A 505,181-nucleotide genomic window follows, 5' to 3' on the forward strand; every position below is an offset into this window, starting at 1 on the left:
AAAAAGTCTTTTTGTTTTGTTTTGCTTTGCTTTGCTTTGTTATGTTTTGTTTTGTTTTGCTTTGCTTTGCTTTGCTTTGTTTTGTTATGTTTTGTTTTGTTTTGCTTTGTTTTGTTTCGATCCTGTTCTTTGTACGAAATCCAAAGCAGGCTCCTCAGGCAATTGTTGTCGAATGTACGGGACACTGTCTCTACGTTTCACATCCCTACAAGCAGCATCAGTACTACAAGGGACTGTACAGATTGTACTTTGTAGTAAACCTGATACGACAAACCTTTTCCAGCCAAGCCATTGCCACTGTAGCTGCGCACCACAGCACCATCCAGAAACAATGTTAGACTCGACCATGTGGTGCGAGATTTATTTCTTGTTGTTAACTGTAGTACTAATGGTTGAATAGCATAAATTTCCTAAAACATTGGGAACAGTTTCTTAAAAGAATGCTACATTTACTGACATTGCCATTTTGTCGTTTAAAATTTTCGTTAAGAAAAATCTTTAAAGGTTAAAAATATGAACTGATAGGTTTTAAAAAAATGTTATGTGTAGCTAGAGAGGAAAAAATAATAAAAATTTCCTTCTTGGCATCTGTGCTCTAAGCACTCCTCTATCCACTCCCCACCCACCGACCCTCCCATACAAAAAAAAAAAAAAAAAAAAAGTCCACGCCTCACATCTGGATTGGAACCAGTCCAGTTGTCAATCACCCGATGACCCAGGTCGCTAGTGATCCCCGACATAGGATCAGGGCCCACTGGAGCTGAATGTTTGGAAACGAGTGAAGGGTCATCAACATATTTTTTAGATTGTTCAACATCCTTGTTCGTCTGTCGTCTGTCTTGTCTCTGTTCGTAGTGAAACTGGTGATGGGCGTCAGCGAGGAGCACGACTATGTCTTTCAACGATGTTTTTGTCCGTTGACATGCTGATGCAGACTAAACTTTTTAAAGCAAACCTACTTTATACTCTGTACCAAAATCTTTTCGATAAATGTTCATGGGAAAGCAAATTCTTTTCGAGATACTATGTGACTAATAAAAAATATATAAAAAAATGTTTACATTGATAAATGTGTATAAAATATTTTATAATGTTAAGATATTTTTAATGATAAAAATGTCTTTTTCAGCAGTCAGTGGTAACTATAAAGTTACAATGCTGGAAATTAGCCATCTAACGAAGCAATTACAGAAGTTTGTCTTATACGAACGCACACTTTAAATGTGTTTATATTTCACTAACAATGATAGTACATAATAAATACAAACATTTGGTTCCACATAAAATCGTGTTGTACTTCACAGTAGATACTCGTAGTTTGTAAGCCGTTAGTTCAAGAGTTATTTGGGTCTGTGAATGGCAAAACATCTCCAACCCACCCATCAGAAGAAGGGTCATCCCGTTCTTTCTTTTAGTCTTCCTCAAAATTTACAATTTGACAGAGCGTTCAGTAAAGATATATATTATTTATAATATAAAACTGGAAATCACTGTTATGATGTCAGAAATTACTTGATTGCGTCAACAACAATGTCCTTTTAGGTTTTAGCTAGCAAGATATATTTGAGAAGACAAAAACATTTTCACATCTGAGAGAGAAAAGAGACTCATGTGTGTCAGAAATTTTAAATGATTGCAAAAAAATGGATTTACACACAAGTAAACCCAGAACAGGTTGGAAACATAGCAAACTATATTTCTTGACAAGAGCATTTTAACAATATGTACAATGCCCATTAGAGAGAAATAAATGATCATGAGTTTTAAAAAGTTAATAAAAGTTTGATTCGAGCACATTCCTCGTGCCTGCAGTGATATATGTTCTGCACTATGTTATTCTTATTGTTATTGTTTTGTTCAGTCGTTCTTTGGGTTCAGATGCATAATTTTTAGTTGACAATTTTATCTTTTACAAAAGAACAAATAAATGTGTTCAGAAAAGAACAGTTACATGTAAATTGGCCAAAGAATTGCACTGTCGGTGACATTTTGCAGATGAAGGAGAGGAAGCAATAACTGCCCCCCTCCCAAGTGTTGCTGGTATGATGGCGATGGAAGATGATGAGCCAAGCATTGTACTTTTACTGTCGTTTGTGATGACATGTATGCATTAGTAATTAAAAGTACAAACTGCCATGAATTTCACCAAGTCTCAGTGTCTAAACTCCAGGTGAGGGGTTTGTCCTGATACTGGAACTTCTGGACAGAGTAAAGTACTCACGACCTGCCTGTTCTCATGGCTGTTCGCCAATGGTCTCTGTACTCATCGCAACATCCTCCCTCTTTGTCGTGCAGGTCTGTACAGTAATATCTTTCAACATCCTTTCAACAAAACAACATTTGAGTTATTTGATATAATGACACCAGAATAAACTCTTGACCCCAGCACATGTTAACCGATTTCCCACACTGCCTCAAATAGTTTTTTTTTAATCAATCTAAAATTGTTTCGTGGAGTTTACTGACACAGTACAGGACAGATGTCTCAGCCAAGTTCAACATTGAAATTCTTGTTAAAGAATACATATTTCTCCTTTGTCGTTCTCTACTTTTGTAAACACCAAGGGTCAGGTACGTTAGGTGATTTTTGACCGTACCTAACATGATATATATATATAAATATAAATGCAGGCCACACCTGCAGATTAAGATCTCAATAAACTTGTAAGACTATAATTTCATGTTCCATTGTTATGAAGTAAACTATGCTCGGGTATTATGAAACGATACACAAAAATGGTTCGTTAATAAATAGAAATCAACCCTGTAGTCAACAAAACTTTTGTTGTGAAGGTTCTAATTTTTGTCTCTGGGACAGTGTCATTGACAGACACAGCATCGGCAAATGTAATATTAATCGTCTCTTGCTTTTAAAGATTGGTGTAACACGTGACCTGGTCATCAGCAACACCATAGTTCGTGTACCCTCCCCCAGCAACAAGACATCATGGATGCCCCCGAGCGCTCGCATCTCACTGATTACGTGGAATAGGGGTCAGCGAGACATGGAAAAGGTCTGTGGCATCAGGTTTACTACAAAGTACAATCTGTACAAGTCCCTTGTAGTACTGATGCTGCTTTCAGGGATGTCAAACGTAGACCCAGTCAACAGTCAAGCGTGTAAGGTGGTCTTTGGCCATGTGACCCAGCGTGACACTGTCCAAGACTCTGCAAGGTACATCTGAGGGCAGTGGACACCGTGGTAGTCACAAACAACTCGTTAGGTTTATTTACAATAGTTTCTGTGGTATATAACATAATGTCTGCCGGTAGCAGGCTGTGACCTTTAACGTAAGGTCAGTTCCTCTTCACAAATTAAAAAAAAAAATTCTGACTGCATCCGAGGATTTTCGATTGGCTCGTTTCTCTATTGTTTTAAGCCCCTCAACTAGCTTGGCCACTCCTGTGAATATATATGACTGACACTCGTTGCCGGTTTTATTTATTTCAAACTTAGCATTGCTTAGGCAAACACTTCTGTAAGTATCTCATTATTTACTTTCATAACCCTGTACGTTTATTCATGATCGAAATTATTTATTAATTTTTGAAGATAGTATTATCTTGGGATCAAACTTAAATCATTGAACGTAAGTTAAATATGATTTTTAAAAGAATACATATCCTTGATAATTTACACCAAAAACAAACAAACATAAACAAACTGATGGAGAGAGAAGGAGGGATGTGCAAAGATAAAGTTTGTAAGACTTGGAAATATGCCAGCCTTGGGGGTTGTTTTTTTTTTTTTGCATCGAAAGTTTCATTCCAGTTTATTGGGGGGAAAGATTTTACTTCAACGTTTCACTATTTAGTTCGGTCCTCTAGTTGTTAACACTCCTCAATGTTATTCATTTGGAAATTTTTCAGCGAAATAAAATTAAATGAATATAGTTGTTTACTTCTGTAGCAAATCCTTTTTAAGATACTCTTCGTCATATGCTATGTATGAGGTACAAAATATTTGAGAAGGAAAAACCCGGAAAAGAGGAATCCTGTCTCAATCCAGCGCATGCGCGTCGTGAGGTATATGTTCCAATTCATCAATTGTCGTCCTTCTTCTCTCTATTGTGTATGCCTACAAAGTCTTGCAAGGATGTAGCTTAGTGGGAGTAGGGAGTAATGAGTGAATGTTAATAATATCTATCTTACATGCCTTGCTTTTGACAATCAAAGAAGTCACGTAGCCAAATAGCAGGGTTCGTCCTCCATCTTCAAATTTAATTCCATTTATCATCTGTCTTGTAGGAAGACAAAGCACCTTTATCGCCAGTCAGCGAGCAAGCAAGGTATAGCGGCCTGTTCCTTCAAGTCTTTCAAGGGACGTAATCAGCAGCCATGTGGACCACTGGAGTTTGCATCGCCATTGCCATCACTGCTTTCCTTGTCGCCTACATTCGATTAGCCTTTCGCACCAGGTAAGAAAAAGGAAGGAATAGATCATAAAATGGTCTCCAATGCAGTTTGCATTCGTTAAGTTAGTCCAGTTCTTAACAGTTAACACTGAGAGGACTCTCGTGTAGAGACCTTTTTGTGAATACCTTAAGTGGGCGAGAAAATCGTACTTTGATGTTTGTTGTGTAAACTTCTCGTGCATCAAAGGCCTGTTCAAGAATGATTGAAGACTTTTAAAACTGTCTTGCAGACGAAACAATGAACCTCCGTATGTGGCCGGGCATTTTCTGTGGGGCAGTGGAGTGGAGTTTTCTCAGAATGTCGTTCTCTTCTTGCACAAATCTCAGAAGCAGCTGGGCGACATCTTCACCTTCCGCGTCCTCAACAAGTACATCACCATCATCATGGACCCTCACTGTTACGAGGATTTCAACAAAGAGAGGAATTTCGATTTTGCCCCGATGGTGGCAAAGGTCAACCGAAACATCTTCGGGTTTACGGTCAAAGACAGTTTCGGTTTGATAACTTATGCCAGCAAAACCGTTAAAGGCAAGCATTTGAGAAGCAGCATGAAGATATTCACAAGGAACTTGCAGGACTCTTTAGAAGAATTAATGAAGACCAACGACACCCACGCTTCAAACTGCAACGTGGAAGCTGACGGGAACACCATCGACTGGAGCAGAGAAAGTCTTCGCACAATGATGTCAAAAACCCTATTCACCGCCATCTTCTACACAGCCTTCGGACACAGCGCGGATCCCTCAGGAGAAGAAAAAGTGAAGGACTTCCATCCGCAGGTGTTTGACAAAAACTTCCAAAACTTCCACAAGGTCTTCAACTACCTGTGGATCGGTCTTCCGCGGAGGCTCTTTCCAAAGGCTGCCGAGTCGTACAACATTATGTGTCAGCTTCTCAACCATCACGAACTATTGCAGCGTAACGAGGTGTCCGACTTTGTCAAATTCTCCATCGAGTACATGCTTCAAGTGGGAGAAAAGGATGAGGACATCATGGGCCACACTCTGGTCTACCTGCACGTCCAGTACAATACAGTTCGCCTCGCATACTGGTGCGTGTACAAGATGGTGGAGCAGCCCCGCGTGCTGATGGACCTTGAGATGGAACTCAGCAAAGCCATTGAAGAGAAGCGCGAAGACGGCGAGGAAACAGTGGCCTTCACTTTGAATGAGATCAACAAACTCCCTCTTCTTGGTAAGCCTACCCTGCATCGGACACACCCGTCTACGTCCCTTGATAATAGTTTATCCTTATGCTTAGATTTTAGCAACAATCGGTGTCCTAGATTTTCAGTAAAAAAAACATTTTTGAGGAGCTGGCAGAGGAATTTGTTGATGACGCTTTCATCGGGAAAACACTATACTAATGTCAGCCACAACCCTTGCATCATCACATTCAGTTTCCTTTGTTATCAGTGAGTGAAAAGTCAGCAAAGCAGAAAAAACAAAAACAAAAAACAAAAACAAAAAAACAAAACAACAAAAAAAAACAAAAAACCCAACAAACAAAAATCAAAAACGTCCCTACCTGCGTGTCTGCTTCTATATTGTAGCACTCCTCTGATCGACTCTTTACTCTCTTCCCCGATATCTTCAACGCATCCCTCAAACTCTGTGTTGTTTCCCGCTATTTCTAATCATCAGTCAACGTCCCTGTCCCCAAAAAGCTCGACAACAGACATGTGGCCATGATCCTGGTCCTGATGAAAGTTCTGAAACGAGTCGGACATCCCCTGAGTACCACCACATGCAACTTAAAATCTCGTCAATGTTCCCATCAGGCCGGTCGGTCCGTGGACAACACTTTATGATTGTTACCTCCCTCTTCATGAATCTGTCTAATCAATACCTGAAAACAGCAAAGGCTAATAATAATAATAACAACAACAACTCTGTAAAGTGAAATTCCAGCGCGCGGCCAAATTTTATTTACTTCACTTTACCAGACCAGATGTATATAAAATGATATCAAAAGTGAGTTAAATTATATATATTATCTTAACCAAGCACGACACAAGACTACAGTAAAACTGGAGTTAATACAAGAGGCATTTAGATGTCCTTATTAAAACTTATGAACAGTCTGAACAGAAAATGAAAGCAAGTTTCAAAGTCAGCGGCCAGCATTAGAGAAGGATCACTTACCAAACTTCCCTGTGTCAATGTTTGTAACAGGTGAATGATAGTGTGACCTGTCTATGAGTCTATCTTATCCATGTGCCGAAAACTTTCCATCGGTCGTAATTGTGCTTCTGTCTGTCTTCTTGATACTCCATTGCTTTCTACTCCAAAACTAACTCGTTCTTGCAGATTCCTTCTTGAAAGAAACGTTGAGGATGTATGGTGGAGCAGTCATGATTCGGTACTGTACTGATGATACAGAGTTCAAGATGCCCAACGGACAGAAATACGCAGTTCGCAAGGGGAATATGGTGGCCATGTACCCACCAACCACTCACATGGACCCTGAAATCTTCAAAGATCCAGAGGTGGGTGCATGTGTGTCCATAACATTCTCAGCGCCGTTTCCTAGAAATGTGAAGCACAGTACTGTGCGATAGCTCCTCAGAGTATGTGAACACGAAGATGCTCTGTAAAATGAGCTGGATGTATGTCTCTTCTAGAGATTAGTATTTTCACTGTAGCTTAAACATATTCCATCGTTCATCCAAAATTTTTCATAAAAATTGTTCTGATGAGTGCCAAAGTGTTCTCAGAAAAGCAAACGTGGACAATGCAGGTAGGTAAGTCAAAACGGAAGATCGTCCACACCATCGACTCCGGGAAGTTTTTCACTTCACGAAGAAAAGGTAACTATCATTGTTTATGTGAAGATTATCTTTCTTCAAATATATTTTGATTTCCCTTGTGTGCGCAGGCCTTCAAGCACGACCGCTTTGTGAACGCGACCTTCTACAAGTACGGCAAGGAGCTGAAGAACCCGTTGGCACCGTTTGGCTCGCTGTGCGTCGCCAGGCAGATGGCGCCGCTGCAGGTGAAGTGGTTCCTGGTCAACCTCATCAACTCCTTCTCCCTCGAACTGCCCGAGGGTGAGAAGACGGAGCCTAAGACGGAGTGCTACGGACACGAGATCCTGCCACCAGTCAACGACGTGCAGGTTCACTTCCGGGTCAAAGAGGGCGCTCCGGTGCTGGCCTACAGCGACTAAAGCTACAAAGTCGTGGTCAAAACTGAGATCTTATTTCTAGAAAAAGCTCAGTTCTTGTGTTCTTGCTTAAAATCAGGCTTTTAGATGGGCAAATCGAATTTAATCGTCTAATCTTACTCACAGACCAAAGTGCTGGTCTCTCTTCCTCTAATACTAGACAGCGCGTGCAGATACGAGTTTATCGCCGTTTATCTCTTATTTCAGGCTAGAACTCATTTTGTTTTCTATTTTAGACCCTAATGCTCTTTTTCTTATTTAAGGCTAGAACAGTGGAAGACTGGCACCTTTGGGTACTTTGATTAAAGGATAAATATTTGGGGAGGCTACTCTTTCTGCATCGCTTTGTCTCAAAACTAATGCCGCCAATGGTATACGATAAATCCTATTTTGATAATTTCTGCCTTTTTAATCATCATTATTGTCGTAGTAGATTTTGTATGTAATTTTTATCATCATCGCGGTTACTGAAAAAATATGGAAATTCTCTTTTTAAAAAAATGCATGCTCGAAATACAAGTTTGGTTACATTAACACACATTCCTGCTATAAACACGTCTTTGTCCTCATTAATACACATTTGCATACTATAAATACAACTTTTCATGAACACAGAAAACAGCTTTGAGAGGAATGCTCCATGGTGTTCCTTCACAAACTTTTGCTATTGTTCACAATATGTTCACTTCTCTTTATTTTGTTAGGATACCGGATGGCTTTAACTTTACCGAGCCCAATATGCTCGGAACTTATTTATATCTAAAACCGTAATAAAGTTGTAAATTATTTTATGGGTCAAATACATTTTTTTTTTTTTAATTTTAAGTCGAATTTTCTTTTGAATATATTGATTTAAGTAACCTTAGAATGACTAACACATGTTATAACATCATTGTATTAGAATCTGCTTTTACTTATTGAAATGATCAGATTTCCATTCTCTCAGTACTAATATCTTGTGAAATTTAAGGAGTTTTAACAAACTAACCAGTATCGCACTCAAGCAGATTTATTAAAGAGTTCTTAAAATTATTTGTATCTTTCTTGTTGCTGTTTTGTTGGACAACACCAAAAAGTTATAAAAATTACAGTAGGTTTTGTTTTGTGTATTTCTTCTGTCTTTGGCTGTCATTTCAAGAAATATTTCCATCTTTTCTGAAAAACTCTAATTACATAAACTCATTACTGATTGTTTTGTAAATAGTCAAATAGACCTTAGATGGCCCGTGTGCCGGACTTTCCCCGCCCATGATGACTGAGCATTATCTCCCATTTATTAACCAAGGCACCGACGCATGTTACAATTTAAATGAATAAATAAATATAAAACTTAAATAGTTGAATTATCTCTAATGTTGTATTTCATCGAAGGACAAGGGAATTGTTTTACTAGCAGCATTGATTTCCTTCAGTGAGTCAAAAAAAAAAAAAAGTTTATCGTAGCAAATGTTAGGTTCAAAAGCTTCCATTCAACAGGTTCATTAACTCGCAAGTTGTCATGGCATGCTTGTTGATATTCCTGTTTCTTGTTGACACACGATGCAGGTGCTTCACAAAAATACTCGGACATGTTAATGACAAGGTGCTACAGGATGTAAAGACCTTTCTTCACATCCAAAATTCAGAGCAGGTCGACCTGACCATCTGTCAGGGACCAGTAGAAACCTGACATTGACTTTTGAAGGCAGCGGTTTGCCAGACCTTGATTTCTCTGTCGGCGATGACGGCGGGTGGTTGGTTGAAGGTATTCCACAGCAACTAAGTGGATTCTACCTCGGAAGACTTTCCATTGCTCCTCAATACCAGACTGAATTCAAGTCATGTCCTTCAGCTTTCTGGCCAGTTCACAAGAGAACTTTCTAGCAACATGTCAACTAACCCAACATCGTTGAAAGACATAGTCATGCTCCTCGATGACGCCCATCACCAGCTTCACTACAGAGACAAGACAGACGACAGACGAACAAGGAAGTTGAACAATCTAAAAAATATGTTGTTGACCCTTCACTCATTTCCAACATTCAGTTCATGTGTGCCCTGATCCGATGTCGGGGATCACTAGCAACCTGGGTCATCGTGCCATTGACAATTGGACTGGTTCCAATCCTGGTATTCAGATGTGAGAGTGGACTCGGTGGGTGGGGAGTGGATAGGGGAGTGCTTAGAGCACAGGTGCCAAGCAGGACATTTTTATTAATTTTTCTCTCTAGCTACACATTACATTTTTTTTTCAAAACCCCAAAAGCCAATCTCAAAGACCTTGGTATCAATTCTGTCAACTGCTTTCCTTTAATAAAAATGGCTCTATAATAATTAGAAACCGTCGCAAACAAATCACAAAATATCATCCATTTCCTTTTTATTTGTTCATTTATTTATTTTATGCCTGGTATACAGCTCTTTGATCCCACACGGCGCATCTTGATGACGGAAGTTCTATCCCTGTCTTCACTGACGATAACAGAGTGAATCTTTTCATTTTAGGCTTCAAGAAGGGGACACGAGAAAAAAAGTCGCACGGCACAGATAGATACCCGGGGTAGGTCATACACAATTTCCTCAAGCACCCTCCCCCACTTCCCTAACCCCCATCTCCCGACAAGGACCCTCAACTCGTGATGACGAGGCGCCAGACGGCGACATCCACCTAAGCCCACAGCGCCCAGGTGTGAATAGGACCGGTAGTCTACCCAGGGGCGTGCTGTATCGTCTGCTGTTTGCTGAAAGTTGAAATCCCAACTCCGTGTTTTGTAACAGACCGTGTTATTACACATTTTCCCATCCCTGAGGCAAGAAAAAGATCAAACCCCGCTGCATACGACGGCCACGACACGGTGGTCTGTTTGTCAAGCCTGCCGCGTCGTCGGTGAGGTTCTCAAATGACGAACTCTTGCCGCTCTATTGGCGGCTATTTGTTGTTCGCCACCGTGGGCAAGGAAATGATGCTGCCATTCCAAAGTTCTTCCGTCTTATTCTGCTTCCTGTTCGCAGACTAATTTTTTTTTTTCATTGGTTAAGTTTGTCATCAATGATGAGGGAGAGAAAAAGAAACAAATGAAGACGCTTAGAGAAAAGTGACGAAGGGGAAGGAGTGAAACAAAGTTGTGTTGTGCTGTGCAATATTGTGTTGTTATACTATATTGTATTGCTTGAGATGCAAAGGGACAAACGTTTTACAAACGTTACACAAACGTTTTATTTGTCCATTGATATCGATGGCTTGACTGGCCACACCGATTGGTCTCCGATTTATTTCCGGTAGCCAATAACTATCGTCATATAGCGCAAAATAAAAGAATAATTTTATTATTAAAATAAAACAAAGAAAAAAAACACACAGACACACGCACGCACACACACACACACAGTCCTTTCCCAAAACTGAAGTCCTCGACTTCCAACCTCAGATATCTAATGATGGATAAAGAAGTACGATTTTCACAAGCAAGAAAAATATTTGCCTCCTCTGTAAGCTTTCATGCTGACGATTAGCTCAGGGTTCGGCTGGTGGTGAATATGATTTGTGTTTTCAGCTGGCGATCGTTTCTTCTTTGAAGTTGGTGGGAGGTGTCTCTTTGTGCATTTGACTTTTTGTCCTTCTATTCCGCGCAACGAATTCTCTTGTGCAGGAGCCTCTCTTTCGTGAAAAGCATCTTTGAACTGCTGGAAAGGTTTTTTCCCCTCTTTTTCGAGAGATCGGAGGTTAAAAGACGGGGATGGGCCAAGGGTGGGTGGATTTTTTTCAAAATGAAAAATGTCTTGCTTCAGTGAGCTATTAAAATGAACAGCTGACAGTCTGACATGAAAAATAACAAGTAGGTAGCGAAGAAGATTGATTAAATAGGAAAGGGGAGAAAAATATGGTGGTGGTGGGGAGGGAAATTATGGGGAAGAAATTAACTTATTGACAAGCATACTAAAAATTGATAGGGCAATGTTGACCACAAACCGGTTAAAAAGCACTATGAAGTGTAAGTAAGGTCCAAGTACACGCATGGCTGGACGACATGCTCGAGAGTGAATGTTTTCCGTACTTTTTTCCTGTCAATCTGCATTTATTTTTATGTCGACTGTTACATTCATCTGTGATTTCGCTGTGTCGGTTATCTCAGGTCTGCGTTGTAAAATCTTGCTACAGATACAGAACGTCGACGAACCGTCTCTATGCCACATCTGCGCCATCTTGTCATCGTTTTTGGTAAACTGGATTACATCTCTGCGCTTCACTCCAATCGTGGTCCTCGAAATACTTGTGCAGTATTTGTGTATATTATTTTCGGGTGCAGAGCTGTAGTTTTTCCCGAGGGTAAGAGGTCGCCTGTCCTGCGGGTGAGGCCTGGACCTCGTCTCTAGGAAGGTTGCTTTTAGACAAGTTTTGCGCAACGCAAGTCTTTCGCGTCCCACTCGACATCCGGGTGTTTACACTGCGTCTTTGTATTGTTCCTTTGACCCTGTTTCATTCCCTGCATCTATATCCCAGTTTTCTTTCTTTTCGAGCAACTTTCGTATAGCTTCAACATTGTTGACATATCGTATGCTTGTATGCTCAATTTAAATAGCCTTCTTGCGCTAGCCATGCGGTTAGTAGAAAGCTTATAAAACCTGTTCGAAGGGAAACAGAAACAGCTAAACGTTCCGCATCCTTTGAAGCGAACGTTCGTCATTGTCATCGACCACAATCCGCCGCAGAAGGTCAAGCCAGGGGAGATTAGCCAGGGCTCCGGACGTCGCGACGATGACGCTGTCTGTCGGGGGTTCCATTCCTGCCCTACTACCCCCCTCTCCCCGACTCCTCCACCACCATCACAAGCCTTGCAACAGGACTGCGTGGGCTGGAGCGTACCTTCTTGTCTAAGACTTCAAACATCGCTTCGTTTTTTGATGTTCTTGCAAGGCACCTCCCCCTTGACATTCGGGAGATCCACGAAAATAGAAAGCAACATGTGAAGGAGAGAGTTTGTGGGGGGAAGGGAAAAGAGGTGGGCAAAAAAAAAAAACATCTGGAAGTTTTGGCTACTTTTAGTTTGGCTGACGCCAGGGGGATCCGGCGCGACACGTCCACCACCCTGACCTACTTCGGGTGGGCGGGCCACCTGTCTTGCCTCTCACCTGTGAAGCACAAAGCACGTGCGAGGTACGAATGGCGGCGCTCTGAAGTGCTTAGAAAACAGTTCTTTCTTTTCATTCTTCCTTCTTTAAATCATTCATTATTTCTTTCTTTCATTCTTTTACCGAGACTAAACTGCGAGTAAGCAAATTCAAGTGTTGACAGGTAACACAAAAAAGACAAAACCCTCAGGTCGGATATGTGCTATAAATAACTCTCCCACGTCATCCACTGCTTGGTGCTGGCGCCAGAATCGGAGGTGTCCAGAGAGGCTCATCGAAGTGTAAAGTTCATAGGCAGCATCAAGGAAAGGTCTCCGGTGATGGCATCCCTCCTAAAAAGGTGGAAACCTTAATTCTGCAAAACCCAGAACATGCTGCACGACTGCACCTTGGTGTGTGTGGGAACATGTTTGAAAGTTTTCAGCCATAAGACACCAGGCTAGCGTGCCACACGGCTTGCGGAGGTTTGCAAGGGCAAGAAAAGAAAAAATATTTTGAAAATAAGGAGCAAAGGAGAATATGGGGGTAGGGAGTAGTTTGGGAGGGAAAGAAGCCTACTGTCACCTGAACTATGTGATGATGGACGCTGGAACTGACTCTTTGATGTGCCCACCCCCTCAGCTAGAAGTGCGCCTGGATTTGGTATCAGAATAGGTAGCAGAATCCAATAGTCATCTTGGGTGGTGACATCATTCGTATTAAAATAAAACGCAAACAGGGATATTAGAAAATCAAATCTGCTTGCAAACGCTCATCATAAAATGTTGAAACATCGACTGGGTTTTTCTTCGAACTTTAAGTTTAAAATAAAGGTTTTGGATACAGGGGAGTTAATGTCATTGTTCTTTCCATTTTATGGTGGCGAGCAGAGTGATAGCAATAATGTTGTAATGTGACCTGTAATGTGCTACATTGCCTCATTCCTCGACGATCCCTGCATCTAAGACTGTTTGTAGCCACACAAATAACCTCCCATCCGAGGTAGCCATTTTTGATCGAACAGCTTTGTACTACCGGCATCATGGCTAGCGCCCGTTTGCATGAAGTGAAGGTAGCGCTGACACAGAGGTAAGTCAGGACCAAACAACAATGCGGCATCCTCGAGCTAGAAAAAAGTGCAGGTCTCGGGAAAAAAGATATAGTATCTGCAGATGGCTGTGGGTCATAGGTCAAAGTCCTTGGTTTGGTCCACTGCTGCAGATTTACAGACGCTTCCTTGGGCTGCAGCTATGGATCGGAGGTAATGCAACCTCGTGAATTCCTGCAGACATCCAATCCCCAACCTCTGGTTGCAGGGAGTAGTGCACTTCCTGGATCAAGAAGAGTATAATAAAAACAAACAAACAAACAAACAACCCCCTACCATCCCCCAAAAAGTATGTATGGATACTTTCAAAGCTTGTGGTTAGAATACCCTTATAAGAAATATACTTGCAACCAGAGGTGGAAAATGCAAGTTAAATCTTATACTAGCACCAAAAATAGATAAATTCATATACTATATATTTATATTAGCATGTACATTACAATCCCAGGGACGCAAACATCTTTCACTTAACACGAAAGAAATTCAACTGAACAAACGAGGATTTTACCACGTCTCGACCATCTGGTTCTTGGTCGCCCCCCTGGAGACCCTAGAGCTACGTACGCTGCTTTGTGTGAGTTGATGTTGTATGTTGGTTCTGTTTTGGAAAGAACGGGTGCGGGTATGCGATGCCCTCGGGGTGGAGCGGCAGCTGATCACCCACGACGGTCGCCGGCCACAGCGGAGACGTCGTCAACTGTGTTGCTGGCAAGAGTGCTAGCGCGCTCGCGTGGTAGGCAGGTAAACTCGCCCACGAGGACCTCGCCTGCAGGGGCCCAGACCAAAACGACAACCCACTTCAGCGATCTTTTCTTTGCCTAGAGTACGATTTTGTTCGGGGGAATGTATAGACGCAGGTTTGAAGGAGTTGACAGTCTGTAGCTATTTAGTGTATTGCTTTTGCTTTAGAACATTTTCCTTTGGGGCACCTCTGTGAGTGTGTGTGTTCTTTTCATACATCAGCGCTCACACACGCACGCCGCTCTTTAGCTTCCCTATCATTTGTCTGCAGTCCCGCTTCGCGACGTTTTGTCCCTCATTGCTGGGGAGGAGCAGCGCAAACACTCGGCTGCAGGCTCGCCGCCACTGTCGTCCCCCCGACGAGAGCGGAGCCCCGCGAGTGCTCGAGATGCCGACAAAGACATCTGAGGGCGCGCCGTCACAATCCCCCCGATGTTTATGCAGGGGTGGAGATCTGAATGTCATCATCGAGGCCCCATTAGCAACTGTTTGCGCACAACTAGCTTTTTTCAGCAGCGCGCGAGAGAAAGATGAATTGACCCGACGAGATGAGAGAAACACGACGAACGCTGTCTCTCAACCTCTCCCCCTCCCTCGTCCTCTAACCCCCCAGTCTCCTGCATGACTATCACCAATCCTCTCCACACTCCTCCCGTGCATTGCCTCATTGGCAGAACGATGGACAGCCCCCCTTCTTCCTCCCTATTCCTTCACCCATCTTTTTTTTTTCCAATTACGCGTGACTCAAAGCAAAAGATTTCCTGGCTGACTGCAGCAAATTATAACACACCTATCTGGCCGTCGTTACAGCACACCTACCCCGCCGTAGCTTCAAAGGTTAAAAACATTCTTCAACTTCCTTAATCATACAAAGTGAATAAAAGCTTGATAAAGTCTAGGAAAACCTTTAACCGTAATATTATAAACGGTTAAACGGACATCCATGTTTGTATGGTTAGAAAAAGCCTTTAGTGATCTCTGGAGCATCTACCCACAGGTATATCGACCTATTGTACCTATATTGATTTCAGTCGATCTTGCTCGCTGAAACAACATTAGCAGAAAGGTTGGGAACACCTGCAGGTCTCAATATATGTGTGATATGTATACGCTACTTCCGTAAACAACACACAGTTGTTTACATGTTGATCCTATGAAGAGCGATGCCTGTTACTGACTCAAGAATGCACACTCTTCGAAACGAAAATTCTGCGTTTTGTACAAACACAAACCAAATGATTTTAGCAGTTCATCATATGATATTAAAGACTTGTATCTTTTCTATTACGCACTCTCGTTCGCATCCATGCCTACGCATATATAAGCTCACGAGCGCACACACACACACATGCGAGCAAACAACTTTTTCTATTGTAAAGAAGGTTTTAATTGGCGCTAGGATTCTGACTTCTTGAGTTCAGTGCTGTTTGAACAATCCTCTCTTAAACGGGAAAGAGGGTGTGGGTAGATGGTCGGGTGGCCCGTTGGTTTATTTTTTTACCTGTTGCACTTGTCGCGAAGACAGTGGGTGTCGTTAGCCATGGGTTCCGATCTCATCTCTAAATTCTTTCTGGATGTGGAATTTATTGGCATGAAGCGTCCAGTAGAGTAGTGATAAGGTACATACTTCGCTCGCTTGTCGACCTGCAGTGAGGATCGAATACGAAGACGAAGTGAGGCTCGTGTATTATTATTAATTTAAACTAGCACTGTACCTATATCCTGTACTGGTTAAAAGCGAGATACTTAAAAGGTGCGGTGGCCAACAGTTTACATAAAAGAGGCTGTAAATACATTTCATGGAAAACAGAATAAAGAACAGAGAAAAGTGTATTACTTCGAAAATATGAAACATAAAATATGAGAGAAAAGGAAGAGACAAGGGAAAAGGATGTATAGATAGTAAATATGTACTAAGGGAAATATTCGTAGGAGAGAAAGTTACATTGTGTGTGTGTGTGAGAGAGAGAAAGAGCTTAGTGTGAATCATCCAGACTGTGTACTACAGTTCTGTTCTGCTTCGTGAAAAAGTGGGCGAGTGGTTTTCCTGCGACTAAGGGAGTCCGTCAAGGATGCACTTTGTCTCCGGTGTTGGCGAACAGCGCAACAAACATCACAGATGAGTAGGAGAAACCTAAACTCAACTTAGATCCACGGACGAGACAAAAATGACAGTTGGTCCCTTCCAGTGAGGTGAAGGGACATCCCTCTCTCCAATACGCTGCACAAACACATCTTGTTCATTGGAGAGAGACCGTGAAAAATAAGTAAACTCCGTTTTGCTGATGACATCCATCTGACAGAAGACAGCAGTGATGAGCTGCAGGCTTTCAAAAATAAGACTCGCCACCAGTTCCAACTCATGAGGGATGCCATCAGCACGGACAAGAGAAAATAATGGCCAGCACTTTCAGACAGGGTTCCATCTGAATGGTCTGCAACTTGAGGTGTAGAGTTTCAAGTACCTGGTACCATCGTCGTTCCTTTCCTCGCTAATTCCTTCTCCTAGGACCTAGGTAATTCCTTCTCCCAGGTAATTCATCTCCGTGGTAATTCCGTCTCCCAGGTAATTCCTGACTAGGCAAGGAATTAATCCGATTCCCCAATCTTTTCCACTCAAGTTTCGCTACAATCTCTCTGCTTCGAAGACTGACGGGGGGATAACCAAACTCAGTATTTTCGCCATCTACAGGGGTTCAATGAACCTTTTGCTCGCTTATGCACGCTTTTCTTAAAACGTCCTCACTTCCACGCCTTCCATCTAGTACGCGGGTAAAGGCGAGAATCTCTGCCTCCCAGCAGACAGAGGCGTCGACCCTCCCGATCCTAATCCAATATGTCCCTAGTCTTATCCTTCTCGCTGTGACCTTGTTGACCAAAATGGACAGGAAGATTTAGGCATTCGAAATAAAATGCTCCCAGAGATTACTCCGAATTTCCTACAAGTAACAGAAAAGGACTTTGTTCGTCGTCTGCTCACCTGTCTGATCGGTTTCCAGGAATCTCTGCTCGCCGTCAAGAGGAGAAAACTAGTTTTGTTTGGGTATGTCACTCGGCATGACACTCTACCCATGACAGTCCTCCATAGATTTATGGAGGGAGGATGTCGAAGGGACAAACATAAAAAGTGGGGGTTGAATAACATCAAGGAGGGGACAGTTGCGAGACCTACTGAATGGGGCGCAGAACAGGTCAGACTGGCTCGCCTTGCTGCTCCTCATCATGTCCCAACGGCGACTGATCACCGTCAACAAACAGCGAAACAGAGAGAAGGAAATCATTTGATGTCTACCGATATGAGTGTGCTCGTGTGACTTCACGTAACCCTGAACCCATCTTTGTTTACGAGGAAAAGATCCTCTATAAATAAACATTTATTATATTATTAAGTCATGTAACTGAACGCATTAAAAAATTCTAAAGTTTCCCAGCGCTAAAACAAGGTGGAAAATATAATTAGGATAATGAGAGGTACGTTTGCATCGTTTCCCAGCATGCTTCATTCGTCTTTCTCAGTCTCCTATCCACAGCACAAGCGTCTCTTTTTTCTTGCTATTCGAGGCAAAGATTTTATAGAATGTTAACTGCAGTGCACAAGAATGAGCAGTCTAGAGGATTTCTTAATATTTTGTCACTCCTGATTCATATATCTGATTAAATTAGCATTTGCTCTAGCAAGAATAAATTCGAAGTATGTCAACTTATCGTCGTGACTTTTCTGACACACTGACCGAGATGGCGGGGAATCTAGGTCACAGTCGATTTTCCCCCTCGCACCCGATCGCTGGCCGTGACCAAAGAGCGCATTTGCTTGCATATCTCAGACATAACACCCAAAGCTTTTTATCATCCCGAATTGAAGTCTTCTGATTGAGAATAACGTGTTGGGAAATGTAAGCAGAGCAGCTTGTAGTGAGTACAGCAGGTGGGTTACGAATTATTTTTTCCCCCCAGCTTTCCCGCGGAATGATGTCATTTTCAGGTCAGACGAGGTCACTACTTGCGATTGGCTCTACCAGGGCCACGTGACAAAACTATCCGCCATCTTGTCGGATCTTCTGTCGCCGTTGTGTGGTGTAAAGTGGGTGAAAATTGACCGAGGACAGCTAGAATAGTCCTCCATGGAGGAAAAACGAAGTTCTGGAAGGTAACTCCAGCTCGCTTGGTTGTAATAAATACGCATAAAGAAGTTGATTTGCTGCTTTTATGTCTATGCTGTGCCATATATGGCTGTGCATGTGACCTCGATCTCTTGAACAAAGTAAAACATTTTTGCGTGTGCTTTTCTGAGTATTTTGTATTTCGTTTACATTATTTGCTAAGGTCCAAACGGCAGCCTAAGGTACTGGACGAAGGCTTTTGGGACTGTTCCGTATGTACCTACAAAAACTCGCCAGAAGCTTACAAATGCGAGATGTGTGATGTGCGAAAAGGAACATCAACAAGGTGAGCCTCGTAGTGATGTTGGCACAGATGCCCCAGTAAGCGTTGCAAAGGAATTCGTAGAAAGCTCTCACTGGCAGCACAAAATAGGAGCCAGTCACAGATATATACATTCTAAATAAACTTCAATTATTTTGCCTCAATACACTGGTCCTTCTTGCAGTGTGCACCAGAATTTTAGAAATATGGACAGTTTTTGTTCTTCGCAGCTTACAGAAATATTTCCTTTTTTTTTTCTTTTATATTTCAGAGACATTTAAATAAAAAAAATATTTTTGTAACTTAAAAGAACACATATTTTGAAATTCAGTAGCCTAAGCCATTAGCATGTTGCACATTTATGAGTGTGACTTCCCTAATGCATGTAATGTGAAAGTTACTGGAATCAGCAATTTTTTTAAGAGTAAAAGTAATGTAATTGAAAAATTAGTGGTAAATATAACAATATGGGAATGATAATAAGTAAAGACCTACATTTATTGTGGAAGTTTGATCAGGACTGGACTGTCAAGATTTTAACTTAAAGTTTCTTACTGTGGGACAGAGCTTCTTAAATGCCTTTGTTAAATATTGACTATTTTGCATTCAGGTATTACATCCTTGAAATGTAATTTGTATTAAGGATGACAAAGCTGGTTGATTAGATAGCTGTAGTGTTTATCAAGTTTGTAAAAGCCTAAATCTAATAGAACTAGTTCAAATGTTAGTTGTATTTTTATATGTTGTAAATATTGCAAGAAGGAAAGAGTCTTTAAAGTGCTACAACAGTTAAGATGAAAAGAGGGATACAAGAATTTGTTAAGTAGTTCTGCCTTTTGAAGTAGTACCTAGATAATAAAAGTGGCTTTATGGTTCTTAAAACAAACTTATTTTACAAACCATTAAATGGCAAGAGATATTTTTTTAATTGTTCCTTCTGCTTACATTACTTCTGGGCTTTGGTAGTTTTTCTCTTTCTCTCTCTCACACACATGGTTAATTGAGGGTGGAAAGGGGAACATGAGTTGAATAATGTTAAGGGTAATTTTCTCACAGAAAAAAATGAATGCTTTTCTGGGCTCTTTACAGTTTGGAGTACTTGCCCATCTGTTAAGTAAATGTGTTTTAAATATCTGTGTTTGGTTGTTGCAGGAAGCCTAGAATCAACCCCCAGCTTGTGGCTCAGCAGGTAGCACAGCAGTTTGCTCCTCCACCAAAGAAGGAGCGAAGTAATCATGAACGTAAAGAGAAGAAACAAAAAAATGACGAGAAACACAAAGGGTTAGTAATTAATAATAAGCACCCGTTTGTCATTTGTATGCTTGTAGGAAGAGAATGAGATAATGTCCTTAATCTATTAGATAGCCCATCATCAGTTTCAGTTTCCATTGAATTAAAAATAAATTCTTCCTTTATAAAATACAAATACATGACATTTAGCATATCTTTCATTGGCTTACCTCAGCTTGCAATATTTCAGTTCCAGATAGCTCATGTTACAATTAATTTGCATGTAAATGTTATAGTTTTGTGTATGATCATTTAAAATTGTGAAATTGGCCTAAAAATTAAATCCAATAAATGTATGCCTCTCAGGGTATCATCATGATCTTAAAAAAATAATCTGTATGCAGCCTACATTGCAGGCTTCAGCAGGCACCACTGCTAGAACTGATATTTTAAGACCAGTCACATTTTTAAAGTTTTGGCAATGCTTTTGATGCAGCAGGAGCACTTCTGGTGTGGGTATAGTTAAAATTATATGAAGTTACAAGGCAATAATGGCTTCAACATTATACTAAGAAAGTATTGTGAGCTCCATAAAAAGCTTGACAGTTCTACCGAACTGTTATGAATTAAATGTGAACTGAAACACATTCTTTATTAAACAAGTATCACAGTACAGTTGAAAATGAAACATCCCAAATATTAAAATATTAAATGTGCTACCAATTACTTAAGTGAAATTATTAATTTTAGAATTTTCTATTTTTTTTTTAATGTATAATTTCACTATTTTCATATTTTTAGGAAGAGGTTCAAAGCCTTAGGTCATTCAGAGGGTTCTTTATTCTTTGTGTCACTTTAATGCATAGATCAGAAAGTGGCATCAGTGTAATAATAGGCTAAACAGTGGTCAATGTTGAATGTTGCAGGCCACCTCGATTGAAGAATGTAGACAGAAGCAAGGCATCTCACATGAGCGTAACAGTGGGGAACGTAACAGTCATTGTTACAGACTACCAGCCCAAGACAGATGTTCGTTCATCAGACAGTCACATTTCCTCTGATGCATCAGATACTAATTCTTCCACAGCACCCCATGACCTTAACTTAGACTCACCAGCTGCTGATGCCAGTACCAACTGAGCACTACTTCCTACACTCAGAATGCATCACAAGCAAAACCAAGCGTCTGCGGGATGTTAGCATGCCAGCCAACACTCTTCGTTTTGTCATTCATTAAATAGGAATGGATGCCATGCATATCTGATTGATCAGAATGACTCCTACAGCTGAAAGCATTCTCCCATGAATGACTTTCTTGTGCCTGTTCTGGTTGATGGGTTGCTTGTAAGTGCGCAAACATGTTCACGAAACTGTGACAGCAAACAGATTTTTGAAAACTCCTGGTGTAGAATGGCAAATGTTCAAGGACCAATTATCAAAGAAAATGTTGCTACAGCTTCTAGCGTTTGATAAAGTGCTGGATTTAAGACACCACAAGGAAAGAAACAGCAGATGGAAAAAGTTGTTCAGTGCTGCTAATTGGATGACTATACTGGTATTCTCAATCAGTGATCCTGTGGAATATCCAACCTGAATGCCTGAAAAAAAAGACTTTGTTTCATGGGCTGTTGGACAATATTAATCGAGCAAAGCAGACAAGTGTGGTGGTGGCACCAGGTGAATTTTCAGAGTGAGTGAAGCAGTGATATTTTTAGTACACTTCACAGCTCCATCTTTGTGTAGGATAATAATGATATGGAGAGGGGTTTTAAAACACTCTTTTAATATGTTGTATGTTTGCACATACATGCACTTGCTTGAAGGTAATCAGATTAATGAATGCATGCATGTGCTCACACACACTCACACAAACAAACAGGTAGTCTGTTACATCATTTGATGCATTTCCTTACAGCACTGTCACTAATATAAAGACTCAAACATGCTTAGATCTCGTTATTATAATTAAAAGTAATTGTATTCCTTTCTTTCTCTGGTACTTTTTCAAATAATCTTCTACCAAACATTGGCTGCCCTTTTCCAAATGATGTAAATAAAAACAGAGATGTTGAAATTTATTATGGACTACCTTCCCATTCAAGACTTTTTTAAGACCATCTTTCACCAGATGCAGTTTTTTTTTAAAAGAATGAGTACAGTACTACAATCCCATACATGTGGGATCAAAAAGGCTTCATCATTGATCTTCTACAGTAAACTGGCCCATGCCAGTGGTGCTTTTAATAGAAAACTTTAACAAAGAAAGTTATCACCCAGAGAAGATGTGTCTGGTTAATTTTGACTAGATAGCATCACATGTTTTCATGAATAGAAGTTGGTAATAGATTTAATTGTCTCAGCCTATCAGAATTTAAGACTAAAGCTTGTATTTGAGGACTAGAACTTTAAAAAAATATTGCTGCCATCATTTCTATTTCTGAAAACAAACATTTAAGACTGGAAATCCAGATTCCAGGTAAATGTTTTAAATGTTCAGTGTATTTTCTACTCTTTCAGTCCTTGAATAGATTTTCTATTTTTACATATTAACTGCATTTTCTGCTTGTACAGTTAGAACACATTTAATAATGATTAAGAGGGGTATGTTGAAACTGATTGCTTGTCTCAAAATGACATTATCTTTAGCAATATGTTACAGACCCTAGTGGGTATTGCTGATTATAAAATTGATAAACTTGTCATTATAAAAATATGCCAAAAGCACTTCCAGTTGACACTGTTTTCAGCTCCAGAGTTTGCTAGTCAGGTGTTGTCTGGTGAGTGTACAGGGAAGTAACTTGCAGCATCATTATGTGTCGAAAAAAAAAATTAGTGGTTAAATCTCAGGGCATATAGGGGAATGATTAGTTTTAAAATCTGAGCTGGTGGCTTACAGTTAGTATTATACACAGTACACCGGAAATGTAGATAAGTTATTGGCATAAAAAAGTGAATGCATTTCAAGGAGAAAGGTTATTTTTACTGTATCAGAACAGATAATTGGGGTGGGGGTTGGGGGGCTGTGTGGGTGTGTACATGAATAGCTAGTGTAAAGGTTCCAAAAGTATACATATGTAGGAAAATCCTTTTGAATGCATGAGAAGATAGATTACATGAATGTAACGAAAGCAGGTGGTGCCTGTGTGAGAGAGTGGCCTCAAAGCCATGGGTGGAGGAAGAGGTGAGCTGGATGTCAATTTAAGTTGTTGGCTAAAAATGTGCGGTGAAATCCCAGGCAGATGACTAGCTAGATGTGTTTATAATTGTAGGCCGAGTAATAAGTTTATAATGGACATTTGTTCAGATTGTTTATACTTAAACCATAATTTATATTGTCAATGTTATTTCCTATATCATACGTAGAGACATTTTGTCCTGTTACCTAGCTTCATACTGTCATGGCTTGGCAGTTTCTTCGTGCAAGGAGCAGTTGTGTTTGTTTTGATGACTCTAGCTGTGTCTGAAACTACTGTTCGGCCAGAATCAAAGCAAAAGTTATAGAAGCATTATTAGTACAGACGAAGCAAGTGTCTCATTGGAAGTGGTAGTCAAAGTGATAGCCTGAGGTCTTTATTCTTTACCCGATTCTTTTATATACGTGTCCACCATGACATTTTCTACAAAAGCCCGAAAAGCAGAGCAGTTGTGTTGGCTACTAGAGAATGGGGATGATGTCTTAACTGTTTTAAAGGATGTCTCATTTGACAAGAAGGATTCAGTCAAACACTAAAGCAAGCGCAATAATCGTTGTACTGTTTAAATGTGATAGTGCTTTTCGTCTGTTTTAGGCAGACAAATCTCTTATTCTTAAATGAAATAAAAAATGAATGAAATGATAATTCTGGATAAGTTAGCATTATAATTAATGAATGTTCACACATGTAGCTATAGAATGGTATCTGCTGTGCTCTGTAATACTCATGCCTTAAGAATTTTATTTATAAAATATTTTGTTTTTCAAATAAGCATATTACTTAACCATCTGTCACCTTTTGGGATAATTAGATTTCATTTAGCAGCACTGCCGTAATTAATTTTATTTTGTGTCATCTGCAAGCAACAGTCCACCTTTATTAAATAAATTGTAGTGGCTGATGTTTTTCAGTCATTGCAGTTACCTCTAGACAAAAATGATAATTAAAAAAAATTGGTGTTGATACTACTAGTATGATCTTAATTTGATACGTTACAATATTCTTTAATATATGACAAACTGCTACTTGTCCAAAGAAATTTCTGAGTCATCCTTCTCTCCCTCAGTCTCTGTCTACAAACAACTCAACTATTCCTTTCTCCACCTCTGTCCACAGCTTGGGTGTCATTCTTGATCAGAGTTTACTTTTCATCAGCATACTTCTCATGTCTGCAGAAATGCTTACCTTGATGTTCGTAGGATCAGTACCATTCGTCATTATCTCCCCACTAATGCAACTAAAACTCTAATCTGTGCCTTTGTGCTGTTGAGGATGGACTATTGTTATTCTCTTTTAGCTGGAATTCCCAAGTATTTTCTTGACAGATTTCAAAGGATCCAGAATAATGCTGCTCACCTCATTTGGAAACCATCTAGATACGAACATATATTGTCTATCATTCATTCTCTTTATTGGCTGCCAGTCATGGATTTATAGGGTACAAGCTTTCCACTTTGACTTACTCTGTTGTTTCTGGCACTGGTGCTCAGTACTTCTATGAACTCACTCCCATCTGTATGCCTACACAACCTCTTCGCACATCTGACACCTGGCTCCTGCGAGTCCCACTAAGACAAAGACATACGGACAGAGGTCTTTCTCCTACCAAGCCTCATCAACTTAGAACAGATTACTCGTCAGCCTTCGTCACTAATTCTCTTTCCTCGTTCAAGTCTAAACTTAAGGCGCATCTTTTCTTCACTCTGACCATGAACATATGTAATGTGTCTATAATTTACTTCGGTTATAAGTAGTGCATGTTGCTGAAGTGAACATGTCTGTTACATGTGAATGTGGGTACATGGTTATTAATGATTCAGTCAATGTATGATTTATGTGAAGCACTATGAGCAAATCTTTAAAAAGGCGCTGTCAGTCCTCATTATTATTATTAAATCATGAAGGTCCCCAATTAATTAAGAAATTAGATTTGGTGACGTGACTTCTGTTTGTAAAATTAATGGTTTTCATCAAGCCTATGCCTTTTGTGTGACTGCATTCTTGTGCAGGAAGTTTTACTCTCTGCTGGGAAGGGGTCGTGACAATTAAGATTTCTTAGCTGAGGGTTGTTGCCCAGTCACAGTGTTTGGAACCAGCTGTTTCTCCAGCCATTGGGTCTGAGCTGCCTTTTTGAATGTTACTGGGTGATACGACCTTAGAAGCTTAACCCCACCTACCACTTCAGATTCCATCCGTAGCTCCAGCTTGCTTATTGACCAGTCCTACTGGAGTTAGCAAAAATTACATTTTATTTGACTGCAGTACACTGAATACTGCTACTTTGGATTTTAATACCTGTTTTCTTTGAAACTATAGCAGTAGTTTATGAGAACCCAGAGAGGGAGGGGAAAAGTATTTGGGGTGTGGGGGTGTGAGTGAGCACATGATTTTCTTTATCATTTTGTAAATATACCGTTTTCTCCATTTAAAAAAAGGATTTTTGGGGTATTGCAGATTAAATCTAGTAAGCTCTATTATTACGAGTAGGAATGGCTATTTCATAAACATTTCACTTGTAAATGTTGCATATTTCAGCATAGAACTTTGAAAAGAGGCTTAGCATTGATGATTAACAGTGCAGTTCAGCAATGCCAGAAATAGTCTGAATGGTCCTCATGTAGGTTTATCTTGAATTGTATTACAATTTGCAAGAGATTGAGGAAAGATGGAACTATTGAATGTATGGATTTATAAACATTTTTTTTACTGAAGTGTGTGCAGAAAGCAATTTTCCAGATCTCTTGTGTTTTCACATTTAGAACATATTCACCTGTCTTATGTTGATAGTCATCAGCATCATACCTGTAAAGGGTTAACACCATTTTTATGCTTCAGTGATACCAAGTATCATACCACCCGGCCAGTATGTTATGTACATTTTTTTTTTGAAGAGGTGTGTGCGCGCGCATGTTAGAGAGATATTTGGGAACAATATTGAGTGCATGTCTTTGAACTGTACTTCATAAATTCTTTCATATGTTATATTCTACCTGTTGTTTCTCTCATTTACACATACCACTTTGTTTACTTTCTCATTTCATACCCTAGTGAGGTGGGCCAGAGCTGAATGACTGAATGTATGAAATTGATTTTTGTATACACAGAGAGCCAGAAACTAGTGCTGAGTACTTGGAATTTGGCTACATGGTGATATGTTAGTAGTTTTACCTTCTGTTTAAGAATGGGCTGGCTCAGAGAGGTGGAATGCAAGATAACATGACAATATTATGGGGGAAAGGGGGACATGTTCTTGACTTGCTGTTTTCAGTCTGGTATAAAATGTGACATCTCCTGTAAACATGTTAAAGCTTCTAAAATATTTGTGATACATTCGTGATTCTGGAAAACATTACAGTTGCCTCACTTTGTAAAACTTTGTCACAAGTTTTTTCACACTGCTAGCTTCAGTAGTCTTTATGTAAACTTTCTCAAAAGGGTTGTGAACTTTTACTATCCCTCTTTCCCAGTTTCACAAAATTGTTATGGCTAAAACATTGTGACTGATGAGTTCCAGATGTATGATTTTATATGTATGTTTTAAGAAATACAACATGGATGCAAGAAAGGTATTTCAATACCGGTTAAGGTTTTCATTTTTAACTTTCTGTCCCACCTCCCATCCCCTGGCTTTATGTTCAGATTTCTGAAGACATTGTCGTTCTGAGGTGAATGGTCTTTTAATATGGGTGTCAACTCTGCCACAATTATGAATGTACAGTGACAGGTGTGAGTGCTCTGAGAGAATAAATCAGAATGCAATTTGGTATTCTGCAGTTTATAACTGAAATAAAAACATTTTGAAGGAAAATGCCCATTTTTTGGGGGAGGTCACATTAATCGGTTAAGTGTATGAGTTCTAGAAGTCGTGTACGTGTATGTGAGTATGTGAGAGAGAATGTCTAAAATCTTGACTATCCAAAAGTACCAATACCACATTGGACTGGCGTACCGGTGCAGACAAGACTAGCAGAAGGTCCAGTTTCCACATTGCACCGACAGGCATGTATGCTCTTAATGTTTGTAACAAAATAGGCAACACTCAGGGCAAATAACAGGATGGGGTTCTGGAAATGAACCCTAACGCAATGAATCACAGGATCATCAAGCAGAGAGTTTTCTCTCTCCTCCCCACCTTTATTTCTTCTTTCCCATCTCCGCGTGTCTTTTAGCAGGGTCCACTCCTTATCCTCTTCATTGTACAAACCTACAGCAAATCTTGTTTTGAAGACGGGCATCAGATGAAGGGCTGGTCAACATCAACACTCGCTCCCAATGAATAAGTCATTATAAGTGTGCCATGTATTTAAACTTGCTGTTGGGAAAACCACACCTTGTGGAATACCCAGCCCTGTTCGTATGATTCAAAAATAAGTTCAGTATAAAGATGGCACAAAGTCAACGATTTGAAGCGTGAAATGTATTTTTAATTTATACTGTGTCTTCACTCATTTGATCTTTGTCCCCTTTGTAACTACTGGAGGTTTAATATGACTCAGTCGTATTCTTATCTATCTTCTTTCCTCACTCCATCTCTCTTTACTGACACCTAGCGACAGTGTGCACGATATCCAGGGGAAAAAATCGACTTTTTTCTAGAAGACTGTCAGCCACACCTGGTATACTGCATCAGGACAACAGTCAAGTGTCGGGCCCGTTCTTAGGCCAGTCGTAGCGCATTAACTTGAGAGAAGCATACCGGAATTTCGATGTGGAAAAACCAAACATCGAGGGTGCTGCTCGTTCGAATGGACGAGTAAACAGAAGACGGGGAATTCCCTCCGTGTGTTCTTTTAATCACGGACACGTCGTTTCCCTGTATGAACCAATCGCAACGCTTGATGGAGGTCAAGGATGTGTTTACCCCTTGGTAATCGTTAACACGAGGCACCCCCCTAAAGGAAACGAGGGTGATAAGATCTGTATCCCCCCTCACACACACTTTGTGTGTGTATGTGTGGAGAGGGGGAGTGTCGGACGTTTAGCAACAACCTGATGTTACAAATGTGACAATGACTCGACAGTTGGATCACAAGAGACTGATTCCTGAAGTATTTGGTGTTTTAGTACTCTGAAATAATTCTAATTGCACCTAATAACTGACATTTTGTATGACGAGGTTCTCCCTCTGAATTCCAGTAACTGGAAATGTGCGTAAATGTTACATACCATATAAACTGTCACCTTACATCTGATTATATCTTACCTATGACTTTTACCTGGGGTACTTTGACAACCGAGTTTGACTGGCTGATTCCTATAGTGAAGAAACTCAATCTCCCCCCAGTAAAACAACTGGAAGCCAATTTTGAGAATTGTCAACAAGCATCGTAATCCAAGTAGATAAGCTAGTGTAGTATTGCACGACACATATTTACCTGTAGGTCAAGGGGTCAAACTTAACCAGTCAGCAAAATGGCTTTAACAGAAAAAGTAGAGAGATTTACTTCCATTGCGCCGTCAAGGGACACCATTTTCAATCAATGCGGTGGTAATCTGCGCTCAGAGTTAAATGGCCCCAGCTGCAATTTTTGTGCGAGTCGATTATAGTTTACAGGATGTGAATGGCACCATGCTCAAGTTTGTTGAAGTAGTTCAGAAATGCTCTTGAAAAGAAGTGGGCTCACTAATGATCTCTGCACACCTGGACAGGTGGAGATCTCTCGCTATTCCCACGTTATCGAGTTCTGATAAACCATGACACACTTAAAACTCTCGTCACCTCCCCCTCCAAAAACCTTAGCCAGGATGTGTTATTTTTACATAAGAAACACTCAATGTTCCACAGCAAGAAACACAAGGTGGGGGGTGAAGATTGGTGTTTTATGCCGAGCCAGCAACTAAAGGCCATATCAGGCCTGTAAGCAGATGCCACATGCAGAGAAAGAATTGCATTCCAGAGATGAGACAACCCAGGACAGCCAATCGTATTGATGACAGGCGCTACCCGCTTCTCCACCGGATGAGAAGACAAGTAACTATCCATGTCCACGATAGTGAGGGTGGCGTAGCTTGCTGTAACATTTTTTGCTTCACAAATCACGTGATATCTCTCTTCTGTTAGAGAATTTCTTTGGCATCTTCTCTGAGCTCCCAGACTGTTAGAAAACGTTTCTGGATCTTTACTTCAAAGCTGACCTTGCTGAAATGCTTTGGCAGTATATTTCAGTTCTCAAACTATTAGTAAGCGCTTCAGCAACAGCAAAATCTTTAGACACCTTAGTGCTTACCCTCCAAAGAAGCCTCCCTGGGAATATGATTTATTCTAAACGAATTTGTAAGTATACCTTAGTGATTTAGCGATGAAACGTTCATTGGCAGAATGTTTTAAATTCTCGCGAGCTCCCCTCCCCTACATTCGAGAACAATTATTTTTTTTTAACCCGACATCCTTGAGGGATGTCAATGTTTGACCACTAACATAGTAGATGTAAATTTTTCCTAGAAATGCTATCGTGCATCCTATCCAATCCTTTAAGAGGTTTTTATTTTATTTTATTTATTTATTTTTTTTTTGCAATGACGGAACCCCACATCGAGAAAAGGTGAGAATGCACCACCGTTAACAGTCCAGTAAGCTCACGCGATAATAAGCAGAAATACAACAACAATAGAGGAATTACATGGTGCATCATTCCAACGATGTGCTTTACAATATAAGAAGAAAATTTTCTTTGTCTTACTTTCTTGCATGCACGGACACATAAACGTACTAAAGAACAGTAACAAAACACTCAACAACACAAACACACAAAGGTGGTTCCCTGTGGAGAGAAAGAGTAATGGAAAAGCAATGTCCATTCAGCCTTGGTTTCTCTTTTTCCAATGTCGAAGATTTAGTTGCGGTTTAAATTTGCAGCTCGTGAAGTCTGTTGTGGAAACCCTAACCCAGCGATTCCTTCTCCGAGTTTTCTTTAGTGAGTTTGACATGTAAACTGGCAAAAAGTGAAAGATTTTCTTTGACCAGCCCCTTCTTCTCCCTTTAAACCAAACTAGATGCGGGAAAATTACGATTCACATAAACTAATAAAGCAAAGTGTACAGGAGAGACTATCATTACCCACATTTCTGTTCCCGTCAGCACACATTTTCGTATGCGCATGTATATGCAATACTAGCGATTTTTTTTGGGGAAAATGGTTTCTGAATTTGCTTCTTTAGAACAACAGTTTTAAGTTTTGGAAAGATGTTTTGCAGCTAGCCCCAGTGCTGTAATTACTAGGCTATCCGCTTCTCCGACTGATAATGACGGCATTCCCACTTTGTTATGTGTCTGTCTGCACTTTGTCAACATAACTTGGCAAGCGGCGAGATCGTGGAGAAAAGACTGAGTGCCACACATACCCTGTGGGAGCAGGGTGGTGAAAGAGAGGAGGTATGCGTGGGGAAGGGGAACAGGTAGGTGGGGGTGACAGCAGGCGGAAGCCCTACTTGTTACTACCTCTACCTCTCACCACCACCGCCACCTCTCCCTGGAGCGGGTCACAAGTCACAGAGGTAAACACGCGCTAGCGACAGGTAGCACTTCAGAGCCAATAACTACGAGCCCTGTTCTGCTCCCCTCTCGCTCGGAGCCCAGTATTGACAAAGTGTTCTGGTCTCCTTCAATAACTCAATATATATACACACATCCTTCGGAAAGACCTACCCATCCCCTTAGATTCTCATTCAATGCTTATTGCGTTCTCTAAGAAATGAAGGAAAGATGTACAAAAAAGGGAGGAAAAAATTCTGATACAATCACGAAGTGCGTCACATCTACAAGATATTCCACATCTATGAAACATGTTTACATTGGATCATGTAGCGCGAAACGTGGGCATGACAACGAGCGATGGATATTAACGATTTTAGCAATGATAATATCGCTATAGTCGTCTGTAAAACTATTTTTGAATGTTTGATTTCAATATTATTATTGAAAGATTTCTTATTATACGGGATAATGTTGGAAGATTTTACCTCTGAAAGCACGTACTTAAAAATAATTAAAAACACAGCACTGAGTGTAAGAATAATAAGTGTCGATTTAAAAAGTCAAAAACTGTAAGATCCTCTCGAGCCGTTGTTTAACGGTTTGGTAATATGTGTGTGGTAATAAAACCAAGTCTGTGCTACCATAGGGATTGTCGGTGGACACAAAGTTGCGGCCAGTCCCTGGGAGGTCGCAGACAACCCCCCCTGTCCGATCCTGAGGAGCCTATACTCAAGTAGAAGTCATTGGTCTCAGTACTCCCAAACTATTTTCTGGAACTGTCAAGCTATCTTCTGATACTCCCAAACTATCCTTTGGTATTCCCGAGTCGTCTGCCCTACCTCCTAGGTCTCTGCTGGAGCTTCGCGAGTATCATCTCGTAATTCCGAGGTGTCTGAGGGTACCCCCGGGAAACATCTGTTGGCAAGTTACAGTAAGATACAGCGCCAGCAGGAGTGTTACAAGGATCTCTTCTGATTTCCCTTGCCTACCGCACGGCTCTTACAGTTGTAGCTGTCTTGATTCCTGCAATATTTTTTTAAGTATGGGTGGATGTTTAATGCATGATACATTGGGGTTGTCATTGTATTGGAGAGACTGCATATAGGCACTTGTGAAGTCGGTGATCGTTTAAAGTACTCCTTAGAATTTCTGTCTGAACAAGGATACCATTAAAGCAGCAAATTGTAGCGGGCCAAGGACTCCAATGCAAGCTGTGGGGATCTCTTAACCTGTAAAACTCAAGCCGCGTTGGTCTTATAACCTGTCACTCTTGAATCAGTCCAGAGAACCATGGAGTGGCTTTCAGCAAAGAAAGAAAAAATAAGCAAGCAAATAAAACGTGATGGTTTCAGAAATATAGCTCCCAATTAACCAAGGAGACAAATGAAATAAATAAATATCAACATCACAGGTGATTACGGATCATCTACAAGTCGTATGTTCTGCGTCACAAAACCTTTACCGCTTCAGTCGTTTTTAATTTTTTCATTCGAGTACCCCAACTATTTCTTCTTTAATTGGCTTTTGTTCTAGACATTTCTTTCCAGGGAATTTCTTTGGTGGCTTTAACAAATGAGTAGTTTCAATGACGTTAATTTCAAAGTACACAGACTCGAAACTGTCTACCACCCGTTCTCGGACAATAACTATTTGCAATCAAAATCAATCGTTCCTAAAGTCCGATAAGGCACTCCCGCCCAAGTCCCACTTGTCATGGGATTTGAGTCGCTGTGGACATCACACCGCAGGCAGTGCTTTACAACCTCCGGTTTGGTCTTAAGGGGCGGCTTCTCATTAAAGCACCTACATTCCAAGTTCACAGAAGACCAAGCCCAAGCATATTTTCATATTCTCAGAAAACCCAACCTTGGGTATTTCTACCACAGTATTTTAATTTCCTAAATAATTGGGATTTGTTTGATTACTTGACCACCAGAACTGACCTAGTAAAAAAGCTAGGAAAAATGTATAAGAAAAAAAAAACCATGACGATGTATAGATGAATGAAATGAGAAAAGGATGAAAAGTGAACGCATAACTAAATGGAGAATTGAAACGATGATCATTTTTGAAGCATACAAAGGTCAAAACATTCAACACCATGCTGTTCAGAGTATGGAATGAACGCCTCACCGTTTCGGCATTTGAAATACAGAAAAATAGTTATATATAATTATATTACATATATATTTTAAGATATATAGTTATTTCATAATAAGGGACATACGCCCCAGCCATTGTCTCAAGTTGCTGTTTATTTACAACGTGGGGACAGTGATTGCCCCAGGCTACTACAAAAACCAGCCACCCCCCTTGAAGTTTGATACTTCCAGCAAGTCTTCAAGACCATCTCTTCTTGACGTCGTAGGCTTTTGAGGTGTTTGCTCTGGGCTTAGAGAAGGCCTTACATTTGAGTAGGTGTGTCAGAAGTTTAAGGCAGTCCTAACCCATTCTTCAAGATAGACATGAAAGCAATGACGCACACGAGGAAAGTCTAGGATGTCTCTTGTCTTTTTCAATTTGATTTAATTGTCTTTAATCTGTCCTCTTTACCTCCTGCGTTGGAACACGTGCGGAATCCACCAAGGGGGAAAACTGCTGACTAAAGAGTTTTTAAACGGAACTTGTCTTGGTCTTGAAGTAGTGATTAATGTTCTGCTTCGGACACCACAAAGAGGGGTCCGTACCAGTGGAGTGAGAATTATTGAAGGCCACGACCTGCGGATTGTTTTGAGATAAGTTTTAATGGTCAAAAGAAAAGACAGTCTCTCTTCAGGCATGTGTGTGTGTGTGAAGACAGGAATGGAGAGAGAGAGAAAAATGTCAAACAAACACACACACGAACCCACACAACGCGGAAAGGATGAGGAGAAGCACAGCGACCGGGTGGGTACACGGGACGGTTAATCACAGTAATCCTATTTACTTTTTGTCTGCTGACCGCGTTCAATTATATCTGTATGAAAGGCTCCGGTTTGCGCGCAGGTGTGAAATGCTTTGCGCGGCGACAGCAAACACTTTAAACCTGCAGATACCTGGCGGCCTTCAAATGTCACTACAGCTGCCGTGCTGCCAGTAGCTGCTGCGAATAGCAATCGCGTCGCTGCAGACAGCGTGGCGGCCTTGTACAGCACGCGGAATGCTTACTAAAAGCCTGTACACGCGCGCACGTGCATACACATATAAACATATATTCGAGCACATGTAAAGTATTAAGAAATCCCATCCAATAATACTTTTTGCATCTATAATTAACGAAAAGAAAAAACAGATTTTCGGACAATTTGAAAAATCTTTTTTTAAAAATTGAACTCAGAAAATTGTAGCACACATTTGCACAGTAGCAAAGGCAGTGACTGCTTGAAAATAAACAAAGTAAATCTGCTTACCCTTATTTATTGCTTATACCCAAATGTCCAGCCTGCAAGCCACTCACACACAATTCTCTATTTCACGTTTGCTAGTTTCATCTGCGAACAGTTAGGTTTGATCAAGGACGCCATAAAATTCCTCTCATGGCACTGTCGTGTCACCTTTCAGTGACACTGCTGTGTCATCCTTCCTATGGCACCTCCATGCCTCCTCTCATATGGCAGTGTCATTTCATCTCGTCAGTGACACTGTCCCGTCACCTTTCTTGACGCTTGCGCTCAACCTCCTGAAAAGACGAAGGGAAGAAACTCATAGAATAACGTGGCACATTTTTAACTCCCCTGCCAAAGAACTGAGCTAATTTATAATACAAACTAATATTCTTTGCGAATAAATATTCATCTCAAATGTGAAATGACTGAAAATTAAACTGTGAAGAATTTGCAAAGACATTTTCTTGAAAATATGTTGAGCATGTGAACAAATATTATTCTAATAGTTTTCCATGCACACATGTCTACTCAATTTTACTGCAGCTCACTGTTATAGTCTAACGGATAAGGATACGAGACGATATTTACTACTTGCACTGATGGAAATCTTTAATTGATAGCTTGATGAAAATAGAATATTTGGATTTGTCTGATACAGGAATTTTTGTTATAAATCAAACATAAATTCATTGTCTGAAAGTGATTGTTTTACCATAATTATATTTTTGTCTGCTTCGGTATTGATACACACATAAAATAACGAACTGTGTTTTCAGTAGACAGTTCTTTGAAATGGCCACTGCAATAGTTTTGTCAACACATTTTCTAAACATTGTAATTTTTAGCTGTAAAAATTAACAAATGCAGTAATTTTGAGTCAAAAATATATATTAAAAACAAAGAATATTCTTCTGTTGATGATAGTCTTACCTGCTGTATTTCTTTTGGAAATTCCTTAACATGTTTCAAGACACAAGGAATGCAGAAACGTCTTGTGTAGAACAAACTACAGTCCTGCAGGGAAGTGAAATTTTGTCATCTGTAGCATTTAGTTATCTTAATATATGAACAATTTAATTCTACAACTTGTCAGTGAGGAGAGGTGTGTTTTGGGAGAAAGCATTGCTTGCTTACTCAAATATGTTTACATTGCATTCAAAGAGCTACTACTGCTTCAATATTACAAATAAAAAAAAACAGTGTGTGGGATGTGGGGAGAGAAAGCAAACAGGCAGCATTTGATTATAGAAAATATTCCATTTGTCCATTCACCACTAAATCTGGCAGGAATTTATTTCAATTAAAGCTCAGTTATGGGCTATGTTTGGTTGGTGTATGAACCATTAGCTCCAGTATAAACAGCAGTACACAGAAAAAAATGTATCCTTATAACGGAACAAAAAAGCACAGCATTGTAATTTGAGATGGTACTGATGTCAGAGACAATGGAAGTAAAGTTGAGCCATGTAACAAGCTGCAGAGAGAGGAAAATGGAACAGTGAGTGAGAAAGCCGATTATATAGCAGATTTTTTAATCTCCCTTTCGCTCAAAGTTTTGCACCTCAACTGTTGAGCAAGGGCTCTTAGCTTATAAGCCTAGGGAAGAAACATCAAGAATACAAGTGTTTTACTATTTCATTACACTGTCACTGTGCATTTGAATTCAAATGAAGAGATACATCAGCAGTTGACAAAAACAACACAGTTGGAAGAGGTAGCAGCAAAATCAACCCAGGTATTCCAACTAATCTTCTTATAAATATACTGACAACTGATCCATACACATTATCTCTACCTCACTCATCACTCTCATTCTGCTCTTTCTCTCTCTTTCATGCATAGAAGACACAAAGTTCCCAAATGTAAATACTTACATTTGACATGCATACATTTATACCACACACTGAACATATGCCGCCTATTGTGATGAATCCACCAGTAGTGGAAAAGGGATCTTTCATAATATAGCACTCCTCCAACAACCTAAATGAACAACAAAAATATAATAATAATCAGATTTATATAGCGCATTTCTGCACTACACAGCAGACTCATTGCAGTTTTCACAAATAAAAACATGAGATCGTAATAATCGAGTCAACACAAAATTACAATTGCTTTCATACATTAATAGTTTAGAAAGTAATTACATACACTACGGCTTTTGCAAAGGGAGGCTTTGTACCAAAGTAGTGATACTCTATGGAAAAATCACAAAGTTTACAAGTAAATTGTTTGCTTTTCTCCGCTGCAGACGAAACATTGGTAGCCATGTTTTTAAAAGAGATAACAGCGTAGTCTCCCTTGGTAAAAAGAAGACCATGGATAGCCTCCCCTACACCAACGCTCTACGACCTTTGCAAACATGGAAATAATCGTTTCTAAAAACTTAGCTTTTAACAAGAACGAAGACCAAGATGTCAGCATGTACATTTTGATTTCTGCTTATTTTCAGTTATTATGGACTAATGACGTAATTCCGCTTTCATTTTTTTTTAAAAAAAAATCTGGATAGCTTAAATGGAAGTTTGCTTGAACATTTGCTTATAGCCAGAACTAGAGATTGAAGAAAGAAAAAAAAGGCGGGGCAGGGGGCAAAATTTTTATGCTGAATAATTAATTCAATGCATATGTCACTGAACATAAAGGTGACTTCAGGAAACAGTTGTATTGCTCGGATTCTGCCAAATAGTGTATTACGCACAATCCTGAGGAAAACCAGGGGGAATAACTGTTACGGCATGCAAAACGACAAACACTAGATTGTGTCTCTTGGATCATTACAAATCTTTGTCCATTATTGATAAATTAAAAAAAAAAAAAAGTCGCGTAATCAGGGAGGTCGCTCCCATTAAATGTGGTTGTATGTTTAAACTGATGCTGTTGAAAAGTCGATTAAACTAATAACAAATTATGCGGACACTGATAAACGCTGTCCACAGCTCGATCGAACATAAACGGGATGTTGTATCGTTCAAGCCACCATGTCCAACACTCTTCATTGATCGATCGCGATTCAGTTTGGTGAAAGTCAATAGACGCTAATAGTAGGTCGACGAAACCTGATAAATGTGTGAAGTTGCCGCAAAGTAGAAATAGTTTTCCTTTCTCTCCTCGTCGTCATCATCGATGACAACAAGAATGATAAGCTCTAAAAATGGACATAAAAATGTGTAACCTTGTTGCTGAAACCAAAACGTCTACACGTTTTTTTTTATAAACAACAATATTTGTACTTTAAAGTCGCATAATTTTATACTTATAAGTTTTCGATTAGATTCACAATTACTACTGAAATTCTTTTACTCGTGAACGCAGCTAAGGGTCGCTGATATGAGGGAGCCTAAAAAAATCCTCTCATCGTCATTGCAGGAGCTCTTTGTACGTGTGTGTGTCATCACATACAAACAAGAGGAAGGTGGGTGTTGGGGGATAAGCTTAACTGTGTCGGGAAATTGAACTCATTTCCATAGCTTCTGCCATTTATAATCACACATCTACATCAGGTTAAAAAGATAACATCAATATAAAGCTGGCAATCGAAGCTTTGACATTTTAATTGAATAAGGTCAGCACAGCATTAAAATTTCACACTGCACTCCCGCACGAAACTGTGACACATTTCATACATTTTTATTGTTTTGTGTCCGGCCTTGCCTCGGGCAAATCATAGTCCGTCCACACACACTCTTTCTCTCTGCCTGGCCGGCTTCGTGAGGAGGTTGGGTGGAGGGAAGCCGTGCGTTTGTTTGTTGACACAGCCTGAACAAACAGCCAGCATTGTTTGGCCTTACAGGGCTTGTCGTGTGTAACCCTGGTTTTGAAAAGGCGGTGTTTGTAGATCTGCTGGCTGTTATCTTCTGGCCGCTGAAATTGAGCAAACAAAGCAAGGGCCATGGGACTGAAAATTTGATAAACAGACTCAAACACTTCCTTTCCGGTCTCGTTCTGCGCTCTCTCTCTCTGCACGATGGACATATTTCGGGGAGCTATGAGGCCCTGAAAAGGATGAAACATAAGCAACTATCCCAAATATTTGTAGGTAGTTTGGTTTTAGGAACATGTTGAGGGATTTTAATATGCAGTCTGATTTGGGATATAGATAATGACTCAGTTTTCAAACATTTCTATAGCACCTAGCCCCGATTTTTTTCTCCCCCTGCACAGGGCTGTGACACTATTAGCTGTTGGTACAGCCGAACTTCGATTATAATCTGATTGACATGCTCTGCACTTTCCTTATTGCTTTTTTATGTGTGAAAGGTGAAAGCTTCTCTCTCTCTCTCACACACATACACACAAGCACGCACACACGCACACAGAAATACTTACAGCTGTTATATATATATTCACACACACCCATAGAAAAAGAGAGAGTAGAGAGACTTTGTTTTGCTTTTATTGCCTAACTATACATGTGTAGTAGGTCAGTGATCTCGTAATAAAGACTTAGTTCGGTTCCCTTCCCCCTTCTCTCTCTCTCACATACACATGTCTGTCTTCTGTCAGTTTTAAGCTCCGATGCAATACATTGCCACAGACACTCCAACATTCCTGGGAAGCACATTCTACCCACAGTTGTCCTTCGTAGGTCGCCTTTAGTCAGGTTTGTCATATCACTGACTAGTCCTCACGTGTAATTACTGAAATCAAGACACTGACCTACACTGTTTTGAATAAGTCGGTCGGGCAGTGCATGCCGGTTAATTAAAGGCCGGGCGGACGTTTGATTGGGATCGTTTTTCGCCGGATCAAAGCTTTTTGCCATCGTGATGAAGTCAGACGAAACAACAGTTGACTTGAAGGGTGATTTCTGGCTGAGGGTTCGGCGTAGACTAAACAGCGAGTCTCTGAAGACAGGCATTTCTGGTGGGACGATCTAGACGTCCTATGGGTAGCCTCGGGCAAGTTGCAGGCAGGAAGAGTCGGGTGGGGTTGTTGGTGTCCGATCTTAGCCGTTTGTGAAACGCTTTGTAATTTAATAAGTATAACTTATACCATGTTTAGTGCTGGAGTACTCGTACTACACACACATTTTTAGTAGAACGCAAAAGGAAAAAAAAATTATTCGGATCCTTTTACAAGTCATAGGTGTTTGCCCATGGTTATAGTCACTTCTTCCTCTACCCTCTTCTTCTTCGTTCGATGTCTGTACAGCAAGATCTTCTTGCCGAGGGATGCAATGTAGCTAGACGTGTGGCGGAGGTCGTTTTGGGTGAGTTGGATCTGAAGGTTCACTTCCTTCAGCTCCAGCTCCTGGCTCTTTGTCAGTTGGGTAGTGCAGTCCTGCAAGATGCGTTTCGGAGTCTGACTACATGTGCCTACACTTACACTGGGCCGATGCTATAATGGCTGTCTTGTTAAAGGGAGCAGTTAGACATGCCCTGAACATAGGTGGCAGTCAAGAGCCTGTTGCTCTTTGACTTTCCGTCAATCTGCTCAACAGGTCCGGTGAACCATGTATCCACCTTTCAGAGTGAGCCAGTCTCCTCTGTATCTGTTCTGGAGGGGCACCTTGGTCTTACTACAAGTTGTAGGGTTTGTGGTTGCGGTAACTGGACGTTTTCTTTAGCTAGACTGTCTGCATGCTCATTTCTTGAAAGGCCAACATTCTCTGGAACCCACTGGATAGTGGACGGTTCTGTTGCTGATGGTGTGGAAAGGGAAGATGTCCCGGAACTGGGATCTGAGGTCTTTGTGCTGGTGACTGATGCTCTGTCACGAGTCGGTTCTTTGTTAGATATTTGATGCAAAGGATGTTGAAGGCAACCGCTTCATTTTCTCTTCCTGAATAAGGATTCTAAAGCTACGTCTTCTCTCTAGAGGATACTCCCCTCCCCCATTAGGGACTGGGGTAGATTCATGGTGTCCATGATCAGGCGCAGCCATAAAAATTGTTTGCTGGTGTTGGTCTTTGCCCCTGATTAGTTTGACTGCTCTTGTATAGACTTTGGACAACAGTCTGCACACTAGCTTGTCCTTGTTATCTGTTTAAGCAGTGCTAGCTTTCAAACGCCTCTCTTCCTCTCTTCAGTCGGAAGCTTCCAGTGTGCCTCCCAGGAATGTTGGGAGTGTCTGTCTGTGGCAAGGTATTGCCTCGGAGCTTAAAACTGACAGAGGACAGATATGTGCTCTGTATTGGCATACAACATGGAACTAAGCCAAACTATCAGAGGTTATCTAACAGAAATTAATTTCTTCAGCACAAGCACAAAACACTGACAGTATCCCTCTTTCCCCAGCCTAGCGTTTGAATATTGAGACTTTCACAGATCAGGCGATATACTTCATCTACTATCACCTACCACTTCCGCTGTATTGATTGTTGTTGATGGACTTGCAAAAGGATAAACAAATGACACTGAAAGCGCCGCATTCAAAGAGGCTGGCGCACAGACCCGACCTCACACCAACTCTTGTTTCTTTCCCACGATGCTTCAGGAAGCAGCTGCGCGATCTCTGGGCAGCGCACATGCGCAGCTGTGTGTGGCGATCACGAGGCACCGTTGTGTGTATATCAACAGCACACAGGTTAATTGTACAGCCTCGCCAACAGATGTATTGCCTGATATTCCGCGTGCCCCTGAGCAGAGGAATAACCACATTTGCTTTTTTTATGCGGGGAAATGTTCACACCTAACTTTCAAAAGTAACACGTATGTGAGATGGCCGGTTGAGTCACAGAATTAATGGCGTCTGCAATACACGCAACGACAAAAAAAACTGCACTGGAAGGAGCAAGCTCGTGAAACGTGTCATCAACATTGTCAACTTCCTGGTCATCATCATCATCTGCTCTTTTTAAGCTATACGAGCACTGTCATGGTTGACTGATTCTACAGGAAAGAGGTTCCACTGAGCAGTCTGGCAGTCTTTAGAGGAGAGATAGATAACTATCAGAACAGCCAGCCCTGTCAACAAGGAGCTGATCAAAAGGACCACGGATAGCTTGTTGGTGTATTTGATGGGAAAGTGCTTCCCCCCGCTGTGGTTTCGCACTAGAAGGAGACAAAGCGGGGGGAATAAACTAGAGTACCTGGAGCAAACTTCCAGTAGTCAGCCCTGTTTAAAAAAATGTCATCTCAGAAAGGTCTGACCCTAGAGGTGACATGGACTCAGGACCTTGTGGTACCGACAACACTGGATACATCCCTTACTCGACATGATTATCTGTGGCCTACAATGACTTGTAACTCGAGAACCAACGTGAAAAATCAGCAGACATTTCTATGTAGTAATACAATACTATCACTAATATGCTTAGAGTGTATGTTCGTTCACGTATTTAATATTTTTGGTTGAAAATTCTTTCTTGTGTTTTCATTTTTATTTATTTTTGCGTTGTTTCCTCTTAGTTCTTTGTCTTTTAGTTGCTTTTTTGATGTGAAGTAAGAATGACTTGACAACAACGGCGCCTTGTGAGATGTCTCCACCACCACCACCACCACCCGCAAAATGTCGTTCCCCACCTCAGTCACGCAAAACGGAGGTTACGCTATTTAAAACAAGCAACAGTCATCTCGTGTCCCAGGAACAAGCAAGGGAATTTATGAGCTCGGGTTAAAGGATTATGAGAATAGGTGAGGTAACAAAGCGGCCGTTACACACAAAGGCCGACATAAAATATGGGTCTCATTCATCAGCCATGCAACACCGAAACAAGACCAAAAAAAAATAAAAATAAAAAATACAGTAAAGCCAGCTCGCTGGGAGAGAATTATCTAGCATTAACGAAAGTCTTTCTTCTGGGTTATAAATATTTTCAGAACCTGTTTATTGCGGAAGTCGTTTTACATTTGTGTCTGAAATCTTCATGAGAATGATTCTAGCTCTGTACCCTAGCTCAAAAATCTTCATGATAGGAAACGGAAGCGAAAAGGCTCTCGAAAACATTCGAAATTTAAAAAAAAAATTAAAACATGCTTGAATAGAATGATGTATAAAGTTGGAACGTGTAGCTCTAAACAAAGAAACGAATGAAGCTGAATATAAATATATATGGCTGAAAGCAGAATCAATAGTGTTCCTCAAAAATAAACTATATATATATGTGAGTTGTACAGACCGACTGGTCGTGAATGTTTGTTGAGGAGGAAAAATGTGTATGACATCATTGTCTTCCTTCATTCCCAGCCTCACTTCTGTAACCGACTCACCTCTGGCTTGGCATTGCAAAGTTAATACAGACTATCTTGTGAAGAGAGAATCAGCCAATGAGAAAGGTAGAAACGCAAAAGTAAAGATAACATAACGAACATGGAGGAACATGGAGGAAATTCCGCCTTGAAACCCTAGACTTACATCACAGAAGTGTGTGCTGGGAATGGTCTGCCATTGCATTTATGACGAGTGAAGGCTGTGTGTGTGTGTGAGTGTGGCGAGGTGTCTGGGAAAACATTTGCTTGCATATGAGTCTATCTCCAGGACGGACTAACCCTTCCCCTCCCCTCCTCTCCCCTCCCCTGCCAACCGCCGTTCCCATCGTTTCCTAACATCTATCTTTCCTCATTAGCAGGGACAACTGTTGTCATACCACATCGAGCGACTTTCACCAAATTATTTGAGCACGTGTTGCTATTCGAAGTGATTTCCATGCAAAACTCCAGCTGCATACCAGATCATCTTCGTACCAAAGTAGGAAACCATCTCTAAAGTCAAACAAAACGATTCAACTTCTGTAAATTAGAGAGAGAGAGAACGTGCATTTTCCCACGAACTTCCTGCGGATTTCTCAAAAGTATAGCATCCCATTGCTTAGGTATTTTCGCTCAGATTAGCTTAAGACCATTGTTAAATCGGACAAAGATGGATCAAGTCCGGCAAAAGTTTCTACATAACAACACATAAATAAGTTTGCCGAACTTGGTCAAATATTCATCCAAATTTGTCCGCTTTAAGAACGGGTAGTGCAAAACAACAACAACAACAACAACAACAACAACAACAACACAACAAAAACAACACAAACAAACGACAACAAAACAAACGACAACAAAACAACAAAACAAACACGACAACAACAACAACAACAACAACAACACCGTTGCTCTATCGTCATGTAATGGAGATATGATGTGCTGCTAGCCTGTCTCACAAACAGTGCCAATGTGAGACCGTTACCATGGCAACTTGGTCCTGCACTCGCGTCAACAGTGATGGGAAGTAACGGGGCTACGTCTTCACGCATGGAGGCACATAATTTGATGGTATGATTAATTAGTTATTAATTAATTTTTTAATGCACAGAAGGATGCGCAACGTGGTGTGGCAGTAACATTTTCACCAAGGATACAAGTGCAGCTGTTCCCGGATGTCAAATCATCGTAATCATGAAGGTTGTGTTTATGTGTGCTGGCATATTGATTGTCGCTCTTATTTATTTTATTGTTTGAAGTCCAATGACACAACACACACCCGCTCTCGTGTACATGCTGGCAATTTCACGCCCTATCTATCTCTTTCTCTCTCACACACTGGTATCTCTCTTATCATCATTTAAAAGTTTTGCTCTGCCTACTGTGTGACAAGTCCTGCAGGTTGGCTGCGAATCGTTACATCACCAGGTGTCGTCACTAACTTTGTTTTTTCCTGACCTCTCGCCTCGGGGTCAAGAGATCCTTCAAACGGTGTCTGGGTGAGTGAGAGAGGAGGTGTACATATGTACATATTGCGTGGTTTGACACTCACGGGATAGTGCGTGCGTGTGTCTGCGTGCGTGTATGCGTGCGTGTGTGCGTACCATGAGTAGAAATAGTTCCCCAGCCAGTCCCCAGAATGCTGAGAACGATGACACAGCGCATGTTTGTACAGAGGATTACAAGATCTCTCGTATCCTGATGAGTGCACCTGTACCTTGGTGTGTCTTTGTCACAACTGTTAGGTCTGTTGTTGTTATGGATACTACAGCCGCTATCACCACCACCTTTCCTTTACCCCCTCCCCCACCTCAGGTAGATGTTGATCTTTGTTATTGGCAACATCCTCCTCCTCATCATCATGGTCATTAATATAAAAGTAGACGACCAACACGCAGATGAAACAGCTTGTACATTTCCTGTTGGTAACAACTTCGTCCCAGACATCTGTTATCACCATTCGTTTGAAAAATAAGTCAACAGTTTAGCATTAACTCACAAAGAAAAACAGAGTATGTTGACAGAGACGTCTCCTAGGTTACAAGACACCGACAGCGGGCCGGAACCTGGTATCCGCATTTTAAAAGGAAACGCTAGTCAAATCGAATTTAGTTTGGGTTGGGTCGTGCAGAGATTTGTTGTTGTTGTTGTTGTTGTAGTTATTTTATCAGTTACAATGTTTATCAAAAAAACCTGTTGAGCTTTACAAGGAAACTTTTTCTTATTAATTCCCACATTTCCCTCAGAGAATCTTTAGTATAGCGGTTAATAAATTAAAAAAGCAAGGTGACATCACAAAACCTTCTTGTTACATCTCAGACACACACACACACAAACACAAAGGCATTATTGCATACTCGGATAACAAGTTCTGTCTCAGATCATTCAATCTTATTCTCTGAACTGAATATCGAATGGACGCCATTAACCTCTCCATGCTCTATATTCTACATGTCTTCTTACAGGTACAAACATATCATTTATCTCTTTAGTCTTCTTACGGCTCAATACATATCTCGGACACCTACATTGCTTCAAGATTAGAACCATACATGCATACCTGAACTCAGAGCACTAAAAGTACAAGGTGACCTCAACATACCTACTTTTCTTATCGTCGGTTTGCCTATACGTCGAAGATATTTTTGGCCATCACAAGATTTCTCCCTACCTCCCTCTCCACAGCTCCCCTCCCTATACCTCCGTTCCTCCCGTCGAACCACTAATGTGTTGACATAAACTTTTGGCCAAATTTGTCACCGGCATTTGTCAAAATATTCTCGGAGGATTTTCATTGCAAATTACTGACGAAATTACACGGCAAACTTACAGCCCGGACCCGGTGTCTCGTTCCTCGTCTCGATTCTTGCAATTGAAGGAGCTTTGTGCAAGCGCTTGCAACTGCGCCCCGATACTGCACGTGCAAGCACCGCTCCTCGTGACTAGCATTTCAGTGTTTACTCAGAGAAAACGATAGGCGATTCCGTTTTCAAGGCCGGGTACGAGTGCCGGCCGCGGGTGCAGGGCACGCCCTTCTTAATCTATCCTTCCTTCCCTTGCACAGATGCACGCATAGGAGAACACACAGCTTTACATGCACGCTGAAACCACACTCACTCACACACACAGGTTTGCACATGCAAAAACCGTTATTAACACACACCTGCAAAACGCAAACGCCTTAAATGGAAAGTAAAACCGTGGCCTGGATATTGTAAACCGCTGTGCGATCAACGTTGAGACGTGGTGAGCAATTTTTTTTTCTTCTTCTTCTTTTGAACGCTGGAGGTGACTGGCCGAGTGATGGCCTTCCCCTTCCCTCCCACTCCCTCGTCCCAGAAATGACACGTCAGCGTGGTGTGACCTCTTTCTGGCTCACGTGCTTCCTGTTCACTGTACACCTGCGATCATTACCTGCGCAACGATGGTGCGCTGCGTGAGTGTACATAATTGCTTCATGTTTGTCTGTAGATGAAAAAAAAAAAACAAACCCACACAACTCTTTCCAGTGACATTTCTGTTTCCATTCTTTTTCAAAAAACAAAAACAAAACCCTGTTCTCCTGTGTTTCACCATCACCAACCGTCACCACCGCTAGGCTGGCGTTGTGGCTCTGGCGTCGGTGGTGCAGTCTAGCGGGGATGTGAAGGGAAACACAGCAGGACCGCTTCCATCACTTGTTTTGTGTCAGGTGCCATCACCTGGCGAAATGTTGACGATTATCGGCTGGCTGGCGCATGCGCTCTCGAAGCAGAGAGAGAGAGAGAGAAAGAAAAAAGAAAAAAACCCCGCACGTGCAATCTGAGGTATGTCGTGTGTCACGATTTTTACTAGAAGGATGGTGGCTACACCACCGAGCAGTTCTTGTTACCCATAATGCATTTCATCGGAGTCGGATACACAAAAAAGATGCACAGGGATTTGTTTGACAAGGAGAGAACGAACTTCGAAAAGGCCACCTCAGGTCCCACCCTCCTCCCCCAACGTTTTATTTTAGTGTTATCGGAAATCTGTTACACAAAAGGCATCATAAGACTACGGATTTCCAAAAAAAAAAAAAAAAAAAAAAAAGACTGAAAGGTCGAAGGTGAATGAAGTAAAATGTCAAAGATTTACTTTCGGGTTCGGTTGCAGGATATTGTGCGTACAAGTATCTGGAGCCCCCGACCAAGCTTTGAAACTGGTGGGGGATCATTTTATGGAGTGGAGATGGGAACGATGGTAACCAGGAGGGAGAAGACACATAACGACACATGCTGGTTCTGACACACGTGCACGCTCAGGTATTCACACACACAAACGCATGCGCACGGGCAGAAACGCGAACTCATCGCACAATCGATGATTGCATAAACGTCTCGCATTTGAACAACTTCACAGAGACATCGTCCAAGTCTGAATCTTCTTTTAAGGCCAAACATTTACCATCTACATCACTGAACTGTCTTTTTTGCTGGTTTAAACTAGTTCACTGACTTCTTTTTTTTTTTTTTGGGGTGAGATGAAAATTTTGTCCTGCGTGTTTACCACGCGGGGATAGACTACTTCCTATTGTTAACACTTAACCCTCTCGTGCTTGTCCTGTATTCAGTTTCGTGAAGAGGCACGGATGCGTCACGGTTCAGTGCCAAGTGTTTTTCCTTGTAATCATGTTACAGCTACATGTCACACGAAGCCTTTTCAACCCAAGTCCTGGTTTACAAGCACGACAAGAGCGACACAACAACGACGACAACACAACAAATAAGACACAGCACGCGGCGCAGATAACAGTTTTTATCGCCGTGCATTGTCGCTCAACGCCCTGTGCCAACACGATAACGAATGAAGGAATTGTTTAATACACAACAAAGGACACAGTTAAAAATATGAACGAACCATATGACAGTACAGAAGAGCTTTGCCAAATATTTGTCCCTTTGTTCGGTTAAGATTAACCTATAAACTTAGTGTTTAGTTTGGGGTAGGGGACAAAAATAAGAAGCTTTAGAGGTTATAGACTTTATCTTCAGATAAGTAGACCTTTAAAAAACTGACTTATTTCAGAAATACCTCGTTTAACTAGGAAACTCTCTATTCTCTATTCGCCACAGAGTAACCTGGACATCATTAAGCTTTTAATAGTGTCATGGTGACTAGCAATCTGTTGGCTCGTTTGTAATCCTGTGAGCATAGAGCTCGTCTCCACACGGGGATATGCACTTTGTGAATTCAATAATACTTTACATTTGCACGTGTTTTGATTGCGGCGACTGTGCAAGCCACGGTGTGATCAAACTGGTTGTGTGTGCGCGTGCGTACGTTTTGTTTCCAGCACTGTTATCTGCGACTGTCCTCTAAAAGAAAGAAAGAAAAAAAAAGGCAAGTTTCCTCTTTCATGTGGAATACACTTTATCCATGTGATAGATGTCTTTGTGGGGGGTCATCTGATCATCAGGTCTGATTTGCTTTATTTGAGATTGGCTGGGAAATAAGGATATGGCATTTCGAAATCTTTGCAAAGTGTCTTTGCACACACAGAGAGAGCATACACCGACCCAGTTTCAAAGTTAGGAACACCCTGCCGAAACAATGGCCAAGCTCTACCAGAAGGCATCGCCCATATTTGAAGGACCGACTGTGCTTTTAGCAGGGCCTACCCCTACCAAACTCTCCGGAGCGTCAACTTGAAGAAGCAATGATCGATCTGGAGGATTCCGGTGGTTAACCAACCTCCCATTCGAACTGTCCCTCTCCCAGTTTTCTAGTTACCGGTAATGACAGACTTAAATTCAACTCCTGAAGCGTCCTGCTGGGTATATTTGAGTGTTGTCATTAAAAAAGCAACAGGTGTGTCGTGGACCGATGGAGGATGTTTATTTTATTTGTGTACGTGTGTGTGTGTGTGCGTGTTGTTGAGGGGGTTCAGGTCTCCCGAATTTCGTCCACGTACCGACAAGAAAAAATGTAGGTTATCAGCCTCGAGCGGCGGTCGATGTCCTGTTAATGTTCTCGAGGTTTGCAGCCATTAGAGACTGTGTGTGTGTGTGCACTTACGTCTGTACAAAGTTCTCAATCCACGCCGATCGCGAGAAGGCTTTAGCATGCTTTACGATGACGTAAAAAAAGTGTAGCCCTCAGCAATAAATAATACATACACCTGTTCGTGAGATTCATGCGAGTGAAAGAAATTGCCTTTCAACAATATCGACTTGTCCCAATGTCGTTGCTGCCATTTTTTTTTTCTCCAATCTTCTCCAGATTTTATATTTCCGGCGTGTGAGATATTGTCTTTCTATTTGCTTCCCTGCTGTAAGCCACAATGAACATAAAAACACGAGCGAACATTCATGGACATTTTAAAAAGTAAGAACGGATAACAACTTTCGTCGACTTAAAAAAACAACTCAGATTATTATGTATTATCATCATCCTACAAGATGTAATCCAGGAGAATTAGAAGCTTCGGGGGCTACACCACTCGGCAAATCTGTCGCGTTGTTCTCGGTAAAAGCAGGGCACATCAAGCAAGTCCTCTTTTTTTGTGGATGTTAAAAGCAACACACAAAACAGTCTATAAAACAAATTTTGGCACCTTCCCTGCCTCGCCCGCTCTCGAACCTGCTCCCTTCCCATGTTAACGAGCGCACAATACGCAGCCAGGACGTCAACTGTACCGCGTGACCCCGCGCGCAGATGTGGATGTCATGCGTGCTTAACACACGATACTACCGAAGAAAGCAGTCAACATTTCCCACCCCACAAACTGCTGCTTTTCATACGCAGATGTAAATTAGCCCCAGAACTACGTTTTTAAAAAAAAAAAAATCCCATATCTGACATCTTCAGATTTTCGCGCAAACTTACGAAAAACACACACACGCGCGCGCGCGCACTGTGTGGAATATTTTTTTTCCAATTACCAATGTCACATTTTGAAATAATTTCCATCTGCTATCTCTCTAGTACTTTCCTCAAAGCCACACGCACAATCTGCCCTGTACCCCTCCACACCACCAGCAAACACATTCAAACAAACAAGAAGCCACTTGTACAGTTAATATCACCCAACTATTTGATGTTTTCTGACTAAACCTCGCGTGCCGCCGATAAAACGTATCGACTATTGTAATTAAGTTCCCAGAAAAAAATCGAAGCTCCGACACTAGTTACCTCCAACTCGCTCCCTGCCGGTGTTGTTATTCTCAGCATTGTTCTACATCTGTGTTTGGTAATGCAAGCGGCCTTGGGTCGGACAGAAAAAAGAACAGAGAGGAAAAAAAAAAATCCCAAACAAATCACTGGTAAATAAAATCGTCCCACGATATTGTTCTTCGCATCATGGTGTTAGACAAATTACTATCGACCTCGACTTATTCTTTTTAAATATAAATTTAACTTCTTACTTGTCGACAATTCGCTTTCAGCTTCTCATCGGACTGAGGAGAGGAGACCCCTGCAACAGATAAGCCCCTTGGTTCTCGCCTAGTCTTGAATGCTGTATACATTGCTAACCTATTCAATCATGTTCTGTATTTAAATAACTTCTTTACAAGCGTTCTCAATTGGCAGAGGGTTTTGAGCAACCGTTATAGAAAACAGAAACAAGAGAACATGCACACGGAAGTCACCAAAACATGAAAACACCTTTGCCACCATTTTATGACTACGGTTCCAGGTGTACAACAGCATCTGTGGAGTCCTTACACCACTTTGAAACTGCGGAAACCAGACACTTTCTGTGAGTTCCCCAACTGCCCAGGGCAGACTTTCTCTTCATAACTACGGCCCCAGGAATAACCAGGTTATTTGAAGTCATCCCTCGTAAGTATTGAGCAAGTCCCTGGGTACCCGGATTACCAATGCTGATGTGGTGCAGCGCAATGGTGTGGGTTACTTCTTGATGCAGAAGGGATAAGCAGGAGATGCAAAAACAAACACAAAACATACTGCTGAAAAAGCAATACTATCCTCTGCCGGACGTGTGTGAACAGATAAGTTTGGACTATGACTCCATCACTGCTTCCTTCCCTGTATCGTTATTATCGCGAACAATACGTGGACACACTCTCATAATTGTGCAATGGGGTTGCTTTATCTTGAATCACCCAGTGTCATGTTTAGAGGACGGTCTGTATCTATACATACAAAATGTAATAACTTGTGATGTTCCGGGGACTCCAAACAGCGCGACTTTTACAACAGAAACAAAATTACTCACAAAAATAATTTTGGGATATGGTGAGTTGAGTTTGAATCCAGAAACAAAGTCACACCTGCAATAACTATTTTGTCGGTGGGAAAGGGAGAGAACATCCTAGTTAGCAAATTCACACAAAGTTTTATTCTAACCGCTCACTGGTTCAAGCCAAAATAGCAATTGTTATTATTTTATTGGTAGCCGCAAGCAAGTTCACTGGCCTTGCACACAAAGTGTCGTCCCTTAAAAAAAACACACACCAAAATTAGCATGTGACATAAAACTACTTTTACCGGTCACCTACTGATCTACAACTTATTGACGTGAGTTACAACAGAGCTTGCTGAAGCCGCCATGGCCAACAAATAGTAATAAGTTTATGTAATGGTAATGCTATATGAGCCAGCCTGGAGCTTGACCACCTGACAATAGCTAATACAGTTGAAACAAACAAACAAACAAACAAACAAACAAACAAACAAACAAACAAAATGCAACTTTGACAGTTTATGAGAAATAGGAAAACACAACGGCAGGACACTCCAAGCTATCTTACGAATACCAACATGGCGGCTTGTAACTTCAATCGGAGCCAGCCATTGTCTATCTAGTTTCGGTTTAACTTATATAACTGTAGATACACATTACGGAGGAGGCAGCTGCTAGAGCAACAGTTTGACTATTGAGGAAACCTGTTTCCACAAGAGGTATCCGATCCCATGTTTTAAAAGATTTTTCAAAACTTAGAAACAAATATCGATTCACAAGAACCTGACATTTCCGAGAGATGGAGAGAACGAGAGACAATGCGACCGAGGGGGTGGAGCGGGGCGGATGAAAAGAGATTCTGTGCAAACAACAAATGCTGAGCCACTACCACGAGAGAGAGATTCGGGAAGAATGGCGAAGACAGTTTACTTGAAAGCATTTGTTTTTCATTTTTAAAGCGAAAAACAGAATATGGATATCACTTTAAATGCCAAGGTCAGACCTATGCCCTTTCCGTGGTCAGATCTATGGCTGTTGTTTGGAAGTTACCTACTGTCATGTAGACATAAACCGTAACCTTGCCACACACCGATGTAGGCAATAAAAACAACTGTCAACCTGGCGCCGACAACACAAGCGAAAATCAAGGCGTGGTTGCACGACAAGAGAAGAGTTAAATCCATAACAGCATCAACACCAGCAGCAGCAGCAGCAGCAACCACCGCGACTAATGTGCGCGCGCATGTCCTGGCGCTTAGCGTGGCGCCACGCGCATGATCACCCAAAGGAACTAGGAGGGCGCGATCTGTGCGCGAGAGTTGCACGGCGGGGCTCGACACGGACGCACCTCCCTTCCCACATTGCGTGGCTTCATGCATTCTACGCACCCCCTGCGACTGCCGCAGCACTAGGATTCGCAATAAACAGGTGAATGCCAGCGAAGAAAACAAAAAATAACACGACTGAAAGAGCCGGAAGGCAACTTTGTCTATAACATTCCTCTGACGACGAGCTTTTCTATTTCCTCTCAGCAAAAGAGAAGTTGATTTTTCTTTAAATCGGAAAGGACAAAAATCGCAGAATGCTACGAACAAAGATAATATAAAAATTAATCAGCCAGTCTACTTCAGTCAACGCACATAATGTAAACACTCATCTCTTCTGGACAAGGAAATGCTCTACTTCTAATGTCCATATCAGAACAGGAAACGTCGCTTCGATATCAAGCCTCTCATCAAAATATTGTTTACGGATATGATCAGAAAAAAATCGGTGGAGCAGAAGAGTTAAAGAACGAATAAACGAGCCAAAGAAAGAATGAAAGAAATTTTTATCGTATCCTGAAACGTGTCAAAATAAAATTTTTTAAAAAGGCAAAATCGAGAGCTTGGCACAGAGACGGAGGAGGCTGTTAGTACATGGAGGATGATGGGAGTTGGTGGTGGGGTACATAAACAGCGACTGGAAGACGAGCAGGCTGTAGCATGCTCCGATCAATGAGGCCAGGCGCTGTCACGACTCGACTGCATCTTGGCCTGCCAGCTCCTCAGTCGCGACTAGCAAGCCATTGCACAGCGCCGAAAGGTCGGAAGGCAGCAGAACGTCAATGATTTACCTGTGTTTGACGGGAAAACTTCCTGATCGCGTCACGGTTCTTCTCTTTACAAGAAACACACACACAAAAGCTGCAGAAGCAGTAGATAAAGACGAAGAAAACCATGTTCTGCTCGATATTAAACAGAACTTGGCAACCTCCTGCAAAATGACATTAGAAATCCATTGGATGACTGCACAAAACATCGGCAATCCACAAAGGTATGGGAGGAAGGGGTGGAGGGGGTAAGTCGGTGGGGGATACTTTCATCATTGTCTCCCTTATTTTCATTGACGTTTTCCTCACTTGCCAGAGCACTCGTGAATTGTACAGCACCAACAAACCACTGCCAGGTTTTCCACAAAGCCATTGATGCTATAAATGGTTTTTTTTATTGTTTTATTCTTTGTCAGTACATTACAATGTTTTCCTTTGTAGGTGCATTGGTTTTATAATGTTTTACTTTGTAAATACAATGACGTTGCACATAATTACATGTACAAAGGATTTTTTTAAAACGCTGTAGCTACATTGGAGCCCATGCGGTGCGTTTTAAAAATAAATAATTAAATAACAACGTGGATTTAGCTATTGTCACTGAAAATTAAAAGAGTGGCTCGCCGCAGTCCTCGGGAACGAACGCCGGCAACTCGCCCACGTCCGCTGAAAGAACTCCTGCGCCTCGCACTCGTCCTGCAGGAACGGATCACGTGACCGCTCCGCTGCCCTCTCCTCCGCAGCGTCGGCCAGGTCCTGCGGGATGTACAGCAAGTCTGGCGTGACGTCACCCACCAGCAGGCTGGGCGGCGCGGCGGGTCGTGTCTTGCGGAAGGCCAAGCAGTGCAAGTGCTCGTCCTTGACATAGCGCCACCTGCTGAAGCCCATGGACTCGATGGCCTTCTTCCAGCTTCTCATCATCGGGGCGTTGCGGTGCTGGCTGTGGACACAAAAATGCGGATGTTAGCTAAGCTTTGCTGCTACACGGACGGAGGTAGAGTGGAGTTGGGGTGGTCCACTGAAGACACACTCTCACTATACGATGTGCTGCGCAAGACTCGCAAGAAACAGATGACGACTAATAACAACTAATTATAATAACAGCAAGTGGCAGTCTTTTACATGCACGCTCTCACGTCGTTCGGCACAGAGTTTTGTAATTTCGTGGAGTAGACTAAAACCGGTATTTTCGAAAATATTCGAGCACCGACCAAAAATTGAAGTGAAAGGTAAGATTAATCCTTTTAATAACAATAGATAATGACATTCTGAATCGTCTCCGCTAAAAGTTGTGGCTTGAGAACAATCGTTTTCGAAGGACGCCATGTTGCGTACTTTTTCGCGAAAGAAAACAAAACTAACGTTAATTCGTCAAGTGTGAGATACTACTAACAAGAAATTGTACGGGATGTTCCCCAGATAGCACTCAGAAAACTGAAAGGAAAATCTCGAATGGATGGAATAGCGTCAGTCGCCACCTACAGAACCAGTCACATTTGAAACGCGATGATTGTTTTGTAGCACAAAATTTGGACACGATTCAGAACATCACTATCATTTAAATCCAATTTTCTACTTCACTTGCCCTTTCCTTCAAAAACAAAATGGAAATAAAATGAACACACCCACCTCTCCCATTCCTTTTGGATAGACCTCTTTGTTACAACACTGCAGGACGCACTCCAAATCGAGTCTTAGAAACCACCGAAGTTCTCGCTTAAAGTTATAATTTATTAAAACTGCCATCTGCTTACATTTAGGTCTCTTGAAGGAGCGATTTCAAACATGGTGAAGGCAGCCTGAATCTTAGCACTTAGGCGAGACTGCTGCTTGTATGCATGAGGAAATGATGGCTATAACTACTGCCAAATCGCCTGCGTGGGCGAGGAGAGATGAATCTATTTGCAGCAGTGTGAACAAGCGACCTGAGATAAGTGGTTCAGAGGAGCAAATATGATGCCAATACATCAAGAATTTGTGCGAATCACTCAGAAGATATATACCTTCTGGCTTCAAAAATAAGAAATATCTGAAACAGTAGGTTAGTGGGTATCTTTTAATATGTCATTGAATTTTTTCTTAAATGTTTCTGCGCGTGTGTCTGTGTGTGTAAGAGAGAGAGAGGGGGAGACAGAAAGACTGCGAGAAAAGCGTTAATTACCTATGTTAACTACCTATTAAACTACCTCTTAACTACCTATGTGAGTCTGGCGTGACGATGACGAGTAGGCCGTTGTGCTGCAGCAGTTCGTGGGCCTTGGTGCAGCACAGCCAGCGTTGGTAAGGCGACGGGAGGTACTCAAGCAGCAGAGAAAAGACCACGGTGTGGAAAGAGCATCTAGGCAGGCGATGGATAGGGCTGCGGAGGCTGCCCAGGTAGGTGCTCAGCGTGTCCGGCGCCACTTGCAGGGGGTCGGTCGTCTCCAGGTGCAGGAAGTCGCAGTAGTGGACGGACTGTCGACAGCAATCACACCATTCATTACAATACAAAAAAATTAATGCTGAAGTTGAGAACCAAATGAGAACTAAATGATTAAAAAAAATTAAAAGAAAACTTAAGAGGGAAAGAAGACTTTCAACAACATGGAAGGTACTACAAGCAGTATGGGCGCACCCACTGCGTATTCGCGACGCCTCCACTAGGTTCGAGAAAAAGGAAATCGGTTCAGACCCTAATACACCTGCTACCACACAATCAGCTCGAGGAGATCGACCCTAAATTTAAAATTCAAACCCGAGATCGCCCGATAAAGAGTTCACGCTCCAATGATCGCAGCCTTCAGATCATATCTTTAATCACATCTCCCCTGTCCCACAACAAAAAGAAATGATTGAAAAATCATGTTCGCTTAAAGCCATTTTAAAACGACCAAGAAAAGTTTTGTCTTCATTGCTCTTCCGACACGCATCAGTTAACAATTTGAAGTTCACAATATGTAGGTCTAGAAGTGTGCAATTTTTTTTTGGTTGTTTATATTCTAGTGAACGTGCAAAGCTCAGTGTAAGATGCTGTTTCCTCAAATGAGGGTGAACACCCACTTTTGAGTTCTCGAGGCGCACGGCTACAAACACCCGCTCCCCTTTACTGCAGAAAAGCGTCAACACCACAGATGTCCGGATATGTTTATGTTGTATGGCTACAGCAAATAAGAGGGTGCTAGGACTATGTGTAAGTAAGACCAATCTTTGGAAAGCGAGAGGTCACGAGTTTGACCTCTTTCACTGCGTGGTGCTGTTTGTGGCCATGTATTTCCAGAACGGAAGAGAGGTTTATTCACCAAGCATCTGACGCTGAACTTCACTCAAATCAATTCACTCCAGTAGGACCTTTCATACCTCGATAATTCTTAACTACCCTATGTTAAAATGTAAATAATAAAAATTTAAAAAAAAAACCAAACTAAGCGAAGTGAGAAACGTCGCTGACGAAATGTTTGACCCGGTGGAAAAAGTGGATTATTCCTACTGGCATCCTCGTCTCAACAGAGCGCTACATTATCAACTAAGTGGTTCCCAGTAGACTAAGCGTTTCTCACGTGACACGTTCGATGACTGCAGTGTCACACAAACACACACACAAAAATCATGACGCGTAACAGGGAAGGGCTGGGGTGACCCAAATAGCTGACACCACTAACACTCTGAAGGTAGACTAATGTAGCCTCACATACCTCATGGGCCGGGCTGATGTCGATTCCTATGGCCATAAACTCGCTGAACTGTAGAAAAGGGTTGTAACAACTGCCCACATCAAGCAGGCGGATCTTGTCCTCGAATGGAAGGCGTCTACAAAATAAATAATAAATCAAATACACAAGATGGGAAGAGAAACAACGTGCCTCTCCCTTTCTATTTAGCATGCAATTTTGTACAAAAATCATGCTTCCTAAAGATCGTAACATTACGATTTCTTCGTTCCTAAAGAGAAAGTGAGTCAAAGGGCGAACGATAGAACGGAAAGGAAGGATTGGGATGGGGGTGGTGGGGTGAGGAATGGTCAGCGGCAAGGGACGAAAATCACTTCGAAAAGCAGAAGGGTGCTACACTTGCTATTCTGAAAATTCCATAAAATTCTATAAGCAATGAAGCAGAGGTACATCCGTACCCATACTTGCCTTGACTTTGTTCAAAATCAACAACAAGAGGGAGAAGATCATCTGCCGACAGCTCAGGTTTGCACCTATTTCTAATTATAGAACCTCGCACCATTTCCAATGCATACCTAACCTTGAGGTAATCTCACCTCTGTTTCATAACGATGGACCCAGATGGAACAGCTGGAAGGAGAAGTGCCAGATTTTTGATACGAGGGCTGAGCAGGGAGCTACGCATTACCCCATTCCTTCAATCCTCGGTTCCAGGTAAATCAAACTTGATAGTCTGAAAGGGGACTAAATGGTGTGTGAGCCAATACCTCAAACTTGAGTTTCTGAAGGGTTTCAACAGTTTGGGAAGTAGCACGAAGCGGCATTGACATGAACCAAATAATGCCTTTCGGTGTTCGCTTCAAATTGGAGGTTTCAGCCTGTCAATAAGCAGCTCACTGTAACGAGCACTGTTTACTACAGAATCTCTCTTCTGGTGATGTTCCAGTACTGGGCCGACAGTGCTGCCAACAGAAACATAAATGCAAATGCGTTGCGGATATATGATGACTCATTCTCGTACGGTGTAGCCAGAAAGTGTGCTACAAAGTCACCCATACTTATTTTCGCCACACCGGGGAAACGGTCCAAGACACTGCATCCTTCAGCTTTTTACCGATGTCCTTTGCCTCTTACGGTTTGTTTGTTTACTACTCATAATTATCCTCCTATACTCCTCTTTCTCCCTCTCCCCCAGCTCAACCAAAGACAAAACAAAACGATATCCCATCAGAAAACAAAAATAGGTTTCCAAACAAGCAAAAACACACCTGAGTTTAACACAGTTGATCAGACTCAATGGCCAAGCCATGCTCAAAACAACGATTCTCTGTACACAAGAATTTCTTTCATCTGTGTACATAAATACAACAGTCTCGTGGACCCCATAAAAAACGACAATACAGTCTAATTCACAAACACACACACACCTACATACACCAAAATACAGATTTCTCGATACAGAACAACGACGACGGTCAAATCAGTTGATTGCAATCTGATGATGACTTCAAAGAGACTTTGTGTACGTGCGCGCTCATGTGAGAGAGAGAGAGATAAAGACTATGTGTAAGGCGTTTTTCTCTCACTACATTTTTACCACTTTCACTGTTTTTTTTTTCCCTTCGCCAAATTGTGAATTTTACAGTCCCTTATGAAAAAAAAAATCTTCTGCCCGAGGCCTATATTTCAACTCCCTTTACGGCGCACACGTCTCCTGCTGCGTGTCGCCGTGGCTCTCAGCGTTACCAACAAGCACAGTAGTCTGGACGCATCCACACGACTTAATATAAATATTGTATGGATAGAAATTAATAAAAATAGCATAAATAATAAAAAAAGAAGTTTCTAGATATGCTATTTTAGCGTACCAAAACGTTGCAATAAAAACCCAACGTATTAAAATCTACTTAAAAATTTTTTTTTTAAAGTTAAAAATCCGTAATCTTTACTGAGTGACAGATGGAAATGGGGATTAATTAACTGTTTCACGCCGAGCTAAACAGTTGGCCCTATAAAAAGGTGCCACATGCACAGCTTGAACAGTGTGCCCGAGACGAGATGTGAACCCAGGACAGCCAATCCTCACTATAACCAGACCGCCCTTTCTGAAAGATGGAAACGGAGGCAGGATATTCATGTGACATGAAAGAGAAAGAGAGGAAAACCCAAATACCTTTGGAAAACTTACCATTGTCAGACTAACAAAAGTTGGCAGGTGCGGTTTGCTTAAAGGACCAGATAGTTTGTTTCCTCCTGTTTCAGGCAACTTCAGCTAATGCTGCTGCCGCTACTACTACGACTACGACAACGACAATGAAAGTGACCGCCTTTGATTGCTACCGCTATATTTTGAGATAAGGCAAAAACTTGCCATTTGGACGGCGAGAAAAAATGTCATTTGGACGGCGATAAAATAATATCATGCAAGACAAAGCCTTTAGATAAACAACGAAATGATATCAGCACGATATCGTTTCCTTAATCCGTGCCTCCCACCTCGCCATCGCCCTGTTCCTACTCCAAAAACAAACTAACAAAACAAAGATCCCGTCTTGGCTTGTGCCAACACTATAGCCAGTCATGTAGTTTAGCGATATCCCATCAAAAGAGACTTGCTAATGGCCACTGGGTGGTATCCGACTGGGCGAAATCGAGCCACAGCGCCATGTCCAGGGGCAAGTAATAAGGTAATATTTTGTTTCCATATACTGTCTCTAAGATGACTCATATCACACTTTAAAACATTTTTTCTTTAAAAAAAGCACGCTGGATTTATAACGTGAAAGTGCTGTACACATTTGCCACAGACCATCAGGATGAAGTTTCCAGCCGACGACTTAAAATTATTTTTAGACGGCTTCGCGGAGCTATAAGCATCAGCGCGTGACGAGAACGCCGACGGTAGCCATTGCGTCACGTGACATTTTCTGACATGACGATAGCTTACTAGTGTCGCGCGTGCACGGAAGTCACCGGCGATGTCCGAATTTCGTCTTCAAGATTAGATACTTGACAAATGGCGTGGGAGGCAGAATGAATAGAGGCAGTGTTAGAGAAGTAGTTAACGTATTTTTTAATTATTATTTGACGGATTATCTTAAGTAGGAAACGTGGAAAAACTTGCAAGGTTGTTATAGCTGGTCACGTGTGACAAGCAGTACGATACGCAAATGACACCTGTACAGTCATAAATGTCCACGGACACAATTCATATACAAGCCCTGAGCTGTGAGGTGTCTTCAGGTATATAAACGTACCAACGTGCTTTTGTGACGGCACAGTTTGCACCTGTCTGCACATGGTGGCTTGTTAGCTGAAAAATAAAAGTTGCTTTCGTCACTGAGATTTATGTGAACGGCACTTTGTACTGAGCTCAATTCTTGTTTGATAAACAAAATGAAGTATGGTAAACCTTTTACATCGAAGCACGCTCTTTAAATCTCACACCAGAGACCTTTAAGTCGCCCTCTCGGTATCTAAATCGTTCAAGTCCACAGAAGAAATCCAAAACCAACAATTAAACAGCAATTACAAGGATGTTGTAAAATTTTATGTACAACTCCAACGATCTTGAGCAGGCTGTGGGACAATGACAAGCCAAACAAAAGGTAACGGTAACAAAATCCTTTTGCCCTTGCGTAGTTTAATCCGACAACAGCACAAAGCAGCACACAGATAATGGATACCTGCAATCCTGTCAACCACAAATAAGAACACCAAGACACGGGAGGGAAAGAAAATCCGACAGCAAAATAAAAGCTTAAATACCCCTGCACAAAGAAAACAATAAAACAAAGAAGGAAACAAAACAGTGTTATTGTCCATATCGAATGACAAGGGATACTGACTTTTATGTTACTGGCTGGACTGACAGCGTTTGCGAGCTTAATCTTTACAGTACATTCACCTTTAGCCGAAATGACAGCAATATTGAGGCACCTTCGTAGCTCTGCAACCTGACCAGAGACGGCAGCAAAACCAGAACAAAACTTACCTAAGTATATCTGTTCATATCACAAAATCATATGTATATCACCTGCACCACTACAAATATTTAGAAAGGGAGCACTGTCATCCCACCCACTAAAATCTTTCTTTCTTTGTCACAGGAGTGATAGGTACATAGAATCATAGAAATGAAGACAACTGGTGTTTTCCGACAAGCCAGCAAGGCCATGTCAAACAGGTGCAGAAAAAGAATAGCGTACCAGGCATGGGAGCTGAACCCAATACACCAGATCTTCACTGTATTGATGGCAAGAGCTTAACCATTGTGTCATCTACCACACAATTGGCGCATGCAGTTAATAAAACGACACACACTGAATAACACAATAATGAAGCATTATCGAGAAAAAAAATCTAGTGGCAGTAGGTGAAATACGGATACAAAACCTTGCCAAAGCGAAACTGACAAATCAATCAAAGGTTTAGCACTTGGCAGCACGCACGGAAGACAGAAAAACCGAGACAAAAATGCGGTCTCATGTCAAGTCAGTTTCGTCTTCCCCTCCACCCTCTCGCCTTTGTGGATGATGATCTTAAGCATCAAATTACAACATCTCGTGTGCGAAACGACGAAACTTGAACAGCAAGGCAGGTTTACTAAGCTACCACACTAAAACTATCCGATCACGCGAGGTAACTCCGACCGCACGGGGAGAAAAGTAAAGATTTCTTGTCTTAAAAACCTAAGACAGAAGTTACGGACTTCTACCTGGAGCGATTAAGTCCCAGTCACAAATTACAAGCTAGGCTAACATATGGAAAAGTCTGTCCAGGCAATAATGTTGTTTAAAAGAAGAAAAAAAAAAAAAAAAAGGAGAAAGAGTGGGTGTTGTTTGGACGGGGAGAGTTTGGGAGTGAGGGATGCATACACAAGATGATACTTATTGTGCCGGCAGTGCCTCGCTCGGAGCTCACGTTTCATCTGAGTACACGTGTCAGCAAGCGGCGGGCTCTGTCCATTCTTCCCTCCTCAAAAGAACGACACGTATTTGATCTCCATTAGCTGTTTTACTCAGCGCTCCATCCCACCCCATGAGTAAATCATTAAAACACGCCGAAAAACATGAAAGCAAAACAGCGGCTGGGCGCAGTGTTTGTGCGGCAATAACACGGCTCTGGGATTAAAAGCCGTTCCTGGCTAGCTGGACAAACAATGCTGATAAACAAGCCCAACAGGCACTTATTCCCTCCTACCTCACCCATACTCGTCTGCTGACGACATGAAGGATACACCACGTTTTAACGGCACGATCGATATTGCCTGCTGATACTGAATACAACATAGTAAACATCTTGTAATTTAGCATCTGGCTCAGCCTCGTGTTGAGACAGTTCCCATCACTTCTAAAGAAACGAATTCTTTGAAATATCAAAAGATATTTCATCAGAAAGAAAGAAATGCAAGGTACGACTAAAACTGGAAGCATAATGCTAATAGCAACATCTTTATGTCTGGTCAGCAACAGTGGTATTTTTAACCGACAACAGCAAAAACAAATAATAATAAATAAGGTACACATCGAAACGCCATAGCGCGCAAGCAGGGCGTTTGTATCAATAATCACAACCAATTTAAACTAAATAAATACTGATTTCAGTTTTATGGCTACCCTGGCCATCAACACGGATCAACCCTACTTAGAAACAACAGATGCACGGCGTGGCGGTGATGTTTGTTTGGTTGGAAGGGAATTGTCGGGTCGGAAAAGGGTTTGAAATTTAACCACTGTCATCGCACAAGCTGAAAGGCTTGTTTGATAATGGCCGGACACACTTCGAATAAAATAAATTGAACTTGCAGTCATAAACACAAAGATTTCTAAAATTTTGGCTATCTCCATCGGGTTCAGAAGTTTGGTAATACGGCGTTACAATTCATCACCACTGTAGGAAAGGAGGATTGGCGGGATGTAGGCGAAGAAAGAAGAGTTGTGGGAGAGTTTTCTCCTGCGCTTGCAACATGCGGTATTTGTACCGTTCCTTCGTGCATTGCAGGTGTGACTAGGTCGAAACTTACTGATCTTCCACCACGAATATGAAATAAGTTGCATCAAGCGGTACTGCTCGAAGAACAGGTACAAATAACGGTTTCCAGCAATGTTTCAACACATGCGCTTTTAGCAAAATTCCTAAGCGGCAGAAGACCAGCAGGCCCCGCTACCGTCTCTCCCTCCTCCTGCTGGCTTTGGACCCAGTTCAACTTTGTTCGCTTACCTGCTTACTACGCAGGAACCGTTAACTTTAAAAGATGTGGCACACTGGTTGGAAGTATCTGCTTTTGTAACAGATCTGTGATAAAGTTTTAGCCTGAAATACGGCCTGAAGAATTATGAAAGTGAAGCATAAAGGAAAAAATAACGGAGGCATGGTATTGAAAAAAAAAAAAAAAATCAGCCTTGTTCTTTGTCTTAAGACGCATATTTGTGGTCCTTCAAAACAAATGAATGGACTTAAAACAGCTTGCCCTAGTTTGGTCCTCTGAAATGACAGAAGATTTTAAGCACTAGTGGAATGCAAAATCTTTTTTCTAATGACTGGCTAACGCTCAGTACAAGATACTATTTGTTCTGGATAAATATACCTGTTCTGTTCTTGAGATACAGGTTTACAAACATCAACAAGCATAGAAAGAGGTCAAACTCGTGACATCACGACATGTTTCATTAACACACGCTTCCAGCTCTCCCATTGGCTGACGCCTTCACAGGGTACTCATGGGTGATCCAGGTGTCTGTGTTGTTGACTTTCTGGGTTGTAGGCATATATCTCAAGAACGGGGTAGGGGCAGGAGAGGCAGGGGTACTCAGATTTGGAAAATGGTATATTGCACTGAATCATTTGACAAAAATTGTGCAACCCATACTAGTCTTTTAAGGAAAACTCAAAAAGGCTTATAGAATGATTGTTGATACAAAACATTTAGTTTGACCATGCTGTAAGAGAAGTTAAGTTTTAACAAGATCTTGTTTATATTTTCTTGTGCAATAATGTGATTTCTTCCCTATGGAGAGACAGAAAGACTGCAGCAATGCATGGAAAACAATGAAAAGCCCTAACGCACAGAACTAAAAGAAAAACAATAACACACACACGCACACACGTACAGAGAGACTGAACTCAAAAGGAAGCTCACACTTCTGTGTATATGTCGGGGGAGCTTGGGTTACTTCTCTCCAACATCAAGCCATAATTGCAGTCTTTATCATCCTTTTCATGACTGACACTGCAGCATGTCTGTGTCTCTGGACCAGAACTGTTCTTGGCAGAGGAATAAAGAGTCTCCTGAAAGCACATGTGGGTAATGGAAGTGTTATCTAAGTTACCTTTATAACTATCAATATCACATGGTGAACAGTTGTCTAGTCTGCATCCTGGACTAGCCTGGGCTATTTCAGTTTTAGTGCCTCCAGCAGTGAAACCATTCTCGGTATAATCAGCAGTCATGGAAGAACTCTGCTTTCTGTTTTCCTCAAATGTTTGTTTCTTAAGCTCTTTCTGCAATACTTTTTTTAATCCTCCATCGAGGAAGTATTCGTTGATAACAAGTCGACACCAGTCGATACGATTCTGTGACCTTTTGGTCCAGTGTTCTTGAGCAAGCTTCTGCATACACTCGGCGTAAGTAGACAGGAGCGTTTGATCTTGACAGTGTTGATGCCAGACAGTCTCATAATCGCCATTATCTGAAAACAAAGAGAACAAAACATTCACCTTCAAAATACACACCCTAAAGCCTACATCTTTGGATTTGCATTTGGAAGAAATACACCAGGTATGCAGGAAATGAAAGAAAAATGGAAAATAATGCCCTAATATAAGATATGAGAAACATGGAAACTATTCATAACAGAGAAATTTGCTGCTCTATTGTAAACAGAAAATAATGCAAAAACTGCTGTACAAGGTGCATACGTTATATTAATACCATTGGTGGTTTGTTTTTTTTTTGCGATGTAAAACTGCTCGGTCAGCTACTTTTGACAAAGTCTGCGAAATTTATCTGCGCATCTGTTATATAGGAATCTATTAAATTAGCATGATTTCCCATCCACTTTATTTCAATGCACTATGCAAAGAAATCAGAGGTATGTGCATGCGGAATAAAATAGATTGTTTCATTGACTAATTTGTTGAATGACTACTAAGTGTCATAAGCAAATTAAAATGTGCCTGATAAATGAATGCTGATGATATCCAAAATGTTTACATCAACAAGTTCAAGGATTACTTTGCAATGATTTAGAAACAAACTGATCTGAATAAAAAAAAAATGTTACATTTGGAAAGTCATAAGACTTTTAAAACAAAAAAGACAAGCTACTTAACTGTGATATCTAACCCTACGCCATATAAATCTGCACATAAGTAACAAAGTGAGAGGAGTTTTCAAGCAATAAATGCTACTAAATCTATTGTTTTTGAGGACTGACACAGTGATTATATATTCTGAGATCATAAATTATTTTAAATAGGTAAACTGGTATACAGTCCCAACTTTCATTTAGCCACCATACATCAAACACAAATGATAAGTAAGAGATGATGGTGGTGGTGATATATGTAGGGTACCTGAGAGGCAGGGTTGATGAGATAACATGCTGCAACTATACTCTAACCTGCAAGGAATATGATTAGGATACCTATTAATTTTTTAATCATTTTATTTAGCATATGTGAACTCAGAGAAAAATGTTTCCTTTTTGCTAATGTTCAGTTGTACACTTTAACACACACCAAGCATTTCTCCTGATAAGTCTGTTTAGCTATTATATATTAAAAATCCCCTGAAAATTGTCTACTGCATAATATTATGGTAGAGATAAGAAAGATGGTCTTAGTCTTTTTTGTTGTTGAGCAAAGTAAACCTTAAATTTTGATAATTTTATCTACAGAAGCTTCTGGTTAATAACATTTTTTATGCAGTACTATGGTAAAAACAATGCATGAGAGAATGTGTGTGTAAAGTCATATCATTAAATTCAATTTTTCATGTTCAAAAATCTTTGTGTTAATGTTGACTGATTTGAACTCTGCACACTGAGTAATTTTTCCATGCAACCATTCATGCCACTTAACATTTGAACAGCTATTGTTAAATTCTTTTTGACTTTTCACCCAAGAGTACTGATTTCATGCGATATGTGTGAATGTGAAAGAGACATTAAGTTAAGAGTAAATACTATATAAACCATGTCTTAACACATTCACTTTAAAATAGCATGTACACAACACAAATAAAGCAATGAATTTTCACACTTTACAAGTTTTTTTGTTAAATCACAGCTATATAAACTGACAATCTGTCTTTTATCCTCTGAATACAGATGAATAGACACTTGGACAAAGTTAAGATCTTTGCATTTTGTTCTAATATCATTATATGTGTCACACTATAATAAGCAGTAAAGTTCACTTTCACACTCACAGCTACTCACAGCTGCTCACAGTATCATGTTCAAGGAACAAGGGTTGCTGAGTTTAAGGATAAAATAAATTGGAATCTGAGTACACAGTCCTTATTTCAAAATGTAGAAAAGATACTTCTCTGCTTATTATTTAGCTTTATATAAAAGTTAGTTACCATTTGTATCTATCTCTTCTTTTAAGATTAGTGTACAATTAGTGTATGTACACATGCAAGTCTTTGTTTAATCTCTGCCATGAAAAGATTTTATCACAGAGTCCTTGATTAGGGACCCAACTTGTTCTGCCCCAATCCTCTTGGGTTATATAAGCAAATATCTGAAAGCACAGTCTGCTACGAGGTTACTGTGTTTGTCTTACCCATTATTTAACACATTTTACAACAGCAAAGATCATGTGATCAACCATTATGTGATCTCTCCATACATCATCTTGTTTGATAAATAATAATAATAATTGTAAAGCACATTTCCCCATGAACTCAATGCGCTGCACATAAAAGACAACAAACAAGCCAACAGTCAGCCATACAGAAACATAAGCGCCAGGAAACATATAACATGACTGGACAAACTGAGGGGTATGCAGGACATTACTCCTGATAATAAAAGACAATTCTTAAAGAGAATGGGTTTGAGACCAGATTTGAAAGCTTCAAAAGTAGGCACAGACCAACAAGAGGGAGGAAAAAATTCCAAAACAGTGGGGCCAGAAAACAAAAGGGGTGAGTGTACTATGTATTTACAGCTGAATCCCAATATAACACATGGAATTTTGAAAAATGGTATTCTGCTAATCCATCTACTGTTCCCCCATTTTAACAAATGGCACCAAGTCATTTTTGGAAAATCTAATCAGGTACAGTATGGAGTGGGGTTGTATGCATATCTGTGTATGAAGTACGCATGTATATTACATTTTGAACAGAATCTCCAACATTTTGTGTGCTACATGCATGCAAATCAATAAAGGTAAAAGACAACTTCATCTCTGGTCATTTGTTGATTATGAATCATGAGAGTATCATGTTATTTAACTATTAACATTTTCACTGTGAGAAATGTTACTCAAACCTTTATTATCTTTTTTAATGGAATATGACCATTATTGTCATTTTTTATGAAACACAATATATTCAGAGAGCATGAGTCTAGTGTTATTATGTTGGTGGATGGTCATGGATGATGCATAAGCCAACATGCCCCTACAACTTAGGCTTTCTGCCCAGTTTTATTTTAGAAAATACAGCAGAAATCTGGGCACAAGTCTGACTTACCAGGGCCAGCAGTAGAATGCCCATTTAACTAATATAAAGGTAGGCTTTGAAGCCTGGCAGAAGTTTCTGGGAAACACTATAAATATGAATGAAACTGGTTTTATTAGTTGTTAGGGTTAGGGTATTGACTAAGCACTTGACATGATGCCAAGTGATTTCCATAACACTATAACACTTTTCTGCTAAATAGTTTTTATTCTTGAGTCTAAAATGATCTGGCTAATGGTAAACTTCATCATTTATTACTTGAAAACCTCAAAATTTTGTAATCAGTTTTTGAAACTTTATTTTATTTCAAATACTTGGATCATTATGGGTAAGAAGTATATACAACGTGCGATTGGTCGGAAAAGTGGGAGTATTTCAGCCTAATGGAAACTCATATAAACTGCCCTTTACTGGTAGTGATGGTGTCCCTAACCCACACACTTCCATTATATCTTGGATCTATGAATAAATATGTGTAAGTAAATATCTTTGAAGCGAAGGTATTTTATCAGTCCACTGTGATAACGATACTACGAAAAGAAGAATAAGACTAGACTCATAATTTCTGATTTAGACACATGAAGGTCTTCTTTTTATGGTAAACCCTGAGCATATCAGTTCCAAACAGAAAGAAATCTTCCAGTTTAATTAGTAAATGTCACTCATATTAGTTTATTTTCACTAAAAAGCAACTAATAATAATAATCAGACGCTTCGACACTACCAAATTTCGCAGAAGTGAGTTAGGCACAGTTTTAGGTGTAAGGAATTTTATGTTCTCGTCTTGTAACTCACGTGATCGAAGTTTTTTCCGAAGATCAGCATGGACACTTTTTACAACTGATGCTAGCCTTATGTGTTCTTTCTTTCCTTGCTTTTCGTCCATGAGACTTTTGCACAATCTAGAGCCTACTATATATACACAGCCAGCAACTTCGCAACAAGCTGAGAAACAGGAAAGAGTTATTGCGCATGGCGGAAAAAGAAGTACCTAAGTGCTGACCCAAAACCTGTCGTCTGCTACTAGTATGAGTTTATCGCATACGTACACCTGCTTCGAAAAAAAAGAGAACTAAAACACGGCAAAGATATACAATGGACAAATTCTAATTAATTATAGTTCATAAACGTCCAAATAAGAAATCTTATGTCATCAAACTTCAGTTTTGTAAAATTAGTAAAAAGAACATTTCGTTCTACTGTTGTGCATTAAGATATTAATTTTAACTCCAAAACAGCAATGCTAACAGGAATCCTCTTTGGGTGCCTAGCGAAATATTTTCCAGTCAGATCTGAGCATGCCTGCGTGCTGCCGATCTCGCAAGCACGGCCTAGTCACTATGCGAGCCTTTGTTTGTTATTTTCTGTTTACACAGCGGGTGCGTGTGACGTCACCATGGACTGCCGCTTTACTGATTAGAAAAACAATGTGTACCTACGCGATAAAAAAGAAATCTAGACACGTTGCGAAGTTTGAATTTAGCAAACCATAAGACAGCGGTTTCATATTGAGAAATTTAGCACCTAATTTACTTTTCCCTTAAATATACTTGTTTTTAAAGGGCGAAACGGTCTTCTACTTCGTATTTGTTCCTCGCGCAGTGATATATTTTTATTTACAGCAGTGATGAGTCTCTTGTGTGTTGTCTTCGAAGGCTGAAATTCACTGTTAAGCGTGGCTTTGCAAAAGTGGCAACTTTTGTTCAAGGTAAGGGTCAGAGTGTAGATAGTTACCAATCGTTTTATATTTTTAGAGTATTTCACGACGGAAGTAGTTATTCTTAAGCAGGCTGACCCTGTGTAAGTGCTATCATAAACACGCCGAGTACGGCGGCCGATATTTCTTGCCATCGATAAATAATTTGCATAGCAAATGAGTCCTCCTTGAACCCATTTTGCTGTGTAGAACATAAAAGCGCGGAAATGTCATAGGAAATGCAATGCAGAAGTGAATGGCCACAACCGGTCTTGAAGTGCCTTTGAATGAAATGATAGAGGAAGTCCTCTCACGAAAGTAGGACAAAGAAATTGGGGTTTGGCGGTTGTTGATTTTGTTCGGCAGCCATTGGCAGGGTCATTCATAAACAATCTGTTTGAGACACTGGAGTCGAAGTACGAGGTTGCTGACCCAGCGCGATTTTTTAGGATATGATCGGTGTTAAGTTTTTAAACACACATTTTCGGTGTCTTTGATGCCAACTGAAAACACATCTATGCTGTAGATCGAAATCTACCTCCGTACGTGTATGCCATCCGCTTTAAGGAAGGATCCTTTCGTCGTGCAATAACTTCGGCTGTTAGGCTATGGCTAGGTGTATCCTCATGTTGTACCGTGACAGACGACATTGATGTCCCCCACCAAAAAAAAGTAAAGCCTCAAAAACTTCCGTAATTTTTTAAGCACGCTTAAAGAATGTAACAGACGCAGGAAAGAGATGAAGATAGTGGCAATCAGACTGTAAATATGAAAAAGTAACCTTGTATTGCCTGCATTTAAGTTTTAAGAGCGAGCGAGATAAATTTTGCGACAGTGCCTTGCGACGGGACATTTTTTTTTTTTCATGGTTGCGCGCTGCCGCTGACACACATTTGATCCAGATAATATTCCTAATATTTCTGAAATGTGTGACGCTTTACTAATTTAACATTCTCATTAAGGCTTCAAGTCCTTCCGCGCTTTGCCTATCTCCTAAGGAAAATGTCAAGGTGTGCTTAACTCTTGTTTAGACACTAGTTGTGGTAAATTTCTAACTTTTACAACTTCAACGGTCAGTTTTTTAATCCGTTCATGACCTCAGAACTTTTCATATATGCCAATCTAATAATGATTAGTTGTTATTTAGAAGCATAATTTTATGTATAGAAAAATTTAAGGATTGATTTAAAAATGAAGAAATAAACACAAAGGAAATAGACTGGAAATCGCGCCTTCATATTGTCTATCATTGAAACATTGTGGTAAACTTTTAAAAACAAAGTTTTCATAACATTGGGCACAGATATTTTTATAGTGTTAAATCCATCTTTAATATATTTTAGCCTCATTTAGTGCATTAAAAGTAAACTAGTGTATCACATTTGCTACAGTGTTGTCCTGCTTCTGTGACAGATTAGCATTGTTGAATGGTGATCAAGCCTTTATATTTATTTTATTTTGAAGACTGAAAGTCTGAGTTGCGCAAGCTTTTTTACACTTCAAAGCAACCAGTTCTAATTTGTTTTCCCCTCTCCATCATTGAGATAGATAAAGTTAAAGATGCTTCTTTTCAAGTCAAATCACCAGATTATCAGTTATTCTGCATGCAATTATCTGGAAATCAAGAGAATTTTCATGATTATTCACACATTGAAACAATACTAGATATCTGTATTTGAAGTATGGGAATTGATATTGATTCTAAGCATGTTCTAGAGGACAGCACTGTCTGAAAGGTCTCCCACACACATAGTACAAAATGATTTTTTTCCCTCTTTTTTCGTAATAGAAGACTGCTGTTCATGTGTGTCACCAGATTTTTTTATGATATTAACTGGATGCTAATGGTAGTGATAATTTAGTATTGTCAGGTACATCTATTGTATTACATTCCAGCAGATGTTGCACCTAGCTTTCAGAAAAATGTATTTTCATTTTTCGCTCAGTTCAATATGTAATTCAATAATATGTTAAAAGATAGTAGAGAAGCAATGTATTTGTATAGTTTCCTTACTTTTTGTACATGAATATGATAGAGAGAGAGAAGAGATAGACAGGTGAGGTGTGGAACTGGAAGGCAGGGGAGAGAAAATTGTCAGTTAGTTTTGGATTTTTGCACTTCTTCTCTCCATCCCACAGTGGTGTGGAATAGTATGTTTACGGTGCTGTGAATAATTTAAATGAAATGACTGAGTACAACTATTCAACCAAGTTCTGCGTTGAACTTGTTCACTATCTTGGATTGTGTAAACAGAGAGAAAAGAGGGGTGGTACAGTAAACACTGTTGTCCAGTACAACCCAACAAGGCTCAATTTGGGGAAAGGAGAGAGCTCAGTGCAATTTATTAAGCAGTTGTGCTAAGTTTGTGCCAGTTGACAGGGGTTGGCTTGGGTAGCTCATACTGTTTGGTGTTACTAAAGCCTAAGCTGCATAAAAGGCCTGGTACTTGGGTAAATAAACTGCCTTGTGCATGGCTAAACATGGTAACAGTAGTGACCAACCCAGGAGAGGAACAGGTATGCCCATTCTGATAGTGAGATAAAAATGTGAACATGCCAAGTACAAAAAGTTTATTGCCATTGTTATGTTTTTTTTTTTTTTTTTGAGTTAACCTAGAGTACACCAAAGTGTTGAGCCAAAGGCACTAGACAGACACATGATACACATACTCGCTTTCTCAAAGTAACATATGTGTCATACATTATTCATGATAATAAATTACAGTGCTAAATGTATGCATTTTTCTTTCTAACAAGTATGTCTTTATTCGGGCATAACTTGGAGGTGCTTATGGAATTTGTGGTCTACTGTTATCTGTACTAATGTGAGGTAGATCCATATAACTCCTTGTGCATTACTGCTCATCTAATGGCAAAGGCAGTTGTATTCTTTTTTTTCCTTCAGGAATAATATAGCTACGTAGTATGCAGAGCCAAACATGTACCTTTCATCATTCTGAATAATTGCTTTTTCATGTTGAGAATTCAGCAGAGTGCTTATAATACAAAGAAGTAATTTAATTGTACATGCAATTATCTTCTTAGGTTGTTCTCTCTTAATTGTCTCATGATACATGCTGACAAATATATTAAAGTCCAAAAAAAGAGATAGGAGTTTTGATTCATACTGTCACTGGTGTACACACAAATATATATATAAGCACATTCTGTATTACAAATTATTGTGTAGCGTGAAGTATAGCAACCACCATTATGTGAATCAGAATTTTTTTTTTATAAAATTGAAATGAGCTTCATTAATATATAACAAGGCATCAAAACCCATATATCAGATGCCTTTGAATGGTCCAGTAACCTTATTTGTCAGTACAAAACCCATGATAATTTGCTGTGTTTTCTGTATCACATGTAGTAGTGATAAGTGTTCTCATGAGTTAGTGCATTTTGACATTGCCGGTGGCTGGTGGAGGTCTGCTGCCTCAAAAAGAGTGCAAGGAGTCTGACAAACATCAGTGACGGTACCTGTCAAAAGGGGATGTCTAAAGTGGATTGACTTGATTTGTTGTCTGTCAGATTGCTACACACTGCAATAGAACATTTTATGAAAGTCTTAAGTCCTTAGGGTCCCAGTTTGAGATCAAAGTATGTGTATTCTTCTGTGCCCAAAGTCACATTGAGTCCGCACTTTTCTGCTCCCACTTTGCATGTCTCTCTTTCATTTTTAAAGCACTTTTGGCTATCAGGTTGATGTGTTTGCATTTTATTTTTTGTTTTTGTTTTTGCTCTTGTTTTTTTTTTTTTTGGTCGAGGCTGTTAACATCCTCAGCACTAAAGCTCTGAAATGGGCTTTTGACTTAAATTTTCTTTTAGTGTAATTTTTACATATAATGCTTAAGCTTTAATTCAATGCTTTCGCCTAATTAAAGATACCCGTTCTGTTTATTCTGAATGAAAGGCTTAGCGTTTGAAAGAATAATTCAACTTTCCTCTTCCGCACTTTTTTAATTGACGGCCGTGTGACCATTTAAAAAGACAAGATGTCAGGTTTTATCAGTGTAGCACAAACGTGTGGTGCTCTCCAGATAATGCAGTAAGGACATCCAGATTGGTACCATATTAATAGTATGGTAAATCCAGACTGCTTTGAGATGAAGGGTCAGAGTTTCTTTGTTTTTACTTGTATCAGCCTTTCTCTTTGCCCCACTCTCGACACCTACCCTTTCTCATTTATGTCTTGAAAATAATAATAGCTAATAATATGAGTATCAATCGAGGGGGCCTGCTCTGCAGGAGTGCTTCTTGATCAAGTAGCTGGCTATCTTGTCCTTTTGTGGATCCTCATACGTTACTGGTATGATTCGAGGGGTGTGAGGGTTGGGGAACATGGCTGCACAGGGTCATTCAGGCCGAAGATTCTGTTTGGTATCCATGTTCAAATGTGATGAACACTGGCAAGAGCTCTTTCACGGCTGGTAAGGCAGCTGATTCATCCTTTGCCGCCCTTAACTGTATGGGGTGAGGGGTAGGGGAAGATAGGTTAAGTGTCTGTGTCTCTCATACTCTCTCACACACAGAGGGGTGGATTGAAGGAATGTGGGATTTGCGATCTGATATCTGGTTCCCGTAGCAACTTCATACGATTTTCAAAGAAGTGCACACTGAAAGGCCGCGTGGGAGATATTTTGGCATAACACATGGGTAACAGACCGAAGAAACAGCCAGATGGTTTGGAGGATGTTCAAAAACTGTAGATTTTATTTTCTTTACGATGTACTTGAAATACAGTTGGGGAAGTGACACATCTAGCTGACACAACTGTCAACACATAACTATACAGCTTCCCAGCTTGCCCTCAATCGTTGTGATATTGAAGGTCACGGCTAAGAGTAGACCAGTACTTTAAGAGCCTTTAAAACATTATTTTGTGTTCGTATGCCTTTTTATTCCTTTTGATTTTAGGCAGCGATCTCCTTGATGGGCACGAGGGAGAACGCAGACCTCATGGCATTTGATCTGCACTAAAAGTGCTTTCATCCTTAAAGGAAGAGGGTAGAGATTGGAGAAGGGAAGATAAAAGGGGAGAACGATTGAGAAGTGTGCGCGCTTGCCTCGAGACCAGATTCGAACCAGCTACCTTCCAGTTCTCGCAACTGGCCGTTTTGCCACTACGCTACCGGACCGCCCTGCTTGATTGAGGTCTTGCATGCTTCCGCTAGTGAAACTGCCAAGCAGCGCGCTAGCTATAAACTGTCTTGGCAGACGTTAGCGGAGATCGTCGCATGTGACTTGGCGAACTCTCGTAACGCTAAGTACAATGCCGCTTTGATTCAGAGAGAAATTTGTGTGCGGAAATTAACACAATGTGGGCAGTACAAGTTGTTAGACAAAGCCGCATGCAACCGTTTTGTTGCTTAATTTGTGGGGTTTGTTCTTTCTTTCTCTCCCTTCCCTTCCCTCCCCCAACCCCCTCTGCCTCAGCTCTTCGTGAAAGAGGAGGGGCCGCCGAGAGCGTGGACGAGAAAGCTAGTGGGTTGGATTGGTCTGCTGCCTAGCCACCGACACCCCTTTCCAGCTAGGGGTGGGGACTGACGCTGGGCGAAGCACGTGGCGCTATTAGGCTGTCTGATGAACCGTCGAATGAGCGCGCGCGCGTGTGTGCATGTGGTGAGCGCCTGCAGCCGCGTCTGTCTGGAGGCTTGTTCCGTATCTCTGAGGCATGAGACGCGGCGTAGCGTACTTATAGTTTGATAACTTTTTTTTCCCCATGTGCCCTTGATGCTCCTGTTTCCGGGGCGCTCGCTCGCACTCGCGCAGCCGCAGTCGCGCTGTATGCGTTCCTGAATCGTCATCGAAGTTTTCTCCTAATGGCGCCCGTCCGTAGTTGGCTTGTTTTGAGGTGAGCCCGCGTGCGTGCGTGTGCCATAGGCGAAGTGTTTCCAGCTCGTTGGAGCTGCATTGGGGATGGGGGGGCACAGTGTCGTGTGGCAATGGCAGGGTAAGCAGGTCGACTAAAACAGCCAGGCGAGCAAAGAATCCCAGGCCAGCGGCAGAGAGGTTTGTCGATAACAGTTTTTCATCCATTCCGTGAGAGCGAAGATAAGCGCCCCCTTTTTTCATCTCTGGCGCTTTTTCGGGTGTTAGGGTTTTAAAAATATCTGTCCGTATCTTATCTGTCGCTCCAGAGACATCGAATGACTACAAGATCTCGTAAGAGTTATGGTCGCTTCACTGACGACTATTTTAAAAATCTGCATTTGTGATTGGAATCTTTGAAGCACGACTGTGTTAAGACACTGCTCCGTGCTTACCTGGTGCACACTTTTTTTTTTTTTGTATTGTACATTTCAAACGCTGAAAATTTTTCGAACATCTGAGAGGAGGAGAAGTTGAATGGCGAAGAGAGGCATTCTTGGAGACTCAACGACAGTCCTGAATTCTTCTCTGCGGAAAGTCGGTGAAAAGGAGCGAGATGGTGGTTGAAGCCCAACCTTGCGTGAGTGGTGCCGCACTGGAGTCGAAAGGGTCCCATCGCGACAAACCAATGGAGAGCGGTCCTCCTCCGCTTCTTCACGTCCCAAGTCAGCAACTGTACGAGTCGCCACTACTTTACCACCACCAGCAGCACCAGAACCAACAGCGACAGCACGGTGACAGACGCCCTTTATCAGCCTCCTGTGCGGCCGGCGTGAGCTTGGGTGGCTTCGCTCCTTCCCTGGGCGTTGTCGGGAACTGTTACGGTGGTAGTCTGCAGGGCAACCCCGTCAGCGACGTTCATGACAGACGGGACAGCGTGGTGCCTGGCCCCTACGCCGCTGGTGGTCGCAGCCGTGTGCAGGGTGCCCGTGGGGACACGGCCTTCGCTCGAGCTCGCCACCCGTCGGATGCTGCTTGCCGTGGCTGCGACGCTCACTGCCAGACCAGCAGGACGCTGGTGATGCCCTCCAGCTCCTCCCCTCCTTATCTCTCGGCACCCGGGCACCACCTGGCGCTGCCCGCTAAAGAGCGCGTGCCGCCTCACTTTCATCGGGTGGATTTGAACCCCTCGCGCCGGTTTTCCGAGGATTCACTGGGATCGTCGCTTCCGCCTCAGGAGGGTCATGGCTACTTTCAGCAACACGACCGACGTGGAAGTGTGGGGCATTCGCCCACTTGGACCTCTAAGGTTCCGTTCCAGGTATGGTTATCTGTTAAAGGTGTATTTCACTTAGGTTACAGCTGGGACTGCATTTTCAATGAATGAAACGAGGTGGAGAAAGGTTTGGAAAGAAAAGCTGTCTTACTCAGTTTCTTTGTTTTTCTGTCTTACTTTAAGGCTCGCGCGTTGGTTCTCCGTGTTGCATTCGTGCGTAACCGCGCTTTATTGTCTTGTTTTACCACGAACGACAGAAAAGGGCTGGAAAGAGTCGCAACATTTCCTGACTGATAAAACAACGGACCAGTATAACATTCTTGGAACTTGTCACTCGCTAAAGAAAGCACTTGCCACTGTCCAGTCAAGAGTGTACTTACATTCCAGTCAAAGAATGAAATCTGTCGGTTCCATTCGCCATTTCATACGACACGGTCTATGACTCGCTTGCGTCTCACATGCACTTAGTGGGCTAGATCCAAGTATCCTTGAAGCTCAATTATGTGCATATGTACTTTTACCTTCTCCCTTATATACACCCCACGCCTCCTCCCCACCCCACCCCACCCCACTCCCCAAAGACAAACACCTGCTTAGTGGATTGTTATATCACCTCGACCCTTAACGACGTGCAGAAACATCTTACATTCCTTATGTACCCACTACTGTGAAAACTGCAGTGGATGAACAAATACAACTGCTTTTACTGTTTTTCTTTTTCTTTAGGCGTTTCATTATTAGAAAGGAGCGTGTAATCATTCAGGGGACTACACAAACTCTTGCCACACATTAAAAAGATACGACCTTATTGTGATGTTCACAATACGCTTTACAGTTAACCTGCTTACCTATTTCCTTGGGCTACGCAGATAAGATCCCCTCCCGTCCTCCACCCCCACCCACGTTTTTTTTTTAAAAATCTTACTTGAAACATTAATTATGCTGCTTTCCTTTTGGCTTGTCTATTTGCATGACTACCGCGGCAGTTAAGGGATGGAGGGTCCGGGAAGTATTCTTCGCTATGCGGGTCATGCATGTGTAAGCATTGATCTGCGCGCAGTGTTGTGCCTCAGGACATCCACTAATAAAACAAACAAAACTGTAGAACCATGCCAGGAGGCATGCAAAGTAAAAGAGATGCCTGCAGATGTTTGGCAACGATAGTGTTTAAGCTTCGGGCATACGAAAAACACTCAACGCGAACAATTTCTCAAAAAGTTTCGTTTTTCCTGTTTTCCATGTGACCCACACTTCAAAGTTTCTCCAAACTATTTGACCGTTGTACATTTGAAAATTTTGCGTCATTTTTCGGTCTTTAACATGGCCGCCAACGCCGCTTGTCAACGTGACTGAACATTAAACCATCCAAGTGAATGTTATGTTCATTAAGTGTGGGTTCGGGGAACATTTTTTGTCATAAATGGTTTTTTTTACTGGACTTAGTATTTATGAAAAAACCGTGTGTTGGTATAAAAAGTATAAAATGTGCTCTGAGTTTAAGGCAATTTCTGCGTTTCTGGCATCGGGCAGACATGTAAAACGAACACAAAATAGAAAATCATGTGCCTGTTGATCTGTCATTATAAGCTATGTGTTAAAGCTAGGGACAATAGTGTTCAAAGCCAGTATGGTGTGGTCATTAACAACGAAGCTTAGTGCCTTTTTTTTAAAGCACAACTGTATTCGGTTTGTAATGCTTCCTTTAGTGGGTTTCACCAGTATATTTGCTATCATACTGGGAGACTTGCGAAGATGAAAGTCTGTTAATTAAATATTTATGTTGAAATGACGATTTCACTTGTCTTGCCATCTGTGGTAAATGGTAGCCTTATTATAAATTAATCACACCCTAATCTAGAAATACAGTCACAGCGAAAAAACAACCCGAAAACCCACAATATAGAGGTCCTCAGAGGTGTTGAAAAAATATGTACCGAGCAAATGAAAAAAAAAGGACTTCGAAATTTTTAGCAATTTAACTTAACGCTAAAACACACTGGGTTCTAAACTTCTGAGTGCTGTAATCTTTCTTCAGGCCTCATTCTGACATACTACTTTTTTCTGTCTCATTTTCTTAATACATACACTCGAGCATATCAACAAACATGACCAGATGTGCTACACGAACTTCGCCATCGTATTAATTAAGAGACACTTGTCGCATACTGTGTTTCCGGAATAGGCTTACTGGAACATTCGCTTGTGTGACTAGCACTTGGTTTCTGAAATAGTTTGGCAAACTGTTGTTTGCAGGTTTTCCAAACCGTTTTTGGTTTGTGGTGTCCGAAGCTTGAATGCGTCGATGATATCCCTCAAGCTGTCGTCCCTCCCCCCCATTCCTCCCAATACTCCGGCACACACAACCGCCCCTTCCCCCGCCCCGCCCGGCTCAAGGTCAGCGCGCCAGAGAGCAATTCGTCCAGGTAGACCAGGTGCTTGAACCCGAGAGGCGCGGTGTCGACAGCGTTAGGGCTGAACTGTGACGGTCCCTTAGAGAGCCAAACCGTTCACCTCACCCTATTTCACTGTGCTGGCCTTGCAATGAGTGTCATTGAAACTAATCCTTTGCTATAAACAGGCATTTTTTTAATCGTCTCACATCCATCTTACCTTCACCACCAACAAATTGGCACGTTAAATATGCACGCAGCTACCCCACTACCATCATCACCACCACTACCACCCAAACACATGCAAAATGAAATTGAACACAAAATCAGATTTAAATAGAAGCTAAACTTCCTTTCCTTTAAAAAAATACCCCCTCCCTCACACATATCAACTAAAGGCTTGTTAGTCTTTAGTCAGAGCTAAAGACTTAAATTTAGCGCTTGGTATAAGGATGGCTTAGCGTGATCCTAACATGCTCAACTGTAGTTATCTTCCTTTTATTCTTACTCCATGACAGTTGTCCCCTAGGTTCCAGCGTCTCTACGTATAATCACATTTTTGGTGTTTTGTTTTTTTTTTTTTTTACTTTAGTCGCTTCGCCTTTTGAACATATACCATTACATCTTTTCGCGTGTAATTTTTAATGTTTATTTAATGTTACATGTTACTCCTTTTTCAACTCAAAAATTCCTCTTCCTCTGTTGAGTGTTTGTTCACTCAGCCATTTTTGCGACATGTATCTAGTCACATTGACCCGTCCTCTGGAACACAAGCTGTGCCTACCCACCGATCTTTTCCGCACCCGCCTCTTGATGTAAACCTTTCCACTATCGTGCCCCTCCCCCTCCTCGAACGCCCTCGCTAATGAAAACGAATGGGTGTGTGCACGCCATCTTAGGTCGCCGTCGCGCCATGGACAAACATGGCGTAGTTACTGTGGTGAAACAGATAAAATGATAAGTATACCGTGAACTGACTGCAGATGACCCTTGTTGTCGCTGCTGTTTGCGCTATTAAATGCATGAATGACTTGGCCAGGGGCGTTTCCGTTGTTTCTACAAGGTGGGTCGTCTTTTTGTGTCGGGAGTTGTGGGTGTAGAGGAGAGGAAGGTGTGTTGGAAAGCCCGTAGTGCAGTGCGAGAACCAGGAGGCAAAACGGGAGGACGTCTTGAGGTGGCTTCTTACTGTCGGTGTCGTAGGATGACAAATAATGTCTGTGACGGTATGAATTAACCATTTGCGTTGCACCGACTTCAAGAAGTTACTTTTTTTTCTTCTAAGTATTAACGTTAGTCCCTTTCACGGGCCACGTGGGGCTAAAAACTTCCAGACGAGATTTCTTTTGTCATATCTAAGAGAAAATGTGTGAATTATGAACAGGGCATAGTACCATTGAGGTTAATTGTTAAGACGTGGACGTTAATTTATTTACGACTGTGATGTAAGCCACATTATAAATGTGCCTGAAGTTTAGTCAGGTGATTCTTTCGGTCTTGAGGATGTTGTGGTGAATAATGGATTGTTATTTTTAACATTTATTTATTATTTGCATTGTTTCAGAAAAATGGCATGATGGAAGGAGGAGGACACCAAGAGGGCGCCATCAACCTGTCCACGGTGCGGGACCCAAGCAAGGACGTAGAAGAGCAGATGAATGGAGAGGTCACTCGCAACGGCGAAAACGGTCACGACACCGTGCCACAGAGGGTCAGTGTCGCTTGTGGCTTCTGTTGTCGTGCAGGGCAGGAATTCGCGTCGAACCTGCAGGTCGATGACCTCCGTTCTGCATTCCGCAACGCTTGTGCCCGCGCTGTGGGCGCATAATCACTCTGAGCCTTAAGGGCCTGTCGCATCCATGACGGGCGCACGCGTTGCGGTACGGAGATTGTCAGATGCACCGGCCTGTCAATGGTTTTTATAGACTCGACTTAAATTCTAGTCCAACCTTGATGTTAATGTGTGTGAAACATAGGGGAACCTGTCGTAAACGGCTGTGCATGACCTGTCGCTTAGGTACGCATCACCCACCGGTGCGTTTAGTGTTATGACTTTGATAGCTGAATAGTTGAACATAGCCATGTCAGGAACTATCCAATCACCTTGTCATAACGAAGCATACAATAGTTTCTTATAACGGGCACGTACTTGTTTTTTGTTTTGTTAATGTACTATGTGCTGAACTATGTGATATTGAGCTAAGGTGTACAGGCATTTGACCTTTCAACATCATTGCAGAATTATTTCATCGAGGCATCGACTGGTACAGTCTTGTCGTGTTTCTTGGTCTTGTTATACTTTCGTTATTTTCCTTTATCGACAAGAAAAAGAGGAGGCACGCTTCGTGCTTATTGGGAGCGCTCCCTGGGTGGAAGATTATGGTGTGGGCGCGCGAGTTTGATAATTGGCCGAAAGCAGTTCTTCCCAGAAGTGTCACAGAATGATGTATGCGTACTACCGATAACGCGAGTCTTAGTCTAGAGTTATTCAGGTGTAAACGGAAACTTTTAAAGAGTCGAACTTGTTCTTGTGACTTGCCAAGTTGAGACGATGGAGCAAGAGGAGTGATAGAGGCACGAAGAGGGATCTTAGTGAAAGTGTAAAGATAGGAACTGACCCAACGCGAACATATAGTCAACAGTTTGTGTTATCTGCCTTCACCGTCTTCGTCCCTGATCAGGATAGGTGTGTGACATAGATGGTTGTAATTTCACGCCGTCCTGCCTGATGCTGACCACGGATGTGATAATGTGTGGAGCAGAGGCTAGCAACCATGCACTTTGTGTGGTAGCGGGGAATTCGGTTTTTTTTTTTTTTTTTTTTTTTTTGTTTTTTTTTGGGGGGGTGGGGGGGTGGGGGGTGGATCCTTTGTAGATCCTGGTTCACACACACACGCACACAAAACTTTGATGGGTACAATTCGGATAAAAATAATCGTCAGGTTTTTAGAACTTGCCATGCAGCAGATAATTACAAGAGTGTAGTTAAATAAAACTCATCAGATTAAACGTGTATTTAATGCTTGTAGTTCGTAGATATTATTCCAGACTATAACTTCTGATAAACGAATATCTCTGCTTATTATCATCTTTTGCTCTTTTGTCCGACTTGGTCTAACTTTTGTTCAGTTGATCTTATTTTGGTTTGAATTTTCATATTCATTCCTTTACTTTCAGCAGTTGTCTTTTAATATGCGTGGTATGTACACTTTGCGTGAATAAATAATTTATACATAATTGCACTGTAGTTTTACAGTGTAACAATTAGTCTACATTTAATGCTTTTTGTAAATAATAACTTTTATTGTTAGTACTGGATAATTATTATTTCGCAGATATTGTGGTTCTTGTGTGTAAATATTTGTTACATTGTTCGAGCCAGAATACGCATACTCACCAGTGGCAGCATCTTTGCTCACCTGATGTCTAAGGGCCGGGTGCGTTGATGGATGCTGTTAGTGAGTTGATTGAACTGCTAATATTTCTTAAAGATTTTTAGCTCAATGCTAAATGTCTTATTTTATCACTTCCTGACGCACCCAGGCATCCCGCGATAGTCGTCGGCAGTCTTCTTCTGCATCTTTCTTCATAAGACCGAAATGAGAGACAAAAGGCTTGTAGTTCCTCACCCCCAACCTACCCACCTCCAACAATTTTTTCCCCCTGTTGTATTGCCTTTTCTGGATTGGTGGGTGGTGGCTGGTGGGAACAGTTTGAGAACGGAATAGGTGTGTTGGATGTGGACATACATATTTTTCTCAACCTCAGTATGGCGAAAGGAGAGTACATTGTAGGGGCACTACAAGAACACATGCATGTGCTTCAACATTTCTATTTTTGTTTCTCTTCATGACAACAAACAGGTTAATTTAGAGAGTTTTATGGTCGCACCAAGCGCGGACAGTGTGGAAGAGGGAAGGAGTTCAGGGAAGAGGGAGGAACGGGGGCGGAGGCGCATTGATGACAGTATAGCTGCACAAAGGGATCCACGGATATTTGACATTTGCTGGAGTTTGCTTCCAGACCGATATTATTCTGGAGAGTCTCGGAGGAGGGACATTCTCGCGTAGTATGAGACCTTCGTCCATTGAGGGGAAATAGCTGCGTGTGTTGAGACAAAGCAAATCACCGTATCTTGTTCAAATATGTTTGTGGACAGGTTTTTGTTCATATGCGCAGACAGTGAGACCATCCGATTGCTGAAAGGCATAATGTCTAACAGAGAACCGAGTCGTCCCACCAGCAAGAGCAGCGTCTTCGGTAACGGTTTAACGCAGCTTCCATACTGGTTAGAGCTGTGCAAAAACACCCCCTGAGACATCACATCATTTTATTTTACATTTATAGATTTATGGGTCCAGACGATTTGTTGTGTGTTTATGTCATAACAAAAACGCCGAGCCTATCAAACATTTCAGTAAGGCAGAAGATGTTTTCAGTAAACAAATGAGATCGATTCAGCGTTCCCCATTCCTTAAAATGCAAGGGTTATCTGACTCCCAGTTAACATTTTTAAAAAACAGTTTTAAGTCCCTAGACGCAGTTTTTGAGAGTTTGTCCGACTAGTAGTAAAACCATCCAGTGTGTTAATGTTATTGTAATCTTGATCTATGGTGTCGAGAACCTTCATTAATTATGATTATGCTTCTAAAAGTTGTAAATCAATGACATTTGATAACGATGGTGAAATATCAGTTTTTCATATGTCTCACTTATTACAGACTCTTACCCATCGATCAAAGCTCTTTTTTTCGGAGTTTCAACGTTAAATCGTTCACAATGTTATACGGTTACTTTGGCAGATTTTTGTACGCAACGAGAAACATTACCAACATAACAACAAATAAACAGTGCTATAGAATCCAAGTTGATATTTCTCGTGTTTTAAATCTTTACACAAAGTTAAATCTGCCCAACATTCATATTGTGGCTCTCGAGGGAAACCATGCTAGACTGGTATGAGATAAGATTGCTTCCTACCTGTGATGATGCCGCTGACTACCCATCGTTTTTCACGAGAGCGCTTTTTATTAACGTAAATGTTTGTGTAGCATAATATCGCTCTCGTTAAGATGGTCTAAATGAAAATGACTAAACCGACTGTGTATTTCCTTGCTCGTGGGAGTAATAGCTCTTCATAGGTGTACAGGAACCTTGGGGACCCGTCGGTTTCGGCCTGTCGCCACGTAGAGGATTAAATCGAACTTGGACAGGACTTGTAATATTTGATGAACAGGCCAGTTGACTTTATTATCATTCATCTCTCAGACACTGAAAAAAAGAGTGACTGATGAGTCAGAAATACACTACCTCGCTATTGCATCTCGTAAAAGGGGGTGGATGAGAGGGTGTCAGTCTTCTGTGCTAGAATTTTGCGCGCAAATTCTTCATAGAAAGTGCTTCTAGCCCAAGCCCTTTGATAATCTTGAAAGGGAGTTTTTCCGCACAATACCGCAGACTTTAGCCAGAGTTAACATACTGGCAAGTGAGAGCGAGGCTGCTCCCCTATGAAGTGTGATCGATCAGAAGGGTTGGAGAAGTCCTGGCAAAATTTTGTTTCCCTTTTTACCATGGCTGTGTGTGTGTTTGTTCTTAGAGTTCTCATTATCACTGGCTCGGCACTTGTTTACCCAAGACCAGCTAGGCAAAGGCTCTGACATCTCTTCTCCGTCCCCCATACACAAGCTTCCTGGCCCCGTCTCATCTCCCTCTCTACCCCCTCCAGCAGAAAGTAACAAACCTGAAGAGGCAGCAGCCCTTTGCCGCTAAAGGCAACACAATGCCGGGCCGCACGAGCGTCGAGCGAGGTTGGCTTTAGTCACAACTAGTAGAAGCTAGCGCCATCGGACGTGCACAACCTCCAGCCACCCCGTTGCTCCCAACACACGGGGGTCTGAGTGGGTCTCCCAACACAAAGATTGTTTAGAAAAGGAGACTCGGTAAACAGGGTCGCTGTGAATCACCCGGCTTGCAAAAACTGATATTGCTTGCTGGAAGAGGCTGCTGTCTGCCCAGGGCTCGTGGGTAGAAAGGGGGGTGGATTTGGAGGGAGGTTCCCGTTTCAATGCGTGTCTTGTCAGCAGTGCCCAGGACTCTTGTCCTGTATATACGTGCTGAAAGTTCATCATCATGGACATATGGGTAAGGCAAGTTTTTTTTTTTAACCTCGTGGTCACCTGTTGTAAAAGATAGATAAAAAGCTCGAATCATTGAAAATCCTTTATATGCAAAGAGGAATAAGCCTTTTCTTAATGTTTACTTATATAAAATACGAGTCTTCATGGTGATCGCTATGTTCTAACACCAAAAAATCTTAAGGAGTCTGGGTATATCAAACAAGCAAAGCACGTAAATAAAATCATCTTGGCGGCTATGTTATGATTTGCTACTTAAGTACGACTACCAAAGTAACATAGACATACAATTTGTAAGTAAGCTGGACTGTCTTAAAAGCATTTCTAGTCTTTGAGAAATAACATAAAATAACTATTAATTAGTGAATTTAGTTAAAGAAGATATAAAAAATGAAATGCTCAACTTAATTGGTTCAGTTTGCTTCTTGTTGAAATTTCAGCATTTGTTACATTATTTAGATATTTATTATGTCTCGCTTACACTTATTTTAATGTTAAGTGAGCCAAAAATTCTAAGGTTTTGTTGCATATGATAGACATAACATCTGAGTACAGGTGTCTTATTAAGAGGAGGGATGCTGGCGAATGAACATTGGTCGGTTGTAAACCTTCTTTTCTTAATCGCATATTTAAAGAAATGTTAAGCGGAGAACCTGTAAAGTTTGCGAACACTCAAGTAAGTGTTAAGGGATATTACTGAATATGCCTTAAAAGACTACTTGCAAAAGTCGCGTGTTTCTTGCGGGTGCATGCTTCTTTGATATTGAAGTTTAGAGGGAATTGCCGCTTTCATGGAAACGTGCAATCAATGGAAGATGCAAAGAGTTTTGTAGCAGTAGAAGTGAGTGGGTGGAATATTTACAGGCAGATTATAGCTTCAGGATGTTGGAGGGGATCAGCATGGCGCAAATAACAAAGTAAGTGCGCACAGAAAGGCTACGTGAGGTACCCCCAGTGAAAGATTAGGGAAGTTTCGAAAACTGCATGGAAGAGAAGGCCTTAAGTGATGGGAAGGTGTGCTTGCCTGCAGGAGGGCCGTGAGTGAGAGAGAGGATGGGGTGGAAGACTGTCGCAGCTGATGGAATGTAAAACCTACTTTGACTCTGGGAACATGTGTACTTACACGGAGCAGTTCGAGGGGATTAGGGAGACCCAAGGAACCCAGCTATTCCTCGGTAATTCTTTCGCTCCTCCTTCTTGAAGACATTGACCAGGAAACCGTCGTCACTTTATTGGGGGAAAAAATAGGGGCCTCGCATCGCATGGTAATTGCAGTGCAAGCAACAATTTTTTTTTTTGAGTGGGGTGAGGGGGTGGCAGCTGGAACTGTTTTCGATTTAGAGAAGGTAGGATTTAGTACGTTTATCACAGGAGTAAGAGGATGGAGGTATGCAATGAATGCCTGCATCTTGGGAAATGCATCGTGGGATGTCGCTTGACCACTTCATCTCGCGAGAACACAAAAGATGAAGGCGAAGGTGTGGAGTAACCGTATAAATAGAATAAGCACAGTGTACGTCTATGAACGACTTGCGCGAACAAATTTGTCCCTATATGTAGAACAGTCACTGCTTGCCATCCGTCAGTTAACAAGAGAAGAATATTTGCTTTGAGTCGCCATATTTTGGAACCCACGCTTTGGGTGTGCGCCAGACATGTATGATTTTGTAGTAGAATTTATCGTGTCAAACGTCGGTGGCTGACCGTTTATCATCGTATATAGCGCCTGTGTGTGTGAGAGAGATTGATTTCTAATGTCATGCTGGTAAGTTCTGTTTAATATCGAACTGAATATGATTTTCTTCGTCTTCATCTACTGTTGCTGCAGCTTTTGCTCTGTGTGTGTGTTTACGCAGAGGGATGAGGAAGCGTGGTTGTGGTGGATGGGGGAAAGATGTAGACAAGAGTTTTGGACCCGTGCTGGCAAGACAACCGGATATAAGAGAGAAAAAAAGATGAGTTAAAAAAGTGAAAGACCTGTTGGAATAGATCAAATTTAAAGGGACACGACAATAGCTTCGAATGACTACTGCGTTCCCACTGCACCGCGGCGATATTAAAAACTGGGGCACTTGGCCATCAAAGTGAACACGACATAGGAAACAGAGGCTGTGTGGCAGCTGTCATGTTGAATAGAGGTCTGAGTCAGCAGCCGTGGCTGTGGAGCTGTTCGTCACTCTCCATCACACACTTGTCATGGCCAGACGGTGGGAGTGTGGAAACAAGATAGTTTGCACGCCTCGCGCTCTGGCCAACTGATTCCCTTTTCTCTGGACAATAATGTCGGAGCAACCGCAGCACGCAGGGATAGTGGGGACGGGGTGGGGGTTCGATAGCCTCCATGAAACCGTGTCCTGTCATAAAACTGTCCATCTGTTGGAGATTTTATATCCACAATCTTCACGTTAGCCTCGAGCGAAATAGATATATTTATTATTATTTGTGTGTATGAACGTTTTAATGCTGTATTTGTTAACATTTCGGGCTTCGAGTTACCTGTGACCAGGTGTGCCTGGTGCTTCAACTCGGCCGAGTTTTATTGTCCTCGTAAACACGTAGCCTCAGGCTGCTGTGTTAGCCATTGACGAAGGGAAGCTGGTTGATTTGTCAACGGGATGGAGGCAGTTGTTGGGTGGCGTTTAGGTATGCGTCGGAAGACGTGGAGAGAGCCAGGTCTTATCTTGTTGTGATGCGTGCGCGCGCGAAGATAGTGCGGAGATCTCACTTGAAAGGTGCATCAGCGCGTGCATTGTACCGGAAGTCCGTGCGACAGAAATCTGTTGGTTTCAACGGACCATTCCAAGGCCACTGATATTTAGTTTTATGTGCTGCCTCCACCTTTGAACAAACTGGTTATCTCTCTTTCATCCCTTGTCCCCCTATCTCCTTGGCACTCTCGCTTTCTCCTTGTGTACGTGCGTGCGTGTGTATGCATACACTCGCGCTCGGCGAAAGGGGGTTGTGTAAATTATGCCTCTCTTGATAAGAGGATGTAGAGAGACCGTCGACCATGGGACGATTTTAGAAACTGTTTGTTTTCTTTTGTTTGTTGACTTCACGACAACTACAGCTTCTCCTTTCTCTCTCAACTTCGTCCGTGCGCACTTATTGCTCTGTCTAATGACATCGTCCCTATGGGTTGTGTTTACCATGTCGTGTTAGTCTTCGACCTTATGTTACCTATCCTGTTGGAGCCGCTTATGATGCGACTTGATCTAAGAATATCTTTTTAACTGCTCACGCTTGAATTGTGACTTGCTAACGAGCACGTTCGACTTTAATCGCACCTGAAAGTTAGGCATGTAAACAAAGCCCGTGAAAAGATGCTAATACCCGATATAACCGCCGTTGACGTCTTCAGCTGTGCTGTTATTTATATTCTAACATAATGACCATGTTCGGCGCAGTGAGGGATAGGGTGGAGGGGGGAGATGTATTAAGGTCAGAAGATGAGCCTTGCAATCTTTTTTTTTAAAAGTCGCCGTAAGTTTGGAGTATTTACGACTCCGCTGCCTGTAGCGTGCCAGTGATATAGTGTATCATAAGCTGTTTGGTCTTCAGTCACGTCACCTGCAATACTCGGTAAACTGCGCGGACAACAACGGTCTATGCTCATTACAAAATATTTGCCTGCCATACAATCCTTAAGGTCACAGAAGACGGCGTGTCCTGGCAAGCTTAAAAAAAAAAAGGTGACTGAATACCCGAATTGCAAGATAAGGAGGGTGGGGTGGAAAGCATAACGAGAGTGGGAGAGTTTTTTGCGGAAGGGAGGTAGAAAGGGGGCGCCGAGGTGGTGCGGAAGCCATCGGGGTTTATTTTGAAATAGAGAACGAATTGTGATTAATGAGCCCAATTACACACATGTACACACGTCACAGGCAGACAGGATCAAAGTCACCTTGCCTGCTCTTAGAAAGTTCGGCTTTTGCCAACATCTCTGTGGAAGGTGGAAACACGTTAGTGCTTCTTTTTACTTTGAAGATAAACACGGTTTGCCTACAACAGTGATATTACATGGTGTATTAAAACCATTTTTGGGGAGTTTGGTGATCAGAAGTTCGATTCCACCCAGTTCCAATATCAGGAAACAGTCTACAAGGGTTTACTTTATAAGTTTGGTGGAGAAAATTGCAATCATATTTATAAAGGGAGATGCTATGTAGAGTTTACTACTAGTCTTCTATTGTTAAATAGTACATTACAGAAGTAGCTGAAGATATTTTAATAATATCTTGCAGATTAAGAACATCTAATTTATGTGTGTGCTCAAGAAGTAAGATTGTGCTTTGCAATAGTTCCTGTGTAATGGAAGACATCTTTTGATTTTGCTGCATAGTAATATGCTTCCCTTTTAACTTTTTCTGTCTCATTATATGGGTCTTAAAGTATTTTTCATGTGTTTAAACTTTATTTTAGATTTAGATTCTTTGTTGCTAAAGGTGAAGATTCCAAATTTATCCTGGTGTTCAAATGGGGCAAAAAGGTTTTTGCTCACAAAAGAAATATTTTACAAAAAAGTAAAGGATTTGATAAGTGCCTTAAAACATAATGCTTTCTCTCTCTCTCTCTCATACACTCAAAGAAGCCAATGGATTTGAAATAGCTGTGATGCTAGAACTTCATCTGTAGTTGCTATCACAAACTTGGTCAAGGCAGTAACTGAAATGGTCTGTTTTTATGTTGACTTCTTGCTGTGCCTCAGGGTCAATGAATCCAATTCATGCCGCTATTACTGACGGCATTTTGATTGCCATTTTATAGTTCTTTCTATAAAAGTGATGAAATCCAGGTGTGCAGGACAGCCAGCTTCTTATGACTTATTTGTGTGACAGTCTTTTCTTGTGGACAACATGTACCTAAGGTTTAGGGAACACACATATTTTGCTGAATTGATCTGTGTACATTTTGCATTTATCAGTCATAAACAGCTAATGGAATAAAAAGTTGTGTGTCTGTGTGCTTTTTTTTGTGGGGGTGGGGGGGTGGGGATTATCCCTCCTAATGTGTGTCCATTGTGCTGTAGTACTTTGTCTTGGTTGTAGGCTTCTGCAATGAAGGCTACAATGTATTATAACAAAACACCAGTTGCTTGTCAGAGGAGCTTAGCACTAACAATAAGCAGAAGTTTGTATTTATTTAAAGAGGAAGTGACTAAAAAGTGCAAGTTTGCAGAAAGTAATGAATCAAGGGAAAAGATATAACTTATAAACTTCAAAAAGCCCATGTAGTGTTTTTTTCCTTCATGCATCTCCCACCCAATATAAAAAGTTTTCCATAAAATAATTGTAGTTCTAAGAATCTCATTCATTTTGATGTGCTCACTCCTGAAAATAATTCAACTGTGTCTTATTGGTAATAAAGCCATGGTTTCTTCATATGCTGCTGAATCATTTCTTGTTGCTGGTAGCTGTTCATGTACAAAGAGACCTGGAGAAACTTTGCATATTTCAGTTACTTTTATACTGGCAAGCTAGTTTAACCTCCGGTGACTGTACCAAATGCGAATATTTCTGCCTGTCTCTGTAGGCAGCAAACATTGCTGATGCTGGGGGTTTTGTTGTGTAGTAGGGAGGCTCTGGAGGATGGGAAAAACTGCAGCTGTGTAAACAGGCGCCAGGAATTGTTTTGAAAGCCCATAGCAGTAGTGTATACAAATAAAGACTGGCACATGATTGGCATGTCCTGTAAACAACAACAAAGTGACTGCAGACATCTCTGCTCTGCCCATTTGAATGGCATTGGTTACAGAAACCCATGTTGCACCTGTTGCTTGAGCACCAGCATGGATGACAGAACTCTTGCTTGAGGACAAAAGAAGCCTTTTACAAGGATTTTCTGTTTGGCATTCTGTACAGAGATTATTTTCTTCCTGTCCTTAGCCTGCTGTCAGTTAGACAAGGACTCAAGGAGTTTACATGTAAAGCAAGGGGGAAGGTGCATCAGTGTGTGGATTTCTTCTTTAATGACCAGCCTGCATTTCAACTTACTACAACTTTACCTTCAGATGTATAGGCTGGATTCTTGCTCTTCTTGTATCATGACACGTATCTAAGCGTAAATTGTTACCTCTTTGGTAACCAAATTGGTTCTTAATCTTTTTCCCCATCATTTTTTGTTAAGTTGTAAAATTTGCACAATACAGCATGAGGTCTGATGTTTTTCACACTCCCCTCTTACTTAATTGCACACAGACACCTTGATCTTCTCCTGTCTGTAGTTGTACTGCTAGTGTGGAGCATACTTGTTCAAATAGATTATATGTTACTGGACAAGGGATTTTTTCCTCTTACAGATACCTGGCAAAGGAACACCTGTGCCTGTGTTATCAGGTGCTGCTAAACGCAAGAACAAACCACAAGCAGATCCTGCAGCAGCTGTTGCAGCAGCCATACAACAAACACAGCAGCAGCAACAGAGCCTTCTAATGCTTGCTGCACAGCAAGGTCTGACCCCGCAGCAGATGCAGAACCTTCAGCAGCAACTGATCGGTGGCTCGCAGCAGAGCTTGCTGCAACAACAACAGCAAACTCTTATGCTACAACACCAAGTGAGTCACACAGCATCAGTAGTGTCAGTAACCTAACAATGAAAACATGGTGTGTCTTGCATTGTGTAAGTGGAGATAATTAACACCATTTAGGTGTAGATTCATTACAGTGCATACACACAGTAGTGATGTTTCCAAAACAATTTGAAGTTTTTCTAAAGATTATAGGGCCGAGTTATTTACAGTGTGGGATGTTCAGTACACAAGTCCTGTGTATCTTGAAGTTTCCAGAATGTCATCTGGTGCTGTAAAACCTTTTGGGTTGTTTTTTTTTTTTTTAATATTTTTGAGTCTGTAATTTGTTTTAGAAATTGCGGTAACATCTTGATTACTTTTGTTTTCGAATATCAGCAACAGAAGCTGCAAGAGCAAGCCTTGCAACAACTGCATGAACAGCTACAGATGAACACAATCCAGCAGACGCAACTGCTACAACAGGCAACAGCGCCTAGTATAGTGGGCAGTGGGGACAAAGGCAAAGGCAGCAGCAAAGCAGTGCAGCAGCAGCTTCAGACTCTAGCCGTTCAGCAGCAGCAGCTGGTGCAGCAGATACAGCACTTGCAGTTGCAGCAGCGTCACTACCTGTTGGCTTGCCTGGTGCAGCCCTTCGGCATGCCTCAAGGTAGGTTACCTTGTCCTGGGGATATTTCTGCATATGTCCTGGTGCGTGAGCTTTCATGGCGTTAATGTCCTGAAAAAGAGAGAACCACCACCCCCCACTCCTCCTCAAAAACAGAATGTCTTGTCCTCTAAAAATAGTTGTGTGTGTGTGTTTGGCACTGAGTGAAGTCGAGGCGAAGAAGAGGCGCAACATTTGTTGGTATTATTTGCATGATAGTTTAATTTTGCGTTGTGCTTCAGTACCTAGATCATAGCACGGAAAAATTCATGACATTGTGAAATGGTTGTAACTGACAGCGCGGTGCTAAAACCGCCGTCACAATCTCAGCGTTTTGCCCAGTTAACCACTGCAGACTTACATTGCGCATGCGCTGGCCGGCAACAGATACTCTCGCGTAGATTAGTTTAAAATTTGCGCATAAATCCTGAAACTCGCGAGTGGGTGCAATCAATCCTCCGAAGCCCGCCGCCCATTAAAAATTGGGGGAGCTTTTTTTTTTTTTTGCGTGAGCCGTTGATGCCCTGTAAATAACCGTCAGAAAGTTTAATTTAGCTTAAGCTCGACTGACGCGGCGCATGGCGTAAATGTCCTGTTGTCCGCACAGCGCAAGTTGGAAATAGTTATCTGGCCAGAAAGCTGAGGTAATGACACCGCTGTCATGTCTTTGGACTGGCTTCCTGTTCCGCTATAACCTCATATTCCTAAAGTAACGCATGCTGCGATTAAATGCCCTTTGTTCGTGGTCGTTGACAATGCACTTAGCGCTACTTGACAAAGCAAGACTTCTTTTTAAAACATGAAAATGCATGAGTGATCACAGTGTTTAAACTTTTTGTAAAGAGTATAGTTTTACTTTATTGGCTGTGTTCATGAAATGCATAATAAGAGTATCCAGTCCGAGTATATTTTCCTTCGGAAGGGTATGCATGGGCGCATTGCGGGAATGGGAGTCAATCCGAAAACATGACACAGTCATTCCAAAGACGGTAGTTCGCATCCTTATTCTTCATGCATGTTTTCTCCTGTTTCCTGCATGGTGTGCTTTCACTGGGTGCGTATTGACATGTTTTAGTCTTGGTGTTGAATGTAGAGACAGGCTGGCCTACCTTTAGTCGTCAACGTGAAACACGCGGTGTACACACCTATAGCTTCACTTTTGATTTGCTCTTCTGGAAACAAGAGATGATCTTTCTCTCGGGGCTCCGGCAAGTGACGTGGAAAGAGCAGCTGATCAATTGAAATAAAGAGAACGGCGGAATGAGAGTACCCATTATTGAGAAACCCCGTAGGCAGGCGATGTCTACACTCATATACGCGTTGCAGGTATAAAACATTTCTGGGAGGCAAATAGAAGTTTTTCTGCTGTGCTTACGACCACGTATTCTTTACCTTACGGCTGCTTTTGTTACAGAACATTGACTTAATTAGAGGCTTGATGGAAGTAAAGATCGACGCAGATGGAAGGTTAGGTAGCCAAATTAAAAGGTAGGAAAATTGTCGGCCCTATCGTCTGTAAGCTCGCAAAGGTTAACAGTTAGTCTCTGTTTATGTTTTATTAATAAATGTGTATAAGTATTTCTAAGGCAACGATTCATTGTAGAGGAAACATTTTTGCTCATTGTTATGTTTCTTGTTTGTTCTTTTTTTTGATAGTTTAGTTGTAGAGCTCCCTGCTAGGAGGAGAAGAATGAAAAATACGGTGTAGAAGAAGAGCAAGTAGGGGTATACTTTAGCAAAATATATTTCTTAAAGAAATTTTCGCAAGAAAAGAAAAGCAAGCTGGGCCGGTTGTTCCAGACATCATTTTTCCCAAGTCATAAAGTTATTTAGCCATTGCATCCACCTGTAAGCCTGGGCGGTTTTGTTCAATAATGGGAGGAGTTTGAACGATTTCGTTGTCGCTGTACGAGACGATCATCTTTTGGAAGATGGTTTAGACTTTAGACTGTTGTCTTTGTGGGAATAGTTTTTTTTTTATATTAATGTCTTAACGCTGACTTGGCGGCATTTTTTGGGGGTTTGGTGGAAATGAAAAAAAAAAAAAATCAAATAAACGATTGGTTACGTTCGTGGCTTAGGACACCAGTTATTGAAAGCTGGCATCATCAGTGGCTAGTCACGTGTACGCAGACAGTGACTGCTGTCGCTAAGTTAAATAACGATATATTTGTGTTTGTGGAGGGGTTGATGGAATGATGCACTAGCTTTTGTACACACGTGTGCACTTCGGACACTTTGAAACTACTTAGTTTAGAAACATGCATCCATTCTTTCGTCAGACCTTGGGGTGGGGAATCATGGTATAGGGTACTTTAAAAAGCAAGTTCTCCCCTACTTTACTTTAATATCATCCGACATCAAGATGATGGGTAGCTTCTGCTGGTGGACGAAGTCTTCAACTGTTCTTAACTTCTTCATTTTTGTGTGATAAAAGAGAGATAAACGCCTAAACGCAGCGGTAACCGTAAGAACAGTGTATCGCTGCACGGAGACTGATACACTAGCGAAACTAGAAAATGAACGCTACGCTGACGAACGGTCATTTCGAGCCTCGGCTTCACCCACCAGCGCACCAAGTACAATCAAAGTACAGCTGAGCAGTATTAAAGCCCTTGATTAGATACAGACCTAAGACCTGTTGCTACCTCTGTACACGTAGACATATTAAGTGTAAGGCAAATTATTCACTAACAGTTAGAGACTCCGCCTTTTGCATCGTTGGCTGATTGGGCTTAGGCGAGTTTGTGAGCCTTGACCAGAGAGGGTAGATATATCTGCCTGACCACCGAAGTAACATCACCGCGCAAAGTATTTCTACCTGCGAATACGATTGCGCAGGAAGAGACATGAGTTACAGTGCAGTTTTTTTAAGTTACAGTTCTAAATGGTAAAGTTTTAATAGGTGAATTTAAAAGAGGTTGATGGAATCTTTGGCATTGGCAAAATTGAGACTTTGGAGATAGGATGTGGGGAGAACCTCAGGTAGTCAAGTAGTCACGACCCTCTCTGGCGATAACTTCGTTTCGGTCTAAATATTCCTCACCACCACCCACCCTTCTGTAGACCACGGTAGGAAAATAATAAGTTATCACCTTTACAAATATTTAAATCGCATTTTTTTTTTTTTTTTTTTGGTAGGCAAACTAGTTCTGATCTGTCAGTTTCGTTAAGTTTAGTCAACGTTAAGGTCGCATTGCTGTTGGAGGTGCACGTAACTTCCAGGGTAGCAACTGCCAGATGACACAGAAAGATCGCCGTCAGTTCTCGCTCTGAAGCAGTAAGACCGACAAATATCTTCGGTTTCCACATCGTTTTACTAGAAACGTCCGTGCAAGTCGAAGATAGCAAAGAATGTCCAGAATCTTTACGCTACGTAGTAGAAGAAATATAAGGCCAGTAAGGTGTACCAATCACCGAAAACCTTGAGGACTTTTTATTTTTGAAGGGGAGAAAAGTTAATGTTTTACATGCAACGAATGGCATCAAGATATGTCATTATAGGTGGAAGAGGTGTGTGTGTGTGTAGGGGGTGGGGGGTGTTGGTGTTTGAAGACTTTGCAAAATCGAAAGGGTTGTACCAATCAACAGTCCGGAGCTGGTGTCAGCAACCTTTTGAGAAACATAAGTGTTGGGGAGTCGCTTTGATTTGTGTGTCCTAATCTGTGATGTTGACATGAGAAAAGGGACATTGAATATCGCTTCCTCCACCAGGCCGGGTTAGCAGGGACTGGAAATGGATATCAGTCTTCAAGTTTTAACCGTGCGCTGTAATCTTTAGATTTCCTTGGACTACTGTTGTCCTATCAGGTGGCCGAGAGAAGCGGTTTTCTGGTAATACTTCTTTTTCAGGTTCCTTCCTTTCTCAGTGTGGAATGAAGTCATTAATTTTTGCATTCAATGTTTGACACATCTTACACATTATAATAGATACTTTGAACGAAGGATGCTGAATTTTTAAAAGATTGCTTACAAAATCTAGTGGTGTGTGTTTGACCTCGTTCTCATTGTCTCGTTTTATTTTCTGTCCTTTCTCGCATATAAATAATAGAAAATTACTTAAATTTGATCAGAAACCACCAGTTAATGTTATTCTAAACAGGTTTTAATTCATTAAGTTTAAAAATAAGCAGCGTTGCTAGCTTTCATACAGATGACACTTAAAACGCAGCTTGTGTTTATGGTATGGCTTAACCTGAAGCCATCAGTTGACATGACAATGTGCATCAAGACCTGACAAAGATAATGCTGTGCGAGTGTATTTATAATTCCTCCGTCATGATTTTGTGAAAAAAAGACGCAAAGTGAATGGACTGCTTATCATGCTGATGGCTTGTGGTCGTCCAGTAGTTGGCAGCACTGGCATCTCAGCCACATCCCGTCCTGTAAGTTCCTGGGCAGAAAATATTGTCCCCGTGAAACAAAGTGATTATAACCGGTGCAGCGAGGTGAGGAGTTGGGTGTGGGGGGCGCTGGCGGAGGGTGGACCTTGACAAAGTCGATGCAACTTCATAGTCTACACAGCGTATTGATCAGTCGTCGTGGCCGCCGAATCACGGAGCCTTTGTTTTCTCAGTGATACAGCAATCACAGAATCAGACTGGACTTCATGGGCACATGGCGTGCAAGAGCGAGGCTACACCCATCTGTTGGGAGATTGTCTCGGTCGAGTCAGGCGCTCCATCGCAAGGTACTGTTTCAGGAGGACAGAAAGTCGCACACAAACATGCACTCTAATGGAACGCATGCCAAACTTGTCAGGCAAGATGTTTGAACCCAAGTCTCTCTCTGTTTATTCCCCAAAGACGCGGTAATTGTGCAGAAGCCAGTAGCCTTAACCCTTTTCCCACCCCCTCCCCCACCACCACCCCCCTTAACCTCACAACCCCACCCCTTTCAAAAGTTGATCGCGCCAAAACGACTTTTTCAAAACGGGGAAACGTTTTCCCTCTGTTATCAAAGGAGGAGGATGTGCTGCGGATAAATTCTGACGATTATTCGTGCCATCAACCTGGAAATTAGATGATAGTTATTCCTGGCAGGGCGGTAAACACGGCGGGCAAAATAAATAGCATCTGATCAAAAGCAAAAGTTAATTTACTGGTAATGCTGCCCCTCGCATGTTATTTTCTTCTGCTTGCTCGGGCTCAATCCTGAATGAAAGCCAAGGAATTAGAGTGGTCAGAGTGTGCGGCCACGTTTATTTAGGGCTTATTGGGAGAAATGTCAGTCTCATTCTCCCCGGCTTCTGTCTTTGTTTACCATCAGCAAAAAATCATTCCCTGGCTGGGCGAGAAATTAACTTGCGATAAATATGAGCCTCGCGGATTGTTGACAGGGGAAATATGTTGTAGTTTGAAGAAAATACCAATATTTAGAATTACTCAACTCGGGAGTCCCAGTAAGAACTTCGGCGGCGCAGACAAATTCAATCAAAGCTTGTCCTTGCTTGTTTGCCTTGGATTCTATCAAAACACTGACGGTGCAGGCCCACCAAAATTCCTTTATACTGTCCCAGACCCGCCTGACCCTCCAATCAAACATGGCCGACAGTCAGATCGCATCGTGCCTCCAACGATTTTCAGTTTCCTTTTGACGTGGGCAAGATCTCTCGATACCCTATTTCCTCGCACAGCGGCCACGCATTTTGCAATGCTTTCATGTTATTGGATAACGGGCAGTACCCTTGATTGAGTCATCATGGCGGGCAAACACAAAGCTACAAGTTGCCAGGGGTGTTTGCATTTCTCATGAAGTTTCTTTCCCTCGGCTGTACCCAGACAGTCGGGCGGAGAGGTGAAGTTGGTGGGAGGGGAGGAGGAAGAGATAGATGCTGCATCCATCGCCAGCGATTCTGATTCGGAATTGTGGAAGGGGATTTTTATAACTGTCAGTTGAGAGTGGTTGTAGCATCCTTAAGGGCTCGGCCAGCCGAAGAACCGCAACATTTTACACGATCGTCTGCCCATCATGCAGATGGCCCTTTCATGCTCCGCGCTTGGCTTGCGAGAAAAATTAAGCAGGACCGGCGCGAGCACATTTCTCTCGCTGTTTGAACTTGTTCATCATGTGCGGCGGTACTATGGGCTAGAAGGTAGCGCGTTGCACCTGACTAGGGGCAAAGGCATAGGGATCAGTCAGCGTGTTTGGCGATTCGTTCTTTTGACCTGTATCTGCTGCGCGCGCACACACAAAGACCGGGTCAGTGATAGGGAAAAAGTCCCCAGATAAGGTTGCTGCGTTGCCAACCTCGTCCATTAGGTTTTTCCAGATTAGTTATGGCTCCCGTCCATGTTTATGGAAACTGAATTATTCACATATAAACATCAGCTGCAGCGCTGGAAACGGTAAACACTATGCCGGCAACAAAAATATTTGTCGGAGCCCTTGGACTAGAAAGCGACTTTACCAAAAAAAAAAAAAAAACTTGCTTTCAAACTAATGTTCATCAGAGTTTTCTTCTTTAATAAGGCTGTGATGCAAACAGTGGGAACAACAGCTGAACTGCCCCCGCCCACCCCTTCCAGCACACACACTCTTTCACTCTCTCTCTCCAGCGTGCTTCCTTGTGTTTGTACACGTGCTTTGCGTGAGTCAATCAAGTCCCTCGTTGAAGCCTCTGCCTTTCGCTGTTGACGAGTCACATCCAAAGGAAGACCCTGGGCGCAAGAGCTGTAATTTGCACACAAACGCATGCGCTGCCCAAACGCGAGTTCAGCGGTGCCAGATAGGAAGGGATTGTAGGTAGGAGAATACTGGGCATTCGTGACCATGGCGGCTGCTTGGTCCCTGTACCTACCACTCCTACATAAATAGGTGGAAACACTCGGTGGGATTAGTCGTAATGACGGCAGGTTTTGAAGGGTTTAGGTGCGTTGTTGTGCTGCCGGGTTGCTGCTGGTGGTGGTGTAGTCAAAGTCGTCGGCTAGAAGAGGTAATTTGGGTAGAGGTTGGAAGGTGAGGTAGCGGGTGAAGGGTGTGTGTTGAAGGGAGGAGTATGTATCCTTGATGAGATAAAAGCCTGGGATGGAGGCCTTGTTTGTGCAGTCTTATTCTGTTGGCAAGGTCCCAGCACTATTTATAATTGATTTGTTTACATCGATGTCACCGGCTAGAATTGTTTACACAGTTGCAGCTGGCTGCCTGCCATCTTGTTTAGCGTTGGCAAACATAAACAGTCCCCGGCAGACAAAATTCGGAGACCCACTCCTCACTTATGGTACAGGCAGATGTGTCCTTTATCTCTTGGACAAACACCATATTCCACGTCCATCGTCTTCTGGTGCACGCTTGCACGGCCGAACGAACAAATAGGCGCACGGCCACGTCCCTGCGGCAAAACAAACACCAGTGGTCCGCAGCACCAATGCTTTTGCAACAAATTTTTAAAGGAGAGGGTGGGTGCGCGTGAATGGGCGGGGGTGTTGGAAGATGGTTTGAGGATGCAAAGGAAGCACCGTTTATTTTACATACTACACCAGCGCCACGACTCGGTGGGGATGGGTGAGTTCCGTGGTGCAACGATGCTGCTGGTGGTGGTGATGGTGACGGTAGTGAAGCGTACGCGAATTCTGGATGTGAATTAGGCGAGGGGGAGGCGGGGAGAAAGCTGGAATGAAAAGTGCATTTCAGTGCGTTTCTACAAGGCAGCAGATTTCGCGAGTATCGGTGCATGGTGGTGGGGCCGTTTTAAAAGGTGCAGACAAGAGAGAGAAAGAGATAAAAGAGGGCTAGAAAAAAAGAACAGGTGGGGGTAGGGTAGAGTAGTCGGGGAGAGGAAAAGGCGAAAGAGGCCTGAACGTGAGTGACTGCGACTTAAAAGGTTTTCATGGTGTTTAAGTGCAGACATCTCGTGTTCTGCGAGAGGCCCTATTTGCGGGGCGTGACATGGAGGTGTCGTTACACTTGCTACTGATCAGAATATCCGCGTTTCCCCTTCCAAACTTCGTCCTTGCAGCTGCACCAGTAGCGTGTTGAGAGAGAGAAAAAAGCTAGCATTTTCGTATGTATTATTAGACCGGAAAATTATTAAAGGGGTATGGGAGAAGGGGGAGGGTGGCACAGAGTTGGGAGTGGGGGCAGGAAACAGGAAAATGAGGCAGGTAGATGTTCCAAATTATTCAGAAAAACATATCTGGGTATCAGAAGCCTTTCATAGTTATTTAAAATGTGTTTCCACTGTATTCGTCAAAATATGGTGTGTAAGGAAAGAATGAGAAAACTATGGCCAAGTAAGATGCGAAAGTGATTTTTTTTTAAATTAGGGAGTGGGGGTGGAGAGAGTAAAGAGGCATAATTAATGGTCAGTCGGCCCGTGAATGATGGTATGTTCCAGGCATGATGTCACCTGCAGAGATCCAACAGCTGTGGAAGGAAGTGGCTGCTCAGTCGGGCCTGGAGGACAATGCCCTCAAGAACATGAACGGCCTGGCCTTGCCCGCACCCCCCACTTCCACCGCCAACGGACAAGCAGCCCATCTTCATGTGCCCAACTTCCTACCTAATGGCGTCTTTCCTTTAGATGGGTTCAGTTTACCTGGTAAGTACAGACAGTACTCATTAGAAAAGAAACAGTCTTTCAGGGGGATGTACTCACATATTTGGAGCATTGGGTGTTTTGTATGTCCAAGGCTCTGCATCTTTGTATTTTAATTCCTCCTTTACGCTGGTGTATGTGTGAGAGAGAATTGTAATCTCATAATGTCAAGAATGATGATTGCATCCTTAGTTTGAGGGGTAGGTATTTCACACATTAGCAATAAAGTTATTCATGGAAAAAAATATTTAGCAAGGTGTTGGAAAATCATCCATATAGTCTTGAAAAGTTTGAAGAAATGGTTGTGACTCAATTTGAGTGACTCAGGTAGTACAAGATCTCAATTACAATTATATGTGCATGTTTAGAGGTGTTAAGGGAGGGTGGGTAGCTAAAATGTGATCCCCATACAGTAGAATAACCCAATGCATTTAACTTTTCTTTTTAAATATACATTATTACAGGATACTAGTTCACAAATTCTGTTTAACAGATGCAATCCTTCAAACGCTAAATCGTCACCTGTAAAGGGAAGGAGGTCGAATCTGTGATGTTCTATTAGAACAGTGGTTCGGAAAGTATTTCGGACCATGTTTACTAAAGTAAAAAGTATGGCGGACCACCAAGGTCTAAAATCACTTTACCGTGAATTTCAAATTTAAATTGCCGCATTTGTTTCATTACTATTCAAAACTAAATATACTTTTGATAAGTTGATATAAAATTACATACTTCACAAAGTACTCATAAAAATTAAAAAGAGGAAGTGCTTTGCATTATTAACGGATGACGCAGTTAAATGATGCAATTCTCAACTTAATTGCTAAGCTATCGCTTTATGCAAACGAGTAGTTAGGGCATTGATAAAATTAATTGATTAAAATTAAAACTCTTGTGAAATCCATACTGGACTAATTAGCATTTCTGACGATTTAAACATCACTTTGCTGACATATGATGACTGTCAGCTGTGGACCACCTGACATGAGTGCAGCCCACAAGTGGTCCGTGAACCACACTTTGAGAAACACAGAAGCTCAAAGTTAACATATATTCCATTCTGTTCTATTGTTTGTTAGTAGCCTTTATGCAAAACTATCACTTTTTATCATGATGTCATGAATTTGCCCTCTTTCTTTGTTTAAATGGCTGAAACTTGCAATCAAAAGAAGTGTATGCACATATTTGTAAATAAACATGTCGTCATGAACTAGAAAATTTCATTTGCAAAATTTATGTCAAGCACTGTAGAGGAAGATAATATGAAGATTGAAAGCTAGAAAGATTTTATAATCAGCTGTGCACTGAATAAGGGACCAATGTTTGCTGATAAAAGAAAATGCATTGAAAGGAAGGACACTCTACAGTAACAGAGGAACTACATCCCAGAAAGCAAACAGCTTTACTGACTTGGATCAGAAATCCTCCGCTATCCCCAGAATGTAGTTTTGCATTAAAACCCATAAGCCAGTTATCATAGTGGTCACTATTCAAAACATTGGCAACATTTGTTGCTTTTGCAGAAAGATTGCTGAAAGTTGTTGAGGAAATTCTTCACCTAACTAAAACGCAAGAAGGAGACTAGATTTAATATTGACTCCATACATTGTTTACTTCAATCTTGACGTCACGTTAGAAATAAATTTCAAGGTGGCTTTACAGAGGATTTATTCCACTTTTAAATGCAGGAATTCCTTCCTTAGAACTGATGATGGTCAGCTGCAAATACTCAGGCCCTACTGAAATCAACATTTGAAATCAGTATGTCATGATTCAGTTAAAAAGATGTTTGCTAACCCACTCAGTCATACTACATATGATAAAGAACTTAAGGACTCTCCTCTGTATGATGTAAGATAATCATTAGTGTTTACTCTGTATGTGATTATGAATATGTATGTGAGAGAGGATATATTCTATCTTTTTCACAGTAACAGGTTTAGGCACAGTAGTAATAACTCCATGGATTTTAGAAAAGAAATGCAGTTAGTAAACCTTGTTATAGCAGCAGAGCATCCTATCTATCAGAACATTTTGTGATGAACTATTGAATGTTGGTTTATTGAATATAGGTATAGCTTATGAATAAAATAAAGGCACCTATCATTTTGTGTTGTAGCTCATAGTTGTGCATATCCTAGAAAAAGTTGCTTTCCATCAGAAATGTATATTACCATTAGCATACAGCTCTAAATTAGTCTTCTATTCTGCGCTGTGACATGGCTCATTCACTATGCATTGTCAAATGGTTAGTGTGTTACAAAATAAGACATAAAACATTAAAAGGACGATGGGCCTTTGACAGTTTGGCATCGTATTTGTTCTTTGACACATGAATACTTTCTAATATGTAAAAAATTAAAGAATGCGTATTGGGATTAGCTTATTCCATGATGTGTAATGGCAGTTCTGTTCAAATGATAATTCAAAATAATTTTTGCTCTTCAGTTTCTTTTCCTGCATGCATTGTGCTAGCTAGCACCACTAGAGGTTTAAAGCATGTGGGTGAAGTGTACTGGAGGGGTGGAGAGTTTGTGCACTGGCTCTCCTGCATGAGTATCATATTCATAGTGGGAAGGGAGAGAAAGCAGACCGGGGGGACAGAGTCTGGGTAAGTATTTATTCTTGGCAAGCCAGACTTTAGATGGTTGTATTGAGGGCTTCAGTTGAAGAGGGCAAGACAAATAAACACCATATCTTTGGCTTGCTCTGCAGGGAATGTGCCTGGACCCCCAGCAATAACAAAGTCCATATTTACTCACCCTTGTTTGTTTACCGAAGGCAGGCCAGGTCTGTTTACCTTGGAAAATCTGATCGCCAGCATAAACAGGCTTGCCAGAGCGGCCACAAGAAAATAACAATAAAAAGTAAACATCCACCGGGGTCTGCACTCCCTTCAACCCTTGTTTTGTTTACACAGTTTTCCAGCGACTTTGATATCAAGCAGTTATGAGTGACAAAGCGGCATACTGCCCATGACTGGTATTTGTTGTCGTTCATTCCCCACTGCAACATATGGCAGCAAGTGCTGTTAAAAGGTTATGCAAGACTTAGACACTCTGGTCTCTGGAAGCTCTGTCTTTAAAATAGGTGAACTAAGGGTACTGCTGGTAGCTTGTCCAAAGTTTGCCATTAAAATCAAAATCAGTGCTGCTTTTATTCACAAAATCCTGCTCTTAGTCTCGTGTTGCACAGCTAGAATAGTAACCTGGAAAATTGCTGGTTGAAATGTAAGCAGTAATTTATGATTTGTATCAAGGTACTCACCTTCTAAACTTAAAGGTCATAATAGTAAAGTTAGCTTAACATTCCAGTAATAATAATAGTACAGTCAGCATGCATTGTAAATTGGGGACTGACAACGGAAGAAAATAGAGGTAAATGAACAAATACAAAATAATCACACCACTGAAAATGTAAATAGCACATGAAGAATGCCACTTTCTTACAATGTGTATAGGATGTGTGGGAGAGATATGTTCATAGTTTTGCGCACAATTTTTTTTTTCCCAGTTTTTGGAATGAATGTATGTAGCTATTTGTGTGTGTGTACAAAACATATATGCAGCTGTTTAAATTATTATGACAAGATAGATTTCAGTTCATTTTGTATAAAATTGGGCACTATTTAATATCCTGTTTTGATGTTGAGATTTTGAGTGAATATGAAGCAGAAGCTTCAAGTTGTTTTGGCATGTTTGACATATGACAAGATGTAATATAAGAACTCCCAGCTGTTTTGAGTGAAATATTGCAAGCAAAACCCTCTCCTTTTTCACACTCTTCTTGCTTATGTCTTTTGACCTTGTGGTGTGCATGTGTGTGTGCATCTGTATGTATGTAATTAGGGTGGGGGATAGAGGCAACTGTGATAATGGCCTGCACACTAACATGTAAATTTGTGCATCTGTGTGATGCATGGGGCAATATGTATGCTATGTAGCAACAACTCCAAAGTATTATCCTGACATCATTATTTATATTTGAGTGTGTAGGAAGTGCTACATATATGGAATTCATTATCTGACTAGAAGTACACTTAGTCTGTTGAGAACTCAATGATAATATGTTCTGCTATGATGTATGATCACCAGGCAGCCAAGCTGTGCTCAGCCTGGACCAGGCAGTAGAGAGTGGCAGCAACAGTAACAATAGCAACACCACCACCACAACTAGTAACACCAAGACTGTATCAGTGAGTGGAGACTGCACCACGCCTCTTTACCGTCACTGCTTGTGCAAGTGGCCAGGCTGTGACACACCTTGTGAAGACTACACTGCATTTCTCAAGTAAGTTTGAGATATTCAAGAGCGGGTAAGCATTTCCCACCCAGACTGAAAAGCTGAGGGTTTTGAGGGACCTTCTCACCACATTGTCAGCTGTACTTGAGTTCCTTTTAACTCTAAGTGCACGATTTAGGGTAAAAGATGAAGGGTTGGGTGGGGGTGGCTTCTTGATAGGGTAAAGCAAAATTTGGGAACTAAAAGCTATTTTAAAGTAGGGAACATCAAATCTGGCCTGGTCAAGAATCACCATTTAAAAAATAAGCAAATTATATATGAAAGTTTATCTGTATTTAAAAAAAACAATTCTGTTACTGGAAATAGAAAATTGCTCCTTGTGTAAACAGATGATTTACTCTAGGTGGAGCACTGTTGACATATTTGAATCTTTCACTCTCTTAACCTAGGTGTGTTTGTGTCATCTGCATTGTAATAAAATTCCAGGCATCTAGGTAGAGAGCTAATTGTAAGTTTTACAGTGTTTCAACACGGAAAGAGTAGACATCAGATCATCTGTTTTATAAATAAGGCTATCTGATTGAACAGTGTATGGTTTTATGGTTCAGAACCTTGGAACCTATGTGTGGTTGCTTTTGAGGAAGAGTAATGAATATACAGTTGCATAACTTAAACTTAATCTCTTTTAGCAGCAAAAAGATCCCCTTTTGTGATCAGTAAGTGTGGCAGAATACAGAAGGGTTAGGAAAAAAAAACCCACTACCCTAAGCTGCAGATGCTTGAAAAAAAACAACAGAAGTATGCTGTGTATCTTCTTGCATGTGCACAGTTGACCTCACCTTATTCCTAATAGGTACATCAGCAAAAGCTTACAAGTGCCAATATGGGTTCTGTTCTTTCAGGCACTAATAAAATGATTTTGTGGAATCTGCTGTCAACTGTTTATGGTATTAGGTATCCAGAGATTAGAGTTAGAAGAAAAGGAACCTGTTTGATGGTCGTGTTTCAGGTCAAGGTGATATAATTTTTTTAGTCATATAGACATATTTCTAAAGAAATAGTCCCAACAGTTTTAAAGGCTAGAAAATCAGTCTGTTTCGATTGAATCAGATTGAAGTCTCCACCCAAGAAAATAACAAATTTACCCCTCACCTCCAACCCTCCAAAAAATCAACACCCAAGGAACAGTTTGACAGTTGTTGTATAAAGCTTTTTAGAGAAAGATGCACTGTCAGCAGACATCAAGTAAATAACCGAGCATGCACTGATCTAGATGCTTGTCATTATTGATTGCCAGTCCCATGCTAACGAGACACAGAACAGAAATACTGCTGGTGACATAGACTTCTCAAGCAGGAGATGAACACTGGAAGAGATTCACCCAGTCATGGCTTTTGCTCTTCATAGCTGCATTGACTTTCAATAAGCATCGTACTGCAGAAATCCTTTTCTTGAATGACGCTGAAGTTAATAGTTAAATCTTCTGCTGGCTTATTGTGACCTCTTCACCTTCCTTTTTTTTGAGTTAAAGACACAAAAATTTAGATTTTTCTTGGATGTGCAGATCTGTTGTCAGGTGGAGTAATAACTCATTTCCAGGAAACATTTTTGACGACTCAGGTTCCTATTTTACCATGGTGTCTGCTGGCATTTATTTCTTAAACTACTGTTACAATGCCTGTGAATGCCATGTTGCATAATTTAGCTTTTAATTTTGAATTCAACTTGTCCACTGCATTAGCATCCTGTTCATATTGTACATGAAGTTGACAAAACAGGCTAATTTTTTGGTATTTCATACATATTTTACTTAGACTATAACGTTTGTCAGAATAAATTATACCTCGTGGCTTAAAATATTTTAACACTGTTTAACCATTTAATAAGAGTATTAATTTTTTTCTTTTAGCCTGATGTATTGTGCATGAGTGTATCCAGGGAGAAAGTGGACAAGAAGGTGAAGGAGAGAGGTTGAGAAAATGTCTGAAAGCATTCTGATTATGTGTGTCAAAGTATTGGACTCTATTTTTGACTAGAGATTATCAGGGTGGAAAAAATACAGATAAAAAGAAAGCATACACAGAAATATAAGGTGCTAGGATTTGCTTGACTGATCTTATATTTTGTAAGCCAAAAGCAATGTCTTATCCACAACAGAGGTAGATGTAACATGTTTGATTACTTTTACAGACACCTTAACACTGAACATCAGCTAGATGATCGTAGCACAGCACAGGCGCGTGTGCAACTGCAAGTGGTCAGTCAGCTAGAAATTCAGGTAAGAAGCTGTCTTAAAATGTTAGCAAGCAGCCAGTTTTAGAAGCATCATTAGCTTAACTTCTATTTTTATCTGCTCGATTCAACAACACTTTGACTGTGCATAACCGTCATCACCAATAGCAAAACAGTTTTGCATGTTACTTCAAACAAGTGTATTGTCAAAAAAAAATTTTTTATTTCCATAGTCACTGTTGCTGTTGTCCCAGCTCAGGTGTCCCTGGTGCATTAAATCCCTATCTTGCATTCATTTGATGTAATTTCTTGAAGTGATAGGTTGTTCTGCATATTAATATGTTTTGTTGCATACTGTTTTGTGAAGTATGGTTGTCATAGAATTGGAAATGGGGCTAATTTTTAGTGAGAGCATCAGTGACTTTCATGTAAAACTTCCCTGATTCTCAGGAAATGATGATTATGACTATAGAGTTGATCTTTTGTTTAAAAACAATAGAATGAGAAATACTTTGTGAAATGTTTCTGCTTAGATAGTTAACTTAATTGCTTTTTAAAGAGGCAAATCTTTATTATTTGTGGAATAAGTTTTCTGAAAACTCTTTGTCTTCATTATTGGTAAAGTAGAGGGAGGGGAGATACTGGTGAACCTGACTGTGGAACTCCTTAAGGGACAGGTGTCATATTTGCTAACAGAAAGCCTCCACTGTCAATAAAATATCCTGAAGCCCCTACTTTTGAATCTTTGTGCCATTATTGATCATTATGCAAACAAAGGTAAACAAGTAATTGAAAGTGTGCTAAGCAGAACATACTTTAGAACATACTCCAGCAGAACATACTCCACTCTCCACAATCTGTCAGGGTAGGTGTGCCAGATAACAGTTGTTTGCGTGTGGTAGGGAAGAAAAGTATTTGGTTGCTAAACATTGCAGACTTGATGTTTTGCCATGTTTTAAGAGTGACATGGAAGTTGAAATGTTAAAAATCTTTATCAACATATGAACTTTTATTTTAAGTGGTTCCTGTCTTTTAACTCCAATTTCTCAGTTTTGGGGAGGTCTTTCTTAGTTGGTGTCAATTGTCAATGGAAGCGGTTAAATTGCAATAATGTACTCATTGTCCTCTTCTCCTCTCCCACCCAACACTCATGACACCCCCAGTCTATACTTCCTTTCCATCATGCCTTCATCAGTTTGCCATGTCATTTCTGCATGATAGGGTAGTTGAGACATAGACATATGTTTTCTTGGAAAAAGGTGCAGTGTCATTTACAGTGGCTTACAGAAAAAAGTGCTGAGAGGAGGGTGAAGGTGGGGAGTGCCGAAAGCACAAGCTTCTTTCTGTTTCCTGGGAGGTTTTACAATATAGGAAATGCTTGCTGTTCCGGTCCCTCCCTAGCACTTGGCCTTCTTTAAAGCATTGTGTTTCCTGCACGATTTGCTCCACCTCTTTTATTTGCATCAGGAAGTTGTCAACTTTTCATGGCAACCTTATTTTCCAGTAGTTTTCCGCATGTCACTGAGGACACACAAAAGTGGTTCTTACTTGTGGTAGCCAAGAAACCAGTGAACCATGACCAGTTGAAAGTCGACACAGCTGACTCAGGTGACAGCCGGCTGTCTGGGGCTATTTTCGGATTTTGAGGCAGCTTTTGTGGTTTGCCGGCCACCTTACACAGTAAATAGATGGGCTCAATCAAGTCTGACAGCCAGGGCAGGATGCATTGTCTCTTCTGAGTGAGAGCTACTGGATTTCTACCACACTAATACTCAGCATTTTATTTATTTACTTGAGTTGTGCAAATGTTTACAGTCACATCACATTGAGTATTATTTATTTACACATCCTGCCTTAAGAAATAATAGCATCCTGTTTATTTTTTTTTTTTAGGTGTTAACATATGTATCCTAACACAGATGTTGCATAAGACAGCTGTTATCATTTGTCACAGAACATGAAGAACAAATGCTATTGTTACTCACAGAGATATGTCATGGCTTAAATGCCACCCAGTGGCCATCCCTGTATGGAGTGCATGCATAACTGGACACAATTTACCCATGCATTCACATCTGACTTCATGCGCAAGAAATGCATGCATGGTCCACATTTTATCCGAAAGACCTGATCATTATTGCTTACAGTTAATCTTATTTTTTAGGTAATTGATATTGCAAAATATGCTGGCAGTAGATTTTACAGTTTAGATGGGCGGGTGGGATATAGCTTTTTCATGTGACCATCACTTTGGGCTTATGCATGAATTTGCATCATAATCTCAGGAGAGGGGGAGATTTCAGATGCTGAACAATTTATTTGTCGTCTTTCAAGACACAGCCAAAGATGTGGGTTAACAGTCTGAGAGAAGTTAAGTGACAAAAGTGCAGAAGACATTTACAGTTATTTATTTTCAACTATATTTCTTCCCACTTTGTGACTGGTATTCTTTACATTAAATGTAGAAGGTAAAAAGAAGGGAGGCAATTTCATGTCTTTTTTTTTTTCTCTCTTTCCTCTGATCAGTTTTCCTAGCATTGTCTGAATGTTTGAAGGAGAAGCAGTGTCTGTAATGTAGGTCATGTGAGTTTTCTGACAGCTATTGATTTAGAGGTACTGGAAGAGAAAGCAGCAGAAGTGGATGCTTGAACAAGTCCACCTTGTTGTACAATTGGAGATGTGGGCGTTTTCTCAGTCCCAGGTCTCAGATGCTTAAAGGTTGATCTATGCAATAAACATCCAGCTAAGCAGCTTGATACATAGTGGGTAGGTGTGTTTGTAGGAATGCATTCTGTCTTCAAAAATATAAGAATTGTGCTTGTTTCCAGTGTCCTTGGTTTCTGTACATCCCAACAACAGGGGAAAAAATACAACAGTCAGCTGCACTAAGGTTCAGGGACTGATGATGGGGAAGAGGGTGGGTCCAAGGTGGTGAATAGAGAAGTCAACAGATTTGATGTACATTTCAAAGGTTAAGGAGTTGGCAAAGACAGCAAAAGCATGCAGTATTGATATTTTTCTTGAGGGTCTGTTTTCTGTGTTGTAGATTTGTGATTTCTTGTCTTTGTGCGCGTGTGTGTGATTGTTTACCAAAACTACGCATTAACTTCTAGCTAAAAGGTCTTGACAGAATTGAAAAAAATAATCATTTTATAGAACATGTATTCTGTGGCATGCACAGCACATCATCCACCACAGCTTACCCCCTTTCTGACTGATATTTCTGTCTTAAAGATTCACATGTACAGGGGTGTGTGTGCAAGTGCTGAGAGGCTTTGTTCTTGATTTCTGCTTAATTACCTAGTTCATTCTGTTTACCGCTGTACAAGAACAGGAATCCTATGACTCCTTTTTACTGAGGGATTGGGTGTGTCGAAATGGAGATGATGAGTTTTACATGGCATGTGATGCCTTATGTGCAACCTGATGCACGAAGAGGAATAGATAGACATGGCATGTGAAGAGTGTTTTCTGAAGACCAGCCCAAAATTCAGTGTTCAGTGTTGCATGTGTTTTGTTTTTTATCTGTTAACATGTGTTTCAAGACTTTAATTATTCAAAGCCTTTTTTCTGGAACTTTCCCTGTCATACCAAGATAATTTTGGAACATGGTATTTATTGTTTACCTCTGGGGCACTCACTTGTCATCATGCATTAGAGCTAGTTCAACCTGTATGTTTGCTTGAAGTAAATGATGGGGTAATGCTATTTAAAATTATTTCTTATGGCTTTTTTGTATGACAACACTTGCTCCTAGTGGCACTAGAGGCAGTGATTTGTATGTGGCTCACTGTGTCAAGCATTCAGCATGTGGAAAGTGATTCTAGCCCTCTCCTTCTGCGATCTTTTACCTTGTTAAATCAGGCGTCTATATGCTAAAGCAGCAGGTAGAGTTTACTAGTCACAGCCCAGGGGAGCTTTCAGCCTGCTCCTAAGTTCTGCAGGCAACCACTCACATTACCTACTCCTCCATCATAGGTTAAAAATACACAGACACAGACACACCCACATGTACATGCACTATGCACATGTGTATTCACTTGTTCTCAGTATTTTATACAGTGTGAATGATGTAAGCTCACTGCCTGCTACAATTACTGCAGAAGTAAGAAAATAGGCTCCTTTGTATTTGAAAAGCTCTCAAAAATGATATTTGATTGGTATGTTCAAATGAATTAGGGTGGAAAAAATTACATTTTCCAGAACAGTGCTGTATTACTGTTATCAACAGTACCACATCAGCAAGCCTATGCAGAAACATGCACAGAACTAATTCAAACAGAAACAGTAAAATTGACAACATAAAGTGTGTTATTGAAAAAATCCGTGAAAGATAAAATGTTTGCTAAATTGTGTATTGATTAGTTTGATTGTTTTGTAGCTAACTAGAGAGAAGGAGCTTCTGCAAGCAATGATGCAACATCTTCACATGAAACCTCCAGGTGTATCGGGCTCCACAGCGGTTTCTTTGGCTACCTCTTCGGCTGGATCACTGTCGGTCACATCGTCATCATCTATTCCTACCTCTGTTCCTCTACCTGTGCCCCCTCCTCTACCTTCACCAATTAAGGTGCCTGTGGAACCAAAATCAGACCCGGTATGAAAGGTCTTGATAGATTAGAATATTTCGAGATTTTAGTTTGATTGCTTTTCTTGTTGTTTCATGGGGTTTTCTTCTGTTCCTCAATCAGCCAAATAGGGCTGGCTGAGTAGTCATGGGAAATAATTATTCAAAATGTCAAATGTAAGCATTCTATTCAGTTAGGACCAAGAGTTGTGAATGTAAAATGCTTATTAGCCCAGTCAGTCATTTTATTTTGATTCACATGTGAAATTTCATACCTATATCTTATTTCAGACGACTCCTCTGCTGCCAAAGCACACCTTGATTCCACCTTTCACAGCATCTCCTTTTATTCCTAATGTTACCATGGTGACGTCCCCTATTGTTCCACTTCCCCAGCCTCCCTCCAGCCAGCCTTCTCTTCTACTGGCACAGGCACCACCAAGTGTTGGTCTCTTGCCCCAGCACAGCACCTTGGCTGGTATCGGCATTGGCAATGGCTGCAGTGGTGGCAGTGGTGGCAGCAGTAATAGCAGCTCTTGTGGGGGTGGTCCAATCCGACGACGGGTATCAGACAAGTGCAATCTACCTATATCAACAGGTGGGAGTTTGTAAGGTAGAGAGGGAATGGGGGAACTATAGTGCCTGAACACAAGTTCTGGCCAGTGACCAATGGAGCTATAATCTGAATGAGATCTAGGAAAAATATACCTGCCTTCTGCCATCTTCATTTCTCTTGCATGTCTGTGGTAATCATGTGTATATCTGCTGTTCAAGGGTAACTACTTCTGTATGGATCATTTGAGTACTTTCTTAAACTGACCTGTTGTACCATAACAAAAATTGCTAGTCATTATGGATTCATTTTTAATTTGCTGTGTAGTAATGAAGTAACAACTACTGCATATTTGGCATATGATGCTGGAAATTTGGAGTTGAAATGTTTAAATGGAAAGTGACGTCAACATGGGGTGGTCTTTTTGTTTGTTTTAAATTTTTCTGGCCATTTTCTTGACTTTTGAATATTTTAGAACATTATTGAATACGTTTATTATACTATGAATGTCTGATTCCCATTTTTGCTCTGTAACAGAAATTCAGAGAAACAGGGAATTCTATAAGACCACAGACGTTAGACCACCTTTTACCTACGCATCGTTGATCCGTCAGGTTAGTTAGCCTTGCTATACTCCTCCACCTTTTTTGTTTCAGAAATAAACAACAAATAGTTATGAAGAAAAAGATAGTTGGTGGTGATATAGAATATTATGACAAGTAGTTGTATTATTATACTATGACAGTAATGTAATATCTCTGTTTTACATAATAATAATAATGTGAGATTGTATAAAGCACAGAATCTCAGGCAAAGGCAGACTCATTGCACTGAACAAGGTCACGAAATAATCACAAAGATGTAGAACAAAGAACAATGTAAATACTTGCTGCATTCCAGCAGTAAAGGGTGATCACTGCAGATTTAAATTTAACAGTAACGACTCCAGAGAATAAGGTTAGTGACATCAGGAGAATATTGAGATAAGTAATCTTGAGAATATGAAGAAATATTATCATATGAAGCTGCAAAAGGTTGATCATCACTTCAGTTTATTCACTGCTGCTCAAGGCCCCTACCAAAGCAAGTTAAGCACGGCGGAGTGAAATCCAGCCAATAGATCCAAAAAATTATAACATTATGTACAGTCCAGCTGCAAACCAGAAGAGGAAGAAAACACAGCAGAAGCACATGTAAATACGAAAGTCCAATGCTTTTATCCAGATTGAAGCATGACTACTAAACAAAATGAAGGCGAGCTGATCCCCTCAGCCTGTTAGGTGAAGGGACAAAACTCTCACTACCATTAAACATTCAAACCATTTACCTTAGCCTCCTCCCTTTCTATTGGCAAAATAAAAGATTTGGCATTCTGAACCTTCTAGAGCGTCTTGACATTGTCACAGTGCTCTCTACTTTTTGGAGGATTTTTGCTAATACATATATTCAATAATAGTCACCTTGTTCTGTTTCTGTTAGTATTAAATTTTCTTTTTCTTTTTTTTCCTCCCTTTTTTTTTAATAGGCAATTGTTGAGTCACCCCACAGGCAGCTGACGCTCAACGAAATCTACCAGTGGTTTCAGGCAACTTTTGCTTACTTCCGTCGAAATGAAGCTACATGGAAGGTACATATCTTTTCAGGTTTTGTGTTTTAAAAAAAATTGTTTGCAATGTTAATATTATTGTACTATAAGCACGTGCATCCACACACACTCACACACTATTATTTTCAATCACTCTCTCACTTACAGATGCTAATGTGGTCATATATATATTTTCAGATATAAACATGCATGCCCAAACCTTGCTCATCTCTGGGCATTTATGGGTCAACAAATGTCTACGTAAACGTGCAAAAATCTTACGTATTGTAAAATCTGCTTTTCCAACCCCTTCCCTTCTCCCCCTCAAAGAATAGTATATTTCTGACATGCAAAAACTACCAAGTATCAGGGTATTTTTAAAACTTGGGTTACAAAAGAATTAGTAAGATGATTATGGTAAAGGAAAGATTGTCTTAAGTTATTCCTCATCTGAGAAAATATGAAGTTCAGTTCAGCTTAGGAAAACAGTAAGAGGTTTGTAAAAAAATTTTCTTTGTAGTAAAATATTTTTGAAAAAAATTGAAATAGTCGCTGTGAATTGTTGGAATGAAGGACAACTCTGATGTTTTTTTCTTTAGCAGTTCTCTATCAGGGATTTAAGATCCGAGTTTGTGCCTTTTCCCACCAAGATTGATGTGGTTGACAAGTGTAAATGTCAGGTTGAAAAAAGTTTGAATGGTCACATGCAGTTGTGAACTTTAAACAAGTTGAAAAAATATTTGTGTCATATTTTCTTTTTCTTATGTGTTTCATGTTATTAGCTCTAGCAATAACTGTCTTTTAAGTTTTTTGTTTTGTTTTAATTTTGTGGCTTTTGTAGCTGACTTGGTCTCATTTCATTTTATTTTTCTGTAGAATGCAGTTCGCCACAACCTTAGCCTGCACAAATGTTTTATGAGGGTTGAGAACGTTAAGGGCGCCGTTTGGACTGTGGACGAGGTAGAATTCTACAAACGCAGGCCCCAGAAATTAAGTGGCGGGTAGGTTTTTTAATTTCTGTCCACATTGGTGATCGGCGTTTTTTTTTTCTTTATCCTGTTTTTTCCCCCTCATTTAAGCCTTTTGGTTGCTTCTTGTCTGTCCTGTTAACATTTTTTTTCAAATGACACTCTGTGGCCTTCAGCCTTTTGCAGACTATTCATGCTGAGCCTGGTTAGTCATAGAACTTACACTAATAGTGTTCTGCATTTTTATTTAAATAAATGCATCGAGATGTAGGTAAATGATTGTAATGATTTAATATTTTAGTTAAAAGAATAGACTTATGTGTATAAGTAATATAGAACTGTGATAATAATCAAGCTGCTAAACAAAGGCCAGAAGCAGCAATGAAAAATAATTGCACATCGAGACCATGGTAGCAAGAGTGGTCTGCCTTTAGGTGAAGGCTGACAGATCAGCTGTGACTGGTGTTGGTATTGCTGCTGACAAGAGTTGTCTTACACTCCTGTTTGTTTGTTTTTTTTTCCTTCCATTCCTCGCTGCTGCACAGAATGCTATTCGCACCAACCTTTCCTTGCATAAATGCTTTGTAAGGTTTGAGGACGATTTTGGCTCCTTTTGGATGGTGGATGACTTTGAGTTTTTAAGGCGGCGCCATTTGACGCGGGGACGTCCAAGAAAATATCACGAAATTGAATGGGCAAAGTAAGCACTTTGTTTACCCCCCTCCACGTTTGTGATCTTCTGAGTATAGGTTCCATGGTTATGGTTACTGTGCATGGCATATCACTTTGTAATATCAGTTCTTTTGCCAGTTAGTGGTGTGTCAGGCAGTCTGTGCACAGATTCCCAATGTCTTCAGTCTCTTATGTATGTATCTGCTGCCCTCATCCCTTACATATATACCATTATGCATTGGTATATTGTGCTCTACAGAGCATACAGTTTAGTAGCCTTTGCTATTCAAGTTTTCGTGTCTAAGAAGTTTCGTTGTTGTGGATTCCACTTCATGATTTGATGCCTGCACTGTGTAATTTGTTACGTGGGCAGTTGATGGAAAGTTATCATTATTATGCTTTTCAGCTCATTTTGCTTCTTGTCTAGCAGTAACCTGCAGCAGTGATTATATATATCAGTATTTAATATTTGTGTTCCTGCCTACTTATGCCTTTTCTTTCATCTGTATTTACTAGCTTTAGTGCCCTTGTGTAGTGAAACACTACAGGTTGCCTTTGCACTGATGCTTTCAGCAGTATCGCCAATTTGTGGAGTGTTATATTAGTTTTGTAATTAGTTTGTATGGACTTGGTTCTGTCACGTAAAGTTACAGTTTCTATCCTCTGTCATATGCTGTTGTCCATAGAGAACATAAAACTGATAACTTTTATCAGATTTAAAAAAATATGTGGTTTCATGTTTTTTTATGTTTGGGCAAGTCTTTATGCAATCTAATTTTGGCTTTTTAATTTGAACTAAGTTTGCATGTTACCTTTGATATTGATGAATGAGAAATGAAGAGCCTTTAGATATAAAGGGAGAGAACTTGTACTGTATGTCACTATTATGCTTCATAATTGTTGTCTTGTGTGCTTTTCAAATTTTTTAGTGAGGTAAATTTTTCTATCAGTTTCAGATAGGAAACTTCATTGGATTTTTCTTAAAAATAACTAAATTGCCAATTATGTAATCAGAATAATTGCATTTTCTTGAAGGAGTTTGAAAGTTATCTATGGAGATTCCTATTTGTTCATGTTGCTAAACAACCTACAAGTTTTACACTTTAGTGATGATAACAGAAAAGGTATACCTTATTTGTAAGACATTACAGCTGAAATTCTAAGAGTTTTACTGTACATTGCTTTTGATACATTATTCCAGTGTATGGGCTGTTCTTATTAACTTTCAGTCAGTAGGACAAAAGTGCAAAATTGAAAGACTGTTATTTTGTGTTTGAAGATCCAATTTTCTTATTTGTTTTATTTACTCCTTTGTTCTCATAGTATAAAGAGCCCATCTTTAAGTGACCCAGCTTCCTACAATGAGACTATCAACGCCACCATCAGGGTATGTGTTGACTAGGGTCATTTCTACTGGAGTGCAACTGAGTAGTTGTGATTCCATTTTAGTCTCAGGGGTATTCAAAATATGCAATTTTATTTTTAGACACTAGCCCTTTTACTTTCCTTTTTTCATGGTTTCACTTTTCTTGTGTATTAGGTGGTGGTTCTGTCATTTGAAACACATGAAAACATAAGATTTAGAGCTGAATTGTGAGCTGTCACAAAATTTGCCAATCAGAGGTCAGACCATTTTTTAATTAGACATCATGGGCCAGCAAACCAACTTGATGCCGAATGTTGTACTGTATCTTTAACTCTGTAGGCAGTTCCACATGAGACAGAAGAGTCTTTGTTGCATTCTCTTTTGCACTTTGCACTTCTTTTTGCAGGCAGCACTAGGGGATGCTAGTTTGGCTCTGATGGCTTCAGGTGGCCAGCTGTTAGATCAGGACACCGCCCAGGATCTCTCCATTAAATCTGTTACTGCAAGCAGTCATGATGGTCTTGTTGCCATGGCACGCTCCATAGGGTAAACAGATCACTTCATAAGATCTGTGTGTTCGTGTGTGTGTGTGTGTGCATATTAAGGTCACAACCTTTTTTTTTTATATACTCAGTTGTGATGCCATGTCAGAAATAAAATATTAGATATGTAACTTTTCAGAGAATTCTACTTTTGAATGCAGTTGTTCCCTGACAAGAACAGCAGATAGCTCTCGAGTAGGAAATTTTCAAAAAATAAGTCTGTTGGTCAGTAGCAGTCCAACTGAAATTTGCACTTCATCATCAGTTTATGTGCACGATAGTGTTGCAAAAGGAAGAAAAGCTTCTATATTCTGTGTTGTCTCTTTTTTCCGTATATCCGATATTGTTGGTTTATAAACATTGAGATGCCGGTTGAGATTTTTTGTGGTATTATTATGAAATTTAATTATGAGAAAAAAGCTCGGAAGCTACTTTTGTTAAGCTAACATGTAATTCATATTTCCTGGACATTGTGCAGGGATGAAGAGCTCTTAATGAGCATCAAGCGTGAAGCAGGCATAGATCTAGACACCCATACATTCCTTGACGGCCCCCCACCTCATCAGGGGTCCTCCTTCAAGCAGCGATTTTCATGGACGACCTCGCCACTCATCACTGTCCCCGTCCACACCAGGTACCAACCGTTCCAGGAATGAGGATGAGAATGTCCACACCTATGAGCATCAAGCCTCAAAATCTGCAGGGCATATGGGTCTGATTACCAGCGAGAATGAGGAGGTAGATAGGGATGCAGGTCTTCTGGAAGATGTGGCAGTAGAGGACGTGATGCACGAAGATGGTTCCAAAAGACATGCTGAGGAGATGGATGAAGGCAGCTGCAGTGGCAGGAGCTTGCCGGGCATGGGTGACCAGGAGAGTTTTCAGGAGGACATGCAGGGTGGCATGGGAAGGAGGGAGGAGGAAGGAAGAGGAGTAGAGGAGGAGGGGGTTATGCACAACAGACAGATGCCTCTGCACAATGAAGTGAAGGATATGCAAAGCAGGTTCTATGGGCCAGGCCACTTCAGCCACATAGGCGCAGACATTGAGCAGGAGGAAGAGCAGGTGGAGCCTATTGGCATGGAAGGTGCACAGCCCAGCTTGGAAGCAGAAGATGACATTGTGGACAATCTACCTGTTTTCCCTGTTTCTCAGCTACAGCCTGTATCCACTGCCTAGCAGGCTTTGCTGTTCACCCACTTCCATGCGCTGCTAGTGTCCTGCAGACCCAGATGGCTTCAGCCATCAGTTTCTGATGCATTGGCAGGCCCCTGTCCTAGCATAGGTGCAGTGTGTTTATTTCATACACTTAGAAGAAGGGAGGGCTGTATCTTCCCTTACCCCAACACATGCCAATAACAGCAGCATACAATCAAAACGTGTCTGTGAAGGGCCTGGCACCTCAATCCTGGAGCTAGAATACGATGTGCATAAATGTCAAGATGTACACTTGAACAGTTTGTCAGGGGTCCCACTATAGGACACCGGAAGATGTTAATTTATGAGAGAAAATGATCTCAATAGGAATTGTATTAATGTGTAGGGTTTCTGCTAGGCAGGTGTTCCGCAGTTTCCCCTATTACAGTTGCTGTAACAGTTGACATAGTTTAGATGGAATGATCCCAGGTTTGTTTTGCTTTTAAAACTTCTAAAGATGCTGAGCAGTAATATTAATTGTGGACTGTGTACAGAAGAAATGGTACTTTTTACAACTTTCATGGATTCCAAGGATTTGCATGTTGTCTTTGAGAACTAGACTTTTGATTCTAATAGATGTGTGGAATTATTCATTGCAGTGTGCTGACACGGTCTTGCATTCTAGATGCTGCCTCCTTCACCTACCTCTCAGTCTACTGTGGTTCTTTATTTCTACCAAGCCAGCAATAACAGCAGTTTCATGAACATGCAATAGTGTGTGTTTTGTGAACATAGTTGTTAAAGACAGGACCCAAGATGGAGAGTTGTAGGGGAGGAGATAGAGCTGGACACAAGGGCAGGCATATTGCAGGGGAGGTAATGAAGCAAAGTCAGATAAAAATGGAGTAAAAAGTAAGCTGTCACCTCCCAAGGGAACTTTATTTTTAAGTGGCATTAGAGACTTTTTCCTTTCTCTTTTGTGTGGTGGAAATAGCAAAGTATCGAAACCAACCATTGTGTGAGGATTAGTCACAATAGACATTACAGAAATATGGAGGGCCTTGTTTGGGTTTTTTACCCCCATCTTCCTGCTGCGGTAGATGTAAGGTAGGGATTTGCAGCATCATTACTATGGAGATCCCTGTTATTAAAGCCTCTGCTGTCAACCTCTTGAAAGAAAATAAGGTATTATTTGGTCATTTTGCAACTGGCTTGTTGATGGGGAGAACCCACCTAAATCTGTGAAGCCTTTTGTCTTTCTCAAGAATGTGATGAAAGATAAGACTGCAGACAAAAGCCAGAAAGAAAAACACAATTTGAAAGGCATTATTAGATTTTCTGTTTTCTAACTCTGCTGGCTACTGAAAGTAGGAAACTTTTTGTTGGTGGTGGTAGGGGGGGAGATACCAATGAGACAGATGCAAATGCTTTATAACATTTTTTTAAATAAGGAATCAAATGCTTAGAAACACTGTGTCTTCCAGTTGTAACACAGCCCTTATTAACAAGAATGAACAACTTAGCCGTGGATGACAGTGAGGGACTAATAGTGATTTTGAGGATGACGTCAGTGATACTAAATGCAGTGCTGGTCAGACTGCATCTCACCACAAAGGCATCTCCATATATGGTGAAGCATATTTATTGTGTGTTCAGATTAGAAGGAGTAAAATGATGGATCACTTTGATGAGAAGTAGCAGGTATTATGTTGAAAATCTTGCAAATCAACTTGTGTGACACCTGTGTTGTTTCAGCTGTTGAACAAGAATTAGAACATGCTGTTTTGTTCGTTATTGTCAAATCCTCACCTTAAAACTATTGAGGTGTTCTATGGCTTAAAAGGTCAATGAAAGGGGTAGAGGTCAGGCATTTATCACATATTCAGCTCTGGATATAGACCCCTTTCTTTTACCCTGCCATGGATTTGATGGTTTATTTGTCCAATCACAGTTCATTCATTCATTATGTTGCCAGAGAATTTTTTTCTCATTAATATACATCCAGTGTCAAAATGGCAGTTATGCAAATATCTTGGTCATATATGCCCACAGCAATCAGTGTATTTTGGATTGTGTTGATCCCATGTAATGAACCATTTGAATTGTTCAAATATGCTATGTGTGTTAGATTTACTGGGTAGGGATTTCTCTATCCTGTCCAGTTTTGTCTCACAGCTGTATTATGCTATAACCTGTGTGGATAATGGACTGAAAAAAGAGACATTTCCAGGTTTTATTTTTTTTTTTAAATTTTATATTGATGTGCAGTTTTATTCTAATGTAGTTTTATTTTCACTGAATTTTAATTTAATAAGAGAACCAGTGCATTAACACAAAAAGAGTGATTTTGAAAGAGTTGAGCAAGATGTATAATTTTATTATTTAAAAGATATATATATATTTAAAACTACACTTACTGGATAAATTTGCTGGACTTTTCACCATCACAGATACATGCATCTGCAAGTCTTAAATCGGACATACCTCTGATGAATATTCCATTGTCTTGAGTGTTTTTAATGAAAGGTAAGTGGCATGTTGCCACTGCTAGTGTGATGACATTTTTTTTAATAGTTTCCATTTGTGAATTTAAGAAGCATAAGTTAAGTGACGTGATTTGTAATGTTTGATTTGTTTCAATAAGCAGCCTAATGGAATATTTTTTCAGTTCTTGCACATAGCAAGCTGCAGTGTGTGAGTCCTATTTGAAGCTAAATGGTTTTCTGCATTGAAAGATTACCGATAAATTTGAACAGGTGGACAGCACATTTTGATGATCTCATTTTCACACATCTGATTTGTCCTATTTGTGGGTGCATTTGTGCGGTTACAAGTGGATGTATGTGTAGGTGCATGCAGGTGGATGTGCATTTCGTGTGTATATGTGCTTATGTGTTTTGCAATAGTCAAACAGTAAGTCTCAAGGAATTTTGCAATTATACATGGAAAAGCACAGACTATTTTATGACATATTTTTGTGTGACTTTGCCTGTTCATCTGTTTAGACACCTTTGCTTATTGTGGACAGATAGAATTTATCTGTGGGCATTACTGTACTCTCAAAGTTGTGGGTACAAGAGCAGTATAAAAAATGTTGCCTGTTTAAGCCATGCAGTAATTTTTTTGTTTGTGATTTGATTCTGCAATTGATTATAATTGATTATGATTATATTTGGGAGAGGCTAAACATTGGAGAGTAGAATGAGAGTCTTGCTTTCATCTTTCACTGTTAATTATATTGCTTTAGAAAGAGATGATTCTTAAAATGTTATAATTTGTCAGGCAGTGTAGCCCATGGGAAACAATGGTTATTTGACCTTACTTTGTTATGAAGCTGTCATTTTCCATGCAGCACCAGATCTCATGGTACTTTAAATGCTAGCCTTTTCTATTAGTCTATCCAAAATAATTGATGATCTAGCTGTTTTCTCTAGTAGCTAACAAACTTAAATCCCTTCATATTCTGCCTGTAGTTCTTTAGCAAAATGCTTTTTCCTCTAAAGCTAGTTATCACTGAACTTGCTGTAACACTTGCTGGGCAAATTTATTGAGTAGCTTTTGATTCTAATCATTATCTGGTTGTTTAGATATCATTTAGAGGTCCAATGAACATCCCTAGCAGCATGCATAGATTCATCTTGTTTAACCAGCTATACATCTGCTATACATTTTTTTATATGCCTGCAGAATTTTGTTTTCCATCTGATCTATTAGTGAATAATTATATCTGCCTCTAAAAATAAAACTTCTAATAAAACATATATGGATGAGGGAAGGACAAACCCTGCCATCCTTTAGTTTATCTTCTCTTTGCCTTATATTTTCTCAGGAATGTATATCACTAGACAAAATGCCAGCAATAAGCAACAAAAATTGTACTAAATTTTGTCTACTTTTGACCTCCTTTCTTATGTACAGAATTACGGTTACTCCCTACCTAAGTGGGTAGGGGGGGGGGGTCTTTTTTTTTTTTTTTAATAGCTAGGTGGGTCCTGAACGTTAAATGGTGTCAGAAACGTCCAGAACTACTTACCATGATTAAACTCCACTAAACTAGATGTGGTCAGGAGAAGATTACTCAAAGGAAATGCAAATAATCAGAAAATTTCATAAATGATCCCTAACCAACCTCACTATTTTTGCAGTATGAGGTGATCGAGAAAGAAATTGTTTAAAGGAAAATTGTAAACATTCATCGGTAAATCCCTTCTAAGTGTAAGAATCTGTGAAAACATGATGTGCCTGAAGTCATAAGCTAAAAAAAAGTGTGGAAAGAGTTTAAAGTAGCTTTGTTTCTGAAAAAATCTTGCTGAAAGGTAGACATAAAAGGTAGAATCAACAGTTCTTACCACCCCTTAAGAGAACTCTCTCCGTTGAACAGTTTAAGGGCATCAAGGGAAGCTGGGTCACATGAAGACGACTTTTTTAAAACAAAACCACAAAAAAACTCAAAATGTTCATGATGATGCAAAAGTGTAGGTAAATATAGATCTCATTGGACATTTTTGAATTTAACTCTTGTTCAAAAAGAAACCCTTAGAAGGGATATCGAAAATGCCAAACAACATGTCTGGCCCATCTTACTGCTGTTCATTTAAAATTTGTCTCCACCCCTCATTTGAGGTAGTAACTTGTGAAAGTATGACAGGCAGTTTGCTGTCCAAACCTCCAAATTTCTGTACATATTATATCTGTTAGGTTAGCAATTGTTGGTCTTGTCAATTGTCTTCTGTGGTGTTCTGTGCCCCAACACGTCTTACTGCAGACTATTATGTGGGTTATATGATCCTGTGAAAAAAATCCTTTATCTTTATTTTTTGCCATTACCTGCACTTTTAAATAATGTACACATTACTATACCTGTGCACAGGCACGGCCAATGCACTGTGCTGAGTGGCTGACATAGGCCTCCTTTTTCACAGGATGCTGATAACAGAGGAATAGCTTCAAAAGAGAAGTGAATTATCTCTCTCTTTTTAAAAAAAATTACAAATTTTACTTCCAACACCAAGAATTGTTGATCAGAGTTGCTTCCGCTTTGTTACACTTTTGTCTTGAACAGGCTGCAGTTTTAGGTGGATGACTGCTAGGTATGTTAATTGTGGACAAGAGGGAGAGGGAGGGGGTATAGAAGGGGAGAGCAAACCCACACGCTTTTTTTTCGAGAACATGCTGTTGTTGTTTGATTTGAAATGCTTGATCGTTTGGTGTCACACCGGCCTAGCTGTTACATGGGTTGACTGATTCACCTTGTACATATCTGATGCAGCATGGTGTTGTGTGTGCCACAGCACACCAGTAGAGCCTTGCCTGTCTACCTCAACACAGAACCTCTTTTTATCTAGCCTCGTAGTGCCTCGACTCTTAGAACTCTTGCACTTGTCAGCAGACTCTTTTTTCAAATGTTATGATGTCTCCCCCAGCTGTCCAGTCAGACTGAGGGGAAAGTTTCAAATCGTGTTGTTGTCATTCCAGGATAATACAACACTGGGACTAACGCCGTTTGTGCTAGATGCAGTCTGGAAACATTTTTGTGTAATTTGCAACAAAAAGAGTGTCATGCATAGTTGTGTAAAGATGCCAATTTTGTTTGCTTTTTAGACAAGTCTTTTACAGTGAAATCTATGCTTCACCGTTATGAATAATAATAAAAATAATAAGAAAAATAATGATGATAATACCAAACGAGGTGTTTGTCAAGGTCACAGTCAGGACTGATTGCTGCCCTTGTCACAGTTTGTTGAACACATTACTGTCACTCGTGATGGAGAGCTCTTTGTAGTTGAATGCAGCTGCATGTGTTTTATCAGTTGAGATATTTCATGTACAAGTGTCCAACAATCACTTGATGAATGTTTAGATTTTGTCTCGGAAAGGAGGAGTGAAACTTTCCAGGAAATGCTTTTCTTGCACTTTTTTTGTGAGTGTATGCCGACAAGCTTCATTTGTGGCTTGCAGTGACTTTGGTGAACTCAGGTACTTTGCGATGCACAAGTCACCAGACCGAAAAGAAGGAGCTTTACATTTTTAGGTCTGGTACTCTTGATGCCAGGTGTTTGAGTTTTTTTTTTCAGTGGAGAGTTCACTTAAGGTCAAGAGAATTCAGGTTGTGTTATTTCATGCATCAGTCTCTCTTCGGACAAGTTTAATTGTACAGGCCTGTTTCACGCCTCAGGTGCAAGTGGTGTGAAGTGCAGTTTGTCAGCTACATGTGTTCCGTCTTGCATACATCTTTCGACGTCTGTACGAGAGACCTTTTTTTTTTTTATCTCTCTCCCCCTATATGAACTGTTGGTTTTTGCTCTGTTATTAGTGACATATTTAATCATGCCTTGTTCACGAAAAGGAGGGTGGTGGATGGTGTCGAGTGTTTTATGCACGTGGAAAGTGTCCTACAGTTTTGTCGTCCTAGTAGTTAAGGTTTTTATCATTCTATGAAAGAAACATACATCGTTGTCCAGCCATACTGCTATGCATGCAGAAACAGATGCGTGTTTTTATTTTTATTTAATTTTTTTTTTTTTTTGGTGGAGGGAGGGAGACTGCGCCAAAATGTGAGAACAGACTGTGTGCGCAGATATGTGTCTTTATTTTTCTTCGTATAACACACATGCCCCCAATTGGCCTGTTTCATTCCGTTACCCCTTGCCCCCACATTGATTATGGAACAAAATGCTGGCACAGGCCACCTTTGCTGTTTTCAAGGCTTCCGCCACATCGTGGCAGATCACAGGCTGAGGTTTTAAGTGGAAGGTTTTTTATGCTAAGTTTGTGTTTGCATAATAGTACAGTGATAGAGCACACCCCACTAAGCATAGCTGCACCCTGAAGGTGTGCTATCAGATTTTATGTGAGAGAATGTGTGTTGTGTGCTCGCGCGCGCGTACTCGCGTGAGAGAGATTTCTCATATATTGTACATAGTGAATGGGTATTGAAGAGGAAAAAAACAACTATTTTTTGCAGAGAGGATGCATAAAGATCTGATGTCTATTTTAGTCATGCACTGTCTGTGTTCAGTGTTGTACCATGTACCTATATACATAAATATATATGTATAAAACATTTTAAAGGTTTGACAAGAAAATCAAAACAATGTCTTCCTAACTGATTTTTTCTTGCATTTTTTTTTTCATTTTTACATGTATGTTTTTCTCCCACCCTACACTCGGAAAATTGCATTACATTACATGTTTGATGACATTCGACGCGTTGTGGTTCATCTCACCTCTTTTTATCTGCGTGTCATTGTTCTTGCATAATCCTTGCAGTCACCGTGCACGTGCACAGCAGGGGTCCATCACTAGTTTTTGCTAAAGCACGCCTCTTTCCCTCGCCTTCGCTCTTCTGTCTCCCTTCTTCTCCTCATCCTCTCTCTCTCTGACTCACGCACGAGTCGAGCGGTCATCAGTCGCTGGCCGTTCCTGACAGGAAAGAATAAACGTTTCTAGTGTTGTTTCGTCAACATACAGATCATCGTGGTGTCGATTCACGTAGGCTAGCTTGTTGCAAATCATCCCGGATAAGTGTTCTTTTTTTTTTTGTTTTTCTTAAGTGGCGCGGAAGGTCACAGTTGGCTATCTACTTTCGGGTTTTTTGTGAGCTTTGTCGTCTTCATCTCGAAAAAAGGGTACACATTTTTAAAGTGCATATCACATGTATTGTCGTGGTTTTTTTTTAGGTTCGGGTCAGTTTTTTGCGCTTTGCTCACGGACTGTCGTTGATTTTTTTTTTTTTTTTGTATAGGGGGGAGCACTAGAGCACATGAGCTTAAAAAGTAGCTTTATTTTTCAAGCACTTGGTGTTCCAGATTTGTTTCTCTGCCCACTTCCTGTCTTTTTCTCTTTGACACAGTTCTCTCATTCTTTGTCTTTTTGCGGTTACATAATCGTGAATAAAAGGCATCGCAGGCTGCTTGTGTGTCGCAGCTGAACCGTAAGGCTAAAATGATTTGATTTGTTTCCATGGAGATCGCTTCTTCAACATCGTGATCGGGCATTACAGACAGGCGAGAGCCTTTGCTTGCGATGCCAAGAGAAGAGAAGAAGAGGAGGGTAGGTGGTCGCATGCAACCGGAAGAGGCAAGAAGACACGAGAAGAAGAGACGCAAACGGGAGAACACTATTAGCGACGCTTGTGCTATGACAACTTGATGACAAGGTCTGTTTTAATTATATATATAAGCTGGCATTGTGCGCGTGCAGGTAAGAAATGACGGCTGGTCGTTCGTCTGGCATGGTAATGGGAATGTTGTTGCTACATACTTTTCTTCTCGCGGCTTCATTTTCTCGGTAATGTTAGAAGTTTGTTCTGGACTATTTTTATTATTATCATTATTTGCTGGCAAGATATCTTCGGTCTGTTCTGACTGCTCCGATACTTTTTTCTTCCCCCTCTGCTTATATACCCACCTACTTCCCCCAACGAAGAACTGCAAGATAAAAAAATGCTTCCATGTTTTTTCCGCTAAATTGAGCAATGCATAAATGACACCCTACGTCTTTGTTACAGTGCTTCTCATATCTGGGGTTTTTTGTTGTTTATCCTAGACACACAGATTTGCTGATCACTTTTAGTGCTGTCACTAACCAGGATCCCAAAGCAAGAGTACTTCCAAACCAACTTGTCGTTACCGCTGCTGGTGCAAATTTTGGGTTCCGGGGTGTCAGTAACTTTGTTTGCTGTAGATTGAAAGTTGTGACTTTGAACATTAAGAAGGCTCCTATGATGTGATGTGCTGTTTTAACTTGAAGCACTTTTTAGTGCGACTTTTGTGGCTGCATAGCCAGGACACTGAAATGTTAGAATTGTCACTGGAGATATTTTTTTGGTCATTTCTCTTGTAAGGGGTTTTTTGAAATGTCATTCTTGAGAGTAATGAGTCTAGTCGTGTCTTTTTTTTTTTTTTAATGTCGGGATCTTATTGTGTGTGCTTGATATAGATGTAAGTTTTGACAGACAAGTTTATTTTTGGTAGTGTGTGCACAGTTGTTTCTTTTTTTCCCTTGTAGTAGTGAAGTATGGTAAAGCATAATTTAGAAGTTGATGGAGATTTTTATATAACTTTATTAGAACCGGCTAATTATAGGTAAGGTACTTTACTGGCAATTTATACAGGTAAGGTACTTCACCGAAGCATGCTGCAGTAAAAAGTAGGCCATTGAAACATCCGTGACTAATTTATTAATGACAAACAAAAGAATGCAGACAAGAGAACGATAGGATAAGTAAAATAAATTTGTCATATTTCACTTTTATTTAAGGACAGACATTTTAAAACAAAAACCGATTAAATCAGTAATACTAAATCGATTTGATTTACATACCAGACGACATGCATTGTGACTTTTCTTTATGAAACTGAAAAGGTGCATGTAGACATATATATATATATTTGGCGTACATGGAAACGATCACTCGATTTTAAGATCTCTTTCAGGATTAAAGTAATTTTACCTCTTTTCCCCTCCCCAACAACTACCTAACCCTGTGATTTTTAGTCTTGAGTATTGTGCCTCCATGTTCTGTTCAAATAACCTAAGAAAGTTTTCATTCATGTTCATTTTGGGTTTGTATTTGTATTAGCTCATTGACAGAGGACCAAGGCATACGTTGTACCATAGTGGTGTCATTGCATTTGTGCGTGTGTACTTTCACCAGACTGTACCTCAGGTTTGAAACCCAGAAAATAAAAAGACTTTTTGAAATATTTATGAAGCTAAGTGCGCTTGTCTTTGCGTGTGTTTGCGTTGGAGTGAAGGGAAGAGGGTGGGGAGGGAGGGCAGAAGCGCTGATTATAACTGAGAGCATGGATGTGCACAAAATTGCAGCCTTTGGTTTGCTCATGATGTACTATGGCAACCATAACGATAAAGTTGAATGTGGCAGGTGACTGCGGTTGTCATGAGCATCACCGCTAAAAAAAAAAAAAAAGTAGAACCTTCCGCTGAGCTCAGCTTTGTCAAGACGTGCGTGACCGCATAATATTCAAACGCCTTTCTCTGGCCGTTCAAGAAAAAGTTTTGAAAGGCAAGCTTAGTTTTGAGTTCGCTGCCGCAAGCCCTGTACGGCGCAGCGTGGCCCCTGGACAGCAGGCAAACAGCCATAGAACACGCACGCACGCGCAAGCTGCACAATGGACACCTGCAGTTTTGTCCCTCGCGTCACCTGTCTGTCAGCTTGGGGTCAGTCCGAATGTATCCCGCTCGTCTGACCTCTGACCTGTCCGTGAAAACGCTGTCTCATCATCAATGCACGAAAGGAGGAAAGGAGGTTAGGTATTGTGAGGGGATAGACTTATTTTAGGGAACACACTAAACGATGCTGGTTTTCAAAACAAAAGCAGATAAAAGTGTCCTGGAGTTTCATTTTATTTCCCTCTTTTTAAAAAGAAAAATCACAATATGACGGAGAGCTAGATACCTTGGCCATCGCGTTGTATGATGGGAGTACATCACTAGTATGGCACGCTTCGAAGCAGCAAGGTAAAACTTTTGTTTTAATTCTTTGTTTTAAAAACTTGTTTCCAAGTGTACTGAAGTAGAAAAAAATGTTTATAAAACAAAGACTTGAATTACTCTCCCTTCATAAGTTAAATTAGGTTTCGAAATGTTTGATAAGCTGGACATTCATCACTAGGTTGGTTTCAGAATATTTCCGTAAGACGGCGTTCTTGTGAAGGTGTCAGACTTAAAACTGAAATCCTTCTTTCCTAATATTTGTAATATCCATTTGTCTATTTGTAGGCAGTGGACATGGTTTTGAAATACTTTCAAGTGGCTGTATTTAGGACCCTAACTGTAAATTATTTGTTACATCGATTAACTTAAATGAGCAAATAGGACAGCTAGAAAACAGGTGCGGGAGGCGAAAACACGATAGAATTTGAAAAAGTTTACGGAAGTCTTCGGAGAATTTTCTAATGGTCCACCGGGTAGGACAAAGTCATTCTTTTGAATGAAGCAGGCTGCCTGAGAGAAGAGCTTTACATCGTTATGAAGACAGTCTGGATTTGCGCTTGTGTTAGCATGAGTACATGCATGTAGGTATCGGTTCAGCGATAGATTTTCTCTTTTTTCGTTTTCCCCTTTTTTCTAGAATCACCAAAATAAAAGAACAGTAAATATCAACAAATTAACGAGGAGGAAATTTTTTTTTTGTTTGCCGCTCCAATACATTCTCTCTGTCATTCAGGGTGGGCGTGGTTGTGGGCCTGGCTGGTGGCGCCATCGTGTTGCTTGCTGTGCTGACCCTCTTCATGTGCATGTGTTGCCGGGGTCACCGCGGACCTACTCTGCCCCCGCAGAGCCCCCAGTTTGTCCTACCTCCTGCCATCGCTACAGTGTATATAGCAGGTAGGCTTTGAGAACAGTTGGCTCGGGGAGAAAATGGCGGTTAGCTGTATGCACACATTTCAGTCCGCTCAGCAAGTGTTTCTGATTACAGTGAGTGCCCATCTAGTCACCTGTGATCAGGCCGTCTACTTTGCGCGCACACACTTACACATGCACAGCCGCACATATGCATAATCAAATGAGCACGCACAAGCACGATCACACACCAACATATTCATGATCACACACTTTGCATACCTGTGCACATACACACACGCACGTGTGAGCGCGCACTGTCTCACACACTCATCCACTTCTGAACGAGTGTACTCACAAAGAACAGATAATGAACAAGCCATAAGAAAAGATAAATGTATTTTTTTTCAGGGAGTGATTATAACTCACTCTTTCAAACACAGAGAAAGAGAGACAAAAAGAGAATCAGAGAAAGAAAATATTCAGCGATAATTACTTTCGTTCGCAAAGAATCACGATACCTTTTATCGTATTTATGAACTATTTCGTGCCAAACTTCAAAAGGCAGATAAATGCTTCACTTTTTAAGAAGCGATCGCTCAGTACTGGTGGTCCATGACGGAAAGGAGTGAAGGAAAAATTCAAAGACAAAAATGTTTACGCACTTGCTTGGAGATTCGACCCATGTTTGTGGTAATGGTATGCAATAGAGCATTAAATACGTTTTAATGGGAAAATTAGTCACTAGCGGCGACTTGAAAATAGTGACAGGCTAGTGCAGAAACCTACATCGTGTGCTGCATACCGCGGCCATTGATGCACAAGAGCAGGAACCATTAATCTTGGAAGCAAGTAGAATTGATGCTCTCGAGGTGCTCTCCCCTTACTTCAGGCATAGCAAAAACAAGCAGCAGACGCGTAACATCACGACGAAAATACAGTCAATTTTGCAATACAAATGATTAAAAAAATCAAATAAATTACTGTAGCGACCAACAAACCAATAAAATAAGACGGGTTAATAAACCTGAGTCAGCATGAAAAGTAAGATGAAAAAAAGGTGTTAAAAGATTCAAGATTCAAGATTCAAGATTCTTTTATTCTGTCGCCCTCCAGGGGTATTGAGAAAATTAGGAAGTATCAATGATATATACATTCACATCTTATAGGTGTCATTAAATATAGGGTCTCATTCATTTAAATTAGTGTTAAAGAATATTTAACGAGTAGGTTAAAGCATCTGACATATCAAACATAGGATAAACATTCTAGTTCCCCTCACTCTCTTCACAGGTGTTCTGTATTCTTTACTATTTCTTTATCACAGCACTCCCATCCATCCTGTGTACAATATATCTTTTAAAGTTATCTTTTACAAATTGAGAAAGAACAACCCAAAATAAAAGCCATGAAATGACTTCAGGAAAGCTCCATTTTCCCCCAAACTACATAGCTACTAAATTGTTCTTGCTCCCTCCCTCACTTCTCTTCCCCCTGCCACTAACCTATCCGCAGAAAACTTAAGAAAGAAAGGCATTTTTTCCTTATCTCTCACACATCATGCTGTATTTACTGACAGACGATAAACAACAGCCGCACAGGTATTAACCTGATTAGATCATTCCTTTGGGTTTGTTTTTTCCCTGCTTTGAGTAGTTTCTTCAGCGTGATAGAGCAGGCCAGACCAGCACCTGACAACAAAAGTAATCCCTGAAACCGTAGTTATGAAGCAAGGGCAAATCGTTGCCCAGGGATAAACTGGGGAAACCCGAGGTAAGCGTCTTGTCTCCATGGTTATGAGCTGTGTCCAGACCCCGTGGATATTGCTTTATGCTACTTTTTCCTATTATATCTTTGCTACATTTATCAGAACGGCTATAGGGCTAAAGCAAAGCTCGCAGCATCTGGACGCTTATTCCCGAGACTACTTGCTCCTCTATTACAGGGGAAGTATTCACGAAGAAAGGGTAAATCGTTAGCCAGGGATAATTTGAGAAAATCCAGGACAACCATTGTTGCTGCATATTCAGACCCTGCAGATGAATCGTGACCTAAGCGAACAGGTCAGTGTTTGATCCATTGTCTTCTCTGTTTTTTCACAGACGAACCCCTGTATAACAGATCGCCCTTCTCGGCGCCCAGAGAGTCGTACGAGGCACCTCCATCGTACGACGAGGTGGCGCATACCGCCACGTTCGTCAACCCCAGCTTCCGGTTGGACTCGGACTGACGGCTGCAGGCAGTGGGGCGACACGCAACGGCGAGAATGCGCCACGTTGAACTACAGCTGATCGTGACGAGTAGGTCGAAGGGCAACGGGGCGGAGGTCACCGTAAGCCTGTCGTCGTGTCGTGGAGGAGGGGCAACGAGATTGCGAATGACATGTAACGGACAACAGAGAGTATTAATGGAGTTAAAGGATAAGGCAACAGGCGGCAAGTCTGGACAGATGCATGATGAATGATGCTGACGACCGGCATTATCCCTGCTCACGATTTCCGGTTTCAACCATTTACTCCCAAATTTGACACAAAATGTGCATCGGTTCTCACAAGCCCAGAGCCGGCGCTAGGAGGATGCGGGGCCTTGTGGCAATAGAATCCGAATTGGAAGCCGGCACAACATACATAACAGGGCAAGACAAAATTACAGACTGTTCAATCAGGGAGACTACCGTTTTTCAGTTAACTTCAATTGTAATGTTTCTCATTTTACGATGAAAAAAAATAATTGCATTGGCTTCACTTTTTAATTTTCTAGGGCAACTGACAGTCCGGCATAAAGGGCTTATACTTAAATTAAAAGTTGTTGATATACTAGGAAAATTGTTAAATTTTCTACTTAGCTACTTGTGTAATAAGTCATCCTGGACTGACACTTCGTGAATGCTATTTTTAAAAAGTAGTTTATAACTTCATTAGACAAATTAACGCTTTTAGTTGATCGTCTACATTAATTACCCGTTGTGCTGTCGGGGATCTATGATTACCGTGGTACGCACCAATAAACAGACTAGCAGCAGGTTTGACATCCAGTGCATGTGCAGAAAAGACAAGATAAGAGTTGCAGGTTGGGCAGTTTGTCGCAGGAACATGTGCAGGAATATTTTTTTTTTCATGTTAACCTCTAGAGTCTACACGACTACACGACACTGTAGACATTTGGATGATATTTGTGGTGCAGATTAGTTAGAGAATGTTATAAACAACTGACATATATGTACAACGATCTTTGGAAATTTGCTGTAAATTGCATGCTCATGCATTGTTTTAAGGGTGAAAAAAATATGCTGAAATTTAACATCTTGCACCCTCCTTCCCACTGAAACTCCCCCTTCCTCAGAAAAATCCAACAGAAAAATCTCAGCACCAGATTCACAAGATTTGCGCACAGAACTGTAATCATTTAAAATTAATGAAGGTGTATGAAATTCCCCGAGCAAAATAAAACTGTGATGTTCAGGAAATGAGGCCTTTGAATTTGAATACTTCGTGTAATTAGTAATTAGAGTAAGTGGATTATTGAAAACACGCGAGAGTCTACAGAATGGTATGTTCAGCATAGTATCTCTGTACGAAAGACCTCACATGAATGTCTTGAACACATTTTGCTGTCTAATTCCGTCACAAGGCGTGTTCTCATCACAAAATTTATTTCTTGGATTTTGGAAAATTGCTAAAAAAAAAAAAAAAAAAAGAAAAAAAAAAAAAGTGAGCCACCCATGTGACCCATCAAGAAGTGACCCATCCTGTCAAATAAACCGCCTTTGTCGAGTGAATTGCCTCGTCTGTCTGTAAACGACAATACGCTAACTGATGAAGGTGGTCACTGAGGAACTCCAGCTGTGACTGTTCCATCTCATATCCACGTGACCAATTACCAGACATGCTCAATAGACATCACGTGATCCTGGTCCATCACTTCAAACCATGCACACCTGGACTTCCTTGTCTCTGGGCCTGCGCAGGGTGTACGTGGCACAGTGGAAGTGGCGGGGTACCAACAGCTTCTTCATAAGAGGGTGGCTGTGAAATAATTCTGCAGGAAAAGCACCGTACACTTCCGCTGGCTCAGCTCTCCTGGTACTCATTTCTGCGAATGAGAGAAAAATGGAAAAAAAACCAGAACTGACTTATAAAACGTAAATATGCCACACTCTAGCACCCATATGTTTATTCGTTCAGTCTTTCTTTTCTTTATCGAGATAAAAAAAAGCTAACGAAAGTTGTGGAAAACGAACCATATGATGGCGGGAGGCTGACGTCACTAGGGCGAGAGGTGACGTCACCAGGGCGTGAGGTGCTGCTGAAACTGAGTCTCGCGAGGACAGTAGGGCGTGATGTCAGTCTCTTCCTCTTTCGGCGATGACAGATGCAGCATATGACGACGATGACAATGGTAGCTATGACGATCACGATCCCTCCCACTGCGACTCCGACAATGAGGTCGTTCTCCACAAACGATTCTCTGTTGCAGACGAGACCTGTCAATCATTGATTGGCGAAACCAGGATCTACCTGCAGTCAACCGTCCGTCGTTGCTAGGTGAAACAATGACTACACAAAGATGATGAATACATTATTCAATGTCGCTGGCTCGCATTTATTTGTGGATAGATGACACCTACTTGGCAGTATCGTGTTTATTTTAGGTTTGCAAAATATTTTGTTGCGAAACGAAAACAAAGGCTGAAGTAAGACAGCGCCGTACATCAAATGGATTCTGAGATCTACACGTGGACAACAGTGGATAAAGTATCGATATGCAAGTGTTTAAGGTATTTTCGGAATAATTATTATACGTGATTTTTTTTTTAAAGCCTAAATATCCAAGCTTTGTCCATTCAGCACCTGCCGACGACCAGATATATGTACTGACCCGCTCAGATCAACCAGGTCAAGGGAAGTAATCAAAGACTAATTTACTAGCGTAGCTTCCCTTGCAAGCAAATTTGGACAATGCTTAATGAAAGTCTTTCAGGAAATTCTCCGTCATGTTCGACTTTGTCCGCTGTGACAATGAGCTGTCATTGGTCATGCGTTCCACCGGAAATAATCATTCGGTTCTTGTTTCCTGCAGAAATATTGATTCAGTCCGCGGGCGACGTAAGGCCGCCTCGAAACAAGATACCGGTCAACCAACACTCAAACTGTCTCTTCTTCCGCACCATCAGCCATCCACTATTACAAAATAACTAACTAGCAAATCAATGCACATATCACACATGACGTTGAAAGCAGGAATATTTCCCATCAACTCTTCCAACAGCCAGACTGAAAGTCTGTAAACACTAGCAGACGATGTTTCCGCGCCATTGTTGTGTTGAGTCTCGGCGAGCCACCTGTAAGTGAGGGTGATGGAATGATAGAGAAAATGGGAGAGGTCGCTCGGTATCCGGTTTTGAGACAGGCCTTAATCATGTGAGAACAGATTTAGATCTCAGTTTGCAACCGCAATGTCATTTCTTTATAAAAAAAATGTAATTTTTGTATAATTTTGTAGAAATAATAGCTGAAGAATTCATAGACTTTACAAAGTAATCGTTGGAAAAGATTTCATTCTTAAGCTAAGAATCACTACAAATAATTCTTCGTGAAAAGTAAACAGAATAAATACGGGACACAGGAAGAGTTAACTGAAACGTTATTCTGCTTCACTTCTCTTCTACTTATGAAAGATCCATGTAGTACAAAGATCGACCGTTTGACCTAGAGGTTACATATTACTGCTTTATCAGCAGAAGGCACTAAATTATTCACAAGAAAATCACAACAGCAGATTAAATTTGTATTATTTGACACTTATCAGGTTCTCGTTTCTAACCCTGTATTGATCTTTTCTTATGATTTCATTTCGTATAAGGCAATCAGTACAGTATCAACTTTCAATCTAGTCACACAATGGAATTCTGCATTTACATCATCATCATCATGTGTATTTAGTAAGCATGTCCATGTTTAATGTCCATGTGAAATGAACGTACTTGGAGAAACAGCAGTACTGGATGCTATCCTGGCCACAACAACCGCTGCTGCACTCGAAGTTGATCCACCTCCATCGGGGGGGATGGCGTTGGTTTCCTCCCAGCATGTGGCGACCATCATCCTCCTCATCTGCTTCACCGTCATGCACAGCCTTCATGCACGTCTCCCCACACACATCTGCACGAACAACTCAATTAGTTGTTTTTTTTTTCTTGTCATTTTCAAGAGGCGCTTTCTGGCATCCCTTCTCCCCTCATTCAAAGTGCGACACCAACAAAAACGAGTGTGAAAGAAGAGGTGGGATTGGTGTTTAACCTGAGTCAGCTATTAAGGCTATATCATAGCTTACTGACGAATAACAAACACGCTGATCGGTTAATGATGATGACTGATTAAATGACAAGCAATAAATCATCCTGACTAGTGCACGTCACAAACAGGTAGGCGTGACAGATGATCATCTGAAAAAAAAACAACAAAAAAAAACACACACACAACAGATAGCTTTTGACGTGGAACTAGAGTTTATAGCCCAGGGTCAGAGGTCAAAAGTTTGGTGCAGACTTCGGGCCATTACCAAAACTTAGGAACTGTTTGAAAACAGTCCAGCAATATCACCAAATGGTCATAGAGTGCGATCACACGGTCAAGGAGCAAGACCAAGCAGTCAAGGCATATTTAATATTTGATTGAACTAGAGACATAATGAAATAATATCATTCTGGGGGTCTCAATGATCTGCTAAACATCGCACAAGATGGCGCGCCTCCGCTGCTGCTACGTCTGGTCCCCCCGACGACAGGTACGGACAGCTCCTCCACCGACATCCCGTTTTTCTTAGACTAAGAATGCATAGTTTACTAAAACTATAATTAAAAATAGATTAATCAATAACCGAACGAGCAAGCTGATGAGCACGCGTGCACACACACAGAGCAAAAGGAGGGACATTAATTTGTAATAAAATATTAATGAGGTATTGACCTACGATGAATGCAGCTAAATTTAAAGGAGACTATACTTTACATTAGATAATAGGACAAATATCGGGGCATCAAGTTTCAGCATATCCTACTGACAAAGAGGATCTCTCATTAAGCTTCATTATCTGTTTCAGTGAAGTTACCTCAGCCAATCTCATTAACGGTTCTGTAAAGTCCATCGTCAAATATCATTAACCTGTTTTAGTCCACCCATACACTCATCAATCTTTCTCTTGCAGAACTAACCTCAACCCTTTTTTTCCACTAAGTTCCCTTCTAAAGTCTCGTCCACCTATTTTACCAGCGTTCTTTCATCAAGTTTTTTGAGAATCGTGTTAAGATCATTCTTCTTAAACTGAGTAGTGATGATCTGTTAGAACCTCGTCTCTGCTGCTTCCACCAATGTGGACATTGGTGTTGTCCAGGCTCGATTGTAACCGTTTGTTTGTTGATCTCTTTGACCGCCTGATCGACATGTTCCAGGGAGCTGAGAACAATGGCACTCGCATTGTATTCCGCAAGCGGGAGCTGATCATGTCACACCACTTGTGTTTGATCAGCCACTGGCTGCCAGCTCGGGCTCGCATCGAATTTAAGATGGCAATATATTTGACATCTTGTTGTTCACGACTTCGGCCCAATCTCTCTGAGCTTGTATTGCCGGCCTGGCAGGTCAGTTTGCTCTACCCACGCCCGTTTCTCACCCTCCCACGTATCGGAGGAGGGAGATTCGACCGTCGTCCATTTTTTTTTCTCTGGCCCCAGTATTTGGAAGGACCTGCCTCTGGTTCTTCGTACAATGGGGACAACACATACTTTCCGGTCTGGACTTTCGGAAATACCTAAAGTAATTGGGCTACAATTCCCCAATCTTACTCCTTCATGTTTCTGGCAATGTTCACTGTTTATGTGTCATGCCCTTCTTTGACATACGGCATCTACGGTAAAGAGCACCGAGCTTGCGCTATATATATATACTTCCCATTATCATCATTATGTTTCATCATTTCGTTTTACTTCAGTATCCTCATCAACGTGTTTCAGTAGTCTTGTCTGGTCAGATCTCATCAACCTGTTTCAGCAGCGATCCCTCATCAAATGGCATCCCAGTGGCGCTCGCCATTAAGGTTTTGTTTGCTCGTGAGTCGCCAGACCCCAGTGTCAGGTGATGGCGGGCGCACACTGTCCGCGCAGATTTCCATCGCGACACGCGCCCTGAATCGTGACGAGGGGACCAGACGTGAGGGCCATGAATAGGCAAACACAAAACTGCCTGTGTTTGTCAAATTCCTGTTCGAGAACGAGTGTACACCCTCCTCAAAATAGAATTCAGGACTGTCTGCTTTTGGAAGTTGCGCGCTCAAGGAGGAATGCTTTTGTGTGTGTATGATATGTCCACGAGAGTGAGTGTGAGTATAAACGTGGTTGGATGTCCCCCATAAACAGAACGTCCCATCTCATTATTATTTTTTTTTTTTTTACATTTCCACGAGATTTTCACGTTCCACATTCACCCAGCTTTTCCTCTTCCAATCCATCATCGCCACCCACCCTCCGCTCAGCGTACAGAGACTCCCCCATCCCTGATCACTCAGACCAGGATCAGCAGCAGTTTAGTCACAAAGGAGTTTAGAAAACTGCGCACAAGCAGGAGCGCAGACTAATGAGTAAACAGTCAGTCACGATTTGGGTGACTCCGCGACACCTGTTGATCGCCTCACAAGTTACAGGCCCCGCGACTCAGCCATTGGTAGAGAGCGATGGGAACGGATACATAGCTAACCCACGGATGTGTACAGATGGATTGCTGTCTGTCTGCCAAGACCAACACTTAGCCTCTTTCGAAGTTCTCCGCTGTTAGTCTCGGCGAGCCCAAACAAAACGTGGCTAAACCGGAACTTGTATCACAGTGTCCAAAAAAAAAAAGTTCCTAGTGATAGGTTTTTTTCACATGTCCACCCCCTTCCCCACCAGCCTTTTGCTTTGCCTTCCTCCTACTCTATCCTAGAGACAAAGGCAGTTGTGTAGAAAACAAGTCTACAGAGGAATTAGGGAGAAAATAAAGAAGACAAGAACGAAGCAGCGCTGTAAAATCAAACATAAAATGTCGGTGCCTCTGGAACTCTTGTAATGTAGGAATCTCTGCTACCTGATAAGGACAAATGCCATGAAAACGGTCGCGTGCTTCAGCAGACAGTTGCGTGATGTTATAACACCTGTCGTTAGAGTAGTGACAGGTAACAGGCTGCTTATCTGTCATCTGATGTCTCGACCCTGATCGTAAACACGTTCCGTCGATGTGAAATACGAAAATCAGTCGCAACCTTGCAGGTCGTTTTAGATAAGAATAATGGACACATCCACATTGCAGTTTGTTTTCGAAAGGATTAAAATGGGATTGATTTCTCGCTCTGTGGGTGTGTCAGTGTGTGTGTGTGTGTGTGGGGGGGTATCTCTGCTTTTCTGTGTTTTCTCTCTCTGTGTGCAGTGGTGTGTGTTTGCGTGTATGTTTTTTATGTGCTCATATATGTATGTGTGGAAGGTGTATAAGTATTGGGGTGTGTGTGTGTGCTTGTGTGTGCCTGTGTGTGTGTGTGTGTGTGTGTGTGTGTGTGTGTGTGTGTGTGTGTGTGTGTGTGTGTGTGTGTGTGTGTGTGTGTGTGTGTGTGTTTTAGTTAAACAGTAAGTATTAAAAGTCTTTGCAAAGAACTCAGAAGTCAATTTTTATTTCCCTGACCTCAAAATGGCGACAGAGAAGGTATTGTAAAATGAAATGCCATTGGAGAAATATAGACTAGAGGGCAAATTCGCTGACCTAGCTGATTCTTATCATTTGTCTTCAACCTTCATGGTCAGCAGATATTGTTATCTCCAAGATATACTTTAGTACCTTTCAGAATAGTCCAAGCAGTGTGTGTGGGAGAGAGAGAGAGAGAGACTGTGTGTATGCGTGCTAATGAACACATTTTAAAAAGTTCCTTATTTTTTATTTGCTTAGATATCCGACGACACCTGTACTTTCTAGGTCTGGAGAGAAAAAAAGAATGCAATGTACCAACGCTTTCTTTAAATATATTTTTACTGAAATATATATATATACACACATATATGTATGGATGTGAAACGTTCATACACATACACACTCTCTCACTGCAGGACAGACTACATAATTCTCTCTCACAGTCTCTCAGCTCTCTCTCATTTACATACACTTAAGCTCCCACCCCTTACACACATTCACCCACTCTATACTTATACATTCTTCACACTCAAACACTCACATTCTCTCCCTCCCTCTGCCCCCCCCCCTGCCCTCCTCCCCTCCTCCCCAACACACACAAAATAAGTACTTACTCAGAAAAAGTCCAAACAATGCTGTGACGAAGAAAGAAAGAGAGGACCGTCGCTCTCGACCCATGTTACTGTAGGTTTGTAATCTCCCTGTAGTCTGACATAAAAAAAAGTATCTCTGTTGCCACAGAAACTGTGTCAGAAACACACAACTTGCCTTCGAGCCTGCCGCTGCCCACCTTTCACAAGAATAAATGATGGAGGGGCTTTGTCGAGTCAACCAGCTGTATTTCTGTCGCACCTGGGTAGCGGCTGTCACATCAAAAGCCTTTGTACATTGGTATGAACTGTGGCAGGTCTTGGCAGCCTTCAGGACGGCGCTGCAGTAGCAGCGGAAGTGACGTGCTGCTGAACTCGGAGGTCAAATTTGGCCTCGCAGCAGGAGTTCGGCGATAAAACACAGTTGTAAAAACGTTCAGGTCCAGACAGATCGTGAGGTTTTTAGTTTTCTTTTATTATTATCTCTTTTTTTTGTGTGAGCGAGTAGAGAGAGAGAGGAACAGGAAGGAGGAGATAATTAATGGCCCTCACCGAGCTCTGTCGAGGTCTGACGTCCCGGCCGGCGAAACACTTAGACCGAGACTGTCCTGTGCCCCCTTCCCACGCTGCAAGCCTGCAAGCTACACACAGCGTTTGCCTCATCATGGGTCACCTGACATCTCATTTTGTGTCCCTGTGTCCTTTACGGTAGATCTGTTCCTCTCTCCGTTCTTCATTTTTTATTTTTGTCTATGAATGCGTGTGTGTGTGTGTGCTTGTATGGCTCTGTGTGTGTATGTGTGCGTGCGTTTTTGCACGTCTTTGCATGTTCGCGTATTCTCTGGGAGTCTTTTGCTAAATCAAAAACTAACTGATAAATATTTAAATGCGCATAAAACAGCACAAACTCGGTGTATGTGTTTTAGGGAGGGGGATAACTGCTATTTTTCAACTCCGTCAAATACAATATGCAAGTATTTATGAAAGCTGGAGCCTGAGTTTATTCTAGCACACACACACATGCACACACACACACACACACACACACACAGAATACTTACACGCCTCCTTTTCATGCTCCCTTCCCTACATCTCCATCCCTCCACGCATCCTGCTCTCGATCCATCCCATACTCTAGACTCTAGAGCACATGCGCACTCATGTGGAGGGTAGTGAGACTTTACGATGACACCGACCTTATCATGGGAGCCCATCATCACCAAAGCATGATAAGTTGATCTTAAAATGGGTCTGGCTCAATTACATGTGTCTGAGTGGCAGTTCATGCCTCGTGACCAGAATTTGACCTCAACTAAAGTAATAAATAAACAAACGAATAAATTAAGCAATAAAGAAAAATTACACCAAAATAAAAACTGCCTATGTAACTAATAAAATAAATAACTAAATAAAGTCGTGTATTAAATACAATTTTCCTCTCCTGTAAGGAGGGAGGGGGGTTACGAATAGATGCATTGTCTCCCTTTAAAAACTTCAAACCTACGAGAGAATGAGCGAGCACGAACTATAACCCCTGGACTGCTGCTGGCAGACGATTTTTTTCCAGTTAACTGCTAAAACGAGACAATATAACTTCCGGGTTATTCACATTTCAGATTAACTACCAAAACGAGGCCTTAGACGACATAGCTTCCGGTTTATTCACATTCTTGGTTACGGCTCGCCGAGACTACCAGCGGATCACTTCGCAAGAGGCTAAGAGTGAGTCTCGGCGTACAGACTTCAGTTTGTAAAAACACGTCCATGGAGAAAGCGAGAGAACGAGAGAGGGAAAAAACGAATTAGAATACAATCAGTGAGACAAATCGGCAAGTAACCAGACAGACAGACAGACAGAGAGACAGGCAGGCAGGCAGGCTGGCGGACGGACGGACGGACTAAGGGAGGGAGCGAGATCCGTAAATAAACTTCAGGCGCTGGTGCCAGAGCACAGGCGGGTCAGTCAATATTGATTGTCGTTATCGCGTCTCGGATTCTGGAATACAAAAGAGAAAGCAAGACAATGGCGGCTGGCACCCCGGCACAGCCGACGTCAGCTCCGCAGCGGCGCTTGGCAACACTCCCATCAGGCACGGCTCAAAATGGCGGCCGACGCGCTCTGCATCTTGGCGGTGGTCTCTGTTCCTCTGGCTCTTTTGGCAGGTATGTTGATTTCGGTAAAACCGTTTAGATATTGTCGTTAGGGAAATTCATGTCTTGACATTCATGGCAACTGTCAGTGGAAACCATGGAGCAGTCTGCTGGAACGCAGCTTAGGTTAGAGTCCCTTGACAACCTTCAAAATAATATTTAAAATAATGTGAGGGGTGTACAGAAAAACAATTTTTAAAGACCAAAAAAATAGACAGACAAATTAACAGGAAGCGTACTTATAAAGAACACCTTTTTGTCATGAATACCAGAAACAAGAATGATAACCATCTTTCTTGTCTCTCCTTTCGTTATGTTTGTCTACCTGCCTGTTTGTATGTCTGTTTGCCTGTTGTCTGTCAGTCTGTCTGATATCTCTAGTTCATTAATTCCTTCAGTTGCCTCAGTCCTCATTTGCAGGGGTGGAAGGAGACATCTGTTACAGCCAAACAGACTTCGAAATCTGTAAATATGGTTGCTGCGGAATTAACCAATCATATTGCTGTGATTTGAAGTGAGTAGATATTCTGTGATTTTTTTTCTGTATACTTACTTCATTTGAGTCCCCTGCTCAACCTGCCCACGATCCCTGCAGGAGGGGACGACAATTTCTTCCAACAAAAATTTTGTAAATGTTCTCCTGAAGAACAGTTTAAAGTTTTAGAGACATGATCTGCAAGAAGCTCCAGACACGTGGGGTGAGCTTGTCGACCGTTGCTCATGCATTCGCCTCTGATGGAAGGCAAAACTGCAATCGTTAAACGTCGATAACGATTCGCGAGATGAATTCAACGAAGCGTGACCAGGAGCCCAGTCTTGGGTCAGGGTGCCCCTGATCACTCGTCTAGAATCACTTGCCTCCAAGCCACAACCTTCTCTAAAGATTCTCCAAAGCAGTCAGATCAGTAAAGTGTGTAGTGTGGCCGGGTGGCAGGGTGGCGGGAGAGGAGTTGGATCAGGTGTACTAAACCACATTTCTATAAAATGTACGGCTAAAAAAACTTTTCATAAAAACAAAAATGCAAACGATAAACACGTACAGGAGAAGGTCGGCTCCATTTTTGGAACAATGGCCGCCTGTATCACCATCACATTCTGTATACAATGGAAGGTCGCTTCCCGAATTAAACCAATCCTTTTTTATTGACGATTGCTAGTCGCTGTTACCATGAATAAAAAACCCAATCTACTCTTTATGACAACGGGAATCTGGGGTCAGACAGGACTGAACAGTCCCGATGCCCGAGGCAGTCGATGGTCGATGTCGTAGTCAGCGTGAAGGTCCCTGTGGACACCAAAGGGTAATCACAGTTATCGCAACCTCACAACCGTCCACTGGCATTCTTGCAAAGTGTTTTGCAATTGTCCAAACAGTCCTGTTGACATTCGATTCAGGCATGACAAACAAAACAGTTGCATGATGTTTGTCTCAGAAAGAGACACAGCACCATACATTACTCCATGGTAAATAAAAATGGTAAATAAAATCTTTTAAACCCGGATCATGAAAAGCAACCATAAAAGGACAACTGTGTAAAACAAAAATGTCGTAGATGTGGCTAGAGTTTTATTTGTTTATTTGTTTTTCTTTAAAGTCTGTTGTTCTTTGTTCTCAGCGTCGGGGGCATTGTTGGCGGTGTCATCGGAGGCCTGCTGCTCATCGTCATTATCGTCACCGTCGCTTGCTGTCTGGCAAAGAAGCAGGCGTATCGGGGCCGGGTCATCGGTGCTGCCACCATCGCCGCCACTAGCAACGTGACGGTGGTACAAAGTAAGTGCAGCTGAACACACACACATACACGTTTCAGACATTGAAAGAAGAAGAATATTTGCTAAATTGCTTTGCAAGAAGGGAGGAGTTGAAATAACGATGCCTGCAATGCTCAAGAGTTCTTACTGTTGTTATTACATTATAATCACGAACGTTTTCTGTCTGTTCCCATGACAGCAACCACCACGTCGGGTGTACAGCAGTACCCAGGCATGTACTCCTACGGTCCATTCGGAGGAAGTGCACCACCACCACCACCGTCACTACAACCACTCCCGTCCTACTACTCCAGCAGCAGCCAGGGAATAGCCGCTCCCGCAATGCCTGCCTACGCTTTTCCTCCCACCTACAGCACAGCACCAGGGTACACTCCCTTCGTCAAAGCCCCAAATTACTAGTAGAGTTAGTCCCAAGGTCCAGCCATCAGGTTAGCAGGAGAAGCAACAACAACAACAATTATTATTATTATTTATTGTTGATTAAGAGATACTGTAATTAATCTCTGGGATGAACGTTGATGGACTAATCAAACTGTGATATGATTAGTTACAATCTCGCCACAAGGCGAAATGGTAATCACATCGTGTGAACAATCCTTAAGATGACAGTTTAGTTTTTGCATATCCTCTATATATTGTTGTGGTAAGTTTGTTTGCGCACCTGTCAGGAGGATTGTCCCTCTTACCGTGTGACCAAGTAAGTGGCTAATACAACAATCCTCTGCTTTCCACACCTGGGAACTGATCTCCCTTGTCCAACAGCAACAGAACTCGTTGGTTGATTATTTCAGTTTCTTGGTCACTTTCAAGTGTGCTCCCTGTCTCTTTCTCTTGTGTCTTCTTTTGTGTCCATAATTCTTGTTCATGCACTGTTCACAATTTCCATCTCCATTTTTTATGGTTTATATTTTATTGGATTAATGTACATAAAAGATAATTCATGTCCTTGTTTAGAATGCAATGTACAATATTTTTATACATAAAAGATAAAAGCCGTCCCAGAACTCTTTTCAGGTAAAGTGGAACCTCGATTATCCGGTCCTTCAATTAACAGTGCATTTGGTTTTCTGAGATGGCCTTAAAAAAATCTAGACATCACAAGACCGCCAAGAATTTCAACTACAGGAAAGTACACTTCGTGTGACACACCTAAATTTTCTTTCTTGAGCAGGAAGCGGATTGAAATTTTAGTGACATCCTAAAACTTCCCAAACTCCGCAGGGCAATAAAATGGAATCGCTGTAAGAATACAAAGCAGCTCCTCCTGTCTGATTTTTTTTCAAGAAATATACAAGAAAGTTAAGACTTTCACTGTACAACACCTATTCTAGCATTTGCGAATTTTTAAAATTATTTTCGATTATTTGTGATTTTTGAAGACGGGCGCCGGAACTGAGGTTCCACTGTAGTTGAGGTGTGAGTGTTAGAACCTTTTTTTTAAAATTTTTTATTCGGTGTCAAGTTTATGTGAGGATGGTGTCCATCTTCTGGCCTTTGCTGCCTCCCCTGCCGCAGCCTCCTATGGAGTCAGGTGGCCATTCCCGACAGCTGGGTCGACTCGGCTGTCCGCTTTAGTGCATCTTGTCTTTTTAACAGCTTTTACTACACAGTACATGGTTAATTCATTCGATGTTAATAGTTTTGTTATAATGCTTTGGTAAACATATTGAACACTCAAAATGCAACACTGAGTAGGTTATCAAAGACTTTTTATTTCTTATTTCACACACACACGCACGAACAAACGCACGCACGCGGTATTAATATTTTTAAGTGTCTTGTAAACTTTGCTGCTTTATTAATTGTGTTCTGTTTGACTTCTAATGTCACTCAGTGAAAAAGTGTTAGGAGACACACACGCATTTACGAACACGTACTCAAACTCACTCATAATTTCTCTTTTGTTTATAAATATTTGTTATGTTTGTGTGTCTCTTGGTATCCTGGAGCATATCATTATTAGACTTTACCAAAGTTCTGAACTGTTGCCATTATTGTAGATAAAAAATGTTGTTTTTTAAAGTTACAATTGAGTTATATCTTTCCACATTCATTTGTCTATACAAAATTCATAAGAAATATCAACATATTTGTGAGCTGTGCTCTCGATTGTGTGAACACAATATCTAAATTCTAGTGGAAGGGGTATTTTAAAGTATAATAAATGTATTTGTAATATTTGTTATTGATAAACTGTTTATTTTACTAAAAATCGTCTTATTTTAACAATAAATCTACCAAATTATTGTTTGATTTTTAAAAATAAAATCACTTGGATTGCTAATCGTACAACGTGTGATGCTTTAACTGCGGTGACAGAAGAAAGGGCTTAATTTATAAAGTGTGACAATGAAAATAAAATAAAAAGTGTGGAAGAAAGGTTTAAAAAGAACAAAAAGGAATGACGGAACTAAGAAACACCGACCAACCGAACAATGAAACGAGCGAACAAGCAAACGAATTAGCGATAGACAGAAGAGATGAAAATTAAAGCTTTGTGGAGTTTGAGATTTCCCAATAACCAGAAGAAGGAACAGTGTTTTCGAGGCCTCACTATTGAATATCGCCGACCACCAAGACTGAAAGTAATTCATACTAAAAGTTTCTATTTTTGTTGCTATGCTTTTTCATCATAATTTCATTATTTTTGCTTTTTTTATAGTTATGGTCTACCATATAGTCAATATTCAACATGCAAATCAAACAATTGAAAATCAACTTCTTGGAGGATTTTTTAATTTTTCACAAAGAGCACAATTATCTCACAAATGTTCTACTTTGTGCCACTCTAAGTCTATAGATATCTACGGGATAATAATAACCTGTCAGCCATTGTTTACTCCTCTAGAGGATGTCCTTACAAAAATCTTTACACTTTGTGGATCAGGGTGCAGACAGCAAAACAGGAAATCCAGCCTCACATGTACTTACTGTCAGCTTTATCTCGGAAGTCCAGCCTTGATTATAATTGTTTGCGGCTACCAACAAAACAAAAACAACAGCAGGGCCCACCACAAGAAGTGTTTCAAGCGTTCTCATAGGACTGTGGCTGCCTACACTCAACATGTACACAAATGACAAGAAAGCATACAAAGAATAACGGCTTCTAAACTGACTAACATTAATTAATGTTATCATGTAATGAATGGCACAGTCAGCGCAGTCAAAGTCTATATTAAAAAGCAGAACTCTTACACATATGCATTCGAAAATCTGCAGATACAAAGGACTCCTACTTCAGAGAGTACATCCTGGAAAATCAAGAGTAAAATAACAATGTTCAACTTTTTAAAGTGAAAAGGACCCGGATGTCCTTCTGCTCATAAGAACAGAGGTTTTATTTAGTTTACCTGTAACAGTTCCAGTAGTATACTGAAAATAAGAATTCCACAAATCTACAAAATTCAGGATGAATCTTCTTTTACAGAGTATATGATACTCGTGTCGTTCCCATTCGCTGGGTAAAAGTATTCCATTTCCCCAAAACTGATTTTATGTGTGGACAAACATTGAAGATATACTTGATGATGTCACTATTTGCAAGTTGGATGCACCCGTGGAAAAAATATTTTACCTGTTTTTTAAGTAAATTTTAATATGTATTGTATTACATTTTAAATATTGTTACAGAAACAATTAAAACGTCTTCAACTTTTGACAAAGAATTATTATCACAATAAATATTTAAAAAATCTATTTCTAGATAACAAGATATATTTTTTCTACCATTCTGAGGATCAGAACAAGCACTACACAAACAACATCAGTAAAAAAATTGAGATAAAAGTAACATTCTGTAGTCCTTTTAATCTCCCGATTCTCCACCGATTTAAGATACCAAGAGATTGAACAGTTAAAAAAAATCTTCTCCTTTGTTCAGGCCAAAGTCGTTGCAACCAAACTTAGTCATTGTAGTAAACAGTTGAAACAATGAGTTCAAACTGCGCGTTGGTACTAGACACACAAACTTCTATAGTGTCATTCGGTAAAAAGCGATTTCGAGTCGAGAAACCATGCACTCCTTCTATTTTTTTTCCCGTTGTACCACTTCAGTCGTTTGCAACTCCCCCTGATTAGTAGTACAGCGCCCATGAAGAGGCATCTCGATGACCGTTGGTGAGGCATCAAAGAGGCACGACACCGCTGGAGGTTGTACGAGGTATGGAGCTGTAAGGGGGCGGCGCGTCCCCCCGAACGATGTTGATGTCGGGCCGAAACAGTATTTTAAAACGCTGAAATGAAACAAACAGCATGTTGAATTATAGAAACTGAAATACCTAAACCACCAATTAATTAATTAATGAGCGCAGACATACACAAACACTCCAAATACATTCGTGCCGCGCTGCATTCATAAGTGTTCGAAAACTGGATTATCTACCTTTCTAATCGGACCTCCAGTTGTGAAGAACTTGTAGACCATGTAGATGGGGATCATCCCAACGGAGGACATGGCCATCATGATTCCGATGACATGAGCCCAGGTGGGGAAGCTGTAGTTGACGTACTTCACGGGTACATAGGTGACGATGTTGAACAGGACCACACCCTGAACACAAAGTGTGTGTTAGAATCCCACTGTCAGCTATAAACGTGTGTTAAGTGTGAATACATCTTACTGCATTCAAGTGTGTATATTTTCTGTGATTTGTGTTTATTTACGTGTAGGTGTGGTTGATAGTCTGTCACATTTTCATCTGCTGCAGCAGGTGATAAACTTCAAACCTGCATGTTCCCCGTTGTCTATAACAACGTGTGCTGGTGATGCTTCAGAAACTTTTGTGCTGTATTATTTTTTTTTTCATGCGTAAAATTCCGCACCGAATGAGCTATGTCAACCGCGTTTAAAGTTTTGATGATTTCCTTTACTCAAAAACTATGAAAGGTAAGGCAGGTAAAATCATTTAATGAATGCAATATCCGGCAACCAGAAAAAAAAAAAAAAAAAAAAAGGGGACACTACCTAAAGGTTTTTTTTGGTCTGCGCTTTTTATAGTTATTCCCCTTCACTAGCTCATGCAAAAGCTTTAAACGAAAAGGTTATCTGCAGAGGCGTATCATGATTATTTGCCAGTCACAGTCACATATCAGATAACATGTATCTGGTTAAGAAGTCCTTAGGGATACTCAGCTATAGATGTATGTGTTGGCAGATAGGGGAGGTCAGGTAAATAAATACGGTATCGCACTGTTATATCACAATACCATGGTAATGAGCGGGGTAGTCACAGTCCAGCAGATTTTCCACAAGAAGCAGGGATAAAACCCAAACATATCCTTCAGGTTCTCATAGAACCGGTTCACACCTAGGAAAAAAAAAGAAAAGAAAATCAGTGAATGGCCTGCTAAATGATTGACAGGTACAAACTATCACATGATCATATATTATTGTAACCTCGCCTTGTTCTTCCTCCTCCACCATCCCGCCCTCATTAACCCTTTTAAGCACGAAAGATAACAGAGGTTACACTTCTATCCTTTCAAGGGAATTTAATGATCTGTACAGAGAATTCTGGACTTTGAGATAGAAATAAAGTAGTTCTTCAAATTTAGTTCACTTTATGCATAGCCATGGCAAATTGAAATGTAAATAATCTATTGTTGTTTCATAAATGAATGAATACAAGCGTGTTTTGGCTAGGACCAGGTAAAATTCTGGATGGTAAGGGGTGCAGATTGTGTATGTAAATAACACGATGTGGGGAGTAATTATAATTTAACTGAAACCACCGACTAGGATGTGGAAGTTTCTCGTACCATATGACCAGCCAATCGCGATGCACTCGAAGAAGATGAGGGTAAGAAGCCCGATGCCACTGGCGGAGTAGGTGTCAAAAATTGTGTACACGTACATCCCACCCTGAAAAGAAAACATGTCTGATGCATCATTTGAAATCAGATGCTTCGGCGCGGATTTATAGTAAAGTAAAAGCAAAGAACAGAGAAAAAAACTAAGCAAAGAACTTCAGAGAATTATATCTGCATAATTTTTAAGCCAATGCATAACACTAAAAAAAATCAAAGAACTATAGCTAAATAAGTTATAAGATACATGTATAGCACTTCAATCAAAAACAACCCAAGTTATAACTCATCAGTGTGAAGAGATTTAGAATGCTGGTGGCAGTAAACAAAAAGGTGTTAATTGGTTTAGTAAATTGACTGCTGCAAGATATAGCAGACTGTAGTACCTCCGTGATGCACGACAGGCCAACCAGATAAGAGATGAAGCAGACGACAGCGATGAAAATCTCACGACGACGACGAAGAAGTCGAGGAAACTCGTCAATCAACGACGTGAAGAAACCCTCGCACGTGCAGAACTGCAGACAGACCATGTCAACGGATAAGGGAGAAATGGAGGATCACTGGTAAGTAAAGCAAATCCAGTTGTGATTACCTGAGTTCATTATGTGTGGTATGGGTGATGGCAAAAGTGAACACCAATGTAACGGTGTTCTAGCCATGCCTGTGTCCAGCTCTACCATGAGGGTTATATTTCATCTTACTGTCCAGTCTTACGATAAGAATCGTGTTTGAACATGAATATCATCTCTGCTCTCATTCTGAAGTCCTCTCATGATGATGTCTGTCCAAGCCCTATCATGATGATCATGTCTGTCCAAGCCCTATCATGCGGGTCATGTCTCACCTGACTGTCCAGTCCCAGCATGAGGATCATGAAGAAGAACAACACGGACCACAGGGGTGAAATAGGGAGCTGGGTGACTCCGTTGGGATAGGCCAAGAAGGCCAGCCCCGGGCCTGGAAATACAGGAACACGAGAATATTGCACACATGTGAACATAACAACAGAAGGTCATCATATGTGGAAACGGTTTCAGGTCGGTTCAATTCTTCCGAGCCTCCAAAAAGATGTCTCAGCAACAACAAGACAATACATCGAGCTTGGTCTAAGTCTACTTGTTAAAGAACTAGAGCATAGTCACAGCTATAGACTTGAGTAAGTATACATAGTACAGAACTGCATTCTGCTTCTTAGATGCACGTGCAGGTATGTGAAGATGACCAACACACACACACACACACACACACACAGAGTGACAGGAATGCAGCAAGAGGCAAGAGTACCAACGACTTACCACTATCTGCCACCGAGCTCACTGGTCGTTTCTGTTCGTGAGACATGAAGCCGATGAATGAAAAAATGACAAAGCCGGCAAAAAAACTTGTCGAGCTGTTGAGACAGGAGATCATGACTGCGTCCCTGTGACACACACACACACACATTCAGACAGACACGAATGAGTATGCGAGCATAAGCTCACAAATATTTACTTTGCAGTATTCTGATTTACTCAAAGATCAGGTGGGGTGGGATTAATAATTTTTTCTCTGATTATTGGGTAAAGCTTGATTGGGTAGAGGAATGTGTGACAGCCTGACTAACAGTTCCAAACGTTTCTCTCCAATGGAAACATTTCTTTCGATGACAGTTTTCCATCTATATGAACGATGTTGCCAAAAGAAACTTAAAAAAAAAAAAAAGACACTGGATGTGTTTTGTGGCGCATGCCCAAAAGCAAGTAGCTGCAGTTAGTCTTGCTTACCTGTAGATGTTGTGGTGATACTTATTGTAACTGCCGAGTGCTATCAGTGTTCCCAGTCCCACACCGTAGGAGAAGAGGACCTGGGAGGCTGCGTCTATCCACACCTGTTCAAGATCATCAAGGTGGTTACAAAGAGTCAAGGTAGAAAACACGTTCAGATAAAACACTCGCTTGTCACCACTGCAGTGAGCGGCTCAGGGTTCGGATCTCGTCTCGGGGCACTCTCTGTATGTGACACCTGTTTGCAGGGCTGGGGGTCAGGGTTTTTCTCCGGGTACTTTGGTTTCCTCCCCCTCCCTCTACCCCCATAGTGCGAAATAGCCGCAAGGTGGAAGCACTTTTCAACTAAAAAAACAAAAATAACAATAATATACTGATAAAGCAGTCAACATACCGACGAATCTTTTAGCCTCGTCATGTCAGGGACGATGTAGAATTTGATGCCCTCCAGAGCTCCGGGTAAGGTCACCCCTCGAATGAGCAGAATGGTCAGCAGCACATAGGGAAACAAGGCCGTGAAGTAAACAACCTGCACACGGGTTACCATGGATACCATGAATGGATAGACGAACGAACCCATTGGTGGATGGAGTTTTGAACTTGATAGTTGACTGAAGTAGGGCATCTTCAAAGGAAATGGTGGGTTTTACATTTTCGTGGAGGGTAGAATTTTGGACTATTTACAGATAAAAATTCTGTTATCGAATGAATTCCCCAGAATTAAGTCATCAGCCTCACCTTGCCAGTCCATTTGACACCTTTCCAGATGCAGAAATAAGCCACCACCCAGATGAACAGCAGACACAGCGCCAACTGCCAGCGGACGGTGCCAGGTGTGTCGATGCCTTCTGAGATCTGGAGAGCATTGCGTCTGGGAGGACACAAACAGCACATTGCCATGCCAACCCAAAGACAAGGCTATCACACAAATCTTACATAAAGCTTATAGCTTCACTTTGCAGTTTTTTTTACCGTTAATAGTAGGCGTGCAGGGAAACAAAAACAAAAACAAACAAACAAAAAAAACAAAAAACAACAACAACAACAACAACAACAAACAAACAAACCAAAAAATAAAAAAAAAATAGAAGGGAGAGGAAAAGAAGCTGATTGACTTACTCCCAGAATTCCTTGACTGGTGAGGAAAACCGGTTGGGGTCGTACTCTTGGCTGCACGTGTAATCTTTGTATTTTTCGAAGATGTAAGAAGCGTTGAATTCCTTGGTGACGTTAAACTGAAAGATAACCGACTCCCGTCAGGTCCGACAAACACGAAAAAAGTGCTCGCATTCTTTAGAAACCTAAACTTTGTCTACAAACACTGCATTGGGAGACGTGAGCACAGTTCCATTATTTTGGAATGCATATCAAGCTAAGCATATTGTTACAGCATACGTCAGCAGAGTACATGCATGCAACACTCTCCATCACTCCTGAAAAAGACGAGGGATAAACATCTAATGTATCCTGTTAATTGCAGACATGACAATATGGCGGATAAAATGTCGAATAAAGTATAACGTCTACCACGAATATTTTCTGGAAAATTTAGTATCCCACATTTTCAAAATTCCAGCTGAGATTTAGCCCTATATTGCGTGGCGCATGCTCAGTACCAGTCCATCCTCCCCTTCTCTAGGTGCCAAGGGGTCGACAGTTGCACCTTGTTCACCGAATAATTTTAGTGGCGCTGACATTTGCTGCGCTTCCAACCAGACACCAACAGAACTGGATAATGATAGGAAATTATTTAAATATTCTAAATACTGAATTATACAAATTAGAAGAGGTCGTAGGCGCTAGTTTTGAAAACGCTGGCGAGTCGCTTGCGAAAAAAAATAACTGGCAGGTCTGTGGACACAATTGCAGTTTACTTTTTAGGCGTTCGCTTGCAGACTCTGAATACATTTTAAGTTTTTTTAGTTTAAAGATAAAGAACAAACAAAGAAACGAAAAGAAAGAAAGAGAGAAAGAAAGAAACAAACCAACAAACACACTTAGCCGCGGTGCGCAGAAGGGTTTTAGTCAGTTTATAATATTCCAGAAGTAAGTTCACATTACTTTCAGCAACACATAAAACTCGTCTTAATCTTTGTCAAAATGTTCTTCACTTAAAACAACAACAAAAAAGCTTTTGACATTTGCTGTTGTAGTACAAAATTTGTTTTCGAGATACACAATATTTTTGTTTGTAAACAACTGTCTTGACAATTTCACATTTTTGGGGATCTTTTGACAATCAGTCCGTACCAAACAGGTTTCTAAAAACTATGGAAATAAATGACCTTTTTGGCAGGTAAACTTCTCTTGGTTATTCTAAAGCCCAGCGAACTGGAAAGAGACAGAAAGAGGAAGCGGAAGAGGAAAAGGAAGGGGAATGGACTGCGCGCGCGCGCGCACACACACACACAAACAAACATTAAATGGAAACACTATTCTGTGGGAGGTAAGTCAATAATGTTTGCGCCACAATATCTCTTCTGCTAATATGTCACAAAAATGTTTGAGGATGAAAATATCCCGTATCCTCTTTTTAATCTTTTTTTTTTTTCTTATTCTCTGCCATTTTTATTTGACATAAAATCGAGATTAATCAGCTTTTGATCAGTACAAAATACATGCGACCAACCCTACTCAATGCCGGTCTGAGTCCAACCCGCTTGGCCACCTCTATGAATTGTCAGACTTACTTCAAGATAGGATGAACCATTGTAGCACTTGACTGGCAACTTGTGTCTGTCGTACTCAGACAGACACGCCTCGGTATTCCAGAAGTTTCCACAGGACGCCCAGGGCAGGACAGACACGAAGGAGCTGCAGAGGTAGAACACTGCCCAGGCCAGCACGATGATGTAGTAGGTGTTCAGCCAGGCAGCCATGATAGTCGCCGCGTAGCCCACACCTGAAGAGGACGAGAATACGTGGAATAATACGGGTGGATAAAGTTCTAAAGATTGGTTCTTACGATCCTTGCAAGAATTCACTACAAAGTGAGGAGGGGAGGAGGAGACGATCTTATCCCGCATTGATGTAGGATGATATGGACGCCATGACAAGACATCATCACACCAGAGATGCCCTAACTGTAAATAAAATTTAGTAACTATTTGTAAATATACCCTAACCATACTTCTAGCCCCACTTCCGGTTTGTAAAAACTGTCATGGCGTCCTAATGGAGAGTTGTGCCCAAGATAGAACTGATACATATCCATTGCTAAAAGTTCCACAAATATGCAAATTTTAACAAAAGGTTTAACAATGTTTACTGATGGTCTGTACACAAAGGTTATGGTAATTTACTGCCAATTAATAAACGCTTGTGGTAAACAAAATGTGATAATGCTGGTGCCCGTGATAATATACACATTGAGGTTATTTTTGATCAAAGTAAGTATTTGTGTATGTGTGTCAGAGAGACTAGGGTGACCATGGAAACCTGTGATTTCTTACTGACCCTTCCATATAGGGCAGATGACCCAGACGCCGAGGCCGCCGACACTGAGCCACTGTCCCAGAGCCAGCTCCATGAAGTACATGGGGATCCCAGCGAAGACCGCTGTCATCACGTAGGGCACCAGGAACGCTCCTGTGCAGGTGAGATTGCAGGTGAGTCGCAGGTCAGTTATACATAAATCAGAGGAAAGACAACTCAGGTAAATTAGAGAAATGATTACGCATTAATAATCATTTACAAATATAGTGTGATACGTTTGTTGACCAGTCAAGAAGATCTATATCTTCCAGTGATATGTGAGTGATTTAGAAGGCAACAGTGTAACGAATGTAACACAGTGGTTCTTGACCCCGAGGTCTTGGGGTGACATCACGTCTCTAAACTCACTGTGCGTTACATCTGTTTACAGTGCTCACACGATTCTGTGGTACTGTTGTTTTCTCACCCTTCCCCCAATAATCCATTAACCTTAATATTCGAAGTCTCCTTTTATAAGGAAGAATATTTCACCAACCTTTTGTAATTTTCTGTTCAATGAAAAATTTCAAATTTGTTATCGTCAGATATTCTTACAACTGAATTAAAAAAAAAAAAAAAAATAAAGAGAAGAGAGAACATCAGAGTTGTATACACCTCACCAATTTACCCACCAACCCTTGGCACAATGAATTTAAGGATTTTGCACCATGATACCCCCTATCTCCTTCCTTTTCTTGGTATTCTCTTTCTTCTTGATATTTGACTTCATCCTGCTGTTGTGCTGTTATCATGGCGGTTGTACCGCTCAAACTTTCAATTCGTGAGATTTTTTTTGTTTTTGTCTCAGCGAAGAAAGATCGCCTTTAAACGGAGATGCTGATCGAAAACTTTTGGATCTCAACAAAAGCTTCTGTAAAATAAATATACTAACATGGGGGTATGTGTTTTGTATTTCAGAAGAAAGTCTAGCTCCACTCCCTTTCAAGTTGAATATAACACACTTTTCTATACCCTTTATTGTTTTCTTCATTCTCCTCTTTTCACTCATTCCTTTCTAGTGAAAGCCGAAAAAAAATTGAAAAAAAAAAGTTTGAAAAAAATGGTCTTCATCAGATGCGGACCGCAGGGTCAAGCAAAGTTAACACATAATGCTCTGTACATCTCCTGTGAGCAGCTCCTCCACACCAGTCAACTGTGAGAAAGGAGAAACATTTCTAAGGTCACGTTTCGACTGGTTGTGACGTAAAGCGATGTGTGTGCCAGCGCCAGCCAATCGTTACAGAGCGTGCTGGATCAAATGTGACTCCGCAATGAGAAGAGTTAATTTCTCAGCGGTCGCGGTAAAAACCTAGTTGGAGAGAGAGAGGAGGGAGGGGAAGGCCCTTGAGCCAGACCAGAGTAGAGAGTGAACAAGGGTTGGGTCCAGTTAGCAGTAAAGGCTCTCAGTCTCTTGTGTGACCTGTAGTTTTGTTTTTTTCAGTGCATGTTGTTGTTGTTGTTCTGTGCATGGGGCATTGAAAAAAAGTAAAGATGTTGGGAAGCTGTGTGGCTACAACGCGTCTAGTTGCTAACGGTCATTGAATGCGAGGTCAGGAGGTCACATTGATGCTAAAAAGCAGACTTCAGCAAACTATGGGAGTCTCCAGACAATACTGACCAGTATTTGTTTTGACGCTTAGAGTGATCGATCACAAAGTCCCTCATTATCATCCTCGTCATCGTCATCACCATCACCTTCATCATCATCATCGTCGTCATCATTTTAATGCTTTGCATATAAAAAAAGTCAGATATCATGACTGTCAGATTCGCTGTGCTTGAACTCCGGAAATTTCCTTTTTACAAATTCTCTTTTTTCATATGTCTGGACATTAAACTTCTTTTCCCTTCATTTTATTTTTTTTTTTAAGGAGACAAAGAATTACACGATCCTGCAAAGTAGCGAGTTCAAAAAGTAAAAATTTTGCTTGAGACTCAGTTCTCATACTGTGATGTGAGGAAACAATTCTCTTTACGATAAGATAAATTTTAAAATTGATGACCTTCTATTAATATTTTTTCATCGACATCGTCTCAAGCAAAACATCATCACTTGATAATTTTCTGTGTAGTGAAAGGGTAATTTTATTGACAGAAGCACTTTCACCAATCTACCTATTCACCCCAGGTAAAACATTCACAGGTCTGCTTATTAGTCACAAGTAAACCATCACATGAACTTCCTAGTCGTCTCAGTAGGTGGTTTCTCTCGCTCTTTGTATTTATGTGTGTGTGGTTCTGTATGTAAGACAGTGAGACAGCAAATTTGTGACCGAGATCGAGACAGAGAGATGGCTGCAGCATGCATTCAGCATCATGATAAATACTCATTTCACACCGTGCAGCTCAGGTACTTAGCCCCATCAGCTAATCACACTTTACCCCTTCGGGGGAGCAGCTCCCGCCATATGCGAAGGTCAGCCGGGTTCACACCGCCCGTTATGACCCTGCCGGAAACGGCGGCGTGAATGTAGCACTTGTGATCGTGAACTCTCACCTTTGCCACAGGGAAACAACGCAGGCGAGATATCGCCATCACGCGGGCGTCTTTGGCCGAACAAACTCTCTCACCCTCCTCTCCCAGCACGTGAACAACTGACTGTTAAATACACAAGACTTGTCGTTAAGTCCTGCAAACCCTTCTTGAAGTATAAAAATATGAAGTTTGACTCCACTGCCTGACATGAAGAGCATTTGTGTCTTCGCACGTGGGTGCGACATTTTTTTTCAACAGGTGAAATATATCTAAGATGTTGATGCCATCTTCCTATCGTACAGATGTCTTCATGACACATTCACGATGCCTGTCCCGAGCCAGAAAAGTCTATGAAGGGGGGTTGATTTTATTTCTTTTCCTACTTCTTGTGGTGAAGTGGATTTGACCACTAGTTCGGAAGCAATGCTTGAGCGAGTAGGTATAAAAACACCCGGTATTCTTATTTGTCAAATATTTCTTTGCCCACGTTTTGGCGGCATTGATGCTCGAAGGTTCTGCGAGTGGAGCGCCACCTTCAGTTGAAAAATGGGGGACTTCTGGACAGTCACAGCGGAGGACAAGACTCGCCACTTAGGTCTGTCTTGAGACGAGCAGGTCCTGTGGGAAACGACCAGTCCACTCTTCTATATTTGCTTCTACAATATTCAAGCCAGATTGTTGTGGAACGCTTTCATCTTCCGACCTTTCAAAGTTGTAGTTCAAGAAAGTTTGTAACCAGTCCTATATATATATAAAACCTAATTTAGCAAATGTTTGTATATTATCATAATAAAATAATTCCCCAAACACAGCCAAGTTGGACAATATGTGTCAGGTTAAGACACCTGTCCCTTTTACGACTACCTCCAGAAACTAGTGTTCTCATCCTTTTCTCCTCCCCTATTCCTCCCTCACCTCCTGACCCAGTTTTTGTTGCTTACAGTTTTTACTTACCGTGCTTCTGTATTTGGTTTTTGTGATGTTGTATTGTTCAAGCACATTTAAATCATCCCCAAGCAGGGATATGCTTGATAATAGTGTGACTAGCATCTTTTATCAAACGTCGGTGATGATGATCTATACCTTTGTTAAGAGTCTCTAAGCTAAAATGATGTCCCTTTGCTTTGTCAGTCGTGATGGCAACCGATGGAATGCAATAAAGGAATTTAATTTCCAGTGTCCTGATTACAAGAAAAGAAAGATAACTGATCATCTACAGATTCTACAGCCACAATGGTACAAAAATAACACAAAGCAGTGGACGGGATTTCTTGTAGAAATGTTCAAAATTAGGCCAAGCCTTAGTCTAGCACATGAACTCTGACCTCCACCGAGATTCTACGTTAGTCACGAGCACAGGAGGGGTCAATGTCACGAGAGAAGTGAATAATACTGTTCTCTTATCGCATTTTTTGTTGTTGTTTACAGTTCCTGGGAAATTATATCAGCTTTTCATGACAACTTATTTTTCTAACGATCTACCTGCGTTTTTCCACATGAGTGGTGGTGAATACAACCTATCTCTCTAACATTATTTTTTCTGCTTCCTGTATTTCGCCTCAGTTTTGACTTAAACCTACTTTTTCATAATCTTTCTCAAGTACGTTTTTTTCCTCTTTATATTTTAAGGCAATCTACCATTTCCTTTTTCTTATTATATCACTACAAATTTTTTGGAACTTTCTATTCAGTAATATCCTGCATCTTCAGTTGTTTCGGTTCATGTACTTTGAACACAATTCTTTCCCTTCTGCCCCCCAAAAAAGAGCATCACTATAACTTACCTGGCTCAAAAATTGCAAGTTATTCACACTGGTCACTGTTCTTATATTTATCCTCATTTTTCAGCAAACAAAACGAGAAAACTAACAATAAAAAATAAAAATAAAAATAAACAAAGATGTCTTGCTTACCTCCACCGTTTTTGTAGCAGAGGTAAGGGAAGCGGACCACGTTGCCGAGGCCGATGCATTGTCCCACACACGCCAACACAAACTCCACGGTTCCGCTCCAGTTCTCGCGCTCCGGGATGTCGTCCAGCTTGGCCTCGATGGTCCTCCCGTTCACCTCCACGGGGGCCGTGGCCTCCCCGGGTACGCTGCAACCCAGGGTGGGCAGCCGGCCGTCCATGACCAGCTCCATGCATTCTTTCTTGTCGTGTCTGTGTTGCTGCTGTTGTTGCTGCTTGTCCATGGTGGAGGACGACGATGCGAACCTTGAGGAGAGAGTCAAACTTGCCACGGATGCTGCTTGGTTAGGACAGGAAGTTGCTGTAGGGTTAGAAGATGGTTTTCTGTGGCTGCTGCTGCTACTACTGCTGCTGCGCCGCAGCCGGAGTTTGCAACAGCGATTGACTGAAGAATTTTGAAACCTTTTTTCGCGGCTGTAGCTGGGAGCTAAGCAAGTGCATCTGCCACTGTGCGGCGTGTCAGCGGATGTCATCACATACAAGGTGGTGCCGGAGAGACATATCTGTACTAAGCAGTCCTGGTTGGAATTTTTTTCTAAAGAAGAAAACAAATACTTATTTTCCACTTTCAGTAAAAAAAAAAATTCTTTTTCTTGTCCAACCTTTTTCCCCTTGTAAAGCCACCAGGAGGCTGGCCCGTCTTTGCAAGATATGGTAGGACCAAAGCCCTCAAACACCTTAAAAAATGTGAAAGATAATAAAGGCGGTTACAACAGAAGAACAGATGACTGAAGTTTTCTACCACAAGTCCGCACCTATCCGTGGAGCGAATAATACAGCAGCATAGGTCGTGGTTGTTGTAGCTGTGCCATTTCGAACTTTGCTGGAGAGACAAACTGCCAGAAATGGCCAGACACGTAGAGTTCCAACTGCTGAGCAGCACATTCAAACAAAGTGATGTCAACGCTTCTCGTCCTGCAGAGCTGAGACTTCCCTCTTCCCTCTTTCCACAAACAGCCGCCGTCTGAGGAGTACCCAATACTTTTTTTTTTTATTGGTGAGGGCCAAGCCACACATACAGCTCACCCTCCCCCTTCCCCTCACACACACATATATACTCACACGCACGCGCACACACGTAGCGAGGGGTCGACAACCGCTGGCAACAGTGTCGCGGCTCGGGTGCTGTCCCTTTACCCTGACAGCGAGTGTAACGGCTCTGCACTTTGAGATTTGTCGCGCTCGTCCCCCTCGCCATCTCTACACTTCCCTCACAGACGGGTGGGATGGGAAGCAGGGAAGAGGAGGATGGGGAGGGAGCAAACTACGAGCGAGTAGGTTGTGGTCTGGGGAGGACAGCTGGAAGTCGGAGCGAAAAAAAGTTTACTCTTCTTTAGTCAAGAAATGGAGTGTTTGTAGTTGCACTGGACGCTTAATTTCTCTCTCTCTTACATATATAATTATATATTCCTCCACCTTAATACTTAATCAATTGCGATCGTTCATATATTTCAATTATTTTCTTCTTCTTTGACCGCATGTTTTCTCTTTTTTTTTAAAAATTAGTTTGTGTTTCTCCATTTTCCCCCTCCTGTCTGCGGACTAGAATCACTGCTACTACAGTGCTAGCTCTGAAAGTGAGGATAATTCTGTAAAGACTACAAATTTTCCTGCTCCTATAATGCAGCAGAAAGGCATGCAGCTGATAACATGTATAATCTTACTGGTTTGCATTGTTTATTGTGGTAAAGTGCAAGCCCACTGTGTCTAACGAGCTTCCAGGCCTCAAATTGGTTTTCCACTCCTGCACACACTGTGGTCGTGAACTTTCCCAAACAGGGTCACTCATGTGCTGGTGTTTATCTTCTCCTGTTTCACAGTTCCCCATCCTCCACGCCCGACCCTCCAGTGTTTACACCAGCGGTCACGGGGCTGTTGAGGGGAAGTTTGGCCTGAGAAAACAGTTAAACAGATCGGCTTGAAAGAACTAAAAATTGTCAATGTAAGCAGACTAAGTTCGTGTTACATGAAATTCAGAATCGCAAGGTTACGAGCACAAACAGGAAGAAAGAATCACAATGCACAGACATGAAATCAGAAATCAACACACAGACAAACAGAAGGTGAGGACAGTAGTCCACAAACAAAGCTCATGTAGGATGAAATAAAGAATTCCGCAGTCCTGTATAGTGTTTTCGTAGAGAAAACCGAAATATTTTGTTAATAAAAGAGAGAAGAAGAGAGATTAAAGTTCTTACAATTTTCTAGATGTCCTTAATTAAAGAGACAAACATTGACAACAACAAGATCAAAAATACTTTTATTCTTTCACCTGTTGACCTCTTTTTGTTCATGGCGATGTTTGTAGACCTGCATATGAAGAACAGAAGTATTCTGTAGAAAGTTTCAACTAACGATAAAAAAATTATTTCCCTCACTGTCCTTTAGAGAGATTTTTAGATCATCAGTGTGTGTGTATGGGGGCGCGCGTGGGTGTGTACGAGTGAATAATATTGAGTGAGAGAAGTTGTTTACAATACCATCATTTACAAACTCTCTTACCACCCACACGAAAATCTTTCAAGAAAAGAATTAGGCAGAAAATGTGTTCTCGAGTTTCTGGGTCACGGAATCGAGAAAAGACCGCAAGTGGTGATTGCTGTTTAGTTCTGGAAAATGTTGTGGCTGCTGCTGCAGTGAAATCACGTGCACACCACGTGTCACAGCCGCTGCCAGACACGACCGTTTTATCTCGCGTCCCACCGCGTTTCCCACGGGACAACCCTTTCTTGTAGGAACGGGGCACTGGTCTCAAGACCTGGTGAGCAGGCGAGATGATGCAGATGATGATAATAGCGATGATGCCAACATGGCACAAGCAGGAAAAGAAAACAAGTGTGCAGGGAGATAACCGATAACATTCGCCAACGTATTTTTTTTTTTTGTGAACATGTGTCAGCAAAACTTTACTTTTTTTCTATATATATATTGGTGATGGTGTTGGCCTGAGCTAAAAACTGTATTTAGATGGCGAGCATTTGTTCTCACATGCACGTGCTGTAGGTGATGGAAACAGTCAATATGTCTTCCATCCTTACAAAGTACTAAAGCACAAAATGTATGTACACGAAAAACAAGATATACTGACGGTTTGACTAGATAAATTTCTGCTTTAATTATTTTTAAAGTTTGTATTAAAAAGGCAATTTCTCAGAGAAAACATCTTCACGTCCATGGTTAGGTGGCTCACGACAGTGGTTGTCTCCCTTTATCTCTGTTGCTTCGTCTTGTGTGTCTTTTATTTGTATATATATATCTCTGTTAGGTGTGTGTGTATATATAAATATATATTCTTTTCTGTGTGCTCTCTCTTCCCCTCTCTGACTACCCTCTATATTTTTTTTTTGTACTTGTCTGTTTTCTAATTGATCCTTTTTTCCTTTCCTCTCGCTCTGTCTTCTCCCTTTTCTTCTTTGTTCATTTTTCTTCTGTCTTCTCTCTGCGTCTTTTGGTTCTGTCTTTGTGTCTGTTTCTCTCTATATATATATATCTGTATTTGTGTGTGTGTCTCTCTATTTTTTTTTGTTTGTTTGTTTTTTTTGTATCTGTGTTTTTGTGTCTGTCTCTTTTTTTAAATGTCACTTAATTGCATTCATGTACGTGTGTGTGTGTGAGAGAGAGGATAGAGGACACGACGAACTGGTGTTTTAATCCGAGCCAGCAGCTAAGGCTAGATCACGATGATACACAGCTCCAAAAAGCCTGGTCCTAAAACAGGTGTCTCACATTCAGAGAAGGTATCGGACTGAGTATATCTCAGTGTAGTACCTTGTAGGCAGGCACTTGCTTTGTTTACTTTTGGTGGCAAAGGGGCGGTTATTTGTAAAGTTGAGTTCCTGCCAGAGGATGAAAAGGACTGAGCGAGACTGACAGTATTGTTGTCAGCCCCTTCTCCATCCCGCATTTCGGCAGTTAGAATGTTTACCAAAGTAAACAAACAACCTTTGCCAGAGCTGTTCTCAGACATTTCCCTCCAGGCGCTCGACGAAGCACTGCGCAAGAGAGTGACGTAGACCTATAAGCATGGTAATGTCCGTGGTAATGAGCGGGTAATGAGCGACTCAGAGGTGAGTGAGGCATGAGTGACAGGCGCTAATTAAATAAATTAGATCCACGTTGCCTTTGGAAAATGGATAAATAATAACAAAGAGAACTGATGTGATTTCTTCTACTTAACTTCAGGATTATGGCGCTTTGCTAAAGAAACACAAATACAAGGCTGAAATTAAAAAAAAAAACAAAAAAAACAAACAAAAACAAACAAAAAACCCGATAGAGGCACATCAACAGGCATACAAGACAGACAAACCTGTAAACACAGCTTTCCATGACAACTCATCAAAAAAAAAAAAAAAAAAGTTGAGACTTGCATACAGTGCGAGATAACAGGTGTCTGATATATAGTCCATGGAGCTGATAGAAAATACGGAGTAGTCATACAGAACTCAAACTCAAAAGACTTCAAGAGGTTATGCTGTTGGCATACTGGATGCTGGGTGTCGATACTCTATGAAACTCGATGATACGCTAAGATACTGTCATGTATGCGCTGTGTGTAACAAATCTCATTCATTGACAGAACACTGTTCCTTTTAAATAAGTGATTTTTAGTATTTTCAGCAAAGTCCGCATCGTTATCCCCACAACTGCAAATATATTTGTTTTTGGAATGATTTTCTCTATTTTTTTAAAATTCTTTTCATCTTTCTTCCGTTCACTTGTCCCTTCTTGCTCCCTTTCCCAATTTTCTTTCTTTCTCGACTTCAATCGTTCGCTCATTCTTTCATTTAGTAGACAGTTCAATGAATTTATAAAAAATATCCCAAACAAAGAAAGAAGCGGATATTATTAAGAAAGACGAAAACCGAGACGAAATGACCACAGAGAGAGAGACAGAGACTGGCCAAACACATGCGCAGAGAGAGAGAGAAGATGATTATCGGGTAGATAAATAGTGAGACTGTGGAGTCTCAAGACAACAGGTGTCCTGTAAGAGTGGGATTCTTTCATTCCCCCCGCCTCTCACTCCAGGTCATGTGGTGTCCGGGTCAATATGTAATCTTCGGCCTGTGCCACCACATCTGCCGCCGGGTGCAGGCCTGGAGCTTGATGAAGGGTAGGGCATCTGGCGAGGTACAAGGAAAGCCTACCAGCGGCCATCAAGGAGGGACTCTTGACCTCACCGAAGAATATCTGTTGTCACCCAGGCCTTCTGTACTCACACCATGTTATTCAAGTCACACCAACTATTGTCAACAGCAAACAGATTTTCAAGAACTCTAAACATTTTTCTCCCTGAGTCATGGCGCTGAGCTCAGTACATGTTTTTTCCCAAAATATATGTGAACAGCCACCCTTTCTTCTGTCACTATTCTGTCACGAATACCCACGCATGCGCCCTATTATCATACGGTCCTTTCTGTTCCAGCTGTTGCCATGACAGCGTAGATATATCTATGCGCATTGCTAAATGTATTTCATTTCCTTGTGGAGATTGCAGGAGCTGCATCTCAGTAAAGAAATAAGGTATTCTCTAAATTTCAGCAATTTTGAAAGGTCATTGTATTTATCCGAGAAAAAAAATATTTGCGAAATTACTTTTCCGCAACTGTCCTTCATTTTTGGTGAACCTCTTGTAGTCAAGTTCTGTAAACTAGATAAACTAGTATGTCCAGTGCCTCTGCCTTAAATAACCGCTTACCGAAAATGTTAATGTGACTTTTGTAAGACGTTTTGCTGTATTTTATTTCTGAGAATTTTTTAGTTTTAAGCATTTGACTTTTTTTTTTTTATTGCGCTGTTATTGGCTTGGTAATATCATAATTATTACATCTGACCTGAGAATCTAATGAAACGGTCAGCAGTTTTAATTTTACTAATTTAAAAATATTTCATGTTAATCTTCTGTCGCTTCCTTTATTCTATTATTTTCGACCAGACATAATTCCAGGTCCCCCACATGTGGTCAGTACTAGGCTTACAGTAACTGTTTCTCAATATATTGTCCGTTCTCATTACACCAGTATGCATGCTTTAAAATAAACTTTACAACAGTTTGCGCCAAAAAATGTAAAAAGAATTAAGCAAATGACAATTGTATATAAATTCCAATTTCAATTGTAATAAACAAATAAATCCATTTGAACATTCAGTCTCTCCAGAGGTACACTCCTACCATTGGATTTACATCCAAAGAATATCAAAGAGAAAAAAATTAGACGAATATCCAGAAGAACTTCAACGCGTCCTGCTCAAAGCTTTGGGATCTTGCCCCCCGACAAAAAAGTGAGGCAGAGGACACGACGGAATGAGGGTGGAAAAAAAAAAACGAGGTCTGCACATGTCCTGAAGTGCCCGGATTATTGGAAAATTGACCAGCATCTTCGGCCACATCTGCTGCTTGCCGAGCAAAGCGACGGCTTTGTTCAATCAATAAGCTTCTTCTCGCATTCCTCTCTCTACTAACCGCGGCAAATAAGACCGAGACGGTCGCCAAGACACCATTGGGAGACCTGGGCAGGACGCGGACAGAGGTGGGAAGACAAGGCTAGACCCGCGTCTCGGACCTTCGCGCGAGATTTGAAGAAAGTTCAAGTCCATCGTAGTTCTTGGGTATGCGAGAGCTGCTGGCTGGATTCGAACTTGACTTTCTCTATCACCGTTAACGTGTCGTCGTCAGATCCCTACGTAGGTCAGTAAAGGCCCCTGTTCCACCTACTCCCGATCTCCCACCTGATACCTGCTTATCATTCTGATGGTCTCATCTTCTTTTCCTCCAGATATCTACCTGATATCCACCATCGTTCTCCTGATACTCTTTTGTCCTCTTGGTGATACTCATTGTCTTCCAGATATCCATAATTCTGTTGATACCCATCTTATCCTCTTCCTGTTGTCCATCTGCTACCAGATCCTCATTCCTGATTTTCGAAGGTACAACGATAATCTCAGTCTCTCGAAATTCAAAAATTCTTTCTCTGTAAATCACTTTTCGGGATGTATTCTCAGAGTTCTAGTATAAATAAGTCCGTCAGATTGAACGGCTTTCAGATGGTCCGATCAGACAGGGACCACGGAGATTTCAGCAAGAAGCGCAGACAAGTGGTGCTGCTTCCGGTGCTTGTGGAGGAGAGCAATTCTTGTCTTGCAGACTGAATGCAGTAAGGGAAAGGTTGTCTTACGAAACGCACTGATCCCCATCCCCAGCTGGGTGGAGTCTGCAGTCGTTTTTGTCTGCTTTGTTCCGCCGATGCCCGTGCCAGACGCTGGTGGCCACAGCCCGACGATGCGCATCCCAAGTGAGCTGGAGGTCAAGGTATCTTTGCAGGTCCTCTTCGCACGGGTATGGGTGGATCTGAAAGTCAGAAAGCATTAAATTGTAGACTTGTCCTCGTTATGGACTCGATGTTCCACGACTAAACTAAAGCTTGTTTGAACATGCAGACGTATTAATAGACGCAAAAAGGCACACACTCACACACACAAACACATTCACAACTACTGCATTATGTGTTGAGTCACAGATGACCTCTTGTATGTGACTAGCAGTATATGAGCTCGTATGTGAGTGTAAACAAGTTTAGAACTATAATCATGCCCCTATAAAGACAGAAAACCCTGGGTGTAGCAGAGCGTGGCCTACCGCTTCTTGCAGGCGCGCGAGGAAGTCAGGCGTGGCGTGGTCCAGCAACAGCTTCTTGCCAACCATCAGACACTCCGCACCGTTACTCACCAGCGTTAGTGGGGGCTGGTGGGGGAACACCATGTCGGACAGGCCCTGTCACATGACACCACAGTCACATCCGCTCTCGTGAGGACCATAGTTATCACCAAAAAAATAAAATTAATACAATAAAGAATAAGTTTCCTATTTTTAACGGTTACCCAACGCAAAAATAATGGCCATGCCATCATACAAGATAAAATACAAAGTGTTATTTAAAATAATTTGTCTGGACCAATGTGTGCATGACAATTCTGTTTCTTTTTTGTGTTATGGAGTAAAAGGGACTGTTCGTGTTCTCATGGTGGAAGAAAGCGGCACAGACCGTCCTTCAGGATGCTTTGGAAGTGAGGTCAACGCCGAGGTCAATGTGGGAGAATTGGTTGGCAAACATGAAATACTGGACTGGTCGCTCAGGACCTGTTCATCACCTCTACAGACACCGCCTAAGTGAAGAGCCCTGTCAACCGCTGCTTCTATCGAATGGTTCCACCACCAACCCCCTCTTCGGACAAGTACCAACGAACCACTGGTTATGGATGGATAGATGAATGGATGGACGGACGCAAGTCATGCAAAAATGGCTTTTTTTGTTTTTTGCGTTCGATGTAGATCTTTGAAATTACAGGTAGTGTTTCAGGCTCATGACAAGTGAGTTGATGCCTGTTTGTCGAGGGATATTTGAGGATCTGTTATGCTTTGATTAATGAATTTAATGATGAAACTTACAAAGGCCATTCCTTTGGTGAGCGTTTGCACGCTGACGTACACGGAATGAGATGCTTTTGTGGGCTGAAAAAGGATAAAAGGTGTAATTGTACTAAAAAACTTCTTTCCTCGTTTTCCACAAAACAACAACAATCTCCCTTTTTTCTCCCTTCTCTTTCTCTCTCTTATTCACATTTCAGACCAACTACTAAAACGAGGCAGGAGTGTACAAAGCTTCCGGTTTAGTCACATTCATTGTTTAGGCTTGCAAAAACTAGCAGCGGAGAACTTCCCAAGAGGCTAAGCGTTGGTCTCGGCAGACAGACAGCATCCACCTAAGATGTCCATGGTTAAAACACCCGCTTGTGACCCTGTAGTGGCGGTGCAGGGTTCAGATCTCGTCTCGGGACACTGTATGTGACATCTTCCGCAGGGCTGGGAGTCTGGGGTTTTCTCCGGGTACTCCTGTTTCTTCCCCTTCCCTTACTCCCATCCCCCATAACACGAAATCCCCTCTGGAACCCCTTTCCTACAAAATAAACCAACCAACATGAAACATCCCAAATTTGCAATTGAATCCCAACTTAGATGTCTTTGCATCCCTCCCCCTACCACCACCACAACCCTTCCAACCCATCCGAAAAATCAGGGCAGTGTTGGGTCGTAACCGTCAAAGGAATTCTAAATTCATTTTAATATCATCCATTGGAAGCTCTGTGCTGTTGGCAGCTGGAAAGCTGGGCTCCGGCGACCTCATTTCGCAACAAGTGAGGGCATGGGAAAGGGAGATTACGCTTGTCGTTACCACACAGGGCAAAGGTGAGCAGGCCGGGGTGAAGATGCCACCGGGGTAACCTACTTTCACAGCACTTGGTGCAGCGGGTAACTGCCTGTCACTGGCGCTGGCAGTGTGATTGATGTTGTCACCGAGTTTAGCAATGCTGTGATCTGCCGGACAACGAAACAGAATAGATGTTCATCTACCCGTCGTGTAAACATCGATGGTTATTTAAAAACAAAAAAAAAAAAAAAAAAAAAAAACCAAATTCACGCAAATGATAACAATCTGCGATAATTAATGAGATTAGAATTGTTCCAGTGTGAGAGTACGTGCGTGAGGACATGTTTGTACCTATGTGTGTTTTCTCTTTTGAAAATGTTTATGTATTTGACAGAAAGCTTATTAGAAATTTCTTTTTTTTTTAATTTAATAAGAGGTAGGAGATTGGATGATGACTATATGTCATAGCGAGGATTAATTTTTTCCTCCGTGTGGATTGATGTATATTTTTAAAAACATCTGACTGTCTTTGATAAAAGAACAGAAAGAACTGGCAAAGATTATGGATTAATTTTATTTCTATTATACCATGTAGACAGTGAAGAATGCAACTTTTGGAGGAAAAAAGGAGGTTATTCGTGTGAAAGCAACTTGCGAAGAATGACCACATGGGTAGTCGGCAATAACTGTATTCCTAACATCTCTTGCTCAAGTTCAACCATTTTGACCCCGCTTTGGCCTCTACCAATGAAATACTGAAGTGTGTTTTCTTCAGCCTCTCCAAAACAAGCTGGTCTCGTAAATCTATCGTGGACTTCAAACTGGTGGCTAGAGGTGGAAGACTACGGCTTGCTTTATTTATGGATCCCATGACATGTACAATGGGAATGGGAGGACAGATAGTGGAGAAACAAGGTTTAATAATGGGCGTCCTGTCACTTGGCTGTGTCAGAGGTCAGGCGTGGTGCCAGAGTTCAAGCTTTGACAATAGGCTTGCTGCCATGTCCTCCCATCTTCACTCCCAGTGAAGGGCAAGAAGGATGAGTTGTGATAGTTGTTTGAGAACTTTCGCAGGAGAAATCCGCACTGAGTGGTCGATTTTCTTCAAATACAACTTGTCTTGAAAAAGGTTAATAAAGGGCCACGAGCGCTACATATTAATTCAGTGGTTCTTAACCGGGCTTCGATCGAACCCTAGGGGTTCTGTGAGTCGGTCTCAGGGGTTCGGCGGAGCCTCCGCCACGGAAGTCAAGACACATCCGCAATTCGTGATGACACTAAAGAAGGGTTCGGTGAATGTGCATATGAAACTTGTGGGTTCGGTACCTCAAACAAGGTTAAGAACCAGTGTATTAATTATACTCGACTTTGAAAGTAATCAAAATGTGTCATATTAATAACGTTTAATTTTTTTTAATCCCATAAACCCAAAACAAAAGAATGATTACTTGGGACCCTTGAATAGCACAAATATTTTAAGATTAAAAATAAATCTTTATCATAAAAAGGGAAAATGATTTTACCTGGTAGCTGCGGCTTTCTTCTAGCCATGAAGGGGCCCTGATTGTGGAACAGAGAAGTCAGAGACAGAGAACGAATGAAAAAAAGTAAAAGTAGCCGTTATTATTGTTTTAGTCATCATTATCATGAAACATCGTCGTCGTCATCATTGTCGTTGTTATCTGCATTACGAGCACCGCCACTGTCGTCGTCAGAAATTATTATTATCTCTGTAACAAAAGCGAGGCGATTTAGGTGAATTACTGTCAAACATGAAACTGCTAACACAATATTAAGTATAATTTCGTACGGCATGTCGGATAAATAATAGCCACGGGGTCGACATAACAGTAAATGTCAGGCGTAGTTCTAAAGGTGATGCATTCATGTTTACACACGCACACACAGACGGAGAGATTATGATAACTGGGTAAATAAGCGTTTCAGAAGAATTTTTGCCGACACAATGCACCTTCATTTAAACTAGTGCAAAAACTTGCAAATAAAACGACGTAAACAACGACAACAACGACAACAACGACAACAACAACTGCCAGCCATGCCGTTATATCTGCGTGCAACCAACAGACCTTGAGGTTGAGGATAAAACAGATTGGGGAGTGTGTTGGGGAGTGTGTTAGCAAGGAATATTTGTAGAATGTCTGTGAATGTATATAATGTCATCAAAGTGTCTGTCACAGACAGCATCTTCGATGTAGTTTCCAGGTGCAGCTATTATGTTCATGAGGGGTGTAGGGGGAGAGGGAGGAGGGTCGGGTGGCGGTGGGCCTTCAGAGAACATTAGGAGCTGTGACTAAAGACTTTGCTCGATTCAGTTACCTCTCCAATATTTCTGGTAAGAAAATGGAAGATGTCGTCTTGCGACAGAGGGTCTGTGATAGGGAGATTGTAGGAGATTCTGGATTAGTTTTAATTAACATCAATTTCCACCTGCTGTCAAGAGGTTGAGAAAAGACAAATATTATTTTCTGAAAATGTGACATACTTTGGCAACCAGGGCACCGAGTTTGCGCAGGTTTTGTGACTTCTCCTTGTCATCGCCGTCGTTATTGAGCTTGCATCGTTCAGGGCTCAAATGATGTTCGCCAGACGGCGTGTTGACAGCAGCGACATCTGTCTGCGGTTGAACCTGAAAATGTTAAGTTCACAAATGGACATAAAGCTGCTCTTGGCATGTCATCGACACCAAAGGTCTGCGCACAGCCACTCTTTGGCGTGGTGTTAATAAGCTAACATTAATGAGCAGTGTATTTCAAGCTGGTCATCTTTCGAGAGGTGCTGTTGCGGCCCTTTGCTCCTCGAGGAGTAGGAAGGAATAAACTAACAATGTACACCCAGTAATTCACTGATGTCTACCTGTTCTTCTTTACGAACTCTTTCGCTGTCTCTCTCGCTGATCTTCGTGTTGATGGGCGGTAGAGCTTTGTACCTTTTGAACAGGTGATCCAGGTGGTCAGTGTGCACCTCACGTCTCTTCTGGATGAAGTCGAGGAAAGCCTCGTGTGAGACACCTTTGGCCTTTTCTTCTTCCATCGCGTGCCTCACTGCCACCCATTTAGTTTATTGCACTGATTTTAAAATTTTTTAATGAATTAATGGAAGAGAGGAAGAAATAAGAACACAAAAAAGGAACAAGTCAACTTTAGAAAATAATTTATCAGCACTTATAATATAATAGCTTATTAACTATTGTTTTCCCAGTTCAATGATTATCTACTCACCATTCTCTCGTAGAGATGTAGCGACTGGCTGGCTTTGGTATTTCTGAGTGTAAGCAGTGTAGACAGCTTGGAAAGCAGACTACAGCTGCCCTAGAATTTAAAAACTTAGTCCGTTACAAAGAGTTTAGCATCTTCTTCTCACGCACTATGTTGACATGATTCTATATTCCTTGTTTTATTTTCGTATCAGACGTGCTCAGATTAACGTTAAATGAGTAATGAGTCCCTCTATGATGACATGGCATGTGAGCTCTGTGGATGTATTCTCGTTTTGTCAAAGAAACTTGTGTTCAGCAGCTTTATCAGAGTTATCATCAATTGACAAATGCTTACCGATTTAACAATGACTATCCACTCGTTGTCACGACTTTCTGGAACCACGATAGTACCCCGCCTGGTGCAGCCACATAGAACGTTTGTTACATATATATAACATTTATTACACCTGCATAGCACTTGTTTCACCTGTTGTCAAGTGCTTTACAGTCTGTCAAACCAAAAGCGGCAATGACTTTGCGATGCAAGAGGAAACAGATGATTTGATTATGTTTTACATGACCGATTAGTCTCTCTACAGATTGAAATTTATCTAAAAATGTCCCTTATTCATTTCTGTGTCTCACCAAATTACAGTATTACAGTTTCCAACTGCATATGATAGCTTTGGACTGAGGGCTTAGAACGACTAGAACTTAGGTTAACACTTTTGACCTCTTGGCCTATGACAAGTCCTGGAGCCGTACCTGAAGTAGATGTACAGAGCTCTCTTTGGGTTCTCAGTCAGCTTCTCCTTTGGCCACCCATCCAGATAAGACAAGGAGCTGAAAAGATAATAGTGGGAAAACGGCACTCTCCGTGTTTGACAAAGGAGTCTTCATCGTTGGGGACTGAAAGTAAGGAGTCCCATCCCCTACCCTCACCACCCCTAAAAATGACTGGGCATATTTGCAGTGCAAAGAGGCAGATAGTCAGTGAAAATAGTTCCTACTTTTCTGTTTTCAACCATTTCTTAAGATTGTCCTTTTTTTCCAGGATCGAAAAGGGTGAAAAGACTTACTTCAAGAAAGGATCTGCTGGGTTTTTCAGTCCGCCAGACATGATTACTTCCAAGAAGTCCTGCAACATACAGAGCGTATAGGATAATTTATATTAGTTAATATTTTTTTTTCATCTTGAAATAGAATCTTACTTTGAGCTCAGACAATTGTAGGTTAAAAAAAAAAAGGTCCAGAAATGAGCTACCTGGCTGGTGAGGACAAGAAGCTGTACGGCAACCTGTGACACAACCGTCGACTGGTGTTTACATCCATTTAAGATGCGGACTCGCCAAAACTGTCCCCACGGCTATAGTATGTCAGAGTTTTGGCCAGCCCCTTGTCTTGGTCAATCACAAATGCAAATGCTGCACAAAGACACAAAGGTCACTGGTAAAAAAAGTTATTCCAGCCGTGAGACACCAGCAAGCCCAAACCTCGAACAGCAACATAGGTGTTTTTTATGTAAGACCATTATTAAAAACAGCTTAAGAACTCTTCAGATATTTAATGTTTTTATTGCATAGAAATAGTCCCTTCCCAGTAAAGATGCTAATTTCAAAGGAACTCACCACCACCAGAAGAAGAAAGTAGAAACGTGCCGCATAGTCCCCCTCCCTCACGATCACTCTCTTTGGTTCATAGCTGAACAAAAAGAATCTTGTTCAGTGGCCTGCATAATAGCAACTGACTTTACATTCAGTATAAAAGCATGAAAAAGAAAAACAAAATGCTATAGTCAGAGTTGGATGTTGAATGGTAAAATATAGAGACTGATAACCAGGTAACTTCTCCCTATGTTCACTTTGCTTGCATTTCTCTTCTAGGTGTCTATGTCATGGTTTGCCGGACTGTCAGTAGTCTGTTTCTGTAAGTTACTTTCCCAATCCTTCAGTATGTGTGTGTGTTAATGAGAATGAGAAAAAATGACATAAAAAGAGTCAAGGTGAGGGGGAAGGTCCTTTTCTCAGTGTCCAGTTTTTACACTGCTTGTTCAGCTTATTCCATTTTATTCTGTTATTATTTTAACTTAAGCCAGTATAAACAAACTGATCACGTCTGCTTTCAACTATAGACACATTCTAGATTTTTCGAATGGCGAATTGATGACCTGTTGGATATGTTCAGTCAGGGAAGATCACTCCCAAATTCGAGTCTCCATGACGCGCCACTAATCTTTTATCCATCAGCCATCTTAATTTGAAAGTGAAATTCAAAGAGAAGCCGACCTGATCCATACCCGACTTTTTTTTGCGAGAGACACAGAAAGGATGTGAGGGTAATGAAAGAGACTGTCAAAAGGAAAGAAGAAGGAATGAACGAAAGGAGAAGATACAGAGGGTAAGAAGAGAGATTGGGTAAAGGATGGAATGAGGGAGACAGTGAGAGAGGGATAGAGGGAGAGAAAGGGAGAGCAAGGGTAACCAGCTCGCCCTGCCTAACACATTGATAAAGATTTCAATTAAGCTTCCGACGGCATGACGCGGATGGCAGGGTTTGCGGTAAGACTGCAAGTCGATACAGGCAACAGCTGTTGCTAACATCCATTCTGTCGTTCCAGATTGATTCCTGGTTTATGTAAAACTCGCAGGAAAGAAACGGTAAGCCGAAGACAGTTCAATTACCCGACTTCAAAAGTAAACAGTCTCTGTGTGGCAGAAGGCAGTTATAATGCGAGCCCCGCGCAAGGGAGGGACTTTAATTCAACAATTATTTTTATTTGCATTCCTACCAAACGTTTTTTTCAGGCGGAGCAGGATTTCTGATAGCATAAGGTTGATAGAAAAGAAAAAAGACATTTTTTGTTCAATGTAACTTCTTTATCAGTTCATTAAGATGAACTTTGCTGTGGACGGTGTAGTCTTGTTCACAGGTCATTGTGGGCAAACGGATCCGCTGTGAACAGGATGTTCAAGGTTTGAAGTATATTTACCTTACAAAACCATCTGAAGGAATGGAGGAAATTCGCGTGAAGAAAAAGGATCTGCCACGAACATCTGATCAATACACGATATTGGTTGGAAGGAGTTGCAGTTTCTTCAGGCTCTCCAGCACGGAGGAGGAGACATTCGACGGCAAACTGTTTCAGAATGCCAGAAATTGCGAAGGAAACTGAAGAACGCTGCCCTGTCCGATTCCTTCGAAGATGGTCTCTCAAATTTCCCAACTTTTGACGCTTCGTCACCCCCCTCATCCGACAGAGCAATTTGCCCTGCTCAAGATTAAAAAGTTTTCAACCCTGAACACCCGGCTACTTCGCTCTCCTTCTAAGATTTGCTTTGGTCCTTCTTCCGGATTGATCTTGGAGGAAGTGGAATTAGGACTGTGCATTAGAGCTAGCTAATAGGAGATAGAAAAAATATTATTGTTTCTTTGCAATCACCTTTATCCTTAAATTTTCCTTTGTTTAGCACCTTAACCTGAGTGTAAAAAGAGAAGGTAAAAATTGTTAAATTAAGGTTGCAAAATATTGTCAAATGCATCTATATATATATATCACACTACCTCTTCACTAGCATCTATCGTTACCACAGCAGGAAGAAAATTACTTTTGTTTCTATTACAAAGAGATGATGGTAATAACAGGTTAGATATCAAAGTATAATAATGACACTTCATTTTGTCAAATTTTTGTATCACATTTCACATCTTTTAAGAACAATATTCTGTTAATATGTTAATCAAATCTTTACCCCCCTCAACTCAACTTCTCTCTTCTTTCTACCTCTATCCTTCTCTCTCTCCACTCTCTATCTCTCTCTAAGGCTTTGGAGGGAGAGGGGTTACCAGAAAATGTCAGGAGGATTTTTCAAGGGGATGATCTGTGTCTTGACCAGCACTGCAAACATTCGCAAAGATTACAGATCCGTCGAAAACGAGAACTGATGAGAGATCTCTAGAGAACCGGGCAGTGATCATAGGTGGTCGCTATGGTGATCGATTTTAAATTCTGAATAAAAAATAAAAGTCTCATCCATCAACCCTGCCAAAAAAAGAAAGAAGGAAAATAAGGCAATGTAACAGACGAAAACAGACAAAACCTATCTCTCACTGCAATATTTTCTGTTGTCAGGCTGTAATGGGGAAATAAGTGAAATGTTACTCCGAGGGCAGTCACTGCCGAACGAAGCAAACCGGAAAATGAGAAAAGCAAGGAGAGCTCACTCACCTGACAACACCAAATTAAACAGAGGATGATTACACTTCTCTTGTTTGTTAAGGCAATCCAAACAAACAAATAGTAAAAACAGAAAAAATAGTGGGAGTTGTAGTTTTCAGTTTTCAAGAGGTTTGTTTAATCATCTCCTTCATCATCACCATGATCACATCAAAAACACTATAGCAACTAGCCAAGAGCTAAAACTTACCTTTCAATCCAAGCCCGTGCAGCTATTCTTTTCTGAATGTGAAGAGGATACTCTGCCAAAGACTTGTAATTCCACAAGGCAATTTGCACCTGTTAATTAACAGAAAGGGCAACGATGTTCAGACTGAGAAACTGAGCAACTTTTCTCTCAATCCCAGAACTGCTTACATTACACAGAAAATGGGAATGTTACATAGCGAAATCAGACCAACTGAATACTGAGGCTGATAATACAGATGTTGACACTAGTCTCATTAAACACAATAAACAATCCCGTAATGAGCGAGTTTCAAAACGATTTCTTCGTGAACCTTATATTCTTATTTATTGTAGTATTGTGTTTGCCATACACAGTACATTTTCCAGAAATCTAGAACTTTTATCGAACTAAATTTGTCCTAAAGTGGCCTTTCATCACAATTAAACTATCATCTGTATACCAATATCAAGACTTTTTTATATCGTTTGTTTTGATTTTCCAATAATAATAATAATAATAATCATCATCATCATCATCATCATCATCATAGGAAGAAGAAGAAATAAAATTAATCTATGGACAAAAAGGAAGAATATCTCCTCCAACCATTAGTGGAAAAAAATGCTGTAAATGTGACCTGTGGTTTTGAAGCTATGGAGGATGCTTTCCTTACTAATCTAATGCCACTTACTGTCCTCTAGCGCGTGGTGCTAAGACAGGAAAGAGGCAAAAATGTCTGACTACAAGCGCTGCGCTTGTTTGTAATTTCCGACCTTTTCCACTCACATGGCTCATCTCCTCCGGAGTGCGTTCTGTTGGCAGCTTCTTCAGAATTCGCATTGCCTTTGCTGACAGGCGGGGCTATAAATTAAAATAACGAAATTATGGTTTCTTTTAACAGCAGTTCTAGTCCATTTATCTGTGTGTGCGTGTGCGTGCGTGTGTGCGTCTGAGTGAACGCTTGTTTGGGAGCTCGGAGAATGCATTGATAAATGAGAAATATGTAGGTAACTAAATAGTAAGCCATAATAAATTAATTCTCATATCAGAGTTCAGTTCTTGCAACAATGAGAAACAGTACTCTTCTAAAGGACAGCGTAAGACAGGATTAAACTTCATAGAAGACGAAAAGTGGGACAGATATGTTATATATACGGATCTCTCGGATCTCTTAAAAAAACTATATATATCCGCATATATTTGCATATATATATGCACAACAGACTCAGTGCTCCTAAAAAAACCGTATGTAAGATAGGATTCTGCTTACAGAAATGAAAGTAACCGGCACATCAACTTAGTTTAAGCATCGATCAAGCGCGGCAAGTAGAGTGAGCGAGAAATGTCGACATGCGACTTCACGAATGCAGCCGCTCATCAAGTTCATCTTATCGCTGCTATATCTCTCAAACAGAAAAAAAAATCTTTTCCATAATAGTTCTCTCTCCACCTGTCGTTATTGCGCGCGAGCACGCACACAAACACACACATCCAAGTGTTGTGCTACATGCATCATGTACTTTTTTTTTAAGTGTTAATCACAGCAATGTACCTCCCTATCAGCTTTGTACTTGGTGAGGTCGAACAGAATGCTGTCTTCCTCCCTATAATCCAGTGAAAGGTCAATAGCCTGCACCTGCCGCAGGTAGGTCTGCATACTGCAATATAAAACTCAACTTTAGCATCAGCGTCATCAGCGTTGTTTAAATTTGTTGTCATCGTCCGCTTCAACGTCTCCGTCCGCTCGTCTGGATCTACATCAATGGACCGATAGTTTCGAAACTGAAGCTATTCTTATCATTTTTTAAACAAATATTTTCTATCCCTTAAGTAAACGACCTTTTTTTTTAAAACAAAAATACAATTGTTTTCCCTATTTTTATACGGAAACCATGTTTTAAAATGAAAATCTCCATTTCTGTTGATCTGCCTGTTTGTTTTTATGTCTATGTGATTTAAAAATCAGTGGGTCTGTCTTCAATTTCTGCTTATAAAGAAACCAGATTAATTAAAGTTGAAATTGAAATCTGGCAGACGTGCAACTCACGCAAGGGAATGAATCCTCCAGATTCGTAAAAGAAGGGAGATCACCTTCGCAAGGCATTTGAACCGAAAGCGAGTTTTCTTCTGAAAGACAAGGGTAGTCTAAAGACACCATAGTCAGTTTCTACGATACATTTTTGTAGTCAGATTATAGATAACAGTGGCATTGAGTTTTGCTTTTTATGCATAATTTTTAATTTTTTAACAGTTCAAATTACATGCAGCAATAACAGTCAACAGAAAATGTTTCCAGGCTCAACAAGAATGAAGAAATGGTTTAAACTTTAAAAGTTCAAGAGTTCCGACTTCCTTCGTCTAAATTAATGTGAACAAAATTATAAGATAGGTTTAATAATAATAAAAAAAATGCGGTCAAATTGCGTAGGAACCAGCATACAAGTGACTGATACGTAATGGCGTAACACAAACCTTTCGCCTCTGCCGGCGTCGCTTCCGATTGGCTCTTTTTTCCATGTGGGAACCGAACTTTGAATGTTGATTGGTAGTTTGAGTCCCAGCATGCATTCCTTGTTCTGACACTGCATCGCGCCATGAACTTAGATCGAAGCTTGGCCATGGCCTGCACATGTTTCCAAACACCTGCATTGGCACGTGGAAGTGAGTCCTGCTCTGTCGTCTGCTTCACACGCGGTGACGTTGCCTTCTGTCTGGTTTCCATGCAAACACGTGCAGCCATTTTTATCGCTCGAGATTTGAAGAGCTTCGCTTCCGTTCTGCAGATTCCACACTATCCTGCGGACCAGTAGACATAGCAGCAGGGAGATGAAAGGTGTCGTGTCCAAGAAGGGAGTTACTTTTCCGACGAGTTCGAAAATTATTTTTAACGTGGTGTAGACCCTCATAAGTATTCGACTGATTCAAATTAACACTAACATGGGTAATGGCTCGTAAACTTGCAGGTTCTCCTTGGGAACGGATGACACTGGTAGTCGTGTGATGTTTATCGGAACAGTGCTGAGAAATTTGAGACTGTTCAAAAGTTTGTTCCACTGTCTTTTCATTATTTAGACAGATTCTGGACATTGTGTGATTCTATTCAGTACATATAGTGTGTGCCATTTTGGCTAGAATCTTAATTTTTTATTTTTTATTTATTTATTTATTTTGTTTGCAAAATAGTAGATAAAGGGTCACGAGGTTTTGGTAGATCCTTCTACAAGTGGTTGGAGATTCCCCATGAGCAGAGCAGCAAACAGTTTGAAGGCTAAGAAAAGATTGATAATATAAATGATATTATTTCATGAATATTGTTAGATAATAATGTGAAATAACAGAAAGAATTTGGACATTGTAGCCACATTGAATACGATGGGAAGAAGATTAGGAAAGATAATAGAGGTTGGGTGTTGTTCCCTCCCCTGCAATTAGCCCCGGACTTCATAGGGGACGCAATTCATGTCGGTTTAAACCTTTTGTCTCATACACTCTTACCTCCCTTGCATCAAAATGTTTGCAGCAGTAGCAGTGGAAATTTTTGAATCTTCATTTACAAACACACACACACAGACTACGCATCGATTAACATCAAGTGTTCTAACAGTCTATTCTCTAATCATTTTACACATTCCTAAAAAAAAATTTCTTTACGGCGAGTACCGCTTATATAACATAGATATAAATTACACTAATTGTATTCGTTGAACTTGCTTCCAGACTGGAAATACGCTCTACAAATTCAATTATTTTTATTACTAAACATACAGAGACGAGAGGGATTTTCCACTTTTTTCTCCAAGGAGATGAGAGGGAGATAGAGAGCATAAAAGGTCCACAAATCTCTTATTTTCGTATTCCTTGCTCGTGTTAGTTTGAAAAGTGAAAGACTTGTACACCGCTCGTTACTTTCTGCAGAAGTTTCGTCTTTAGCTCTTACCTTTTCCCACGACAATTGCGCAGATGGAACAATGTCCCTACATCTATACCTGTACCTATACTTCAGCTGAATGTTGTTACTCGATCTGTCTCGCCGACAATCTGTAACAAGAGGAAAATTGTTGGTTGGGACAAATCATTGCAGTATATGTGCGGAGAAATTCTCCCTAGTGCTTTTCAAAATCATACCATCTTTTTAATTTGTTACAGAACAACACGCACGCTTGGCTCCCCTCCTACCCGTACCCCCCGACGAGCAGGCGCATGCCGACAAGTTCACATGCACACACAACTAATGTACACCATGCAGACGACAGGAAGGGGGAGGATAAATCCTGTTGTTGAATGTCATGACTCGTAAGATCGACACTGTGAAGCTTAATCAGTAGTCAGCAAAGTGTTAATCATTGTCTCCTGGGGGGGCTTCACACCTGCAAGCATACCATGCCCGCTGTCGTCACACCTTCAGATCGAGCAAGAAAAAAGAGCGTTGGATAAAGCGCACTGGAAAATTCGAATCATATCAATGACAGTATTTTAACTTTACTGTGCGGAAAGGGGCGGGAAATTGAGAACAGGTAACTATCCTAAGTTGTAGCTTGAAACCGATAATCGCTTATCTCACTGAGTCAATACAAGAGCTAGGTATACCGATCTCAGACGTAACAAGAACATAGTGCTAGGAAGTGGTTTGGACATGCGAACTGGAGGCTCCTGGGCTCAGAGGTATGACACCCCGGGTTTGCTTTACTTCCGTTCAATAATTTCAGCCTTTGCAAGTCCCTTGTAGCCATAACTGGTGGCCGCAAAGAGGAAATATGTAAATTATCTGCCCAACTCTTGGGTCTGTGCCTGTTTCCAGTTCCACAACCCTGCGAGACACCCGGTCCATAGTTACCCTTGGGCGACTTTAACTCTGCTGCATGATTACAGCACTTGGGGTATCAAGTGATCATAGATATGCTTCGGATCTGCCGTGGACAAAAACGCATCTTAAAAAATAAATAAATAAAAAAAAATAAAACAATGGATACTGCGCGAGGACATTCGGGAACTCGTTCCGCTGGGTTGATAAAAGCGTTCACATGTCTTTTCCGTGAATTCAAATCCCCGTAAAGCTGTTTATCATCTGTGTGGGGAGAGTTAGAAGTCCAGAAATAAGGTACAAAATTTATCCAATCTGGCTTGCTGATATTTGTCTTCTTAACGTGTTAAACGTCAAGGGAACAACTCCGGAAGCCTTCGAAAGTGTGACACTCCGCGCTAATCATTACACTAATTTATTAATTTTTTTTTTATATTACACAAGACACTACCTATTTTCTCTTACTTGCAACATCCATCCACTTAGTCACAAAACTTAGTCTTACTCGATTATAGAGAGCCAAGTACTTAAAAATATTTATCACATATAAAAATGTCCATCGGAGTATATAACCATTTCCTTTCTTCATAGATGGATCTTCGATGCTTTAAAAACAACAACCAAACCTAGCTGATAAGGGGGAGAGGGTGAGCGGTAGTCACCACAAAAGAAACTGATGTAAAACAACAGCTGTCACACTAGCAGGAGAAACTCATTCTTATTTGCCAGTTTCACTTTACGGCCAGGTACCAGTAACAGTCAACCTGTAAAACAGCTCATTTAGACCCTACTTTGATATTTACTTGTTATCATCTATAGACAACAGAATAAATACAGTCACCCCTGAAAATTATACACCCCCAATCCGTTTTGCTCGTCAAATTAATATGAAAGAAAGAGCAAGAAAAAAAACATGTAATAATAGAAACCTCGTGCCCTGAAAATGTCTGACAGGCAAACAGACCATTAACACAAATGAAGTAACACAATCTAAATAGTTTTCACGAGTGAAAAAACAAACATTTTTTTTAAAAAAAAATTTTATGATCGCAAAGTGTTTTTTTTTAAAGTCCATGACAAACAGACAAACCGGAACAAAGATAAGTAAGTCTGACCGACATTCCCTGTGTGGGCTACACTGTCTCAACAGGATAGAGCTCTAGGAAGTGAAGAATAAATTACTGCATGCCAGCATTGAAACCTTCGATAATGTCTTGTTGGGTGGGACATAGACCCCTATCTTCTTTCCAGCGGGATCAGTTTACACTAGCAAACACGAACTTCGAGCTGACAAGGTTTCACAGACAATAGGTAATACCCACATGTTCAATCTTGTCACGATCAATCAGTGATTTCGATACACTGTGATAACAGCCGCTGTTTGCAATGAAAGGTGGTAAAATCTCTGTAGTAAGGTAAAAGCTGATTTTCATTTGAAGTCTCCTTCACATTCATTAAGGTTCTACCACCTTCTGCAAGCTGAGAAATGTGTTCAGTAGTTAGATGTAGCCGTTGTGTCATACATTTGAGTTCCATAGGTTGGATAGGCACAACTTCTTACAATCTTACAACTGACATCGCTACCTTCATCGTTCGCCTTTTAAATATATTTCCGGGAGGAAGGGAGAGGATCTCTCGGACAATTTATTTCCTGATCAGATGGCTGTCACCTTTATAAAATGTGCTTGCACAACCTCGTCTTGTAAAATATAAGGAGCATTGCTAGGAGAGACAAGCAATATATATATATGTAGTGGGAAATCATGCTACATGTGATGCAGTTCATTGCCATTGTCACGATAAATTCTCAGGAAAGGACACTGTCACGATAAACAATCATAGAAAAACCAACTACAATAATTACCAAGAACACAAATCAAATAAATAATGTCTACCGTTTTGAAAAGCTTATGTCTACTCTTCCACCTCACAATACTATTTAGTGTGAACAATTGGTAACAATTTCGAGAAAATTATTACCGTCTTGTCCCAGTACTTGTTGAATTTCGTTGATTCCACTATAGTTGTGCCTACTGTAGTTTTTGAACACTAAACAGTGAGAAAATCTCAAGAAAAGTTTGACTAACTGTTGATCAAGTAGATCAGACACTATCTTTGTTGTGAACTGTAAAACATAGCCACATGAGAGACGTTGGTGGCTTATGTCCGGTCGGCTTTCAGTCAGGAACAAGAAGACGAGAGGTAGGAACAGGTAGGGAGATAAACCTGTAGCGGGTGATCAATGAGTGTTCAATGTTACTGGACCTCCAGTGTCGGCAGGTGTCCTCCTACATTTTGTATCCACACAGGATTGGCTAGCCGACAGCTTCCTTCATTACCTGTTAAAGCACTGAAAGATTCTGCCGAAAACAAAGGTAGATATATCTACCCGACGATCCCGGAAAAGTCTTTATGATCACCGAAAGAAACAAACCGCGGCCTTTGTCTTTTGTCCTGACACGTCGAGATCAGACACAACAAGACAGAAAATGTCTCTGTAGGGTATACATGGCAAACTAAAGGTGAAGAGCAGCAGTCAAAGAATATTTTCAAGATAATATATATATATGGAAAGATCTGTAATTTGGAGAGAATAGAATATATATATATATAAAACAATGAGATAAAAATTAGAAAAAAACAAGGGAAAGAAAATACCATAAAGCGATAAAGATCAAAGTAAAAAAAAAAAAAAAGAAAAAAGAAAGAGCAGAATTGATTGATTTCATTTGTACAAATTTTCTACGACAAAGGCTTAAAATAAAAATGATCATATACATACACACCAAAAGTGTTGACCTGTAAAGTGAAACGGAGCACAGAAAACCGTGACTGGAGACAAACCGTCGCTCACGTGGACTGGAACAATGGCCGCTGAATGAATGGAACATGAAGACAGGGGCTTCGGGCTGTAGCCAGGATATATCATTGTGCTTGAAAGCCTTCTTGCGGAACAGTGCTTAAAGAGCTATTGGAAGCTAAACAATATCGCTTTGTCTGCTCAAACATTTACAACACTTTCCGGACTTTGACACGATCGTGCAAAGAAACAGAATTTTCCTGTTTATAGAGACATTGTTACAGTGCAAGGGTTAAAAGGGCTACATACCACGCAAGACGTTAAGCTCCAACACTAGAGAATACAAAATCTGGAGCAAAATGACAAAAATGAAATACAAAACAAAAATAATATGTGTATAAAACTACGAATAGTATGTAATAAAAAAAAATAAAACTTCTTTTTTGTTTTCCTTTTTTTAAAAAAATGCGTGGCCATCTACATGGCATATTTGATCTTTGTCGACCGAACGACTCTGAGGTGTCAACAAATCTTTTGAGTTACATGGTGTTACACCGTTACGTTTTCAAACCTCGCTAAGCAGCACCACTTATTCAGAACGCCCCCTGGGCCGGATGGCGGATAACAATTGCCCCGATGAGACAGGTTCTCAGAATAAAAGGGACGCACCTTGAGGCTGTAGCAATTGTCTCGATCTCTAGTCACGTATAATGGGAGGTAAGGGGGAGGGGGTGATGGAAATTACCGCTGACGATTACCTAGCATAAATGCTCTATAAACCAAACAGCATTTGGAACAGAGATCAGCCATGCTAGCTATGTGTTGACCACAGACTGTGTGTCAAGTACTGAATCATCTTCACAGTTATTGTTTGCTTGACTAACGGGGCGATCAAACGAAGGCTACCTCCAGGAGCGATATCATTGGCCAACGGTTACTGAAACACATTGGGTGTCTTTATATTTACTCAGCCAACAGATATCACTGCACCATATTTGAGTTAGCATGATAGAGGAAGACCTAGCGAAGAGCAGGCACAGGTGGGAGGGGGAGGAGTAATTGGTATTTAACACCTAGCCAACAACTAAAGCTATATTACGGCCGGTCTGTAAACGGGTGCCACATGCAGAGAAAGAACAGCGCGCCTGAGACGAGATTAGAGCCATCACCATCCAATCCTCACATTAGCATTCGAATGGGCGCGTTAGATTTTAAGAAACGTTTCATTTGTGCTACAGATTTGTGACGACGGTGACGACGACGAAGAACATTTGTTGTTGACGACAATAACGACAGCAATAATATTTGATGATGACGACGATGATGATAAGTGTAGCCGTACTGACGACGGCCCCCTCGCTAAGTCCAACACGTGAGGCCCTGTAAAGCCAGGTCAGTTCGCCTCTTTGGTGTTCAAGGGGAGAGGAAGAAAGTTCCCAAGGAGAACTTTTCACTAAAATTCTAGCTCTCGTTCGTCAGGTGCGTAGTCTAATCTCTACCTCGCACTAGAGTTCACCTCATTCACACGACGAGGACATACGTACGACACGCTAGGTTCGGAACACGCTCACACAGGGGCATGCGAAAAAGAGGGTGAGTGACGTGAGCCGAGCGGAAAAACACCTTCGGCAGAATGGTACTTCTCACTTGCTCAGAACCAGTTTACTGCTTTTCCGAGCTAAAACAAAGCGACATTCCCTGCTACATCACCTGAGCAAGTGACAGCAATTAAAGACTGGTCAAAAACCTCTTTATCAAAAACGTCAATTCTGAATCCACCAAAAGCTATTACATCTTAATTAGATTTTATTTTTGCTAAAGCATCGGTACGTGAAAGTCTGCGGTAAATCGCAGTCACTTTTATCGTCGAATCCGATCCAGGGGAGATCATAGCTTTACCTAGATTCATTTCTACTTTCCTCCCTTGACAAGATCTCACATCGAGAGGAAAACTTTAATCACGGTTTCCAAACTTAAAACAAAGCAAATATTGTTTTATTTAAAATTATATTAGAAGGATTGTAAAAAAAATAATCAAATGGAATGACATCCTTATGCTTTTGTCAGAAATTTTGGTCTGTTATCTACTAACGATAAAGCTAAGTAGGGGGGGGTCACTCTACTTGCCCTAGTTTCCTGAGTGTGTGTCGAACTCGCGGACAATGAAAGAGACGATTTTGACAGCGCTTTATGTTGCACTTTCACTTGCAGCAGTATTGTTGTTTATTGCTTTCGGTAATGTAAACTTTAAACTATTTTTCATGTTTTCTTAATACCATAATATTCATGTTAATGACATTTCGATTTGTCAAGTCAAGAAACATTCGAAAGCAGTTTCGCTTTTTCATATGGTCTGTAGTACATGTATAGCCAAAAGTCCTACACAGCCTCTAGTATGTGTTCACATGTCAAAATGAGATATTAGTTGGTTGCAAATGATCATTTGCATTCAAAATTCTTATATCCACGCTTATGTTTTTTTTTTTATTTTTTTTACCCTAGTTTGCTCAGATATACATTTGCCTATTTCATGTCAACAATGATTAAATTGATTTCAGCATCTGTCACATTTGTTTTGCAGGTTGGCTTATTGTGTGGAAGCTGTTCTTTGAGAAAATTCAAGTTTATTCAAGAACTCATGGGAAGCAGTAGTGAGGAAACCACATCGAAAACAGTTAAAGCACCAAGAGCTCGACCCAGAAACATCCGAAGGGAGTAATGAGCATTACAACAGGTATACGAACTTTCTACTTTGAAGTTGCAAGAAGTCAAACAACAACAGGGTGATACTACCAGTCCTATAATGGAAAGTGCTGTTGCTGCAGATCATTTTGATAATTCCCTTGTATTGTCACTTAAAAACCGTTTGTACACACAATGGTGTTCAGGATATTTGTATATTGTGTCATGGTTACTTTCCCAGGATAACATTACATCAGAAATTGAAGAAGGCTGAAGTGAGAGGCCTCATTATATTGCACAAGGTCATTGTACTGTTTTGGTAGACATGAAGTGGGTGTCACAGTTAATTTATTAAGTGTTTATTACTGACTTGCAGAGTTCATATGCTGAATACTTAAGAATAATACCAACTGCATGTTTTTGAATACTTACATGAAAAAGTTGTATAAAGACATGGATGTCAGTGTGGTTGCAATTTATTATGAAAAAGCTATCATGAGAGATTGTACATATAAAGATAGATTTAAAGGGCACAATTGCGCTCAGCAAAAATTGCTGGAAATAGAGCATAAAGTATCACAGACATATTCTGGTGGTATTTTATGACAAAGAGGCAATAGAAATATTATATTAATGTTTTTTCCTCAATCACACCTGCATTTGTCAAGAAAACAGGAAGTGACAAAAGGGTAGTATTTCTGAAAATAGCATTGTCTGCATGAGCTGAATTCAAAGAGGAAAGATGCCATCATCCTCTTTGAAAGAAAACAGATCAGAACATGAAGCGCTGTTGCTGAATGTTCTCATCAACAGTTGGAGTTAGTCTGTACTCATTGTCATTAAATAAAGATGCTGCTTACAAACACCAGTGGATTAACATTGTTCAGAGATCTGCATATAGAGATCTGTGCTTGTTCAAATGTGCCTGAACTTCATCCCCACCTAGAAGTGATTGTTATCCAGTCACTTATACGTACAGTTCAAGCAATTTTTGGACTTTTTGTAAAATGAACAGATTTTCTTCCTGGAGGAGTGTCAACTATACTAAAGTATGGGCTTTTAAAACCAACTACGATGCTGGTAAAAACTTAAACAAAGATCAAATACCAGATGTGTAACATCGATGCTTTTTCTACCGTTCTAGCCTACTGTTAATGCGGTGAGGAAGTCACAAATATATCATCGGTAGTATCCTTATCCAACACAATGCTAAAAACAACTGACAGTGTCAGGGCATTGATGCGTACGAGGAGCTTAAACAGGAACTCATGCAAGTAAGCAGTAAATTTTGCACGCAGCTAAATGATGAAGAAATATAAGTTTTACATTGATAAATATGCATCGAATTTTATGTTTTATTTTCAATGGTAAAAAAAATCATTATAAGCAGTCATAACTAAAAAATGCAATGCTGAAAATTAAAATGTTGCCCTTTAAGGGCCACATTTCTACCACCTAGCAAGAAAGAACCATATTGCCCTAAGGAGGTGAGGTACTTTTGGCTCAGATAAACACAACCCTGCCAAGAGAGTAGTGGGCACCATTTCCACCTCTCATCTCTTTCCCTTGGGTCGAACTATTCTTTCTGTTGAAGTTGAGACTAACTGTGCAATTGTGAAACATTTCAAGTGATTTTGATAGATTTGTAAAATGCCAGTTTTCAGATTTATTTAACTGTAGCTTTTACTACTGTGTGAATTGTGATATAGACTGACTGTAGATAGGTTTTGTTAAAATGTGAATGACTGCTGCCTAGCTTTGCTGACTTGTAAAAAAGTAGCCAGTTATGGGTTTGTTTGTGCTTTTCTTCATGTGAACTGAAAATCATGATTTAGCATGTTTCTGTAAAAGGCCTTAAGGATAAAATAAATTTCGCCAGGATTTTCAAGATGCATTTACATTATGTGATTATATTGTTTGTTCCCCATATTATTTGTGACAGGTATCAAGAAATTATTTTTGTCCACAACAAGTCTGGTTTTAACAGCAGAGAGATGTGAATAATTTTGTGTGTTTACAATAACCCAACACATGTATATATTTGCTGCTGATATTTGTTGTTTTTTGATCCATCTGCATTGTAACTTTCCATTTTATAATTTTGAAATCTGCAGGAAGTCCTGCAGAGATGACAGATAAATGTCTGAAGAAATAATTTGAAATTTATTTTTATGAGCTTAAAGGTTGACATTAATGTGTAAAATGCATGCATGCATTTTCCGTTTTAGTGTAATTGCCTTGTATCACAGTAGATGTAAAAAGATTATAAACTGAGCATTCTAACAACAGGTGCCAAAAATATGCAAGTCATGACATTGGCTGTATTGTATAGTAGGAAATTAGTTGAAATCAGCATATGCCATGACATCAAATACAGAGTTAATGCAGTCAACCAAGGACCAGAAAGAATTTATGTTTAATAAATTTATCTGTTGTATTTATAATCCAGCAATGATTGTTGAGAGAGAGAAATATAATATACACTTAAAGCATATCACTACTCATTATCAGTCCATCACCAGCCAGACATGGAGCAAGCTGGCCCTCCTCTTGCCCAAGGTTTGTGTGTGTGTTGGGGTGAGAATTGTAAACATATGCAGAGAAAGAACAGCGTGCCTGAGACTAGATCTTGAATCCTTATTGTATAGGTGACAGGTACTGTCTGTTGCAGACTGCTCCCCCTTGCTGGTACCTGCTGTTAGAGGACATATTTAGACTCATATCACTATTAAATAAGTGACTGACAAACTAAAATATATGATCCGTATTCCGCAAGACTATAAGTCATTGTTGTATTACCTTTTGTCTTCTATGGAAGGTGACAAATGATACAGAAATATGGATCTTTCAATAAAGTTTTCATTGATTAATTTTGGAGGTTGATATACAAAACATGCTTGTTTCAAATACATTCAGTAAATCTGAGTACCGATGATGTGGTCACTTCAATTTGAACTCCATGAAGCATTGGTTGGAAAATCGAGGTGCTGCAGTGAGATGGAGTGTTGGGACAATGATGAAAAGGAGTTATGCAGAGTACTTCAACAAACTAGAAGTTCTTGTTTCATATTTATGACCAATGAGTAAGCAGTTTTGTTATGCAGTCTTCCCGCATGTGTATTCACCCCCTCACCCCAATTAACCTCACACACACACAAGCGCAGAGTTGCTTATACAGTCCCAACTTATCATGAAGCCACCATTTATCCAAACCAAATGATGGCCAAGAGAGAAAGGTAGCAAAATAAAGAAGAGGTATGATTTATTACTTGAGTAAGTTTAGAGGAAACCTACTCTGCCTAAGTGCACCAAGAGGTAGGGTTGGCAAGATAATGAGTTGGGACTGTACTAAAAATACAGAACTAAACAGACATTTAAGAAAGTTTTGGCTTTTATTGTACATCCAAAAAGCCGAAGAAATTTCATTTTTTTTTTCAATCGACAATATGACAGTAACTGCAACAATGACCAACTGGATAAATTGGTCTTAAAATTTAGCATTTATAGAAAAGCACTTTAAAATACACACTCTTCCCAGTTAATAATTAAAAAGTTGAGATGCTGTGTACAATCCCCCCCACCTCTATTTTTACAGAGTGGTTTGCAAATCTTATAAATGTTAATCTTAAAAGCAAAAGATAGTTTCATTGCTCTGAGAAGACATAATCTTGGAAAATGAAAACCCAGGCAAGCAATCTTAGACTCGCTTAAATGTTTGCATGATGGTGTAATCCTATTATGCAATCATATTAACATTTTCCTATCCTATCAAAATATGAAAAAAAAAAAAAAAGTTGGCTTATACTCCATGGTATTAGTTGATTGGAGTTTTACACCATGTCAGCAACTGAATATTCCATGGTGTATGTACTTGCTTAAGCTGAAATGTACAAAATGCCGAAAGGCACAAACCAACCATACAAGAAAACAAAAATGTAAACTATGCAAGATTTCTTATAAAGTTTTTTTGCTAATTTAAAATATATCTAGAAATAATTATGCATTAATTCTAAAATATTACAGTTTATTTCTTTACTGTCTGTAGCCTTAAAAAATGATTGAGAAAGAAACAACAAAATCCAATCCAATAAAGTTGTGAAATGTCCATAAAAACATCTTAATACACCATTGTGACTAATATTTTTCCTCAGATGAAACATAAAGTGATGAAAATGGTACCCCAATCAATCACCACTTTTAAAACTTAATGTTGAAATGCTCTGTGTTAGCTAATTGCATTAGCACTGCTTGACTTTCTGCACTGGAAAAGGCAGGAAGTGGGCGTTAAGGGAAGGCTTGGTGGTTGGTTGGACAAAAAAACACACAAATTATCAATCTTTATCACAAGAACATCTTTTGCAATCACAATGATCATAGACTCAAATATGATATGTTGACTAACTGGAAAGACCAAGAGTCACTAAATGTTTGTCACTGGTTATCGCAGGAGTAGGAAAAACAAAGGTTTCTTTATTGAATAAGAATGTTCAGAAGTTAACTGCTTCTATGTCTTCTGTTTCTTTGTGTCTGAGAGCATGTATCGGTGTATTTCAGTCAAATACATAAATATTTGTAAATACTTGAATCCTCATATTTAAAGCTGTTATAATGCAACAAAAAATTTAAAACAAGAACACCTCAGCTCCTAAATTGATGGGGGCTTTTCACAACCAAAAGAAATGTACATGTGCTGATGTATATGCAGTAACATAATAATCATTAACTTCAAAATCTACACTTCTCAAAACTAAACTATGATGGCTGCACCAACTAGAAGACTAATGAGACATTACTCAATTTGATAGCCTACCTTTGTAATACTGTTGGGTCTTCTTTCTAAAACCTTAATGTTTAAAAGCTTGTATCTTATCAATGGAACCATGCTGTTAACTAGTGTTTTAACAAATTGAATGTAATCAATTTGAATAAAATTGCAGTTTGATTTGTCTTTAAGGGTGACAACAGAATAATTTGATAATTGTTCACATATGAAATCCCTTATTTCTTGTTATTTGAGTTCTGGGATGAAACTATTCTCAGATACAAGTCATTAAGCTAGTTGTGAATTATTCACAATATTCAATGTCTCAGGTTCACCAGTCACCACTATAAATTCCTCATTTTACTGAGCTCAAGTTGCTATTTTTGGCCACATATAGTTCAGGTTTCACAGTGGGATGAAGTTTTAATTTTATTTACAATTAACCTTAAATTGTTTATAACTGCCATAGGCTTCAAAGGCCATTAGACAAAACAAGCTGGCTTGATGAAGCAAAGTACACAAAGAACAAAACTTATCATGTTTCAGCAGCAGAAGACACTTCATAATGTAAAATTGAACATAACATTGTCTTTTCCACCTTGATAACAAATTCATAATAATGAATATTGAATTCATGATAGGCAAAATCTGAAAACTTTCAGGGTTTTATTACCTGGTAACTGATAGTCATGGCATCTTCTTCACTACGCATTCAATGCATTAGTTCTACCTAACAAATTTAAACAAGTAGCTGCTTTTTTTTAAGTATCACTGGTACAAGTCTTCAGATAATTTTTACAAACACAGAACTATTTTAATCAAAGCTAAATTTCTGCCTCTGCTCTATATTACCATAGGACTGCCTAATAACAGTTTCAGCTATTTGTAAGCCCTAGTTGCTATATTTCTGCATGATCCGTAGTGGAATATCTTCATCCACCCTCCAGCAAACGTACACAATAAAAAGTCTATTCTTATATTTCCTTAGTGCTCATAGACTTTCTGTGCAAGCATGCTTTTCAGAATTCACTCAACAGGGCTAACCATTCATGGCAGCAAACAATAATATACAGGGAAAACTAAGTTTTTATAACGTCCATGAAAGTGATGAAGCTTCAGTAAACATGAACAAAAGAACCAAATACTTGCATCCCTTAGTGCTGGAATGTGAAAATACATACTTTAAAAAGTATCCAATAAAATCTAAAAAGAAGAGGCCACAGGACTATTCACAATTTAAACAACGCTGTACAATGTATGTGCATCTTTGGAGGAAGTGAGAAAGAGGTTTGGTGCTTTTCTGAGGTCAGTAAAAAATTTAAAAACTTTTTCTTACACTAATAGCACCATCTTGGTGAGAGAAAATGCAGATTATGGTAATTTTGGAAATACTTGTCATTATTCATTGCTATTTTTAAAACCATAAAGTTTGACTTTTACAGGTCCTTACAAAAAGAGTGGTAAAATTATCCACTATTAAAGATCTAGCATCTGTCTGAAAACTAAAGTTTAATCTGGTGACACGCAGCAGTAAGACATCTACAGAAAGAGATGCATCTGCATCACAATATTCATTACCTCTTAGGACGCAATTTGTAGATATTTTGGTGAGAACTCACCTTTAGATTGAGAATTAGAAGCACACACACACAAAAGCATCAGTACTGTAGTGTATAGCAAACCAGGACATTGACTGCTGAGTTGACTCACCAATTAAGGCCTTATCATGACCAGCCACGCCAACCCTGGCATGATGCCACATCATTAAAGAAACACATGCAAGAGATGTTTCTTGGACCAAAAGAAATTAATGAAAAATGATCTTGTTGATTTGTTTTAAGCAATTTGGTACTAATTTTTTTTTTCCTTGGTGTCATTAATCTTGTGAGTTGCGCTAGAATTTTCAAGCCTGCACAGCTTTAGTGCTACAAGATCCAATCAACATTTATCCTGACCACTGTTTAGGGCTGAAATAAGGAATAAAAATTTGACTTGCATGAATAAAGCCCTAATAGCACAGAACAGTAAGCTGTCTTATAACTTAAAAAGTTCAAAATTCTGCTGAATAAAATTATAACTAATGTGAAAAAACAAGATGAAAAAAGAATCGATAACAAAAATGATTACACACCACAATTCATTTAAGTCAGGACTGTTTTTAAGAAAACATCACCTCCATGAATATAATGATATACACATGTAAGATTTTATACTGTCAGATTTTTTCAAAGTCTGAATATGGCAATGGAACACTAATACCATACTGTCATAAAAGTTAACATGACAACGGCCTTCAAGACTTGGGTCTCTCATCTGAGAACTCAAAGTCGATGCTACATTAGTCCTTAACTGCAAAATCAGGCAATACATGTGAAAGATTAAGAAGATTAAGCAATAATAGTGTCACTGTGATATATATATGCATGATACTAACTTTTAGATCAAACTGTCAACTTCTGCTTACAAGCATCAACGATTATTGAAGCAGCCCCTGCCCCCAACATGTTTCCAAAGCAACCTGGCAGTGATTAGCATCCTTGCAAAGAAAAATGGAAATGAAATAAGTGCAAGAAAATTAAAACAAGAACAACAATTTTATAGGCTGAACATTCACTGTCCAGCAGGAAAGAATGAATTTCAATCCAGCAGAGGAAGATGGTTGTACCTATCAGGCCAGATGAAACCAATTAGTGAAGAATAACCATTAGGATAGAAGACTGACCACAAGGGTAGTCGGCACATTGTGTGTTTGGGTCAAACCATTCTTTCTCATCATAAGCTTTAAATTTGGCGTTTAACTTTTCAATATGAAAAAAATGAGCCAAACCACCATGTGATTTACTGGCAAGTATTAACACAATGATGAATTCTTCAGACACATCCATATGTTATTTTGTCTACACACGTGTTTGTCAATGAGATTATGTGTGTGGGTAGCATATTCACAAGCACGAGTTTATGTTGACATTTCTTACATAACATTCATCTCCATCAGACCTGAAGAATCTTACGATGGTGAATCCTAAAATTCTCACACAACTACAACACTAATATCAAGATGTAGATGAAAGGTCTGTGCACAAGTAAAGCATAAAAGAAAAAGGTAAGCATTGATGCAGCAATGAACAATTATGTGCAAGTGCATGTAAATGCAGGCGCACCCATATATACTACCACCACAATCACTTATGTACTTGCTCAACATTTTATGCCAAAAAACAACAAAAAAAACCCCAAAAAAACAAAACAACCCTGAAATAAAATTAACCTGAAGGTTTTCTTCCCTTGGGAAAGTCACTAACAATGTAATGTAAAATAGCAGAATGTCTAACCCACACATGCATTAATTTATGAAAGCAATAATTTAGCAGCTTATTTTATTTACTCCCCAAAAATAAGCAGCAATAGAGATGATGCAGACAATTGAATTTTGTAGTTTCTCTTTACAGAAACAGTATGTTGGAATGAAGAAAAAAATGAGCAAAATAAAAAAATAAAAAACCCCAAAGCATGCACTCTTTCCCTAATTAACAATACCCCTTTTTCCTGTTCTTGTATCAGGCTTTATAATTTACCATACACTGAGGAAATAATAATGTTTGAAAAATGTCTTCATATTCGATGATATACAGTGGGCCCAAGAGAAACTACAAAAAACAAAAATCAAAATCTATAAAGATTTTTATGTTTGATATAGAACAATAGTTCACACACAATACTTCAATGTCTTCCTAGATTTAAAAAAAATCCCAATATGGACGTTTACTTGATTTGTATGCCTTTAAGTGTAAAATTCACTAGGAGGCATATTGATGCTGCAATGACTGACAAGTTGCTCATACAACTTGGGAAAAAAAATGCTTTGGTCTCAGCTCTGCTCTGTATATATGCTCTATATATTTATTTTACTGAGCAAGGAACAGTCAGCGAATGTCATCAAGGCCAATGCTTATCTTTCCTTGATATAACAAAGAAAATTAATCTTTACTAGATTATGAAAAAAATAAAACAATTAAAAAAAAACCAAAACAAAACGACAAAACAGACAACATCCTTTAAAAATTCATCAAACAAACGGCACATCAAAACTCAGGACCATATGATACATGTGGAATGGAAAATATACTTTTTAAACGTAAATGTCAAAAGAATTTTCAATACAGAGATGAAAAATTTACACCAGTGAAAAGTTTTGGGAACACAAATTTGAGGTGGAATAAAGAGAGGAGGGTGAGTCCCACCAACGAAATAAAAGAAAATCAAAGCATGATAAAGATGGGAACTCAAAACATCCTATATTTTTCTCTCAAAAGCCTTATGATAAAAAACATTTTTTCAAAAGGCAGATGCAAGGAAGAAACATGCATACTTGGTTGTGAACATCTTTTTTCCTGTCTCTCACATAAACTCTTTTATGCACACACACCAAGATAACCCCAAAACAGAAAAGAGGGAATAATGGCATAGGATTCTATAGACCTCTTCAACATCAGATCACTTCTCTCAGCCATTCTTTACAAAGGAAAACACCAATTAATGATTGAAGACCTTTTAACACTTACTTAGACTAACATTGCTACTGCTGATAATCTTTTTAACACAACCCTTAGTAAAGCGATTCTAAAGTAATCTAATGTGACATATGTTTAATGCTGAGGTGAAGACTAATAGTAAAATCAAAATTTGCCTGCCAGACTTCACTCAGCACACTCAAATATTGTAATAAATAATCACACTGTGAAGGACTTCCTTTCTGTCACTTTTCCCACATTCTCACATTTTATAATAAGTTTTTGATCAGACAATATCTCTCTCTGGGTAATGTTCTGAGTTTCACTGTAGCAAAATGGCCACAGCCAGTCAGTCAGAGGTGTAATGAGCTGCTCATTAAAATTTTGAAGGGACAAGAACTCTAAAGCACAAAGAACTCTTCAGTCATATGAGTATTCAAATAGGAGACATGCCTAATGACCAACTGACCACTTGTTTCAATTTTCAGCAATCATACATTTTCTCTGAAAGACACTGGTGTAGCTCCTTCTAAACAGATCTCATTGAAAGAATGGCTTGGAAAGAAACAACTACAATACTTGATGCCTCACAAACAAAAATACAAAAGCAATATTTTAAAAGGTTTGTCATCTACTATCGTTCTAGAGGCTTAAGCCTGATATTAAAAAATTTCTCTTCCAGAATTCTAACCATTTTCTCTCTCATGGACACTTTAAAATTCTCATACCACAGTAACAGATCTTCTCTCCTTTTAGCCTTATCATGGTCACTTAATCTTGATTCCTGTTTCAGAAGCTCAGGAAGTGTTTGCCAGTCTTTGATGTAAATCACAGGGGCATTGTGTTCTTTCAGGATACGCAGAGGATAAACATTTGATGCTGGGGAGGACCCACAATCTCCAGGTGTCATGACATCTTCCACAACTGGTACTGAGCCATATGCCATGGCTTCATAGATCCTATAGCACTCTGTATTTTGCCCTACAGGGTTCAAGGTTAAATCACTCTGAGCCAGTGCTTGTAAGTAATCATCCCTTGTTTCTGCTGTCTCTTGTGGCTGCCACCTGAAAATTAAAGTACAATACCTATAGACAGAAGATTATTAAAGTAGATAATTAACACCATCACATAAGCATCAGCAAACAGATAAGAAAGATAAGGCAAGTACTCTAACACCTCACCTCACTATGACTGCAAGGTGATGGGACTATTTTTTTCTTAATGGAACCTGTTCCCTCCAACCCTTATAAAAAAAGCACAGAGCAAATAGCAACATGAGAAATACAAATTTACAGACAAAAACACAAAGTCAAGTTTTATCTCCTGGCCAAGTAACACTACTTGATGCCAAGCATGCTTCAGCTTGAGGCCAACATAATAGGTTTGTTCATGCCTCTTGCCAGGGATTTCATGATTTTGTAAAGAACAAGTTACTGTCAAAGAATTCTCTGCTTCTTGCCAAAAGCTTCAAACTTTCCCAGATGTCAGCGCAAAAATGCTGGAGGTAGCATATAACAAAGTAATTTTAATGTTTAGTATAACCTTGTTTCCCAGGTTATCAAATGTAGGGTGAATAAAGCAGTTAAATGAAGAAACAGTAAAATTAGAAAAAAAAAGAGGAACAATAAGACTATTTAGTTCGCATTTCCTATCACACAGAAATGTACACAAATCACATAAAGCTGTTACAAATTACGTAAAATAAATTTGCCAAGGGAGACTGAGGCAGTAAAAGTTTAGATGAGATGTTCCACTGTGTAGAACATTGTGTAATAAAGCAAACATATAAAACATTGGTGTGCTATTTTTTTCTGACCGAGGTTGTTAAAATACCCGATATGAGTACAAAGGGGCCTAAACCCCTCTCAACCTACCCCTTAGCAGTTTTAAAGGAGACTGAAAACTTCCAGTAATTTTAACTGGGATCCTGAAAACCCCTTGCGTTTAATGGATGGGAAACATTGCTGGCACTTCAGGTTGCTTCATTAACGAAGCAAATGTCTGGGATAAAAAAAAAAATTCCCAAAATACACATTCTGTGAGCATGGATGCTGCTATCTACTTTTTAGGGGTGAAACGATGCTAGAAGTGAACAGGTTGTCAAACGAATCAGCAGGCTGTTCTCCTCCCCTCCCCCCACACCCGCATCCCGGCATTGTGCAAACCTCCGAGGTGGGCAAACGTACTGACGGTCGATTTCTGCAACCGATCAAATTGGCAGGCGAGCCGACCTCCCCCACTCCCCAACTTCTCTCGCTCCTCCAAGAAGAAATCATCTTTTCTTTTTTGTAATCGAAGAGATGTCTTCTCCGCGCCCTACTTTTCACCCCTGGACCTCCTAGAGTCCCAGCCATCAACCGCAGAGCAGCAGCGCCAGGCCCAACCTGCGACCATCTGATCTCGTCGGCTGCCAATCAATGGCGACCGCCTCCCCCAACCCTACCCAGCAAAAAAAAAAAAAGGAAAGCAGGCACCGTGGCGGGCACCCAGTTGCTGAACACCACCCCGCTCGGATGCGCTTTGAAGGATGAGTAGACAGACAAATCCAATCCGCCGCCCTGGATACCACCACGACGCCGGCAGCACGGTCAGCGACGGTTACGACCGGAACGAACAAAAAGGAACTGCGTCAGCGGGTGTGGGTGATGGGGTGCGGTGCAGATGTTTGTGTCTGTGTGTTGGGGGTGGGGTAGACTGCCAGACTCTAGCAGCGAATTCTATTCCTAGATTGTTCGAACTTTTTTTTTTTTTTTTGGCGTAAATGAAGTCGCGTTCTGCTGAATCTCTGGGGCCCTCGTTATGACGCCAGGGTAAGAATTTGCTCCGGGGCAACATGGGGAATGTTGTAAGTGGTGTCCAGACACCGCAGATGTAGCTTTATTCCACAGTCTGTAGTCATAAAGCAGTGGCAAAGATGCCCCAGGGTAAACTAACATGGAGCAATGTTTGCGGGGGTTTGCTAGCCGATTCGCAACTTCGGAGACAGGATGGCTTGCCCGTCTTTTTTTCCCCCACTGTACCCTGGGGACAACGTTTATCCTCGCCTCGTATCTACGGCCCCCGGTTTGTTCGAAATCACAAGCTCCGGCGATGGGGGCGTCACACAGCATATCTCGTACTCATGGGATCTGATAAATGTCAGTCTCGGAAAGTTACATTTGTCACCATGAAGAAAAGATGAGAGGCTGCCTGGATGGTGAAGGGTGAAGGATCAAGAAAAGTTGGTTTTTTTAAAATTTTAAATCCAGAGTGTGGCAGGACGATGAGAAATTTGGACCTTCTAATTCTGTCCCTTGGCTCTCAAAATCTTATATCTTAATCCATACTCTAAAATGTAAAAAATAATCGCAATGAACGCGTTGAAAATAAACCTGACGATAAAACTAGGAAGAGCAAAAAATATTGTTAAACCGATGTCTACATGTTTTCTCTTGAGAAAGACTTCACACATTTCTGTGCTGCTCTAAAGGCTGTTTTTTTTTTTTTTTAAGCGGAGAAATGCAAACAAACGTTTGAACAAGTCTGGCAATTTTTTTTACATAGCCAGCTACAAAAAAATTTGCCAGACTTGTTCAAACACTCAAGCAAAGCGCCTTTACTCCTGATTCGTCAGTACCACCATGGCGGATTTTTTTACTCACCCTTTCGCTTTGCCGTAACCAGAGCCTTCAAATAAAAATCCTTTCTAATCTCTAATTGTCTATATATCTAATTTCAAAACAGGTTTTAAATTGCCTTTATTTTTCAATAAGAGAACATAATTATTATTTACCTGATCGAATTTTTTTTTTTAAATCACTTTCTATTGCGTCTGCAGTAACCAGTTATGAAATTCTTGTTGACGGCCGTTTGTGTGCAGATTTCTCCATGAGGAGAAATACGTTAGGCACTATCTGAACTAGACATCCACTAGTTATGATGAATTTTTCCAGAGTCTCTGACCGTCTGAGAGGTTTCCCACAATCTTGACGCCGAGAGAAACATTCTCAATTTGGGAGTTTGACGAGATGTTCCTGGGGCAGGCTATTAATCAATCTTAAGTATTCATTAAAAAGGATTGGGGGAATGGAGGTTTAGAGAACCAATGGGTTGTAGCAGAGTACAAATACATCCCAGAGACAGTGAACACAGTGGGTGGGTAGGGAAGGAGAGCAGGAGCGAGCAGGAGCGGAAGATGGAGACGCCTAGATGTCTCGCTATGTCAGCACACAGTCTTGACGACCACACCATGCACGAGCACTGGTTCATCTGCAACCAAGGCTCTCGACAACCGCACCCTCACGTCCTGTGTTCCTTCAGGTCAGATTTCGAAGAGAGCAGAAACAAGGTGAATGGATGTTTGGTCGGGGCTGCGTGTCCATCCCCAGCCACTCCTTCCGTCCGGACGCACAAACACCTGCCGCTCTTTCCTTTGACGCACAACCTCTCTCTCATTGCCTCCTCTCCACGCGCACACACGCACGGACAGCATGAATGCACGCACGCACGCGAAAGCATGGCCGCTAAGCTTAAAGGCCATCGTTTATGGCAAAGCCAGAATCGATCTGAACTGAGGTTAAAGACGGGGTTTGTCTGTCTCGGAGAATGATGTTGATTTTCCCTTTTTCCTGCGACTAGGCATCTTTAGTAAGCTACGATTTACACTCTTCTGCGCTCTCTCTTTCTTCCAGTTATTCTTCCAAGTTTTTCTTACTTCTTTCATTGCTTTGCAAACCTCCCCAACTCCAGTATCATCACGCCATCTTGTCAGCTCTGTGCGGACGACCTCGAGGTCTGTTTTATGATCATTGCCGGAAGAGCGCCGCCCCAGACAAGTATTCTCTCAAGACATACAGCAGCTCGCCATCAGCCTGTACACCGCTTGTGCTGCGGGCAACCCACAAAGTGCAGACGCTAAATGGAGATGCTCGGTATGAAATGTCCTACTGCCGGCGGAAGAAGAGTGCTACACATTATTTTTGTTTTCTTGGGTGGCGGAGGAGAAAGGGTTTTAAGTTGGGGGTAATTTTCAGGCGTGTGATCCTTACAAACCTCTAAATTGAACCCAAGATTTCCTCATAACACAGGTAACGCTTCCCTGCTCTTCCCTGACGGATGGGTGGGGTGGGAGGATGTGGCTATTAAGGGGACCCAACCTCGGTCTGTGGTGTCGGGGGCGCCCGTAGTGTAGTGGTTAAAACATTCGATTGTCACCGCTGCAGTAAGCGGTTCAGATCTCGTCTCGGGACACTATATGTGACACATGTTCGCAGGGCTGGGCAACGGAGGTTTTCTTTGGGTACTGCGGATTTGAACCTTAGAGTAATTGTTATAGTTCTCATAGGGCGAGTCAGACAATGAGCTAAAGAGCCTGTCACCGCGACGGTGAAAATCGGATGTCACAGATTCGCGTCTCCGAATGTACAGGGCTGTTGTTGTTTTTCTCCTACTATTCCGGTGAACTTTCTCACCCCTCTGTGTGTGTGTGGGCGTGAATGCTATACGTTGTGTTATGTGCGTAGTTTCTGTGTGCATGCCGTGTGTGAAGGTGCGTTTGATTTCCACCCTGATAGGTCACTGCTCGTGCACACGCGTGTAAAGTGTTTAGAGCCCGGCACTGTGGATATTCCGTTATAAAATTAAATATAGATCGTGATAGATACTCCTATGTCTTGGCAAAAAACTAATTTACGATCACATTTTCATAATAAGAGGCCAGGAACGGTCGTCTAATTCGTCTGCTGCCCGTGCTGGATCTTCGGCGGCCCTGTCCATACTCCCTACCTTTGTGTGCGCGGGTGCAAAAATGCCTTCATGCACACTCCGTGTACCACATGGCAGGCTCCAGATACTCGTACAAATGGTTGATTATGGTAGAAGCATAACTGACGGCGGAGATGAGAAGAAAGGAGTAGTGACATTTCTGGTCCAGAGAGTAAAGCTATGAGAAACTAGATAAATACAAAACGCAGGAAATGCAAATGATAAGAATAATTAAAAAAACTGACATACTGAATTAAAGGGGGGGGGATCTAATGGAAAGAACGAAAGATACAAATCAGAAATGTAAGAAAACAGAAAAAAGGAAGAGAAGAAAGTAGAGGAAAGTAGAGAGAAAAAGAAAAGAGCGAGGGATGGGGAGGAAGGTGTCCAGTTTACTGCAGGTAGAAAATCTGGACTCACTCTTGTCTGGGTTTGATGTAACAAGAGCGTTTGAATGGGCTCCGCTCCAAGACATCGAGCAGAAGCTGGCGTGAAGAGTTGTGGTAGAGCGTGCCCAGGAAGCTGCACATGTACTTCCGCCGGGTGCTCACCGGTACACCAGCACTCGCCACCTTGGGGAAGTTGCGATAGCTGCAACAGTTCGCAAAGTGAGTTTTTTACGTCCCTCTTTCACCTTGTTTACCTGCAAATATGCACGCTCATTAACAGCAACACATGCCAGCACACGAATTGAATGCACGTGCGATAGTCGCCCTCAGAATCTCTCTCTCTCTCGTGCATGCGCGCACACATAGGCACACACACTCTTTCTAATTTGTTTTCTTTATCTGTAAGCGCGCACGCACACACACACACAAACATTTTATTTACATAAGCACAAACATATTATTTACAAACATTATATATAGATATAGAGAGGAACAAACATTATATATATATGTACAAACTTTTTATATATATATATCTAAAAGAGTGAGAGAGGCAGACAGAAATGTCGAAATGACGAAAATAAATATAGCTTTCTCGAAACAAGTCCTTTAATTTATTCCACTTTTCAAAATTTTATCCCAAACAAAACATGATCATCATACTGTCGCAACGATCCTCAAAATCCAGCAACTGATCTGTTTCCACAAACCCCGCCAATCTCCACCTCAGACTATAAACATTGACACTATTAGTGGGGCCGGAAAAAAACCCTCTTATTCCACTCTTCATTTTCCTCTTGTTTAGAAAACAAACATGTGATGGACCATTACCATAGCTGTGGTCCCCACTACCACCACCGATGTCCCTCCCTCCTTCATTCCCACTCGCTTCATGTCTTCGGTATCCCGCCTCTCTGCCATCTTTTCCTGGCGTCCAAGAAACACTTCTGCAGCTCAAGAGACCAATTTCCTTCCCAACAACTCAATCCCGAAATGGAGGTATCCAAGCGTAATCCAATTCTGTGCTGTTTTTTTATTTTCCTTAAACCAACAAGAGGAAGTTGCAGCGCTGGACGGTGGGTTTTCTCCCCCCATTGAAATGTGAAGATGTATTGCGGTGGGGAGGGGCGTTATGAGGGGCAAGGTGAGTGACTGCCGCTGCCAGCTTTGCTTCACCTCAAAAGCATTTTTTCTTTTTATGAGGAAATGATGGCAAGAAACTGCTTTGGCAACTTTATACCTAACGTGCCTTCTGTCATCCACACCACTGTGTCCAGTAATCAAATCATTTCTGACAGGGCTCGATAAACACATTATACAATTTGTAGGCGTTTGGCTGCTTTTTCAAATAGCGCAAGAGGAAAACACACACACACTCTCACATTCTCTCTCTTACACACACACACGCACACACACATTCGATCACACACGCGTGCATTTTTTTTTGGTCTCTCTTTCTCTCACACACATAGATAATGCTTTTGAGTAATGGGGTAGGAAGGATGCTGTGAGGATCACAAGGATAAAAAAGAATAAGGTATGCACTGTGCAGCTCATCCAAAGATTCCCGAAATGTTTATTTAAGGTGTCAAATTTGCACGAAAACGGCTTTCCTGATGGAAGGAGGGACAGAAAAGGGTGGATTACACTAAAAGGCAGAGAATGAAGCCAATACTAAGCACCGCCAGAAACCCGCATTTCGCTCGCTTCCCCACCTCTCTCCCCCGAGGGAGTCTGTAATTAAGCTTCCAGCACCTACGGGACTCCTCAAACCCCGCCTCGGAATTCTCTGATTAAAATGAAATAGATACAAATTAAAAGGAAGGACGCTTGTATTGGCCTTATTTAAATATATATAAACTGGAGATGCTCTAGCGAGCTAAAATACTATTTATGCTGGGAGGTGATAGTAAAAACTGTGATTCGCAACAAGGAGTATTAAGTGGCAATGGTGTTTCTGCTCAGATATAGGTCACCACGCTATCTTCTATCTAGACAGCACGGGTCTTTTTTTCTAATTTGCTTCTTTTCCTTCTTCTCCCCATCCTCTCTCTCTTCCTCAGGACTGAGGCTAACTCCTCTACAAAGGAACCGAACGCGGCATATGATGTTAATCTGGATTACGGAGGATCGCTGTGATTTGTAAGGACAGCAAGGGCATGCACACATAATCAATATACAAATATACATTTATATTTCGAAATGCTGCTAGATACTAGGCATAGCTTCATTATTTCTGTTACAACAAAATTCTTGATGCAGCGTATAAGCAGCACCAGAAAAAAAATTTTTTAACAGATTTATGTTGGATGTTCATCAAAAGAGTTCATTGGAATGAAAATCACTTTTCAAGAAACTAAGTAAGTAAATTGGAATAAATGAGGAGAATTAGTTCTGTTCAGCATCCTCGCTTAACGGGCTCATTTGCTTTTGGAAATGGTGTTTCTTGAAAAGCGATTTACAGGTCATTAGAAAGTCTGCTGCGGGGAGGTTCCGCCGGCATTACTGAGTAATAAACAGACCAAGTTCGAGGCTCCAGGACACGGCGGTCAGGTGCACAACATGTCGCTAAGTGCTCTAACCGCCAGGCCACGTACGGCAGCTCTGCTGTGCACCTGAGCCCGGGATCTCGACAAGAACTTACGTAGCCACGCCCAGCGGCCATTGGTAGAAGTTGGCGTTGTCGATGTCGGCGCTGTCGTAGACGAGGAAGACGTGGCTCAGAGGCCCTCCCCGTGACGTCAGGTAGGGCTTGATCCAATCGTTCCGGCACTGCTCGTTGCCAAGCAGCAGGACAGCCGCGCTGCGCAGGCGCGGCAGGGCAGGGAGGAAATCCAGCCAGGTGCGGGCGAACTCAACCTTGGAAGCCTCCCTGCCATTGAGCACCAGCAGGACGTTCTCGGATTCTCTGGGCACTTTCCTGGGCACGACCCCAGGACCAGTCCGGAACCTGCACAAATAGATTACCTTAGCATCTCTCTTCTCGCCCCTCTTCCCCCAACTTTCTCGTTCCAGCTCCCATCTCCCCCTTTACACACACAAAAGGTTAAGATTTTTCTGGAATTGCATGTGCTTGTTTCGGATCGCTGGATCTGCGTAAGTTCAGGTGGAGACTGCCCTCCAAGAAACTGAAGACGACTATCGCTTTTTTCTTCCCGTTCAGATGAGTGATCAAGGGAGCGAATACGTCCAACGTAGAGAAGCTTCATTCAGCACGTGACTAACCGCGTTTTGTCAAAGTCCAGAGTTGTCTCCCCTAAGACATTATGAGGCATATTTCACGCCACATATAAAACACTCTTTCCATTTTTCAGATAATGATTGGGGTGGTGGGGTTAAGCATTACACCATACGCCCATTTACTTCATGTTTGTCACGGTGTTGTTTGTTTGATGAGGCTTGTATTTGTTGTACGGACTCTCCTTTGTAGTTTTTTTTTTCGGATCCTTCCATGTCCTGAGCTCACACTCACACATGGAAACGCGCTCTACAAGTTCAATTTTCATCATATTACATTATTTTTATTATATTATTACACACATGGATGCCATTATGGAAGACTGCGCCACACTCTCTTTAAGTAATGACTTTAGTTTTTCGGCGTGTTTCAAAGGACGATCGTGTCATCACTTTTCCCTTCTTCTTTCTGTCCTTTATCAGTATCAGGAAGGACCAGCGATGTGCGATGTTCATGTTCTGTCAAAACTTTTATGCCGCTATCGGCCATCGTGGCCGCCGAGGGAACACAGTTAACGGGGTTACAAGGCTAACTAGACTGAAAAATGAGCTCGTGTGTTCGCTTGCCAGTCCCACTGCGGCCGGTGGGTGGCAGGTGTCAGGATGCTGGTGGGAGGGAGAGAAGAACAAAGGTTATGTGTAGAGCGAAAGGATGTTACATACACTCCTTCATTTGTCTAATGCTTCTTTGGCAAAACCTAGAAGAGAAGAGGACGATTTTTTTTAGGGGGCGGGGAGAAGTGGGAGGTGCGCTCACACGTGCTTTGGGGATAGTCTGGAGGTGGGTATGGGTGAGAGATCTAGGCGATGTCTAGGATTAAAGGAATACCGATGTAGTGGGGTAGGTTCAGAAACAACAACCTTCTACTTCATCGAAAAAGCCAGGGGATTTGTGTCTTTTTTTTTTGTTGTTGTTGTTGTGTGTTTTTTTTTTTTTTTTTGTTTTGTTGTTGTTTTTTTTTTTTTTTTTTGGGGGGGGGCGTTGCTTTTTTGTAAAGCGCTGCGAACTTTGTTTTATTCTAAAAAGCATACTGATATTTCAAATACGCCAACGACCGCAACTAGAGGATAATTTGCTCCTCCACTACCACTGGTAGATAAGGGAAACCTATGGCTGTGTTTGCGCGCACAATATTCCGACATCATACACTTCCGGTCCACCCAGCCTACCATCTGCCCTGGCGCAGAAGGAACAGAAAAGCCAGCTGTAAGTGATAAATATGGCGTGTTTACCCTCTTTGCACGCGCGTCCATTTCCCATCTCTTTGACTTCAGGCGCAATTAGAATAGCAGTCTTTACAAGACGGCGATGTAAGAAGTGTAATTTCCTGTCCCTTCACAAAGGAATGGCTAAACAAGCTATGAGGCCCGACTCTGTTGGCCGTGGGGTCGGAAGGAAGTGAGACGAAATCACCGAACATTAGCATTCATTACTAAAGTGTCTGGCGGCGAGGCAGATGATGAGGCTTCTTCTAGTACCGACACGGCCGGCCCATCAGTCAGACAAACCATGGACAAAGCCAGCACACGCAGCCTAACAAGGGACTAGCACTCTTCTATCACCATCAGTCTGGCTGGATTTTACGACCGGTCAGCAGCGAGGGTTGTACATCTAGTCTAACCCTAAAGGTAAACAATGTAGGTGACCCAACCGAAAGCTGAGATCTTCTCTGCGTTGATGACAAGTACATTACCCCTCAACACCAATCTCTCCCTCACACGCACAAGGTGTGGAAAAACTGTTGTCGTCACCAGTCCACACCACCACCACCTCCACAAACACACCACAACAGCTACGGACAAACTCTCGCGGTCACAATTCCGTGGTAAACTAACATAGAGGACCACGGTAAATCATCTCCAATCTGGTAGAAGAGTTAGATGATGCTGCTCTCAACTGTTTCCGTTCTGGATGTCACAAAAAGAACCCCCTTCGTCACGAATTAGGGTCAGGTTGGTTTTTCTCTCAAAAAAGTGTAAACAACTATGGTGCGCCAAGAACCGACGCGCAGCTGTGTTTTTAGTCACGGTTGTAAACAAGTGATCTTTTCGATTCAAGAGATATTTTGAGCGAAAACGGTGCGGAAGGTCAGCATCTATATTTTAGGCCCAAGCTGCCATTCCACTTGACTTTTCCTTTGAAGTCCAGCAACAAAGCCCCGCACGAATCAAAAGATTAACGTTTAATGACTCACGATTGACAATCATCCACCCCGTTCTAATCCACCCTTCGCCAACATCCCTAGGTTAATGGATCTGACATTTGGTTCTCCACTCAGCTCAAGTCCAATCTGTGGAGAAATCAATGTTGGAAGACAAGAACGCAAAACCCCTTGAAATCAAGATCGTGGACGAATTAAGCTTTGAGTGATCCATCATTTTATCTTGTACAGGGACACAGTGCCAGGATGCATGTGGCAGGGAGGGGGTGTGGCTCTCGGGTTTCAAAGGCAGCAAGGACACTACTCTCATTACAAATAAACTGTAATGCTGGCTCAAGGAACAGTCAAGTCGTATGAAATATTCACGACGAGGACCTAGACCGATCAATTGCAGTCAGCACTGAAAATATCACACCATTTGTGACCAGCCGACCTCACTGGACAACACTCTAAACTGGAAGTGCCCCAATCTTTCATTTTTTTTTAAAGGGAGCATCATCTGACCTCCCTAAGGCTTTCTGTTAGTGTAGAAATATCTTCACGACGGACACAGTGGTACAACACACATACGGCTCATGAATGAGTGAGTGTGTGAATGCATTCACAATGTAAAAGATGTGCCCTTGCAAGAACACATTAAGACATAATTCAACACTCTAAAAAAAAACACATTCAGGCTTGTCAGCAGAAGTGCCATTGTATCAACAGAAGTGTGTTCCGAAATGGACCTCTTTAGTTTGTAGTGCATCACGTAACAATATCTTATTTTTGTTCACTTAATGTCATCAGTTCATTCATTCAATCGATTGTTTTTTTCTACTTTCCCCTCATCTTTCATCTTTTTTCCACTTTCTGCACACACCCTCCCCTCCTGAATCGTCTCCCTTTTCTCCCCTCTCCAACATCTCTTAGAAATCTCAACATTATCAACGTCGACAAAATAATCTCCTGATAGTAATGCAAATCCTGTTTGTGTTTTGCGAGCCGACCCGGCGAACCTTCACCTTATTAACTAGCATTTGGTCGTCTTAGTTGTGACATTATTTACTCCTCTCCTTTCGCTCTCCGTAATTTATGTTTGTTCTGACCGACTTCGCAAATAATTCTCTGTTCAAGCAGACAGTACCGCGAAGAACGTATTACGGTGCGAGAGATGACTAATGGACGGGGACCATAAAGTGGCAAACATGGGCATTAGTTACACGCTCGTAAAAAAAAAAAAGTCCCACAAAATAAGTGGGAAAAGGAAGACGCTGTTTCTCGCCTTTCAGACTTCATTACCGCGCATGTCAACAAACGAGGGTCCCACGAGGGAGACTCGCGGTCTCGCGGGATGAACCTGCCGACGCCGTGAAGCAGAGCAGCATCCGGTCAATGCAACCTGCAGAAGATGAAGCCCATCTCCGAGGCTCTGTACTGTTGCTTAGCGTCCACCTACACCAACAGCAGCATACACCTGAGGGAATCGAGTCTGAAGGCTGTTAGAATAGACAGAGAACAGAAGTGCACGTGCGCGTGCACACACACACACTCGCAACACTCTACACGAACAATGACAACTGATCTTGATCGGCCGTCTCAACTCTCAATTCAATTTCCTCATCAGTCCAAACTTTTTGCTGTTGTGACGAAACGCCATGATACATCAATCTCAAGTTGAAAAATCTAGCTGGTTCATGATCGCATGACCGATGAGCATCCCATAAAGAAACCCTTATTTGTATTTATATAATTAACCATTAGTGACGAAAGCAGTAAATAATAATAATCACGCGCAATGTGTGTGTTTCTCAGCCTTAGAAAATGGTATTTGTCACTGCCGCCGCTGATGATAATGTTGATAAAAATAGTCATGATGACGACGGCGGCAACTATGATGCATATCATTTCTTCTTTTTCCGCGTTCGGATGTTTGTGTCTTGTTTGTCTCCGTTTCGTGTAGACAGCAAATTTCGGTGTCATTCGGCGGTGGATTCCCCGGAGCTTGATATCTAAATGGGTATTGGGGGCCAAATTTCTTTGCGTTCTTGTTGGTAGAATGAGGAGCAGAAGAGGGAGAAAATTGGTGTTTTACGCCGAGTCGGCAATAAGGCAAAGCAGCCAGGCCTGGTGCCACAGAACAAACAGAACAGCCTGACAAGGTCTGAACCCAGGAAGCCATTCCTTATTGTAGTGAGGAGTGTAGAAAGTGTGTTTGATCTTCTCGTCCAATTGAGTTCAGGTTGCAGTGCCCAGCCATCAGGCGGAAGACCAGCGTCGGTTCGTGGCATGCCATTTGCTGTCCTTTGGACTGCTTCTGCCATTTTTGTTACAGAACTTGTTCTTTTTGTTTACCAATAATGCGCTTGTTTTCTTGTATGACAGACTTGATATTGGCTTCTCCTTACTGCTCCCTTTCTTTGTTAGTTGGTATTTTCTCTTTGAACACTGGTGGATGGCCACAGGGGTTTTATGTACATGCCACAGCCGCCATTTGTGGTAGCGTTTTAGTTATATGTTAAGGCGCGACAACTCTACTCATTAATGAAAAGCCACGAAGCCGACGGCACATTTACTCTATGGAAACTCGCAATATATTCAGCCGATGGTGGCTACAACAGGTTTTCTTTATAGCTTCATGCGACAGAACATGAGGTTGAGTGGGCATCGAAGATGAAAAGGTTGCTCCTTTAAAGGGCCTTTAACAAGAAAAACGTTGAAAAAGATTGGCAAAGCTTTTTACATGATGATGATTAGATAAAAACGGCGCCAAAACTTGATTAAACATTCGTCCACATTTGTCCAGTTAAGAAACGCCTTTTGACCAAGGCTCTCAAGCACCCCTCTCCATCTTACCTCTACATCCCTCCGCACCACAAACCTCTTCCTGGGTTGAAAAGAAAACAAAAAGCAAAGAGAGCGCAAGATATAAGGGTAAAAATCTGCCCAGTCGACCCATCACTGGCCCTGTTATTCCATCCCTTGAAGTGGAAAAAGGGGTTGGAAAGGAGATCGTGCTCACAACGCCCCGCGGAGGAACACAGCGCTGCCTTTTCGCGACTCCCCACAACGGCCAACAGCCTCTGCATTTCGGGCGAGGCCCATCTGCAAGTCTAATAAGGTTACAGTCGGTTTCAAAACAAATCTTTCACCGCTGATCAATGGTGTCACGTCGTCTGCTCAAGACTGCATGCAATCCTGCGGCACCTCGTTCCAGCCCGAGGCGATGAAAAAGACGACAGTGCGCGTGCGTGGGCGTCAGCAAGGGAGAGAAGGAGCGTACACGATCGCCTGCTATTTCTTTTTTTTTTTTCTTTCGCGAACGTTAGATGGAAACGGAGAGCGCTCCAGGCGTGGAATCGCCCGGCTCTGAACGGAACATAAGTGGATGGAGAGGACACAATCAGGGCATTAAGGTATCGCAGAGAAACGTCATGCAGACAATAACCGAATCTCGGATTGTGAACTGAAGTCACGGAACGGGCCCGGAAGAACATCGGGGCACAGAGTGGCAAGAAAAGACCAGCCAATATTTCATTCGCCAATCGACTGGGGCAAGCAAACGGTACAGCCTGGGGCATGTTCCGGTCCTCCACACAACGAAGCTCGTATGTCGAGGTCAGCCTGTCGGCCACAGAAGGAAGCTTCGTATAACGAGGTACGATGAATTGCCCCAAAAGGAAACTAGTACAGCATCACGCACCTCTTACTTCCCTCTCGCGTTCTGCTCGTCTTCACAAACTTGCAGCGAGCAGACTTCAGCGACGACAGAAAAGAAGCAGATTTTCACACGTTTTTCTTATCTCCTCTGTCTATACATTCACTTCCAGTTTTCTTCTACCGAAAAGCTATCAGATCCTTTCATTGCGGAACTACATTTCAACTTCTTATCCAACACGCCAAAACCGCTTTAAGCACGCAGTTAAACGTGTACCCAACACCTGTCTCCCTGAAACCAAGTAAGCATAGCAATCCAGAAAAAAAAAAAACTTAAAAAAAAAAAAAAACAGAACAAAAAAACAAACCCGAACGCGTCAGATATAACCGTCGGGCGAATAAATTTCAAAGGAAAAATACGAGCGATAACAACTTATGAAATTAGTCAGGTTTTCGCTTAAAAAATCAGAAAGATGGATATCGCGATGTTTAAAACAGGTGCTGCACTCACCATACCTCAGCGCAATGAAAGAGGAACGAGTATGGCTGAGAGAATGGAGGACGGAGAAAGGACGGCGACAACAACAACGTTGACTATTATTATTATTATTCCCTTAACACCACATATTATCATCAGAGCTTACGTTTGTGCAAGATGGTTTCGCTAATCTCAGAACCAGTCCGGGCGGTGCGGGTACCTGACATGGCTGTATCGCAGGTCCAACAAGTGTCTGAGCTCTCTGGCCGCGGCTGCTGCACAGCAAAGCTACATCTTCTATCATCTTCATCTCAGCTCTCTGGTCTCTCCATGTAGGCGATGTAAACAGCAGTTAGTGCGAAGGAAACGGTAAAATTAGAATGAACCGAGCTACACGGCTGAAGCGTTTGAAAGATGGCTCTCGTCGTTGTTTCTTCTTTTTTTTCTTCATTCTCCAAGTCAAACCTTCCCCTCTTTTTAAAGGTAGAAACCCCGATGCGTGAAAAACCGCCCTATCTAGGTAACCCAGACTTATTTGTACGAGTGTGTGCTGAAGGAACGTGATGAACTTTTCTTTCTCTCTCTCACGCGCACACGCACGCGCAGTTACCGTTAACACGGTTTCCGGTGTCGGGGCCCCTGTCCTTATCCCGCCAGCGGACAGCCGGTGGACCAAATGACCTCATGTCAGTCCACAGACGCTGCGTGGTACGGAGCCAGGCCAGAATCAATGTTTATCATAAAAAATTGGAAAAAAAATCGAGAAAGGCGTATGGATTAACCCATTCTAAGCGGCATTAACTCATCACGACATCCCTTGAGTAAAGCCGAAGTAAACAACCTCTTCACAAAAAAAAAAAAAAAAAAAGAAATAAATTCTGATTTCAATAATGACATGAAGACATTCTCGGGGAAGGGATCAAAAATAAAGAAGACCACATGTTTCGATCCACGTTTTTTGACTTGGGTTAGTTAACAAAAAGAAAGGAAACAAAGTTGTTATTTTATTGCAGAGACTAGTACCGCTACCATGTCTTCCACCTGAAACGGAATTTCGCTTCTTGAAATTCAAACCACACCTCGATTGCAATAAACTCTTGCGAAACACTAGTGATTTATTACCTATTGCGTAGTAAAACCAACGAGGTGGTAATGTCATTAATTCTCAATCTCAGACTTGTTTCACTGCTGGAAGAAATGAAGGGGAGGAATTCATACATCACACTTTCGCAACATGATCCACCATTTGTTTAGCATTATTAAACTCATAAACATTCAAATGCTTTCTCGCTTTAGCAAAAAAAAAGAAAGATCATCAATACCTGCCTAACTATTTGGCGCTCCATTCCCCGTTGATTCCCCTCCCTTACTCCCCCCAAAAAGGCAATGATCGGCAAAGCTACCAGCAAGGCATGAAAATTGCGTTCGAGCAAATTTTTGTGTACTTCGATCGAGTGATTAAATAATGATGATGAATTTGTTCGAATCACAAATGTAATAGTCTCAAGATTAATTACTTCTCCGGTAGTCACCGAGTTCTGAGGGCTCCGGCTTCATTAAGAAACTAATTTCCATTCTTTCAACTACAAAGCGCCATTCAATTAACCTGAAGCCGCGTGGTCATAAGTATCTCTTTTGATGCCAGCGAGCAGAACTAGACAAACAGGACTGGCAACTCTGTGCTCATATTAGGCTTGTATTTTCGTTTCTTCTGAGCAATTATGATTTTCTTTCGATTTTCTTATTTCACAGTTCGTCTTCGTTGTCTCATGAAGATCCTTGCAAACACTGCATGGCGCTAACGGCTGCAAATTAAAAAAAATCCGATAGCGCAAATATTAAAAATAGAACAAATTCAGAACTTTATTTAGATTTTAAGTTGTAAATAACTTTTGGAAAGGGTGACCAATTCACAAGTCCGACAATGACCTTGTCCTTTTCAAGAAAGAAAGAAAAAAGAGCAAGAGGACAGTTCTCTCTTCGGAGAGGATTGACTCCCTTCCGCACTCGATCCATACTTGATGGATGGCCAACATCCGCTTGAGCTTAACACTTTGATGGGTTATTTTAAAAAAAAAACCCAAACTCTCGCCTCTTTCTGTCAGGCGCGTGGAGACTATGCAGAGTGACTTCTAATTTAATTTAAGGCAAACGCATCCATTTCTCTCCTTTATTCTGCTTTGCCTTGAATAAACTGCTTCTCTCCTGTCGTCCTGACACACTAAAAATCGCAGTATCCCTGGGCTTTAGTTCTCAAAGTTACTCCAGGGTTATTTATGCACAAGCAACCTTGCAGGATCCTGTCACTAGAACGGTTGAAAATCTAGAGGTGCATCTATCAGAAGGTCCACGGAGGGGTTGCAAGGGTTGTAGATGTTGAGCGGAGGAGGAAAAGCAAACCCGGGGTGTAACTACCGCTCTTGGCGGAGGTTAGAGAGCACAAAACCTCCTTTCCCCACCCAGCAGATGGGTACCTGATGTCTTCAAGATGATGAAAGGCGGCGGAAAAAGGCTTTTGCCCCCGCCTTCCTTTTGTTGTACCTAGCAACTCGAAAATTCACTTTAGCTCAGCTGCACTTAGCAAGTCATTGTGTTGGTGTTGCCATTGTTCTTGTCGTTCTTATCGTCCTCCACTACATTTAAAAATCTCTTGGCAGCACCTCTAGGGTATACCTCACAAAATCCAAAAGGTTCATCTGTGATGCGGTCACTGACCAGGTCGTATAGAGTCGCCGGATTCGCGTCTGTGTCGCCGTCGCCATTTCCTGGATCCTCCGTGCTTGCGAGACAATTGACCTCCAGGTCATGGCGATGCTAGCTAGCTCTCGAGCCATCACCGGGCAGCAAGCATGTAAAAACACTGGAGCCGGGTGCATGGCACGCCTTGTTTATACCACACGCGAGAGGAGCGCTTCATCGACAGAAAGATAACATCGATAAGAAAACGCCTTCGACCCTCTCCCCCTTGGAGACCAGCGCCGAGGCGGGGTAACCCTCAATTCTCGTAATGTGCCTATTTATGTGTATGCTTTTCCCTGTAATGGCTCATTTAAGTCGGGCCGGGATCGTAGTAGAGATATAGAAGTGGGAGCGATGGCAGAATATACAGCTCACCTCGGCCTGCAGTGCCACAGTGGAGGTTGACTTCTCGCCAAGCGCTGACGCGGGAAATGACCGGCAAAGAAAATTTAGTGCTTAGTGGTTCTAAGAAACCGTCAGTGTCAAAGATTTACTCCCCCATTTTCCGGAGCCCATCAAAAGTGAGCCTCGGTATTAAGCCCTCGGATAATAGATTTTCTCATGCCGTGAAACCTGCAATTCATCTTTTTGACCACACCTTCAATTTTCTTTCAGAAATCTTCTGTTCTCTCTCCAAAGACAGGAGATAACAGAATTACCTTTCGCAGCAAGAGTCTGGAGAGAATGTTAGATACCTGAACGGAGATTTATTACGAAGACTTTTCTGATGATACATCGAGTAGGGGAGTCTTGTCGCTGCCGGAGTGAGTCGGTATGCACCTGAACTTACCTGAAGGTAATGGAGCCGATTTTTTTGGTGCCATAGCTCCACACACCACCCATCCTGTGGTCCAGCTCAGCGTTGAAGATGTGCTCCCACAGATAGAGACCTGCAAAACACCCACACCATGGTTAGTTGCCCGCAAACATCTTCAGACCTTCACACAGGTTCTAGTTACGCCCTTAGCTGTCCAGCCCAGCAGGTACTTGATGGTTAGTTTATTTGTTTTGTTTTTACTTGTGATGGTTGGACGTTTTGAGCAAGTTTCTACAAGCCGAGAAACGCAGCTGGCGTTGACCTGCTATCAAGATCATCATTCATAATCTCATGTAGAACAGCAGGAGTGATGCGAGGGTCGGTTCAAGAGCTGAAACTTGGCGAGCAATTACTGAAAGAAAGATTTTGGTGAGAACTGTCTGGGTTACTTCAATGTATCATGTGTGCTAGGCCATCATCTTGGGAGATGCCCTTGCTAATTAGCCCACTAACCAAGTCATTTGATTAGCTTGGCTAAATGATTAGCTGAACTATCTAGTTAATTAACAGACTAACTAAACTAGGCCAAAATAACAGTTTACTACAAGCTGAAGTAAAAAAAAATAAAAAAATAAAGCCACAAGCACCGGGCTATCGAGGTAGACGTACAGACTGAGGATTGTCAGGCTCCTCAACTCGCGGTACTTAACGACACCCGTGACACGAGCTGACCTCCCAAAGCGACGGGAGGAGCAGGAGGTGCGGACGTGATTAGCATCGCCACACCTGGGGCTCGTGGAACATGGCGAGACTGCTTCGCCGTGATTGCACTGGTATTCATGGACTCGATAATCAAGTCATCGCTACTGTCAACTACAAACATCAACCACGCAGATATCGGAAATGTACATTGACACGTGTTCGCTTATTAGGGGTACGAGAGGGCTGGGACTACGTGTCAATTAGGATTCATTAATCATATGTTAATGGACTGACGAGGGTCGACCGTCGCTCATTCACTTGCTTCTATATTAGGAATGTCCTGCCTCTTGTCTCTCCGTACAGTTTGGGGGGAGGGGAGGGTAGGTGCTACATGTTTTCCGGTCTGGACTTCAAGCCTCTTTCGGAAATATCTACTGTAAAATCGGGAATGCTATTTTCTCTACCTTCTTCTCTCAGGCGTTCCTTGATGTTCCGGGCAATGTTTACTGCGCACGTGTGTTTGTATGTTTGCCTGATTGTGATGCCTTCTCTGTCACACGGCAGCCACTGATGAATGTTAACACTGTGTAAACCAAGCCCTGGAAAGGGTTAATACAAGTTCGTTTGTTCTACCGTCTTACGTATCATGTCCTCTGGCTGTCGACTGTGGCCCGAAATGCACCGCGCCGCTCGCACCTACAATGACTGGCTGACTGAACACAGAAGGAGGTCAGGCGCCTCCTTCATTCCGTCCCCATCCCCTACCACCCCTCCCACACACACATACCCCCCAAGCCCACTTGTGAGAGCATGACGGTCACTGTTCACTTCGTTAACCGAGCCGCGCTCCTGGAGGAGAGCCGAGTGAAGAGACACTACAGAAGTCTGTCCGTTTCCATGGCAGCCATGTGTCCAAGAAAGGGATGCCGATCATGCTGCGTGAGCAGTCGTCGATTTGGCACCGAGATTGTTACCGAGGTAAAGAAACCAGCAGAGGGGTTTTCTTTCTTTTTTTTTTTTTTTTTCCTCTCTCCTCCCTCTTCCTATGGCCAGCGACAGAATGTGTCTTCCGAGTGGAGAGAGGGGGAGGCACTGAGCAGACCGCAGTGGCGGCGGGGGGTACAACATGGCAGGATGGAAGGGAGAGTGTTCTGGCAGGGAGGGGATGGCAGGGAGTGGTAATGAAGGATCAGGAGGGCCCGGAGATGTAGATGCACAGTTACTGCGCATCTAGGCGTTTGATGAAAGCCGGATCCGCCATACGGTTGAAACTCTTCATCTCGACTCAAGAGCCTGTTCTTCAGGCGAGTTTATCGTGCTATTGCGGTCAATTAAAAAAAAATGAAATTCTTTGTCTTACAAAATAAATTTTCCTTTTTTTTTTTCTTCTTCCTTTTGTCTTACGAAAATGGTGTTTCCTTTTTTTTTTTTTTTTCGTCTCCCTCTTTTTCAAAAAATGTTTTCTACATTCAACATTTAATCCCTCGATCGACCTGACAGTTGTCCTGTCCAACATGCTATCGCAGTTTTCAAATTCTATTTCTCTGATAATTGCGCCAAACGCAGCGCAATTACACCCCAAACAAGCTGCCGACTGAGAGAGAAGAGAAAACCGCTAGTGGGGCAGGAAGCCTCCACCTAAATTATTCAAAGGCGTTCGTTTAAAATATCAGGCACATTCAATTTTAAAATTAAAATTGCCTCCCTACAGATTCCGCAGGAGGAAAACAAAAATATATGTATTAAAACGGTGTGTGTGACAAGAGTTTGCAGTCCCTCCGCATCAAGGGAAGGAGGGTTTTGCGGGAGGAACCCGCCAGCGGCAATGAGTTATTAAAACTGTGGCTTACGACAAGAAAACGCCGCAGTGTTGACGAGGCGTGGGTCTGGATTAGACAAGCAGCAGCCAACGGCTTCTACCAAAACATCAGTAATTGAACAGAGGTTTTTCTTTTTTTTTTTCTTTCTTTCTTTCTCTTTCAGGTGCTGTGCAACCTTAGAACTGCGACAGGCAGAAACATAGACTGCAGATGTGTGTTTCTTGCGCGCTGACAAATGCCCGCCGGCTTAATTATATGGCCCAGAGTTCCAGTAGGATGCTGGTCGCAGGTCTGAACTGAAAGCATGCCAAGGCAGTGATTAAAAGAAAACTGGCTGCGCACAAAAATCCCTGCAAATAAACAACCAGCAAAAAATTCTACAAATAATTATACAGATTTCAGCCTCAGCAATTTGTTTTTCCTTCACATCAGCTGCCCAAGCCGATATGGTCGATAGTTATCTTTCTCCCTCGTCAGAATCGCGTACCTCGTGTCTCTTGTCATTAGATGAAGATCCCGTAGTCTTTTAGTGGTTAATGTACTGTGGAGTGGAAGGTCGGTGGTTCGAGGCCGACTCGGGGTCTGTGGCTTCAAAACTCCCCTCCTCTCCCCCCAACACCGGCACTGACGAATGGGTTTTACTATGGATGTTCCGCCAGCGACAAAAGGGAACAACTGACATTTCTCACCCGTATTAAGTTCCTCCAAAAGAGATATCGGGGACGATTTCACTGAGCTGAGTAGAGAGGAAGTAGGGCGTGGAGTTATGTGCCGATGAACTGCCATGACCTGACCCGATGATAGGAATCATTTAGTGGGAGAATTTTGTTTGTTTTTAATTTGCATCGGTTAGAAATAAGGTCTGACAGGTAAGGCTGCAGGCATCGTGTGCCACCCAACCTCGAGCAACGCACTTGCTCCTACATTCTTCTACCTCTCGGAAATAAACGTGTCTGCATTTTAAAGTGTGCGTGAGAGAGAGAGAGGGAGGAGAAAGTTTGGTGTTCGCACTTATGTAAATGTGAAAAATGTATGGTAACATCGGAGTTTATGGTGGCCTACTATGCATACTGCAAAACGGCTGCAGGAAAAAACAAACTACGTAATACCTTCAGCTATACGATAAGGAATTTCTCACTGTTACGTGTTCTATGTATCGGTGCGACTTACAATACCAGGCATTATCGACCTTTCCAACTCCACGAAAAAAAAAAAAAAGGAGAAAGATAGACTTAGAAGCTAAAGACAAAGAGCTTTTAAAAAGAAAAAAAGCTTAAGAAAGTGCGCAAAAGCGCGTGCCGACTGAAAGAGATCCTCTGCGCTTGAGAATTGCAATGCCACAGACGGAGAGAGCACGATAAAGGACGAACAAAAAGCAGGCAAGTGAATGCTTATCGCACCAGCAGTCGTTCCATCCCCGAGAGGCGCTTCTGGGGCTCTCTACTGTGTCTGACTTTCGGGGAAACGAAATTACCCGGCTGGAGGGGACGTGAATTTGATGAACTTGGCGACAAAAAGGTCTTGCGATGGCGGCCCTCGCAACGCGAGCGCACTTTCGGCGAATGAAATTCCTCTGCGACCTCTATCGTCGTACAGACAAGGGAAAAAAGTGCAAAACGAACAATAAAAAGAGACCTACGATGTACCCGTCATTTCATCAAATAAACCACCTTTTTTTCACCGACACATGCAGCTTGGGAGGGCATGCAGGTCTTCAAAGGTGCCAAGAAGAAAGAAAATGTCTTCCAGACAGCCAATGGATAGATGGAAGGGAACAGCGGAGAGAGAGAGATTTATCAAAAGATTACGACTCAGCTAAAATGTGTCTTGAAAGAATTGAATTTTCAAAATCTCAATTTGTCGACAGTATGTAGGTCTTTAAAGAAGAAATACAATATTATATATACAATAGGAGAATTGAATGATGGAAGGATTTTTGGTGAAGGTTATTGTAAAACAACGATGAGTTCTTGGACAGTGCCGCAACTCCAGACATCTTCCACCAACAAACGTGGCAAGTTATGCAAAGTCCTTTCAAAGTAGTAAAGATAGAAATGAATTTTAAAAAAATAACGAAGGAAGAAATGAACAAAGATTTAATTTATGTGAATATATATTTTTTAAAAAAATGATTGTTATTGTTGAAGAACACTAGAACGGGTTTCGTGATCGCTTCGCATTTTCAGATACATGAACAAATGGAAATGACAATAACGGAGAGACATACATTGTTTGCCTGGTCGGTTAGCTAGTGCTTAACGCCGTGTCAGCAGCGGAGGCAGTACTGTGGCAAGCAATGAACTGGTAAAAATGTTTGGAGGAAGGCGAGTGGTGGATCAAACACCTTTGACCATCGCATGTCCGCGATAAACATACGCAGTTCTCGTTGGAATAGGACCTTCTGGATGTGTTGTGATATGAATGGGGGGGGGAGGGTAGGGAAGGCCACAAAGGGGGGGGGGACAGCAGAAAGCACCAAGGTTTATCTCGCTTAACTTGCTCGGCGACCAGCAAAATGGCGTCTGACCAGGACAGAGGCAAATTTGCTGTGTCCCGCCTCTTGGGGTCCTGCCATGCCTGGCACTGCTAAGGGGATGAGGTCTGGGTGGTAGTGGTGGTAGTGCAAAGGGACCGGAACCGTCGCGAGATGACGGTTAAGTGACGTACGAGCTACACGCGATACTAGACTAAAGATGTGGCCAGGCGCTCGGAACAGCGGTACGATCCAAGGCGACGAGACACGGGAAGGTGGGAGCGGTCCTGCAGTCGAGACGGAAGCTGCTGCAAGATGGAAGGAGGGTGTTATCACGGACAATCCCGTTCACGCTGCGTTCAGTGCACCACCCTCCCGTCTCGCTCCCCCACCTCCGTCCCCTGATTCTGCAACTTTCACGATCGTGCCCTTAACTAATCGATAGTTGTCTCTGGTTCGGAATCCTTGCCCAGCTAAGAGCGGTCATTTTCTGGTCAGAATTAATCATTTCACGCCCTGCAATTACCTCTTGTTGGCTCAAGAGGAATGAACAGCGTAATACTTTAAGAAGCATTGCCATTTGCGCCCCTCCACACCCACCCACCATTCCCTTACGGTTCACTTCCCCTGCGACAAAAAGGGATTTTAAAAAAAAATCGACATGCCAGCGCGAATATACAAGTGTGGGCGAGCGGCGATAAGGAATGTGGATGGATGTGGAGACAGATAAGCATCCGTGGATAAGAATCTTCTGCATGCACTTGCCACTGAATGTACGGTATGATTAGGAAGAGTTACGCTGCAACTGTTATCAGGGTTAAAACAAAGCATCACTAGGGACTGTGCTATCTACCCTAAAACACAAGCTGAAACCCCCAGACAAAAAAAAAAAAAAGTTCAGCCAAAGAAATAAATTACAAAAGAAAAAAACGCAGTGATTCATCTTATTGTGAAACCTTTATTTACTGTACGCCCTTCAGACAGAAAAAAAGTACGCTTGACCTTTCTTCTCAGATTAATGTAAAAAAAAAAAAAAGCTACCTAACAAGAAAACCCAAGAAGCTTTATCAAAAGAAAATGCTCTCACTTTACCGAAAAGTTGGAAAATAATCGCCAAAGAAGTTTTAAATAAAGTGCACTCAGCTTATGGGAGTTTGTTCCAGAACAAACTTTAGACATATGCCATCAGCAAAGTTTTTTTTTCCTCGGAACTGTCTTGCTCTCTCCAAATGACTCAGTTGTGGTCGGTACACTAAATAGCATTACCTTAAACCTGAGTGAATAACCTTATACAGTTGTCAACATAAAAAGCCTGCAACCGTAACAGCGTACAGAAAAACCAAGACAATGACGTCACAAATGTACATACGCTACGTCATAACGGCCCCAACTGGCACCACACTAAACACGCATGTCTGTGAGATCTGAATTTTGAATGGCCATGTTTGTAGGCTCCCTTTTACAAAACTATGGGAAGCGCTGTTCACTCAGATTTCGGGAAGCTTGTACTGAGTTCATCATTATTTATTTGAAAGCAAAAATAAAGCCCCGACATGCTTGTATCCAGCAGAGATTTCAAAGGGGACAGGGCCACTTCGTCTTACAAGTGCCGTGCACTATACTCCACACAACTCCGCCACACAGCTCCACGAGAAGTCAATGTCGCATAAAATGGCGATCAAATATTGACAGGAGGACGATGTTGCGCAGAGGCGGTGACTTCTTCGTGAATCAACAAGCGATACCTCCAGTCACTCTCCCTCCCGCGATCAATATAAACCGTCAAAGAGTGCTGCTTTGAACACACATAATTTTGCAAAGAAATTCCTCTATCCAGTACCCGCAGGACGAGTGAAAAAAAATAATTTGGAGACAACGCTGCGTATACATCAAGACAGATAACGATCACCCACCCCCTACCCACATCCACAAAAAAGCTGGAGCGGAAGCTGACAGCCTGTGGAGACTAAAAGAGTGTGAAGGAGGTCTAAACAAAGCCAACTAGTTTGCCAGACAATAAGCACGCCCTCGGTTTTGCAAGCTGTCGTCGCCTATAGCCTCGTTACGCTAACGGTCTCGCGCCCTGCCACAAGGGTTTCAGGACACTTTGACCTTAACTGGCACAGCAGCGGATAGTGTGACCCATGGAAGAAGGGAGATGAAGCAAGGAGGTTGCGAGCCCCGACCAGAAAATCGGTTGTACACGGGCAATTTAAGACTGCCTTTCTGTTGAGCACATGTACACCAACATAAACACCAGCATAACACTGCCTCCACCCCAAAACCCCTGTAAAATAAACAAAAATAAAAGAATAATCGCACTTGGTCTGTCTCCCTCTTTCCCTCCCTCTCCAATCATTTACTACCTCAAATGCATCAACAGTAGCTCTTAACAAAACCATAATAAAAGCGATAGGAGAGATTTTCTTTCATTCTGTTCTTTTAAAAAAGGTTATAATGCACTTAAAGACCATAACATAAATTCGAGGACTACTGCCATCAGCAGTACACAGGCTCCCAGTTTAATAGCACGTTCCCAGGCCCTCCGCACCTTTCCCCACTCAAGTGGTATCATAAACCAGCACACAGGAGAGATTCTCCAGGGCAGTTAACAAACTTCGCCCCTTCACATCGAGACCAGCTCTCGGCTTAAATCCTGGGTAAATACCACCAACGTCAAAATACATATGCTCCGAGATCCCCAGACTTGAATCTCATGCGGAAAAATCGATGTGTGGAGGCAAGATTTGTGTCTGACCGCTAACGGAACACAAAGTAGGACGGAAGATGAAACGGGCAATGCCGCCTCAGAAACAAACGCCATCAAGAAAATTCAGAACTATAGACACATCCTCGTGATTGCACTTAAAACGAAACAAAGGCAAATCCCCTATTTCTAATTACGACTCCAGAAGAGTATTTTCAAAGCATACAGTCTCTACATAAACTGTTCTTAACCCCGGAATAATACACATCTTGGAGGTTTCGTTGTCCAGGCTCTAGATGGCGATACCCTGGGCTGACGAACTATTCGAGAAGACAGTTTCACGAACGAACATCACTAGTACTGGTAGGTCATCCATTGATATCAGTAAAGGATGGCCTTAGATCAGGGGTCTCAAACACGCGGCCCGCGGGCCGAATGCGGCCCGCGAAACATTTTTGTGCGCTAGGTGATTAACTCCCGCATACCCCGTTCTAGTTGCCTGTGCATGTAATAAACTACACTTAAATGTTTTGTTTTAGCAACTGCAGTGAAGTACGTAAATTTGAAAAAACATTTTCGTGGTGCGGCCCTGACTTGTTATTTCAGCATGCTATATGAGTGTTAGCAACGGTTAACTCCAGATCAGGACGTCTTTCCTTGGACAAGCACGAGACGCAAGTTGAAGGACGAACAAACCATCCAGCTCTTCAGCTGGGGAAGTGGAGCTCATTCGAAAGGTGGTTGTCTCGGGATGGTTAGAGTAGGTCTTTGGTTTGGTGGGAGAGTGCTTCCATCTTGTGGTAATTTCGCACTCTGAGGGGAGACGATGGTGAAGAAAACCCCTGTTGGTCATAGACATCTGATACATAGTGTCCCGAGACTAGTCCCGAATCCGGGGCCTCCCCACTGCAGTGTTGACAAGAGGTTTTAACCACTATGCTACCGGTGGGTCTGACTCAGCGAGTGGGTCACGACCCCACAGTCGGGAAAAAGCGTAATAAAGAGAAGTGACACTTATTCATTGCCGATGGAGATGACATTGCCAGCGGACAAGGGACCATTGACCTCACTTGGTCTGACCCCTAGTAGACGAAGGCGAAAAGCGGGAGCAATAGGGTGGACTTAAGTGTTACCCAGCGACCAGTTTTATTCCCTGGATTCGCGCATTGCTCGTACGTACCAACGGACCTGTTTCCAGGTGCCCCACCCTTGTCCTTGCCTCCTGCGGTGAGTGCAAAAGATTTACAATAATACACCATAGTGGATAATAACGCAAAATTGTGAGCAAACACTGCTGCTATGGAAAGTGTGAGTATAATTCGATGAATAAGGATCGACATCACAAGCAAGGGATGGATTTTGTACCCTTTCAACCAAAAAGTTATTTTAAGTGCAGAAAAAAAAAAAAAAAAAAAGAGAGAGAGAGAAGATTTTGGCACCTGGCCTACCGACTACCGGAAAAAGACGCCGTTTAGCGTTAAAAAATGTGAAAAGTTTACATTTATATACACGAAGAAGAGGTGAAAAAGTGTGCATTTAAATATATGGAGAAGAGGTGAAGAAGTTTACATGTGTGTGTATAAAGCAATCGGGTGGTGCAAAAGATTCTACAGCAGAACATCCAGACCCCATACCAGCATTAGCCTCAAAAGTGTGAGTCACCAGGAGTTTGAATGCAAAAATGCTCCCATAAATTGTGTAGACTGAACTAGTTTGCTTTGAAGCAGAGAAGGAAGACCAGCTCCATTTCTTAGTTTTCTGAACGAAGTGGTAAGAGAAAAAGTCCTTTATGTTTAATCACTGCCTGATGCCTTTGTTGTCCGTGATCTAACATATTTTTAATGACCCCCTCCCCCATCTATTAATAGTAAGTAAACGTGTATCAATCTGTAACTTAACATCAATAAGTAAAATGTAAAATAAAATCCTATTTAACAATGATTCACATAGCATATCAAAAAATATTTTATCGGTTGCACAGCAAACTTTGTTAACGCGTCTTGGCTTTCTTATATTTTTTGAGGAGTTCGCTTTTCTTATTTGCTGAAGGCTGTGATGTGATTTTTTTTAAACAGAGATTGAGCAAACTGGGACTGGCATAAGTCCTAATTTCCATCAATGAATCATATAGAACCTGCTTTTTACTTTTTCTCTGCAGCGCAAGACGACTGGAACAAAGATGTGCCGAAAGAAAGCAACCAACATAAAACAATGCCTCTGTCGCTCATCTGTACTGCTTCTCAAACTCAAAACAATCTTTTGTATGAAAAAATTACAAATAGCATACAAACCAATTTTTGGTCCATTATTATAGTACTCCGTCACGTGAAAATGGATTGTCTGTTGGGAAATATAGTTCCTTCAGTTTGCTTAGTAAATCGATTTCGCTAGACTGTGCTTCTGACTCTGCTGGTAAATCCAATTATTCATTGCATTTCGCCGATTTCACTTTTTTTTCTCCCCTGTCGCGATTTGTGGTGATTCTCCGAGTCTGTACATACTTAGGCTTGCAGATTTTCAAAACTGTTGCTGCTAAATTCGACCTGTCCACTATATAATGCTACGGTGTTGTGCCCAGGGAATGCAACTCCGAAAACGCCAAGAACGATAAGCCGGTCCATTAATCCCTGGTATTATTAAACTTCCATCTGGCTGAGCTATGAAGCAGCCTGCTGGACGGCTTACCTCTCGCCGTCCCTGCTTCCTCTGACTGCTGAAATCGGAGAGACTAGATACTTCTTTTGCCCACTGAACAGGTCTGAAATGTAACGAGACTAGTGTCACAAACAATTTACTTCCATTCGCCACAACAAACCACATGGTTTTCTCTTCAAAGTAATCCCCCCTTGAGCCTAGTGCACTTGTCCATCCTTCTCTGCCATGCTTCTATGCACTGATGGATTCTTCAGGGATACCCCTCAGCTCCGTCGTTACGGCCCTCTTGATGGCCTCCCCGCCTTCAAAAGGGTTTCCCCTTGATGACCTCCCTTGAGCTTGGGATAAACGAAAAAAAGTCACATGTGGCAGGATCAGGTAAATAGGGAGGTTGTTCCAGAACGGCGATGTTCTTCTCGGCCAAAACTGCCGGATGCTCGGGCCATTGTGAGCAGGTGCATCGTGGCTGCTTTACCACAACAGTGCAGAAGAAACAAACTCTGTATGTAGAGGGGGAGGAGGACAATGCCTGTTCACCAACCGCCTACAACCTTTCCACTAGTCGAATGATGTTCTCCCGTAGCTTCGATAGCACCGATCAATTCTGATTTAAAAAAAAAAACAAACTCCACTGGCAGTCGTTACCAGATTAATCACTTTTTATGAATTAATAACCTCTGCACTGATTATTTTTGTATTATGCACTACATTCCTACACCCATGTGGGATTGTGTATAAAAGCTACAGATTTATGGTAGTCTTGAACCGGGGTGTCCCTGTCACGGGGTGCGTGGAAGACAAAAGGGGACCACGTGACAATAGAGGGAGGAGGCGGGTGGAAAGGTTTTATGATGATTCGATAGAGGGAAGGGAATAAGTAGTCGGGCGTCGAGAGTTTTGTCTCGCTTCTTCAGATTCTTTCATTCGGGCAAGTCTGGCGGTCAAGTTTCCTAAAATATCTATCCTGATTGTAAGATTTCCGTGGAGGAGTGTTCCCGGAGATTGTTTCCATCAGACCATCCACTCTATGGAGAAATCAACCACCAGATTTCATGCATAGAAAAAGTCCTCTCTGTTGCTGTGTTTGCTTGCTCAAACGCCCACCTGTGTGTTGCTACGACAGGGATCCAGCGTGCTGGCTACACAAACAAGCTGCTCACTTCAACTGTCGATCTCACCGACACCAAGCACACGCAACTCATCTCGTTTCCAAATTAAAACTTACAAACAGCTGGCACAAGCCTGTCAGAAAATACTACATCCTAGCAGTGTTGCAGTAATCCTCTCTTGGTCTTTAAAAAAAAATAGACGCCACTAAAATTCTTATGTACATAGTTTCTTAAAATAATAAAAGTATTAGTAATTACAGAAAATCCAGCGTGAGCAGGGATTAAAATACACTAGAGTACAACTAGAAAGACTTGCTCCTATCACTCTTTTCTTCTTCAAGCACAACACACAGGCACGAGCACCATAAAACAAACAAATCTGCACTTGCGCGGCTCTTGTGCAATATCCTCGTGGCACTGAGGCGGAATTAATTGCTGGAAACAGCCCAAGAGCTATCATGTTCCTCAACAAATTACGTAAGGAGGGAAAAAGGAAGAAGGGGGCGCTTTGATGATAAGATATATAACAATTGCAGTGCAGACGTGGGACAAAAACAAGCCACAAGCCGGCGAGGAGTTTGATGCTGGGAGCAAACATGGGCGAGATGGCGTGGACTGTCATGGCGCCATTACGCTCACAAATTAATAATCAGGCGTGCCCTTTCCGCGATCACGAAACTTTTAAATGAATCTTAAAAAGTAATTATAAGACTATCCGACTTTGACGTGGAGGTAAGGGGGGGGAAGAGGGAAGATGAGGTGGAGGGAAGGGGGAAATACACGGAGGGATGGACGCCCGGCTGGACGAATGATGTCGTTGCCCTAAATAGTCCGAGACGGGGAGGGATGCGACAGGGTGGGGGAGAAGTCTGGTAAAGTGTACGAGGCGTGGATATGACGGCGTTGATGGTTACAGTGCCGCCCCCACACCCTCGTCTCTTTGCCCCCTTTCTCTTGCTAACTCAGTCGCGAGACGAACGCATGATGGAGTGTGTTTTGTCGCTGACGTGCGCGCGAGTTATCCTTTCACCGCAGCCCAGACGCCAGGGGTTAAGTAGGGGGGTCAGCACAGCCGCAAGATGTCTGCAGCACCACCAACCACTTTCAGTAACGTGACCACCCGTGTTTCTCTTCGTTGGTCCATGTCCTTCAAACCTTTATATATAAAATTCTTCTTTTTTGGATGTCACAGTCATATAGCGGTTAACCACTGTTCACAGTGTACCGTTCACACGGTCTGTTTCCTCTCGTCTACTACCTGTACTTTCTACCTATCTTCCAACCCATGCGCCGTGCTCTCACCTCCCCCTCCAACCCTCACCTACACACCCCCATCACTCCGTCGTCTGTGTAAGCCAGGCGAAGTCCCCGCTGTGTCAGGTCGCGTCTACCTGATATATGAGCGGTGGCTTTTATTGTGCTTCGTACGACAACCACAGGCTGGCTTCGCTTTAGTCTCCCCTAAACCAGCAAGATCCTGTGCAAAATGAGAGAGCGAAGCCTCGTGTCTGCTGCTGCACATGGCACATACAATTCCATCTTCCTTCCACGGGCAGCAACACACCGGGGCCCTGCTACCTACTGTCGCCGCCGCTGTTTACGGGCACCCGACATGACGCCTTGCTGAGACTTTCAGACACACGGGTGGTTTATTGCGGACATCCTGGATGTCGTGTGCGTCACTCTGCTCTTTAAAAAAGAAAAATGAAGGGATCTGGTTGCAAGAGAAGATTGTTGACCTTTTCTAGCGACAACTTTAGACAAGAAAAGCGGTGAGCTCCGGCAGCTTTTAATCAATGTTGACTTCTTTGGTAGGCGCTCCACGATAAGGAAATTTCACGCCCAGTAAATATCAATCATACGAATTCCCATCCAAAAAGCTGATGTCATTATACAATAATAAGTCTTGTCAACAACAACAACAAAAAAGGGGGGGGAGCAATGACACGGAGGAGGAAGAGGGAATTTTTCTTTCACCCAAGAAAAGAGTTTACTTGCACACTTTCTATATACAACATAGTGCGACATAAACATCTCCCACCACACAATCAACGTATCGGCACTTATGCTACTCTGTGTGTGCAATATTCTTGTGTCAACAAGCCAGAATCAATTGCAGGCAACAGCACAAGAGTCATTACGTTCCTCATGAATCAGAGATAATTTGTTATCAATGTTTTCCATGAGAACAAAGGACAAAAACAACAAGCCACTCAAAGTGCTAGTCATCTTGCAACTACATTGTGGTCCAGGGTGGACTATGTTCTTCCTACGCTCACCTATGCCGCCTTGCCCCACACCTCCACAACGAAGTCCTCGGCGGAGGCGTTGTCGGCGCTGACCAGCGGACTCCGCTGGGCCAAAGGTCGTTCAGCTCCCCAGAGGATCTGCGGCGCTACGTGATGCTGGAGGATTGCCCCTTCTTCTTCGAACTCCTCCCCCCAAGGATTCCATTCTACGTCGTCGGTAATCTCTGAAAAATGATTAAATAAATTAATAAGTAAGTAGTGCATGTTTACATAAATCAGTTAAAAAAAAAATAGCGTATGTCTTTGTGGAAAAGTCTCCACAACATGACTAGTGCATTCGATTGTGGAATAATGGTCATAAGCCCCACTCGGGACTGCGATTTGAATGCTACCCCAGCCAATCCAGCAGAAGGTAAATAATAATAAATCATAATCTGCGGAGAGAAACTTCTGGATACTGCGTATCAGTTTGAGAACAATCTGGTACTAAAGGGGCCACGAGGTCAAAGCTCCATCCGGCAGAAGGGCCACCAACAATAACGTTGGACATCGGTAAGAACAATGGCAATAATTCTGAAGCTTTAGAACTCTGGGTAGAAAAAGATAACCAATCAAAATCTGCTTTCATGGTATGTCATCAGAGAATTAGAGCGTCCTGATTTTCTGAGTCAATGCACTTTAATATCCTTAGTCCCCAGAGGCTCCTCCTACTATCGGCCCTGAAAAACAAATTTTCAACAGGCTGACTGTAAGCCACGGCGTTTCGAAATAAGCAAACGAGGTCGTAAACCGCTGAAATGAGTCTGAAGTTATGACCAACTAGAGCACATAAAACTGCAAATTGAAAAGGTTTGAAAAAGCCTGACAGTTTTGAGGAACGACGTTTGGGAAACTTATTTCGCCAGAAGAAAGGAAAGATTGATTACTTATCATAATATTTAAGTAAGTCGGGCTGATGATGGGATTAAACTACTAACGGCAGTCGTTTCTGAAACGAAATCTCGTTCTTCTTTGCAGCAGTCTATGCTGCTTCTCCAACACGTATGTTACGCATATGCATATTTCGGAACAAAGAAACATTTTCGTCCCCTTCCTTAAACATTCTCAACCCCCCAAGCCAAAGACATTTTTTCAATCTATTCGATCGGGTGCTTGATATGTGTCTGTATGTACAAGCACCATAAGCCCGTCTTTGGTGAGCGCTATGTAGGTGCTCCGTGTAACTGTAATAACTCAAGCGACTTGTTTTTCCGTCTGTCGCACTTTGTTGTTCTTGGCCTGGTGAGGACTGATGGGTCCTACTACTATCGAAAGATTCACGCGGCAGTCACATGTGTCATGTACCAGACAAGCAATGTACACAACAAGACAGCAGTCTTCCCTCCCACACAAACCTCAGCAGCAGCGCATTTAACCCGGTGCCACAAGCAAAGAACAGCCTGCCTGAGACGAGATTCGAACCCAGGACAGACAGTGCCACTGGACTAGTGACAGCGCTACCGGACCAGTTCCTCTATTACACGGGAATCGGCACCAGTAGAAATCTAACCGACATCAGGAAAAATACGGGACGGGTAGGGGAGGGGTCAGCACTCTGATACAACAACAAATATACACTCCCCTTGTTTAATGTTTACGGCACGAAACGCAGTTCCATAATCAATTTACGAAGCGACTAAAAGCTGAAGGATGCTGTAAATCAATACCAAGTGTAAAACATTCTTCGAGATGACGTAGGTTAAGAAATAAAGTCCGGGCAAGGCAGTAATTCGGTACTATGTAAACTTCAACGACAGAAGCGGCATCTCGCCAAGCCAGCAAGTGTTCTTACAAGTAAGGCTTCTGGAAATCGGGACAGAAAACAGCACTTCCATACAACAAACAAAAGCGAGGAAGAAGTTCGATTGTGTTTCTCTATTTCAGGACACGGGGCAATATCACTCCAGCGGCGGAAGAGGAGAATACCCACGAGTGAAAGTGCCGAAGCCGGGGGTGGTGATGGTGGTGTGTTATTGGAAAGGGGTTGGCAGCGATGATACAACGCACACCGTTACAGACGCTTTTTTTTTTTTATTTTTGGGTTTTATTTAAAAAGCGCGTAAATACAAATCGAATTATCAAAGATGACAAGCCGCATGGTGTCCACCCCCATTACAGGAAGCTACAGGAGATAAAGCGATCCTCTGATCGTAAAATGGAAAGTTCTCCGCAATGCGTCCATACAGCCCATCCTGACAGTATGTTTTTGTTTTGTTTTTTATTCGAAGGAGGGAGGGGGAAGGAGATGGAACTGAGCCTAGGGCGATCGTTTGGCGAGGTAAACATCATTTTTATCCTCAAATTCCGGCCTCAATCGTTTGCTGACGCAGAAAAGCGCGCTGGCAAGTTTCCACGTGCACGTCGGTCTCGCATGATTGGTCGAGTTTGCGCGAGAGAGTTTTGTCGAGATGGCCTGCACCACTTGAGTGTCGTCTGCGAACATGCACAGTAGGTAAAAATGGGAGAAACGGACGGGAGATCAGAAGCACTCGCTGAAAGCACGTTTGTTAACATGGCTAGGATTAATTGTTCTAACCGTAAAACATTTGGCTAAAGCACTTTCCGTTCAACGAACGCCTTCCGCATGGACGAACGAATGTTTTACGTTTCCTGTTTGTCTACGCCGAAATCGTCGGAATAATAATAATAAAAACAACGAATAAAAAGGCGTGATGAGATATTTCACTCGTTTACCATTCCCCACGTGATGAAAGCCAGTGTAGACAGGAAACGGTAAGAATAATAATATTCATTCAAGCAAGCGACAGAAGCCGTCTGCCTACTTTGGTGGCTTGTCTTCTGGTGGACATGGACAAGACAAAACATCGTGGTATCGCGAGAGCTGAGGTGCTCGGAATTGGCCCTGCAGCGTCACCGCTCCCATTTGTCTTCCGCGAGGCCAATTAATAATTTTTCGCCCTCTGCAAAAGCTGAGACATGGCGACGAGTCGTGGCAGGCCGAGGTACGTCTCGCGGTGCTTCAGGCGGAAGGTGATGGCGGTGGAGCGTGCTGAAAGCTTGACCCGTCTGCCCTCTACATGGCGATTTGCACAATACACGCAATGCTCTCTCTTTCCCTTTTTCTCTCTCTCTTTTTAATCTCGTCAGCAATTAAGGTTATATCAAGGGGAAGTAATTCAGCCCTGTTGGCAGCTCGATAAATGCTAAAAAAATGAGGGTAGTAGAGTAGAACGTAGAAGAAAGTTATATAAAAAAAAGAAAGTAAGTGAGAGCAAAGATGCAAAGGAAGGAAAAAAGAACAAAGTAAAGACAAGGAAGGAAATAAAATGGGAAGCTCAGATTTTTATTAAAGACTTTCCTAGCGTATGCTGGATGAGGCCTGAAATGAATTCATCAGCTTGAACATCGGACAAAGGAGATCAAGGGTAGCATGCCTTCATACAAACTCGCGTTGCAGACGGCATCCAGGCGCTGATCTACATGCTGTGAAGCAAGGGGCCAGGCGGGTGCGCCCTCTTGACACCCAATGAAGCCGGCAGGGAAAATTCATTTCTTGAAGGACCCAGGCGACGAATCGAAAGGGAGGGTCAAAGGGTAAACTGATCTCGCGAGAGAAAGACAGAACTCGCGCATGTTTTCCGCGTGCTGTTGCCGGACGGGACTTGGCTTGACGGGGATCCGCTAGACATCCCCGTGTTTAACACCATTGATCCTTCCAGAAGTCATCCTGCGAACTCTGTAGCGTTTCCATCCTTCTGATTGCAAGTAACAGCATTTGCTTCGAGCGGAGAAGGCGGCGCGGTGTTACCCGCTTCTGACGGCCGCCTTCTGCAATCCGGTAAATGCCTCTACAAGACGTTACCCGTTTAGCCTCCGACATCTACCTTAACGGGCAGCCAACACCCCGAACTCGTCCTCTTACTATTGTTCTTGTTTTGGACAGCGACTTTGATCTTTCTTTCAGTCTCCTATCAGATTCGCGTGGCTACCCTAAATCTAACCCAGCAATATTTATCCCTTAGTACATTATTTTGTTTGCCAGTAGCTTTTATCAAGCCTGTGAAACATTGTTTTGACAATGAGACCCGGTGCGGGAAAAATTCTCCTCTTCACGTCCGCTAACCTACAGGCACAGCCGTTTATAAACCGTTTAAGGAGCTGGCTCACAACACCATGAAAACAGAATTAACAAAAACAAATCCACGCAGCATATGGCCTTCCGCGCCAGTTAAAAGCCTTTTAACGGTGGGGAAAAGGAGGGAAGGCAGGAGAATTGGTTTGACGCCAAGTCAGTAACTAAGGCTATACATCACAGTGAGAAACCTCTCTGCACTGGTGACAATCGCTCTCACCCTTGAGCCCCGAGAGCGGATGTATCTCCAACACGTGACATGATAGAGTTTGTATGTGAGCTTCAAATAATATATTACACATAAATCACAATGTGTGCTGTCCACTTAGCATTTTGCCCCTCTACGACACGTAGTAATGCACGTGCTATCTACGTGACTTTCTACAGTCAGAGAGGTTCTGCAAAGAGGTTCAGTGCTTGTTAACAATACCGTTATCGGATATCCCGGGTGCACATCTCGTCTCGGGTCACCTGTTTCGGGTGTGTGTGTATGGGAAGTAGGACAGATTGGTTTTTGGACAGATTTGATTTTACACCGAGCCAGCAACTAAGAGCAGCCAGCCCTGCAAAGAGATGTCACAAGCAAAGAAAGAAAAGAGATCTGAACCCAGGACGCAGTCCTTACTACATTGGCGACAGACAATAATCATTTCACGACCGGACCACGCACCTGTTTACAGGGCGGTCTGATTTGGCATGATAGTTAAATTCCAGCTCGGTGTAAAAACCTATTTATCTCACCACCCTCCAAACCGGTAGAGCCCCATCGGGGCAGCCTTCAGGAGAATGGGCCGTGCGGAGTCCATCTGACCACCAGCAGCAAGGCAAGAGGACCGGTTCATAATTGTCGCCGCAGGCGCCATATAGCAAGTGCCACCCACGACCCACAGAGGACTCCTCACTGTTTTCTGCCTATCCCACAACAACACCCAATGAACCTGCAATCTCCCCACACTGTGTACAGCACTCTTGTCCTAAGCAACTTGACACACAGTGAATGGCAAAGCCCAACAAGCTTTGATAATCGCACAGAAAAGGCCAGAGATGATTAAATATGGTACTCTCCTCCTCTTCTACCTTGCAACTCTTTGAGCCATGCCCCACTCCGCAACTAGAAAGGCAAAGCACGACAGCATGCGTGCTGATCTTTTTCAATTAAAGTCTAGTAATGCCGTTTTACGCCGTCGGCAGCAGCTAAGGCGATGTCACGATAAGTAGGACCGACCGTGTAAGTCGCAGCGACAATAAAGAAAATGCGTTACATCTGAGAATGGATTCAAACCCGCGACCAACGACAGACGCCTAGTGTCTCCGACCGACTTTCATCTGTACTAATTCAGCGACGCCTACAAGACCACATTTCTTGTCCTTGCTTTACTTATTTATCAGATTTCAGTAACTTCACTGAAAAGTAACTTACTCTGCATCCATTTCGCTGGATTGTTCTTGCCCTAGCCCCAAATAACCCTAAGGTGATTTACTAACCCGACAAGTGCCGCTGAATGTTTCAAATTTTATGGCAAATGTCGCTTTAGGATTTTTCTGGAAAATATATGCCAAAAACACATACTCGGCATCTGTATCCAGTTAAGGATGCCCTTTAGAAATGCATATACCTTCAGCAGTAATTCCCAAAGAACATTTATAAAGATAAAGAGTTTAAACATAAATAAATATCAAGAACAAACTGAAAAAAATTGAAGACAGGTTCAAATATAATTTCATCAAAAAGCAAACCAACGACGCTTGCCTGTCACTGCACTGCCGCCAAAAATCAAACTAAATGCAAAAGTTATCGCCACATTTCTAAAGTCAGTGCAGAAAGTCTTTCTCCCACTCTCTCTTTCTCTGGCCGATCTCGCTCCCTCGATCTGAAGAATCCGACGAGAAGAGAAAATTTAAAAGAAACCCCCCTGATGCGAGTAAGCTCGTTGCCTCGATCGTGTGGGTTCTCATCAGACACGTCCCACCACCCCACCTGCCCACCCGACGAGAGGAGCTCGTGCATGTCTGCAACAAGACAGCGGCGTAATATAATCTACTGCTAATACTTTTGATTGTTGTGCAGCTGCTGCAGCTTTTCTTGCTCTCCACGTCGTCGTCGTCGCAGCGCCGCCATGAGGATTCACAACTCTTTGCCCGAGCGACCCTCCGCGACCGCACCCCTCCTCTCCTCCCCACCCAGCCGACCTTCCCCAGGCGTCAGTAATCATGAAGTCTGGCAAAAATAAATAAAAGTGTCCTCGCAGTGGAAAGATGAGTCAGTGCACGGCAAAAGGTTAAAATCAAGGTGCTGCAGTGCTCTCCAAGAAGCTGGCTGGAATTATTGCAACCTACGCGTTTGCTGGCGACTCGGGCAATGGGGGCCTTTGCAGTTTATTGAGAATCTATATCCCTAATGGAACGGAGCCTGTGGAAATGCTTGCAGCCATTACACGACGACGGGACCCACAATCTTCCATTTTGCACCGCATTAAGTAGGACGACTCGTTAGGGTTTTTTTTTTTCTTTCTTTCTTTTTTGGTTGTTGCCGTTTTGTCGTGCAAAAGAGCTCTCTCTCTTCACCGCATCCCTTCACCACACTCTTTGTTAACCCTGCTGGCTCCCAGACGCCTTGGCCGCGAATCTCTTGAGAGTAAGCGCGCATCTGCCCCTGCATGTGTGAGAGAGAAAAGAGAAGGGATGGCTGTGATACTGAGATTTTTTTTTTTTCTTAAGCCAGTCTTGAAGATGCGAGATAATATCTTAGTATGTATATGGCATTGCTCAGACATTGAAATCTATGAACGCCGCGTCCTCGTATTGAAAACAAGCGACCTGAGCAGACTGCAACACGTGACGACAGGAAAGAGGAAGTAGTGTGTGTGTGCGCGTGCGTGCGTGCTTGCGATCAAGAAAATGCTAATTATATAGGAGTGTAAAATAAACACTGATGAATAGATTTATCGACCAGTCGCAGACAAAAAAACCCAATATGTTAACATCAACATCATGCTAATAACTCCCAAAGTGAAAAAAAACTGCTGCGATCTCCATGGACTTTTTAATTTAAAAGCATTTTTATAAGATTGCGTCAACACAAATTATAACGGACACTGCAAACACGTGTCTGGCTATCACATATTGTATCACACAATGAAAGCTTCAACCTAAGTTCGTTTCATGTTTCCTACGCCGTGTCGCTTAAGTTTTAAAACTTCTCGACAAATGTTCTGACGCCGATTGTTAGCTGTTAATGTAATGTATTACCTTTCTACACGATGGGAAAAGACTTGTGCTTACATTATATGGTCTTATAAAACTATAGCTATGGTCTTTAAACGATTAGGATTTCTGGATTTCTATTTTTAAAAGACATGCCATAGTTTCAGCCCCAAAAGTTTCAGTACTGATGCTATAATCTAACCTTTTTTCTCGTCGCAAAGGCAACCGATAAGCTATGGCGATTCTGACTGGCATTCATCATGAATGAGTCTGGGGCAGCTAAAAGGAGCAGTGCAGGAAATGCGAAATCCTTGACCGTGATGGAGACTCTCAGATGTAGTCGATGCGTCTTGTGAACCACCGCAACCTTAAACAAGGACAGGGTCTTCCACCAAAGTCCCGTGGGCGTCGCATAATAGGAGTTCAATCAACCTCTGGTTCCTGCACGGCCATTAAAAGGGGATTCAAAGTCTGTCAAAGATTGATGTCAGAAGAAAGGGGCGAAATCACAAGGGCAAAGCACTTCATCCGGATTCTTACCAACGCTTAGTATCATGGTTGATTTCAGAGGCATTCAACAGAGAGGGAGTGAGTGAGCAAGCCAAAAGACGGGTGTGAGAGAGATCCAGAGAGTGAGAAAGTGATGGTAAGTGAGACGGAGTGATAATAAGGAAGTGGGTCAGAAAAAGGAGGGAGAATGAGAGAGAGACAAGCTGGTTGGTTGTGTTTTACTCCGTGCCAGCAACTAAGGTTATATTGTGGCGAGAGAAAGTAATCTTGTTTAGGAACAAAAGGGCCGCCCTTTTTAATGAATTAAAAACGAAAAAATAGCTGCCGATGGTACGGCTTTAAATGAGAAAAACGAAGTGCCTGTTGCAACAAAATAAGTAGCGAAAAATGTAGCGACGAAGTACAAGGCAAGAAAATGTGAAGATTGGCATGGCCTGTAATTTATAAACAGTCAATGGAGCAAATAGTATTCTTCCAGAGCGAAAAACCGTTGGAAAAAATGGCCCAGACGAACAACAGGCAGCAGCGACTATTACCGACAAAAAAGTGATCTACAAGTCGATAGCTTGATGAAACCACAAAACAGTCGAAAACAAGCGATACACAGCGAAACAAAAAAAGCACACCAAAGGAGACACCAAAGTCGACATAGGCCTGGGAAATAAATAAACAAAGGAGTGCTCAGTGTGCGAATCACTTCCAAACATTCAGTATTGCTACGTGTGTACATAAAACTGTTATTACTGCGCGTACTCTGTAGGCCACTGGTCGATTCAACCATTTACCGATTCGACCACGCGCGTCAAGTACAGAAATGTGTGTGTGTGGTGGGTGGTATCAAATAAAAAAAAAAAAGCACAATGTTCGAAGTAATGTGGCTCACTGCCCTATGTAAGAGCAATAGAAAAACAAAAGCATTCATTGCTTAGTTTAACTTACGCAATCGGCGTGGCTAAGCAGTACGGCAAAGCGGGTCTGATTAGTGAAGCACTGAATGGTTTGTAAAGCTACACACCATCTCTGTTAGTCAAATCAGCCAAAACTGATGTTTGCTGAGATGAAACAGAAGATATATTTCACTGTGATGTGTGAAGATACGCCGGCTACATTCTGACCGGGTGTGTCGTACAAAAAGACATTTTGCGCTACATCAAACGAACTACATATATATAATTAAATAGTTTTATTCAAAAATTACTTTATAAAGCAGCGTTTGATACACACAACGATAAAAGAGAGAACAACATCGACGAGCGCAGGTCATCCGATGACGATAAGGGGAGATTTCATCATTATTCACTTATTTTGTGACCGAATTATTGCATAAATAATGATATGGTCGAATTAACTATAGGCAGTGATCGAATCGACTATGAGTCGTAGTCGAATTGGAAAATCGTTGAATCGAGCGGCCTCTATTTGGTATACAAATGTCTGGATTGAGACTGATGGACAATAGAAAGATAAAATGGCATGCAGCTCGCATCCGCTATGTTCATAACCCAGCAAAAATTAATGCTGCGAGTTGTATGCCCCTATGTACACCATGGCTAAAGGACGAAAACCCTGTCAACAAACTGATTTTCTACATCCTCCAGTCGCGCCTTTTGTTCCGCCGGACCAGTCTACCAGTCTGTGGGCACTTCACAGAGCTCCACGGATGTCGGACGATTCCTCATGCAGACGATGGTTCTGCCTGCCCCTTCCTGCCCCGCCTTTCTCTTTCCTCAGTCAGAAGGCCACGACGGCGGGACGTGACCGGCCACACAGCCACGGCGACGACGGTGGCGCCAATTCTGCCTTTTCAATGAGTCAAGCAGCTAGATAACGGCGTCCTTACCTCCCACATATAATCGAGGCCCCCGAGTCTGGGCATGCGCAAAGAGAAACGGGGGGGGGGGGGTGTCTACGTGTCACGAACGTATCCAGTTATTAATGGCGACTCCAACGTCACGATGAAGACAACCTTCAGGAGGCCCCTAGACTCCACAATGACAATGGCAGTATGTCGCAGATTAATAACTATTTAAGTAACTGAGATTACAAAAGCGATGTTAATATATGATAGATTAAAATGTCACATTACCCACTCGGCATTGATTTCAATGGACAAAGAAAATTATAACTAGTACATCAGACAAAAGATAAGCTTGCAAATTACAAAAATATTATGCGGGGCTGGGAAACAAACCGACAAAGGAGGAGAATGATGGCGACCAAATGTGTCTTCTCTAATGCAGGCCAAACACAAGAGGTCCACATGAGCACAAGGATGGAGAAGGAAAAGGCATTGAGAAAGTACAATGAAATACTTGTCATTCTGCCTTTCTCGATGGAGCGTGTCTTGATACTAGATTGGGTCTGTACCACCTTCGACGGCTACGCCTGGAAATGGCTTCTTACCACCGGTGCTTGTCGTTGAAACTTGAGCTCAGATCACAACCTCCGTCTCCACCGCGTTCTTTGATCACAACAGCTCGACGAGGCTCGAAAATCCCGGCGTCAGCACCACGACGCCTATCATCTTCCCGCACCACAGCCTCCATGCGTGCTCCCGGTGAACAACACTCGCCAAACCCGCGTCTAGCTTTCACCCAAAAGGTTTCAATTTCGGTTCTGGGGATTTGACCCCACCTGAGATGTGGACTTCTCCACCGTTCCTCCAATCTCTCATCATCACTCACCAGAGAATGTCCAAGAGAGAGATTCTGCGTCTCCCTTCATGGTGCCTCGATACTCGCCTGCAATTGTAAAGACCCAGGAAGAGGTCAAACTGTCAGAACGCTCGAGTCAAAGAGAAACTGTAAGCAGGAAACCTCGTAGGTGTGAATGTGCATCTCCCGCACTGACCAGTCAGACGACCTCGCCATGATCGCTCAATCGTCCCACCGAAAGACATCAACACCACACTGGCGAATGTCCACTCACTGCTGACTTCTATTGACGTGACCAGGGTCAAACTATGATTAGTATACTGAAATGCAAGCCCTTTTCTTATTTCCTTCAGGAAATGCAAGACCTCAAGCGGCACCGAGAGGGCGGTAATACAAGATAATCGAAATCCTGGCCACGTCAGAACGAGGTCATGCTGGTCGAGATAAAGAAGCAACGAAAAGAACCAGGAACACACTGTTTCTAAGATTTTCCACAGGCATCCATGTTGATGTCAAAAAGCTTACGCACACCTGTTTCAAACCACCTGGGTTTTTTAAAAATCAAAACCACACAAACATGAGTATTGTCACACGCAGCTCTTGCGAGAATGTACATCACTCCTTGCGAAAAGTCTGTTCCTCGGGCGTGATGGCGACATTTGATGCTCCTGCCTTTGGAACGCCTGTCTGCTCTTTGAAATTGCATTACCTGCATTTTGCCCCCAAGTGTCAGGATCAACTGACACACACCAACGATAAAATCTGCTGCTGGGTATTGCGCCAAGCGGCCCGAGGCGGCATCGAGAGACCGGTAATACGAAGTTAATCGTAATCCTGGCCACGTAGGCATTTCTCGTGGCAAACCAACTGTAAAATGACATTTTCGCATCGGCCTGGCTACACATTCATGCATTTTAGCACCTACGCTTTCGCCAAGACAGCTTTTGCCGACGGGCTCCGATATTAACATTTCTCCGACGAAAATAGCAGGCCTTCCGGGAAACGGCCCACCAGGAAATCTTCTCTTAGAGATGCCCGTAAGTTCAGTTCAGTTTCATCCAGCATCCCCTTTCCTCCTATTTCTTTCATAACCCCTCCCGCCTCCGCACTCCGGCAAGCGAAAGCGAATTGGAGCCTGGTGTATTGTCAGTCACTCCCAGTAGCAGTCAGCTAAAAATGCTTATCAAAAGATAGCAGTTCATCAGAAATCTCAGACAGAAGTCTGTAAGCAGCAGTTAAACTACTAACCAGTGTCCGTGCACCCGGCCCCTGGTCAGCAAACGAGGTGGACAACATGAAGTGCCGTCTAACAAGTCTTGGGTGTCGTGTGTGGACGACATTCATGCAAGTCCGCCGGAAAGAGTGAGACTGCAGGCGCGCACTTTTTTTCTTTAGGAGGCGGGGAATGAAAGGGGGAGGAAGAGATAAAAAAAATCGAACAAATGATAGATGACGCGCTCTCATAGCTTTCAGATACATTTTAAAAGTTTCGGGATTAACTTCAGCCTAAACAAATGTGAGGGGAATCGGTTACCGGCAGCCAGACAGCCTTGACAGGTTTCTCCTCCCCAATCTGTCTACACCAGCACATGCTACCTCCGCGCTGTCTCAAGCGGCTTCGCTGCCTCCGGTTGATACTGGGGTAACTTTTCAATCGTTGGACGGATTTGTAGGTGGGTTGGAGAAGAAAAAACAAAATGGCAAAAGGGATGTAGGGTGGGGGTGGGTGGGGAATCCGCCAGTAGTGATGGTGCTGAAGAGGTTGCTGGAGGAGGTAACTGATGTGTAGTACTTAGTTCAACTTTAAGGTCTGACGAAACTGATGTAAAAGATGCTTAAAAAAAAAAAAAAAATGAAAACAAGTCGGACAAACAACACATGGAAGTGACGTTCCCAAAGGCGACGCAGCTACTCTATAGAGACTTGCTTCACAAAAAAACAACTCCACCTTACGATCAATATGCATGTAACAAATGTTACGAAATGATGATCTAGCGGAACAACTCCACCTGGCATTTCTCTGCCGCGTAAATAGGGAGACCGATGACATTTTGTGCTACAGCGCATGCGTGAAATAAAGTGAGAGTGAGAAAGTGAAGGGGATGCAAGTAAATATTGCATGAATGAATTATAAAAAAAGACTGAAGCGAAAAGCAGTAACTTGTTTCCTGCTACGTCGATCACAAACGATCCGAGAAAGAGCAAGCTCTTAACGTTCGTACACGAGACCTGCTAGAGGCCACCCCGCTCCCACAACCACCATCCATTCCCTACTCGTCCCTTGTTCTCACAACGTCAGCCACTAGCTTTATCATTTACAAATACCTGAAGCAAGATGTTTATCATTTACGAAATCCAATCTTTAATACACATTTTTTTTCTTCTCTTCTTCTCATTGCTCCAGAAAATTGCAAAACCTCCTACCAACTCGGCGGGAAGCATCCGGAGCGGGTTCCTTACCTTCTCTCTAGCTCTGTATCTACGGGCAACCGACAGGCCCCTGTTCTTATGGACGTGCAAACACGGCGCGGAAAGCCATCCAATCCCGTCTTAATCTCCACTTTTCCCGCGAGAGGCGGCCGTGATTTTTACCACCTTCTCATATAGCTATGCAAATGTTTGACCATGATTGTCGAAGCCCTCGACAAACAGGCGCCTAACTTGGCCAGAAATTAGAAAGCGCCAGGCCATGTCGTGAGGCGTTCTGTCAGTCGGTGGTGGAAGGGAAGACGGTGTCTGAAGTTGTAGGTTGTGACGTTTCAAGAGCGAAGTGAAGGACTCTCGTTTTCTCTCTCTCTCTGGCGCGCATGGATGAATATCTACAATAATACTTTGATAATGGCCAAGGAAGATGCAGTCGCAGGCAGGCCTAGAAAAATAGGAAGTTACAGCAATGTGTGTGCGTGCATATCCATGCTAATTATAACCGCCAGTACCCGCAACAGCATCCTGCTAATGTGAGCTAACAAAACGCCTGCACACGTTCGTCAGTTCCCTCGAAGATGACGTCACCTGGCACCAACAACTCTTTTGGTCTCTCCTCCCCCACCCTTGTGAAATGCTTACCAAACCCTTTTAGGCTAAGCGATCTTGCATGTTCCGGCTTTATTCTGCATCCTTCCTTCGAAACCAATTAGGACCTGAATATTTTTACTACGTCATCGTGCCGCTTGCCCAACGCTGTAACAACTCTCTCAAGACGATTTCGTTTTTCCTCCCTAAAAAAGGGAATTCAGCCGAGTGTGTTCTTCATTTAAGTTTGTTTTAAAGTCAATGGATGAGGCCTAAGTGGATCCATGCAAATGGAATCACACTACGGCGGCTTGCTGGAATACAAAGCCGTCTTTCCAATTTCTGTCCATCGTTATCCCTCCCACGCAGCCACTGCTCATAAACCTTCACTCCCTCGCGATCGTCCTGACGACCCGCAGTGACACAGGCATGGCCTTGAACCCTCGTCTCCTAAGGTCAGAGTAACACCTGATGTTTGCATCCCACAGGAGATGGCACTAATTAAATTAGCGCATCACAATGCGAACATACCCGAAACAAGATCTGCCCACCGCACCGGAAATTGCTTGCTGACCACGGGAACTAAGGTCGTGTATAAAAAACTACAAATTCTTCTGTAACCAAAACTACGATTGCTCTTCACTCGATGAAAAAATCATGAGAATATCCCAATTAACAGAAAAAAAAATGCACGTCACAAAAAGTTCCTCATAATGAGATTTTCAGGTACCCAAAAATAGAGGTAGGGGTGGAATTCTCTCAAAAATTCCTCGTGTCCTAGTTTGAACACATTCTAGTCAAATGGTTGGGGGAGGGAGAGTTCTCACTCCTGTCAGTTTTAGTTGACAAATTGAACTCTCTTTTTTGCCAATATGAGCAGCTTGAAGAGCTGAGTGATGCTGCAATTAGTGCTGATATTGATGCAGGGCTAAAAGCTATGCAAAACAGGACCTTTGAGAACGAATGCTATTGGTAAAGAAATTCCGGGGATATGCATGGCTGATTAAAAACAGTTTGAAATAAAGGCCTATTTCTGTCAACTTATTCTGACATCGTAGCAGCTACTGCCGGCCAGCATCTCGCAGTCCCTTTACAACCAACAATGCAAACCTGGGTACTGTAGCCTACCCTCTTCAAACATCTTGTGCTTTGATGAGCCAGTGAAGAGGTTTTCTTTCCGCGCCATGGCCCCACGTTTACAACGCTGCATGGAACGAACAATTCCCCATAAAGTGCAACGATTTGCAACAAACATTTCTTTCGTTTCAGCCTTCGTTCTCCTTCGCTCCCACCCACCACCTCATACATACATATTCGGGAGGACGGGTGGTCCTTTCCTTCACCACACCGCTGACTCGATGGCGGCAGAACCAGAGAAAATAATTCTTTCTGTTTGTGACGTAGTGTCAGCAGCGATCACAGATAACGAGCGGGGCTGACAGCATTCATTGGATGCACCACGCTTCCAGGCAGGCAATGGTGGTATTTATGCACACAAGAAGCACACCTCGGTGTGTCGAGCTGACGGAAACAAGGGTCATTCTGGTGCTACTCCTACAATCAATCTGGTTTAAAACAAAATAAAATGCATATCTGAAATATCTGCTCGGTGGTCTTGTAGTGCTTTCTTTTTTCGAGAATGCCTGTAGGGTCTTTGGTACATATCGAACAGCGACAGTAAGTAAAGACTCACCGGGAGAACAAACTGAAGGGGGAGGGGTAACTGGCAAAAGCGAATGCGTGAGTGATTACAATCTATTCTATGTTGGTTCTGTGGTAATGCTGAGTGCCAGAAACAGCGCCCTTCGGCGAATCTTTCCGAAAGAAGTGCTTTCTGCAAGAATAGTTTGTCCTGGATGATGATGTAGCTGCGACAGTGACCAATCATTCACAAATGTTCTGACTACAGAAGCAGTTATCACTCTTCCTCAGACTTCACGCCGACCAACATACACTTCTGTCGCTGTGCTCTTGCAACAAGAAAGTGCTTCCTTCTATACACAGGTGATTTCGCATTGTGAGAGGAGAGGGAGCGGGGCGGAAACCGAGTACCATAGAAAAAAAACCAACAGCCTTGCGAACAGGTGTTACACACAAAGGGCGTCCCGAGATGAGATGTCAAGGCCTCTCACTACAGTGGTGACGAATGTTTTGACCACTACACTACCGGGCACATTGCGTCGTTAAACATTAACAGCCGTTTGGCCTCCTATTGTAGAACCAATATATCAAGCCAGTGAATCAGACTCCTGACCCCGAAACTGCGCAGTCACAGAACAGTCGAGAAGGAGGAACGCCACAGTTTCAAAGAACGCTATTTCTGGAATTGCTAGAGAGAGAGAAGCCTGAGTAGGGCGCTAAAGTTGTGCCTAAACTGACCGTCATACAAAAGAAGGGGAGGGACACTCCGTTCCACTCGTCAGCTATCAGACACAATGAATCCCGTTCACTATGCTGTTGAACTCTTTACCTTTGCCTTTATATACATATAAAACATCACAATATTATAGACCGAAGTTTTACGGAAGCGGTTGTCAGTCATATTAAACACCACATAAACCAACAACAAAAGACAACGGATGCAACAAAGCTGTTTTAAACGAATCCGGCGTTTTAACCAGTGCAGGAAGGGCATCTGGACTACAAACCGTGTTTCAAATTGCCAGCCGAGGAAGGCAGGTGGAAGAACACAAGAGAAAGCGACGGCGGTGACCCGAGCAAATCAGGCCTACTTGCCCCTTTGACATTTCACCTGGCGTTTGGCGAAGTTTGCAAAACCGCCTCCACCTGGCATCTCACCCCCACAGGAAGTGCCCTGATGTCTCACGACCCTGGCCAGCGGGAGATAAGATGAGTCGGGTCGACGGGGGACCCTGCAAGTCACCTTTTCCCTTATTGATGGCCTACAGCCTTTGGTCAGTCGGTTTCTATCCAGGATGCGCACCCAATCATAAGCTTTTCCATCTTCGTTATGACCTTTCTTTTTTTTCTATTGTTATTTGTGCCCCTCAGATGAGCGATTCTTCAATCTACCGGCTGTGACAATCATACATTCACACAAGAAGGGGGACTTGGAATGTCTACAGTCTGTGACCAACATACATTCGCGCTAGCAGTGGGGTAGGAAGATGCTTAGCTTTGCGGAAGTAGGGGGAAAACCATGCTGATAGTGAACGACGTTCACATTCTTCAAGAAATAGAAACTTTTTGGAGGGGGCAGCCAATTGTTCAGCCAATCCCCATTGTTCCTACGTCACTAATGCCGGGCGACAGATGTGAGCATGTTCACTTCTATTACGGCAACTTGCTATCACTACATTTTTTCCTGCAGACAGCGGACTATTGTGAATCTTTCCCCCACCACCGCCCTCGCCATACTGTCTTCAACGAAGTAAGCTTTATTATAAAGTTCTGCATCTGTTACAATGTGCGTCATTCGCGATACAACCAATGCCTTCATGCTAATCGAGACATTAAAATGTCGAAGAAAAAAAGAAAGCTCAACAAAAACAAACGTGGAATCAGTAAATGACGGTAAACTGATCCAGCCTCATCCATCGAGAAATAACGGACTGGAGGAGATATTCGCAAAGGACGACTACAATTTTCTCCGTCTCGGTGATAAGCTTCTTACCTCTACGCCATCGGGCCGCCCAGGTGTTTATGTAAACAGTAAAGGTTTCCCAAAATAGCTGTGCGCGTGTGATTGTGTGTGCACGCATCTACTGGCTGATGAGGCAGTTTCCCGACAAAAAAAAAAAAATTCTTCCGTTCAGTGGAGGAGGCGGTCCTCTTCCTCAACAACAAAATTAGTGAAAAACAACGTTGCACCATTGATACAAAAATAAATGTTATCAAACGTGAAGTCTGCTTCTCCGCCAAACTGTCAAACACAAGACAGTAGCAGCGTGAAGCAACGGAAGGAATTAGAGTGCGGCTAACCCGTAAAAGGAAAATTACACCGGCAATGATTTTAAAAACATTCACATCGGACCAATAAAACAATCTGCGTTTGTGAAGGTAAAAAAGTAGTTCTGACGTCAAGAAGATGCTGCTAGAAAGTTCGTCGCCTTCAACGGCTGCGGAGCCACAGCATGTGTCTGTCATCTCACACCCGAAAACGTCAGCGAGTTCATTCCCACCCTTTTTAATGTTAAGAATGGGGTATGGGATGAGACTTTGGAGTAAACGCTGCTCAACACCAGTAGAAAGGACAAAGGCAGGAAGATTTCTAGGTGATTCCATGTTGCGTGGATGGGCATGGGTGGAACACTAATCGTTTCAATGGTTATAAATAGTCATCGTTTCACCATCATCATCCATCCCTTGCCAACCAGGTGACGACCAGTTACGCAGACCCACCTGTGCCAGTTGTCGACACCTCAGTAAAGGGGACTGGGATAAATGATGCGGGTGACAATGCTATTTAGGTCGTTTTGAGCGGTGGTAAACAGGTCACATACAGAACGCCCAGTTCCTCTCTTGTTTGTTCTCCAGCCAGTTCTTTCTCGATCCACCTTGGCATCGACTTGCCCAGAAGAATGATATTCAACAGTGTGTAGTGTCGGATCACATGGCCAAGCCAGACCACCTTCCACATCGCTACTGCCAGAAAAGGTTGCTGGTGGCCCTCAAGGATGCAATTATTTTCAGTAACATCCATCACGTAACCTACTTAGAAGTAACAAATGGATTATGGCTCAGAACTCAAAACAGGAAGAAGTAGACAAGATTCTTGCACAATATTTTACTCAGAAGTTCTTCATTACTGTAATAATTGATAGCTGGATCAAAATAAATTAGTCCATACAGTACTAAAAGCAAAGGCAGAGGAGGAAACAGCCTAGCTACTTGAGGTCCAAACATCTGACTTAAAAAGATGAAAAGTTAACAATCTGCAACTGAAAAAAATAAGCCTATATTAACAATACTGTTTCTAGTCTAGGGTAAAACACTGTTCATTTACGTAGCAGCTTTCCATACCACCAATGACAGGTTCAAAGCCCTTTAGGCAAACATTTACATTAAAATACACAAGGGTAGACACCAAATACCCTTTTACACACAAAAGAAAACCAGAGAAAGCCACTGATGGTCAGCCCTATATACTCTCTCTGGCCATGAGAACAGGTGTTGCATCTAAAGCGTGTTCTAGCCAATGTTCTAGCCAAGATTTTTAACCCGAAACATTTTTCCCCTTGTTGTTGACAGGCACTTTAGCCTCTGTGCCACCAAAACCAGTCTGGTTGTACCTCTGGGGTCTCTCTGTCACACACATACTCTACAATGTGCCGTAAATGCGAAAACTATAAACTATCAAAAGGGTTCCAAATATTTATATTACACTACAGGCATTTGTTATCAGAAAAAACCAACATTCCTAGGGGATGAGGAAAACAGCAAAAGTAAATGAGCTGATTAACAGTGCATGCAAGTTTCTGATAAGTATTCATGGATGCTTTGTCACATTCAATTATGTTTTAACTGCTTCAACATTACATACAAAATGGAAAATCAGCATCTCTAATGCGACTTATTAACAGTATGCATCTAGTTTCTCATTTTGCTAAGGTTACTGGACTACAAACAACTGACATTATTGATTCTATGAGCCTTGTTACAAAAGTTGATTACTTTTAAACTAGGTGATGTCGTGGTATTAGCTTTTCCTGTTGTGAAGCAAAGTCTTGATTATCGTGTACTTGGGAAGTTTGACCAAAAAATAAACCAAAAAAAGTCTAATGCAATTTGTTGCATTATGCACTTCTGTATAATTCATCTTCTCTTGGTTTTTCCTGAACAATTCTCTCACACACACATGAACACACTTCAAGACATGCATTTTAAACTAGAGAATAAGAATGGACAATGGGGAATCTCTCCAAAAATAAATTCCAAATAATTCCATGCATAGTCCCACAAATTACTCCTAGAGGTATATAGGTTTGTGGAAGAAACTTTAAGACATGTGAACTAGATGGTAAATGTGTTCAGGAATGGGAATTCAGTCCTAAATATGAGCAACATTTGGTAAAAATAAAACCACTAGGGAGTTATAAATGTACACTGTGTCCCATTATCTCCCTACAGTTACACCAGTCTTGCCATTCCTCTGCCATCATTTTTCTTTCTGAGGCCATTTAAATTCTTATTTATATCATCCTATATCAGGGGTCTCAAACACGCGGCCCGCGGGCCGAATGCGGCCCGCGAAACATTTTTGTGATGCCCTCGGCCACGTCCGTGGTGTATATGTATGTTGTTCTTGGTGATTAACTTCCGCAGTGAAAATTACCCCCGTTATTAGTGACAGAGACAACGTCAACTTATTTTAATAAACTAAACTGCCTGTGCATGTAATAAACTACACTAAATGTAATTAATAATTATAAAAACTTTATTTTAGCATTTAACTGCAGTGACAGTAGTGTTCGTAAAATTTAATGAAAAAACATTTTCTTTTTGTGGTGCGGCCCGCTGACTGGCTGTTACTTTCCACTGCGGCCCACATGCTAATATGAGTTTGAGACCCCTGTCCTATATGCTTGCACAACATTTTTTTTAGATTTCAAAGATGTATTAAGATACGGATATGTGTTTGCAGACATTCACACACACAGACCACACACTGTATCCACAATACAGGTTATAACACTCAGCTGTTATTTAAAGAATAGTATCTGAAGCTGATAGTATCAATGATACATGTGGGATTTGCAGTATCGCAGTAAATAATGGTATTGCATATTTTAAGACTTTTTCAAACTGCACAAGCTGCATGGCTCACGGCACGTTTTGAGTTCACTAACACTTCATATAATTACACCTAGCTCAGCAGAATCATAGATGTACTGCAATCCGCCAATGGCAAAACCTGCAGGTGATGTATAAATGTAACAAGAATGCAAGGACAGCCCAGTCTCAACACTTGCCCTTGCAAATGCCCGGAGCAAGAGCTCCTGGTGCAGCCAGTTCTATAGATCCAGACCAAGGAAAAAGAAAAATCAGGTTCAATAATTACAGGCACTAGAAGCAGATTTGCTTGTAAATTAATGATTGCTGACCCTTGAGTTGGTATTATTAGATGTAGTTAAGTCCAGGCTCCAAATGTATCAGAAAATGGTGTAACACAGCTATGATATGCTATTTCTTTTTTTTTATCCTGTTCTAGTACTACTATTCACATTACTGAGCCAGAAATTAATAACTCCTACTTATTTATTTAACAAAAATATATTTTCTAAAAAAGATTCATAAAAAGGATTGCTGCATTTAACTGAGCATAGTCAACATCAGATGTTTAGCTAGGAATATGCTGATTACAGCCTTTGTGGTGACTGTAATTGATGATAAATGATCAAAGGTATGTACATAGTCGGTCTGGCTTATAAGCTGTAAATATTTGTGAAATGACTATACGTTATTTTGCATCTACTTAATTAACTGTTGACAACTAGCAAAATCTAGTAAAGGGAGTGAAGCACTGGATAAATTTCAATGGAATATTAAAAATAATAAATGTACTATGTGTGGCAAGACATGATTTTTTTCAGGTTTTTCATTTTATCCTTATTCTACCCCTTTTTGTCATAGTAGCTTAATATTAACAGAAATCATGCTTTGTCTACAGTAAGTGTACACTAGAATCAATGAGAGACTGACAGAAAGAGCTAAAATAGGAAGGTTGTTAGTATTACTTGTAATGCTTTATTAGGAAAATTTATGTATATCAATATATATCAAAAATATATATCAATCTATATCAATAATCTGAAAGAATGGGGAAATTGTTTTTTTCATTTTCCATTTTAAAAAAATAAAAGTTGTCACACTTTCCCCTATGCTCAAGAAACTTCTTTTTTTTTTTACTTTTCTCATGCTCAGAGAACTTTAGTTTTACTTTTCTCCGTGTCTGATAACGTCGTCACCCTGCATGATACTGTTGTTTGTCAACATATTACATATGATAGTAAAGAAATTAAAATACTATCAACCAAAATGGAGTATCCAACGCATTCAAAGTCTACCAAGAATGGCACACAACCTATACTGATAGGCACACCTTCATACATGACACTAAATACTAGCAACAGTCATGAGACACAAGAAGTAAGAACTGTGCGTACCTGAAAGTGTCTTGAACTTGTCCAGAAGGTGTCGTTCCTTGTCACGTATGGAGAATGTATAAGCTCGTCTTTTGATGACCAAAAATCCGGTGTAGCACGTTATCAAAAAGTACAGACCAAGCACAACATAAGCAACTTTCCTAAAAGTAAGCCTCATATCGCCAATGACATCACTATGACTGTGGAGTGACTTGACATCACACACACCTAGTCTAGATAATTCTAGTAGTGTAGATGCCGCGGGACTCAGCAATCGCAACTTGTTACTGTACTTGACGAGTAACCGTCCTTACTAACCTAGTGAGCGACAGTCTTAATTTACACCGGGGAAAGGAACTTCTGCTTTATCTGCTGCCTAAAGACTTGTAGGCTAGCAATGCGGCATCGACCGAGCGTCGTTAGCACTGTGTGTGCGTGCGTACAAGGGTAGCCGCCTCATGAAAACACAAGCAACATGGTTCAAACAGTCACGTGACCGCCGGCGAGATTTGGTTGAAAAAAATGGCGGCAGAGGCGAACATGAGGGCGACGGAACTCTGCACCATCGAAGCAACTGTTCCAACGGGGTTTGAAGAAGTTGCTCGAGAGGAGGCGGTTGAAAACTTTGGAACTGAATGCAGAGCTGCTCGAGGAAAAATAGTGTTTCAAACGTCCCTTGATAGTGTGAAAAATGTCAGTTGTTGCAAGATCTGCACACAGCATGAAGCAGACGATATTTCATTTATCTTTATTTATATTAGAATCTTGCGTTACAGGTCATTTTTTATAGATACCACCTCGCTGAAGTTGGCAAAATAATGTATTTTGGCTGTAATATTGAACTCTAGTAAAGGACTGCAGTGCGTTACAATATAGTTTTGTTGGGTTTTTTTTTTCCAACAAAATATGACCACACGAGGGCGGTCGCGATATTTTAACAAAGTTTAGTTTCCTCATAGTTCTTTTTAGTTGTAATTAGTGTTGACGGAACAGCCAAGAATTCCTGTAACTTATAATGCACAAGACTTTTTTTAGTGTACCTCTATGCATCTGTTTATGGCAATGCTTATTCATTTTAATTTCTGACTGATGCTTTTATACATCCAGGTATTGCAACTTGGTGGAGTTGACAACTGCCGCGTGCAGATGTATCACACTTTCAATTTTGGATTCTCTGGTGATGCTGTATGAAACTTTTACTTTCAGTCTTCACATATGCTTTGTTTTCAATGTTAAGTAGCTAAATATGAGAATACTGAAGCATTGCTTTAGAAAAAAAATAAAAATTAGTCGGTAATATTGTCTAATAGACCAAAGATTTTTTTTATATTAACAGAGCAAAGTGATTTGGATGAAAGCTGAGAGAGGAGATTTGGTCAGCGTACAGGGTGCGCACAAAGTCCATTTGCCCCTATTTTTGGAAGGATTTTGAAGGCTAAAGGTTACCTCTTAGGAATCTAAACATCTGTATGGGCCCCTTCCATGATCTCTGCATAGCTGAATGCGCTGTCAGATTCTCCTGCTCATGTTCTGCAACATTTTCAAAATGACTTTCTGGAATTCTGGCTGAACCACATGTTTCAGTACTATGCAGGCTATGAAGAGATCATGGAGGGACCCATACAGATGTTTTGGATTCCTAATAGGTAACCTTTAGCTTTCAAAATCCTCCAAAAGTGGGGTATACAGACTTTTTGTCCATGCTGTACTAAGATAGTAGTCTACAACTGTGTATCTGTGTATTGTAGTCTTTTTGACATTTTAGGAAGCACATGATTCTCATTTCAGCATGACTGTTTATCCCGCCTACAATTGTTGGTAAAAAATGTAAATTGGGCAGAAGGTCTTGCAGTCTGGAAAGATTTCTTCACATTTCACCTCCCAGTCCAGTCTTGTCCTGAGAAAATACCAACAGATGAAGAACTCATTGATGTGTGCATCATGACTCGCAAGCCACAGCCAAAGAAAAAACAACAAAAGGGACAGGGCAAAGAGAGAAGAAAGGGAGGAAAAGGTCAAGGTTTTGGAAAGAATCGTGGAAAGCAGAAGTACGCACTCACTCCACAAGAACAAGCACAAGAACCTCCAGGTAATGTTGAGGAGCTTGAGGCCATCTCCCACAAAGCATGTATGGATGCGGGCCTCAACAACAGCTCTGATGGGAAAGAAGGGAGTGATAATATTGCACAGAATGGAGAAGATAGCACTGAGACCAAGAAAGTTCTGAATGTCTTGGCCTGAAGAAGAACCAGAAAGATTGCATAATGATAGTGTCTCCAGGAGATGAAAAACTCCCAGCTAATACTGTCATAATTGAAGACCTTCCACAAAAGAGCAAACCCATTTCTGCAGGAGACAATTTATTGCAAGAGCAAGACAAGCTACAAACATCGTCTACACAGAGTGAAGAACATCATCATATTGCAGCAGTTAAAAATGAAACATCTGGAGTTAATGTCTGTCCTGGTGTAAATTTAACTGTAATGAAAGATATAACAGGTGATCAAGCAATTGTGGATTCTGTTGGTGAAACCCTGGGGACACAGTGGGATGAAATGCATGAAAAATCAAGAAACGATGGCAATGCCCAGCAAGATAATTCCTCAGGTGAAAGTACCCCACAGCTAGAAACACAGAAGTCTAAACATGATGCCACAAAGCCCACATTCCGGGTGACCTGTAACCGTGCTGGAGAAAATCACAGTTTTGATTCCATGTCTGCTGCTGCTAGTTTTGGATCAGCAGTGCAGACTTACTTTGGCTGGAATGTAGATATGAAGAACTTTGATATTGAAGTCATTCTAAACATTGACAATGAGGAGGTGTCTGTGGGAATAGGACTGACACGAGAAAGTCTGCACTATCGCAATCTTGTTGCATTTGGCCCAACAACTCTGCGTCCAACAATTTGTCACAATATGCTGAGGTAACCACTACTTTCACCATAAAAATTATTGTTGCAAATGTGCTTTGGGAGGTATATAGATACTGTCATTATAAAGTTATGCAAAGTAGGTGATGGAAAAATGGGATTAGCATAACATTTAAGGTTTAAAATATCTACAAACTCAAACCCTAACTTAACAACAACTGTTTTGCTAACCCTAACCATGTTTTTCAGAACTCTGCTTTATATATCCTTGAGCTAAGTATCATTATTAAACCATCATTTAAGCATATTTCTTACTCTAAAAGTTTTCTGTGAATCAGATGTTGTGTTCAGTCCACATACATACATATTTTAAATTTGTATATTTCCATGTACAAAGAAAATTTAATGTTTTATGTTACAGAATGTGTAAGATTCGTGATGGACATATTGTTTGTGACCCAATGTGTGGCACCGGGTCTATTTCTATCCAGGTGAGCTTTGTAAATTTGTTTGCATGTACATACTATCATGTGTCATTTCCAGGAAAATGTCATTCACAATAGGATCATAATTTGTCCATGCAGCTATCCACCATAACCTATGCTGTATCTAGTGATTACCACAGCAGTAATCAGATAATCATTTTTCACAGATTTTCCTTAAATCTTTGATTTCAAATTCATATTTTTAACTCCTATTCCAACAGCATGCAGTGCAACTCTCCCCATGTGCAGTTTACATACTCTGGTATTACATGAATGCTAAAATGGCTTAACAGAACACAAAGTATGCGAGGACTTTGGAAAACAAACACTGACAGCAAATCTTGAAATTATTATTTAATGGTTTGGCATTCTTACGAAAGTCTTTGAAACATTGTAATAACCATGATTGAATACATCCTGTCAAAAATCAATGGAATGGCTGTCAGTCATTAAATAACTTCATGTGAAGAAGAAGGTAGAAGAATTGTTCATCCTTAGCTCCATGATCAAGACTGCAGGAGAGGTCACCAGCCATTTTAAATCTTCCATTTCAGTCACTGGAGTAACAGACATCGAGTTTCATTAGTGGGAGATAATTTTTGAAGCTGTGGGATGTGATATTCTGAAGTTTTACTTTCAGAAGGTCATTTGTCTCACTCGCCAAGTATAGTGGTTATGCAGTTCTGAAGGGTTTATCTCCCTTAGCCTTGTTGGCAAGTGAGTCGTTAGCATTGCAGTTCTTGTACATCTGTGACATGTTCAGTGTTGTACCAAGAAATATTTGGATACAGAAATATTTGGATACAGTCCACTTTTAAGCATATAGATGAGAAAACAGGCATTACTCTAAAAATAAATTGTACAAACAGATTTTGGGGATGATAAAATAAAAATGGCCATATTTAAAATAGGCGATGTGATCCCTATTGTCTCCCTTTACATGCTGTTCAGCCCACACACTAAACAGATGAAGTGAGAAATGCTACAGGGACAGCAGGGATAATGCATAAAAATAATTTACAATCATTGAGTGATCAGGAAATAATATTCCTTTTCAAGCCTTTGGCAAAGAAAACGAAAAGTATGAGAGTGAACTCCAGACTCCAAGACAGCATCAAACTAAATGGAGAAGAGATTGAAAAAGTTGACAGTTTCACCTATCTTGGGTCCAAAATGTCAAACACCAGGGATGCTGAAGTGGAGATTCGAGCCTGACCGGCAAAAGCCAGCCAGGCCTTCGCCTCACTCAGGAGCACATGGAAGGCAAAAAACATCAGTCAGAAGATCTAGCTGAGAATCTTTCAGTCAAATGTGATCAGCATCCTCCTTCACGGATCAGAATCATGGAAGATGACAAAAACCATCAGTAACAGGCTTGATGTCTTTCAAAATATATGCCTCAGGCCCATACTGAACATCTTTTGGCCAAATACCATCACCAACGAAGAACTGAAACCGAGTCCATCACCACGCAGCTTCAACAAAGGCGTTGGCGATGAATTGGACATGTGCTCCGCCAGGAGACAGCAGACCTCTCCAGAGTCGCCCTATGATGGACTCCAGACGGCCAAAGAAAACGAGGCCGCCCAAAGGAAACTTGGAGAAGAACAGTGGAAAGGGAGATGAAAGGAAAGGGCTGGAGATGGGGTCACCTAGAGCGGGTTTCAGCTGATAGACATTGGTGGCGGACTCTGGTTGAGGCCTTATGTGCAACCTGATGCACAAAGAAGACTAGATAGATCTAAGCCTTTGGCATGTGGCCAGCTTTGGTTTGAATAAATGATTTGTGGATTTTAATGAGCATTGAATACATAAAAGAAGATAAACATGGAAGCACAGGAAGAGAGAGGAAAGGACATCTAAAGTTTAAAAGGCTAGATGTTTCTCTGTACAACAATCTGTTGAGTTTTTTCCAAGCACACCAGGCTAACTACATGCTGCACATCCATGAAAACCTTTTTTAAAAGGTGATATCCATATTGTTGTCATTTCTCAGGGTTTATGACTAATAATGTGATTTTCCCAGACAATACAATGACTGCATAATAATATATATTATTTTATAACAGGGACTTTTTTAAGAAGTATAATTTTGTTGACAGGGATCACTTGCCTGGCCGAAAACGTTTCAGCTGTGTGGAGAAAACCACCCAAAGGCTTTAGAAAAAGTCAGTCTGAATACACAGGCTCTTAACCTAAAAAGAACAAGCCGTAATCAGTAAGTACTTTGAAGATAAAACACATGGCTGTGATAAATGAAAGAGAAGTTTTGCATCTGAACATTTTAATTTGAAACATGAGCAGGAGAACTACAATGTATTTCATGTTTTTTCATTCTTTTTCTATTTCTCATTTTTTCTTTGAGAAACCACAGAATAACCAACTCAGTACAGTATTTAACTGATATTCTTCTGTACCGTTTTTTATTGTTACTATTTTTACAATGTGAGATTGAGTTCTATAAAGTCTAACCCCTATCTGTTTCATTCTGTCTAGAAGCTGTTAAAAATTCTTACTCTGACTGTTTTTAAAAGAACTATTGAAGAACTGAGTTTTCTTTCAACACCAGAGGCACTTTGAAGACTGATGCACTTCGCTGGGATGCTTGCCATCTTCCAATAAGAGACAGCATGGTGGATATCTTTGTGACTGACTTGGTATGCTTAATTTGTGAAGAATTTCATAGAGCAGACAACTGTTGTCATTGCAGTTTTAGTTTTTTCCCTTTTATTTCCATTTTATTTTGGTGTTGGTACAGTCCTAAGCTGTTTTTCTGGACCAGCTAGTCTTTTATATTTTACCTTAAGTGATCGTGTGGATAATATTATGACACTATCAATGTGATAGTGAATACAAATGTCATGATGCTTGCAGTTCACAAAGATATTAAAGTGGAGAATGTGCTATTTATATATCTCCTCACAAAACCAAAGGATAATTGTGGGACATTTTTGACAGTATGTTCATATATTAGAATGCAAATGAAGCATTGACAGACCTGCATTTAAAATTGCATTTATCTTTTGAGCCATGAGCAGTCACACAATTGAATGTATATTATGCCCGTTTTTCGTGTGCATTTGTTGTTAATTGGTTTAGGAAAGTGATAAAATGTAAAACTTGTTTTCTTTGGTTTCTTAACAGCCGTTTGGAAACAGGTATGTGAATTCACTTTGCACTGATGTGTTTTTTATTCACACATCATCTCAGTGTAAGTATCATGAAAGGAACCTTAAGTTGCTGCATGATTTTGGTCGTCACTAGGTAGCAACATCCTAAATTTGCTAGATAGAGCATATTTGAATAATTATAACAATAAGCTTGCAGCTATACTAACTCATCTGAGACTGAGTTATAGTGGATTCTTTAGAGTTGTTCATTGTTTTCCATGTAAGCAAGGGCCGAGATGTGGCCTTTACTACTGATAATGACATAGAACTCGAAACAGCTAAAAACCAAGTAAGTGTAAAGCTTCCCAGCTACTGCTTACTAAAAGCACATTGCAAAATTCAGTCACTCATGATAACTATCGCTTTCCACTGTCATGAGATATTTAGCAAAAAATTTCACCTCGATACTCTTTAAAGTTCTGTAGTCATGAAACTTCAAGTTGAGTATGTTTAGTTCTCATCACAGAATTGGGTCTCGAGTGGACAACCGCAAGCTGTACCCCAAGATTCTGGATGAAATGGCTCGAGTTGGTCGTGCAGGAGCTCGAGCTTGCCTTCTGACAGAGGACAAGACCAACATCGTAAAGGTTGTAAAGGCTGCACTGCTTCTTATCACTTCTAAATACATATTACTCTGATTGTGCTATATAGTCTTATACAGAGTTTTTTGTATATCTTTTGGATCCAGGCAATATCTCATAAACAGCCTGTTCTTGTAGAATGTAATGTCCACATTTTTCACTGTCAAATTTTGCAAATAAAAATGCTTCAACCGTATATATTCATATCTCACATTCACATATTTGGCAGATCAGTTGGCATCTCCCAAGAAAAATGTCTCATTTGTGTTGTCTTTCTTGTACCTAGAACTTAAAGGTCATTGGAAGTTATAAAATCCTTTGTTGTTTTAAGTTTAGATTTGTAGTAAGGTTTAAAAGTCTGTATCTATTTCATGGTCACCTTGACCCTATAAAATTTAAATGCCTGCAATAGTTAAAAATCAGTCTTTTTATTTGAAATATATATATATTTTTTAAATTTAAGATATGTCATTTTATAAATTGAGATAAAACTGCAAGAGCCAAATAACAAGATTCTATGAGATTTGACCTTTTGGCGTTAACCCTATTGTTATTCAGGCTTGGAATTTTATGTTAAAAAAAAAAATGGTTAACCCCCATGTGTGCCATGATTAACCTCTGCTTCTGGAATTGGATAAGATTATATTGAAGTGGCGCCGGGGTTAAACGTTTTTACATAAAATTCTGAGGCAAGTATTCTAAAGTTAACACGGAGAATGTGTATTGTGGGGTTTTTATCAACAGGCTATCCAGCAGACCAGTCGGTACTGGCAGCGTCGCCGTATTTTGAGTGTCAATGTTGGAGGCCTGGCTGCTGGAGTATTCCTACTGTGGCGAACATCTACCCCCTACACTAAGCAACAGAGAATGCCTAAAATATCGTGCCAAACAGCTGAAACAAATCCACTGGCATCTTCCATCATTCTCATGTGGTGACACTGAAGATATCAACAGAGCAGCTGATTGCATTGCTGATGGACAGCTCAGTCGGTCACCAGTTTTACAGACCTCATTTATGAATGGAGTACCAGATGGTGGTAATTGTCAAGACTTTGGAGATGCTGCTGGTAGTGCTTCTGTGCCAATCATCAGTGATGACACTTCTGGATAGGGCTTCCCTTAGCAGGGAAATGGTGAAATTAAGTACTTTCAAAGTCAAGTTTTGTTGAAGTACTAAACACCAAATAAGATGTAAAGATTAGCATTGTACACTGAAGTGTACAAACGTAAGGGTATTTAAGTTTTGACTCAACATCTTTTACTAGGGATAATTCACTGATACATCCATGGGTTCAGCTCTTGTCTCGACCAGGCTGTTCTTTTTCTGCATGTGGCATCTGTTTACAGAGCTAGCTGCCATGCCATGATATTACCTTAGCTGCCGGCTCTGTGTAAAATACTAATATCCCCCCACTCCCTCTTTACTGATACATCTATTAGTAGGTAATTATTTCACTTAAAGAGTGTTCAAGAATTTTTTTGTTTTATTGTTGTGGTTTATTCTGGTTATGCAGTTAATACTGAGGGATGAGATTACGTTTTATTTCAGTCATTTGATTGTTTTTGTATGTGTGTCCTTTTTTCAAAGTGACAAAGATGCAACTTCTAGTCTTCATTCAACTTCTCTTTGCACTTTTTGGGCTTTTTAAAAAATGTTGGTTTTACTATTAATGAAAAATGTCCAGCTCCTGTTTCAATCTAAACAATTTGAACCTTATGTTCGCATGCTTTTAGTCATATGAACTGATAAATTTTCAAAACTCTCATTGCATTCAGATATATAGCTTGATGGGACTTTTTTAAAACCCTTGTTGTGATTTTGTTGGAGAAGTTAATAGATGATTGCTTCCTTACACAAGTTGGTGAACCTTGTAGCCAATTCACAGAAATCGATTCAGGGGAAACGACTGTTAAGACAGGTTCTCTCCCCCTTGTATGTGAAATGGTCGGTGGCTGTGACCAGTAAGAACTGCAGGCTGAAGTGCTGACTTCCCTTCCTTGAGTTTTGCAATTTGTATTGACTGTTGACTTTTTTCTTCCAGATATTTCTACCACATGAACAGCAAACAAATAAAGCACTGTGTTACCTTAACTTTCTCGGGAATGAAGAGGTTTTTTTTGTGTGTGTGTTCCACCATACTTAAATGAATGAGACCGGTTGCTAAGTGCATTCATATTTCTAGGTGAAGCTGAAGTTTTACAATTTTGCAGTGTGCACATAAAAATGATCCAGTTTCATTGATTGCTTCCTTGAAACTGGTGGGTGTGAACGAACATACAAATGCACATGTAAATTATAATAGGATGCGTTGCAGTAGCAAGGTAACATAACACTGGAGAAGCAGACAAGATGAGTAACTTCTGTATAACAATTTGAAATGAAAATAAAATTTTTTGGTACAAAAAAGTAAAGGTACAGTACAAAATAACAATGTTCTACTTTTTCATGTTGCACGGAGTGGAAATTGACCATCAAACTTTTGTTGCAGCTAGCGAGACTTGGATTGCAGTTCTGTTCATACTCGAACATTGTATGGATGTGTAACAGACCGGGGTTTCTCTGTTCTGTCAAGTATTTGTATCGAGACGGATTAAGCACATAGTTTTTTAATCTGTGGGTATGCGTTACATTGGTTGGTTGATTTGGAATGAAAGTGCATTCACCTTGTGGTCGTGCGCTGTCTGAGGAGGAAACCAGAGAAATCCTGATGCACAGTCCTGTGAGTAGGTGTCACCACAAACTTGTATTACTGGGCTGCTGGCAGACGATTTTTTTCCAGTTAACTACTAAAACAAGGCGTTAGACGACAAAGCTTCCGGTTTATTCACATTCTTTGTTTAGGCTCGCAAGAGCTAAGCATTGGTCTTGGCAGACAGACAGCAATCCACCTATACACCTCCATGGTGTCACAGAGTGTCCCAAGACGAGATTTGAACCTCTCACTATAATTGTGACAAGGGAGTATTTATTCATTATACTACCGGGCGCTACATACTTGCAGAGACCGACTTGAGATGTGGGCGTTAAATTGGTGTTTTACGCCGAACCAACAACTAAGACTATATCACGGCAAAGCAGCCAGCCCTATAAACAGGAGACAAGACGAGATCTGAACCCAGGACAGCCAGTCTTCAAATTATTGGCTCTCCCGTCACGTGCGATGTGATATAAATAGTATCAACAGCCAGCCCTGCGTACCGTAACGCGGGCGCTCACCGCGGATACACGCGGGCGCTCACTCACGCCTGTGAGAGCTGTGATACCCTTCGCCCACCGTGGGCGCCTGTTAAAATGGCGGCTGACAGCGAAGTAGAGAATATAATTTTGTTGATGGACATATTTGACAACGACGACAAATTAATAGAAGCAATCTATTGCAGCGCCAAACAATATACTTCTAGTGGCATTCATTTGGGAACTAAAGAGGAAAAAGTCCATGAGAATTAAAAAGAAAGAACAATGCGGTAGTCAAGCATATCACGTAAAAACAAACGACGAGTAGACTTTCTGTTGTTGTGGTCCGATTCGAAGTTTCAAGATCGAAGGCAAATTCATCTACCATCTCTAGAAAGACATGACGATGAAATCTGAACTTTTAATACACTTCTTTGTCGTCGTATATATCTATCTGTTGCAAAATACTTATTTATTAGAAGATAAACCGTGAATATCATCGACACGCCTAAACTCGACAACCATGGCGGCCATCTTTGCGCCCGTGGCGTAGCCTCCGTCTCTGACCTCTAGTATTGCTGAGTTAACTATATTAAGTACGCGGCCCCTGCCCACCCGCTAGGGCGCGCCCGCGCTCACTCAAATTTCGCTGCGGTACGGCCCGCTCGTCATAGGCGCCCGCGTTGCGGTACGCAGGGCTGTCTTGCTGGCCTTCCCAGAATTCCGTTTACTACGATTGGTATAGTTGCCGTTGCCCAGACACCTGCCGAACATAGATGCTGTGGCGCCGAAAGAAGCATTGTACAGACATCTGTTTATTTGTGGTGTGTACGTCGAGTCAGCAATAATCCCCTGAGAGATTTGGAGAACTGTAACCTAGAAGGAGGCGTCACTGTGCTTCAGACATTTAAATGTAAGTTGAGAGAGTAGCTGAAGCGGTGGCGTTTGTCCTGAGAATAGAGAGGCACTCCCTGATTTTTTTTTTTTATGTGCATACTATATATAGATAAGCGTATCAGTCGTGTGTGTGTGAAAGATAACTCGACGATCGATGTTCTCTCCCCCGTGTTATGGCCTTTGTTGTTGCTGACGGTGTTAAAATATTGACAATCGGTCTCTCACCCACCCGCACCCGCACACGCTTCCTGGGTCATCTCGTTCCAATATTTCTGGGTCACACCGCTCTCCTAACCGAATTTCATACAAGGGCATATCTGAAATCATGGACGTAGATATGTATAGATGGACTGATATCAGTCTGCTGAGACTCTTGCGAAGTTGCCCGCGGTCAGTCTCGGCGAACCAGAAGACGAACCGACTTCCGGAAGAGCAGCGCGAAGATGGAATTTAATGAGACTTTGATATCAGTAATATAATTACCGTAAGTGTATTGCTTTGTTGCACTATTAACCAAACTTAGAGTCCTTCTTTCTGCAGAGGACTAGAAATTGTCGTTCGAAGGTATTTGATCGAGGAATAATCAAATATGTTTTAAAACCCTTATCTATCGCAAAGGGGAAGAGTGAAGAGAGCTGTTAATGTGTGATTAGATTTTTGTTACTGAAATCATGGGTCTGATCTCTAAAAGAAAAAAAACACGGCCTGTTAATTCTGCAAACGTTATTCTTAATTCCCTTTATTTGAAAAAAAGGTTGCTTCACTCACCTTCTATACATACTAAGTGCTTTTACACAATATCTGAAGAAAAGTCTAGAAACAGCTGCTATCATTCGCGCATGCACTACCTCGCACCGAACAAGCAAACAGAAACAAAGCAAAGCAAAACAAAACACAAAGCGACTCAAAGCCAGGCAAAAGAAAAATGAAAACAAAGTAAAGCAAAACAAATAACCAAGCTGTTCTCATGAGCAACCCCACTCGAACCAAACGTCCCTAAAATGAGAAAAATGCAGCAGTACCTAGCAGACTAGGTGGTCACTGTGTGGTGGTGGTGGGGGGACGTGAGGGCTGGGCAATGAGTTTACAAGCAGATGTTAAAACCCCGTTTATTCGATTCTCTTTCTGTTTTAAGTTCATCATTATACTTTCTTTTGTCCTTTCTTTTTCTTACTTGTTTCTTTGGCTGGGTGCCACTTGCCTGGTTGCTTCTCTGTCCTTCATCGTTCGCAATATCTGTTCATTAAATAATACCTCACTAAAGTCATTAAATAATATGAGAAAATACTCATACAGTTGTGCTAGCAACTGGTGAGCGGTCAGAATCTACATCAGACCGCATCAGAAATTAAGTGAATATGAAAATTCAAGTATCTTTTTTTTCAGAGACTGCATATGGCTGACTCAGGTGAGACTTCGAACAGCAAAGCGATGTGGAGTTTTGGGAAGAGTGGATCCGACACATGTACCCAAAGCTGCAGGAGAGATCGTATTTTGTGCCTGAAATACACGTCAACAAAATGAGACGAGAGAAAGTGGACGGGGAAAAATTTCAAGTAAAAGTTCTGCCTCAACCTGCGCAAGAGGGCGACATCAAGAGCGACAAAGCCATAGAATGTGTGCTTCACTCTCTGAAAGCCCTCGCAGACACAAAGGAAGCAGGAGGAGTCATGTTTGTCTTGCACGAGTTTCGAGTTTAAAAACTACTTAAACGACCAGAGATACAAGGACACAATTGATACACTGCCGCGATCTAAAGAACAGTGGTGACTTCGACTTCCTCTTCCTGCATCGTCATTATGGAATTCTTGCAGGAGAGGTTAAGGCTGTCGGAAGAAGAGGAAAACAAATCGGGTCGGTTAAAGAAAGAGTGGATAAAGCCATCAAACAGCTTAAGAAAGCAAAAAAGTGCTTGACAAAGTCTTGTCCGATCTCGAACTTGTTCCTCGAGTGAAGACGACTGTTATTCTGCCCAACACCACCAGGGAGGTGCTTCGACGCGTTCTTAGTAAGACCCCAAATTGAAAAGGTAAGGTAAGGTCGCAACGGCCATGCAGTCTGCTGTGAATGTTGTTGTTTACCTTGCACCGTTAATTTGGCAACACTACAGAGTCCGATATAAATGTCACAAATTAAGCCACTCTGGACATTTTTTTATGAATCTGGCTGGGCTGAATAGTTCTCTATTATCCAATCCTGCAACTAACACCAAAAAAGAAAACACAAGGACATATCCTTTTCTTCATTACGGTTTTTACAAGCAATTTTTTATTAATAGATACGTTTATTCCTTCAAAATATTAATTTTGTGATGCATGGTTTTACAGATCATTTATTTATTAATAACAGATAAGATGAGACACATCAGCTTTGCTAGAGCATATACGTTATACCCTAGGTTATAACGTCTATTGCTAGAGCAAATACGTGTGTGTGTGTTGTGCGTGCAGAAATTAGCAGATTGCTTAGGAGCCGAAGGTTCAGATCCGGCTGATCTTTGCCTATGCGCTGATGAGCTGTCCAGTCCCGAAAAACCGTGGGAAGTAAAGGATGTGCTCACCAGTCTCCAAAACTGGTGGCAGCAGCGAATGGCGAAGGAAGGCAACGACAGTGCCATGACAGAACAATCCTACTTGACTTTGGTGGCGAGGTGAGTGATTATCAATCCTGCACATTGTGTTTTGTTGTTGAGAGACGATGGATTAAATAGTAATCTAGTTTTTTCACTCGTTTAAAATGTAGTTTGGAAGTACTATTCCAAAAAAGGTAAACAAACTAGAAATCGGCATAACTCTTTCAACAGATAAAATTTATACCTTTTCCCTCTACTTGGTCCAGTAAACTGTTACCTCTTAGTGGATTAAATGTGTTGAGAGTTAATGCAACTAGTTCTATGTTATTCACTTGTTCTTTATATTACTTTTTTCGCAATCAGAAGAAATAAATATTGGTGGCATGCTTCAGATTTTGTGGTCCACCTTCAACTGTTGTCGTTCCTTGTCTGAACAAGCCACGTATTTCTCTCAAGACGCTGAAGGACGCCGTCGTTACAACAAGTTTGTTTTGCGATGAACTCCTTTTGTATCCAGAACAGTTGTCCATCTACAAGGATATGGCTCCACTCCTCTTCCTCACTGGACCCCCAGGGACGGGAAAGACGCTGCTTGTGCAGCTGATGGCCAGGCGATGGTTGAAGGATGGCAAGGCTGTCCACATCGTCAGCACGGGGTCCGACAGTCGCTTGATCACCAAGAAGCTCAGCTGTCTTTTGAAAGAAGACGAGGATTGCAATGTTCATACGCATTTCTTCAACTTCACCAGAAAGGTGGACCAAGAGGTAGAGGCAGCTGTGTCTGAATTGAGCAGTAGAGCTTCGGAGAGTCCAGGGAATGAACTCTTTGTCATCGCTGACGAAGCTGGTCCAACAGGGTACGTCGTATGGTATGGTATTAAGAATATGTGTTCTGTTGATCACAAGGTAAACTGTCTTTTAAAAAAGTCATATGGAACTAGTGGTTGACCATTTAGCATACTTGGGTATTGCGGAGGGTTCTTTGTCCATGGGAATTACATGCACTATCTTTGTAACGACCATAATCCACGCATTGAAAAATAATTTTACAAACAATTAATGTTTCGCACAATTAGTCATTTGTTCTACCTGAAATATTTCTATATCTTTGTCCTAGTCTTGTATTAATCTCCATGTTGGATATTTAATAAATAAGGTTTATCTTCTTTATTTTCTAGACACGTGTTCGGATCATTCTGCGAAAATCTGCACGCGAGAGTACCGAAATTGCACCTGTGGGCTGCCAACTGTTTGAAAAACATTGCGCCTACAAAGTGGTCGACCAAAGTCTTGACAAAGCTCCTACGATCTCCACCAACTGTTCAGAGAGAGATAGAAGAGGCGGAAGAGTTTAACGAGGGGGAAGTGGATAAATACGACGACCAGCATTCGTTTCCTCATCACACTGACGGAGTAAAGGTCCAGACGTTTTTTCACAGCGAAGAACATGATGAAGAATTTCTGCAAGACTGTTTACAGTGCGGGAAAATATTGGCCGAGTTTCTTACGGAAGACCTTCGAGTGGGCAAAAGTGAGTGAAACGTCTTTTACTGAACTTAAATGGCTTGATTAGTGTACATCTTTGTCCAATGCATATAAACTCTACACACTGTGTGATAAGGGTTTGTAGTGGGATGAATTATTCTCTTGTCTGCTGCTTTAAAAAAATAAAACAAACAAGGAAGGAAACAAAGAAAGAAACTTGATATATAAGTCACCCACAGATATGTGTTTATTTCTGTTCGTCCACAGACGCGCCATCGAGGAAGAAAGATCAGATGACATCGAAGTCGCGCAAAATCGAAGAGCGTCAGATTCAATACAAAGATGTCGTGGTGCTGTACGGTGACGATCCTCCTCTCGGCCTGCTGAAGGGCATGAACGACAATGGCATTCCCGTGAAGAAAATGGAATCTGAAAGTGATGAGGACGCCGTGGCCTGCCGCGCCGACAAGGACACCGACCCCGACAGCGACGTGGTGTGGGCGCTCGATGGCGATAGGACCTACAGCCTGGAGTGGCGCGTGGTCATCTGCGTGGGCGGTCACGAGGCCCGCGATGAGGATGGCCGGCCGGCTGGACTTGCCATGCACGACAGGCTCCACCGAGCTTCGCGATGTACGTCACAGCTCGCCTTCCTCGTCCCCTCACCTTAAGCCTCGTCTTGATGAACGTGGACGCCAATTTTTCTCCGTTGGTCCAGGGTCATCCACCTGCTGCTCAAGAGCTGGTGGTCTTTGCTGCCAAACTTGTCTACTTCTGTACACCAGGAAAGTATGACGACCATTCAAAACATTTCCGTGACTCTCCGGAGACTAACACGGGGCCAGTTCCCACTAGAATCTTTTGATATTTGTAAACATTGGTGTGTGGTTTTAATTAAGCTTTTTTTTTAAAAAAGTAAATAAAGACCCATTTACTTCCCATGCGTTGCTTCTTGTGAACAGCAATCGTAGTTGAGAGTAGTTTCCTAATCTTTCAGCTCTGTCATCACAGCCTCGCGAGTACCTGTAACACTGACCGGACCTACTCATGTCTGGAACCTGCAATGTACCTCCCCAGTCCTGGCAAACGAACACGAAGGAAATCCTGAATGAGAACGATCACGGACAATTGTTAAAGTCGATGAAAACGATTGTCCTTCTCTGGTAAAGCTGATACCAGCCATTAGGACTCCAGTCTTAACTTTGTTGATATATAGGGCTTGCAGGAAATTGTAAATATCGAAATAGAATATTTTAAACCAGCAACAGACGTAGGAACGTTCCCTTGTTGAGAGCTCCCGTTAAGTTGTAAACTACAGCAAACACTCTCAATCAACCACAGCCACACACTCAAACACACAGCCACACACGCACTTAAACACACAAACACACAGCCACACACTCACTCAAACACTCAGAGACGACTGAGAGTCACACTGCTACGGAAAAGAAACAAGGGTTTCTACCGTTGCTATTGTACTGGGTAGAAGGAACTTGGCATTTATATAACCACTCTTCTACTGGACAAGTGATATTTTACACAATGGACAACTCATGAGAATGGGAACTTTTATTACTAACAGCAATCACTGTTGGTACGTGTGTGCGTGCTCACCGTACCTGACCGCGAAACGGGTGAGGGAAGGATAGAGGACACGAATCATTATTTACAAGTGCAGTTCCTTTCAAAAAAATTGTCATGAGAATAGTTTAAAAGTAATCATGTTGTTTTAAAATTACTCGAAACATTTCATTAAACTAACCGCAAAGGACTATAAAAAGTAAATCAGAGAAGCAAAAGCATATAAAAACTCAAATAATACTTCACGTAAAGATAAACACAGCCACGCACTACAGAATGTGCGTAAAATAATTTGATTAAGTCCAATGAAAACATGATTAGTTATGTCTTCTAGCCAAGAAAATACTTTACCTATGGATGTAATTTGACAATCAAATTTCTTAAAGGGTTCTGGTCATAGCGAAACTAATACGAACACAAAATCTTCAGGATTTTTAAAAAAAAATAATCACAATTTCGTTTAGTATAGAAATCTGGGATTCTATTGAAAACACAAGCTTAATGAGTGATTATTGTACACGAGTTTTTTTTCAACAAGTAAATTAGTTCATTATGTTTGTTCATCAACGTGAGGTCACGCCCTCAGGAGGATTAGAAGGGAGCGCTCCCCCTGTAGGATAAACAGGGTCCGTGTAGGGAGGAGGGCCGAGTGGCTGCACGACGGGTGGCTGTACACCTTGTGGGATTCCGTATGCTCCCACCCCGTAGCCATAGTAAGCACCATGCATTCCTCCAGCTTGCCACGTCATCATGGCGTGCTCTCCTTGTGCTAGGAGCATACGTAAACGTGTGCATGAGATAAGAAAATAAGCAACAAAAGAAAATTAAAAACAAATTTTTAAAATATCAAAACCAAAGAAAAAAAATTATAGATGTGCAAAGGTTCACAATGCTTTACATAAACACATGCTCATACCATTTTAACACAACTTAACAAACAAACAAGCAAAAAAATAAGTAGAAACAAAAAGAAAACAACAACAACAACAACAACAACAACAACAACAACAACAAAATAAGAGAAAAGCTAGAAAGAAAAACGGATACACAGAAATAAAGAAAGGGTTTTAGTGTGAAGACAAGGTGTGACAAGGCGTGGTAGGATTTCTTTGACACCTCCTTTGTTACGTGTAAAAAAAAGAAAGAAGCTGAAAAAAAAAAATAATAATAATAATAATAAGAAGAAGAAGAATGAATGAGATATACAATGAAAGAGCAGGAGTGGGATTTACCTGACTGCACGTAGGCGACGTTTGTGGTGTGCAGCGGTGGCGCCGGGCTGATCACCCTCCCCGGGTAGCCACTCTGCTTCATGCAGCAGCAATAGCCACCAATGAGGAATGAAACGGCAACGATGACAGCAGTGACGATGGTAACAATGAGCCATGGGCTGTCGACAAACCCAGAATGAGCAAAGTGTTGAACCATGAGAAGATGTGTCAACGCTGACATAATATTTGGGTTCGTGGTGTCAACAACAATAGAAGTCTTAGACACCTACACTTAAAAATAGTGATAGTAAAATTTTAAGTTTCAGGGTGAATGAATTAGGTAAAACCTCGTATGACATTTAAGACTTCTTGGAGACACAATATATTCTGTATCTTTTACAAAAAGTTGTCTGTAATGACTGCAATTAAAAGGCTTTTTTTAAAAATGTTTTGTTCATCGCAAATTTTTTTTCACTCCTTGGAGACTGCAAAATTTCTATATTATGCTGTATAGGAGTCAAAAGTTAGCTTTAAAGAAAGTTCTGATTCGTTTCTGATGACGATCTTGTAAACGCTGTATAGTAAATGTTTGCTTTGTTCTCGAGGGCAACAGACAACACTGGTGTTTAGTTGACTGACGCTGTTGTTTGAACTTTGTGTCATGCGAACCTGGGATGGATTGCACTACTGTAAGGATCTCCTTTCTAAATATTTAAAAAGGTCATAAAATTTAGGAGGGAACGCCCTCCAGGATTTTTTATGTAAGAAAATAAAAATACGGATGTTGATGCCCTCCGCCCAAACACCTGACATGAGGAGGGTTTCTTAATTGTCAGTTCGATTATTTTTAGATTACACCTTATTATAAAAAAAGGAATTTAAATTTATATGAGTAATGTAAACCACTAATTTCAAGTAGTCATAAAGTGATCTCAGCTGTTTTATTTTCTTCCGACAATTTAGAAACATTGGCATCATGGCCTGCTAGACGAATCCATTGAACAATATTGTAAAGATCTTCAGTTGTCAATTTTTGTGTTTGAGTGTTGCAAGACAACCATAAATGTGGAATATATTTAATGAAATGAGATATTTTTTTCAATGATCTTCTCGATCGTTTCCTTCCCTTTTCATTATTATTTGCTTTTTAGTGATTTAGGAATTTCTCCTTGTTCTACATGTCCCCAACAGAAATGAATAAGCTTTTTCCTGTTGGGATGCTTTTTTTTTTCGAGAATGATCGTATGCTTTCATGTGCGTGTTTGCGTGTGTTTGTTGTCGTCTGCACGTCTCCCAGAGGACGACTTACGGAAATCCACAGCACACGCCGTTGCAGCAGCCGTAAGTACAGTACACGATGGAAAAATAGGAAGATGAGAAGCAGTATTCACCAGCTGTCACCTCACCTATAACACGAAACATTGAACAGAACAAGCAGCAAATAATATATAGATCTTCATCAATGTGAAGAAGAGACCTGATGGATTGCAAAAATTACATTTTTCGTGCTTGATACGACAGTACAATAACCTGACCGGCGGCTCCTGCTTCTGTTTCTTCTTCTCCTACTATCAGGACACCGATGTCTAAAATATTGTGTTTGATATGTGTTGCAAAACGTACGGGAACTCACTTGTCAATGTTCTTGACATTGTGGGACAACTGGAGATTGCTAATTGCTCTTGTAGTGTCCTTTCCCTATTAATTTATTGCCGACGCTACCACCACTACAAAACTCACACAGTTTCTACTGATAACACTTTCTTGCCATTACTGCTACTACAGTCGGACCTCGATAAGTCGAACTCAAAGGGACCCGAAAAAAATTCGACTTAAAAATAGGGAAAATAATGGAGTAAAGTTGCAGGTATTTGGCCGGGTACTAAAAATTAATTCGATATAGGGAGGTTTTCGACTTAGGGAAGGTCGACTTATCGAGGTCCGACTGTACCTGCTTCGACTACATCTGGGTGTTGATGGTGATTCTGCATCTGTCGCCGTGATGGAGTTAGTGCTACTGTTGTTGATGTGCTGATGCTGCTAAAACCCATTATAGATGATTGTTCCCATTGATCATGTAGCTCATTGTTCGACATACCCGACTATTAATATGTCCTCAAATAAAGGTCCCAGACACAAGCCCAAGGTCCAGACTTGCGGTCTAACAGACTCAACGCAGAAGCAGCAAAAGGATTATTACCAGACATAATAGCAGACATATTAATTAACAATTTGAACTATAATCATACTTCCAGCAGAGCACAGCAAAACATTTTGAGAGGAGCTACCATGGTATACGAACACCATCGCACCTATATAAGAGAAAAGGCGCGTGGACAAGAGAAGAGAGAACACAGGCGCTAATTACACCCTGACAGAAACACACACACACAGAAGTAGAATTTTGCACCGCCAAAACACAATAACAAAACGCTTACCGACGAAAACTGCGGCCAGGATCGCCACCACACACTCCAAACTAGCCATTTTGTCAAGGCGGAATTCACAGACTAATGGCAGGTGAAAAGGTTACGCATATCCGGGTAGACTTCAAAATAATAATAAAAAGGGTCGCCAACCAGCCCATCGACGACAGTTCAGCTCATGGTGTTAAACGATGTGGCACATGCCTGTAAAACCTGACTGGGCATTCGTGCCAGGTTCGTGGAAGTGTCACAGGCGGGAAGAGTTCACAGTTTTATGTAAATCCCTGTCAAGAAGATTCTGTTGCAACGACTATAATAGTTTATGACCTGTCAAAAACTGTTTCGGGCGTCACTTCATAAACAGAATAACTTGAAATGTCACTTATAGTGTGATGGATGATGTCGGTTGTTTTGAGGAGTGGGGTGGGGCACTCATGCCTCCTATTTCATCGATAGGTTACATGGAGCTGGGCAAAATAATCAAATAATCCATTTTATCAGATTCAAAACGTTTCATCAGGCAGGGCAAGGGACCGAATCTTGCTTTGTACACTGTATGTACATGTGTACTCTCCACCCAGGCACCATCAAAAGCAAATTAGCTATCAGCAGCCTAAGTTTAAAATGTTAGGTCAACTTTGAAAATGCTTGTTCATTTGCTTATGCATGCAGCGTTTTTTATATATATATATAAAACGCTCTTTTTTTTTTTGATAGCAAACATCATTTTCCTGTCTTTTCGGTCTCCTACCTAAAGAATTAACTTCCCAAACTCATTACTATTGATAGCTATACCTGCATAAAAAACAAGTGCACTCTTAATACCAAAGGATAAAGCACACAACATATTTGTATCTCCTTTCCAAAAAAATATGGTCACCAAAGGATCATTTAACACTATTTAAATTTATGTATTGTGAAGAACATAAAAAATGCTAATGTTACTCAGCCCACAACACAAGCTTGTGTACACACACACACTTTCTCTCTTACACACACATATATTCTCTCTATTAAAAAGAAATCTCTTTTTATGGACACTTTTTATGAATATTAAAACTGTCTACTCCTCTTTCATATTGACAGGCAATAAACTTTATGGTCCAGGATAACAATGTCATTAACGCCTTGCACACAATCTGAAATTTCTTGAAGAAACTACTTTTGACTGCACAGCAGCTGCAGAACACATAAACCCACTTGATCACCACTTAAAGACACTTGCACTCGCCCCTTTAAAAAATCTGCATCCATTACAATTAAAGTTAAATCGCAGTCCATGCATTCTTTTTCTATTCTTGCTCACAACCTATTCAGTCCTCTACAAAAGTGCATTTTGTCCCCTTACAGAGAAGTACAGTTTAGTGTGTTAGCATTAAATACAATCAGCAGTTTCTGAAAAAAGATGCTACCAGAAAATTTGCATTCATCTAACTGAAAATTCAGCTTTGACATAAGTCAGTTTGGTAGTTGTGTAATGTAAACATCTATAAAATAAACATTTTTCAGTTATTATAAGGACCACCACCTGGAAAAGCCCATAGTACTTAAAGTGTTAAGAGTTGACAAGAAATCAAAACCTCAAACAAGGTGTTCTGTGACTGTCAACACTTGTAACCTTTAAATAGATAATATTTATACTACTTTAAGTACCTGAAACCTCATTAAAAACGTGTACACTAAATTCCAAAAAGGAAGAGAATAAAAAGGAGACTGTAGCATCAGTATATTCAAAAATTACAAGAAAAAGGCAGACCCCATGGTGTATGGGTTCATGCTATAGTTGTCGAAAGTATTAATATCTTGGTATAAACAAAACTGACTCTGCCCCTCTCTTAAAATTTGAAGTCACACAGTTTTCCTTTAATTCACTGCATTCCCAGACATAGCAAGGGAAGTGATATTTTTATGTAAACAATACAAAATTTACATCAATTTCTAAAGTCTATAAAAGTGCAATATTTTTTTTTCAAATCATTAAGTTGTGCCAGAACAAAATGTCTAAAATCTGAGCGAAAACCTCTGAATGTGAGACACAAGCTACAGACATCACAGTGCGAGGAAAGAGGTAAACATCACAAATCTCTCTGGCTATGGCTAATTGACATAGCTAGATCTTGGCTCTCACTGTGACAGCATAAGCATTGCAGTGTACTTGATCGTAAGATTCTTTATTTCTTTTTGTGTTTGGTTCATTCATTTGAAAGAAATCTTACACCTGGGTGGATCTTTAAGCTTCTGTACTCCAAGGGGTAGGGGTAGCACCTCCCCTAATCATGCAACACTCTATACCTCTAGGACCCATGCAGATACAATCTCATGGCAAGGTACCTGTGCTATGGATGCATCTGTAACTATGGAGCAGATGCCAACATAACAATTTAGCTACCCGAAAGTCAGTTAGTGGTCAATGATAGTGCTGTAAAGTTATTGTTCAGATTTTAAGACCCCCCAGCCTTTATTTTTAGTCTTTTACACGATGAACATGAATTTTAGTGCACTGAAAACATAAAAAGGTGAACCCCAGCTCAATTTTTTTTCCAGAGCCATAATCCAAAGTGTTTATTTAACAAAGTAATTCTTGCAAACATTCATCATCATGATCATCATCATTTATGCAACTGGTGAAAGAATTTAATATGACATGGAATATACTTATGACTAGAGAAATGAATATATTATCTGATTTTTATTAACTAGTAGTCATTCCCATTATTTACTCAAATTGTTTTCTTTGCTATATGCACATTTGTGCATATGCACACAAACATACAGCCATACAAAATACCACTTCACAAGATCCAATTACCACTCATGAATGAAATATGTTGTTATGTAGCTTTTTGGGTTGAAACAAAAATTGGATAAATATTTTGTGCAATGACAGGTCCACTTATTACTATATGTTCAAGATAACCATAGATCTAACTGAAAAATATATAAAATGTTCCGGCTTAAATTTAATCAAGGATCAGAATAACTTCTTCACAAAAAATAAAATTAAAACAAAACCCAAAACAAATAACAATAAAAAAAATGCAATCCTGTAGCAACTGATTACAAAGCCCAAAGAATAAATTTTTAATCAGAATGCAGCTCAGATATAAAGGTGAATAATAACTGTACATATATCTCAGCATTTGACTTAATACTATTTTATTAATATACCATGTTCTACACAAATAAAATCAGCATTTGCTATGTGTCATTAAATATATATCTTACTTGATCAGTGACTATAGTCTCTTCAGTTTGTTGCATAGAAATGAAGCACTGCAAAAACAAAGTGCTGCATAAAAGTATTAATACCATCCTAATCATGTGCAGAGCCCAAATAATAATACTTACGACATGTGTTAGACAGGCAGGGTCTTGTAACTCAAGAAAACTTACAAATGATTATGCAGCTGTTCTCAACAAATTCCATGTGATTAAAAAACAAAACCAACCCCAAAGAGGAATATCCAATCAGGCATATAAATAACACCCTTCAAGTGAGAGGCCTACCATATTAACATTAATGCAGGTGTCTATATTTGTCTCCAAAGAACTGTTACTACTGAAAATTTATTTGGAATCTGTAGCAACAGCAAAACGCCTGAAACTTCTAAACTTTATTTTCAAAACTGGCACTATGCATTTACCCCACACGATAAAATACATTTTCCTTTTATAGGGTGCATCTGGATTCAGCTTGATTTCAGCATTCATTTTTTTTCATAATGCATTAAATTAATATGGCATTATTTTTCTGCAAGTAGTCAAACATTACACACCATGGAAGAACTGCTCTAAAGCACCAGCATGGTTAATGACTAAGCTAGTGGGTTGACAGAGCTGAGCAAACAATCTTTTATACTTTTTTTCTCTGAAGGATTTTTGAGGAGCATAATCTAATAGGAATGGCACCTTAAGAAGGATCTCAGATAAATTAACTCAATAGAGAAAAGAGATGTACAATGGTAAGATTCTTGAACAGAATCTGGCTATTTCTCAGGGATTGTAAAACTAACCTGATGATCTTACTGCTAGAATTCAGCTATTTTTCAGTGATTGTTTTTGAGACCAGCATCCATTATTATTATGTTTTATGTGTTTTTCTTTTTAGTAAAGAGCTTTAAGGCCACCTTTGATGGTGGGGAAAAGTGCTATATAAATAAACATATTATTATTCAAGCAAACAAACAAGCAAAAATTCAAATGCTTATAATATGGATGTGATTATTTTCAAAATCTGTACTATTAGCTAATAAAATTTATTCGATGGCATATAGCTTTTATTTTCCATGACATAAAAATACAATCAATTGAAATGAAGGCAACAGAACTGACAGAAACATAAAAAACTACTTCAAACATGGATGGAAAATCATCCATAATTAAACATTATTAAGTCTATTTGTTTATACAATAAAACATATTTCACATTCTCCAGTTCACAAATTTATGCCAGAAAGATTAAGTATAACATGGATCTCTCTTGCAAGGAGGACTACTTTGTCCAGGTTTTCCTTAATAAAATTCATAATATTTTACTAAAACAACACTATAGCTATCAGAAAGTTGGAGAATTAAGAATGAACAGTCTGTCTTCTTCTCGTTTGATCCATCTTAGAAGCTTGTTCACAGCATGAATAGCTCCAGTCTTGGTCACTAGAGGCCCAAACACAGCATACAGCTCAAAGCCTTGTGTTACCTGTACAAATCAAAAATTTGTTTTAACTATAAAATTCATGCACAACAATTTTATTTTTAAATGAAACCTTTCTTTTCACGCTTTAATTTTTATAAGGAAAAAATTGAAAACTCGTATGAAAGAAGACATGGTTGGATTGTGCATAGGCAATTGCATGTATTCTTATATGTGCATGCTCTTGCATGAGCGTGTGTGCATACATGCATGTGTGCGTTCCTCTGTGTGAGTTAGTCTCTGTGTGTGTGTGGTTGTGTGCATATGTGTTCCTGTTTAATTTAGCTGAAAACAAAAATGTGTCCTGTGCAGCAAATAAGGACAGGAATTAGTAAAAAGTTGATTTTGCACATCATGGTTTCCCTTTTTGCATCCTACCCTGATTACAAAACTTTTCATGCGTGCAGACATTTTTAATTTTACCATCTATGATGAGTGACATTTAAAGAATTTCTGCTTGCACTACAATTTCTAGGCAAAAAATGTCCCTTTTATCCAAATACAAACTTCATTTATCTCCTTCTCCTCACTTACCCAGCCAAGAAGAGTTTCATACTGCCCAACATGAAAAAGGATTTTCAGCGGCCGCCCTGAAGTATGAATTCTATGGTGCAGATACTGATACATGCCAAAGAGTCGTTCGTCTTCCCCTGGAAGACAGTATGGAGCTTCCAGCTCAGGACTGGTGTACTGAGCTGTGCTGCGTGCTTTGTACAGAAAGTGCCGAAGATCGGTGATACCACATTGCTGTGTGCTGTAGCTTTTTCTCCTTAGGGAGCTGTCGATGGCCTCAAGGGCATTGTATCGTGTTAGCCGCTAAACATGAATAACAGAAGAAAACAAATGAAACTACCTATTACTTTACAACTCTGATGGATAATAAACTGCTCTTGCAATTTTATACCCATGTTTTTAAAAAAAAACAAAAAAAAAAAACCAGTAATGAATCCATTATTTTTACTTTACTTAACCAGATAAAACCATCAATAACAATAGCAGTAAAGGTATGAAGTTAAATACAAATTAAAACTGGAAAAATGCACTAACTTGAGAAACACTTCTATTTTAATCTGAATGCAATGAAAGAAAAGCGTACTATTGGAAATTTAAAAAAGAGGGGACAAAAAAAAAAAACAAAAAACCTGTGAGCAAGAAAATTAATATTCCTGAAATGCTTAAAAGATTTGCATCACTTGCAAGATATAGCTGCACAATTTTTAGGATGTCAGCAAAACTCACTGTTTTGATCTTGTCTTTGCACTCAGATAATGTAAAGAAGGAGTCACGGTCCACTGACAAAAGAAGCAAACACACTTGACAGTCACTGTCCAGATAAGACACGTGTGCTTGCAAGTAGCCGCTGAAGCACAATGGCAGAAAAGGTTACAAAAGCATGAACGCATGAATACACTGTCATATTTTTCTGTTACAAATGAATGAGTTGGAGTGTTTCAAATATGCTGGGCTGTTACAAGGAAGGCTGACATTATAGGCATTAGATTACTGCTAAGTCATTTGTCTATATCGAATCGCTCCTCTACATTAAAACACTACAGAACTTGATCATATGGGCCCTGCATGCAGCTTTCAGCATCATGTGAGCTATAGTTGCGCTAATGCTAAAGTGGTCAAAATTGTACAGTAAATTGCAAGCATCCAGTGAGTTAACCTAACTAGGATTTGCAAGAAAAGCAAGAAAAAACAACATAAAATAAAGTAACAGTTACAGATAAAGCATAAAATTATTTTTGATGAAAAAAGAAAATGCATTGTAGCATTACCTGGCATCAAACTTTGGAAGACAAATTGGAGTCCAGGACTCAGCCTCTTTAAATGACTCGGAGGCGTTGACAAGGTTGATAATGAGGTGGAGGTCCATGGAATGGAGATAATATTTCTTCATACGTACAAGTGTCACCAACTGATTTTTAGCAATTATAAGAGCAAACACCAAATCCTGACAAACAAAATTAAAAGCCAAAAAAGTGTCAAGCACAACAGGGAAGACATTAAGCATACAGAAACACAAAAACGAAGCTAATCTGAAAATTATTGGACCACTCTATACTACTTTATCTGATACACTTAGTTTGCTCTGATACTTTTTGAATTTTATCCTATCAACACTGATACCATCATTATGTAGTCATTATCATGCTTCCCATTATAAAGGTCCATTTCTTCTGATTCAAACTTACTATGAAAATTATTAAAATGCTTTATAAGTATTAAGATAATGAACACATTTATACATATTTTAGCTGTCTAGCATGAATCAGGTTATATGTCTACATGTGTCTTCACAAAAAAATAGGTACTGTGAAAGGCACATTGAAAAATGAAGACTTATTTATATGAATGTATTTGTTGATACCCCCTGTGTATATCATACAAGTAATAGAAAGACATGGAAAGAACGGAATTTTCTCAAAATAACAATTTAGGACATTTACAGACATCTTTTAAAAAGAACACTCTTATCTTAGCTATCTTATTTTGCTGGTCTGAAGATATTAATTCCTCCTAAGCGATCAACAAGCCAGAAGACAAAGTGGAACACAGGGTTAATCCCCTGAGCAATCATTTCTAGAAAGGAGGCATTGCATATTATATTTCTTTTGATGCATAAACTAAGCTTTTTTTATGCCAAGGGGACAGTCAGTTTGCATCTCTTTTTATGCTGTTAAATAGGACAATTTTTTCATGCTAAGCATTTTGATTTTTTTCTCTAATTCTTCAAACTTTTGTGTACATTAAAAATTTTTTAAAGATATTTAATTCAGCTTAAAACCCAACCATCAAAATGCAACAGTAAAGCCTGGTGGCAAACAGCACAGATAGGCCATGCTAGATACTAAAAGATTTCATCAAATTTGGGGATTGGTATTTTATGTCGAGCTAGTAACTAAGGCTATATCACAGCAAAGCAGCCAGCCCTGTAAACAGATGCCATATGCAGAACATAGACAGCATGCCCAAGATGAGATCTGAACCCAGGCCAGCCAATTCTCACTGAACTGGTGACAGGTGCTAATGGTTGTGCCACCGGACGACCCTCATCAAATTTGAAGACTATACAAGAAATCATGAAAAGAACAGTGACTCACCTTAACTTTGGCATTTTGCACAATGGTCTGGGCAATAATATCCCTGACCTGGTTGTCAAGGGGCAGACACCGGACGGCTGACAACAAAAGACCAGGTTCTGAGTCCATAAGGTTCAGAAGGTTATCAAAAAATTTTTCGGCACCAGTAAGCAGGCGTCGCAAGTCATAGTTTCTTCTCTGCTTGAAGATTTTTGATAACTGACTGTGAGTCAGAACACTTATAACCTGTAATAAGGATTTTAAGGCTGTTACTTCAGAAGGATTCTCTGTAGCCAGATAGTTGAATCATCTTACATGCTTCCAGAACAAAGACAGTACAAGAAGTATGGGCTCTACCTTTCCCATGGTGCATTCTAGAAATGGTGAACCACTTACAGTTCTATAACTATAGCCTCTATAGCTGCTAGGATCCTTACAAATGATTACCTTACAAAGACTTTACAGATGATTTAACAATATATAATCATTAAAATTACTATAATTAACACTTACAGTATCACACACTCCTACTAGTAGTAGACTTTACCCAACTGTCTATACTAGATAATTACTATATGGCTCCTAAATTATAAAACAGATGTAGAATAAACCTTAAATTTAAACATATTCAGAAAACTTTTACTATTATATTAATTAAGCCCTAAAGTATTCTAATTTTCCAATCCTTTTCAAAATATATACAGATGTACTGATTGTTTTGTGTGTGTGAATACTGATATATAATGTATGCAAACATTGTATGTACTGTATGATGTATAAAGACCTGCTTCCTATTTTGCCCTGGTATTCCTACCTGATTGTAAACATACATAAGCTGAAGTAGCATCTGCTGAGTTGAATCCGTTCCTCTTGTGACACCCACAAGAATCAAATGGTCGCGGACCAAAAACACAAATTTATGCTTTCCTGCTACAATGCTTCTCAGGCTGTCTTTAGAGTCTTGCACAAAAGATACCAATGCCTGCATCACTCCCATAATAGTCACAAGCTTGTCCTCATGTCCATGCCTGATGGTCAGAATAATAAAAAAAAAAAAAAAATAGCATAATGCTCCCTTGGAGAAACTTATCAGACAGTTGATGTGCTCAGCATTGACAGAAAAAGTCACAGATGGATGTCACATGCCTGCTCAGGCGTGAGATAGTATATCTCTCAACGCCCACATAGCAGAATCAAGGAACTGATTTATCAAGGAAAACAAAAGCCATTAGATAATTTACACTAATTTATGCTCTTTTGATCTAGTATATTACTTGTTTTTTAACAAGAAATAGAGAGCATTTCTGTCCAACATGAAAACACTTTTTTCCATAAAAATAAACTAGGTTGGGGAAAGGTTGATTTCATAGTGGGAAGCTTCAAATTTATATCTACATATATATAAAGAATTAGTCACCAAAGCCAGACATTAGTTATGTTAAACAGCTAGTATTGCTCAGCAATACTCATATCAACTGACTGGTTTCCCTTATAGATTTAATGATAGGTTGAAAGACAATATCACCTCCAACCCCCTTCAAAATTTTAAACTGAACCTTAATGCTGCATTATTCATTAGCAAAGTATAACGATGAGTCTTAAAAAACTATATATATATAGATGAAAATCAAGCAATAGAATATAACAATCAAGCAATGTAAAAATTCCAATACCTTGAATAAACTGGTTTTCCAGATTCACTGAGAATGAAAACATGTTTTTTTTGGTTTTTCCAATTTGGACTGTTCACATCCTCTTCATCTTCTACTTCAGCATCTAAGCATTCTTCTTGCTCACCAACTGATATAGAGTTACTGTTTACCTGAGTCTGAAAAAAAAAAAAAAAAAGACGATTATGAGGTAAGCTCTTAGTAGAAACTTTGGACAACTCATTCTGTCTCAAAGCATATGACAGATATTTATGTATTTACATTCTAAATGTAATGTTTCATGTTTGACTGGTGGTATTACATTATCATGCTCATATCTGTGGAAAGACTTGCCAACTGGTACATCTCTCAATCTCTACAAATCAAAGGCTAAACTGTAAATATCTTTATGTAACTGTAGATGTGACACAGTGTTTAGTGCTGACAGCTTTTGTTCAATTCAAGTTTTCAAGTAGTTTATTCAAGGGGCCATTGCCCTTTTTGAAGGGGAGCAACAACAAAATAATACAATATTACATGCATCAATACATGGTTATAGGAGTAGAATTACGAAAAAACATGCATTCATAATTGCTTATTTGTCTTCTTTGTAGATTTTCTAAACTGGAAAGCATGGAAGAGATACAATGCCAGATTTTTAATAACTTTTTCATTTGATGAGGCTAGTAGAAAACTCATTTTAAATTTATTTGGGCTAGTAAACCATTTTTTTTTTAATGTATCTTATTCTAAAATGGTGTAGGGCTTTGCAACATAAAACAAAATGAACTTCATCTTCCTCATTTAATTTACATAATGGACATAAAAGGTCAAGTGTAGTATATCTTCTGTATCTAAAATAATGAACTGCAATGTTAGATACACCTATCCGAAATTTAGCAAGAATTGTCAACAGGTAGTAATATAGGTCTATTTGTAAATATTTTTTGACAGCTCCTGAAATCCCATAAGTAGAATAAAAGGAAAATCTCTCACTACTATTGATGTGGTCTTCCCACTCTTGTCATCTACACAAAACTTGTAGTTCTTCAAATTTGCTTATAAACATTCTTTCACATTTTACCCCTTGATTTAACCACACAAAACCAAACCCCAATGAAAATAATTTTCTTTTAATATTAGATACCCAGATTGATTTACCTTTTATATCTAAATCAAATAACATTCTGTAGATTTTGCGGGGCAGTCTATCATCATTCATTCTAACTAGTTTCAACCAATATTGAACATATTTATTAACTGAGTTTACTGTAATTGGGTGTCTATGTAGTTGCCATACATTAAATCATTTGGAGTTCGGCCATCTAGCCCTAGGAAGAGTTTTAAGGCAAAAAGGTGGACTTCTTCACAATAATGAGATGCCTTGTCTAATCCCCATAGTTCTGCACCATATTGTAATATAGGTTGAACTTGGGCATCAAAAAGTTTCAAAAATACATCTACACTTGTGTTATTATGCAATCTAACAGTTTTCATTATTAAAAGTAAGCCCTTTTTTCCTGTTTGCCAAGTCCTGACGTGCAACTGAGAAGCTAAGCTTAGAAGAGAACAGCAATCCAAGATACTTGCATACATTGACAACAGGCATTACAATATTGTTATAAGTCCAACCTTCTCTTGCTCCTTGAAACCCACCTTTGCGAAAGACTACAATATTACTTTTATCTAGATTTACATTTAAGTCCAGGGTAGACGCAGCTATACTTAAGTTATTCAACTGGTTTTGCAACCCAATCACTGTTTCGGCTATCAAGACAACGTCATCTGACAGCTTTTGTTCTGAGCTTGAGTGATGGTTAGAGCAGGTTTTGTATTATTTACCAAATCGCTATCTGTTAGCAAATATTTCACGTGTGTTAAAGTTAAAGACTTTCTGCTCACTTATCAAATAGGAGCAAATAACACAAAAACGGTCACACAATACTGCTCCCTTTTATTAATGCGGCAGTTTTACCCAGCTTAGTAATTTAGGTAGGAACTCAAATGAATAGCAGTGCTGATCCACACCTATACATGTTAGCATATTGTCATCTCAATCCTTGCTAGCAAAAAGCTGTAAAAATCTACCACATGCAGCTCTGAATACCTCTGCACTGTCTTCGAGTGATTCTTCACCAGCTGAAATATCTGGAGTGTCTTGATCAACAGTGTTTGGTGTTTCACTACGTGAGTCATACGAAGTTTGACGAACGATGCTATGAATAGTTCCTTTATGTAGTGTCTGATGATCTGCTTCTGTCAAATCATCGTAAATCAATTCTTCTATAGAATCACTGGGGAAGAAAGGTGCATCGTCGCTCTTTCCAGGTGCTTCTGCTTCATTAAAATCTCCTTGGTCTGAGTCTGTTGTTGCCACTACCTGCTCCGCCTCTCCAAGCGCAGCCATATTTGAGGCGATAGACTCAAATGAGGTTTCCTTCGACAAGAGTGTAAGCATTATATTTAGGTGATCTCCCTTTAGTCGTCTGCTTTTGTCGGGACGTATTCTAAACAACCGAGGTATTGAACAATTTCCACTTGTACTTGTTGATTGTACCAAACCTGTTCATTTCTAAACTAGTAAAGTAATGCTTAAATAATCAGTTAAATTTGTACCTGGAATCATTGATGTTTTTAAATGCTAATGTTATCACACGTTCTAAGATATTTATGGGAGAGGGTATATTACGCAGTTCCCCTTGCAACAGCCTGTATGCATAGAAAGGGCGATCAGCCGAGATGAGGACTTCTGTTCAAACGGTTGCAAACGACGCGATTTGAAGAAAATGACTTATTGGCCAGTAAGTAATAAAAATAGTTATAAAATTTTATTTTTAACTCGGCATATATTGAACGTACAACGTAATATGAATTTCTGTGTGCACACAATCGTGTAAAGGCAGATCAGTGTTATGCAAGTTATAATAGCAATTTACAGATGATATGTAACTTAAAAAAGGATTGACGGTAAATGTGTTTCATTGTCGATGTATTCAGATAGCTTCATATCGTGATCTCTTAGTTTTATCTTGTCTGCATGATGTGCAAAGGTAACGACAAGCGGAGCGAGCGATATGAAGACGAGCTGAACGAGAAGATTGCAAACCTTGGAATACTGACTTTATTTGTAGAAGAAAGTTCAACCATTCACATTTTGAATTTAAAACGATTGTATCAGTCGATCTCCTATAATATATATAGCGGTTGATTGAATCAGCAGCAAAGAAAAGAAAATGGACTAAGATATTACAGCCTTATAATCGCCACACATTCCGACTCATCTTTGCACATGTTTCTCAACGTGTGACGGATGCTTTTCGATCACAAGGAAAGCGAAAGTGAAAAACAACCCCATCTAGTCATATTTGGCTGGTCGGCGCCATAATTAGGGAGCTTACTCTGTGTTAACGTACTTTGCGGAATATATAGACAACGGGAATTTTTTTTTCTCCGTTTGGTGCTAGGGAACATGGCGGTATACCGGTAGTGTGACCTACTAGATCTAGCTTCCTTAATAGTCGCCTCTTATGGAGACTAATGCCAGAAATCTTAAAAAGTTGTGAATAATGCTATCCTTGTTTCGGAACAAGTTTCACAGTTTTAGAGGAGACGCAAACCAGGATTCTCGACGCAGAAGAGCGATGTCTGCTGGTTCAGATCCCCGCACCCGTCCTCTGCGCTTAGCGTACAGGCGGCCAGAATTTTTACAGCAAACACCGGCCGAACTGAGAGCATCAACAGACACTTCAGTGCGTCCTATAGTCGAACCCAAACATGTAAACGCCCTGCCTTTGAAAGCTGGATATGCCGAGTAAGTTTATCATAAAACTATGTGCTAAGTCATTGTGATAACTTGAGAGCTGACAGTGTTTACATAAAAAAGCGCGAACTTAATATATAAAACAAAGTTATAAATATAATACACACATAGACTTCACTGGTACATGTTAAGAGTGACTTATTAACTGTAAAAAAAATTTTTTATAATCGAAATGATCATGTACAAAATGACTTGAATCACTAGAGGATAGAAATAGGCGCTGTTTGGAGCATAAAAAGCTGAGTGGGCGGGGTAAAGACGCCAATCACTATATATACGCTCATGAACTTTAATTTTTGCCGTAATAATATGTACAACTGAAAGATTATGTAGAAAGTGATTTTAAACTGGCGTCAACACAAGCAGACATTCTGGAAACACAACATTTCTAATAGTTTCAGTGCTAGAAATAACCACATTTTTGTTACACTCATATGTCATAGCAGGACTATTAGAAGTATTACATTGTTTCTTATCATTTGACCAGATTTGTAGAAGGATGCTAAACTCATTGGATGCAGGAAATTGACTATGTAGTTCTGTTATTGCATTAACCTGGAGTGACTAAAGGCTGCATGACAATAATAGCTGTACACAGGGCTCACTGTTCTATAAAAGCTTAAAGCAAAGGTGTTGCATTACATGATCCAATGAGCAGTTTTATTAATCCCAATAGCAGTTATATCTTGGAAAAGCAGTTCTCAGTTACAAAACAAGAACAAAACAAAAATTAGTGCTAGCAACAAGATAAGGCTAGTGGAACTGCAAAACACATGCTCACAAGCTAGATTAAAAAAAAACCCAACTGCAGTCTTACATCTAAAAAAGCTAAAACCATTCATAAAACTCGCTCCCAACCCCCTCCCCTTACATGCAACTGACATGTCATCTACTGTTGAGCAGCTTAACTGCTGAGGGTACAAATGATTTCAAGTGTCTATTATGTACACAGATAAAGCATGTTTATCTTAATTCAATAAAACAAATTCTTCCCCCTGGATATATTCGACTATCAACAAAATTATAGCATTTTTATAATGAGCTAATGAGAGTATTAATACAATGATTTTAGCTGATATTTTGCTTGTTAGAAATTAAAGTTTGGCTTCTACATTACTAAAAATAATATGCAGCACATTCTGATTAATTCTTATTAGTACTAAGCAGCTTAATTGATTGCAAAACCACATTATAGTAAACCTTATACTATATACTATACACACCTGAGTATTGTCAGCAATGCTGATAATAAAAATGATAGATACAGAAATAAAAGTCCTGTTTGAAATAATACATAAGAAACATTAGTGTAAGTAATAGATTTAGTTTCACTGTTATCTGACTTTTTAAAATGCAATCTTTTTTACTCATCTTTCGTGTTCTCAATGTAAACAAATTATTTTCTTTACCATATATTTTCCATTTATTCTTCTTTCATACACTTAGTATTCTTCTACCTTGCACCAAGAAATATGATATTTTTAAACTCTTTATCTCTTATCTGTGATACATCATTTTTATGGGATTTAATGAGTTATATCTTTAGTACTAATCATTTGAAAGCAAATAAATTTAGTTGCAGTACAACAATCTGATGTGCATGTGAACTGAGAACCGAGAGTGATTCATTGTGCATGAGATTAATGGCCTCCTTAGATTATAAGGATATAATTAGAAGAAGTCTATGAATGTTAAACTTTCTTAAAAAATTAATCCTTGTTGCAGATGTACGAATGCTGGAAAATCTGATTTTAACGAAGACCAGGCAGCTGCAGGGGAAATAATTCTTACCTCAAAGCCAGTTTCTGGCCAGGAAAATCAGCCAGATGCAAGTATTAGGGTATCAGACTTACCATATTAATTACCATTAATGGTTTAACTTAGACATTTTATAAAATGGTCTAATAGTTTTCATGCAGTTTTTCTTTAAAAACTGAACATTACATGTCGATAAACATTAGTTTGGACACACACAATATTAATATTATTTCTTTCATATACATCCACATTTGTTCCTAAATATTTACATGCCAACACGCACGTACACATACATTTATGCACACACATGCGCAGTGTCTCACCAACTAAACCATTAAACACTGATTTTTTTAAAAAGAAAGTTACTTTGTAGGAAAGAGGCCAACTTATAGATATTTTCTGGAATTTGCATGGCTTATAGATAAAAGCTTGATATAATTGTTTTAAGATAATTCAGTCAGTTTGCATTAAGTTATCTAAAGTGGTTTTAACATTTTCAGTATCAGCAAACAACAGACCAAGTTGACATAATTATCTAGAAAAAATGTGTCAAGAACATAATATGCTGAATGTCCCAAAGTGTTAAGGTATTGTTTTGCTCAGTTTGCATACCCACTAAAAGATTCTCCTCTGGAAAAATTGCTTTAAATGTCTATTGATTTGTTGAGGGTGTTTGCCCTCAGTGTCATCGCGTACACATGAAAGTGCATCTATGTCTTCTTATTCTTTTTCATGCCAGTTTATTTCAAGAAATCATCATCAAACAATTTGTTTTTTCAGTCTTCAAGCTTACGTGTGGTTTATTATGGATTGTTTGATGGGCATGCGGGAACTGGTGCAGCACTTATGGCAGCAAATCAGCTGATCATCCATCTGCAGGTCTCAGTTCATTTGTTTTAGCTCTTGTCTGAATATCTGAGTAACTCAATAAACTTTAAAAGACTTTTTTTTTTTTTCAAAATCACCAGGAGTTCTTTGTGAAGGACATAGAGTAAAGATTAACATGTGTGAACCACTCTTTGAAATCTTAGTTGTAAGGAGTAACATAGGAATGGCTTGCATTCATTCATTGACTGGTACTGTCAGAGGGGGGGCACATGGATAGAGGCAGCATCTGACGAGGCCTGAGACTCAAGTCATGGGCAATAGAGATCAGGTCCTGTACAGGACAACCAGTCCACTCCTTCATGTTTGTAAGCCAGTTCTTCCTCTGGCCATTGAGGCATCAACTGCCTGCCAAGGATCTTGAAAGACAGTCTTTGACAACATATTATACTGGTTCACATGGCCGGCCAGAGCAGACTTATGCTGCTTGACTGTTTGACTGTTGCAAGTAAAGGTTCCTAGTGTCCTACAAGTGTGGCAAGCTTGCTTTGTACAGTCATTGTTTTGTGTTCTCTGTACAAGATCCAGACCAGCCTCTCAGGCACTTGTTCTTGAATGCCTGACTTCTCTCCTTATTGGCAAGCAGGGTCCATATTTCACATCCATAAAGCAGGGTTGGTACTAAGAAGAACTTGATACATATATACATAATACAGTATGCATACTGTTTATTAGATATTTACAGGATATAGAGGAGGCTCATCTTTCCAGCATCATCAATTAAGAAAAAGAAAACACTATGAAGAAAAAGAAAGCAGATGTTATTCTGTAGAATGACTTTTATGGGTTTATTGTGTCTACTCTTGGAACACTGAAATCGTAGAAGAGAGCCCACAATTTAAATATGTCTTTTTGTATTCAGGAAAAGCTTGTGGAGATTAAGGATGACGTCTTCCATTATGCACGAGGAGGAAAGATTCCGATCCTTATGCCATCAACTGTTACAGTTGACAGTCTTGTTACAGGTGCTTTGGAAGCTGCATTCTTCGCTATGGTGAGAAGTGTTTTGTTAAAAAATATCTTTTAACCACCTGCCCAAATGCAAAAGTTTTTTTTTTAATCTATATGTTTAATTCATTAAAAGATGCTATTTCTCCAAATCTGAGTAAATATTTCAGTTCTGTTTCCTACATTTAAGACTTTAAACATTTTTGTATGCTGTACAAATTCACATTGTTTCCACTAAATTACAAACAAAATTACACATAAGCATGCAGGCACATTACCATGATTTTTGACAAACTCTTCAATAGATTTTATAATAACCCTGTTGGTACATATACAATAGTACTTTTTGGGAAGTCTTTACAAACAGACCAGTCTAAACATGCTGTGTATTTTGCAGTCAGCACATACATTACACATACTTTTTCCTTTAGGATCAGCAGATTGAAAGAGAAAGCAAACTGTTCAACATTTCAGGAGGCTGCACAGCACTTCTTGCTCTGTTCTTTTTGGGGAAACTTTATGTTGCAAATGCTGGTGATTGCAGGTAAGACATGCTCCTGTAACTGTCATATTTCTTAGCTTCCTGTGAATACATGTAATTTTAATATTGCTTAAGACTTAGTAGATATTACTAATTCACAGGAAATACTTTTTTACCTTTGAAACTAGTTCTCTTAGTCTATCCCTTCTTTGTGTTGTAATTTTCAAAGCTCTGACAAGCGTCACTTGTGTTCTTGATATTTCTCCCACTAAATTTAGTTTTAGTTTGCTTTTTTTCTTTGCATGTACCATTTTTATTGCTTCATGGATATTAACAATAATTTTAAAGTCATTTCAGTAAGATGGCTTACTAAGTCCTTGAGTACTTTCCTTTAAACATTTGCTTATAAAGGTGATTTGACTAAATCCAGCTTTAAATTGTTTACCTAGAGCTGTAATATACTTTGGAGATCAAGTAAAGCCAGTGTCAACAGAATTCACACCTGAGCAGGAAGCTCAAAGGATTCAATACTTGGTAATAAAAATTAAGCACAAGCAGTTATTTTTGTTTTGATTTGATTCGGGGTAAAAGCTTTATTTCTTAGCTACTTAGCTACTTGGTAAGTGATTTATTGAAGTTCACAGCAACGTTTAAAGGACATTGACAGATATTTGCTTTTTAAAAAAAACTCTTCTGCAGTTTGAGGTGGAGTATTGTCTCAAACTACCTCAGGAGACCTAGCAATCCACAGGTCCCTTTTGCTTATTTACTTATTGTTTATAACTGTATACGAGCTCTCGATTATTGCTTTTGTGATTTCCCCAGAATAATCTGACATCTGCTTTCCATTGTACTTCAGGGGTTTTTGCGTCCAGATCTGCTAGGTAAAAATTACACTTACAACTGCTTTGCCAGACATCTAAGTCGCAAAGACATTGGGAAAAAGGTTCTGTGTCGTGGACCTATGAATAATGGCTGGTATGTTAAGAGCATCACAAGCACTACCTTTTTTCACTAAAGCATTGTCCATAGTTTCAAAATGAAAGACTTAGTGGAACCATTGAGATAATTGAGATATGTTTTGCAAGACTTTAGGACAAACAGATCAATCATACAAATGGAAACTTTCATTGTGATCAAACAGCAGCTAGTTATCAAAGGGGGTGACAGTATTTTGAAATATGTGAAGAATAACACCGCAGTTATCATCTGACATCATTTTAAATGATTTAACTTTGTATTTTTATTAACTTGTAACTTTACTTATGGCATTGTTCTATGCAACCTATTTAACTGTAGGCTTTCACATTAATTTTATTTATGGTACTGTCACTATATTTTTTGTCTTTTGAAAATTTTTTAGGCATTTTAAAGAAATAACAGAAGATGATGTTAAACCTCAACTTATCACAGGCGAGGGAAAACGGGTAAGCTGTGGACACTTTGCTTCTTTGTCAGACTAGTCTTTTCTCATTGTATTTAAGTCTTCTGTAAGCAATACCAGCAGCATTTTCATGCCACTTGTGTGACATCAGAATATCTGCAACTAACACAGGCATGCAAAGTCAAGCAAAAAAAATTCTTAAATGATGGTGGATAGGATCCTAACTTATAGCAACTTGTAAACATTATCTTGAAAAAAATAGAAATTTTTTAATGGATTTTGTATAATCCATCTGTGTTTTATGCACCTTGCAAGTAAATATAGTCATAGAATAAATATACTGGACTTAACATTTTCCTTGGTTATAACTGTAATAACTTTATTCGAAGTGGTATCAAAAGTAACAATGGATGAAAAGCTGTACAGTTTGTTTTTAAACGAGTTATGCTCTATTAAATAAGCAACATTTGCTTGGTCATTTGCATGCCAATATTCATGCTTTATGAGCAGCATTTTTGTTTTTTTAATTATTTTTTAGGCACGTCTCATGGGTACCATTGGTGTGAGCAGAGGCTTTGGCGATCACAGTCTTCTTGCACATGGTGATGAGACTAGAATCAAGCCTTTTTTATCATGCATTCCAGAGGTCAGAGCATTACACTGTACAACATTTGGAAATATACCTTTACTCTGAATTCAAGAACATCTTTATTAATGGTTATTACAAAAGTAGCATCCTTACAAAAATGTTCACCTTTTATATGACTCATGACTTGAAGAAAGCTTTAAAAGGATGATTTTTATTCAAAGAATAGATTTAATTTCATTCTTTAAGTGTCTGATGAAAAAGAATAGGAGAGCTGTAGTGCTTAGGCTGTTGGATTTTTCTTTGCTTGCCTTGAGTATCATTAATATGATTTGCAGGTACAAGTCTTTGACCTAGGAGAACATCAGCTGACAGAAGATGATGTGTTAGTCATGGGCTCTGATGGATTGTGGGATATGACCACAAGCGAAAAGATTGGAAGCCTTGTGAAGAAGACTCTGGCCACTCGCTCTTTGAGTGAGCTGGATGACCGAATGTGAGTGTACTTCTATGACTAGCATAAATTAAGTCCTTGAAACTTATTTAATGCTGACAGTTGAACTATACCACTATACCCAGCAGAAAAGAAAAGATATATAATAGAGATGAAAGAGAAATCAAAATGAAAATCCTATTAGGCTAGAACCAATGCTTCACATGGAAGTTTTAATGGAAAGACATGGATCACTGTAAAGTCCATGGTAGCTACAGGACTGGATTAGTCAAACCTACAGATTTTACTAAAGTGGATTAATTATAATTAACTTAATGGTTTTTTTTTGTGCGCTTCTACGTGCGTGAGATGAACAGGCATTGGTGCAAAACTATGAAAATCATTGGTAGAATTATTTTTACAATCTTTTAACCCAGTTCGTATGTGCATCAGCTTACACAGAGGGGCATATGACAGTTTCAGAAAGGAGGGGATAAGTTGCCTGTTTTTTTTTTTTTTTTAATGAAAAATTTTTATTATTGATTGCTTGTCTGTTATTCTTGCCAGTTACAATGTTCTTTATTTTCCATGAACTTATAACACTGACCTTGCTGAATTGTGCACATGGGTTGGAGGATAGATGCTTACCCTATAATCTAGCCATCCTTGTTAACATTAACATGCAGGGAATAATATACATTGATGACATTAAAATAATGTTACAGCAGGTTGTGATCCACCTACTCCTACTTTGCTGATCAGTTGTTTTGTTTACCTGGTGGTCAGATATACAAGAGTGGCCAGGGCTGTGATACAGCATTCTAGAGGAGAGAGCGTATCTGGTGGCTGGCTACAAGACTGCGGTCGTGAAGCTTCCTTTGATGACATCAGTGCCTTTGTGATCCCTTTAAATGAGACCTACCAGGTTTCACAGCTTAAGTTTCAGGGAAGCCAAGAGTTAAAGGAAGCAGTTGAAAATGAATAGTAATTTTGTTTTTGTGCATTATCACAAAGTGTTTGGTCATAACGCTTGAGACTGCTCAACTACAGTGGTGTATTAACTACACGTGTGCATTATGAATGAAGTTTGTGTCTGGATGGCATAGCAGCTGTCACAACACCACTGCCCTCTGTTGATGATTTCTTGAAGCTTTCATGATTGATTCTCATCAAAGCAGAAATGTATCTCTATCAGCTAAGAATGAATTTTTCCCTCTGTATGATCATTTTGGCATTTGTCTTATTTGTGCCTTATTTATTCCTATAGTTGTAACTGTTTAATTAGTTAAAAAAAATCACAGCATATTCTTTTCACTCTCAAGAGCTTTTATATTCTCCTTATGAGTCAAGTATTTTTGATGGGAGTGAAAAAGGCTTTGATGAATACTCATTAGTTGACTGTGTGGTCAATTTGTTGTTTGATTGATTCAGATAAAAACTGTGTCAGTACAATTTAGACTACAGCATTTGGTCTGAATTAATTCAAGTGTCGTTATTCCTTCAAGTCAGTAATATTCTTGTTAGATATTGAGCAAGAATTTTTAGTATAGATTTTATGCACACCTGGTTCTGAAGTAAACCAAGAGTATTCAGATTACAGAATAATCTCATGGCTATAAAGTGGAAAGAAAGTATAATTTATTTATCAAAAGTGCTCAAACAAAAGTGCATTCTGCCAGAGAAGGGTTTAATCCTGGCATCTCATATCAATGGTGGAAAGCCAATAACAATCTGACTCTCCTTCAATCAGCAGCACTGTCTGTCATGACCTGCAGATCTGTCCTACTAGAGAAAGGCAGCATATTTTACTGGTCTAATTGCTAATAAGGTGTTGGGACTTTCTGCTGTGCTGTCAGATCCTAATAGTATGGTGCCATCCACACCGATAGTAAGCCACAGATCCTGTTCATTCACTATTAATTTGAAACAGGTCTGTCAGACAGATCAATGGTGTTAACATTAGAGATCAGAGCTAGTCACCTTGATTTCTTTGCTTTCCTAGAATCATATTGTAGTTGTAAGCTCAGTACTTATGCTGCAAAAATCTTGTCGATGTTATAGTGGTATTTTACTGTTTCCACTTACACAGTTGAACTTGGATCTTTCCCAATGAGAAATAGATTCAAAATGAAGTTGACATTCCATTGTACTGCATAATTTCCCTTAAATGTGTTCAGCATACCTTTTTGTGAACACACACTTTGTTCACAACAGTGCAATTTCCCTTCCCCTTTCTGTGTGTATGTGTGTGTGCATAAATGCACACATTATGTGGACATTTATTTCCAAGTGCTTGTGCAAATTGCTTTTGTTCCATGCATAAATACCATGAAGTACTTGCCTGTTGGAAAATGAGGGTTTTTCCCCTTTTGCAACACGCCTTATAAATGTTATTTTATTTAATATTTTTGTATCAATTCATTCGTCATGTTTTATAGACTGTACAATTTTTCTTGGGACCAGGTGTAACATTCATCATAAAAGGTAGTAATTATGAAGCTTTAAATGATAGATAATAAATTTTAAAGGCTCAAAATTTTCAGATTAATGGATATGGAAAAAATGTGCACAACTATGTGTATATATACAGTATATTATGGGTTTTTTATAAATAACTAGTATAATAACTGTTACTATGCTGTATCTTTTGTGAGTATAAATTTAAAAAAATTATTTCACATATTTTCTTTTTAAGAATTTCTCCAATCAGACTCTCCCAACATGAGAGTTTAAAATTCTGCATAACAAAATATATTTGAGCATGTGATTGCTTGTATGGGTGTGTGCACGTGAAAGACATTAAAAGGCCATGGGTCAGATTAAACCACATTCTTATTACGATCTCAGGATGGGTGAGGTGGCTGTGTATTAGGGTTTAAAGGGGTTTCACAGATTATATGATGTATATGATCAAGCATTTATAATCCATTCACCACTTTCAAACTTTTGTTTTGAGGCTTATGAATATTCTCCTCCTGTAATTTTGTTTATATGCATTACTTTTATTTATGCGTGCTTACTTTTTTATGTTACTTTTCTGTTATGTTGAGCTTATTGCATGCAGGAAAATGCATTGCACAAGTGCTTTATTGCTGTTGTTCGTGTATGTAAAAAAAGAGAGAAAGAGGGAGTAAAAGGAGAGGTGCTCACTCTTCAATACAAATTCCTTTCTTACATTAACATCTTTATTCAAATACTACATTTTTGTATGATTGCTGAATTGCGAATCTAGTGAAGCTGCATAAATATTTTTGTACGATTACTCTGGAATCTGTTACTGTTTGTTATCTTACTTATTATTTCACATCATTCATTGCTGTGGTGGAATCTGGAAGACTTCGAGCAATATTTGTTGAAAAGTTTTCTCCTCTGCTCCTATCATTTGAGGCAGCATAGTAAAACTTTGTGTGCTTGCAATTTTTTCAGATTTGTTTTCATCTGGAAACAATGTCAAAGATAGCCGTTGTAAATATGGTTATTAATGTCCTCTACTATTCACAAAGTCAAAATAGTTATACAGATCATGGTAACAGTCTGGTAGTCACAATCGATAATACTAAAAAGGACTTTTAGAACTTAAATGTGAACAGAATAGCTTACATCAAATATGAACCACCTGAAAATTGATTACAATGCAATTAATAACTTATTACAATGTTTTAGACCTGAAATACATACTGTATGTTACTGTCCTTTATTTTTGTTAATGAACCCTTGGCATATTTACAGTATTTTTTGTCTTTCTCAAGATTGTTATTTCAGTATTCAAATAATGTATCTAAACAGCAGTCTGATGAAACTCTAGTCTGTGATATAAATAAATCAAGATTGTTTCACTCATGGTGCAAGGCATTTTTCTTTTGTTATTCCACCTGAGGGGAAGTGGAAAACTGAGTGGTTATAGTACTGGTGTCTGAAATAGGAGGTGCACCAGTTTGATACCCATGTAGCACACCAAACATTCCCCTGGCAACTCTGCTGTCGGGAACGGGTACCTGATTCTACCTAGGGTTGGGGAAGATAAGACATTGAGGGAAGAAGAGATGAGTACCACTCTTATATAAAGCTGGGTTTCAGAAAAGTGATGTCCCTCCCCAAGGTTAGGGGACCACCTTTAACTATTCCACAATATTTGGGTTTTAAATATGTTTCTTGGTGTTTGCTTTGATTGAATGTTTCTTTGCAGTCACAAAAATGCATAATATGTCAGCACTTCTCTGTACAAGAGTTGTATAATTATTAAAAAAGATAATCTGTTACTTTCATACCAAGATGGTAGAGTGCCCTCTCTTTGTGATCACTTGCTCCCGGTCATGCCATTCCTTGTATTTATCAAAATTCTTGCTTTACTGCTGTTGTGGTGCCAAGTCAAAAATGTCTCAATTGGAAGATTATCTTATGTTAACACATAATGAAATGTTGAAAATTTGTTGAACCCTTCTTGTTAATATTCATATTTGTGGTATTGATGCATTAGTTATAGTTTAAAATATCATTAAACTTTATAATGATCAGATTATTTTATATTATCAAATTAACTTGAATGAACTCGTTAAGACAGATTCCTCCTACTAAAGATAGTCTTAGTGTGCAGGTTCCCTGACTCCTCCCCTGCTTGAAATTCACTTTAAAAAGACCTGATTATATTTTTAGGTGTGTTGTTCCAAAATATATCTATTTACTGTAAGCAGTGTAAGGCATCCGTGGCTGCTTCGTCCCCTATGGTTAGCTGTCACTAATGCACTGGCTCATACATGCATGCCACACTGGAAAAGAAGACACCTACTTCAACAAGTCCTGATCCTACGTATAATTAATAGATTGTGCTGTTCCTCAACAATTACACACCCTTCATACAGCACAACTTATCCAATGGACAATTCCACAGATTGATGCACACAATCTTCTTGGGTCAGTTACACTACTCTAACTCATTCTCTGTGCAAGTCTTTCTTTCCTGTATGGTCATATTTTGTTTTTTTTTTCCTCTCCTCTGTGCTAAAAATAATGAAATGCAGTAGCAAAGACTGAAAAAGACACTGACACATCATCAAGAATGAAATCTTGCATGCAAGCCTCGGGCTAAAATCCTGACCTTGTATGCTGCACCATATAGATGTTTTCTCAATTCTGTTTACCCCTCCTCACTCCCCATTTTGATTTACTTCCAACACATCAGTCATTATCATCATCACTCATCCGTCAAGTGGTTACAGCTGATCACCAGTTAATCTGGCCCAGTGGTGTATTAGCCATCTGTGCCTGTGATAAAAGTCATATAAGCTGCTTTGTGCTTCTCAATAATGTTTCTGGTTGCTGCCTCTATTTTGCTGGTGGCTCATTGCCTTGTTATGCATGTCCTACTACAACTAGTCCCACCTTAAGGTTTCGACAAACCATGAATGGCCTTATCTTTCAGACTCCATGAGTGTGATCACAAAATTCTAGGTAAGCTAGGTTCTCAAAACACTTGACATCAGGGTGTGATGATTCTGTGTGTTGCCGTGGTCACAACAGACACAAGGTGATACAAATGCAGATGCTAGCAGGAAAAGCCTCCATCACTGGAGGGCTGCATTTGAAATTAGAGTTTATTTGCATCTTATCATTTACAGCAGCATAAATTTCAGTGAAGCAGTTTATGGAAAAAGGTTTCAGAAAGGCACTGATTGTCTACCCAGCAAATGACACCCAGACCCATCAAAACCCAAATTAATATTTACACACACACACTTCAAAAACCTATAAAAAGTCTACAAAATATATTTCTGTGTCTTTAATCACAATGAAATAGTCAAAAATGAACAATGCTTTACAGCCTCACATCATCTTCTTATGATGAAATGCATAAATTATTAAAATTTAAAAAAAGGACTTTGGTCAAAACCATTAAAAAAAATTTTCATCATGGCTTTCTGCACACATGAATAAACAAGTCACCTTTTAGGAGTTGGGTGGTATGCTGTAAATGCATATTGAAAATGCTTTAAGTGAAAATGAAAACTGTACCAAGAAAACTGATTTTAAAAAATTCTGTACATTTCTTAAAATGGTAACAAAATTTAGAAATAACTTTTATTTGATGATGATATTAAATGAAATCTGATGATAAAACTCTAACCAGTTCTTGGTTTGAAAGTTATTTAAACCAAAATTTTGGGGGTTTTTCCCCTCAAAATGTCTATACATTACAGCCTTACACACAAAACTCAAAACAGCATGCACCCAAACAATCCATTCGCCTCATAATCTTTCAATCACATCATATAATCACAATGGTATTCGATGGCATCATGCTGAATGAGCAAATGAGATGGTTGCTCACATTTTATTTACAATTTATGTATAGTTTAGTCTGCACCTGGCCTCTCAGGATGCATTCTTCACCATGTTTACTTGGTAAAGTCTGCATCCATATCTCACATCTTATGTTTAAATACCAAACATTTTACATAAGTTTAGTGTCAAAGAACCCACAGAAACTAAAAGATCTCTTCACAAAGCTAAATATTTAATAATTTGATGTGTATGTTCTTTGGAACTTACATTTTCTGCTGACTTCCTAGAATACAATTCTAGTTATACGGTGTTTGGGTGAGAGAGAAAAAAAATAGAATGAGAAGATTTGGACAAAGAAAGAAAAAGACTGGGGAAGAAAAAGTATACTCTAGAACCAGCATCTCACTGAACCATATTTGCCAGTGCATTATCTCTGGCTCCTTCAGAATTACAAGGGTTGCTGATGGATGCATTCCAGGAGCTGGAACTTGTGAGTTTGTGCCATGCTTGTGACCAATGCATTCCAATCTCAGTCATCCACACAGGGAAGCCAGAATGCCTATAAGAGAAAGTTGAAAAATAAAATTGTGAATCCTTGAATATTTTACAGATATTTTAGAGGTAGAGTCAAGAAAAGAATGGAAAAAATGAGATCATGTTCACATGCATACACACACATTAATGACCGCATTGTTTTATGCAGTGCCTTACCCAACCAAAGATACACTCACAGTGCTTTACAAAAACAACACATAATTCATAACCATACTTTTAGGCACGCACTCATTAATTCCTGGCACAGACAAAGTAATTTTAAATTCATACAGCAAGAGGAAGGAAAAGTACTTACCATATTTGTACATGCTGAAGCCATCATCATATATTTGGGATTAAACTGTAGGTTCTGAATGGGTCCAGGGTGATCACTCTGCAGTATAGCAATCTTGGCACCTGTTTCTGTGCTCCAGCAGTGAACTTTGCCATCTGTCGATCCTGAAATTGTAGGTCAAAATTACATCACAAAGGGTGATTGGTCAAAAGCGGGGATGGAATTGGTGTTTTACCACGAGCCAGCAACTAAGGATATATCATGGCAAACCAGTCAGCCCTGTAAACCTCAGACCAAACACACCATCTCCATCTCAAATTTCAGTTGTTGCCATCAGGCATCCTCCTTCGGAGGTTCCCATGTATGTGGGAGAAGGTGTAGGCATGTGTGTATGTTGAATGTCTTGGCATGTTTGCCCATTATGTTGTGTGCATAATATATAAGCTCATATTATGTGGTTGGTTTTGTGAGCAAAAGAAAAATTTGTCTTGGACTTCCTTAGACAGACAATAAGGTTTAATTTGATTCGAAACAAATCAATCAGGGTCAGGATGAACACTGGGTCTCGTATAAACTGATCAAAACAACAAAATTAAACTTAACATTGTAGATCGATAACAAAAGACAAGTAAAATATTATAGCACCTGTAAAACAAAAAGAATGCCCCAATCCTTCAGGCATATATGAAAATAGCAGCTGTTGAAAGCAATTGCATAGATATTGCTCTGACATTGCTGAAAGTAAGCTACGCTTACAGTTATTTCCTAATTTTTAGTGCATGGCTGATAGCAGTTGTAGTATACACAATGACACTGCCATTCTATGGAGCACTCTGTAGGAGAAAGAATTTTTAAGTACTTTTTTTTCAGAAGCCAAGGAACATCCAAAGTGCAGGCATGTTTAATAATAAAAGCAGCATTTCAACCTTTTTTTCCACAGCTGCCAATGTCATGTATATCAATTACCTAACATTCAGAAGCCTATCCTCAAATTATAACAATTTATAATCATAACTTAAATGAGATGGAACTACAACTCTTTCATGAGAAAAGAGCTACAAATTCAAAAGATGAATAAACACCAGAAATGAGTGCAGTATGTTGCTTTATAGTCATATAGCAGTGATATAAATTACACCTAGATACAGCTTAAAAAAATCCCGGTGATTTAATGCTTCTTTACTATCGAAGAAGGTCTGTTCAAAGATTGTTCCAGAATTAGTCAGATATAACTTTCCCCAAAGATTTGGCTAAAGCATTAGTAATTCAGTTTGAGTCTGCTTTCATAATGTTCAGATTTCTCAAAGTAATTTTCGAGAGCATTTTATATATCTTTAATTGGTTCAAGGATATAAAAAGTCTTCTGTTATGAAAACTATTACTTGATGTATGCTTGAGGATGATGTGAAGACTGTCCAATGAAAGCCTATTACATCCACAGCAAACAGCTATAGCAAGTGGTAGAACATTTGAGTAGAATAGTCCAACACTCCTGATCAAGACTTTGATTACAGACACAAAATCCATAGTTTGCAAACAGCTGCATTTTAGACATTGATTTATAGAGTATATATATTTTGCCAATATCTATTAATATCTAAACCCTAAACCATTTAGTATGGTCTTCATGGTTTAAACACGTAATTTTGCTAACATTCTACAGAATGAAAGATACAGTGCCGCATAAAGATGAATGTTAGTATTTAAATGCAAAACCTCTCACCTCCAAACACAAACTGTGAATCAGGCGTGAAAGATGCTTCAAGTGGAATACCTCTATGATTCTGAAAACCCTGTTAACAGTTTGAACCAAATATTTACATGCAATTTATGTCATTAACATGTTAGCTTGTGTGTGTGTGTGTTTTCCATGCTCAGTTCAAAAGATCAGACAGCATGATTTTCACCTATAAAATGCATGCCAATATTTGTTGCCCAAAACACTGAGCAGCAAGAAGTCAACCTTTGTTTCTGGCAAAAAGTTGACATTTTCAAGTTTTATTTCTATATAGAGCCAGTTAAACTCATTAATACCAGTTTCTGCATGTTAATAAGTATTTTTGTAATAAATTTGTAAATATTTTGTAATAAATGGGGACTTACAGTCAATATGGATAAAACAAAAATAATAGCTTTAAAAATGGTGGATTTATTAAAGATTGTGAAAAATGGTACTATGCTGGAAAGAAGATTACTGTAGAACCCAGCTATAAATATTTAGGCGCTACATTCACGTCTACACTTAAATGGGTCCAATGTACTGAAAGTTTATCTGGAAAGGCATTAAAAGCCTTTGCAGGAGTCAAGAAAATGTATTTTAGACTAAAGAACCTTCCAACAGACATAATCTTTAAAATATTTGACACAGGTACCCAAGACAATGTTACAACATGTTATGTTTACTAGATAAGGCAGGCAGATCCAATGTGTGGGAATGGCCGCCAGTTGGTAATCTCCCCTTATTCATCACCACTATAAAAGAAAGATTCAAGGATTGTTCTCTCCAAAAATGGCATGATTCAGTATCTTCTTCAGATTACTGCGATTACCATCCAGATGACATATATAAACCAGATATTATGATGTGAACACAGACGGGTCCTGCGTTTGCTGAGAATTGTTTACCCAGTTTCTGCATGTAATAAGTATTTTTTTATATTTTATATCTCTATCAAAGAATTTGCTCTCTGATCATATGTGTATAGTATGAAAAGCTTGTGCGAAAATGTTTCTTTTTACCTGAGCATTCCTCCACTATTTGATATTTGATAAAACAACAACAAAGGAAAAAGAAGTCCATCTAATGTTACACTTTTTTATGGTGTTGACTTTGCTTGCTGTCACATTCAACATTTATAAAAAGTCACACTGCTCAATGTAATTAGTGTAAGAGCGGTAATGGGCTGGCTTAATGCACAGTCCTACACTATTGCTAGTTTAATTTTTCTTTTTTTAAAGGCTGATTCGACAATTATAATATAGAATGAATATACAATACGGTACCACAAATGTCTGCAGAGGAGTCCCGTGAAAAGCATCAATTAGACGAATAACTGAGCCATTAGTAGATATCAGAATAAGCTTGCCATCTGGGCTGAACTTCAGTCCTGTCCAATCACATTCTTTATCTTGTGGCAGTTTGAATGTTGCAAATGGACCCTGATGGGCAAGGAAAGACATTTAACAAACCTTAGAAATTTTCACAGAACATCCATACTTTCGCCTTAGTTTTGAAAAATGTGTTAAGAGCAATGAGCTTATATTTACTCTTTTTAACAAAAGGAATATGCAGTGTTTCAGCAATCATACAACCACAAAATAGATTATCAATGGGAAACATTTGATGTACTAATTATGCCATACTGTAAGGCTGATCTAAATAAAATGAGACCTATAGGTAATACCTTATCAAAAGACCTGAGATCATAAAGCTTGACACTTTCTGAGTTGACACCAGCACCAAATATTAGTCCCTCCGGGTCAAATGCTGCAACTGGTCTTCCTGTCAGATGCATCAGACCCTGGCAAGCACAAAGTACATATCTTAAAATAAATATGTAACATCAACAGTTCAAAGATATTTCTTCATTTGTTCAAAAGATAATTAAACAGATGAATATGTATCACTTCATGGAGTGATCAAATGTCACTTCCTGGGATTGTCAAAGCAGATGAGATATAAGTGACATTTTTAATATGTGTGTGTGTGTCTTTCTCTCTCACACACACACACATAAACCCTGCTAGATCTCAAAGTTGAAAACCTACAACTTAGTCACCTGACAATTTTGTGAGCGCAGATCCCACAATCGAATTGTTTTATCCATAGATCCTGAGATGAAAGTGTCGTCCGTTGGAGACATGCATAATGTGACAACTCTGTACCACACAAAAATGGATTGTAATATTTATATCACTTTGCATATTACATGTAAAACTTGTTACATTGAAACATCTTTCATTTCTTATAAATAAGCCAGACTCCTAACTCCCTCCTCTTTAAACTCTAAGCAGAAGTGCATGTATGTATTATATATGTGCATGTGTGTGTATATATATATCTATTTGCACATACCAACTATTTATACATTTGGGAGAAGATGAAAAGCCAAAAGAACTCTCTAAAAAACATTTTTAACATATAATTAAGCTAACTTTTATACAGTTTGGAAGAAATTATATGCTTCTACTATCCAAACAAATAAGAATGCCAGGAAAATAAGAAGAATGAGCTAAAGCATTTACTTACTTCTTTGTATGGCCAGGAAAGTATCTAATGTATTTGTTGTCATGGAGAGATAAGTATCTGATTGTATCTGGAAGTTGACCATTAAAGATCATTAAAGATTCTGCTTCAAGAATGTTTAATATTAGTAAATGGCAAAAGGTTAAAACTGAAATTAAACGACTGATTGTAAACCATTAAGATATCTCAACCTGCACATGTAAAACTAGGTCCTCTATTTAAAAATAAATCAGCAAACACAGAAATAATAAATATAAAGCGCAATATCTCAGCCAAAGCTAAAAAATCTCAATCAAAATATTTACCAGATAAATAGCCTACTAATGCTAGTTTGCTGTTAGTAACCTGATTAATAATAATAAAAAAAGGTATAGGCTTTCTTTTGTAACCAAGATAATTACTATTGTCATCAAATGATTAATGACAAATTATTCTATCAAACAGAAACGTTTTTGTTTTACCATCAACTTTTGTTGAGCAGTGAAGAGCAGTATTGACAGCATGTGTATAACGAATCAAGTCCACACCATATTTTTTGCTGTTTAGAGTTCGCTTTGGCCTTAGGTAGAAAGACAAATAATAAACATTATTTAAAAAATTTTGCATTTCTTCTTTTTAACAAGTCCTATCTTTAGGAAATCTTTAATCACTACTTTGCTATGAAGATAAAATTGGAAGTTAAATACATTTTCAAAGATAAAATGATCTAAATTTATCTATATTTACATGAAAACCGAGTAATCAAGGTTTGTACATATACATCCTTGTGTGTGTGTGTGAGAGGGATAAATAAAACTGTTGGTATGCAACATTCTTCCCTTTAACGCATTTATCTATAAAACAAACACAAGGCATAATATTGAAACATATTTTGGTGGATTTATGGTGCATTTCTCAAAATAGGTTCAAAGCCTTGTACTGAAATAAATTTAAAAAGCAAGGTAAAACACATAACTATACGACTATTGACTCAAACATAACTCACATAAATAGAGACAACAGATCTACAGAAACACACTAACGCAGTATCATGAACAAAATCTCGCGTCCCTTGCAGTCAAATTAAGATTTTACTTTTTAAATTTAGAGAACATACCTATTATTATAATCAACTTGATAGGTGGCTATCACACCTAAGCTAATTGATTTTTATTGATAGAATACTCACGTTCCGCTCAAACAATCATAAATGACAATAGAATCATCGTCACTGCTTGATATCAAAGTGTCCCCGTTTGCTGAAAAGTCAATACTACTAACTCTGTCCGCATTTTCTCTAAATATCTTAGCAACCCGAAACCCTCTAACAGTCTCGTCAGTCAGCTTCATGTCTGTGTGAAATTTGTGTTTGGTTTATTGTTAACACCACGCTTTTGGTTTCGACAGCCACGTTATAGCTCCGCACTCAATTTTGAGTGCGAATCCGTCAGAGAACTCGACGTTTATTTTAAACATATGGGTATCTATCTAATTTGTATTCGGTAAGTAGAATTTTTTTAAAAGTTATTTTATACTAAGAAAAAAAATCTTCTGCTGTAGTTACTAAATGACCTTAAGACCGATGACCTCGGGTCAAAGTTCCAGTGTAGCCGTACTTTCGAAAAGTGTTATTGAAGTGAACAAAAACAATAACTGACTAAGCGTCTATAATAATAATGTTGTAAGTATTTTTCGATTCGATCTTTGGTACTTTTTATAGGTTTTTGTTTTAGGCTTCTCATTATTTTAAGTATCAGCATCGCTTTTAGAGAAATCTATAAATCGATAGCTGTCTTCACATGTCAGTGCGATCGCAAAGGACGAAAAGTGAGCGCATAACTGCGTGTGCTTGTGTGTGTGATCTGCAACAAATGTTGGTCACATCAATAATAACATACGCTTGTTATTAACACTTACTCCGTACCCGCGAGTGTTTAAATTCTACTTGGCTTCGTCGGAAGAATATCTCATGCTGATGATGTCGTTGTATACGTCCATGGTTGTATCCTATGCATTTGCACCCCATAACCCACCATTCTTCTCTCTCTCTCGGAAAAATTATTAACTGTTAATATTATTTATTTAGATTTTGTGCATGTCACTGAGGGTATGAGCTACATGACTAACACCGGAGAATGTCACCGCTGGGATGGCTTAATACATTCCTCTGACCCTGCGACTTTGTTTCAGAGCGAAAAGCTTGAGAAATGCTGCTGTACAAGCCAGTGACCTGGCACAACAGCTGTATCAGAAAAATCCAAAAATTACCTCTAAGGTCAGATCTTTTGATATAGCATCAAAGGTCTTGCGCCAAAAGTGGCAGATTTGTCACTCTTATTGTTGTGCACAGGGTTTGCACACTGCTCAGCAAACGATTTCTAAGAGACAGTTTTTTACGACGGTATGCAGCGGTGTTGCTCACAGCAATAGCAGACGAAACCATATGTTTGAGTTGCCGTTGGAATCACTTCATGCAAAAGACATTTACAATGTGGCTGTCAGTGCCGTGGAACCCCAACATATGATTCGGAAAGCAGTGCAGTATGATGCAGACAAAGCCATCTTGACTGTACAGGAGAAGAAATATGAACTGAATCATAATGTGTATGTGGTTGGCTTTGGCAAGGCTGTTCTAGGCATGGGTAGGGCAGTGGAAGATATATTAGGTGAACACATTGTGAAAGGCATACTCAGCATCCCCACAGGACAAAGAGATATTTTGAGACAGGAGAAAAAATGGTGAGTTATTTATGTTTTAGATTGTTTTGTTGGAGTGCATTATTGATTGTCTGTCTTACATATTATCTAATAATAATCATGGTCATTAGGGTATTGAGTGATGTATCCTAGCCAAAGTTACGCAGAGTGCAATTTGGAAAGAAAGCAAAATAGATTAAAGTACATTATTATAAATATCATTTAATATGATAGAAAGATTAGGCTTGCACTATTGTAATCTTTCACTTGCTATTGGTTGTTTGACATCCCTAATATGGAGTGGTACTTAATAAATGAAAGGCAAAGAGGGACTAACAAAACGTTTGTGCTTCAAAGTCATTGGTTTTCTTTAATGGTATTCAATGTAATGAATAGTTTTTGCAGAATCTGTTTTAAATGATTTATGTGAAACAGGGATCTCCTACTACAACCAAATACAAAAATCCTGGTGTTTGAAGGAGGCAAGAACAATTTGCCAGATGAAGATTCCTTTAAAGCTTCAAGAGCTATTGAAGAACTTGTTCGTGGAAGAAAAAATACAGACCTGATAATTGTTCTCGTTTCTGGTAGGAATTCATGCACTCTCTCTCTCACACACTCTCTCTCACTCAATCCACTGACAATTTCAAGTTACAAGGTTAAAAGAGAAGGGGCAGAATATGTGGTCCCTTGATAAGAACATGCATAAAATTTACTAAGCATAGTGACCCACTTATAGATGTTATCTGTTGAGCATTTCTATTAACATAGAAATAAAGTCTTTAAAGTTTGTAATGGGGCAGATAAATTAAAGGGTGCATGGTAACTGTTTTATGTTTATTCTACGTGTGTGCATGGGCATTATTCAAACCCACAGTGCCAGTAAACAGTGTGGTTTTTTTTTTTTTTTACTAGTAAGATTTTATATTAAGATTTAGAAAAGTGCAGACATCTTACTCATGAGATGTCTGCTTCTTAGTATACTTTTTTCCAAAGTTTTCCTTTATTTAAAAGAAGCGTGTAATGGTGATTGAATCCTTACCCTAATGCCTTCAGGTGGTGGTTCCTTCTTGATACCTTCTCCACGGCCCCCTATTTCACTGGAGGATTTGATAGTCATGACAAAAGAGCTAGAAAATAATGGTGCATCTGCCAAAGATATCAACATTGTGAGGAAAAATGTTGAGTTTTTGAAAAGTGGGGGTCTTGTAACAGCTGCTCGCCCTGCAAAGGTGAAATTAAAAGTGTTTGCTGAAAACAAATTTTTACTTTGATGCAAAGCTTAAGTTACTTCACATACCTTTAGGTGCATGACAAAAGATATACATGTATAATATTTCTGTAAAATTATCATCATCTGTAGAAGTAAGGTGTGTAGAGTTTAAAAAAAAATTCTCTTATACAAATTAACTTTTATGGGATTTGATGTGGCTAGATTTGATAATCATATATAAATTTGTAGTTCTTGGTTGCAGATTCTAATATTTTTCTTTCTGTTTCATAGCTTGTGTCTTTCATCATCTCTGATATCATTGGTGATCCTCTGGGAATGATTTCCTCTGGTCCCACTGTTTATGATCAAGTTACAAGCCACCAGTGTTTTGAGATATTTAACAGGCTGAATGTAATCAGCAAGATACCACAAACAATCCTTGCGCACCTGCAGCAGCAGGTTACCAATGAGATAACCAAAGCCATGCTGATGAAAAGAAAACCATTGTCAAGCTCTTCAATCAGCACAAAAGATCTAGAAGACCCTCAAGTATCAGATGCTGCCCGGATTCAAAATGTTATTGTGGGCAGTAACAGAATTGCCTGTCAGGCTGCTGAGAGGCATGCTCAGCATCTGGGCTACCTGCCATTTATCCTTTCTACAGAACTCGAAGGAGAAGCAAGGAGGATAGGTGCCATGTTTGGAAAGTTAGGAATCTATACATTAATGTGCTTCAACCGCAGGCTGTGGAATCGTGCTTATTCCCCCTTTGTCCATCTGGAGTTGGAAATTGTCAAGGAAGGCATAAATAAGTCTCAGTTAAATGCGATTGCAAACCTTGTAGAGCGAGCTCAGAATCTTGGGAAGAGCATCGTCATAATAGCAGGAGGAGAGTCGGTTGTCAATGTCGTCGGCACAGGAAAGGGAGGACAAAATCAGGAGTTGGCGCTGGCTGCAGCTATAGAGCTGCACAAATCCTACAACCTCATAGACCCACGCTCACAGGCTGACATCACATTGCTGAGTTCTGACACAGATGGCGAGGATGGACCCTGGTGCCAAGCAGCAGGTGCTGTCATTGATCAGAACTTTGTGAGGAATGCAGAAGCAGAAGGTGCATCTTGTTTGGATTCTTTAGAAAACAATGACTCTAACACTTTGCTGAGCATGGTGAATGGTGGTGCACACCTCGTTGTGACACACATGACTGGAACAAAGGTCATGGACATTCAGGTTTTGATCGTGTGCAATCCTGCTCATACAAAGTGACAGTTTTTTAATTTCATTGTTTGTGACATGTACAAGCTGTCTTTTATTGAACACTGAAAAAATAATTATTTTAGAACATAAACTGATACTTTAAAAAAATTGAGAAAATTACAAAGTTGCTGTTTGAGTAGTTGGATACAGTAAATTGTAAAAAAAAATGGATAAAATATTAGATTCTTATAGCATTAAATTCTAGTTGTGACCTTCCAATCATTTTATGGGACTTAATTAATAGCTTATTCTGAACACGTGCTTATGACGATGTACTAGAAGAATTTTGTGTTTATTCATATATTTTATATACTAACAATGTTTATTCATATTACTGTATACACTATCAACATCTGATAATTCATTTTCATGTTACTTTATATACTGACACCATTTTACAGTATTTATTGACATTAAATTACATACTAACAGAATCTCACAATGTTTATTGATATTAATTCATATACAATATATATAACTTCAGATAGGAACATAGTCAAAGCCTCAGTTCATCTGTACTGAATGAGTTAAAGAATTTCACAGTGCATATTGAAATTACAGTACTATGACAATGACTTTAAACGAATATACTCAAAGAATCTTGCAACAGTTTTTATGTGATATTAGTCTGTGAAGTGTTGTGCATGTTTGTATACTTCAAGAACTAAATGGTTCTGAAACTGACAACTATGTGCATCACAATAAATTAAAGACTTTGCTGTATTGTCTTGAGTGTAATAACAGAAATGAGTAAGATGTTTTTTCATACAATGTACTGCCATTGTCATGTGTATGATGACAACAATAACAATTGATTGAGATTATGCACATGCTCACATACTTGTTCTAGCAGTTAATGTTGTGCTTGTTTTTATAAAATGTTGGTATACAGTTGTTAAAATGTTAATGGATTGTAAATTTTTCCGTAAGATTTTTTTGTGTAAACTGTGATTTAAAGAGTTTATTTTGACTTCCACACATTGCACAAAACTAATGACTTCCGTATATAGAATCAAAATATTGACATATCTATTTTTAAATTGATATATATATATATATATATACAGCTATTTATATATTTTTCATTATTTACAAATGTTAGAGATATTTTAAGGCAATCAAAGTATGTGTGTGTACACTAATGAATGCTGTATGTGTCATAAGATATAGGCTTAGACCATATCTCTAGAAATGCCAAAGATATTGACTAGTGTGAGATATATTTGGTTTTGTGGCCCTCGTTGCTTAGCAAACAGAATCAATACTATTTTGGATATCATAGCCCTGACTAGTGTGATATATATTTGGTTTTGTGGCCTCGTTGCATAGCAAACGGAATCAATACTATTTTGGATATCATAGCACTTTGAAATGATAAATCTTTTATTCTATTGTCAATAGTGTTTTTTAGTTTTGCTTGGAGTGATATTCTTGACTAAGATAACTGGATCAATAAAAGTTTCTTTTCTAGATTTTATGTTGTCAAGTTTGCTGAAATGTGCATGTGCAGTAGAACACAAAAGATGAATGCCATCAATGGACTATGATTATAAGAATGTAAGTTATCTAGTGTAAATATCCGCAATGTATGCAACTGAGAACACATTGCAAGACTGTTCTTTCAACCTACCCGGGGGTCCACGGTGTCCCTTGAAACAAGGGGTCTTTGGGACAAAGAGTTGGTAGGGAGGAGGGTTAGTAGTGACATAAAACGAACAGTAATACTGGCCCATGAAATCAGTTGTCTCCCCTCTCACACGTCGGGATTACAACTGATGCTGGTTGTTGACTTTTTGACTTGGTCAGTCTGTAGCTGTTTGTGTTTCCTCTCTTTCACGTTTCTTCTGTCATTCCGGCTTGTAACTGTCAATCATCAGTCAGTGGTCTAATCTCAATAATCGTTCTTGTTTGCAGCCGGTGCTGTCTTCAAGCTCCGAAGACCAGCGTTCAGCGCTTTCTCAATCAAACCACAGGGTCAGCTGATGTCACAAAGTGCAGCAGGTCAGATTTATACAGACCTTTCTCACACCTGTCTACACCCAGTCGTGTGTTGCGACTCAACCTATCAACGAAGCAATCTGTCTGCATTGCCCATCGTCAACCCCCCCACAACCGAAGTTATCTCACCCCGCAGAACGGATTTGTCCCTTCTTAACGCAGCGTCTTCCACAAGTGAGCGTTCAGTCCGGGTTCAGCTGGTCAAGGATGGCGTCGACTTCCACCAGCACCACGAAACCAGAGGCCAGCGACCTTAGAAGTCGCGACCTGCAGACGCGGGTTCAGTTGCGAGAAGTATTTCTGACGGCCGTCAGGTCTGGAATGCCCCAGCAGATGCTGGAAAAGGTAATGATTGATTCAGTCATTATTGTGTTCTTCAATTAATTATTTTGCGCTTGACCATATGAGCCTTACATTTTCTGGAAAAGGGAAGAATGTATACAGAATGCGCATATTTTCTACTCAGATCAAGCAGATACTGCACTGCAACTATCACAGAAAATATATGTATATATTTTTGACCAATGTGGCATGAGGAACAAGTGTGACCACGAAACACATCATACATTTTTGTTTCTTTTGCAATACCTGACAGGTGCTGAAGTACGACCCCAGCACACGTACTCTGACAGTGGAGGGTCGCGAGTACCAAGTGAACCGGAACGTCTTCGTCGTCGGCTTCGGCAAAGCTGTGCTGGGTATGGCGCGGGTGATGGACGAAGTCCTGGGAGACCACATTATCAGGGGCATCGTCAGCATTCCCACCGGCTCCAGAGCTGACTTGGTGGCCAACGGACACAGGTAATAGTGGATCCATCATTTGCTGTACCATTGGCATATCACGGAAGACAGCGAGTTAACGCGCGCGTGTGTGGGTACAAATATGAATATGTAATTTTTTTGTGTGTGTGACAGAGAGAGAGAGAGTCGCCGCAGAACTTAAGATTTAGTCATACTGCGACATCGGTTTTATACATTCCTTTCTTTTCTTTTTTTTGTCCACCGTACTTTTGTTATTCATATCCGATGCAGGTTAGAATTCGCGCCGGCAGGTTGTGTGTGTAAAGAAGAGAAAGAGACTCATATTTTTGTTCCAAACAGTTCCAAGATTGTTCAGATGAAGGGGTAATCGAGTATTTGTGACATATTCGAGATCAAACGTGCTATAATAAATTATTGAAGTCACTACCCCTTTCTGTTCTCCCGCTTGCACCATCTGCAATTTGATGCAAGTTGACGAGAGTTGAGTTTTGTCCTTGTCCCACAGCGACATGCTGCTGTCGCCAAACAGCAAGATCAGGGTGCGGGAAGGTGCCAACCACAATTTACCAGACGAGCTAGCATTCCAGGCAGCTAGGGACATTCATCAGCTGGTGTCCAACCTCACTGAGAAGGACATTGTCTTCGTCCTCATCTCAGGTACGTCAGCCACTAGAGAGAGGAGGAAGAGAAAGAGAAAAATAGAGATAACTGAACTTCGGTGAGAGTTGAGCCTGCTTTAATCGCACCCATCTCTGTTTTAAAGCCGTCATCCAAAGCCCGATTTACCCAGATCACATGTTAATTTTCGCATGCAACAAGAGCTTGTCTTGTCTTTTTATTTGAAATCTGAATCTGTGAAAAATATTTATTCAAACTTCACGTGAGCTAGGTTTAGGGGAATTTAATGAAAGCAAGTAAATCTCTCGCCCAGGTGGCGGTTCTGCATTGTTACCATACCCGGTCGAGCCTCTGACCCTGGATGACCTGCTGCAGATCACCCGCGTGCTGTTCAGTCACGGCGCGTCCATCTCTGACGTCAACACTGTGCGCGTGCATCTCGAGCTCCTGAAGGGAGGGGGCCTTGCCAGGGAGGCTAAGCCGGCGCAAGTGAGATCTTCTGAACCTGCTTCTTTAGCATTCGAATCTATAGTATCTATAGTATCTATAGTATAGAATCTACTAAATCTTTTTTTCACGAAGATACGTTTATTGGTGATTGCTATGTTTCTTTCAGGTTGTATCATTCATCATCTCTGACGTCATTGGCGACTCCCTGGAGATGATTGCGTCAGGCCCGACGGTGCGCCAGGTGAGGAGCCCGCACCGCTGTTTGGAGATCATCGACAGACTCAACGCGCGAGAGGCCCTCCCCAAGGTGGTTGTGGAAGTGCTGGAGGCTAAGAAGAGCCAGATCGTGGCGCAGGCAGGCCTGTCCTGGAATACTAGGAGCGAGACATCAAGTGCAGGTCAGCTACAGCCTCGGCGCGCACTCAAGCACGCTCACATTCTCTCTCTCTCTCTCTCTCAGACACACACTCTGGCATGCCTGCGCGTTCATTCTGTTTGTCTCTCTATCTCCCACTCTCCTGGAAAGCTAACTACATCTGTGGAAAACGACAATTTTAGTTTTAGATGGATTGACATTGTGTATACTTATACCTCTAACTGCAGGAACGTGCTTGAGTGAGTGGAGGAATAAAAAGATTCTCTCTGTAAAAGAACTAGTATACGAAAAAAAAAAAAGAGTGCAATAAATCCTGGAAGAAAGGTGAATAGATATATAGGTTGATGTTTATGATAGTGGTGGGGTACAAAAATGGATTGAACGCATGGAACATCCGTTTGGTACTTTCTTTTGACATTTCCGCCAGGGGGAATCATTGAAGACGACAGGTCAGAGTGGGACAGAGTTCAGAACGTCCTGGTGGGCACAAACGCTATCGCTTGTCAAGCAGCTGCACAGCGCGCTCAAGAGTTAGGGTTCGTACCCTGCATCCTCTCCACTGAGCTCAGTGGGGAGGCGAAGGAGGTAATTTACCTGTTTTTAGGGTTCATCATCAACTTATTGCAACGTGCGTATAATTTTGATTGCGAAAGGGAGCTGTGAGATTTACTTTGTGTACAGCAAGAGAGAAGAAAGAATTACGAGCACGAAGTTATGATTTTGCCATCCACTAAAAGATAGAGCAGATATAAGTAAATCATGGTCATGTGCGTCTTTGCTTTGTATAAACCACTACAAAATGTAATTAAACGTGTAAGATGATGTATTTTAACTCGCTCAGGTAGGCCTGCTGTTTGCCAAGCTGGCCCAATACATCGTGGCTTGCTTCTGCCTCCGGCTTTCCCAAACCGCCAACTCCGAGGTAGTGCAGTTAGAGATGGAAATCATCAGACTGGGTATTTCCAAGAACAAGCTGAACGAGGCTAGTCCTTATATTTATTACATTAATTATATTAATTAATCGTCACATTATTATATTTTCAATTTCACAGTTTCTTGAACATATCTACTTTAATGACCAGACGCTTTGTTGTCTCCAAATGAACGAGAAGGGGAGAAAGGGAAACAACTGTTAATGCCGTGTCAAACCTTGCAGGTAGCAGACAGTGTGAGGGTCGCTAGTAACCACTCCAAGCCGCTGTGCGTGGTGGCCGGAGGAGAGACGACAGTCAACCTCCGAGGCAAGGGCAAAGGGGGTCGCAACCAAGAGATGGCGCTGTCAGCAGGCTTGCAGCTGCAGCAGTGCTTCCAGACTTTCAAGAGCCGCCGAGAGCTGACAGAGGTTTTATTTCTCAGCGCAGGTGTGCCTTTTACTTTCACTTGGCCATTTAAAACTTGATTCATTGACGTTGGTAGCTGTTTTGGAGAAAAGGAGGAGTTGGAAGAGAATGACGGATGAGGATGTTGTTGCTGTTGTTGACTATGACGGCGAATGATGATTTTGACAAAAATGATGAAGAGGTGGGGATGAATGGATAAAGACATTGTTAGACGGGATATTGATAAAACCAGAGCCATAGACTGTAAGTAGAGATGGTCTTAACTGGTTAGAGACGGAGAGCGAAAGTAGTGTTCACACGCATTCAAAACACACGCGCGCGCACGTTTTGTTAGAATTTTTTTTTTCAATAAAATTTCTTTTGAAAAAAAACTGTCTATTGGGCAAACCAACTGCTGCGCATGCGTAAAAGTAAAGGGATCATTTCCGTTCACATTGGCATTCCTAATCATCTCCGGACTCCCTAGAGGCAAAAGAAGTACAGAATACCAACCCTGTTTATATCTTCCCTGTTTCTGCTCATACGTCACATGTATTGTTAATGTTACTCATCAAGGCTTTCATTCCTTCTCCAGGAACAGACGGACAGGACGGACCCACGAACGCCGCTGGGGCGCTGGTAGACGAGAACTTCATGCTGGACGCCGTCAGCCAGGGCCTCGATCCCGTCGCAAGCCTGCAGAACAACGACTCGCACACACTGTGGTCTCGCTTCGCTGGCGGTCGCGACCTGCTGGTCACAGGGCTCACCGGCACCAACGTCATGGACATACAGCTGCTCTTGGTGCAGAATAATCAAGCGACGGGCTTTTGATCTAACCCCACCGGTTGCATAGTTCACTCTTCCCTCCCACCCACCCCCCCAACCACCACTTTCAGTTTTTTTTCTTTAATACTTCTAGAGAAAGAGAGCCTAAGTGAAAAGTGTACCTTACCCATGCCTAGCCACTTTCACCTTTCTTCCCGATGACCCACATACAGATCTCGATTTTCTTTATATTTTGCTTTTACTAAGACATATCTCTGTGTATTTTAAAACATTTCAACTTCCGTTAATTTGATCCACATTTCACTAACCTAAACAGAACAATTTTTCTGTTTAGCTTAAAGAGCAAGGCTGTATATGCAGGTAAAGGGTCACTTCACACTCTGACCTCTGGGGTCTTAATGTATAGAAACGAGATTTGACCGTTCACGAAATCCAGGCCAAGACAGCAAGATGGCGGCAGTCCATTGATTATGTTTTTTAAGCAACAGACGCTGATGCGAAGAGGCTAGTCATAGTTTCTGAATAAGGAGGAAACAGTTTAAAGCATAAGAGAAAGTGATATCATGTTTACTTACAAGGGTACTGGTCATGTGTAATCAGAATCATACTTTTGTATGTGTCTTTTAATTTTATTTAAATTTTACATTTTTTATACCCCACGGTTTTAAGCACAATAATCAAAATGATCTCTTTAACATGTGTAAAAATGCTGGCTTCGTCTGTACTTCTTAGCAAAAGAGCTGCTAGCGTTTTCGTGAGTTTCTGCGTTAGCATGAAGATATGACTGGGACCTTCATTATCTTTGTTAGTGCATACATCAATCTGTAGTTATCTCTTTTAAGCTTCGTATCCAACAGGCGATTTATATTTGCATACCAAATTGCGCTGAAGCAAGGGCTTAAGTCATATTAAAACAAAATTTCCAGAATCTTTTAATATTTCAGTTTTAATATCTGCAAAGGATTAGACACACATGCACATCATTTGTGCACACAATAATTCTCATGTTGTTGCAAGCACTTTTTAAATTTTATTTTTATTTTTTTGAACCGTGCTATTGATTTCTACGGTTACAAAGAACCATCTAAAGAGTGTTAACACCTTGATTTTTCTCGGGTAGCCATATCATTGGTGGAACCCAAAAGTCAGGATTTTACAATTAGTAGCATAATTCTACCACAAAAACTCATGTGTGACCGACATATTTGCGAATGCATCTGAGGAACACTTTGACGACATTCCTTAGCGTGAAACCAACGGAACCAGTTGCTATGGGACCGGAAGAAAAACATGACGGTAAACAATATCTGCCGGCGCCAGTTCTGTGTGTGTTTCGCGCGCGTGTGCGTTCTCTGTAGCCTCAACTCCCTAGTGTGAGGTTACCCTTTCCGCTGACCCCACACCCATCCCAGATGTTCCTGAATCTTCTCTCCATTGCGAAGACGTCAGAAGTGTTTCCTGGGCGAAAAGATCCTCGCGGGACAGCGGAAGGTAAGACAGACACGACATGCAAGACATTCCAATCAAGTCCAACAAGTTGGTCGCCACTTGCGTGTGAACGCACCCCTCACCCTCCTCTGAGTGAAGTACCGTCTTCCAAGTGGTCATTTCCTACCGAGTACACGACATCTGAAATACTGATACGCACCGCCAGCTCGCTGACCTCTGTGTGGCTCCGTTGGGGTGAGGGTTGTTCATACGTCACGCTTTTTATTCCTCCCACTACCATCACTGACAAAATTATCGCAAAGATATAAACCAGCTTTCCAATTTGATAAGTTTTCACTTTCATCACCACTCACATGTTTGAAGTATCGACAGTGCCTCATTGATCCTCGACAGGATCTCATCCGGAGATGACAGACGTTGATGCATTGGATGACATTTGTGTGAGAGGGTATAGGTGTGCGTGCGTGTTTAATGTCGTTTTATGGGTGTGCATGTTTATATATATACACACCATGTTATGTTCACATGTATAAATTATTCTGTGAGCAAAAGAAAGATTGATTGAAGCTTTAGTAATTGTAAGAGCGCGCCAGCCGATGATTTCGCGTAAGGATGGCGAAGAAATGAGAGATAATGGACTTTATTTTGAAAAAAATATATTTGGGTGCTGTTGAGAGACGCCGACGACCTGATTTATGAATAAAATTTCAAATACCAAGCTTGTAAAATGTAACTGATTTCGGTGTTTGTATGTCTGTGCGGATTTTGCTGTTGTTGAGGGAAGCACTAATCTCTCTAATACAGATTCCGCTTTCTTAATGAAAAGATAATTCAGAAAAACGGGCTTTTATCTTTTAATCTCTGCGTAATTATCAGCACAACACGTGCTAAACGTTTCTTTTCAACTTTCTTTCTTTTTTTAAAACGTGATGGTCGGGAAAATGGGTGAAAAAAAAGCAGACTCAGATTTACACGAGGAAAGTTTATAGAAAGTGCTAGAGTAAGTACACTACCTAGGTCCGAAGTGTCTACCACGGAGAACAATTTCTTTCACTCTGCTCAACATCAGGACTAATGCCATTGTTACTCATCTAGCTGTTATGAAACTGTTTCAGTACAAGTACACTGTTTGCAGCTTTGTCGTCGGGGTCATCATACTTTCCCCTTACCACTACTGTTACGATTTGTATTTATATATATAGTGTACAGTTGACAAATCGACAGAGAGCAAGCTGACGATGCACTTTGTGAAAATGCTGATTTTTTTTTTTTTTTTTTTTGAAATTCCGTTATATCATGGATTTTTAAAAATATGTTTACACATCCAAATACCAGGACAGATGATCAACTTGTTTCTAAATCAGTCACGATCGACTTTCTTTGTCACTGTCTGTCACATGACTTAACATCTTGTTGTATTAACGGTATTGTAAAGCGCACTGTCCTCGCCATCAATGAGTAGGAAAAGTGTGGAATATAAGTGTATTATTATTATTATTGCGCACTGTTGATGCAGTTGTTGTCAATAACGCATGTGTGGCTGTGGTTAATTGCTGCACTCATTAGCATGAAGTGCGTTCGTTGTTACCACACACATTCTCCGACTACCGAGCTGTCGAGGTTGTAGTAGGCGCCGCTCGTCTCGAGCATGTCAACCCGACCGGATGGGTCTCCAAACCACGACACATTCGCCTGTGGTCCTTCTTAGCAACAGCCAAGTCCTTCAGGACTAACTTTCGACAAAAACTATCTCCAGGAAACAGGACTGTAATGCCCAGACAAACCGGAAGTTTTCTCCGGGCTAAACTGAAGTGAGACTGTCGACTTTCGAATACCGCCTTTGCTGGAGCCCTTGAATCGCTAATTTCTAAGATGCTAAGATGCTCGTGACCTTTTTTGTCCTCTTTCGCAAAGCATTCTTAGGCTGACATCTTGTACATCTAGCTTTGGGTTTTGCTTTTTTTTTTCTCTCTTATGTAACGATTATTATGATGGATGAGTTCTCTCTCTTTCTCTCCCCGTGTGTGTGTGTGTGCTGAAATTCCAAAATTTCTGTAATTTACTTGAACAAGAAATTAAGCGATTCCTCCCTTTTCTGTCTTCTGAACCCTAGCCTGACATTAATAAGTTAATTAGCTTGTTGTTGACCTTTGTGTCACGTAAAATATTCATGGCAATTATATTCTGTCAAACAAAGACAATGGTGGGAGAATTAGAGTCACTGAGATTGGAGGCTGCGTGGAAACATTATTTTAAACAGCCCTGATAGAAAATCGGAATCCTTTCTAGTTCCGCTTCGCATTTCTTTATGGATCAATAGTCAAAATTCGGTTAATAGTGCTGTTGCCTGATTTCTGGATACAAGGTTTTCCTACTGAGAAAACTTTAGTCAAAGGAGTGGGTCAAATCAGACTGTTTTGTGCTTCTTTTTCTCACGGTACTTATTTTTTATCTGGAATAAAAGTGTTCGTAAAACACTTAAAATGCATTGCACCTATCTTTCACCACACGATTTATTGGGAACTCCCTTCTACACCTCTTCCTCCGTTGGGCGGTCCGATGGCACAACGGTTAGCGCCTGTCACCAATACAGTGAAGATTGGCAGTCCTGGGTTCAGCTCTCGTCTCCTCCACGCTGCTTTTTTCTCTGCATGTGGCATCTGTCTACAGGGCTGGCTGCCGTGATATAGCTTTAGTTGCTGGCTCGGCGTTAAACACCTGTTCCCTTCTTCCGTTGACCTTTGACATCTCATGTTACCCATTACATACCACGTGGTTAAGAATATGGCGGTTCAGCACGTATTTATTGTCATTATTCCCTCCTGTCCTTCCATCATTTCCTACTTGTTTGCTTCCTGATGAAAAAATTTACTTTAAAATTTTCAAATAATTCGTTAATTTGCATTCGCGTTCATTTTTTGGTAGTCTAAAAAGTCCAGTAAGTTTTAATGAGATATGATGGGCACCGGAAATAACATTTTACAGAATTCGGTGCCGTGGCCCGAGAGCAGTATGTGCGCCGGTAGATAGCGCCATCAGCGAGGTTCCCCAGCAAGTGCATGGACGGACAGTCTTCCAGATGCAGCATGATGATAAGAGGCAGAAGCGACAGACAAAAATATAGCCCGTAACCTTTGAACCTCAAGGGTTTGACGCCTTTGTCCTGATTGGTCGGTTCTAGAGTATACTGCTGATCTTTACGATAGAAACGGATAAAGTGTAATTTCCACATCCCCTACAAAGCTTTTTTTCCCCTCAATTTGGAAAGGAATAACCGGTCTTAATTTCTCTGTCTTTTGTTCTCCTAATAACGCATTTTGTGCGTCTGTGGCTGACAAACAATCGTCGGTATAAATGAAGGAGGTGTGAAGCAGCAGAGCTGGAAAAGGAAGAGACCTTTAGCGAGAGTGCAAAAGACCTTGCAAGCACTTGAACTTCGACAGAAGGCGGTTGGCATGGACGTTGCTGTGAAGTTTTGGCGTCTGTCGCCGCTGCTGCTGCTGTTGCTGGCTTTGAGTGAATTTTCCGTGGTTTCAGCTGTGAGCACTGGTAAGCTGCCATTTCGTGTCTCTGTAACATTTCGATCTTACTTGAAATTAAACAGATGCATTGAAGTTTTCTAATTTTTTTAAATCTGCATGTTTGATCTGTTGTTTAATTCTTGTACAGAGACAGAAATTCCGGATATATACCCAGATTTGGCTATCCATGCTTAGAAACTGGCAGATGAAAGACTGGTGACTCGACTATCTCTGCTTACAAAAAATATTCTTAGCGTCAATTCCTACAATAACCATAAAATCCTTGTTTTGTGGGTTAATTTTTAATAACTTGCAAGGAACGATTCGTTGGGGCAGAAGCTAGGTAATATGTGTAAGTATATGTATATATGTGTGAGTTACGGTATGTGCAGATTGCAGCAGCACTGTCATGGACCTGGTTGTGGTAGCTGACTCCTCAACCAGCATCAAGCGAGCCAATTACAAATTAATGAAGGAGTTTCTGGCAAAAGTTGTGTCCGGCCTTCCCACAGATGACCTCCATGTCCGTATGGCAATAGTGCGCTTTTCGAATGAAGTCGACATCATCCTCAATCTGACTCAGTCTGAGACGAACGACAACTTGACAAAAATACTGACCAGCATGGCTTTTGTAGGAGGTATGAGGATTTCAATGTTTAGGTTTGAGGGAGAGAGAGAGAATGTTCTTTTGTATACGAACTATGACCACAAGGCGATGAAGCAATTAAAAAAAATGTATGCTTGTTTAAAGTCACCTATGACAAGCAGAATGCTATCTCTCCCCTGCGCAGGTGGCACCAACACCTATACAGCACTGCAGACGGTCAGAGAACAGATACTCATTCCAGCTAATGGCCGCAGACCGGAAGTGCCTGCAGTGGTGCTGGTGGTCACAGACGGCGAGTCATGGAACGTCAATCGCACAAAATCAGAAGCTTCTCTACTGAAGAATCTGGACGTCAACATCCTGGCTCTGGGCATAGGGAGCAATGTTTCTTTGAACGAGCTCAATGGCATCTCCAGTGGCTTTGTGCAGAACATCAGCGATTTCGACAGCCTCGATGGCATTGTGGATAGCCTCAGGGGCCAACTGTGCAAAAGTGAGTCAAAGAAAATACACAAATGGAGATGCGTTAGTGTGTGTGTATGCGTGTCGGTTTGTCCATTTGTTAATCAGTTCGACAATCTGGGACTGCTTTGGTCTCACCGTGTACTGTCTGGTGCTATCTTGTGTCATCCGGTATAGTTCGGAAATGGGTCTGACGAGGGCTTCAGTTATTTTTGTGTAGTGGCGTTTCCCTCGTCTCGGTTCGACTAAATACTTTAAGGTTGAGGACATATTCTATGATATGTCAGATGTAAACGAGATGCTTTAGGGGAAAGAGAGGAGCGCGCTGTGACGATTCAGTTTATCTACGTGACTACAGTTGACATCCGTCTGGTGTAATAGATGGACAGATATCACAGAAGACTAGCGGGCGCACGCACAGACCCACGCACACACATAAAAGCACGCATTTTATTCAGCTTCTCGTGTCAGTTGAGATAGTTACGTTTCAAAGGAGGAATCGGATCGCTACGCTACAAAGCCGCTAAAAACTTTCAAGAAAACAAACAAACAAACAAACAAAAACACCCCAATGGATTGTCCAAGTCATATACTCGCACCAAATATCTTTAAGAGATATTGCATTGTATATATAAAACTCTTATTGGGAGTAGCATGCACATTGTCACAGCTTTGGGTCAAAAGTAAATGACAAATTTGCTTTTTAGTTAACGGAATCGAATTTTATCTGTCACGCCCCACTGCATACTGACATTCCCTATGCTGACTGATCAAGGGGAGACCACCTATTCACGTCCGTGGGTAGACAACTCCGGGAACAGCTTTACTAACATGTGGGTAGAGCCCTCTCTCGAATTTAGAAAGAAAAGATCTGCTGCAGAATACAAACATGGACTAAGGCAAGCAGGCAAACAAGAATTAAAACATTCGCCAAGCCTGATAAATAACGGAAACTTAAAGGACTAGTAGGGTGCAGATTTTTATTCTGATCACTGAATAAATCTCATTGCAAGATACTGTTTCCCAAATCAGGGTGAATACAGGCGTCTCGGCATATACGACATCACCCTGTACAGAAAGAGGTAAAATTGTGACGTCACGTTTGTACACAGATACACCATAATTATGTGTCCCGCTGAGACTTTCAAACATATCCATGTCCTTGTACCCAGTATATCTAATCCTTACCTCTTTGTCCTTTAAAATGTTGTTTTTGTATAAACGATTTATAAAATATGATGATCTATATTTTTTTCGTTCTTTTCCTCTTCTACAAATACACTTATCTCGCGGTGCACAGGCACGCGATGTCTGTATCCATGGACGGTTACTCTTGTGAACCGCTGCTGTATGCAAACAGAAAAAAACAAACACCAAAAACGGAACATAATTTTGCTTCTTGTTTGGCTAACTCAGTAATGAAAGAAAAATCAACTAAGATTTTCTCTCATTACAGTTTTCTCTCGCTTTAAAATGTATTAAAGATGATCATAAACCTTCAAGAATTCAATGAATATTGACTTCCTTCAATCACAACAAAATACCAAAACCTCAGTGATTCATAATATGAGTAATCAATAAACATAATATTCTCAAGTATTTTGATCAAACAATGTTGTGTAAAATAAAGAAAAGTATTGGAGACATTTTTCAACTGGCTTAACGATTATAAATGCAAATATTACCAATATTGAACTTGCTGATAGGGAGCTCAATATTTTGTAGTAATCTCGTAAAGTGAAAAGTTACCGCCCAATGTTTCCGCTGCTTAGTGACTGCAGGATGTCACCCACGACCAGTGCGCACAGAGAGAAAGGAAGTCCGTGAGTTTTGCACACGCATATCTATATTTAATAGAAACATCAGTAGTCAGGCGCCTGCAGGCTATTTAAGTCCCGGGAGTGAAAAGTGGACGCCAGACCAGTCAGTGTGTTGCTTATCTCGCGGCACGGAAAATGTTTTTCATTGTGTTGATGTTGACTTCGTTGTTGACCTATAAACCGGTCGCCGGAGAAACAAGTGAGTTAAAGACTAGCAAACACAGATTAATTTAATTTAAAAATATGATTTTTGTTCCAGGAATCAAACATTGCATGCAGCATGTCTGTGGCTTATTTGGAAAGCTGTTCTTTTTTTCTTGCTGGCTAGGGATTTTGCTAGCCACGGAGCGGATGACGGGAACTGATCTTGACACAGTATGAATGTGAGAAAAAGTCACTGGAGCCAACTGTGTAGGAGTTGGTGCCTGAAGTGGAGACGGGGCCACCACGATTAGAGCAGTTTTCGTATAATTTATTGGCGGTTCCTTGATATCATGATACAAATTTATTTTTTCAGCCGCGGTGGAAAGCATCAGTGTCAGAACTACCTTGACCTCTGAAAGTGGATCGTCACCAGCGTTGGACACTGCAGTAACTTTCCCGATCGCTGATGATACATCGTCATCTGGACTGGACCCTACACCAGGACCCACGATCGCTGATGATACATCTTCACCTGCGCTGGACCCTACACCAGCCCCTACGATCGCCGATGATACATCTTCACCTGCACTGGACCCTACACCAGCCCCCACGATCGCCGATGATACATCTTCACCTGCGCTGGACCCTACACCAGGCCCCACGATCGCCGATGATACATCTTCACCTGCGCTGGACCCTACACCAGGCCCCACGATCGCTGATGATACATCTTCACCTGCGCTGGACTCTACACCAGGACCCACGACCTCTGATAAAACCTCGTCAACCGTGTTGGACTCTACACCTGGCCCTATCACAGATGATACATCGTCACCTGGACTGGAATCTACACCTGGCCCCACGATCGTTGATGACACATCGTCACCTGCGTTGGACTCTACATTAAATTTCATACCTGTAACTCCTCATTCTGCTGGCTTAAGCACCTCTGACCTCCGAAGTAAGCATTTACAGATCTTGAAGGCAGACGTCCTTCTTTCTTAAGTTATTTTTTCCTTTCTTTCTTTTTGCTCTTATTTCTTCTCTTTTTTTTATTTCTATAGTTTTCTTTATTGGCCCTTTATTTTTTCTCCTATTTTCCCTTTCTTTACCTTGTTTTGATTCACTCTTACTTATCTCTCTTCCATTCTCCCTATTATTCATGTAATCCTTCTATTGATTTCTTTGTTGTACCTAATCATTTTCTTTCCTTGTTCACCTCTCTTTATTTTGATTGCTTTAAATTATTTTTTTTCTTTAGTTCCTTTTGTTTCTCCCTTAATTTACTTATTGCTCTATTTTCGTTTCTAAGTCCATTGAGTTCTGTACAGCAAACAGCCTTTTTCTTTTCTTCATTCCTTGTTTCCTTTCTGTACCCTATTACTCCCGATTCATTTTTTTCTTTCGTTTATTTTTTTTCCCTGTTTTGAACTTTTCTTTCTTGTTTCAGAACATTTTATAGTTACTTAAGTTCCTGTTGTATTTAATATCTCACACACACACTTATGCGTATACAAATGTTTGTATTTATTTCTTTAAAAAATGCTTTTCAATAATCTAATGCTTACTTCACGGATATGTGCTGGCTACGACAGCGGTCACCAAGAAATATACTAAGCCCCCTCGATGCATACATGGTCGGTAGTTTCAATTACTTGACAACACGTAGGCTGAGTGTAGCGGTGAGCACAGGGCTTGACCTCTGCGCAGCACATGCGTCACGCCAAGTGGCCGGCACTCGAGCGCCGCGTGCTGGGCGTCCAGTTGCAGCAGCCATCTGTTATCTCGAGGAAGCAAAGCGTATCCGTGGCTGGATCTGTCACAGCCAGACCTCAGCCATCGCACTCGACCCTGTGGCCCCTAAAGGAGCAGCGCAGCAATATGGGTGCTAGCGAGACAAGTGTTCACTTATCGGAATATAAACATGTAAACAGTCAAGGATACGTTGCCCACACGCCACTTTCTGTCTCAAACATCAGATACAAAGATTTATAAGTGCCTATCATCAACCCTTTCGTATCTCTTTCTGTTGTACATCTTCTCGCCGAACGGTACACATTATCTAAGTAGGTGTTTAAAGAGCTTAATTACTCAGATCATTCACAGTTAAATAAACGATTATATAATTATATTGCTATCTAGCTAAGCGTCACTTGAAAATATAAGTTTGAAGGATTTACAGTAATCCCCAATGTGTTATTGCCAGTCCTGCTGGAGCACCACAGAAGGCTATCATGTTGCTGGCGCACCTTAGTTCTGTGGTCTTAGCTTTGTACCGGAAGTCCTGCAGGATGTCATCTGCTTACATGATAACGTGTCACAGTCACTCGCGTTCCCACAAACGCCTGGACATTTGTGTTCTTTTCTACTCAAAAACCTCTAGGCTTGTATATATTTAATAATTTTAACCAATTAAAAAACACAAAAAATGTTAAAAGATAATTCCCTAGTAAACATACATTAATTAACCCTATCTACTACCTAAGATATATTATTATTACTTATTAAGGATCTCTAATTCTAAACACAGTCCTGAGAGAAAGTTCTTTTCTTGAAGTTTAATTAGTTAACAGTTAATTTAAATTGTATCCCCCACTTTCTTGTTCCACTATCTAATAAAGAATCCCGATTAGTCATTGACAAAGACATTCATCTGTGTATCAGGGTGCTTCGAGCAGCGGGTGGACCTTGTTTTCGTGGTAGATGCCTCCTACAGTGTGAAAGAGGAGAACTTCGAACGGGCCAAGTCTTTCATCAACAAAATTGTAAGTGGCCTTCCCATTGGCCAGACTGCCGTGCGTGTGGCACTAGTCCGATTTGACAGAGATGTCTCAATTATCAACCATTTCTTGGACAACCTGCAAGCTGTCACAGACTCAGTGTGGAACATGACATACCCGGATGCTGCTGGTACGAACACCGGTGGAGCACTGAAGGAAGTCAGAGAAAAAGTAATGTACTACTCATTTGCATGTTTGCTATTTTGTGTGATAAATACACAAGAGATAGAAAAGCTTTCTTAATTAAAGATATTAGAAAAGGGACACGAAGATGTTCCTTACAATTCCTTGTTATTCCAAGGGGCATATAATTGATACTATTTCTAGCAAATTTGTTTTCACAAAACATTTATTTTTGCATTCCTCCATTTTATTTAAATATTAACGTATAATTTAAATAATTATTTCCATGCATTTGTGTGTGAAAAGATTTAGTAATCAATAACTCTGGAAACGACGACTTTTGAAATTTACATTTCATCCTTAACTGAGTGATGTATAAAAATTGTCTCCAGGTTTTTGATGTTCGCAAGGAAGACGGCGTGAAGGACATAGTGATCACTATCACCGATGGGGAGAGTGATCAAGTCGATGTGACAGAAGAACAAGCAAGTCTTTTGCGTGACCAAGGGGCACAACTTGTCTGGCTGTACATCTACAAAGGAGGGGGGCCGCTAGAGGATGAGAAAAATTTTATGGAGGAACAGGGAGACTCAGTGATCGTGGTCGACCACTTTGATAAACTCACAGACGATATTGTTTCAAAGGATGCTTGTGGCTTCTTGTCCAGGTAAAAAAAAAATCAAAAACATTCTTTTTAGTTTTGATGTTCTTTATTTTTAGTTTTTAGGAGCTAAAACATGTGGTAGAGCTTTTGGATACCCTGAAACACCTTAGGCTTAAGTAATTATTTTTATAGAGGTCTTCTTGGGTACTGTTCCCTTCTTATTATCTCTCACAAGCCCTGCTTACTTCACCTTTAAAACTCTGTCTTTCTTTCTTTATTCTTACTGTTGTTTGCGTCTTGCACTTAATTGTTTTTATTATTACAAATTTTTATCATTATTAATTTATTATTACTGTAAAGTTCACATCTAATGTATTCTCAATTTCTTGTCTTGTGCTTAGACCAGACTACACCTTCTACAACAACTTCTACCGTACTCACAACGGACATTCAGACTACGAATCCGTCTACAGCAGTCGCTTCAACTGAGGACGACAGTACGACAACAGCTTCTGTGGACTTCCTGGTCTCGACAACCAGAACAGTCAGTCACAGTGACAGAGCAGCCTTCCATAACAACAGAATCGTCAGTCGTTTCGAGCAGCTGGTCTGCATCCGCAATAGCAGAATCTCCAACCTCCGACATTTGGTTTCCTGACGCGGAAATGACGTCAGAGGCCAATCTCATAACGTCGCCAACAGAAAAGTTTGACCTCCCTGTCACCCACGATGCTGCTGATCTCACGGTCTTGACGTTGTCGACCGTCTTACGTGGGCAGTGGACGACGGCTGTTGCGGATGCCACCCATTCTACCACGGAACAAACAAACGAGTCATTGACAGAAGAGCAGGACGACGAGTCTGGTCTCGTTCAAACGTGGACACCGCCCTCGTCTCCGGCAGCTGTGCGCATGACTACTTACAGCACCGAGCTGACAACAACATCGCAGACGGCACAGCAGCAGTCGACTACGACAGAAGAGAAAACATCGCCGTCTGCCACGACTCAGGCTGGCTCCACGTTAGGAGGATTCACATCAGCGACAGAGGAGTCCAGCGAGGGTTTGCGGGAAGGTTCGTTAGTGTCGAACGGGGATAAACCATGGCACCAAGACTGGCCCTTCATTGTTGGCGTCACAGCTGGCGTTGTTGGCATTGCTGCTTTGAGCACTGGCTTCTTGATTTTTCTCCTTCGACGCAGACGACAAGGACACCATGACATTACCCCAGCATCGGCAGCATCGTGAAGAGGACAACGATAATTCTGTGTACATAATCAATATGGCCTTCAAGTCGAAACACGAAGAAAAACATGTTAAATTCCGGTTTTTAAAACTCTCTCTCCAGATGTACTTCTTGCAAAGATATGTAAACACTACAAGAGATGCTCTAAGAAAGATCACCTCACTGACTGTTTGACATTTTATCAAGATAGCCGTCTTTATTCAGAATGGATGTCAATGACTGGAATATCTGTGAGTGCAAGTGCGCGTCTTTTTGAAACTGAGCAAACAACAGACAATACTTGATAGCTTATTTTTGTATCTTGGGCTGTTGTACAAATGTGGTCGATCTGACTTTTTTTTGTAAATACCTTTAATTGTATCTTCAGATGTTGTTTATGCTGTGTTTGCTTTTGATGCGGATATCATATCATGCACGTACACTCGACATTTGGAGGTTTCTACTTCGGAAGAACTGGATAGAGAGCTCTCAGTGTACACACGGTGTAAAGATACTGTAATGTACTGTTACATCCACCATTGCAGCTTATGTCGGTATTTGTAATGTCCAGGCTCGAGTATTGTACCTCTCTGGTTGTTGATCTCCTTGACCACCTGCTCGACGAGCTCTAGAGAACTTAGAAGGATGCTGCTTGGATTGTATTCCGGAAGCAGAAGGCTGATCATGTCAATGTACTTCTGAATTCTATGAAAACATGAGAATGTATAGTTTGTTCAACTGATAAAAGGTTGACAAGTTACCGATTATTTTGCAGAAAAGTTTTTGGTCGATACATCGAGAAAGAACATTTTCGAAATCGGATGTGTATATTGTTTTATAGTAAATGTAAATGTTACTGAAATCTTGCGCAAGAATGTATAATATGGAATATAAAATAGGATTTCTTTCCCTTTAGTTAGCACTTGTTTCACATTATTATGTGTAGGAAATAAACCGAGTATGAATTAGAAGTCATGTTATATTTACATAAAACTTAACATTTTATAATAATACATTTTAGCTAATTATATATTGACAAAATACACTCTTTGCCACATATTAAAATCATGAACTGAAGCACTAAAGGAAAAGTATGGAGAATTTTCTATAATGATATCGCAGATTGACAAATAACTAACAAAATACAAAAAGAAAAGAAAACAACAATAAAAAATAATCATGAAAATTGTTGAATGTTGATAATCCAGCAAAAGGAAAAAAACACACACATGTGTGTGTGTATATATATATAAAGGAAAAGAGAGATTTAAATTGACTCTGACTTCTTTATTCAGTATAGGCTTGAGCCCGCCACTGAAGGGAGGTATGCCATTGTCATGTGCAACATATAAATTTTTTTTTTTTTATCTCACAATGAGAACTAGAACTAGACTGAAGTACATGGCTGAGTGAAAGGAGATACATAATTTTGACAGCATACAAAGGTCAGACATGTTTCCACCAAACAATGAGGGTTTTTTTGAGTATTATGTCTAGCTGTTCTTGCTCACAAGTGGACACAAAGAGCTACATTTTGCAGCCTCAAAAAAGAAATAATCTAGTGTAAGCATGACTGGAGGCATAGAAACAGTAGACATAATGGAAAAACAGGTAGAATCCATGGCTGATTGCTCTTTAGTGTGGAAAACTCAGTGCTGGATGCAGCATGAGCAAGCAGATAAACACTGTTCTTTAACAAAGACCAACTCTACATTTTTTCTTGGTCAGTTGGCATACAGCTTAACAAATCATCGTCAAACAACATTTTTCCAACATCAAGAATATAAAAGTCCAAACTATTTGATTTGTGGTATTCTTAGCAGACAGAGCCAATATACAATTCACAGCACTGATGCATTAACAAAGGGAACATACCACATTCTCCATATGTGAGTTAGGTGTCCTTGTTGTGACTCCTAAAAATCTTTTCATTGAGAAGGTGTGAACCTTCTCAATGCTATCATTACTGGTGCACAGACCCCATATTTCAAAGCCATATAAAAGGATCTGAACATCAAAAGGTTTGAAGAACAGATTTGCTGAAGTATCACCAAAGTACTGTAACATTTTAAGAATGCTTATAACTCCCCTCTTTGCATTTTCAGCTATATCTTGTAATGCATGAGTAAAAATACACATTGTGGAGAAAACTATACCCAACTATTTGGATACATTCACAACTTTTAAAGAAGAATTAACAAAGAACCATTTTCCCTACAAGATATGAAACAGTTCAAAGAATCAATTAAGATGTTTGATTTATCTGGGTGACAGCAAGGTTTAGATCTAGAGCTGAGCACTGGTAAAGAATGTTCAACTGGTTCTGCAGTCCAACGACTGTATCTGATACAAGAGCAACATCGTCAGCAATAAGTACTGCCTGTATGTGGTTAGCTGGATACCCTGTATTTCCCATACTCGTTTATGATTTTTGTTAGATCGTTTATAAACAAGATAAACAATACAGGACTACAAATCTCACCTCGTTTAAGACCACGGAGCATTCGATGTAACCAGAAAGCTTTGCCCCAGCTCTCACTCTAGCCTTTACATTATTGTACATTTGAATTGCTAAAAACATTTTTCCTTTTAATCCATTTTTTAGTACACTCCATAATGTGTTTCATGAAACCATATCAAACGCTTGACGAAAGTCATGGAAAGAACCATACAGATTGTTATGATTATGTAGCTGTTTGTGAATCAATGCAATGAGAACACGGAGAGAAAGAAATACGCACTTCCGAACATTCATATTGGAACTGGAATTAAAAAATAAGAAGACAGGTGCAAAAACATGTTACGGGTAAGCGGTAATAATACTAGAATGCTAGGCAGCGTTAATCTCAATATGCATCTTAAAAGATGAAAAATGAGCACAAGCTACCGAGTCTTTACCGGAACGTCTGGAGAAAAGTAGCTTTGTGTGAAAAGCTCAGCCTACCAGATTAAATAAAGGGAGCTAATTCAGCTAAATAATTAGGCAAGGGAACTAACTTCAGTCTAATTTTTTTTTTTTAAAAGCCACAAAAAAACTTTTATTAATTTCATTGGAATAAGTTACTTCTAATAAGTTTGGTTTTGTTTTAGTGGATTTTTTCGTGAAACATGGTTGCTATTACGGATATCTGTAAATAAGATGTTTATTAAACATTTCTATTTAATATTTAATTTTTTAATTTGTCTAAGGTTTTTCCAGGTTTCATATATTTAAATCAGCAATAATGTTATGATCAGATTTTTCAACGTTGCTTTTGTTTGTATTCTACAAAATAAGCAAGTATTTTGAGGCATAGGTGCGTGTTTGTATTTGTGGTGTGTGTTGTTTGAATGAGGTTTTATTAAACAGTTATATATATATAACATTCGTACAGCCGACGAGAGACCTATCAGCATAGCTTAACTCGTATAGTTTTGTATTCTTGTTTCTGAAAATACGGGGAAGACGCAATTAAAAGACCTAAACCACGTACACTCATTACCGACTGGCTTACGACGGTCCATAAAAACTGTTCATCCCTTGAAATATGTACTCTAAGCACCCTTCCCTTTTTCCTTTCACATTCTTGATGTCAAATAACAGAATGCTAATCACAGTTCTAATGTCTTGCCTCTTTTGTTTACAATGCATTAGAAATAAAAAAAGTTGTGAGTAGATTGAAGCCCATTACACTCAGGTATATGTTACAAGAGTCTGAGTGTACCGACGGGCTATAGACGCAGGGTTTGCTATGATTATGGCACGAAGGAAGTGGTTTAATACTTTCTTAGTAACCTTATACCCTGCCATATGACAGCTCTTAGTACGACTAGCATCCGTGTTGTGAACAGAGCTATTTTTAGCATGTCACGTGGTGGCAAATATCCATTTTGTGAAAGAAAGATTAAGATCGACTCAGTGCACTCACGAGTAGTTCACGGCTAAATTTAGATATTTACAAAAAACCAAGTGTCTGCTTAGGAAACACCTACTCTGGCTGAAGGAAAGCTCTCTACTGCTTACTTTCGCAAAGGCAATCCAAAACTAATGTATTTGTAAATTGTTTGCATAAGCTGTCGCTATCACCATCAGCTGTAACTATAAAATAAAGATGCAATGCTGGAAATCATTTCACTTTACAAGATTACTAGAAAATATGTAGGACCTTTTTACCTTTTTTTAAACTTTAGTCGAAACTTCTAAATAGAGTTCAAATCTATAGGGTTGTATTCCAAAATTAACCATTTATTTTGTGGGCAAAAAAAAAAAAAAAAAAAAAAACGCTTCTTGAACACGACAACCTGAGTAATATTTCTTCATCTGATTAGAAGACATGTCTAGATTGCTTAACTGAGCCGCACTCACTGTTACAAATACTAATTATGCACTATGGAACTCTCCAGTATAGAGAGTAATTTTCTTCTACTTTCCTAGTGTAAGTGAAAATGGCGATATTTGAACCCATAAACCTTATAAGTTAAGCATAATTATGTACTCACATTTTGGGAATTCATTTTAGAATGAACTGAACCCGATCATTAGGAAACAAACGCTGCTTTCATGTTGTCTTATAAGACCTAACACAAACCCAGCCTGCTCTGTCTCTCGATCAGTTAAACCACTGAGGTATCTACTAAAATATAGCTCCATGGCTTAGAAGTCGCGATTTCCCTCAGTTCCGGAAGACAACGCCCAGTGCAGGAAGGAAACATTGTATTTTTATCTTTTTTCTGGAACCGTCAACACTTCTCTGAACGAGTCCTCTTCCTAATGAAGCAATATTTCTCAGAAAATACCGTATAGCAGACGGGAGGATTGCCATTCTCTTCCTCCTTACAGTAATATTCACGGTTACTGAGAGTATCAGAACGTTATAAGAATTTAAATGGAAGCAAAATAATCTGTACATTAATGAGCTTTGAATCGTGTCTGACTATTTTGTTATTTCAGAAAGAATTGTATAGTAAGCTGTCTCTCTCTCTCGCTCTCTGCTCACCTCATCTCTCCTTTGACTGTTATTGTGAAGGAGGTAACAAAACCAGGTTAAAGGAAATCCTCTCGAGAGTCATTGCCAGCAAGAGATGGCTGAGATCCGGTCAGTATGTCAGCTGATTGCTACTGGCCATCTGAGTGGAGCCTGTTGTTAGCGACCCCTAGGTCATCTCGGTTACATGCCATTTTGTGAGAACTTAGACATAACGAGAAAATTGGATTTGCTCAAAGATTTCCACACTGGTTTATGATCCCGGATGTACAGTTCGTTTTTTCACACATGCTCTGGGTTATCGGGTATAGCATAATACTACATCAATAGTAAAAATATTTATTATAAATACTACCGTCCGAGAAGCTGAATCGGATGCTAAAAACAACAGCTGAATAAAAATATGGCTCTAATTCTATCAACAAGATTAAAGTGCTAGAAAAAGTTTCATCTTAACTACTGTGCTGTGTAATGGTGTAAAAATGTGGGACAATTAGTCTGTTTAATTAACCAACACATTAAATGTCTACTGTAACATATATCTAGGGCCGGCGAGAGCCAGCACGGTGTAGACGATCTCTCCAGGCCCTTTGTAATTGTAATCATAAATTATTATCCCAGTATATAACAATATGTACACAATTTGTCAATATCTACAGTTCATTCAGTAACTTAACTTTAGGACAAGTGGACTAGGATTTACATCACTGCTAGAGCATAGAGTTGTTTACACATGAGTGGTTAGTAAATGAGGGAAAATGACGATAAAAGATCAGACTTGTAGTATACCATTAAACAATTCCCAGAGGGAGTATTGATCCGTCAACATTTCCTTGAGAGAAAAGAAGGAAATAAATCCACTGACCAAAGCCGGCACCGCTTCACAGCCTCGGCCCGGATACATCTCCTTGTTCCCTCCTCTCGTCAGGCCTGCTTATATCCCTGTGTTTTCATTCTTCAGTAGCCAAAGGCTTCCCGTTTTGAAAACCGTACACACCTATGCTACTCATCACAGGGACCGACAAACAGTCAAATACAAAAGGACGATCATGAATAGCCTGAACTTAAGCAAAAAATCTGACTCATTTTTTGACCCATAGGCTAACCTCAGATACCTACCTCCCCAGTATGTTTATGAAGAGCTCTCTCTACAAGGAAAAAAACCTTTATTTAAACTAAAGCCTGATCCCATTTTGATAAACAAATTTAATCATGAATACAAGCTGATTAGCCTTTGAACTTTGAACCTGTTCTTTTCTTATCGATATTGTTTATTTTCTTTGGACGAACTGCGCAAGTTTTGACGGTAACTCGAGGAGAGAAACACTTAGAGCTATTCAGGAGGTGATGGCTTATCTGCGCAAATACTGGTTTTTAAAGCCGTCATGTGGCGCCCCCTTTGTCTCGAGTTTTGATAATCGCCTAAACGAAGTCAGTTCCAAGGGAGATAAGCGTGTCTGAAGAATATTTACCGCCTACTCTCTGACCTACAATAATACTCCATTCATTCCCGGCCCGGCGATAGCGACAATTAATTATCGCCGCTATTCCAATAAACGGTTCTCATACACCAACATGCATTCCAAACATCAATGACAGAACTCTTGTTCTGCTGTTGAGTTATAATTGTATCAGGATGCAAAGATAGCTGAAGTGGAAGACAGAGAAACGTATGAACAAGCGTGGCTAAAGCTGTTCGGGGAAGTATCCTTCCGTGTCTGTTTTAGGAGAAGAGAACTGGTTTTTAACTGCTACTTATCAAGAGGTTGGAATATTTTAATCTGAACTGATGCATTCTGTTATTAAGGGGGTTAAAAATGGGAAAAGTTTTCATCAAATCAAATCGAAACAACGTATTCCCTTGAAGGTACACAAGCTGCATAAAGGAAAAAATTGATGCTCATTTAAAAAAACATTTTATCATGTAAAATATTGTTTCCGCTTTCGGTATATCAAAGGTGGGTAAGCTGCAAAAGATTGTGTTTTATGTACAATGTACAGCGAAAAAGCTTCGGACTTCGGACTTCATAATAAACGTAAAAAATAAACTTTCCATGTATTTTGTGGTGTTTTACTTTTATTTATTTATTTTCTTTTTTTTTTTTTTTTTGCTTAGATGTTGAATGTGGAACAATATGTGGTTTCCATCAACAGCAAACAAAAATCTTTCAATAAAATAAACTCTACCATTCAGCCACTCAGTTGCAAGATGTCTTAACCACCTTAATATTATACATAACATTATTATTATTTCCTGTTGATTCCAGACATGTCAAAATACATAAAAGGTTTATACAAGTGAATAAAAATGGCGACCGTAACATCAGTCACTGGTGGTTTTATCACTGCTGACCTACAGAAGGATCTGACTATACCGTTGAACGGCGGTGAGCATGGCAACCGATTCTAGGAACCTTATCAACACTTTGAGACTTGCTTGCGAGGGCCTCGCCCACTATCCACTTTTGTCGAAAATAGCCTGCGGGCTTTTTGGTGATAAGACTATAAAATTCTGCTCACTTGGCTTTCTCAGTTCACACCGAGTTCACACTTCTCTCCGAAATGATGTTTCGCTTGTCACAAGTCTTCATGCTTTGCCTCAACATTCGCTCCTTTGTGCAACAACGCAAACTGTTGAGGACATGAGAAAAAGTAAGTGAAGTTTTTAAACTTTCTTCTTCAATATTAACCTGTCCTGTTTTGTTTTTTCCAAGTTCGCCTCTATTTTATTCTGTTTCACTGACATTTATACATTTTTATTTGTTTTTTATTTATTCTTTTATTTACTTTAACACAACCGTTGGACACTACTATAGTTGTACAAACATTTTGTACAAGACACTATAATTTGATAATGGACCAGTCCATCAAAGACTGAATGAAATAATGGCTGTATTTGGAGATACATTGTACTTTACTTAACATTTTTCATAATCGTTGTTTACTACAATGGGAAAAATATCTTTATATATACTTATCTATAATGTATCAAAGCCATCTATGTCTTTCATAGAAATTCTGTATTTGATGCCTAAGATAAATACAATGCAATATAGCAATGGAAAAAAATGAAAAGTGTAGAATCTCACGGCGCAGATAATAAATAAATATAAAATGTATTCTTGAAATGTAAATATCAGACAAAATATCTACTTCGCTATGCAGAGTGCAGGCGCGTGCAAAACAAAGGAAGTGAGTTAATCACAAACATCAGCTGCTCGACAACCACTTACCGGGCAAAGAGACATGAACTGTTTTTCCTGAAGTTGACCATGTTTGAACAACTTTCTTATCGATTTGCTGTTTACCTAAGAGTAAAAAAAAAAAATGCGTCTGGGCTGAACATCGACCAGAAACAAAATCTAATCTGTACACACCTGCAACTCAGGTAACGGGCTTCAAAGAAATAAAATGAAGCAGAGCGTATGCTCATAAATTTATTCTTGGCTTCCGTTGACACATTCTCCTCCAAAATATCGATATCGTCCTCTGCAGATTCATCTCGAGTTATTCAAAGTAAATCAACCATTTTGAAACAGGCAGGGAGACTGATAAGCCGTCTTTTTCATCCGAAGTTCATCCCAGTGAAACTGGTTTAAAGCTCTACTGGGGAGCATTTTTCTAATGATTATGCACGGCTCAGTGTATGACAGTATTTCCCAGAATCTGGCTGTATATATCCTCACCTTTAGTTCTCGTCATGTACATTTGAAAACATCGCCATTCACAGAAAATGATCAACGGTACAGAAGGTAGAGTTGTACTTGGATTTTTTTACCACGGCAAGGCTTGAGACAATGAAGAAGCTTGGGTCTACATGCTAATTAGTCATCTGTGTATGTATAGTTACTGAATTTAACTTTCTGTCTGTGAATGGTGATGTTTTAAGGCGCATATCGTAAAATCAAAAGGTGGTGGTATTTGGGGGCTATAAATCCAGATTTGGGGAAATGGTATCAAGCACTGAGCTTTATTCAGTCATTAGAAAACAAAATTACTCCCTATCTGGCCTTTAAATACAGGGTTTAAAAAAGAAGGTATAAGTGAGGCCAGCTGAAAGAGTGACCGGAAACTTCAAGTACAGGCACTCAAGGGCTTTCAAGACGATTCCTTCTGTTATAATTTGACGAGGGCACACGTGACAGACATCACATTACCAATTGATGCTCCAACAACCTTATTCCTGTTGATTGTATCTCCTTCCTCCAATGTACTTGGAAGACCAACATCTCACCCTAAAATTACTAAAAATTGAAAAGAGATTGATAGAAAACAAGGGCAACATTTTATTTTTTATAACAACAGATTATGTTATTCTCCACAAAATATGATTTTTCGTGTAGAATTTTCAGAAGTTTACAAATCAGATTTATAAATACAAAATGTTAACTAGTCATGATACAAAGACACAGTTTTCCGCTATAAATCTTAGACTTTTAAATGTTAGGTCATTAATTTTATACAGCAATTGATAGATTAATAAATTGATAGAACATTGAAAATGTTGCCAGAAAACAGAACAAAAACATGGACATCACAGGTGGAAAGCTGTATACGGTCATAGCGAATTTATTTATTTAAATTTGTTTTAAAATATGTTACAATTGTCAACAAAAAGGTTTTAGACATTGGGAATCATGCAGGTTATTTTTTCCCCCAGCAACAACATGCAATCGCACAGACCTCGTTATCGTGCTCGACTCATCGTACAGCGTGAAGAGACCTCAGTTCGACCAGGCCAAGTCCTTCCTCATCAAGATGGTGAAGAACCTCACCATCAGCCAAGAGGACGTTCGCGTGGCAGTCGTTCGCTACGAAAACGATGTTGACGTCATCTTGTCTCTAGATAACTCCTCTGACTCTTCGACCGTTGAAGAGGCCATTTCCAGGATGGAGCACAAAGCAAAGCCTGGCACGCACACCGGAAAGGCTTTGAAAGAAGTGAGAGAAAAGGTAAATTGAAAAGGAAGTTTTGCTCAGATCCGAAGCTTCAAAACATTAGAATTATACATTCAGAAGTGGGATACATTCGTCAGTTTTCTGAAGGGGTGGATGGCAAAGAGTTGTGTACAGATCTGGGTGTTTTGGTCATGCGAAAAAAATCCATGTGATGGTGTGTGTGTGTGTGTGTTTTCGTCGTGTAAAGATATTCATGGGTAGGTGTGTGTACAGTTGTTGTGAGCTGTGAGTGTTCAGATGTGTGTACGTAGATGCGTGTGTGTGTTTGAATTCGTATCTTAGACCGTGCGTGCAGGTGTAACGCTAAGGCACTGTAGGTGTTTCCAATACTTTCATACATTTAATGCTGTTTCTTATGTTTCTCTTTATCTGAACTCACTGATTTTAGCATATTCAAAATACGCGATTAATTTCAAAATATACTTTTATTGCCAGTTTCTTTTACGTATTCCTACATGACAAGCACATGCAAAGGATGTAACTATAATCTCTGAGCACTGGACCTAAATTCCAATTAATCCTTGTTTATAAAGGACAGGCAGTTAGTACTCATGCACTGTCTGACGTCACAGTCTAACGTCCTGATGCAGGTGCTGGAGAGGGACATCAAGGGACAGACGGCCAAACGCGTAGTGATGACGATCACGGACGGGGAAAGCACTGACTTTGATGAAACGGAATATCAGGCAACTCAGCTGCGAGGTGAGGGCGTTCGGCTCGTGTGGCTTTTTGTCTTCGAGAAATCCGAGGAGATGGAGTATGAGAAAAGTGAAATGGAAAAGAATGGAGACCCAACTGTCACGGTGAGAAGATTCGATGACCTGGGAGATGACCTAGTCTCAAAGATGTTGGAAATATCTTGTCAAGGTAAGACATCCAAAGGGTTTTGAACACTTCTGAAATTTCAGGCTATTGCCTGCGTTTGCATTATTTCTGGAAGTCATTTGACTATTCCGTTGGCAGAGGATCTTATAAAGACTCCAAGGCTTAGACAGTTTTTTTAATTTGTTCTTGACTAGGACTGGGAGCGGGAGAACCGAATTCTTGGCAGTGTCCTGAAACAGGAGCACGAGCTTTATCCTCCCTTGTTTTGTATGAGAAATATTAGGTCAAAGGAAAATTGTGACAGAAGGCCATAAAGACTTGAGCAGATGTAAGACATGAAAGAGATGTATACAGTGGATTGTAACAGACGTTCCCCATTTGTTTCTAACACTGTTGTCAGGAGTTGCATTTTGTGATTGTACAAGAACACATAGACTCATTGAAAAGTGGAGCAGACCGTTACAGATCTTCACGATATGTATCAGATGTACTATAAGACATTTAGCAGAAAGTGATGGCCCCATCAGAGAGCTTAGATGTAGAGAGGGTGCACTCCTTCTTTGTCCTTACTTGTTAAGAAAAGTAGTGACGGAGTTGCGTCCCTTCGAAAAAAGATGCTACGCCGTAGTTGCTACTATCAACCACTACTAAACAAAGTCGTCGATAGCTGTGTTTATCTTTGGAGTAAATGTCTAGGTGTTTGCGATATCAAATGACCTTTATCTAAGAACAGATTTTTGTGTCTTTTATTCATGGGAATTGCTTAGATGAGGGTTGTTTGGGAGAGTTTTAATACATGTATGACAGTTGACTATATTTAAATAGGATAACTTTTATAAATTCAAACAGCACATCCATGAGCACAAATTTGCATTTATTTAAAATCCATAAAAATCTAATTTATGAGAATTTATTAATATGAGAAAAGCAGTTAAAAACAGAATTACACATGAATATAAACAAGCCACATTCAGAAGACTTGCTCACATCTACTGAGACATATAGATTTCTGTTTACATACAAGCATGGGCAATAAATTCTCACACAATCATAATAATCATAATTAATAACAAATCATAATACTACTATTAATAATAATGTATATATTTATATACATTCATATCCCTTGTTGTAAGAACATTGGTGGACAATTGAAAGATAACAGCTATGCTTACTATGAAATATACAGCAAGCAGATACTCAAAAGGGATCATTCTCACATGTACTTTAAATGAAGATTTATAACATTTTCTTTCACACTTTTCTATAATAATTTTTAAATTACTTTAGCTTAAAAGCTACAAATGATGTAACTTCAAACATTTTTTTATTTCTTTTTGCTCCTTTTCAAGAAAGGACACAGAGCTATCTTTCAAAGAAAAATGAAGGCGAACATTGATAAATAGATTAATCACACTTCCTTTCAGATCACATGCACCAAGTGGACAACAGAGGTCAATGCTTTTTAGCTCTTCCCATAAAAGTCGAATCAACTGAGATTTAACTTTTTTCCCAGGAAGTAACTGGTCAATATTTTACATGTACACTCTAATATCTTGACTGTCTCACTCAGAATTTTTGTTTTTTTGGTGGTGGTTGTATGGAGAAAATAGTTAGAGGGTCACTACAGTTATCATCAAAATTATTGAAAGTGATATTTACTTTATCACTAATGTCTTTGTCATTTAAACAATCGATGTCATGGTCATAGTCATTCTCATCAATATCTACATTACATATCATTATGTCCTGTTGTTTGTCAGTGGTCACAGATGTCAGAGTCAATAAAGAGCTGTCATTGTCCTTCTGGCAATTAGTTCCACTACTGTGATGAAACAGGTTCTCAATCATGATCTGACGGAAGAATAATCTAAACTGTTCTGCAGTGGGATTATGTAGATGCTCCCCTTTTCCCTGAAAGCAAGAAAAAAAAGTCTTCTAAGCAGTCTTGATTCAGTTTTTCTGTAAGAAGTAATGAAATACCATGATTTGTCTGAAGCTCATCAAAAAGCTCAAGCAGAGCCTGCACAGTCATCTTCCACCCTGTCAGACAAGGTAGTGCATTGGATGAGGGTGTTTCAACAGTGTCCAACCATTGCAAAGTGTCACAGAGAAACTCTTTATGCCCAGATGCAAGCTATGATCATCATTAGCCTTATGTGCCAGTTAGAGTGATCTCTCATGATAAATGTTAATTAAAAAATAAAATATGACAGAAAGAAAGGCCCATGATGGTAAAATGTGGCTTAGTAATATATATTGGAATATATCATTATCTAATAATCATAAGTTATCAACCTTGAATGGTGGATTTGGAGTGGCGAAAAATGTGGGTACTGCATTCCAGACAAGACTTTTTTGGGGGTTTGACAGTTGTACTGACTTTCCTCGAAATGATCCGAGCAAAGACAGTATCCTTTTCCATACACATCAGATGGTGTAAGATGGTCAAAATCTTTCCTTCTCGTAAAGTTCATCCATATTTTGCACCTGTTGTAATGATTTTTTCAATATATTAATAACAAATCTTTTTATAACACCTCACCCCAGTGGCGAATGCCTTAAATGAAAATACTATAACAAATTTAAATAGGTTTGTAATCAGATAAGTGAGAATTCATCACACAGTTTCACAGTATAATCAGTAAAGTCGTTTTAATAATCATAGAAATCGAGCAAACGTGTTATAGTAGACTGCTCTCAACTACAATACACTAATGGATCGTAATTTGAGAATAAATTTTTAGCTTACCACTCTTCGTCCTTTGGGAAACTGTGGAAACGTTTTTCTTTTGAGGTTGATTTAAATCTGGCGTTCTGACAGTTAATTGCAGAACAAAATTGCCCACCTTGCCTCAGACGATCGCCTTGTGTCATGTTGTTTCGTAGCATCCAATTACGAAAGATAACTCTAACCGACGAGTTTTCCCGCGGTCACGAGTGAACCCTCTCTACATCTAAGCTCTCTGGCCCCATTACAGAATCGCTTAATTCCTATTTCATTGGGGGAAAAAACACAAAATGACGGTAGCAAAAGTTTTTTTGACATGTTCTAGTAACATAATAACAGTTTAACCGACCCGATTTAATACCCGCTGTAATCTATTATTTACCAAAAGAAAAAAAGGCACGGTAAAATATGATTATATATATATATCTCTGAGAGGGAGCGAGAAAACACTTCACTGCAGCAAACCCTTTTAGCTGCTGTCTGTAACAAAATACTTCATTTCTCTTTTTATTTATTTTTTTATTCCTTTGTAATGCCTAAATTCTTGACAAGTTTTTGAGTGAATACATGACAACAATTATCAAGTTTGTAATAAACTCTCAGGCCTCCAGTCCCTCCGCTAAATTGACCCCCACTCTGGTCACAGACACCGTTGTATTTAGTAACATCTGATACGCTCCTCCACTTCAGACTGGAATCCGGGGCCTCTTAAAGGGAAAAGCAATGACATGGTGAACTAGGTCTAAGATTTCGGGCTGCAAAACATTTATTTAGCGAGACGCCTCAGCCACAACTCTCAACCGGAAGAAGGGGGCCCTGTTCTCTTGTCGAGTGACCTTAATGAAATCACTTGCTCAAGAGTTAACTTTCCATCTCTTATATGCGGTGGTCAAAATACTGCCATTTTGAGGTCATGTTGTAAAAGTTTGAACCAGAACTCATGTATAACATATTATGGACATTGGAGCTGTTAGAGCTATAAACCATCACTTGCCTGTCCATTTAAAGACAGGAAGCAGGATGCTCGACGTCTTCCCTCTTCCTGTTTTACAAATAGGAAGTCGATTGCCTGTATCTCGTAGTTTCTGAAACCACTCCTACACTGACTCGCTGGAATGGTCATTATTCGATAATTAAAGCTTAGTAAAAGAGCAGGGCTTTGGGGTACTCTTTTATGTTAAAAAAACTAATTATTCAGAATAACTCTTAAGCTGAAAAACTTATCTACAACTTCGTGCTGTACTTGTCAAATATTTGAAGTGAGGCTAGAAAAGCACTTGAGTGTCTATTACGTATGAGACATAGACTTGCTTATCTTTCTGGTTAAAAATTGCAATGACTTCATTTTCTCGTTCAACCAGATCTGACTGATACCCCAACAACAGCAGTTCCAGAGACATCTACTGTCTCAGCAACATTGTTTCCAGAAACATCCTCTAGTCCAACAGAAACAGTTTCCGTAACATCTGCAAGGATAACAACAACAGTTCTGGAAACTGCTGGTCCAGACACACTCTCGGTTCCAACAACATCTGCATTCTCTAGTCCAACGAAACCAACCTCAGAAACTGCCAGGCCAGCAACAACAGCTCCAGGCATCTCTGTTAAACCAGCAGCGACAGCTTCAGAAACATATTTTGCCTCCAAAACAAATTTCCCAGAATCATCCACTATTTCAACAAATACAATTCCAGAAACATCTACTAAAACAAGAACATTGCTTTTAGAAATATCATCTCATCCCACAACAATTGTGCCAGAAACATCTTCTCATCCAACAGCAGTCATATCGATAACAAAGGACACCGCATCGACGCATGATGCCTCAACATCGACAGCAGGACCGAAGGGTGCGATGACTGAAAACTCGTCAACAATCACTCCACCACGTGGAAAGGATGTAGAAGCGTTAACCAGAAATGTGGCATCGTTTGTGACCGAAGATGTGAAAAATGTCACAGACACAGAAATATCAGAAAGAAAGCAGGAATCGATTCAGAGTGAAGCATTTACACACGCCAAAGATGCAGACAGGGAAAGCCAGCAATCAGAAGTGACTGAAGCATTTACTCAGGTCAAAGACGTAGACAATTCAGCAGGGACTGAAACATTTTCACCTGTCGCCGACAAAGAATCTTCAACGGAAAAACAAACCTCATCTGTGAGTGAAACATCCTTGCTGATCGAAGACCCCAAAAACGCAACTGAAGCTCAACCCTTGTGGATGGCCGACGCAGATTCAGCTTGGCGTATGGACAAAGATCAAGGCAACCACACAAAGAGTGAGCAGCCATCACCGGAAACAGGATCAACCAGCACGGCCTTCACAACCACGTCCACCTGGTTAGAAAGAAGTCAAGAGACTGTCCACGGAGAATCTGTCACGACCCCCAATGACAGCGAGACGGAAAAAGGTCAACAATGGCCTATTTACGCGGGCGTCGGGTCAGGGTCAGTAGCCGTTGCTATGGTGACGGCAGCCCGAATTGGGTATGGTCTGTGGCGACGAAAGATGACATTTATGAGTAATGATATAGAAATGCAAAAATTTACGTAAGAAATAATCTGTTGGAGGGCCTTTACCACCGCGCTTGCCTAATATACGGAAATAAATAACTTGCTCAGAGAACAGTGGTTGCAGACGATTATCTGAAAGTTTACCTGCTCATATACATAATATCTACTTTAAGATGGTTAAAAATGGTTACAGCTGTATCGGATACAGAAATATAAACAGCAAACATCAGCTAGAGAGACGTGCCTGACGGCTTTACGAATGGCTTCTTCAAGCACATTTATACTGATCACAGTTTCGCCATTTTGGCTGTGACAATCACCTCTGGCTGTGACTGATGTGCTGCTGCAGTTTTTTTGGCAATTGTTTCTAGCGAACACATGGGTTGTGATAACATTATTATCTTGCCAAGCTGTGGAACATGATACAAGCATGTCCGTCTCATGTATATTGAAAGTCGTGCTTGTTAAGATCATGAAGAAGTGTGTATGAGTGCCTGTAATTAGTGATTTCATGGCTGTGCATCTACATAATGCTCAGTTATGTATAGATTATTGTTTTTTTTTTCTAAAATCCTTGTATATATTATTCTGATAACACTATATTTTCCAAGATCTGGTATTTATATCAAGCGGTATCCCCGATACATCAGGGTATTGCTTGACAGATTTTACTTAGTCTTCATATTAGAAACTTTGACGAAACTGTCATACTACTATTGCTATTACTGATACTACTATGTCAAAATGTTGACAGCACTTTTAGCCTTAGTGGCTTGCATGTTACTATGCTGAAGATTTTTACAAAAGCTATTTTTTAAAGTAGGACTGAAACTACTCTAATTAAAGTGACCACCGACATATTATCTGCCTTTGACAATGGTTATGCTTCTGATTTTACTGGACCTGTCTGGTCCATTTGACACCATGAACCACTCTCTGCTCCTTCATCCCAGTTCTGTTTATTTTGTATATGAAGCCCCTTTCATCTTGCATCCAGATTGACAAGGTTTCTCATCAATCATACCGATGACACGTAACTTAACTCCTCCATTCCACCGGCTGAGTCAACGAAACTATGGAACTCTCTGCTTTCCATATTTTCCACCTACCCACTATTGAATTAATTAAATGTTCATGACTCTTTCCTTCATCCCACACAATGCTAGTCCTTTTTCACACCCTTTCCTCCTTTTCTGCTTCTTTCTACTTCCTTGCTCGTCTTTCTTTTGCAAAATCCTGATACTTACTCTCAGTCCTTGTTACTTGGATCCTCCTTACGTTTTTTTTTATTTGTTTTATATTAATCTTCAGTACTGTTGTTTATCATTTCCGTAGTTCATATATTGTTTGTTTGTTCTTCTGTCCCTCGGATGTTTCCCATGTCTCGTTCTTGTTCTTAAGTCCTAAGAGCATGCTCCATAATTTCTCATACGAGTGTGAATATTCGCTATATAAATTTTGCATTTATTGTTATTATTAAATAAAAGTATTGGTGCACCGCAGCTGCCACTGTCTGACTTGCACCTTCATGCAGTCAGAAAAATATCACATAACATCACTTCAGACCAAACACACCCTCTCCATCCCAACTGTCCGCTGTTGCCCTCGGGCAGGCGCTACAAAGGGCCACGTGGGCAAGAAACTGTCTACCAGAGGTCCTTCCTGCCAGCAGCCATCACCATCCTAAGTAAAAGGCACAAGGATTGTAATCCTATTTTCTATTACCTGGCATCTTTCTTTGAGGTTCATGTGTATGTGTGAGGGGGTGTAGGAGTGCGTGTGTGTGTTGAATGTCGTGTATGGGTATTATGTCTGCACGTTATGTTTACATATATAATATATATATACACACACTGTATAATATGTTGCATGTGTGTAACGATGTGTGAACCAAATAAAAATTGCCGTTTTGCTTGTACAGACATTAAAGATTGATTTGAACTATTTTATATCGGCTTGCGACGCTTTTTTGTCAAAATTGTTTGAAAAATTGAATGTATTTACATGCTTTATACTTCTTGTATTCTTTTAAGATGTTCTTATGATATTTTTAAGATTAAAAGTTTCGATAATATCCACGTCTTGAGACTGCTTTATTGTTGCATATGGATTGTCTTAAACATCTACACAAATGATTGCATGCTTGAAAAGGAACATGAGCGTGTGCGGGACGAGATTTAAAAAAAAAAAACAACTTACAAGTTGCAAGTGATTCAGAAGTGATCTGTTATCCCGAGTGATAATTTTTTAAGTTAATTTTTTTTTTTTTTTTGCATTTACGCGTGTGTAGGTGAAAGTGTGTCAATAGGTGAAGAGAAAAAAAGGAGAGAGATGGATAGAGAGGAGAGAAAGAGTGCATTTGCGTGGGAGAGGTCGTGAAAGTGCATAAGTAGGCATTTTTTATTTGAAAGGATTGATGGCTGCTTAATCAGACTTTAAAGGCCTAGTGGGACTCAATGCTTATCAGTGCGTGAGACTATTTTCCCAGGCGAATAGTCATCTTCCGTTCTTGGGATACACGACTGACACCATTACCACACACAAAGTCATACCTGTGATGCCAGGTTTGTACACCGATATGATCCAATCTAGCCTTCCTGACTGAAACAATCAAAACACTTTCGCTAGGCAACATAAACTTATATATGTGCAACTCTGAAGTTTATGTCATTGACCTGTTACAGTGAAATTTCATGTTTATAGACGTACATCTGAATAATGGGATTTACTTAGAGAAATGACACTATACCCAGTAAATAAATGCACTAAACTAGACTTTAATTTCCCCAACACAATACCATGCAACCGTCTACTTCTGTAAATAAGAGATTATCTTGTCTAATAATCCACGTCGTGTATGAGCTTTCTTTACACAGCCTCTCACCTCCTCCTCTTCCTTTTCTCTGTCTGCACTTCTCTCTCCTCTTCCATTTTCTTAAAGCACTCGTCCGTGACATTCTTTGTGTCTGGGTCTGTCAAATCACTGTTTGAGACAAAGCAGACCACGCACCAAATAGATGATTCTAAATGGAGATAACCCCGCTTCTTGTTGTCCTTCCTGACGAGCTTATCGTTCTGTGTACGATGATGTCTGAAGAAGCTACACGATTTTATTATTACCTGGCTGGAGAGTCCTTGACTGTTAATATCATCGCCACGAAAACTACGTCACGTGTCTTCTGCAAGATAAAGTTTCTAAGGTCTGTAAGTACTGTAACTGTAAACTTGAACTGTCTTAACCACATAACTCGGGTAGGGCAGCCACGCAGTAGAGGTTGAACTCACCGAGCGTGCGAAAAAATGAGGTTACCCAGTCTCGGGTACTTGTACCTGAATGTTCTTCTATGCCTGAGTCACATTTTAAACTCTAAAGGCCAGTATGTGTAACATGTTTGTGAAAACATCGGCTCAGAAAACTGACCCTACCACCTGACGAGGTCACGAAAGGGTGAACAAAGGGTGAACTTAATAATAAAAAAAAAGTTGAGTAGAAAGCTAATCTCTTGAATATTCATCGTTCTTCGTTGTTTTTTTTTTTTTTTTTTTTTTTGTTTCGCTGTCAGTCACACTGTGGTTGTCTACAGTTTCAAAGAACACAGTTCGCCTGCGACCTATTTGTCCCATCTCTCAAGTTTCATTGCATGTGGGATCTGCTTACAGGGCTAGCTGTCGTGATATATAGTTGGTGGGTGGGCGCAAAACACGAATTCCCTCACCCCAATCCACCCTCGACTGAGGTTTCTTTGTTGCTTGTGAGCTCCATTGCGACACTGTGTAACACAATATTGTACGATACTTGAATCAGGGCCTCAACCTTCGCAAGAACACTTGTCGTAACACGCTGCACAGGACACACACATAGCAAGTAGGACATCCTCTCGACTCGAGTGCTGTAAGGCCTGGTTCAGCTTCCAGCTATAAATGTGATTTGATTGGAAATCAGAAAAAATACCGCAGGTACGATTCGTCACGGGAGAGTTCAATAATGGAGACGCAAGAAAGCGATTCAAGTCTTGGAGCTAAAACAACTCTGTGCAGGTGGGCGATGCTTTTGGTTGTCTTGGCAACCCTTTTAGGGCCGGCATCTGGGAATTCGCCGGGGAAAAGAGACACGCCGAACTTTCTGTTTTTTCTTGCCGATGACCTGGGCTACGGTGACCTGGGTACCTTCGGTAACAACACCATGCCCACCCCACACCTGGACAGACTGGCAGGTGAGGGTGTGAAGCTGACGCACAACATTGCGGCCGAGACGGTGTGTACACCCAGCAGAGCGGCCTTCTTGACTGGGAGGTATCCGATCAGATCAGGTGAGAACTCACAGGTAACGCGAGACAGTTTGGTTATCTTGCAAAGATAAAGGCAGTATGGAAGACAATTCATACTTTTATCTTATAAACTCTGTATTTCATGGAATAACAAAAATAAAGCGTACTATGAATACGTGAAGAACGATAACACTTTATTTATCCCAGAGGGCAATTTGAAGATGAGAGATAATGCTCAACAAGTAGTCAATAATCAGATTCTGTTTCGACCAGGGATGGCCGCTGCTCACCCTATGCGAGTATTCACATCCACATTTAGTGCGGGAGGGTTGCCAGTCAGCGAGGTGACGTTTGCCGAGCTGGCCAGACAGGTGGGCTACAGGACAGCCTTCTTGGGTACGCTTGGATCCAAACACATATCATTCGTTATCATTCCCCCTTATCTATTCTCACCCACTGTCCCCTATTCTCAAGAGCACACTTATAATGTGCATTTGCTGATGATTCGACAGAAATACCAAGATTTATCAATTTTCTTTTTACTAGCTTTCTAAATCCTTCCAAATTATAAATCTTTTTTGTCGTTTTTGTTGAAACTTCACCTTCCTCCGTGAAAATTTGCGAGAAAGGAAGTGCTGACGACGCTTTTTTTTAGGCAAATGGCATTTGGGTTGGAGTCTGGACAGGTCAGACCCGGACCATCCTCATCCGTTGAACCATGGCTTCCAGTATTTCTATGGCGTCCCCTTGACCAACGCTAAAGACTTCGGCGACCACAATGAGCGCATGTACCTGCTCATGAACCCGAATTTGAAATCCACGCTCCTGACGACCTTCGCCGTGGTAGCGGCAGTTGCAGGGTGGCTTTGCTACTTTAATTTTATCAGAAAAGGTCACACTGTCCTGATTATGTTCCTGGCGGGACTTGTGTGTGGCGTGCCATACTGGCTTGTCAACAACATGAAGCTGCTGAATTCCTTTATGTATCGGTGAGTAGTCTTTTTTTTTTAAAAGTTTGTGAACCTAGACGATATTGTTTTGATAGCCGGTTTCACGAAATGGAAACGTGAGACAAAATATTTATAAACCGTTTCAAGCAGCCTGACTTAATTGTTACTGATATGTATGCGCTGATAGCATATTTTTTGCCGTGACATAAAAATAATAAAATCAAATAAAGAGGCGAGATGACAAATAAATGGACCTGACCAATATTATGATCACCTCTCAATCGCGACTAAAATCATGGCAAGATATCAGAATTTAGTATAAAATCCTTGCTCTATATTTCAAACAGTTTTCACTTTAATTACCTCATTTAAAGGCATTACTTCTCGATTTTACACCCATCTAACGAATATATATATATTTACACATTTAAATGTGAAGTATTCAGCTAAGCTTGGCTTGTCCTAGTGACATGACAAGTGCGAAATGACTGGCTTTGTCACCTGATATATCAGCTTTGACTCAGGAACTACGAGATGGTGGAACAGCCGATCCACCTCCCGTCGGTAACGAGGAAGCTGGTGGCTGAGAGCGAGCGGTTCGTAAGAGCGAGCCACGAGGCCGGCCAGCCCTTCCTGCTCGTAGTGTCCTGGCTGCACGTGCAGGCTGCCATTGCAACGGCCCCAGAGTTCAGAGGTCGCTCACGGTACGGCCCTTACGGGGACGCCGTGATGGAGATGGACTGGGGCGTGGGACGGGTGGTGGAGGTGCTGGACAGATTAGGGCTGTCACGTGACACGTTCGTCTACTTCGCGTCTGATCACGGGGGAAACGTCAACTTCACTGACTGGATGGGTAGACAGGTCGGAGGTTACAATTGGCCATTTAGAGGTAAGAGCAGGAACATTAAAACTTTGAAGAAAAGTGAACCCTGCATGTCCAACATTCAGTGATCTGTATTTCTAACTTGATCCAAACTTACACGAACCTGCAGTAAAACAAAAGATTTTATAGAAAAAAAAAATACTTATTTCACGAAAATTTATACTTTTAAAAAGAATGCAAGTTCTAACGTTATTTACGATATTACGATATTGAAATATCTAAAGGTAAAGGAGGAAGGTAAAGTAATATCTGTTAAGACATTAAAATATTACCAAATATTTGTTGTATCTACCCGCTTATACATTCAGGAACTAAAGGTCAGGGGTCACCAGAGGGAGCTTTCCGGGTGCCTGGTATTGTCCGCTGGCCGGCGCGTATTCCCGCAGGCCAGGTCATCGACGAACCGGTCAGTCTGATGGACATCGCGCCCACCATCGCTGACCTGCTGCACGTGCCGTTGCCAAGCGACCGCGTCATGGACGGCAAGAGTTTGGTGCCCTTGTTGACAGGAGAGACAGAGACCTCGGCCCACGAGTTCCTCTTCCACTACTGTCAGGATGAGGTCCACGCCGTCAGATACAGACCCAGGACAGGTAGCAAGACTATGAATATATTTCTAAATACACTTATAACTGAAGCTATATAATAAATTTCAAGCAAATCCAATCTATCTTATTTCAGGCAACACTGTATGGAAGCTGTCACTACGAGAACCTAGAACTTTCAACCCTGAATTGTTTGATAACTTCTGTGCTGACGTCATTCACCTTGACCCTCCACGTCTCTACGACATCACCTCTGACCCCGCGGAAAGCACTCCCCTCAATTCTAGCCAATACCCGGGAGTGACTAACACAATGTTGTTTGCTCTAGCTGACCACAAACAGAGCATTGTCGCCGTGCCCAACCAGTTCACATTGGCCAAGATTGTGTGGATACCATGGAAACAGGATTGTTGCAACTTTCCAGCCTGCTCTTGCGAGGACGAACTGTTTCAAGGAATGTTTCTTGACTGATCGTTGAACAAATTAGTTAAGCAGAGCATCACATTTTTATACATTTTCTCGCTGCATATTATTTTCGCGTGAACGCCGCAGGAGATTCTAAGAAAGAATATTCTTCATTAGCCTCTTTAATTTGAGTTCAATAAAGTTTCCGTCACTAAGTCATTTAAAATTTAATATTTAATAGTTATTATGAAAACCCCGTTTTTCATCATCTAAGCTTCTCTTCTGTCGGGAGACAGTCTTTTACCAGAATGATTTTATTGAAGTACTCACCTCTACCCAACTAGCACGCAGCTCTCCAGACCTTCGCGCCTCAACTTCCGGAATAGAAACGAAAGCTACTAGCGCGATCATCAATTAAAAACTGTAAGTAATGCTGTATAGTCAAAAGTTCAATTGTATAACTTCTGCTGAATCCGGTCTGATTTTTGAATCTGTTAACAACATGACACGCACGCGTGTACAAATATACACACATGTGTACTCATATCCAGCAAAGCAACTACATTCTCAAAAACAAAGAAGCGTAAACAGAAAATGCAATCAGACAAAGCTATGTGCGCGTGCACACACACACAAAACGCAAATGCAAAAAAAACTCTGACATTTACAATTGAGAGCAAACTACGAGTTTTCTCTCCTCTCTAAATACACCATGCAAATAATGAACATGTGATCAATGTTTCTGACATTTTCTGGTATTTTCTGTTCCATTTAGTCCTATCAGCTTATAATATATAGTTTCGCAACTTTTAGTGTAAAAGCATTTTTCTGTGAGCAGTTTTAATATCCGAGAAAGTTGTTTACTATCTATTGACCGTTTTTTTTTTTATTGTCAACAGAAAATTGCTTTCTAGCTAACAATATACATTTGCGCTGACAAATTGTCTTCAAACATACAAAAATATGATTTTATAAAGTATAAAAAGGGAAAATATGAAATCACACCGACTAAACAGCTAGCGACTGGCTCTTTTCTACAAAGAATTATTTGAATCCGATAGGATGGATCATGCTTATTTTTGCTTTGTACTCTCATCTTCTGAGATACGATAAGATAGCAAGGTCCGCCTGTTGGTTTCATCTGGATGTGAGACGAGACAATCAGCTTTTTTCAGACTATATCCTGTGTTTCTTTCTTTCGTATTTGTTTTAAAAGGCATTCACACTGTCTGACATCTGGTACAAACGCTAGCTTTATAGTGTCTGTTAGTGGTTAGAAATCGCATCAGAGGATGAGATTGTGGCCAGCGACATCCATTTCAAGACAATGATTTGGACCTTCCTCCAATACTTGCTTTTTGAAATGTATCGTTCGATCTTCTGAGATAATACAAGCTTATTATTTTTGAGTAAAATGTATTGACAATTACTACAATTTAAAGATTGAGTGAGGTCGTTGAAGGTCCAGACAACACATTTATCCATTACGACAAATAGTTTATCTGTTAGACATGAAGACAAGGAATTGTGTGAATTCTATCCATTGCAAATATTATTAGCTCATTACGATGTAGATGGGGCTCTTGTATACTTTTGTATACACGCCAAGACTTTTTCTCGTGTTAACATATTCTTACTGTTGGTCTTTTCTTCATTACAAATGAGTTTCGTGAACACGATATCCGCAAGCACAAACTCGTGTACAGGTAGCAGCGATCTTCTCGTCGTCGTGACCCTCTCGGGTGACCTCGGTAGTCGGAACACCCGGTACTGGGTGGAGACCGTTTTTTACGGATTGCTGGGAATGCTGCAATGTTTGGTCGGCGCACCGACCAACGCCGTCAACTCTTTGGTGTTTTGGCGCCAGGGACTTCGGGATGGGATGAACCTGTGTCTGTTCTCCCTCTCTCTGGTTGATTGTTCTTACTTTACTCTCGGGTTTTTAATGTTTCCCTTACCTACATTCATTCGGTTTTACGATCTTGCGCTGTATGAAGAGTATTTCATGAAAGTTACAGGAGCTCTAGCTGGAGTGCTCCGTGGAATTTCACTGACATCCGGGTGCATTAACATGGCGGTGGCAGTCAATACGTGTGTATGCATTGTTTACCCGCACCGTGCTGCCAGTCTCATGCGCGCCAAAGCAATGACATCATTAATAGTTGTGTGCTTCTTGCTCCTACAGCTCTTCTCTGTTACATGGCCTTTATCTTATAGAGTTGTTCGGATTACGACAGCAGGAGAACGGTTACAGTGGATAAAAGTTTACACACACTTTTACGAGGAAAACAAATTGTTTATTTATTTGCTTCAAGACATCACGTTTGGGATGATCTTACCTCTCGGTAATTTGATCGTTATGTCGGTGACGGTCGTCGTCACAGTCAAGACGCTTCACTCAGCCATGACGTGGCGAGAAAATAAGAGTCACGTCTCTTGCAAGCTCCACGCCCGACAGGTGGCGCTGACCAGGATGCTCACGATCGTCACCTGCGTGTACATCGTCACCAAGAGCCCTTCTGTGGTGCTGGGTGGCAGCTTCGGGGTCGTGCAGGCTTTCTTGACCGACCCTACCACGCTGGACAACTTTATGACAGTCATGGCGATAATGTATGTCGTTTGTGAAGTCAACGGCTGGTGTAACTTCTTCATCTTCTATCATCGATCCTCGCGCTTCCGTCGGGAGCTGCACAGCATGTTCAGGCGCGCTAGGAACAGAGCCACTCCAGCATCATGCGCACAACAAACAGAGGAAGAGCAGCACGGCTAGTCTCGACAAACCGAGTGCTTTAGTCTTGCTGGTATCAGGGATATATATATTAATTCCACGGAAGCGGCCATGTGCAATGTAGCGTGTAGGCGACAGGTTGTTTTTGTGGCTTTGAAGACAGCTTCTGACGTTCGCTACAATTCTAGACGTGTTCTGATTGTTTGCAGAGACTAAGGGACTGATGCATGGTTAGTACATTATCCACATGTCCATATTGCTAAATTTTATTACAATCACTCAAACTCAAACATAAATCGCGTCATTTACCACCGGCCTGTAAATATAGTTTTAGCACGAACTTATATCCCCTGGACAGCTGGCAGACGACTTTTTTTTTTTAAAATTACTTAACTTCTACAACGAGGCTTCAGACCACAAAACTTCCGGTTTTTTCACATTTCAGATTAACTATTAAAAAGAGGCAGGAAACGACATAGCTTCCGGTTTATTCACATTCTTTGTTACGACTCCTCGAGACTAACAGCAGATCACTAATTCGCAAGAGGCCAAGAGTGAGTCTCGGCATACAGACATCAGTCCATAAATACACGTCCATTTTAGGATGACGAGTGCATATACTGCGTCGATCTAACGAGAGCCTTATTTATCCCATTTTGTACTGAAACATGTCAAGTGTATTTTCTTCGATGAAGTGGAAGAGCGTCTTAAAACAGTGCAAAGAATGACCTGCAACTACTGTCTGTGCTCTACCACCAGATGTCAGTAAATTGTCAGACGAAGATGAAGGTGATGATTTTGCAAGTGCAGGCGATATGCCTGTTACTGATTTTCCCGGCAGATAATGTGAGACAAATCTTGTACATTTTGTTAAGGATTTTTTAAAAATCGAAACCGATTTCAGAAATTGAACAAAAATATTAATTTCGTGGACAGTGCTGCTGCAGACAGCATTAAAGGTGATCAATCATTTAAGGGGAACATTGTTTTCAAACTCTTGAATGAGAATTTCTGCACATTTGGCTATTTTGGACCCAGCATCAACATTGATTAGCCAGCGAGTACGTTTACGACAGAAGGTCAGAGGTACTTCTCATGCGTTGGCACTATAATAACATTGTAACAGTTGCTACAAATCACGATTCCCTTGAGTAGCTTCTTGATGTCAAAGGGACGAGTAAAAGACAAGAAAAATGCAGGGTGAAAAATCCTACCTTGATCTCTAATTACAATGAGCGTATGGACAGTGTTGACCATCATGACGGGCTTGTCTCAAAGTATACCTTGTACACAGAGTATTCAGTGTTTCTATTCGCGGAGAGAAATGGAACTGGTCCCTGTTGACTCGCTATGTTGACATGACAGTAGTGAATGCATAAATTCTTCACAAAATTTACCACAAATGAAATGCAATGTGACTGAAAGCGTTTAGACTAGCAGCTTTCACAGTTTATTTGAAGATAACTCTTCAACGTGAGTGTGCAGCGAGGCCCACTGTCTAACATTATTTTGTGTTCTGGGGACTCGAAATAACACAACTTTTCCGAGAGAAATAAAATTACTCAAAAAAGGAATATAATGAGTTGCTTCACACTGAGAATAGCGAAAAGCCAGTAGAGAATGTTCTTAGAAGTCCAAACAAGATTACAATAAATCGTAATTAAAAATGACCTTCTCTTTTCTTATGTGTTCATACGACAAAGTATTCTAAAATATTTGTTTTATAAACATCAGACTATTTGTACAAACTGAAGATAAAATCTTCTAAAGTTCGACATAAAGGGATTAAGTGATCGATAAAAAAAAACATATTTACAAAGGAATAAAGATTGGGCGTGTTAGAAAATAAACGATTAAGCCTTTTACTGTTTCAGACAGTAGGTTTATTGTAATGAGGGAAGATTAATGATAATTAAGGACATTGAATGTGAAAATCAAGTTGTGTCAGACAAATGAACTGATGGTAATCAATCAATCAAACAAAAAAGACACCGCCATTTATTTTAAATTACAGCAGAATGCAAACAACAGACATTTTACTATCATTTCAGTGTACTCTGGTGAAAACATGGACAGATAATAACTATAAAGTAATTCGTTCTTTTTTGTCTTTCTTGGTTTCTCTTATGTCTGATTTGTCACGACCTTTTATATTATCATATATTATTTTTATAGTCGTATAGCTGTGTAATATAGATATGGAATATCTGAGTGAGAAAAGAACTCAATATTGTGTTCATACACTTTGTTTAGTTTATCTTAGTCTCTTCTTTACTTAGTCTCTCTTTTAAAATGACTCCATATTTTTTGCCTTGTGCTCAACGCAATTAAAAAATTTTTGCTGTTTCACACCAAAACAAAGTGTTATAAGGTTCCTGAGTTTACTCTTCCTAACGGAAATACTAGCGAGAAAGGGCTTCGAAAAATCGTTGTACTTTACGGTCTTGACCTCATAAAATCTCATAAAATCTAAGCTTGTACCTGTTAACTTTCTATAAGTACTTTTAGACATTTAAAACATATTCTTAAACAAAATGACATATGAAGGGCTTCAATCTAATTAGCTAATTAAGTCTGCCGCGAGCTATCACTAATATGAAATGCGCGTTTGCACTATTAACTTCAATGTTTGTGGATCGTTGCAATGTTAGGGTTTGTGCCCTCAAGCTATTTTTGTGAATTGGAAAATGAGGTATTTAAATTTACTGAAAATCGTTTCGGTTGCACTCTGTAGATTTGGCTGATTTGCAAACAACTTTTGTTACACATTTCGCACTAATGTCAGAAGATTTTCTGAACACATCCCGTATTCTTTAAAGGACACTTTATCAGGGAGAATAAAGACACAACTTTGGCAATACGCAATCGGGATTCACTCTCACAGGAACGCTCACAGCCACTGGAATGCCTGATACTAGCGACGAAAGCAATCGCTCCTCAGTGAACAAATACGCAAACGCACGTGAAGACATTACGAAATACAGATTTTTTAATCAACTAACAATTTAGAGAGAAATAAACAAAAAGGACTCCGAGGACATAACGTAAACAGACAAAAAAACAAAACAAAAAAAACAAAAAAAAAACAACAACAACGACAACGACACCGCCCGAAAATCACAACAAACTATCAAACACCCGCACAAGACTCAGCACCTCCCTCCACTCAAAACAAAACCCACTGACGTCACAACGTCAACGCAGGCCCTCCTCCCCAACCGCTGCCCGGAGGACACGCCACGAAAGAAGTACCTAGTTAGGGATGCTACAGAGACTTGATAAGGACTAAGCATACGCAGGTAACTGTTGCAGGAGAAGTATACAAAAGGCGGGTACTCACCCAGAGTCCTTGATTGAACGCTGGCGATGTCCGTCACCCGCAATGGCCGCAGCTCCAGCAAAGCCCGACTATCTTACTATCTGTCCACTGGACCGAAAGATGGCGATAACAGCGACGGTGATAATCAGATATGATCATTGACGAGGACGAGGACGATTGACGAAGATGTCGCTCAGAAACGTAGACTGATTACGATATGACAAAATTATGGACTGAAGAAGACAATTCGAAAATACTGATTATCCACGATTGAGGATCGAAGATCTAAGAAAAGGATGTGATTCGATTTGAGCCTGTAGAAGCCAAGAATCTGACAGTTCACGGCCCTCCGGGCATGAAGAAAACCTAACCCTAATCCCCCGTCTCCCACGTTACCGCTCAGCTACCCCCTCCTGTGCTTCTCTTATAAAATTATCTATTACCTATACAACTAACGCAAAACAACCATTAGAACACACAACGGATCCCAAACAGCCGCTGTATGTCGTAAGCAACAAATCACCATGTTCAAAATCATGACCGTGTGACAATAGAGATGGGCATTGAAATCCTCCCCGCACACCCTACCACCACCAGTTGGTGCAACTTATCTTGTAGTAGCACGGTGGCTCTGGAGGAATCCTTAGGGAAGCCAGCTCGACGACTCATCTTTTGACAACCAAGGCAAGAATGAGGATAGGTACCTGGAAAATCAGAACCCTCTATGAAAGTGGCAAGTCAGCTCGTGGCAAGTGAAATGAGAAAATATAACATCAGGATTCCCTGGTTATGCGAAATCAGATGTAATGGAAGTGGCCAAACCATATTAATATCAGGAGAAACCCTTATTTACTCTGGCTACAAAGACCTGGACCACGATCACATATGCAGCAGATGAAGAAGATAAAGAAGACCTACAGTTCCCTAGTCTCTGCTTGACTACACACCAAGAAGAGATCTAAAGATCATTATGGGAGACCTAAATGCTAAAGTGGGAAACACCACAGGGAACTCATCATGGGAAGACATGGCGTCGGCACCTGCAATGAAAACAGGGAGCTCTTCACAGACTTCTGTGCTTTCAATGTCCACATAATATGTGGAACTGTGTTCCCACACATAAATATATATACAAGACAACTTGGACTTCCCTGATGGCAAGACGGAAAACCAGATTGATCATATAACAGTTGCTCGAAATTGGAGGAGTCTTCAAGATGTCCGAGTGAGAAGAGGTGCAGGTGTTGCTTTAGACCACCAGCTTCTAGTGGCAGTCTTCAAGATTAAGCTGAAGTCCTTCATTGATCCAGCAAGCAGACCACATCACAAGTTCAATATTCAGTACCTCAAGAAAAAAGAAACAAGGCAAATTTATAACTGTGAATTCAAGAATAAGTATGAGGCCCTTTCAGGATTGCCAGTAGAATCAGTGGAAGAGCACTGGTCAACACTCAATAGCATTTGGAAGACAACTTGTACAGATGTTTTAGGGAAGAGGGAAAGAAAACACAAGGAATGGATGACTCTACAGACCTGGGCAAAGGTTGAATCAAGGACTGAAACAGAAGCTCAACCAGTGTCAAGATCAACAAGAGAAGAAAGGTCTCTGAGCTGAATATTGGAAAGCTCACCGCCAAGGAAGAGGTCTGTCAGGAAAGTTAAGAGATGCTTCACCCATGAACTGACACAAAAGCAGAGACAGCAACTATACAGGGAAATATGAAGTAAATATACGAAAAAAAAACACAAATTTTGCTTGACACATAAGTCAGTTTTGAGATTAGGGTTGAGGTTTGTGTTTGTGTTATTCATTTTTTGACACTGGGCAGAGAACCACGATATGCTATTTGCACCCATGAAGAGAAGGACAGTCGCCAAGATCAATGCCAAAACAGACCTTAACCTTAATAGCACTCGTGAAACACTAGTAATGCTGATATTTATCAGCTCATTATCTTCCCAACATTATTGATTTCCTGTATGCTTGCATCACCTAACTACGCACATGCGCACTGTAAAGCTCCCTGCTCGAGTCTAGCTAGGCGGTTACCGTTAAACAGCTGAACTCATTATATTTAACTGTCGACTGTTAATAACATACTTAGTGTCCTGTACATCTGCACCCATGAATCACTCCTCACCAGAGCGTGTCGCTCACAAACGCTTTGTGTGAACTACAGGCTCCGTTAAAGGGAGTTAATGCCGTGGAACGTTTCGTGTTGCTTCATGCGAGTGGCCTCCCCTCTTAAAACTGCTGGTGACTCTGCTCAGACCTCGCTGTTTCGTGTTTTATTTATTTATTTATTTTTCTTCCTCCTATTTCCCTCACTCACTCACACGATCACACACACACACACAGACGAGAGCACGTACTTACCCGTTCTGCATGCACCCTTTTCTCTCACACACCTACGCACACGCTCTCGCTCACCCACATTCACAAAGAGTTAAACTAAAAAAACAAAACCTAGAATGCAAAATACAAGAGATTCAAGGGGGAAAAAAAAAAAAGCAGAAATCATAGCACACTAACTCGTCGGATGTGTAACAGATTCAAACTATCGAGTAATGTGGTGGGTATATCACACTATAAACTATAATAAACCAAGGGTTAAATTTGTAAGACATTATCGTCTCTGGATACAATAAATGCTTGTGTGCTTGACATTGTAACTATCGGACACTTCAGTTTTGCAATGTAAGGACAGATGTTGTAAGTGTATTCCTTTGTGATCTTAAATAGTATATTTAAAAGCTGTAGTATACCATAAAATTAAACTATTAATATCTTTTTCTTTATATTTATTAAATTTCTTTTCAAAGACGTGTGACGTGATCCTAATCTAATAAAAGTTCTTTTTAATAACTCTCTGTACCACCCACATTTCTCTTCTGCTTTTCTCCCTCCCTTTCTGTTCCTCGCTCTCTCTCCTTCTCTCTTTCATGCACACGGAATGAACCAGAGCTTATGGCGTTTGGTGAAAGTTAAAGTTCTCCTTGAAAAAAAAATTGACCAACACCTATAATCCTCAAGCCTTATACTGCATATGCAAATGCTTCAAAAAATGATAAACAGATTGCTTTTTAAACCTTTTGTATTAAATGCTATAAGTTCTTTTCTTAAATTTTGTGATTACAGCTGTTACTTTAACATTTGCATTTCGTCTCTTCTCTCCGATTAAAATGTCTGCATATGATTATATTCTTTTTTATTGTGACTACTTTCTGAGCATGAAGATACGTTTGAGTTGCAAGTGTTCTAGCGTGTGTGTGTGTGTGTGTGTTTGTGCGTGCGCGTACTGTGTAATTCTTTGTGTTCTTGCGTGTATTTTCAAAATGCCATTGATAAGATGTGAGATTGATGAGTTTGTGTGTTAAAATATATCTGTATTTTAATGTTGCACACGCTTTTGAATAACTTTAAAGTCGAAACGATTTGCAGTGTTTGGATCTCGGGGGTGGAGGGGGACATGACCAATGCTGTTTACTGAACAATGAGAAAGCATCAGTATAGCGCAAATTCTTGGTTGTCCCAAGTGAAATTGCCCTTATTTTTTAATGTTGCAATATTTCAACACGGAAACCACAATCATCACTTTCTTGGACTTTTATAAACTCGGTCAGCATACAAGGTCAAGTACAGTTTTCTAGGAACAGTAACGAATGGAGAACCTTCCCTTAGAAAGAAAATGATTGTGAAGAACTGAGTAGTTGTACCTCATGAAAATGAGCGTTTAGCGAAAACGATAGAGTGAATATGTTTATTTTATCGCTGTAACCCTGAAAGATAAATCAAGGGAGATTAATGATTGTGATTTGACGATGCAGTTACCTCCCGTGCGTTTGCGTGCTAAACTCGATTTCTCACAGAGGCTACACCTAGAGGAGGGACCTTTCTGTTCCTTTTTTGTCGCGGATCTTAAATTTTATTAACACTCCAGTAAGTGATGGGTCATTGTCAATATTTATAAGGTTTGTGTCGGAACAGCCGAGATTCAAATAAACTTGGTGTATGGGAACTTAGAGACTGAACGATGTAGCAGTCTGGAGACATGTGTGACATATCACGTGGATAATCTACTAAGGACACACAATAGCATTTCATGACATGAACATACACAATAATCTTTAAAATGTTTAAAACGACTATAGCCTTTATACAGCCAAAGACATTACCAACTTATAATCAACATACAAAATGTGATCATTATCAAACAGCTTAACTATTGGTTTAACTAGCAAAAACTGATAAACTGTATACACGTGTGAGGGATAAGAAATCTGGAGGTTAAAAGTGCATAATATTTAGAAGGACATTATGTATTCCACTAGGATTTGTTCTGTTTTGAGTTTTCTGATGCAATTAACGAAATAACAAGCACAAAAAAAAAACAAACAAAACAAACCAAGATTCACGATTTTTCTTTTGTCACCCTCCCCTTACACATTCTTGATACCATATGTCACGGACGCCGACACACACACACGAGCAACACACACACGAGGTCTGTGCGCGTTCTTTCAACACACAAAACAACGATTGCCTGAGGCTGTCCACAAGATGTTAATAAGTTGCTGGAATGGCTCAGGATTTACAGATTACAAAACACATATTCATAAATAAAAGCTCGCCTCTGCACACTACTCTATCGGCGACACACAGCTAACGATGCATACAATGTTCATCTCCGGGGCACTTCCTACATCAATCACACTTAGTCAAATAACTCTTAAACTCAACTCTTATCATCTATGTATGAAAAACACACGCCTCTCACTGTTCTGTTCGTCCACTCAACGTTCCAATTCTATTATCTCATTTATTATCATTGACTGCTTCACTAACAGTTTGTTGGCGACACGAAGCCAACAGTACACCAGTCCTCACACTGCTGGGTGTGTCACCCAAGGTGACCGAGGATTTCTTGCAGTTTCTTCAGTCTGATTAGCAACAACTTTTTTCCAAGCAAAGATTCTGTAAAACCGGATGGACAGTGACATGCACGCACGAAGAAAACTGGAGAAGACATTGTAGAGGCTTCATCGGATGATTGTATTAAGGAGTACTCAGCATAAGTTCCACTTCAATATTTATGTTTCTCGAGATTATTACTTTCTAAAGGTTACATTACAAATCTCTCTAATATAACAGTGCAAGGAAGCTCAACTTTCGCGTAGGTAAAACACTTTTAATCTGCCCAGTAAAGACTTGAAAGAACATGGAGACCCCCGACATTCAGCACTTAAGTGTGCTGTGAGTGTGGTACCTACTCTGTCAACTACCTTTTATTTATCATGGCTTTACCTACTGGTAATGTAGAAACAGATCGTTTGACCTTAGAGTAAAGCCACAAAGAATAATAAAAGTGACATGAGAATACAATGTAAGCTTGTAAAACAAGTGGAATGATCCGTTAAGTCTCTGGTTAATCAATCAATGACATTTCTTTGTCATCATAGAGACGAAGTAGATTGACTTCAATGAAGAGCGTTTTATCTTGAGTGATTGACAGATGATTGATGACCACCTTAATGCACCAACAGCATTAGAAATAGGACCGATACCTCCTTCCCACCTTCCTGTACAGCTGGATGAAATAAAATCAAATTTATCAATCCTATTGCTGATCGCAAAGTTTGTTGGTTATTCAGCGATTACTGTTCCGTGTGTGTGTTTGTTATGTCTGCTTGATGAGCCATGTGTTTAGACCGGTGGTGAGTATAAAGCTCACGATGCCATGCCGAAGTCTTTTTCTAAACGTAACTCTAAACAAAAACCTAGCTTCAAATTGAAGTTTGCTAATTAATACTACTGAATTAACTTGAACCAGTCTTGACACCTGTATCCCATATACTTTTAACTGTCCTCAGGAATAGAATGTGAATATGTATTCATAATGTTTTCAAGTTATTCAAAGTAAAAGTATTTAACTTTAAATTTCTTAGAACAAAAAGTATTTTTTTTCGGAATATAGGTACTGTAACTGAGTACAGTTCAGTTTTAGTTCTATTCTCTTCTTCTTCCTACTCCCTCTTTATCTCTCCCTCTCCCCTTCTCTCTTTTTCTCTCTCTCACACACACACACGCACATGCACACAAGAGGAAAAGCGAGAAATTTTAAATAATTGAGATATTATTATCAAATATATTAAACAGATATTTGAGAGAGAATTCGTTTAGGAGCGCATATGTGTTAAGTGTGTTCGCTTTCTCCCGACTAAAGTGCTAACTACTCTGGTGAAACTGTAGTCAGACAGGAAAGACGCAAAACAACTATCTTAAGGGTCCTGTCGGTAAGATTATGGTATTATTTCACTTCAAGATCTTTCAATAAGTTTATGTCATCGCTTGTGATAGCCCTTGCTACACTCATCGTAATTAAGTGAGAAGTAAGGGGTAATTAAGTGAGAAACGAATCCTTTATTTCCCTTGTATTGCTTTCGTGCTCTGTAAATGTAACTAAATAAATTCTTGAAACGTTTGAAGGTCGCCACAGCCTTATAACAAATCTTGAGTATCTCTTTCAACAGGAAAGTGCTTCCACCTTGAGGCAATTTCAAACTAAAGAGAGGGACAGGGAGGGATGAGGAAATCAGAGGACCCGGAGCTATCTCCCGACGCCAGTCCCGCGGACAGGTGACACATACAGAGCGTGTCTCGAGACGGGATCTGAACCCTGTGAGTTCGCGAGCCTCATCCCCCGGACTATGTTTTGTGATATTTGTGCTTTATTTCAAGCGATTGTCGCTGAGTGTGGCGTTGGCCTTTAAGACCTGAATCTTATACGAGAAGCATGTTATGAAGATAATGTGTTCTGAGTGCACACGTGTGTTCTGTTTGAGAACGTTTGTTTTGATTGTCACGTGGTGCTACTGGTTGAACACTACTACACCTGCTGGCAACACGTTTGTGGAAAGTCATCAATGACACTGAGAATATTTGTGGACTTTCTGTATACTTTAATATTAAACGCTCTTAGCTCTTTGACAGTGGCCTGCGCCGTGTAGTATACAGAAGTCATTTGTAAACTGCATAACAGGAGTTGATCAACAATATAGTGTATGGATATATAAGCCAGGTGTGTGTAAACAGCGTATCTTTAGTTAATAACTATGTTAGTATAGCCTTAAGTTATACAAGTATCTCTGAAATAGGAGTGTATTAGTGCAACAGTACAGCTGCAATACAGGTACAGTAGTGAGAATATTGTCTCACCTTTCTAGAGGAGTTATGTTTCCCTGATTGCGGCATTGATGTATTCCAATAACAGACTACGCTTCCCACCACTAAGATCGAGCTCAACTATAAAGATTTTATCATTGAGACCTAGCTAAATACAGATTTTAGCATTGAGACCTAGCTAAATAAAACTTTAGCATTGAGATGCAGTTAAACAATACAGACTTTAGCATTGAGACCTAGCTAAATAAGACTTTATCACTGAGCCCTGGCTAAACAATACAGACTTTACCACTGAAACCTAGCTAAACAATACAGATGTTATCATTGAGATGTAGTTTAACAATACAGATGTTATCATTGAGCCCTAGCTAAACAATACAGATGTTATCATTGAGCCTTAGCTAAACAATACAGATGTTTTCACTGAGACCAAGCTAAACAATAAAGACACCGCTGAGACCTACCCTTTGATGTATAAATACTAGATTTTGTTGTTGCCTGTGCTATCATCCTCTTACGACATGCTGGTAACTCGTAATTAAGTGTACGTGTAGACAAATCAGTAATTATGAAAGTTCGTGTGTTGATGGAGTTGCTTCCTCACTTCTGGTCACAGCGTTTGTTGCGATTTTTCGTTAGAAATATGGTTCTTTACTCCTCCTCTGGTGCTTCTTTTCCACTGAAGGAAAGCATAAATTCAAGGTTTCAAATAGTTCTCTAAGGTATAAATTATACCTAAATTGTAATTATTTTTTAGAAGGACAAGAAAGGTAAAAACAATGCAGCACAGGTAAAGTCGAAAGTGAAAACATCAAATGTTGCCTTCAATTGACAACGTGTCTTGTTTTCCTGGATTTTGTTGTCTTTTAGACGGAAACCTACTTCGTTGGTTTGTAACTCACAAACTTTTAAGCAACTACCCAATTTTTAGACGTGTGCGATGAGGTTTTTAAAAAAGTCTGCATTTAAAACAAGACAGTGTCTCTTTGTCTCCATACACATCTACCAGACATATCCTCTGTCTCTGTCTCTGTCTCTGTATACACATCTATTTGCTAAGTCCAAATACATGCTATCGAGTCTTTGGTGCGCCTTTCCGTCTGTCAGTCCAATGGACATCATGAAATGGTCATGTAGACTCCATCTCTTTACATTTTTGTCAGTCCCACCATCTCTCTGTTGTCAAATACATGTCGGTTTGAATGTCATATTTTCTGACTAGTAATTTTCACTTACCTTCATGCTGTTTCTTCTGACCTGCAACAGCAGATATAAACATTCGCGCTTTCTTCAAAAACATAAACGTTGAAATATGAAGTAAAATGCCTTAGCTTCTCATGAAGAGAGGAGAACAGCACAGTTGATGTACATTTTAATAGGTATTTAAATTTACGACAGCTCCGATAAAACTGTAAGAACAACACAACGCATCTCTATTTTTTCTCTCCTTAACAAAGACGGAAATTTCTATTTCTTGGCAGCTGTCATAAATAATAGACTAAACAGATAAAATAAAAATGTCAAACAGTCAGCCACGCAACGACACTCACACTCACACTCAACCACTCAGTGGCATCGCAACTGACTAAAAGACTTGGGGAAAGATTTCTTCTTGGAGACTAGTTGTTTCTATTGGCAACCAGAGGGTAGCATTTGGAAATGGTGACGACGGGTTATAGTGGTCTGTGACATGGGAAGCTTTATTTGTTTCCTTATCTATACTCGTACCTCAGTTTTGCAAGCACCTGACAATTTTTAAAAGCAAACTTAACTTTGAATGAATTTTCTAAAGATCATCAAAACTGTGCTCCATTGTCACAGGGAGCGTTAATGTCGCTACTTTCCACCTAAATAATGTTTTTTGTCTTCAGCAGCTTCCCTGGAGAGGTGTGTCCTGTCTTACACGTACTAACAATAAAGTTGCCAGTGAACTACATTTCTCTCACACTGTCTTTCTGTCGTTTTCTTAGGAAGTTGTATTAGTCCTACCATTCTTCTCTACCTTTAACTGTGTTAGCAGTTGGATCTGTCGTCAGACGATGTCCTCAACTATTCAAGATTTACACTAATTACTTACTTTTCGGCGCTTTCGGCGCTTTCGGCACTTTCGGATTCCTCCTCTTCTGCATCGCCTTGCCTGCAGTAGTAAAACAAGTTACGACAATATTATCAATATGGTAGATTAAAGTAATTTCAGAAGCATTTTACAAGAAATGATATTAGCTTTCCATACGCAGATAATTTATTCCACTTTAATGTAAAAGCATTGTCACATAAACTAAGTAGTGTGAACAGATGTCTTAAAGTATAAATACCCTATAAGTATACAGTAAATGTGACCCTCCACGACGAAATGAGTCTTAAGTCGGAAGGGGGGGGGGGAGGTTTCGTACCCAAATTGTAACTCTTCACCGTCATCGATAGAGGGAGAGTAAGATGGTTGACACGGATTTGTAGGACTTTTGTGTGTGTGTGTGTGTGTTGCTGAATATTCATGAGCACGTGGACTTTTCTTGTGGCTTAGAAAAGTGCTCTATGAGACTTATCATCACGAATGCCTTGAAATCGACATGTGTAGGTAGTCTTTGTGAATTTAAGTCTGCAGTTGTGGAAACTGCCGAAGACCAGCCTGCGTGCGGTCTTAGTATCTGCGTTTAATACTATTTGGTGTATGCTATTGTAACGCTGATATCGTTGTGTACGAGGGGAAGTGTATGGTTTAACCTGCTTTATTTGGAAGTTTCATGTATCGGTATGTATTGTTGAAGTTTTCGTGTATAATAACTAACTGGACGTCCCAACCTGAAGTGATCTCGTGTTTTGTTATTGGAAAGAATGCGCATGTCCGAATGTTGGTCGTGACACCGAGCGGGTTTGTTTACTCCTAAACTTGTGCAGACCAATCTTTTGATCTGTTAATATTTGAATCGTTCTTTAAAAAAGTTGAACATACAGACTCCGGACTTTCTGGCAAGGTGTAACACGATGGGGTTATGACAGCGAAAAAGTATCGACACAGCGTTTGAATTTCGTCCGAAATCGGTATTGATCGCAGTAGGGTACCTCGATTAAAACGTATTTTAAGTCAATTCTTAACTTTTATTTTAACATAGCAGTGTATTGTCCTGATAGTTTAATAACCAAGGAATCTATTTTTAAAGAAAAGTCAAACTACACAAAATTGACCCCTATCGCGGTTCGGGGCCTCGAGCACAACACTGTTCCGCTCCATCAGCCCTCTGAGGATAATAGTCCCTCCATCCTGCACCCCCTTCCACTCCACGCGTGGTCGCGCGAGACGAACAGCAGCAGCGGGTGACGTTGTGCCCAAGCTGCCCAGTACAAATAGCCAGGGATGGGGAGTAGCTGTAGCCGAGCTACAGCTACTGTAGCTGGCTACAAATTTTGTAGCTTGTAGCTTAGCCGGCTACAAATTTAAAAAAAGTAGCTTGTAGCCGTAGCTACATTTTAGAAAGTAGCCGTAGCTTGGCTACATGTTGGCTACTTTCACGACCATTCGTCGACAGCGTGTCAGCAAGACGACGACAGCCACTGCTCTCACTGCTCGGTGTTGTGACAGCCAGACACCACGTGTCTCGCACGCTCAGTAACCGCAAGTACTGTGTCGTCCAAGTGGCGGGAGCGATATTTTGTTTCATTTGAAAAACGAAGATGGACGTACCCATCAATTTCCAGCCTTATTTGAAATTTTTTACATTTTGCGAAGCCACAAAATGTGGGTATAGTTTCAAATGCAAGAATTGTTGAGAGATTGTTCAGTCTGGCAGGACTTATCATGACAAAGCTGCGCACTAGGGTGACAGACAGCAACTTCGAGGCCAAAGTTCTGGTCAAATTCAATTCTATGAAGGACTAAAAGAATGTAGATTTGTTTTAAGGTTACCGGTACACTCCAAAAATTAAAATCCATATTTTAAATATCTTTAGGGGTTTTTAAATATAGAGTAACAAAATAACATAAATATAGCACTTTAAAACTGTTTTTGAGTACCTAAAGTGAAAATTGTGACTTTAATCAACGTTTTTGTTTCAAAACGTACAAGCATTTTAAAAACAAATTTACACAATACCATAAGTCATATACCAAAGGTTTTGGGTTTTTTTGTAAACTAGAGGCACTGATAAGAAAACTGATGCATAAGGCGTTTTGATATCTCAAGATTTCTAGGAGATATAAAAAATCAGACATGGTACCCCCCGACTCAGTGTGAATGTGGCAATTAAATATTTAGAAAATATTTAGAAAAATGTTAATTTTATCAAAAGTAATGTTTATACCATATTCTCAAATGCATCACTTTAAATTGTAGCTTATGCATTTCTAAACAAAATTGCAAAATTTTACTGCTGTAGCACAAGCCAATCTTGAGAAATATGTTTTTATAGTTTAGGACTGGATGTCAAAAACGACAAACAGAGAAATTCAAGCTTAAAGATTTAAAATAAATATATCTTGTATCAGATCATTTTTGAAAAATATATTTCAGTGTTTATATGCTACATTTGACATCCTACTATATAATTAAAGTCTATTCTAGTATGCCAGGACTATACTTTTCACCCTATCAGCTTTTGGAAACAATTAGTTTGTGTTCCTTTCTTTGTTTTCAGTGTCAGTGTTAGAAAAAAATACCTTATGATCTGCTTACCTAAATTAGATTAAGCAGTGTTTTACTTATATTCCATGCAAACTCATTTATTTCAATGGTCTGTTGTTCATTGTCACAGTATTGATAAGAGGTTTACATTTTTCATCACCACATAACCTAACTTATTGAAAATTCCACCAGGTACCTGATACTTAAGCATCTGTTTAGTTTTCATGTCTAAGTAATAGGGAACAAATAGTTATAGAAAACAAATGTTTATCGGAAAACTTATATAATTTCTTTTGTCACTAAAACAGGATGAGGAAAAATATCCAGAAATGTTTAATATAATCGTAAAATACGTGTACTTATTGTGTGAAAAAGGCCGGGGGAGGAAGGGGGCAAGGAATGAATGAAAGCATTTATGGATTCACTAAATAAAATTGTCGGTATATCGCAGTTCTCCGTTTCATTATTATAATAAAAACTTTGTAAAGCAAGTAATAGGGTTTTGTGTGTATGTTTGATGTTTGTGTATGTTGCTACAGCTAACTTGTTATAACATCAGGCTTTTAAAAGTAGCCAAAAGAAGCTGGCTACATTTTAAAAGTAGCCCAAAGTAGCTGGCTACTTTTTGGAAAATTGTAGCTGTAGTGTAGCCGGCTACATTTTGAAAAAAAGTAGCTGTAGCCTAGCCGGCTACAAATTAAAAGTAGCTTGCCCATCCCTGCAAATAGCGGGCGAGAAGCAGCGCTCTCACCTTTTTTCTCGGCACAGAAACTGGTCCTGCTGGGTATAGCAGTAAGTAAAGCTTTGAGACTGAGTTCGCGAGAAGTACCTTAGTACCGCAAGGCATCTGGTCCGATGGAAATAGCGGCTCGTGACACTCAGTTTCTCTTTTCCCCACCCCTGGAAGTTAGGTGCTAGGTTTTGACAGGTTTGGTAGGTAGATAGATACAGTGGTTGTGTGTGTAAATAATGTAAAAAAATCTGAAATACCTGTGTGAGCGTGTCAGTGCCAACGAGTGCTAGTGTGTCGTACGTAGGTCTCCGTCGTGTGACTGCGTACCACTAGCGCGAGTGAGTTTTGTGTATTGTCCATGCAGTAGTCGTGACACAGCAGCAGAGAAAGAACACACGGGAAGGTCCGGCGGAGTTGATGCACCGAAGAAAAGACACTTTAGTCTGAGAGAAGGTAAAGCAAGGTCTTTTGTGGACTACAAGGTCGGCTGAGTTCGGGTGCGTAGTGGATAAGCATAAAAGAAAAAAGAACACAACGCGAGGTAGAGGATAAGACGACGCACCCGACTAACGAAAGATAGAATTTTCTTAGTGGAAAATTCTCCTTTGCGAACTTCTGTCCTCTTCCCTGGAACAACAAAGAGGAGCGGACTGATTTGGCGCTAAGCTAAGGTAGAGGGTGTTAGCGAGGGTCGGTCAGTCCGGCTACATTGACAGCCGTTGCAGGTTACTCGATTTCACGTGGTTTTGTACTCAACAAAAACTGAGAAGAAAACAATAATATTTGAATTCTAATGTATGTTCTAATAAAATATGATCTTGTTTAGTACTTTATGCTTGTATATGTTATCTAAAAAAAATTTTCTTAATTTCTCACTTGTGACCTTCCGCCCGGATTGTGAATTCTCTGTCCCATACAGTTACTATCTTTGAGCTTACTACAAGAAATCAGAACCTATAATTCTTGAAATTAACACCACGCAAATGTTTTTAATATGCTCTTTCAAACGGAGTATCACATACATTTGCCTTTTTTTTAAAATCAATGACACCTACCTAATTTTCTTTGGATTACCTAATAAGTGACTGTTCATGCAGGATTCAGATGTAAACATTTTTGTTTCACACAGTTTGATCTCTCATTATTAGTTTAATTTTTTTTAACTCTTACAGTTAAAGTTTTATGGTTTTTCGAAATTGGTGAATTTCCGTGCGGACGTTACTGAATGAGTTAATTAAGACTCATTTCGTCTTGGAGGGTCACACATATCAAGTCACCAGTAAAATACATTTCTCCTACACTGTCTTTCTGTCGTTTTGTTGGGAAGGTGTATTAGTCCTACAACTCTTCTCTACTTTCAAGTTTGTTAGCACTTCGATGTCGTTAGAAAATGTAGTACACTGTTGAAGGTATACAATATTTACTTACCCTTCTCCTTCAGCTTCTTCTCTGCAGTAGGAAACGGAATCCCAAGTTAAGACAGTATTATCAATATTCTAACTTAAGGTAATTTCCGAAGCATTTTACAAGAAATGATACTAGTATACGCAGATAATTTATTTCATTTTAAGGTAAAGCATTGTCACAGAAACTGAGAAGTGTGAAAATAATATCTTTAGATATAAATATCAAATCGCCAGTGATTATCATTTCTCCTAATCAAGGAGTATTCTTTCTGTTGCTTTGTTACCTTAGTGGATTAGTCCTCCAACACTTCTCTACTGTCAGGCTTGTAAGCATGTCTGTCTGATATCAGAAGATAAACTGTTCAAGGTATACAGTAAATATTTACTTACCCCTCTGGATTTTCGGTATTTCCTCTGCAGTAGGAAAAGTAATGTCAGGTTAAGACAATAATATCTGCCTTGTATATTAAGGTAATTTTACAAGCATTTTACCAGGAATAAGACAAAATTTCTTTAAATACTCTGTTGTGTTATAAAGTAAAAGCATTGTCACAGAACGTTAATGAATATGATTAAAAAGTGTGTCTGATTGTTGGAAAATCATTTTAGAAGTTTTACAACTCTCTCAGGAATAGGACAAAAGAGTCAGAAGACATTAAGTCGCCAGTGAAATACATTTCTCTAGCACTGGCTCTGCCACTTTGTCAGTCCGGTGTATTAGTCCTACAATTCTTCTGTACTTTCAAGTGTGTTGGCATGTCTGTCTGTGGTCATAAACTGTTCAAGGTATTCAGAAAGCATTCACTTACCCTTCTGGATCTTGTACGGGACTGCAGTAGGAAAAGGTAAGCCAAGTTTAGACAATGGTATTTATCTGATAACTGTTAAAAGCTGTAAAAGTAATTTCTACAGTTTAGCTTGGGAGCGGAACCAGGCTTAGTTTGTGTTCGTGCGGAAGAAATCATGCGAAACACCTGAGGACGTGTTTGCAAGAAATGGCGAGCACGAGTGTCATGACCCCTGTCCCGAATGTTTTTAAATTCATCAACTTTAATTATCTTTCTTTCTTCGACTAAGAACATCGTTCTCCTCAAGAATAATCAGATGTTTTAACAAAAGTAATAATTTATCTACACATATCTTAAATCATTCTGTCTCTTTTTTCTGACTGATCAGTTATCACAAAAATATTTACCTTTGAGCCTGACGACGCTTTCTGCACATTAGGCACACACACAATGCTGCAAGATACCAAAGTTTAAAATATGATTGATAGATTGAGGCACTTTTGTTCTCAGATTCACAATTTCTTGTTTAGCTTTATCATTAAGCTAGCTTGAATATTCAAACCATCATTATCATCATGAGCAGCAGCAACAACATGTCCTGTTAACTCACATTAGCGTGGGGGAGGGACACTCTAAGTGTTCTGCACTTTTGTGTGACTTGAGGTTCCTATTGGCTGTTGTGTGGATTTTGTTTTCCTCTCTTTTACTGATGCTTACCTTAAGGCAAGGACTTACAAACTCTTGATGTAGATCCGTGCCTACACTATTGGCTCAGCCTGTGAGCGATACATCTATGTCATTTGACATACGGACATTGTAAAATATTCAGTTCAAGTTTCGATGTTTGCCACTCTTGAGACAATGGTAGATTATTCTACCTTTTCTGTATTATTTTATTCGGTTTCTGTCTAACTTTATTTATCATTAATATTCACATTTCTTCTGCTGTTTTCATTTAGTCGTTTTACCAGATCACTTTCTACTTTGTCTTTGCCGTTGACCACGGCATTGCTCTTGCCAGTGCTGGTCTGATGTTTTCTATACGCGTCTGTCAGTCCGCTTGTAATGTCTTACAGTTCGCTGCTGCTCACTGCGATCAGATCCGTAGGTTGCGTAAGGAGAGGTCGACGCTGATGTGGACAGAGGAACAACTGACAGGACTGGTCATTCCATGTAGGACCTGCTCTTCCTTACTTCAGACAGGCACTTGTAAGCCCGTACACTCATCCTTCTGTTGTCTCCGAGGAGTGCGTGCGTGCGTACGTGCGTTCGTTCGTGCGTGGGAGCTAACATTCAATGGCATCCGATCACCATTTAAAAACTGAGACAAGAAACAACTGACTGGCGGTTGATACTCTTTCCTCAAGGGCCTCATTTTAGTTCCCTCCATTATGAAAAGAAGACACACACATATTGCAGAACCAGCACGTGCCCTGTGATGTTGACGCATTATTTAACAGAGACATGGTATTACTCACCAATCAAACCGCCAATGCCAACTGCAATGAGCACCGCAGCCCATATGGGAAATTCTTTCTCTGGTGCTGCCGTAGTTGGTGCTGCGGCAGTTGGTGCTGCGGCAGTTGGTGGTGTGGCAGTTGGTGGTCCTTTGAAGATTGAGATTAATAATAAACTTCATTAGCTGATATTCCGGACACTTACATTTTGATCGAGAAAATGATTTCTGACAGATGTTCATTCTAGCAATAGTGATATCTAATAGTAGCATTAAACAGTTGTTACACTTTTACTTTCTGGATATTAACGTGCATTATACTCTCTCTTTTCAATTTACAAAATCTTGATCTCAAAAGAATGCTTCACTTGATTACAAACAACACTTTTATACCTCTGGCCTACACTTTTGCAAAAACACAATAGTATCTACCAATTCTAAGGTAACACAACCGACTGTACTTGTCTGTTTTTTTTGTCGCCAAACAGCAGCTAAGACCTTAGCCTTTTCACCGTGTAGCCAGTCAACGAGCGTGTGATAATTGTCTGATTGTAGTCAGTCATTACACGACCTTTCAACTGCTTTTCGCTTTTCACTCTCGCAAAAGACAGTTCCCAACCTTCCCTCTAGCATTTCAGCGTAGTAAACCTGAATGGGTCTACATTATTTCTACAGGCCTCTTTCTTAGTTCACCATGCCTCTACCTCATTTCTACATGTCACTACCTTATTTCTACATGTCGCTATCTTATTTCTACATTCCTTTACCTTATTTATGCATGTCTAATCTCGATTTGTAGCTTTTCATCATACTAAAGCTGTGTATGTGGACTTTACCTCTAGCTCTTCATCCATCAAAATAGGGCATGTAAATAAAAGAAAGCAGCACCAGAAGTCCAGGACCAGATACCTCGTCAATTGTATATATATATATCAATCATATACCTAATCCCTTGCATATAGTGTCAATCATATACCACGTCCCTTGTATATGATATCAATGATAGATCTAGTCCCTTGTCTATATAATATCAATCATAGACCTAGTAATGTGTCTAAAATATCAATCATAGACGTAGCCCCGTGTCTATAACATCAATCATATCAATTTTCGAGAATATTTGCTGAACTGTGACAATCACAGACAACGCGCAGTGTCGACAGGTGCTGCCATGACATACGATGTACAGTGTCTGACAGTCGCTAACAGTAGTGTCTGTGCCTGGTCTCCAACATTTACTGACGACAGACAAGGAATCCAGTGATCTCGCACACAAAGGGGAAGAGTGAGGTGAGTGAGGTGAGTGAGTGAGAGAGTGAGTGTGTGAGAGAGTCTTCTCTAAAAATAGTATAACAACTTACCCACTAAGTAACATGAGTCCTTGCTAACAAGCCATAGAATTGCCTTATTATTGACTGTCTTGTTGCAATATACCATACAAAAGATCTCTCTTCTTTCCAATTGTTCAGTTCCGGTGACTTTGCAATGATATATCCACGTGGAATCAGGTTTCCTCACACAGTAAGAGCCTTTAGGATTCTCTTTGCATACCATGTTATAATCACTCATGCGGCAAAGGCTCGTATCATCTCTATTTTTATCTCTAACAATTCGAAACCACCTCAGGGACCCTTCAGTGCAACTAGCGGCACGAAACATGTTTAAATTAAATTCACACTTCACTATATGTGTTTCGTTTCTTTTGTAAGCACTGCTGTTACATTCCATTTTTATATCCTCACGATATTCATCTGAAAAAAAATAAGATAAACAATAATCATCATCAACAGTTTCTCTTGTGGATTTCAAAATTAACAAGAAAGGAATAGGATGTGCAAACATAATGTACTACGTAATTACTTGTTAGTAGGTACTAACACAACTTCCTAACTGACACTTGGCCTAATGTCAAACACAAGTCTTGTCAACACTGTATGTGAGTATTGAGGTGGCCGACTCTTTATTTGCTGTTTTCTTGCTCTAGTTTTCGGAGTCACGTGAGTTTAACTCAAAATATCGTCTGCAACGTTTTTCATTTTCATGTTGCTATCGTAGAAATGGTAGTTAACTGACTTTATTCACTTGCAACATATTGAGGGTTTGTGTAAACGTAGCATTCTATTGGATATTTAGGCTACATCTGACAAAGGAGGCCAAAGTTTTTGAAATGAATCAATTTTCTCTGTTCGAATATGACCATGCTTTTAAAATTGCATACTTTCGGGGCACGTGACATGCAAGTTCCCATCGGACAGCAAGAAATACCCGGGCAAGCAATATTTTCATCGATATCGAGATCTCAATCAGTCTATAGTCGGGTGGATCTGTGGTTGAAACCCAAAGTATCTGGCACAAAAGCAGACGAAAAGGCTGGACATAAGTGAGTTGGTGTGAGGGCGCCACTTCCTGAAGTGACATTATCAAGCCATCAGAAGTTTGTCCTACCCACTGTTATTGTTATGAGGCCTGTTGTTTCATCGAGTGTAAGTGTGCATGGTCCTTACACCAGTGTTGTCAAGCTGGCGATGACAGGTGGACCACTCTAGCAGCAAGGAGCCTTACAAAGGGCGCCTCTAGCAGTTGTTACAGTAGTAAGGGCTTACTGTCATTAGTTAGTTCGTAGACACTACAAACAAGGTGACACTATGGCGGCAACCGTCCTGGCAAGATAGCAGATATTATTATAATAAAGGTTACTTTATAAGGCGCAGCCTCACCACCAAGATAAACCGCACTCTCTGCGCAGACCAGTCATGATAACAGATAACAGAATAGATAACAGACAGCGGTGAGACAAGGGGCGCCCGGTAGTTAGAACACTCGCTTGATACTACTGCAGTCAGTGGGTCAGGGTTCAGATCTCGTCTCGGGACACTCTAATTGACACGTTGTTCGTACGGTTGGGCGTCGGGGTTTTTCTCCAGCGATAGTGCGAAGTCGCCTCAAGGTAGAAGCACTTTCCTACTAAAAAATGCAACCAACCAACCAACCAACCAACCAACCAACGGTGAGATAAGTATAGGCAAACTGAACAACATAAAGATGTACAAGAGTAGAACGTAATCCAATGGATGAAGGTATGAAGGGATGTAGATACTAGAAATTGTGTAAGATGGTGTTGGTGGGGGTGTGTGTGGGAGTGTGTGTGTTGATGGGTGGGGTGTGAGTGTGTGTTGGTGGGTGTGGGGGTTGATGGGTGGGTGTGGGGTGTGTGTGTGTGGAGGGGTGTTTGTGGGTGATGGCGGATGTGTATTAGCGGGGGTGTGTGTGAGTGGGTGTGTTTGTGGGGTGTTGGTGTGTGCGTGTGGGGGATTTGTGTGTGTGTTTTGGGGGTGGGGTAGTGAGTGTGTGTAGGTGGGGGTGTGTGGGTGTTGGTGTGTGTGGGTGTGTGCGGGGTGGGTGGGTGTTGGTGTGTGTGTTTCTAATTTACTTGAAATTTAAGAAATGTTTTTCAGAAGTTAAGTATAAACTGTCTTGGTTGCCATTTAACATAAACTTTACACCGCGTTTACAAAGGTTATTTTATAGTACAATACAACTGTTACACTGTGTTAAGTTTGTCTTTATTTGTCTGAGTAGGGTCTCAAATCATGTGAGCTTGATCCTATTCCCTCCTCTCTGTTTGTTGGTTGCCTCTATATTCTCACTATGTTCTCACGTCTGGACACTTCCCTCTTGAGTTCAGATCTGCTGTTGTATCCCACTTATACAGAAACCAACTTCAGATGCAATTACAGACTATCAAACTTGTTCTTTCTGTCCGAAATTCTGGGAATCATTGTTCTTTTAGATAATTGCACACGCGGAGGAAACTCATTTCCGTAATTTATTCCAGCCAACTTATAGAAAAGGCCGTAGTACAAAGCTTGTACTGCAGTTAGTTCTGGGTCTTTAGTGCTTTTTCCACAGATCCACCGGACTAGTAAACTAACACTAAACCAAAGAGCTAGCGACTAATTTAATAACTACCACGTGACGTGTCGGATGACTGAGACGTTACCAAAAGTACTGTAACAATCACAATAAAAGGTAGTGACATATATGTGACTAAGCCACTTCTAGGATGGCTTAGACTTTAGGATTCACACATGTCTGTGTTGCATCCTTGAATATATGACACAAACTTAACTCAGTAGGGGAACATAGTCACACAGAGACCCACACCGCCATGACACTGCCACAGCCTGCATGTCACATCTTTATGCCGACTGTCCACAAATAATTCACGACAATATTGATGGCGCTCGCACACTCACACACACACATACAGGCACACACACAAAGACATGCACGCATATACTCATACTCAAGGACCCGCATATCTCTCACTCCCCTGACCTTTGCACACGCCAGTTACGACGGCTATGTGTTGATGTTGTGAATACAGTGTAAACACAAACACCAGACATCAGACAGGTGCATGCCCACCACTGCAGAGCTCACATCTAGATGTTTCTATTGTGTTTTGAGTTTTCCGCTGCGTGCTGACAGTTAGTAAGAGAAGGCAACTACCGCTTGTCCGTTGATAGTCGAGTTTAGGTGCGTGAATAGCCCTGGCCAGGCTACACAATGCTATCTAGTGATACAAGAAACTAAACAATATATCATTTCTACAGTCGTTACAACTAAATAATTGGCTTCAGTAACCAAATCTAACTACGGAAATTTCGTCTGACCATGTATGAGATCTAAACCGTTAGATTTACACCTCAAGATCAGTAATCATCATCATTATTAAAAAGAAGATGAGATAGTGTTGTAAGTTATAAGTCAAAGGACAGAGAAGGTAAAATCGGTTTACAGTCATTGGTTCTGTATTTGTTTGAAGCCATCACGCCACGGATTACGCAGAGGATGAGGAGCACACGTGTGAAAGAGCTAGATGAGCGTACGAAGGCCATCTGCTGGACACTGGCAGTCAGGGGCTGAGGCCAATGCCGCAATGCGGCTTGCAATGTTGGCCACGTCAGGTCTGGCTGTGATGGCGGCCCTGAATGTTATCACGGCGGAAGTGGAGTGACCGTTGGTAGTGCAGTAAATAAGTCCTCGTATTCCTACAAAATCATAAGCTAAAAGAGAGGAAAACTTCAAGGTTACTGTAGAAATTTAAGCTAATTACTGTGGAGTCAGGTACAAAAATACAGTATTTCAATTCATTCTAGGCCTTGATGACCCAAGCGGATGTGAACGTTGCACTATGTCAGATCACTGCGCCATGTTGTTGTCACATAGATCATGGATCTCCTTTTCGTAATGTAGATTTTTGTAGCTGTGAAATCTAGAATTGACAAGAAGGTAAATGTGATCTTTATTGAGGGGGATCTGGGAACTGGGTTTTTTAATTACCTTGAAACTATAATGCTACATCACCGTAAATCCCTGAATAAAAGCTGCCGAGACATGGATTTACAAGCATTTATATCCTCACGTGTTGCATTACGAATAAAGACTGATAAAGGTGGGTGAGACTTGTTGTAGCCACTGACCTCAGTGCTTTGGGACTTTAGTTTTCAGATAATTGGACAAAAGCGAACAACGGCTTTGAGCCATTTTACTAAAACATGCAGGGACACGTATGCCTGGTGAAAGTAAGTTAATACGTTACTGGAGACCTTTATAAATGCATTTTTTTAAACTAAAGCATGAAGCGCTTTAATTCATGTGTAAAAAGGAGCCCCCTTATTTTTGCAGCGACATGGAGCTGGATCCAAACGACAGTTATGGTTATGGCAAATGCTTGCTTTAGAGTTAGTCCAGTTGATGTAGACATTTCAACTGATCAGAAGAATAGCATACACTTGTTGATGAAAATATGATGTGTGTAGCAGATTAGCAGAGCTATGCTACAGAATAAAATTGCTGAAATATTTATGGTGTGCATCGAATGCCTGTTTCAATGCATGCTCTAAAAGAAATAGTTATAATGGTAGTAATGATTGCTCTAGTATAAATATGTATTGTTTGATACTGTATAGGTTGCATTGTTTATTTCTAGCGAGAGCTGTCTTTCTCGCACGCATGCCAGGCGAGTGGGCTAGGTTGCAGGAGGAAGAAAAAAGACAATTTAAAAAGGAAGGAGGGGAAATTTCCCGGACAAAAAACATAAGATCGTACCAGAGCTAGCTGTGACAGGTCTGCCAGATGGTGTTCCTTTCAAGGAACCCTTCAGCTATGGCTTGCCTGCACTGAAAACCATACTTGCCCAAAAGAGTAAACTAAAAATGAACACGATTCAGGCAAGGTAATTCACTATTTGTTTTTGTTGTTATTGTTGCTAGCATATTAAATTGCCAAGATCATGAAATTAACATAGAAATTGTGCTTTTTGTAGAAACAAAATGTATGAATTTCATATGACTAATTCTGTGCATTTTGTTCTTGGAAACCTTATCAGAAAATGTGGCATCAGGAGAGGACACAACTGTTGCTATCAGGTAATGTAAAGTGGAAATGTTCTCTTCTGGTTTGCACATAAATACAAACTAGAGTATACTGCTGTTATTAATATATCCAACATATGATACAGTGCTAGAAAAAAATTAAAAATAACTTGTTGTGCACATAGATATTCTTAATATATGAAGATATTTGTTGTAAAATCTGGTAAAAAGATATGCGTTCTTTTTTTATGCTCAGATTGGAGTCTCTGTGGCAGCACTTGACAGGCTCCTGTGCTTCAGTGTCCCCACAGAGGAATGGCAATGTCTCTGTTGTTGCGTATGTATTTTAGATATCACAAAACCTTTCTTGTCATGACTAAGAATGCACTCAAGATTTTAGCAAAATGTTACATGATGAAAATGGCATTTGGATTATGTCAAGTACATTATAGGATTAAGAACAACTAATCTGCCAGTAACATCAAACAGCACAACTCTAGAAGATGTCCAGGAAGTGGTAAAACTGCTTGTAGGGGGTGAAGGACAGCAACTGGTTGATTGTCATGCTGGCAGCACCCAGAGGTCAATGTCCAAATAAAAACTGAACTGAAATGAAAATGTATCATCAGTTGTGAAGAGCTGAGATTGTTGTAGAAGTTTGGCATATGTAGCAAACTCATTGTGTGCTGTGATCAGGCAGTTTCTCTACTGCAATCTAGAATAATAGTGCAGCTGCTTACAGAGCAGTATTATATTGAATGCAATGGCATTCAGTGTTGTGTGTGCTGCACAAAAACAAAATCCTTGTACAGACATGGCAGAAATCATCATCTCTTTATGTCTGCTCAGTGAGGTGACACACTTGGACACTACCTCCCCAGGAACAGAAGACAGTGTTGCCCCAACCCCCCAGGAGAGTACAGATGTTCCTGGAAATGTGTATGTATTTTCGACATGACCTTGATCAGTCAAGACTAAGATTACAAGCACAGTCATAGCAAATTTGCAACAGCTATTAATGTTTACAATGATCACATGGAGTACATTTTGTGTTTTTCTTTATTTACAATCAGAGAGGTACAGCCCTCCCTCAGGACCAATGTGGAGACAACTGGAGTGCCTGATGCCAATGGTCAGTTTACAGTATACATGCATACAAAAATTGTGCCTTTGACACTTTGTGCAAGAAGTACAACATGAAACTTTTCTCCCATATTACTGTAGCTTCTATGAAAGAAGCTACATGAACTGTGGACAGTCATGCCTAGTGCTTTGAGCCCACCTTACACGGTGGGGAAAAGTGCTATACAAAGAAACATATCATTATTATTAAGTAGTAGTTTTTTTTTTCTTCTTTGAAGTACTGTTTAATATTCATGTTACTTGAAAACCTGATCAAGAGCAATATAAGCTCTCATTATTGTGTCAGAATCAGCTGTGGTACATGAAATCCTTTTTGAGCTTGTATATTTCTTGAAAAAATATTTAAGGAATTCTCATTTCAGTTATTTATTTTTTGGGGGGTCTTATTGTACAGCCATGTCTAAGGGTCACAAAACTGCTGACAAGTCAGCTACAAGTGGAGCAGGTTAGGAAACAAGCATTTTACACATTATGTTGTTACTTATCTGATCTTATGTTACTTGGTAAACTAGCATGTAATATCCTGGTATCTTAAATCTCATGTGGGTCAGGGTTAAAAATTTATAATGCTTATTTCTTTCTGTATGAGAGATGTGTTGACTTGGTCCAATATGGAAATGCTTTGATTTCTGTTGTTTTCTGAATGTAGTAAAGAAAAGCCAATGGAAGGCTGAGGAAGTGGCAGCTGTCCAGTTCCACTTCCAGGAGGAACTGGAAGGAAGAGAGCTGGTTCAGATGGTTAACATGAAGAAATTTGTAATTGCAACAAATTTCTCGAGAACACCATTTGCTGTGCAGAATTTTCTGCTGAGATGAAGGTAAGTGCAAGAAACAAGCCATAGTGACAGCATCAGAACATTCTTTGTTTATGGGTGGTTCTTAAATTCAGTGAAATAAACTTTTATGAGATTTGGCAGTTGGCCAAGGGGGTTTTAAAATATTTGAGATTTGGTACTGGGAGTGTGAAAATGTTGGAGATTTTGGATCTCATCCTTCCTTGCTTATTTAGAACAGTATATAATATGTCAAATGTGGATCTGACTGGTCAGTAACAGACTTAATGTGGTGTTCATGTGAGAAATTTATAGATATTGGGGCAGTATGTAATTAGTTTTCAATTTTGATACCATCTGCATATGAATAATATTTACTTTGCAAGCTACTTATTATTTTTTCTAAAATAAAACAAGTTTACAAACTTTATATCTCTTCTTTATTCCAAAATTACTTCATATTTTGAACTGCTGCACCTACATGCACACATTGACCTGTAACTTTCATACATGTAGCTCCATGAGGAAGTAAGAGTAAAATAGTACAATGAAACAAAGTTTTTTGTACAAAGGGCAGATAGAACATGATGCCAAAGCAACACATACACATGTAGTAAGCATCAAGATAGACTAGTAAGCGTGTTAGAGAGATTTTTCTTAAGATTACCGTCATTGTGTGATGCAGCCTGCAACAAGGGACACTGCGATCCTCTTCTGGGATGATCAAATGTAGGTAGGAGGAATACTCGAAGAGTATGCACCAGTCTCCTAATCGTACATGCATGGCACAACAGTCATCCAGAAACTGGACTTTTTCAAGAATTTCATCCTCTGAAAGTATATATATAAATGAGACAAATGTAATGAAATCATTCAATGCTAAGATAACCTGTAATAATGCCAGTGTAGTGAATCCCATAACATACTCAGATCCTACAGAAGGATGACTCTTGTGCGTTAGTGCTATTTTTTATTCTTACCAAGATGTTCTTAACACATGGTACTTAGATTCTGTCACTGATTTCAATAATTTACTTTACCCTGCATGGTAGTGTTTATTATGCAGTGTCTACATTCCTACTTCGAGTATTTCTGTACCACCAACCTGTTCTATTTGCTGCATCTCATGGGACTTTTTTCCCACATGGTGTGCACGTCTCTTACATTTTTTACCAGCCTGTATTATTTGTTTTGCTTGTGTATATTGCCTGGTAGTACATTTCTATAGAATTTGTGTCACCATCTTATATAATTGGCTTTGCCCCATATACATGTATTGCAGTGGTGTTCATGTCTGAGATAAACGGGTTGAGTATTTATTATTTCATACAAAAGATTTCAGACTAGTGAAGCAAATACTTTTTCTAAATAGATACAAGTTTGGTTAATAGTGCAAACAAGCAATACACTTACGGTAATTATATTGTTGATATCAAACGTCTCATTACATTCCATTTTCGCGCTGTCTTCCGGAAGTACGACTGACCTCAGGTTCGCCGAGACTGACCGCGGATCACTTCGCAAGAGGCCGAGAGTGAGTCGCGGCATACAGACATCAGTCCATAAATACACGTTCATGATCAGACAGACGGCCAGCCCTTTCTGCTCGTGGTATTCTGGCTGCACGTGCACGATGCCTTAGCAACGGCACCGGAGTTCAGAGGTCGCTCGCGGTACGGCCCTTACGGGGACGTCGTGACGGACTGGGGCGTTGGACGGGTGGTGGAGGTGCTGGACTCCAGCTTGGGACTGTCACGTGACACTGTCGTCTACTTTACGACTTTACTTTTCTGATCACGGAGCCTGCTTGAATATCAAGGACTGGATGGGCCGGCAGGTCGGAGGCTATAACGGACCTTTCAGATGTGAGTTACGTGACGCAAGAGCTAGCAGGGATCAGGACAAGGAAAACACATTCTTTTATATATTTTTAAATTTTTTAAATTTAAGTAAATTAAATTGCTCTCTTCTATGATTGGTCTCTACCATATGCCGGTCTAATTTCTCCCACCCACCCCTACGTTTCTCCATTTCCTTCCAGAGTGTTGCAGGATGTCTTTTAATTTTAGCATACTAAAAATTATTCATTTATATTATTAGATTTTTTTAATGTATGCCACCACACTTAAAATACACGTCTTTCTTTCGGAACCAAATCTCAAGGGTCTCCAGAGGGAGCTTTCCGGGTGCCTGGTATTGTCCGCAGGCCAGGTCATCGACGAACCGGTCAGTCAGATGGACATCGCCCCCACCATCGCTGACCTGTTGTACGTGCCGTTGCCAGGCGACCGCGTCATGGACGGCAAGAGCTTGGTGCCCTTGTTGAGAGGAGAGACACAGACCTCGGCCCACGAGTTCCTCTTCCACTACTGTCAGGATGAGGTCCACGCCGTCAGATACGTACAGACCCAGAACAGGTAGCACAGCTATCAGTACTGGATTTCTTTCCTGTCGAAACAACTTTAAGTTCTTACTTTACTTGTGGTCTCTTTTTAACAAAACATGTAATGCTGCGAGACATCTATTGTGAAATAAACTGAACCTATTAAAGCCGATGGGACGACGAAGCATGGAAAAACTCCAGTTTTGCATGAACACCAAGTGTAGCCATAAGACTCAATACAATACAGAAACACAAACTATTTTAAGTTCCCAGAACTCTAGTTTCTTAATAACTTCATTATTTTTAAAGGTCTTTGTATGTTTTGAACCTCAAACTCTGTTAATGTCCATTTTGGTTGTCACAAAACCGACTACGTGCATCAGGATGCCATAAAGATGACAGAAACATCGACACCAGGACGTACATTTATGGAAAAGTAGATGCAGCAAATTGGAATGCTGGCATCATGCCACCATGGTTTGCTGCTGCACGCTCATGACCACGGGTTTGACATCTTTCTTTACTTATCAATGCTTGCAGGGTCTTAGTCGCTTACCCAACATTTAAAAAATAATATGTTAATACAATCTCTTATAAAATGTCCGATGTTGCGTGGGCTACATTTTAATTCATTTTTTATTCCAGTCACTAGTATTCAATATCTTCTATCACCTCTGTTCAATTGCTCTGTCACTCAATAAGAACTATTTTCGTTCGTTTTCCAAATAACGTCCCTTACTCTTATTGATCTTATTTCAGAAATCGGAGCTGATCAAAGCCTCAGTTTCAAAAGAAAACAGTATTCAACGAGCACGTCTTTGTTCAGTCATAAAGAAACCTCGCAGAACCGGAACTCTTAGCACTGTCAGAACTGAAGATCCTTATATTAGACAGAGGCAAGGACCATAATTCCAGCTTCATGTTAGTTCCGAAAGAAACAGTTACAATATATGTGTAATGAAGCTCACATCAAATAAAGGCCTTGGCTGCCGGCAGCGTGAAGACAGGATGGAAAGTACTTAGTGGTGGTCCGCTGGCGATGTTCTTGTTCTCACAGCGTCCTGCAACTGCAACTCCTGCTGATGCTGCTGATGTTCTTGTCACTGCTGCATCATGGGAAAAGTTTTTTTTTTTGGTACATAACTCGTAAGGCCAGGATACAGCTCCGACAAGCATAGTCTAAAAATAGCACCGAGAGACATGATGGGTGGAGGGAAAGAGGAAAGGTGTTAAAGATCTGTGATTTCAATCACTGCTTGGAAACAAACCACTTGACTCGTTCAACCCTTTCACGCTTTTCAAACGAATGGAAGTACCATGGCGCGCGCTCTAAAAATCTCTTCTTGGATGAGCCTGCAGAGCCTAAACCCATCGCCCGCGGCATCGTCGTAGAGAAAACTAATTAAGTTCCAAAATAGTCCAATTACCTGTTACGTGTTCGTTCAGTTCATCGGAGAGAAAGAAAACGTTCTGAAGAAGACAGGCACCCGACTCAAGACAATTTCCTCTCTCGGTTTTTGCCTCCCGCTTCGTTCTCAGCCCCGCTTGGAGCGCACGCCTCAGGCCTCTTGCCAGGGCACGAGCGGCAAAGGTTGCTTCTCAATTGCTCAGCTTCCCCCATGGCACATCCTCTCACCAAGTAAATCGATGGTGAAACTCCAGAACCTTTGCAGCAAAGCGTTTAAAAGAGGATTCCGAGGAAGGAGTGTACTTCGCTTCAAACACTTGGGAGTTGTCTTTTCTTTATTTTCTCCCTTCTTCTCTTCATCCCTATCCTTTTCATCTATCCTTTTTTTTCTTTCAGCCTCTTTCCTTATTTACTCCAACCTATCTCTACAGAAATATTTTCTTGCGATGTAGAGAACTGGCATCGCCGATGAACAACGACCCCTAAAGCGGGTCTCATCTTCCTGACCACGACCACCGTATGATCTGAAACACTGATCCCAGCTTACAAATCCACAAAATCTTCTTGGACACGACATCGATCCGGCGTGTAGTTGTGTGACAGGCAGCCAAACAAGTTTATTGATAAACGACTGACTGTGCGTGACGTCACACACGGCGCCACTACCACGACGACTACCACGGGCAGATCGCTGGTGATGGTGTATTTACAGTGGCGTGGGGGAGGCTGGACCGCCAAGTGCCTCATTCTATTTCTGGTTCTGTAATACCGATAGCACCGGACGGATGTCAGGCCGCTTGTTGTTGCTGCACGGAGGATCGCAGGAGGAAAGCAGGAAGGAGTTAATGCGTGTGGAAATGTGAGTTTGTTTATAATCACCAGTCTATTCTCCTCTCAGTATGAGAGCTTTTTCTCTTAACAGAAAAAGGTTCTAAAAGAGTTGTTTCATTTGCATTATTACTGATTACTGAGTTGTGAGGAAAATAGTGAATTTGTGAACGAAAGCTTTACTTTGAAAGTTATTCATTCATTTGTTATACCTTTCCATCTATCATTTCTTTTAATTATTCCCTTCCCTAGTTTGCTTACTTCCCTTTTTTGACACAAATCGTTAATGAGAGTGTATTAGGGAGTGAAAAAGAAAAACAATGAACACGAAACAGATATAAGAATATCAGCTACATTTCCAGATGTGTCATCCTGGGATAATTTGTTCATACACCAGGATGAAATATTCATTAATAAGATATTATCCTATCGAAATTGGATACATAAAATATAACTAAACTAAAACATTGAAGACGCCTTAGAAATATGGAGCCATTAGGCTTCTTGTCGTTTTATTAGCTAAAGAAATAAACCAAGAGCATGGCTGACGGCAGGTTGTTTACATGGAGTAGGAAAGAGATTAGAATGGCGAGACTCCGTCTACATCAAATAAATTAGCTTTCTTCGAGTTAATATTACAGCTGGGGACTAAGAAAAAAAAAAGATGTAAAATTTATGCTTGTCCAAGAAGACAAATTGCATCAGAATTAGTATAATTAACAGAGAGAGAGAGAGAGAGATGGAGAAGATGAGAAAAGGCGATTATGCAAAAAGAAAAAAGAGAGAGAGAGAGAAAATCGGAAAATAGAGGAAGCATCTTGAGAATCTCTAAGCGGGTTTTTTTCTCATGCTCGGATCACACAGATAATGTGCACACCACTTATTCTGGTCCCTTAATGAGGAGCAAGACTAAGGCGCATGCGTCAGACCTTTCGCGTTTGGCGCAGACCTTCATCGTTTACAGAGTCCAGAGCATCAGTTAGGATGAGTGGTGCAAGAGGCGGCCAAACCTGCAGTACATCACACAGGCGATAGGAGAGAGCGCAGGAACATCCAACCTTGTGCTTCTTTCATCTTTTATGAATTTGCCTCTTCTTTCCTTCGCCGAAGGCTCTCAAATACACACGGATCACTAGTCTCTCCTCTCATTTTCCCTGAATAGCTCATCATGTCACTGATATTGTAGCTGAGGGGTCCTTTTGCTCAGCAATGGTGAATTAGCAAAAACGGTTTTTTTTCATCCCAGGTTCATGTTATTAGACTCGAATCTGCTTTTAATGATCATATACATCCTAATTTTACAGTCTGTGTGGATTTTTTAAGACAGACACGCAAGAGAAAAACTACTAAGCAGCCAGAGGAAGGAGATTGAGAAAACGAAATAAATAAATAAACAACCAAAGACAGGAAGAAAGCAATGGAAAGAAAAAAGCAAACAAGATAAACTAAAGAAAAGTAAAAAACACAAACAAAAAACTGAAGGTAGGGCGAAGAAAGAACAAATAAAATAAGTAAACAAACAGCCGAATAAAGTAATAATGTCTCAAAACTACAACTTTAGCTTTGCAGAAGTCTGTTCAATAAAACTTGCGAAAGTTCTCTGTAGCTGGTTTGTATTTTTGTCAAAACATCAACGACAGGGATCGTAAACAGTTTTTATTTCTGCCAAGCACGGTGACATGAGATTCCTGCAATAGGGACACGTGTCTTCTCCCATCATGTTAAAAAAGCAAATTCTGCACGCATCTCCAAATCTCAAAGGTCGCAGAATCAGAGGCGACTGAAATGAAACCAGAGAACTGTGGATAGTCTGCCCCCGACTGTTTTTCAATGGAATTAGACAAAACAAAAGCCCAATAATGTCTCCACAGCTTCATAACAGCGACAGGCCGGCTGGACTTTGATACCAGAGGAGCAATGCAGCCCTTAAATCATTGGAAACTGTCCCCACACATGGCAACCTTGCCCTCCACATCACAATTTGAATCATCACATTAAGAAAGCGTTTTTGTTCACGTGATCAACAACAACAACAAATTATAAACACGTAGCTTTGTAGCAGCCACGTTGTTTGTTATATTGACGGAGAAAATTAATGAAAAACTAATCTGAAAATTATCTGACCCACAAAAATAACAAATCTCAACCTAAAGAAATATTTACTGGGAAAAAACCTGATAGGAACATGTAAAAGCTGTTCTGAAGATTATTGAGGATCTAGAATTATGTTTTGAGTAGCTGTACTAACAAGTACACTTGCTTGTCGGTGAAGCAGTGAGGTAAAACGAGTGCACAATAGTGGCTGTCATTACCAGTGGAAGTAAAAGTAAGTGATAGGTACTTAAAAAAAAAACCAAGGCAAGTTTTTTTCTGTCAATGGTAGAATATACATTTCTATTGCGCTCTTGCTATGGTTCAACAGAATCCCATTCAAACCTTACCTGTCGTTCGCAAGTATCACTAGTGAGCAGCTACCTCCGAGGCTGGATAGTATGACAGCCCGTATTTCCTTTCCTCTTCATGTGATCTTTTGGGCACTTTTATTGCACGAAAACAGACACATACATGTATGCAGCCCACCCCTGGGGAAGAAACTAGAAACTAGGTAACGCAAACATAAAGTTCATTGAACTTGTTCTTAAAGTTCAAAAGACACCGTGACCTTTACTGCGACACTAAGAGAGGACAGAAGAGGTTTAGTCTATGTAGGTGGAAGAACCGCCCACAAAAATGTCGAGTTAAATGTGTGATCCAAAAATTATACCGTAATTATGATCATGGTCAAGACGACGACGACGACGACGATGATGTTTTATAAAATGGATCCGGCAGGAACGCAATGGTGGATAATCACTGTAATTATTAAGAGACCAGCTGTTGTAGTTGCACAGCAAATATCTACCTACGTTGAAATTATTATTTGTCTGAGCGGATAATAATTGAGCCTTCGTTGTAATTTCTCAGCTACCCCCTGCCTGTCTGTTTTGTTTCTCTCTACTATGCTCTCATTTCTCCCTGTCTTTTCGTATCTACCTGACGGTGTTAAGGTTTAAACACGATTACACATCCACACAGAAATCCATGGAAGCTCCAGCTGTTGACGAAATCTCGGCTAATTACTCAATCGAACGAAGAAAGGAAGTATAAACGATATGAAGTTAAGGAACCGTTTACATTCCACGTGCGTCTTATCTCTCTCAGAGACAAGATGGCGCTGTAGCTAGTTCTCAGAATTCAATGGGCATAAAACACCAGGCCCTCTTAATTCCACTCGCCATGACACGTAACTCCGGTGAAATAGTCTGAGAGTTGGATTTATCTCCCTTTCGTCTGCTTTCTTCTGCATTGCATGTGCCTGGTGCTATGTGTCAACATTCCTCGATCTTCCAGTTTTTGTTGTTCTCTTTGGACCAGCCGCCTCCAGCACTCCCTGGCGTCTTAGCAACTGCACTGCTTCTACCCATGTCGTGGGGAGTGGTCGGTAGAAAATGTCTGTTGTCAATGCAAGAAGCCAAAACTGTGTTTGACAGGCTCTTAGGAACCGCAATCGATCAAAACCCGACACCTGCGATCTTGGAGAAGCTCCAGAAGGAAACACTTGTCCTGTTAATACCACGTGGTTCCAATCAATTTTACAACAGTCGGCCGATATAATCAAAGACTTTTAAAAATCGCACCAGACAGGACCATAAACTCATATTTATGAAGATGCGAGAAAACCTATAAAACACATTTGAATACATCGATTAATAAATACTTACATCCATTCAGACAAGCATAATAATATTTTAGTGTTTTGTTAAAAAAAGATATTTTACATTAATACAGCAACAGTCAATCATACTGAGGGTGTAAAGAAGATCTACTGGCCTATTTCCACCATCGACATCAACGCCAACTGTCACAAATCTTCCTTTCAAGAGATTACCTCGCGAGAAGTCGTCTACGTTGAGATCAATAGTTTCCTCCATTTCGGGAAACTTAATTCTGGGGGTGATTTTTCGGTCCGTTGACGTGTAACCGAAGCATCTTTGTCCTCACCACGCTTTCCTTCAGCCAACATGATGGTGTCAAAGTGTGAGCGAGGTTTTCTACATTGTGATAGTAATAACATCGCTAAGAGAGTATTGCCACCCGTTTGTGTGCGGCACTGTGTGTGTCCAGTGGTGGTTGGGTGGCTGGGTGGTTGGCTGAACGGAGGGAAGAGGTAGAAGAATCGGCTGACTAATAAAAAGACAGAAAGTTGGAAGTGAACTCATCTGCTCAGAGCTGACTGCAAACACTGGCATTATAGGCTACACCACGGGCAATATTCCCTTGACATGAATATAGCGAGCTCTGAGCTCTGAAATACAGGTTTTGTATTTACTCTGTCGAAGGAAATGCGTTGATTGCAAAAAGAAAAAAAGAGCCAAGCCTCCCTGATATTTGTCTTGCACTTCATGCTTTTTTTCATTGCATCTCTCGCATTCACCAAATTCGCCTTCTGGTATTCATTTGGTTGTGCCGTTTGGATTGTTTTTTACTTTCTATTTATATTTGTCATTTTGAATTTATTCCATTTTTTTGTGGTTGCCTTTGCTCTCTTTTGTCTGATTTAACGTCTTTTTCCAGGTTTTTGTCATCGTGCTAGAATTTTTCATCTTACCTTCTTTCTTGTGTTCTTTCATTGCCTTGTCTTACTTTACACGAACCCAGGATCTTGAATCTTTTTATTCACTATGACGTGTTTTCCACTACATTAGAGAAACCCAGAAACCCTAACCCAGACTCGCAGTAAGGACACGTTCCACGAGCGATCCACGGGAAGGTCAATAGTTACCCTCGCGTGACCCCACGGGAAGGTCAATAGTTACCCTCGCGTGACCCCACGGGAAGGTCAATAGTTACCCTCGCGTGACCTACTCCATTTTACAGCTAGCCACCGCTGTCATGTGTAATGGGACTACGGTGCGGACCATCCTTGCGTGACGGAGGTCTCGTGGGAATGTGTGAGGACGTTGGAGGCAAAGCAAAGATCGCACTGCGTATGAGGATTCGTGTCCAGTCCTCTGCATAAATGTTTGCCCACAAAAAAAAAAAAAAAAAAAAACGTCTGGAAAAAAAACAGTTAATTGATTAAATGACTGATCGTTTGTCTCTGTATTTTTTCCATTTATTTTCTGATTATTTTTCCTGCTGGAAATGGCAACACAAACACCCAGTGGTGTGGACTGCCGTGCAGCGGGAAATATATTTATGAGATGTTATTTTTGGTCCGGGCGTCAATAAACTACGTCAGGTGTTGATGTCTCTGGAAGGTCTTGAAGTGCATCTGACATTACATCCAGTCGTCTGTCAAGCTGTTCAAATTGCAAGTTATTCCAAAAACAAAATAAATCAGAAAAAGCTCTTATGAATTGTTGATGTGCCTGGCTGGGAATAAATCCCGACCTGCAGACAAGTTGATTATCTGACTTCACTTACCTGCAACCGAATTATGTTGTAAGAGAGTTTTTTTAGTCTCCAAACACCCATCAGAGGTAAAAGATGAAAATATCACCAAAGCTGCGAACACATGGTGTTTCCAAATTATTGAAATATCGGTCAGCGATGGAGATATGTCGACAAAATTAAATCTTCCCCTCTCCTACCCTCGAAACTGTCTGTACGTCAGTCCTTTCTTCACAACTTCAGCTACAGAGGAATTGTCGGGAAAATACTGGATCAAAGAGCTTTTATGTCTGCTTTTTCATGCCAGCCTTTGTAAAGTGAGCTCCGTCTCTTCTTTGCTGCCTTACATTCATCAACCCTCTACGGAGTCATTACTGAAAAAAAAATTAAAACGCAAAGAAACATGGAAGACTAGATGCCGACCTCTAAATCTCGATGATACACCTCAACAAATATCTTCGCAAATGGAAAAAACCAACTCAATGCCCTTCTCAGCTGAACCGCCCATAATAGATAAACTAGTAATTTAAACCTTTTAACCAATTTTTATCAGCTCCGAGCTCTCATGAGTCGCTCATTTAGTTTTTGATCCTTGGCGATGTGCTTGTTCGTTTGTTTTTCATTAAAAGCTCGATCGGTATCTCAAGAATATTCTCGAAGTCTCAAAGAGATAAAGGGTTTTTTTTTAGTTCACGCAGGTGTCGATCCTGGACACTTTGCTCTGATAGTCTTCTCCTGAGCTGCTTTTAGCGTCTTCTTTACAGATACATGCTTCTATTCCATTTTCTTGCACTTGGCAAGTGACAGCAGTCTGTGACTAGAGATGATAACATGGAAAGCAAACAGCTGGAAAGCTCACTAACAGATGTTTCAAAGCTGTCCGAGGAAAAAAAAATATATATAGAAGTATTCAAACAGAAGAATAGTAAGCTAACACCATACTTACATTCAGATTCACTAGAACTTCACCGAGACTTTATATCATTGGGGGGAATCATCCGGCCCGCGAGCAATGTAAGACCTGCGAGATCATTTGGTCTGGTCGAGCCAAGGCAACCGTTTAGTGTATTCAAAATTCAGTAAATATAGGAACTATTTTATTTTAACAAATTTCTATGAAGTGAATCATAGTCATAGCATAAATTTTGAGGGACGAGCAAGGGACGTCCATTACTGGACAGACAGGACACATACGGGTACATGGCAGGACTGACAAATCTGATTTTCCTCGGATGCCCGCGGCCTGTATGATGGTGATGTAGATGACAGTCAGTTTTTTCATGGTGAAAAAAAAATAATTAAAAAAGCTAGCTTTGCTAAACAAGACAACATACGAAGGACAGAAAGATACACCGACAAGTAATAAAAGACCAACATAAGAATTGGAGAAACAAATAGAAAGGGTTGAGAGATTTTGTGAAGACCAGCAGGCGAACTAGTTAACGGACGAAAACAGTGAAAGAAAGGGTTGTTAGATGTTGTTACATTATGTGGATTGTTGTAAGGAGTAATACTTATGAAACATATATTTTTGGTCCAAGTTTCAAGGATTCCTTGGTGAGTAGGTTGGTTAGGCGGAAATTATACACGAAAGTCGGGTACATGCAGTTAAGTTGAAACAAATTTGCATGAGAAAACATTTCTTCTTCAGCTGGTGCTCTCAAACATTATTTTTTCTTGCTCCATTGTAATTTAGGATTACCGCCAGACACGGTAAATTAGATTTTGTATACGGCAGAGGTGATGGACTAAGGCCATCTCCAAAAAATACAAAGTTAATTCTGGCTGACAGACTTGGTTCGCACGACATTTAAAAAACACATCTCGGGAGGGGAAGAAGAGACTTGGTGTCTCCTAGTGATTAGAGGCTTGTGAACGTGTCTGCAGGTCATTAGAGAACAAGTGAGCAGTCGTCGATGTTGTCGGAATGAGCGAGAAAGACAAAGGAGCAGACTGTGTGAAGAGCTGGTGGAGCGCTGTCTGCACCATCACCCAACTTCCGGTAGTTGGTTGTCTACCGTTAGTTGTTGTGGTCCCATCTGGCACCAGCATCTTATCCTCGCGCTTCTACGTCGGCGGTCTGTCAACACCAGCGACAGCGCGTCTGTTGTCGCAGTCGTTTCGTTTTTCTTTGTTCTCGTCATCTCCGCTCTACATATATATTTTTTTTCCCCCTCTAGACCAGCATTAATTTTCCCAAGGGGCCGCCAAAACTGGGATGCCGGACTAATTAGTTAGTTTTACAATACTGTATATTTACTGGGGCGGGCCAGCAGGGGTCCAGTTTTGCCCAGGTCTCTCTAGACAGCTGTTAGTCATCCGCGCTCTCCAAAAACAGATAGAGAATGGCTGCGTACTGTAATAACTGTTGAATATACTTGTTTTTGAAATCATCAGGCAAAAAAAAAAAAAAAAAAAAAAAAATACCTGTTACTTCAGACAAAGGGCCGAAAAAATGAGGATACTTCTAAAACTGAAGACTAGATACAAAACTTGTCTTGCAAATTTCATTCGCCGCTGCAACAAATACACACGTATATTTTATTTTTGTTTGTAATAGAAACAGTTGACCAACACAAATAAAAAAGCAAATCGTCCTTTGTAACATGAAATACAATAGGAAATTGAATTGCTTTCATCTCTGCGGTCTCTTGGGTAGAGACAACCTAGAAACCACCGACAATAACATTTGCTGCTAATTTTTTTTTCCTTTTGCATGATTGAATCCAGAATGGTGTTTATTAAATATTGACGAAGGACGGCTTCCTCAAATGTCTGCAAATAATGGCGAACTAGGATAATCTGCCGTGTATATCCGGTGTGTGCGTGTGTGAACTGATTGAGATGGGTCATAAAAGGAGACCATCACATCAACATAAAGTTTATTGAGAGTGCACTCACTTCTAACACTTTTCGTCTCTTTGGCAACAGAATAAGTAATTTAGCACAGTGACAAGTATCTTTTCCTGTGACAAAAGGCATTTCCGTCCTTATTTACTCTTCTGTCTTACCTACCTCTCATCCCGATGAATCCTCTAGTTACTGTCTCGGCATAAGGCAGCAAACCCCGTTCGACTTTTCTCTTCAACTCACAGAGAAATAAATTATTACATAATTACATCTTATCCATCTCCAGTTCCTTTCTGTAACTCGTCCGACGGAGGGTAATAAAATCGTTGACTCCATTGTAGCAAGAAAGTCATAGGGTGTTTTACAAAATGGAGATTCGAGAGCTTATGTAATTCACAGTTGGTGTTTTCTGATGAGACCAGAAGGACGGGAGCAGAAGTTTGCTGGGGAAGCAGCTTAACAATGTAACAGCTCATCTTGCTGGCTGTCCTTTCGCCCACAAAATATCTAAGATTTATCTCTGTGATGTATTTTTTTATAACAGGAAGCTTTATGTTCTTTATGTATAGCGTCTTATAGGAATTCTTTGGATTAATTTTATGTATGGATACATTTGTTCATTTATATATATACCTGGTGGCTGGTCTATATGACTGAAAAATCGTTTAAAAGAAATTCTGTTCTTGACATCCATAATGTTTGAATTTTGCCATCCCTTTAATATAAAGATTAGGCAAAGATAAGAGCTCTTAATGAACTGTTACGAATACATGGTAGGATTTATGTCCAAGTAACGGCCGTAAAAGATGCATACAAAGACCATACATCTGTGTTTTCTGACAAAATTAGTCAACACGAGAGAATTTTTGAAAAAGGAAACGCCCACTAATGTTCACACTAATGATATTAAAAAGTTACCCAGACACGAACAACATTCATCCGCAAATATTAGACAGAAAGGAAGCGACCTTCCAATGTTTCTCGATCAAAGAACAACTTTTGCCTAAGTATGTTTTCGTGAGCCAGAGAGAAACACCCGAATGACATTAGTGCCATCGCGAGGACAGATGGCGTCTACAGGAGACGAGAGAAGTGATGAGTGGGCGATAAGTGATGCACTGAGGATGCAGCATTCCTCCCACACTACTGCCAGTGCATTATTCTTGTGTGTGTGTATGAATGTGAATGCAGGTCACGTGACAAGACAACAAAGACACACAAAAACACACAGACACACATATCACATCAAAACTTGCTTTCGCGTAACATCAGAGGTTTCTATGGTGATAACAAATTGCGCATTTGGCTTATTTATCTTTTTTTTTTTTGTCGACATGGTGGTGGTTATCATTATAAAAACATATTTTAAAAATACTAAAGCACAGCTTTGTTACTTATTTGTCTGATAATTACTTGTTGCGTGACGGGGATTACTATATCAATTTCTTGGCTAGTGAGTTGTTAGTTCAAAGAGAAACAAATAGTTTTTAAGGAGCGATTTCAGCTGGTTGCAAGTGCTTCTTCTTTACTCTTCCTAACCCTGGGTCTGGTAATATAAATGTTTTTCAGACTGTGCTCATATATGGTGGGAATGGGTGAGGATTGATGTTGCATTTACTGCTTAGCGTGTTTCAAACATCTTGCAATTATCGGGAAAACATTTATTTCGGTTTTTTTTTCTTTCAACGAAATCTCTTACATTTGCAGCCATAGAAAAAAAGTAATGTCAATCAATGAAAAAAAAAACATGCCACGTTTCCCACTGCATCCTATCGATGAAATCCGTTACATTTGCAGTTCGTTTATTTATTCTTTTTTTTTTTTTTTTTTTTTTTTTTTTTGGGTGCTATTTTGCTTTAGTTTTAGTAAGAGAAAAAAAAAAGGAGTAATGATCTTACTGGGTCTTGTCACAGCTAAGTAGTCAAATCCATCATAGCCTGCCAGAGCCTGCAGCTGCTGAACGTTTCCTCTGTTGACACCGCAGCATCTGAAGGCTTCCCTCAGCAGGTCAAAGGGCATAACCCCTTGACCTGAGTTGTCTTTACCGAGCTCTGCCTCTCTACAGAACAACAGTCTCAATAAAACGACATTGTTACAACCGGCGCAGTTTTGTGCGATGGTATAATCCAGGAAATTATATCCATCTGCTTATCATAGCTTTTAAATATTGTGTAAAACCTGCTCTCTCATGCCCTCTATTATTTATTCTAGATTTTGTTTTTTTTTTGCAAAAATGTCATTTCCATTTCTTTTTACTTTCATTTGGTTTTAATTCCAAGTCAAGCGAAAAGATTAAACAATCGTTACAAAAAATTGCGTTATACATATATTTTGTCTCTTTGATTTAATAGATTTGTTTATTTAGCAAATAAACTGTTTCATACAAAATAAATGGCTACACACGATTCTAGATATAATTATACAGTGGAAACGTTTTCGCTCATTATTCTCGCTATGCACATTTCTGTGTTTGTATCATTATTTTATAGAGGTTTCCTTTAGAAGAATTTTTTTTTTAATTTACAATCCACTGGTTTGCTGTTTGCTTCCAGAGTATACAGACAAGAGTTTAGGCAGGAAAGACAATCTAAACACCTGGACGGTAACTCTCTGAACACGTTTATTACTTCATCTTGTGGCAATGGCAATGAGAAGCGTGTGAATCAAGCGATAAGCTATGTTATTAAACCCCTTATTTGTTTCCAAACTAACTAACAACAGCAAGTAGTTCCGATGTAAAAGGTAAGAAAACAAAATATCCGTCTTGTTCATGATCACACCTTTGGGAACAACAGCTTCAAATGATGTCCTGATGGCAGATGGAGTAGAGACTGCGAGCTTGCTGGGTCTCAATTAGAACTAAGTGCAGTTCCTTGCTCACATTTCTCACTACCCAGAAACTGTTTGTAGCAGACAAGACCGAAGAGTATCAAGTAGCGAAAGCTTGTCAGCCGAAGTAAGATTCTGAAAGGTCAGAGGTAAAATTGAAGATAAAATGCGTGTAACATTACTTTATCTACATAGCGATTTAAGTAAAAACTAAGGGAACATACAAATCTTCTAAGAAGCATCAGTCCAATGAAGAAAATGAGGCAAGAAAGAATAACCGAATGAAAAAATGTAGTAAGTAACAAAGCATGTAAAGGGATGGGTAGGCGCGCCTCAGTCGCATACATACAGACAGTACAATAACACGCTCGCAAGTATGCAAACATTCATTTCATTTCAACCTTTAAACAACTTCAACAAGAATGAAAAACCGTTAAAAAATGTAAATAACAGACATTGCATGACAAACAGAAAACGATAGGGTAAAGATTATAACGGTAAAAACATTTGCTGCACCGACCATGTTGTCAAAAGAAAAACCAGCGACAACAATAACAAAACGATCGTTTTTCTCCTGCTCCGGGATAAACAACCTTTATTTTTTTTTTTTAATCTCCCATCCTCCATCATAACCTGCCCCAAGCCCTCCTCCATCCCGTACCAGTTTGTCGGCAGCAGCATGCTTGCCGCCATCCGTTAAACGTGAACCTACCAGGGATGTCGAAACGACCGGAGGGGCGGGAAACAAATCAATCCGGGTCATAATTATTAATAATTCACACACGTCTCTTATATGCGTTTCTCGCAAGAGGGAGCTGTGGGCTGCTGGGTAGAACAGCTGTTGCGGGGCAAGCGGGGAGCAGCAGTACGTGCCCCTTCACTGCGCAGCTGCAGCCGCGCACGATCTGACGCCGGACGTAAAGACGTGAGGCGCGCCTTCCTTCCATTACGTGCTCGCGCGCGCTGTCGCATAGGACCAAGAAAAATTTGTAGATAGGAGACAGTGTGGATTAAATAAGTTACACACACCTTGGTGTCATTGCAGAGACAACAGACCTTCGTCTCCGGAGCTGCGCAGCTGACACTTGGGTCTCAGTGGACAAAGTTTGTTTTCAAAGGACATCTCGTGATCGTCACCAGTCAGTCATCATGGCTCTGTCTCCTGGCGACAGAGTTGTTGTCATTGCGGTAGACAACAGCGAGTATTCGGAACTAGCCTTTGAATGTAAGTAATTGTACTTTTGATTTTTGTTTTTTTAATTTTAGAAATGTTCTTGTGTGTCAGATTATGTGCTTATTCGACTTGGATGGTTTTGAATGAAAGGAAAAGCTCTTCAGGAGATATCTAAGATTTCATTGCAGTAGAAATATATAAACAAAAAGGTTTAAATAGTAGTAGACATTTATTAAGAACTATCGAAAGATGGGGAAGTTGGAACAATATAAAACTTGTTGCATGGGGATATTATGTTGTTCATGGATACCGCAGCTTTTATTTATTCTCCGACTTTCTCTCTCTCTTTGTGTCTTTCCTTCACTCTAGTTCGGTGACTCTTTTCTGATGATCCTTTTTTTCTCTCACTCAGACAAGAAACCACTCCTATCTCTCTCTGTCTCACTCACACACGTGATCCCATTAAACTCCAACATTAGGTAATGATACGAGAACACTCAAGCTATGTCATAACAAATCATATGAACATGTAACTCGAACCCTCGCAACAAAAAGTCAATGAAACTATAAACTACAGTTCTCAACACAATGGCTCTTTAAAGTGACATTAGTGTCGTCTGGGTTGTAAAGAGTAGTAAAGATTGTAAGAGACCCTGTAGCATACCCCTCACGATGTAGGGGAGTGTACTTATATGTGTACATAAAGTGTATATATATCAAAGAGAGAGGGAGAGCAATGACTGGACCAGTGGCTAATGTTCAAGTTTATTTTGTTTCTGCTGTAATGGATCTCGTAAGGGTAAACTTGCCTATCAGTCTTACTTGTCTGTGTGATTCTGCTTTCGAGCAGGAGAGAGAGATAAAGTGAACGTGACAGAGAGAGAGAATAAAGAAAAACTCGGCGCATGGCTCGTGACTGGGTGTCTACGTGTGTGTGTGTGCGGGTTTCTGAAGCTTCCTCTCCTCTGTCTCTTCTTCTCTCTCTCTCTCACACACACAAACGCTCTTACACGCGTGAATATAGATACACAAACGCGCTAATGCACATACAGAAAGAACGAAATAAACAACAACAACAACAACAACAACAACAACAAAGCTAAAAACAAAAACGAAAAAAAAAATAATAAGAAAAGAGAAGTACTTATGTAAAATGTCTGTTTACTAAAATTATAAAAATATTTAGCGCTGTAGGTTTGTTGAAATGCACGTAGACAGGTACGACCAGTAGTACCGTTATCCGGGATAATGTTTATATAAAATATTATGACAACTGGTCTTTATCTTGTTTTGATAGAGGACTTACTTCAAAAACGCTTATTTCTTAATGAATAAATTAAGCCATCTACACAGCGACCTCCTACCCTTTCCCACTTCATCAAGTCCTGCACTCCAGCCCTGAAAAACTGGCTTTTTACAACAAAAGACAGCTGGTGTTGTGACCCGGTGCACGACTGAGGGAGACATTCATGTTCTGTGGTGGAGGAAACGTGTCCCGCCCGGGGGATGTATGGAATGACTCATACACAAGATAGTCTTCATTACCTGCACAAAGAACAACACGAATTGTGCAAGCCATCACAAGAAAGTAAAAAAGAAAGTGGAGGAGGTGGTGCAAGGGGGGAGAGTACAGGTGTGTAATTTCCACCTGGTGTAAGCGGCAGGTGATTTATCTCCTTCACTGCTGTAGACTCTCTAAGTGAGAATTATCTGCAGGATCTTATCGTCGCACTTCTTTTCAACTGAAATGGAGTGAGCAGAAGACTAATAACAAACAATTCTGCCAAAAGGTTGCTGAAGTTAGCAAGGAGGGACAGCCAGGTGTAGAGTAGGGTTGTGTTTTGTGAGGTGGAGTTTGCTTAACTTATCTAAAAGGTCTAGCTTAGGACTGAAAAGTTTAAAGAGTTCAAGCATGATCGTCCATGACAAGTCTTTAGACACTTAAAAAATAACTGTTTTGATGACTAATTTTAAGCACACTACCAGGGTGACCGTACTTTTATCTTGCTCTAAATAACCTGACTACCCTGGAGGCAGAGACGAGCTGTAACTATCAAAGCCTATTCCTGTTACCAGGTGTGTTCAGCATAACCTTCATAGCCTTTAACACGTCCCCATTCAGTTCTTCATTCTTTCTGCGTGTAAAAAAAAAAATCTTGAACAGCCTGTAACAGGATGCTCCTGTAGGACCAGCTAACCGTGTGCTAATAAACAGACCAGCGAAACAGGACACAGGCTGTAAAAGCAATGTGAGACCTAACAAGGGCTGATTAAGGTCTACTTGTGTCATTAATTCTACAATTCTATGTATGTTTATGTTTATCAGATTTGCTACTGTGCGCACGTGCACCACGCACTTGCAATTGTCTGTGATCTCTCATAAACATTTTACTTGCTTTGTATGTAGTAACAGAAACGAGAAGCTGTAAAGGTTTAGGGAATTCGTGAAAGTCGGTGGTTTTGGCGCGAGCTGAGCAATTATTTACAACCTTGTGAAACTGGAAGTAGGTCTGTCGGTTTCTAGATACCTGGGAAAAAATTGTCGGAGATGGGGAGGTAGGTGGCTGTTAGAAATGCTGGGGAAATCCTCTGCTTTCAGAGAAGCGATGGTGGCTCGGAGGGAAAGTGTGTGATTGTATCACCTCGAAATGTATGAACATGTTGACCGAGTTATAACATGGGCACATTTGTACAATCTTCTGACAGTGTCATTACCTGATAATACGAGGTCTACAGTAGCTTACCTGTGTCTAAATAAATTAGAAACATTAACTTGAGAAATCTCACAGGAGAAACGTCTTCCAGTATCATAGCAGGAACATTTCTAAGTCAATCTTATTCGTTAGAGGAGCCCTTTCTTGTCTGAATGAAAGAAATATTTTCTCTCTTTTCTGATTTGTTTTCTTTTAATTTCCTGCCGTGTACTGTTGGAGTAGTTGCCCATTTATTATTCATAACCTTCAATATCTTGTTACATCTACCAATGAATTAAGGTCAGTCAAACACTTCCACACAACTTTTCCCATTAGCCAGCACAGATGTGCATTTCTTCAAAAAGACCCTCATAATAATAATTATGTGGTTTGAAATATTTTTATTATGCGCTTATCTCACCAAAGATCCATGATAATTTCTGCTAAAATTAAGTGAAACATTCCCTTTTAAAATACTGCTTTTTTGCTTCATTTTGTAGCGCAGTCCATTACACAGGCAGGCATGTTCTCCAATTCCTGGTTAGAAATAGATGGGATACTGCAAATAAACCAGACCAGGTGGTACCAGACTCCCTCCAGGTCATAGTCTTAAACCCATTTCCTCCTCCACAGTCTGCCATTTACTTCTCCTTCTGCTGCTGTTTGGGGGGCAGGTGAAAGGTCACCAGAACAAACACGATCGCCAGCATGGCTGCTGTTGACAAATGAACTCAGTACAAGGATTACCTCTTACAAACATGGCCTACCCTCGAGGTGCGAGAGCACTGCTTGCACATTCCGACGTAAATACCAGCGATGGGTGCGAGCAGATGGACCCTCAGATAACCGCTGAAGAGGAACTAGGTTAAAAAGAAATATTTACATTTTTTTTTTTTTTGCCTTGCTGAAAGTTAGAAACATCAATGAAATGGTGGGTCTTCTTTTTGCTGCTCAGTCCTCTTGTTGCCCACGGCACGACAGAGGGCAGCGAGTAAATAAATAATGATTATGGCGGATAATGTGAGTGATGAAGAAGGTTTGTGGAAGAGCGAGCGCTGGCTGTCGTTCTCAATCACACGAACACTGTCATGCACGCACATGTGCGCGTGTACAGACTATCTCACACACGCTAACCAACTTTCACGTGGACATACAGACCAACAAACTCATACAGACCAAATAATCCACAAAATGGGATTTAATTCAACGATGAAATGATTACTACTTCTCACCCACATGGACAGACACACTTTAACTTGCATTAATATTTTTAAAAAATTTCTTCACTTAGTAAACACCTTTGTATAGATGAGTCTTGATAAAACCCGAGAAATGCACTCAGAAGCTTGTTGTTGATGTGTGGGCGAGGGAAGGAAAGTCTCGTGCAAAGTAAATTGACCTTAACCTGTAGGCAAGCCAAGCACTGCAGGAGGGAGAGGGAAAAAAAAGGATATTTGTGGGAAAGAGTGTCAATCACATTATTAACAGCACTTTTATCTTTAGAGCTTTCTAAGATGACAGATGCTACAACAAAAAAGAAAAACCAACTCCTGAGTAGTCTTTCCTGACGCTGGACTTAAACCGTTCTTGTTGAAGTCAAGGATAGAAACCGTTGACACTTTTATGACAGCATCAGGATATTAGTTGCAGGAAGGTGATGAAGAACACATGCATGTGGCATGCACCAGACGAAGAAAATTAGAAACGCTGTCGTTACGAACATTTAGAGCTTTCAAAGAAAACAGAGCTTCATAGCAAAGTGCAAGAAAAAGACTAACTGCACGTAAGGCTTTTATACATCTATGATAAAGATGCAAAAGTGTTTATTTTTTAATCCTTTTCTATTTTTCCTTCTGTCCATTGTCTTTCTGACTGTCTGTTATGAGTTTATTTGTTCTCTAGACATTCTTGTTCTTTTGTCCATTCCCACATAGAACTTGTACAACATCTCAGTTTTGCAACTTAGGTTTTGGGTTAAGGGAGGACTATGGAAGCAATTCCAGGATGTAAAATGGAGGACATAACACTACTCTGGGGTTCCTGCGACCCACTGGGCAATCAGCTCCTCATAGACATCAAGGTGCACGAGCATCTCGATGACAGGGTTGACCGCGGGCATACCCGCAAGGTAAGTCACCATCCAGGCGACAGGCAGGTAGCTCGAGTCACGTGACTTTTGCTGTGCTCACACTCATGCTCGATTTTCCCCCATTCCTCATTAACTGATATCCTTTGGAAAGAACCTGCAGAATCTGACACCCGAAAAAAGACAAAAAATGACAGGTAACGACAGATAATAATAAACCGATCTGATTTTTTTCTTTCTTAATAAGCGGATAATGATGTTTTCTACATGAAAAATGGATGTCGACTTCTGAGCGAGACGAGCGATTAGAAAGGATTGCCGCTTTCGTCTGGGAAAATCACCCACCAAGCGGCTCCAGTTTAGGGCTTAATGTGTATTTATCTTCCCGCGGCTGCTGATGAGTGATGGTCGTTGAGGCAGGACGCGGCGTTAGAACACCGTGGTCGACGTTGACCATGCTGTGTCGAAATCATCGTGTGACATGGAGGGTGGAGTGGGTGGAAGCCTGGGTGAAGGCTGGTCACTTCAATCATTCTGACAGTTGCACGTAACGAGTTGGAAAATAAACACGTGACGGCAATTACCGCCATGGCGACTGGCTTTGATGTGGACTCATTAGAACTGTCGTGCGAGTTGATATTGGTGGTCACGTGGAGACGGGTTGTGTGGTGGCTGTGGTGATGTTGTGTGGGTTGCTTGTGTGCTGCCTTTTTCTCTGTGGGTAGGCCAAACGTACCCGCAATGTTATCACAATCCTCGCCTGCATGGAGACTGAGAAAACAGGGTGGGTGTGCAATTATGATACGCAATAGATTTTCCTAACCTTCAGGCAGATTGTTGATGTTTAGCAGTCTCTCAGAAGCCAGGAGGGAAGGGACAAAAATAACTTTCGAACGGGAATTCTGGGTTAGCCTTGCTTTCATTTAATAAACACTCAGTATCTCCTTGTCTCTTTCGTTTACATGTGACAGTGCACACGCACCACACACATCACCGACTAACATATATATATATGATTCGGTAAAGTCTTTATTACTATCGATGTTTTTGACTCAACAACAATCAAATGACTTTTTTATCTGTAGTCATCGTTCTGACTAAAAAGCAATTTTTACTAAATTTTTTTTTATTGAGAACCAGTTTCCGATACGGAAAATTTTGATGGACAGACAGTCAAACACTAATAGAAGCAGGAAGGGAGGAAAGCATGGAGGTCAGCTGCCAGAATGCAAGCAAACAGACATAAAGACAAGATGTAAATAGTGTAGCCGAGGACGACAACTACTTAACAATCAAAACTCGCCACCAAGAACACTGACCTCCATGCTACAGATTTGCTGATTGAAGCTGTCTCGTGACTGACGGCAGTTTGTATCAGCTGCCCTCTATCCCTCCCTCCTTCTTCATCCCACCGTACCCTCTGCACGTCCACCACCATCAGTGAGGGTCCAGACGCCGCTAGGCCACCCGTTGATGGCGAGAAACGAGCGAACTACGTGACAGACCGAGATGAGTCCTGAAAACTGCTCACGTCCTCTACCCGCTGGGCAACGAACGGATAGGTCCTATGTTCTTGATTCCGTCTCGACAGGGATGTGATGAAGAAGCCTATGCAAGCTTTAATGACCTCAAGTCTTGAAAAAAGTGAAAGGAAAAATTCCAAGCTCGATGTGCAAGAGGAGCTTATGAAGGCTTTTTATTAGCTTGGGGCACTGAGAAAACTGAATGAACATTCAGTCCGCTGCTCGTAATTCGTTCTTCAGGTAAATCAATATCTAATTAACCCGAATAGAACCTAACAACCTTAAGGCAGAGAAAGCACGTGCGTCTCAAACGATGTTGGATGTAACAAGATTTCGTAGGTCAGCGTCACGAGGCATAAATAATGCAAGCACTGGTGTCATTGTCTTGGAGGGAAGCTGCTGCTTGCTTGGTGTTATATGTTTGTTAATATGCAAACGAAATTCACATTTCCTTTTGTGATGTCCAATTTTTTAAAGGTCTACTGGGATGCCAATATATCTAATGACTGGTAAAGTTCAAAGCAGAATACTATTTTCTTGTCTACGGAGTCAAAAGCCTTCTCAAAATTCACTAATGTCATGTAGAGTGGTGACTGTCATTCGATGGACTGTTCAATATTTTGTAGTATAGCAATACGGTCTGTGCATGATTTACCCTGCCGAAAGCCTGCCTGTTCTTGCCTCAGTCTCTTGTCGCGAGCATTCTTCAGTGTCTCCAGGAGGATTCTGGTCAGCACCTTGCTAGGAATGGACAACAGCGTAATCCCACGCCAATCGCTGCACTGTGTCTTGTCGCCATTTTTAGGTAGCTTTACTAGATAGCCTAGCTTTCAGTCTGCTGGAACTTGCTCCTGTTCTCAAATTTTCTGCAGCAGGGGATGTAGCATCTCTGCTGTGGCTGTTGGGTCTTCTTTGAGTGCCTCTGCAGGAATGTCATCTGGGCCTGCCACCTTTTCAGAATTCAAGGACTTGATGGCTTTGATGATTTCTGCCTTAGTTGGTGGGTTGGTGTTGTTGTTCGGCAGCTGGGGCAATATATCCAAAGTGGTTGTTGTCGATGGCCGGTTCAGTATTACTTCAAAATGTTCCGCCCAGCGAGATCTTTGTTCCTCATCGCCAGTAATGACGCCGCCATTTTTATTCTTTACTTCCCTCCACGCATTACTGTTTTTCCTTCCTGACACAATTCTTGTAATTTTTATAGTCTCTGTGTTTTTTTAGTGGCAAGCATGGAGTGGGCAAATAGGACAAAGCCTGCTCTACCCTTAAAAAAAAAAAAAAATCGACGGTTCCCACATTCCCCTAACACCAGATCGCACCATTGAGCTTTTATGTTGCCATTTCCCACGAGGCCCATAGCAGGGTCTGCGTATTTTCCAGTAAAGAGGAATGGAAACGATTATTTTTCTTCGCCTTTTATGCAGCACACCGTGAGTTTGTACGAGTCCGCCATGATGTTATAAATGGCATGGCAACAAGGAAACCAAGGAGTCTGGGTGAAATTCTTGTTTTTCTAGTTCTACCTGCCGATGTACAACAGTCTGCAGTAGAGGCGATCGGTGGCGCTAGGGTTAAACACTCGTCCATCACCAGCACAACAATGACCTTTGACTCGGATCTTGGGACCCACAGGCTGGATGTGATGCTTTCTATTGCCAGGCTGGCCCTAGGGTAGTTTTCTAAGTGCTTATTTTTTCTCAGCAAAGTGCGAAATAATTACGAGGTACAGGCACTTTATCCATTGTCTACCCTACAGAATTCAAGCTCGTTCATGCATAGCGTCTTGCTACACATACCTATTTTTAAAAACTACTTTGTCTTTGATTCTATATTGTATTATGTGACATTATTAAAAAATCGCTATTTTTTGTTTTATCTGTATAACAATATATTTTGTGTTTGGGTCTATAACAGCAACAACAGCAAAAAAACAAAAAAACACGGACTTTTCAAAGAACTCATCCATCGTAAATATTTTTGCTCTTTGAATCAGTCTATTGTAGTGACTAATCACAGTTTCTTTCGGCTATTTGTAGGCTTGCCTCAGGTTCCACCTGGTCATTTTGATTTCATTTTAAGCGACAAAAGGATGAGAATTGCTAAGGATAAACGGTAATTCAAAACTATTGCAAAGCGGCTGCACACAAAATGTTCAGGTAGTCGAGTGATTGGGTATCTGTGGTAAAAAGGAAATATTAATGGAATTTTTCCTTCCTTTATGGTTTACTTGATAGAAATATATTCATACCCTATTTTGCTGGAGGCTAGATCGTCTCTTCTGACATATACACACACCAACTAACTATCTTCAAAACCTCTAAACATTGCAGGAAAGTGTTATGTTGACACGATGTGAGGCAAGGTGCCAGAGAGAAGCGAACTCAGTGATGAGAAGACTGCAATAAAGGAAACAAAAATCGCAGAAAGGAGACTGGAGAGAAAAACACGCTTGTTTATCATCCGGGTTTCTTTTACTCGTTTACTAGCCTTCTGCCAGAGCCAGGTGAACTATCCCACGAATCGAAAACAACAAGCACAGGCCACCAGCAAATAAAAAAGAAACAACACTTGGTCTCGCAATGTCTGAAAGTTTTTCTCCACTTCATCTCGTCAAGAAATGTTTTCACGAATGTGGCTTACAGATGGTTGGGTTGGGATGGAACTGGGGCTCGTCTCGTATTTCCTGAGAAGAGGTGAACAGAATCAGGTCCCTGTCTTTACAGATTCTTTTTCCAGGAGTTTATCCGCGACATGTTAGTGTTTATTTTGTATATAAATCAGACTTTTTCAGTTAGAAACACTGGATTTAGAAGAGTCGGTTGATTGCGATTATATTTAGGTTAGAAGATATGCAATGATTTCACTTTATGGAATAAAAACAATAAATTATCTTTCACTTCCAATGTGTGATCATGACAAGATCTCGAGGTAGTAACAACCAAGGGCTTTATAATTACATCGTGTGAGGTAAGACATGAAACTTTAGTACTGACCCTCTGGTGTTTGTTTCCTTTTGGTAAACTTTAAGACAGAAGAGTTTGTAATGTACTGCAGTTTGTATTGATAGGTGTGTGTGTGTGTCTGTGTGCAATGGGTAAACAATCCTACTCAATTGACATTAGCTGTATGTCCTTTGTATGTGTATACAGCAAATTAAAAAAAAAAATTTGTGTATGTACATTTATATGAGTCGTGTCTGATGCTTGGTTAACTTCCATCCTCTCGTACTTTGATTTTTTTTCACTGTGTATGGTTACAATAGAATAGAAAGACATTTGGTTTCGCATGTACAAATTTATGTATACAGGTAAAAAATTATATATATAATAAACATAAAAGTGTGTTCGGGGATGTGGATGCGTGCCCGTGACTTTGAGTGAGAAGGGAATGAGAAGAAATGAGAACAAACTAACGCTCGCAAACATTCTACCGGCTAACCCCATGGCAGTAATCTCTGACTTCCCTGGCGGCAAATCCCACCAGGTGATTGCTATCTTCTTGCACATACACATGTGTACACACCTCAGTACATTCGCAGCATCCATCTGAACACTTCGCGTGCGGACCTCCCTCTAGAAAATGGAGGGGTGGGGTAGTTATCACGATCAGCTGGCTTCTCACTCCACTAAGAATCGCAATCACAACACATTGCTAGTAAAAAGCCACCTACCGCAGCGCCATTATAGCGACAACGGCAGCAACAAGCGGAGGTAATCCGCTTACCTCCCACAGGCAGACATAACGGGCCTGCAGTTGAAATAACCCCCGTAGCTTTGATGTGCTCGTGAATCGCATGTTTCCCTCAAAGAGAAAAAAACCTTTGTCTTCTCTCCCGCTTTTTCCCTCCAAGATCTTGTAAAGGCGTGTAGGGGGGAGTGAGGGGGAGAGAGGATGGTGGCTGAATGATTCCCACAAATGATCTCAAGATTATTTGAGGCTTTCTTTCCTATCCTCACAAACATGCATTAGCTGGTACTAAACCCCGGCTTTGCGTTTTATGACCTGATATTTTAGAATGGCAAGGTTTTAAATTTTATTTTACCTAATTCAGTAATCGGTTTTAAAATTATTCAATAAATAATAAAAATTCTAAAGGTAAATTTAGCTTTTAATGGTGGTTGAGGAGTAAGGAACTCGAGACCAAATTTATGTCAGGATCAGCTATTTTTGACAGAGCGATGTCCTTCACCCTTCTTTCTCTTCCTCAGTGCATTTCCCTCCTCACCCATTTTTTTCCGTGGTCAGCTACTCACTGAGCTAAAAAGTCCAGTAGGGGAAAGTATGCTGCTCCTCGTGGAAAGCGAACCATGAGGCGTGCAAGCTTCTTACATTGAAAGCCTTGCTCTAACTCGTTAGATAAGTTCGGCTTTTTCTGCATCAGCCCATAAAGCTAGGGCTTGGCATGAATAAAACACGAGTTTTTCTTTTTGCAAGGCGGCAGATATTTGCTTAACAAGGAGGCTAGCCAATGTCTTCGGGGAAAAAACGTGGACACGTGACACGGCAATTTGAAACAAGGAAATAATTCAAGATATTTAAGAACAAAAAGTCTGTCTACTGGGAATTGATTAATATGGCAACTCGACGAATGCTGTTACAAAAAAGTTTTAAAAAGTAAAACATTTAGTTTGAAGCAATACATCAAGTATATTCTATTCATCTAGTGAGAGATATGATGATGGCTCTAACATCATGCATGTACCATCACGAAGCCGCGAGGTTGATGATGATGATGATTGATGATGAGGAGGAGGAGGAGGACGACGACGACGATGATGATGATGAATGCACCCAAAGGGTAATGAATATCTTAGCGACAACGGCGAGTGAGAACGAGGAACGTAGATGTCTATTTTTAGACGATGGCTGTCACGGAGGTTGCAGCACCACAATGACAGAGAAGAAAATGAATGAAGCAGGGGACAGGATTGTAGACAAGAGGTCATAGGGCAGTATACACTTGCCGACTCACGTAGATGTAGCCAGAAAATTAGTCTGCACGGCAAAAAGTGTAAACAGCTGCCGGGGAGTGGAGTAAATTATTCCAGTAAACGAAAAAGTCGGAGAGAAGATGGCACAGGTATGGTTTCTGGAGACTGGAGACTGACGGAGGGGCAAGGATACAGACGGGTGTAGTGTGGAGCTGTGGCAGACGGCACGAAAAGAATTACGGATGAAGAAGCACCGTCATAATGAAGAAGAAAAACCAGGAAACCCGGCATATTCCAGCCGTGAGGGCAACATTACTTTCTTCTCCATATTTTTGTCATCTCAAAGACTTTTTCGTTCATTTTATGAAACTCACGGTTAAGGTGCCGTCCAAAAACATTTAAACATCAGAAGTTATAATATAGTCTAGATATTCTAACACGTTTAAAGAGTATTCTGTCCAGGTAGAGCAGCGCACTGTCCCGTGTAGAGATGAGATGTATTTAAGGACTTAAAACAAAAACCATATATTTATTTATAGCTGTTTGTGTTGATATACTCTTCCAATTGAAAAAGTAGTACCGTTTCTTTGTACTTCATCTTACTCTTTTTCTTTCTTTGTCAGTTTTAGCTTGTAGGACTGGAAGACTACTGTTTAGAAAAAAAAGAGGTTATTAACCCCTTTTACTGAATGAGATGGTTAATCACTCATTTTGTGTACAAAGGTATTTGCGGAGACAGATATGGAGTAAGTAGTTGAGACTTTTATCTGACACCATTATGAGTGCAATCTTATATATCTATATATATCTTATAGGGATTGAAAGAAAAGACAGAAAAATACGAAAGGAGGGTAAAGAAAAGGGAATGAAAAAAAAAAAAAAAAACCAGCGTAAAAAGCGCGTGAGGTCACGAGACTAATTGTCCGCCCGAGGCTTGTCTGCCATGTAAGCGAGGACAATACAAAGAGACGGGATGAGAGCAGCAGCTGCTCCACTTCACGATGCTAGATAAGCATTAGCGATCAATAAGATGTGTCTCGTCTGATCGACTGTCAATTACGGAGATTTAACTTACAATGGGTGTAGGGCGAGAGAGAGAGAGACGGAGAGATAGAGTGGGGTGTGGAGAGGTTTGTCTTCCTCCGCGGTAACAACTATAACGACGACCACAACGCTGTTGTTGTTGATGATTTAGATAACGATTTTTTTTAAATTCTGTGGCACATATTAATAATTTAAATCCATCCGGGAGCTTATATTGTTCGGTAGTCTTACGGTCCTTGATCATTTTTATATGGCTAAAATTTTGTTTCACTACTTAAATTTATAAATTAAACTCTCGGACCCAGACATCAGGTGTATAAGTGCAGCAAGATAGTTTGAAAAAAAAAAGATAAGGTTTTGGAGCAGAATCTGTTTTGTTTGACACTGCGAGATTGAAGTCATCTGGTGTTTGCTGCACATCCGGGTTTCTCTCTATCATACGCACTCCTCCTCATCCTCACCTCTCTCCTCCCCTTGCCAGATCCACCACACCGAAATTCCTTTCGCCTTATGTTTTACTTTTCTTTTTCCTGAGAGATTAAGTTCACTTTTAAAAATTCTTTACGCTGTAAAGGTTCATAGAAACTGGAAAGAGATGTTTCTCGTTGAGTAAAAAGCAAGCCCTCGGGAAGGAGGGCAGCGCGAAGTACGAAAGATTTAGGTGTCTTGAGGTCAAGAAACATGAAGTAGTGGTCGCGGATTCTACTCTTCACTTTCTTAACTACGAAAACAAGACACTTTTCCTTTTCACGATTCTCGCCTGGAGAAACAATTTACTCTAGCTTCACTCCCAGGCGGCTGAGTACAATAGTCGTTAAAGACTGTTAACGGAAAAAAAGGAAACACCTTTTTCTCCGTTTTGGTGAAAAATAATATTTTAGGAACTAATACTCTCTCAGATGTCTGAAATCCTATTGACGATGAACTTTTCTTTTGTTTTCAGTTTACAGAACACACTGTCATCGCCTGAGAACCGTGTGGTGGTTGTAAATACACCAGAGTTTATCATGAGTCCCAGCGAGTGTAAGTGCACTGGAGCAAGGTTTGCTTTTTGAGGCATATCATTATTATTGATAGTACATTGCAATTGATCCTGAATGCTTGTTAATGGATGCATGGATTCATATATGTATTTCATTTCCTGTATTCTCATTTTTGTAGTATTTGCGTGTATTCACTACTTGTGGACAGAACTTTGTCAAATGTTACCTCTGCTTGGTCCTATGACCGTGCTTTGTTGTGATGACCTTCCATGCCATCAACCTCACAGAGTTCAAATTTCATTTCCCTTGTGCCACATTCTCTCTTACACACGCGAGATTTGCTGCAAACAGAAAATCTGTGGTATTGGTGCTGGTACTATAGTAGCCGAACTGTCTTCAACCCGAAAGTGTCTGGTGGCCAGGTGTAGTCAGTCCACCTGTGTCCACCTGTGTCCACCTGGCTGTTCGGGACTCACGCTGGCCATGGCTCATCAAAGAAGAAGACGCCTCTCGCTTCGAGATGGCAACAAAATATCTTACAATCATCAACAAAGAGAGATGCTGGTTATTATTTCTCCTGCAATCCACGTGTGCCTCTCTCAAGCGAATGTCCAGGTATATCACGGACACAGTTGCCACAGCGATTTTATCTGTGAGGATGCTCTTCCCTGGACTGTTGAGGTGCATACTGCCCTCATCCCACCGGCGCGGTTTGAACAAGGGGAATCTGATCTTGATTAACTCTTTTCCAGTATCGACGGACACTCCTGGGCAATTAAAGATCATCTACTTCAATGCTTAAACCTGTCGGACTTTATACACGAGTCTAACGCCGATCTCGTGACTGAAGCCTGTTGGCGATGAGACTGACGTGTTCGAATAGAATGTATCCTGTAGTCCTATCCTAGGCTATCACACGCTGGGGGAAATGGCTGTCCTGCATAGACTCTCTGAAGAAGTGTCTCATCATCTCAAAAACTCACTTTAATTCTGAGCCACCGTCATTAGCGTGCGACCTTGCTCTGCCTCTATCCTCCACCTCCCAGTAAAAAAACAAAACAAAACTCATAGACGAGTTTACAAAACTCCTTGATCAGTATGCACCCTCTCGTCCCACTTGGCGACTTCAACTCACACTTTGACTCATTATCCAATGATTATCAACTCATTATCCAATGATTATCAGCGGGTAGTGATCGATGTAAGGATCCAGCTCGCAAGAAGCAGACTGCTGGCCAGATCGTTAGCATCAGACATCATGGGAATCAGAGCATGACTAGAGAAACAAGCCATTCACGTCAGCAAATTCCTTACAACCAAGGAAGAAAAAAAAATAAAGACAGTTCACAATTTCTGCTAGTTATTTTTTCAGAAGAAGGTATAAAATCAGAAGACGACTCCAGAATACGCAGATAACATTTCTCTTTTCTTCAAAATCAGTTTTGCACTTTTTTTGTCATCTTCCTCCTGCTGAAAGCCCCGGGACTTGAATTTTGACTTGCAAAAGAGATTTAACGCCGTTAACGCCTTTGGGTTACAAATAGTTTTATCTTACAAAGAACGTCTGATAACATCAAGAAAAAAAGCTAAACTAAATTTACAGAGGGAGGCTCATCCTGAGCTCAACAGGGCATGCGCAGAACAAGCTGCAGTAACGCAAGGTCGTAGAGGTTATTGACAAAAATAGTCGAAACATCCCAGAGTGAACTAGGCCGACCTCAGCATTTATCATGATCAAGAGAGAATGTGGTATTGACATTGCCAGGATGCCCCTATAGACAATCATTTTGAAAAGACCAAAGAAGATGATGCTTCTGACGTGCTAAGATATACTAATATTTTAGGAACCATTAAAATCCCTCAAGAAAAGAGAGAAATGTTAAACAAAATAAAATGTAGCAATAAAATAAAAAGTTGCAAAAATACCTTAAGCAAAAAAAATGTCTTTTTTATTTTTGCAGCGCCCCAGAAGATCGAGGAGGCAATCATGGAGGCCAACGCGAAGACAGAAATAATCAAAAACAAGTTTGTCCAGAGGATGAGCGAATATGGGGTAAATCTGTTTTTAAGCACTTCAATGTCTCTTTATATCACCCGAAGCATCAGTTAAACTTTACTGTGCCCACTCAGCGCTATGTCAAGAGCATGAAAAGAAGTAGTGATTTTTAATGCCTTGTGGCCTCTTGAAGCCGTGCTGCATGGTATTGTCTTTCTTTGGAAAATTCATGCCGAATAGATCAAGCAATGGTTACTTAATAATCTTCTTCAACTGCTACGTTCTGCTCACTTTGGTAAGCACAGAGGGTCAATGAAGTTTGTCTTATTTAATTGCTTTTTATATCAAAGTGTGGAGTTGAAATAAAAATATGAGAAGAAAGAACGAGAAAAGATTGATATGCTTACAAGCTATGATATGTTTTTCTTTCGGATTTATTCCGTGTGAAGTAAAGTCTTGTTTTGTGCTTAGATGACTGGTGAGTTCGTGGCGCTGGACGACAAGGACCCGGGTCACGGTGTGGTGCGTTATGCAGGGGCTGTGGGGGCCTCCTACGTCGTCACCGGGTCCCGAGGCCTGGGGACCTTCCGGAGGACCTTCCTGGGTTCTATCTCCGACTACATTCTGCACCATTCCCCTGTACCCGTTCTGGTGTGCCGCAACAAACCTGAACACAAAGAGAAAGAAGAGTCAAAGGGAAACAAGTACTCTCTGTTTGGATAAGGCCTCGCGATTGTCGGCCTTGCCTTATAGGCTACATCTGACGCACTCAGACTCATTTTAATAAAGGTTATTTAATGATTGACTGTCCTAAGTGAGAAATGGAAATCAAGGACGGCTCGTGCAAGTGAAAATATTATGGTCATATCAGGATGCCAGCAAGAAATAATCTGAGAGTGTCTGTCCGCTGCCTTGTAGTTATAAGTACAGAGCTACACTTTATTTGATTTAGTACATAATGTTGTTTTGAATGCCTTTCTCGAAAACGGGTGGAAATGAGGCCTTTACACCCAGATACACTGTGTATCAATCTAAAAAAATTAATTTTGCAGAAAGGAGAGATGTCAAGATCCTGAACTTAAACTCTTTTTATTGAAAATCTATTTAATTCCATAGCAAAAAAATTTGAAAAAGTATTTATTTTATTTTTATCTTCTAACACATCCATTACTCCAAAGCACATGCTTTAAGCTTATTTCTATTTAAAATTTTTGTTGTTGATAAATCAGGTTTTTTTTTATTATTTTAAAAGAAAATTCGCTAAAGGCCTACAATTCTCATTGTATAAATATACACAGCTCTACTATGATGTGAATTTTACATTGTTCTGACATTAAATCAATTTGATTTCTCGATACGTCTTAGCATTCTTGTCTCTTATTTACTTTTTTGCATTATGCATTTGATTAGTTGAAAGAATGAGTGAAATAAAATATCAAGATCTGTTAGCGAGTCGCTTCTGTGAATGCCGCTGCGATAATGATGATCAAACTATAAAAAAAAAAACTATTAAAATCATAATATGTATTAAGTCTTGTAATCTACACAAGCAGGTACAAAGCTATCGTTGAAGGTGTAGAGGCCCTCTGTATGTGCGTCTCAAGTCAGCGTATAAAGAATAAAGGGACATAACCAGTACGTCCTTCCTAACGTGCATTACGAAGTTACAGACCCTGACTCACTGTACCAATTACTTTAGGAAAAAATTTTTCCACGTAAATTTCTGTAAACCAAAAATAAATAAAGACTAAATAAAACCTAGGTTAATATTAACCTAAAATAAAAATATACAGTTAGGAAAGTTATTTATAAACACGAATTATTCGAACTCTGGTTCTCGATCTTGTAATCTTCATACACTTTTCTCTAGGTTTCTTCTTAACATTGTATCTGGTTGGTTGATTCGATTATTAGCAAAGAGTTTCCTTTTAGATGTGATTAAACATTAAGGAGAAAGGTACAGTCCCCATACGGACCGTGGATAGGTGTCACAGGCATATACCCATAATTTAATCAGGGATGCTAGAATATTTATAAATGAATACAATCAGGTACAAAGCGCACTCAATATGTCAGTTAAGGAAAGATACGTCACAGTAAAGTACAACAGTCTATACGTATAGAGCTTTTCAAGTCAATACTCTTTTCAATACTGTCGTGCAGTAGTATCTTCGTAATTATAGACAACTAAATAGACAAGAAAGAACAATAGCATCAGAAAGGTACTGTAGACCACAGAGAACTCTAATGAGGCTTTATGTACTTTGTCGCTTCGACATTTTCCTCCAATTTATCTGCATTTTTCCCCTTTAAAATCATTTTTAACAGTAAGGCTAGGGCGTGCAAACACTACCTCGTTAACAGAGCTTAATTAGACATCCTCGTTCAATGGTTGACACAAATCACGACAGGAGTGGTTCATGACATCAAATCTTTAATCCTCCAGTTAGTCTTCTGTAAATTACGGAATAAATAATTGACTTATTTTGTACAGCATGCAAATACAGGATACATCTATCTAGCTGGTATTTCACACACCTTGGGGAGGATGGCATCAGCAATTTCTTATTTCCTAGTGGGTGATAACAAGAAATCAAACTAACTTCTAAGTCGCAATCAAGGAGAATTTATACCTAATTAGCGAAAAAAACATGGATCAGAATCATTTTTCAGATTTTTTTACAGAACTGCGGACTAAAAGCCTAAGAATAAGCATGGATATATGGAAAAAAGACTCGCATGTTGGTAATGAGTTCCTGCCTCCGGTGGAGTCTCTGCTGATTTCAGCTGCATTTTGATTGGCTGGATCGTCGGTAAACGAAGATGAGGTAGCTGTGCTCATTAACTACATTCTCCAGATGGGTACCCACCCCACGGCAGTTTTCTGGATTTTGCTGGGGAAGCTAATTTGCTGTGTATGTAGTACCAAGAAGATCCATGTTGTCACAAAATCGTAAAATAAACCCAAGAAACTGCAGAATCAAAGGTTAATGACGGCAAGAGGGTGAAACGACGACTAGCCCTGTATTAAGAGACTAATATTGACAGACTCTGAAAAAAAGAACATGTTATAATAACTGGCAAAGAAATTCTGTTTGGTCCTAATACTTCGACCCTTGTTGCGACATTCGTGGAGAGATCTCATTAGGAACAGAAGCAGAATGAAGTGCGTTTATGACACGAAGAGTCGATTTAGCTGTGTTTCTGGGAATTAAGCAAAGATCTACTACTGAGCTGATATGTATTTTTAATAACCTGCAAGTAGACTGAAAGATCCATTTGACAAAATGTCACGAGCCCACCCTAAGATGATGGCGCACAATAAAACTATGTGTTTACATGTCTAGGACTGCTTTTTCATAAGTGTAAAGATTCCTGCTTTCAGAAACCAACATAGTCTGTTAAAGATATTTATATTAACTTTTTTTCATTTCTTGTATTTGAATTTTTTGCCTTTATGTATGTTATTTTATTTAAATTTTGCTTTTAATTTTTCTTTCTTTTCTTGACTTTGATTAGGAAAGAAATTACAGCAAACATTTTCACGGGTTGTCAAATTGTTTGGTTTAAGGACATGATAGCAAAGAACAGAAATTACAAAGATTTCTTCCTGAAATTATGTGAAAAGATTACTTTAAAAAATTGTTTGTTTCTTATTATTAGATTTTAAATCAGTTATAAATATATTAAAATAAATTAATATAAATAAAGCAATGACTTTGGCGTTGCATAGAAACTTTCCCTCCCAGTAAGAATCATTCAGTTTTCTGCTGTTTTGGTAAAGTCTATCGCTAATTGTGCTGTCAGGTAAAAAATTGTCATTAAGAATAAACGTTGTTAAACGCAACATTTCCGAAATGCTCTTTGTAGACTTAATAAGAAGAGAGGGTAACAGAATTTAAAAATACAAAACTTTAAGGTCATTTTGAGCTCTTAATTTTAGCAGAGTAAAAAATGTTTGATACAAGAAAAAAATATCGGTAGATGTGTGTGGACCTATGTGCTTTTTTGCTACAAGCGCTGACGAGAAATAGAGGAAGGTGGGGAAGGAGTAGGGGTGTGTGGGTGTGTGTGTGGGTAAGTTTCTGTGGCAAAGTTCTCAATTCCCCGCCTTGACTTCCTAACAATTGTTGCATTTACTTAGAGTTTACAATGCGTGGCATAGCATCATGTTTATTGTAATAAAAACGTGCCCAGACATTCACCAATCGTGCGCAAATGATAGACCCTCGTACCCACACAGATATCAACAGAAAGAGTTGTACACCTCCACAATCATATTAAAACTATTACGCACGAGAGTGGTTTCTATGTTATAATTTATTTAAAATCAAAGATGAAGCACAAGAAACGACATTCCCCCCCACACCTATAGACTGGTAAAAAGAGATGAAAAAAAAAAGAAAAACTGAAAAAGACCTCTACGTCACCTCCTATAATGAAAATACTAATTCTCAATGCCCTTTTTTCGGCATATTTGAAAAAAAAGTTTAACAGTTTGCACTGAAAGGTCTATTACGAGTAGACATAAAACATTTAAACTGCTTTGATCGCAAAGACAAAAAAATAATCTGCTATCATATGCATCTCAACCTTATTTGCGCAAAAGGTTTCAACTTTCAATCAGTTATACAAACTAGTGTCACTACGATCCCTAAACAAGTATGGACAGTGCAGGACCTTACAATTAAGTATTTACTTTCACTTAATCTTGGATTTTCTTGCCCTCTGTCTTAGTTAATATTTACACAGAAACTTATTTCTAGGGGAATTTTTCAAATACTTTTATAAAATATTTGCACCAGGCAATCATGATCTCTAAGTAGCGAAGATAAACGTCAAGGATTCTAGTTTTCTTTAAAATCACTGACTTGTGTTCTAGAATGCCTTGCCTATTAAACAGTTTTTAGAAGATAGTTTTTCAGCCAAGTAAACATACAATTTCATTAGCAGACAGGACTAGAAGCTAGGTCTTGGTGTCTCCTCCTACTGCCTGTCTGGGCGGAACATTCCAGTCTTGTTCCCAGCAACAGTATGGACGGACAGAGAGACGATCGTAAAAAAGTGGAAAACAATTTTCTCGATCAGGATCCACGAGCTTCAGGTTCCGGTAATGAAGAGATGGCGTCTGGAAGTCTGTCACATAGTCTCTAGGTCTCCAAACTTTGGATTTCGATTTTCAAACTATTTAAATGATGAAGGACATTGGATCTTTCTCTCTCTGTTTCTGTAACTACACATATATCGTGGGCATGTGCGTGAGTTACAGTATCGTTGTAGGTTAAAAATTCGTGTTCAGTATTTATAGTTATTATTTATTTATTATTTATAGTCTTCATCGTAGAACCTCCAGACAAGAGACAACAAGAATAAACCACTTGTTTACAGCGCAGTCTGATTATGCCATGATGTAGTCATGTATGCTAACTTCACTCCCCACTCCACACATATACATATAAAATATAAAGATGCGCTCTCCGTTATATACAAAAAAGTAGTTGTTATCTCTACCCCAACCAGTTATAACCCCTACCCCTCCATTCTCTCTCTTCATATTTCTCTTTCGGACAAACACACTTACACTTTATCTCTTTTTTTTTTAGTAGACTAACGCATATGCTAATAAATAAATCTCGTTTATCCTTTCTTCAATTAAATGTGCTTTTCAAAATACGGGAATGACCCAGCCACCCATAACTCCCTCACAAAAATCCCCGCTGCTGTACATTGCCTTAGTTAAACAAAGTTTTGGAGGGAATTTAATCGTCTTTACAGAGAATCTTTACTCCATCCAACCTTCGAAAAACAAGCAAATCTCCGTGAGTTTTAGAAGAAATGAACGATAAATGATGAAATTGTTTCATGCTGAGAGCAATTGGGATGACACACCAAGCTCGACTTGTTCTCCGATAATGATTAGCCTCAATATCAAGCAAAAGATGACATCAGTAAAACTGCAGAAGCTCTGTCAAATGTGGCATTATCCTCAGAAAGCAATGATGATTAGGAAAGAGAGAAACTTTGGAAAAAGAAAGTTTTGGTGAGGGAATCATCGACTTGTGCAGAAACATGGCTAGATATTTTTTTTTACAAGGAAGGATGGTCAAATTTTGTAGACATTTCAACACTTCACATCAGCAAAATTGAGGTGCTTCCAGAACACAGAATCATATGTCAGATTTTTTTCAAGAAAACTCTCTAAACACGACTTTAAGCCATGATTAATAAAACAGAAGCACGCTAAACCCTGAGATCATAGAACATTAAAAATTAAAAAAAAAGGAATAACATTCGTCGCATTTTTCTTCTGGAGGGATTTGAAGGCAATGTTAACGGGCAACGTGTAGACATTCGAATCATCACGTGGCTCTGAGATCACGAGACTCCAATAAAATGTTTACAACCTCAATTTTCGCTGTGAGCGAAAAAATCCTTTGAGGGACAGTGGCTAGAGTTCATTGGCAAGTTTTAAGCAAATTCAAAGAAAACCAACGTGTCTAAAAGTTGATTCCTGCGCTTGAACACGCGCTGTGCACTGTCGCCCTCTAGCGGCCACAAAGTCTGGCGAATGCCTTGCGAAACTCAGGGCTGCTGGAATGATACAAGAAAGGATTGGCGGCCGAGTTTATGTATGCCAGCCAGTAGGTCACCGCGTAGAAGCTGCTGGGAACCAGGTCGGGGTCAACCGCAATGATGTCGAAGGACACGTGGAAGGGCATCCAGCAGATGAGGAAGGCCACGATGATGTAGGTCAGGGTCAGGAAAAGCTTCCTCTCACGCGCCAAAGACTGGCTGCTGGTCGTCGTTGGTTTGACCTGCATGCTGCTGCTGCCAGCGACAACGGTCAGTCTCGACTGAGAGGGCGGTCCACTTTCGTCACCCTCCTCCATCGTGCTGTAGTCGTTGTTGGAGATTTGCACCATCCCCTGACGATCTCTTCGCGTGTTTTGTACGCCGGTACTGTTGTTCTGGTGCAGAGAGTGGTCAACACTAAGGTTGAGGTCAACCCCATCTGCACTGCCTGTCATTGAAACGGACCTCTTGCCTTCTACACCGCCGTCATCAGGTTTTAGAAGAGCAGATTTATGAACTTTGACCTCCGAGACGTTGCCCATGCTTTGCACGTTCTGCAAGTCGATTCGTTCGGTGGCATTTCCGAGGAAAGCCCTGGTATCGAGACTTTTAGGATCTGTTCGGCATTTGTGCTTTCTTTGGTGGCCATCATTGATGATGTTATCCACGCTGTCGAGGTCAGGGGGTCGATAATGTGGGGAAATGGCGTCCTCTGGCCTCAGGTATGGCCCGGCTCCTGAAGTCTCGGTCCTGAAGACTTCGCATCGGCCTTCATCCGCGCTGGGTGATGGTTTCTTGCTTGATAGGCGGGCTACCTGTCAGATGATTGTCCTGTCCTTCCGGGGTCCGCTGCAAATTAGCGGGTTCACCGATCTCTGAAGACTCATCAAGTTTTGTTTCTCTAAGCTCGGATTTTGTCCCATTATTAACGTGGATCACTTGCTTTTGCAAAGGTCCAGTCTTGCTTCGGCGATGCATGAAGAGAAATACCTGTTGGAAAATATATTAATAAAAATAAATAAAGTTATTCTGTCTCTACAAGTATTAGTCGTCAACCTATAAATAATATCTACTAATATCAACAAAGTCCCTTCTCTCAAACACTCACTACACGTGGGCAATTCCAACCTACGTCTAAATGATTTTCTTGATCAAAATAGGTTTGGTAATAAGAAACCCACACACAGACACAGACACACACGCGCATTGTCATACACTGTTTATTTATGATAGATTTGTAAGTGGGAAGAAAAGGTTACATGCTAAATTAAGACACCAGTTTATTACTCTACAAAGGCAGGTTTTCGAAGCTACATTATGTCGCGTCTCATGTTTATAGGTATTGCTAGCCAAAGCATTTTTCTTAACTTTATAGTTGGAAACATTCATTAGGAAAGAGAGAAAAGAGAAAGAACAAACCTTGATATAGCAGAACAACATGGCCGCAGTGCTTCCATGGTAACCTAAAGCTGCCACGACGACCACGAACTCTTTGTTCAGTGCGGGTCGTAGATGCACTCGTTAGGTTTACTGTTAGCGACACGGTCGACTATAAAAGCAGGAACCCAAATGATGATTGTAGCCGACCTAAAAAAAACATTTTTTAAAATTAAATTTTAGCAAAATCGTCATTTTCTTCTTTACATTAAAAAAGCAATATTAATTTTTAGCTTGCATCTAGCATAATCGGCTATTCTTTACTACTTTTCATTGCTTTTCTGAAAAGCAAAAAAAGTTTCAAATCTGTGTTTCGTAGATTGCCCACCAATCGAAAATTCTAGAATTGCAGAATCGGCGAATGAAAACTGAAGCTAAACTTTGTTTACACAAATTTTAGGAAAACACAGTTTAACTAACGTGACTGCTCGAAAATTTAATTTGCATACATTACACTCCTAACAATAATTACTAACGAGAGTCTTATGTTTCTTGTTTGTATTTAAAAAAAGCACGCAAACTAAGAAAAAGAGTTTGTGAGTGTAATCAATTAAAAATCCGCCTAAACTTGCGATAACATTTGACGATTATGTTTAGCTGATCTCATACTCCGCAGACATGAATTCTAAATATTAAAATATACTTTATTTAATATTAATTTTTTAGCGCTGATATTTTTGTATTTCTTTCCCTTGAACCACTTATTGCCTGCTAAGATGGATTTTTATCTCATCATGTCTTCATCAGTTTTTTTCCCCTTGGCGGAAAGACTCTTTGAGAAATAGAGCAATGGCAACCATGGGCAACGAGTTACATCGCTTCATGAATGCGGCTCCAAGTTGTGAAAAGTAAAAGAAACTCACCAGATGACAGCTATGATGACTCTGGCCTTGCGAGGTGTATTGTGGGTACGGTAATGGTTGCTCCAGTGGACCGACCAATACCGGTCGACAGAAATGGCCAGCAGTGTAAATATGGAGGCTAAGGTCATCCCAAAGTCCGTGAATATCCACAGGCCGCACAAAATCTGCAAGAGATTTGTCTATGTCATTGTTGCCTTCATCGTCATCGCAGTCATCATTGCAGATGACTTTGAGAATCCTTGTTATAGAAATGCGATGAAATTCTCGTTACTAAATGAGATTAAAAAAAATCTATAACACGACTCGAGAGAATCCATTACTAAAGATTGTACTTAGATTGGCGGGATGGCAAAGAGGTTAGTAGGTAACTTATAAAGATTGAATAACGATTTTCTCCTGGCTCAAAGCTTTCCTCTCTCGTTAGCTGGTCTGCTTTCACGCGACAATAAACACAGCGACCAGCAAATTAAGGTAAACAAACTGGAAAACATTTCATACATGATGACATCCATCTACAAGAAAACTTGCAAACCAACTAAAACTAGCAAAGCAAAATTTTCATTGAGGTTGTGACCATCATCCCTCATCTGACTCATCGTTGTCCAAGCTACGTTTGTAAATAAATAAACAAACCGTGACGCTAAGATAAACAATGTGACACTCACTCACTCAACAAAATCTTACCTCTCCGAACGGCCATGTCTCATAGATGTTGAACGCCGCATAGAAGCTCATGGCGATGAGGCCGACGAGGAAGTCGGTGAACGCGAGGTTAACGATCATCATGTTGAACGTCGTCCGCAACCTCTTCTCACGCGCCACGACCACCAGCACGAGCCCGTTGCCAACCACAGTGACGCCAACGATGAAGAACATGACGACACCCAGGAGAACCTTCTGCCACAGGCTGTCGCTGGAGGTCTCCGTCGGCGCCGGCGTCTCTGTGACGTAGTCACTGCTGTGAGTGATGACATCCGTGATGACGTCATGTTGGTGTTGTGATGAGTCACCATCATTCACTCCCTGCGGAATAATTCAGGAAGCGCTCACACTGACTGTCTAAAAGCATAGAGACAGTGAAACAGGGGACAGAGCAAAGAATGATCTGGAAACGAAAGCTGAATGAGAACAGCATGCCGAGAACGAAATTTTTATGACCGACAAGGACTGATTAGTAAGTTTTCTGTATGTTTCTTTAAAGTTAATACCCCGTTAAAAAAATCTGGTAGGCATAAAAATCGTTAATTATGGAAAGTGTGGTGTTATTTCCATAAAGAAGTGTAGAAAACACTTTAAAGAACCTGCTTTTAACTCTATTTTACAAGAATGCCTGTCAGGAAATCACTCGGTAGAAGCTGAAAAGGCCGCGTCCTTCGAGCTGGAAGTCTGTTTGCCTCCAACAATACCTGCTGCCTCCAGAAAATGCCAAAAGCGTGTTCGTCAGGTGCCAGACGCGGTGCTGATCCATATCAAAGACGCCCTTGATCCATTGATGGCATGTGTTCGCTCCAGTTGATTTCCCACACCAACGATATTTTACACCGCGGTTACCGGCTGTCAAAATAGTCTTACAGAAGCCAGCAGCTAGACTAATAAAAATGTTGAGTAACCTCCTTGCTGATTGAATGAGAAATACAAAGAATAGAAGGATGGAACGAGGAAACATGAGGTGAAACAAAAGGAACAGATTAGCTGAGCAGTCCTTGTTAATGAACATCCGTCACGTGCTACGACATGCGCGTGATTCTCGCCCACCTTACAAACACCATGTGTATATTCCTCGAGAAATGTAGCGCAAATTATGTAGAAAGTCTTACTGTGATATTTTCAGCGAGAAGTGTTAGTTTTTTTAATTATTTGTGTGTGGATATGGAAGAATGAAGCGAAAAGTTTGCAGCTGAACACATTTGTTGACAAAACAATTACAAACTGATGGAAGCGTATAAACTACAAATCAAAATGCTTTACACTTTTCTAAACTATGCCCTTAAGATACTTTTTAAGATAAAAGAAAGCAATATTTTGCAGATTTTTTTCTGTTCCCTTGTTTTGTAAACAACAATTAAATAAAATAGCAACTAATAGGAAAATAAGTTCTGGAAAGATCGAGAAACTTTTAATTGTTTATATGTATAAAATGCGTATCAATCAACTCCATCTGCAGCTTTTAGACACAAGAATTTAAATCTTAAATACACCTTTTTTCTTACTCTCTCATTTCTTCTTTCACTCTCTCTCTCTCTCACACACTCACACTCACGTATATATTATATGCACATGCATTTCTCTTTACTTACATTCTTCTTCTTAGGCTGCACGTTCAAATAAAGGTGTTCATGAAAAATAAAAACTAAGAACTACCGCCTAATAATATGCACATAGAAATGAATACACAGAAAACATTGACACAGTGACTGACAAATGAATGAAGTGAACACGCAGGCAGGGACTGACAAATGAATGAAGTGAACACGCAGGCAGGAACTGACAAATGAAAGAAGTGAACAGGCAGGCAGGGATTGACAGTCACTACACTTCCCGACACTCAAATGGCGCCAGTCTGTGTCACGATGCTGGCTCCTGTAGAAGTTGTCAATCCCAGTCATTTGAGTGTCATTCTGTAAATGTCTCTCGGTTTTTCTATTTCGCTCCTGCCGGCAGTTTTGTTTCATCAGGGAAAGAATTATCTGATAACAATGGTGACGGTTAAACAATTATTATGTCGGGAGGCGTCTGACAACAAAATCTATTTTTTGATAATAGTGAGAAGAAGGCAAAAAAAAAAAAAAAAAACTTCTGCAATTGGAATTCTAGAATACACAATGTCGAGCCTAGTGTTCGTCTCTGTAGGAGCAATTTAAATGACTTGTGAAACTCAGACAAACATTGTATCTACGTGTCTACTCTTTACAGTTTACTCACGACTCTACATAAATGTTGAAGCAGATAATTTTAGAACATTCATCCTCTTAGCTTCCTTATAAAGACGTTGGTAGGTGCGACAACGGAAAAGACTATTCATAAAAACATTTAAAATTATTATTGTGTATGTAGCTCTATGCTGTTAATAGGAGAAACTTAAATCTCTTTTCGTTATAAGAAAAGACAGGCACGAGATGACTGTTGTATTTTCTTTCTTTCTTTCTTTCTTTTTTTTTTTTTTTCTTTGTATTTATTTCCACAAAGGAAAGAGTAAATGACCGCCAGCATGGCTTTGTCTCGTGAATCACCCGATGTCACACCGACTTCACTGTGGATGCATCGTCTTTATTTGTCCACCCTGATATTTCTCTCTGGAGCGCACGCACGCACGCTTTCTATTAGAAGACTAGACCATCCTTTTACTTGCAATTTACCCCATTCTCGCCTTCTTTCTTTCTTTACATCTTTCTTTATTCTCTATTTTATCATCAGCAGCACTCACGCACCTCTCAGTCTAATACACACTCCCTCCGCACCAAAAAAGCCAACTTCATCCACCTAACCAACAGCGAAAAAAAAAAAATCTTTGGTTCTACATATTCATACTTTATTTTCCTTGATTTTTGTGGTTTCTGCTTGTTTGTTTAGGCTTTTATTCATCTTGTCTTCTACATTTTTTGTATTTTGACCCAGTATGAATCTTCTGCTTTGTTCTTAGAAGACGTTCCTTCTAAAACTTATCTTCATCCCTTCGTCTACAGTGCAGACCAGCTCAAACATTTGCTGATTCATTTACTTGTCTGCAGATTACAGTGTCTTGCTCAAGATTCGTTTAAAAGGGTTTCCCCCAACGGAATTTAATTACAAAGACCTACTTGCCGTTTGCTTTGCTTGTTACCCGAAGATGTGCTCGCAAAAAAAGTAAAAATCTATAAGACCTCTGTAAAACAAGCAATGATTATTGTATTTTTCTGTACTTTTTGTCGACATGGAATTCTCGATCACTGTCTTCCTCTCTGATTCTATTTGTCTTCTTTTCCCCTCTCCCTAGAACGAACACACACACACACAGAGCACGCACGCACGCGCGTACAGAAGAGTTAGCTGCTGTCTTCTGTCAGTGGAGGAACACAGGGAGGAACATGTCGCTTTATCATATGTTAAATATGTTTAGAATCACCACTAGGTCATACCTCCACTCTTTCTATAGCAGGAAGGAAATAAATCAAAGAAACATTATTTTGTAATTTACTCGTGATGATAGTTTACTTATAAATGATGGCGTGCGTGTCTGTTTGTGCACTAATTTGTTTTGTGGGCAATGTTAGTTTTAAATTTAAAAAATATTATTAAAAAAATTCCTCCACAACGCCTAGACCATTTATTGAAGTGGAAAATGAACATTAATGATTCTTGCTAACAAGAAAATGTACCGTTTGCAATGTTACCTATTTATTTTTCTTGCAGCTACAAAGAAATAAAGGACAGAATCCAGAATAAGCTTTAATATCGCTTCTTTTTGCAAAATATTTTCAGGTTAGCTCAGACAAGGGACTACCATGGGCTACGAACACGATCATTATAATGAGAAGTTAAAGTAAATTTTGTTTCCTCCTCGATGAGATAAGCATGCCACGGAACATCAATGTCTTTGCAAATGAGTCTGTGATTATACTTGAACATGGCTCTTAATGAGCTCATAGGTTAGATAAATATTTCATATTTGGTATTTATAAAATTTAAAAAAATTAAAAGACTTAAAATGATGACTTTAGATTATAGAAAAACCTCCATATGATATCAAAGTTACTTTCCTAAACACTTGATGTTATTGTTCAAACAATAAGACGTTTTTTTCGTCGGTTTAGCAAAAGGTTTACATAGTGTTTCTTGCTTAAAGGTCTACGTGGGGTGCAATTGTTTTGGAAATAACTTTGTGGAGATCAGTACACAGTATTACTTACCTAATCTCTAAAATAACATATCAATTCTTGTTGGCCCGAACCTTGAGAAGGGGTTAATTATTCTGGTTTTTGAAGGAGACAAGCCTTTTCTTTTCTTTTCCAAAATACTGTGAATAGTTTCAGCACTGAGGTACACCTGTGAATTTCAAAGTATCAACAAAGAATAGTCGAACTCGGCAAGTGCTTTGTGTCTGGCGAAAAAAGCAAATAAAAATACCTAGAACCTAGATATGTCAATTTTTTTTTCTTTCGTCTTTTTTTTCTTCTTACAGATTGTTCGTTTTAGAGATTTTATTGGTCTGTGTCATAGGAAGAGCACACGAATGGAAGACGATCTTCAAGGTATCATTATCACCAGAAATGATTGTTATCACGGAAAATTCCGTCTACGCCATGCCTAAAAAAAATGCACGGAATCAGCAAAAGGCACTCTCTGATAAGGTCGTTTAAACTCGTCCTTTGACACGGATACTATCGATATGACCAACGAATTAGAGAAAAGAAAAGAGTTTAGGTCTCTGTACAAGTAATAGCAGAGCAAGTTCTACATTTCCATACCACATTAATTTATTTCTCTAGCTCATCTTCAACACAGATTATGAAGTAAAATTGTTATACACAAGCATGTTTTGTAAATAAGTAAGGTAATCAAAGCTAAACTTTACAAAACATAAAGTAGTTGGGACATTTTTGTGTGTAAAACAATATTACTTATGGGTCAGAGACAAAAAAAAAAAGGGAAAAGGAAGAAGTACTTTATTTGTTAGGCCATCATCTTACTCAAAGGGATTCAACAACTTCACAGATCATTTTCTATTACCCTCTCCAAATTATAGTACTGGTCTTCCAGGGCTGTTGTCTATGAAATCTGTGCGTCATGTTTTGTAGCCGCTGTCTCAATTTTATATATACACATAAAACGTGACAATACCATCTTTTAAATCCAGAAAAGAGATATAAATATCTATTGTTTATTCATAAATGTCCAACCCTTTCTTTTCAAAGGTAGGAAAACATTACGAAGACCTGTGAGTAAAGACCAGAGAGATTTATTTTACTCCAGAGAAGGAGGATGACAGACGTACCTTACCGACGTTTCCAGCAAATGTCTCGATGCCACCGGTACTCCGACTGTCGCTTGTTGTTGTGTGGACAAAGTCTCGCCATCAAGACGAGCGACTTAAGTAGACCAGCAGGTGCAGGCGATGGATGGCTGGAGGCTGGTGCTCATCCTTAGACACATGCGTCGTCCAATCAGGCTTTTGCTGAACGATGACGTCACGGAAAATCGAACCACTTCTCTGTCCTCGCGACTGTTGGAAAAGACAGTTACCTTGAAGGTAAATGAAAACTTCTGCATAATGTACTAACAGATTCATGCAAACCAGGAATATGTAATATTTGAATGAAAAAAATAGTAATAATAATATTCCAACATAGAAAATAATAATGAAATAATAAAATTAAAAAAAATAATAATGAAAAGAAAAGGTTTCATTATGGGAGCCATGTCTGCCTTTAAAAAATTGATGGCACTCGATGAAAAAAATGAGGCTACAAATTATAGTAATAGTTTAATTCAGGGTAAAAACGCAATTTTTTTCATACAATCTAAAACTAACAGAATTTTAACGCTCCAGAAAATGAAAACCTGCAACCGTTTCTCTACGAGCTTTACGGATTGTTAAAAACTATTAACATTATTTAAACATACTAAAAAACACAAACAGGCGTGCACACACACACACACATACAAGATGTATTCTATTTCTTTGTCTCTCATGTTATTATGTGTTATACATATGTTTGAATTATGTGAATGGTAAATTATTTTTGTCTGTTGTGTAAGCAAGTGAGATTTATGTCATAATTTAAACATGTTTTGTAAAAGATGTTCACAAGCACGATAGTTCCTTGAACTCATAATCGCGTTTTCTTCTGTTCATACAACGTGTTGGTGAACTATAACGAATCTCATGAGTCATCGAGTCTTATCGCTTTCCTTTTCTCAAATGACATCTGACATATGCCGAAGCACAATAAAGAAGCTTGAATCCCTATTTCTGTCTCTTTTTCTTCCTTTCCTCTCTCTCTCTCTTCGATTCCTTCCTCTTGTGGTCCTGCAAGTGGCACTTTCTTTTCCTTTCATCCTCCAGGATTCTGCAGTTGGCGGCAAGCAGGCAGAACTCGATAGCCTTCTGACTACTGATGGTGGTACAGAGCAAAGAAAGAAACCTGTGCACGGTTAAAACTGTCATTGTCATGGTAATGTCTCCGTGATTTTTCTCCCTCTGGAAACCTTTTTCCACGGTCAAGATTCTTGCAAGCCACGATGTCACGGCACAGATATTCAGTTACTTCAAACCACGCGCACGCGTGCTGGCACAAAATACTTGCTCTGCTCAGAAACTAAGTAAATACGCAGGTATCGTCGCAAAATCGAAAAAAAATAGTTCAATGATTTTTCTTGCTTTCTGAGGGCTGCGGTGTTCAAGTACCTTCTGGAAAATTTGCTAAGTACACAAAAGTTGAGAAGACTAACGAAGAGTACAGGTGTACAGAACCCAGACGAGCACACGCACCCAGCATCCTTCATCCATTCCACAACCAGCCAGGACGGACAAGACCATCACCCTTGACCTGTCGTTAGTATGAACTTCGTAAACGGTTTTTCTTTTGCTTTCACAACCAGTATCAAACCACAGAATGTTCTTTTACTTCTCTGGATGGGTTCTCTTTCTGTTTCTTTTCCATGCTGAAAACGGGCGTAGACTAATAAAATTCTAATGTAGGAGAAAAGCAAATACAACAGAAAGTCACAAAATATATTGTCCAGTTTAGCAGCGATCAAGTACCGAAGATCATAATCTAATCTCACGCAGTGACCTGAAACATAAAACTACAGGCTTCATTAGCGATAAAGCCTGAGGGACAGATTCCAGTGGAGCGGACGTAGGGCAGGTCGATGTGGATTGACATTTTCAGCTTGAATGACTTAAACTCGATAAAAATACGTGAGGATATCAAACAGGTATGTTTTCTCTTCCATTGAAGGGAGTCTGTGTCTTCGAGTTTCACCTTTCGTAGTTCCGAACACATAGATTATCATTGACACCATGTCATGCATCTTGGACAAACAGAACGTTTCCCGAGGACTTAGCGCTCGAGAACACGAAAAAGGCGCTCATGATAAGATGTTTAACATTTCTTTTGATATAAAACAAACATGTCAGAACAGAGTTTAGAGTATTTTTAACGAGCACATTAATAATAATAATAAACTTATAGCGCAATATCCCCGGCCCTATGCACCTGCTCATGGTGCTTCACAAAACATACACATATATGACAACATGCAAAGTTGGTGTCTATAGAATGCCATACAGGATGAAAGTAAAATAACTTTAGTCAATACTATGTAACTAATTCACTGCACACTAAATTCACTCCCCACATTATCTGCACCACACAACAGAGCGCAGATGAGTCCGTCCATCTATCCTGTCCGTTGGTCGACGGCCTGTTCCCCGTCCGCAAAGAAACCTGAGACATGAGCCATCAGGATTGAGATTGATTGCTCACGCGAACGACACATGCCTCAACAGTCTCAGTTTGTCACCATATTATCCAGTATCGTGACGACAGCAACTTTAAAGACCAGCTTGACAGCCCATTGGCCAGAACACAACAACATCCAATATCATGTGGACATGACAGTCTGAGAGCCCACTGTCGAGGACAGAACAGCTACTGGCAAGATCAAACAAAAAAAAGAATTCTCGCACTGCCACAGACCTACTTGCCACATTACCTGGAAGAGTGGTGCCTGAGTAATCTCTATACTACAGCGCCGTCTGGTGGTGGTAACCTGCAAAGTCTCGTCCACCCTTGTTCAATCCTCGCTTCTCGCCAGTCTCCCCCAAGAGCGCCATGACAAACTATTGTTTCCGGATCTGAAATGGTGTTAAGTCCACGTCCCTAGCCTTCTATTGACAACTACTATCGTTGCCTAGCTACGTCATTGTTTGAGGCTGTTATTTCCACCACCAGTTGACTTCAGGTGCGCTAAAATTCACCTGTCTACCGGATGTGGATCTGGTTACCAGATAACGAAAATTTTAACTGGCTGCCTGTGGCTGGATGTTTGCGATTAGTGTGAAGCCTGTACTGCAACTCTATGCCCTGCTGTCTCATGACACGAGAAGTGTATATAAATATATATCAGTCTTATCTACTTGTCTGCGTACAGTTATCAGACAAACTTAGATCCGGTAAACCTGTCCTAATCAATACTAATTTTTCTGAAAGTTTTTTTTTCTGATAAACGAGTTCATTTTTGTTGATTGTATTCCATTGTTATCGTCACGATCAATAAAATATACATACGAGCACTCGGGATAACCAAAATATCACCTCATGTTATCAAATTTCTTTCATCATGTCAAGACTTTTCTTCAGTTATAGCCAACAATTTAAAGATTTTTTTTTCAAATTTTAGCAACAACAAAGTTAGAGCTGCTTACTTGTCGTTAGTCCTCACTTGCTTTGTTTCTGAAGCACACCAGCTGTGACGTGCAGCGAGAAGGAAACGTGAAGTTGTCGAACTGCCCGTAGTCACTGCAGTACACCACTACCTTCCACTCCAGTCCTTGCACACAGTAGCCGTCCACTGCCCACACTACGTCGTCCTGCCACGTGGCCACGTTCTCGATGTCACGTGACGTCGCCACCTTTACGGGGATCCCGGAATTTCTTATGCCATTAATCAGCCCGGAGTTATCCTTGATCTTAAACGCCCAGTACATCAGAACCACGTCCTGGTAACGTAGTCCGGGAGGACATTGTGATGATGTTTGTGTTCGGGCTGTTGTTGTTGTTTCCTGCAGGGTTGCAGGGTTCGGACCCGTCTGCAGACGATACACAGACATGACAGCAATGTTAGGAAAAAAAATGTTACGTATTGTTTAACTATATACAATAGCAACAGAGACCATAGAATGGAACGAAGAGAGTGGTTACCAAAAAAACTGCCCTACCGGTCTGGCCAATATGGAAGTCGCTTCGAAGGAGGCTCAGCCAACAGATCCCCGCACTGAGTACAGTCGTAAACACTGCTGCATGTGTGTTTGACAACATCGTGGTTGAGGTGGATGACTGGGGGTCCGTCAGTAGGGCTTGGGACGTTGCTACAGGAGTAGGGACGGACGTTTCCAGTGCAGAATTTCCCCGACTTCGCCACCTTCCGCTTGACTACCGGAGCGAAGCGCAGCGGCTGAGTGAAGAACTCCTTGCGCCACGCGTCGGGTGTACAGTCGTGACGACAGCGCGCAGCCCACAGATGAAGGCCAGACACCCGTTCCAGCAGCTTCTCGCAAAATATTTTGAACTCATTACATCTGTTTGGAACAAAAATACGCGCCTGGTGAAACGAACTTGTGTTTTTTCCCAGGGGTGTAGATGCTAGTGGCTTAACTGTATACCTTTTAAAAAAAATTTAAACTTAGGAAGAGAAATTAGGACTCACCTTTTTGCAAGGAAAAGGAGAAGATAAATATTTAGAGAGCCGTCAGAGACATATACTCTAAAGGGTTCAATACCTGTTTGTTATAAGCTGACCCAGGTGTGCAATGGGGACCTGAGGGCTGGAGAAGGTAAGAAAGCGAGTGTAAGGAGGAGGGCACTTCCCTCGTCTGAGATTAGGGAAGACGGGGATCTTGATTCTTACTGGAAGGTTACACAGCCACCTTTATTATTTTGTAATTTTGTTTTAACAAATGGAAAATGTTTCGGTGACAGAAAACTATTTTTTACGTTTTCTATCTTTTCAAAGTTTCGAAACGATTTTCAGACAGTGGAGAGAAGAAAATGTAATTTGATGGGGGAAAATAGGTTTTGTTCCCTCTCGTTGAGAGTAATCCAAATATTAAACATTACATTAATTTGTGTATGATTGAAAACATACTGCTTACACACATACCTATCATATTACTCACCCTTCAGGTCCAGCTTCATCAGCGATGACGCAAAGGTTAGTTCCCTTGGCCAGACAGGCAAGCTCTTCCACTGCTCTGTCGACGTCGTCTAACCCATTCTCAAAATTGTACTCGTGCATGGAAACCGCATTCACGGGGGTTATCGCTGTATCTTCTTGCTCCCCCTCCTTCCGGGCCTGCGCCTGGCTTGCCAGCAGCTGCGCGCGCAACCGAAGAGAGGCGGCGCGGCTGTACTTCCAGGTGCTGACCACGTGCACCTCATGACGCTGTCGCAGCCACTCCACGGCCTGCAGCAGCAGCACGACTGTCTTGCCGGTGCCCGGGGGTCCACACGCGAAGAGGCGAGGTGGCGCCTCGTGCAACACGTTGACCTGCTGCGGAAGGAGCGTCAGACGCGAGCAGCACGTGTCCGTGAAGTTGACGGCGTCTTGCGTCGTTCTCAGTGGCGGCAAGGGGGTCCACGGCACCTTCACCGTGGTTGCGGGGCCACAGAATCTGGAAACGAAGAAAGCAAAGGATTCTTAATATCTGTTTAGGTCACTTTTGGCGATTTACTGGAAAGATTTACTCATTGTTTGTTTCCTTTTGTAATGTTGAGCAGTTGAAGAAGTAACTAGCTTTTGAATCCATTTGCCCTATCTTAAAAAAGACAACATAAGAAACTGCAGTTAGAAAATCACTTCTTAATTCTCCTTTAAAGTTCTAAAATGCATATTAAACACATCTATACTTATCAATATTTTATTATACTTTGTATTTTTTGTGTTGAAATGACAGACTTTACTATCTTGCAATGATTCTAGTTTATCTTAAATTAGTATAAATCACTCCCTAGTCTACGGATCCAACTACAACAAAAAGAATTTTTAAAAAAGATATATAATTTTTACACCCCTGGGTCTGATTTACCAGCTTCTTTTTCTTCGTTGCTTTGAGCTATATATATATAGTGGCATTAATAAATTAATACAACATTAATACAACAACGTTGATGACCTCGCCATCGTCATTAAGCAGGAGAGGCTAGTGTCGTGCACAACGGTTTATTGGATGTTCGTGGTGTGACTAGCAGTCCCCCAAACTAGATTTTCTAAACCATCATCGGCTTGTCTTTTGTCTGAACCTTTACACTTTTATCCCATACATCATTTTGGATACTTCAGGCTTCTCTGTCTGTAGTGAGTTTTTTTTTTTTTTTTTAATATCAGGCTTTGGGAACGTAGACGTGTAAGACTAAAGGATTGAATGGCTGGGCAGAAACCAGGGTTGATCAAATAATTTATTCAAACAAAATAAACATAAAATGTTGAAAGTCTGATCAGTTCACAGCTGTTGTACTAGCAATCTGTCGACTCTGACCCAGTATTCCATTTTGCTAAGCCCTCAATGTGCAAAGATCATTGTGACTCAGTCGCCCGCCATTGGACTTTGAGCACCACACCCTCGTAGTGACAGGAAGTGAAGTGTCGGCTCGACCTGAACATGCACTGTCCTTGAATGATGTTAAGATTAGCTTTTTCTTCAATTTATTTCGTTTTTTCAAGGATCACGTAATCATTTACCTTCCTCAGCCATTTGTCATGTTCAATGTTACTTTTTTTAGTATTATTATTAGGATTTTTTTATTTTATTACATAATAAACAACAGCAGCAATAGCTGTTGAACGCAATAAGTAAAGGAAAATGGAACAGAGGTTAATCTGTCGTCTGCACCTCTTATCTCTCTCCACGTGTGACATGCCGGTTCTTCTGTCTATCGTCTATGATTAGTGACAAAGCTACACCGGAGGACTGCGTAAGAAGAGAAAAAAAATCGAAAGAAATCATTGCCAAGCAATAATAATGTAGTAAAGCGGATCGCTTCACGAGCAAAAGACACTATCCTGAAAGGAAAGAAAGAAGAAACGAAGAAGTTACAGAAAATATTATAAAGAAATAGAAAACAAGCAAAAGAAACTGAAAGACGGGGAAAAATGAAGTAAAAGTAACAAACGAAGAGTAAAGGATTTAAAGAATAAAGCAACGATCAGACGAATAAGCGAAAGAAAGAAGTATGTTACCTGGCCAATATTTTCAGGTACAGGTCGTCTGTCATGTTGGGGTCTTCATGGCTGGCTGACGATTCGTGCATTCCACCACTGTTGAACACGGCTTAAAACAGAATCCGTGACATGCCAAGGGATTTCTGGGTCAGACAGGTGATCAGAACACAAGCACAAGTCCACGGGGTCAGCGCCGGGGTCAGCAGCCAAGCACGTGCCCAAGTTCTGTTTGAAGCGCCAACAAGAAGTGTTACATTCAAAATGCACACCTTACCTTCGAGTGGTCTATGAATAACTCCATTTAGAAGTTAATAAGAAACTTGCAAGCATTGGATGGAATAAAACTGGTTTTGTAAAGTAAAATAATAAGTAAATGAATAAAGCTTATGTAGACGAGGCCGCTACGTCGAGTCACTTGCGATACTAAGTTCTTGGATCAGGTGCTTGGGATGACTGCTGGCGCAAATCCCTAACGATTAAATAATTCACTTGATACTAAATGTTCTTGGCTCTAATTTGTGTCTTTTTTTTCATCCCTTGTTTTCGTTTGGAAAATGATATATATTTACCCACTTTCTCAAATTCCATAAACATCAGATCAGTTTGCTGCTGAGTATGTATAAACAAGATGTGTTTGATGAACATTCGTCCAACACTTGAAACAGTCTGGTGTCTAGGGAAGAGAAAATCCTTACACACCCGCGATATTAAATAATCTCTACCTCTATCATATCGAATATCTCAACAAGGACGCGAAACAAATTTCACACATGTACACAACACTTGCACGCACGCGCACACAACGACTTACTCGCAGCTCTTTCGGGTCTCTCCCAAGGGATTTCCTTACAATCGACGCTTGTACCCCGGGTAGGAACAGTGCTTTGAGAATCCGCGGAGCAAGGTTCTGATCCGACACCAGGTGCGCCAGCACGCGCTCCGCCTTGTCCAGCTGCTTGATGGCATCCTTGACCCTCTTCTGCACCACCGCCGTCTGCTGTTCTTCTGACAGCTGCAGGTCGCCCCAGTTGTCGCCAACGGCTTTGACCTCTGCAACCACTATTCCGTACTTCCGGTGTAGGATGAGAAAGTCAAAATCACCCCTGGAGTCACGAGTCTTTAGGTCAGCGGCGCGAGGCAGGCGGACAGCGGCATCGGTAGCGGAAGCGGAAGCGGAAGCGGAGTCGGCTGCAGCGGCATAGCAAGGTTGTCGCAGATAATCGCCGTAATCCAGCTGCGAGATGACGAACATGGTTTCCCTTTGTTTGATCGCCAGTTTCTGCAGGCAGTGCCGGATTCGCTGCAGTGCTGAGTCGTTGCGGGTATCACTGACGTGCAGCACGCAGCCAGACCCTACCTTTGGTGCGTCCAGGGGAGCTTGCGGAATGCTGACCTCTTGACCCGCGAAGCTGCTGCTGACGTAGTGAGTCTTGTTGACGTGCAAGGCGGGTACGAAGTAATGTTCGTGCATCCACCCTGGGTACATCTCTCGTATGCAATGCTCCCAGAAGGCTTCTGGTTGCGGCGTTTCAGCTTCAACTTTGCTATTCGCCATCGATGGTCATCCGCGTGTGTTGAACAACGATCTGCAACATCTGTTGGGTATCCATAAACAGATAGTGTGTGACGTCACTTTTACCCACAATGCTCTGCTTTAAATTATTGCCCAAGGTACCGAGTCACTGTACAATGCTTTCTTGTGACTTCACACTTCCCCAACAAAATCAAAATAATTATTTTTACTTATGCTTATCTCAATGCCCATAATATGAACACAATTGCCAACCATAATGTGCCGAGTTACTAAACTTACAATATAAAAATTTAATATGTGAATAGCGAAGATGAATAGAATTAAAGAATGTCAGGGAGCTAAAACGTTTACTGAATAGAAGTAATATTGTCCGTTATAGTTTTATACTGCTGCACTTTGTTTACTAAACTTCTGGGTTTTTTTTTTACCTGGCTACTGCATTTTCATGTTGTTTTCCCTAAAGTCGAGTGTTATTCTTGATTGGGAAACTACAGCCATTTAAAAACTGAATTTTGTTTTCTTGTGTGAAAATAGTAAGAATGGCGTAACCGCCTGCCAGATTGTAAACAATCACTTGAATTGAATGAATCCTTTAGCTGATTACAAACTATTTCCTGAAGTCGTAATACCCGTTCAACTCCTTTTTTCGTTTCCGTGTTCGAGGCACAAACTTTACCGTGAACCGAAACTGTGGCTACGATTGTCTACACTACAGTCCAATAAAGTGCATCGTCAGAGGAAAATCCTGCAGACCACACGGTTCTGTATTATTACATATACCACCAACACCATCTCATACTCGTATCCACCACATCAGTCAACACCAAACAGACCCACAGTGTTGAAGAAGTCGGGGAGGAGGATGAGCCTAACTCGACCGAGGGGAAAGGGGACACTTCAGCTGGCTCCCTCCCCCGACTTTTGCCCTCACACCCACTCACCTGCACTTCCGCACGCGTACAGACTAACAGTCACACTCACCCGCGTGCGCAACCACAACCGACAAGACATTTGTACAACAAACTAAATTATAATTACAAGAAAATTAAGGTTGAATAATATGAGACGCAATAATGGACCCTGTCGTCCTGAATAGATACACATAGAACTGACAATCCGAGGTAAGCATACCAAACCTCTCGGGATAATGTTTGTCATCCCAACGAATTATTGTAACTTCTATGTGTTCTGGTTACAGAAAATCTGTAGCTCGCCCGGCAATCTTGGATTAAATGTGTACTACAGGACCCAGACTGCTTTTACCTCAACTGTGATAATTTATTAAAGTTCAAGATAGCTGAAGATTGCAATAAGCTCACTTTAAAAGATTTACAACACATCTAGAGAACAATGTGAAAAACATAGAAAGAACAGTTTGCAGAGGAGAAAGAGGCGCTAGTTAGCTTTGCATGTGACAGTTTCAGTCTTGAAATCCCAGCAAAGTTTCCTGTCATATATATATAATACACTTCAATGCTTTTGACATGTTTATACCCTTATTCTGAATGATAGTCTTGCCACTAGAAGAAACTTCTGACGGAGATCTTGCTGTTCACATTCCTTCAGCAAGTCCCCGTTGCCTTAACGCCGCCAGGGCATTCTTATAGTTTGGTGATGTGGTAATTTGTTACATCTTTAATTAAAATACAGGATTTATATCACGCCAGTTTCTGTGTGTTAAAGTAAACAAATTCCGAGAAACGGAAGGCAATGATAGATTTTGGGAAATACTGATGGAAACTTTGACTGATGCCAGCTTAATTATTTGAATGTATGTTTACACATCCTTCATTCAAGCCTTAGTCTGCAGTCATATATAGTGCTACACTGTGACAGCCACAAATACCTACTTCAATCCAACCGTTTCTATCCCCCTTTCATGCATCTACGAATAAGAGGTCACGTGCATCACCGTGGTTCTATTTTAAGAATACATACGACACAGAGCCATCTTCGTGTGGTTGACAGAAAATGTAAAGGTCGTGAACTATTAAAGATCACTTATCATCGTTGTATTACATTAGGAGTAACTGAGAGAATTGTGCAATTGACAAGCCCCACTTGGAATAATCACAGAATTGATTTGTGACCAAAAATGAACACACACGCACTTACTCGCATAGATACGCGTAAAAGCACGAGCACATGTAATTACTGGCAATCATACAACCACACCCTCCCCCCACACACACTATGTACATTTACACATGTACACATAATTAAACATGCATGCACTCGTGTGCAAACATCAGCATTAGGTGTTAATCACCCCAAGCACACTTTCTCTCACAGTATTTACAACAGCGCGCACTAGTCGATGCACGTAAATAAATTCTGACAGGAATGGCGTCGTTACAAAATGGCGGTGATGCCAACTGTAAAAGACCACACACATGGAAATGGTAAGAAATATAAAATAAAGAATGTACAGCAAAGGCAACAAACGAGCCACTCACCATTATATTACAGCCATTGTCACACGAGCAGCAGGATGCACACACATACACACATGGATGGCAGAGAATGAGTGTCAGCAGGTTGACCTGACCCACAGCACACCGCGAGGTCGCGATCCAGTGACGCTGTGGAGGAGCGTGAACAGTCGAGAAACGTTCTCAGAAAGGTTTTTCCTCGCTGCTATTTTTAAAAAAATCGCGATGGTGTGAAATGTCAGGTCGACACCTGGCGCTGGAGGGACCAGACGAGACCTATACATATACATACCATGCACACCGCTCAGCGCAGTTTGAAATCGGTAAAGCCACTGATTTTTCATTCATTGGGAATATTAATGTTTATTTTATTTAGTTTGTTTATTCGTTCTTTTGTTAGTTGCTTTGTTTGATTGATTTTGTTTCGTTGCTGTTTTTTTGTTTGTTTGATTGTTTTCTTTTCTTTCTTTGACTTTGAACCAACTGACCTCTGGGTGACAAGCAGCAACATAACACAATTTTCACAAAACAAAACGCCTTGTGAATGGAGGACGGATGTTAGTGATCAATGACTATAGTAGGAAGTGAATTCGACAGCGAGTTCAATGTTAACTGTTAGTTTAGGTTATTCCTTTTCACTCCTCGAGGAGCATAGGGCCCCCAATGTTAACTTTACTGGAGGATTGAATTGGGCTCCGAAACGCAAAACTCTCCAACAAAACAAAAATAAAATAGGGGAAAATCAACATTCATGTAACATCAACAACATTCAAAGAAAAGAAGTTTGACAGGATGATTAATCTTGTGAATACTTTTTTTAATGAACGTGCTTCAGTTGTTATTCTTTTTCCCTTGTTTTCGCACCGTTATATCTTAACAATATTGAACAATTGAAATACTTCCTCTTGTACGAAAAGTTGAGTATTCTACCTTCAACTAGTTAGGTAAACCGGAAAATTTGTCCCAGTATTTCAACAGGCTATCTCTGTAAACGAGAAAAGCTACTGACATTGAGACTTCAACTGAAATGGTTTTTTTTTTTCCTTTCCTTCGGGGAAGAAATAGAAACTACACACGTTCCTCTCGAGCATGGTTCGTACACAAACCCACTACAAGCAAACACAAAATCACATTCTAGCCAAAACTCGCTTTTTGAATTTTTGGGGGTTGGGAGAAGTAGAATCAAAATCAACAAAATGTTGGCATTACTTTTAGCAAGAAGCCGTGCTTTTGATGTGGTTTCAAACGACTAAACATACTTCAGCTCCAACAAAAGTAAGCAAAGAAAAACAGGAAATATACTCACGTGATCGAGTTGGGTGTCACTGGCAACGAATATCGTGTCACCGAATGCAAGACATCCCGATACTGACAAAGAATGATTGGAAAAAAAGCTATCAGAAATAAAAATAAAAAATAAAGAAACTAAGGCATTGCTAGGTATTAAGTGGTAGGCATACAGAGCTAAACAGATTCAAGAGTACAAAGATAATAAAAATATAGATGACAAAAACTGAAGCTACCGACCTTAGTACAGAGAGTCAGCTGGCGGGAATAGAATCAGAAAAATAAATTGTATATATAGCACTGACGCCAGTCATTGAGTGAATCAAAATGTCAGCCATGCAAGTCAGCTGCTCACATATCTGGTACTTGATGAGTTCAAAGTGTAACTGTTGCCGCCCAATCTAGTTAAACGGACACATCGCATCTCACATTTGCCAAATACTAACATGATAGTCACATTATTAAGTTATTTTCACTTCCATCCACAAGTGCCGAATCCATGAACGTAGCCTTACTAACATGGTCATATAAGGGACAGATTAGAACATACTACAAGTAATTTGTATTACACAAAATACAGTCCATAGATTCTCTCCGGGAGTTATGTTCCATTCCGTATAACCGTACTTCGCTATTCCAAGCCAAGCTACAAAAAGAAGTACGACACTAATCTTGCACTATACGCATACACTAGAAGAATAAGAAGATATAGTGGGTAAAGAAAAAAAACAAGACAACAAAGTAAATAAAGCATCTAAGTCCAGACCGTGGGGAGAACTGTACAGGACCACAGATCCGTAAAGCTGGAGACGGGTACCAGCAAAGCAAAACTTTCGGACTGAGACATAAACACTACCACAGATCCTCCCTAATCACAACAGACTCCCTTCATTCGACACAAGACAGAAGCCACAACAGATCACGTGGGGAGGAGGAGGGTATACCGAACTTTTCACAACCTCCCCCACTCAGGTTTGCAACAGATACCCGTTCTTTCTCTCAATATGATACAAACTACCTGTCCTGCCATTCAATTATTATTTCAACAATAAAAAATAAGTAGATAAGTATTTTACTGAACTGAATCCCAAGGAAGGCCACAAAAGGGTAATCAACCCTCTCTCTTAAGCACATACTCAGAGATCCATCCAATCTAGTAACAGCTTTTGCCGTAGTTTCCTTCACACCAATATTATTGTTTCCATAAAAGGTTTTCTCTGACTCTGATTTTATCCAAACACCGTCTAATAATAATAATAATAATAATAATAATAATAATAATAATAATAATAATAATAATAATAATAATAATAATAATAATAATAAAATAAAAAATTTACTCACGCCTCTTAAGCTATATTCAACAGAATAACAATTTTCCACTAATATGCGACTCAGTCTTTGCCCCTCTGAGCAGGCTCAACACTTCTCACTCCCTGGCAATGATTTGTTCAGAGGGAATCCTTTCCTCAGGATTGTGTAATCTCTCAGTGGGTGGGGCACTACTCGCTCTCGGGTGCTAATGGCGCTGGCTTAGCGATCACATCACAAAATATCTTCGTATTTTTTCCCACTTCCCAAATGTTGTTTTCCCTGTTTTTTCCCCTTTTTTTATCCCTCACGCGCAAAGTTTTTGAGATCTCATTTATCTGCATTCTGATCATTAAATTGGCATTTTTCACGCGCATTCGTTTTATTACAGACAAAACTTAATCTAATTGGTATAAGAAATAATTAGAGTTATTTTGTTTTTATTTACCTGAAGAGAGACTCATTAACACAAGTCCCTTCCTTCGTGGTTATGGACAAGCGTGCGTAGCGTTAAGTCAGTGCTGGGCCTGAGCACCCTGGACATGACTAGTAAATGTTGCTCAAAATATCATAGAAGAAGACAGGTTTGAACTTCCAGGTCCAAGTGGAGTGATATGTAGGGTCCGCTAGGCGTCGCTGTAACGCTTTGAAAACTTCCTCGGTAGGTGACGTGTGTTGGTAAATATCTCTCGTCCTGTCAGGATTTGTCCATATATCATTGGTGGTTCAGCTGCAATAAATCTCTTCATTATCTTGTTTAATTTGTGACAGTGAAAAGTACAGTGTTGACAGACAATTTAACTATAAATAGTCAACAATACTAAGTGTAACAATACTTTATATATTTTGCTTTGAAGCATACGCTTCTCTATTTTAAGTCTCATATATAGATATTTGCAATCGTTTTGTGTACCATATTTTCCGTCCTTGATAATTTCTTCAAAGCAAATCTCAATACTCGGGTTGCATTACATAAATCTTGTAATTCTTTTTTTTTTTTTTTTTTTTTTTTTTTTTGCTAAATGACAATAAAAGACAACAGCACTTTCAAATTGGGAACGAACGTTCATTCATTCTGTCAGGAACCACATACATCTTGAGTCCATGCACAAATGGGTGACATTGTTTGATATAATATTATGGATTAAAACATTCTTCTATATTTATAGCATTTCCTCATGATCCTTCCTATCACAACTATCATCCCGTAGACTGTATGAATTATACTCTCATTTTTCAAAGCCTTTGTCGTTGTTTCAAGGGAAGTAACTACAAATAATCGCTACAAACACGTTTTCTGCAGTTGTCTACCTTTATACACTTCAAGCAGAATATGACGGGAGGTAAACAGGTAAACTAGTTGTATTTATTTGTTCTTCAGCAAAACAACCAGTCTGTGTTTAATCACACGCTTCAGCGTTAGAGCTGTTGGACACAGAGGCTACTTTTTCCAAGCAAGCAAATAGTCAACTCTGCCAAATTACAAACAAATGTTTTTAAAGATGAGATTGTAACGAAACTGTAAAAAATGGATTTTACTAATTATTCACCGCTCTGACATGTAATAACTGAAATGAGTTTGCTCGAGGTTTCAAAAAATCAAAACGTGATTCGACTGATATTATTGACATGTTGCCAGAGTTAAAACAAAGTTTTTGAAGTTTATTCCATGAAATGAGTACATCATTACCCAACCGCTTGGTGTGATCATAAACTTGCTGCAATGATCCATGTATCAGTGTGTTAAACTTACTCTGCCAGATAAATATCAGTCACTTTATCGCACTTAAATGTAATTTATACTTACTAAAGCTATCCACAAAAAGACATCTGCTACCAAACTTCCTACAAAATTTAGAAAGTCTGCTGAATTTTCCTGCTACCTTAATAGCACGCATACCTGAACATTCTATTTTAATGTTAATACGTTTTAGGCTTTGCAGACTATTTTGTTTGTTCTGTCTGGATAAACAAAATGTGAATAAAATATAGTTGGCGAATACACACGTATACACAGATTATAATGTCATTCACTCCTTAGCAATCTAAAAGTCACAAGACTTCGTAACAAAAGCTAAAACGTGTAAGCAAAAAATTTAGTTTTCAGATTTACATTACTTTATTAAAAACTTTCTATCATCGATTAGCTTAATTCAATGTTTCATTGTGCTTTGATAAAAACAAAGACTTTAATGTTTCAGTTGTGATAGTTGAAGGTTCTTGAATAAAGGGATATCAGGTTTTTGAAGTGCGCGTTAAAAGCTGAGATTTTATGTTGCCATGGCTACAATTGTAGCAATATTTCGGCAAACTTTACCGACAGAAAAGCAGGTTTTACGAAAAAGTTCAGAAGTCTGTGCCATGTCAGTCACAGCATTGCTTGCCTTCAAGCCTTCTATCAGAACCTGGTCGGAGTGGCATAAATGCATCGGTGTATTAAATATACTTTCCTAAATAAATATCAATGTCTTAGTATGGAGTATTGAATACTGGGTATGTGATTACAAACTAAAATAGTGTCCTATAGCTTATGTAACATGTTGTGTATGGCCTTTTGATATACATTAACTCAGAACCCATTCTCATTCTTTAAGGGTTATAATTAAATGTATAGAGAAATAATAAAGAAGAATATTAATGTAAGTACATCATTTCCAGCTTTAGGCTTCAGCAACGAGAATGTTGAAAAACTAAACAACAAAAAGAAGTCTTTGGTTATAATAACACACACGTACCCCAGATAGAATTGAAACATTTTATAAGCGTGTTAAAAAAGTTTACGCATTATGTTTTAATAATGTTAGCAAAAAATGTTTGTAAAAGATAAATTATAACCATTAAAATAATGTTTACGAAACATTTAATTAAAAGCTTCTTGATATCAGATTTTAAAGTTTTATAAACATTTTTACAAATGTTTAAGCAAAATGTTTTAATAATGTTTGGAGAAAATGGTACTTTAAACATTAAATGTGCCATTCAAAGTTATGTTTTTAAAACGTTTAATTTAAACCATGCATAGTCTCTGAAGCTCCACTTCAAACATGAATGACATACACAGATTTTCATTTCCTTTTCATTAAAACATATTTAATGTCATTGAGTATAAACTCAGGAAACATTTACATCTTACACTAACAATTAATCTTACATGTACAACAAATGGTGACCAGTATTGATACAAATGACTCAATGATACTCAAAAAAAGAGAAAAAAGTATAGGAATTCATTAAATAGTGATCAGTCAATGCAAAGGAATTTTCTTAAATGAGCAGACTTTTAAATACTTCAATTTCAAATGATTAAAGGAGAGGTGTTGTGGCCCCGTGTGCTCCATGGGGAGTTGCGAGGAATAATTAAACTAAAACTAAATAGATTTTTAGATTTACTATAAAAAAATAGTGAAATGTACATTTGAATGATGCACAAAATACACAAAAATACAGTTATATCCCTCTGTAGATAACAACATTCAAATTATCATCTCTACCTTATACAATGGACATATCATTCCAATTAACCAGGCTTATTAGTGTTACAAAACACTGTAAAACAAAGCTGAACAAGGTTCATGTATTTATTGTAAAGAGGCTTTAAGAAATTCATTTAAAACATAATTAGATTGTCCTATGATAGCTAAGAATAGGGCTATCGCGTTGGTGCCGCACTTCTCCCTTCACGTGTTGAGAGGACGCCCTATAGTAAGCGGGCTATCGTAAGGTGGAATAGGTAACTGTGGGGATGAGTTAGCGGTGGAGATGGTGTTACATCAGCAACATACCTTTTATCTCCCCTGGAATCAGTAGGCCTGTGAACCACGGACCGCTTATGTCACGAGGGACAGCGCACCGACAATTGTCGCTACAGGAAATCTCCCAGAGAAAGAGAGAGCAGTGATCAGAAAACGCCCGTTCATTGAAAGGTCACAGTATACCTAGAGCAGGACAACAGTTCTTATTTGAAAATACAGATGAGCAACCATACAAAACACACTTTGTTTAGCAGTCTCACTAATATCAGATTTGTAAATAATAGTGTAAAAATTATGTAACAGCTCTTCATCATCAGCACAGGCTATTGCAAAATCTACACTTCTTCAACTTTAGTGAGTACTTCTGCATGTTTGTAAAAACCTATATTCTAGAGACTAAAACAATTCCTCAGCCTTTTCATTTCATTTAAATAAATTAGCCCTTACCTAGAGGCTGTCAGCATGCTTGTACCATGTCTGGTGCATAGGGCACCCAAACATTGTTACCTCCCTTTGCACAATCTTTTTACTTTCTTTACAATGCTTCCTCCTATATGAGATATGGTATATTTCCCTTTATCATTGAATGCTGATGGCTGGCATGCCTGAGTTAGCTCTGCGTTCACTGGAAAATAGAGCAACTAACTTTTCCAACGCTTTCCTGCAAAGCCATGCAGCAGTCAATACAGATTTTCATGTTCTTTATGTAGGCAGCATGATATAAACTCCATGCCTTTTCCCTTGAAGTGCGAACAAGCATCTTGCCTGGCACAAGGCAGTCATCCAGAAACTGGACATTTTCAAGAATTTCATCATCTGAAAGTATATATATATATGAGACAAATGTAATGAAATCATTCAATGCTACGATGACATGTAATAATGCTAGTGTAGTGAATCCCATAACATACTCAGACCCTACAGAAGGATGACTCTTGTGCGTTAGTGCTATTTTTTATTCTTACCAAGATGTTCTTAACACATGGTACTTAGATTCTGTCACTTATTTCAATAATTTACTTTACCCTGCACAGTAGTGTTTATTATGCAGTGTCTACATTCCTACCTCTAGTATTTCTGTACTAATGACCTGTTAAATTTGCTGTATGTCATGGGACAATTTTCCACATGGTGTGCACATCTCTTACATTTGTATTATTTGTTTTACTTGTGTATATTGCATGGTAGTCCATTTCTATAGAATTTGTGTCACCATCTTATATAATTTGTTTTGCCCCATATACATGTATTGCAGTGGTATACATGTCTCTTGCATTTGTCTTTAATGTATAATTTTCTTTATCTAATGTGCATCTATTACACAATGTGTAAAGCATTCCTGCATTTGGGTGTCACCATAATTTGCTGATCATATGAATAGAGTCAATAGACTGATACACTTTTTTCAACATCCGCCAGTAGTGTACGTGTAGGTGTAAATGCTATCACTCTATATAGAGTGAAGTGACTTATGATGTTATGAATGTGTGTATAATTATATATATAGATGTCAGAATCCATGTTTGCTACTCACTGTAAACTTGATTAAAGAAAGTTCTCTCATCTGGTGTCAAGCACATGTCGCTTGCCAAAGACTGGCAAACATCACTGATGATTTATAAATTTGTCTGGAATGAGATAAACAGGTTGGATATTTAAGTGATTTGTTCAAGAATTACATATTACCAATCAATCAAACACATTCATTGAAATATTATGTTTTATTCAATTTATTTCTTATGTTGAATATATGCATATATAATTTTACCATTTAATAATTATATTTCCGCATGCTTAAACTCATAAACTCACTTTCAATTTGTGATTATTGATGTTCAAAATAAACGACACGTACATAAGTTGGTCATCTAAAATTATTTGTTAAAGTATGACTTACTGCAGGACTGGAGTACGATGTCTATGTGCTTAAAAGTTAATCCTGGGCTGTGTCCAATGATAAAATATTGCATGCATTATTAACTCAAAAGTACGATATCAGGAACTAATATCCCATATACGTCCTTGATTAAATTTACCTTGACTGTCACTGCCGATTTGGTACAGTAACAGCACTACCACACTCTTGCATATGTAACAAGCAGTCACCATCCTGAAAGCACAACAAAATACCGGATTTGATATAAAAGCGAGAGACCGAGGTGAAGCATATATGCGAACACTTCATGATTCTAGATCTCCACGTTTCTGTGCGATTCATATTATTTCTTATTTCACACGAAAGATTTCAGACTAGTGAAGCCAATACTTTTGTGTTCTGAACAGGCAAAAGTTTGGGTAATAGTGCAACAAAGCAATACACTTACGGTAACTATATTGTTGATATCAAAAGTCTCAATTCCATTCATGAACGTAGATCCCCCACACGTCCATGATTTCGTTTTCGCGCTGCTCTTCCGGAAGTACGGCCGGGTTCTGGTTCGCCGAGACTGACAGCGGATCCCTTCGCAAGAGTCTCGGCTTACAGACATGTTCATAACTACACGTCCATGTACCCACTGATGCTTCTATATACACAAGCCACATGCACACATATATATATATAAGCCTCCCCCCCTGACACACACACACCTACTCATATCCTCATATGTATATAATCCCCCTTCACACACATGTCTGCTTATATATATACATGTGTAACCCACACACACACAGCCTTATAGCTGCTTATGTACATTTATGTACCCCCCCCCCACCCCAGGCACATACACTCATCTCTGCTTTTATTTATTTACATGTAACCTCCCTTACACACATACTCATATCTGCACATATATATTTATCTAATACCTCCTGACACACTCACCTACTCACTCATATGTGCTTATATATATATGAAAATAATCCTCCTACACATAGTATCATATCTGCTTATGTGTATATATATCTAATACCCCCAACACACACATACTCATGTCTGCCTATACATATATAATCCACCCACACACATTCACATGTATCTGCATATACATAAAATACCCCCCCCCCCCCCGACATACACACACACCCCTACTCACTCTTATTTGGATATATAATCCCCCCCCATGCAACACTTGTATCTGCTTATGTATACATGTTTAACCCACCACCACCACACACACACAGCCTCATATTTGCTTATATATATACACCCCCTCCCCCAAACACAAAATCACTCATATCTGCATATATATATATAATCCCCTACACACAGCCTCATATTTGCTCATGTATAACATCACCTCCCCTGGCTCACAGTCTTATGTCTGCTTATGTATATATGTAATCCCCCCCCCTACATATATATCTCCATATAGATTATAGAATACCCCTGACACACATATATCTGTATATATAAAATACCCCCTGACACACACACACCCTACTCACTCATATTTGCATATATTATCCCCTTCTCTCATGCACACTTGTATGTGCATGTGTACTCCCTCCCACCACCACAAACACTCATATCTACTTATATATATAAAAAATACCCCCCCACACACACCAACACACACGTCTCTGCTTATACAGTCGGACCTCGATAAGTCGACCTTCTCTAACTCGGAAACCTCCCTATATCGAATTAATTATAATTAATGTTAGTTCCCGACCAACTTCCATAAGACCAATGTATTTTAGATCTTAACTGGAAGATTTTTTTGGCTTCCATTAATGAACTCCGTTAGTCGAAATTTGAGTCATCACCAACCAGACGCAACTATGTCTCAAACTGTTCCAAACTATGTTCCGAACTGTCTCAAGAAAGACGGCTTTGTCAGTCTCTTATCGGGACGAGCACTGACTAGAGTTGGTGTCTGCATGGTTGTGCCGTGCGGTACGTGCCGAAGACATGGCAAGTGGTCAACGTCAGCTGAAGACGTTGTCAACCGCAGAAAAAGTTAGTCATCTTTTAATTGTACTGTTCGATAGTACAGTATTGTACTACATGCATCCGTATAAACGATAATATAATAAACGGTTATAATACAGTAATTAAGCAGGAAAAACATTGTCCTTGATTAACCTGCGCCTATTACGCCATTTTCCCTAACTCGAAAACTCTTTAAGTCGAATTTTTTTTCGGGTCATTTTGAGTTCGACTTATCGAGGTCCGATTGTATATGTAGATCTCCCCACATACACATATTTGCTAATACATGTAGATATACTACCCACACCCACACACGCATATACTCATATTTACTTATATATATGCAAACCTCACCCCTCCACGCACATATGCACATTCTCTTAATTCTTCTAGATTACCGTCCTAATAACAAACAGCTCATCTGATAAGAGTCTTTTTATTTGTTTATGTCAATAAACAATGGAACTTCTAGGCATTAGGATTGTGAGTATATTAAGATCACTCACGTCTTGTGCCTGAAAAGGGCCCACCGGGAGCTGCCGCCAGCGGACACCTTGAGCGGACATTTGACCTGCCACCCCGCGGGTAGTGTGTCTTCTTTGTGTTTGTCTCTCGCCTGTGCACAGGGCATTTTTTTTTTTTTTTTTTTTTTTTTTTTAGTTTATTCTAATCTATCTTTTTGCTTTTTTTTTTTTTTTTTTTTTTTTTGTAAGAGTTAGATATTTGTTTTTAGTGTTATTTTATGTATTTAATAAATTTGTTTTGTACCATAAATTTTGTCTTTGTCATTCCTGTGTGGTCTGCGTTCAGCTGCTGTTCGATTGGTACCTCACGAACCGCCTCTGGTCGAGCGAGTGTTTATGTTTGTGCTGGTGTTTAAGCGGTTGCGAGCGTGCATCCGGCGACGTCGGGGGGCAGTTACGCGACAGTTCTTTCCATGACAATCTGCGATATTTACTCTTTTAAAGGTTCCTGTGAAAATTTCACTCTTACGATAAACTTCTGTTTCATTCTAATTTTAATTGTCATCGCAATATACATATGATTATATTCTATGAACCATTAGGTATTTCTAGATGTGACCTTTTATGTGAAATTATCGATGACAGCGAAAGTCACCCGTATGACAAAGCTGTCCTAGACCACTGGATAGATTACTGCAGCAAGCTTTAAATCTTCCCGCTGACGACTGACCCGAGTATCATTACAAACAACTAGAATACGAAAACTTAACCACAGAGATTGCAAGTCCTACGCAGAGACTGAGGAGGCTATTCGGAACCTGAAGGAAGAAAGTCCCTTGGGGTGGAAAAGTCAATTTTCAGGAGGTCACCCCTTAGGCTGACCCAAGATGGTTTACACAGCAGAACGAAAACCAAAGACAATCACAAGACACAGAAACAAACTATTTTAGTCGTCTTTTAGTCGAATTGTGCTCCCCGGTGTCCTTGTTTGTGTTAAATGGTGATTCTGGCGACGATTCTGCCCGCTACACTTTCGTGTCACCCCATGGTAATAGCTTGGTGGACTGCTTCATGTGTAACTCTGACCTAACCACCAGGTGTTCAGTAAAGATGACAACACGAGTAGAGTCCTCCCACATGCCAGTTGAGATGTACATTTAAAACAGTTTCCAAGATGCAGGAGGGACTACCGAAAAACAGTGCTCACTTAGATTTACATAAAACCCATCAAAAGAACAGGAATATAAAGACAGAGTAAACTCGAAAGAAAGTCAGAGAATCTTAGAAGAAGCTTAAAAATGCATACAGACATCCCCTGACGCAGCTATTCAACACTTCACTGACTTCCTACTCACTTTGGCACAGAGATTGATAAAGAGGGTGTACACAGGCAAACACGCACAAAGATCAGGTGCCAAGTGGTTCGACAAGGAATGAAGTAGAAAGAAACATAGCGCAAGGAAATTATTCCACGAATATACTCCAACACAATCAATGCCAGATAAACAAGCCTACAGCCAAGCTCGGACAGATTACAAAAGCATACTTGTGAGGAAACAAAGAAAATATAACCAAGGAACGTGTGGATTCTTACTGGAGAACACGAACGATAGTTCTGCATTCTGGAAATTTATGCGGTCATAGACTGCGTCCCGCGGGACCGTGCCTGTTGAGCTAGACCTAGGTGGTTGGACTCACAGGACTGGTCAAAAGGCTGGGACCGAGGGCCTAATAATGTGTATGTGAGCGCGTGCATGGGTGCGTGTGTAGGTGTAGGTGTGGAAGATGAGAGAGAGAGAGAGCTAATGAAAAATGGTTTCTATGTGATTGGAGTGTGCGCGAGTACGTACGTGTGTGTGTACGCGCGCGAGCTGTATATGGAAGTAAGAGAGAGAGAGAGCAAACGAAGAATGGTTGGAATGAGTGTAAGTGCTAGGTAATGTGGTTAAAACAATACGAACGTATTTAAGTACTTTATGTCACTTACATCTTTTGCCTGTGTATGTTCTACGGCCCATGATGAAATTTATACCGCGCCCTGTTTTGAAAGGGTCGTCGACCCATCAAATAAATAACTCAATTCAATTTTCAATTCTCTCTCTCTTTTACACACAGAAAATAGAGACGCACGCTCACGCCGTCCTCCTCGACTTGACCAGCCAGCGCACATCAGGAGATGAAAGTCTGTTGCAAGTTATCAGGAGGGCAATCAGTACACTATAAATGAATTAGTTGAGTGTCAATAGCTTACATCATCGACAAACTGATGATACCTTGATAGCATCACACACATACACACATACAGACGCATGCATAATCTTCACATAACACAAGAAGCGTTGTTCAAAAACATGTGACACAAACAAATCCGATTTTTTCATTAGAGAGTATCTCAAATAAAGAAATTTAGACTTTAGATCAGGGGTCTCAAACTCGCGGCCCGCGGGCCAACTGCGGCCCGCCGGACAAAAGTTTGCGGCCCCCACCTCAATATCAAAGTTTCATGTTAGTGCGGCCCGAGTTTGATACTGTTATATCTTCTCCTCTCTCGCTCCCACAGAGGCAGCCCAACGTGTCTTATTTGCACAGAGAAAGTTGCAGTGCACAAAGAATACAATTTGAAACATCATTACACAACTAGACATGCTGAGGAGTATGCAAAATACCAGGGAGATGAGAGAGTCAACCGGGTTGCTAATCTTAAAACACATCTACTGAGGCAACAAAATTTCTTTAAGAAAGCAACCAAAGAGAATGACGCAGCAGTCGAAGCTAGCTACGTGGTTAGTGAGATGATTGCTAAAGCAGGAAAGCCATTCAAAGAAGGTGAATTTTTAAAAATGTGCATATTACAGGCTGCATGTATTGTCTGTCCAGAAAAGAAAGGTCAGTTTAGCAACATCAGCCTTTCTGCCAACACCGTAGCAGAGCGCATTTCTGACCTGTCAAGTGACATTTATGATCAACTGTGTGAGAAAGCAAAATGTTTCATATATATTATTTCATATTGTATACTCAGTCGCTCTTGATGAGACCACAGACATCACCGACACTGCCCAACTCGCAGTTTTGTCCGCGGTGTTGATGACACTTTTGAAGTCATAGAGGAGTTGTTCACAGTGATTCCAATGCATGGCCAGACCACAGCTCAGGAGATATTTCACCAGCTGTGTGATGCCATTGAGAATGCCGGTTTGCCTTGGAGGAGGTTTGTTGGAATAACAACTGATGGAGCGCCATCAATGACAGGGAGGACTGGTGGCACTTGTTCAAAAAAAAAAAAAAACCAACTGGAAGAGGAAGGTGTGGAGGAGGCCATTGCTCTGCACTACATTATTCATCAGCAGGCCCTTTGCAGCAAATGCCTGAAGTTTGACAATGTGATGTCTTTCGTTGTGAAATGTATCAACCAAATCAGATCCAGGGGCTTAAAGCACAGAAGGTTTCGTGCTTTTTTAGAGGAAATGGAGTCAGAATATGGGGATGTGCTCTGCTTCACCGAGGTACGTTGGGTCAGCAGGGGAAACATATTGAAGAGATTTTTTGAGTTGAGAGCGAAGTGAAAGCCTTCATGGAGAAAGATGGGGTTGCTGTTCCTGTGCTAAGTGATCCAAAATGGCTCATGGACTTAGCTTTTTTGGTTGATATGACACATGAGCTTAACGTACTGAACAAGAAGCTACAAGGTCAGGGGCAACTTGTCAGTGCTGTCTATGACAACGTGAGAGCATTCTCTACAAAACTTATGTTATGGAAAGCCCAGCTTTCTCAGACAAACCTTTGCCATTTCCCAGCATGCAAGGTACTCATGGATGCAGGCACACCGTTCAGTGGTGAAGAGTATGTGGATGTCATTTTGAAGCTACAGTAGGAATTCGATCACAGATTTGCGGATTTCAAGACGCACAGAACCACATTTCAAATTTTTGAGGACCCTACTCCTTTTATGTACAAGGTGCTCCTCCTGTGCTTCAAATGGAGCTCATTGACCTGCAGTGCAACTCTGAACTCAAAGCCAAGTTCAGGGAGGTGAGTGGAAAAGCAGACAAGCTCGGGCAATTTTTGAGAGAATTGCCCCCTAGCTTCCCTGAGCTTTCCCAAATGTTCAAGCGGACCATGTGTCTTTTGGGGAGCACATACTTGTGCGAAAAGCTCTTCTCTACCTTGAACTTCAATAAGTCCAAGTACAGATCCAGACTTACTGATGAGCATCTTCAAGCCGTACTGAGGGTCTCAACTGCTTCCTCCCTTAAGCCAACTGTGGCTCGGCTATGCTAGAGTAAGCGCTGCCAGACCTCTAGCAGCAAGAAGTAGGCAGAAGCCATGTTCAGAACAGTTTATGTTCAATGTTCCATTCATGTTCAGAAAGTTAAATGTTAAAGAAATGCTAATACAGACATTTAAATCTGAATAATAATAATTACATTTCTCTGGTCAGCAACTATATTTTCTTCAGTCTTCTATATCTGCTGTATTATTATTATATTTTCATTTTCAATTTATTCATTTATTACTAATTGATTTATTTTTTCTTATGAATTTGTTAATTTATTTTTATTTTTTAACACAAAAATAAGATGAAAAAATAAGACATTTGATAACATTGGAATGTTTTTGTAAGAGCTTTTCTTGTGGAAAACCTGATGCGGCCCGGCCTCATCCAGACTCTGCCTCCAGTGGCCCCCGGGTAAATTGAGTTTGAGACCCCTGCTTTAGATGATTTTTAGTTCCGTAAAATCGAAACTCCAACATTCTGCCTCATAACGTTTTCATTTGATTATTTGTATCATTCTTTTCAAACAGCAATGATATCTTAAAACTTTTTTTATAGAGGAGAACTATCCACATTATTCTCCAGCTTCTGTAATTTTTTATTGCAACCAATCGTCCATTTTTGTAATAGGGTTAAGTAATGATCCATTAATACAACCATCAGCAGTAGTGGCATTGTCGTCCCTACCACGTGACGTCAGTCCTAACCTATCGTGCAGTATATACGAAGACCTGCAAGTTTTACGTGAGGTAAACATCGACAAAACGTCATCGTCGAGTTATTTGTCAAAACACCAACGACATTTGAGTCGACTCGCTTGCAGTCTTTTAAAGTGTATTTGTTGCTAGCACAACAGAAAAAATAGCGGCACATGTTATAAGACAAGAAGCACGCAAACCTAAGACATCGTTAAGATATCGTCAGCTTGTCTGGTTTCTGTTCTTCGACGGTCTGGTTCAAACATTATTGAACTATTATTTATGTCCAGTTTATTATGTCGGTCTAGAGATGTGTTCAACGAAATTATTTACAATCTTCAATATGTTTGATTTAGATGAGAGAAAATTATTGGAAAGAGGTTTTTTTCTGACAAATGACATGCTGTTAGAGCAGTTTTGATGGTATTACACATGGAGTCAATTAACATGTTCGTGTAATTCAACCACCACCACTACTATGTAAATTCTTTAAAAATCTTTAAATGTATACATTCTCAAACAACACTTTCTTGGCAAAACAAAGCTCTTAGAAACGTTATAATGAAAGGCATTTATTTTAACGTTTTCAACCTTTTGACAACATTAATGTCACACAACTTTTCAAACTGTAAATAAATTCAATAATCCACTCAATTCAACTATTTCAACAATCTTATAATCACAAATTCAAAACAGCAAGAATTTTTTCTCTCATAGCATTGCAAAAGGAAGTGTGCATGTCTATGTGTTTGCTTCTGATTTTCTTTTTTTTCAGGGCTCTTCTCTCAGGTATTCTCCTTCTGACTTCTTAAGAGACGTCAAATATATATGTTTGGAGCATTTCCAAGTAACTAAACTATTTCTGTAAACATATATTCAAAGCTTTAGCTTCCAACTTTATAGGTATAATAACTTAGTTCACTACCTTGCAACTTGCATAGCAAATTTTTCCTAGATGTATTAGTTGCCTTTCACTGTTGTTCATACATAATGTGGTCAAATCTGGACACCATCTACATTTTGTTTAAAAAATCTGAGGAACTTTCAGTTACCAAAAATGAAACGAAGTTAATATTTTGACAATGAATATAATCATTTGAAGCATATATATATATAAAACTATTAATAGCTAATTAGACAATCAAACAGTTTAATTTCACCTCTTTGAAGCATCATCATACATAACTGAACAATTCAAGTTGACTATTATTGAGCTATCTTTGCTTTGGGCAGATTATTTTATTGAGGGAGATTATATATGATTGTTATGATTTATTGTGTTACAACGTTCTTTTTCGCATGTAAAAGAATATGTGATAACTTAATCATAGAGGGATCATTATCCTCCCATCCTGTCTTTCTCTGTGTGTGTGTTATAATCAGCTAGAGGGAACAGAAACACAATTGCAATAGTAACTATAAAAACAATAATCTTTAACGATGTTAGTACTTAATAATGTTTTATATAATTGACTCTAACCATGTAAACATGAGATGTTAATACTAAGCCGAATAACAACAAACGATATAAAACCTTGCACCCTATTGTTTTCTGCACTTTCCAACTTTATAGGTATAATAACTTAGTTCACTGCAACTTGCATAGCAAAATGTTCATAGATGTATTAGTTTGGAAATAGCTGCCTCTCACTGTTGTTCATACATACACATCAAACTTGTTCCTTATGTATGGGTAAAAAATGTTTTTGGTGACAATGTGGTCAAATCTGGACACCATCTACATTTTGTTTAGAAAATCTGAGGAACTCTCAGTGACCAAAAATGAACCGCAGTTAATATTTTGACAATGAATCTAATCATTTGAAGCATATATATATATAAAACTATTGATAGCTAATTAGACAATCAAACAGTTTGATTTCATCTTTTTAAACATCATCATACATAACTGAACAATTCAAGTTGACTATTATTGAGCTATCTTTTGCTTTGGGCAGATTATTTTATTGAGGGAGATTATATATGATTGTTATGCTTTATTGTGTTACAACGTTCTTTTTCGCATGTAAAAGAATATGTGATAACTTAATCATAGAGGGATAATTTTCCTCCCCTCATCTCTTTCTCTCTCTCTTTCTGTGTGTGTGTGTGTGCTATAATAAGCTAGAGGGAACAGAAACACAATTGCAATAATAACTATAAAAATAATCTTTAACGATGTTAGCACTTAATAATGTTTGATATAATTGACTCTAACCATGTAAACATGAAATGTTAATACTAAGCCGAATAACAACAAACGATATGAAACCTTGCACCCTATTGTTTTCTGTATAGTACTAGCCTACAGGGGCCGTAGTCGAAGAAGAAGCGAGAGTAAGATGTTCCCGTAAGGCAAAATGGGGAACTCGAGAAACGGCATTTAGTTTCCAGATCCAGCGGGCACTATTTTATGTTTCATAAAAATAAAATGTGCAACATTTATAAGCACAACATCAATTGTAACAAGAAAAACGTCCTGACATATCAGAAGTTTTTGTCATCCCCCTTACACCTGAGATTCTTTCTCATCAGTTCCACTTGATTGTCCGCTTTCAGCTTGCGATTCTTCTTTATCACCTCTAGATTCAGATCCTTCCTCTACTTTATCACCTTCAGCTTCCTTCTTCACTGTTTATAAGAAAAGGACAAAATAATACAAGTGCCAGATGATGTTTTGACAAAATACAGAATACGTGTGAACAAAAGATTGATGATTTACCAAAAGTACTTTGAACCTGAGGAAATTTACCAAAACCCTGATGCTAATGTATGTGATAAGCTGCTGCATTCACAACATTTCAATGCCCCTACACACAAGTCCTCATAAGCGGTCTGTTCCGCACACAGTTACGTGCATCTCATTAACGCGCTTCTTTGCAGGGTCAAACCTTGCGTATTGGGATTCTCTTCTTCACAGATGAAGGTTCAGTTAATACTCTTGCTCATTATTATCTTTGAATATTATCAGAAATGGGGATTGGGATACAAAACTGAGATGACCCATGCACCGATTAAAGGAAGACGGTGACAAGCAATCATCACCAATAGAAAAAGACACACACACACACGAGATGTGTCTGAAAAGTAACGGGACTGGTGGTACAAACAATTTATTTCAATTCCAAATAACAAACTGCATGGTTTCCACTTCAAAGTCAAACCCTCGAGTTTAATACACTTTTCCATCTCCTCTCCCTCGTTCCCTTATTTTCCCCAGCGCTGTTTGGAGTCAGGTACCTGTCCCCGCATGCTAGACTGACAAGACGAAGTGAGCTGTGCTCCACCACATGCATACAGTAGTCGCTGATTTATATATGAAAACATATATTGACGTTTACTTTCAAATGTGCAAACAAAACATCTGTAATAACGTAGCCGCAGTACTTACCAGCTTTAGGTTTAGACTTCTTTTTATACGGAATAACTCTGAAAAAAATAGATTAGGTATGTTAACCATACACAGTTATTTCAACGTTTCCATTATATGCTTTCTTGTATTTAATTTTAACTCTGGATAACTGAGCACAGCGAGCAAAGTCGAGCCCACTTTGGAAAAATTCCAATATCCCTACTACAGATGAATAACATTTGAATATCAAAAATGTTTTAGGAGTATTTCAAGAATAATACCAAGCTTGACAGTTTGAATTTGTGAATAAGTATTTGAATGTGGACTGTACTTTTCTCGCAGGAAAATTGTTTTATTTTCCGTACACTACGATAATCTTGCATGCTTCGTTGCGAAATCGTCATCCTCCTAAGTGTTGCTGCCGTTTCACTTCAGTGTGTCATGTGGTGCGACAGTGTCAGTGCCAGCTGTGTCAGTGCCATCTTTAGCAGCAAACATACGCTAAAATGTCATTCATAATATATGCTTAAAGGCTTTTCGTTGATGTTAGCAGTTAGAATATAACGTATCGTTATTTTCAAACATAACAAGTCATCGTACATGTCTGATAAAACGTGACAACGCTCGCTGCTTTATATTCGTGTCTCGGGCATTTGATACGTGATTCGGGTATTTTATATGTGACTTATCATATCACGGCACATTATGGTAAAATAACACTTACTTTGCAGCAAAGATGAAGAGTGAGATGATGAGAAAGCCAACGACATAACCCGCTACAAGGATCAACGGAGAACAGTCAGTGGTCTCTTTAACTTCAACTAGAAACAAATAATTATCACATTAAAGTATTTAATGAACAGGAAGACTATACTTTCTTGTAGGTTTTTTCATGCTTGAAACAATTTGACTTTTTATGAAAATATTTTAATAGCAGATAAGTTTGGCTGCTATCACCTGTTTTTTTAAAGACGGTCAACGAAATCGAAAACGTGTGTAGTAAGTTTAGAATTGTGTAAACCTTAACGTTTTCACCAAATATTTTCTGAGCTTAGTTTTGGACTTTTGGGGTAAATCAGCCAATATCACGAGCTAACATTTTCTATTGGGATTCTCACTTTGGTCGCTATTCATTTCACTGTTGCAAGAAGGGGGTTCCTGGCACCCGCATAAGTGACGATTGCTGTCCGTTCAAACTCATTTATCTTGTGTTCCATGTTGGATATTACGGAGAAATGTTCCTAAGCCCTTGGTGTCAAATGCCTGGATTTGTCTTTTGAAGTCAACAAGCAGTCGTACAGCAGAATGAAGATTGCGAACAGAGGCAGCATTAGCAGTATACGAAGCCCTTGGCGATTTCATCTGTGAAGGCCCGAAATTTTTGTGTGATGAGTCGACGACGACAGAAGAATCTCCTATCGTAGGGACACCCTCAGGTTGCCCAAGTCGCCACCCCAAAGCCACCTCTGCTACGAAGGGTTTGTGCAACTTGTATTTTGAGATCAACCTGATGCTGTTTCTGTGTCAAATCCTGTTGCGATCCTGATGCGAATTTTTGCCGCGCAGCTACTTTAATTGGAAAAGGAAGCTTACAAGACTTTAATCTGCTGACCTCGCTATTTATTCATGACATTTGTTACTGTAGGTCCGTGTTTGCCGTACCCGTTGATGTTTACCGCGACTTAGCTCTTGCCCCCATCTCTTTGCATTTGCGCTCTTTGTGAGATCTCGTGATTCGCTGTTGCTGTCTGCTGATTAGGTCAATGTCTTCTGCTAAAGAGAAAATTTCATGATGGCTTCTCACGGGTTTACGCAGCGGTCGTTGTAAACACTTTCTAACATGATGTTTGCCTGGGAGGTGTTGAACAGCGCAGGCAACAGAGAGCATTGTTAACCATCGCCCGCTGTCGTCTGCTGGTCTTGTAGTTCGCCGTAATCAGATTTATGTCCTTTGAAAAGCGTGGTTTACATAATATTAGCCTAACCGATGAAAATAAAATGTGGTGGTCATGGTGGGCTTCTCGCATGATGTTCTAAGGAACAGTGCAGGTGACAGGAGTAACGGTTGACCACATCCACACATATTTGAAAGAAGGTTCCTGTAAGGTGATAACTAGTTTAGGGCAATAGTGTTCGTGTCGCACTTCTACTCTCTCAACGTGACAGGCGGACGCGCTGGTAAGCAGACTGTCAGAAGGTGAACGGGTAACTGTGGGGATGTGTTAGCGGTGAGTTATGTCGAGGACAGAGTAGTCGGCCTTTGGCGGCACTGGACCGTCGGGTGGACAGAAGGCCAAGAAGTCTCACCACCGTTTATCTCCTCTGCAATCAGTAGGACTATGACCGCGGACCGCTTACGTCACGACGGACATGACGCAGAGTCAGGTTGGAATGCGAGACGGTAGTTGTCGCTGCAGGGGATTTCTCACAGAAGGACAGAGCAACGGTCTGATTACACCCGTTAATTATAGAAGTCCTCAGTACACCTAAAACACAGCACGTTATCTGAACTAGGGATGGGGAAATAAAGGGACACCTAGAAAAAACGACCATAGTTGGGATTGCTTCATTGTGTAATTGTTTGAAAATACTCTCGATGATTAATAACTTTCCTCATTAAAATAAATTGCCTTGCGTTGTTTGTTAGGGTTAAGCGTACTGGGGGCTCACGAGTTAATTAAAGAGTAATTAGCAATTTAGTGTAAGTGTACGCACGTAAATGTCGGCGTTAGTTGGTACAGATGTCGAGAGTATAATCAGTCCGAGGCAGCGGTAATTGCGACCTCTGACCATCTTCGCGTGCTCATTACCCGAGTTCACGACAGTTCCCTTTGTCGTCATAAAACTGCACTATTTAAATTCTTCCAGCCCTTCCATAACTTGAACAAGCCCCTCGTTAGACGTTGATTTTTGACTTCACATGGCGCAGCTTCTCGGACATTATCAAGCGCCTCTGTGAAGGTGAGGTTGTGGTAGAGATCCCTCTAGTGCTCTAGACGTTTTTCACAATACTACCGTTAAAATGTTCAAATGAGCCCCTAGATGCTCTGAAGTTTGTTTGCTAGTCTTCAGCTAGCATTTCTTGGGCAGTGTGTTCAATGCCATTATGAAGCTTGATTTTGACCTGGCAGGCTGATTAAGCTGACAGTTGTGTAGTTTGATTACATATCCCATACTCCTTATTTACTACGTAATTTACAAAATACAGGCTCTACAGTGGCTGGGAAAAAAATTAATTAATACTGATAATAGCACACGATATGGTACAATCACACGGTGATAGCCAATCAAATTGACGTGTTACGTAAGTTCTTACCCGTCTTTGGGCATGACCCATCAATACGGCTGCAAAATTTCCCATTGTCGCAAACTGGTCGCTCGCAGATTCCTTCGCATTCATAGCCATAAAATCCTGGCATGCAATCTATCATTATCAGAAAGCAAGAAACACTTATGTGTATTAAACAATAAGAAAAATATGGGTGGCAAAAAGAACAAAGATTTACCACACTCAAGACAATGTGGTTTACATTAAAACAGTTTGTTTTTTATAATCAACAGAAACGAATCTTTCAATATTTTATGCAAACGTGTTTTATTTATAAATTAATTAGTCTTCTTGTTATTTCGCTCTGATTTAAGCGAATGCAAGACGAAATAAAATGAACTTAAAATCATGTAATGATGCACGATAATAGTTATGAAGGTTTTCACTGATATAAAAAGATGCTTTGTGAGCGAAATAGTTTGATGTTCCTTAAGTTTTTTCGCCTTTGTCTTTTGCAAGAATGCAGGGCTTGGTTAGGGTTGCGATACAAGAAAACAATGGTAAAGCTCGCAACGGGATGTTTATATCGACAGGCTTCTGCCCCAGGTGATGCAAAAGTGGTGAAAGCGGCCACCACATGACATCTCTAACTAATCCAAAGTTAAAACTTGAAAAATTGCAGGATTTATAAAAGCTTATAGAATGGATTGTGACGAGTGGCAAGGGGTGGAGCCGAGAAGGTTTACAATGGAAAACAGTTAGTTGGCAGAGTTGGCCTTTCAAATGTAAACTTTAGCATGCTGCTTCTTGGGACTGTTAATTGCACTGATGACCTAGTGTTCACTCTCTATAAGGATTTGTTAATGAATCTTATATTCTGATTTCCTCCACGCTCGCTCGGCTTCAGTCTGAGAGATCTATGCAAACTGAAAGAGGTTAAGATTTGCTAACTATAGGTTGACCCTAAGCGAGTGACAAGATGGTCAGCGCGGCATGGCGTCCACTTGAAGAGCTGAGCAAACCCGAGTGCGGTGTGGCCCGCAATGGACCTTATTTACGAGCGGCACTTCCGGCTTTCCAAAACGAGGCCTGATGGTTACGAGGAAGAATGAGAGCTTCAGACGTCCAATAACACTGGCTTTCTTGTGTGTTTTGTACAAATGATGACAGATATAATATAGCTGATAGGCTCTACTTCCTTTCGTTTGCAAGGAGCACAAAAAAAAAATTAATAAAAAAAAGAGAGAGAGAGAGAGAGAAAGAAAGCTTTGAATCTAAAGATTGGGGAGACGAAAACACATGTTTTTTACGCATGTGTTGAGCTGATGAGAGGCTTGTTTTGCTCTCAAAAGGTCTATGAGGCCTCGTTCTGGTACTAAGATGGCGCTCGTGTGGTTAAGGTAATTGTTGCCTTTGACGCTATCACTACTACAAAATAATTTCTATTTTCTGAGGGTAGAAGATCTCAGCTTTTTTTCTCCCTCTCTTTCCTACTTCACATGTACTGATCATAATTTCATTTTGCGTAATGGAGACATTTTACTTACTGAATACTTCGACTTCGCATATCATTAGTGGATCTATACGAGGACCTTTTCTCTGCAGCTTCAAAACTTGTCCAATCCAATTTCTTCTCTTATTGTTAGGAATATAAGCTGGATCAGTTGTTTGATCATTGGTAACAAAAATCTCTTTACCATCCAATAAAATGCTGATTCCTGACCTTCTCACTGTAAAATAAGAAACACACACACACGTACGCACGCATTTATCCCCAGCGCCATACATCACAAACAATGTTTTATGTAGATGTTTACTATTGTTTACAGTTATGTTTTCTTCGGGAAGGTACTTGAATTATAAACACATTAAACAGGCCATGCTTGTTTAAATCTACTGATCACTGAAAACAGTTGCATGGGACACGTCACAGACGCTTTCCTGTTTAGCGGGTACTTTTCCTCCGAGTTCTACTTTACTGGGAGCAGATGAGAATGCCGATGTTTTAATGCATTTATTTTGCAAATTAGGCGTTATTATGTATTCACATGTTGGGGAATATTTTTTTAAAATGAAATAAACTCGATCATAAAAGAAAACAAATCGTGAGCTTGAGCTGTCATGAAAGCCGTAAGTTACTGTCATATTTCATGTATACCTTTCACTGTTTTATTTATTGTGTAGATTCTACGATAATGCTATTTGTTGTGTAAACGGATTAGCACTGAGATTATGGCCTTTATTGTGTGGTAAAGTGCTGTACAAATGTACATTTTTATATCATATTCTATAACGGGCGTATATAACACTTCTATATCATTGGATAACGTGCATAACAAGTAAATAAACACTTTGCTATGTGGTTTTAGTACAAAGACCAAAAAAGTCTTCTGTGCACGTTAACTTTGCTTCGTTAAAATCACAAACTACGATTTTTGTGTCATTAGCTGGTATTTAAAACTGCTTGCCTGTTTCTTGCAAATCAAATCCCTAATAATAAAGTTGCATCAGACAAGAGCTCACTTAATGAGGCAATCAAATAAAGACATAAAATAAAAAAAAAGGTTTGGAGTCTTATGTTGATTCGACAATTTGAAAGCCAGCAGCCTGCAAAAACAATCCTATCAACCACAATTACATTTTAAGTTCTTTTCTGCATAATGTATGTCAGAGGCACAACAAGAGAGATTACTGTTTGGGCAACAAACTGATGAAAGTGGCTCTCCGCAAGTGAAAAGGGCGCCGAGGTAGACATCCCGGTAGGTAAATTCTATATCGTGTTCGCTGAAGGCTGAAGGTGAGGACTGTTATCACCTGTCAGGAGACACTTACGGCCCGCGAGTCAATTTGGAGTCGAGCAAGCTAAACACAAGACTAGTCTTGCGAGAGAGAGAGAAAAAAAAAGAATGTATCAGCGCCAGAAACGACATTACTCACTTTTATCGTCATCGTCAAAGTCGATGTTGATTCCAGCAATTTCATACTTTTCACCTAGGTCGAGTTCCCAGAAAGGAGCAGGATCGCCTTCAGCAGTAGACATACATGTGGTGAGTTCTGTTGTTGATAAGTAGCCATCATTGGCAAGGCAGGAGCACACAGCGGAATCATCATTGTCTACTTTTTTAATTGTACTTGCCTTTGATGGTTTACCGATTGCGACGTTTACTGTAACCGAGAAAAAAATAGATACTGACACATCTCTAAAATCTATGTTCATCGTTATTACGTTTATAAAAATACAAGTGAGTTAGAATGCAAGCAAAGCATCATTGGTAAAATATTAGCCTGTTCATAAATAATTATTCTTCTTTGTTCACAGCTTATGAAACACATAAAACAATAAAGATCGTGTGAGAAATAAGATAATTTTACTGAATTTCACGTCAAGGATACCAAAACCACGCCGTTAACGACTCGAGCTTACCTTTACGGGGAACATCAGCGAAAATGTATTTTCCACTTGTTGTGCATTCATATTCTCCACATTCGCATGGTCGACCTGAAACCCCCAAAACTAGAAAGATGAGCTTTATACTTTAAGAAAAATGAAGATTAAAAATTACAAGATTTTAATACAATTACTATTAATATTATTTGGTCATTACCATTGTTGTTCTGTTGTAGGGGAGTGTCCGTATTTTATAGGTTAGTGCGCTCGGCAGGTCTCTGGTGTGAGGCCAACAAGCTTGTTTTTCTACAACTCCAATCTCTCTCGCAGAAATGAATGTTTTATATACCGGAGAATGCAGAGACGTTAGAAGGAGAGACAGCGGCAAAGCAGAGATCAAAGGATGGGTTTCTGCGCTTTGCGAATGAATTTACAGGCAGCAGCAATAAGTGTTACCAAAGATACTAAATACTATTAGTAATAGAGTAGTAGTATTATCGTATTCAATATCTTTGGTGTTACTAAGAAAAGCTTTATGATGAGGTCTTCTGCTTCAGCAACATGGCTGGGGTTTACCACTAGTAAAGCAAGATATCTCTTCGACGGTTTGAACTGTTCTTTAAGTTCGTGAAAACGAAAAACGTGAACGTGGGGGTGTAGTATTTGGTAAAGGTGGACAGAAGTTACAATAAAATGTAATGGCCACAGTGAGGTAAGCTCGTGTTGATCGTGTATATTAAATTCTGCTAATAATAAAATCTTCATTTTGACTTGCCAAAATCCACCAAAATCCAAGTCAATCCTTAGTGTGATCTAAGTAGGGAAAGCTACAATGTCTGCTTTCATTTCTTCACCTGAGCTTTAAGATTCCAAGATTATAATTTTGTATTAAGTAGGCCTGAGCCTATTTCAAGAGGAACAACATCAGCCGTCATAATTAACATTTCATGAACTTTAGTGTGAAAAAAATACAAAGAACTTTCGATAGTACAAATAATTAAGAATTGCACCAACATCATTATTTTACATCCCAACATGGACAGTAATTGAGACTGCCGCAGTCGCACAAAGGAAGGTGAATACTAAGAGCTTACAATGTGTATTACTTGCTGTCATCTATCAAGTCTCTTGATGTGTGCTGGAGATATCGAACTAAATCACAGACCTCTTAACGACGAGATGATTCATGCTTCCTATACAGTGGACCAGAAGAAGAATAACTGTGCTTTGATGATGATTATTGTTGTTGTTGGTGGTGGTGGTGGTGGTCTTATTATTATTACACACATCAAATCATTTACTATTGCCACTGTATTCATATGTCAGCAGTCGCACTTTGTCACTGTTCGAAATTAGCCCAATACAGAAGGGTCATTAGACGGTTAATTGTATTAGCTTCGCGATCTTTGTTCCAAAATCTTCATCAAGTGTGCAGCTTATGGTAAATGCTGCCATCTCAATCAAAAATTCAGTAAAGCAGAGGTCTAGCTGAAAATCGTGTACGTGTTCGTCTGTGTGTGTGTGTGTGTGAGAGATGTTTCAAGGAGGAGCAGGGTAAGGTGCCTGGATGTGTCTGGGAGTGTCACATTTGTAATTGCCATTTTATGTTAAAATCGTGTACTACAAGCTCAGTCACTGTTCACTGGCAGACCAATGTTTTTTCCACACATGCATGCTTACCGTCACACTTTGTACCAACCCAGCCTGGTTGACATTCACAAGACCCGTCATCCTTCTTGCATGTTTCTCCTTCACAACCAACTCCACAGTCATTCTCGCAGTTTTTTCCCCACTTGCCAGGATTGCAACCTGTTCACAAAACATGCGAGGCCAAATATTACGAGACAGCACTTACTTGAAGAAAACTACAAAGACTGACGGGTGAGTGCTTTCCAAATTGCAGTCATTAAGGCCCTGATAAAAGCAGTACATTTCAAAATAATAGACTCAACACAGCTACTCATTCAAAAGGTCAAGACAGACACGTTATTCACACTCGTAGTCAGCACAGGGTCGCGTTAAAGTTTTTGCTCTGAAACAAAAATGTCTTAAGTTTGGGCTTAAAGGTGGTAAGAGAATCAGAATAACAAGGGCTGAAAGGTAATCTGTTCCAAGGTAATGGGGCTTGGCACCAGAAATACCTCTGCCATACGTCTTTCGTCTTAGTGGGACTCGAAGAAGTGGCAGATGATGAGCAAAGACATCGCGCGGGAGTTAGGATAGGAGTGATCTGGGAAAGCTATCGAGGACCAGTGGCAGAAACGGGGGAGTATGTTAGAGAGGACAGTTTATAGGCTACAGTCGCTACACGATCCGTTTGGTTGTGCATTGTGTATGCATGTGTCTGTGTATGCATGTTTAAGGTGCATTTGATGTCTGCCTTAACAAAGGTGAGCTCGCGTGACTGTATGTATATAAAGCGCTTTCTATCTATTCCTCTTCGTGCATTAGGTTGCACATAAGGCCTCAACCAGAGTCCGCCACCGATGTCGATCGGCTGAAACCCGCTCTAGGTGACCCCATGTCCAGCCCTTTCCTTTCATCTCCCTTTCCACTGTTCTTCTCCAAGTTTCCTTTGGGCGGCCTCGTTTTCTTCGGCCGTCTGGAGTCCATCGTAGGGCGACTCTGGAAAGGTCTGCTGTCTGCTGGCGGAGCACATGTCCAATCCATCGCTAACGCCTTCGTTGAACCTGCGTGGTGATGGACTCGGTTTCAGTTCTTCGGTGGAGTTCTTCGTTGGTGATGGTGTTTGGCCAAAAGATGTTAAGTATGCGCCTGAGGCATCTGTTTTGGAAGACGTCAAGCTTGTTACTGATGGTTTTGGTCATCTTCCAAGATTCTGATCCGTAAAGGAGGGTGGTGATCACATTTGACTTGAAGATTCTCAGCTTGATCTTCTGGCTGATGTTTTTTCTGCCTTCCATGTGCTCCTGAGTGAGGCGAAGGCCTGGCTGGCTTTCGCCAGTCGGGCTCGAATCTCCACCTCCGCATCCCCGGTGTTTGACATTTTTGGACCCAAGATAGGTGAAACTGTCAACTTCCTCAATCTCTTCTCCATTTAGTTTGATGCTGTCTTGGATTCTGGCGTTCACTCTCATACTTTTCGTTTTCTTTGTGCTGACCTTCAAGCCAAGGTTTCCAGCTGTTTCTGAGAAGGCCTTTGTTTTTTCCTGCATGTCTTGGTGGCGGTGTGACAGCAGGGCAATGTCATCAGCAAAGTCTAAGTCTTCTAGCGCTGTTGTTGCTGTCATAGTCATGGTCCATCTGATCCCTCTCCTCTCACTGTCGGTGGAAGTCTTCATGATCCAGTCCATGGCCAGGATGAAGAGGAACGGCGACAGAATGCAGCCCTGCTTCACCCCGGTACCGACGTTGAAGGGGTCTGTGAGCTCCGTGTCACAGACAACCTGGGATTTGAAATCGCTGTACAGCATTGCAATGACCTGAACAAGTTTTGCAGGGACTCCGTAATGTCTCAGGATCTTCCATAAGGACTCGCGGTGGATGCTGTCAAAAGCCTTCTCCAGGTCGATGAAATTGATGAAATTGATGTACAGCGGTGTGTTCCATTCGTTGCTCTGCTCCAGAATCTGTCGCAGAATGAAGATGTGTTCAGAGCAGGATCGCCCAGGGCGAAATCCTGCTTGCTGTGGTCGGAGGTCTTTCTCAAGAGTTGCCGTCAGTCTTGACAAAACAATCTTGCTGAAGACCTTGCTGGTGAGGGAAAGAAGTGTTATGCCCCTCCAATTATTGCAGTCTCCAAGATCTCCTTTCTTGGGTAACTTGAAGATGAGCCCTGTCTTCCACGCAACAGGGACCTGCCCTGATTCCCAAATTTGCCTGAAGATTTCAGTCAGCTTGGGAGCTGTCACATTTATATCTGCTTTCAACATCTCTGCTGTTATTCCATCTGCCCCTGGTGCTTTGCCGCTCTTCATTGTCTTGACTGCTGCTGTCACTTCTTCCAGGCTTGGTGGGTCTGTGCAGATGTCAAGGTCTATAGCTGCTGGCTGGATGTCTGCAAGCTGAGGGGGATCTGGTCTGTTCAGAACCGACTCAAAATGTTCCCTCCAGCGCTGTAGTTTTCCTGCCTCTCCCTCTATAACATTACCGCTCATGTCTTTCACTGGAACATCACTGTTCTTAAACCTGTGGGACCCCGGGGTATGCTTGCCTAGCAAGCATTGTAAGAATAGGGTCCCTGCCATCCAGCCAGGCATGTCGTAAGAGGCGACTAAGGTGGACACCTCACCTAGAGGTAAAATAGGTTGTGGTAGGGCTAACAACCCCACCATGTAAAAAAAATCATGTTACAGAAACTAAAACCAGAGAACTCGTCACAGATGGCGAAGGTAATGAAGCACACCAGGAGACTGGACTAATGACGGACGACAGCCAAACCCGAAAGGGAGCTGGCGCCCGACAGCGGATTTACTGAAGCCGAGGCAAAAGTTGAGGGTGGGGTGCTGGAACGTCCAGACCTTGTACCAGACTGGCAGGATGCTCCAATTAGTTAAGGAGTTTGACAACTACAACTTGGACATCCTGGGAGTCAGTGAGGTCAGATGGACCGGCACGGGAAAGAGGAGACTAGCGTCAGGACATACCATCTTGTTCTCAGGAAGATCAGACGCTCAGCACTCTGAAGGAGTAGCTCTACTCCTCAACAAGAAAACGGAAAAGGCACTGCTGGAATGGAAGCCTTATGGACCCAGGCTTTTGAGAGCAAGATTCCATTCAAAGTACACCAAGCTGACAGTGCTAGCCTGCTATGCACCAACAAATGACTCTGAGGCAGAAGACAAGGATGCTTTTTACGATCAGCTCCAGGCAGCCTCAGAAAGCGTTCCAGCCCATGACATGTTGCTCATCATCGGTGATCTCAATGCCAAGGTGGGAAGTGACAACACCTACAGGGAGCATGTCATGGGCAAACATGGAATCGGAACCATCAATGACAACGGAGAGAGACTGGCAGACTTTTGTGAAGAAAACAACCTACTGATTGGAGGCACACTCTTCCCACACAAAGACATCCACAAGGCAACATGGACATCACCAGATGGGATCACAAAGAACCAGATAGACCATGTCATCATCAACCGAAAATGGAGGAGCTCACTTCAAGATGTTAGAGCCTACAGAGGAGCAGACATTGCCAGTGACCACACTCTTGTGATAGCCACAGTTTCTCTGAAGCTGCGTCGATCACGAGGAAAACAGGCACGTCAGCAGAGAGTGGACTCTGGCAAACTGAAAAGTCCAGCCACCGAAAGGGCCTTTGCTGTGGAAGTAAAGAACAGGTTCCAGGCACTAGGAGACCAACAAGAGATGACCTTAGACGACTTCAATCGAGTCTTACAGGAATCAGGAGAGAAAATACTGGGCTTCCAACGGAAAAAGAAAGAACAGTGGATCAGAGAAGAGACATGGAAGAAGATAGAAGAGAGAAAGTCAGCCAAACAAAGAATCAACAGCACCAGATCTGAACGCCTGAAGGAACAACTCAGACAAAGGTATACAAAACTAAACAAAGAGGTAAAGAGAATGGCAAGAACCGACAAAAGAGACCATATAGAGAAACTGGCAGATGAAGCAGAAAATGCAGCAAGTAAAAATGACCTGAAGACACTGTACAAGATAAACAAACAGCTAAACAACAGGTTTAAGAACAGTGATGTTCCAGTGAAAGACAATAAAGCGCTTTGAGTCCGGCTAATACTGGTTCAAGATGCTATATAACAGTGATTATTATTATATTTATTAAACTGTAGGGAAGTATGCACCATTGTCCTTCCACCGGAGTACAGAAGAAACGTGGTGTGTACTCTACAGTAAATTTGCATAGCTAAATCAAAAATACAGCCAGGCAGGGGTCAGTTCAAACAAAATTCAAAACAAGTGTGTGCTTGAATGTATCTGTGAGTGCGTGTGTGAAGGATGAGCGGGGGTAAGGTGCGTGTGTGTTGGGGTGTCACTCTTGTCATTGTCATTTATGTTAAAAACGCTTTTTATCAGCTCAACCATGCACTGGCAGCCCTAATTTCTTTTAAAACATTCATATTTACCTCCACACAGTGGCGCTATCAGTTCTGCTGATGTACAATTACAATGCCCATTAGTCATGTTGCACAATCCGCCCTTACAGCCCTCTCCACAGTCATTCAGGCAGTCTGGTCCCCACTTTCCAGGATTGCAAACTGTTCACGAAACATGTGAGGCCAAAGAATATGAGACAGCACTTTACTGAGAGAAGACTACAAAGACTGAAGTAAGTGCTTTCAAAATTGCATTTTTGTTTTGTGAAAGCGCTAACAGAAGCAGTTACATTTAAAAGAATAGATGCATATATATATATAATCAGTAGCCTCGCTAATTAAGTCAAAGAAAGAAAGACAACGTGTGCAAGAGAAGTAATGTATGATCTTTTTGGGAAAGAAGACAGAAAAAAGAAAGAAAGAAGAAAGAAAAAAGAAAGAAGAAGGAAGAAGGAAGAAAGAAGAAGAAAGAAGAAGATTCTTCGGATTGTCCCTCCAAAGTGTGTGAGTGTGTGGTGCGTTCGTTCGTATGCTTGCGCGTTTGCGTGTGTGAAGGTGGTGTCATTCATCAGATTTATAAATGTAGTACAGCATCAGCTCTGTTCTGCACTGGCAGTCCAATATATTTGTCCATAAAGGTAGGCTTACCGTCACAGTTTGGAGGCATCCAGTGTGACCTGCAATGACACGTTCCGTTCAAGTGGCAGTTGGTCTCATTACACCCTTCTCCACAGGCATCCGAACAGTTGTTTCCCCACTTTCCATCAGGGCATTCTGTACACGAGACATGCGAAGGCAAAGATTCTTACACATCACGTACTGATGAAAATTACAAAGACTTAAAGGTAAGTATCTGCTTTCAAACTATCCGTTTTTCATGGCAGAGTGCTCATAAAAATCGAATAAAAGAAATAAAAAATACAAACCTGCATTCAATCGCCACACAAAATAAGGTCAGGGGAAGAAAGACAAGGCTTGCAGTAGAACTATTGTGTTTTAAATGGGAAAGAAAACTTCTCATGCGAGGTTTCTCTTGTTTCCAAACAGAGCGATAAGAGCTGTAGGGTTTGCATCTAAGCAAATCTTAAGACATCAGAAATGTTTTGTATTCAGTTTCAGACAAACTTAAAGTGCTCTTTGGTTAGGTCATAACTATTTTTACATGCAATTTTATTGTTCCTTTTGATCTTTTTCATGTACTTGTTAAATTCCGACGTGACCTTTTATTCCAGCAAACAAACAAGAATGCACGTATTCAGCCAGCAGGACATCAGACACTGTGCTGAAATATTTTATTTCTTTCATAAATGAAGTATTAGGCGGAGCAGCCTAAGCCGTGTGCTCAATAAAAATTTGTAATTAAAGAGATTTTTAAAACAAAGGACATACACATTTTCATCCTATGCCTTCTAAGGCAGTCATTGCTTCAAACTACGTCAACATTTAGAAAGAACACTGTTTATGTTAATTAATTTTTCTAAAATAAATAAAAAGAGTTACCTCTACATGCACCAGTACAATTTAAAGTTATTTAAATATTATTACTATTATTATATTACTATTTGTAAATAGTATATCAGTGGATTTGTCTTTTTACCCAGGCTTGTGAGCTGATTGATATTACAGGTTCCGAGATTAAAACTATATACTACGTTCGGCGCCGCGCTAAGTGGTGACGTGATCTGCTGTATTAACATTGCGGATAAGTGGTAATTATTGGGAGGGATTAATAAAGATGTTTTGTTTCAAATTCTACTTCGGTCGTAGTTGACTAGTCCGACTTTGCACCCTTTATTACAGGAGTGTCAAACTCAATCACACAGGGGGCGTAATCTCACATCATACACAAGGTTGTGGGCCGAACGTTATTATTTCAGTCCGATAACTTTTTATTGAACAGTAGAAAACTAAACTTTTTTTTTATTAATTTGACTTGAACAAAATCATACATTAAAACAAAGTTAAAGTAATAACAAACCAAGGCTTCGCAGTTTTTGTTCTTAATTTACTTTGTCAGAAGTGGACGTTTGACATCTTTTCTTGGCAACAAGTTCGTTTACGTTTGGGGTAAATTTCTGTGTTGTGGAGATTCTCAGGTTGGACTGCAAGTGTACTTCAGTAAGACGACTCCTGTGTGATGTTTTGTTGATCTTCATCACAGAGAAAAGTTGCTCACATAAATATGTACTGCCAAACATGCTCAAGATTCGAGACGCATGTAGACGAAGCTGGGGCATCGTTTGTGGGAGGGAATGAGTGAACTGTGCAGGCCCCACACAGTCGTACTTTGCCTTCAGTCACTCATTACACTGCAGTTGTATGAGCTCCATCTGCAAATGCACAGGTGCAGTGTCCACGTCGACGGCAAATGGGTTGTGAAGTAGCTGGAAATCGTTTTTCTGTAACTCAAAGCCACTGAAACGGCGTTTAAATTTAGCACGAAGTGAGTTCATTTTTTCAGCAAAATGTGCATTTGGGAATTTGAAGCTGACTTCGTCCATCACTGTTTTGCAACAAGGAAGGTGAAACAAGTTGCATTGGTTCATTTATGCTTCCCATAAGACCAACTTCACTTGAAATGCCTTCTCGGCATCATGCATGTCCGTTATCAAGTGGCCCAATAGCTGTAGCTGCAGGTTCAAGGCGTTGAGATAAGTAGTTATGTCACACATTTCCACTTTTCATCCTCCAAGACTGTGGAATCTTTTCCTTTGCTGTCCATGAACTGACAGATTTCCCAAATTAGCTGAAAAACTCGAGTGAGAACTTTTCCCCGACTTAGCCACCACACGTCTGTGTGATACGCCTGCCGCCCCACTGTGAATATTTGCTGCACAAAGGACTGAAACAGGCGGGGATTGAACCCTTGGCTCTGATGAAGCTGACGGTTTGCGTGTTACAGTGCTCAGTACATGCTCCATGTTGAGGACATAACGACTCTTGGTGTATTATGCAGTGATATGCTATCAACTCCTAACAACACTTTTCTTTGATATGTGACCGCATCCTTGCAACTAGTCCACTCTTTGGGCCGCACATCGCTGGCGCTCCATCTGTTTTAAGTGCGACAAGTTTGTCCCAGCGCAGGTTCACGTCAGTTGTACTTTGACATACGTTGTCAAAAATGTCCTTTCCTGTCGTTGTCCCATGTGTGGATTTTATGTCTAATATTTCTTCTGTGATATTCAAACTGGAGTCGACTCCACGGATGAAGATGGCGAGTTGTGCGGTGTCCGTCGTGTCAGTGCTTTCATCGACTGCAAGAGAGTATGCAACGAAGTCTTTGCTTTTTTCGATCAGCTGTGTTTTCACATCAGTGGCCATCTCACAAATCTGATCAGCAAACGTGTTTCTGCTGAGGCTTACATTGCAAACATTTGCTTTTTATTTGGACACATGACTTCACACACTTTTATCATGCAACTCTTGACAAACTCTCCCTCACTGATTGGCCGGACTGATTTAGCAATCTCTTCTGCCATAACAAAACTTGCTCTCACAGCAGCTTCACGTTTTGATGTTTCTATAGCGAAAATGTCTTCTGTCATCCTAGATTCTTCTTAGGTTCTTCCGCTTTCTTTAGCTTCTGTTCTGCATTCAAGTTTTTCAACTTGTCCTGTTTAGTCTCGTAGTGCCGTCTCAGACTGCATTCTTTGGTCACAGCTATTGTATCTCTACAAAGTAGACACACTGGTTTACCACTGATATTAGTAAACAAGCCTTCAGTCTACTATGGGCTTTGAAAGACTGCTTTCAAAATCAACTTTTCTCTTGGCCATTTTAAAGGCTAGTTTTAATTTAAAATTTGATTGCTATTGAAATTACAAAAAAAAAAAAAATCCCTTCACTACACAGTGTAATGTTTTCGATCTTCATTAAGTAAAATTAAAACTAAGTAAATGTCTTTAGAAAAGTCACAACACGTGCTTAGTGTACAATCATCTTTCTTTCGAGATGGCCCCGTTAGCCAGCCCGAAGAAAGTGATGAGTTTCTCTTAGTCTGTGGTTGAGTTGCCTCTTCCTACACGTGGGGTGTCCCAAGACACCCTTTGCTCTCGGACGGATTCAGGTACTCAAAATCTTCGACCCACTGCTGTGTTCAGGCCAGCGTGTCCCGTGTCACAGGTCAGATTTATGGGCCCCGACTTGACCATCCTTTCAGATCATGAACAGGAGCGGTGGTAACTTCACCAGTGCACTGCTGGTGGTCTATACCGTGTGCGGACGTTTTGCCGACTGGCTTTTCGCCGCCAGACGTTTCGCCGCATTATGTCAGAGAGAGAGAGAGCTTACTTACTTCTCAAAGAATGAAAGTAACTACTAGATTACACAATAATTCTTTATTTCAAACAAATTTTACACACAGACTTCACAGACAGTTCACTTTGATTGTCACAGATTATGCGCAACAGCTTTGAGAAAAAACATTGATACAATGGCGAGAGAAATGTGTGAGCTAACGGTTCACATGAGGAGGGATAGTGAGAGAGAGTTCACTGATACATTGATACAATGGCGAGAGAAATGTGTGAGCTAACGGTTCACATGAGGAGGGATAGTGAGAGAGAGTTCACTGATACACTGATACAATGGCGAGAGAAATGTGTAAGCTAAGGGGCGTCACACACTTGACTTCGGCTAAAGGTCCCGCGTGAAATGCCGAAATGAAGTGCCCCACGCCGAAACGTCCGGCGGCGAAAAGCCAGTCGGCAAAACGTCCGGCTCCGAAACGTCCGGCGGCGAAACGTCCGTCGGCGAAAAGTCCGTGTACCGGTCTATACTCTATACAAACTTTCATAAAAGTAGAAAACACGTTTTCTACAATCATTACATCGCTTGCTGTGCTCGACATGAACTTTTCTGTCACTTGCACTTCTTGTCGCCGGGCCATTAACAATGATTAACTAAAAGTTTTTCGCGGGTCAGGTAAAATTTGATGACCGTGACCGTGTGCGGGCCGTGTGTTTGACACCCCTGCTTTATTATATATGTTTTCACATTGGTTACCCCAATGGTTCCTGTCGCACAGCTAAAAAATACACACACACATATATATATAGTTAACTTTTTTTCAGCGTCCATATGTGCTTAACGTTTTAGTGCTCAAATATCATAGCTTTTCAATTTTTAAGTAAAATACAACAGAAAACAATAACTTCTAGTCTAGTGATATAAGAAATAAAAATACAAGAAATCTTGATTATTCTAGATTTTACAATAATAAAACATTGTCCCGGGATCACCTTTTTTCATAAGGTAGGCCATAAACCAACACGTAAATTGGTTTCAGAGAAATGATGATAAGTCGTCTAATATACTGCGCGTTCTTCTTTCTTTTGAATAAACACGGCTATTTTGATTAAGTTTACTAAAATAAATAAAACAAGATACCTATACAGACACCAGTAGTTCTGTTGCAGTTTACAGTTCCATCTTTGCACCCTGCAGGACACGAGCTGTTACAATATTCACCCCAAAGTGTGTTGTTTTTGCACTCTGAAAATATAAACTCTGTGTTTGTATATATATAGAGAGAGAAGTCCATGGAATCACAATTATTCTAAATTTTACTGCAATAATACTTTAATAATTAATGATGATGATGATGATGATGATGATGATGATGATGATGATGATGATGATGATGGTGATGTAGCGTACAGGGTAGTCAGAGGAGGGGAGGGGCTGAATTTCCCCTTCGTCTTATTCCCCTACCGGGTGGCTACCGTAATTTTGCTGATTCCTGTTTTTGTGCTGGTCCACGTTTTATAGGAAAGTTGCGGTCGGTCCGGGCAGTGTTCACCCCTTGTCCAGCGTTGACGGGTGGATATTTCAGCCGACCGATAGCAGCCAGTGTTCTGCTGCTGCGATCTCTGCTGCGACCTTTGCCGTGCTAACTACTGCGGCTGTACTGGTGTTGTGACTGTGGGATGCTGCACTAGTGGTCTTGTTTACTGGAGTACTGCTGCTGTGACTGTGGGGCGCCGCATTAGTGGTCGTGTTTACTGGAGTACTGCTGCTGTGACTGTGGGGTGCCACATAACTGGTCTTGTTTACTGGAGTCCGCGTCCTCGCCGTGAAGAGCTCTGGGGGTTTGAGAGATGCACCGTGCATATTCTTGGGAGGCCGAGAGACCGCACAACGGGCGTAGGCGAGCAGCCGACGGACCAGCAGCAGTAAAGCTGGTATGAGCAAGGGGGCGACACTGCCATACCTTACGTTTGGGGCACCAACCACCACCCGGGGTACTTGAGCAGCATGTGTTTAACCAGCCGGCGGAGGGGATGCTTTCACTTAGCTTTTGACGCAGCTACCCATCGTCCTGCCAACCACCTCGGTGAGACAGATGCATGCGCAGGAGAAGATACTATCTGCCAGCGACTCTTTTATATGATAAATAGGATAATAGGAAAGAGGATTAGTGTCTATTCATAGAACCGAGAACTTTGAGAGTTGCAGTGAGGCAGGGGAGTAAAGACGAGTCGTCTCTTTATTTCATCTTACCTGACAGACGGTTAAAGGTAATGACACGTGTTCCCGTAGGCACGGACTTATAATAACTGTGGTTAGTAACGTTCGCATTTCATCAGTGTGACGTACAGCATCGGGGACTGTGCTATATTCACTGAAGGGAATCGAAACCTTACCAGTGACGTTTAAAATTAATTTATGTGAACTTTTTATATTGTTCCTTTTGTTGAGTTGAACTATTAGTATACTGGTCTGGTAATGCAATTAATGTGTATGACGGTAGAATACGATACACCTTTCGTGCATGTAGTGTATTTGAATGTGTGGTACACCGATTGCTAGTGCATCGTTTCATCGATTTTTGTCCGCAAATAATTATTGGTGCCTCCAAGGAGGGACGCCCAGTCTCAAGCGATCTCGTGATTTATTTTGTGGTGAAAGAATGCGCATGTCTGCGGGTGGGGGAATTGGTGTTTTACGCCGTGCCAGCAACTGGGGCTATATTACTACTACTACTACTAATACAACTACTACTACTACTAATAATAATACTAAAAATAATAATACTAAAAATAATAATACTAAAAATAATACTAATAATATTAATTTAAATTGCCCGTTGGGATTAATAAAGTCGGTAGTAATAATAATAATAATAATAATAATAATAATAATAATAATAATAATAATAATAATAAATAATAAAAAATAAATAAAGAAAACGTTTCGTATTGTCTCTGCAAACTCTGTGTGTGTGGTGCGTGCATGAATATGTTTGCGCGTGTGCGTGTGTGAAGGTGGTGTCATTCATCAGATTTATAATTGTAGTACATCATTAGCTGTGTTCTGCAGTTGCACTGTTATAAATTTTTCCATAAAGGTAGACTTACCTTCACATATTGGAGGCCTCCAGCCTTGTAGGCAGGGTGCTATCAAAAATCGAATAAGAGATAGTTAACTTTTCCCGACGTCCATATATGCCTGACATTTCAGTGCTGAAATATTATAGCTTTTCAATCTTGAAATAAGATACAAAAAATCAGTAACTTCTATTCTAGTGATGAAATCAATAACAATAAAAGAAATCACGATTATTCTAGAGTTTATTGTAATACGACTTTGTCCTAGGATCATCTTTGTCATGAAGTTTTGCCTCATCCAACACAAACATTTGCGTAGAAGAAATTTTAATAAGTCATCAAATATGCTGCATGCTCTTTTTTCTTGAAATAACAGTTTTCTTTTTAAAAATTTATTTTACTTAAATAAAAATGTCAGTTACCTGAACAGGCACCAGTTATTCTGTCGCATTGGATATGAGACGGCACACTATGTGGGCACCCTGTACCACATTTCGTTTCACAGCTCTCACCCCAACGAGTGAAATTGCACGCTGAAAAAAATTAACTTTATACATACTGAGAGAGAATAACCAGATGTGAGTAGAGAGGGAACTAAATACCAGATTCTCTACAGGAACAGCATGGATAAACATGATGCTTATACAAAAAGGATCTTTAGTGGATGCCTTTATGTACCACTTTAAGTATAAAGAGCTCTAAGCAAAGTAAGTATATATTTTACACAAAAGTTCATATATATATATATACACACTAAGAGGTTTGTGCATGTTTAACGTTTCAGCGCTTTACGTATTGTAGCTTTCAGAGCACTAAGATACAACAGAGGAACAGTAACTCCTAGTCAACTGATATTACCAATAACAACACAAGAAAGTACAATTGATCTAAATTTTACTAGAATAAAACACTGTCTTGATCACCTTTGTGATGCGGCGGTGCCTAAGCCAACACTTTGGTCTAAGAAAAGTTTTAATAGTTCGTCAAATATGCTGCGAGCTCTTCATTCTACACACAACAAACCTTTGTACGCAGAGGCAACAAAGATACCATACTAACGACACGTAGAAAAAAACGGAGGTAACATCAACCATGTGTAGTTATAACACTAAAATGTACTTTCATAAGATTATTATAATTGACATACTAATATTTAGACATAGATGTTTACACGAGAACTATAATCTGGCTAGAATACTGTCTTATTTGGATACACAACACTGCACAATTATTTGATTATAATATAATCACTACACTACATTGCTACCTATATCCTTACAGATTTCCCACAGCATGCCTGTTTGAAGATGGTTTAGCGTCATGAGAAGTAATCTTTACAACTAAACAATTACAGTTACTCTTTGGCTGTAACAGTTTCGTTTCTTTTTTGTGGAAACTATTACAGTCGTATTTAACTACATGATTCTTTTTCACCTATTAAAGAAACTCCCCTTATCATACCATTATCCGACTGTACTAGAACACATTTGTAAGTCAAATCAAATCAAATCAAAATCAAATTAGACTTTATTGTCTGTCGAGGAGACCCAGGACAGAAATTTTTCTTCGCTTACAAGGGCATACTCATACAGACATTAAACACACAGTTAGGAGTAAAGATACAAGTAGTTAGGATCTCCGTCAAATGGTAATGAAATTCCAATACTTTAAATTTCTGTGTATATATTAAATAAATGAGTTGGCTTTGCAGATTGCAACGAAATGTCCGAACTCCATTTTCTTCATTCTCCTAGTCTTAGTTTCTATGTCAAGGCTGTGGTGAATGTACTGACTGGATGACTTTTAGAAGCATGTCCTAATCTGGACGACTTCACCATCACTTCATATATCTCCTTCTGTGTAGATTGCACCAGTCCATCAAAGCAGTTTATGTTTTATCATAACAACAAACCTTGCCTGACCAAGGCCTAAAAGCAGTGCTTAACAAAAGAAAACATGTGTTCTTCACGGGTTCTGCCCACGACAGAAAATTGGTACATAGAGAGGTCCATGATGCGATCCGTTGGGTCAAGGTGAAACACAAGTCAAAACTCGAGTCTCAGTTTGCTACAGGTAACATCCGAGTAGCTTGGTAGGGACTCAACAACATGGCCAATATTGACGATCGGAGTAAGGGTTCGAAAGCCAAAATCTCGATCTCGGGCGTTGACAGTACGGCCCTGCCTAATGCTCGGAATGCTTTCTTTGCTCGTTTCGAGTCTCATGACTTCTCAGTGCAAATTAAAGATGTGCATAGTTCTCTTCACCCTGTACAGAAGGTTGAGATTTGTTATGACCGTTGTGGAGCTGTTTCAGCGAGTAAATATTCGCAAGGCCTCCGGTCCGGATGGTATTAGTGGCAGAACATTACGTTCCTGCGCGCACCAACTTGGAGGCATTTGTCAACATCTGTTTCAGAGCTCTATGGATTTGTAGAGGGCGGGTAGTCCGGCGTTGTTGCTAGTTTTGGCGGGACTAGTTTTGGCGCACACCTGCTGTTTTTGCCTTTGTTTGAGTGCTGGACGTTTGCTGTCGTCACATACGCCCCCCCCCCCCCCCCTCACCACTCGGTTCCATCTTTGGCGCTGCGAGCAGGATCAGTGTTAGCAGAGAGGTGCACAATGGTTGCAAAGGACGACAGCACGGCAGAGGCTCTACGAACATACCAGGTATTCCGCCTTCAGAAGTTTGCCGGTGGACGAACTCAAAGTGTCGACGAGTTTGAAAGAGAGGTCGAGTTAGCTCTCGCCATAAACCCGATGCCTCAGAATGCGGCTCGTGGTTACATCTTGTGCGCGCTGGAGGGACCTGCCAGACGTCGAGTTTGGATGCTCCCGCATGACACAATAGATACGCCGAGAAAGATCTTGGGTGTCCTAGTGGAGGCGTACGGCGAACGGAAAGATGTTGTCGACTTCATTGCCAGTTTCTACAATCGCCAACAGCGACGTGATGAGGCGGTCGACGCCGCGACGCTCCATAATTTGCAGGCGAAAGTGAACGGCCAGTTTGTTAACGGGCTTAAAGATGGCCATGTTCGAAGCGAAACGTCCAGACATCTGCCTGACCACGAGTCCTCTTCTGTTGCCGACCTTCTAAGACCGCACGGCGTGTAGAGAGAGAGGAGGGCAATGATGACAGGGAGGATGAAATAGATCGCCTAACCGCACGAGTCAGACAGTTGGAAATGGAGACGGTCTCCCAGCCTCACAGTACCAAACAAAGTAATGTCCCCTCCACCCGCACCACCCGACCGGCGGCACTTGTGTGCTATTGGTGCGAACGAGAGGGGCACCGGGAGGCTGATTGTCAGCACAACAAAAATATTTGCGACGACAGCAGGCGAGACAACTAGACGGTCAGCGAGCCTGCCCTCCCCCAAACAGCTTTAACAGGCGAGGTAGAAGGCGGCGCGTAGCGTCGAAGCGGCGGCGATTAACAACATCTCGGAGGACTGCAGCCCGACCGGTCAGGGAAAGTGACTGCCCCCGTCGTCTGTAACAGGATGACAGGGAAGAAAGTGTAGCTGGCCCGACTGGAAAGTGTCCGATGGCGGAGGTTGTCATTCATGGCAGTTGAGTGATGGCGTTGCTCGACACCGGCAGTGAGGTAACGACGGTCACTGACGAGTGGGCCCAAGGGCACATACAGGACTTACAGCTAAAAAATCTCCCTATCTCCTTGCGAGGGACCGGAGGAGCAGAGGTACCATACTCAGGAGTGGCGGTGGTGGACATGTTTTCGGCCAGTGTCTGAAGGACGTTCCTATCCTGGTGGTCAAGGACCTTGTCGATGTGGGCACAAGAGAGCGCAGGAGGCGCGTGCCGCTTCTACATTATCACTTTCTTATTTTATCGAGGAAAGTTCAGTTTTTTTGTTTTTTTTATCTGACATGAGTTGTTTCAATGTGAGACGCAGTTACATCTGCTCTTTTCAATTGTTCTGTATTCTGCAGGAGGGATTTTTTTTTTAGTACTCCATTACTTCTGTGTGCGTGTATGTGTCATTATTGGTCACAATTAAAACCTGACCTACCTTTATAACCTCTGGATTGTTTTACAATGATTTGCTTTCCTTAAAGAACCAAATTAGTCAATAAATAAGGTTGTTAATTATATCTGAAAATAGGCAATGTTGATCAAGAAATATGTTTGAGACGATTGGCACTTTACGTTGGTATGTATTATGTAATATCCATTAAAAATGAAGTGGTGACATTCCATTTGTGGTGTCACAATTATGAGCAGGTTAATGCACATGCAATCATATTTTATATCTATGAAAGGGACTTTGACTTAAAAGTCAAAGTATATCAAAGGCACATTGTAAGAGTATAATTATTTAATGGTCAACTTACAGTAAGCTTCCAGCTCGCAAAAGTTTAATATTGCTGTTTCTTGGTCTTGTCCAATTCTTGTGAGCTGTATATATCGTACTTTTTGAGGTGAATCAAAGCTTATTCTTGCATCCCCTTCACTTGCACCAGTGTTGCAATATTCAATTCCATTCAATATGACCGATATATTCTCCATTCTCTTCGGAACTGTAAAAGAAATATAAATGTTACATGCCTGTGCACCGCTTATGTGCTTTAAAATCTATACCTATCGGAACAGAACAACGACCGTTTCTACTACTATAACTAATTTATCTTCACAAATTCACTCCCGAGGTCACTTTAGTATACTTTACAAGAGACACTTAAAGATCTTCAATATATATCCTTTTACAATATTAGTCGCTGTATGCTATCTTCAGCTCCACTAATGATAATAGAGGGTACTATTACATTATGTATAAAATGACAATAATTTAGTTCTATTTTTATAATGTGACTGAAAGTACGAAATTGTCACTATGAACTCTTTAGGCCCAGGTTAAATGTATACTAATCTTTATTCTTACAAGTAACGCGTGCATAGATGATGATCTTGTGAATATAAATGCCTAGTCCTAAATCCACACTCCACCAATTGGTAGTTTCAGTGTCGCTAGTATGTTGGCAGTTTGAGTTCGGCTCTTCATCGTAATAGTAGCCAGTTTTATTCCCATTTAAGGCCCTCCCACAGAAACCATTGTTTTTACTTGAACGATGTGAACTTTGACTGCATGATTTGCTTACAGCAACGTTCCCTGCAACGCAAAATACACTTCATCAGAAGATCTACAAAATATTGACTAAAGAATTTGAATCATCAAACGTATAGCTAATCTGTTTTTAATAACACTTCAAATATTAAAAGCTTTATAAGAATTATTAAACAACGTGTTCAAAAACAATAAAAATTTTAATTTTTTAATGCAGAGTAATTTCATAGTAGATTTCTTCTATAAATATATGGCAAAATACAAAACAACACAAATATTATTCAACATTTACCATGTTAAAGACTAGATAACCTAATTGTTTAATTCATTGAATATCTCATCATCCAATCGACAGCAGACCTGAAAAGCAGAGCGCAGCATGCACAGTAAAGCTGTGAAGGGATACGACATACCTAGAAGTGTTGCGGGCCTATGCTCCACTAGGGGTGATTAAGAACAAGAAGAACTTTTGTGAGGATGATAAACTTTGTTTTACTTGGTTTTTGCAATATTTGTCTCTGAAATCAGTGACTTTTTCAATAGCATATTTTTTAAACAAGAGCTGAGGGTAAAAAACACTCAATCAAGAAATGTAAAAAAAGTTTCACCATATTTTGAAAACAAGGTTCACACAGGTATGACCAGAGGGAAAATACAATTTTTAAGGACCATGAAATCTATTGAAATGACAATTCAAAGACGTTTACATAACATGCAAGCAAAACTAGCTAAAGGTTATCTCTTAGTCAGTTTTCACTTATTTATTAAAGAAGGAAGATATCATTTGAGGCAAAACTATATAAGTGTTTCTTTTATCACAGTTAACAAAGTAAGTTTCAACGTTCTAGAGCTTTTCCTTCTTTGCGTGCGTTTTTTGTACTTTTAAGCTAGCTTTTGCCATGGAAGCAATGCTCAAAGATACATTGCAAGATCCACACTATGCTTCTTTGTCTTTTAATATCCAGTCTTCGTAATCATTATCTTTTGAGCATTGATGTAGAAAACTACACTTCCAGGCATGATGCGATGGTTTGCGCTAGAACAGTGGTTCTCAAAGTGTGGTCCGCGGACCATCAGTGGTCCGCGGGCATGTCAGGTGGTCAGCGGCTGACAGTCGTCACATGTCAGCAAAGTGATGTTTAAGGCCAGACACTGGTCGAAAAATTGTCAAAAATTTTTCATTTTGGCCATTTTCAGATTACTTCATACTGTCAAAGTTCATATTTTGTTCTATTCACTCGCCAAGTGGTTTTTCATAGAATAATCTAGAAATATGTCTATTTTGTCAATGAAAACATCTACTTCTATCCTATTTACTTTTCCCGAGCGCCGAATTAGCGAGAATAGAGAATGTTTGAGACATAGCAACACACCTCGCCACGTGGGCAACTGTGTCACATCGTATATCGGTCGAAAGGTCAGGACATGAATTTTCAAACAAAGGCTGAGTCAAAACCCTTAGAAGGCCCCAAGCTATGATACAAGCTCTTTTCTAGACGACACAAAGGGTCGGAAACTTCCTTATATGGACGCATGCGTAACATACTTTGCATATAGCCAATCAGAATTCACTAATGCCGACCTAGACGGGGTCATAGGGCACACGAACACGCTTCGGCTGTGCTCGGGTATCCCACAAGGCAACTGTCATGGCCTCCGGATGTATAAACAAATGGCGACAGCAAGTCAAAGCTAGTTCTGTGATATTTTCTTTTCTAAGACATTAACGTTGATATTAAATGTTTATTGTGACTGTCAGACGCTCATTTCTTCTCACAATACCACGTGCGAAAAAATAAAAACCACGTGGACATTCTTAGACCGTCGTAGCAGCTAAAAAAAGTAACTTAGTGAACCGAATTCGGCTGTCGAAAACACCATCAGTCATGTGGTAAGCGAGCTGAAAATAAAGCGAAGTTTTAATTTCTGCTGCAAATCTCTGTAGTAATCAGGACTAGATGCGAACATTTACACATTTGAGTCAACTTGCAATGCTAGTTATTTATGTACTTTGTCAGGAATGTAGGGAAACAGAGCTTACATCATTTGCATAGAAAACAAAGGTTGGGTGGGGGTTGGATGGTCTTACTCCAACCAAATGTAACAAACAGAATGTGAAGACATTTATGTATAGCATTCCTAACAAACAATGAAAACTGCTATCTAGTCAAGTTTGAAGCCATTCAGTGTCTAGAGAGCACATCATTGTCAGCCCCTTGTGCATTCCTCGCATTAACATTTTAATTACAAAGAACGAGGTATACGTAGTTTTATGTCATCTTATAACTATATTACTTTTACAAAAGGACATTTAGTTTTGAATTAAAATGAAACAAATGCGGCAATTTAAATTTGAATTTCATAGTACAGACTGATTTTTAGGCCTTGATGGTCCGCCATATTTTTTACTAAGGCCTTGGTGGCCCGCCATAGTTTTTACTTAAGTAAAGTGGTCCGCGGTCCGAAAAACTTTGAGAACCACTGCGCTAGAAGATAACCCGAGTTTAGAGTCCAAGACGGAGACAGTATCCGCGGTGGGTGGATGGATAGAGCACGTGATGTGCAGTCGTAGCTGACAGCTTCACCGTCGGTATCCAACATAGGTTATGTCTTTGGTGTTGTTTATTTGACCGACTTCAATAAATAGGAGCTCAGGGAGGTTTGCGAAGGCAAGAAAAGTCACAGCTGCTTGGACGTTTGAGGGAAGCCTGGAAGGGAGGATTTGCACTGCTTTCCTGGCTTGTGAGCTCACTGGATATCACAGTTTTACGAAAAGCATTCTGCATGCAACTGTGCGAGCATGAAAACAATAACGATGTGTGATGTATGTATGATCCGCATGTGCTTGACTCTTTACTACATTGTCATTTGTTTTTATTTGTCATTTTGCAGTGATATTTTTATTTGGTTCTAAAGGATTAGGGCAGACAATGATAGACCTTTCTTACAGACGTGCACGTTTCCTTGTTCTCTATCTCTACTTTACGTCATGCGTCATCTGCTCAACTCTGCTTAGAGCTGATTACCACGGAGATGTATATGTAACTTCGAGATGCTTACTAAGCACTTTTGTGGTAAATCTCGTCTCGGGCACGATTTTTGTTTTATAGAAGCGAAAAGAAGCAGCAACATGTCAATCTCTGTTGCTTGTCATTTTATAAACAGGAAGAGTACCGGTGTAAACACAATACAAAATCCAGTTTCTCCACAGCAGCTAACCGCAGGAGCACCAAAGACACAAACTGTATAGCTAGGTTACAATTTATTGTACACAATGCACTCGTCATCAGGTTTGTACTGTATGGCTTGTGTGACACCACAACCCCACTACTCGGCTACATCATTTGGCGCTGAGAGCAGGATCAGTGTCAGCGGAGAAGCGCACGATGGCTGCAGAGGGCGATAGCAATGTAGAGGCTACACGAACATATCAACCATTCCACCTTTAAAAGTTTCCCGGAGGACCAGCCAAGTGTGTCAAAGAGTTTGAAAGAGAGGCCAAGAAAGCTCCTGACATATACACAATGCCTCAAAATGCGGCATTTAGTTATATCCTGAAGACGCTTAAGAGACTAGATGTCGAGTTTTGATGCTCCCTCATGACATGATAGACATGCCGAAAAAGATCTTGGATAACCTATTCGAGGCAAAGGGTAATTATGCGAAGGATGCGGTCGACGTCATTGCCAGTTTCTATAATCACCAACAACAGCGTGATGAGCCGATCGACGAGTATGTTGTCACCCACTGGAATTTACAAGCGAAAGCAAACAGCCTGCAGAGCTATGCCGTTTCAGGTAGCCACCTGGTGGCTTTGTTTGTTAAATGATTACAAAATTGCCATGTTCGACGTGAAACGTCCAAACTACTGGGTGACCGTAAGTCATTTTCTGGACCGTCTCAAGACGGCTCTGCGTGTACAGAAAGAGAGAGAAAGGAGGAGGTAATGACGACAGGGAGGACGAGAGAGATTGTCTGACTTCACGAGTCAGACAGGGAGAGATGGAGGCGACCTCGAAACCTCACACGACACGAAAAAGTGATATCCCTTTACCCGGATCTCACGATCTGCGGCACGTGCGAGCAAAATGGTCATCGGGAGGCTGATCGTTGGCAAAAAATATTTGCGATGAGAGCAGACAAGACAATGTGTTAGTCTGTAGTCCAGCCTTCCCAGAAACAGCTTTAACAGATGAGTCGCAAGGCTTCGCGGCGTTGAAGTGAGGGACCGGCGGAGTAGAGGAACTAAACTCAGGAGTGGCGCTGGTGGACATTAGTGTTTTCGGCCAGTTTCTGAAAGTCATTCCTATCCTAGTGGTCAAGGACCCTGTCGATAAGGAACAAGAGAGCGCAGGAGTTGCCTGCCGCTTCTACTAGGAATAAAAGTCTTTAGTCGGACACTGTACGCCACCGCAAATGTGCCGCATGCAGTACAGACAGCAGTGCGTGAGGAAGCCATCGATAGGACAGTGTTGACAAAAAGACTGGCCAGGTCCGCTGTCATCACGCATGTGCCTGCATTTCCCATGGCTATAAGTGACGATTGTGCCGTACCATCCACCTCTGCTCTCCTACCCCAGTGCGCAGGTGTTGCCAGTTGGGCTAGTGCTGGTCCCCACCCTAACGGTGACAGCACACGGGTTAGTGCTGGTCCCCACCCTCACGGTGACAGCATACAAGCCGTTGTGTTACAAACCTGACAAGCAGCAGCGTTACAGTGACGGCGCGTGGTGTCGTCGCAAGTTTAGAATCTGTAGACAGTGCTGAATGCCTACAAGGTGTCACGGCGGATATCGGTATAAACGAATTAATCATCTGCAATCAGGCCAACAGCTTCACCTAAGCCATGCCTTCCGTTGTCTCAGTACTACTGACGAGGTTCCGGTCGCTCTGCCCTACGCATGTATTCCACCGCACCAGCTGAAAGGAAGTGTAAGATCATATCAAAGACTTACTAGACCAGAAAGGGATTGTGGAGAGCCACATGGCATACGCTGTACCCATCATCCTCGTGCGTAAGAAGAACGATATTATTATTACAGTTTTTGGCAGGCAATCTGACCCATATCATCGTCACATACTGCTAGGTACATGAATGTAAACAGTAATTTGTTGTACGACTCCGCCTGGAAACCACCCGGGTAGGTTGCCAGTCCCAAGCCCGGATGAAGGAGGAGGGTTAGGCGTGGGGCTAGCAACCCACCCTGTAAAAAAAAACAAAAAGCTACAGAAACCGCAAACACATTAAGTGCTCAGCTAGAGCAAGGGCGGGAGCAACCCTTTTCGGAGGGCCTTATGACGCGTGCCGGCGAACGCTCTCGGGAAGCCAGCTCGCCGAACCATCTTCTCACGGCCAAGGCAAAAACCAGGATAGGGACCTGGAACGTCAGACCCCTGTACGAGAGAGGTAAATCAGCTCAGGTAGCATAGGAAATGAAAAACTTGTCCTCGGCCTGTGCGAGACAAGGTGGAATGGCAACGGTCAGACCAGACTTTCGTCAGAAGAGGCTATCTTCTACTCTGGACATGAAGACCCTGACCATGACCACACACAAGGAGTAGCAGTACTGAAGATACCAGAGGCTGCAAGAGCACTAATAGCATGGGAACCAGTTTCCCCACGACTCACGTCAGCAAGGTTCAACTCCAAAGGAAGAAAGATCACCATCATCCAGTGCTATGCACCTTCCAACGCAGATAAGAAGAGGAAAAAAAGAAGACTTTTATAACTGCCTTCAAGCACTGGTTGATCGAACTCCAAAACGAGACATAAAGATCATAATGGACGACATGAATGCCAAAGATGGTAATGACAACATAGAGAAAGGACACATAATAGGAAAGCATGGCGTGAGCAACTGCAATCAAAAATGGTGAATTGCTCACAGAGATCTGCTTGTTCAATGACCTTGTAGTCGGAGGGACAGTTTTTCCACACAAAACTATTCACAAGACCACCTGGACTTCACCAGATGGACACACAGAAAACCAGATCGATCACATGACCATGAATCGCCGGTTTAGAAGGAATCTGGTGGATTTCAGATAAAGCGTGGTGCAGATGCAGCCATAGACCACCACCTGCTTGTGGCAACCATGAAGATAAAGCTGAGGTCTTTCCATGACTCATCAGACAGATCGCACCACAAATTCAACGTGCAGTTTCTTAGAGACCGTAGAATGCAAGAAGAGCTAAACTGCGAAGTTGGCCAACCACTGGACAGGATTACAAGAGACGCGAAAGACTGCCTGCACACACGTTCTGGAAAAAAAGGAAAACGGCACAAGGAATGTTTGACTCTAAGGACCTGGCAAGAGATAGAGGAAAGGAAAGAGCTGAAAAAGACCAACCAATGTCAAGACCAGCAGGAAAAAAAGAGCTCAGAGCAAAGTACTGGGAGATAATCAGAGAAGTGAAGAAGAGTGCGAGAGACGACAAGAGAAAGTTCGCACACAGGATAGCAGAAGAGGCAGAACAAGCACCCGGGCTAAATAACACAAACAGACTATACAAAATAACAAAAATTTTGTCAGAATGGAAAAACACCAATGCGTGAATGCCAATAAAGAATAAGATTGGCAGCGTCGTCTACGGGGATACAGAACAAAGATTTTGCTGAGTAGAGCATTTTGATGAAATACTTAACCGACCACCGCCAACAACAACTTTGGACGTTCCCCCAGCTGCCGAACAGCTCCAAATGAACACCAACCCACCAATCAAGGCAGAAATCAGCAAAGCCATCAAGTCCTTGAATTCTGGCAAGGCAAGGCTATCCAATAAAACGTAAAGATTTTCACCAGAACCAGATCTCATTACTTACCAAATGCTCATCAGATGCTACCTTAAAATAAAACACCTTATTTTAGAGCTTATTAACAAAATACAGGAAAAAGTAGCTTCCCTGGCAAATTGAAAAGGGATACTAGTCCCCATCCGCAAAGCACGGAAAATTAAAAGAGCCCTATCTAGTTAAAGACCAATAGCACTCACTTCACAACTAGGCAAGACATTTTAAACAATTATTAAAAACAGACTAAATCACTTCTGACAAAGATGGAGGTACAGATGAAGATAAAAGAAGCCGAATAAACAAATACCAGGCTTGCATTCCACACCCTGCGAGCTATCTGGAACGCCAAGGCTCTATCTCTACACACAAAGATCCGAATCTTTAACACAAATGTAAAGTCAGTCCTCCTGTATGGATTTGAGACATAGCGTGTGACAAACGCCATCACCAACAAGATTCAGACATTCTTTGTATTTGTATTCGAAGTTATTATTGATTAATATTGCCAGACCCTTAGCGTTTGAACTGTGAGAATTAAAGTAAACATCATATCCCCATTTTGCTTTGACAATATGTTCTATTTTTTTAGTAAAATGAGTTTCTTGAATACAGTATACGTTGTATTTTTTTTCTTTAAGGAAATGGAGAATATCATCTCTTTTATTCGGGTCTCCCAAGCCTCGACAATTCATAGAACATATAGTTAACTTATCCATTATTTTTAATTAGGAAAAAAAAAACCAAGCAAACAAACTAGACTGCCCAAAGAGTCATAATTAGACTGTTTCCTCTTCCGAAAGTAAAAAGTAACAAAGTACAGAGCAACAACATGTAACAACAAACAAAAAGGCTGGCACGGTGGCGCAGCAAGGCCACAGCATTTTGCCATGAGCGGTATTCACAGATGTATTGATGTCGATGATGCATACTGTTACAGAAAGGGATGACATAAAGGTCCCACTGTGCATCTATGTTTACGTCGGTGAGCTTTTTGCTGTGCATAAGCGCTACCTTTATTTACGGCTGCGTACTTTTTCTTGATGCGAATACATGGGAGGGGGGAAAGAAAGCACACTCAATTCTAAGTAGTAAAAATTCATGCAGTTTAGAATTTAAATGCGCTAATAACTGTCTCTTACTTTTTTATTTAACAGAAAGAGTCTCAAAGGGTGGGTTATTTAAAAAAAAAAAAAAAAAAAAAGGTAACCCATCCTTGGCTCTGCGTATTCCTACTAGCTTCTTCACTCCCCTTATTAAGGTTTTCTGCAGAATTTCTGCATGAACCGCTATTTTTTAATTATTTTCTGTCCAAAAATGATACACAAAAAACAGTAGAAAAATGGTTAAACTGTAATATTATGAAAATTGGGGATTTACTTGATAATAATGGAATACCTATGAAATTTGAAATATTCCAACAAATACATGGCAAAAATATAAACTTTCTCGAGTATTACAGTAGAATCATGGCCATTGTCAAATATAAAAGAAAGATTGGTCACTTATGGAAACAATCAGACAGAAATACTACATGCTATGCACCACTGTTAGCCATAATCAAGCATAAAAAAGGCACAAAAGGTATATATAATAAACTGTTGTGTCCACAGACGCCTCCTACATGCATTAGAAAATGGGAAAAAGTTTTTCCAGACCTTCAGTGGGGACAAATATTTGCTCATCCTTTTATTGTTACAATGGATACAAAACTTCAGTGGTTTCAATATCGTATTCTGCATCGTGTTTTAGCTACAAACACACTATTATATCAAATAAAACTTAGAGATTCAGATCTTTGCACCTTCTGCAATCAGTCAAGGGAATCTATAGAACACTTGTTTTTTGATTGTATTATTGTTAAAAAATTTTGAATGATCTCTTTACTAAGTTAAAGAAAAATGTGCTCATTGTGAGCAGATAGAAGTAAAGAAACAGCTAATACTATTTGGAGTCCAAAATGAGCTTATGACAGATAAGATATTCAGCCTTATTCTAATTATGGCAAAGTTTTATATTTACCGGTGCAAATGTTTCAATATTCATCTAAGTGTGAACTCATTTGTATTGGAAAGAAAAAAAAGGTATCATGTAGAAAAATATTATTACACAATAAATAGTAAGCCAGAATGTTTTGCACTAAAATGGATACCATATAAGCAGCTTTTCTTCACACATTGAATGTTTCTGTCTGTTTTTTTTTTTTTTTATAAAGTGAGAATGCATTTACATTGTGGTCTAATGAGGAGCCTGCGAATCCTGTTCTTTTCCACATTCCTCTTCCTCCTTTTTTTTTTTTTTCTCTCTTTTGTGTTTGTGTTTTTGTGACAATCCATAGTTTTTGTTTTGTTTTGTTTTTGTTAATTTATGTGTGTGTTTTTGTTTGGTTTTTTTGTTTGTTTATTTATGTTTTCTCAAGGTGTAGAACAAATGTACAGTCTTGCTTACTGTTACCTCCATTGGCAACGTCATCAACCATGTGTTTAACTGCTGAAATTGTGTTAAGCCTCAGGTGTCCTTTATCTGTTTTCATTTACATTTTTGGTGCAATTTTTTATCCATTCTGTCTTAATTCTTGCTTTACTGCCAACATTTGGCAGTCTCCACAACACTTTCTTTAATAGTGTAGTTAGTCTTTCTTTTCATAGTCTTTATCTGTCTTGCTTCCCTGTTAAAATATGTAAATACTTGTTTCATTATCAGCCATTTGTATAAATGCGCTTAGGGCTTGGGTAAATAATAGATATTCTTGGGTTTCTTTTGAGATCAGCATTTTAAAAAAAAAAATTAAACCCCTTATTGTAGTTCTGTTACCATTGCACTTTTTTTTTTGTTTGTTTGTTTGTGAGATTGCATGGGGAAGATTTGAAGAACTTCTAGTATTTCACTCAGGTTGGAAAATTTTCCTCGTAGCATCTGTAGTCATAATGTCTGAAGGCAAAGTGTAAAAGACTTCTGCTTTGAGAGAGACTGTATTTTGTGCTGAACAAAATTACTTTTGCCTGTACAGTTTCACAAGTAAAGTATAACTGAACAATTTGCGTGATATTTCATTGTTTAAAAAAAAAATTTGCTGTTTTATATAGAAAATATTTTGATTCTTCATTGTTAGTTGCTGTGAATAAAAATGGGTCTTGCTATTATTGCTCTGAATAACAGTTTGTTGGCTGTTGCCTCGAGATTAAATAAATTTGTGAATTTCTATGATGCAAACATTCCTACATAGTGAGGGTGTAGGTACTGTCATGCAATGACTAGATCCAACAATTGTTTTCAGCTTTTTTTCTAAAGCTTTTTCCTACTTTTGATATATACATTTGCTGAACTTGTGTCAAATTAGTTGTTGGTTTTTTTTGTTTTTGTTTTTTTTTTTTTTTTTTTTTTGTTTGTTTTTTTTTTTTTGTACAAAGGAGACATAAGTTTTTGTGAGAACAATATGGCTGCAGTTTTTGTGTCATTCAAATTTTGATTTATGCTGGAACAAACTGCACATTTCTGGAAAGTGTTTTGCAGTCTGTGGTATGCAACCAATGAAGATGGAGGTTCTTTGTTAAAAAATTTTGCAATCACAACAGCATGATTGAGTCTGCACTGTGAGTCCTCCAAGCTTTTATTATAATCTAAATACTTGTTTTGCTAGCCCTTCAGCCAGTAAATCAATCATTCATTCATCATCATCCTCGTAATCATCATCACTATGTGTAACTTGTACTAATGGACTGCCTGCAGGCAATTTCTTTTCAATTTCTGGAACGAACGAATGACTGTTACCTTATGTGTATATGCTTGTATTATATTGCAAGATGCTGTATTTTCTATTTCATGTATTTGTGAGACAAAATAAATGTTTAAAAAAAAAAAAAAGAATAAAAAAAACACCTAAAAAAAAAAAAAAAAAAAAAAAAGATTCAGACATTCGTCAACAGATATCTGCACAATATCTTCAACATCAGAAGGCCCGAGAAGATCTCCAATACAGACCAGTAAGAGAGAACCAGCCAAAAACCTGCAATCCAGATCATCAAGAAGCGGAAGTGGGGCTGGATCGGTCACACCTTTCAAAAGCCGGCCGACAATTTAGCAAGACAAGCTCTGGGCTGGAACCCACAGGGGAGGCGCAGGGTTAGGAGACCCAGACAGATATGGAGGAGATCGGTCCACAGAGGCGGAGATAGCTGGTATGACATGGTCAAATTAAAATCTGAACTTGAGGTAAGCTTCGCTCCCTTACACCCTAAAGTGACGGGGCTTCATTTATCTTTTCATCTATGGAAAAGAGACTATGTTTACGTGGGAATAATTAATTCATTTATTTCGAACATTCCACACTCTCTTCATAGCACGTAATTTCAGTTCACATTCACAATTATTAAGAGAGCATGTTGGAGGGAAAGAGCACAGCGTACTTCCAACATCGTGTTGCAGACTGTTTTACATTAATGCGTCATCAAAATAATACTACCCAACAATTCTTAAGAAAAATCTGCTATAAAAAAAACTGATAGTGTAAGAGTAACAATACTTACACTCATGCTCAGGTGTGACATTAACTGGCGCTGCGGCTGTAAAGACCAATAATTCAGCGATGACACTCAGTGCCGCAATCCACCCCCACACACGGCCTGCAAGCATAACCAGGTTAAGTCTGTCTTTATACTTCCTGGTCCAGTAGTGCAGCGATCAGAGATCATTCCACAGTATATATATATACATTCACATACACACACGCGCGGCATTTTTTTTTTTTTTTTTACATTTTGTTCATATAGCAGCAAAGACATGCCTTTGAGTCCTTTTTTGTGTCTTGGACCCAGCGACACAACATTTTCTCTCTCTTTGTGTCGCGCGAGCTAGAGCTTCTTTCGCAAGGTCGAGGTCAGTGAAAAAACAGTGTATGAAAAAAATAATCACAGCCAGATGCATGGTAATCGGCATGAAGTAAAGGATGTAAAAAAAAAAAAAAACTTCGAACTGTTTGCAAAAGGGAGTTCGCCCAAATCAACGACTAGAGACTATAGATCTAAATATAATCATTTGTTAGTCAGTCGTTTAACCAAGGCATCCGAGGAAAACAACGAGGAAGCGCAATCATTGCTGTTGCACATTTCCCCTCAAACTAAGGAGTAGATGAGCGACAATGTCATTAATTTAGTGCAGGATATATGATGAACATTAGTCAAAGACAACTCTTGTCTGTCTTTTCATAGAGGGAAAAAGCAATTTAAACATTTAAAATACTTGGTAGCAGTGTACGGAACAACTGCAAGCATCTGTAGATTAAAACTCGCGGTCAAGAACTTTTACGACACAAAATTTTGCGAAGGATCGTAGATTGTTTATAATCGTTTATTATCTTCAGCAAAAGCTTGTTGCTGTCCTTACTTTTGTTTCCAGCAGAAAAGCCCTCTATCAGTTTAAAGGCGACGATCATTTCAATGCGCTAGGAATCCTCGGTTCGCACAAACGTCAGATTGGTCGTACATCGCATGGTGCTTTTATATTTTAACAGTCAGAACCGTGTACATGAAATGGCGACAATAGTAGTGCAGATTTATGATATCTAAAAGTTTAATATAATGAATAAGAAATAAAAGTGAACACGCAAAAACAAATGAAGTGCTCTTTCGTGCATAGAATGCTAATAAAACGCACAAAATAGAAACTGAAAAGTAAATATTTTCTACAGAAAATAAATTATCTCTACCTCCAGCGTAAAATGTTGAGGAAGAAAATGTTAATTAAAACCGGAATGAATAATCAGGTAACAATAATAAAGCTTGATCGATTATTCTATTATCATTCATTAAGGACCTATTAGTGAATGTTAATCTCAGTAGTTATTTTTTCCTTAGAACGTCTGATGCCTGACATGCCGATCAGTCAGCTTCTGCGTCATGCACGACATGACGATCGCTGAGGAAGAAAAATAAGGTCTGGCCAAGACATTTTGCCTCTAACATGCAGACAATTTCCTTTCTTTCTTTCCTTCCTTACTCGTGAAACACCACAGTCTGCCCAACACCTACGCTCCTACACACCAACAGTCTTTAAACTCCAAATGACGTTCGTTCTTCCAGCACAAAGAAAATGACGTCAGCGAGTGACGCAATGAAATGAACGCGGGCGAAGCAGACGGTCAGAAAAACAACTGCTCAAATGACCAAAACACAAAAGACAAGGCAAAAACAAAAACAAAAAACCAAAAAAAAAAAACACGCAAAAGACAGGGCCAGGCCATTATTTTCCTGACAACTTTGAATGCGTGAAGCGCTTCTACCAGGCTTACTGCTGTGTGGCTTGTCCCGCCATGAAAGTGAAGTGGCATGATACTATTAATAGCTCAGCAGCTCTGTCATGTACAGACATGTACTACTAAACCGGATAAGACCGGACTGCCATTACAAATCTTTATCTTTACCCGACAGTATGAAGAATAAAGAACTCTTTCAATATTAATGCGGAAAATTAGAGATACTAAGCGGAAATTAGAAGGAAACAGTACCTTTCGATGAAGAACACATGATGCTTAACAGCGAAAGAAGACAAAGCAACAGGAACTTTTGGCGTCAACGTTTCAGTGTCATACACAGCGATGAGAATGATGCTGATTCACTTCGCTAGGGGGCGCTAACGACACGGTCGTCTGCTAATTGTCTTATGGCGCCAATACTAAAATCCTGACAATGCAATTTAATTAAAAAAAAAGGAAAAAATGTGCCTGCAGACTTTGTTTTTTTTTCTAGAAATTTTGAGAGACTTTTTAAATTAATTAGATCAGCCTACATATTTTTCATCTTGAAAAACAGTTTACGATCTTCTTCAGTAAAGTTGTGGAATTGATCCTCTAGATCCAAAATCAAGCGAAAGAAGAAGCGCTCTGCTTAACTGAAAAATAAATGTCGATTTGTGTTTTAGAATTCTCAAGAGAAGTGTGAGAGTTACGACAGAGAATGTGTGGGTACGCGACAGAGACTGTGAGGGAGGAACACGTGTTCGTTTTATGTGTAGACATTGGTGTCAATCAGGTGATGATATTAGTGTAGAGGCTATAGTTGTGACGAAGACAGCTTTAAATATGATAAATTGATGATGACGACGACGACCATGATTGAGCCGACGCACCAGCCACAGGTGGACAGGAATCAATTAAACAGCAATAAATCAAAGCAAGTTATACTGCTTAAATTAATAGACTTTGAACTATTTCAATAATATATAACTATTTCAATAATAAGTATACAAAGTAGAGGTATTGTTGCAGCGTTGTTGTCGTTGGGGAGTCGAAAGGAATAATTAAACTAAAACTAAACTAATAGACCATTAGGTTTACTAAAAAAAAAACCCAGAAATTTAGTCCTTAGGTAGTGAGCAAAAGGTGGTGCCAACGGCAAAACTGGGTGGGGGGAGGGGGGGGGAATTGGTGTTTTACGCCGTGTCAGCAACTAAGGCTATATTACGGCAAGCACCCAGGCCTGTAAACAGATGCCACGTGCAGAGAAAGATCAGCGTGCCCGAGACGAGAAATGAACTCAGGGCAGCCAACCTTCACTGTATTGGTGACAGGCGCTAACAGCGCTAACCGTTGCGACACCGGACCGCCCGCAAAACTAGGTAAAACTTCTAAGGAATTGTAGATGCAAAGAAATTAATTTGTATTTAGTTTCATTAGCAGTAAATTTTGTTATTATCGGCAATAAATTTTGACACAGGTTTTATAAGTTTATCGTAACAACTAAAGTTACCTCTTTGTTAACCGTCATGCGTTAAAATATGTAGGCGATATGTAGGCGTACATCTAATGATTTATAATAAGGATTTATTATTGTTGTATTATTTTTAATATTCCTGTTACTATTGACTTTTTATTTGTGATTAGAAAAATGTTTGTGTAACAGGTCGCATAGGGAAGCGGGCAGTTCTCTTCTTGGTCGACGCCTCCTGCTGCCCCTAGTCCACTTTGAGTGTTAAGCTGATGTAGTAAATCGTTTCAACGACATCGTGAAAGCTATTACAGACTCTGAAATCATTATGTCCAATCCGTCTGGAAAAGACACAGGGACAACCCGAACCATTTTTCACCTCACAGACGAATAATTTAGCGAATTTTGACTTTTGATAAAAATTTTGATAAAAGCAGTCTTACATTCTTTCATTTTCTTAAAAAGCTTCCATCTTTTGCATATTTTTGTGATTTAGACTTTGTGTTTTAATATTCTTTGCATGATGCTTATACAGGGCTTCTGCTAAGGCTCAATTCTTTGGGGTCCCAGGGACCCCTTCTTCAGATTTTTAAGGGGTCCCTGTTCTTCGCCCAAATTTGAAGGGGACCCCATTGACGAAAATTGAAGGGGTCCTCCGAACTTTTAATGCGTACTGTACGCAATTTTTTGCGTAAGCAGAAGCCCTGCTTATATTACACAGACAGAATCTTCTTTCCTTTCCTGCAATGAATAAATTGGAGGAAGAGGAGGCTTTATTAGTCGTTGTTATGTAAAAGATAAAAATAGATAAGAAAGACTACAAGAACTCCTGCTACGAATCGTATATTTTGTCTGCCAAGGAGGCCTGTCCACGTATCTAAACCTTCGCTAGAGCCTTTTTTTATTTGGGGATTTAATTATCTCGTTGATTAAGTGCTACTAGTGCTGTTAATTATAAAATTAATTTTAGTAGTGTGAATAAATCTGTTGGTTTTTGCATTATCTTTCCCTGTAGAGGAACTGAATGATTGCAACGTTTGCCCTAGTTCTAATGATTGTAATAAACATTACGATTCATCTTAACATAAAAAAGCAGTTATAAAAACACATAACCAAATCTGCTAGTTTCTGTTGTTGACTCAGGCAGCTTTATGCTTTAGTTTAGACGCGCGAGTGTGTGTAGACCACAACAAAGACGAAATGAACAATACAAATAAGAAGTTTAATTTTAAAAAAGTAGATAAATGCAATATATATATATGAGGAAAAACACTTACTCGTACACGCAAGAGAAACGGGGACTACCCCACACAAAGAAAAGAAAATGAGGGATGTTATTAAGGGAAATATAATCAATAATAAAATAAAAACAGTTGAACACCAGCACACACCGCGACACAGTACTGTAAGAGTTGTTGCCCCTGAGTCCTTTAGACTTGACGTAGATGTAGACACTGTGCACTCTGTTGACACTGTCTCCTTCAGTTCTGTGGCCTTACGCGACACTCTCGCGTTGACCACAACCACACTGTCTGTACGATGTGTGCCGGGACCCTTTGCTGGTTCACAGTTCACAGTTCACAGTTCACAGTTGCCTTGCTGACTCCACGACGCAGGACCAATTGACGAAGAAGACAGAACGAAAAAAATGAATGGAGGACGAAACGTAGGATGGTTGAGAATCCGCACACGCAAGGGCGGAAAGGAAGAAGAAGTAGAAGATGTGACGAAGTAGAAGAAACGCACTGACGAGAAGAACCAGGACGAGGTTGACAAGATCGCATGAAGAATGTAAGATGAAAAATATGACAATGACGATAGACATGACAAAGATGATAACGACAAAAACGCGTGCTAAAAACACTTACACAAAAGCACGTACACAAAGCCTGTGGAGAAAATAAAAGAACAACGGTCACTAGGTGGTCTCAGCATGAAAAAAAAAAAACCTTCCAATAGTACATTTACATATCTCTCAGGTTGTACGTCAACAACCTACCCGATCTTCTCCCCTCCAGACATCCTTCGCTGGCGACACTGACACCAACTGTGAAACGCATGGAGCGATGTCCACTAAACGCTCTTTTAGCAGCTTGTGTGCAAATGTGTGTGCAGGTGATCAGCATGGTAATCAGAGCGAATTCAGTGAATACAGTGAAAATTCAGAGCAAGATTGTCCAGATAGACACTATTCTAGACGCAGACAGCCCCGTCGTACAGCTCATGCTAAGACCGGAAATCAAGTATACCAAGCCCCAGAGTTGCCTGTCCAGTGAATGGGGGACCTCGAAAACGACATCGAAAATGGACTACAGTACCCTAAAAAGAACATCAACAAGAAAAAAGTGACAAGATGGCCCGGCCCACCACAGTCCATTAAAATTATAATATCGAGAGGTAGGAGGAGAAGTGACAGGAAACGTAGCAGTGGTGAAAGAATCCGTAGTGGACAACATCCTCTCAGTCTCATGTCCTGGTCTCACTAGTCTGTGTAGTAACCGGAGTCTTATCGTCTGCTACCTCTGTAAGCTCACCTTGTCCGTGTGTTTATGTGTTTGTCTAAACAGACCCACTACAGGTATTGCTATCAAGTGACTCACCGTCTGCTACAAAAGTTCAACAAGGACAAGAACTGCTGGCATCGCTTTCTCTTCGCTCGTTTACTTTTGCTGACTAAACTTTCAGAATGCTTTTGTTTACTTTAGATTCTTTGAAGACATCTTCTTGTGGGGGGAGTGCCTTGAAGTTTATCAAAGAGTTTGTTCGCTTGTCCATGAATATTTCTTTGTTGTTAGGAAAAAAAAATGGGCTTGGTAGGGGTGGTAATAGTAGCTGTTGTTGCGATGATGATGATAATGATGATGATGATGATGATGATGATGATGATGATGATGATGATGATGACGACGACGACGACGATAATTATTATTATGGTGATGGTGGTTGTGGTGGTGGTGATGTGATTAAACCAGCTGCTTACCTACAGATTTCATAGGAACTGAAGTCAGTTATAAATAATACTCGTACAGTATAAACCCATGTTCTGATTATTCGTTGTATGAGTGAACCACTGTTGAAATATTCATACACCCATCTTAGTGTAGATTTAAAGTGGCGCTTATTTCTATTTTTATAAACAAATTAATGAAAATTACTTTTAAAAATGACAGAATGATGTACAGTTTCATAATAACCATTTTACAACTGTCCATCTTAGTAAAAGTTCATCTGAGTTCCTGCCTGCATATTTCATACATGTCAGCAATTTTACCAATTTCTGTTTTTTTCCATTTTATTGTTTCATTGTGTGTGTTCAGTCTTCAAGAACGCTGTATATGATTTAGCTACAAGAACATTTTCTGCTGGTTTTTCAAGAACAGGTTTTCTTGCTGTTCCAACCCAGCTAGTTAGGTCTGGTCATGTCTGTATTTTTGTTATAGAAAGATTTTTTTTATTTACGCATGTAAACAATATGATTGCACCAAGGGCCAATTCATGTTTTGCTTTGTTTTGCCGGGCAGTGACTTAAAAGTATTTTACCAAACGCGTCTAGTTTATTACAGATTTTGAAGTTACCTTTTTTATTCTGCTCCAAACAATTCATTCAGTATTCATTTCTTAGAAGGATCTCAATAATTTATAATAGACTAAATCTTATTGATGGACACATCTTGAACATGTTTTATCTTTTATGCATTCATTCACCTTCTGCTTTAAAATACGGTAAACAACCCTAAATTTCTTTGAAGCATTAAAAACTTCCAAAAACTTCTTTCACATCGTTTGTAAATGATCTATGTTTGATTTTTTATATTACCTATTCTATAAAAATTATTTCCATAGTTTATTTTTTGTTTTATTGTACTCAGAGCTCTTAAAAATATTCAAATTCATTATGTTAGTTTAAAGTGTCTTGAACAGATCAGTGATAACGAATTTAAGGGACACAAATAAGACTTTTTTTTTTGACGGGTTGCTGGTCACAACAAACTTGGTCAAGTGGTGACTACACAACAAAACCTTTTAGTTTTGTTGGAAAATCTGTGTTTGTCGGCACGTTAAATGAAAAAATATGTTTTTGAACTGTTTCACTTTAAAATATGCTTCTGAAAAGCTTCCAGTTCGAACGGTGGTAAATCCGTTGTAACCCTCCAAAACTGGAAGAAGAAATAAGAAGATAAAAAGTGGTAAACGTCTTTTATTGAAAAGGATATTTCCATCAATAATGCCACAAGATTTGCTGCAAAGTGGGTCTCCCCTAAATATACTAGCACAAATATAATACTTGTAAAATAGACTTTAAGGCTAGAGAAAGCATGAACGTTTTAAAAGTAATTAGATCATGCTTTTCACAAAAATATTTCCTTCAATTTCATTATCAAATATTTTATTCTTGTTACCGCAACGTGTCTTTGTAGTTTTGACTTGCCTTCATTAAAGATCAGAGCTTGAAAATACTTGGTGAGGTCATCGAAATATAACAAAACTTTAGAAATATTACAAAATTTTATTTGATTGTGCCACGTTTTGTGCAGCGAAAAAAGCTTCAGCCCCCGCCTAATGACAATGAAAAATAATGTAATAGGCTTTTAGAAATGGTGATGGAAGAATAAAAGTATGTAGACAATATTGTAGGAAATAATCTGGTTCAAAAGCGCGGACCAATAAAAACGGTTAACAATAAAATAGTGAGATTATCGAGAATATCTTTCCTGGATGATGATTATCACTAATTTTGACTTTCGTTAAAGAGAGCGAAACACAAAGATTTAACAAGCTTCGTCTTGCCAGACAAAAAAAGTGGTTTCTATGGATTCTTTCTGCACTCACATTCCCTGATTGTGTCAATAATTTTTAATACTTTTTAAAACGTAATACATTTTCAGTATTAGTTTGTAACTGATTTATTCAAAGATAAATAATATACACTTTGGTTTTATGAAGATCATTTTCAAAACTACATCTGCGTTTAAATGACTGTAAGAAATTACAGCCTGATGGCAGCTTCTTGCATTAAAAAGAACATCTGTCGGTAGCCATGCTACTCGGACCAAAATGATGTTTATGAATTACAAAAGCAGTATATAAAAGCTATGGCTATGACAAGAAGCAGCGCATGCGCCCTGTACGTGTGGGTAAATAGTCCATCGTCTGCAAAGTTTCTGTTGAAAGGCATTGGACAGAGAGTGAACGCTGCTCATGCGCAGTAAGTGTTTTGTAAAATGACTAAAGCATCTACAGACTGGAAGCCCTGGGGCGGAGAGTTTTTGACTGCGAAGACTTAAAGGCACCGGAAGTGGGTCCCTAGCGACGCTTCTCCTCTGCTGCCAGGTGCTCCTGCAGGTAGGCCAGCAGTGCATCCCACGCGCTCTTCACATCAGCTGTTGCTGCGCCGCCCAGCTGCTGGTCAAGAAATGATCCGAACACCTGGCGCATTTGCTGCAAGAAGAACAAAACAAAACTTCTACTAGGTTTGATTCAAGGTTTGAACAGAAGAGACGGGGATCCATTCTCACAATGAGGACGCCAAAAACCAAATTTTCACCGTCCAGTCTTTCAGAAACACGAGAAATGCAGAGTCAGTGTCCGAATAATCCAAACTGTCCCTCATTCTCTCTCTCTCTGATTGGTGTTGACTGCAGCAATGTTGTGAATGGTGTACCAACGTGACATAGTACACTGTTATGGTGATCGTTGATTGCAGGTGTGAATCGAAGCGGATAATTAAATAATGGATTGGTTTTGGAGGCTGAAATTTACAGGTTAGGTTTATGTCGTATATATCTACCGATATCTGAAAAAATGCAAAACCACTCAGGTGGCCAAATTCACCTGGCCTCACTCGTCGTCAGCACACCTCCCTAATAATCGTCACGCACACCTGCACTTACCTGGAAGCGGCTGGAACCGATCTTGCGGTCCACGTGGTTTCGCGCCAGCTTGAGGGACAGACCCTCGATGCACTCGCCGTCATCCAAGCTCTTGACGATAGCGTCGATGCCAGTGAAGACAGCCAGCGCGTGGGCCCGGCCCACTCCTGAGGCCTTCAGATCATCTCCCTTGCCCTCGAAGTGCGGGAAGTGCTGCTTGGTGTCTGGGAAAGTCTTGAAGAGCCTGCAGCACAGGTGGGCATGTTTTTATGGAGAGAACATCAATAAACATCAATATTATGACACACAGGATGAGTGAGTCTATCAATGCATGTATCTCAGTAGCTGATTGTCATTGGTCTGAGTGTGAAGTGTTGTGGACTGTCTTTGAAGAGCCTGCAGGACAAGTGAGTGAGTTCTCATCGTGGGTAGAAGTGCCCCGAGTAGCGACACAACGGGGTGCAGCTGATAGGTATATTTAACACCTAGTACTATTTGGCTGATTAAATTATATTTGATACTCTGAACCATTCTAAATGCCTTTCAAAACCTAACTTATTTCTCTGTAAAAATAGCATCTTCATTTGGAACTGTGGATGAAATCGATGAAACCTTTCTAACACTCTTTTTGGTATTGATTGAAGATGAATTTAGTTTTATTTGTAACACTATATGAAACACACCATATTTAAAATAAATATTTAACAAAATCAAAAAAGTATATAAGTATATATATATAAATAATTTTCAAAATAAATATAAAAACAAATTCAGAAATAATAATAATATTTCTTTTATAGGAAATCGATGACTGTGAAAATGGGTTATAATGACGGTCGCTGGAGGTGACTTCAATCGGTTGCTATAGAAACGGATTGTGTGTTCAGTGTGACAGCTGAGTGCGGCTGAAATCTCAAGAAGACAATGGAGGTATTAATCATTTTTAAGTAAGTTATCCTACAACAAATCTGAACTATTCATTATCTGTATCCGAGTGTAATCTAATATTTGATACGGCTACACCTACTGGCAAGTTCCACAATTTCAGATTCCAGATAGACTACAAAGCAACGCTTGTGTGTTAACATAATAAATATTATTGGTAACCGAATTATTCGAATTATTATTTATACAAGGAATTTCTTTGGTTTGTTACATTTAAATCTGAAATCGTGCTTCCAGAACACAAAAAATATGTCTGGTCTGTTGAGGTCTGAAAAACTTAAGCAAGTTCGTCAAGTTTGAATACCTCATAAAATTTAATATTTCAATAAAATAATGACCATGTCATTAGTCGCAGTACACTGGAAACAAGTGACAGTGAATTATCGATGAAGAAATGTCATGATTCGTGTTGATACAAAAAGTTAAAACTGACATTTTGAATGGGACTTTTAGGGTCTGCAGTTGGTAATGCAGATAGAAACCCTACAGGAAACACCCAAAAGAGAAAGGAAGAAGAGAAGAGAGATAAAATATTTTAGTTTTGCTTACAGTGAAAACAGAGCAGCGCCGTTGGTCAGGATTGCATTCCTGTCGGCAGCAAGTGATTTCCAACTGGAGGTGACTGCAGACTTCTGGGCAGCGGACAGAGTCATTCTGGGACAAGCAATATTAACACCTGTTATTTCACCTTCATATCAAACTTCTTTTCTTTTCCAGTCTTTAATTCTCGTTAATATTACTTATGTCTTCTTACGTGCTTCTTTGATTTTTTTTTGTTTGGTCTGATTCCGCAAAAAGAAACTAATTAGACATTTGTTGTTTTTCTCGGTTTTCTAGTCAGCAGTTTCATACGTTTCATTATTAGTTGTTTAGCTTTTACTTTTTTTCTGAATCAACCCTTCTATATATCTGTAAATCAGTTATTAGTAAGTCAGGGTTGGAAGTTCGTACATGTTTGTGTGTGCGTGCGTGCGTGTGTGTGTATATCTGTATGTATTTTTACAAATGTGTGTATATATATATATACATTCATGAGAGATCTTTAAATACTGTAATATAATAATAATCGTTTCATGGGCTTAGTTTCATGCAGTAGTACATCAAGAAACAAAGTTTCCTAACCGAAAATGTACGTTCTACATTAGTCATCAAAACAAATGGCGATCTGACTTAAGACGAATTTTTTTCCCTTTAACTTTTGCAGAAACTTTAAAAAAACTTGTATTTAAAAACTAAACTGTCATTTACTACTTACTTGGAAGCTGAGATTTAGTTCCACAAGGTAATGTCACCTGGAGTACCGTCAGTCACAGTGTGTGATTTACTTCAGCCGATGAGGAGCGCCCGCGTCAACCGTAAGTTTTATCACATGTTGCCCTTTGACGTCACTGGCGCCAACCAATGGAGTGAGGACTAGCTACGTGACGACTCTTACCTTGGCACGTGACCTCAAAGTCGGCTCCAGCTCAGCGCCGGCAAAGACATATACCCTTCAATATTTTCTCTTGGATAGGGTGTCCTTTAACGTAAATGGTCGGAGAGAGAATGGTCTATGATGGAAAGAAAGAAAGATGAAAAGAAAGAAAGAAAGAAAGAAAGAAAGAAAGAAAGAAAGAAAGAAAGAAAGAAAGAAAGAAAATAGATAGAAAGAAACATAGAACGGAAAGAATGAACGTACGAATATCTTTATCCAGCAATACTCTATACTTTAATGATATGTCATTCGCTGCAGAAACGACCTCTATACACATTCAAACACAGTGCACTGAAATGAATCACGGTCGGACGCGCATAAATTGTATCATTAACACTTCTCATTAATTTATTTATTACTTTAACAACTGCTGTTGCCATATTTCTTGGGATCATCGGGTGCAAAATGCAAAAGAGAGCCTACCCCGATGTGATAAAATTAAATGGAGAAGTATATAGATGTTCACACGTGTTTCCAACGACCGCTGCTGGGACCTAGAAGCGTTTCCCAGCATGCAGCATGTTTAGCAAGTAAATGTCAAAGCCAGGGTACCGCGGTCTACACCCCGCTCTCCAATGCTTTTCTTGCTGCAAGACAAGAAACGCGTTCCAGACCTCACCCACCTTAGTCTCCCAAACATTTCAGAACTCGCAATGAACATCTTAAGAGTTCTTCACACGACTTGCAGGTTGGCCCTCAGCACTTTCATCTTGTTAAATCCTGGTTTTCAGTGCGGAGGAGATAACAATGTATTTTGATACAATGAAGGGGTTATCATCTTTAAGAACAAAAAATGTCTGAAATACTTGAGCACTTCTCCTGACAGCTGACTGCTTCTGATGCTGGCGGCTCCGTGGTGATGGTGTGTTGGAATAAATATAGGATAGTGGAGTTTGTATGTACAGGAGAAAATAGCGGATAGTGTTGTGTGGTAGATGTAGTGTTGGTTATTAGCGTAATAATAAAGTTCCAGCTTTGCATTACATTCATCATTATCTGTCGAAAGCAGATTACGAAACGAAACGAACCAACCAACCAACCAAACAACGAACAACAAAAAAAAAAAAAAAAAAAAGAAAATAGCAAAAATAAAAAACAAAAACAAAAAACAAACAAAAACAAAAACATAACATCAAAATGAAATTAGATGAAACAGAAATATAGAAGGTAAACGGGAGGAGGAAGAACAAACCGGGCCTTGATAAAAGGACAAGAGACAAACACACATTTAGAGAGATGACATATCATCACCCAACTTTGAGGGGAAAACGTGTTTCTGTAAATGCACCTTTGCTGTACAAACATAGATTAGCCTCAGCCAAAGCATATAAGTGCAGGGGTCAAAGTGCCTTCATGATGTTCA

At 40.4% G+C, this 505,181-nt stretch overlaps 32 protein-coding genes and 3 long non-coding RNA genes across 57 annotated transcripts; 16 read left to right on the forward strand and 19 right to left on the reverse strand.

The window, feature by feature from the left end:
* The first annotated feature begins 4,213 nt into the window (after positions 1 to 4,213).
* Positions 4,214 to 8,613, forward strand: LOC112572778 (cholesterol 7-alpha-monooxygenase-like). The gene is made up of 4 exons (XM_025252650.1): positions 4,214 to 4,418; positions 4,646 to 5,610; positions 6,726 to 6,904; positions 7,294 to 8,613. The coding sequence occupies exons 1-4, from the start codon at positions 4,339 to 4,341 to the stop codon at positions 7,582 to 7,584; spliced, it is 1,515 nt and encodes a 504-aa protein (XP_025108435.1). The 5' UTR covers positions 4,214 to 4,338; the 3' UTR covers positions 7,585 to 8,613.
* A 9,932-nt stretch (positions 8,614 to 18,545) lies between these two features.
* On the forward strand, positions 18,546 to 27,172 carry LOC112571979 (YY1-associated factor 2-like). The gene is made up of 4 exons (XM_025251430.1): positions 18,546 to 18,665; positions 18,842 to 18,964; positions 20,093 to 20,221; positions 21,097 to 27,172. Exons 1-4 carry the CDS (start codon positions 18,640 to 18,642, stop codon positions 21,308 to 21,310), a joined length of 492 nt encoding a protein of 163 aa, XP_025107215.1. The 5' UTR covers positions 18,546 to 18,639; the 3' UTR covers positions 21,311 to 27,172.
* Positions 27,173 to 32,885: 5,713 nt separating this feature from the next.
* On the reverse strand, positions 32,886 to 36,516 carry LOC112572917 (cysteine-rich DPF motif domain-containing protein 1-like). The gene is made up of 4 exons (XM_025252906.1): positions 36,358 to 36,516; positions 36,078 to 36,186; positions 35,134 to 35,217; positions 32,886 to 34,496 (listed from the first exon to the last, which is right to left on the reverse strand). The coding sequence occupies exons 1-4, from the start codon at positions 36,474 to 36,476 to the stop codon at positions 34,467 to 34,469; spliced, it is 342 nt and encodes a 113-aa protein (XP_025108691.1). The 5' UTR covers positions 36,477 to 36,516; the 3' UTR covers positions 32,886 to 34,466.
* A 16,453-nt stretch (positions 36,517 to 52,969) lies between these two features.
* On the reverse strand, positions 52,970 to 67,920 carry LOC112572569 (S-adenosylmethionine sensor upstream of mTORC1-like). The gene is made up of 5 exons (XM_025252309.1): positions 67,736 to 67,920; positions 63,386 to 63,935; positions 56,269 to 56,383; positions 54,795 to 55,051; positions 52,970 to 53,537 (listed from the first exon to the last, which is right to left on the reverse strand). The coding sequence occupies exons 1-5, from the start codon at positions 67,824 to 67,826 to the stop codon at positions 53,195 to 53,197; spliced, it is 1,356 nt and encodes a 451-aa protein (XP_025108094.1). The 5' UTR covers positions 67,827 to 67,920; the 3' UTR covers positions 52,970 to 53,194.
* A 642-nt stretch (positions 67,921 to 68,562) lies between these two features.
* LOC112571709 (forkhead box protein P1-like) lies at positions 68,563 to 127,525 on the forward strand. Of its 3 annotated transcripts, none has more exons than XM_025250930.1 (15): positions 68,563 to 68,648; positions 79,678 to 79,824; positions 90,543 to 90,797; positions 91,149 to 91,419; positions 99,752 to 99,955; positions 104,047 to 104,242; positions 106,385 to 106,472; positions 110,808 to 111,023; positions 111,285 to 111,591; positions 112,084 to 112,160; positions 113,072 to 113,173; positions 114,008 to 114,132; positions 116,095 to 116,158; positions 116,544 to 116,683; positions 117,158 to 127,525. In XM_025250930.1, the coding sequence occupies exons 2-15, from the start codon at positions 79,687 to 79,689 to the stop codon at positions 117,333 to 117,335; spliced, it is 2,361 nt and encodes a 786-aa protein (XP_025106715.1). In that variant the 5' UTR covers positions 68,563 to 68,648; positions 79,678 to 79,686; the 3' UTR covers positions 117,336 to 127,525. The 3 variants fall into 3 exon arrangements, with proteins under 3 accessions (XP_025106715.1, XP_025106714.1, XP_025106713.1); XM_025250929.1 differs by lacking the exon at positions 68,563 to 68,648 and adding an exon at positions 73,873 to 75,771 and having other exon boundaries at positions 110,808 to 110,996; XM_025250928.1 differs by lacking the exon at positions 68,563 to 68,648 and adding an exon at positions 73,876 to 75,771.
* A 740-nt stretch (positions 127,526 to 128,265) lies between these two features.
* On the forward strand, positions 128,266 to 131,655 carry LOC112571711. Its single transcript, XM_025250932.1, has 3 exons — positions 128,266 to 128,298; positions 129,008 to 129,168; positions 131,226 to 131,655. The coding sequence occupies exons 1-3, from the start codon at positions 128,276 to 128,278 to the stop codon at positions 131,351 to 131,353; spliced, it is 312 nt and encodes a 103-aa protein (XP_025106717.1). The 5' UTR covers positions 128,266 to 128,275; the 3' UTR covers positions 131,354 to 131,655.
* A 150-nt stretch (positions 131,656 to 131,805) lies between these two features.
* On the reverse strand, positions 131,806 to 140,375 carry LOC112571710. Its single transcript, XM_025250931.1, has 4 exons — positions 139,445 to 140,375; positions 135,107 to 135,284; positions 133,364 to 133,590; positions 131,806 to 133,215 (listed from the first exon to the last, which is right to left on the reverse strand). Exons 1-4 carry the CDS (start codon positions 139,506 to 139,508, stop codon positions 133,046 to 133,048), a joined length of 639 nt encoding a protein of 212 aa, XP_025106716.1. The 5' UTR covers positions 139,509 to 140,375; the 3' UTR covers positions 131,806 to 133,045.
* A 903-nt stretch (positions 140,376 to 141,278) lies between these two features.
* LOC112572461 (cysteine and tyrosine-rich protein 1-like) lies at positions 141,279 to 145,935 on the forward strand. Its single transcript, XM_025252156.1, has 4 exons — positions 141,279 to 141,583; positions 141,992 to 142,085; positions 143,188 to 143,342; positions 143,520 to 145,935. Exons 1-4 carry the CDS (start codon positions 141,523 to 141,525, stop codon positions 143,738 to 143,740), a joined length of 531 nt encoding a protein of 176 aa, XP_025107941.1. The 5' UTR covers positions 141,279 to 141,522; the 3' UTR covers positions 143,741 to 145,935.
* A 125-nt stretch (positions 145,936 to 146,060) lies between these two features.
* On the reverse strand, positions 146,061 to 159,978 carry LOC112572460 (sodium- and chloride-dependent GABA transporter 1-like). The gene is made up of 14 exons (XM_025252155.1): positions 158,776 to 159,978; positions 154,369 to 154,500; positions 153,603 to 153,814; positions 152,032 to 152,147; positions 151,651 to 151,783; positions 151,307 to 151,441; positions 150,913 to 151,016; positions 150,445 to 150,569; positions 149,994 to 150,106; positions 149,533 to 149,664; positions 149,099 to 149,201; positions 148,547 to 148,647; positions 147,723 to 147,890; positions 146,061 to 147,573 (listed from the first exon to the last, which is right to left on the reverse strand). The coding sequence occupies exons 1-14, from the start codon at positions 159,302 to 159,304 to the stop codon at positions 147,466 to 147,468; spliced, it is 2,211 nt and encodes a 736-aa protein (XP_025107940.1). The 5' UTR covers positions 159,305 to 159,978; the 3' UTR covers positions 146,061 to 147,465.
* Positions 159,979 to 164,612: 4,634 nt separating this feature from the next.
* On the reverse strand, positions 164,613 to 170,698 carry LOC112572892. Its single transcript, XM_025252872.1, has 6 exons — positions 170,550 to 170,698; positions 169,567 to 169,603; positions 168,122 to 168,210; positions 167,284 to 167,346; positions 166,474 to 166,608; positions 164,613 to 166,185 (listed from the first exon to the last, which is right to left on the reverse strand). Exons 2-6 carry the CDS (start codon positions 169,592 to 169,594, stop codon positions 166,009 to 166,011), a joined length of 492 nt encoding a protein of 163 aa, XP_025108657.1. The 5' UTR covers positions 169,595 to 169,603; positions 170,550 to 170,698; the 3' UTR covers positions 164,613 to 166,008.
* Positions 170,699 to 170,777: 79 nt separating this feature from the next.
* Positions 170,778 to 172,668, reverse strand: LOC112572818. Its single transcript, XM_025252720.1, has 6 exons — positions 172,528 to 172,668; positions 172,343 to 172,401; positions 172,029 to 172,106; positions 171,619 to 171,679; positions 171,286 to 171,375; positions 170,778 to 171,108 (listed from the first exon to the last, which is right to left on the reverse strand). The coding sequence occupies exons 2-6, from the start codon at positions 172,381 to 172,383 to the stop codon at positions 171,106 to 171,108; spliced, it is 273 nt and encodes a 90-aa protein (XP_025108505.1). The 5' UTR covers positions 172,384 to 172,401; positions 172,528 to 172,668; the 3' UTR covers positions 170,778 to 171,105.
* Positions 172,548 to 183,598, reverse strand: LOC112572816. Of its 7 annotated transcripts, none has more exons than XM_025252718.1 (9): positions 183,254 to 183,598; positions 179,604 to 179,704; positions 178,139 to 178,462; positions 177,714 to 177,793; positions 177,219 to 177,324; positions 176,453 to 176,527; positions 175,688 to 175,776; positions 172,892 to 172,964; positions 172,548 to 172,687 (listed from the first exon to the last, which is right to left on the reverse strand). In XM_025252718.1, the coding sequence occupies exons 3-9, from the start codon at positions 178,313 to 178,315 to the stop codon at positions 172,673 to 172,675; spliced, it is 615 nt and encodes a 204-aa protein (XP_025108503.1). In that variant the 5' UTR covers positions 178,316 to 178,462; positions 179,604 to 179,704; positions 183,254 to 183,598; the 3' UTR covers positions 172,548 to 172,672. The 7 variants fall into 7 exon arrangements, with proteins under 7 accessions (XP_025108503.1, XP_025108498.1, XP_025108502.1 ...); XM_025252713.1 differs by having other exon boundaries at positions 178,139 to 178,934; XM_025252717.1 differs by lacking the exon at positions 183,254 to 183,598 and adding an exon at positions 182,448 to 183,217.
* Positions 183,599 to 185,373: 1,775 nt separating this feature from the next.
* Positions 185,374 to 186,319, forward strand: LOC112571561. The gene is made up of 2 exons (XR_003100849.1): positions 185,374 to 185,502; positions 185,849 to 186,319. It is a non-coding gene; the product is annotated as an uncharacterized LOC112571561 (long non-coding RNA).
* Positions 186,320 to 187,750: 1,431 nt separating this feature from the next.
* Positions 187,751 to 249,847, reverse strand: LOC112571562 (ribitol-5-phosphate xylosyltransferase 1-like). The gene is made up of 6 exons (XM_025250630.1): positions 249,716 to 249,847; positions 228,108 to 228,301; positions 214,396 to 214,495; positions 203,998 to 204,303; positions 201,385 to 201,555; positions 187,751 to 196,286 (listed from the first exon to the last, which is right to left on the reverse strand). The coding sequence occupies exons 3-6, from the start codon at positions 214,446 to 214,448 to the stop codon at positions 195,857 to 195,859; spliced, it is 960 nt and encodes a 319-aa protein (XP_025106415.1). The 5' UTR covers positions 214,449 to 214,495; positions 228,108 to 228,301; positions 249,716 to 249,847; the 3' UTR covers positions 187,751 to 195,856.
* Positions 249,848 to 250,081: 234 nt separating this feature from the next.
* On the forward strand, positions 250,082 to 258,025 carry LOC112571563 (THUMP domain-containing protein 3-like). Its single transcript, XM_025250631.1, is given in 10 exon segments — positions 250,082 to 250,387; positions 250,802 to 250,879; positions 251,483 to 251,932; positions 251,935 to 252,620; positions 252,988 to 253,057; positions 255,154 to 255,269; positions 255,621 to 255,708; positions 256,196 to 256,209; positions 256,688 to 256,808; positions 257,547 to 258,025. Coding segments are annotated over 10 exon segments (1,986 nt in total). The 5' UTR covers positions 250,082 to 250,216; the 3' UTR covers positions 257,739 to 258,025.
* Positions 258,026 to 263,281: 5,256 nt separating this feature from the next.
* LOC112572025 lies at positions 263,282 to 265,870 on the forward strand. Of its 3 annotated transcripts, none has more exons than XM_025251524.1 (4): positions 263,282 to 263,524; positions 263,839 to 264,303; positions 264,625 to 264,977; positions 265,199 to 265,870. In XM_025251524.1, the coding sequence occupies exons 1-4, from the start codon at positions 263,463 to 263,465 to the stop codon at positions 265,600 to 265,602; spliced, it is 1,284 nt and encodes a 427-aa protein (XP_025107309.1). In that variant the 5' UTR covers positions 263,282 to 263,462; the 3' UTR covers positions 265,603 to 265,870. The 3 variants fall into 3 exon arrangements, with proteins under 3 accessions (XP_025107309.1, XP_025107311.1, XP_025107310.1); XM_025251526.1 differs by having other exon boundaries at positions 263,964 to 264,303; XM_025251525.1 differs by having other exon boundaries at positions 263,284 to 263,524; positions 263,810 to 264,303.
* A 136-nt stretch (positions 265,871 to 266,006) lies between these two features.
* Positions 266,007 to 270,751, reverse strand: LOC112572026. Its single transcript, XM_025251527.1, has 4 exons — positions 270,162 to 270,751; positions 269,033 to 269,129; positions 267,745 to 267,902; positions 266,007 to 267,281 (listed from the first exon to the last, which is right to left on the reverse strand). Exons 1-4 carry the CDS (start codon positions 270,208 to 270,210, stop codon positions 267,076 to 267,078), a joined length of 510 nt encoding a protein of 169 aa, XP_025107312.1. The 5' UTR covers positions 270,211 to 270,751; the 3' UTR covers positions 266,007 to 267,075.
* A 1,658-nt stretch (positions 270,752 to 272,409) lies between these two features.
* On the reverse strand, positions 272,410 to 281,996 carry LOC112572024 (protein SAND-like). The gene is made up of 8 exons (XM_025251523.1): positions 281,682 to 281,996; positions 279,599 to 279,753; positions 278,740 to 278,953; positions 277,947 to 278,171; positions 276,621 to 276,796; positions 276,079 to 276,199; positions 275,374 to 275,655; positions 272,410 to 274,845 (listed from the first exon to the last, which is right to left on the reverse strand). Exons 1-8 carry the CDS (start codon positions 281,979 to 281,981, stop codon positions 274,705 to 274,707), a joined length of 1,614 nt encoding a protein of 537 aa, XP_025107308.1. The 5' UTR covers positions 281,982 to 281,996; the 3' UTR covers positions 272,410 to 274,704.
* A 50-nt stretch (positions 281,997 to 282,046) lies between these two features.
* Positions 282,047 to 294,385, forward strand: LOC112571610 (protein phosphatase 1H-like). 3 transcript variants are annotated; one of them, XM_025250737.1, is made up of 13 exons: positions 282,047 to 282,094; positions 282,268 to 282,375; positions 283,165 to 283,385; positions 285,120 to 285,234; positions 285,933 to 286,031; positions 286,900 to 287,031; positions 287,417 to 287,529; positions 287,916 to 288,000; positions 288,326 to 288,444; positions 288,830 to 288,893; positions 289,389 to 289,496; positions 289,775 to 289,932; positions 290,656 to 294,385. In XM_025250737.1, exons 2-13 carry the CDS (start codon positions 282,361 to 282,363, stop codon positions 290,852 to 290,854), a joined length of 1,428 nt encoding a protein of 475 aa, XP_025106522.1. In that variant the 5' UTR covers positions 282,047 to 282,094; positions 282,268 to 282,360; the 3' UTR covers positions 290,855 to 294,385. The 3 variants fall into 3 exon arrangements, with proteins under 3 accessions (XP_025106522.1, XP_025106523.1, XP_025106521.1); XM_025250738.1 differs by lacking the exons at positions 282,047 to 282,094; positions 282,268 to 282,375 and having other exon boundaries at positions 282,397 to 283,385; positions 285,120 to 285,222; XM_025250736.1 differs by lacking the exons at positions 282,047 to 282,094; positions 282,268 to 282,375 and having other exon boundaries at positions 282,399 to 283,385.
* Positions 294,386 to 295,630: 1,245 nt separating this feature from the next.
* On the reverse strand, positions 295,631 to 302,646 carry LOC112571611 (WD repeat-containing protein 82-like). The gene is made up of 9 exons (XM_025250739.1): positions 302,392 to 302,646; positions 301,685 to 301,782; positions 301,227 to 301,293; positions 300,757 to 300,856; positions 300,382 to 300,498; positions 299,981 to 300,136; positions 298,701 to 298,770; positions 296,999 to 297,141; positions 295,631 to 296,707 (listed from the first exon to the last, which is right to left on the reverse strand). The coding sequence occupies exons 1-9, from the start codon at positions 302,550 to 302,552 to the stop codon at positions 296,678 to 296,680; spliced, it is 942 nt and encodes a 313-aa protein (XP_025106524.1). The 5' UTR covers positions 302,553 to 302,646; the 3' UTR covers positions 295,631 to 296,677.
* Positions 302,647 to 302,686: 40 nt separating this feature from the next.
* Positions 302,687 to 313,569, forward strand: LOC112571609 (glycerate kinase-like). 3 transcript variants are annotated; one of them, XM_025250735.1, is made up of 10 exons: positions 302,687 to 302,704; positions 308,287 to 308,715; positions 308,966 to 309,171; positions 309,638 to 309,789; positions 310,064 to 310,239; positions 310,367 to 310,598; positions 311,004 to 311,161; positions 311,418 to 311,558; positions 311,733 to 311,937; positions 312,491 to 313,569. In XM_025250735.1, exons 2-10 carry the CDS (start codon positions 308,578 to 308,580, stop codon positions 312,727 to 312,729), a joined length of 1,647 nt encoding a protein of 548 aa, XP_025106520.1. In that variant the 5' UTR covers positions 302,687 to 302,704; positions 308,287 to 308,577; the 3' UTR covers positions 312,730 to 313,569. The 3 variants fall into 3 exon arrangements, with proteins under 3 accessions (XP_025106520.1, XP_025106519.1, XP_025106518.1); XM_025250734.1 differs by lacking the exon at positions 302,687 to 302,704 and adding an exon at positions 302,980 to 303,029; XM_025250733.1 differs by lacking the exon at positions 302,687 to 302,704 and adding an exon at positions 308,156 to 308,173.
* On the forward strand, positions 302,789 to 307,844 carry LOC112571608 (glycerate kinase-like). The gene is made up of 5 exons (XM_025250732.1): positions 302,789 to 302,883; positions 303,393 to 303,941; positions 304,335 to 304,486; positions 304,956 to 305,131; positions 305,404 to 307,844. The coding sequence occupies exons 1-5, from the start codon at positions 302,879 to 302,881 to the stop codon at positions 306,379 to 306,381; spliced, it is 1,860 nt and encodes a 619-aa protein (XP_025106517.1). The 5' UTR covers positions 302,789 to 302,878; the 3' UTR covers positions 306,382 to 307,844.
* A 3,848-nt stretch (positions 313,570 to 317,417) lies between the features above and the next one.
* Positions 317,418 to 326,386, forward strand: LOC112571954 (collagen alpha-1(XII) chain-like). Its single transcript, XM_025251379.1, has 7 exons — positions 317,418 to 317,682; positions 318,047 to 318,292; positions 318,446 to 318,754; positions 321,061 to 321,648; positions 323,352 to 323,638; positions 323,983 to 324,257; positions 324,596 to 326,386. Exons 1-7 carry the CDS (start codon positions 317,589 to 317,591, stop codon positions 324,681 to 324,683), a joined length of 1,887 nt encoding a protein of 628 aa, XP_025107164.1. The 5' UTR covers positions 317,418 to 317,588; the 3' UTR covers positions 324,684 to 326,386.
* Positions 326,387 to 334,928: 8,542 nt separating this feature from the next.
* Positions 334,929 to 342,495, forward strand: LOC112572102 (cell wall protein DAN4-like). Its single transcript, XM_025251633.1, has 4 exons — positions 334,929 to 335,335; positions 335,932 to 336,208; positions 340,259 to 341,570; positions 341,791 to 342,495. The coding sequence occupies exons 1-3, from the start codon at positions 335,141 to 335,143 to the stop codon at positions 341,452 to 341,454; spliced, it is 1,668 nt and encodes a 555-aa protein (XP_025107418.1). The 5' UTR covers positions 334,929 to 335,140; the 3' UTR covers positions 341,455 to 341,570; positions 341,791 to 342,495.
* Positions 342,496 to 344,992: 2,497 nt separating this feature from the next.
* Positions 344,993 to 348,684, forward strand: LOC112572657 (steryl-sulfatase-like). The gene is made up of 6 exons (XM_025252432.1): positions 344,993 to 345,724; positions 345,956 to 346,078; positions 346,338 to 346,671; positions 347,157 to 347,521; positions 347,824 to 348,108; positions 348,197 to 348,684. Exons 1-6 carry the CDS (start codon positions 345,400 to 345,402, stop codon positions 348,529 to 348,531), a joined length of 1,767 nt encoding a protein of 588 aa, XP_025108217.1. The 5' UTR covers positions 344,993 to 345,399; the 3' UTR covers positions 348,532 to 348,684.
* A 12,771-nt stretch (positions 348,685 to 361,455) lies between these two features.
* Positions 361,456 to 375,692, reverse strand: LOC112572409. The gene is made up of 10 exons (XM_025252079.1): positions 375,499 to 375,692; positions 372,059 to 372,448; positions 370,720 to 370,848; positions 369,649 to 369,694; positions 369,263 to 369,283; positions 368,844 to 368,867; positions 368,476 to 368,496; positions 363,773 to 363,832; positions 362,932 to 362,952; positions 361,456 to 362,374 (listed from the first exon to the last, which is right to left on the reverse strand). Exons 1-9 carry the CDS (start codon positions 375,596 to 375,598, stop codon positions 362,934 to 362,936), a joined length of 810 nt encoding a protein of 269 aa, XP_025107864.1. The 5' UTR covers positions 375,599 to 375,692; the 3' UTR covers positions 361,456 to 362,374; positions 362,932 to 362,933.
* Positions 375,693 to 379,726: 4,034 nt separating this feature from the next.
* On the forward strand, positions 379,727 to 383,122 carry LOC112572411. The gene is made up of 4 exons (XR_003100989.1): positions 379,727 to 380,858; positions 381,157 to 381,410; positions 381,760 to 381,881; positions 382,136 to 383,122. It is a non-coding gene; the product is annotated as an uncharacterized LOC112572411 (long non-coding RNA).
* Positions 383,123 to 383,163: 41 nt separating this feature from the next.
* LOC112572410 (universal stress protein A-like protein) lies at positions 383,164 to 412,511 on the forward strand. 2 transcript variants are annotated; one of them, XM_025252080.1, is made up of 5 exons: positions 383,164 to 383,643; positions 395,770 to 395,949; positions 409,119 to 409,198; positions 411,120 to 411,211; positions 411,626 to 412,511. In XM_025252080.1, exons 3-5 carry the CDS (start codon positions 409,183 to 409,185, stop codon positions 411,875 to 411,877), a joined length of 360 nt encoding a protein of 119 aa, XP_025107865.1. In that variant the 5' UTR covers positions 383,164 to 383,643; positions 395,770 to 395,949; positions 409,119 to 409,182; the 3' UTR covers positions 411,878 to 412,511. The 2 variants fall into 2 exon arrangements, with proteins under 2 accessions (XP_025107865.1, XP_025107866.1); XM_025252081.1 differs by lacking the exon at positions 383,164 to 383,643 and adding an exon at positions 395,552 to 395,649.
* A 4,272-nt stretch (positions 412,512 to 416,783) lies between these two features.
* LOC112572359 (5-hydroxytryptamine receptor-like) lies at positions 416,784 to 418,308 on the reverse strand. The gene has a single exon (XM_025251995.1). The coding sequence runs from the start codon at positions 418,267 to 418,269 to the stop codon at positions 417,700 to 417,702; it is 570 nt and encodes a 189-aa protein (XP_025107780.1). The 5' UTR covers positions 418,270 to 418,308; the 3' UTR covers positions 416,784 to 417,699.
* Positions 418,309 to 418,582: 274 nt separating this feature from the next.
* Positions 418,583 to 421,056, reverse strand: LOC112572141 (muscarinic acetylcholine receptor M3-like; the record flags this gene model as incomplete). The annotated part of the gene is made up of 4 exons (XM_025251694.1): positions 418,583 to 418,717; positions 419,147 to 419,314; positions 420,028 to 420,191; positions 420,712 to 421,056. Coding segments are annotated over 3 exons (600 nt in total), but the record flags the coding sequence as incomplete, so codon positions are not given.
* On the reverse strand, positions 420,914 to 440,118 carry LOC112572358. Of its 7 annotated transcripts, XM_025251990.1 has the most exons (11): positions 438,442 to 439,411; positions 438,221 to 438,282; positions 436,939 to 437,064; positions 433,760 to 434,543; positions 432,967 to 433,173; positions 430,907 to 431,401; positions 429,950 to 430,309; positions 429,437 to 429,820; positions 425,999 to 426,226; positions 421,434 to 421,616; positions 420,915 to 421,050 (listed from the first exon to the last, which is right to left on the reverse strand). In XM_025251990.1, exons 5-8 carry the CDS (start codon positions 433,035 to 433,037, stop codon positions 429,718 to 429,720), a joined length of 1,029 nt encoding a protein of 342 aa, XP_025107775.1. In that variant the 5' UTR covers positions 433,038 to 433,173; positions 433,760 to 434,543; positions 436,939 to 437,064; positions 438,221 to 438,282; positions 438,442 to 439,411; the 3' UTR covers positions 420,915 to 421,050; positions 421,434 to 421,616; positions 425,999 to 426,226; positions 429,437 to 429,717. The 7 variants fall into 7 exon arrangements, with proteins under 7 accessions (XP_025107779.1, XP_025107775.1, XP_025107777.1 ...); XM_025251994.1 differs by lacking the exon at positions 421,434 to 421,616 and having other exon boundaries at positions 420,914 to 421,050; positions 426,004 to 426,226; XM_025251992.1 differs by lacking the exon at positions 421,434 to 421,616 and having other exon boundaries at positions 420,918 to 421,050; positions 433,760 to 434,534.
* Positions 440,119 to 442,592: 2,474 nt separating this feature from the next.
* Positions 442,593 to 445,684, reverse strand: LOC112572075. 2 transcript variants are annotated; one of them, XR_003100939.1, is made up of 5 exons: positions 445,589 to 445,684; positions 445,301 to 445,374; positions 444,799 to 444,892; positions 443,911 to 444,080; positions 442,593 to 443,374 (listed from the first exon to the last, which is right to left on the reverse strand). It is a non-coding gene; the product is annotated as an uncharacterized LOC112572075 (long non-coding RNA). The 2 variants fall into 2 exon arrangements; XR_003100938.1 differs by having other exon boundaries at positions 442,593 to 444,080.
* A 9,031-nt stretch (positions 445,685 to 454,715) lies between these two features.
* On the reverse strand, positions 454,716 to 474,136 carry LOC112572763 (multiple epidermal growth factor-like domains protein 6). The gene is made up of 11 exons (XM_025252628.1): positions 474,011 to 474,136; positions 469,268 to 469,393; positions 468,650 to 468,781; positions 464,262 to 464,390; positions 462,618 to 462,692; positions 462,131 to 462,358; positions 460,741 to 460,923; positions 459,242 to 459,349; positions 456,650 to 456,746; positions 455,965 to 456,002; positions 454,716 to 455,204 (listed from the first exon to the last, which is right to left on the reverse strand). The coding sequence occupies exons 2-11, from the start codon at positions 469,284 to 469,286 to the stop codon at positions 455,083 to 455,085; spliced, it is 1,131 nt and encodes a 376-aa protein (XP_025108413.1). The 5' UTR covers positions 469,287 to 469,393; positions 474,011 to 474,136; the 3' UTR covers positions 454,716 to 455,082.
* Positions 474,137 to 476,364: 2,228 nt separating this feature from the next.
* On the reverse strand, positions 476,365 to 494,420 carry LOC112572142. Its single transcript, XM_025251695.1, has 5 exons — positions 494,332 to 494,420; positions 492,356 to 492,451; positions 480,856 to 481,083; positions 480,308 to 480,493; positions 476,365 to 476,483 (listed from the first exon to the last, which is right to left on the reverse strand). The coding sequence occupies exons 1-5, from the start codon at positions 494,348 to 494,350 to the stop codon at positions 476,365 to 476,367; spliced, it is 648 nt and encodes a 215-aa protein (XP_025107480.1). The 5' UTR covers positions 494,351 to 494,420.
* Positions 494,421 to 499,711: 5,291 nt separating this feature from the next.
* On the reverse strand, positions 499,712 to 503,754 carry LOC112572735 (globin-like). Its single transcript, XM_025252567.1, has 4 exons — positions 503,600 to 503,754; positions 502,894 to 502,998; positions 501,421 to 501,643; positions 499,712 to 500,968 (listed from the first exon to the last, which is right to left on the reverse strand). Exons 2-4 carry the CDS (start codon positions 502,995 to 502,997, stop codon positions 500,834 to 500,836), a joined length of 462 nt encoding a protein of 153 aa, XP_025108352.1. The 5' UTR covers position 502,998; positions 503,600 to 503,754; the 3' UTR covers positions 499,712 to 500,833.
* Positions 503,755 to 505,181: the final 1,427 nt, after the last annotated feature.

This window comes from Pomacea canaliculata, linkage group LG9, assembly GCF_003073045.1.
Source record: "Pomacea canaliculata isolate SZHN2017 linkage group LG9, ASM307304v1, whole genome shotgun sequence".
Classification (NCBI taxonomy): Eukaryota; Metazoa; Mollusca; class Gastropoda; order Architaenioglossa; family Ampullariidae; genus Pomacea; species Pomacea canaliculata.

Bases quoted from the DNA above. Each gene is read 5' to 3' on its own strand.
- LOC112572778 (XM_025252650.1), top strand. From the start codon at position 4,339: ATGTGGACCACTGGAGTTTGCATCGCCATTGCCATCACTGCTTTCCTT. The intron at 5,611-6,725 runs GTAAGCCTACCC...TCGTTCTTGCAG, and splicing joins CAACAAACTCCCTCTTCTTG to ATTCCTTCTTGAAAGAAACG. The intron at 6,905-7,293 runs GTGGGTGCATGT...TTGTGTGCGCAG, and splicing joins AAATCTTCAAAGATCCAGAG to GCCTTCAAGCACGACCGCTT.
- LOC112571979 (XM_025251430.1), top strand. From the start codon at position 18,640: ATGGAGGAAAAACGAAGTTCTGGAAG. The intron at 18,666-18,841 runs GTAACTCCAGCT...TTATTTGCTAAG, and splicing joins GAAAAACGAAGTTCTGGAAG to GTCCAAACGGCAGCCTAAGG. The intron at 18,965-20,092 runs GTGAGCCTCGTA...TGGTTGTTGCAG, and splicing joins CGAAAAGGAACATCAACAAG to GAAGCCTAGAATCAACCCCC.
- LOC112572917 (XM_025252906.1), bottom strand. From the start codon at position 36,476: ATGGCTACCAATGTTTCGTCTGCAGCGGAGAAAAGCAAACAATTTACT. The intron at 35,218-36,077 runs GTAAGTATTTAC...ACTTCCCTGCAG, and splicing joins TAAATGTATGCATGTCAAAT to GACTGTAGTTTGTTCTACAC. The intron at 34,497-35,133 runs GTAAGACTATCA...TCGTCTTTTCAG, and splicing joins TTCCAAAAGAAATACAGCAG to GAGGTTGAGCGCAAGCGTCA.
- LOC112572569 (XM_025252309.1), bottom strand. From the start codon at position 67,826: ATGGACGAAAAGCAAGGAAAGAAAGAACACATAAGGCTAGCATCAGTT. The intron at 56,384-63,385 runs GTGAGCTTCCTT...TTTATTTTGTAG, and splicing joins CCCGACATATACACAGAAGT to ACGCCTTCCATTCGAGGACA. The intron at 53,538-54,794 runs GTAGTTAAGAGG...TTGTGTCCACAG, and splicing joins GTCACGCCAGACTCACATAG to CCAGCACCGCAACGCCCCGA.
- LOC112571709 (XM_025250928.1), top strand. From the start codon at position 75,067: ATGGTGGTTGAAGCCCAACCTTGCGTGAGTGGTGCCGCACTGGAGTCG. The intron at 104,243-106,384 runs GTAAGTTTGAGA...TTACTTTTACAG, and splicing joins GACTACACTGCATTTCTCAA to ACACCTTAACACTGAACATC. The intron at 116,159-116,543 runs GTATGTGTTGAC...TTCTTTTTGCAG, and splicing joins CTATCAACGCCACCATCAGG to GCAGCACTAGGGGATGCTAG.
- LOC112571711 (XM_025250932.1), top strand. From the start codon at position 128,276: ATGGCACGCTTCGAAGCAGCAAG. The intron at 128,299-129,007 runs GTAAAACTTTTG...TCTGTCATTCAG, and splicing joins GCACGCTTCGAAGCAGCAAG to GGTGGGCGTGGTTGTGGGCC. The intron at 129,169-131,225 runs GTAGGCTTTGAG...GTTTTTTCACAG, and splicing joins CGCTACAGTGTATATAGCAG to ACGAACCCCTGTATAACAGA.
- LOC112571710 (XM_025250931.1), bottom strand. From the start codon at position 139,508: ATGGGTCGAGAGCGACGGTCCTCTCTTTCTTTCTTCGTCACAGCATTG. The intron at 135,285-139,444 runs GTAAGTACTTAT...TTGTTCGTGCAG, and splicing joins ATTGTTTGGACTTTTTCTGA to ATGTGTGTGGGGAGACGTGC. The intron at 133,591-135,106 runs GTACGTTCATTT...CGTCTGCAACAG, and splicing joins CAGTACTGCTGTTTCTCCAA to AGAATCGTTTGTGGAGAACG.
- LOC112572461 (XM_025252156.1), top strand. From the start codon at position 141,523: ATGGCGGCCGACGCGCTCTGCATCTTGGCGGTGGTCTCTGTTCCTCTG. The intron at 141,584-141,991 runs GTATGTTGATTT...CCTCATTTGCAG, and splicing joins TCCTCTGGCTCTTTTGGCAG to GGGTGGAAGGAGACATCTGT. The intron at 142,086-143,187 runs GTGAGTAGATAT...CTTTGTTCTCAG, and splicing joins TCATATTGCTGTGATTTGAA to CGTCGGGGGCATTGTTGGCG.
- LOC112572460 (XM_025252155.1), bottom strand. From the start codon at position 159,304: ATGACATCCGCTGACACGCCGCACAGTGGCAGATGCACTTGCTTAGCT. The intron at 151,784-152,031 runs GTAAGTCAATCA...GTGTCCTCCCAG, and splicing joins CCAGTCAAGGAATTCTGGGA to ACGCAATGCTCTCCAGATCT. The intron at 147,574-147,722 runs GTAGATAATCCA...GTTTCATTTCAG, and splicing joins CTGGAGGTCCGATTAGAAAG to CGTTTTAAAATACTGTTTCG.
- LOC112572892 (XM_025252872.1), bottom strand. From the start codon at position 169,594: ATGGCTAGAAGAAAGCCGCAGCTACCAG. The intron at 168,211-169,566 runs GTAAAATCATTT...GTTGTCCGGCAG, and splicing joins AAGAAAGCCGCAGCTACCAG to ATCACAGCATTGCTAAACTC. The intron at 166,186-166,473 runs GTAGGCCACGCT...TCTGACTTTCAG, and splicing joins TCGCGCGCCTGCAAGAAGCG to ATCCACCCATACCCGTGCGA.
- LOC112572818 (XM_025252720.1), bottom strand. From the start codon at position 172,383: ATGTCTGGCGGACTGAAAAACCCAGCAGATCCTTTCTTGAA. The intron at 171,680-172,028 runs GTACGGCTCCAG...TGGCTGCACCAG, and splicing joins GCTCTGTACATCTACTTCAG to GCGGGGTACTATCGTGGTTC. The intron at 171,376-171,618 runs GTAAGCATTTGT...TTTAAATTCTAG, and splicing joins GGATAGTCATTGTTAAATCG to GGCAGCTGTAGTCTGCTTTC.
- LOC112572816 (XM_025252718.1), bottom strand. From the start codon at position 178,315: ATGCAGGTGTTTGGAAACATGTGCAGGCCATGGCCAAGCTTCGATCTA. The intron at 177,794-178,138 runs GTTTGTGTTACG...CTTGTCTTTCAG, and splicing joins GACGCCGGCAGAGGCGAAAG to AAGAAAACTCGCTTTCGGTT. The intron at 172,965-175,687 runs GTAAGTTTTAGC...CTTTTTGTTCAG, and splicing joins GCACGGGCTTGGATTGAAAG to CTATGAACCAAAGAGAGTGA.
- LOC112571562 (XM_025250630.1), bottom strand. From the start codon at position 214,448: ATGGGTGGTGTGTGGAGCTATGGCACCAAAAAAATCGGCTCCATTACC. The intron at 204,304-214,395 runs GTAAGTTCAGGT...CTATTTGTGCAG, and splicing joins ATCGGCTCCATTACCTTCAG to GTTCCGGACTGGTCCTGGGG. The intron at 201,556-203,997 runs GTAAGTTCTTGT...GAACTGTTGCAG, and splicing joins TGGCCGCTGGGCGTGGCTAC to CTATCGCAACTTCCCCAAGG.
- LOC112572025 (XM_025251524.1), top strand. From the start codon at position 263,463: ATGGCGAAGGAAGGCAACGACAGTGCCATGACAGAACAATCCTACTTG. The intron at 263,525-263,838 runs GTGAGTGATTAT...GGCATGCTTCAG, and splicing joins TACTTGACTTTGGTGGCGAG to ATTTTGTGGTCCACCTTCAA. The intron at 264,304-264,624 runs GTACGTCGTATG...TTTATTTTCTAG, and splicing joins GACGAAGCTGGTCCAACAGG to ACACGTGTTCGGATCATTCT.
- LOC112572026 (XM_025251527.1), bottom strand. From the start codon at position 270,210: ATGGCTAGTTTGGAGTGTGTGGTGGCGATCCTGGCCGCAGTTTTCGTC. The intron at 267,903-269,032 runs GTAAGTCGTCCT...GTTTGTCGACAG, and splicing joins GGCGTGTGCTGTGGATTTCC to CCCATGGCTCATTGTTACCA. The intron at 267,282-267,744 runs GTAAATCCCACT...GTATGCTCCTAG, and splicing joins CGTCGCCTACGTGCAGTCAG to CACAAGGAGAGCACGCCATG.
- LOC112572024 (XM_025251523.1), bottom strand. From the start codon at position 281,981: ATGGCTGCGCTTGGAGAGGCGGAGCAGGTAGTGGCAACAACAGACTCA. The intron at 276,797-277,946 runs GTGAGTCACTGT...TTTGTTTGTCAG, and splicing joins TGCAAAATGCCAAAGTTAAG to GATTTGGTGTTTGCTCTTAT. The intron at 274,846-275,373 runs GTAAGTGAGGAG...TGATTTGTACAG, and splicing joins ATGAAACTCTTCTTGGCTGG to GTAACACAAGGCTTTGAGCT.
- LOC112571610 (XM_025250736.1), top strand. From the start codon at position 283,141: ATGCTATCCTTGTTTCGGAACAAGTTTCACAGTTTTAGAGGAGACGCA. The intron at 287,530-287,915 runs GTAAGACATGCT...TTGTTTACCTAG, and splicing joins GCAAATGCTGGTGATTGCAG to AGCTGTAATATACTTTGGAG. The intron at 288,445-288,829 runs GTATGTTAAGAG...AAAATTTTTTAG, and splicing joins GGACCTATGAATAATGGCTG to GCATTTTAAAGAAATAACAG.
- LOC112571611 (XM_025250739.1), bottom strand. From the start codon at position 302,552: ATGAAGCTGACTGACGAGACTGTTAGAGGGTTTCGGGTTGCTAAGATA. The intron at 301,783-302,391 runs GTGAGTATTCTA...TTTCTACCTAAG, and splicing joins TATGATTGTTTGAGCGGAAC to GCCAAAGCGAACTCTAAACA. The intron at 300,857-301,226 runs GTAAGTAAATGC...TGTGTGGTACAG, and splicing joins TTTCCTGGCCATACAAAGAA to AGTTGTCACATTATGCATGT.
- LOC112571608 (XM_025250732.1), top strand. The intron at 304,487-304,955 runs GTAGGAATTCAT...TAATGCCTTCAG, and splicing joins GATAATTGTTCTCGTTTCTG to GTGGTGGTTCCTTCTTGATA. The intron at 305,132-305,403 runs GTGAAATTAAAA...TCTGTTTCATAG, and splicing joins CAGCTGCTCGCCCTGCAAAG to CTTGTGTCTTTCATCATCTC.
- LOC112571609 (XM_025250735.1), top strand. From the start codon at position 308,578: ATGGCGTCGACTTCCACCAGCACCACGAAACCAGAGGCCAGCGACCTT. The intron at 310,240-310,366 runs GTGAGATCTTCT...TGTTTCTTTCAG, and splicing joins GGGAGGCTAAGCCGGCGCAA to GTTGTATCATTCATCATCTC. The intron at 311,938-312,490 runs GTGTGCCTTTTA...TTCCTTCTCCAG, and splicing joins GGTTTTATTTCTCAGCGCAG to GAACAGACGGACAGGACGGA.
- LOC112571954 (XM_025251379.1), top strand. From the start codon at position 317,589: ATGGACGTTGCTGTGAAGTTTTGGCGTCTGTCGCCGCTGCTGCTGCTG. The intron at 317,683-318,046 runs GTAAGCTGCCAT...CGGTATGTGCAG, and splicing joins GGTTTCAGCTGTGAGCACTG to ATTGCAGCAGCACTGTCATG. The intron at 321,649-323,351 runs GTAAGCATTTAC...TCTGTGTATCAG, and splicing joins AAGCACCTCTGACCTCCGAA to GGTGCTTCGAGCAGCGGGTG.
- LOC112572102 (XM_025251633.1), top strand. From the start codon at position 335,141: ATGGTGAAGAACCTCACCATCAGCCAAGAGGACGTTCGCGTGGCAGTC. The intron at 335,336-335,931 runs GTAAATTGAAAA...GTCCTGATGCAG, and splicing joins TGAAAGAAGTGAGAGAAAAG to GTGCTGGAGAGGGACATCAA. The intron at 336,209-340,258 runs GTAAGACATCCA...TCGTTCAACCAG, and splicing joins GTTGGAAATATCTTGTCAAG to ATCTGACTGATACCCCAACA.
- LOC112572657 (XM_025252432.1), top strand. From the start codon at position 345,400: ATGGAGACGCAAGAAAGCGATTCAAGTCTTGGAGCTAAAACAACTCTG. The intron at 345,725-345,955 runs GTGAGAACTCAC...TGTTTCGACCAG, and splicing joins GAGGTATCCGATCAGATCAG to GGATGGCCGCTGCTCACCCT. The intron at 346,079-346,337 runs GTACGCTTGGAT...GCTTTTTTTTAG, and splicing joins CTACAGGACAGCCTTCTTGG to GCAAATGGCATTTGGGTTGG.
- LOC112572409 (XM_025252079.1), bottom strand. From the start codon at position 375,598: ATGGCCTTCGTACGCTCATCTAGCTCTTTCACACGTGTGCTCCTCATC. The intron at 368,497-368,843 runs GTAAGTAAATAT...TTCCTACTGCAG, and splicing joins AATACCGAAAATCCAGAGGG to AGAAGAAGCTGAAGGAGAAG. The intron at 363,833-368,475 runs GTAAGTAAATAT...TTACTACTGCAG, and splicing joins GAAGAAGCTGAAGGAGAAGG to GCAAGGCGATGCAGAAGAGG.
- LOC112572410 (XM_025252080.1), top strand. The intron at 411,212-411,625 runs GTAAATCTGTTT...TTTTGTGCTTAG, and splicing joins AGAGGATGAGCGAATATGGG to ATGACTGGTGAGTTCGTGGC.
- LOC112572359 (XM_025251995.1), bottom strand. From the start codon at position 418,269: ATGGGCAACGTCTCGGAGGTCAAAGTTCATAAATCTGCTCTTCTAAAA.
- LOC112572358 (XM_025251994.1), bottom strand. From the start codon at position 433,037: ATGCACGAATCGTCAGCCAGCCATGAAGACCCCAACATGACAGACGAC. The intron at 431,402-432,966 runs GTAACATACTTC...CTTCGTTTCCAG, and splicing joins TACCTGAAAATATTGGCCAG to ATTCTGTGGCCCCGCAACCA. The intron at 429,821-429,949 runs GTAGGGCAGTTT...TATCGTCTGCAG, and splicing joins CTTCCATATTGGCCAGACCG to ACGGGTCCGAACCCTGCAAC.
- LOC112572763 (XM_025252628.1), bottom strand. The intron at 464,391-468,649 runs GTAAATATGAAT...TTTTGTGAACAG, and splicing joins GATAGCGCCACTGTGTGGAG to GTTGCAATCCTGGCAAGTGG. The intron at 460,924-462,130 runs GTGAGTAATGTC...CTTATTTTACAG, and splicing joins CTTTGACGATGACGATAAAA to TGAGAAGGTCAGGAATCAGC.
- LOC112572142 (XM_025251695.1), bottom strand. The intron at 481,084-492,355 runs GTAAGTATTGTT...TTTGCGTTGCAG, and splicing joins TGTCACACCTGAGCATGAGT to GGAACGTTGCTGTAAGCAAA. The intron at 480,494-480,855 runs GTAAGAATAAAG...TTTCTTTTACAG, and splicing joins CATCTATGCACGCGTTACTT to TTCCGAAGAGAATGGAGAAT.
- LOC112572735 (XM_025252567.1), bottom strand. From the start codon at position 502,997: ATGACTCTGTCCGCTGCCCAGAAGTCTGCAGTCACCTCCAGTTGGAAA. The intron at 501,644-502,893 runs GTAAGCAAAACT...CCTGTGCTGCAG, and splicing joins GGCGCTGCTCTGTTTTCACT to GCTCTTCAAGACTTTCCCAG. The intron at 500,969-501,420 runs GTAAGTGCAGGT...TTCTTCTTGCAG, and splicing joins TCGGTTCCAGCCGCTTCCAG to CAAATGCGCCAGGTGTTCGG.